This window comes from Narcine bancroftii, chromosome 8, assembly GCF_036971445.1.
Source record: "Narcine bancroftii isolate sNarBan1 chromosome 8, sNarBan1.hap1, whole genome shotgun sequence".
NCBI classification, from domain to species: domain Eukaryota; kingdom Metazoa; phylum Chordata; class Chondrichthyes; order Torpediniformes; family Narcinidae; genus Narcine; species Narcine bancroftii.
In genome coordinates, this window is record NC_091476.1 from 132,717,886 (window position 1) to 133,294,601 (window position 576,716).

The 576,716-nt window shown below is 41.0% G+C and overlaps 3 long non-coding RNA genes across 3 annotated transcripts; 2 read left to right on the forward strand and 1 right to left on the reverse strand.

Moving 5' to 3' along the window:
* Positions 1-62,985: 62,985 nt before the first annotated feature.
* Positions 62,986-135,580, reverse strand: LOC138741850 (uncharacterized). The gene is made up of 4 exons (XR_011343815.1): positions 135,446-135,580; positions 100,421-100,482; positions 97,867-97,914; positions 62,986-63,290 (listed from the first exon to the last, which is right to left on the reverse strand). It is a non-coding gene; the product is annotated as an uncharacterized lncRNA (long non-coding RNA).
* On the forward strand, positions 91,364-460,334 carry LOC138741849 (uncharacterized). The gene is made up of 2 exons (XR_011343814.1): positions 91,364-91,500; positions 459,958-460,334. It is a non-coding gene; the product is annotated as an uncharacterized lncRNA (long non-coding RNA).
* Positions 327,963-331,109, forward strand: LOC138741191 (uncharacterized). The gene is made up of 2 exons (XR_011343376.1): positions 327,963-328,465; positions 330,665-331,109. It is a non-coding gene; the product is annotated as an uncharacterized lncRNA (long non-coding RNA).
* Positions 460,335-576,716: the final 116,382 nt, after the last annotated feature.

The window sequence follows — 576,716 nt, forward strand, 5'->3', positions numbered from 1 at the left end:
GGAACTTTTGACCAGAAGCCTGACATTGTGGTGGTTTCAGAAGGAACCAAATACATTTTAAGTCAAAGCCTGCAGACTTTTTGGCTTCACTTATTTTATTTGAGTCATGTTATCATTTAAAAATGTATTTTAGATGAGGCTGTTTTTTGCAAACACTGCAGCAGAAATCTTTATCCCCTTTCATTTCTCAGCTACAAATGGTTGGCAAAGCAGTTGTCTTTTTAAAGATTTTCTCTCATGGCAATTATTCAGCGAGAATAACGGCCATTGGGAATGCAAAGTTGAGCCATGAAGCTTACTGAATACATTGACAATGAATGATATGCAATTTGTACTAAACTCCAACCCAAGCTTCGTCGGTGATCAAATTTACTATCACAAAAATTCCCAAACAGCCTATTGGACCTGAAATCATCAGCTTTCCTCTTTGGATGTGTTCCATCTTCTCCTTCTCAGTTGTATTGATTGAAATGTTGAAAACCTACTTTTAAAATAACCATTACCATCCATCACACTTTCCAATGGCTAATCTCAAATCAAAAATACTAAATATCGGTATATAAATTGCAGAGCATTAGGTGGGCACCAAAGGGACTTGCTGACAAGTTTAACTTTGAAATGGGAAAAATGTTTTACTATCAAAACCATTTTAGAGTTTTTTTCTAGACTATACATGTGTGCAATAAAATTCCAATGACAGCCAATAGGTTAGCGCTTTGTGGCAGGATCATTTCATTTGAAAGTCTTGTGTTAGATGCTACCTGGTAAAAATAATGAGAAGTAAGGTGAACGTAGTTAAATCAACAATATTTTCCTTATTCCGTTCATAACTCATCCAAATAATCAACCAGATCCAACCTAAGACGGGTTAGAGCAATAATACCATGGGATCACCATCGTTTTGATAAATTCCTCCCAAGCTTAATAGCATGAACCACACCAGCAATTTGTACTGTGCCCCTCTGAAACCCATTCCATTCAATGCCTGGCACACACAGAATGTACTGATGTGACTATACTCGGGCTCAGGGCTGGGGAGCACAATGGAATTCCACTTTTGTTCTTGCACTATCTACTTTTCTATTTATTTTCTGTTTTTAAATTAATGCATACTGTTATAGTTGTTTTGTTTTTCCCATAAGTATGTGTTGGCTGCAGCAAGGAAGAATTTTGGTGCACATCTACAATAGAGCTGGTGCAATGGCAATCCTGCCGCTAGTGCAGACCAGCAGCGAACAGGGAGAGGAGTCATGATGCTCCTCCACAAGGTTCTAATCCCCAGTCCAACTACTGATGGCTCTATACAGGCTTTAAATAGCCTGTTAAAGAAGTTGAAGGTGGTTTATTTAAAAATTCTGCAACAATGGGGTCTGGCCCAAGATGGCAGCGCCTACGTTCAGCAGTGGCCACAAGGGGTTGCAGCATCCGGGGGATGGCAGACAGGCACAGAACACCTGTAACAGGGAGAATACCCCATTTGAGAAGGAAAAGCAGAGGAGATGATTCTATGGCCACAGTAGCAGACTAGTGAGGGCTCTGCGGCTGAAGAACATGCAGTCCGTGTGGTATTGGCAGCTTGAGGGAGGAAACCAATGGAGGCTGCGGGCTGCCGGCGAATTGCATGCAAAGGATTCTCACTAACTGTGGACTGCTGAAGGTTGGCTTAGGACTGACTTTTTAAAAATACTTTATTTATAAATTTTTAACCACAATATAATCACATTACATTCAATTTTAAATTATTTCAAAATAAATTATACATGTTGCATATATCTTCCCATCCCCTTCATCCAATCCTACCACACTCCCAACACACCCCCCACCTCTAAGAAAGAAAAAAAAGAAAGAAATCCTGGTGAATGCCCAGAAAATAAAACATTTATACAGTAAAATCTATTGGAGGTTACCAAAAAGTGAGGTTTTCAGAGAAAACTTTGTAAATATGGGCTCCAGATCTTCCAAAAAAATGATATTTATCTTGCAGATTATAAGCAATATTTTTCTAATGGTGTACAACTATGAGGTTCTGCACACTATTTTTCCAAGTCTAAATCTATATCTGATTTCCATGATATTGCTATACATTTCTTAGAAACTGCTAACACAATTAACACAAATTTGATTTGATAAATATTTAAAATAAATTTTTGTCTTTAGCCTTAATATCACTCAATAAAAATAGCATCAGATCCTGTAGGAATTTGAGCCCCGTAATTCATACCAAAAAACTTCCTATCCCTATCCAAAACTGTCTAAATTTAGGGCATTTCCAAGTTGAATGAAAAAAAGTTCCAACATCAGTTCTACATCTCAAACATAAATCTGATATGGCAGGATTTAATTTATTTACTTTTTGTGGAATCAAATATAGATTGATGTAAAAAAATTATATTGAACTAACCTATATCTTATAATCTATAAATTTAGTCATATTCTTATTACACAACTCTGTCCAATCCTTTGCACTTATTTGAGTATTTAAATCTATTTCCCATCTTAATCTAGATTTATGCACCCCAGTTTTGAGGGTCTTAATTTGAAGTAAATTATACATTACTGAAATAAATTTATTTACAGTATTATTACGAATCAGTAATTCTAATTCTGATTGATTAGGTAACTTCAAAGTTGACTTATTTTGGCAGGTATAAAAGCATTAACTTGGTAATAACAAAATAAACTATTACCAGGTACATTAAATTTTCCCTCATTCTTTCAAATGTTATAAAATCTCCCATCCTCAAAACAATCTTCAATCCTCTTAATACCCTTCCATCTCCAAATCCTCAAAAATTGGTTATCCTTTGAAAAATGAATACGCCTATTTTGACATAGAGGCATTTTCATAGATATAAAATCTTTTATACCAATTTCATTATCAATATTATTCCACGACTCAATCAAATGTTTCAAACTAAATGATCCCCTTTTTCCAAATAACAATTTAGAATTCCATTTATAAATAAAATCTTGAGGATCCATACATATCCCCGATTACATTAAATTCAACAGAGGCCCAAGCTGGAATACTATTTAAGTTAAACAATACATTTATAAATCTCAATTGAGCTACTTTAAAAAAATTATTTAAATGAGAAAGACATAAACACCTTAACTCATACTTCCAAATCAAAGAGACCCTGGGCATTTTATCTTTCCACATAAATTTTCTAACCACCTTATTTAAATTCTTTAAAAATTTGAAGGAATTTGAATGGGAATTGATTGAAAATATATTGAATACAAGGAAAATCATTCATTTTGACACAATTCACTCTACCAATGGAAGTAATAGGTAAATTATTCCACTTTTTAAAATCGGCAACAGTTCTATTAAGCAAAGGTGCATAATTCAATTTATATACATTTTTAAATCATTGTCATTTTTAATATTTTATACCAATCCCTGGCCACTTAAATTTTGTGACTATTTTACAATCACATTTTTCCTAATTAGCTTTATAACCAGAGACTTTGCCATATTCTTTCAATCAAATCTGTAATTGTGATAAAGTTTTTTTTAGGATCATTTAAATAAACAAAAACATCATCAGCAAATAAATTAATTTTGTATTCTTCTTGAGTCACTCTAATTCCCTTAATTGTAAAATCTTGTCTAATACGTTCAGCTAAAGGTTCAATTGATAAAATAAATAAAGCCAGTGACAAAGGACAGCCTTGTTGATTTGACCTAGTTAATGGAAAGGAAGCAGAAATTTGTGCATTAGTGATAACTTTTACCAAAGGATTTTTATATAAGACTTTAACCCAATTTATAAATGTAGATCCAATATACAACTTCTCCAATACTTTAAATTAAAAGTTCCATTCCAATGTATCAAATGCTTTTTCCACATCCAAAGTTAGTGTAAAACTACAATCTCCTCCTTTCTGAATTAAATTAATTAGGCTAATTAATCTTGTAATATTCTCCACAGATTACCTTTTTTAAAAAAAATCTGCTTGATCCATATGGATTAAATCAGGCAAATATTTAGATAATCTACTTGCTAATATTTTTGCAATAATTTTATAATCTAGATTCAATAAAGCTATTGGACAATAAGATGCAGGATTTAATGAGTTTTTATCATTCTTTGGTATGACTGTAATTATCAACATTGAAAAAGTATCCAGTAAAGAATGGGATTCTTTCATAAACGGATGTATTTAAAGGTTCTTAAACTTCTTATAGAATTCAGATGGAAACCGTCTTCTCCTGGAGATTTTTCATTCAGTAATGAACTGAGCACTTCATTAATTTCTCTTTTGGCAAAAGGAACATCAACATTTTTCTGATCTTGATATGGCAAGCTAGATAAATTTATTTGAGAAAGAAATTTATCAATCTTACCTTCATCTCCAATAAATTCTGATCTATTTCTTTTCTTTGGCTTGGCTTCGCGGACGAAGATTTATGGAGGGGGTAAAATGTCCACGTCAGCTGCAGGCTCGTTGGTGGCTGACAAGTCCGATGGGGGACAGGCAGACACGGTTGCAGCGGTTGCAGGGGAAAATTGGTTGGTTGGGGTTGGGAGTTGGGTTTTTCCTCCTTTGCCTTTTGTCAGTGAGGTGGGCTCTGCGGTCTTCTTCAAAGGAGGTTGCTGCCCGCCAAACTGTGAGGCGCCAAGATGCACGGTGGTCAATGTGGCAGGCACCAAGAGATTTCTTTAGGCAGTCCTTGTACCTTTTCTTTGGTGCACCTCTGTCACGGTGGCCAGTGGAGAGCTCGCCATATAACATGATCTTGGGAAGGCGATGGTCCTCCATTCTGGAGACGTGACACACCCAGCGCAGCTGGATCTTCAGCAGCGTGGACTCGATGCTGTCGACCTCTGCCATCTCGAGTACTTCGACGTTAGGGATGAAAGCGCTCCAATGAATGTTGAGGATGGAGCGGAGACAATGCTGGTGGAAGCATTCTAGGAGCCGTAGGTGATGCCGGTAGAGGACCCATGATTCGGAGCCGAACAGGAGTGTGGGTATGACAACGGCTCTGTATACGCTTATCTTTGTGAGGTTTTTCAGTTGGTTGTTTTTCCAGACTCTTTTGTGTAGTCTTCCAAAGGCGCTATTTGCCTTGGCGAGTCTGTTGTCTACCTCGTTGTCGATCCTTGCATCTGATGAAATGGTGCAGCCGAGATAGGTAAACTGGTTGACCGTTTTGAGTTTTGTGTGCCCGATGGAGATGTGGGGGGGCTGGTATTCATGGTGGGGAGCTGGCTGATGGAGGACCTCAGTTTTCTTCAGGCTGACTTCCAGGCCAAACATTTTGGCAGTTTCCGCAAAACAGGACGTCAAGCGCTGAAGAGCTGGCTCTGAATGGGCAACTAAAGCGGCATCGTCTGCAAAGAGTAGTTCACGGACAAGTTTCTCTTGTGTCTTGGTGTGAGCTTGCAGGCGCCTCAGATTGAAGAGACTGCCATCCGTGCGGTACCGGATGTAAACAGCGTCTTCATTGTTGAGGTCTTTCATGGCTTGGTTCAGCATCATGCTGAAGAAGATTGAAAAGAGGGTTGGTGCGAGAACACAGCCTTGCTTCACGCCATTGTTAATGGAGAAGGGTTCAGAGAGCTCATTGCTGTATCTGACCCGACCTTGTTGGTTTTCGTGCAGTTGGATAATCTATATAAATAAGAATAAAAACACTTAAAAAAAAACATCATTAATTTTTTAGGGGTTATACATAATCGACTTTGATCTCTTCCTAGCAGCATTAATTATTCTGAAAGATTGTTCAGTTTTTCACTGCCAAACTAAAATTTATGAGGATTTTTTGTAATTCATATCTTTGCTTTGTTCTATCAATCAATTTCTCTGTCCTATAGTCTGAATCACATTAAAATGAAACTTTTTTCTTTATTAATTGCTTTGTTTTCTCATCCGATTTTTTGAAATACCTTTTCCAAATCATGTTTTTCCCTTTCTAATTGATTAACCTCTCATGTATAATCTTTCTTAATTTTCAATGTAAAACTTATTATATGTTCTCTTAAATATGCCTTTAATGCATCACAAACAACAAATTTATTAAGAACAGATTTTGAACTTAATTCTAAGAACTCCTGAATATGCCTTCTTATAAAACAACAAAAATCTGTCCTTTTTAACAATGTTGAATTTAATCATCATCTATAAATTGTTTGTTCCTTTTCCAAAAGTAAATACAACATTAAAAGAGGTGAATGATCACATAAAATTCTAAGCTTATAATCTAGATTCATAGCATTTCCTTATAATTGTGCCAAAATTAAAAATAAATCTATCCTAGAATAACAATAAAATCTATGTAAATAAAATAACCCATTTCTGTTGGGATTAATTTGCTCCAAATATCTATTAAATTCACATCTAACATAACATTCAAAATTGCTTTAGTTGCTTTAATTTGAATAACTGATTTGGTTGTTTTATCCAAAACTGGGTTAAAACAACAATTAAAATTCCCTCCTACCAACACTGTTTGATGAGTCTCAGCTAAATACATAAATGTATCTCTAATAAACCCTTCTATATCTATATTTGCTGCATAAATATTCATCAATGTCCAATCTTCAGAATAAATTTGACAATTTACTAATACAAATCTTCCCACAGAATCAATAATCACTTTATCAATTTTAATAGGTATTTTTTTAAAATAAAATTGCTACACCCTTGCTTTAGAGTTAAAAGTAGAAGCTTCCACAGGTCCAACCCAATCTCTTTTCAAATTTTGATGTTCTTTCTCAGATAAATGAATTTCTTGTATGAAAAAGCAATGTCAACTCTAACTTTCTTCACATAAGATAATACTCGCTTTCCTTTTATCTTATTAAGCCCATTAACATTATAACTTATAAAATTCAAAGCTTTACTATATGCCATTATATTAAATACAAGAAATTCATGACTCCCCCCTTGGACCTCCCACATCTTAAAAACCATGAAGTATTTCTGGCATCTCCTTCAAGAAAAAGAAAGGAAATATAGAAAAAAGAGAAAAATTAATACAAAAAAGATAAAAATCTTTTCACAAAGAAATGCCCTCAATTACTACTGCCCTCAATTATGTGGGAAGTGACTCTGGTCACTAGGTGGCACACAGCTAGGAAATGAGATGGTAAAAAAACCAACCTCCCCAGGGGAAAAAAAAAACAATTTTTGAATAGTCTTCATCATCTTCAGGTAAGGGCAGTGGCTTCAAGCTCCATATTAACTTGATCATCATCATCAAGGCGAACCATCTCCTGTTGTATCTCCTTATCTGACATTTGGATCTTCTCAATCTGTGGTATGTCTGCTGTTACTAAATCAACCTGGTTATCCATTTTATTATTTGGAAGAGAATTGGCAAATTTTAAAGCTTCCATCTCATTATTGAAGAATTGTCCCTGATTATTCCCCAGATAAACTTTGAGTATTGCAGGGTGGCAGAGCCCTTCTTCCAAAGTATAGACTTTGCAGGATTCAATTCCTTTCTTCTTTTCACCACATTCACACTAAGATCCACATAGAAAAATACTTTTTTGTCAACCACAATCAAAGTGAAGAGATTTCTGGACTGCTACTCTCAAAATAGTCTCCTTATCTTGATAATGAAGACATCTAATCAAAACTGAGCACAGCAATTGACCCAACATCAGTTTCTTTCTAAGCACTCTAAGTGCTCTATCTAATTTAAGACCATTTGAAAAATGTTCAGGTCCAAAGGTCTCCAGAATCCATTTTTGAAAATATTGCACTGCATTAAGTCCTTAAAAATCTTCTGGGAATCCAACAATCTTCACATTATTTCTTCGACTATGATTCTCTAAAGTGTCAATTTTTTGTAAAAGTTGTTTTTTTTTTGCAAAATTCCATGCCATAACTGAATCTTCCAACTTATTAACCACATCTTTACATTGATCCACTTCATCATGATATTTTTGTAAATTTTCTTCAACCTTTTGAACTTGTGTTTTAATTTTATTAACCACTTTAACATACCTCTTCATGTTTCCTTAATTATCTTCATTTCTCCTTCAACAAATTAAAATTGAGTATTCACATCCCATTTAATAGATCCATACTGTAAATCCATTTTCTGACTCATTGCTTGCAACTGATTCATCAATTGCCTTCCTAAACCTTGCCCTTTAACTTCAGGTAATGTTACCTGCACAGCCTCTTCTTCAATGTCAACACAGCCTGTTTTCACCTTGAAAACAGCAATTCATGCATATGGCTGTTCTTCATAGACTACAGCTTATTCTTCAACACCATTATTCCATCATTGCTGGTCAAAAGCTCCATATCCTGGGCCTCTGCACCTACCTCTGCAACTGGATCCTTGACTTCCTCATCGGGAGACCATAGTCAGTATGAAATGGAAACAAGATCTCCTCCTTACTATCAACACAAGCACGCATCAAGGATGCATGCTTAGCCCACTGCTCCACTCACTATACACCCATAACTGTATGGCCAAGCACAATTCCAATGCTATCTAGAAATTTGACCATGACACAACAGTTGTGGAAGGAATCACAAATGGCAATGAGGAAGCATACAGGAAGGAGATAGATCAGCTCATTGAGTGGTGTCACACCAACAATCTTGCACTCAATGTTAACAAAACCAAGGAAATAATTGTGGACTTCAGGAGGAAGTTAGAAGAACACAAACCAGTCTTCACCTAAAGCTCAGTAGTGGAGAGGGTGAAGATTTCAAATTCCTGGGTGTCAACAACTCCAGGGATCTCTCCTGGAGCCTCTATGTCGATGCATTCACAAAGAAGGCTTGTCAGCGGCTACACTTTGTGAGGTGTTTGAGGAGATTCAATATGTCACTGAAGAATCTTGAAAAATTCTAAAAGTACACCATGAAGAGCATTCTGTTAGGTTGCATCATTGTATCGTATGGAGGTGCCAATGTTCAAGACAAGAAAAAGCTTGTTAACTTGGCCTGCGACATCAAGATTTCACAAGATTTCACTCCATCGAGGACATCTACGAGGCAGTGCCTTCAGAAAGTAGACTCTATACTCAAGGACCTCCACCACCCAGGCTACCATCAGGAAAAAGGCCAGGAGCCTAAAGATGAGCATTCAGCAGTACAAGAACAGTTTTTTCCCAGTTGCCATCAGATTCCTGAATGAAATCACAGACACTGAGACACCTTTGATTTTTAATGCACTATTTTTATTTAATGTTGTAAGGTGGTTTATATGAATGTTTTCACTGTGATGCTACTGCAAAACAATGAATTTTGTGACTTGCTCATGACAATAAATTCTAATTCTGAAAGAAAGATCATTCAAAGTTCAAAGTTCAGATTTATTATCACTGTACATGTAAGTCATGACATACAACCCTGAGTTTCTTTTTCCTGTGGGCCAGGCAGAATTTCTACTTATCAGTTATGTAAAAGAAACTGTACTCAAGAAAAAAAATACATATACAAAAAAGATAAATGTTAACAAGAAGGATGTGCAAACAAACTGTTCGATTTAATTTAATTTTAGTTTAGTCATACAGCACAGTAACAGGCCCTTTCGGCTGACAAGCCTGTGCTACCCAAATACAGCCAATTAAACTATATGCCCAGTTTTTGAATGGTGAAAGGAAACCAGAGCACCCAGAAGAAACACACACAAATGTAGGGAGAATGTACAAAGCCCTTACAGACAGAGCTGGATTCAAATCCTGGTCACTGGCGCTGTAACATCATAGCTCCAACCGAGATCTTAAACTGCCCTGCAGAAAATATATATACAATAATAAATACAAGGGGTCCCTGATATGCGTCTAAGTTCCATTCTGACCGATCAGTCGGATCTCAAAATGGATGTAAGTCAGATGTATTTAACTCTGGGCCTGCGTTCACTTCCTCCACCTCAAACACCGGGTCCGTCACCACTTTGGTGTCCCGAAAATAGAACACATTTGGCGGCAGCAGTGTCACAGCTCCCTCCCACCCTATGGCCACTGGCATGTTGGTCCATTAAAATTAACAACCCCTGGATCCCTGGTACTTGACGTGTAATTTTTATATTTACATATATTTTTTTCTTTTTTATCATTTATACAGTTTTATTTTGGTTGCATGTATGGTCTTAACTGAGTCTTGAGTTTGTTGTTCAGGAGCCTGGTGGAGGTCGAGCAGCTGTTCCTGCTTTAATATGTTAGACAAAGCAGATCAGAGGAATTTTACATAAAGTAAAAACACAATGCTGGAGAAATTCAGCAGGTCAAACAGCATACTTTAAATAGCAAAATAAAAGATACATAATCAATGTTTTGGGCTTGAGCCCTTCATTAAAGAAGTTCAAATTCTCCAGCTTTTTGTTGGTGTGTTGTTCAGTTGTTGGCTCAGCACCATGTGAAGAAGGTCAGTGTCTGTAGGATGTGGATGGGAGGAGTGATATATCATTAGCTTTCTTAATTGGAATGGGGTTGTTAAATTATTTAACAAATAGATGTTCCAAATGTGTTTACTCTTCAGAATAATTAAGAAAATAAATTCAGAGTATGGTTAGAATTCATAGCTTATTATTGATCTGAAGGAATGATAATTACCTCTTGCCCTGAGCTCTCCTGGAGATCTACCTCTCTAATCAACCCTTTGATCAGCAGAAGTCTGAGCAAAGCAAAATTAGCCACTGACCTGGCGTGGATTGGCCAAACTTCCTGTCACTGAGCACAACACTGAGATCAGTAGTTGGATGGGCAATCATTTCACAGCTTGCAGGAAATCAGACAATCAAGATTCAATATTACTTTATTGTGATTCAATGAAACATGTGTTGGCTCTAAAGGTTGGCATATCCGAAGGGTGGTAAAGAGGACGAGCTCCCACTGCTACAAAAATGCTCTTCGTGGCGTGCATCTCAAACAGCCTCTGACAACCAGTCCAACTCCTGGGCTTCACATGTGGCCTAGTTCTTAGGCCCAGAGGAACTGTTTTCACTGACAGGAGAAAGGGCAAAGGCAGGCCACCTACTCCTTGAGCCAAGCCAAATTAGATTTGTTTACCAGAGGGAAAACTCCGATTTCAAACCTATGCAGTCTTATGACTATACCTGCTCATGGGAAATGCTTTGGGAGTAAACCCCAAGGAAAAATACAGAGTCCAAGTCCCGAAGGCAGCTAGTTGTTATACCTAGCACTGGCACGGCAACTCCTGTGATGCTGCTGGTGCCAAACTATATTGACTTTCGTCATTCCTTTGGACCTGTCTTTAGCACGGAGAGGGGGGTCTCATTACATAAGCAATGGATAGATCTCCATATTAATTCTGCCCTGGCTTGCACCCTGGAGTGCTTACTCCAGCTGGCGCAGTACCCTTGGTCGACCACGACCGACAGAGGCCGCAAATAAATAGGTGTATATCACCAAGAAATAAAGAAAACTAATCATTTTGAAGAGCAACTAGCCACAGATAGGAACAACCACCTGATGCACTTTCCTTGATGTTGCTCAAAGCGACAAAAGATAGGGACCTTGCTTTTCTTTCACTTAAGTGGTTTAGGAGACATCCAAATAACCTAATAATCTCGACAAACAGTATCAACTATATTGGCCAGGACACTGGGGATAATATTACTGATCTTTTTTGAAATCATATCCTGGATCATTTTTGCCCTGATTGGAGAGAATAGAATGGGTGTTGGATGAAATTTCACCCTCTGACAATGCCACACTCCTGTAGTATACCACGAGACAGTCAGCCTAGATTTTGGTGTTCAAATCACTGGAGTGAGGCAAGAACTGTAACTCTGGAGGTGAGCGTGCAAACCGTGCTCACACAAAAGCCACGGAAGCTGTAATTTTTCTATCACCTTTGTCACTGTGGCAACGGTGAATATAAAGTAATCCCCACCATGGCAGTTCCTGTGTATGGACATGGCCATGCAGCCAATCAGAATCAGTGTCACACTGCTGTATACATGCACATTCCCTAAATTATGTCCCAGAATATTTAAAATTATACAAAGCAAGTTATACATTCACTCTGTTTAACCAATAATATTTCAAAACAATCACAGTTTTAAATTCAATGTCATTACAAGTTCAGCTTGGTTTATATTTAAATTTGAACCTATAAAATACCAAAAATTCTTAATCTCTGGAATAATTGCTAATTTCCTGTCTTTTTATTGGTAAAATCTCTGTTTAAAATTGGTTCAACTAATTTTTGTAAATAATTAATCTGTGGCTTCATTGTTGGCGTAGCAGTTCGCACAACACCTTTACAGCGCCAATGATCGGGACCGGGGTTTGAATCCTACATTGTCCGTAGGAGTTTTTACATTCTCCCCGTGTCTGCGTGGGTTTTCCCCAGGGGCTCCAGTTTCTTCCTCCCATTTGAAACATACTGAGACTTTTGGTTAATTGGATGTAAATTGGGCATCATGGATTCCTGGGCCAAAATGGCCAGTTACCATGCTGTATGAGTAAATTTAAAATTTAATCTAATTAAATTTACTGATAAAATTATGTTATTCATATATGTCCTCATCCGATGAATGAACAGTAAATTTTTACATATTTAAATATTATTCTGATTGACTTATGTATCATCCATGTTCACTCCTCATATGCAATAGATTTGTTTCCGATCTACATAAAAAGATTTGATGATAAAGCAGCTATGATCTGATCTGATAATGAACACATACCTAAGCAAAGATCTGAACCCATTGCAATTCGACTGTCATCGCAATTGCTCCACCGCAGAAGCAATCTAATTGGATCTCCACTCTGTTTTGGATCACCAAAAAACAGCAATTCATGTATATGGCTGCTCTTCATCAACTACAGCTTAGCCTTCAGCACCATTATTCTCTCAGTGCTGGTCAAGAAGTTACAAACCCTTGGCTTCTGAGCCACCTCTACAACTGGATCCTTGACTTCCTCATCGGGAGACCACAGTCAGTACGAATTGGAAACAACGTTTCCCTTACTCTCAACAGAAGTGCACCCCAAGGATGGGTGCTTCACTCACTGCTCTACTCATTTTGTGGCCAAGCACAATTCCAATGCTCTCTACAAATATGCCGATGACACAACAGTTGTCAATGGAATTACAAAGAGCAAATAGGAAGCATACAGGAAGGAGAAAGATCAGCTCGTTGAGTGGTGTCATGCCAACAACCTTGCACTCAAAGTTAGCAAAACTAAGGAGATGACTGTGGATTCAGGAAGAATTCAGAAGAACACAAACCAGCCTTAATTGAGGGCTCAGTAATGGAGCAGGTCAAGATTTCAAATTCCTGGGTGTCGATCCAATCACAAAGAATGCTCACCAGCAACTATACTTTGTGAAGTGTCTGAGGAGATTTGATTTGTCACCGAAGATTCTCAAAAACTTCTATGTATACCATTGTGTCTGGTTGTATCACTGTCTGTTACGGAGGTGCCAATGTTCAGGACAAGAGAAAGTTCCAGATGGTAGTAAGCACAACCTGCGACATCACTGGTGCCAAACTTCACTTAATCAAGGACATCTTCAAGAGGCAGTGTCTTCAGAAAGCAGCCTCTATCCTCAAGGATCCCACCACCTTCTTCACTCTGCCACCATTGGAAGAAAGGTACAGAAGCCTAAAGATGAGCACTGATGATCCCAAGGACAGTCTCTTCTCCACTGCCATCAGATTCCTGAATGATTAATGAACCAAAGACATTGTCTTACTTTGACCTTTTGTGCACTCTTTGTATTTATAGTTGTAAGGTAGTTTATGCAAATGTTTGTACTGTGACGTTGCTGCAAAACAACACATTTTGTGACTTATTCCTGACAATAAATTCTGATTCTGATACTGAAAGAATGATCATTCAAAGTTAAAAGTTCAGATTTATTATCACTCTACATGTAAGTCATGACATACAACCCTGAGATTCTTTTTACTGTGGGCCAGGCAGAATTTCTACTTATCGGTTAGGTTAAAAAAAACTGTTCTCAAGAAAAAATACATACACAAAAGAGGTAAATATTAACAAGAAGGATGTGCAAACAAACTGTGCAATTTCATTTAATTTTAGTTTAGACATACAGCGCAGTAACAGGCCCTTTCGGCTGACGAGCCTGTGCCGCCCAATTACAACCAATTAAACTATATGCCCAGTAGATTTTTGAATGGTGAAAGGAAACCAGAGCATCCGGAGAAAATAGACGCAGTCACGGGGAGAATGTACAAACTGCTTACACACAGAGCCAGATTTGAACCCTGCATCACTGGCTCTGTAACGTAGTAGCACCAATCGAGATGCTAACCGTTCTATGCAGAAAATGAATATTCAATAATAAATACAAGTGGTCCCTGACATGCATCCAAGTTCTATTCTGACTGATCAGTCAGATGTCAAAACGGATGTAAGTCGGATGTATGTTACTCCGGGCCTGTGTTCACTTCCCCCACCTTGAACACTGGGTCCGCAACTGACTTCGTGTCCTAAAAATAGAACATATTCGGCGGCAGCAGTGTCTCAACGCCATCCCAGCCTGTGGCTACTGGCATGTTGGTCTGTCAAAATTAACAGCCCCTGGATCCCCGGGACCTGATGCATATTTTTTATAGTTACATGTATTTTTTCTTAATTTTTAAAAAATTATATACAGTATTATATGTCACCCATATTTATGGATAGTGATAGGTCATAAGTAAGGGCCCATCTGTCAAGTGCAAAGTAAGAGTCCTTAACTGAGTCTTGAGTTTGTTGTTCAGGAGCCTGGTGGAGGTCGAGCAGCTGTTCCTGCTTTAATATGTTAGACAAAGCTGATCAGAGGAATTTTACATAAGGTAAAAACACAATGCTGGAGAAATTCAGCAGGTCAAACAGCATACTTTATATAGCAAAGTAAAAGATACATAATCAATGTTTTGGGCTTGAGCCCTTCATTAAAGAAGTTCAAATTCTCCAGCTTTTTGTTGGTGTGTTGTTCAGTAGTTGGCTGGGCACTATGTGGAAGAAGGTCAGTGTCTGTAGGATGTGGATGGGAGGAGTGATATATCTTTAGCTTTCTTAATTGGAATGGGGTTGTTAAATTATTTAACAAATAGATGTTGCAAATATGTTAACCCTTCAGAATAATTAGAAAATAAATTCAGAGTATGGTTAGAATTTTTAGCTTATTATTGAGCTGAAGAATGGTAATTACCTCTTGCCCTGAGCTCTCCTGGAGACCTATTCTCTAATCAACCCTTTGATCAACAGAAGTCAAAGCATCATTAGCAACTGAGATTGTGGCAGCCGTAGAGTGGATCTGAATTGGGCATAACACCGAGATCAACAGTTGGATGGGCAATCATTTCCCAGCTTGAAGCTGCCTTCCTGGAAATTGGAGCAAGCAAAGGGACAATAAGATTCCTTTATTGTCATACAATAAAACATGTGTAGGCTATAAAGGTTGTCATAGGTGAAGGGTAGTAGTGGGGATGAGTTTCACAAATGCTCTTCATGGCGTGCCTCTCAAACAGACTCTGACAACCAGTCCAAATCCTGAGCTTCACATATGGCCTAGTTCTTTTTCCCAGTAGAGCTGTTCTCACTGACAGGAAAAGGGGAAAAGGCAGACCACTGGCACCTTGAAATCAGTTGTTCTGGGCAGATGGGACTCATTAACCACAGATGGTAACTCACCAAGGAGAGGGAAAAACTCCAATTTCAAACTTCCACTGTATTTCAGAAAAAATAACCAAAATAGGACAGATGCATTTAAGGGAAGGGCATTAAGGTATGCAGAGGAACAGAGGGACCTGGGGGTTATGGTACAGAGTTCATTGAAGATGGATTCCAATGTAGACAGGGTGGTTAAGAAGGCATATGGTATGCTGGCCTTCAAAATCATAGTAGAATATAGGAGCTGGGAGGTGATGCTGCGGCTGTTTAAGGCATTGGTGAGACCAAGTTTGGTGTATTGTGTTTAGTTTTGGTCTCCAAATTATAGAAAATATACAGATAAGGTGGAGAGGGTGCAGAGAAGGTTTACAAAGATGTTGCCTGACTTACAACATCTAGATTACGGAGGAAGATTAAGGAGACTGGGACTTTATCATTGAAACGTAGACGGCTGAGATGGGATTTGATAGAGGTATTTAAAATTATGAAGGGAATAGATAGACTAGACGTAAATAGACTCTTACCCCTGAGGGCAGGGGAGGTTGGAACAAGAGGGCATAAGTTAAGGGTAAGGGGGCAAAACTTTAGGAGAAATATTAGAGGATGCTTTATCGCTCAGAGAATGGTGGCAGAATAGAATGATCTTCCAAAAGAGATAGTTGCGGCAGGTCCCTTCTGTCATTTAAGAGAAGGTTGGATGTGTACATGGATGTGAGGGGTTGGAGGGTTATGGGCAGAGAACGGGAGTGGGGAACTAGTGGAGTTGTTCAAGTGAACCAGCGCGGACTTGAAGGGCCGACATGGCCTGTTTCCGTGCTGTAAACGGTTATATGGTTATATGGTTATGAATATACCTGCTCACGAGAAAGGGTTTGGGAATAAATACCAGAAAAATCTGGAGTCAAAGTCCCTTATGTGGCTGTTATATCCAGCATCAGCATGGCAAATCCTGCAATGCTGCTGGTGCCAAACTGTATTGACTCATCATTCCTTTGGATTTGTCACTAGCATTGTGGGGGCAGGGGGGTTCCCACTGCATGGGCAACAGACGAATCTCCATATCAACTCTGCCCTGGCTTGCACCTTGGAGAGACCACTCCAGCTGGCGCAGAACCCTTAGTCGACCACAACTGACAGGCCACAAAAAGCAGGTGTTATATCATCTACCATAAGTCAGACAGATTTGCCATGAGCAGAAATTGTCCAGCACCCCTCACAGTCAGAGTCAAAGAGCATCTGTGGATTTGCCTCCAGTGTTCCTGCAGTCTCTACAGCCAAACAGACTCCACTCCAAACCACTGGCAAAGAGAAATCACAGAGGGATTGAAAATTATTCTCAAAATTTCAATGAGGGGTTATCAATGCTGAGCAAATTGGATGCATTCCAGAGCTTCTGTCAATTAAAACTGCATGAAGATAGCACAAAATACTGTACATACCATACACCATTTTGCCAATTCTCCTGTTTAAGGATGCCTTTTGGAATTTCCTCAACTCCAGAAATGTTCCACAGGACAATGGAGCACATCATAGATGGCATAAATGTGGTACGCATGTACATAGATGACATGATCTGATGGGAATCCACAGAAGAGCAACACAATGAGAGCTGTGATGCATTCAGAAGTATTGATTTAAGCTAAACAGAGCAAAATGTCAATTTGATGTGAAGGAAATCATCGTTCTGGGAGATAAGCTGTCGGAGGCAGGTGAGGAGCCAGTGAAGAGCAAGGTGATAGCAATTTTAGAGATGCCCAGACCCAATGGCTCTAAAGGGCGTATTGAGAGTGCTGGCAATGATCAATTTCGTTGGTAAATTCAAGCCAAGACTGTCTTCCAAATCAATGTACCTGAGGAAGTTGCTACATGACAAATGTGAATTCAAGTGGACGACCAACCATGAGGAAGAGTGGGGACGAGTGAGGACCATTCTAACTACAGAATCAATGCTTTTGACCCATCCAGAAGGATGAAAGTATCTATGGATACTTCAAAAGATGGAATAGGTGCTCTACTACTTCAGACTGTTTGGAGGCCAGCTGCATATGCATCAAGGACAATGAACGCATCCAAATGTTGATCTACGCAGATAGAGGAAAAGAGTCTAGGTCTCCTCTATGCATTCGAGAAATTCCACAGTTATGCGTATAGTCTACCAACCTTTGTGGCAGAGACAACCACAAGCTATTAATAGCCATAATCAAGAAAAATCTCAGTGAAATATCATCATGAATCTGAAGACTGATGATGAAGCTACAATGTTATGAATTTGAATTGGTGTGCACAACAGGGAAACTTATTGTAATGGCTGATATGCTGTGCAGGGCCACAACACAGAGTAAAGCACACAATAAGAGTTCCACAGAGAAATAGGTGAATCTCCATGTGAACCTGATCACTGAATCCCTTTCCGTATCTAACATGAAATCGAAGCAGTTTGCAGGTGAAACAGAAAAGGACACAGTTCTCCAGAAGATCATCAAGAATCTGAATGAAGGTTGGCCTAGAGGTGAATGTCAGCCATACTACAACATCAGAGCAAAACTCAGACAGAGCAGAATTATAATTCCTCAATCACTGCAACAAGAGGTGCTGAAAAGGGTGCATGAGGGGCACTTTAGAATGGAAAAATGCAAGAGGAGCACCAGAACTGCTGTTTAATAGTGAGGGATAAATACTGAGATAGACAGAATGGTCTCAAGCTATGTAACCTGTCTGAATCATCACTCAAAGCAGCCAAAAAAACCCATGACCATAATTAACTTTCCAAAGGAGCCATGGCAAAAAATTGGGACTGATCTGTTCCACCTGGATGGAAAGAATTATCTGCTGGTTATTGACTATCTATCAAACTATCCTGATACTTCACTGATCGTCAATATTTTTGCTGCCTGCATGATTAAATATATTAAATCAATCTATGTTCTATGTTCTAAGACACGGAATTCCTCAAATTATCTACAGTGACGATGGACCATGCTACAGCTGTAGAGAATTCCAGAACTTTGCAAAAGAGTATGATTTTTGACATGTGACTTCAAGTCCTCTGCATCCCCTGTCAAACAGTAAAGCAGAGAAAGGAGTTCACATAGCTAAACTGCTGCTCAAGAAAGCTCATGAAAGAGGATCAAATCCTTATCTGCTGAGTTACCAAGCTTCAGCATTTGAACATGACCTGTCACCTGCTGAGCTCCTGATGGGATGTAGACTACACAACACACTTCCCTACTCTTCAGACCCAAACAAAAGCAGAGATGTTAAATGGAAACAAAGGTATCTGCAAAGAAGACAAAAAGCAAACTATGGCAAGTCAGCAAGAAGCTTAGGGTCACGAGAACAATATGACACAATTTAACGAAGATTCCGACACATGGGACAACAAGGCCGCTGTTTTGGACGATGTAAATCCAAGATCCTACACTGTCGGAACAGAGGATGGCCAAATACTGAGGAGGAATTGAAAGAGCCTGCTGAAAATGAAAGAGACACTGCTAGAACAGACAAATGCAGAAGATCCAGTCTGCATAAAAAAAATATATCAATCAGAATCTCTGAAGGATGAAAAAAAGATAAATATTTATTACAAGTTAAATTACCTGTGTTAAATATGGATTAAACATTAGGGTTATCTAATCCTTTTTCTGAGATAGAAGTGTATGAGATTCCAATCTCATTACAAAGCAATAAAGCCCTGGAAGGAAGATGGTGTTTCTCCAGCGTTTTATAAAGAACTTAAGGAATTGTTGACTCTTGTATTAATGAAATTGAGGGAGTCATATGATTTGCCAGAATCTTTTAAAACAGCAATAATAAGTTATTCCAAAAAAGGAAAAAATCCTTTACAACCTTCTACTTATAGACCTATACCATTATTAAATACAGATTATAAAATTGTATCTAAATTATTAGCTAATAGATTAACTAAATATTTACCAAAAATAATAAATGTGGATCAAACTTGTCTTATTAAAAAGAGATCTGTAGATAATATATTTAAATTTATGAGTTTATTAAATGTAGCACAAAAATTAAAAAAAAACAGCAGTATCAGTTGCATTAGATGCAGAAAAAGCATTTGATAGGTTAAAATGTTTTTTTTTAATTTAAAATAGTAAATACATTTGGAATTCCAAATGTTTTTATAAATTGGATAAAAGCATTATATAATCAACCAAAAGCAAAAGTGGTCACAAATATGCAAATATCAAAGCCTTTTCTATTGGAAAGATCATCTAGACAAGGGTAGTACATTGTCTAGATGATCACCATTTTTATTTGCTTTAGCTATAGAACCTTTGGCAGAAATAATAATAAGAAACAATTAGGTTAAGGATTTTGAAATAGATAATAAAGAACATAAAATTAATTTATTCACAGATGATGTTATTATTTATTTAACAAAACTAGAAATATCATTGTGTAAACTAAATAGCAAAATATAGCTATAAAGTAAATGTTAATAAGAGTAAAGTGATGCCTATGGTTGATATAGTTCATACGCAAAGTAAAAAAAAAGACAAAATTTAAGTGGCAAAAAGAAGCAATTAGATATTTAGGAAAAAAGAGAGAAATTTAAATAATTTATTTATATTGAATTATTTACCATTATTTAATGATTTTAAAAAATGGAAAGATCTGCCAATAACTTTAATAGGATGGGTAAATTGTATTAAAATGAATATTTTTCCAAGAATACTATATTTATTTCTAATCATTACCCATTCCTATACCAGAGATGTTTTTCCAAGAACTAAATAAAAAATATAAGGAAATTTATTTGGAGAGATAAAATGCCAAGAGTAAGCCTTGGAAAAACTGACTTGGAAATTTAAACAAGGAGGATGAAGTTTACCAAATTTTAAAAATAATTATAAAGCAGCTAAATTAATATTCTTCTCCGCCTGTTATCAATTTGGAGAAAAAACAGTGTGGGTCCAGATTTAAATGAATAAAATAGGAGAAATTAATTCAGAGCATTTTTTGTATAAATGGAACAATGAGTTATTGAAGAAGAAGACAAAATTACTGATTTTAAAGCATTTACTTAAGGTATGGAACAGAATCCATGTGGAAAGAGTAATTCAAAATGATCAAATACCTAAGATGATGTTAAAACAAAATCAACTTCTTCCTTTTTCTTTGAATACTTCTTTATTTGATTCTTGGTAGAGTAAAGGTTACAGAAGATAAAAGATTGTTTTTAGGCTCCTTCTTTATGACTTTTGAACAAATGAAAGAGAAATATGAAATACAAAATAATACAATTTTTTAATATTATCAACTTAAATCATATTTAAAAGGGAAATTAGGTGTAAATATAAAACTCCCAGAATAAAGTCAATTCAAATATTTAATTGCAGATGCATTTATTGAAGAATTTTTAACTAAAAATTACAAGATACTATGGGGAAAAAAAGAATTACATAATTCAAAAGAAAGATGGGAAAAATATTTTTTTTTCAAGAAGAACTTTGGTCAAGGTTGGGTCAAGAGATTGCAACAAATACACTTAATGTTAGATTTCAAATAGTACAGTATAATTTTTTTACATCAATTATACTATACACCATATAAATTAAGTGGACTTAACTCAAACTATTCCAATAAATGTTAGATGTAACAAGGAAATAGGGACCTTTCCACATTCAGTTTGGTCCTGCATTAAAGTGGAAAAATGTTGGAAAGATTTGAGTATATTATCAGGACAAATTATGAAGATAAAAATACAATAGGACCCAAGAATATTTTTACTTGGTTATATAAATGAAACAGATATAAAATTAAAGTTTGATAAATATCAAGTACACTTTTTAGCAAAAGCATGTGTGGCAGTCACGTGGAAAACAGAACATTATATAATGATGGACAGATGGAACACTGAAATACAGAACTGTATCCCATGAGAAAAAATCCACTTATAATTTAAGGAATTAGATTGGGAAATTTTATAAGATTTGGGAACCATATAATGGAATTTGTTAACAAAAGTCCACATCGCTGACTCCTCTCAATTAATAATTAGAAGATACAAAATTATGATAGGAAAATATGAATAGTAATTATTATATAGTTTAGATGTTTTCTTTCTTTCTTTTCTCTCTTTTACTTTCTTGGGGGGGAGGGGAGGCGGTGGGGAGAAATTTAAAAAATAGTGTAATCATGTATTGAATAGTATTACAATGTACTATTTATATATAATTGAATAACTGTTTGTCATTGATGCAAGTGATAAATAACATTTTCAAAAAAACCCCAAAGATTAGGTATTAAGGTCCTTCCAGTGTCTTGCCTGAACTACATACCCCTCTCTTCAGCCTGGTGCAGAAGGTATTACTGTATTTGTCAAGCCTTCTGATGATCCCCAAATGACATTTGACATATACAATAAGTCAAATAAATCACCAAATATTTACATCAATTGAGATTTCAATAAGTTAGCATGAAAGTTTTGGTACAGAAATAATGATCAAATTAATATTAGCCACTGCACTGGCCCTCCCCCCCCCCACCCCTTTTCTCTCTATCCTTACTGAGAAGTGTTGAATTACTAAGAATTAATTGGTTTTACATTCACCTCAACCAAAGTAGATACCAGAGATCAATTTAATTTATTCTCAACATTCTTTAGATTAAATAAGAGATTTTAATTCTAAGTACATTCATACAGTATTGCAAGAAGACCTGGATGTGTGACCATGGCAGTATGAATTGTTCATAAGGTATTAATGGGAATATTCAGGTCAGATCAAGTAATTATTTAACCCATTCATTGATTATGTGAAATTGAATGGATGAAAACGAACCTTTCTGCAAGCAACCATTGTTCTTGAGCCAGCATATTTCAGTGTTGGGAGCTGCCTATGGCTTATTGAAAACATTCTCATAGAGTTTCACAGTAAAAACATTGAATCTTACAAATTTTAGATTCATTCTGAAGTGGCTATTTAATGGAAATATGGAGTGGGGTAAAAATACACCCTGAATTGCTACCGTTAAACATGCGTATGAATGCTGTCGGTCAGAAGCAAACTCACAAAACCAAAAGACTGTACAACAGGAGAGCTGCTGTAAACTCTGAAAGTGTCTTCAAAGGGCCGGCTCAGGCTTATATCCTGGAGGGTGATTGACACCCGACCAGGTGGGGCTTGCTCTATTCAGGTCGGCTGATTGACAGCCGGCCAGGTGTTGTCTTGTCCCCAGGCTTTTCTGCAGGTACAGAGGTTGCAGTAGGCCAGTGGTGTACCACCACATTGTGAAAGAGTAAATTCTTCTCTGAAGTCTTCTCCATTCATTCCAGAGCAGCATCAAAAAGAGAAAGGATAGAGAACAGTTCTGCTGAGCAGTGTTTACACTGGGATGTTAGAGATGAGGTCAATGGTAAATGCAGAGAAAGTGAGGAGAAGATTATGTGATCAGGGAGACCTGAAGGAATGATAAAAATCAATTCAAAGGTTGAAAGTAATGGAGCAATTTATCGTGGGGTGATGCAGTTACTGTAGTGGTTAGTGCAATGCTGTTACAGTGCCAGAGACCTGGGTTCAAATCTGGCACCGTCTATATTCTCCTAGTGTCTGCATGGGTTTCCTCCAGGTGCTCTGTTTTCCTTCTACCCTTCAAAATGTAATTGTATGGCACAGGCGTGTGGGCTGGAATGGCCTGTCACCCTGCTGGATGTCTAAATTTTAAATATTTTAAATTTTAAAATTTAAATTTAAAGTAAAATTTAAAAATGAAACAAAGGAGGCCAAATACAATCCGTTGGAAGAACTCAATGGGTCGAGCAGCATCAGATGGAGAGAAAGTGTTGTCAGCATTTCAAACCAAAACTCTTCATCTAAGGAAAGTTCATAAAGAAGCCCTGCAGTGAGGACAGGGAAGAACAGAGGGGTCAGAGGAGGTAAGAATAGGAAAAGTGCATCAGGATGTGGTGAGGTTAGCACCGATGATTCCGGAATGAAAGAATGCTAAATCAGGTATTAAATAAAATCACAAAAAGCAACATACCAAAAAATCCAGAGATCTTTCTTCTAAGTAATATAAGTAAAGAATTAGGCCTCAAATTGGATGAAGCACAAGAAATATTTATTATGAAAGCCTTAGCTGCAGCAAAAAAATGTATAATCTCAAGTTGGAAATCAGAAGAGAGCATGAGAGTACAGCAATGGTACATAGAATTGAATAAATGTATTCCATTAGAAAAAAATAACATATAATTTAAAAAATAAAGTCATGGAACACAACAGAGAGGGTCTACCACAGACCTCCACCCTCTAAAATGATAGAACGAGAAGAAGACGAAATTAACTGACCCAGTGTGTAAAAGTAGATGATACAATTTTCTTATTTATTCTCATTGTGAGATGACATTGTTTAATGGGTTTATTGTAATATACATGTTGAACGTTTAGTGGGTAGGGAGGGGGGTGGGAAGGAGGGAGGGAAGGGAGGGGGGAAAGAGGAGAAAATGACACTGTGTATATTCAAGAGAGAAATGTTTGTGTGTATTTTGGTTAATATGGTTCTTAGTGTGAAAAATAAAAATTAAAAAAAATTTAAAAAGAATGATCCTATGAGGAGCATTTGACACCCTTGGGATGTACTCATTAGAATTTAGGAGAATGAGGAGTGATCTCATTGAAACATTTTGAACGTTGAAAGGCATTTTCAGGGTAGATGTAGAACAGTTGTTTTCCATGGTGGGAGAGTCTAAGTTAAGAAGGCACAACTTCACGTGATTGAAGGACCCCTCCTTGTTATGTAAGGAATAAGTTCAACTGGTCCAAAAAGCAATGAGTCTAGACGCAGATTGAAAGTCATTACAGTCTTTATTTGCCCGCAATGGAAACTCACCATAGGTAATCACACTCACTCACACACTCTCACAAAGTACAGAAAGCAATTGCATTGGACACAACTAAACAAGCTATCCTCTAAACCATACCAAATATAGCTATACTCTAGAGGAAAATGCAACAACAGTACCCACCACCCCTTGATCAAGTGCAAGTATGGCACCAATATTAAATAAGGTAAAAAGGAAGCATGGTACCATGATGATTAATCAGTGAGCACTGCAGAGCCCTCCATCCATCACTGCCACGCACCTTGATGTTCATTCTCCGACATCGGCTTTGGCTTGTGACCTGGAGTGGAGCTTGGGTTCATTCCTTGAGGAAGTGAGACCCATCTGCTGCTCTTGCTAAGCTTTATATCCCTTTCTGGTCAGTGGGGGCAGCCTAGGTGATTAACAGAGCCAGTGGTGACCTGTGTGATCTTTTGAAGAGGCTAATTACAATGTGAGTGTTCAGCATGGGTGGCCTTGACCTTGATTAAGAAATGGGTGGCTTCTGACCAGGTTCCCTTCGGAGAGGTCAAATGAACCTCCACACTGCCCCGCTTAGAATAGAGATGTGGAGGAATTTCTTTAGCCCAGATAATGGTAAATCTGTTGATTTTTTTTGCCACAGGCAATTGTGGAGGCCGGGTCATTGGGCGTATTTGAGGCAGAGATGGATAGGTTCTTGTTTAGCCAGGGCATCAAAGGTTATGGGGAAAAGGCTAGACAGTGGGGCTGAGTCAGCTCATTATTCAGTGGTGGGGCAGACAGACTTGATGGCCTATTTCTGTTTCTATGTCTTTGTTACAAGATCAAACCAGCAACCACAAAGAAGGCATATCACACAGGGGTAAAAATGAACAATTACTTTATTAACAAAAAATGCACCTTCAAACTTTAATTCAAAATCCCCCCCTTTATAACAATGCCCACTGATTACTATGCAAATCTCTATAACAGTGTAAAACTAATAAATTCCACAGCCTAAATATAACATATGAAATTAAAGTCTTAGTTTTATTTCCAACCAGCCCACATAAAAACTTAAACACAAAACAAACACACAAGACTCACAAAACTTCGATCTCAACTCAACCAAAGATCATAAACAAAAATCAGTTTGTTTAGTAAACTGAAGCCAAAAGATCTTTGAGAGACAGCTCAAAATTCAATGTTATCTTCTTGTGTTGCTTGCAGAGAGAGGAACCACAGGCTTGGTCCGGATCCTTCTGGCTGCCTTCAGAATGTTCATCCTTTTTGAAATCCCAACATTCTAAGCTGTACTCCAGACCATGACTCATGTTCTGGCCCTTCTTCCACTCCACAGCACCACCCAGTTGTGGTTTATCATCCAAGTCCAGAAATTGTTTTCATTTTCTGCACATGCTCAATCTGTCTCGCACTCTCTCAGTAGTCCCCCTTCACCTTGGCTCTTTAATGCAAACTGTCACTTTTTAATATAAAACCACACAACACATAGGCCAATACACAACACAGAATTCTGTAACTGTCTTATAAATTTATTTAATTTCTTTCCTTGGGCTCTACTCCGTTCCCTAACACCAACCTTCCTGTCATTTAACCTGCACTACCCTTCCCTAGTCACACATCTGTTTGTTCATTTTCTCACCCCCTTTCTGCCATTGGAGCTAATTAATTGTACACCTCTTTCCTGCTTCTGATGACAAAGTGATGTAGATTGGGCTGGATGTGGCTGATGGCCAAGGTTTACATCCTCATGCCTGCTCACTGCAACATGGAAATCAGGAATACACCTTCAATTCGTGCACATCTGTTTCCTCTCTCCACCACTGGATTTACCTTTGTAAGTTGCTGAGCTGGGCAGCTGGATATTCTGTGTCTGACCTCATGGTGGAAGCCATCCCTTGCCAATGGGCTCATTGTGGGCCTCATCAACACAAAGTGGCAACTGTTGTTCAAAAGGTAAGTCTATATAAGTATGTAGTTTTTTTTTCTTTATTTAATTGTATGTTTATTTTTTTTATTATTTAACTGACAGTCTTCAACTCTATTGTCATGGGACATGATGTGGCAAACACTCCCCCTCTCCCCCCACTTCTCTCTCTCTCCATCACAGAGGTAAAAGCAATCCTCACATTTCCTCTTGTTATATCCAATCTGTTGGTCTGTACTCCCTGCCTTCCCATTCTTCCCCTTTTCTTTCCACAGACTTTAATTCAGGTGTCTGTCTATTGAGGAATGGCTCAGGCCTTAAACAATGGTTATGCATGTTTACCTTCTTTGGATTTGGAAAGACCAGCTGAGTTCCTCCAGCATTTCTGTGTTTTGACGTTAAATTGACCCTCAAAATTGTGTTCTTACTTGGAAGTGGCAACCATCAAATTCAACTTTCACACATAGCCCACTTTCGAGTCATTGAGAGGCAAGGACACAGACCCTTATCCCTCTGTCCACACAGACCCTCATCCCTCAGTCCACACAGACCATCGATGATAAAAGACATCGAACCTGATCCCTCTTCCTCACAGACCATCAAGGGAAGGAAACAAGCCCTCGTCCCTTCGTCCACACTGACCATTGTGACAGATTATGTTGTGTTTGTATTGTATATAGATAAGTATTTGGGAGACAAATTGGGGAAATTCTTTTAGTGTAGGTCACATACAAACATTTTAAAACAGATCATATTTAAAATACTGGAGCTCTGCTCATGCTAGACATTCTGGCTCCAAGAGCCTTTGCAAAAGCTTTGAAGAGTGCCCAAGAGAGTTCACTAATGGATTGTTGTTTACAAAGAGGCAACAGATGAAAGAACTCATTAGAGCCATAGGCTGTCTGGAGTGGAACTTCCTGTTTCTAGAGGGTCATGTGGTTTTGCAAATAGAGAGAGTAAAACTAGTTTTCTTTCTGATAGAGAGGGAGATAATTGAGTTTTGCAGTTTTACAGTCAGCATCAGCAGCTGGGACTGGAACAGGACAAGCTGACAAGCTTGTGGAAAACCCCATTTGGAAGATGTGTTGTGACTACTTAGTTCAGCCTGGTTAAAGCCCTTGTGGTTTATACAAGAGGGGAGGACTGGCTAACTATAATTTCACTTGGAATAAGAGAAACAAAAAGGGACTCTGAGGTGATCTGAAAGAAAGAGGTCATCATCAGGCGAACCCTGATGGGGCAAGTTTCTTCGGCAAGACATTGAAGTGGCTGGTTACAAGGAATCAGTCGTGGGTGTCCTGGAACAACAAATCTCTCTCTGAAATCCAAAAAGAACCTTCCTGAGTGGTAACCATTTACCTTTCAAGCACCAAAGCCTGGTGAACTTCATAAATGTTAAATTATGTGCACAGTATAAAAATTGCCTGCAACCAGTAAACTTGTAGGAATGAGAAATGAGATCGGACTGTAACTCAAAGAACTTCTCTGAACTTACATACACATCACATACACATGCGCTTAGAATTAGAAGGGGGTTAAGTTAGGTTATTTAAGTTAATAATAATAAGTAATAATAATTAATTAATTAATTAGTTTTAGTGATAAGTTAGAGTTTCATTTTTTTAATGTTTAAGGATAATTAAAAGCAACTTTTGTTTTAGTAACCATTTGTCTTGGTGAATATCTACTGCTGCTGGGTTTTGGTGTCCTCTGGGCTTATAACACCATCAAGGGTTAAGGGAATAGACCCCACATTCATTTGTCCACACTGATCATCTAATGTTAAGGACACATGTCCTCATCCCTCCATCCACACAGACCATCAAACACCCTTTTACACACTTTTATCTTAATCCCATTTTTAAATTCTTCTCACAATTCCATCAACTTCCCCCCAACATCTCCCCCACACACTCCAGTCCAGATTTACCACTTGCATACACACTGGGGCTCATTCACACTGGGATGTGGCAAGAAACTGGAACACCAGGAGGTCACAGGGAAAAGGTGCAAACTTCAGGCACACTGCACCAGGGGTCAGGATCGATCCACCATCACTGTGCTCTGAGGCAGCGGTTCTGTGAACTGTTCCACCAACCCACGCGAACTGAAATGAAAGTCATGGCATGGCTGGAAGCACAACAGAAAATGGTACTTGGACAGTTGACTATGTAGGATCTCCCCTGCACAGCTTCGTTTCTCACAAATTCAGGGAGTAATGGAAACATATGTCTCCGCTACCTACTCGTATTTGAAATATTTCTGGAGTTTAAAGTCTGACTGACAGAAACATTCTCTTTCCGAGCCAGAAGAATGATGGCATCATTTATCTTACAAAACGCCTTCAGATATGTCATTCTTCATTGCTTTGGGGCTTGTCCAGGAAACCAGGACATGCTCCAGGATTTGGCTCATCTGAAATATTGATTTTATGTCAAATAAATAGGCTGAATGTAGACAAAACCTACTACCTGGAAGAAAGGAAAAGACGGGAGCAAATTAATTTACTTCAAGCCACGGGTATAAGATTAGTGAATGGAGACATTAAGCTTGTAATATTTATTGGCTAAGCATTTTATGAGCTATAAGATACCAGAAAGAGGCCATTCAGTCCTTCAATGAGTTGATCTCTCACCCAGCACCTTAGCATTATTAAACAAGCCTCTATTTTTATTTGATTTGAGCTGAACTTTTGATACACATCAAAGGCGTGGTTAGTGTAATGGTTAGCGCAATGCCTTTGCAACAACAGTGATCGAGACCGGGGTTCAAATCCCACTCTATCTAAAAGCCGTTTGTATGTTCTCCCCGTGTCTGTGCGGGTTTTCCCAGGAAGCTCTGGTTTCTTCCCACCATTCAAAACGTTAATTGAGTGTAAAATGGGTGGCATGGACTCAGGGCCAAAATGGCCTGTTACCGTAGTGTGTCTATATTTAATTTCTTTTAAATTAAATTTAAATTGAATCACTGGCTGTTTGCAGTGGAAATTTCCAATTTTATTCACAAAGAATACATTAATGGATAGTTTTGTCAGTGATAATTGCAAATGATCTGAAAGCCCATGCATTTGATTCAAAAAATAGCAATTTATGTAAAATAGTACACCGACATTACAGCAGAACAAGATGAACCTACAGGGAAGTTGATAATAGCAATGGACTAGCAGCTGAGGGGCCCACACAGGCTTGTGGCTGGGGGACCTGCACGGGCTGTGGGCTGCTGGAGATTGACTTGTGGGAACCAAGTATCAGAGCTGGATTTTGAGATGGCATTGAGGATAAAAAAGGGCTCTCGAAGAGCATCAGGCTCGGAAGGCTTCCTGATCACACCAAAGGTACGGATCTGGAGCTTGAGCTGCAGATGGCTCAAACAGGGATGTGTGCAGCTGCGGAGGCCGTGGGAACGCTGGAATTCACAGATACTCAGGGAGACTGAAGAGACCCTCCTTAGCTTTTTTCTTTCTTACTGTAAGAGACACCATGTTTCATAGCAGGATGGCCCTTCACCAAAATATCTCTAAAGAAAGATTACTGACTGTCCTGGGTAAACTTTTACCTCTCACTTTGTTCGTTTTAGATTGGTCACAGTCTTTGAGCTACCGAAAGATAACAGACACACACACACACACCAAGAGCACTTCAGTTTATACAAATCTTTATTACTAAATCTAAAGCTGAATTCAAACTACAATATGCAAGCCCTTCCCAATTATACTTATCAACGCCTAGACTGGTCCCAACTGCTGAAACGAGGCAACGATCGTAGTAGGTTGTCTGGGCGCCGGTAGCAGCTTCTCCATCTTCCCCGACTGGGACGTTGGTTGGAGTCTAGAAGTTCTTCTTCTTGCTGAGAGATGTTGCCACCTCTCGGAGAGTCTCAAACTTCTGCAGTGGGACCATGGCTTATATTACCCAAAAATTGTTTACTCATAGCTTATCTCTTAGAATAAATGATTTAATTATCTTCAAGGTCTCCTGATATCTCTGTATATCTGGGCCTCATGGTCGAAATTAGATATTGTCTACTGATTCATATGCATCCTGGGCCTCATGGTGTAAATTAGATTATGTCTTCTGATTCAACTGCATCCCTGGGCCCCATGGTGGAATTTAGATTATGTCTACTGATTCACATGTATACATTCTTGCATAAGCTGATCTAAATCCTCCATTACACTGACCTGAAATGTTAAATATTTCTTGCCCTGCTGAGATTTTCCAGAATTCTCTATATTTATTTCAGAGTTTTAGCCTCCAGAGTGGTTTGTTCTTGTAAGTCCAGATTGTCGGTCCATCCAGGGAATCACGTGCCTGCAGTAAACAGAGCTGCTGCCAGCAAGAAACAATGCTTCATGGAGATAGGTGTAACCCAATCCCATAACTACTGGTCAGCCTCCTCTGTCTACTTCAGGTTTGAACAAAACCTGACCCGATGCTCATAAATGCAGAGAAAGTAAAGCTGACATTTGAAAGGTTTTGCCAAGATGATATTCTGTCGATGATTCGTACCATCCCTTCTTCATGCACTACATAAACTCCAGTTTTATAGTGGTAAGTTTGGTGTAAACTTTTGGGAAGAAGGGATTTTTGAACTCCAGTATTTCTTTTGTCCAAAGCATATGATAAATAAATGGAAAAGGAGCGATGTATTCATTGAAGCAGTCGACATTTTTGTCCCACAGATCTACCGGGCTGAACGGAATAACTTTTATAATTGTTCTGAGTTATTGTAGCAGGAATGTGATTGACGCTAATAATACATCTTCCATCTGCTGGGTATATATGCCTGAAACCCTTGAGTATCCCTGCTCTCAGAGGTATCAAACTTTCTTTGAAGTAATGTTGTACTTCAAAATATACTTTGATAAATCTGCAATATTGGAGGTACCATCATTTGGATGTTATACTGTGACACATTTCACCCTCCCAGGTGGACAAGAAAAAGATGCCATAACAGTAATTCAAAGAGGTGAAACACAAAAGTCTGCAAATGCTGTGATTGTAGTATAAACACAAATACCGGAGGAACTCAGCAGCTCTTGCAGCATCCATAGGAGGTAAAGATATATAACCGATGTTTTGGGCCTGAGCTCTTCTTCAAGGTAGGAGTAGAAAGCAAGCAGGCCCTGAATTAAAAGGTTGGGGAGAAAAGAAAAATGGGCAGTGGGGGTGGGGGGTTGTGAGTAATATTTTTTGTCTGTTGGTCTGCACTCCTTCCCCCTGCCCTTCTCCCGAGTCTTTTAATTTAGAGCCTGTCTGCTTTGAAATTATACAACTTTACTTCCTATGGATGCCTGTGAGACCTGCTGAATTCCTCCAGAATTCCTGTATTTTCACACTAATTCAAAGAAACGCAGTTGTAGGAAAATGTATTTATTTATTTAGACATACAGCATAGTAACAGGCCCTTTCAGCCCATGCACGTCTGCCGCCCAATTACACCCAATTGACCTTCCACCCCAGGTACATTTTGAATGGTGAGAGGAAACTGGAGCCCCCGAAGAAATCCCCCACAAACACAGGGAGAACATACAAACTCCTTATAAACAGCAGATTCGAACCCCTGTCCCAATCGCTAGCACTGTAACAGCATTGCACTTACTGGTATATTAATCATGTTGCCCACCCATAATGTCCTGGTCAACATTTAGCCCTAACTTAACACCACTAAAAAGATTAACCTGTATTCACATTGGTTTGGGAGAGCCTCTTCTGTATTGATACCATGTTCGATGATAAATCCTGGGATTTAACTTTATTACCCCCTTGTTACAGCGAACGGCATCATTAGCCAGATAACGATGGCATCTCTGCAATCCTGGGAAACATTTTTGTTTGGTCTTTGATTGAAGTTTTGCAAAAGGCACCCACATCCAGGTGATAAAAGAGATAAAAGTTGACAGTGAATTTCATGCTTTAAAACAGATATATCCTCTGCAAAACTGATTAAAGTAAATTTGAGATAAAGAAGAAAAGAGAAAGCTCACTGAATCCTTTAAGGAAACATTCAAGAGGAACATCATAGAGAACCATAAAAGTATAAATAATAATAAACAAGAATCATGGTATCAGTACTGCGAGCGTGGATTGAAATTATTGCAAGGAAAGTTAGTATCAAAGATTGTTTAGTGAGAATATGAAAACTATTTGAAATACGCATCAAAAAGAGAAGCCAAAGTAACAGTAATTAGAATAATTTAACAGCAGTTGGATACAATAATAAGAAAATGAAGCCTTGGCTTTGTGTGCTCTGGTTGCCTGGTCAGAGATGAATACATCAACTTCACATTTGTTTATCTGTCATTTAACCTGCTGAGATAAAGAAAAGTTTTATCCTGAGACAATTTTCCAGAATTATAATGATGATTTTAGATAAAATTTGAACAAATAATCAAAACAAGAGGTGAGCTTTGGAACATTAGTGTTTGGTTAAAAACAATTAAAATATAACACCTTCCTGCAAACATCGAAAAATATGATAAATAATTTAGGTCTGCTTGACTAAGGTGTTAGATAATCAAAATAATTTAACTTAATGATCTATTTATCTTACAAATGGATTGTGTGTGTCTCTGGGGAATAAAGGTTCAACGACAATTTGAAAAAATTATATGATTTTGTGAGCAATTGTTTTATTGTAATGCAGCGATGTGGCAGCAGAGCATTGTTACAGGTAAGTGCTGAATATGAGTGGTACAATAAAGAGTAATTTCCAACCAAAAACTACAAAGTAGGAAGGTGATACGTCAAATGTGTCAAGGGCCTTCGAAAGTTATTAAGCACACTTCAACCATGCAATAGTCTCCAGGTCTATAATCTGGAAGGCTCATTTGGAACCAACAAGAAATCAACAGTTATTCAATATTCATCCCTGCATCACAGCAATAAAGAGGGCCGTTTTACATCACTTACCATGTCTTTTACATTGTCAACTCTGTCCCTGTCAGCAGTATCAGAGCCCCAGATTGTGGATTAAAGCAGAATCCAGAGACTCTATGGTTCCTAGTGCAGGTCAACGTGAAGGATGCAAGGCCTCCCTCCAGCCACCATCCTGTCAACTTTCTCTCGAAGCTATCGAGAGTGTCCTGGCCAACTGTATCACAGTGTGGTATAGTTGTTGTTGTGGTGCATCAGATTGGAAATCAATCCACAGGACCATAAGAGCAGCAGAGAGGATCAATGGGGTCTCCCTCCCCCCCATCCATGAGATTTTCTGGGATCATTGAATGAAGAAGGTTTGCAAAACTGCTGAGGTGCTCTATCACCTCACATGCAACATCTTCCCAAAGTTAGTGAGAGTGTTGAAATAGTGAATGAAGTACTCGTACAAACCCTCCATGATTCTACAATTTGTTTAACCATATGTATTTATTTTAATATTTGTATATATGTACTGTGTATAGGTATCATTTTTCTGTATGCATGCTTGCATTGTTTTACACGAGAAATGCTGTTTTGTCAGTCTGCACTTCTACAATCGGATGATAAATAAACAAACTTAAACTTGTTGACTATGGCCAGAGATTAAATCATCGTTGGCAGCTGTAAAAGATCCATCTGTGATATCATGAAGAAAAATTAGAGTTCATTCTATTGAATACATCCTCGTTTAACTCTTAAAAATGTAGTCATTAGTCCTTGGTTGACCTCAGGGAGCCCAAAGTTTATAGCAAAGTTTGTGAAGAGTGCAACATAAGTGTAGATCTTTATTCCTGATTTCATAGGTTCAATAATCATTGCAAGTTCTGAGGGAACAACCAAGAGAAAACTTGTTGATGTTCAGATACAGTTGATGGACTGGGGACATTCATTTGTTGCAGACCACTGTATCCAGACCATTATAATCTGGACTTGGAATCAAACTTTGTGAGCCCATTTTCTGGAAGAACAAACACCAAACCCCTGGCCTCATTCTCTTTTATCAATTGCATAATATTTTTAAAAGTACATAACAGATCTAAACTATAAATTCACAAGCTGCTGTGATGATTATTCTCTGCAAAATAAACATTTCAAATGTAATGAGAGCAACAGTCTTTGCCTAATATTTATATATTTGGATAGATAAGATAGGCTGTTCTAAAAATAATTTTGCAACAGAGCACATGTGCAGATCTGTCATGTATAGACTTTATTGGATCTGCAATAATTACATATTTGCATGTCAGCATTAATTCGCACACAGTCATCTTGGGACTGTTACTGAAAGAGGAGCCAGCTTGAGGTGAATGCCTTTAAAAGTGATTTGAGGGCAAGTTGGGGTTAAAGAATGATGGTTGGTGGGAGAAGTAATCAAGATAAGGGGAAATGATGAATAAAAGTGGGGTGGCTCAAGTGGAGCAGCTATTGAAGAATGGGACTTAGAGGCTTTGGCAAGTTAAGGATGAGCTTGATTCCAGCAAGGTAAGAACTTTCAATTTAAATGAGGAAGAATTAATGGAGTCACCAGTGAGGGCAGTAGAATTCTCTAATTGCAGGTTATGGGAAATTTGCAACCGCACAATTGTCCCTGATGACTACACCTGCATGAGGTGAATCCAACTGCAGCTCCTGGGAAACTGTGTTAAGGAACTGGAGCTGGATGAACTCAGGTTCATTTGGGAGGCAGTGATCGAGAGGAGATTCATGGAGACAGACACCCCTAAAAGTCAGGAGACAATTAACTAGGAGACTGTTAGGAGAGGGAAGGGGAAGAGACTGTCAGTAGAGAGCATCCCTATTGCTGTTCCCCTCAACAACAAGCATACTGCTTTGGATACTGGTGGAGCTGGGGGGGTGGTCTATCAGGGACAAGTCATGGTAGTCATGTCTCAGGTGTAGAAGCTAGCCCCTTGGTCCCAAAGTGAAGAGGGGGAGAAAAGGAGAGGTATTGTAATTGGATACTTGTTGGTTAGAAGAGCAGGTAGGAGGTTTTGTGAACAAGATCGAGGCTCCCAGGCGATATGTTGCCTGCCAGGTGGCAGGGTCAGGAACATCTCTGAATGAGTTCACAGCAATCTGGAGGGGGAGGTTTATGAGCCAGATATCATGGTCCATGGGTAGGGGGTGGGGCAATGACATAGATAGGAGTAGGGATGAGGTGCTGAAGAGGGAATAAAGGGAGTTAGGAAAGAAGTTAAAAACCAGGATCTCAAGTGTGTTAATCTCAGGATTGCTGCATGTGCCATGTGACAGAGCAGGTTGGAACAGGAAGATGTGGAAGATGAATGTGTGTCTGAAGAGTTGGGGCAGGTGTTTAGATTTGTGGATCATTGCGTCTATTCAGGGGAAGGTCTGACCTGTACCAAAAGGATGGGCTGCATTTGAACTGAAAAGGGACCAATATCCTGGTGAGCAGGTTTGCTAGAGTTGTTGTGAATGGTTTAAACTAGTTTGTCAGGGGGGGTTGAAATCAGAATGTGAGTGCAGAGAATAAGGCAGAAGGTCAAAAGCATGATACTATGTGTTCTGAGTTTGGAAAGAAGGACAGACAGGGGACAAAACATAAATTTAGCTAGTTAGAGGGGTTGAAATGTGTCTATTTCAATGCTAGGAGTATTAGGATAAAAGGGGGATGAACTAAGATCCAGGATCAGTATGTGGAACTACGAGGTTGTAGTCATTACTGAAACTTGGCTGGAGGAAGGCCAGGATTGGCTAATGCAGGTACTGGGGTTTAGATGTTGTAAAAGGAATAGGATGGGAGGTAGGAGAGAGGGAGAGTAGCATTACTCATCAGGAATAGTATCACTGCTATAGAAAGGGAGAACACTGCAGTGGGAGTGTCCACTGAGTCAGTGTGGATGCAAGTCAGAAATAGGAAGGGAGAAATCACTGTGCAGGGAGTAGTGTATAGGCCCCCAAATAGCCCTTGGGACACTGAGGAGGCAGATTTTGGATTAGTGAAGGAAATACAGGGTTGTAGTTATGGGTGATTTCAACTTCTCTAATATTGACTGGCACCTCCTGACTGCAAGAAGGATAGATGGGGCTGAATTTGTCAGGTGTGTTCAAGAAGGATTCCTGACACAGTATGTGGACTGGCTGACAAGAGGTCAGGCCATACTGGATCTAGTTCTGGAGAATGAACCTGATCAGGTGGTGGGCCTCAGTGGGGGAGCACTTTGGTGAGAGTGACCACAACTCTCCAAACTTCACCATTGCTATGGAAAAGGATTAAAAACAGACAAAATGGGAATACACTTAATTGAAGAAGGACTGATGAAGCAGGAGCTAGCAAGAGTAAATTTGAAAAAGATGTTCAAGGGTGAAACCACAGATATAATGTGAAAGAAGTTTAGGGATCACTTGTGCTGGGTTCAGGATACAGCACTGGGACAAGAAAAATATGGTAGGAAAATGGGACCATGGCTGACAAAACAGGTGAAGCAACCCATCAAAAGGAAGAAGGAAGAATATATTAGATGTATGAAGCAGGAAAGGGCACATGAGGAGTATATGGTAGTCAGGAAGGAGCTTAAGAAAGGATCGGAAAGCTCGAAGGGGGCATGAGAAGGCCTAGGCATGTAGGATTAAGGACAACTCCAAGGAGTTCTTTGCATATGTGAAGAATGACGAGAATGAAGGTGGAGCCGCTAAAGGATAAAGGAGGCTACATGTGCCTGGAGGGGGAGGAGGTTGGGGAGGTCCTAAATGAATACTTTGCTTCAGTATTCATAAGAGGAAAGGATATTGATCAGGGTGAGGTTGGAATAGAACAGACTTGTGTGCTGGTCATTGTGGAGATTAAGGAAGAGGCAATATTGGATCTTCTTAAAAACATCAAGATTGATGTGGTGATACACCACTAGCCTACAGCAGGGGGTGACCTGTGTACCTGCAGGAAGATCACCAGAGGACAGACCGCACCTGGCTGGCTGCCAATCAGCCAACCTGAATGGATCAACCCCACCCGGTCAGCTGCCAATCATCCACCAGGATATGCCACATCTGGCCCCTTGAGGTCAGTTACAGAGTTGCAGCTAACTACAGCAGAAGACTTTGAGTAGAATAAAGCCTGTTGTTCAGTCTTTTGATCTTGTGTCTGCTTACTGTCACCACAGTGCATCACAATTGATAAGTCCTCAGGTTTCTGTGGGAAGGGAGAGAAGAGATTGCTTTGATATTTGAGTCACCTTTGACTGCAGGGGAGATGCCGCAGGATTGGAAAATAACAAATGTAGTCCAATTGTTCAAAAAAAGGTAATAGGGAAAATCCTGGGAATTGTAGATTGGTGAGTCTTGCATCAGTGGTGTGCAAGCTGTTGAAGAGAATTCTTAAGGATAGGATCTGAGCATTTGGAGAAGTACAGTCTACTCAAGAATGGTCAGCAAGGCTTTGTGAAGGGAAGGTCATGCCTCATGAGCCTAATGTTTTTTTTTAATATTTTATCTTGAGAATTTTCAATCAATATGCAGTCAAAATGAAGTATAATCAAAAAGAAAAATTATCCATAATATTAACAAATAATTCAACTATCAATCTCCATGTCAATATTAAAGAAAGTGAGAAAACAGGAAATAGTCAACATGTGATTCAATTATTATAAAGAAAGAAAAATTACAATAATACTACAAAAATGCAAATTCAATGTCCATGTTGAACCAGAGGGAGAAAAAGATAATGGAAAGATAATAAAAAGAACAAAATAAGAGGAACCCCCCCCCCAAGAAATAAGAAAAATAAAAAAGAGAAGATTGACTTCATCTAGGATAAACCCCACTCCCATCAAGGGACAAATAACCTGACTTATCTAGGGTCCTCAAAGAAATGGGGGGTGGGGGGGATTGTTAAAGATTACCCAGATGTATTTTCGGTATGAATTCCATATTCTTAAAAATACATCATACCTATTTCTGATGTAAAAGGTGATATTCTCCAGGGGACTCACAAGTCTGAGTTTTTCTGAGGAGGTAACCAAAGAAATTGGTGAGGGTCGGGTGGTAGATGTGGTTTACGTGGATTTTAGCAAGGCATTTGACAAGGTCTCCCATAAGGGACTCATTCAGAGTCCTGGGCCTGCAGGAAGAAAGCAGAGAATAGTGGTATAAGGAAAGTATTCTGCCTGAATGTCAATGACCAGTGGAGAGCTGCAAGGATCTGTTCTGGGACCCCAACTCATAGTGATTTTTTTTTGTAAATGATCTGGATAAAGAGGCAAAAGTATGGCTCATTAAGTTTGTGGATGGAGCTGAAGGTTGTCAAAAGTTACAAGAAGATATAGATAGAATGCAGAGAAGGGTGAAAAAGTGGTAGATGGATTTTAACTGGGGTGGCCAAACTTGCTTAAGGTAAGAGCTACAAGCGATGAAGCTCAGATACTTGAGTCGCAGGACATGAACAAAATTCACACATACATTTTTATTGTTACATACATATTTTGTTACCAAAATTTTATATAAATTTTAAGAAATGCATATTAAATGCAATAATTATTCATGCCTGCAGTTTTTAAACTGTTAATTTGTATTAGTTTCAGTAATAACAAAGGCACAAATATGTTTTTTTTTAAATGTAAACCAAAATATTAGAGATATTTTAATCAGATTTCCACCTTACAAAATTAGTCTTATTAGTCGGGCGGGTGAGAGACCGGCAGTGTGAGTCGGGTGGGCGAGAGAATAGCAGCGTGAGTTGGGCAGCTGAGGGAGGTCGAAATTTATAGAATATTTAAAATTTTCCACGAGCCACATCTTAAAGATCAAAGAACCACATGTGGGTCATGAGCCGTGGTTTAGCCACCCCTGGATTTTAATCTGGATAAGAGTGAAGTGAAACATTTTGCAAGGACTAAACAGAAGACTGAGTACAGGGTTAATGGTCAGTTACTTAAGAGTGTGGATGAACAGAGGGACCTTGGGATTCAAATCAAGAAGGCCTATGGGATGCTGGGTTTCATTAATAGAGGGATTGAATTCAGGAGTAGAGAGGTCAGGTTGCAACTCTATAAATGTCTGGTAAGACCACATCTAGAGTTTTGTGTTCCATTCTGGTCACCTCCTTATCAGGAAGGATGTGGAGGTTATGGCGAGAGTGAAGAGTAAATTTACTAGGATGTTGGCTGGATGGGAAAACAACTCTGAGGCAACACTTTGGAGTGTAGAAGGATGAGAGGAAACTTAATAGAGGTCTACAAGATTATGTGAGCACCTGTTTCCCAGGGCTGGAATAGCAAACACCAGAGGACATGTGTACAAAATGAAGGAAGGGAAATTTAGGAGAGACATCAGGGGTAAGGTTTTTTCAGAGTGATGTGGGTACCTGATATGCCTTGCCAGGGATGGTGGTAGAGGCTAAAATATTTGGGTAATTTAAAAGACTTTTAGACAGACCCATGGATGGAGGAAAAGTGAAGGTTTGTGGGTTATGGAGGGTTTAGTACATTTAAAAAAAATATATATATGGTCAGGACAACATCAAGGGACTGTACTGTGCTGTAGTGGTCTATGTTCTATTCATACTTTGAGCAGCGTAGCTTCTCGAACTATTTGCTTCCGTTTCCCTCTTCTTAAAAATATATAGCACATTTACCACATACATATCTATTTTCAATAATATTCTACATTTCAGGAATGGAAAAATCTGGCTGAATAAATTGGATTTTCCATTGTGATGAGGAGATTTATACTAGATTACAAAAGTTCAAACATTTGCATTAACAAAGATGAGCTATGCAATGTCTTCAGATGGTCTGGGGGAAAAAGGAGTGAATGAGAGCATTTAGGGAAGTGAGAACAGAGGCAAGAGAATGTGGGACATAGAAAATGCAGAGCAAAGGATATACCAACCAGCAGATCAGGCCCACACTCCTGAGAAAGACAAAAGAGGAAAAACTAACAAGCTGAACCAATATCACAGATGTGTGACTGTTACAGTTGACTTTTCTACTTTAATTCAAATCGATGACTATGTATCATCACAGAAGCCTGCATGTAAATTCAAATTTAGGTTTTCTAAAATGACTTTTGAAACTGCTTATTCTTAGGAATTTTTGCTGATTGCACAAGAATTCTAGATGAAAGAATAAACTTACTCATTTTTCTAAAATTTCAGACTAAAACAGAAAGCAATGAAAATAATCAGTAGCTTGAGATTAAAATGCTAAATTTGTTTATCTCTCTGCAAATGCTCCCTTGTTTACAATGGATTCCCATCCGTGTTTAAGTTCTAATACAGTATATACTCATGTAAATGTTGAATTGAGGGGATCAACTATTGCAAACCATTTATTTCCATACTGAAAAGCCTTCTTCTCAATGGGGATGCTATAATCTCAGGCAATAAATGCATGTGGATACAAGATGCACTTCAAAACTTTGGCACAATGATCATCTCCATTCGATGCCCATGAACAATCTACCCTGCCAGCAATGTGAAGCAGAAATTATGTACGATGGCACTAAACAGAAAAGGCTTGATTCTCCCACAGTGGTCACTGCATCAGTAAGGTAACAAGTACATTGATGTTCCCCCAGCATGCTCTTTCATTTCCCACACTAAGTTTATCAAAGAATTCTGATACCCACTTGGAAAATTCAAATTACCAGTATCTGTAGACTGAGCTTGCCTTAAGTTTGTGTCCAAGAGTTGTTTTTGTGCTAACATTTTCTCTTCTATCATTAATCAGATTTTTTTAAAATATTGATCCCGAGGCCAATTAATGACATTACACTCTCTAGAGCATAGTAGGCTGAGGGGGAACCTCACCGAGGTTTATAAAATCACAAGGAAAATAGATAAGGTACAGTATATAGTCCCAAGTCTTTTTTTCTCAATCAATCCTCAAAGACAGTCTCTCTCTGCAGGTAAAGGTTCCTTCCTCATGCATCTGTTGAGGCAATGCCCTGGGAATTAAAGCATCCATGTTTCGGGAACAGTTTCCTACCACTCTACCCAAGAGAGGAAAGATGCTGTCTATTCCAGCAGTTCCCTTCTCAACATTGTTTTTTCAAAGAAGCATACCCCCAGCATCTCTGCTCTAACCCCCCACCCCCCCCGCCTGTTTTTATTCTGCCTTCAAGCATTCTTTGCACCTCTGCATCTCACCCTTTCCACATACCTTGCATGTTCTTTATTCCCTCATATACTTAACCCAACAGGAATCTAATGAATTTGAGGTAACATTGCAACTAATTTTATGAGGCAAGGATCAGACACTGAGAATTGCTGTAAATGTTGTATAAAACAAGATTCTCAGCATGTTCCAAATGTTTCCTATCTGCTTTTACAGATACACCATAGAAAGTATCCTTTCAGGATGTACCACAGCTTGGTATGAGAACTGCTCTGCCCAAGACTGTAAGAAACTGCAGACCCTGAAGACAACTCAGGTTATCACACTAACCAGCCTGCCCTCCATCTATACCACACCCTGCACTTTATCATTGCACTACCTTAAGTGTAGGCTGACTTACCTGGCAACATACAAAACAAAACTTTTTATATCTTGGTGCAAGTGACAGCAACAATTTAAGCAATTCAATTAAATTCATACAATTTTCTTTCAAAACAAATTCTGACCCTTGACATTTTTGCGACTGTCTGGTCTTTCAGGAAGACATACAAGACACTCCGCCCATACCTTGAAGAGTAGCAGAGTTTTGTCTGATACTTTTGATGATCTCTATCTCTCAATTGATGTTACCCGAACAAAATAGCAGATTGTACTGTCATAAACACATCATTGCTCACAGTATCTCATTGTGTACTACTGTAGTTGGTTACCATGGTCCCTACTTTACAATTGTAATTCCTTCATTTTCTGTAAAGTTGTGAGTGGTCACCCTCTGAAGGTGCTAAAACCAGAGGGTCCAGGATACAAGCCCACCTTGCACATAGATCTCCAGTAAGCATATAAACTCTAGCTCACATGTTCCCTTGTTTCCTGCTGGTGTCACTCAACAATGCCACCAGGATGATCCTGCTTCATGAAAAAAAAGTTACTGGGGTTGTCAAGGATACCACAGAGAGCTTTCACAGAGCCTAATGATCCTTGCACATACCGTTCAAAAAGAACGATATGGTTGATAATTGGCAATTTGAATATTATTTAACAAAATGTGCACAATTTCCACACAATTAATTTTACAGCATTACCTTGTGTAAACAGAATGAACTGCCCAAAGTCATTTTTATTACCACATTGCTCTGGAAATGAATCATTGGTGCATGGTCAACATGTCTTTCTTCAAGCAGCAGCCAAGTTGCCCATGATCTAGAACAGCCATTCTCAATTTTTTGGTATCCCCCCCCCCCCCCACCTTCGGACTTTGCTGAAAGTTTGAGCCCCTTCCCTGTGAAGCAGTCGACTTTTAGTTTTGTCCCTACTTCTCTTTTTAAAAATTGTATTACGAGAGGTGAAAATAAAACAAGGCTTTTACACTAGTGAAAACACAATGTTAGGGAAACTCAGCAAGGTCAACAAATAATAAAGATGAAGATGTATAACCAAAGTTTCAGGCCTGAGCCCTTCATCAAGGTACAAACAAAAGGTAGGCAGGCACCTGAATAAAATGGTGAAAGGGAGGAGCAGGGAGAGGCACTGGCCCACAGGCAAGAGGTAATGGGTGGATCACGGAAGGAGAGTGAAAGTTTAAACAGGTGGGGGGAATATCTCTGTGAATGGAGAGGGAAGGGGTGGAGAGATGGAGGAAAGGAGACAGAGGACTAGGGATGAGAAAGAGAATGGAAAGTGGTCTAACAGAAATGAGAGAAATCAATGTTAATGCCATCCATTTTGAGAGTCCCCAGACAGAATATTAGGTGTTGCCTCTCCAATTTACAGGTGGCTTTGGTTGGTCAGTGCATGAGGCCATGGACAGACATGTTAGCAAGGGACTGGAGTGCAGAAATGAAATTCTTTGCCACTGGGCGTGAAGGTGATTTTACTTAAATGTGCTGTGGCCAGCAGGGGCGGGCCTCCATTGAGAATGGCTGGTCTAGTTGATGACCAGGGACATCTTTCACCTCCCTAACGGTTTGAGCTGAGATTTCAAATCCTCATCAGAATTAAATGAGTTCCAAAAAATTATTGGTTTTGCAAAAATATGCGTTAACCAGAAAGAACTGAATATAAATGATGATCCAGACTGGGGGGATTGTGTGAGCATCAAAGTGAGGTTAATGAGGATGGAGATGAACTTCCTGAGTTTGGAAGCCATGTTCTTCTATCCAAGCAAAGAGAATTCCATCACAATGTGATCTGTAGTTGAATGCAAGTCAAATACCACAGAATTCTTGACCTCTGGGCTGATCTGTAAAGCTTCTCTCTGATAATAGTCCCCAGGATGTTGATGATGGGGAAAGATTTTATGATATTAATGGCATTCATTACCAGAAGCAAATCTTGCTCGTGCTGAAAAGTCCCAGACCTCAAAGTCATCCAGGTCTTGCCATACACAGAAATACAACACCAAGGAGGAATCTTTACCAAATAACGAGCTGCAGGAGGAACTCAGCAGGTAAGGCAGCATCAGCGGAGAGAATGTTTTAATCAGGATGCTTTATTGAGACCCAATAAGGAAAGCCTTTCCAGTTTCTGTTCCCTGCTGCATTCTTCTTATCAACTCTCAAATTAACTGAGACATGAAATGTAGAGATGGAGGGATTTAAGAGGAGTGAGTAACTGTCTTACAAATTCAGTGGCACTGTAAATGTTGAGCTTGCCTCATTTTGATCAACAATTGCAGTCAACAATATAATCCATCATGCCTTCTGCGGTCAGAAAGATGATGCAGGCACTGTGTGCTCAGCATGTAAACTTGCAAATGGTGATTATAATAATGAGTTTATTGTCGTACGCAGTGAAACATGTATATATGCTCTGAACTTCATACCTGTGGCAGCCAAACAGGTTCTTATAAAGAATAATAATAAACCAATCAATTAAGAAAGAGACACCAGTCTTCACTCCATCGATGACATCTACAAGAGGCAGTGTCTCAAGTACCCTTACCATCTAATCGACATCCTCTTCACACTGCTACCATGGGAAGGAGGTACAAGAACCTGAAGACAAACACCCAGCAGCAAAAGAATAGCTTCTTACACTCTGCCATCAGATTTCTGAATGGATACTGACCCACAGACATGACCTTAATTTATTTATTTTTAAATGTAATGTAATTTATGGCTTTAATATTTGCACCAGTAATGAATATTTACACCTGTAATGCTGGCAAAAAAAAAAGAATTTTGTGACAGGTTTATGACAATAAATCTGATCCCTAAACAATAAATATACAAGATAGATATATTGTGTACAATGGATGAATGATTGAGGGGAGATTCAATGTGGGGTTAAATCAGAATTTTAAAAACTCAACCTGAGTTTCAGTGGATGCACAAGAACATTTGATATTCACAAAGCATAAATACAGTAAAACCCCTGGCATCTGGAATTTAAGAAACTAGCAGCCTCAAGCAACCAACAGAAAAAAGAAATGAGGAAAATAATTAACAATAAAATAATGGATTAAAAAATGCTTGTTTAAAATTGTAAAAGTTCTCTGAAGTAACACATGAACTTTTGGCAAAGATGGGAGCAAATATTCAGCTCACAGAAAGCCTTGATTGTGCTTTGCTCTCAGCAGCTGTTTGAATAAAGTTGCGTGAAAGGGCACTGACATTGCCCAGGATGAAAAGGTGGGTGATGCCACTTGACATTGGGATGACTCTCTTAAATTGTCTCTTTGCCCCTGCTTAGTAAGAGTCGCCCCCGTCAGGGGCTTTATCTAAACTTGGGAGAGGTGCGGTTAATTATCTATTATTTGTTCAGTACAAGTACAGAATAGTATTCTAGTCTTTTGTCTTTTAAACTGTTTCTTCTTAATGCAGGTGTATTAATTCTTTCTTTGGCTTGGCTTCGCGGATGAAGATTTATGGAGGGGTATGTTCACATCTGCTGTAGGCTCGTTGGTGACTGACAAATCCAATGCGGGACAGGCAGGCACGGTTGCAGCAGTTGCAAGGGAAAATTGGTTGGTTGGGGTTGGGTATTGGATTTTTCCTCCTTTGTCTTTTGTCAGTGAGGTGGGCTCTGCGGTCTTCTTCAAAGGAGGTTGCTGCCCGCCGAACTGTGAGGCGCCAAAATGCACGGTTGGAGGCGATATCAGCCCACTGGCAGTGGACAATGTGGCAGGCACCAAGAGATTTCTTTAAGTAGTCCTTGTACCTCACAACAAGATAGACAACAGACTCGCCAAGGCAAATAGCGCCTTTGGAACATTACACAAAAGAGTCTGGAAAAACAACCACCTGAAGAAAAACACAAAGATCAGTGTGTACAGAGCCGTTGTCATACGCACGCTCCTGTTCGGCTCCAAATCATGAGTCCTCTACTGGCATCACCTACGGATCCACCCTCAACATTCATTGGAATGACTTCATCACCAACATCGAAGAACTCGAGCTGGCAGAGTCCGCAAGCATCGAATCCACGCTGCTGAAGACCCAACTGCGCTGGGTGGGTCACGTCTCCAGAATGGAAGACCATCGCCTTCCCAAGATCGTGTTATATGGCGAGCTCTCCACTGGCCACCGAGACAGAGGTGCACCAAAGAAGAGGTACAAGGACTGCTTAAAGAAATCTCTTGGTGTATTAATTAAGCATTGTAAGAATAGGTCTCAAGCAATCAGAAATAAACATTTATCTGGCATCTACCAATCCCCATGGGTGCCGTATTTCAGAGGTTTTTCTGTAGATGAAAATGTTTTAGTTGAGCCTTGTAATATTGAAGTCTCACTGCCAGACCAAGCATCCAAAGGTTTATGAGAAGGTTCCCATTTACTCCAATCTTTTGCCTTGCTTCCTACCATCAAACTTCACATTGATAAGCAACTTGCTGGGTGGAGTCACATGATGGAGTAGTGGCCGGTAGGGGAACTCCAGCCCTCTCCAGAAAATTTTTTTTAAAAAAGGTAGAGAAAAAACAAAGTCACTAACATAGAAACCATAACAAATTGAAAGTGAATGTGGAGAAAATGGCACCAAAGAAAGAAAAACCAAAAACAATGGGAAGAAAAGAAGGAAGGACGTCGGAGGAGGAAGGTGAAGGCCTTACCAGTATGGGGAGGCCCGCTGTGGAGAGAAAAGCCCGCTCCTTGAGGTCAGTGGAAACCCCGAACTCAGGACTACAAAGATGGCTCACGGAGCCAAACAAAAGTGCGCAACTGCGCAAGACAAAAACAACACCGACGGGAGGGGGGACCAGCTGAGGAGTAAATCTCCACAGCTGAAACAGACAAGTATAACATGACAGCAAGACTCTCAACAGGAAAACAGAAAATAACGGGAACAAGAAGGAAGGGAATAAAAATAGGAAATCAAAGAAACAACAGATGACCAACTCAGAGGAAGAAGACCAACACCAAGACACTTTTAATAAAAAAAAGAACAAAAATACCCAACAAAATAAAATAAACAACCCAACAAGAAAATCAGAAGAGACGGAGGTAAAAGACACAGATCCTGGAGTGGACCCAGAAGAAGTGGAGGGAGAACATAGAGAAATGGAAGATGAAGGGAAGGGCAAGTACATGGATATATTTTTTTAAAAATAATATATGGAAACAGTAAAAGAATGGCAAATGCAAGAATTCAGTGAAATAAAAAGAAGAAGAAAAAGTACAGAAGAAAAAATGAATAGATTAGAGATCATCATGACAGAAATAGGAAAAAGAGTAGACAAGGTGGAAGAACGAGAAACAGCCATAGAAATGGAGGTAGATGACTTAAAAAGGAAATTAGAAGAATCTGATAAAAAAGTTAAAGAAACACAGGAGCTATTAGCTCAGAAGATAGATATAATGGAACATTATAATAGAGGAAACAATATAAAGATAGTGGGCCTTAAGGAAGATGAAGAAGGCAAATATATGAAAGAATTTATAAAACAATGGATCCCCAGGGTCCTGGGAAGACCAGAATTACAGGGAGAAATGGAAATAGAAAGGGCACACAGAACATTAGCCCCTAAACCACAACCACAACAAAAACCAAGATCCATTCTAGTAAAATTCCTAAGATATACAACAAGAGAAAATATATTGGAGAAGGCAATGAAAAAAAATAAAAGAAGACAAAAAACCACTGAAATACAAGGGTCAAATTTTTTTTTTCTAACCAGATATAAGTTTTGAACTCCTGAAGAAGAGGAAGGAGTTTAATGCAGCAAAAACGACCCTATGGAAAAAAGGTTATAAATTTATTTTAAAATACCCAAAGGTACTTAAAATAGTCACCCCGGGGCAGCAAAGCAAACTATTCTCGGATCTGGAAAAAGCACAAAAATTTGCAGAACAACTACAAAACAGACAGAGAGATGAAGAGATGTAACAAGAACAAAAATGACAACAAACTATGTATATATAAAAAATAGAGTATGAGTAAAAACTAAGAAGGGAAAGAAAGGGAAGAAAGGAAGTAAGGAGGGAATTAAGAGAGTGACCTTTGTTATATATGAAGATTAAAATCTTTTCTGGGGGGGCTGGGTGGGGAAGAATAAAAGTCACTGTGAAAGCAGTTGACGCTTGCGAGCGAATTCGCAAATCCAAATGGAGAGGGGAGATGTGGTTGCCCGACAAGGGACAAAGGACAACTCAGAAAGGGGAGGGACTATTGGGGTTAAAGGAATTTTAGATATGAGAATAGTGGAAATATTTTATGTTATATAAATGTTGTCTTACAATGTGTTCAATAAAAGAAAGCAGAAATGGATAAGAAGGGAAGGTGGTGATGAGGAAACGGAAAGGAAAGATAAACAAAGTATGAAATGGCCATGTTGAACTATATGACTTTAAATATTAATGGAATACATAACCAAATCAAAAGGAAGAAACTGTTAAATTTACTGAAAAAATAAAAAATTGATATAGCATTCGTACAAGAAACACATCTAACTGAAGTGCAACACAAGAAATTAAAGAGAGATTGGATAGGACAAGTAACAGCAGCATCATATAATTCAAAAGCCAGAGGAATAGCTATATTAATCAATAAAAATGTACCAATCAAAATAGAAGAGGAAATAATAGATCCAGCAGGGAGATATGTAATGATAAAATGTCAGATATATTCAGAATTTTGGAATTTACTCAATGTATACTCACCTAATGAAGAAGATCAAAAATTTATGCAAGATATCTTTTTGAAGATAACAGATACACAAGGGAACATACTAATAGGAGGGGATTTTAACCTTAATTTGGACTCAAACATGGATAAAACTGGAAAAAAAAACTAACAGAAAGAACAAAGTAACCAAATTTATAATTAAATCGATGCAAGAAATGCAACTTTTGGATATATGAAGGAAACAACACCCAAAGGAAAATGAATATTCATATTATTCAGGTAGACACAAAACATACTCAAGGATAGACCTATTTCTGTTATCAGCCCACATTCAAGGGAGAGTTAGGAAAACGGAATATAAAGCTAGACTATTATCAGATCACTCACCCCTGTTATTGACAATAGAGCTAGAGGACATCCCATCAAGAATGTATAGATGGAGATTAAACTCCATGCTACTTAAAAGACAGGATTTTAGAGAATTCATTGTACGACAAACTAAAATGTACTTTGAAATAAATACGGAATCAGTGAAAGATAAGTTTATACTATGGGACGCAATGAAAGCATTCATCAGAGGGCAAATAATAAGTTATGTAACTAAGATGAAGAAGGACTACAATCGGGAAACAGAACAGTTGGAAAGGGAAATAACAAATACAGAAAAAGAATTAGCAATAAAGGAAGATACAACTAAAAGAAGAGAATTGGCAGACAAAAAATTAAAATATGAAATACTACAAACATATAAGGTGGAGAAGAACATAATGAAGACAAAACAGAAATATTATGAGCTAGGAGAAAAAACGCACAAAATTCTAGCGTGGCAGCTTAAGACAGAACAAACTAAAAGAATGGTATTAGCATTAAGGAAAAAGGACAAACAAATTACATATAATCCAATGGAGATCGATGAAAACTTCAGGGAATTCTACGAACAACTATATCAAACTGAAAACGAAGGGAAAGAAGACAAAATAGTTGACTTTCTAACTAAAATTGAACTACCGAAATTACAAACAGAGGAGCAAAATAAATTAATAAAACCATTTGAAATAGAAGAATTACAGGAGATATTAAAAAAAACTACCGAACAATAAAACACCAGGAGAGGATGGATTTCCAATAGAATTCTATAAAACATTTAAAGACTTATTAATTCCTCCCCTCCTGGAAGTAATCAACCAGATTGATAAAACACAAAACATACCAGATTCATGCAAAACAGCAATAATTACAGTAATACCAAAGACAGGGAAAGATCCACTAGCACCAGCGTCATATAGACCAATATCTCTACAGATTATAAGATAATAGCTAAACTATTAGCAAACAGATTGGCCGACTATGTACCAAAAATAGTAAATCTAGTCCAAACTTGATTTATTAGACAAAGACGAACAACGGACAATATCTGTAAATTTATTAACTTAATTCATGCACTAGAAGGAAATAAAACACCAACAGTAGCGGTTGGTTTAGACGCAGAGAAGGCCTTTGACAGAGTAGAATGGAATTATTTATTCAAAGTACTACAAAAATTCAGCCTACCAGAGAAATATATTAATTGGATTAAAGGATTATATAAGGGGCCATTGGCGAAAGTGACAGTAAATGGATATATATCAAAACAATTTAACTTAAGTAGATCAACAAGGCAGGGATGTCCACTATCTCCCTCACTGTTCACGTTAGCTATAGAACCACTAGCAGAACTGATAAGAACAGAAAATAAAATAAGAGGGATAAAAATAAAAGAGAAGGAATATGAAATCAGTCTATTTGCAGATGACGTTATAATATACTTAACAGAACCAGAAATATCAATAAAAGAATTACATAGGAAATTGAAGGAATATGGAGAAGTATCAGGATACAAGATCAACGCAAATAAAAGTGAAGCAATGCCAATGAATAATGCGGATTTCACAAAGTTTAAGAAAGAATCACCATTTAGATAGCAAACACAAGCAATGCGATACCTAGGTATACAACTAAATAAAAATCCATCTATATAAACTAAATTATCATCCATTAATGAAAAAATTACAAGACGACTTAGAGCATTGGAAAGACTTACCACTAACACTGATAGGAAGGATAAACTGTATTAAAATAAACATTTTCCCAAGGATACAATACCTATTTCATTCATTACCAATTCACCTAACGGAGAAATTCTTCAAGGAGCTAAAGAAAATAATAAGGAAATTCTTATGGAAAGGGGGGAAACCGAGGATAGCACTAGTTAAATTAACAGAATGGTACAAACAAGGAGGCTTACAACTACCAAACTTTAAGAATTATTATAGAGCCGCACAATTAAGATACCTATCAGATTTTTATCAAACAAGGGAAAAACCAGATTGGACCAGATTAGAACTAGATAAAATAGGGGAGAAGATACCTGAACATATACTATATAAATGAGATGAAAAATTGGTGCAACGTAGGAATTCACCGGTATTGCATCATCTGCTCAACATTTGAAAGAAGATTCACGTAGAAAGGAATAAAACAAATTACCAACTACCAAAACTAATATTGATGCATAATCAACTAATCCCTTTCACAATAGATAACCTTTCCTTCAGAGAATGGGAGAGAAAAGGGATCAAAAGAATAGAAAATTGTTTTTCGGGAAATAAATTATTATCCTTTGAACAAGTGAAGGATAAATATAATATAACTCACGATACAATGTTTGCATACCACCAACTGAAAACCTACTTGAAGGACAAATTGGGAAACAGTCTGAGGTTACCAGAAGGAAGCAATTTTGAATATGTGATTACAGACACAATGATAATTAAAAACATTGTAACAAACATGTACATCAAACTGCAAGAAAAGGAGAACGAGGAAACAAATGGTAAACCTAAACAAAAATGGGAACAAGATCTAAACATAAAGATAAAGAATGAAACATGGGAAAAACTATGCTCCGGAACTATGAGAAATACAATAAACATGAGGTTACGTATGATACAATATAACTTGATACACAGGCTATACATCACACCTCAAAAGTTAAATAAATGGGACCCAACAGTATCAGACAGATGTTTTCCCTGTAAAAAGGAAACGGGAACAACAATTCATGCAATTTGGACATGTGAGAAAGTAGAAAAATTTTGGGAAAATCTAAACCAGATATTAAATAAAATCACAAAAAGCAATATACCAAAAAACCCAGAGATCTTCCTTCTAAGTAATATAAGAAATAAAGAATTTGGACTCGATTTGGATGGAGCATAAAAAAAGATTTGTTATGATAGCCCTAGCTGTAGCAAAAATATGTATTATGTCAACCTGGAAATTAGAAGGCAACTTGAGTATACAACAATGGTACATAGAAATGAATAAATGTATTCCATTAGAAAAAATAACATATAATTTAAGAAATAACATCACAATATTCGAACAAATATTGGAGCCATACATGAAATACAATAGAGAAATCCTACCACGGACCTCCACCACCTAAAATGACAGAAGGAGAAGACAACGAAAAGAACTGACTCAGTAAAATTTCTTGTTTATTTTTATTAAGTGACAACATTGTTTAACGGGTTTAATGTATCATATAGATTGAACTTCAAATAAATGGGAAAGGGGGTGAGGGAGGGAGGGAAGGGAGGAGGAAAAGGGGGAGAAAATGACACTGTATATATTCAAGAGAAAAAAACGTCTGTATGTATCTTGGTCAATATGGTTTATAGTGTGAAAAATGTTGAAAAATTAAAAAAAGATAAGCAACTTGCTGCAAAAATTTCATTAACTTCTGTGGCCACTTCCCAATTTTCCTTTAAACGCTGAAAAATCTGCACTGCATCCTGTTTGAAAATGTTGAACACTTTAATCAGTTGCTCACAATCAAACATGCAGGTATTCAAGCAAATCAACTTGGATAATTTCATTTCTCCCAGCTGGTGATGTTCCTTTGTTACTGCCTGAAGCCACGAGTGCTGTGCACACAGCAACTGCCTTGTATAGCTGAATTCTGAGGCCAATTCTAGACTAGAATTATCAACACAAATGTTCTCAAATTGGAACAGTTCTCAGGGTAGCACTGCTGCTTTCTGCAAAACTAATGTCCATTAAACTGACTCCTGGCAGCAAATAAATATCCTGGATGAATCAATCCTCTGATACCTGGAAGATTCCTGCAATGTTTAAACCTTGTAATTTTAAGTTATTGGGTCATGTTAATCACAGAATCATTAAAGAACCATAGAGAACCTATTGAGTCCATCATCTCTATGCTGTCTGAAATAGAACCAATTTAAATCCATCCCAGTTCCCAGGTTTCAGTCAAAGGGTTATGATTCTTCAAGCTCTCCTCCAGGACTTTGGGCCTCTTCCTGTAATTACTTCATCAATCCCATAATTCCTTTGAGGAAACAACAAGTCATTGGACATTTTCTAGTCCTCTGATACATGCCTGTCATCAAAATGTATTGGAAATTGATAATTCCAGTCTGGTTATTTCCTCCCCTGGGTAATTTAAACAAACCTGGCAATGCAGCCATGATTAAAGATGACAAGCTCCATTGCTGCAGTTGGCATAGCAGTTAGTGCAACATATTTATAGCATTTATATTTATAGACCGGACCTGGGTTCGAATCCCATGTTGTCTTTAAGGAGTTTGTACGTTTTTCCCATGTCTGTGTGGGTTTTCTCTGAGTGCTCCGCTTTCCTCTCACCCTTCAAAAACATACCAGGTTGTAGGATAATGGAGTGTAAATTGGGTGGCACAGACTCGTAGGGCCAAATTGGCCTGTTGTAGGATAATGGAGTGTAAATTGGGTGGCACAGACTCGTAGGGCCAAATTGGCCTGTTGCAGTGCTGAATGTCTAAAAAAAATCCAGTACTTAACATTCTTTTGCCTTAACCTCAATGCCTATGTAAATGTTCTCTTCTGTGAAAAGTCGACATGTAGAAGGATATTTTATCATGAATTTCAGATTCTATCACCAATGTGTATATGTACGGATGGTCGTGTAGGATGACTGTGATTGGCTGAGAGTGTAGCCACACCTACTGGCAGGTCTTAAAGAATTGCTCCTAGCAATGTTTATTGCTCCTTAGGTTACTGGTCGACCTACTTGTGATATGCTTCAGTCTTTTAGTTAATAAAAGCTTTGATTTGGATCAACAAGTCTTTGGTTCTTTCGACACACTCTACAGTTACTTCATTGAAGGAGTAGATGTTTGTTGCACAGATTACATTCTGTGGAGCAATGGAAGACATCTCTGAGCCACAAAGATTTGTCACCAGAATAGATCAGTGGTTCTCAACCTTTTTCTTTCCACTCACATACCACTTTAAGTAATCCTTATGCTATTGGTGCTCTGTGATTAGTGAAGGATTGCTTAAGGTGATGTGAGTGGGAAGGGAAGGTTGAGAATCACTGCTCTAGACCCAATGGTTACTGAATTATTTTAATTGAGAATAATTGTCATCGTCCCATTTCCTTTGGAGTTAAGAAACCATACACTAAACGAGTCAATTAGGTACGATTAAACCAGTGGTTTTCAAACATTTTCTTTCCACCCATATACCATCTTAAGCAATCTTTTAGGCATAGGGAATACTTAAAGTGGTACATGAGTAGAAAGACAAAGGTTGAGAATCACTGGTATAAACATAACAGAGATAGAGGAACTGAAGCAATTAAATGCAACCCTTCGAAAGATATTGGGAATTCGGTTGAAAGGGCCATTCTAGGACCCATCAATAACATGTTATTTACATAGAATTCATGTTTATTTATGTTCAAAAATTTTTTTCCCTACCTTTCGGAGTGGGCATTTACACATGAATGACCAAAACTTGAAATCTACGGTCCTTTACACAATTCTATGCTGAATACTGGAAGTGCAGCAAGTAAAAAGATGGACTTGCAAATACTTGCGCTATTCATCAACCCATTGTTGCAGACAGACCTGCAGTTCAGTTTAGACTGCAAGCAGTCCGCAAAACTGTCTCGGGCTGCTGCAGGAAAAATTGCAGAATGGGAATGAGTCACTCATTTCTGTTCCAAACTTTTTATACAGCCTGTGTTGCAGTAATTTTGTGATTATTTCCTATTACGCAGGAGCTGTGTAAAAATCATAACTGACTTCAGTAAAGCTTGAAACACAACCTCAATGGATACACCAAACAGACTGAAGAGAAAAGGCCCACCAAAAATCTAACCACTTTTATTATAACAGACTGAGAAAATGAAAGGCCCACCTACCACATGAGAATTTTTTGTTATTCCTATTTGTCACCTTGACATTTGAACTTAATGTTGGAGCCGAGAATGAGGAGAGGAATTTTGGGTGGCAGGATAATATCTTTTAAAATGTGCCTTACTTGTTTGTTGATAAGATAGCTGTTGAATCTATTCCCATAGTCTGAACAACTCAATGGGAGTTACCCCTCAAGACTCAGCTCCTACCCCATGTAGGAAGTGATAGAATGGATTTTTGAGACTGAACAGATCACAGTCAAGTGAAAGTAAGGATGCAAATATGTGGAGGACAGCAGGGTACAACATGACATCTTTTATTAAAGGTACCTACCGTTATATAACCATACCAATGCTGGGAGAATGTTGATGTAAATTTTTATCGTATACAATGAGATTTTTTTTTGACGTAAGACATTTCCATGCCTGACTGCTAATTGGATGGGGTCCTGTTAATTGGCATATGTGGTTGCCTCTATACATAATGTACAGAAGCTACACCAATACCCTAATTGGCCAAACGTAACAGGGTACGTAAAGAGTGGTATCTCTAAGATGGAGCAGGAGTTATTTGTTTGAGGTTTTGGGAAGATTTAACTTGGGTCCTGGATTTACCTCTTGGTCTATGTTATGTTTGGTTACTGAATTTGATTTTTTTTTCAGGATATAAATTGAATTTAGATAGAAGTGAACTTTTTCCTATTAGTAATCATTTACATTTATATGATCAATTACCTTTTAAATAGTTAAAAATCAATTTACATATCTTGGTATAAAAATTACAAAAAACTTTTTAGACAAAAATAATTATCTCTCTTTGATTGATTATGCTAAACAAATGTTATCAAAATGGTCACTAGTATGGACCTAATTGTCATTAGTAGGTTGAATTAATGCAATTAAAATAATAATCTTACCTCAGTTCTTATATACATTTCAAGCTACCCCAACTTTTGTCCCTAAAAGTATTTTTGATGTTAGATTCTAAAATGTCATCTTATATATATGGAATATTCAAAGTCCTAGACTGGCTAAACCATTACTACAGAAAATGAAAAAAAGATGGTGGTTGGGCATTACCAAATATCAGATTTCGAAAAAAATAGAATTCGACCTTTAACTTTGAAAAAACCTGGCGACCATTTATTCACTATTTTCATATGACTCAAACTAATAAACAAAATTGAACCACTTCCAGTTTTTTTTTCCCCTTTGAAATTACTACTTTGAAATTTCTACTTTGAAATTACTCTCAGAATGGACTGATCAGTTGTTTTTGTTTTTTGGGTTTTTGTTTTCATTAGGAGTTGTATGTTGTTTGTTTTATGCCTTAACTTTTTATTTCCTTACTCAATTAAACTGTCAAGATATGGAAATGTTGAATTTATTTGAAAGTACTTGATTGTTATATTCAAGGACAGTGCATATAACTTTTTAGCATTTTCTATATATGATTGTTTTTTTTCTTTTTTTTGTTCAAAATTGATAAAAAAATATTTTTTTTTAAAGATGGAGTTGCCTGTGCCCTCAAACAAAGACAGAGAAATTGAGAAATGGATATGGAGTGTTAGAGGAATGGAAGATGAGAAGAGGCTGGATAGTGTCAGCAAAAGTATTGATATTCCATGTATATTTGTCAATAAATTGCCAATAGAATGAGAAGGGTTCTTCTGTGCAAGGGTCCATAGTTCCCAAATAGATTTTTTTCACCTCAGAATCCAGAATCCACAGTACAGTGAGAGAACGTTATCCTCTAACCTGAAGAGCTGCTTGAGAAGGGACCTAAAGATCATTTTTGGCAAGTATCAGTGATATAATTTAACAACTTTTATTTCCATATGCAGTCATCTCATGTGAGCATAAAACAAAATACAAATTTAAGAGACTGTATACATTGCTTCAATTACATGTAGAGTGCACTGGTTGAACTCTTCACTACCAATGAGGTTACAGAGATTATATCCTCAGTCAATCTCGGTAACTATAGTATTACTGGTGACCACTTGACGTTGAAATCATCATTCTTTAGTTGCAGTTTAGCTGTTATACTTCCCATCAAATATACACTATTTAATCTTTCCCTCCATTGTTGGACAGTTGGTGGTTTTACATTTCTCCATAATACTGTTATCATCTTCTTTGCAATCAACAACAATACCCTAAGTAAACATGCCTGGTTTTTGGTATCTATACCCTCTGGAGTCACTCCCAATATAAAATATGCTGGCACCAAATGTAGGTCTACCCCTATGATTTGCTTAATTTCCACCTGAAATTCCACCTCCAATATTGATATAGATTTGGACATACCCAAAAAATATAGGTATGATTGCCAATCTTTCTGCATTCTCTGCAGCATAATTCTGAGGTGTTACTGTATCTTGTCAACACCTGAAGAGACTTAAATAGCCTCATTTTAATTGTCCATTTAAACTCCCTCCAGGTTGGGCCACTTGTTAACTTGTGACCCTCAAGGCATGTCCTTTCCCACATTTCATCTATGATACAAATATTCATTTCTAATTCCCATTTCTGTTTTACTTCCATAGTGTTTCCTGTTACATTATCTGAAGGCATCTGTATAAGTGAGCTCTCACGTTCTTTTTTATCACTCCCTCCATAGTCAGCATGAAGATTTTTTTTGAGTGTAGATGGTATTTTACATATCTGCTCCCAATCTTGAAGAAATCTAAAAAAAATCCATCCCTGACAAACCAAATTTATTCTGAAGATATTCATATGATTTCAAAGTTTTCCCACAGAAAAACTGATCCATAAAAGTGAGCCCTTTATCTTCCCATTTTCTAAAGCTGTTATCTACTTTTCCTGGTAGGAATTCTGGGATAGCTACTATTTTTAATGCTCTGGATATAGAGTTAAAAATGTTTAATTGTTTTCTAATAGCTAACCAAGTTTTCATTGTGAATTTAATCCATTCATTTTCTAATGTTAATTTCTTCCAGTTTGCCTGGCTGAGGAATGATACTTCTTTTCCTGAGGCATATTGGGGTATGAATTTTGATCTATACTCACCCAATCCATTTCCATATCATTTGTTATCCATATCTGCCCAGTAGTAATATTTAATGTTTGGCAAATTAAGGCCCCCTTTTTGTTATGACAATAACAAAATCTTAAGTCTAAATCTAGGGTTTTTTTTTTAAATTTTGCCTTTCTAATCTTGATATCAATTTGTCAAGAGCTTTAAATGCTACCATAGGAACTCCTACTGGCAAAGATTGGAATTTTTTAAAAAAAGCAGTCTGGGCAAAACATTCATTCAGACAGTTTCAATTCTACCAATTAAGGGGAAAATCTCCCATCTGAGCATATCTGTCTTTACCTCCTTCAATAACTTTCCATAATTGGCTTCATACAGTTTTAAGATGGAGGGAGAGATAATAATAACACTTGGGTATCTGAAGCCCTCTCCAGACCAATGAAACCTGACCTGGTTATCTAATTGAGATGGGATCATTGCTTCTGATTTTGAGTCATTAATTTTATAACCAGATATTACTTCATGTTCTTTTAAAACTTGCATCATGTGAGACACTGAAGAAATAGGGTCAATCATATACAACATGACATCAACTACAAATAAGGATATCTTATGTTCCACCCCTCTATCATCTTTTATACCTTAATATTACCCACTTACCTAAAAATTTCAGCAAATGGCTCTAAGAACATCGAAGAGCAGTGGACTCAAACTGTCTCTCTGCCCAACTCCCTGTTTTAACCTAAAAAACTGAGAGCAACATACATTTATCTTCACTCTTGACTTTGAGCTTGAATATAATACTTACACTCAATGTATAAATTTCAGGTGAAAGCCCATCTTATTTAATGGATGGTTGAGATAGACCCAGTCTATTCTATCAAAAGCCTTCTTCACATTCTAAGCTAAGTATCATAGATATCTGATGTTTCTTTTTGCACATGACATAATGTTAAGAACATGCCTGATGTTATGGGCTCCTTGTCTATCAGATATAAATCCTGTTTGATCAGGGTGTATCAACTGTGTTATAAGCTTTTGAATTCTCTTTGTTAGCATAGCACTAAGTATCTTTTGATCATTTCATTAAAGATTTATTGGCCTATAACCTTGACAGTTAGTGGGGTCTTTCCCATCCTTATGAATAACGGAGATTATAGCCTTCTGCCCATGATTTAGGGGAATTTCCTTCTGATAGGACATAATTATAGAGCTCAGCCAGAATTGGGAGAACTCGTCCCCATAACACTTGTGGAATTCTCCCAGAATCCCATCGGTCTCCAGGGACTTATTATTCTTTAGTTTATTAATAACTCCCTTCATTTCCTTCTCTTCATTTTTACATTTCTTGAGAAAGGGAGGGTAGATTTAATCTAGAAAAGAATGTTCTTATCTTCCCCTTCTTGTCTATCATTTCAGGAGAGCGACCTAGTTCTTCATAAAAGGAATCAAAGGCTTGAGTCCGGGTGAAAGATTTTGGGGACCATTTGATTAGTTCGCTCTTTACGCAGATGAAATGCTAAGAAGCAACTAGCTCTGTTTCCCTTCTCATAATATTCTTGATTTTGAAATCTCAGGGCTCCTCTAATTCATGTCTTTTTCATCTTCATTTATTTAGGAGTTCTTCATTTTTAGTGCGATTTTTATGTACCGACTCTGGTACCTTTATTTTACTTTCCAGGTCTCGTTGTTTCTTCCACCTGTTCTTTCTTATTCTACTTGATATTTCAATCATTTTGCCTCTTATTATTGCTTTAGTGGCATCCCACAAGATGGATGGTGTAACTTCACCATTATCATGAATATCAAAATAGTTCTCCATACACTTTAATTTCCTGAGTCATTAAAGGGTCAATCAATAGAGAAATGTTTGCTCTCCAGTATGGAAAACACTTTTCTATTTCTAAATCCAAGGTGAGGATTATAGGTGCACGGTCACTGACTGCTATTGTGTCTGTTTTACAATTTACTACTTTATACATCTATTATTTAGGAACACAAAACATATCTATGCATGAATAACTCCCATGTACATTTGAGAAGAAACTAAAATCATTCCCCTTTGGGTTTTTGTGTCTCTATGGGTCTACTAACCCCAGCTCTCCTAACATGTTATTCAATATTTTTGATTGCTTGTGCCTTCCTTCCAGAACAGCATTAAAGTCCCCACCAACAATTATCATATCTTTAGGGTTTTTGGAATGATATTTGCAATGTCTCCAAAGAAAGCATAAATATTCTTTATTGTTATCTTTCCCACTTATTCCCCAGTGTGTCTTGGATCACAGAGAAGACTATACTCCTATTGAATAAGATGGCCTCCCATAGGAGGCACTAAATATCTGGTCCACCCACTCTCTCCTGATCTTTTTTATGCCGAATGTCCACTAAATGGGTTTCTTGTATCATTGCCACTCCACATCCAAGGTATTTAAGTTGGCTAAGAATTGTTCTCCTCTTTATTGGGTGATTTAGTCCATGAACATTACAGCTTACTATCTTTAAAGTAGCCATGTTCCAACATTTTGCAATCTAAAATTAACTCTATTTGCCAATTATGTTTCTTGTTTTGGTTGGCCTGTATATAACTGCAATACCTCAGACAAAATGTAGAGGTTCTGTTGCTGTAATACTGCACCATGTATAAGAGAAAAGAAGAGAAAAAAACAAAAAAGGGTACTTCCTACCTAACCAACCCAACTGGACACCCAGAACAAATTGGTGTGCCAGCTCCTTGTACAGACGAAGAGACATGATTAGTTCTCTCCTGAGTGAGCCCACATTTTGTGTGGTTGCAACTAAATGAGGTTGCTCAAAATCCCTCTTTGGGAATCCTAACAGTTATAAGGTAAATATCAGGTATAATCCCCTGCACTGAGAAAATCCTCTTCAGCCCCTCTCTTAGATATTACTTACACTGGTAAGTAAAATACAGAAACAAAATACAAAACCAGCCTCAGTTTGTATTGTTAAACATGGCAGAGCCAACTTTCTTTAAAACAACAAACCAAGATCTATATACATTTTTTTTTGTCTATTCAATAATGATGGTAGCCTTTTGTTTTCATTTTCTATTCGACCCTCATTTCAGTATTTGTTTCAAACCTGTCTATAGTTCTTCTCCTGAGGTGCCAAGGAAAATACAAAGATCTTCCTTTGATGGAGTTGATGATCCTCTCTGCCCCCAGTTCCTCTGCTGACAGCTGACCAGTGATCCTGTAACAGTTCTCTATTCAGCTTCTCTCTGGGATCCCTTCTGATGAGGATCCCTATCTTCTCCTGTGTGGGCGCTGCCTCATTCAGTGTCTTGAAAGCCTTAACTCCAGAATCTAGAAAAATCCTGATCTGCACTGAGAATGGAGACTTGGCTTTGATGTTTTTCTCCTGCATTTGTTTAATCATCTGTCGTACCTCCTTGTGCTTTCTCTAAATTTCTGCTTAGTGGTCTTGGTCAAAATACATTCTGTCCCGCTCATACATTATCTGCCTCTGTTTCCAAGCTTGCTGCAACACGACACATTTTTGTGTAATAGTCTAAAAATCTGACTATGATAGATCATGGTGGGACGTGCTCCACTTTCAGTTTGTCTGCAAGGGACCTATGTGCTCTCTCAAAACAGATATTTACATCTTGTGGCAGTTCTAGTGATTTCTTTAAATGTTCAGTCACATACCATCTCATATCATTTTTTTTTCTTTTCCCTCTGCAACCCTGTAAAATCCTAAGGTTCTTGCGTCTCGACCTATTTTCCAAGTCTGAACATTTCTTCGCCAGCTTAGCCTCTCTGTGTATCAGGTACTCGATAACCCTCTCCTGTCACATTCCTCTGTCTTCTGTTGAAGTTACTCTGCCCTCCATTTCCTTCATTTTCCCTCCAGCTTTCCAGTTTGAGCAGTTAAATCTTTTACATTATATTCTGCTCTCGCTAGCCTCTGTTTAGTATCTTCTGAGGCCACTTTGTGTTCTTTTCTCAGTTCATGAATCTCGGAGAAAATTAATGATTCTTTATAAGATTCTCCGCTGTCATGTGGGGGATGGTGGGGTGCCTTTTCCATCTGTCCTCGTTCGTCACTCCCTCCCTTTCCTCCACGCTCATTAACCCTACGTCAACTCATCACAGTCAATTAATCATTAATACTGGAATGATAGCATATGCCTCAGTATTTAATTTATTTATGGCTGTTTTAACATGGGTTTCTCAATGAGAAAGTTGACTACACAGCTGCCACTTTCATGACATCACTGGAAGTCTCCAGTGATACGATTTTAGAGTGGCAACTGGTCCTCATAAACCAACCTTTGCTTTGATGAGTAAGTTGAGCTGATCCTAGAAAGCTGATGAAAATGAAAGTTTCTCCAGACTCTCATCAAACAATATTAAAACTGAAGCGGTTGCTGTTGTGTGTGGAGAAAGTGTGGCCTCCCTGCCTGTCTGAAATGTATGTACTGTGGGTAGTTACATGTCCTTCCCATCTGAAACTTATTTGGAAGTCACATCACTTGTCAGTCAACGTTGGACTCCAGCCACTAATTAGTGCACACTTGCTGTTGGCTAAATTAAATCAGCTATGGTTATCATTGGTTAGCAGCATGGATGGGCTTCCTTGTTGATATCTGATGCATTTTCTGCCTTATGGTCCAAGCCCTGGACACCGCTCCATGCCAGGTCGCTACTGTGGTTGTGGATAAGGTGTGCACTTCACTGAAGCTGAGCCGTAGTATTGCGATAGTTCAATACTTGCAGTAGAGGAGCACCCCCATTGATCGGGGAACCAGGAGCATGTGTAAGAGTCCCTGCTTATAGTATATGAGCAGGGTCATATAATGTCTGAGGTGAATGTCTGTATTGTGGCTTGCATGAATTAGTTTAACAGATTCTCCCCTGTTTGTTTCTCATGCGTTAATAAATGTTACGTCTGATTGTAACACTTGTGTCCAGACTCCTCTCTCTGTGAACCCATCAAACCTGATACTCTTCTCAACATAACAATTGGCATTCAACACAACAGTTACCATGGTGAGGAAACACAGCTAATTATTTAGTTTCAAGTTTCAATCACATTCCAGGATGCAGATGAGGAAGGATGGTCCTCTGCCCATGGCATATGTGGCGTCAGATATCAACAAGGAAGTGAAGACAATAATTTAACTGTCTCATTATTTGATGGCTTCCTGAGATGAATCGCCACTCCACTATGCTCCACATCACATTTTCAAAAATAAAATTAAACTGGTTCAGCTTTGGAACATAGAGAAACAGCACAATTAGTAATGGATCTTTAATATGTGAAAGCTGTGGGAGTATCTAGTCACTGGTTCATTAGCTAAGTTTAAAGACAAAATTACACTGAAGCCTATCTGTGACAGCATTTGGGACTCACTTCAGGTGATCTGCAATGCAAGGTTGTCTCCCAATATACTTTCATACAAGGATCATTAATCATGATCTGTTAACATGCTGCGTTAAATCCTCTGAGACACATTTAAGGAGAAATAATTAGAATGCAGACAGAGAAGTTAATTTACAATCACGGCTTCAAATTTAGAACATTTGAGTTCCAAGCCCAAAGAAAGATCTCTGATGGTCAGCAGTGCATCCATTCTTCAACCCTCCGTAATCCAAAAGGAGCAATTAGCACTCTTCCAAGGAGAGGAGTTTATTTTCTGTGAAAACAAGAGGTCTCAGTTGTGAAATCAACTTTCATCAGCATGTATAGTGTTTGAAAATACTATAACCCTAAATATCTTGGTGTATAAAAATATGCTCACTGTTGTTTCAAATAAGTGCCAATCATTAAGAAGGCCTGTTTATAAAAATTATTTTTATCATGCTTTTCAGAAATGACATGTGGATTCGTGTCCAACTAATTATTTATAATTATATTCACTGAATTTACACAGCAAGATCCCACAAAGGATAGAAATAAATATCATTGAGTACAGGAGTTGAGATATTATGGTAAAGTTGTACAACACATTGGTGAGGCCAACTTTGGATCAGCGAGGAGCTCTGCATACAGGCGGTGAACTGTTAGTGACACAGGTGAGGAATCCACACAGTCTATGGTCTGTTGCTGATGAGGTCAAAGGACCAACACCAGGCTGCGGGCAACTTGAAGCCAAAGGACCAACACCAGGCTGCGGGCAACTTGAAGCCAAAGGACCAACACCAGGCTGCGGGCAACTTGAAGCCAAAGGACCAACACCAGGCTGCGGGCAACCTGAAGCCAAAGGACCAACACCAGGCTGCGGGCAACTTGAAGCCAAAGGACCAACACCAGGCTGCGGGCAACTTGAAGCCAAAGGACCAACACCAGGCTGCAGGCTGCTGGAGACTGACTCATACGAACCAGGTATCAGAACCAGGATTCAAGAGGATGATGAGACCAAGCAGGGCTCCCAAAGCACCCAGGATGCCGAAGGCTTCCTCATTGTGTGGGAGGCTTGGATTTGGGTTTGGGTTGCTGGTTGTTTGAACTGAACTGGAGAGGCTGCAGGAGTGCTTGGGGTGAATCAACGGACACTTGGTGACTCGGGGGGGATTCTCTTTTGCTTCTCTTTCTCTAGCTGTAAGGGGTGCTGGGCAAAGCTAATGACAAATCTTTGTCTTCTTTATGGCCATTTTGAGTAATATTACATTTCTGTTTCATTACATGATAATAAATAGCTTAATATCTTTTATTTGCAGTTTTGGTTACCAAACTACAGGTTTGGTAAAATTGAAAGAGTGCAGAGATCAGAATCAGGTTTGTTGTCATGAACACGTCATGAAATTTGTCACTTTGCAGCAGCAGTATTGTGCAGAACAAGGCGCAAAAATTACTATAAATTCCAATTTTGTAAATACAAGATGTAAAAAAGATAATCAGTGCAAAAAAAAGAGGAAAGTGAGGTAATGTCCCTTGGTTCAATGTCTGTTCAGAAATCTGATGGCAGAGGGGAAGAAGCTGCTTTTGTAACAGTGACCGTGTGCCGTCAAGCTCCTGTACCTCCTTCCTGATAGTAGCAGTGAGAAAAGGGCATAACCTGGATGGTGAGGGTCCTTGATGATAGAACTTCTTGATTGCTACCAGGACTTGAGGAACTGAGTTACAGGGAAAGGCGAAACAGGTTGGAACTTTATTCCGTGGAGCATAGTAGAAAGAGGAGAGATTTGATAGAGATATGTAAAATTATGATGGGTATAGATAATAAATACAAGTCGATTTTTTCCACTGAGATTATATGAGATACAAACCAAAGGATATGGGTTAAGGTAAAAGGGGAAAATTTAGGGGGAACATTAGGGGGATCTTCTTCACACAGAGCAGAAGGAGTGTGGAATGAGCTGTCAAATGAAGTGGTGAATGCAAGCTTAATTTTAGCATTTAAGAAAAATGTGTGCAGATACTTGGATGGAAGGGATATGGACTCAGTGCAGATCAGTGGGGCTAGGAAAAATAATAGTTTCAAGATTATTTTATTGTTATGTAATAAAACAGAAAATATATTCCATGAAATTTCCTGAGTTTACCGTAAGGAAGATAAAGATTCACTATCAGCGGATTTGCCCAGCGCCCTTTACAGTCAGAAGGAGAAGCAAAAGAATGTCTTCCCAGAGTCGCTGAGAGTCTTTGGATTCACCTCCGGCACTCTCACAGCCTTTGCAGACAAACAGCCTGCAATCTAAACCATCGGCAACCTGAGCTCCAGAGGCCAACCTCTGGCACAATCAGGAAGCCCTCAGCTCCCTCTGCCCCCTGTAGCATCCCAATTCTGATAGCTGGTACCGCTTCAGCCAGTCTCGAGCCTGTCATCAGCAGTTTGCATCCTGGTGCGAGTCCCTTGACTGCAGTGACCAGTACCCCACAGTCTGCTTGGGTTCCTCACCTCAAGTCACCAACAGCCCATTGCCTGTGTGTTCTTCTGTCCCCGACCCCCTTACTGGCCCACTGTGGTCACCATTCTATGCTTCATCCCCTCTGCTTCTCCTTCTCAAACTGGGGGTCATCTTCCCTTTTTCTGGTGTCCTGCGTTTCTCCTTCTCAAACTGGGAGTCATCTTCCCTTTTTCTGGTGTCCTGCGTTTCTCCTTCTCAAACTGGGAGTCATCTTCCTATTTTCTGGTGTCCTGCGTTTCTCCTTCTCAAACTGGGAGTCATCTTCCCTTTTTCTGGTGTCCTGCGTTTCTTCTTCTCAAACTGGGAGTCATCTTCCTATTTTCTGGTGTCCTGCACCAGTCTTCCATTTCCTCAGAGTCTGTAACCCCTTGTGGCCACTGCCAATCATAGGTACCACCATCTTGGGCCCAGACCCCACAATTGCAGGCTTTTAAAATAAACCACTGTCGACTCCTCTAAAGCTGGTGCAGATTGAAGTAGTCCGACTCGGTGGTTGGAGCCCAAGGGGGACCATGATGTGTCTGCTCCCCGTTTTCCACAGATCTGCTTCAGTGGTACCGCTGCTATTACAGAAGCTCTGGCAGTGCTACTTTTTTTTGGCACAGACTAGAGGCCAAAGGCCTCGTTTTCTGTTCTGTAATGTTCTATGGTTCAAGGTGATCAGTGCACTCTGCTCCTCTCCGAATGGTGCCAAGAGATCTATAATGAGTCTGATGGACCTGGGTGGAGGGGTGGGGGGAGGGGGGGGGGGAGTGGTTTGGGAAGTGAATCACTCCTCCAAGGTTTCCAAAGACAATAGCAAAAAATACATAGGTATTGTTCATGGATAAGAATTAAACTGCACCCTTACTACATTCAACAACAATACAAAATGCTTTGGACTTTAAGGGCCTTCAAGCTTGATGTTTATGGCCTTCAATATATCATGGCTTAAGTTTAATAAAAATGATCAAAATGCATTTTAAATATTGATACGTTAGATCAGTATTAATTATTGAAGAGGTTTTTTATTTAACCAGGATTTAATTAAAAATTGGGGATCCAAGGGAGATGTAGGGGCTCAGTGGGTGCATGTATAGAATATATAATGCCTCCAGAAACTAATCACCACTTTGAAAATTATTAATCAAGAAATAACGTTGTGTGGTCTCATGGTTTGTTTTAAAGCAATAGTTATAAATCCATTTAATAAGTATATCTTAAAATGAAGACATTAATTAAAATATTTTCTGCCTTTGCCTAGGTTTGTCTGGATCACATTTAGTATTTTTGCTAATGCGTGGAGCGAAGCTAAAGGACAAATGGGAAACTGTTCAATCTACATCACATTCACTCCAGAACCAAAGCCGCCCCAGCCTGGTATGCAGATGACACTTGCATTTGTTCACCTTCAGACACGGGGCTTCTAATCACATGTTTTTCACATAGAATTTTTTTTGTGCAAAAATTATTTCCTAACTTCCAGAGTGGGCGTTCACACGCGAATGACCAAAACTCAAATTCTCCATTTTCTTGCGTAAGTTTACACTGAATACCTGAAGTGTGGTAAGTAAAGAGGTGGGACCTGCAAATACGTGTGCTATTCATTAACCCATTGCTGTGGACCACCTGCAGTTCAGTTTAGACTGCAGGCAGTCCGCAATAATGTCTAGGGGTTCTGCAGGTAAAATTTCGGAATGGGAATGAGTCACTCAATACTGTTCTGATCTTTTTACACAGACTGCATTCTGGGAATTTAGGAATAATTTAGGAAATACATAATCTCACACTCAATATCCGCAAGGTGAAAATGCAACATGTCACCTTTGCTCAACACCAACCCTGGCAATTCAGGTTCGTGGTGAGACTTTTGAAAGCACAGATCACTCCGCATATCTTAGGAGGTACCTCTCAACACAGGCTGATTTTGATGATGAGATTAACTGCTGCCTTCTGTATCCCAGCACAGCCCATGGTTACCAGATGAAAAAGTTGTTTGCATATCAAGATATCAAGCGTAGCATGTAAACCAAAATCTCCCCTCTTCTCTGCTTCCAAGACTTGAACCAGCTACATTCAATGCACAGGAGGAGTATCACTATGTTGCCTTTACAAGATCTTTCAAATCCACTAGTAGGATAAGCAAGAGGCAATGTAAGAAGAAAGGAACTTCTTGTGAAATGGACCTCTGGAACCAGCTCTTGCCGATTTGAAGTGCATCCATTGTTTTTGCAAAGTTTCTTCAATCTGGTTGTTAAAACAGCTATTTAACAAACATTTAAGAAGCAGTTCAATTACCAAGGAGGTTTGATTATATTCCAGATGTTTGTTAATGGGACTCCGTACAGAGGCCAGCATGGATGTGGTTTGCCATAAGATCTGTTTCTGTAGATCTATGATATCAGTCAGGATCTGACCTGTATATGTTAATAGTCTTGCAATGCAAAGATTGGTGAGATCATTGAGGCATTTACATTAAATTAAACTTTTATTTACAATTCAGCAGAAGTCGCTACGGCCATTTAAACCCAGGCCACCCAATTTCAGCCAAATTAACTTACCATCCTGTATGTCTTGAAAAGTGGGATAAAAACAAAAGCACATGGAGGAAACACACACAAACACAGGAAGAAAATACAAACTCCTCACAGACAATGCCGGATTCAAACTGTGGTCACTGGCTCTGTAGTAGTGTTGCTGGGAATCCCTTTTTAAATGTATGGACTACTTTTGCTCCATTGGAACAATGTTCCAATGTGTATTAATAGGGAATAAATCCACTAATCACATTGAAAATAGCATTACTTCAATATCTCTGGGTATAGGGCTGGAAAAGATTTTTTTTGTCATTAAGCAATCAAATATGAAGCTGTTTTGATCACACCACTGATTTAAATCAAAGCATTACATAAGGGTCATTTTCTGTATGAAAGACATTGATAGTAAACCATTCACGTATTTCAATTGGCAAAACAAATTTGCTTTCTTCTTTCCACGGCAAGACTCTAAAGGTTTTCTGCTCCTTCAAAGAAAAAGTTCTCCCTCACTATTCAAAGACCCTTCACTACTGATGCTGACTCAATGAAGATTTTGTATTTGTTTTTGCCATTCACCAGATTTAGTCTCAGTGGACTAGAAAGCTGCAGATGATGGAATCTTGGGTGAAATATGAGATGTTTTGACAAGCCATTTCTCTCCATGGATGCTGCCTGACCAGTTGAAACCCTCCAACTCCTCTTTGTTCACTCGCACCTCACCAGGCTTCTGAGTGTGAAGGGAAAGGAAGGTGAAAGATACCCTCATAATGGTTGACCTTAAACCAGGTATAAAGGGAATATCTTGTCATGAAAATAACCCATTGATGATCCTAAAGCACATTCCAGATTCCAGCTTTTTCCGTACAATTATCGTTAGATTAACGGATCAGAAATTCTTGTTTTCTTTCTCTCTCCTTCCTTAAACAGTGGAATCACATCTGCTACTGTCAGAAAAACAGGAACAAAACTCCAGAATATCTGGATGTTGGAATAGAATATTCTTATCAAACTATTTCCACCAGCTAACCCTTCCAAAGCACTGGGACATCATCTATCAGCCTTCAAGTTCACTAACTTCTCAAATATTACTTTTTAACTATACCCTTCTGTTCATCATTTTCTTTTGGCCATTGGATCATTAGATCTGCAGGAATTGTTTTGACTTCTTCCATGAAGACAGAAATTGAGTTGCTACTCAATCTGATTATTCTGTCCATGTTCTAAAAGTTGGTCGGGTCTCCATTCCAAATGGGCTTCAACTTTAGCAGGTTTAGTTTACTCTGCTTTGGGAATCTGAGATTAGATTTATTTTTCCCCTATATTTTAGTAGATAATTTGTGAAATCACAGATCAACAAAACACAGCTAGTTAATTTCTCACCAATTTGTGTTTATTGGGAAATTCAAAGAGAAGTGAAGAGATTATATATCCTGGGGGAAGTTGTTTAACCATCATGAGAATGTGTTCGGTGATTAAGCTGTGTCATATTAAGTCGTGTACTAACTGGGGAAAGGCTGCAACATAAGAACATTAAAACATAAGTAAGAGAACAGGAGTAAGCCCATTCGATGTGATCATGGCTGATCTGATGATAGGCTCATCTTCATCTACTTGCCTTTTCCCCATATAATTTAATTCCCCAACTAAGTAAAACCTTGTCTTAAATATATTTATTGAGGTTGCCTCCGTTGTTTCAAGGGGCAATGAATTCCATAGATTTATTACCCTCTGGGAAAGGCAGTTCCTCCTCATCTCTGTCCTAAACCTACTACCCTGAATCTTGAGGCTATGTCTCCTTGTTCTGGTCTCTCCTACCAGTGTAAACAACTTACCTACATCTTATCCATGCTTTTCATAATTTTATATGTTTATATATGATCCCCTTTTCATTCTTCTGAATTCCAACGAGTACAGAAGACTCCATCTTTCCTCATAGACTAAACTCTTCATCCCTGAAATCAATAAGATGAACCTCCTCTGGATTGCCTTCAAAGCCAGTAGGTTTTTCCCTCCTTCATTACACTTGACAAAGAAAATTTTGCTCCCTGAACACTTATGGGTTTATTTTTTATTTTTTTTTTATTTTTTGTTGCTGTCACGAAAATCACTTTAACATTTTCCTAACTGAATTTGGAGTATGGTAAATGAGGAAATAGGTACACAGGGGAAAATTTCAGGTAAGACACCTTTGTATCAGAATAAGCTTTTTCCTTTTACTCTTAATAATCAACTTTTGAAAATATGGGATCAGAAAGGAATTAAGATTGTACAAAATATCTGTGAAGCTGCTCATTTTATTTCTTTTCAAAGAATGAATGAAAAATATGAAATACCACAAAGTACCCTTTTTTGTTATAACCAAGTAAGATCTTCATTATTGGATCATTTTGGACATCCTTTAAAGTTACCAAGACAGTCAAAATTTGAGATTCTACTTATGGAAGGTGGGAAGAAAAAATTTGAATCTGAAATGTATTTATTATTACAGAATAAAATGCCTAAATTAGATTTGCATAAATCGAGATTAAAGTTGGAAAAAGATTTGGGAATAGCAATTGATCAGAAACTTTGAATAAATTTATGTAAAGATAGTATGACTAAGATTGTCAATGTGAGATATAGATTATTTCATAATAATTTTATATATCAGTTAAATTTAACTCCAGAAAAATTAAAGAGATATAATTTAACTTCAGATGTATGTTTTAGGTGTCATAAAGAACTAGGTTCTTTTTTAACATTCTACTTGGTCATGTGACACTATTAAACCTTTTTGGCTATGACTTAAGGAGGTTTCAGAGATTAGCCTTGGCTGTAGCGAGAAAATGTATAGCGATTACATGGGAAAAATTAGATTGATTTAAGTTTGAAATGATTGCATATGGAATTGAGATCATGCATTTCATTGGAAATGATAACATATAATTTACGTGATAATTATCTTTTTTATTGGAAAATTTGGAGCCCTTACTTGGATTATATGGGTTTAACTTTCTTTGCCACATTGTGGTGGTGTTACTCTATTCCGTGACATTTAATTATGTTATTGATGGGTCTATATCCTTTTGTTCTTTCTTCCTTCTTTAGAGTTGGGGGTAGTAGGGAGAGGGAGGGAGTGAAGGAGGGGGATTTGTTATAGACCACATTGATTTTTGTATATGAATTATCATATTTGAATATATTTGAAAGTAATGTGGATTAAACTTTTAAATAAAGTAATCAAGAAAAAAGTTCCTATCATGTACCTTTTTTTAGATATAAACTATTTTTGTGATTTCCTGTCATCTCCATTCTTTAGTGTTCACTACAACATTGCACCACCCTCTGCGAGAAGCTCTGACATTTTTCAGTTTAATCTAGAAATCGTAAAAAGGTAGTTAAATGGGCAAAAGAATAAGTGATAGATTTGTCAGACTGGAAACAAAGGTATACTCGTTTGGATATCGATAGCACATTCCCTTTCCCTGAAGGACACTACAGAATTACATTTCTTTCTTTGGCTTGGCTTCGCGGACGAAGATTTATGGAGGGGGAAAAAGTCCACGTCAGCTGCAGGCTCGTTTGTGGCTGACAAGTCCGATGCGGGACAGGCAGACACGGTTGCAGCGGCTGCAGAGGAAAATTGGTTGGTTGGGGTTGGGTGTTGGGTTTTTCCTCCTTTGCCTTTTGTCAGTGAGGTGGGCTCTGCGGTCTTCTTCAAAGGAGGTTGCTGCCCGCCAAACTGTGAGGCGCCAAGATGCACGGTTTGAGGCGATATCAGCCCACTGGCGGTGGTCAATGTGGCAGGCACCAAGAGATTTCTTTAGGCAGTCCTTGCACCTTTTCTTTGGTGCACCTCTGTCACGGTGGCCAGTGGAGAGCTCGCCATATAACACGATCTTGGGAAGGCGATGGTCCTCCATTCTGGAGACGTGACCCATCCAGCGCAGCTGGATCTTCAGCAGTGTGGACTCGATGCTGTCGACCTCTGCCATCTCGAGTACTTCGACGTTAGAGATGAAAGCGCTCCAGTGGATGTTGAGGATGGAGCGGAGACAACGCTGGTGGAAGCGTTCTAGGAGCCGTAGGTTTACTGCATTAGTAAATCACACAAATTCCAAATAAGTGCTAAATATCCCATTTCCCATAGTTAGCTATCATATTTGATGATACTTCTTCACAAATTAATGACCTGAAATATTTAATGAGCTCATGCAAAGCAATCCCAATTTTAATAATATTGCTTTACTATTAAAATAAATGGTCACTCCTCCAGAATAAAATGAAAGGAATTTGATACAAATAATTCACAGTTAATGTACTAATATTTAAAAAGCTCAATTTCAGGCTAATGGATGTATAGTTCAGAGGAAAACTATTGCCAGAGGGAAACCTGATCATTTCCAACTATTGCACATTTTATGGGTGATTTATTTTCATTAATATATGAATAAATATATTTATTTTTATTTTTAAATTATCTGGTACTAATATTCTGATATGTTCACACTGAATAAATTTGATGGGACAGTCTTGCTCCGGTCTGCTAAGATTTCCCCTCTCAAAGCTTGCATGAATCACCTTCTAAGGTGAAAGGTTTAAGTGAATGCAATGGTATGTGAATATTTTGGTAAATAAAAATTGAAACTTGTCTCCTATGTCCATATGAACCAATTTTATTTTCTCAGGAGAACTGGCTCCATTCTTTTATTCTGACCTCAAAAATCGCAAAAACATTTACAAAGCAGAGTTAAGAATGAAGAGGTTAAGATGGAGTTGGTGCTGTGTAACTTTATAGTTTAATGATTTCATATTACATGGCAGAATATGTGAGCTGTAATAAACCAAGGCCATATAAATACGATCAGTGACAATGAAAAATTAGTTGGAAAAATGTGTACCATAATATCCAAGCATGAGTTGATGCTGAGGCAGCAATGGACCCCCTCCCTCTCTCTCAATCTACGCAGAGCACAGTCTCCTGTGAAGTTGCTGGGTTCATGGCAGGAGTAGGGACAAAGCCAATGAATATGTCCAAGGCAGTCAAGCACAACTGAGCAAATCGGAGCATTGAAATCGAATTGAAAAAGCATAAAATGAAAGTTAAATTGACAATATTTATAAGATGAATTGAAAATCAGCGAGACATGTAATGCCAGACGGAGTTTTGTCAACAAACATTTGAATGTGAGCCACAGCACAGTTATAGGCATGAGATGTTGTGAATAATTCATGAATTGGTTCTGCTTGTCTCTAAAAGTCTACTTGGGTTTGCTGGAGCGATTGGTGTTAGTTCATCCAACACTATGGCTCTCAACTTCAAACTCCCTAAGAAGAAGAACAAAACATGGTCGTGGGCTGCGCATGAGAATATTGAACAAGATTAGTTAATTTACTCTGGGCATCATGCAATACTTTGTCTCAAAACCAGAGAGGAGGATGGATCAAGCAATCACACTCTTGCTGCATGCTGGTTTGTTGTTTTTATTCAGAAATATTATTTTTGTCAGGCTAGACAGTAAAACTACAAGATGTAGGTTTACATCGTACTCAATGGCACAGTTCCACAGGACTCATCCCCCAAGATTGGTGTTTATTTTGAAATGTTGACTCTGAACCTCACTTCACAGATTCTGCCTGACTGGGCACTTTCAGTATGTTGTTTTAATTTCCATCATATAACCAACCCACTAAACTAAACTTTTTCTTCTGCCCTCCTGGTGCCCACTACATGCAAGCAGCACTGCAAATACTCTGACAAGACATGTCAAGTAGGAAAATGTACCTCCAGGAAGGCAGGGACAACAGGCATGTGGAGACAACACCCCTGTAGGTTACCCTCTAATTCATGTTCAAATTTAAGGTTCCTTTTCCTTGTCATGTGATAAGACATAAAAATGCAACATCCATTATACATTTCAACTTTTGTCTGCTGTAAGGTAAACAAAGAGTTACAATGAATATTCCCAGGTGTCCCTAGCAATAGGAGAAAGAGAAGCAAAAGGGAGCCCCTTAAGAGGCACTGAGCATCCATGGATTTGCCTCGAGCGCTCCCGCAGCCTCTGTAGCCGCATAGACTCCTGTTCGATCCATTGGCAACCTGAGCTCCAGATCCAAACCTCCACTACATAGGAAGCCTTTAATGCCCAAGGTCTGTTGGAAGCCCCTTTTACCCTCAGCACCTTCTTGAATCTCCACAGCCTGATACCTCTCATGGTCTGCTGCCCAGTACAGGTGATGCCATCTTGAGTACAGACCTCCAAGGTTTCAGGACGTCACAAAAGGAATACTGTCAACTCCTTTAACAGCCATTTAAAGCCTGTACAAAGCCATTGACATCAGAAAGGGACAGCAGGACTCCGTGGAGCAGCACTCTGTCTCTGCTCCCTGCTCTCCTGGGTCCACACCAGTATCAGCGCTGCTTTTTTTTTAATATCACCATTCTTGCACATTGTTGGCTCTATCTATATGCTGGAACCTTGTCCAAATGCATTGTGACTGTACTTATAACAGAGGCACTACAGCAAAACAATGTGGCTCACCACGACCTTCTCAGTACAGTTGGAGATGGCCAATAAAAGTCCATTCATTATGCACACAGATGGAGGAACTCCATGGGTCAGGAAGCATCTATGGATGAAATACTCAGTCAACATTTTGGGTTGGGAGCCTTTTTTTAGACTCTTTCCCTCATCTCAAAATTTTTCTTTCCCTCAGTCTCAAGAAAGGTTCTCAATCCAAAATGTTGACTGGCCATTTCTCTCCATGAATGCTGTCTGACCTGCTGAGTCTTGTTCTATTGTGACCTTCCCGGTGAAGGTGCAGTCACCTTGCTTTTTGATGAGTTGTTTCAGTGAATGGGCCTAGAAACCAGAGATCTGGCCTTAAAAGTTGACATTTTTTTTCCTCCCACTAATAGGCTCAACCAGCTTAGTTCCTCTAGCAGATTGAGTTTTGCTCTTGATTCCAAGCATTAGCTGGGATTTCTCTCCACTGATGCAGCCTGACCTGGTGAATGTGGCCAGCTCCCTCATAGATCGAGATTCCAGCCTCTTGTGTTCCACTGACTCGTTCCTCATCTGACCATATGTTACAAAGCTTCTTCCTCCTCCACTGGCAACAGAAGCTGGGTGTTGTATGCACAGGGGAAAAAATTACAAAGCTGTAATTTTCTTCTTTGGCTTGGCTTCGCGGACGAAGATTTATGGAGGGGGTAAAAAGTCCACGTCAGCTGCAGGCTCGTTTGTGGCTGACAAGTCCGATGCGGGACAGGCAGACACGATTGCAGCGGTTGCAGGGGAAAATTGGTGGGTTGGGGTTGGGTGTTGGGTTTTTCCTCCTTTGCCTTTTGTCAGTGAGGTGGGCTCTGCGGTCTTCTTCAAAGGAGGCTGCTGCCCGCCAAACTGTGAGGCGCCAAGATGCACGGTTTGAGGCGTTATCAGCCCACTGGCGGTGGTCAATGTGGCAGGCACCAAGAGATTTCTTTAGGCAGTCCTTGTACCTTTTCTTTGGTGCACCTCTGTCACGGTGGCCAGTGGAGAGCTCGCCATATAACACGAGCTGTAATTATTGCCTGGTAATTAACATAGGTTCTTGGAACATGGTACTTGACATCTGGATGTGGCACTGCTGTGGACTGGCTCGTCCTCTGATTCTGAGTGATGGTGATTGGGAACCAAATTCAGCAAATTGTTATTTCATCAAATTCAGAACATGAGTAAAATGCCGCTCAGTGAGACAGTCAAGGGAGTTGCCCAAGGCATCACACTGACACTGCATCTCCTGGCCTCATTAAAGGTAATGCATATGGACCACAGCCTTTGGCAGTTATCTTTCACTCCACTCTATTGTCTTGCTAATACAGGAGTCCCTTTATCTTTCTTTGCTGTGGAGATATTTGTTCATTTATTTGTCCACATCTACTGGCAACACCAGCACGATTGTCCATGCCGATACTGAAGGATAGGTCGAGGCAACAACATTTGTATGCCAGATACAAACCATACTAGATCATCCATTTAAAGAGAGATTCAGCACAGAAACAGTCCCTTTGGTGCACCATTCATACTGACCACCAACCATCCACACTCTTAACCCCACCTATACCCATCACTTCCCCCCATGATTCTACCCCTCATCTGTGAGCTGATGAAGCTGCAAGTGGAGCTGCTCATCACACACCTGAGTGGGGGTCTGTCGATGGTGGACTGATACTGCTTTAAAAATACAGGCCCTTGCTAAGTCTTTCTGCGCCAGTATAAAATCTCCCACCGACTCCCCTGCTTGCTGTGACCTGGTCATAAGCCGGTGCCTAGAGTGTAGCTCACTGTGCCCTCTGTTATAGTACCCCTGTAGGGTGTTCATTGCCACTTGGTATGATATAGCGTCTTGTATAAGAGAGCGATCCACCAGCTCAGCCTATAGTAGCATTAGCATCTCCTCTTCTGACGCTCCTTCAAACCCCACGTAATTTAAAAAACTTCTGCCATTGGCCAAAGTGCGTGCTTTTCCCAGGAGTTCTGGGGTCCAGCTCCAGCCTGTTGGGCCTCAGCACTTGGCTAAACCTGAGCCTCTGATTCGGTGTCTGGGGGGGGTGCGTACCGAGCCTAATCCTGCGGAAGGATCGGGGATAGTTGGGGGTGTCTCAGGGGTAGTAATCCATCCCCACAGTCCTGACGATAAATCGTGATCAGGAGGATGACTTGCTGTTTGCTCTCCACTCACGCTTGACACGATCCTTGGTTATAAACCAGGAACCCATTGGGTTGCATGGCTGGTCCTGGTTCCCGGTGAATTCGCTAACAGGCAGGGCCCTTGGCCTTTCTTTACCTGTTCTGGAATATTTCTCTCTCTCTCATAGCCCACTACGACCAGTGGGCGAGTCCCTCTCTCTCCCGCGATTTCGATCCCGCATCACTCCGACCTTTCTGTCCGGTCCGTACTTGGTGGCACGTGTGCGGGATCCATCCACATTTCTAGGTCCCTGAGCCGGGCCTCAGCAGAGTTGGGAGCCTGGGTGAGGGCAAAAGCAACATCCACTCTGGATATATATTAGCCTATTAAATTGATGGCGACTAGCATCAACCACACGAGACAGAGTGCAAGTAAAATGCTAGTTTATACAGCTAGGCTGAAGGAGAATGAGCTGCAACCAGTTTATATAGACAAGGTCACCAGGTGGTGGCCCCTGGTGATCTAGTGGTGTAATTACATACCACCACACTTTCATACCAAGCAGAGCTTTAATTTCTTATTAAACCACTATAAGCATGAAGGTTATCTCACCAAGACAAATACTGGACAATATGCTTGTATCAAATTCTCGTGTGATACAATTATCAGCTTTAATGGGGATTGTAAACACCAATAAACTGAAAACATCCAGCATACTGACAAATTCAGGGACTGCTTACTTTTGAGTTACATGCCTAATGCCTCCATGAAAAGCTGAACAATCTGGAAAAGGAAAAGCATCTCTAATGACTCAGGACACCCTAATGTGCTGCATTGGAATTCATTGCATGTGCATTCTTAAAGAACAAAAAGCACCAACCAATATGAATATCGCTGGATCCTGTAATCAATTCCAAATATCTGTTTCAGCAACCTGCTTTTTAATTATACCTTGAAGAAGGGCTCATGCCTGAAACGTTGGTTATCTGTCTTTACCTCCTGTGGATGCTGCAAGAGGTGCTGAGTTCCTCCAGCATTTCTGTGATCTTACTCACTGTTTCTAGAGAGTCAGTTGAAGGATAAACAATTGCACCCGACGCTGGAAAGAATTTGCCTGCTTTTTCTCCCCAGACCCCAAAATGTGGCATCTTAAAGTCTGATCTGAAATCTACACCTCTAATGTGGAATACTTCACCCAGGTTGGCATCTCAGCATATCCAGCTTGTTTTGGGAAACAGGGAAAATGCTTCAGGGTCTCAATACCTTTCATTGGGGTCCATATTTGAAGCATCTGAAAAATGTGGTGTATGGATTCTTCCAGATATTTTTCTGGGTCAGACTTAAACCCACAACCTCAAGATCAGATATCAATGAATTGCTCACTGGATGATGGCAGATGTTGTAACAAACCTTATAGCGTACCAACCTCATCGATCTGTAAAATACATCCCATCACAAAAGATATGGAAAGAGGTTCATCACTGTTAACAAGGCATAGAACCATAGAACACTACAGCTTAGAAATGGCCTTTTGGCCCTTCTACTCCATGCCGAACTATTATTCTGCTCAGTCCCACTGACCTGGACCCAAACTATACCCTCCATACACCTCCCATCAATGTACCTGTCCATATTTTTTGTGTCAAAATTGAGCCCGCATTTACCACATCTCTCCCACCATTCTCTGCATGAAGATGTTCCCCCGAATGTTCCATTTAAACTTTTCCTCTTTCACTCTTAATTCACGTCCTCTGCATTTTATCTCTCCTAACCTCAGAGAAAAAGCCTCCTTGTATTTATTCAATCTATACACATATTTTGCATACCTCAATAATAAAGTCCTAACCTGTTTAACCTTTCCCTGTAACTTAATTCTTCAAGTCCCAACAACAAGTCTCTGGACCTGGTGTTACTGTAACTTTTTAAGTATGGCACCGTGCGTAATTTTAATTGGAAAAACTGGATGGAATACCATTGTGGGACATTGTTGCAATGTGGAAATTGCCAAGCAATAACAAAACCTTTGGGAAGAAGCTATGAAGCTATGCAACCTCGACTACTGTGGGGACTGAACCTCTGCTGGGGGGATGAGGCCTCCAGTCTTCGGTGTCCCTTGTTGCCAGTGGCCGAGGTGGGGACGTCGTGGTGTGTTCTGCGGAGGGTATGTCATCGTGTCCAGAGCGCCTGTATCGTGTGCCTGCTTCAGGGGTTCTGGAGGTTCTGGAGGTTCCTGTGACCTCAAGGCATTCCTCTGCTTCAGTTTTCTTCTACATCTCAAAGATGTACAGGTTGGTTGATTAATTTCCCACTGTAGTTACACCAAATAATGGTGAAAGGTGGAATCTGGGAGCAGTTGAGAATGTGGAGAGAATATTTAATGCTGCTGCTCGGTAGTCCATGAGAATTGGGGGCTACCAGTGAGCTGGGGGCCTGTTTCCATGCTGTATGATCTCAAAGACAATATAAAACTCATGACACATTTCTCTGAGCACCATTCTTGTCCACCACATACCCCCCTACCCATGCCCACTCTATCACAACATGCTCTCTCCAGCTCCTCACTTTCTATGTCAGAAACACTCCTGCATATTTTTGTGAATACTCCATTGAATAATCTGGGGAATACTCTGGTGAATACTCCATTGAATCCTCTGGGGAATACCATAATAACTACCCTTGTGAGTTCCTTGATGAACTGAATATCATGTTTAATTTTGTCATTCACAGCATGAGGGTAATGATGGAAAGGTCAGAGCTTGGAAGGTTGGTGAAAACTGCTGTGGAGTAGGGGTGTTCCCACAGTGCTTCAGCACGATGAAGGAACCATGATAGCGTTCCCAGTTAAGATGGTAGATAGTTTTGGAAACAGAGAGGGAGACACACACAAGGTCATAAGATATAGGAGCATAAGTAGGGCATTCACCCCTTTGAGTCTATTCCTTCATTCCATCATGAATAGATTCATTCCCATACTCAGCCCCTCTCCCTGCCTTCTCCCCATAACACTATTTAGATACCTATCAAACTCTCCAAATACAGTCAAGGACCTACCATCCACAGCCACCTGTGGTAGAAAATTCCAGAGGTTCCCCAATCTCTCTCTAAAAAAAATTCCTCCATATCTCTGCTTTAACTGGGTTTCCTTCAATCCCAAATTTGTGCCCTTTTATCCTAGATGCCTCTACCATGGGAAACCACTTTTCCACATCTATCCTGTTTAAGCCATTCAACATTCAAATTACTTCTATGAGGTCCTCGTCATTCTTCTGAGCTCCAAAGTTTACAGACCAAGAGCCGTCAAACGTTCTTCATATCCTAATCCCTTAATTCCAGGAATGTTCCAATGTGCCTAATATCTTTGTTCCAAGAGGTTGTGTGTTTAGGATGTGCTAGTGGAGTGGCCTTGGTGAGTAGCTGCAATGCATTGTATGGATGGTAGGTATCATACCCCTTCTTTAAGTGGTAGAGAGAATGAATGCTCAGGTTATGGATGGGATACAAGTCAAATGAGCTGCTTTCTGCTGTTCCTGTTAACATTCTCAGCTGTTCTTGGATATGCACTCATCAAATAAACATGCTTAATCTTGTGCTCCAGGATATAGACACCAGCAGATTCAACAGTTGTAATTCTACTCCACATGAAGCCATGCGTGTGAGACTTTCCTGTTGGAGATTACCAATTTCTGCTGTGTGTGGCTGGTCCCTTGGCCATTTTCTCCCACATGTGGTATATCCCATGCTTATTTTCTGCCATATATAGTATGCTCAATGGCCATTTTCTGCCCTGTGTGGTACCCTGTGGCCATTTTCTGCCCTGTGTGACACATGCCTCATCAAGCAGCAACATATGATATGATGTTCCTTGGAGGGAAGTGCTTCACCATGTTCCTCTTGCCCTGTTGACTTTCTTAAACTATGTTGGAAATCCCAAACCCTTAATAAACATCATTTAATAATAGGGATTAACCAGTGAAACTTTGCAGAAATTTCTGGACCTTTCTTACAGGATGCAGTACCAGCGAGCGACTGGGAGTGAGCTACTCACACTGATCATTGAACAATAAAAATGTGTGTGTGGTTCCCTGCAGGAAATCCTGCTCCCAAACTTGATTGATTTCTCATGGCTAATGAGATTAATAGTGGAAGGAGTGGGGCAGTGGCAAAAAGAGCCCAGAATAAGCCTTCCCAATAAAAGCAGTGGCAACTACCCTGAGGTGTACACGTAGACTAAAGGCAAGTAGGACTTTCCCTCTGAGGTGAAGGGGGAGCTTCATGCAGAGTGGTGAGAGTGTGGAATGAGCTTCTAGCTTCTAGCTGAAATGGTGAATGCAGGTTCAATTTTGACATTTAAGAAAAAAAATGGACAGGTACATGGATGGGAAGGGTGCAAAGAGATATGGCTCAAGTGCAAGTTATTGGGACTGGGCAGAATAATAGTTTGTCACAGACTATAAGATCAGAGACCAGAAGATATAGGAGCAGAACTCAGCTATTCAACCCATCGAGTCTGCCCTGCCATTTAATCTTGAACTGATCCATTTTCCCACTCAGCCCCACTGCCCAGCCTTCTCCCCATAACGTTGGATGTCCTGGCTAATCAAGTATTAGATGGGCTGAAAGTTCTTTTTTTGTTCTTTTCTAGTGTTTTATGGTCTATCTAGAACTTTCTAACCAGACAAATACTCAAAACCATTCAAATCATGATAAATCTACACTAAAATAAGGCAATAAAATATTAAAATATTTTGATGACCTTTGTTAAAAATATAATAAATTGAAAATACAGTATACATTTTTTAGAACTAAAATTGTAATCTGCTGCAGCAAATCCATTGAAAACATGGAGAAGTCATTCCTCCATTTAGATTATGTGCCGATACCTCACAATAAGCCTAAACTCCAGTGATGAAACCTGTTCACAGACACATAACCAAGGGCAGGTGGTGTGATCACTGGGCTCCTGATTTACATGGTTTGTAGAGGTAATGGCTGACAAAATTTGGATCATTCTGCGACAGATTATGTTGTGTTTGTATTGTATATAGATATGTTTTTGGGAGATAAATTGGGGCAGGTTTTTTTAAATGTAGATCACATACAAACACTTAAAATTAGATCTCATTTAAAATACTGGAGCTCTGCTCAAGCCAGACAGGGCAGCTCATGGGGTCCTTTGCAAAATATTTGGGGAGTGCCCAAGAGACCACTAATGGATTGTTGTTTTGAAAAGCAACAGATTAAAGAGATCGGAGGAGTAGTTTGGAGTCTCAGGCTGTCTGGAGTGAAGCTTGCTGTTCTAAGAGGGCCATGTTGTTTTGCAAGCAGAGAGAGTCAAACAGGCTTTTTCTCTAAATGTGAGAGAGAGAGGGAGAGAATTCCATTTGGCAGTGCTACAGTCAGTAGCAATAGCTGGGTCTGGAACAGGACAAGCTGTAAAGCCTGTGGAAACCCCCATTTTGAAGATGGGTTGTTAGTGTTTAGTTCACCCTTGTGGACCATACAAGAGGAGATGACTGGCTGCCTAATGTTTCACTTGAAGTAAGAGAAAAAAAAATGAACTCTGTGGTGACCTGAAAGAAAGAGGTTATCATGTGGAAAACCCTGATGGGGCAAGTTTCTTCAGCAAAACACTGATGTGGCATATTTAAAAAAAAATAAGTTGTGGGTGTCCAGCGAACAACATATCTCTCTCCAAAAACCAACAAGAACCTTGCTGAGTGATAACCATTTACCTTTCAAGCACCAAAGCCTGGTGAAATTCATAAATGTTAAATTCTGTGCACAGTATAAGAATTACCACCAACCAGTAAACTTGGAGGAATGAGAAGTGAGATTGGACTGTGAATCAAAGAACTTTTCTGAACTTATATACACATTACATACACGTGCGCTTAGAATTAGATGGGGGTTAAGTTAAGATTGATCCTGTTTTCATGTTTAAAAGCAACTTTTGTTTAAGTAACCATTTATCGGTGAATATCTATTGCTGCTGGATTTTGGGCTCCTTTAAGATCATAACGGTTCTCTTTGATCAACATCCTTTCAGAAATGTTAACTCTGTTTCATTTTCTGCAGATGCTCTCTGGCTACTGAATGTATCCAGAAGTTTCTGTTTTATTTCATATTTGCAGAACCTACAGTGTTTTATTTTTACCTTGAATGAATATATTCAATCAGAGAATATCAGCTCAGTAAGTGATGTTCTCTGTGCATGAGATTCACTCTATTTAATTATTATCTAAATGTTGCATCCATTTCCCTTTGGCATCCCATATCAAAATAAAGATTGAGTAATCTGTTGTAGCATCATCTCAAACAAGAAAATAATAATCACTAGAACATGTCTGGTTTATATTCTCGGCAGGGATTTCAGGTTGAATGACTATGGCCAGTTTTGCTCTTGAGGGATAGGCTTGTCCATGGTGAACGTGAATGCATTGCTGATCTCCTAGCCAATCGCCCCAGGACAATGAACTGTTTAGGCAGATGGAATAAAAGCTCAAAGAAGAAAAAAATACATTATGCTGTTTGTCTTAAAAGCATCCAGCTCAAGACAAGCTAAAGCAACCTTCATATTTCCCATGACAATAGAGCTGTCAGATGCCCAGTAAATGTTATGGTTGGAAACCTGTTTTATTCTGTTAAATTTCAAATCTGCAATGATGTTGGGAGCTGGTGGACTGCTTGCTATCACACACTCATATATTTCCCTTACGCATTTCATTTCTCCAACATTATGACTTCAGATAATTTTCCGTGGGTTTTTAAAAGTTTAAGGGGTTTTTTTTTGTAAATTTATGCTTGGAGTAGAATGCATGGCCATTTTGGGAGTCAAACATCAACTCCGAGTACCTGAAGGGATGATGCAAATAAAAATCACAAAAGTTCAGCAACTAAACCTTTGCTTTATAAGAAAGTCCTGTGGCCCGACATCTCCCTGATCAAACACATGCAAATGATCACCAGCCACCCAATGCACAGGACAGGAAAAGACTCTAGAGAGTTGTTAACTCGGGCACAAAGTCTTCACTCCATCAAGGACATCTACAAGGAGTCTTAAGAAAATGGCCTCTATTCTAAAGGATTCCCACCACTCAGGCAATGCTTTGTTCACACTGCTCCCATCAGGACAGAGGTGCAAGAGCCCGAGGATGAACATCCAGTGGCACAAGGACAGCTTCTTTCCTTCTGCCATCATATTTCTGAATGGAAGTGAACCACAGGCACTACCTCACTTTCTCCTTTTTCCTTGCACTATTTATTTTTGAAATGCAATTTATAGCAAGATTTGCACGGTAATGATGCTGCAAAACAACAAATTTGTGACATGTTCATAACAATAAATTCTGATTCTGATATTCTTTCTTCCCCCAAATGAGCAAAGTGGCTGCTGTAGATACTCTACAGCTACTTTTCCAAGCTACCAATCCAGCATTTCCCAAACACAAAACCTCTCCCATCAAGAATGTCAAGGGAAACTGGTGCTGGGGAACTACCATCCTCGAAGTTGCTTTTCATCAAGACTTGAAATATTTCACCGTTCTTTCCTCATTTTGTTTCGAAATGCTGGTACAGCCTCTCCAATAGCATTGTGGGAGAACCTTAACCAAAAGAATGGCTGCAGTTCAACCTTCAGAAAGTAAGGATAAGCAATAAATGCTGGTCTTTCCAGATCATGAAATAAAGGCATTTCCACTGCCACACGTATTTTACAATGATGTCCAAAATTTGCACATTGGATTTGAGATTTGTTGTGGAAAACACATAGATGACTGTGCATCTCATCCCGGTCATTTGGAAATGATATTCTTCACTCTCATACTCCCTCTGATCTACCCCAAATATTGTTCTCATTCATAGGAATTATTAAATAATAACCTGAAACTATTATTCATTGCACCAGAATCATGTTCCATGTTAACTGGCTTCATCTCTTCAACCAATTCTTTCTACGAATGTCCCATCTCACTTTTCTCCCACTCTTTGCTCTGATTTTATTGGATTAATCCTGCTGTAGGGGAACCACATTTTTCTCTGAAAGAGAAACTCAGGGTTGTATGTGATGTCATGCATGTACTCTGATAAAAAATATTGAACTTTGAATGTTGAACTTTGATATTCTTTCTTCTTTCTTTGGCTTGGCTTTGCGGATGAAGATTTATGGAGGCTGCAGGCTCGTTTGTGGCTGACAAGTCCGATGCAGGACAGGCAGACATAGACGCAGTGGTTGGAAGGGAAAATTGGTTGGTTGGGGTTGGGTGTTGGGTTTTTCCTCCTTTGTCTTTTGTCAGTGAGGTGGGCTCTGCGGTCTTCTTCAAAGGAGGTTGCTGCCCGCCGAACTGTGAGGCACCAAGATGCACGGTTTGAGGCAAGATCAGCCCACTGGCGATGATCACTGTGGCAGGCACCAAGAGCTTTCTTTAGGCAGTCCTTGTACCTTTTCTTTGGTGCACCTCTGTCTCGGTGGCCAGAGGAGAGCTCACCATATAACACGATCTTGGGAAGGCGATGGTCCTCCATTCTGGAGACGTGACCTACCCAGCGCAGTTTGATCTTCAGCAGCGTGGATTCAATGCTGTCGGCCTCTGCCATCTCGAGTACTTCGATGTTGGAGATGAAGTCGCTCCAATGAATGTTGAGGATGGAGCGGAGACAACGCTGGTGGAAGCGTTCTAGGAGCCGTAGGTGATGCCGGTAAAGGACCCATGATTCAGAGCCGAACAGGAGTGTGGGTATGACAACGGCTCTGTATACGTTAATTTTTGTGAGGTTTATCAGTTGGTTGTTTTTCCAGACTCTTTTGTGTAGTCTTCCAAAGGCGCTATTTGCCTTGGCGAGTCTGTTGTCTATCTCGTTGTCGATCCTTGCATCCGATGAAATTGTGCAGCCGAGATAGGTAAACTGGTTGACCGTTTTGAGTTTTGTGTGCCCGATGGAGATGTGGGGGGGCTGGTAGTCATGGTGGGGAGCTGGCTGATGGAGGACCTCAGTTTTCTTCAGGCTGACTTCCAGGCCAAACATTTTGGCAGTTTCCGCAAAACAGGACGTCAAGCGCTGAAGAGCTGGCTCTGAATGGGCAACTAAAGCGGCATCGTCTGCAAAGAGTAGTTCACGGACAAGTTGCTCTTGTGTCTTGGTGTGAGCTTGCAGGCGCCTCAGATTAAAGAGACTGCCATCCGTGCGGTACCGGATGTAAACAGCGTCTTCATTGTTGAGGTCTTTCATGGCTTGTTTCAGCATCATGCTGAAGAAGATTGAAAAGAGGGTTGGTGCGAGAATGCAGCCTTGCTTCACGCCATTGTTAATGGAGAAGGGTTCAGAGAGCTCATTGCTGTATCTGACCCGACTTTGTTGGTTTTCGTGCAGTTGGATAACCATGTTGAGGAACTTTGGGGGGCATCCGAGGCGCTCTAGTATTTGCCAAAGCCCTTTCCTACTCACAGTGTCGAAGGCTTTGGTGAGGTCAATAAAGATGATGTAGAGTCCTTTGTTTTGTTCTCTGCAGTTTTCTTGGAGCTGTCTGAGGGCAAAGACCATGTCAGTAGTTCCTCTGTTTGCACGAAAGCCGCACTGTGATTCTGGGAGAACATTTTAGGCGACATTAGGTATTATTCTATTTAGTCGAATCCTAGCAAAGATTTTGCTTGCAATGGAGGGCAGGGTGATTCCCCTGTAGTTTGAGCAGTCTGATTTCTCGCCTTTGTTTTTGTACAGGGTGATGATGATGGCATTACGAAGGTCCTAAGGCAGCTTTCCTTGGTCCCAGCAGAGCTTGAAAAACTCATGCAGTTTGGCATGCAGAGTTTTGCTGCCAGCCTTCCAGACCTCTGGGGGGATTCCATCCATACCTGCTGCTTTGCCATTTTTCAGTTGTTCAATTGCTTTATATGTCTCTTCCCGGGTGAGGACCTCATCCAGCTCTAGCCTTAAGGGCTGTTGAGGGAGCTGGAGCAGGGCGGATTCTTGGACTGAGCGGTTGGCACTGAAAAGAGATTGGAAGTGTTCTGACCATTGGTTGAGGATGGAGATCTTGTCGCTGAGGAGGACTTTGCCGTCTGAGCTGCGCAGCGGGCTTTGGACTTGGGGAGAGGGACCGCACACAGCCTTTAGAGCCTCGTAAAAACCCCTGAAGTCGCTAATGTCCGCGCTGTAAGGTAAAAACATCATGAGTTGGGACTGGAGAAGGAGTCACCCAGTACTAAGGAGTAACAGGAATGCAGGTGTGACCTTGTAAGCTCAAGATAAGTTTGGCAATAACAAGCTGATGAGCAGCAGACTAACAGAGAAGGGTAGCAACAGCTTATTCATTCGACAATGTAATGGTATGATAATTTACTAAGTGCATGTCCTGAGGTATAAAAAAAGCACCACTTGCTGATATCGGGAGAATGCGCCTTCTCCAACTAACACTGTTAGTTGCAAGTGTTACAATCCGGTAATAAAGAACCTTGATTTCGACTCAGTCTGGTGTCTGACTCACTCATTCTCGAACAAAGCAGACCTAACAATTTGGTGACCCCCGACGTGATGGGTGAGTGGACACTAGACGACGGTTTCTGTTTTTTTTGACAATCATCTCAGCCGGCTGACAAAAAGGTCCAGAGAAGCCTGTTTTAACAAAATTCTCTCTCTTAAAATCTTTATGATTGTCAGTAAGAACTGGAGATCGGACAAATTAGACAATAATAATTGAAGGTCGTCACCTGCCAGGATTGTAACACGTAAGTGTTTACAGACAAAACTATAAAAGTCCTTAAGGTGTTTTAGTGACATTTGATAAGTGCTTCGCCGACAAACTACTAGAGTTTAAAAAGTCTTTATTGTGACGTTGCAAAGTCAAATAGAGTGAGAAGGTGATCTAAGAACAATTGGGGACCTGAGTTTTCTGCCCTAAACCGGTTATTAAGTGGAGAAATCTCCCACGTGAAGGTTGGGCTTTGAAAGAAAACAAAGGTTCAGGCTTATTGGTCTCAATTGTATAAGACTCGCTTATAAATGTCTGGTAGGTATGATAATGTCTGTACACTTGAAAACTTAAGAACTTATTTCCCAAATTCGCCGTGGAGGAATACCACAGCGGACATTAGAGAAAAAAGAGTACTCAGAGATGCCTGCCTGGTGAACAAGGGCGACGACCAAAGACTGCAAAAGCTGTCTCCGGATCAGGTAGGAGATATCAATGAAAAAGTTGACAGAATCTTAAGAGACACACGGTTTATTCGAAATATTTTTGACAAGTTAAATGAAGGTATTCCCAGCATGACCAAGGAGATAAAGTTACGTAAATTCATAGATTGGTACAGGGAAACTGGACAAAAATATAGCCCAAAAACTTGGTTTCCTAGTTGTAACCTAACTTTCAGACCTCTTTGGGAAAACAGAGTGGAAGACGAGCAATCAGAGTATACAGGACAGTCTGAGGTCCACCGGAGGACCAATCTTGGAGACTGTTTCACTAAAAAACTTTTGTCATCCGGCCTGCAAGGAGACATTTTTAAAGGCGATTTTTATTAACATAGATCCTCTAAACAGACAAGAACCTAAATTAAGAGAGGCATTAGGAAGCAACCCCACAGCAATGGCTGCACAGTTGCCTGCTAAGACCTTTGACCAAGTTATTAGGGAAATTAATCAGGAATTAGAGAAGCGAAATACCAGTAAAGAGGCATTGGAGAAACAAAGAATTCTCCGAAAATGTGTAGATCGCTGGAGGAAGATGGGGTGGTTACCCGGGAGCGCCAAGATGTTCCTGACAGGTGAGGGAAACAAAATTCTAAAGCGTAGGGTCTTAGATAAGCTGGAAGAAACAAAACACAGAAGGGAGAGGAAAAGTGCCTGTTTCCGGTTTCCAGCCACGAAGTGTCCGGGTTTGCTCTCTCCCTCCCTCCTTTCCCCCTCCCCCCTCTCTCTTCTCTCCCCCTCTCTCTCTTCTTCCCCCCCCCTCCTCTCTCACCCACTCCCCCTCCCAATCCCAATCTGTGGCGGTGCTGCCCTGAAATCCCCAGGTGGGGCAGGGCAGAGAAATACAATTTGGTTTTAATTTTGTGCCCACAATTCCAGCTCCGCATCAAATGGGATCCTGTTTTATCCTCTCTTCCTCCCTCTTTCCTGCACCCCCACCATTGTGGGATCAGGGCAGACGTTGTGGGCTGACGTGTAGCTCACTCGAGGTGGGAGGGAAGGAAGGAGTGGTGGTTCCCAGCGGTTGGAGACCCAATCTGATCCAGACCAGTGATCACAGGATGAGAACCTTTTAAAGGTGTAACCATGAAACGGAAGTGTTAATCTGAAGACTTTTCTCCCAGTGGGGCCAGTGCAAGGCATTTTCTCTCTCTATCTCTCGTGCTCTGTGTATCTGCCTCTCTCTCTCTCTCTCTCTCTCTCTCTCTCTCTCTCTCCCTCTCTCTCTCTCGCTCTCTCTCACAGTCTCTGGATGTATGTGATGTCATGTATGTACTCTGACAATAAATCTCTCCGACATGATCTGGTTTTACGGAGACTTGTCAGGGCAGTCATGCTTCCCCGGGCTCTAAGCCTAATTAAGGTGGCAGGCCATTCCCTACAAAACACAAAGGAAGGGAAAGGAAACACGACGGCTGACAGAGCAGCCAAACAGTTTACTGGATATCAAGAACCTATACAGGGGATGATTCTGAGGTCCCATGGCAAAAAAGAGGAATTAGAGAGAAGAGAAAATAGTAGTAAGTTGAGTGACCAAAAGGAGAAGGAGGGAGAGGGAACCGCACCAAATATTGAACACCTGATAGAAATACAGGAAAAAGCTAGCCCAAGTGAGAAAGAGGAATGGATGAAACGTGGTGCTACACGACAGGAGATCATCTATGACAATCGGACAGTACATGTCTGGCGCTCCCCGATAGGTACGATAGTTGCCCCCCGCCAATTACTTCCACTATTATTTGAAGAAGCACATGGGCCGACTCACATTAGCGCCACCAAAACTTATAATACGCCTAAACAACATTGGTGGAATCCCCACTTACGCGAGCACATTGACAATTTTAGAGCTGAATGTATTATCTTCAATGGGCATAACCAAAGGATCACCTTACCCCACCCGCTTTTACGATTTCCTGTACCCACAGCCCCATGGAAAGAGATCTATATTGACTATACAGATATGGGTACTGACCTTAGGACAAAGGAAGGTACCGATATCTCTTAGTGGCGGTAGATAGGTTCTCACGGTGGGTGGAGGCTGTCCCAACGAAGAGGGAGGATGCGGATAGTGTAATAGGCTGGCTGACGCGAGAGTTGATACCCCGCTACGGGGTCCCCAGCAGAATATGCTCTGATAATGGGTCCCACTTTAAGAATGAGCTGATCCGACAGGTTGAAGAATACTTAGGAATCAAACACCGTTTCGGTAGTGTCTATAGGCCTGAGAGCCAGGGCTAGTAGAAAGGGCAAACAGGACGATAAAAAATCCAAATTAGGAAAGGTTTTGGGTGGGACCAGGTTGAATTGGGTCGAGGCATTGCCATTAGTACTGATGTCTATGTGACAAGAGAAGGCCAAAGATACCTTCCTGTCACCACACGAGATTCTAACGGGTCGACCCATGCCCGGTCCAAAGACTGATCCAGCCTGGGTAAAGAATTGGGAAGAAAGGGAAGTGGAACTGGACCATTATATGCAGATGCTGGGTAATATGGTTGCTTTAGTTTCACAACAGGTGGCGAATGCAAATGAGGAGAACCCGGACACTGAAGGAGTTCCAGTGAAAGAAGGAGACCTGGTGTATATCCGTAAACCAGGGAAGGTACATTGGACTGAAATTAGATGGACTGGACCATACACTGTTACCACCGTGACAGATAGGTCGGTAAGAATTGACAAACCAGGGGATAATAATTGGCATCATTTTGCCTTTTGCTCCAAGGCAAAACAACAAGTAGCGAGTAATGGAAAATATGATGAGACTCATGTGGGACAATGCCGAGGGCCCTATGGGCATTCCTGCTGATGGGTTGCCAAACAAGCCAACAGAGTAATTCGGATCCATGCGGGGCCAAAGTTATTCTGAAGATAGATAAAGACAAGGATAGCACCTTCCAGTTCAATCTATGCTGCACTTCTATCTCTAATAACACAGTGCCAGATGGGTCACTCACTAAGGGGCTGACAAAACTTAAGGCATGGGCGAAGGAATTAAAAGCCCAATCTGGAGTCTCTAACCCTGTTTTGTCCTGGTTACATGGAGTGTTTGGGAAATGGGGCACAATGTTGGGACAACTTTTCCTAGGATTGTTCATTTCTGTATCCATTTTTATCACTTGTGGCTGTTGTTGTATTCCATGCATTCGAACGCTGGTCACGAGGACCATTGAGAGAGCCTTTGCCAACCGCGATGAGCTGCCTCCAAAATATCAAGCTCTACAAGCTACGGAGCGGGACTATCTCACGCCACAGGAGCCGTCAAAAAATGCTGAGATCGATCTGGAGTCTGATGGAGAATGTGACGGGGAGGAGGGATTATAAAATAGATTGTAGAACAAATATTATAAAATAGATTGTAGCACAAATGTTAACTTTTATCTTAACTAATTACAAATGCTTAGAAGGGATAGCCAGTTATTTGCTTGGGGGAAAACGGGGAGGAAACTTGTAAACGGGCAATGGGATCGGGGAAGCGGATGGGGGGTATACGCTAAAGAGGGTTGGGGGAGCCCTCGCCCACCAGCCGAAAAACCCCGTGAACAGAACCCGTATAGAGCTTGGCAATAATAGGCGAACTAATGTAACGCTGTGGTAGCATAGTCAGGGCAAGATTGTCCTCTAAAGAGGACAAAGGAGGGATTGTAAGGTAAAAACATCATGAGTTGGGACTGGAGAAGGAGTCACCCAGTACTAAGGATTAACAGGAATGCAGGTGTGACCTTGTACGCTCAAGATAAGTTTGGCAATAACAAGCTGATGAGCAGCAGACTAACAGAGAAGGATAGCAACAGTTTATTCATTGGACAATGTAATGGTATGATAATTTACTAAGTGCGTGTCCTAAGGTATAAAAAAAACACCACTTGCTGATATCGGGAGAATGCGCCTTCTCCAACTAACACTGTTAGTTGCAAGTGTTACAATCCGGTAATAAAGAACCTTGATTTCGACTCAGTCTGGTGTCTGACTCACTCATTCTCGAACAAAGCAGACCTAACAGCGCTGAGCTGGGTTTGTTTAGCGAGGCTAGTCCACCACTCATTTTGGATCTCCCGGAGTTTGCGCTGAAGATGTTTGTGTGATGGAAGGCTCGTTTCTTCTCTGGCCAGGACAGCTTTGCAAGGTGAGCCTGGTGGGCAGCTCGCTTCTTTGCCAGCAGCTCCTGGATTTCCTGGCTGTTTTCGTCGAACCAGTCCTTGTTTTTCCTGGAGGAGAAGCCCAGTACCTCTTCAGTGGATTGCAGTATGGCAGTCTTCAGCTGATCCCAGAGGGTTTCAGGGGACGAGTCCGTGAGGTGGATTGCATCCTCGAGCTTTGCTTTGAGGTTTGCCTGGAAGTTTCCTCTCACTTCGTCTGATTGCAAGTTTCCAACATTGAACCTCTTTCTGGAGGCTTTACTGTTCTTGGACTTTGACTTGAAGTGAAGGTTGAGCTTGCAGCGAACCAGCCGGTGGTCAGTGTGGCATTCCGCGCTGGGCATGACCCTGGTGTGGAGCACATCTCGTTTGTCTCTTTCTCGCACCAGGACGTAGTCCAGGAGGTGCCAGTGTTTGGATCGGGGATGCATCCAGGTAGTCTTCAGGCTGTCCCTCTGCTGAAAAAGGGTGTTTGTAATGACAAGCTGCTGTTCTGCGCAGAGCTCCAACAGGAGGCACCCGTTGTCGTTGTACTTGCCGACACCATGCTTGCCCAGGATTCCTGGCCAGGTTTCTGAGTCTTTGCCGACGCGAGCGTTGAAGTCGCCAAGGATGACAACCTTGTCAGCTGTAGGGGTGCGTTGAATGAGGTTGCGCAGATCAGTGTAGAACTTGTCCTTTTCTGCTGGTTCTGTCTGGAGGGTTGGAGCATAGACACTGATGAGGATGATGCGACGCTTATTTTGAAGGGGGAGTCGCATGGACATGATCCTGTCCGAGTGGCCTGTCGGATGGTTTTCGAGTTTGGAGGCAATGGAGTTCTTGACCATGAAGCCTACACCAGATAGGCGTCGTTCATCCATAGGCTTGCCAGACCAGTAGTGTATGTAGCCCGCGCCGCGTTCTTGGAGGCTGCCTATATCTGCAAGGCAGACTTCACTGAGAGCGGCTACATCGATGTCAAGTCTGAGGAGTTCATGTGTGATGAGGGCAGACCGACGTTCAGATCGGTGGCTGTCAGCCTTGTCTAGCATGGTTCTGATGTTCCAGCATGCTAGCTTGAGCTTGTGAGGATCTTTTGAGGGGGAGGACGTGGAGGGGGAGGATGTGGATCTGTCCTCGGGCCTGCGCAATAGAGCTTTTAGGTGGAGTGCAGTGTGCGCAGTACTGGCCCCACCCTTTACACCCATGGTTTGTGTGCCGTGGCCAAGCAAGCTGGGACGTGGCAGCGAGGTCCTTGGGATATTCTTTTTATATATTACAAAATACCATATTTTCCTCCAAATCTAGGATTTCCAGCAGGTAGGGCCCCTGACGAGGGAGACCTTAGTTTTGTTAATCCTTAATTTGGCTGGACAACACATTTAATTCTTAAGAGAATATTGCAGATGGTTTGTCAAGTACAAAATCATCTAAAAAGCAAAGTACAATAATGGAAAATAAAGAGACAAAAGACAAACTTGTTACTAGTAATGAGATGCAAGAGTCAAATTTGTGGTTGAAATGTAGGCAGATCAGTTGGGAAACATCAAAAAGATAAAGCCATTTCTATATGAAAGCCATACTGCCAGTGAAGCCTGAGATACAAAGAGCAGATCTTGGAGGGGCTCCATGCCTTAGAACTTTTTTCATAATCCATTTCCATATCTTACAGTTACTGATGTGAAACCTAAATGACAAGTAATGGGGGAACTCAGTCCCAGCCATCCAGTTTAGGAACTGCTTTAATACTTCAGGTCCTTGTTGAGATAGCAACAAAAGGATAAGATTATTTCAAAGCCTCTTCACTCAAGTTAACTCTTTGCTGATAGATGCAAATTTCTCAGCATTTGCATGTTTATTTTTTTGAGAACGCTGCCACTTTTTTTTTTAATGTGGAGCGTGAAGATTGCCTGCAAGGTCTACCTTGAGAAGTTTGTGATGGGCTCCAATCCAGTGATCATTGGGGGATCAGAGGTGGAAGAGAGAGCAAATTTAAGTCACTATCTTGGAGGATCTTTTCTGGATCCAACACACCAATAGCATCATGAAGAAAGCAAGTCAGCGCTTCTACTTACTCAGGAGTTTGTGGAGGTTTGATATGACATCATATACCCTGGCAAATTTCTACAGAGGTGTGGTGGAAAGTGTGCTGACCGGCTGCATCATGGTCTGGTATGGAAACACCAATACCCCTGAGCCTAAAGCCCGTCAAAAGCTAGTTGACACAGCCCAGAACATCACAGGCAAAATCCTCGCCAGTATTGAGTACATCTACAGAGGACACTGCTGTCAGGGAGCAGCAGCAGTCATCAAAGACCTTCACCACCCAGTACACTCTCTGTTCTCGCTGTTGCCATCAGGAAAGAGGTATAGTTGCCACAAGACTCACACCACCAGGTTCAGGAACAGCTGCTATCCCACTACCATCTGATTCCTCAATGACAAACTCAATCAGAGATTAATTTAAGGATTCTTATTCGTGCACTTTATTGATTTTCTTTTTGTTTTCTCTATATTGCACAGTCAGTTCGTTTACATTCATTTTCTGTTTACAGTTCTTTGTTCATTTATCTGTTTTACTGTGTCCAGATTATTTTTAGCACTATTAATTAGTGGTAATTCTGCCATGCCCGCAGTAAAAAGGAATCTCAGGGTGTCATGTATGTACTCTGACAATAAATCTGAAATCTGAAATCTTTAGCTACTTCTCTTTATGTGATGAAGGCAATTTTCTACAAGGTGATGCATTTGGAGTTGACAAAGGAAACACGTTATTTCTCCTAATTTGCATTGATCTATGACTTGAGGGATGAAGGGAGTACCTGATGATGGTCATATTCCTGAATACCTGAAGACCACATTCTTCCAGAGATCACCAGGTTGGGAAGTGACATTAAAGAAATCAAGGTGAATTGCTGAGTGTCTGCAACAGTGCCTCCAATGGATTAATATTTAACATGTTAAATGAGCTGCCAATCAAGATTCAATAATCAAGATTCAATTCCTTTATTGTCATTCAATGGAACAGAACATGAAATATCACACTTTTTCTTCTGCCTGCCATAAGGCAAAGAGTCACCATTAGTGTCACCAGGCACCCCTTACAGTAAGAGAAAGCAAAGCAAAAGAGAATCCCTTCAGAGTCACTGAGTGGATTCACCTCCAGTGCTCTCTGCAGCCACACAGACCAATCCAAACCATCGTCAACCTGAGCTCCAGATCCAAACCTCTAAGATGTTCAGGAAGCCTTCTTGCCCTCAAGCATCCCTCTGGAATCCTGGCCCTGACTAGAGTACTGTTGGAGCTGAACCTATTCAGGCAAGTGAAGAGTATTCAATTCTGGTGGAAGGTGGAGAGACTTTGAGAGTCTGACGACCAAGTACCAGAATGTTGATGGTGGGATCTTTGGTAGTGGTAAAAAGATTGAAGAAGAGGTAGTTAAACTGCCTTGTTTTTGGAAGGTTATTGCCTGGTAGTGAAGTGATGTGAATGCAATTTGTCACAAACCAGAATATTGTAATCCTCAGTGCATATCCCAGGGAGGGAAGGCCATCAATGGATTCTAGGGTCAGGAGCAGTGACCAAGAGAGCTTTTAAGAGATGTTGAGGGTTCAGATACCTGAGCCATCTTCTGCACCTTCCGTTGCATAAGCTGCAACTCCAGGTAGTGGAGAGTTTCTTCCTGACTTGCACTGACTGTGATTTTCTGAGACAATTGGCTGCCTTGATATCAAAGACTGTAATTCTCACTTCAATGAACACTGATATTTCCAATTTCAATCACGCACTCCACCTGCGTTGCTTTCTCATTCCCATTGGTCCACCAAAGTGCTCCCTCCCTTTGTTCACCATTCACATTCCTCCTGCCCATCAATGGTCATGACTTTCCACCCCTTCACACATGGGTCCAAAGCCCATCATCCACGTACCCATCTCACTGGCTTTATTTTTCTTCTGTGTGCCATAAGGCAGACAAAGAGTTGCCATTAGTGTTGCCCAGCACCCCTTACTGTAAGAGAAAACAAAGCAAAAGAGAATCCCTTCAGTGTCACTGAGAGGATTTGCCTCCATCTACCTGCCCTTTTCCCATATTCTTTAATTGCCCTATTTTGTAAAATCTATCCAACCTTGGCTTAAATATATTTATTGTAGTAGCCTCCACTGCTTCAATGGGTAGCAAATTTCATAGATTCACACTCTCTGAGAAAAGCATTCCTTTGCATCTTCTTCTTAAGATCCTCACTCATTCTTCTAAATTTCAACAAGTGTAGTTCCAGACAACTCATTCTCTCCTCATGTACTAAACCCCTCATCTCTGGAATCAACCTGGTGATCCTCCTCTGCACCACCTCCAAAGTCTTCCTCAAGTAAGGAAACCAGAACTGTACATAATACTCCAGATGCTGCCTTACTATTACCTTGTCATGGCGAGAATAAACAACAAAATCTTTTTGAACTAATTGAGTGTTTAACTTAGAAATGGACAATGTTCCATTTAGAATTAGTGTTTTATGTTAAATCTCACTGTGGGATGATTAACTTTATTTTTGCACAGTGTTTTGGTCAAAAGAACATGGGAAATGTTTTTTTTTAATAGATGTCTGGAAAAGAGGAATAGATAATAATTATCTCCTGTATTGCCCATCCAACTTTGAGATCAGTTGATGGTTTTATTTCTTTCATTGCTTAAGGGCAGTTCTCTGGCTAATAAATGAATAAGAATCACAACCTGAAGGCCATAGCATTTGGTCTGGGATTGAATTAAGTAAATATAATCAAAAGTGAACTGTGAATTAAGCTTTGGGCTTCAAATAATTAAATACACACAGCGGTATTTATATCTGTGAAAGCAGAAGCATTAGGAGAAATGTGATTGTCTATTGCCATAGGAGATAAAAGATTTAACCTTCAATCAGTATTGTTTCAAGGTCATGTTAACATGGGTGGTAATTTTTTTTACAAATAAAATGAATACAAATAATGTGCATTGACAATGTTTTCTCAAGAGTGAAGTGGGGATTGAACAGTAACTGGTCAACTGGACCCCTTCAAGTTATATCCACAAGTTTGTTAAATTATGTTAAATGTCAACTGAATCTCTCGTTTGGTGCATTTTGAAGGATGTCCAAGTCATTTAAGGCAGAGATTGATAGGTTCTTGATTAGCCAGAGTATCAAAGGTTATGAAGATAAGGCCGGGCAGTGAGGCTGAGTGGAAAAATGATCAGCTCATGATTAAGTGGCGGGGCAGACTCATGGGGCGGAATAGCCTATTTCTGCTCCTATGTCTTATGGTTTTAACATAGCTTATTTCTTCAAATGTTCACAGAGCTTTTGATGGATTGGCTGGGGCCATCAAAATACTCATTAATAATGATCCTGAGTTTCAGAGGAGTGTGGCTAGTGGGAACTCTTCCTCCAGCTTTGGGCCAGCTTCAGACTACGTTCTGGATGTTGCTCCACAGAGGAAAACGGACTTTCCTCAGTAGTAAAAGTCATACAATCTGTCTTATCGGGATACAACTCAAACCACATTGATCAAAGGCAAACCAACTGAATTGGTGCAGTGATTCAACTCGCAATTAAATGAATTGGTTGCATATTCCATTTGCAGAAATGAATGCATTTTAAATTTACATTTAATGTTGAAGATCTGAAATAAAAACAGGAAGTGCAGGAACTGTTCAGCAGGTTACGAAGCATGTGTGGATTCGGATGAAAGGCATTGACCAGTAATTGTGCTTCTCTTTCCGTAGAATGCTGTATGACTTGCTCAGTGCTTCCAGCATTTTCTGTTTTTGCTCTCCATCTTAGTAATAGATTCATGTTAACAATAATCAAAGATTAAACTGCCATGGATTTTCACCTCAAAATTTTGATTTGCATTTCTCCTACCTGCTGTCACCTGTCTTCTCGAAGATGTCAACAAACTATCATCCTGCCCTGTGCGGAGACAGAATTTAATTTCAGATTTGTACACAACAGTTTGTTTCTAGCATGTTTCTCCCTTGCCAGTTTTAGTTCAATGGCAAGAATGTTCTGTTTCTTCTTATGGATCTCAATGGAACAAACAATGTTGAAATATTCCAAAAAGTTGGTGCTTTAGAATCATATTCACAAACTCACAAAATCAAATAACATTGTAACTGGTTCTTTAGTTGAACTCATCCATGTTAATGAATCCCATTTACCAGCCCTTTCTCAAGAGCCCTCCCTGCCATGGCTATTTAAGTGCTTGTCCAGATATTTCTGGGTCCATCATTCTCTCAGGAAGTGTGTTCTGGATCCCAAACAGCTCTAGAAGAAAAATTCTTCTCAGATATCTTCTCAACCTCTGCACCTAAACCTAAGCTCTCAGTTTTTAGAAACCTCAGCAATGTTGACTGATTTCCTACAAACTATCCTATCCATGACCCTCATAATTTTGTATCCCTCCATTAAGCCTCCCTCAGCCTCTCTTTTGGAAGAAACACAGCCCAAGCCTGACCAGTCGGTCCTTAAAACTGAAATGCTCTGCCCCAGACACATATGGTGAATCTCCTTTGCATCCTCTCCCATTCAATCACATGAAAGTGTGGTGACCATAACTGCAAACAATATTCCATGTGTGGCATGACCTGTTAACAGGGTTGTAACCATAACCTCCCTGCTCTTATATTTATGCCCTGAATAATGAAGGAAAGTTTCCCATATGGCTTCTTCATCACTTTATCTCCTTGTGGTGCCATTGTCAGATCCTTGGCCTTGGACACCATGATTTCTCTATTTCTCAGTGTTTCCTAAGGCCATAGTATTCCTTATATAAGTCTTGTTAGTCTTCCCAAAGTGTGTCACCTCACATTTTTCAGGATTAACTTATATCTACCATTGTCTGCTTATTTGACCAACTGATCAATATCATTTTGAAGTTGGCATTGACCCTCCTCATACACCATCACAGGCTTATTCATTATGTTATATTTTATATTATGTATAGATATGTTTTAAAGGAGATAAATTGTGGGTTTTTTTTAATGTAGGTCACAAACAAACACAAACACTTCACAATACAGATCTGATTTAAAATGCCAGAGCTCTGCTCAAGCCAGAGAGTCCAGGCTCCCGATGCCTTTGTAAAGACAATGGAAACTGCTTTGCTGAAGGACTTTACAAGTAGGTGTTAATTGGACATGCTATGGAGTATGGATTATTTTTTGGAAAGCAACAGATGAACGGATTCAGAAGTTTGGGTCCAGTGCCACAATCTGTCTGAATGCAGTTTGCTGTTCTAAGAAGGTCATGTGGTTTTCCAAGCAGAGAGAGAGAGAGAGAGAGAGAGAGAGAGAGAGAGAGAGAGAGAGAGAGAGAGAGAGAGAGAGACTCCTGGTTTTCTGCAGTGGCTTTTTGAAGCTTGTTTGAAACCCCATTTTGAAAAGGGTTGTGAATTCTTAGTTCAGCCTGTTCAAAGCCCTTATGGTCCATACAAGAGGAGATGGCTGGTTGTATAAAAGAAACAGAAAAGGAATGCTGTCCCACAAGCATTCTGGATAAAGGATTGTGTACCTATATTCAATTATTCAACCCAGTTGGTCAAGCAATCCCTGCTCCTAGATGTAAACAGATCACCCAGCTGGTTACAGAGAGTAGAGGCTAACCAAAGAGGGTTTCCACAAACAGGAACAGAATTAGGCCATTCAGTCCATCGAGTCTTCCATTCAAATCATGGCTGATGTATTTTTCCACTCAACTGTATTCTTCCTATTCTCCCTATAACCTTTAATAGCCTTACAGTTTCCATCTGCTATTGCTGGGTGAGTTACCTAGAGATTATGAAATGACACACTTCCCTCAAAACAGAGAAATGAATCTTCAGACATGCCTACTAATGTAAACCTGCGGGCTTTCTGGTCCATATAGAACCAAGGATCAAAAGACGAGAAGAGCTTGTAACCAAGATCCCAGCACTCTCTGAGCAAGAAGAACCAAAAGCAAATTCCTCTTCCGAAATCCTTGCAAATTAGGTTGGGTGATAAACTAGGCCCTAAAGCAGAACAGACAATTCAATCTAAAAATTGTTCTGTTTGAATAATAATAGTGATTTTCATTCAGTGTTCAATGTGACATTTCATTCTTTAATTTCCCCTCTTGCAAATTCTCACCATCGATTGTTCATTAAATCAGTTCATTTTAACATACCATTTCAGCCCTAAAAAACATTGAATTCTCTTAAATATATCATGCCCATTGTAGGAAACATAAAATCAATGATTGCCTTTAGAATAAACTGCAGGAGAGGTTCATTTTTGTACCATGAGCAATCATTGCACTCACCAAAAGGAATAATTCCCTTTAAAAAAAATAAATATTATGAAAAAAACCTTGCACAGCTTGATGAGAATTAGAAGGTAACTATCACTTTATTTGTTAGTTTAAAAGTTGTAACACATCAAGGACATCATTTATTGCCTACCAGGGCAGCCTTGAGGAGAAGTGTGGGCCGCTGCTTTGATCTACTGTCCTGACGGGTGTTCCCTGTTAGGAGGCAATTTCAGAAATTAGACCAAGTAACAATTAAATCAAGTTGATGCAAGATTCAAGATTCCTTTATTGTCATGTAATAGTACAGAACATGTAATATTACTTGAAATTCCCTTCTGCTTGCCATAAGGCAGAAAAAATGTTCCCATTGGTATTGCCTGGTGCCACTTATAGTACAAGAGAAAGAGAAACAAAAGAGACTAATTTTAGAGTCACAAGTGCTTTCAAGTTTCAGTACCCAGGTAGCCCTCCTGGGACCCAGGTGAGATTTCTGGGTCATGTGGGCAGGATGCACCTTTTAAATAGCAGTCTAACCTAACCTAAATCGCCAACCTGGGAATTTAAGCAGGATCCTGCCCCTGCGATGACATGGTGAGTGATCTCTTTCTGTTTAAAGAAAAGTTTTCCTAAACAACAACCCATAACCCCCCCAATCATCCCCCACTCCCAACCGTCAGTGGCCCCCATCCTTGCTCCTGGCTGTCAGTCAGCCCCCCCCCCCACCCAGTCACAGCCAGCAGTCATTCGCCACCACCCCCCAGTGATGTGCTGCGACCGCAAATGAAGGATGGGGTGCTACAATCGAGGGATACCGCAATGCGCTGTTCCGGTTCATGGTGACGGTTCATTGCAGGAGCAATGGCTGTCTTCCTTACCCATAATTCCCCACACTGCTGGAACCACAGTGCTTCCAACAGTGTGGGTGATTATGGGTAAGGAAGACGGGCATTGCTACCATATTCCCACATTGAGCAGTTGCCACAATCTGGAGCGGCATGTCACAGTACATCCCCAACCCAGTTTGTGGCAGCACCACATCGACACATCGCCACCACCCCTCCAGATCACGGCAGTACCCCCGATTGCAGCAGCAGAACATCGTGGCACCCCCCACCCCCAGGTGTGGCAGTACCCCTCATTCACAGCAGTGGCACATCGAGCCTCCACCCCAAGCATGGTTAACCCCATTTTACATGGCAATTTGAAAGCCCAGACTCAAGTTTGATTCATTGACAACCTGAGCTCCAGATCCAAACCTCCGATGTGATCAGGAAACCTTCAGCGCCCAAGGTCCTTCAGGAGTTCTTCTTTCCCTCAGCATCTTCTCAAAACTTGGTTCTGAAACCTGGCTCAGGCCATTCCCCAGCAACCTGCAGCCTGCAGCCCATGCGAGTCACCCAACCTCAAGACTCCTACAGCCTGTATGGTTTCCTCAGCCAGAGCCCCTTGCTGGTCTGCCACCATGGTCACCTTTCTGAAGGTTTGTCTCCTTATGTTCCCAAGTAGGGATGGTGGGGAAATTGCAGCTGGTTGTGTTCCTATGCACTTCTTATCCAAAAGAAAATTTGACACCAGCAGCAATTTGTAATTCTCTCTCTTCTCTCGCTCGGTTCAATTAATCATGACCCCACACAAAATGACAATTTTACCTACCAACCTCATATGTCTTTGGAACATGGGAGGAAAGAGAAGGATCCAGAGGAAACCCACAGGGTCACGGGAAGAATATACAAACTCCTTTTTGGAGAGGATTCACTGGAATGGGACCAGGGAATAAAAAGGTTATGGTCAGCAAAAGTTATACAGTAAGGGCTAAGAGGAGGTTATATTTCATCTTATTTTTATCAGTCTCCTAGAATATCTCCATCCTCAGTAATGGTGGGACTCAGCGTGTGAGTACAGAGGGAAAGGGTGAATCATTTGCAAGCCTGTCCAGCCAGAAGGATCTGAATTTTGTCTTCCTCCTGAGAACACCACTCTCCACAATCTCATCTCCAGCTGGTCTGATTTGATCACAAGAAAAGAAAATGCCTGGTGGCACTGGAAACAGTAAAGGTAGTGGAACAAGACAACATCCCAGATGTTGTTGTGAAGACCTCTAGTCCAGAAATAGTTGTGTCTCTAGCTCCGTTGTTCACTATATTTAAAAGTCTCTTTCACACAAAAAAAAAATCAGGATAAAGCCAATCAAACTAATCTGTGTCAACCTCTTCAATCATCAGCCTTTGGTGTTATTATAGGCCCTCATCACACCCAATTGAGTTGTTCCAGGATCAGTTTGTCTTAAATCTTGTTTAAAATGTGGATCACCTTGCTGAATGCTAGTGGTTGGACAAGAGTGAATACAGGTACCTCTGATACGGAGGCAGTATTTAACTGGGTGTGACTCTGACTAGAGTTTCAAGCAGACCAACCATGGAATTACATGAGTACATGAGCAGGTTAAAATCAAATCAGAAGATTTCAAAGTAAAAATTATTCCAGTGATTACAATCATATCTCAAAGAAAGTTTGCAGGGAAGTGTCTTCTCTCAGCCCAACCATTTTCCATCATCAGGTTAGAAGTGGGGATTCCCCTCACGAATGAAAAATGTTCAATTCCAGTCACATCTCTTGATTGAATGAAGCAGCCCGCACTTACAAGGCGCAGAAATCTTTCAAATCACTGATAGTGACAAATGATATGAATTCCACAAAACTTCGAGGCAATGGCACTCTCCAACCATCTACTCTTGACATTCAATGGCACGACAATCACTAAGTCCACATTCACAGAATCAGAATCAGAATTCATTGCCATGAGCATGTCACGAAATTCGTTGTTTTGTAACAACATTTCAATCCAATTATTACTATGAATTACATTTCAAAAATAAATAAATAGTGAAATAAAATAGGAAAAAGTGAGGTGGTGTCTGTGGTTCATTGTGCATTCAGAAATCTGATGGCAGAGGGGAAGAAGCTGTCCTTGTATTGCTGGGTACTCGTCTTTAGGCTCCTTTACCTCGTTCTGATGTTAGCAGTGTGAAGAGGGCATGGCATGGGTGGTGGTGGACCTTGATAATAGGGGCTTCTTTCTTAAGACACTGCCTCTTGTAGATGTCCTCAATGGAGTGAAGAATGGGACCCATGAGATTCCTGGCCAAGTTCAGAAATCTCTGTAGTCTTTTCCTGATCTGTGATTTGGCACCACTATACCAAACAGAAATGCAACCAGTCAGAATATTCTCCATGGTAGAACTATCGAAATTTGCATGAGTCTTTGATGATATACCAAATCACCTCAAAATCCTCATGAAGTATAGCCACGGGTGAGCCTTCTTCATGACTGCATCAACATGGAAGCCCTAAGGGAGGAGTCACGTGATGGAGTAGTGGCCGGACGGTGAACTCCAGCCCTCTCCAGAAAAGTCGGGAAAAACAAAGGAAAACACAAAGGCACAGAAATAAAAGTTACAGAAAAGTGAGTATAAAGGTGGAAAGAAGATGGCGACAAAAAAAGAAAAATCGAAAGCAACGGTAAGAAGAGAGGAAGAGAAGACAAAGGAGGAAAAAGGTGAAGGCCTTACCTGTCCGAAGAGGCCCGCTGCGGAGAGAGAAACCCGGTCCCTCAGGTAGGTAAATAATGGACTACAAAAATGGCTCGCAGAGCCGAGTAAAAGTGCGCAATAGCGCATGCGCGATGCGAATGAAAAAAAACACACCGACGGGAGGGGGGACCAGCTGGGGAGTCGATCTCCACAGCCGGCAACGACAGCTGCAGAACACCTGCAGCAAGAAGAGACCACAGAAGACAATAGAAACAAGAAAGAAGAGGAGGAAAGGGCACCAAAGAAACAACAGATGGTCAACCCAGAGGAAGAAGAAGAGGAAGAGGAAGAGTACAGTGAAATAGAAGAAGAAAAGAAAGGCAAGGTAAAGGATATACTTGCTCTTATTAAAGGATACACGGAGTCATTTAAAGAATGGCAAACACAGGAATTTAAGGATTTAAGAAAAAGAATAAACAACACAGAAGAGAAAATAAATAAAATGGAGATGACCTTAACAGAAATGGGAAAGAAAATGGACAAGATGGAAGAGCGGGCAGTAGCAGCAGAAATGGAGGTAGAAGACTTAAAAAAGAAATTGGAGAAATCTAATAAAAAAACTAAAGAGACACAAGAACTACTAGCTCAAAAAATAGATACAATGGAAAACCATAACAGAAGAAATAACATAAAGATAGTGGGCCTTAAGGAAGATGAAGAAGGCAAGAATATGAGGGAGTTTATAAAAGAGTGGATCCCTAAGACCCTAGGATGTCCAGAACTACAGCAAGAAATGGAAATAGAAAGGGCACATAGAGTATTGGCCTCTAAACCACAACCACAACAAAAACCAAGATCTATTGTAGTAAAATTCCTAAGATATACTACAAGAGAAAAGGTACTGGAGAAGACAATGGAAAAAGTAAGAGAGGGCAACAAACCACTGGAGTATAAAGGGCAAAAAATCTTCATTTATCCAGATATAAGTTTTGAACTCCTAAAGAAGAGAAAAGAGTTCAATACAGCAAAGGCGATTTTATGGAAGAAAGGGTATAAATTTATACTAAAGCATCCAGCAGTATTGAAAATATTTATTCCAGGACAACAAAACAGACTATTCTCGGATCCAGAAGAAGCACGAAAATTTGCAGAACAATTACAAAAATAGACTGAGTGAGGAAGACGGGTAATGAGAGTTAAAATGATCACGATTGATATGTATGTGGGTAAAGACAAAAATAGACTGAGGGATGAAGACGGGTAATGAGAGTAAAAATGATCACGATTGATATGTATGCGGGTAAAGAGGTATAAGAGTGAATAGAGACAATGAGCATACATGAATGTATCTGTACTTAGAGGAAAATATAGATAGTATAGACAAGAATTAATAAGGGAAGGTAATGGAATAGAGAGAATAAGGAGGGAATTAAAAGAGTGACCTTTGTGACATATGAAAAGTGAAATCTTTTCTGGGGGAGGCGGGGTGGGGGGAAATAGCGGTCACTGCAAAATCAGTTGACGCTTGCGAGTGGATTCGCAAATCCAAATGGAGAGGGGAGATGTGGTTGTCCGACAAGGGATAAAGGACAACTCAGGAGGTGAAGGGGAGATTGGGGATAAATAAGATAGAAATAGGAGAATAAGGAAAATGTTGGATGTTGTAGGAATGTTGTCTTATAAAGAGTTGAAAATAAGAAAACAGAAATGGAAAAGGAGGAAAGGTAATGATGGAAAAACGGAAAGAGAAGATAAACAAAATATAAAAGGGCTACGTTGAACTATATGTCTTTAAATATTAATGGAATACATAACCAAATTAAAAGGAAGAAACTACTAAATTTAAATGAATAAATGTATTCCATTAGAAAAAATAACATATAGGTTAAGAAATATTATTGAAATATTCGAACAAGTATAGGAGCCTTACATTAAATACAATAGCGAAAACCTACCGTGGACAAACATTACCTAAGTTGATGGAAGGAGAAAGAAAGAAAAGAATGGACTCAGTAGAATTTCTGGTGTAATTTTGTTGAATGACAACATTGACTGACTGGCTTAATGCAACCTAGATTGTATACCTAAAATGGATGAGAGGGGGGGGGGGGGGTGGGGGGGTGGTTTGGGAGGAAAGGGGGGGGAGAAAAAGTCACTGTATATGTGTGAAAAAGAAATAGTGTATATCATGGCTAATGTGATTTATGGTGTGAAAAATAAAAAATAAAAAAAAATAAAAAAAAATATGGAAGCCCTAGGATAAATCCTCAGAGATGTTGACACCCAGGAATTTTAAGTTCTTGATCCTATACACTACTGACACCTCGGCGAGGTTTAGTTCATATTGGCTTGTATCCTCCTGAAGTCCGCAATCATCTCCTTGTTTTTGCTAAAATGACTTTTGTGACACCACTCATCAAGCTGATCTATTTCCCTTTGTATGCTTCCTCATTGCAATCTGTGATTCTCTCGATGTCCTGAAGGACATCATTGGCTAGAGTCTCAAGTGAACCAACCACGGAATTATGTGAGTTCATGAGCAGCTTAGTGACTGGAAATTCTCTTGGCATGATTGCATTTTAACATTCCAAGACCTTTTCTTCATCTATAAGGCATAAGTCTGCAATGGGATGGAAATATTGTCCAATTGTCTTGATGATAATTCTCAAGAGGATCAACCACACATTTAACAATGTGCCCACATCCACATCCCAGGCAACACTTGTAACATCCATTACTGGTGTAGAGACAATAATGTGTACCATCAATAAAATGCACTGCAATTTCCCTCCCAGGATCCTACCAACATGACCTCCTTCACCAAGATGCACAGGTGCAGCACCTCGTGCAGAATCCTATTCTGGTTGGCTACCACTGGGATTCCACAGGAGTTGGTGTTGGGGGCCCTTCTTTTCACGTTGTACATAAATGATTTGGAATGTGGAATAGATAAAAACTATCTATCTAAATTTGCAGATGATACCACAATAGATGGTAGGACAGGTGGTGCTGTGGTTACAGAAAAGTTGCAGAGAGAGTCGGATAGATTAGACGAATGGGAAAAGAGGTGGTAGATGGAATACAATGTTGGAAAGTGTACAGTCATGCATGTTGGTAGAAGAAATAGACAGGCAGACTATTATTTCAATGGGGAGAAAATACAAAATTCAGAGGTGTAAAGGGACTTGGGAGTCCTCATGCAGGATACCTAAAAGTTGTCTTCCAAGTTAGGAATCAGTGGTGAAGAAAGTGAATGCAATGTTGGCATTCAGCTTTAGAGGAATAGCATAAAAGAGCAGGGATGTAATGTTGAGACTCTATAAAGCACCAGTGAGACCCCACTTGGAGTACTATTTACAGTTTGGGGCACCTTATTTGAGAAAGGACAAGCTAGTATTGGAAAGGGTTCAGAGAAGGTTTTCAGGAATGAAAGGGTTAGCATGGATGCAGGTAACTATGTAACGATTGGACTGTATTCATTGGAGTACAGAAGGATGAGAGGGAACCTCATAGAGGCACTACGGAATGCCAAAAGGCCTGGACAGAGTAGATGCGGTAAGGTTGTTTCCCAATTTCCCATGGTAGGAGAGTCTAGGACAAGAGGGCACAACATCACGATAAAAGGGCATCAATTTAAAACAGAGATGTGGAATTTTTTTAGTCAGAAGGTCACAAGTCTATGGAACTTGTCACAGGCAGCTGTGGAAGTGAAGTTGTTGGATGTATTTAAGGTAGAGACTTACAGGTATTTGATTAGTCAGGGCATCAAGGGTTAAGTGGTGAGTGGGTGAGTGGGTCTGAGTGGGAGGATGGATCAGCTCATGATTAGAATGGCAGAGTAGACTCAATTGGCTAATGGGCCTGCCTCTTGTAACCTTGTGAATGCTTTCCAATATGCACACCATCCTGACTTAGAAATATATCTCCTCTCCTTCATCATTACTGTATCTGAATGCTGTAACTTCCCAGCTAACGGAACTCTATGTGCTCATCTTACTGCCCTTGAGAACGTGGCCATATCACCTCTTAATCATGATCTCCTCTTGATCTGTGTATTGATAATATCATAGGGATGTAGGACTTAGACCCAGGAATGATGGAAAACAGACAGGATGGGAATTTAAAGGAAACTAATTTTGGTGACATGTTGATGAACAACATTACTGGGAGACATTTGCTTTAACTGTAACTTTCCACTGAATGGATGATCAAAATTAATTCAACTGAAATATTCAAAAGGAATCATGGTGAAAGAGAATTTAAAAAAAAATCTACAGGGCTCTGAGGAGAATGAGACAGGCATGTTCAATTAGATGGGGGTTTACTGTCCTATGTCCAGACCCACGGAGCAGTTTCTCCTTTCCCCAGCCTGGTATGTCCTAATGTTATACATGAATCTAAGTGAAATCAGTAATGTTGCAGTAAATAACCTCTGTGAGAGAGACTCTGATGAAATAGAATTAAAGATAGAAGCATTAATACAAATCTTTACCAAACAATTTTGCCCAGATCCTTCCCAAATAAACATCACTCCCAATGTACAGGTAAACGCAAAAAAGAAGCAGCCAACCCTTCCCACATCAGGAGGCATGGCAGAAAGCTGGCTGTTCTTGCAAATGAGAATGCATGGTGTCCTAAAACACCTTGAAATATTTCAACATCAAATGGTTGATAAAGATAGAAAAGTCTCTGTCAGCGTCAACTCAGCTTGAGTGATATTAATCAACAGGAAATCATGCTTTTTGTGCACTGTGGCATGGAATATAAAACTGATGGGTTCTGATAATGTTATAGATATGAGGTTGACCTGACATGGTTACCTGCATCCAGAGACATTGATGAAGACAGTGTCATATGCTTTCATTCCTATGTCTGTCTCAGGAGCCAATTTCCATACACAGGCTTCCATCCCTGAACTCAGTCAGACCCGGAGAAAGAACTCTGCTGCCCTTATCTGGACTGGCCAAACATGTTTCCAAGTCTATCACTGTAATGCCATTGGTCATTAACCTCCCCCAGAAGACAGCTCATCACCACCTATGCAAGCTACATTTACGGGTGGGAAATTCATGGTGGGTCTTGGACAAAGCGGACACCTCTCAGGAATAATCTTCCATGTCAATCTGAATGTGAATTAACCTTTTCTTTTATATTGATTACCTTTTTTTCTGTCTCATTGCACACTATAGTAATTTAGTGTATTTTACAGACATATGTGGCTGCAGGAAATGAGTATTTCAGTGCATCTATGCATTCATGGCAATAAATTCTCAACTCGTAATTTTCAATGGAAGCAGAGTATGAGTGACTGTATAATTCTATGCCTGTAATTCAGGTATCATTCAGACCAATGTACATAATACCTCAAGGACTAATGATTCATTTGTCACTATTCCCTGCTAAATTGGGAGAACTATGGTGGCATGATCAGTATAGCCATTAACATTATGCTATGACAGCACCAGTAACCTGTGTTCAAATCCGGCACTGGCTGTAAGGCACGTTCTCTCATGAATGCATGGGTTTCCTCCCACCTTTCAAACTGTATAGAGGCTGTAAGTTATGTGGGGTATTTAGTGCTGTGAGTGGGTGGTATGTCTAAAATAAATTGTGGTTTATTCTGCGCTGCAGCTCTGTCACCCTCTCCCCCCTCCCACCCTGTCCCTCACAGTTCAGAGAGCTTCACTGCTCAGTTTCCTGATGTAATTCCTGCAGTGTTGTGAGTGGGTGGTGAGATGTCTCACCTTGCAATTCAGCTGCCAGCCTGCATCCCACACCACCCAGGCTGAGGCTGAGATTCTGCTTTCACTGGGCATTGTCTTCCTCTGCCAACTCAGTAAGAGGAGATGATTGGGTTCAGGCACCCGGTGTGTAGCATATACTCATTTGGCCACAGAGGGAAGCATTGTCTCAGCACACCACCTCCTCCCGACTTCCTTCTCTCCTGTACTCTGATCCAGCAAGCTCTGGTGCAATCTGCTGGTTTCTCACAACTTTTCTTCTGTACTTGCCCTCTGTGGAGACTGCATATATTTGTCTGCTGCAGAATTGCAACCAAGTTTAATCATTCCATTCTTCGATCCTCTCTGAATTCCCTCTGCAATTTTACCCCTTTGTCTCATCATTTTTCCTTATTTTCCTTCATTCCACCAATGTTGACCATGCCTTCAGCTCTCAAAGTCCAATCTGTCCTCTCTCAACCTCTCCTCCTGCAAGATGCTTCTTCATCCCTCCTCTGGCAGTATTTCAGTCGCCTGCCCCACTATCTCCTCAAGCAGCACAACTTTATTTGTTTTTAAATTTAGGCATACAAGCCCTTCTATTCTCACGTCCATGCTGCCCATCTACACCAATTAACCTACAACCCCTGTACATTTTTTGAAGGGTGAGAGGAAACCTGAGCACCCAGAGGAAACCCACGCAGACACAGGGAGAGCATACAAATTCTATATAGACAATACCAGGTTTAAACGTGGGGAGCACTTTATTGGTATTGTAACAGCATTGCACCCTAATTTTACATGCTCCTGTGACTTTTGGAGCATATTGTTGAGATGAGCATTGCGACACCATAAGTTAGTGAAAGAAATTGCCAAGAAAATATCAAGAAAAAGTGGAGTCATTGATTGCAGGATCTATAATGTGATAAACTTGAGGCAGAGATAAATAGCAAGAGAAATGAAATTGCCATAGTTATTTCATGAGGGTGGATCTCATTGAAACATTTGTAGCTGGAGGACTGGGACATCGTTGGCAGCTATGCGCTCTGGTAATGCGCCTGCTAAACTGCTGTGGCTACACGTGATTCTGTTGATTTTGTCTGGAAATGCATGTTGGCCTCAGTAGGTTTTCCCTTATTGGGCGCAAATTTTTTGAGAGAGCATGGTCTCCTGGATGATGTACATAAATGCCGTCTGATAAACACGGCTAACTTCCAAAGTTTGCCCCTTAAAAGAATGTGTCGTTCTTTCCAACCAGTAAGAGTTCAGGTGATTCAGCAGAATGCATACGCCTCGATACTTAAAGAGTTCCCGGGACCGTTGACGACTAATTTTCAGGATAATAAGCCGCGGCTTGGAGTATATCATTATATTGATACAACTGGTCCACCTGTTTATGCTCGGGCTGGATAGTTACATGGAGAGGAGAGGACTGGAGGGGTATGGATCGGGTGCTGGTCAATGGGACTAGGAGGGTGGAGATTTGTTAAGGCATGGACTAGTAGGGCCGAACTGGCCTGTTCTGTGCTGTAAGTGCGTATATGGTTATATGGTTATATGGCTTGTAGGCTTCCAAAAGACAAGCTTACAGTTGCAAGAGCAGAATTAGAGGTGGTATGCAGGTCCAAAAATCCATGAGCTTCACCCCTTCACATGGTGCCTAAAAGCTGCGGTGGTTGGCAGCCATGTGGGGACTACAGGCGGTTAAACAATATAACCATCCCGACCATTATCCAATCCCTCATATTTAGGATTTTTCAGTGTGGTAGATTTAGTAAAGGAATACTATCAGATTCCAGTTCACCCTGAGGATGTTCCAAAGATGGCTATTATTATCCCTTTTGGTCTCTTTGAATTTATCAGAATGCCATTTGGTCTGAAGAACGCAGCCCAGATGTTTCAAAGATTGATGGACGTTGTCACTAGAGACTTAGAATGAGCCTTTGTATATTTGGATGACATCCTCATAGCAAATCCCGATGAGGAATCACATAAACGACACCTCTGTCTCCTATTCACTAGGTTACAGGATTCAGGCCTTTCAGTCAACCCTGCAAAATGTCAATTCGGTACAGCTACAATTGATTTTCTCGGCCACAGGATTTCTCGTACTGGAACAATACCATTGCCGAACAAAGTGATTGCCATATGCAAGTTTCCCCAGCCTCTTACTCGGAAGGGTTTTCAACGATTCATAAGAATAGTTACCTTTTACCATCCTTTTATTAGAGGAGCGGCAGCTGTGATGCACCCACTGTTTGACCTATTAAATAGAAAAAGATCAAATACATTGCATTGGGATGAGGAAGCAGACATGGCTCTCGAAAAAACCAAGGATTCTTTGGCATCTGCGGCAAGTCTTGCCCAGCCAGATCATGAAGCGCCCCTCTTGCTAACTACAGATGCATCTGACCATGCAATTGGTGCAGTGTTGCAACAACATGTAAAAGGACAATGGGTGCCACTTTCGTTTTATAGCAGACATCTTCGGCCTACAGAGATCAGATACAGCACATTCGACCGAGAATTACTGTCATTGTATTTGGCGGTGCGCCATTTCAGATACATGCTGGAGGGTCGAGTGTTTACGGCCTTTACTGATCATAAACCCCTCATGCAGGCCATGAATATGATATTTGTCCATGAGGCAGCAACGCCAATTGTCATTCATCTCTGAGTTCACGACTGACATTCGGTATGTTGCTGGTTTTTCCAATCCAGTGGCAGATGCCCTATTGAGACCAACTATCTCTGCAGTCCAAGATGGAATTGACACGGCACAGTTGGCAGAAGATCAGCAGCGGGATGAGGAGGTACAAGCCTGCAAAATCACCATTACAAGTCTCCAGGTTGAGGAAATCACAACTGAGGCAAGCGGTTCCACACTCCTTTGCGACATGCGCACAGGACACCCTAGACCCATTCTACTGGTTAGCTGGCGCAAGAAGATCTTCGATGATACACATTATCTTTTGCATCCTTCCATTAGATCTTCCATTAAACTAGTGTCAAATCGTTACATGTGGCACGGTCTAAAGAGAGATGTCACCCTATGGGCCAAAACTTGCCTTCAGTGCCAAAAAGCTAAAATTCACAGACACACGCGTGCACTGTCTGAAAGATTCTCCACGGTGGATGCAAAATTTCAGCATGTCCACGAGGATGTAGTTAGACCTTTGCTGGTCTGTCATGGGATGAGATATTTATTTACTGTTTTTGACCATTTTAGTTGTTGGCCGAAAGCAATCCCTTTGCAGGCAGCAGACACGGAGACCTTATTTTTCATTGGGTTGCACGATTTGGTGTACCTAGTCACATCACTTCAGATAGAGGTACGCAGTTTACTTCCCACCTGTGGACACAGATTTCAAGCTTCTGTGGAAGTAAATTACACCACACAACTGCCTATCATCCTCAGTCAAATGGACTTGTGGAACGGTTCCATAGGCATTTAAAGTTGGCACTTAAGGTGAGACTGCAGGGGCCGAACTGGATGGATGAATTACCGTGGGTGCTATTGGGAATACATATAGCACCAAAGGAAGGATTGCCAGTTTCAACTGCTGAGATGATCTATGGAATTCCTCTATCCATTCCAGGTGACATACATTTCGGTAGTGACATAAATCAAGCAGCTGACTTGGATATTTTACGTCTTGTGAGAGAAAGCAACAGGGCAAAACAACCCTACCCCACGGTTTTTCATGGGAGCTCCAAACATCAGGTGCCACACGACTCCGGAATTTGTGATGGTTAGGAAAGGTCAGAAAAACTCAGCATTTCAATGCCCATATGAGGGCCCCTTTAGGATAATCAGGTGAGAAGGTGTGGTATTTACATTGGACATAGGGGCCAAGAAGATCCAGCTGCGCTGGATGGGTCACGTCTCCAGAATGGAGGACCATCGCCTTCCCAAGATCGTGTTATATGGCGAGCTCTCCACTGGCCACCGTGACAGAGGTGCACCAAAGAAAAGGTACAAGGACTGCCTAAAGAAATCTCTTGGTGCCTGCCACATTGACCACCGCCAGTGGGCTGATAACGCCTCAAACCGTGCATCTTGGCGCCTCACAGTTTGGCGGGCAGCAACCTCCTTTGAAGAAGACCGCAGAGCCCACCTCACTGACAAAAGGCAAAGGAGGAAAAACCCAACACCCAACCCCAACCAACCAATTTTCCCCTGCAACCGCTGCAACCGTGTCTGCCTGTCCCGCATCGGACTTGTCAGCCACAAACGAGCCTGCAGCTGACGTGGACTTTTTACCCCCTCCATAAATCTTCGTCCGCGAAGCCAAGCCAAAGAAGAAAGAAAAGAAAAGGGGCCAAGAGTGTATGTTCACAATTGAACGACTGAAACCGGCACACACTGACCTCTCAAGACCAATCTCGTCACCTCTGAAACATCCCAGAGGAAGCCAGCAGGGACCTGCATCTGGCAACCGCGTTTCTGGGGGGGTGGGTGGTGTAGTGGGAGCCCCGTGCATACAACAGAATCACACACAGCCATAGCAGTTCAGCAAGCGCATTCTCAGAGCACATAGCTGCCAATGATGTCCCAGTCCTCTGGCTACAAGCCAGGCACCAGCAAATAGGAAAAGCGCACGAATAAGAGCCCGCGCTTTTTATGGCACCTGACACCCGAGGGTCAAAAGTGACATCACTACCGCATCCCAGAAGGCTCAGTGTGAAACGTGCAGAGGGAACTATAACAGCTGTGGTTAAGCACAATAAAGCCACTGATTCCTGACTCTACTGTCTCCAGTGTCATTTATTGCCACTTGCGTAAAGTAGTGTCGTCAGATAGGCCACATTTTATATGTTGAAAGGCATGGACAGAGTAGATGTATAAAGGTTGATTCCCATGATGGGAGAGTCGAGGATGTCAGGTTATTGGTAGGTTCTTGTTTAGCCAGGCATCAAAGGTTATTAGGGAAGGCAGGCCAGTGAGGCTGAGTTGGAAAATGGTTTAATGGCAGGGCAGACTCGCCAGAATAGCCATTTTCTGCTCCTATGTCTTATGGAGTTATCAGCATTTTAGGTCTTGTGTGGTAGAAATTGGCCCTCAGTTGTACCCCTGAAATGCATCTTATCATCACATCTTTGCTTCTGATACTCAAATCCATTGACTTGAACAAAGCCACATTTTGGAAACAGAGCAGAGAGCTGCCACTGTGTTGAGGTGGAATCTCTCCCTTGATGATTCAAATGCCTGTGATCAACTTGAAGACTGCGCCAAGCCTTGAGATAAAATCAGGAGAATATAATGCTAACTATTGCAATAAGGTGTTTGCAGAACTGAACTGCCATCAAAATTGCTAAGAGATAGAAAGTTAAAAATGTAACACTTGGATGCCATCATTAATTAGCACAGGGATCTCTATTAATATTAATGTCTTTGGGCAAGTGTCCATCACCTTTGGGAAACTGAAATATTTCTAATACTTAATTATTCAGGAAAGTGGAGCAAACAAATGAAGTGAATGACCCAAAACTAGCACATCATTAGTGGTTGAAGAACACATTAAATCTTTCATCCTGCCTCTGAAACAACAGCAGGCGAATCAAAGGAAAACATCAACCCACTTTTACTGTCCTGCCCTTCATTTTGAAAGAGTGTACTCAAAATTAATGAGGTTACTAAAAATAGAGGACATCTAATTCTAACTAAATGTGCTATCCAGGGCATCATGACCAGGAGTTTCCTATGGCATTTTACTAAATGCTGACATCCATGGGGGCAGCTGAAGTACTTGTCATCCATGGTTTCTGTTATGCTTGTTCCTCGAAGAAGAACAACTTTATTTTTCAAGCTGCTTTAACCAACTCAACTTAATTTTTGTTCCGGCGCACACCGTGCGCATTGCCTACTGAGATATGTACTTATTTATTATACACACATCTTTCCCATTTAAAAAAAATAATGAAAAAATACGCAAATACATTACGATGTCGACTTAACAAGGGTATCTACATTCCGTGGCCAGACTCTTGCCACTCAGCAGCTTTCAATCAGTATCTGAGGTGCTTTAACAGTCCTTTTTGGTCTGGTATGTGTTCCCACCAGTGCATTGCTTGTATTTGTTCTTTCTATACATGTGGTGGCCCCTTTTATGTACTAACAGGTGATGGGTCACAACCATGGGTGGGAGCTTGTGATCATAGAGGTGTCTCCCTCTATCTGGATCTGGTAGGAATGTAGATCCATTACACTGACCTTATGCCTGAAATGTGATCTCGGATTCGGTCTTGAACCCCAGGCTTCAGAACTGGTTGGCTTTTCGCAGTCTTAACATGATACTGTTTCTGTTTTACTTTCTCTTCCACTTTGGTCTGTTTGACCTTGTGTGATCTTTTAGGTGTCAACAGATTTTCATGCATTGGAAGATTGGTACGTATGCGTCGACCCATCAGCATTTGGGCAGGAGAAAAGCTATTCTGTGGTGGTACACTTCTGTGAATCATTAGACTTCTGTGGAAATCCTCTTGCCCATCATGTGCTTCATGAGGTTCCTTAGCATCTTGACAGAACTCTCTGCTAGGCCATTAGACTTTTAGTGATACAAGCTTGAAGTTATATGTGGAAACCCCAAGTATTGGCAAAGGACTCAAATTTACTGCTCGAAAATTGTGGACCATTGTCTGATACAACTGTACTTCACAAGGAACTCCATGCCTCGCAAACACCTTTTCCATGTAAATGATAACTGCTTTGCTGGATATTGACTGCTGTGTTGCAACCTCTGGGTAATTGTCTGTTACTACTATATGCCTCTTTCCATTCCAGTCAAACAAATCTGCTCCAAGTTTGAAGTACAGCCTATCTAGTACAGGGTGTGGTGTAAGCAATTTTGCTTGCTGCTTTGGTCTATAGGTAAGGCATATTTTGCCCAAAGCAGTAGTCTAGTTTATGTCTTGGTTCTTTCAGTGTTGAGGATGCTAGGAGGGTTCAGAATGATTTGGACAAGTTAGGCGAGTGGGCCAAAACGTGACAGATGCAATAAAATGTGGATAAATGTGAGGTTACCACTTTGGAGGCAAGAACAGGAAAGAGGACTATTATCTAAATGGTATCTGTTTGGGAAAAGGGGAGATGCAGAGAGACTTGGGTGTTGCTGTGCATTTTTCATTGAAAGTGGGCATGCAGGAGCAGCAGGCAGTGAGGAAGGCGAATGCTATGTTGGCGTTCATAGCAAGAGGATTTGAGTACAGGAGTACAGGGATCCTGCTACAGCTGTACAAGGCCTTGGTGAGACTACATCTGGAGTACTGCATGCAGTTTTGGTCTCCTTATCTGAGGAAGGAGATCCTCGCCATGGAGGGGTTGCAGAGAAGATTCAATAGACTGATACCAGGGATGGAAGGAGTTGCATATGAAGAAAGGTTAGATAGACTAGGCTTGTATCTCTGGAATTTAGAAAACTGAGGGGGCATCTTATAGAAACATATAAAATTCTTAAGGGTTTAGACAGACTAGATGCAGGTAGATTGTTTCAAATGCTGGGAAAAACCAGAACCAGGGGTCTCAGTTTAAGGATAAGGGGGAAGTTTTTTAGAACTGAGATGAGGGAAAAAATTCTTCTCCCAAAGGGTGGTGGATCTGTGGAATTCTTTGCCACAGGAAGTAGTTGAGGCCGGATCCTTGTCAATATTTAAGAGAAGGTTAGATTTGGCCCTTATGGCTAAGGGTATCAAGGGGTATGGGGAGAAGCCAGGAACCGGGTACTGATCAGCCATGATCATATTGAATGGCAGTGTAGGCTTGAAGGGACAAATGGCCTACTATTGCACCTAGTTTTCTACGTTTCTACAGCCAGTACATCACCACTCAAGATCTACACTTGCATTTTTCCAAACCATTTGTGTCCTTCATGTATGTTCTGGAGTATTTCCTAGTGTAGCAACAGTGGAATCGCAAACCTGTTCCCTTTGAAGACCATATCTTTAACAACTGACAATAATCCCAAATGCCCATTGGACAGTCATTCTTAGCTGCTGGCCATCCTTTCTGTATTGTTTCTTTGAGTTCTTTCATTGTTTCATCTGTCTCTGTTGCTTTCCTGATCCACTCTGTTGAATCCTGGGATAATGGAAATGAGGTGATAATCATGTCAACATTGGCTTGCATCTCCACATTAACTTTCTGGTCACTCTTTTCTTTCCTCTCAACTTCTCGAGACATTGCACCAGCTGCAAACATGTATTTTCCTGGCATGTCGATCATATTCTCATCATATTTCTGCAGCCTTATCAACATGCGCTGTACTCTCATGGGACAATCATTCATTGGTTTGGACCTAATGAGACCAAAGATTTATGGTATGTCTCCACTTCAAGAGCATGTCCATAAATGTATTGATGGGACCTCTCACATGCAATAGTGCTGGCAAGAAGCTCTCTCACTTTCTGTGCAGAGCTGGCTTTTGCACTTGTTAAAGCCCTCGATGCATAGGTCACAGGTTACCATGTGTCCTCATGCTGCTGCAGTAGTACTGCTCCAAAGTCATGTCGGGATGCATCAACCAAGATCTTGGTGTGCCTATCTGGATCATAAAATTTTAGTATAGGCTCTTCTGTTAGGACTTTTTTGAATGCCTGAAAGCACTCCTCTTGCTCGTGCGACCAGATCCACTCATTTTTCTGCTGAAGGCGGATCCTAAGTGGTGCTGACACAGTCAACAGACAAGGGATGAACTCAGCCACCATCCCCAGGAAACGTCTCACCTCTTTGTTTTGAGGCTTCGCAAAATCCTCAATGGCTGATGTCTTTCTTGGATCAGGCTTCACTCTCTGTTCAGATATGACATCTCTTATGTAGGTCAGAGACTTTTACACCAAATTCACATTTCTCTTTATTTAATTTTAAATTGATATTCTGTGTCATGTCATGTTCATTCTTGGTGGACCCCCATACAATGATGTTATCCATCATAGTCTCAACTCCATGTATACTTTCAAAGATCATGTGGATGGTTTTATGGTAGACTTCTGATCCAGATAAGATCCTATATGGTAGCCGAAGAAAGTGGTATCTTCCTTGTGGAGTATTGAAAGTGCATAGTCTTGAACTTACTTCATCGAGCTTCATCTGCAAAAACCATGATGACCCACCAAGCCTGCTAAACCACTTGGCATCTGGAAATCAGGACATGATTTCTTCCCATGTCGACTATTTAAAATGTTCCCTTTTAATAGCTCTATTGGGATTCTTGGGTTCAGACATATACACAATGCTCCATTTTTCTTTCACACAATGACCAGTGAGTTCAATTTTCTGTATGACTTTCATCTGTTTCATGCATTCTTGTTTAAGTTTGTCTCTAAGTGGAAATGGAACTTTCCTGCATGCATGGACAACAGGAGCCACTGTCTTATTTACGTGGATCTTATGTATACCAAGTAAACATCCAAGCCCCTCAAAGACATCTGCAGCAAGTAAGAATCTTGGTGTCTCTGTTCTTTGTACAATGTTTCTGACAATAAACTCATCATCATTTCAGAATCAGAATCAGGGTTTATTGACACGAACAAGTCATGAAATTCAATGTTTTGCGACAGTATCATAGTGCAAACATCTTACTATAAAAAAGTAAAATTTAAAGTTGTGTGCTTATCTTTGGTCTGCGAAGCCACTATGAAAACTCTTTTCACCAGGTTGAACTCTTCACATGCACTCAGACCTAATATTGGCTGTACTCTCTTTTCTACATCAGTAGCTGTGACTTTAGATGCTGCCGTTTGTTTTGAAGATCACCATACAGCCCCCTTTGACTGGAATGCTCTCTCCAGTGTAGCCTGTCATTTTTAATTTCACTGGATAAATCTTGCTCTTTATGGTGAAGGTCTTTTAATTTTAGATAACAGATTCACCTGGGCTCCGACGTCGAGCTTAAATGAAATTACTATCTCATTCATAGTCACTGGAACGATCCATTCCATTTTACCAGCAGCAGTCTGTAGTGAATCGTCAAAGAATTCCTCAATTTCTTCATCCTCTGTGTGCACCTTTTTCTTGGTACCCCAGCTTTGCAGCACTTTGCAAAATGATTCTTCTTCCCACATTTAATTCAGGTCTTTCTATAGGCAGGACACATCTTTAAAATATCTCCACCTCCACACCTGGCCATTTGCTGTTTGAGCCTACCCCTTTGCTTTTCTGTAGCTGTGGGAAACTCTTGGTCCTCTGCTTTTCTGTTTTCATGCACTATTGTGTTTATCCTATGCAGCTTCTTAGCTTGTGTTTGTGTGGTCTCTGCTGCCCTACACATATTCACAGCCTTTTCCAGTGTCAACTCTTTTTCACACAACAAAGTCCATTACCTGGGATTCTGCAAACTATTCTGTCTCTATTGAGTGAGTTTTTCAAATCTCCAAATTCACAGGACTTACTCAGTGTGTGAAGCTCAGCTAAGTATTAGTCGAAGCTCATACCTTGTTTCTGGTCACAGGAGAAAAACCTGAATCTCTCAAATGTGATGTTTTTACTTGGAACAAAATACCAGCACTCCTCAAATTTTGTCATCAGTGTCCAACATGAAAGCTGTCTCATCAATTTGAAAAATGTTATAGATTCCAGGGTGTCAACATCTCTGAAGATCTGTCCTAGAGCCTTCATGTTGATGCAATCACAAAGAAAGCTCACCAGTGGTTATACTTTGTGAGGCATCTGAGTGGATTTGATGTGCCACCGAAGACTCTTATAAACTTATAGGTGTATCGTGGAGAGCATTCTGGCTGGTTTCATCACTGCCTAGTATGGAAGCACCAAATCTCAGGACATGAATAAACTCCAGAGGGTTGTTAACTCTGCCTGCGACATCACAGGCACAAGACTTTACTCCATCGAGGTCATCTTCATGAGGCAATGTCTTAAAAAAGCAGTCTCCATCCTCAAAGACCCCCACCACCCAGGCCACACCCTCTTCACTCTGCTACCATCGAGAGAAAGGTACAGGAGCGTAAAGACAGCTTCTTCCCTGCTGCCATCAGATTCTTGAATAATCTTTACTTTTAGTGCACTTTTATTTTTACTTTTTTATAGTAATGTCATAAGATGGTTATAGTATGAATGTTTGCACTATGATACTGCAAGAAAACATTGAATTTCATGACTTGTTCACATCAATAAGTCCTGATTTTGATTCTGAAATGATGATGAGTTTATTGACAGAAACATTGTATAAAGAAGAGGCATGAAAATTCTTACTTGCTGCAGTCAAATAGGTATTTGTAAAAAAATTATGATAAACTTAGTTGAATTTAAAAAGTAAATGAATACATGAGATTGATGGTAAGTATTCATAGTTACCCAAGTGCAAAAAAATGATTTGCAACATTGCAGACAGTCTATGATGGGCATAAAGAACTGTTCTTGAACCTCTAGGAGCTGGTTTTCCAGTTTTGTACCTTCTGCCTGAAGGTAGCAGTGAGAAGAAGTTGTGAGGTAAATGATGGGTGTCCTTTTATGATGTTGGCTGCCTTCTTGAGGCAGTGCCTCGCATACATGACTTGTGAATGTTGGAGCCTATGATAGACTTGGCTATATTTGGTACCTTCAGCAGCTTTCTGCATTCCGAGCACTTGGATTGCCCAACTAGGCTGTGATGCAACAGTCAGTATACTTTTCCCAGTGTATCAGCAGAAGTCTGTTAGACTATCCAAAGACGTGACAAATTTCCTCAGACTCCTTAAAAAGTAGTTGGACAACCTTGAAATCTGATAGGAACAGGAATTTGGGAGCAATTAGACTTGCAGAAACGCTCATTAAATTTCTCCATGTGCATTTAATTTTCAGAATAGCCTTCTTCAGAAGTTGGTGATGAGGGAGTCAATCAGCCCACAGTGCTAACCAATTGTCTGTCATTTAAAAAGCCTTCCTCTAATGCCATTAAACTATCATCTGAGACTCCTCAATATGAATTATGTAGGTTGCTGAATGTTTAATCAGAGCCAGGATAGAGTGTGTGGGACACTCACACTTCTCAAAACCACCTTCAGTCTCATAATGCAGATCAACACAGTCCATCTGGTTTCGTTACTGGAAATAATTGTTGGAAAATCTAGACCTTTGAAATTATGATGATTAATTCAAAATCACATCCATTCCAGTTCATGAATGAGTTTGACAATGAAATAGCTTTATTCTGACTTTTATGTTTTAATACATCCTCAGTTATCCCACAAGAATCAGTAAAATATATGAAAATAATTAGCTGATAAAATGAAACATTCCTTCAAAGCTGCAAATAAGGTGTTTCATTCCGAGTTGGTTGCTGCAGCAGAGAGGCAGGGACGGTTTGATGGAGCTTTATACCTGCATCCCGTGCTCACGTGCATTCTGTAACTGAAGCCAACAAGACTCGAGCAATTACAATGAGAAATAAAATCTACATTTCAACCAGAAGGTCAAAATAGAAAATATCTCCACTAATTTCAGCACCAACCCAGAGCTGTGACCACTTCCATCTAGAAGTACAAAGGTACAGTTGCAACAAAGAAACACCACTCCCATCATCCCTTCCAAGTTGTACGACATTTAACTTCATTCCTTCTTATTCCAAGTCTAAATCATGGAACTCTTGATCTATTAGTGCCTGACTCTAAACCAGTGGTTCCCAACCCTTTACTTTCCACTCACATACCACTTTAAGTATTCCCTACGCCATAAGTGTTCTGTGATTAGTAAGTGATTGCTTAAGGTGGTATGTGAGTAGGAAGGGAAGGTTGAGATTCACTGCTCTAGACCCAATTATTACTGAAATATTTTGCTTGAGAAAAATTGTCATTGGCCTATTTCCTTTGGAGTTATGAAACTGTGCACATAACGAATCAATTTGGAATGATTAAAACGTGGTTTTCAAACTTTTTCTTTCCACCCACATACTACCTTAAGCAATCCCTTATTAATCACAGAACACTTATGGCATAGGGAATACTTAAAGTAGTATATGAGTGGAAAGTAAAAGGTTGGGAACCACTGCTCTAAACCAATGGTTTTCAAACTGCACCCCCCTCCCCAAACTCACATTCCACTTTAAGTAATCCCTATACCATAAGTGTTCTGTGATTAGTAAGGGATTACTTAAGGTAGTATGTGAGTGGAAAGAAAATGTTTGAAAAGCACTATTTTAATAATACCTAATTGACATGTTTTGTGCACGGTTTCATAACTCCAAAGGAAATGGACCAACAACAATTTTTCTCAGGCAAATTATTTCAGTTACAATTGGGTTTAGAGCAGTGCTTCTCAACCTTCCCTTCCCACTCACATCCCTTACTAATCACAGAGCATATATGGCATCGGGATTGCTTAAGGTGGAATATGAGTTTAGAGGGGAAGTTTGAAAACTATTGCTTTAAACATACTGCAGCTTTTAAGATGGAGGCTCGTTTAACCTTTTCAGGAGATGATTTAGGATGAAGAACCTGAAACAGGTGCTGCACAATCTGCTGAATGCAATGCCAAAATGTATCAAAAACTCTGCTGCTTTACTCTGCGCTTCAAATCCTGCATGTTCATGCGTTTATCAAGAGATCTCTCAAACACTATTATCCTATTTGCTCCCATCACCACCCCAGGCAGCCTTTTCCAGGCATCCATCACCCTCTGTGTAAAAAACTGGCCCTATATATATCCCCTTCGTACCTTCCCCATCTCTTACTTTAAACTTGTCTTATATGACAGTTTTGCCCTGGGGAAAAAGATTCTGGCTATCTACCATGTATATGTTAATGACTTTATAAAAATTATTTGAAGTCTCCCCTCAGCCTGTGACACTCGAGAGCAGGGCTTCCCAAAATTTAGCCCATGGAACCCTTTTGGGGAGCACTTGGAAATCACAGAACCCCAATCGTCAATTACAGTTTAAAAGACCTGGTAAATACAGAAGCCCTACTCAGAAAGTAAATAAACTTACCATTCTACATGTTTAAATCATTTGAATGCCTCCAATTTACATTTAATGGGAAAAATGCAACTGTTTCTTGTCCTCACAGATCTTCTTAATGTTTGTGCATCCTGTGCCTCTCTATTCCCAGCTGAGGTGAATCCACGTGACAAATAATTTTGTCATACCTTCATTTCTTTATAACACGATTTTTCCAATATAGGCGTAATCGAATAATCTTGGTGGGACCTCAGTACTTTCTTCAGATGAATTTTCCTGTCTCCTAGTTTCTTTCTTAATCCTTAATATTGCACACTTGGAATATCTTTAAAATATGGCCAACTTCGCACCAAAAGAAATCGGATTCTCATTGGATGAAAATGATGCGCAGGCCTGACATCTGCAATGCTGACATCAGGCCTCATGACATCATTTTGTTTTCTTAGGGTGGAGTGCGCTGTTTGCTGCCGTCCCAGAAACAAATTGAATTAGAGACAGAAGTAATAAGTGGTTTCAAGAAAAACAGGTAGATTGTTATTACTCCCTGTCGTTTCTTGTGCAGAACCCTTATGCCTTTCCATGGAACCCATTTTGTGAAACCATCCTCTAGTGAAAACAACCCAAGTTGTCCAACCTCTCCCCCCATAGCCAACATCCACTTAATCAGAGAACATCCTAGAAAATCTCCTCTGTACAATTTTAAAGCCTCCACATCGTTCTGTGATGGGGCAACCAGAATTGCACACAATGATTTACAAAGTCAGTGTGGGTGGAGGGAAACATTGCACTGAATCTCCACCATTTATCAAAGTAGAGAATAGCCATGGAAACATTGTCTACACTTCCCTTCCAATTCTACCCAATCTCTGCTTTCAAAATGAATTATTCAGTTTCCTATTTTTTGTAATTAATCAGAACTACAATTAAAAGCGCGCCATGTTTTTGGTAATTAAATACCATGAATCTGTAGCCCCATTTCCACTGGCACCTTGTCTGGAATTGACGGCCAATTTACTGGTTAAGGGTCCAGTGGAAAAGGGAAACAATTAGCATGCTGGTGTCAAATGACATAAAATCATGCCAAGGGTTGATGGCCTCAACCCCTACTCACATCCCTGATGACAGCTAAAGCTGGTGTGCCAATTAAACCAGTGGGAAAAGGACAAGTTGTATCCCTGGACTATTGTTGAAGGTAGACTCTCCTATTCCCAGGGGTGACTTGTGGTCAGTGGGAAAGCAGTTTGTGTCCTGGTTAAAAGTGGCCCAGTGGAAACAGCAAAAAAATGGCTTCTTTAACCAGGACACTGCCCGGCCAATTAACTGGGATGCCAGTGGGAAAATGGCGAATGATTTAAAGCCTCCCTTTGCCTTTTCACAATAAATACTATTCATTGCAATGACTGTGAAAATTAACAAGAATTAATTAGCATTTTCATACAATGATAAACTTAATGCTGAGAGAACAATTTGAATGAAATATCTCACTTTTCAGCAGAACACTGGTGAGAAAATGTCATAAGGATTTATTTATTTCAAAGCAAATACTGTATATTGGAAATAAAACATGATTCCTGTTATATTTAATCCTGGGTAGGGTCTGCTGATTTATGTTTAGCTACCCATTGTGAATTAAATGTCTTTATTTATCACATGTGAGGATCTACTCAACATACTATCTCGGAAATATAATACAATACTCATATGATCAAGATAATCTACGTAGACTGATTTTACCACATGGTCCATTGAATCGATTATCACTCTGACAAAACTGAAAGCTTGAATCCCTAATGTGGTCACCACATGAATCAACATAGATGGCAATCTGAGCTATCAGTTACCTTTTTGGACAGATACAGCAGAGTTCCCTTGTTTCATAATTCAACTCCTGTTGCTAACAAGAGCATTGATATGGAGATCAAGTTGTTTCCATTGACCAGGTAGCATTTGAGTGCTGGGCAAACTGATGGACATCTCTTTAATAATGTGTGTGTGTGTGTGTGTGTGTGTGTGTGTGTGTGTGTGTGTGTGTGTGTGTGTGTGTGTGTGTGTGTGTGTGTGTGTGTGTGTGTGTGTGTGTGTGTGTGTGTGTGTGTGTGTGTGTTGATATATATTCACATTGGCATGTTATCGATGCATAAACATCTTTCTATCCAACTGAGGATGAAATTTCAGGTCTATGCATTTTCCTGAAGCCTGCGTCTCATCAATAGTAAAAGCTGATGAAGCATTGACTTCCCATATGAGCAAAATTATTAATTTGTTAAAAAGAAAGAAATGCTATTTAAATATTTTTCATCTATATGTTTAAAATGAGTAATTTGGTTTTATTAATGCGTCTAAAAATATATGTAACACCAAACTATTCACATTCAATGAAAAACTATCGCATCTGAATAAGCAGACGTTAAATTTTTGAAATCTACCCTCCAACAAATGTACAAAATTATTTCCCAATCAGAAGCCAAGTCTGGAATCAAGAATGTATTGAACTTATGGCAAAGTAACATTAATTCACTATTGATTAAAATGTGTCCCAAATTACTATCCCTGCATGCACCAGAGAGCTGCAAACCATATTGGAAAAATGTATGTGGGTTCCCTGCATCAGTTTGTTTCAAGCTATACTGAAGAGACTTATAATCAAGTAGAAATTGAAGGCCCCAGAATTCAGTACCCTACAATTTCATCAATAGGAAGGCCAGAGGCTATCTACATCAGACCCTGGAAATTTATTCCATCCCCTTTCACTCACCATTGTCTCCAAGGTACATACTAGAACTCCTGGTTGCCAACCATTTTAATGCCCCTCACCATTCTCACACAGCTTGCCTGCCCTCAGCCTCATCCATTATCAGGGTAAAAATAAATGTCAACTTGAGGAACAACACATCTATTCCTCCTGGACACCCTTAAACATAATGGCATGGAAGTCAATTTTTTTCCCCCAGTTTAGGTAACTTGGGCTTCACTATTTCCATATTGTCTTTACCTCCTCTCATTCCAACATTTCGCTTTAATCCTTCACCCCCAACTCCCAGTGGCCTCTCCCTCACCCTGTCCCATGAAAGGATGGTTATCACCTGACCTGCTGAGTCCATCCAATTTCTCATTGGTATGACCTTGGTATCTTCTTTCAACACGTGTTGATCTTATTTGCTCTTATTTACAAAGACTCCTTTCTTTCATTCACTCATTTATGCCTTTCTCATTCCCAAGTGTCACCACCACATTCCATGTCCTCCTTCCATAAAGTTCTGAATAGCTGATGATCAAGTTGATAATATAGTGCAAGTGTCAGTCTTGGCAAGACTCCCTCCTGAACCACTTGTTTTCCTTTCCAGTTCATCTATTCCTTCTCCATCTCTGACATACAGTGTCTGTTCAGTGTCTCTAAGTATTTTTCTGCTTTCCAAGGGCCACATTTTGTTGACTAAGATCCATTGACATAAGATAAATCTATTAAAAAGACTCATTTGAAATCCATAATAGTAGTGTTTGACTTTCCTAGATTGGATTTCTCATTTAATTGTTAGTCTGACAAAGCACTTGATTGTATAGTAAAATGGAATAAGAAGATAAGAAATAGGAGCAGGAGTCAGTCGGTCTGTGCCATCCCGCCTGCTCCTCCATTCCATAAGATTGAGGCTGCCTTGGCTGGGCAGTCAGCCCCACCTATCTGCTTTTACCCGATCATCCTTAATTTCCTCTATACTCCAAAAATCTATTTCTCTGTCTATAATACATGTAATTAGGCAGCCTCTACCATCTCATCAGCCAGAGCGTTCAACAAACTTCACAGATCACCCCACTATCCGAGTGAAACGGCTCTTCCTCATCTCTTTCCTATTTCCCCAAATCTTGAGCTTGTGTCCTTTAGTTCTAGTCTCACCTACTAGTGAAAACAACTTTCCTCTCTCTATCTTACCTAGCCCTTTCATAATTTTACGTTTCTATAAAATTCCCATTCATTCTTCTGAATTCCAGTGATTATAGTCTGCTCAAGGAAGCAGCAGAGAATTCTTCATTGAGTGTGCTTAGATTTTCGCATAGTTGGGGAGTTAAGGGTTATAGACAAAGGCTCGATGAGCCATATGGCCTACACCAGCATCTCTTTCTCATGTTCTTATGAATACGGAGGCTGGTGGGGTAGAAGGTGAGGACAAGGGAGACTTGGCTCTTGCTCGAGGTGGGAAGAGGTGGTACCAGGACATAAATTTGAACAAAGACGAGGGAGAGCTCTGTCAGCTATGGTGGTGAGGAGGTAAGATTAAGGAGAAAGGAAGATGTGTGTGGGAAGATTTTCTTTTAGAATAAACTGGAAGAATGGAGTGCTTACAGGAAAAGGGAGGGGTGGAATCTGTCTATTCCAACAGACTCTTGTCTGATCTGTTACATAGAACATTGAGCACTGCAGCACAGCACAGGCCCTTCAGGCCTCAATGTTGTGCCAGCCTACATATACCTCCCAGAAAAAAAAGCTAAACCCTCCCTACATCATCACCCTCTATTTTGCTTTCAGCCATGTGCCTGTCTCAGAGTTTCTTAAATGCCTCTAATGTTCCAACTTTCACCACCCATAGCAAGGCATTCCATGCACCTACAACTCTGTGTAAAAAACGTACCCTGATGTCTCCCCTAAACATTTCTCCCTTCACTTTGTACAGATGTCCCTGGTGTTTGCTACTCCCATTCTTGGAAAAAGGTGCTGAATATCCATTGTAGACCTCTATTAAGTTGCCTCCTGTTCTCACGTGTTTTTAATTCAGATTCCCAGTATTTGCAGCTTTTTTTTATCTTCTGCCTTTCACCTATGTAACCCACTATCAATTCTCAACACATTTGGTTTTTTGATGGACTCATTATAGACTCCACACCAGCTTCCGTGGATTGTGATTTAATGTGAGTGAGTCAATATATTATTGATGGTTCAAGAGCAGGACCTTCGGAGGGATGTGTGTAAAAGCAGCGACAAATGTAATACAGGTTAATCAGAGATGAAGGAGAATTGACATTGGATGGACACCAGCGTTGCAAAGGGAAGCCAGGGGTCGAGTGAAGCACGTTACCAGAGTCTTACAGTCTTTGGATTTAAATGTATTGGCTTCGGCTGTCACAGATTGCCTTATCACAGATATGTGGCTTACAATAATTGCTCATTCTCGCACATTTGTAAAGCAATCTCACTATTTTATTTTAGAGGTACAGCACAGTAATGGGCCATAAGATCATAAGTCATGGGATGCGAAATAGGCTATTTAATCCATTGAGCCCTGCTATTTTCTCCCCTCAACCTTTGATGCCCTGGCTAATCACGAACTTATCAATCTCTGCCTTAAATTAACTTGGAAATAGCCATTTCACACCACTGCATTGGAGTATCAGCCTGAATCATTGTTTAAATGAAATGGAGCATGAAGTCACAACTATCTGACATGTAGCTCCTACCATAAATGACAGTATGGAGCAGGTGAAAAGAGGATTTACCAGGATGTTACCTGGATTGGAAAATAAGGCTTATGAGCTAAGGTTAGCAGAGCTAGGGCTTTTCTATTTGGAGCATAGAAGGATGAGAGGTGACTTAATAAAGTTCTACAAGATTCTGGGAGGCAACTATAAGGTAGACTGCAGCACCTTTTTCCCCAGACAGGAGTAGCAAACACCAGGTGACATCTCTACAAGGTGAAGAGAGGAAATTTAGGGGAGAAATTAGGTGTAAGTTTTTTTTACACAGAAAGTTGTGGGTGTCTGGAATGCCACGCCAGGGGTGGTGGTGGAGGCTGGAATGATTGGAGCATTTAAGAGACTTCTAGACAGGCACGTGGATAAAAGAAAAATAGGAAGGAAGGGTTTAGCTTTTTTTGGTAGGAATATATAAGTTGGTACAACATTGAGGGTTGAAGAGCCTGAACTGTGCTGTCATGTTCTATGTTCTATAAGGAACCAGTGCTGACAAGGATAGACTGAGCACAGTTGAACTGACGAATGATAATGACCAAATAATTCATTCTGTTGATGTTGCCTGAGGGATAATATTGGCCACTACAAGTTACTCCTCTGTCATTTTTTCAAAACTTTATATGTCCACCCACAAGATCAGATGATACATTGAGTTATTAATAATAGTCTCATCTTGGTATCATGCTTTCCAAAATAGAATGGCAATAATTGCCATTAAAGATGCAACTTGTAAAATAACTGACAATGAATAGGCAGTACAACTCATGGCACAGTCCGACAGTCAATGCAACTGTGAGACACCCCAGATCAAGCAGCTGGTAAAGGTATTCAAACATCACAGAAACAGTTGTACCAGATGTCACAACCACAGAGAGCCATTTCAAAGATTAAATTCTCTAACAGATTTCGATTGCAGCAGATTTCAATAAATGGAGCTCATATCACTGCAGAATTATTTGATTGTAATAGGTTCAATCTGTCGTTATTCTTTCCTCCTGCAATGTTTCCCATCCAACTCTGCATGGTGGATGGTGACTGCGTTATGTACTGCTGATCTATGAGGCTAGACAAGCAATAATTTAGCAATCACACTTCAATCCTCTGACATTATTACCTCTTTATTTATGTATTATTAAACATGATGTGACAAAGTTTAGTTTCTGTTCTTTTATTGATAGTTTCACTAATTACAATAAATCCTATGGGTTAAACATGATTCTGAAGAGAATCATCAGGGAAGTTTTAGAAGGATTCACCATTCCTGTTACTCTTCCCAGCACATCCCAAGGAACCTGCTGCAACAAAGTGGCCTCAGGACCTTAGTCAAAGCCTCCGTGTGAGAGAACAGCTCCTTGCATTCAACATAACACACACATGCTTGCACAGATACTTGCAGGAACATGCCTACATTCACACAAACTCAGGAGTACACTCTGTACCACTATTGACCAACCACATTAGACAGAGAGTTGTGATTAATAGGTTCTAATCACCATTAGACATCAAAACATCTCACATGTTGCTGGCCTGGTTCCAAGGCAGGTACTGAGGGAGGAGTTTGGGAGTAACAGCCTTTATAAGGATTTCTGGGTGGGAGGACTCACAGATTCAGAGGTTGGGCCAGCTCATACAATATATTCAATATAAGCAATACAGTGGTTGGACCACATTCACCCCTTCTTTTGAAACAAAGTCTAACGGGGTGAAGTGAGTCAATGTTCGTTACAGGTTCGGCCTGTCCAGTGGACTCGTCTGTTGCTGTGACCATTGTAAGGTATGGCGTGGCACAGCTGTTGGTTCCCAGGTGATATTTTGCATGACAGGCTCTGCCTCCAGAGGCTGAGGGGGCTTAATAGGACCGTAGGGTTGCTCGGACTGTGGTTGGAGCATTGTGTTGGGTGAAATTAGTAGGGCCGATTGGCCAGGGTCACCATGAGGGGATGTTGATTAGTTGGTCAAGAGCTCCCCTGCATGCGCAAAGTCTCAGATGAAAACCGTGTCCTGCCGCCCATCCTGGTACTCCACATAAGCGAATTGGGGGTTAGTATGGAGGAGGTGGACCTTCTCAATCAGAGGGTCAGTCTTCTGGCATCTGATATGCCTCCATAGCAGTACGGGCCCAGAGGTCATCAGCCAGGATGGCAGTGTGGTTCCTGACACCAACTTCCTGGGAAAGGAAAAGAGCCTTTCATGTGGTGTCGCATTAGTAGAGGTACAGAGGAGGGACCTCTGGATTGCCTCAGAGAGGATATCTGCTACCAGGAGATGGGTAGGCCTTTTGACCTGAGGGCTAGGAGGACTGCCTTCTGGACAGTGGAGTCCTCCTTTTCCATCTGGCCATTCCCCCAAGGTTTATAACCCATGGTTCTGCTCGTGGCTATGCTCTTGGCCAGCAGGTACTGGTGCAGCTCCTCTCTCATAAGCAAGGATCCCCGGTAACTATAGATATAGCCAGGGTATCTAAAGAGAGCGAATATACTATGCAGTGCTTTTATGATTGTGGCCGTGGTCATGTCCGGGCAGGGGATGGTGAAAGGGAAGCAGGAGTATTCGTCAATGATATTCAGGAAGTATACATTCCTTTTGCTGCATAGAAGGGGGCTCTTGAAATCCATGCTCAGCTGCTGAAAGGAGCGGGTGGTTTTGATGAAGTGGGTTTTGACTAGCAGATAGAATTGGGTTTATTCTCAGCACTCTGTGTCAACTCCCTGATATCCTCAACTGAGTAGGGGAGGTTACAGGCTCTAAAAAAGTGGTAGAGCCTGATGACCCCAGGGTGACAGAGGTTGTTTTGGAGGGCTTGGAGCCAATCCAACTTCAAGTTGCCATATGTCCCCCAGGACAGGGCATCGGGAGGCTCATTGAGCTTCCGAGGTTGATACAATTCTCCACCTCATGATCTTGTCGATCTTAATGTTTCCCCACTGTTTGTTATTGAACATAAAAGTGACTGCATGTTGGTCAGTCAGCAGGTGAATGGTTCTCCGGCCAGGTAGAGCGTCCAGTGGTGCACAGCTTCCATTATGGCCTGGGACTCCTTTTTGATGGCTGAATGCCAAAGATTGGGGCCCTGGAGAGTTCGAGAAAAGAAAGCTACTGGACTGCCCGCTTGGCTAAGCGAGGCAGCCAGGGAAAAGTTGGACACATCATTCTCCACCTGGAAGGGGATGGATTAATCCACAGCATGAATCGCCGCCTTGGCAATGTCGCTTTTGAAGCGTGTGAATGCCGCTTGGGCTTCTGCCGACAGGAAAAAGGTGGTAGATTTCACTGAGGGTGGGCTTTGTCCACGTAATTCAGAATATGAAAAGAAATCCAAGCACCTTTCCAGGGCCTTGATGCTATGGGGCAATGAGAGTTCCAACAGGGGTGCATGAGGTCAGGGTTGGCCCAAATTATGCCATTCTGCCCCATGCAACCCAAGATGGCTAGTCGTGAAGAATTGAATATGCACTTCTTTTGGAGATGCTTCATGTGTCCGCAGAAGTTGCACTTCGGGTGTTCAATGGCAGCGACGGTGACTTGGGACCCTGCATCCCAAGATGGTAGCACATGAGCTCCCCATGTAGTGGCTGCATTCCCAAGAAGATATTTGCATTAAGCTGGGCTGTCTCAAGCACTTTAGCCAGGTCAACTACATCTTGCAGCCTTCAATCACCTTTTACCAGGAGCCTCCGTCTGATGTGATTAGACTTGAATCCAGCCACACATGCATCGCGTATCAGGCCTTCTACATGGGCAACAGCAGAGACTTCCCTGCAGTTGCAGGCTCGCCCCAGCTCCCATACAGCTCCCGTACAAGTCAGTACTTGTCGACTGACTCATCAGGCACTTGTCTACCACCACCCAGGAGGAATCTGGCATAGATGACATCCATTGGGGTCTGATACTGTTTCTGCAGGAGCTCCATTGAAGCTGAGTAAGTAGTGTAGTCTCTTATCATCTGGAGGATTCGGTGGTTGACCTGAGTGAAGAGTAGATCTCATTTGTCTTCCTCATTCTGTTCATCGTTGTGTCTCATGAAAGTGTTGAGGCAGTGCAACCATTGATTAAATTTGACTGAGGCCTCAGGATCTTTAGGATCAGTGTCCAATATATCCATTCAGAAATTTAAGGTAATTAAATTGTAGTGCGATTTCAATCACATTAGGAGAGAGTTGTGATTAATAGGCTTTAATCACCTTATGATAGCTCATATGTTGCTGGCCCAGTTCCAAGGAGTTTGGGCATCACAGCCCTTATAAGGATTTACGGGAGGAAGGAAGGAGTCACAGGTTCAGGAGGTGGTCCAGCTCATACCAAACTAACAATACAAACAATACAATGGTTGCACCACACATACACACACACACACACACACATATGCAGACACTCCAATACACACAGAATGTGCATACACCTGAGCTAGGCTTAAGGAAATTATGAGCTGTGAAGCTCTTTCAAACCACTTCAGTTTTACCACATAATCTTCACTGTGTTTTCTCCAGGGGCTCCGGTTTACTCCCACCCTTCAAACAAAAATACTGGATGTAGGTTAATGGAGCATAAATTGGGAGGCATGGACTTGTATGGCCGAATTGGCCTGTCATATGTCTAAATGTTTTTAAATTAAAAAGCCTACTTCGCAGCAGTGATTCACATGGAATATTCCTGGGAAAGCATTCAAATCATCCCAACCATGAAAATCAGAGAGTGTGTGTGTGTGTGTGTGTGTGTGTGTGTGTGTGTGTGTGTGTGTGTGTGTGTGTGTGTGTGTGTGTGTGTGTGTGTGTGTGTGTGTGTGTGTGTGTGTGTGTGTGTGTGTGTGTGTAAGAGAGAGAGAGAGAGATTATTCCTGTAGGATCATTGAGCAATGAGTCACTGTTCAATGCCTAAGCAGAAGCCTAATAGCCTGAATGCATTTGAGATTGTCTGATCTCAGAAGCTAAGCAGGCACAGGACTGGTCAATACTTGGAGGTGACACCGCCTAGGAACACTGGGTGCTGTATGTTTCTGTGAAGGGTGTTGGACAAAGTGGCAGCTCTCTGTCCACCTTATGGTAGACAAAAGTTAAAGAATTTCATGTATGTTCCATTATAATGTAGTATTACATGATAGTAACGGAACCTTTACTGCTATCCTCCTTAAGTAGTAATTGTTTTTTAGCCCACCTCTATGCATCAAAAGATGTGAGCTGAGAACATGTACAGCAAAAAACATGTCACCAAATATTCCAGTCTGATCATTTGGATGATGGCGAAAATATGATTTGATTAGACGCAGAGGAAGAAAATTGGATCAGTAATCTGTATCTGGAAAGGATAATTAGAGTTTTACTGTTCACTTCCTCAGTAATACTCTGAACACCTTGCCTGATGTTATCTGACGTATACCCTCAGGAACAGCACATCGTTATATGATATTGTATAAAAATAAATGTGTTTAATAAAATGTTGCTCAATATTTGTAACAAGAAAAATTTGAGCTTAATTTAATTGATCATTTGAGCTGTGTGTAGATATGGAATAAGAAGCTTTAAAATGATTGTTCCGATGTCTGATATAATGTTTTCAATAGTGAGATTAAGATAATTAATCTACTTCAGGAGTGCTTATGGATTGCAAACCTTTGCAAACTATAAAACAAACTTGTCAGTGTTAAGTTAAAGTTAGAATCAGACTCAGGTTTATTGTCATAAATGTGTGTCATGTAATTTGCAACATGATTGATTGATCTGAAACATGAATAGTTCTCACTCTATAGAGGCTGCCTGATCTGGTGAGTGTTTCCAGCATTCTTTAATTTTATTTCAAATTTCTAGTATCTACGTCTTTAGGCTAGAGAATTTAACTCACTAGCAATAAAGTTATTAAAAAGAGGAAAATTAATAAAAATTGGGTAAAGGGAAGTCAGATTTAACACTTACTGTCAGCTGCAAGTGTAGACTGAGAATTGAGCCCAATGTCTTTTGTGGGCATTAGAGATGGATTTTAATGGGAATTTCCTTTCCCAAAATGCTGTTTGTTTTGCTACAACTTCTTCATCAGTGTCTCTCTCTCTCTCTCTCGGCTCTCCTTGACCATCATCAGGATCTGCTGCCTTGCTCTTTTCCTCATTCTCTCTTCAACACCTAATTGCTCAGGCCTCATAAGATTCAGAACAACACCTGTAAGCACTGTTATTTATTTGACCGACACCACTTGCATTGTCATTTACAATGGCCAATTAAACACCTTTTGGGATATGGGAGAAAAGTAGGGGATGGAAAAGATGAGCACAGAGTCCACTCTGATAGTACCAGAGGTCAGGATAGAACCCAGGTCACTGGACTGGCAAGATCAGAGCTTCACTAATTGAGCACTGGGCTTGTTCCATTCTGCAAGCAGTTTCAGGTTACCCTTATAGAAAGCACTGGCATATTCCCAGACTCCAAGGAATTACTGAACTCCAAAGATCTACAGGATTGGTAGGTTAATTGGGTGCATTTGTGCAGCACAGGCTCCTGGGCTGGAAAGACCCTGTTACTCTGATGCATCTCTAATTTAACTTTAACAATGGAATGGGCAGAAAGCACAAGGTGAGAGATGTAGACAAACCTCTTACCTTGAAGAATCAGCTTGACTTTGTGTTGGGGTTTTTGTTGCCTCTCGCGCCTTGTTTGTTTTATTATTTGTGATTTCCTTCTTAGCTTTCTTGTGCTATTACTTTGGAGCTCAGTGGTGGGATGCTGAATTCCATTTGCATCAGACGCCCTAAAATGAGTTTGAATGGAAACAGCAGAGAGAAATTAGTTGCTGTAATAAATAAATAATCTGAATAATGCTGTAATCAGATTTTATTATCGTGACGTGTCATGAAGTTTGCAGCAGTACAGGTGTAAAAATTGCTATAGATTCATTTAAAAAAAAATAAATTAGTCGAAATGGAAAAAAAGAGATGTCATATCTGTGGTTCATTGTCCATTCAGAAATCTGATGGCAGGGGGGAAAGAGGCAGTCTTTGTGATGTTGGGTATTCGTCTTCTGGCTCCTGTACATCTTTCCTGATGGTAGCAGTGAGAAGAGGGCTTGGCCTGGGTGGTGAGGTTCCCTGAGGATAGAGGCTGCTTTCTTAAGACACCGTCTCTTGAAGATGTCCTCGAGGAGTGAAGACATGCCCACGATGGCATGGGCCAAGTTCTGTAGCCTTTTCCTATCCTGTTCATTGGCACCTCCAGACCAGACAGTCATGCAACCAGTCAGAATGCTTTCCATTAAGCAGAAGAGATTAATATTTAATTCACAATATTACAGTAAACCTCGTTCAAACTCCAATGTTTGTGCTCTGAGGGAGGACATGTTCATCCCCATCAGGGCCTATTGCTTGTCCACTAGCTTTGGTGCTCCATCATCTACAGTTTCACTATGGTCTACAATTACTGCCCAGAATCTACATTGAAAAGAAATGTTCTGATCTGGGTTCATTCACTGTGTGTGTGAATGGCAATGTCTCATCAAGTTCTAGTTTACTGCTAAAACTTTGTGATGTGCCAGAAGCAATTTAGTCAAATCTACAGCTCTGCCTTGGTTTGAAAATGAACACACCAAGGTATTTTATTCATTACTTTTGACAACTGAAATGCAAATAAATGCAAGTACAAAAAGAGCACTTTCAACATGATAAGGCATTTCCAAGCAAGCTTTCATATTCAGAGCAAGGTTTGAAGTCATCATTGTACAATGCAAAGTGTAGAAGTGAAGTATTGCTTGATGCTGGGCTCTTCTTTTGTTCATCGACAGCACATGGTATAAACAAATAAATAGCTCTCAACATATTTAAAGATTTTTAAGCCAAAACACAAAGGTAGTTTAGTTCAATTGAAAAGCCAGTTAGTGGGCCAGATCAGTGATTATCAAAACTGATTAATCCATTTCCTGGAAACTGTGATATTTAATTTCAAATGAAGGAAAATACATCTGAAAGTAAACACTTCGCTCTTTATGTGGCAATTATTGGAATTCTTTAGGGACTCATTATGAACATCAAGTCTGTTCAGTGGCTGCACTTTGTGATAAAGACTGGTTTCAAGCATAACTCCAGGACTTGAACAGATTATCTAACTGCATGGTGCTTCAGTTTCTGAACAGTATCCAGAGGCCTGAATCATTGATCTAGATGTGAGTTCAAATCCATTCTCACAAGCTGAGAAATTTAAATCCAAGCAATTAATTGACCTATGGTGACCATAAAACTGCTGGGTTCCTGTAAAAACCTAACTGCTTCTTTAAAGGAAACCATACTTTACCCCATCTGACTGGCATAATTCCAGACCGGTGTAACTCCAGACCGGTGTAACTCCAGACCCGTGTAACTCCAGACCTGTGTATTTGATTCCCGATAGACTTCCCAGTTTAGAAATATGAATAGATGAGAGGGGATTGGCGGGGTGTGGGCCTCATGCAGGCAGAGTGGACTAAAGTTTTTCATAGATTCTGTGCTGTAGGACTCTATGATTCTAAAATGATAATGTATCCAGAAATTTCCATAAATACTTTTTAAAAATCAAGAGTGCTGAATATGAATTAAAGTTTTATGGAATTGGGTATATCAAGCACCGAGTCATTTTTCACCCTCCCTGAAAATAAGGGTTCCTTATTTTCTAGAATTCCTCATGTCCATTAATCATGAAACAGGCAGACTGAAGACACCCAAGCGATGGGTAAGATCTGACTGTCATTATGCATGCATTGCTGGAGGCCACGGGTATTCACTGGCTGAGCCCGCACATGTAACACCTCCACTTGTACCATTTCAGCAAACTCTCAGAACTCTCAAAATCAATCTGCTGGAGCAGCATCCATAGAAAGCAAAAGGCAGTTGTTGCTTTAGGCCTCTGTTCTTCTTCAGGGATGCCGAAAATCAGGCCTGAATAAAGGTGAGGGGTGGGAGAGGGGTGGTGGTGATGATGGGGTGAAAAAGGGGAGGAGCACAGGAGTAAAGGCTAATAAGTAAGAGATAACAGATAGATACAGGTGGGAGGAAAGAAAAGGAAGAAACTGAGAAGTGATGGGAAAAGGGGAGAGGGCCAAGGAAGAGACAAATTTAAATATTTTTTACAGAAAAATACAAAGGTAGTTTAGTTCAATTGAAAAGCTACTTTGTGGACCAGAACAGTCATTATTAGGAGAAGGAATGGAAGGGGAGGGTTGGTGGGGTGGGGTGGGGTGGGGGGGAGCTGGACGGGGACTGGTTAGGTTAGTTATCTAGCAAGTAGTGGAGAGTCTTGAGCCTTCTAAATCCAAGAGTTGCTTTAACATGGACAATGAGCCTATTCCCCGGAGCCAGAAGCTGCTCAGTTTACAAGATACATGTACAACGCACATTAAACTGCCATTGGTTTATTTTGCCACTTTAACTTTGCAAGCCAGAAAGAAGACTTGGATGTGAGAATGCCAACTCCAACATCACAGCTATTCTCCCACATTCTGTATTTATATGGGTTAACTTTACGTGAAAGTTGGCAGCATCAGGACCAAGAGAGCAGTATGCTTTTGGAAGCAATGTCAGCAAATCTCTGCAGCACGTTAAGTTGTTGATTAGCACTCCCCTTGCTATGAGCCAACTGTAAATGACTTTCACTTGTTTCACTAGCATAATATTCCCATCAAAATTGAAAACAGAATGTGCTAGAAAAATCTGGCAGCAACTGTAATGAGAAAAGCAGACAATGTTTCAAGTCCATGACTTTCCAGCCCAGCCCTATTTCTCTCTCTGCAGGAGATATTTGACCTGATGAATACTTCCACTGTTGATTTTTAATGTTAGATTGACAGCATCTGCAGTCCTTTTGCTTTTTAATGTTCTCAACTCTCTGCCAAACATTTTCAATCAATGGCCAATTTAGTTTCTTTACTCCATGGGCCTGGAATTTTAATCTCTGACAAACGATTACTTTGGAAATATAAGTGGTGACACAATTATGTTCTGCTCAAGAGCTCCAAGATGGTATCCTGTCTGACTTCTGACCTTCAAAATAATTTCGCCCATGGGGGAAAAAAATTTAAAAGAGAAAATTTATACAAATCTACTGGGTCTCACAGAAACCACATTTACCAAGATCAGTGAGGTAACAATAAATTGGAGTCAGGAATGCTGATGGATAACCTTACAGAGGCATAAATAAGATGAATGGTCACATTCTTTTCCCCTGGGTAGACCATTCTAAAATTAGCAGATATACATCTAAGGTGAGGGGAAAGATTTAAAAGGGATCAATAGCTACCGGCTATTCCCTGAGTGCTCCATTTTCCAACCACATCCCAAAACAAAAAGAACGATAGCTTAAATAGGTTCTGTAAATGACCTCTCGAGTTTAGGGCAAGGGTTGAAAGACTCAGTCAAGCATGTGAGGGTGATTGATGGGACTGTGGCTGTTGGGGAGAACAAAATGGAATTTGTGCAAATGGGTCTCTCTCTGTGTTCTAGCACTCTATGGGTAGTCTGTGATAATTATCTTGTTATGCATTGTTTCTTTTCACTGCCTGAGGGTAATTTAACTGTTCTGTTGAGTCCACAGTCAATATATGGCAAGTCCTTGAATTAGATAAATTCATCCACAGGCACTCAATGTCTTTCAATGGACTCTCTTCCTTCTTGATAGAGGTCTTAGACTGGTGATGACTTTTTGTGCATCTTTATCGGGCAAACAAAGGAAAACACTCTTTGTGCATTGTGTACATGAAGCTCGAACCTTAATTTAATCTTGGAAGTAAAATGAACTACAAGTTGGTGGATCTTACTAAAACATTTGGGCGTGGAGACTCCTCATCGTCCTTATTCAATCATTGTCATCTTTTGTTTCACTGTTGCTTATCCTACAAATCAATGACCAGAGACCAAAGAAACAATGTCTTGATGATTTAATGTATCTCATTCGATGGTTATGTGGATTGTGTTGGGTTTCTGACTCATGTACCCAGCTGGAAACACAGCTTTCAAAAGTAAAACCTTGTAAATGTGTCTTGTTTAATAAACTGTGGCAAAAAATTATATGTATCAGTTCATAATAACCTTTATTGCCTCATAAAGTCAGTGATGGGAGACATCATGTTTGGGAGTAGGCCATTGAACAAATGCAAAAACACAGAACTGCTCGAGGAACTCAGTTGATCTCACAGAGGATGTAAAGATATATTATTGACATTTCAGGCCTGAGCCTTTCTTCAAGGTATGAGTAAAAAAAAAACCAAGCATCTGAATTAAGGCTGGGGAGAGAAAAGAGGAAGAATGGGAGGGGGAATAGTCCAGACAAACAGATGAAAGATAATAAGAGAAAAGGTGAGAATTAATTTTGGCTCTGCAAAAGGAGAAAGAGGGAAAAGAGAAAAAAGAGAAGAGAGAGCTGGAGGAAAGGAGGCATCAAAGCAGTCAGCAAAGGAATGGGAGATGGCTACTGAGAGATCCAGTAGTCACTCTGTCCACCACAGTACTGGGCTATTGTGGTGAACAGAGTTGAGGTGCTCAATGTCCCAGTCTGCGTCCAGTTTCTCCAATGTAAAGGAGGCCACAATGGGAGTATCGGATGGAATAGGTGACTCCTGCAGATTCACAAATGAAGTGTTATTTCTCTTGGAAGGACTGTTTGGGACCACAAATGGTGGTGAGAGAGGAGGTGTGGGCAAAAGTACAGAATCTCCTGCAGTCGCAGGGTTAGGTGCCAAGGGAGCGATTGGTGAGGAGGGAGATGTGGGCAAGTGAGTCTAGAGGGAGCCATCTCTGAGGAAGGCAGAGCGGGGAGGAGGGTAATATGTGGCTGGTGGTGGGATCATGAGGCACATGGCAGAAATGGCAGAGGAAGATATGTTGGATGTGGAGGCTGGTGGGGTGAGGACAAGAGAATCCTGTTCCTGTTGCATGGGGGTGGAGGTGGGCAGAACAGAAGTGAGGGTAATGGAGGATGTGCAGGTGAGGGCCAAATTGATAGTGGTTGAGGAAAAGCTACGTATTTGAAGAAGGAGGACATCTTTAATTATCTGGCAGGAAGCCCTCGTCCATTGTTCAATGCCTACATACTGAAGACATGAATAACATTTCAGTCTGCAGGGGTTGAAAGGGTCAGTGTGAGAAAGGACATTAAGCAATTTAAATTAGTACAGAAAAAGTATTGGGGAAAGATAATACAACCAAAAGTTAACAATCGTAAGGACCTGAAAACCTGTACATGAGGTTTAAAAGAGATGACAGTGGAGAACCTGGACTTGTGACTTTGAAGTTCAAGAAGTTCTAGAACAGCCCATGCTCTGGAAGATAACTATGCAAGATGAAGGGGAAGAGCAGAGAACTAAGGACTGGGTTGATTTTGAGGAACCTGTTGAATGATTGTATGAATGAATGAAGAAAACAGCATGGTCAAGGTAGTTTTACACTGTTGACACAAACTAGTTGGGCTGTTGCATTATGGTAACCACTATTCCTAAATAAATACTCTATCAAAGAACTGCAGATCCCCAACGTCCAAAATAAAAACAGAAAGTGCTGGAAATACCCAATGGGTCTGTCAGCTTCTGTGGAAAGTGAAACAGTTAACAGTTCTGGTCTGAGTCACACCATCAGAACTTTATCCTGAAACATTCATCCTATTCCTCTTTCCACAGATGTTGCCTGTCCTGCAATATTTTTCCAGTGGTTTTGTTTCTCCTCAAGTCCTTAGCACAGCTTCTAAATTAATTCCTATATTGATATCTTTGGAATAATGTTTCTCTTCATAAAATAAGGCTCATATCTTGATGGAAGTTAAACATCTTTTACTTTAACCCCCCAGTGTGAGCATTAGGCAGACTTTATTCCAACCAAGCCTGTGACAGATGCAAAGTAAAGCTCCTCCAATCCATTGTCAAAATCCCTCTTAATTGCAATATCAGATAGATACAGATTCCTAGATGGTGCTTTCATCAAAAGTAACAGTCTTTCCTCTGAGAGAGGCTGAAAAATCTAATGCCAATTAGTGTTAGGTTATTGTCAAATTTATGCAGTACATTCGTAGTTTGAGCTAGCCTGATATCATACAAATTTATCTCAAAACTTTTCAACATGGCAAAAAGAGAAACTATTCAGAAGTGGTAGGATGGCTTGGGAGAAAGAGAATGGAACAGTGAAGTGGCAAATGAAATATAATGTCAGAAAGTGTATGGACATGCATTTCAATGGAACAAAATAAATGGGCAGCCTATTTTTTCAATAGGGATGAATTTGAAAATACCCAGATGCTGAGAGACTTGGGAGTCCTCGTGCAGGATAGTCTGAAGGTAAATTTGTATGTTGATATGGTGGTGAAAAAGACAAATGCAATGCTGGCATTCATTTCAAGCGAAATAGAATTGAAGAGTAGGATTGTGATGGTGAGAACTCAACTGGTGTATTGGGAGCAGTTTTTGGTTCCTCATTTAAGAAAAGAAGCACTGACATTGGAGAGGGTTCAAAGGTACACTAGGGTGATTCCAGGAATGAAAGGGTTATCATATGAGAAATGTTTGACAGCTCTTGGACTGTATTTGTTGGAATTTAGGAGAATGAGAGGGGATCTCATTGAAACATTTTGAGTATAGAAGGGCAAGGACAGGGTGGATGTGGACAGGTTATTTCCCATGGTGGAAGTGTCTAGACTCTAGGACAAGAGGGCACAACTTCAGGATTGAAGGGCATCCGCTTAGAACAGAAATGTGTTTTATTTCTCTCGCGATCCAGATAAACCAATATTGCCAGCTCATGAAAAAGTTTTAACTTTTAATATATTTGATAGCCAAACGAGCAATCTTATTGAAATGGAAAGATGATTCATCACCAACTCATATACAGTGGCTATATGATGTAGTGTCCTATTCAAGTTTAGAGAAAATCAGATATAATATCAAAGTTTCAATTTATGAAATTATAGGGTCCATTCTTAGAATTTTTTTTTACAATTGGAAGAATTCACTGTATGCTTTGGTGGTTCATTGCCAGGGGGTTGTCAGCACTTCCATATTATCGTGTTTTTTTTAAATTATACAAGGTAACTGTCTTTTGAGATTAAATGTAATTTTTTTTTGTTTTAGTTTTTAGGGTTTTTTATTTTTTTATGTTTTATATGATTTATTTCAATAAACAGGTTTAACATTTCTTATTAATTGTTTTTGAGATTAACAAGTATTCCTCAATGTAGTTTAATTTACTTGTGTTTTTCTTCATGCATTCTTACTTGTATACAAATTAATGGTTATGTGGTTTTCAAATTTATGTATGTACACTTGTATGTTAAATTCAATAAAAAATATTTTAGAAAGAAAGAACAAAAATGTTTAGGAATTTCTTTAGCTAGAAGGTGGTAAGTCTGTGGAATTTTTTGCCACAAGTGGTTGTGGAGGCCAGGTCATTGGGTGTATTCAAGGCAGAGATTAATAGCTAAGGTATTAAAGGTTATGGGGCTGAGTGGGAAAATGGATTAAATGGGAGGGCTGACTTGATGTACTGAATAGACTATTTCTGCTGCTATGTCATATAGTCTTATGGGTCATGCAAAGGACCACATGAAATTCCGCTCCATCACCCTTCCAACCTTTCCACTGGTTGGGTCGTCGGGAGCTATCCTACAATTTGCATTGATTGATTGTAAAACTCTTCATCCAAATTCTCCCTGGATCCAAAGAATTGCTTTGAAATTTGTTGTTAAAGTTTTGATTTATATGGTGGTATAGGACTGGATATACAGGAATTATATACTATTCTTTCAAGACATTTCAAGGGATAAAAGCAATAGTTGCTCATTCACTATTCACACATCAACTGTTTTTGGCCTCTTTTCCCTGAAACCCTCAACACTCTCAAAGATCAGCATTTTCCCTTGAACCTATTAAGCTTCAGCTTCACTATTCTCTGGGATAAATAATGCAAAGATTCACTATCCTTTCATAAAAGAAAATCATCACTCTCGCCCTCATCTTTACTTTTCAGAAACTAATTCTGCATCCACCCATGAGAGCAAATGTTTTCTTGTCCAGCCACCTGAGATCACTATGTCAAATGATAGACAAATACAGTATAATGTTTCCTAGGCAGAGCATCACTAAGAGAGACCTGAGATTGGCCAATGCCACAAGGAAAAAAGAACAGAAGGCCTGCACTGTTGATTCTGTACAGTGAAGCCACTTTCTGTGTGTAAGGCAACTGCAGAACAATTGAAGAAACACTGCAATAACCAGTTCTCTCTTACTATCTCAATAGCTCTTCTTATGATAGTCAGAATTTTAATTACCTTATTAAATACAGTCAGTTTTGTCTTCATAATTGGTTTTGCTCTGTATTAATACAAGAAATAATAGTCCTTCCCTGACATCCAAACATGCTCAGACATCCTAAACATCTGTTCCTTGTGCTGTCCTTTGCAGTTAATATTGCCATTTTCAAGGTTTTTGACAGAACTGCTCATGTAATAGAGGTCTTTAATTCAGAGAAGTCTTTCTTGTGTTAATCCATTTGACTTTTAATAGCTCTCCAGGCATTTTTTTTAATCATCTTACAGATCAATTTGACTGTTTCCTTCTAATAGTAGCATTTACACTATTGTTTTCAATGTTTTCTTCACTGGTTTTGACACCCATTATCCCACACATTTTCCCATGGACCTTACAACTTTGATCCAAATTGTTGGTTTGATGTTCAACCTGAATCTAATTTTTCTATGCTTCCCAGACCAGCAATTCAATTGATGAGTCGAGAGATGTGAGTGGAATAACAGGTGAACCATGTCAATAGTTGAAGCATTCCAAGTCTATTATCTAAAAACGCAGAATCAGAACTTACTGTCATGAACATTTCACAAAATTGGTTGTTTTATGCGAGTATTACAGATGCAAATATTGCCATAAATTAATTTTTATTTAAAAAATAGTTTAAAAAAAGAGAAAAGTGGGATAGCATCTATGATTCATAGTCTATTCAGAAATCTGATGGCAGAGGGCAAGAAGATGTGTTTGTACTATTGGGTGTTTGTCTTCAGGCTCCTGTACTTCCTCCTGATGACAGCAGTGAATGGCCTGGGAGGTTAGGATCTTTGAGGATAGAGGCTGCTTTCTTAAGATACCACCTCTTGTAGATGTCCTTAATGGAGTGAATGATTTTCACTATTTGAGAGGGGGATAGGAAGGGAGAGAGAGAGAGAGAGGGAAAAAGAGAATTCAATCCCTCATATATGTACATAATAATGATTTGTGGCCATGTGTCAATGTGTTCATGACAGTAAGTTCTGATTCTGCAATTATGATCTTGTGCAAGAAAAAATAATTTAATTTTGATATTATTAGACCTTTCTACAGAAATTCCAATAATTGTAACTGTTCAGTGTCTGGGCTAACAAGGTTTTATCAAGGATGTATTTTTAGATAATAGACTTGGAATGCTTCAACTATTGACCTGGTTCACCTGTTATTCCACTCACATCTCTCGACTCATCAATTGAATTGCTGGTCTGGGAAGCATAGAAAAATTAGATTCAGGTTGAACATCAAACCAACAATTTGGATCAAAGTTGTAAGATCAATGGGAAAATGTGTGGGATAATGGGTGGGCAGAAGAGGGGATCTCAAAACCAGTGAAGAAAACATTGAAAACAATAGTGTAAATGCTACTATTAGGAAACAATAATGTGTGAAATCTTTGAAGACTGACAATCACTTCTTGAGTTTGGCACCAGAATATGTTAATTGCATCTTCTGTTAATAAGTACAACACCAGGGAACCACCACAGTATCAGCAGAATCTACATATCAAGTCACCAAACAAAGCAATGAAGGAGTTCTTCTCCCCATGGATACACATAACAAGAGTGCACATTTGGTAATGTCAAGGCTTTGAAGAGTTGTACACCATCAGTGTATGCACATCCCATCTCCTGTATGAGCGGAATGCTGAATGCTAATAAGAATGCAAATGAAATGTATAAAGCAATGTGGAAAACACAAAGATTGATCGTGAGTCAAAATCACACTTTTCTAATTTGGCAGAATGCCTCTTGATGACAACTAGACCAGTGAAAATCTGCCAAAATACTTGCTACTACCTCCAGATAAATCTTGATAAAATATGTTCACTTTTCTCATAAATAAATCATGTTCTAGTGCAGAACTTGTAATATTGGAAAAAAAAACCTTCTTCCTGTCCTAGGGCACACAAAGACTTGCCATTAGTGTCACCTGGCACCCCTTATAGTAAGAGAGAAGAGAAAGAGAATCACAACACAGTCCCTTCAGAGTCACAGTGTCCATGGATTAATGCTGGAAATAAAAGATAACAAAGTATAAAATTCCCAGTTTCCTGAAACACATTTTAATTCACCCAGTCAGGAAAATTAGAGTCTTTTAAATAACCTTTTCAATGACGGCCCTCAAATCCATGTGCAGCTTGAGTTTCCAAACTGACAGTGTTTTCTTGATTTCTACAGTTTGTGTCAGCTCTGGGAACCTGATGAAGACTTTGTACTGTCTATTAATACAAGCATTATCACTGCGGCTTCAACACAATCACTATAAATCACTCAACATTCCACAAAAAATGATTTCAATGGAAACTCCAAAGTTACTTGCCACCGAGAACATAAAAGTCATCTGATCCTGGAATTCACAGTATAAATGAACCTTCTGCTGAAGGACATGAGAGGGTTGAGTAGCATGTGGGGGAGAAGGAATTGACAATGGTTCAGGTGATGATGGCCAGTCTCAATAAACGTCAGCAATTCTTTTCTCCCAGCAGATGTTTTATATTTGGTGAACAATGCAGAAACTGAACAGGAAACTAATCCTTTGAATTTTCTTTCTTTTATGTTATTTAAATATTTTTAAAATTTAGACATAGAGCATGGTAACAGGCCCTTCCACCCTATAACCCCATGCTGCCCAAATACCTCATTTAACCTCCAACCCCTGTACATTTTGAATAGAGGGATAAAACTGGAGAAGCCAGAGAAAAGTTATGCAGTACAGGGAGAAAATATACAAACTCCTTAGAGACAGTGCTGGATTTGAATGCAGGTCGCAAACACTGTAATAGCGTTGCGCTAACCACTTCATTAACCATGCTGCCCAAAATTATAATTGAGAATTTTAGGTGAATCTTTGACATAATGGAATCCAGTCAATATCACCTCCTGGAATAGTAGTAGTTAGCTCAAAATAAATAGGCACAATTAAATAAACAAAAGCTGTAAAATATTCTGGGTTTTGATCAGATCTCGGAGGGGGAACAAAAGTTTCCTTTTTCCAATAACAGATACAATGTGAAGTCAAGTGAGTTTGCAAGCCACAATGGAAATAGAAAGCTATCTTGTCCAAATTGCCGATATTTTAGCACTGTTTAAGGTATAACCATGAAAATTCAAAAGAATAGTTAATATAGGAAATAGAAAAGGTTTATTGAGCAAATTTATTAAGCAGAACGGGTAAAGAATATTACTTGAGCTCCTCATTACTAAGAGTATCAGTATATAGTATCATCCACATAGTCTCTCAAACCTGCTCTGTTGTTCAGTCAGATCATGCAAAAAGATCAATGGATCATGGGAGAGAGGAAATGACTAGTGAAGCCATAACCACTCACCACATTTAAAATACTTGAAGACCTGAACTTGGTTCCATAACCAGGATGGAGGTTCAGAGCTGTGTCAGGAGCCAAATATCTATTTTGTTTCAACCTGGCATGCACTAAGGGCCTCAATGGCCTCATTCTATGCATTAATCTCGATGATTTACTTCTCTTTTAGTCTTCTTAGCTTTGGTGCTGTTTTACAATGTGAACTGCCTACTCTCCAGAATGAAATGCATGAGATCAGGTGCAGAAAGAATGAAATGCGTTTATTTTAAACAGGACCAATTTACTCTACAGGAATATTCCCTGGTGACTAAGTGCTGGAAAGAGAACATTCTCCTTCTGCCACCTGAGACAGAGCTTTAAATTCAAACTTGACCAATGCCATAAGAGACTGCCTAGTCTGTTGTCTTAAAACTCTACAGGTGAAATTAGTTTTGACGTTCTGAATCAGTTTCCAATGGACATAGATCCTCAGTGTAAATTTCCCCAACTCAGCAAAATTTGCTATGAATTGCCAGTTTTATTTAGCCTCGAAGGTGTTTCAGGACAGAAAGAAAAATATTGCTACTGATTAAAGAGGAACTGGTTTCTTCAGCTGGATTTAGGTTTGGTGTCAAATGTTATCTCACGTTAATAAGGACACTGACTTCTTAATGAGGGTCAATTTTTCCAGGGATGTTAGGTCAGGATGGGGAATCTGTTCTCTTTGCTACAAAGAATGGTGATATGGGTGAACAAATCTATGATGGACCCTGTTACATGAGGAAATGGGAGCAGGGGCAGGGGGTGCAGATTCAAATTTGGGATAAAGATACAAGGACGATTTGAGAAAGTATTTTTATTCAGGATCTAGAAGCTCACCCATGCAACAGGTGAACCAGCTCACGGAGTCACGGGCAACTCCACAGCAGATCTGACTGTGAGAGCTTCGGGTGTGGGACAAGCCAACAGCCCGACAGCAGATGTCATAAAGGTTCTGGGAGTCACAACCATCATCGGGTTCTGAGGGATTTAAGTGCGTGCAAGAGTTCTATTAGAATCAATTGGTTCAACTCTCTTTTAACTCAGCGAGGTTCTTTTGTTCGCTGCATGCCTAGTGTGACTACATTGGTGACCCACAACGGTCCAAATGGCATTTGGGCCCATCGAAGACCGACTCAAGTACGCAGAATGCAGTTTCACTGAAACTGTCAACTTTCTGGACCTCGCAGGTGCAGGTCAGGTTTGCACAGGCTGAAGCTCAATTCCAGGTCAGGTAAATCATCTCAGATGCCACAAAGTACTATGTGGTTGGTTCACTCGACCAGGAAACAGCAGGCTGACTTCCTACACCAGCCACCGGTTGTGGACAGGTATGAAACAATCAAGGTGCTCCTGATCTTTACTTCTGGCCTGTCCTGCCATGAGTGCACAGTGCAGTTGCTCCACTGGGACAGTCTAGACGACTGTGAATTGGCCTTAATAAACGAGATGCTGGCACTAGCAGACAACCATAAGCTATGTTTACTGTTTCAGGAAACCTTTCTTGAGCAGATACCAGAAGATATCCGTCTCATCACTGAGGACAATTTCAGTGACCCACACAAAGTAGTGGCCCGTGAAGATATCCTGTGGCACAACAAGCAGCACAGCGAGGCCTCGATCATCCAAGTTGATCTGTCATGCCCTCAGGCCTGGGCCTTCCTTTTTTAAAATTTTTTAAAAATTTATCACACTATGAACCATATTAATCAAAATACACACAAACATTTCCCTCTTGAATATACACAGTGTCATTTTCTCCCCTTTTCCCCCCTCCCTTCTCTCCCTCCTTCCAACCTACCTCCAAATCCATTAAACGTTCAACATATACAATACAATAAACCCATTCAACAATGTCATCACACAATGAAAATAAACAATGAAATTGTGTCATCTACTTTTACACACTGGGTCAGTTCATTTCGTCTTCTTCCCATTCTATCATTTTAGGGGGTGGAGGTCCACGGTAGGCCCTCTCTGTTGTGTTCCATGTACAGTTCCCAAATTTGTTCAAATAATGTGACTTTATTTTTTTAATTATATGTTATTTTTTCCAATGGAATACATTTATTACATTTCCATGTACCATCGCTGTACTCTCAGGCTCTCTTCTGATTCCAAGTTGACATTATATTTTTTTTGCTCCAGCTAAGACTATCATAATAAATCTTTTTTGCGCTTCATCCAGTTTGAGACCTAATTATTTACTTCTTATATTACTTAGAAGATCTCTGGATTTTTTTGGTATGTTGCTTTTTGTGATTTTATTTAATATCTGATTTAGATCTTCCCAAAACTTTTCCACTTTCTCACATGCCCAAATTGCATGTACTGTTGTTCCCATTTCCTTCTTACAGTGAAAACATCTATCTGATACTGTTGGATCCCATTTATTTAACTTTTGGGGCGTAATATACAGCCTGTGTAACCAGTTATATTGTATCATGCGTAACCTCGTATTTATTGTATTTCTCATAGTTCCGGAGCATAGTTTTTCCCATATTTCATTTTTTATCTTTATGTTTAGATATTTTTCCCACTTTTGTTTGGGTTTATAGTTTATTTCATAATTTTCTTTCTCTTGCACCTTGATGTACATGTTTGTTATACATCTTTTAATTATCATTGTGTCTATAATCACTTATTCAAAGCTGCTTCCTTCTGGTAATCTCAGTTTGCTTCCCAATTTGTTCTTTAAGTAGGTTTTCAGTTGGTGGTATGCAAACATTGTACCATGAGTTATTCCATATTTGTACTTCATTTGTTCAAATGATAATAAATTATATCCCAAAAAATATTTTCTATTCTTTTAATTTCTTTTCTTTCCCATTCTCTAAAGGAAAGATTATCCATTGTGAAAGGGATTAGTTGATTTTGTGTCAATAATAATTTTGGTGGTTGGTTATTTGTTTTTTTCATTTCTACGTGAATCTTCTTCCAAATGTTGAGCAGATGGTGCAGTACTGGTGAACTTCTATATTGCACCAGTTTTTCATCCCACTTATAAAGTATATGTTCAGGTACCTTCTCCCCTATTTTATCTAGCTCTAGCTTGGTCCAATCTGGTTTTTCCCTTGTTTGATAAAAGTCTGATAAATATTTTAATTGTGCTGCTCTATAATAATTTTTTAATTTGGTAGCTGCAAACCACCTTGTTTGTACCATTCTGTTAATTTATCTAGTGGTAACCTTGGTTTTCCCCCCTTACCATAAGAACTTCCTTATTATTCTCTTTAGTTCATTGAAGAATTTCTCTGTTAAGGGAATTGGTAATGATTGAAATAGGTATTGTATCCTTGGGAAGATATTCATTTTAATGCAATTTACCCTTCCTATCAGTGTTAGTGGTAAATCTTTCCAATGTTCTAAGTCATCTTGTAATTTCTTCATTAATGGCTGATAATTTAATTTGCATAGATGGCCTAGATTATTACCTAGTCTAATACCTAGGTATTGGATTGCTTGTATTTGCCATTTAAATGGTGATTCTTTTCTAAACTTTGTGAAATCCACATTATTAATTGGTATCACTTCACTTTTATTTGCGTTGATCTTGTACCGCAATATTTCTCCATATTCCTTCAATTTCTTATGTAATTCTTTTATTGATAATTCTGGTTCTGTTAAGTATACTATGATGTCATCTGCAAATAGACTGATTTTATATTCTTTCTCTTTTATTTTTGGATATATGGAGGAGACAATCTGTTTTCTAATAGTTTTGCTATTATCTGATAATCTGAGTTAAGTAGAGATATTGGTCTATACGATGCTGGTGTTAGTGGATCTTTCCCCATCTTTGTTATTACTGTAATTATTGTTGTTTTACATGAATCTGGCAAGTTTTGTGTTTCTTCTATCTGGTTCATTACTTCCAGGTGAGGAGGAATTAGTAACTCTTTAAATGTTTTATAGAATTCTATTGGGAGTCCGTCCTCTCCAAGCGTTTTATTGTTTGGTAGATTTTTTTATATATCTTGTATTTCCTCTATTTCAAATGGTTTTATCAATTTGTTTTGCTCCTCTTCTTGCAATTTCGGTAGTTCAATTTTAGCTAGAAACTCATCTATTTTGTCTTCTTTCCCTTTGTTGTCAGTTCAGTATAATTGCTCGTAGAATTCCTTGAAGTTTTCATTGATCTCTGTTGGGTTATATGTAATTTGTCTGTCCTTTTTCCTTGATGCCAATACCATTCTTTTAGCTTGTTCTGTTTTAAGCTGCCAAGCTAGTACTTTGTTCATTTTGTCTCCTAGCTCATAATACTACTGCTTTATTTTCACTATGTTCTTCTCCACCTTATACGTTTGTAGTATTTCGTATATTATTTTTTGGTCCGCCAATTCTCTTCTTTTTGTTGTATCTTCCCTTGTTGCTAGTTCTTTTTCTGTACTTACTATATCCCTTTCCAGCTGTTCTATTTTCAAATTGTAGTCCTTTTTCATCATAATTACATGACATTGTCTGTCCTCTGATGAAGGCTTTCATTGCATCCCATAATATAATTTTGTCTTTCACTGATTCCGTATTTATTTCAAAGTACATTTTAATTTGGCGCTCAATTAATTCTCTAAAATCCTGTCTTTTAAGTAGCATGGAGTTTAATCACCATCTATATGTTCTTGGTGGGATGTCCTCCAGCTCTATTGCTAATAACAAGGGGTGAGCGATCTCTGTTGGGTTATATGTAATTTGTTAACTTTGTAATATGTAATTGATAATAGTCTAGGTTTATATTCCATTTTCCTAACTCTCCCTTGGATATGGGCTGACAACAGGAACAGGTCATTCCTTGAGTATGTTTTATGTCTACTCGAATAATATGAGTATTCCTTCTCCTTTGGGTGTTGTCTCCTCCATATATCCAAAAGTTGCATTTCCTGCATTGATTTAGCCATAACTTTGGCTACTTTGTTCTTTCTGCTAGTCTTTTGTCCAGTTTTATCCATCTTTGAATCCAAATTAAGGTTAAAGTCCCCTCCTATCAATATATTCCCCTGCGTATCTATAATCTTCAATAAAATATCTTGCATAAACTTTTGATCCTCTTCATTAGGTGCATATATATTGACCAAATTCCAGAGTTCTGAATATATCTGACACTTCATCATTACATATCTCCCTGCTGGATCTATTACTTCCTCCTCTATTTTGATTGGTACATTTTTATTGATTAATATAGCTACACCTCTGGCTTTTGAGTTATATGATGCTGCCATTATGTGCCCTACACAGTCTCTCCTTAATTTATTATGTTCCACTTCAGTTAGATGCATTTCCTGCACGAATGCTCTATCTATTTTTTTCTTTTTTCAGTAAATTTAATAGCCTCTTCCTTTTGATTTGGTTATGTATTCCATTAATATTTATAGTCATATAGTTCAACATGCCATCTCATACTCTGTTTACATCTCATTTCCACTTCCTCACCACCACCTTTCCCCTTTTCATTTCTCAGTTTTCTTTTTTTGAACCCACTGTATGACAACACTTCTAAAACTTAAAATACTTCAACCACTCCTACATCTAAAATTGCGAACCCATTCGCAAGTGTCAACTGATTTCGCAGTGACTGTTATTCTCTCCCACCCAACCCCCTCCAGAAAAGACTTTTATCTTCACATTACAACAAAGCTCCCCCTTTTCTTCTCTTTTTCTTTTTTTATTTTTTTTTAACCCCTCCTCTATTTATCCCCCCTTCTCCCTTACTTCCTTTTCTTCCCTCCTTTAGTTCTTACTTATACATTACTTTTACATCTTTATATATAGTTTGTCATCATTCTTTGTTCTTGTTACATCTCTTCATCTCTCTTTTTGCGTTCTGCAAATTCTCGTACTTTCTCCGTATCAGAGAACAGTCTGTTTTGCTCCCCCGGGATAACTATTTTAAGCACCGCTGGATATCTTAACATAAATTTATAACCTTTTTTCCATAGGATCGATTTTGCTGTGTTAAACTCCTTCCTCTTCTTCAGGAGCTCAAAACTTATGTCTGGGTAGAAAAAAAATTTTTGACCTTTGTACTCCAGTGGTTTTTTGTCTTCTCTCATTTTATTCATTACCTTCTCCAATATATTTTCTCTTGTCGAGTATCTCAGAAATTTTACTAAAACGGATCTTGGGTTTTGTTGTGACTGTGGTTTCGGGGCTAATGTTCTGTGTGCCCTTTCTATTTCCATTTCTTCCTGCATTTCTGGCATTCCCTGGACTTTTGGGATCCATTCTTTTATTAATTCTTTCATATCTTTGGCTTCTTCATCTTCCTTAAGGCCCAATATCTTTTTATTGTTTCACCTACTATAGTTTTCCATTATATCCATCTTCTGAGCTAACAACTCCTGTGTTTCTTTAACTTTTTTGTCACTTTCTTCCAATTTTCTTTTTAAGTCGTTCACTTCCATTTCTAGAGCCATTACACGTTCTTCCACATTTTCTAATCCTTTCCCTACATCTGTTATGACCAGCTCTATTCTACTCACTTTTTCTTCTGTACTTTTCATTTTTCTTTTCATTTCACTAAATTCCAGTGTCAACCATTCTTTTAATGCTTACATTTGTTCTTGAAAAAAGATTTTATCTATGTACTGTCCATTAATTTTACCTCCTATTCCTCTGTGCAGAGCTTGGAGTTCTTCTTCTACTTCTTCTTCTGTGTCTGCTCTAGGGTTTGTGTCTTTTATTTCTCTTCCTTGTATTTGTGTCTCTTCTGGCTTTCTTGTTGAGCTGCTTGCATCAGTTTGTTGGTTTTTTTTATCATGGTTTCTTCTGGGCTGGTTATCTGTTGGGTCTCCTGCTTCCATTTTTCTTCCTCACCCTTCCCTTTCCCGTTGCTTTCTTTATCTTCCAGCTGGGAGCCCTGCTATCAGGCATCTCTCAGCTGTTCGTGCTGTGGATTTTCACACCATAGCTGGTCACCCCTCTCGTCGGTATTCTCCTTTTCGAGCGCATGCGCAATTGCGCACCTCTGTTTGGCTCATTGAGCCATTTTTGCAGTCCTGCAGTTGGAGGTCACAACCCTGCATGGTCTCCACTAACCTCAGGGAGCGGGCTCCTCTTTCCACAGCTGGTCCCTGCTTTTTTGTGCAGGTAAGGCCTTCACCTTTCTCTTCTGGTATCTTTCCTTTTTCTTTTTTTCCCTGTTGTTTTTGGTTTTTCTTTCTTAGGTGCCATTTTCTCCACACCTTTATCTTTTATTTGTTGTGTTTTGTGTATCTGGGGCTTTGCTTTTTCTTCACTTTTTTTCTTCTTTTCTGGAGAGGGCTGGTTTTCTCCTACCGGCCACTACTCCATCACATGACTCCTCCCAGGCCTGGGCCTTCCTCATGCCACCAACGAAGACAGTGATGCCCGCAACAGGGAGTTTTCCCAGTTCAAACCATTGATATTTTACCACCAGGTAACATCAGGGCTGGTCGTCGCTAATGGCTACGGCAGCTGGTGCCGTGGTAGCCTCTGTTACTTATGGGACTGATACTCCAGAGAATGTTCCTCATAGACACAGGGGCAGAGGTTAGCATCTTGCCCCTGCTTCACACCACCTCCCTTCAAGCCTCGACACCCATACCGGGAAATCAGGACTGGTGCTCACCACTGCCAACAACAACAGTATTTGCACATATGGCACACAAACAATCCCACTACAGTTTGGTTCCAGCCATTTCACCTAGTTGTTTATGCTGGCATCAGTGTTGCAGCCTTTATTAGGTGCAGATTTCCTCCAGGAGCACTGCCTTCTAGTGGACCTCAAGGGATGGTGCCTAGTGAATGCCAAGACCTTTCAGACCTTCTCACTCAGCAAAACCAAGTTCCTGCCCCCACACCTGGAGTGTGTGACTTGGTCAGCGAACGAGTTTGTACGAATACTAGCAGAATTCCCAACAGTTCTCCACAGACGGCCCTAAGCACGGTGTACAGCACCACATTCCCACTCAAGGACCACCACTACACATCTGGGCACCCAGGCTCCCACCCGACAAACTCCACCTTACCAGGGAGGATTTCAATAAAATGGCGGAGATAGGGATCATCCAGTGCTCAGATAGTCTGCGGGCCTCTCTGCTTTACATGGTGCACAAGTTGGCTGGACGATGGAGGACATGCGGTAACTACAGAAGGCTCAACCGCAGTCGACTGCTACCCAGTGCCCAACATTCAGAACTTTGTGGCCAATTTGCATGGGGATCCCATATTTTCCAAGGTCAACCTTGACCGCAGGTATCACTAGATTCCAATCCATCCCATTTATGTCACCAAGACAGCCCTCATCACCCCGTTCGACCTATTCGAGTTCCTGTGGTTACCTTTTATACTCAAGGATGTGGCACAGACATTCCAGAGGCTCATGGACTCAGTGGGGCATGGCTTGGATTTCATCTTCATCTACTTAGATGATATCCTGATCGCCAATTGCTCACACCAAGAGCATTTGACACACCTGCTCCAACTCTGTTGCCACCTGGGTGAATATGCCCTGGCCATCAAATTCGCAAAGTCCCACTTTGGGCTGTCTACCATTGATTTCCTTGGGCACTGTATCGACCAGCATGGAGTGGTTCTCTTGCCGGCGAAAGCCAAGGTCGTAAGGCAGTTTGCCAGGCCCAGTACAGTCAACAGCCTACAGGAGTTTGTAGGCACGATCAACTCTTGCCATCAATTCCTACCATCAGCACCCTGAATCAAGTGACCCCTGTTGGACCTAATGTCCGGCAAGGCCAAGGAAATCATCTGGGACATGGAGTCAACAGCGACTTTTAAGCAGGCCAAGGACACCCTTGCAAATGCCACATGTAAAACCCACGAGTGGATGTGCCCACAGCCTTAGTGAGACTACAAGAGAGTATTTCTGATTTGTAATTAACTAAACGAAAGAGTGTTAAAGCAGAATCAATCTGTGTCCCCATGGTCATTTCAGAGTGGATAAATATACATACAAAGCTGTAGACAGATTTAGATCGCTGATAAGATCCTGGCTGATCTATTGGATCTTCAACTCCAATTTCTTGTCTTCTCAAGATAAACCTTCACCACCTTGCTGCTCAACTAATTCTGCCTTATAGACACTTAGAGCTGCTGTTCAGGTTGATAGTATTGTTAAGAAGGTGTGTGGTGTTTTCGCCTTCATTAACCATGGGATCAAGTTCCAGAGCTATATGAGACCTCAGTTACACCTCACTGGACTATTGGGTTCTGTTCTGGTCACCTCATTACATGAAGGATGTGGATGGCATAGAAAAGGTGCAGAGGAGATTTATAAGGATGTTGCTTCGATTGGAGAGCATGCCTCATGAGGATAGGCTGGATAAAAGGTCTTTTCTCTTGGAGTGACAGAGGATGAGGGGTAAACTGATTAGATGTACAAGAAAATGTTTTGATTGTGTAGATGGCTTTCATTCAGGGCTGAAGTGGCTACCATAAGGGGCATTGATTTAAAGTGCTTGGGAGTCAGTATAGGGGGAATGCAAGAGATAAGTTTATCACATATGAGATGATGGATGCATTGAATGTGCTGATGGCAACAGTGGTGAAGGCAGGTTGAATAGGATCTTTTAAGAGACTATTAGGTACATGGGACAGAGAGATATGGAGGGTTATGCAGTAGGGAAAATTCTAGGCAGTTGTTAAGAGTGTATAACAACACTGGTGACTGATTGGACTGTACTATGCAGTGGATTCTTCTACCATAGCTCTTTGACTTCCAGAGACTCGTGACTCTCTGAGAGAATATATTTCAATGTATCCCTATTTAAGATAGGAAACCCTTATTTTTAAATGTGATACCCCCAGTTTAAGATTCTCCAACCAGAAGAAACATCCTCACATCTACCCTGACAAGACCTGTCACCCTTCAAAACTCTAGTAGATACATGGCAAGCCTACACAACCTTTCCTCACATTCCAAGTGTTAACCTTCTCTGAATTGCTTCTAATGCATTAACATCTTTGAGAGAGAATGAAAGTCAAGTTTACTGCCATCTGATTGCACAAGTACAACCCAACGGAACACTGTTCTTTGGTCCTCAGTGCAAAACATGCAGATACACAACCAGACATAACACACGTAGAGACAAACAATACAAATGCAGTATTCATATATATACACAAATAAATAAATTTTGCTTTGTATATATGAGAGTCTCGGATGGTTAGTGTGAGCAGCTCCTTTTGTGGTTCAGCATTCTCACTGCCCATGGCAAGAAGCTGTTTCTCAGCCTGGTGGTGTTGGCCCTGATACTCCTGTATCTCTTTCCCGATGGGAGCAGCTGAAAGATGCTGTGTGCAGGGTGGAAGAAGTCCTTAAAGCTTTTGTGTGGCCTCTTTAAACATGATCCCAGTAGATTGCAATGATCCTCTCTGCCACTTATGGTCCTGTGCATTCATCTCCGATCCATTTCTCTGCAGCATTTGTGGGGTTATGGGGAAGAGTGAGGGGAGATCATTGATTCAATTAGAGACTAGCACAGAATCAATGGGCTCAACCACCAGTTGTGTAACAGTTCTATCACTCTACATGTGATGTTCTCAGCTTGCTCATCTTCCTGAGTTTGGGCTTGCAGTGCCACACATAGTGGAAGGTCTTGGGAGTAATGTCTACACCAACCTAAGGGCATGATCACCTCTGGAGAAAACATTATTCTTTTAGCTCAAGGCCTCTGCTATGGGACTTAGAGGAAGATTAGTACCACTATTCAAAATTATAGGAAATATAGCATGTCACAGGAGACAAAACTCTGGAAGGCCAGCATCTTGTGAGAATGGTTCATTTGAAATTCAGAAATAATGTGAAGCCAGAGAAAGAAAGTAATGATCTCACACACTGATAACAATTTCACATTCCAAACCTTATGTTATGAGCACAGAGAAACCTAAAACTCAGCAGCAATAGAAATTCACCAAGACAAATGGTTACTAAAACATAAGTTAATTTTAATTATCTTTAAACATGAAAACAGAATCAAATGTTAACTTAGTATTTATTATTAACTTAACCTAACTTAACCCCCTTCTAATTCTAAGATCACATGTATGTAATGTGTATACAAGTTCAGAAAAGTGCTTCAATTCACAGTCCAATCTCACTTCTCACTCCTCCAAGTTGCAGGCAATTCTTATACTGTGCTCAGAATTTAACATTTATCAAGTTCATCCGGCTTTGGTGCTTTAAAGTAAAATGGTTACCGCTCAGGAAGGTTCTCGTCAGTTTTCAGAGAGAGATTTGTTGTTTGTGGACACAAACTGATTCCTTCCGATCAGCCACTTGCCGAAGAAACTTTCCCCATCAGGGTATTCCAGATGATAACCTCTTTCTTTCAGGTCACCACAGAGTTCCTTTTTGTTTCTCTTATTCCAAGTAAAACATTATACAGCCAGCCATCTCCTCTTGTATGAACCACAAGGGCTTTGACCAGGCTGAACTAAGCTCTCACACCCATCTTCAAAATGGGGTTTTTCCACAAGCTTTCTAGCTTGTCCTGTTCCAGTCCCAGCTGCTGCTGCTGAACTGTAGAACCGAATTCTCTCTCTCTCTCTCTCTCTCTCACTCACTTAGAGAAAACAACATGACCCTCTTAGAACAGCCAACTGCATTCAAACTGCGGCACCAGATCCAATCTTCTGAGTTTCTTCATCTGCTGTTTTCCAAAACAATAATCCATTACTCCACAGCATGTCCAATTAATACCAAATTGTGAAGCCCTTATTCGCACTCTTCAAAGTTTTTGCAAAGGTACCCAGAGCCTGGACTGTCTGGCTTGAGCAGAGCTCTGGCATTTTAAATGAGATCTGTTTTGAAATGTTTGTATGTGACCTCCACTAAAAAACCTGCCACAATTTATCTCCTTTAAAACACATCTATATACAATATAAAATATAACGTAATCCATCACACTCCTAATTTTTTGTGAACAGTTGTAGCTTCTCAGAGAATATTTATTTCCGCATTTTCACACGTTAAAAATATTCTTCAAGTGACACTTTTAGTACTCTTCAGATTGAATTTACTGGAAATGGAGAAAAGCCCATTAAGTTTATTACTTTATCATATTCTTGTCACCAAATTTATTTGGCTCAACTTGTCATATTAATGATATCTACAGTATATACTTCAGCTGGTAGGGTCACTTCAAAATACTAATCAAATGAAGTGTTAGAACCTTCAAGTTTACTCTCCAACATTAACAAATGTTCAACATCACCTCTTCATCATTTGTGCATTACAATTTAATCTTGAACTGATCAGATATATTCCAGAGAAGTATTAAGTCTGTACAACAAGGATGGAGTAAGACTGAGAGTTCGGCATATAACTCCAAAACAATGACCATCCTGAACAAGAGAAAACCCATCCTCTCCTGCTTGTCTTCACTGAGAAGACTTCCATCATCATTTGGTGATCACCACTGACCAGAAGCCGAGATGGAAGCAGGTTTTAGTGTAGCAACTAACAAATTTTGGCAGGTGCTAATGGCAAGTTATTCTCGTTTGGTTTTTTTGAAAAAAATACTGCAAATTAATGCAAACTTACAAAGATGTAAGTTGATTAATTTTTGTTGGATAAATTAAATAAAAAAATAAACTGGATGTGCAAAGGAATCCACAACTACTTGAAATAAAAACAGAAAATGCTGGAACTACTCAGCAGCTGAGGCAGCACCTGTGGGAAGTGTGGCAGTCAATGTAGTAAAAACACAGAAATGCTGGAGGAACTTAGTGTCCATAGGAGGTAAAAATACATTACTGACATTTTAGGCCTGAGCCCTTCTTCAAATGAGTTTTTTTAAAAAAGGCCTTCGAGACTGTCACTGTTTCAGGGTAGAGTCCTTTGTCCGAACTTTGACAGATTTCCATACAATTAAACTTTTGAGTCAGTGCAATGAAAATTCACAAGATTGACTCATGGAACAATAGACCATGATTCCTGATGAAGGTTTGAGAAATATTGACCTATATCCACCTGTGTTTAGGATCATAAGAAATGATCTCAGAGACCCAAGACTATAAGAGCTGAGAAACTAAGTACAGATGTGAGGATATAATCACATTCACTATTACCCCTCCTTCTGTCTTCCTCCTGTAAGATGGCTTTGTTGTTGACTTACCCTCATGTTTGTGATGTTGGTTCATGCACCATTATAAACAGGGTGCTGCTCAACCACCACGATCCAGCCATTCAATCTCTTCCTTGCTGGACTTCCTAAATGTCTAAAACTGTCAAAGCAAACATCAACATTGCACTTAAAAGCCCATGTCTATTGGCCATAGCTATGCATACTGTATCCTTTGTTGCAGCTGGTGCAAAGTGACCAGTTTGGAGCAGAGAGCAGAGAACAAAGGTACCACACAATTCCATTTCAAATGGCCCAAGTAAAATGATTTAATATATGACATGGACAATGGTCAAATGTTGCTTGTTTGATTTCATGCGATTATAATCTTACATTCATAACTGCTATCTGCTCACTATTACACAAATTGTATCTGCTTTTGTAACCATTTTACACACACACACACACACACACACACAATTTCAGAACAATTCTAGAATTGATTGATCCAGGGAAGGGGGATGACGGAGTAATTAATTTTCAGGAATTACTTTTATTTGAAATTTATTTGCAACATTAGTTCAGCCCCAAGTTCTTTATAATGAACCACCTTTTATAAATTGGATGCAAATATCTAAAGGAACAAATGCAAGGGGAAGCTGACATAACTGCAGTAAGTACACTGCACGTGCATTTTACTGGACTTTTTTTTCCAAAAGATTTGCTTCCTGAAAAAAATGGAGATTATAATAGGCAACTTCAAGCTGAACACAAAGATAATTTCAGATTTGCTGCATCATATACGAATTTGGAGAAACATTAAATTAACTTTTATTGAACTTAACATAATGGTGCTGACACATTGCGTTAGTTGAAATGACCAAAAAATATTTTGCTACTGATTTTAATTTGTACTCAGCATCTAATGCCTCTCAAGTCAGTGTCCAACAATAGTCATCCAGCATTGATGGATTCCATTTCCCCGGTACCATTTTTCCATTGTCACAAAATGTTGCACCATGTTTATCATGAACTACTCCAAGCTCAGCAGGGAAGAATTCAAAGTGTAAATGCAGAAAAAGAATTTTCAATGATGTGTTGCAATTCATGGTTTTGTAGACTTAATATATTACAGGAAATCATAAAAAAGGAAAATTTTAAGGCAGTTTTCATGATCAGCAGCCCAAGATCCATAAAATACACCCAAAAGCATTCAGAAAGAAAAATCTTCATTGTCCAGTATTATTATCTAAGCCAAATGAGTTTTCAGTACAAGTTAAATGTCAGGAGAAATAACGAGGAGGACCTTGTGGTGAACACGGTGATGGATTCCAGCAGGTCAGGCACACAATCCAAGCTACCATTTGTTACAAAGATTTAGCAGGACACAAATCCAGGGGTGCGCACTTATTTTCTTTTAAGTATTTTTCAAAAGTTTAATATGCTTTTAATTAGCTTTGTCTTTTAAAACATATAATAATTTTCACAGTTTTTTTTACTTTGGTTTTATCATTTTTAATGTTTCTGAATATCAGAGACAATTAAATTGTTCAACTGACTTGTGGGTTTTATGGGGTGTCATTGCCTCCATCTTAGTCGGCTCACATTTCTTTCTAAATAAGAACCACACATGGAGACTCCAGGGTGCAGAGAACTAATGAGGCTCGGCCTTTTGATCTGAACCAGCAAAGAGTGGATGTGTGACCTTGGCTGGTGACCCCATGCAATATGAGACCAAATCAGCACAATCTGATTTGGTGGAAATTTTCAGTAGTTTTGGCTTCATTGGTGGCCCAAAAAGTCATTTTCCTTCAATTCCTTTCTTGCTCTGATTTTTTTCTTAATCTCATCTTTCATCTATCAAACCCAATCTTTCATATCCTTTCCTTAAATGTCACCTTTAAAACCATAGAACATTACAGCACAAAAGTTAGGCCCTATGGTCCTTCTAGTCTGTACTGAACTAGTTCCATTGACCTACTTGGAAGTCTGCCTCAGAATCATTTTACTTATTACTTTAACTAGTAACAAATCTGGGCACCAGACAAGGAGATTGTTCTCATTGTTCTACCATTCTTCATTAACCACATAAAAGCTACATAAAGATCTTCCCACAAGGCTGAATTGACAGAAGCTAAAGTCTAAAATTTGTATATGAATTCTAAAGCTGGATTGGAAAGCTAAACTGCTCACACTAACCAATCAAGACTTTCATATTTACAAAACAATATTTATTTATTTATTTGTATCTGAATACTTGTCCGTCATGTTGCCTGAAGAGGGCGCACAAAATCAGTGAACCGGTGCAGACTCGAAAGGCCAACATGGCCTGTTCCCGCTCCGTAAATGGTTATATAGTTATATGGTTATATGTATTGTTTGTTTGTTTGTGTGTTACGTCTGATTGTGTGTTTGCATGTTTTGCACCAAGGACCAAAGAATGCCGTTTAGTCAGGTTGTTCACGTGCAATCAGATGGAAATAAACGGCGAATGAGAAAGCAATAATTAAAGCCTATCTTTTACCAGTGTTTAAATCTACAAAATGTAGTCTTTAACTTTCCGCAAGGTACTTTGATGTTTAAAGTGATTGGCATTTTTGCCCTCACATAATGTATTGTGATATTGCAGTCAGAAGAGACAGATTGATGCTTCCTGTCAGTAATCAGTGCACGGTTGAACTGCAAAGTTGCTCCGGGTTGTCAGGCTAACCAACATCCACTGTGTTCATGCAGACACAATTTGAAATCCCTGGACTTCCACTGCTTATTCCATTTCAAAGTGCTAGGCTTTTTCTTCTTTCTGCAACCTTGCCATTCTCTCTTTCAGTTGAAACGAATAGGACCAGATTATGGAGAGAACCATGACTGAATTCAGAGATAAATTTCAAAACCTCCTCGTCATTTGAATGAAGGGAGTATTGAATGGAACTGAACTTTGGGAGTGGAGCACATTGGGACACCTGTTTCATGCTTCATGGATTTTTGTATTCTCCAACAAAACTAAACAAGTAATCTAAAAATTAAAAATAATTGCACATTCAGTCACCTCCACCTTTATTTATCAAACTCGCTTAATTTATTTCACTGAAAATTTGCTGTAAAGTGAGCTCTTCCCCTTTCGGAGTCAGTTTGATAGGTTTTGGAATCTGCTAATTTCATGCGTGACAGAGTTAACCTTTCTTTTGAAATAGTTGAGGATGATCAATATTAGTGGACCTGGGTCTCTACTCCAAGTTCAGTATGAGGCACACATGACAGTTAATGCAGATCAAAGAGATCAGTCAAACCTCCTGGAAAAGGATCAAATTAATTATTACACTCTGTAAGTTCGAACTACACCATCTGTAAATGCAGGAAAGGTTAGAGCAGCCATGAAAGAGGAGCATGCATTTCCTAGAGGATTTTCATGATAGAATAAGGGCAAGTTTTACCATAAGTGTTCTGCACCAAGTAAACTTCAAAACAATTGCAATCAATGGTGAAAAACTCATAGGTTGTGAGAAAATCAGTTTAGGTGAAGGCTAAAGTGCCAGCTGAACACTTGAAAAGACTTTGAAAACCAATGCTTATAAACTGTGAGCAGATTTGGGAATACCTTTGGCCATTTGCATGAAGTTGGGACATCGTTAGAGAATGATACTGGGATCACATCACAGCTTTCTGCAATGTTCTGTAACTCAGGATCTATCTGCATGAAAGAGGCACCTCAAACTGGATATGTTAGAGAGGACCAGAATTTGATCTACTGTTCCCAAAAGTGAAAATAAACAATAAAGCTTCAATTTCATCATCTAAGCTGCACCATAGAAACATTGTTGTGTTTATAAAATATTAGCAATTGGCTCCTTTCAAGCCGTCACCAATTAAATCACACAGTTTGATAGGCACCAAGGCTTATTATCTGTGGCACCAGTATTGTAGTGTTTATGGGACTTGCTGTGCACAAATGGGCTGCTATTTTTCCTAAATTACAAATTCCACATTTGAAAAAGTGCTCCCCTGTTAGTACAGCACTTAGAGATTTCCTGAAAGGTTCAATAGAAATGTATATCTATCTAGCTATCGCTTTGGTCTTTTATTCAGTATCCATCACTTTCATACTTCAAGAACTTTACAACTAAGGCACCAATTACAATTGACTCCAAAGGCTCATAATTCCCTTTTATAAGGGCTCTAGCTCATATAACAATCCTCTCTCTACAGCCAAGCTGCAGAAAATTTTGTTCTGTCGGGGTTTTGTTGTGTTAACCCTGTTCATATACTTACTTAAATTAAACAAAAAATATTATATCCATAACCTTCCAATGGAAATTGGAAGGTTGTTCATTTTTTGCTCTGCTGCACCCAGCTGGGTTCCAATACCCTTTTCTAACTCACCACAGCAAATCTTCTACAATCATCCTGTGCCATTTGGCTACCTCAGCTTTTATATTTTTCTTCTTTTACTTGGTTGCAAATCTTTTTCTTTCACTGTTCTCATGCTCATTTACCTCATCAAATTGATTCAATCTGTTGCTGGTATCTCCCTCTGCCTTTAACACATTAGGAAACAATCCATTCCTGGTTAATAATTTTTATCTCTTTGCTCAATTTATTTTTTCGCTGTTTCAATTATTGAACTTATAATTTAAAGGGCATCAAGCTTGTTGCTCTTCTACTCACACTCCTGTCCCTCCCACTGTTCGAGATCTGTAGTGTAATCTCACTTTTGTAACAAGTTCTACAATTAGATGTTCCTGAGTTACCTTCTTCTTCACTTCTCCTCAGAATATCATGGTTAGATATCTTTATTTTCCCTCTCAGTCATTTGCAGTCAAGTTCCTCATGTATCTTATCCCTGTTTATTTGCATATGCTGGCATTTAATTTCATACAGCATACAGGACGATAACAGCCCCTTCCAGTCCATGAGCCGGTGCCATCCAAATACACTCAATTAACCGTCACCCCCCCCTCATATGTTTTGAAGGGTGGGAGGAAACCCAGAGGAAATCCATGGAGACAAGGAGGAGAACATCCAATCTCCTTACAGACGGCGCCAGATTCGAACTCAGGTCACTGGCGCTGTAATAGCGATGTGCTAACTGCAACATTAAGCATGCTATTATAGAATGGAATTCCACAACAGTGCTTTTTGAAATTTAGTAGAGCTGAACATCACAAGCTGAATTTAGTATGGCCATCTTGTTACATTGTGCATTGAGCACAAAGATATTTTAAAATCTTTTCTCCATTCCAACATGATGCAACACCTTTTTCCATAATCATGATTTCCAAAGTAACAGTTGGTTCCTGTCCCCATAAGAAATGACCTTCTTTTCACAATTCTTCATTCTTCAGTCCATACTTTATGTTAATATTTTGAAATGGATATTCATTATTTCCATTCACTATTTATTTCCCTTGGCTCTTTCTGATTTCCCAAATAGTTTTATATATATATATATATATATATATATAGCTATAGATATATATTATAACAGAGAAGAAGGCTGTACAGCTCATTGAATCTGGGTGACTCAGAACATTCGAATCTGTTGCACTGCCCCACATTTTCCTACCACATTTTCTTTCTCATATATCATCTCTCTTATCCTCCAGCATGACATCTTGGACAATTTATTCTGACCAATTATCTTCTTAAGTAACAAAGCTTTGGGATCTGTGAAGAAACAGAGCCTCTGGAGGAAACCCAAGTGGTCTCAGGAAGACTGTGCAAAGTCCAGGCAGGTGGTCCCAAGTCTGAATCAAACTTAGATGGCTGGCTTTTCGTTTTGTTTTTTTTTTTGTGTATTTTTTTTCTTTGGTATCTCCCTCCCACTTTTAGAGAAGGAGAGGGACAGTCTTTTATCCAAATCCTGAGCCTGAACCAAGGTCTGTGGCGCTCATGTCCATCAGTCCTCATCTGCCCACCTCATTTGCTCTCTTGCAGGCCAGATGCTGCCCTGTCTCTACAGATGCTACACCAGCAATGAAAGAAAAGGAGAAAATGCTGCTGACACCAGTGGAGAGTCCAATACAAAGCTAGAGTTAGCCAGCCAACCTTCCAGTCTGCTGTGTATTCACTGTAAGACTTCAATTCATCTTCATCAGTGATCTGGATACAAAACAGAGTCTGGAAAGAACAAAGAACTGATCAAATTGTTTAGCTATTTAGCAGCAGGGTATGAGTAGCTTTCATTTTTACATCAAAAGCCTTTGTTGTGTTCATCTCTCTTTCATCTTAAATATTCTCCACAAACAAATTCACAGGTGACCTTAAACTCACACCCAGAGCCATGACAAAGAAATGTAAGGAATTTGTTATTAGAGGCGAAATAGCAAAACCATGCTATTTTTCAACTGAAAGACTGTGATATTTGTGTAATAAACGTGATGTATTAAGCTCAGAACATAATAAAAATGTACCTCCCTTCCACAAATCCACCAACATCTCTCACTGCCTAGGAAAGGCAGTCGACATACAGAAGGACCCATCACCCTGTGGACACATTTTCTTGTCTTTCTTCCTTTCAGTGCGAAGGCTCAAGAGTATGAAAGCATTCACCAACAGGCTTAAAGACAGTTTCTTCCCTACAGCCATCAGGCTTCTAAATGAACCCAGTAACAGTGTTATCATACTGCCCATACTAATTTGTGCAGGAGATTCAGACACCTAACACCTCAAAGTCCAAGACAATTGTTTTCCTAGGCTATCAGACTCTTGAACCTCCCCATTCTGCCATAACCATGAATTATTCCAAGGCCACTAAAAGATCTCAAAGTTCAAAATTCAGATTTATTGTAATACATGACATCACATACAACCCTGAGATTCCTTTCCCTGCAGGCCAGGCAGAATTTCTACTTAGCGGTCATGCAAAAATAAAGAAAGATAAATTCTGCCTGGCCTGCAAGGAAAGGAATCTCAGGGTTGCATGTGATGTCATGTATTACAATAAATCTGAATTTTGAACTTTGAGATCTTTTAGTGGCCTCGGAATAATTCATGGTTATGGCAGAATGGGAGGTTCAAGAGTCTGATAGCCTAGGAAAACAATTGTCTTGGACTTTGAGGTGTTAGGTGTCTGAATCTCCTGCACAAATTAGTATGGGCAGTATGATAACACTGTTACTGGGTTCATTTAGAAGCCTGATGGCTGTAGGGAAGAAACTGTCTTTAAGCCTGTTGGTGAATGCTTTCATACTCTTGAGCCTTCGCACTGAAAGGAAGAAAGACAAGAAAATGTGTCCACAGGGTGATGGGTCCTTCTGTATGTTGACTGCCTTTCCTAGGCAGTGGAAGATGTTGGTGGATTTGTGGAAGGGAGGTAGATTTTTATTATGTTATGACCTTAATAGATCACGTTAATTACACAAATATCACAGTCGTTAAATGAGTCTCTGATTGAATCTGTGGCATCTGATGGTGGAGGGGTAACAACTTTTCCAAATGTTTGTGATACAAGTCCTGTGGCATCTGTGCCTCTTTCCTAATGACTGCAGTGAGAACAGAGCATGTCCTGGGTGGTGTGGATCCTTGATGATTACTGCTGCAATCCAACAGCAGCGTTCCATGTAGATGTCCCCAATGGTGGGGAGAGTTCTGCCTTTGATGTACTGAGCATTTGCAGGGTTTTCTGCCCAGAGGTATAGGTGTCCTCATATTAGGTCGTAATGCAGCCGGTCAGCACACTTTCCACTGCAAATCTATAGAAGTTTGCCAAGGTTCCTAATGACATAACAAACCTTTGCAAACTCCTGAGAACCAAGAGGCGCTGATTATTACATTAGTATGTTGAGTCTGTCAGCACTTTTGAAATAACCATTATTTTTCATGCACTAAAATGGTGAATATTTATTTAACTATCCTTTCAATTTTATTCTCTTTTTTTTCTGGCTTGGCATATAGTGATAATTTAGTTGACACAATTACAGTTGGTGTACCGTATGTGCCTGTGTGGCAGCACCAAGTAAGAAGTATGGTGCATCTGTATATTGTACTTGTGAATATGACAATAAACTCTTATCATACGCAGAATCTGGAACATTATGTGCTGCTGCAGACTGTTCCAGCGTAATGTGCAGAAAACAATGAACTTTAACTCTTGCTTGGTATGTTGGTCTGGAAGGTCAGATTAGGGGGGTCCTGTTTGACATTTAGTTTGACAGTAGAAGATAGAAAGGGGTAGACAAGAGATATTTTTCAAGCTGAGGCCCTATGATAGGTGTACCACAGGTATTATTGCTGGGAGAAATTCTTAAGAATGCATGCATAAAAATGAAGAAATCTTGTCACTTTATTTGGGAAAGTATGCAGGAGCTGAATAAAATTGAATAGGAAATTTTATTTGTGGCTTACTGAATATCTGACACTTACTGATCAAAAATCACTCCAAGAACTTTGCTGCAGATGTCCTGTTTAACAATATATACTAATGTAAACACGTCTTATATCTTGAACCATCTCCATTTCCATTATTCATGCATTGTTTTCCAATTCACATGGGGTATCAAATGCTATGGAATAATAGTCGCTCTCAATCTGTCAGCCCAGATCTCATAAGCTAAATTTGATAAAAAAATACATTAAACTTATTCCAACAGTGTATGTATGTTCAGAATAGTTTAAACTCTTCCTAGAAATTCTTTTATGTGATAATTTTATTCACTGGGCAAAATATAATCAAAAGTAGAACAAAGTAAAAACTGTAAATTGAAAATTGTAGTTTTATTTCTCAAGGCAGAAATTCATACTTGGGTAATTGTTCCTAGGAACAGCAGCAGGTTATTCTTGTTATTAAAAGTTTGGTCTGGTGAAGTTAGTCAGCTGAAAGTCAGGTTCAGGCTGGACTATACAGCTGCCAAGGAGAAAGTGAGAAAGGTATTACAGGATAGAGACACCCCCACCCCCCCAACCCCCCCCCCCCCCCGCCCACCAAGAAAGTAAGGGCAGCATCCAGAACAAATGTAACAGAATGTCAATTTTATTGCAATTCAACAGCTTTTTAAGTGACATCGGGGAGATATTTGAAGTCTTGGCAATTTTAGCAAATAGATTATGCAAAACCAGATGTTCTGCATACTTCATTGAAATTAATGCCACTTTAATACTGATGAATTAAACAGAATAATTTATCCTACCACCGGGCTCAAATCCAATGAACACAATCTTCCAAGTATGTCCTAAACAATGAACTAAACTAACAATGACTTTCTGGCTTATAGCACAATATTCTCAAGGCACTTCTCAACACATCATCTGATGTGGGTAATAGCTCCATGTTGGCAGGAATGTACAATAAATTGTCAACAATAAATTTAAATACTTACTCTGTGCCATCTTAAGTTGGTGACACCTGTTTGCCATGCATTGCGTAGAGTGAGGAGGCTGATTATTCTGCATGTTTGAAAATTGATTCCTTCTTCAAGTGACAAGTGTTCCACACCATTCAATCAGGTACCTGAGGAAGTAAAGAGTACTTAGTCATTTTCACTGTCAAATATGCTTCTTTGCTTCCTGTCCTCCTCCGGCCTGCCCCACCTGGTCGACTTACTCCCTATCCTCCTCTGGCCTTCCCCATTGGGTCAACTTGCTCCCTATCCTCCTCTGGCCTGCCCCACCTGGTCGACTTGCTCCCTATCCTCCTCTGGCCTGCCCTGCCATGCACTTGCTTGCTGTAATGTCTGTATTCAGCTCAACTTTCTCACCTACTACTTTGGGTCCCACTGCTCACCAAACTAGATTAAAATTTGGTTATGCCAGGTGCAATTAGAGTCATAGAGCCATACAGTATCGAAGCTGGCCCTGCAGTCCACACTGATCTACATACATTCTTGCTACCTTCCCATCTGTTACCCTTACCTTTTCAGAGGAGAGCAGTAGTGGCGGCAAGGTCATGACAATGGAGGGCGGAGACCTGGAGAGCTGTAATGATAGGGCAGTTAATCATTAAAACAACTGCCAGGAGATTCTGTGGCCATGAGTGAGACGCCAGGATGGTTTGTTGTCCCCTGGCCACAAGGATCAAGAATGTCTCAAAGTGTTTACAGAGCATTCTCAAAGAGGAGGGGGAGCAGCCATGGGTTGTTGTAAACATTGGCACCAACAACAATAATAATACATATAATAGCTATTTGAATCCGGGTCCTCTGTAAGGAATTTGTACATTCTCCCCATCTCTACATGAGTTTCCTCTAGGTACTCTGGTTTCCTCCATGCAGGGTTTGTTGGATAATTTGGGTGTAATTGGGCAGCATGGCTGTAGGAAGTAAAGGAGATGACGTCCTGCAGCAAGAATATGGGGTGTTAGGCAAATGGTTAAATGCAGGATCTCAAGGGTTGTAATCTTTGGTTTAGTCCTGGTGCTATGGAGAACAGGGTGGATGAAGGCATGGCCATAAAGCTGCCACAAGGGTTGAGGATTCAAGTTCTTGGACCACTGCCATCTCTGGGGCAGAGGTGCCAGATACAATGAGGATGGGATGCACCTAAGATGGAGGAGAACCAATATCCTGGCAAGGAGATTTGCTACATGATTTACCTGAAGATCTACATAACCAAATTTTAATCTAATTTGGTGAGCAGTGGGACCCAAAGTAGTAGGTGAGAAAGTTGAGGTGAATACAGACATTACAGCAAGCAAGTGCATGGCAGGGCAGGCCAGAGGAGGATAGGAAGCAAGTTGACCGGGTGGGGTAGGCTAGAGTAGGATAGGGAGCAAGTCGACCAGGTGGGGCAGGCCAGAGGAGGATAGGGAGCAAATCGACCAGGTGGGGCAGGCCGGAGGAGGATAGGGAGCAAGTTGACCAAATGGGGCAGGCCAGAGGAGGATAGGGAGCAAGCCAACCAGGTGGGGCAGGCCGGAGGAGGACAGAAAGCAAAGAAGGATTGATTAAACAAAATGACTTCACTTTAATGCAGAAACCCTGATTCATGCAAGTGCTAGTTACCTGGAAGTGATGACACAGTTTGTCAGGGTGGTGTAAAAGGTATTTGGCACTCTCCTATACATTGGCCAGGGTATTGAGTACAAAAGTTTGGACTCATGATTCAGCTTTACAAGACAATGGTGAGACCACATTTGAGATACTGAGTGCAGTTTTGTACACCCAGCCAAAGGAAAAGGATATTCACCAGGAAGATGCTGGGATTGGAGACCTTGAGTTATAAGGAGAGGTTAGTTAAAAAAAAATGGCGGCACTGGTCGAACTGCTGTAATGGCAGCGCTGTCACTGGTGCATGGGGAATGGAGACACAGCACTCCTCCAAAGGATTCAACTGCCCGATCCTAATGCCGGCAGCTCTCTACAGGTTTTGAACAGCCCGATATAGAAGCTGATGGTGTTTTTAATTAAAGTCCTGCAACTTCGGGGTCTGTGACCAAGATGGTGGCGCCTGTACTGGGAAGTGTTCCATGAGGGGTTTCAGATCCAGGGAGCAGTGGACTAGAAACAGGAAGAACCCACACACCCCCCCCCCACTTGAGAAGGAAAAGCAGAAGAAATGATCTGACAGGATGGTGACTACGACAGAGGACTAGTGAGGAGGGGTTCAGCAGCTGAAGGACCTACACAGGCTACCAGTGAGTTGTGGTTGGGGGATCTGCATGGGCTTCAGGCTGCTGTAGACTGGTTCGTGGGAACTAAGTAGCTTAACCGGGATTTGAGAGGTTGCTGAGAGAAAGAAAAGCTCCCGAAGGGCATCAGGTGGTGAAGGCTTCTTGACCATGTCAGAGACTTAGATCTGGAGCTAGAGGTGAATCCACAGACACCCAGTGCCTCTGAAGGGACTGTCCTTGTGAGGGGCACTGGACAAAGTAGTGACTCTCTGTCTGCCTTACAGTAAACAAATGTTAAAGAATTTCATGTCTGATACATTCTAAATATAATATTAAGTGACAATAACGGAACCTTTATCTTTTACGATTCTTTCTCTTATTGTTCGGGGTATTGGGCAATGCTCATGGTGACTCTATGTTTCCATTATGACAGACAAAAGTTAAAGCATATCATCTATGTTACATTCTTCATGTATTATTACATGACAAAAAAAAAGGACCATTAGCACTTTTGAACCTTTATTCCCTGGAGCATAATAGGCTGGGGGCTCGCCGTGTACATAGTCTTTGTCCCAGCGTGGTCAATTTTAAAATAGAAGGCAAATAGGACTAGCCCAAAATCCCAATCTGATCAGAGTGATGATTTGCGCTGAAGGACCTGTTCCAAGTCAGGGCAATTACTCATTTGATGCCAGTTTCCTATACATGACATACACTTCACTGATGAAAGGTCATTGACTGGAAATGTTACCTCTGATTTTCTTCTCCAGAGATTTAGATTGATCTCCTGAATATTTCCAACTTTTTTTCAGTTTCATTTCTGATGGCTAGCAGGTTTTTTTTTTGCTTTTAAACATCTGGAATTTTCCTCATAACTGTCATATGTTCATGCACCAAGCAGGGACACTTGTGACAATACTTTTCGGGCCCTGTTATGATATTATAGTGTTTGGAAAACAAAACAAATCTGTCAAGTTCTGATTTAAAGTGGAAACAAAAGTACTCTGATAAAAGCAGAAAAAATGCCCCTGCAACTGGTATTTTACAGAACTGTTTATTCCTCCTCAGTATTCAGTTGCTATCGCCATGTCTCATAAAATCCCTTCCAAAGTTTCTCTGATTGACTCTGGAAGGAAATGATCTTTGAAGACAGTGAGAATTGCTTCACCAAAAGCCTTTGAAATTTGAAAAAGTTATCTCAACAAATTAAATTGAATCTCTCAAGTGAGAAATAAAGCACAGAAGATGGGAATAACATAAAGGTCCACCATCAGATATGATCATAGTAAAGGGTGTCAGCTAGGTCTCAGTAGGTAACACTGTGCCTGAGGGTTGTGGGTCTGATTCCCTTTCCAGAGGTGAGTATAAGGATTTCAAGGCTGATGTGCCGATGCATTTCTGAAGGAGAGACACACTCTGAAATGTCATCCTTCAGATGATCTATTAAGTGTGACCACTGCCTGTCCTTGGAGACCTTTAATAAGCCCATGCTTTGCATTAAAGCATGAGTGTACATCCCATTGCCCTTGTCAATCAATATTCATCTTCCATCAGTTTGCAATCACTCTGTGAAAGTTTGCTCTGTGCTAATTGGGTTCTGCATTGCCTGAGGCCCTTTTACAGAGTGAAAAAATGCAACTGTAAGTTCTGCCCTTACGTTGCAGAATTTACCATCATAAATGCTCAATGAGCAGCTCCAATCCCTCTTCAACCTAGTGTCAGCTGCAAGTGGCTGGCTAGGGGCAGGCCGATCATGCCGTCAGCCCGCGTCCCAGGAGCCACTACCAGGGCATTCACTGTGATTGGTGCTGGGGTTAAGGCTCCCTCTGCCACCCAGAAATGCCCTCTTCTCGTTCACCCTCTGCCCCTTGTTCCTTCACCAAGACCGTCGAGACCAAGGAGCAGTAGGGCAGTAAGGTGCTGGAGAGAGCCAGAGGCTCAGTGGGGTCAAGGAGAGTCGGGGCCCATCGAGCCAGAGGGTGAAGGGACCTGGGTGCTGAACTCCATGGCCCAGGTTCATGGTGACAGGCAGCACTATGACACCACTTGCCCCATGCTCTTCATAAAAGCTGCGCAGGAGGAGCCTTTTACGGCTGCTCCATAGAAAGGTAAGTTCAAAAATTTCTCCGCGGGTGGAGCCTGCTTCAAGGCATAAAATCACCTAGGGATTACAATAGTGACTTCAGTAAGTATTTAATTGGCTGTAAAAGGCTTTTGGCTGTCAGAAATTGTGAAAGATTCTAAATTTCCAAATCTTTCTTTTTTTTCAAGTTAAGAATAAAATCTGTGAATAAAATTCATTTTCCACAGTAGCAAGTTATGTCCTGCCTCAGAATTGATTACCAGCTAAATAAATAATGAGGGTGAATACTGTTGGGGTCAAAATTACAAACTTGAACTCAATTTAAACTTTCAAGATAACCTAAATTTGAAGATTCCGTTTGTGGTATATTTTTCTGCTTGTGTTTTTAGATAAACTAATTATCACAATACCCTCCACCATCCCACGAATAATTAATTTTAACTCTGTAGCTGCCCCTGTCATTGTTAAATTACTTTCCCACATGGTTTGATGTTTACTTCCAAAAATAATGAGGTTTCCACTGCTTTTGATAACTCTGCCTTCGTGCAAAAAATAATGATGATTTGATGGTTGTCAGTAAATGCTAAAAGTAATTTTAATTTACTTCAGAGACCATCCTCTCAACTACAGTAATATTCAGTCAATACCTTGAAGGGCAGCAAAAGGTGAGCCTAAACTATCTTGTGTAAATCAGAGATTAAGAGCAAATACCTTTCTGATTTGAGAAGTGGTCAAACATGTACAAATGGTTATTTTTCCCCTGAAATGGTTTGAAGTCAGAGAGAAAAAGGGGTTATGAAATTCATTAGCAGGTCGACCCAGCATACTTAAGATGCAGATCGTAAGTGGATAATGTATTATTTATGAGTGGTACATGAATAGATATCAGCTTGGCTGTTCAGAGATAACAGAGCCAAATTTTTTCCCCTTTTCTTTATTTTTGAGTGTATTCTCAGGCCAGCAATGATTGGACAGAAGTACTTTAATAACCAGGCTATTTCACTTATTCTTAGGGTCTTTACAATCTAATTACATTTTCTTTAAAACCAGGTTGAGCCATGTGTCAGAGAGTCAAACTGGCTCGAGACTGGCTGAAGGGGTACCAGGTAGTGAAATCGGGTTACAAGAGGGTGCCAAGGGCAGGAGGGGCTCCCAAGGAGCCTCGGGCACTGAGGCTTCCTGATCGTGTTGGCAGTTTGGATCTGGAACTGGGATTGCTGATAGTTTGGACTAAAGTCTGTCTGGCTGCAGAGGCTGAGGGAAAGCTAGAGTTGAATCCACAGATACTCAGTGACTCTGACCTTATGGCAGACTCAATACAATTTTGCATAATATTACATCATTTATATAACACAACATTAAAAGAATCTTGAATAGAAATTAAAGTATTTATTGCCACTACACATCAGCCCATCATCTGTGGAGATGGATTCAAGGCTAGCCACAAACTCCATTGTGCAACAGACAAATTAATTCAGAAACAGGGTCTAAAAATAAGAGGAAATAGAAGCTCCGGCAATCTCCACCAGTCAAGTGGAAGATGGTTCCATATAGGAGAGATAAAAAGACAGGTGAATGGAGCAACCACTAGGAAGGAGGGTGTGGGGGAAAGGTGGGACAGAAAGTTAAGAGTAGGAATAGGTAATAAAGAGATGGAAAGAGAAGAACCAGATGGAAGTTGGGAGAAGGGGTTCAGCAAACATTAGAACAAGCAACACTCATGCTGTTGGGTTTAAGGTTGTCCAGAAGGAATATAATGTGTTGCTTCTCAGATTCATGTTAGCCTCACCCTGACAATAGATGAGGCTGAAAACAGACATATCTGTGTAAGAATGGTTGAAGGAGTTGAAAAGATTGGCAACAGGAAGTTCAAGCTTAGACCCACAGACTGAATACAAGTGTTAGGCAAAGTGGTCCATCTGTGTTTGATCTCACAAATGTAGAGGAGGTCACACTGAATGCAGTAGACCAGGCTGGATGTGAAGCTCTGACTCACCTGGAAGGTCTGTTGCAGCCCTGGATGGAGGCGAGAGGGCGATGTAGGAACAAGGATTGCTTTTTTTTGTGCGATCACAGTGGGAAGTCCCTAAAGGCATGGAAGAGTGTGTGGTTGGGGAGGGAAGAGCAGACTTGGGAATCTTGGAAAGAATGATCCCTGTGAATAAAATAGGGGTGGGCAGCAGAAGATAAGGCTATTGTGAGATCCTGCTGGCTTTTTTAAAAAAATCACTAAATCTGATTGGCAGAGAGATTACCCAATCATCTCCAATCTGGCTATGCACAGCAATATCACTATATCTTCTTTCTTTGGCTTGGCTTTGCAGACGAAGATTTATGGAGGGGTAATGTCCACGTCAGCTGCAGGCTCGTTTGTGGCTGACAAGTCCGATGCGGGACAGGCAAACATGGTTGCAGCAGTTGCAAGGGAAAATTAGTTGGTTGGGGTTGGGTGTTGCATTTTTCCTCCTTTGTCTTTTGTCAGTGAGGTGGGCTCTGCGGTCTTCTTCAAAGGAGGTTGCTGCCCGCCGAACTGTGAGGCGCCAAGATGCACGGTTTGAGGCAAGATCAGCCCACTGGCAGTGGTCAATGTGGCAGGCACCAAGAGATTTCTTTAGGCAGTCCTTGTACCTCTTCTTTGGTGCACCTCTGTCTCGGTGGCCAGTGGAGAGCTCGCCATATAACACGATCTTGGAAGGCGATGGTCCTCCATTCTGGAGACGTGACCTACCCAGCGCAGTTGGATCTTCAGCAGCGTGGATTCGATGCTGTCGGCCTTTGCCACCTCGAGTACTTCGATGTTAGGGATGAAGTCGCTCCAATGAATGTTGAGGATGGAGCGTAGACAACGCTGGTGGAAGAATTCTAGGAGCCGTAGGTGATGCCGGTAGAGGACCCATGATTCGGAGCTGAACAGGAGTGTGGGAATGACAACGGGTCTGTATACGCTAATCGTTGTGAGGTTTTTCAGTTGGTTGTTTTTCCAGACTCTTTTGTGTAGTCTTCCAAAGGTGCTATTTGCCTTGGCGAGTCTGTTGTCTATCTCATTGTCGATCCTTGCATCCGATGAAATGGTGCAGCCAAGATAGGTAAACTGGTTGACCGTTTTGACCGATGGAGATGTGTGGGGGGGCTGGTAGTCATGGTGGGGAGCTGACAGATGGAGGATCTCAGTTTTCTTCAGGCTGACTTCCAGGCCAAAAATTTTGGCTCTTCAGCGCTTGATGTCCTGTTTTGCGGAAACTGCCAAATCACTATATGTAGCCAGTAAATAAAAAACGTGAAGAAGGTTGGTAATGCCAAGAAAAAATGCAATGGACAATCAAGGGCTTACAATCCACAACAGTGATTGTCAAATGCACATGTGTTTGGTTTAGATTGCAACAATCATAAACTCATCCAGATGAGGTAGAAGCAACTTGAGGCAAATGAGTCATAGATGCAAATATTGAATATCTTAAGTAAAATAATCAAAATAGTTGACTAGAATTTGAAAAGTGTAATGAAAATCCAAAATGCCAAAGTGCAGACCCCGGAAATCTAAATGTAAATGCTGGAAAAACTCAGCAGGTCAATCAGCATCAATGGATCGGGAAACAGTTAATACATATAACAAAATATTTAACATATTTTCTGATTTTATTATAAATTTCCAGCATCTGCAGTTTTTTATTTATTTTCACTGACATGTTACATGGTCTCACCCAACAGGAATTTCAAATCCTCTGTAAACCAAATCAACATAAAATATTAGATGGGATAATTTTTTTTTAACGAGTCATGCAGTTAATTACTTTAATGACAGATAATAAATCACCAGACTCAGATAAAATATACTCCTGGCCAGGATAGAAGAAGCCAGGAAATCAATTGCAGAGGCTCAGATGACCAGATGATATAGAGAATGAAGAAGGTTGTATAATAATATAACAGGAAAGTTGGGAAGATGGAATTTAAAGCACTCAAGAGTGAGGTGATGTACTTCACAGTCAAATTCTGGTTGGACGTACAGAGATAATACTAGGGATCTTGGGGGCATTGATGTACAGAGAGACCTTGGAGGGTAAATCCTTTGCACCTTGGTGACATGGGTAGGGTGACATTTGGTGTGCTTGTCCTCACAGGTTAAATTGCTGCATGTAAGAATCAGGTTTATTATCTTGAACATGTGCCACAAAATTTGATTTTTGGCTGCATCAATAATTGTGCATTAAAGGTGCAAAATTCCAATCAATTTTGTTCTGCAAATAAGATATGTAAAAATAAATAATTAGTGCAAAAAGAGAAAAAGGTGAGGAAGTGACCATAAGTAAATTGCCCATTCAGAAATCTGATGACAGAGGGGAAGAAGGTGTTTATGTGCCATTGTGTGTTCGTCTTCAGGCTCCTGTACCACCTCCTTGATGGTAGCAGAGTGAAGAGGGCAAAGCCTGGGTGGTGGGGATCCTTGAGGATAGAGGCTACTTTCTTTCCTCTTGTAGGTGAAGACTGATCCCTGTGATAGCGCTGGCCAAGTTCACAACTCTCTGTTGCTTTTCCTGACATGTGCATTGGCACCTCCATACCAGACAGTGATGCAACCAGTCAGAATGTTCTCCAGGGTACACCTGAAGAGGTTTACAAGAGTCTTTGGAGGCATACCAAATTTCATCAAACTCCTAATGAAATATAGCTACCAGCAAGTTGTACTTACACTGCAAGAAGGATATAGATGCTATAAAAGGAGTGCAGAGTAAATTCACTGTGATGTTGCCTTGAATGAGGGTCTGTTGCTGTATTGTATGTTTCGATGATTCTATGACAACTACTTTTAATTCTTCCTGGCTGCAGAAGTGTTTCCAGCGGCTTAGAGATCTGCTTACAGTGTATGGCTATTTAAAAAGCAAGAAAGAAATCATTTGAATAATTACAGGGAGGACAGAGGGACCTCAGATTGCATGTCCACAGTTCCTTAGATTTAGCAGAACAAATCAATTTTGTGGTTTAAATACATGAAGATTACTTCTTTTTTGTGTTGAGACTTGGAATACAAGGTAGAATACAAGCTTTAGTTGGGGCTATGGGCAATGATCATTGGGCCACGGCACAGTGTGCCGTTCTTGTCAGCAAGTTACAGGGAAGATGTGATGACTGAAGGTCTAGAAGAAATGAAGAGGAGTAGAAAATGCTGACAGTGAGGAAATATTAGATATGCTTTCTTTGCAACAGAGGGGACTGATGGAAGACTTAAATGAGGTAACATATAAAAATACAGGTGTTTGCATAGGAAAGTGTCACAGGAAGGAGGTTTGGATCAGAATGGAAGAACAGAAGGAGTCATGAGGAAAATGGCCTCTTCAAAATGCTTGTTAATCTTCTTCCTGATTTGGTGAGGGTGGTGGGGAGGGTTGTGATGAAGATATTATGTCTGGGATGAGGTTTTTTAATGTCTTGTCTGCTTTATCAAGGGAGTTGATGGAGCCAAAAGGGTTGTGTGATGGAATGAGCTGCATTTACAACCCTCTGCAGCCTTGGGAAGAGTAGTCCTCATTCCATGTAGTGCCACATACTTTTTAAATTTTTATTTTTAACCGATCATGGAGATAAAAAGTTAGAAAAAGATAAGAAAATAGCAAAAAAAGAAAAAGAAAACAAATTGGACTGCTGAAACGTAGCACACACTCCACAGATCACAAATTTGTATTCTATTTCATTTTCTTTGGAGATGATCGATGCTGGGCTCAAGGGTTGGGAAGAACTCATCTAAATATTTATTCCTGAATTTTGTAAATATGTTTGCCAAATTTGTAAAAATAAGTCACATTTATTTCTTAAGCTCTAGGTAATCTTCCCCAGGGGAATACAACTATGTATCTCTGTGTTCCAATGTGCCACACCTAGATGTGAATCAGACTTCCATGCAACAGCTATACATTATCTGGCCAATGCCAGCTCAATTCTAACACATTTCATTTGCTATTTGGATAGTTTCACTTTGGGTCTTATCCCTGAAATCTTCACTAATAAAAATAACTCTGGGTTTTGTGGAAATTGAGTTCCTATAATCTGGATTTTAAAAAATTCATAAAGCAACCAAAAAGGCTACTTTAGAACATAACCAGGCTGATTGTAAAAATAGTTCCTACCTCCTCACCACATCTAAAGCATCGGTCTGATAGGTCTGAATTTCATTTGTTTAATTTATGTGGCGTGAGATATAATTGATGCAAAAAATTATATTGTACTAGTCAATAGCTTACATTGATCATATTAGTCATACTACACCGACATAATTCAGACCAGATTTGTTCATCGATTATTACATTTAAATCTGATTCACATTTCTGCTTGGTCTTGTGAAATACTTATCCGGTCAGGCAACGTCTAAAGAAAAGGGGTCAGAGGTGGTCAACCTTTCAAAAGAAGTAGGTATATTGGAAAATATTTTCAACTGCGATTAAGCTACATTCATGGAACAAAAATGGGAGTTTAAAACATTAATTCAGGAAGTTGATGTAGAAATCACCCTACAGTACCCCCCCCCCCCACATGACCCTCTATCTTGTGTTCTCTCACAGCTGTCACCCACTCCTTGACACATTCTCCAGCTAGCATGTGGCACTGAATGGATATCAAAACTGCATGTGAGAGAGGTCTCTCCATGAGATATTGTGACTCTATTGTTACCAACACCATCCAACAGTTGGATGACACCTTACACACCTGGAAGCGGCTGAACTGCGAACCTTTGTTTGTATGCATTATAGGATTGCATCATGAGAGGGTGTTGGTCCACACACCATGGCTTGTCCTCAGGATGACCACTTCACAAGTGCACACTTGATATTTGCGATGGAGTTTTGAGAATATTGCAGATATCATATCACATCTCATCAGAAAAACCTCCCTGAATTACAAAGGGGACAAAAGAATCAGGGCTAATCCCCAGTGTAAATGGATGAACCATGAAAGATGAAAAAGATCACACTTTAAAGTGCTGAAAGAATGCAGATTAACTGGAGGGGGGAGGAGGAGTTTCATCAAACTGTATAAAATATTAAATGGCAGAGATAAGGTAAACCTAGATCTTTGCTTCAAAGTAATCCAAGAAATCAAAAGCAGAGACTATGAATAGAAATAAGTAAATGTACATGGGGAATAGACATTGAATTATTCAACAGGTTGTAAGCATTTGAGTCAATCCCCTAAGCCAGGTATACAACATTAAAACTCCAGAATTATAGAAGGCAGAATTCTTATTTTGCTTAAATACATGCATTGGAATGTTTAGGAGTTTCTAAGGCTAACAAAGATAATGTGAACCCCTCTAAATTAAAAAGTCCCAACACTCTTTATGAAAGGCTAGGTTGAATATCGTTAAAGCAGAATGACTTCTCTTGATTTGTAGCTCAGGTTACAAATCCCCTGTACCCATTGTGCAGCACAGCTGGAATCTGAACAAATACCATTCAAATATTCACCACTACTTCAGCAACATATTTTTGCATTTAGTAGTGAGTCTCAAAGGCACTCCATTCACACAATCTAAAGAAACTTTGTTCAAGTGGTAGTACAGAAAGATTAAAACCAAGTCCTTTTATAATTGACAATTTCTCCAACAAAACACAATCTGCTGGAGGAGCTTGGCGGGCCAAGGAACATCCATGGGAGAAAAAGAATGGACAGGAGCTCAAAAATGGCTTCGCCAGGACCAACACATTGACCATTTTATATCTAGCACCAATGCTGCTCGTCCCACTAAGTTCCTCCAGTAGATTGTTTGCTGCTCCTGGTTTCTATAAATCACTTGGTCAGCGATTTACAGCTCTGGCATTCCATTCTAATCTTTGCCTCTCTCTCTCTCTTCTTGCTTTATCACATCATTTGAAAATATTCTCCTCTTTCTTTCAAACAGACCGTGTTGGACTCATGGTCGAGGGAGTCATAACCAGAGTTAGGCTGCAGAAATTATAGTTGTTGCAGCTGAAGCAACAGAGATCGAGTGCTTGCAACACCCTCCACCTCTGCAACACCCTCCACCCCTGCAACACCCTCCACCCCTGCAACACCTTCCACCCCTGCAACACCCTCCACCCCTGCAACACCCTCCACCCCTGCAACACCTTCCACCTCTGCAACGCCCTCCATCCCTGCAACGCCTTCCACCTCTGCAACACCCTCCACCCCTGCAACACCTTCCACCCCTGCAACACCTTCCACCTCTGCAACACCCTCCACCCCTGCAACACCTTCCACCTCTGCAACACCCTCCACCCCTGCAACACCTTCCACCCCTGCAACACACTCCACCCCTGCAACACCTTCCACCCCTGCAACACCCTCCACCTCTGCAACACCCTCCACCCCTGCAACACCCTCCACCCCTGCAACACCCTCCACCCCTGCAACACCTTCCACCCCTGCAACACCCTCCACCTCTGCAACGCCCTCCATCCCTGCAACTGCAACACCCTCCACCCCTGCAACACCTTCCACCCCTGCAACACACTCCACCTCTGCAACACCCTCCACCCCTGCAACACCTTCCACCCCTGCAACACCCTCCACCCCTGCAACACCCTCCACCCCTGCAACACCCTCCACCCCTGCAACACCTTCCACCCCTGCAACACCTTCCACCTCTGCAACACCCTCCACCCCTGCAACACCTTCCACCTCTGCAACACCCTCCACCCCTGCAACACCTTCCACCCCTGCAACACACTCCACCTCTGCAACACCCTCCACCCCTGCAACACACTCCACCTCTGCAACACCCTCCACCCCTGCAACACCTTCCACCCCTGCAACACCCTCCACCCCTGCAACACCCTCCACCCCTGCAACACCCTCCACCCCTGCAACACCTTCCACCCCTGCAACACCTTCCACCTCTGCAACACCCTCCACCCCTGCAACACCTTCCACCTCTGCAACACCCTCCACCCCTGCAACACCTTCCACCCCTGCAACACACTCCACCTCTGCAACACCCTCCACCCCTGCAACACCTTCCACCCCTGCAACACCCTCCACCTCTGCAACACCCTCCACCCCTGCAACACCTTCCACCCCTGCAACACCCTCCACCTCTGCAACACCCTCCACCCCTGCAACACCCTCCACCCCTGCAACACTCTCCACCCCTGCAACACCCTTCAACCCTGCAACACCTTCCATCCCTGCCACAACAAAACCCATTGATCATTGGTGCTTGTAGCAGCTTGCTGTGTTCCCATTCTCTGCCTTGTTCCTGATATTGCCACTCTCCATTTTAAAAATCACTTTGAAGTGATTTGTATCTTCTAGGTCATAAAAGAATGCAACAGAAATGTCAGTCTATTCTTCCTGCTCCTCAAACACTTCACGGGCTGTTGCCAATCACCCTGATATCCCACACTGCTATTTGATTATTAAACAACCTGCTTCACTTGATGTGGCCTCGAAGGTATCCAATTAAGTTTTCTGCCTTTCTCTATTCAATGAGACAAAGAAGTTACAATGAACTCCTGACTATTCATTTTGAATAATAGACTGAATCCTCACTAGATTAACAGTGTGTTTCTTACACTTCTTGTTATATGATCAGAATTGAATTCTTGAGACCTGAAGCTTGTTAATGCTGATATCGATATGAGTCTTACCTTCCTACTAATCTAATTGAAGTACTGATTTCAAGTAAAGAGAGTGGATTTAAATAATCAAAGGACTTGTGTAGGGAAAATATTGATCCAAGTGGGAACCAGAATTCCAGTTGCCTCTCCTTATCTGAAGACACAATTATGCAAGGACACGCAGCAGATACTAATGCACGATCAAATTCAGCAAACATTCTCAAGGTGGAGAGATAAATTCAGGAATGGGCTCGTCAGCTGGAATTTCTAAAACTAAACCAAGTAGCAACTGGAAGCCAATAAATTATTTTATTATCTGCTTTTTTGCAAACCTGTGCTAATTTGTCGAGGTTGGCTCATTTGAAGCATTTAATGTAGGGGTAGACATTGTTTTGAAAAACTGGGGGACTGAGAGTTTGGATCCAGTTGAGGGGAAGAGATGGGGTCTGAGGCAGAACTACCATGATCATATGAATGGTGGGGCAGGTTTGAGGGTCTGAGTGGAGTAGATCATCTTCTGATGAACATGAATCGAAATCCTCTTCCTCATCAACAAGTCCAAAACAATGAGTCGACTAGAAGAGTAAACCATAAGCAGGTGCAGACAAAGTATCCAGAACTCAGGGCTGACTGTGAATAGCGTAGACAACAAGGAGACAGGATCAACATTTGGACATGAATTGATGGTGGTTCTAGAGGATGTGGAGGAATAAATCATGTTCATCCCAGACTATCCCTGAATTCTACCATTTTGCATTGCCATTGCTGACATTGGAGTGTGTGGATGAATTATTGGAGTTGTTATTCAATGAAGTGAAAAACAAAGTGAATGCTTTTATTTGTATCGACTTCCTGCAGTGAGGTTGATTAAAATGTTGGCCTGTTAACCTGTCCATTGATATCTGGTGTGTGTGGTGTGGTTTTTAATTTGCAGTAACAATGAATCCTTATTTCTGCAAGATCTCCTTAGAATGTCTCTGTTACTAAGGGAAAAGAAAAAGAACTATAAAGAAAAGACAGAATATTGAAGTGATAAAAGCCATTGGACCAAAAACATCACCAATTAAGAAAAATACAGTGATTACCCCATCACTAGATAGTATGAACTATCTGGTGATAGGATAATTTGTTCACATCTTTCACCCTGGACCTAACTTGACCACTTAGAATTCTTCTCATGAAGATTGTAAGATTTATTTTGAAATTGTAGTACCTTCGCTTTGTTTAAGCTGCAATTTTCAAGAAAAAATTATTTGCACCATATTTAAATGTCAGGTGTGTAATGTTAATGTATGCTTAGATGAGGTAAACACAAAGGACCTGTTTTCCTTTGCAATTCATAAGTAGCAGGAAAAAACAGGGAAGATGAAGAAACTATTTATTTACTATAAAAGTTGAATTTTCTAGACCATTTTTAATGTTAAATTGATGGTGTTGACTAATGCATGTATATTACTTTTGAGGGGCTGAAATTCACAATAGAATCCAAAATATCATATCTCTAAACAAATAAAGAACAAAAACACAATGAACTGAAGTAATAATACAGAATCTTTTGTGACAGATGATATCATTTTTTATAATGTGTCTCGATATGGTTTTAGAAGAGTTAGATTGGGTTTCTTTTTAGTGTAGGTCACAGACAAACACTTCACAAAACAGATCTTATGTAAAATGCAAGAGCTCAGCTCAAACCAGACACACTCTGGGACCAGTACCTTTGTAAAGACAATGGAAACTGCTTTGCTGAAGGACTTCACAAGTAGGTGTTAATTGGACATGCTGTGGAGTAATGGATTATGTATTGAAAGCAATATATATATATATATATATATATATGTGAACGGAGATGCAATCTGTCTGGATGCAGTTTGCTGTTCTAAGAAGGTCACATGGTTTTGCAAGAGGAGAGAGAGAGAAAGAGAGAGAGAGAGAGAGAGAGAGAGCCAAACAGGCTTTCTCTAATAGAGAGAGTGAGAACTGGTTTCTGCAGCATGGCAATCTGGCAGCTTGTTTAAAAACCCCATTGTGAAGATGGGTTGTAAGTTCTGAGTTCAGCCTGTTCAAAACCCTTGTGGTCCATGCAAGAGGAAATGGCTGGCTAGTGTTTCACCTGAAATAAGGGAAACAAAAAGGAACTCTGTGATGACCTGCAGAAGAAGAGGGCAAGTTTCTTCAGCAAGACACTGAAGTGGCTGATTGGAGGGAATCAGTTTGTGTGTGTTCAACGAGCAACAAATCTCTCTCTGAAACCAACGAGAACCTTCCTGAATGGTAACCAATTACTTTGAAAAACACCAGAGCTTGGTGAAAATTCATAAATGTTGAATTCTGTGCACAGAATAAGGATTGCCCGATACCAGTGAACTTGAAGGAGTGAGAAGTGAGATTGGACTATGAACCAAAGAACTTTTCTTTGATTCATTAGGGTGGGCATGGCTGGGCACGGCCATCTTGATTCCTGTGAGAATGCACGAGTCTTTGGTTGGCGCATGCACAATGGATTCACGTGTTCATTTGGTTGGCACATGCACTAGAGTTAAGGGCACAAATCCAATATTAGTGCGCTTAACTCTAGTGCATACACTAACCAAACTCCAAAACATGAACTGTGCATGTGCGAACTGAAGATCGGCATGCTCATTGGAATCAAGATGGCCGCGTCCAGTCTATGGTCCCTGGGATGCCAACTAACAAGGTAAGTGCACACATTTTGGCTCTTACATGCACTGTATCCCTGTTATAGTTTGTCAATTTGAACATGCACTGCGTAAATTTTGTATTTTTTCTTTGTTTATTTTTAACAAATTCTCAGTCATATGTGCAGATGGACATAAGTCGCATAGGTTGCAAATCGGGGAGTAACTGAACTTTGTGTAGAATTGCTGTAATTTAAGGCAGTCAGCAGCCATTTTGTGTACAACCCATGAAATGGCCAGTTAATCTGTATCCATGATGTTAATTGAGCAACAAATCATGGCCAAGATTTCTCTGCCCTTCAAAGTAATGCCTTGGAATCTTAGTATTCAATTTAGTGATAGGTTAAGCTATGTTTTCATGCCTCACCAATAAAAGAGAGAGCAGGATTGAGGGAAGGCACAGAAACAAAAGAGACAGACAGTGAGGAATCTCGAGTCCTCAGATTCACAGCGGACATACACAGTTAACGTGATTATCGAGGCAACAGCACATACTCAGCAGAAGACTGGAAAACTTGTGATTTTTATTTCCTGGGAACAGAAGCATAAAAGTCTTTTGCTGTAGGTTCTACAGTCAAGGCCATGTGCCTTGGAAAGGCAACATTGCCATTGGGTCTAAATCCTGGAACTGCCTTTCCAACACCACCATGCAAGCACTATCACCAATAATATTGCAGAAGATCAAGGATTGGTTCCCCACCACAAGGTAATTAGGGACTAGCAATAAATGCTGGCATAAAAAGCAGTTTCCTATAAGAGAGGATATCTTTCAAATTGAGGGTGATACCTAGTTTCACAACAGTTTGAATGGCTCCAATTCTCTAGTTTAACCAATATAGCTGAAAATGTGAGGGAGCTGCTCCCAGGTGGTGAGGCTACAGATATACTGCATGAAACAACAGCTGTTAACAGTTTTGTAGCTCAGTAATCAATATGAATTCACACAATCTGCACAGCACATCAACACAGATGGCATTTCTTATATGCGAGACCCACTCTCTTACTTTTGATGGATTATGTCTATGGTTTCCTGTTGAACAAGCCAAGAAAGGCAATGTCCTGGGTTTTACAACTGGCACCAGTACCATATTCCAGGATGTACACCAGAACATGAGGTCTAGAAGCTGGAGTAGGGCTCTTGGCTCATCAAGCCTGCACTTCGATGAGATCATGACTGATCTGGCAGTGGATTCAGCTCCATTGCCCATTCCTTTCATACAAAATCTATCCATTTAAGTCTTAAATACATTTAATGAGGCAGCCTCCGCTGCTTCCATGGGCAGAGAATTCCACAGATCGCAACTCTGGGAGAAGCAGTTTCTCATCATCTCTTGACTTAAACTTATTTCCCCTGAATCTTAAGGCTATGTTACCCATTTCCAGTATCACCTCCCAGTGGAAGGAACCCCCTGCACAGGAACAGGCCATTCGATATACATATCTGCACCAGACAATGGTAAATTTAAATTAAATCTCTGCTACTTGCACCTGAGATAGATACATCCCTCTACTCCCTGCGTCCATTGGGCAGAATCCCAAATGCTGCTCGTGTGCCTGATGCCACCACTATTCCAAACACAATTGTGGAAGTTGCAAAACTCCTGAGTATGGAGAGGGAAAACTAACTCGTGATTTTTTTTCCTCTCTGTAGGTTTCAAAGGCAGAGGTTTCACAAACTAACAGGGAAAGTGGGCCAAATTCAAAATTAAGCAGAAGTTAGTGTTTGCAAAATTAATAATTACTTTACAAGACACAACAAATCCCAAGACATAATAAAAGGAAACGAGATTTACATTCGACTTTATCCATATGGGCTTTGAAGGCAATGGAGAACTTCAGAAGAGCGTAGTTGCTGTTGCAATGTAGGATGTAGAGTTGCTGCTCTGCACACAGCAAGCTCCCACAAACAACCACCAGATTATGTGATGCTGGTTGGATAGTTTTCCTGTCCTCCTTTGAATGAGAAGGTTTCATGTTTTGTCTGAAATACTTTCAATGGGACAGAGTTCCCTGAGTATTGGACGAGAATATCAACAGATCTTTGTGCTCAGATCCCTAGAATCAAACATTCAAGGAAGGGGTTTGTGTGGAACCCAGTGAGGTGTTATTAAAATCGCCAAACATTAAAAAAAATGTAAAATCAGATATATTGTGCAAAAACAAAACCACTAAAAACATGATGGCTTTCTGATCCATAATCAGGGAATAAGTCGGCCCTGGAAAAGATAAACGAGACTGTTTGTTTGGAAACGGAAGAATGCCAATTATACTAATCGGTATTATCCTCCTGTTTTCCAGAGCTGGGAAGTTTGGAATTATGGCCTCTAAAACAGTTAGTGGAACTCATTATTCAAAATCATAAAATATCAAGCATTTTTTTCAAACCAAGTAGAAAAAAATGAGAATTCCAAAGGAAATTAAGGAAGAAATCATCAAACCTATTACTATTTATAAGGACTGCTCCCCTCCACCATCATACTTCTCAACAATAAACTCAATCAGGGACTCAGATAACAACTTTATTTTTGAATATAGACTCATATAGAACATTATTACATACATCTTATAATCTTATACATCCTAAAGAAATCTCTTGGTGCCTGCCACATTGACCACCGCCAGTGGGCTGATAACGCCTCAAACCGTGCATCTTGGCGCCTCACAGTTTGGCGGGCAGCAGCCTCCTTTGAAGAAGACCGCAGAGCCCACCTCACTGACAAAAGGCAAAGGAGGAAAAACCCAACACCCAACCCCAACCAACCAATTTTCCCTTGCAACCGCTGCAATCGTGTCTGCCTGTCCCGCATCGGACTGGTCAGCCACAAACGAGCCTGCAGCTGACGTGGACTTTTTACCCCCTCCATAAATCTTCGTCCGCGAAGCCAAGCCAAAGAAAAGAACATCTTATAAATAGTATTTTAAAATTACAGTCTCATATGATTGTCCAAACCTCATCCACTGCCCCCAACTGTTAACATTAAAGAAATAAAAATTTGTTTGAGCTGCCTTCATTAATCAGTCCATATCTTGATCTTCAAGAATTTAATGCTATTAACTTAACTATATTTTTAAACTTTTTTAGGGAAGTAAATGATATCCTTAAGCCAGTATGATTCAAATAAAGTTGCTATATTTTAACAAAAATGCCATATTTCTTTCTAAGATTATAAATTATCCTTTTCAGGGGGGAACATCTTTGCATTTCTATATTCCAGCGAGTCATAAGTAGGGGGGAGTCAGACTTCCAAGTCATCGTGGTACGTCTCCTGGCTGCCACTAGTGCAATCCTCACAAACTGTATTTGATATTTTAATAGTTTTTTGCCAATAACCATAAGATTGCTCAATAAATACAGTTCTGGTTCCAATGGAAAATCTACTTCTATAATTTTTTGTCAAAATTTCTGCCAGTCATACCAAAAGGATCTTATTTTCACACATAGCCAGGTTGAATTGTTCCAACCACTATTCCACATCTAAAACACGAGTCCGGAATTTCAGATTTTAAACTGTGTAATTTTTGCGGTGTAAGGTATAATGAGAGCATAAAATTGTGTGGCATCAATCTATATCTGACATTAATAAATTATGTCATATTATCAGAGCACAATTTTGACCACTATTGTTCTTGAATCCTTTTCCCCAAATCCATCTCCTACCTTACCTACCAATGAGTGCAAGCCCAGTTTGTGATCCCCTATCGAAGAAGAGCATCCACGTCACTACACGTTGGCAGAGTCATGGCTGGTCCTAAACTATCTCTAGAAAAAAATTCTATTTGACAAATCATTTGCATTTTTTGGCAGCAATGCAATAAAGGATCCAATCATAAATGAAAGCAGTGGTCGTTCCCGTAACACAGATATTGTTAAGTCAGAATTCCTGGAGATAGCTTTCGAGATCAATACTTCAACCAAAGTAAATAAAGTTTAGTGCCGAGAAATGCCAAACAATCCATTTGTTAGGTAAGTAGGGAAAAGAAGGACAACTTAAAATGTGAAAAATTAAGTGAAGCAGGAGCAGAGGATATGACGGCACTCATGGTGATTTAACAACCATTCTCAATGGGGACTGAACAGCCCCCTGTGGCCACAGCACATTTAAAGAGGCCACGGACTGAAATCATCATTTTTTTTGGTTTTTTATGCAGTCAGTAGAAGAGAAGTGCACCAGAAACCAACTAAACTTGACTGCTTTACAGGGAAGGGGGCCCATAAATTTTGAGCAGAGTCCTAAGGGGGCCCTTGTCAAGAGAATGGGTGTTTAAACAAACCAATAGCATTGATTTAAATGCTGAATAATAGAATTATAGACAAACTGAAGGGATTTTGATTTGAGAGGATTTGGTATGTCACCAAGGATGCTTGCAAATTTCTATAGGTTGCATCACTGTTTAGTTTGGAGGTGCCATTACTTAGGACAGGAAAAGTCTACGGCAAGTTGTGAACTCGCCAGTGCCATCACGGCCATCAGTCTTCACTCCACTGATGACATCTACAAGAGGTGGTGTGTTAAGAAAGCAGCATCTATCATCAAGGATCCTCACCACCCAGGCCAAATGCCATCTGGAAGGAGGTACAGGAGCCAGAAGAAAAACAAGTTCTTCCCCGCCTTCAGTTTTCTGAATGGACAATGAACCACAGACATTACCTCACCTTCTCCTTTTTATTTATTTTTAAATGTAATTTATAGCAATATTTGCATCTGTAATGCTGTGGCAAGACAACAAAATTTGTGTTGTGCTTATGACAATAAATTCTGATTCTGAAGAAGGCTACAAATAGCAAACCCAAGTGAGAGAAATGAATCATTGCTGGCAACTTTGGGATTTCTGCAGTTTACCATAATTCCAGGAAAATGCAAATGTAATGAAAGATATAAATACTTTTAAAACAGATTTAGAGTTGTAAAATTAGAAATATTGGGGCAGAATCTGAAATTAGCATTGAAGCAATGGCAACCATCAATCCTTCAGAAGAAAGCAACCTCCGTGTATGTCAACCAAGGATCCTACAATCTCTGAGGCAAGAGTTTCCTCTCTAACAACACTGCCTGCAGTGTAGTTTAGAGGGATCCTTGGCACCCAGCAGCTGCGATGTCTTCAAACTAGTGGAATAAATCAGTAAAAGAAAATGCACAACTTATTTTAAATTGAGTGAAGTATTAAGCAAAGATTGGAATACACATGTATGACTAAACACAGAATCTGAAATATAAATAAACATTTTAATTTTAATTCTGAAAGCACTTCTATATTGAAATATTTAACTGAGTGGATTACAATCAACCGATTAAAAATCAGCTTTCTGAAATTGGCTTTCAAGCAGTAATTAATGCTGGGTACATTATTGAAAAGTCATTTAGATCCTTGTGGAATCGAATGTTTGATAACCAATGCATCATCAACAGCAACTTTGGGATTTCTACGTTCAACCAACAGAAATATTCTGACAGTTTGTAACTTGCTCAAGAAGCCCAGGTAAACAACAAGGCCCTTTCAGGAGAACCTTCCACCTTGAGGCAGGTGACAGGAGCAGATTTAAAACTGCTAACTCACCCTTCAGGTGGCAGCCCTAAAATTTACCTTTGTCCATCTGAAAGGGCCTATTCATATCCAGAGGCGCTACGTAGCACCCTCCGGGTCTGATGGAGGCGGGGCAATTAGTGTCGCCACGCCACCCATCATAAATATGTGGCATAGCAATGGCAGTCTTCCGTACCCATAATCACCCACACAGGTAGAACCACTCTGTGTTTCCCACAAGAGTTCCAACTACGTGGTGGATTATGGATAGGGAAGACCACCTTTGTATTGCTATGCTGTGTTTTGAGCCACAGAGAGTGGCCCTGAAGACTTAAGTGCCCAGTTATGTGCCAGAGCAGCCAGCCGGGCTGTCACAGCCCGCATTGGCCACCCCCTGACATCTCTGCCTGCCGCCCCTGCCCCAATGTTCCCCATAGACCTCCCCTGCCCCCAAGTCCCCCACTAACCATCCCTGCCCCAACATCCCCTACCAGCTACCCCTGCCCGAACATCCCCTGCTGGCCATCCCTGCCCTGATGGCCCCCGCCGACATACCCTCCCAGTGGGGAGGGGGCTGTCAGGTAGTGCGGCAGGGGGCTGTCAGGTAGTGGGGGTGCCGTCAGGTAGCGAGGCAGGGTGCTGTCAGGTAGCGAGGCAGGGGGCTTTCAGGCAGCGGGAAGGGGGGCTGTCAAGCATTGGGGAGCTGGATCATGGGGTGCTCATTTAGGTGCATCGCCAGAGCACTGTACTCCACTGATTGTCCCTCCACGAGGAAGGTTGGCATTGGCGCCTCGCAGGCACTCTGGGCACATTCCGGTGAGTGGGTATTAAGTCGCAAGGGGAGATATTCTGGAGCAGTACACAGGGGCGTTCGGGCCACCTGAAAAGGCCTTAAAGACCATCAGTTTATGATTGAGTTGGATCCTTGCTTATGCATTCTGTCATTTGGCTACAGAACTGATGGTCCCATCTTTTGACCTCATCCTGGTAATTGCAAATCAAATTGTGTTCATGCAATAATTGAGATGTGATATTCATCCTCAGCCACTTGGACTAAATGTGGGAGAAAGTTGTGGCTGTGAGTTTTATCTAGCTTCTAAAATATGATTTCAATTCTCCATATTGTGCTTTGGTTCAGGCAGCCGGAGATAAATTTTGACCCCATTCGGAGTTCAAATGATCATGCACTTGAGAAACAACTGTGTGGTAATGGTGTGTGGAATTGAAGTATCTGGCCACTGTGAGAACCTTGCTGTTGCAGCAGAGTGAAGGTTCTCAGCAAAGCAATCTCCTAGCCAGCATCCTGAGGTTGCATTGAGAGCACCGGATGTAAAAACTGAGGCTGCTGCGGTGTTCAGATGAGGATGAAGGGAATTCTGCCCTTGTTCCATATATGGGGAAGAGCGTAAATGTGTGGGAAATTAGATGTCCTCCTGCTTCAGAAAACATGACTTCCCCTCAAGTGTCATTAACAGCCCTCACCCACATCTCCTTTACTTCCCTCATCCCTCCCTTCAGCTTCCCAGTTCCTTATCTTCCTTCTATCAGAGAGTTATTTTTCTTAGTCCTCTCTCTATCAACTCTCAGCTCCTTCTCCCTTCTTTGTATCCACTGATCACCTACTAGGCAATGCTCCACCCCCTTCTCCTCCCCCAACCTTGTTATTCAGTCATCTGTTTGATGAAGGTCTTTTGCTTTCTATGGGTGCTGTATGACCTGCTGAGTTTCTCCAGCACTTTTCTGTATTGCAGTGTAGAATTTTTTTTTATGAGAAGCCCAGAAGACATCTCATATATGGTGCAACAAATGCTGAGTTACACAGAGAGAGAGAGAGAGAGAGAGAGAGAGAGAGAGAGAGAGAGAGAGAGCATGAACAGTTGGTATGGAACAAGTTGTTCAAGTGAACCGGTATGGACTTGAAGGGCCGACATGGCCTGTTTCTGTGCTGTAAACGGTTATATGGTTATAAAGCCAACAGGATTTTTACTATTTTGGGGATAATTCAGGAGTTTGATAGTGGCAGAAAAGAGGTGAAAATTGCAAATACTTGAGGGCATAAGTTTAAAGTGAGGAGGTGAAAGTTGAAGGAGTTGTGAAAGGCAAGATTTTTTTTAGGCACAGAGAGGTGGTGGAAGCAGATACAATAACTATGTTTAAGAGGCATTTAGATAGACAGCTAAACAGGCAAGGGAGGGACAGAGATCATATGTTGATGAAAGGATTTGTTTAAATTGGCATTCTGGTCAGTACAGACACCATGGGTTGAAGGGCCTGTTCCTCTGCTCCACTGTTCTCTTTTCCATAAGATACTGATGGATATAATCCAACATATTTAATTGATTGGGAAATTCTCTGGTAGTATCTAATTGCAAACTGAACTCACTCACGAATAGGTATTTTATCCTTTACAAACTGCACCATCTACTGGTTGATGCAAAGAGCCAGTGATACTTGAATTCCTATTAACTAAACAACTATGCTGGATTATATTATTCCAAGACGTTTAGGTACATTTTGTTGTTTGAGATATTTTAATATTGTTGGTGTGTTATAATCTTCTGCAACATAATTGGATGATTTTGAATTAAGAGTTGCTTTGCTTTGGATAGAACTGTCACATCGGTGGCCGGCACCAGCAGCTCCTCTGTTTTTGATTGGTGCTGTTGACAGCTCAGCAGCTGAAGTATCAAAGAGCAACATAGGAATGTCAGCACATAGCTACCAGCAAACATGTTAGCAAACAAGATCACATCGACTTGTTTTACAGAAAAATATGATAGCTTATACCTTTTTAGACTGGGAGAATTGGCAGGTGAAAGTCTAATCCTTTTTGAAATGTGATGTGATTTTTATCAGAGTTCTAATTGCAGCCTGCCTCGGAAAGCTTCCGATCAGAGCTTCTAAATTCTAGATATTTCATCACAGATGTACAGACTGCGATTTGTACTTTTTGCCCCATGAGATTTCCAACCATAATAATGTAATATTTCAGCTATTGAAATGTGCACATTTTAAATGTGCATACCCTCGCTTTGCTGCACAGAGCATGTTGAAGGTTGGATTGGAATCCATATCAGGATCATTGTGGGATGACATCAGTTCAGAGTGAAGCAGCAAAGAAAATATTTCAGTGCTGCATTCAATGCTCATGATGTAGTCTCTTCTTCCACAGAGAGACCAGATTGGGTGATAGCAATGCAAAGCATTTCTAGTCAATCTACGGGCGTGACTCTAAACCTCCAGCTGCCTGCAATTTAAAGTCTAAGCCCCTCCCTACTTTCCATTGATCATTAGACACAGGAGCAGGAATAAGCTGTTTAGCCCATCAAGTCTGCTCCACCATTTAATCATGAGGAGATCCATATTCCCACTCAGCCCCTCTACCCAGCCTTCTCCCCAGAACCTTTGGTGCCATGGCTAATCAGGGACTTATCATCTTTGTTTTAAATATATCCTATGGCCCGGCCTCCACAACTGCCTGTGTCAGCAAATTCCACAGATTTACCACCATCTGGCTAAAGAAATTCCTCCCCATCTCTGTTCTAAGTGGACACCCTTCCATCTGAAGATGTAATTTCTTGTCCTAGACTCTCCCACTATGGGGAACAACCTTATTCTATCTACTCTGTCCATGGCTTTCAACATTTTAAATGTTTCAATGAGACCCCCCCACCAACTCCCCTAAATTCCAATGAGTACAGGCCAAGGACTGTCAAACATTCCTTATATAACCCTTTCATTCCCAGAAACATCCTTGTTAATTCCTACATTGTTCCAATAAAGACTAATGCAACCTCAAAGAACAAAATCCTCTGCCAGAAACTGGGAACCTTGCAGCTTTCCAGACCAAACATTTGGTTCAGCAATTCCAGGGTATTTCCAACATTCACAATTTGTTTCCATTTTTTATTTGTAATTCCACATCCTCATTCATTTTGCCTCATTGCCTATTTTCAGCCAGCATCATCACCCTTTAATGTTGCAATGAAAGGTTATGACCTGTAAACTTTATTCCCTTTCTCTCTCCTCAGATGCTGCCTGACCAGTTGAGTATCTGCAGCATTTTCTGCATGGGAACAGAAGGAATGAGATTCCAAATGGAGGCACGCGAAGGACTGAAGATGTGAAATTCTGGAACAAATTACCTTTGTTCTGTTGTAACATCTTTAACATCACAACAGGGTTTTTTTTTTAACTTTTATTTACAACACAGTAGAAGCCAATTTTAGCCATTTAAATGCGTGCGGCTCAATCACACCCAAATTAACCTCCAACCCAATACAAATTGGATGGTGGGAGCAAACTGGAGCACCCGAGGGAAATCATAGAAACATAGAAGATAGGAGCAGGAGTAGGTCATTCGACCATTCGAGCCTGCTCCGCCATTCAATGAGATCATGGCTGATCTTAAAGTTCAGTACTCCGTCCTCGCCTTTTCTCCGTCACCCCTAATTCCCTTATATTGAAGAAATATATCTAATTCCCTCTTAAATATATTAAATGAACCTGCCTCTACTGCTCTCTGTGGCAATGAATTCCACAGATTCACCACACTCTGGGTAAAGAAATTCCTCCTCACCTCGGTTCTAAATGGTTTGCCTATTATCCTCGAACCATGGCCCCGGGTTCTGGACTCCCCCACCATTGGAAACATCCCTTCCGCATCCATTCTGTCCAGTCCTGCCAGAATTTTATATGTCTCTATGAGATCCCCTCTCAATCTTCTAAACTCCAGCGAGTACATCCCAAATTGCGCAATCTTTCCTCATAAGTTATTCCTGCCATTCCAGGTATCAGCCTGATGAATCGTCTTTGCACTCCCTCCATTGCAGACATGGGAAAAACATACAAACTCCCTACAGAGAGAGCCAGATTCTAACTCAGGTCACAAAAACTGTAACAGGATCACACTAACCACGGCACTAACAGTGCTCGTTCACATGATCATCGAATAACTAATGCTTAGCAACATAAAGCTTTTGCATACTCAGACAGCAGCAATATAAATTAGCCAAGACAGTGTTATATTTAAAATAACATTTTAATTTATTAATCACCAAATATATAAAACCTTATCTAACTTATCTAAACTTAACCCTTAACCCCCAACCATGTGCCACTGTGTGTGTGTGTGTGTGTGTGTGTGTGTGTGTGTGTGTGTGTGTGTTGCCGGTGGTGGGGGCGGGGGGGGGGGGGGGCATATAACCCATACCATTACAGTTCTGGCCCAATTCTGGGATCTCAGTTCAAAGTTTGGTTTCAGAAATCCAGTGTTGACATGAAGACTCTCAAATTGATCAAAGAAGTAATCACAGAGTAGATGGGAGAAAGCAGGGAGAGAGACCATTATACACTCATGAAATCCTTGTCGAGATGCTTCCAGAGACATGTACTTTTCAAACAAGTGGCAAACAAAACTCCCCTTTTCTTTGTGTAGGGGACATGAAGCAAGTGATTTTCACAAAGCTTCCAGAAGTCACCCATTCAAAGTGACCTTCCCTTTTGATCACAGTGTGGTATATTAATCCCCCTTCAAAAGTGACTGTTCCTTTTGCCACGGTAGGGTATACTCATTCTCCTTTCAGAGAGAAATCAGAAATTGTCCATTACCACACAAAGCCACTTCAGCCCAGTATCCCTTCACAGAGATGCTTCTCTTTAAAATAGTCCCAAATCAAACAGAGTACTGTTTATTTAACATGTTGGTCACATGGTCTATGCACCTGTGTTATCTAGGACCATTTCATCTCTTTTCAGAAATAGAAAATTTGAGAACACGCTGCTATGATAGTGATTGTGGTTGCAAGGCAACTAGCAATACCTTACTGTTTGATTGGACTTGGCTGCCACCAGGGGCTGACACAGTGCAGGAGACACACAGTATGCTGGAGCTGTAATGGAGACTTGCAGCCTAATTGTGCTGTTCATATCAACTTTAAAGTAAAGAACCTTTTCCTTCATCCATGTGTTGTCTTAAGAACTCACACATACAAATACAAGATGAAACATGGTATAAGAAGTGAGATGAAGGAAATTAGAAGGAAATACTTTAAGAGGTAAAATCTAAAGTCAGCAACTGATCAGTGAAGAGAGGCTAACACAGTGAAAATAGAAGGATTACATCCACCAGCGAATCTTCAGGTGACAGGTAATGTGGCTAAAAATTGAAACAGATTTAAACAGCATTTTGGATTGTATTTAGTGGCAGTTAGAGCTGATGAGAAAAGTAATAAAGTGAAAGCATCAATTTTCTTACATGTCATGGGGGATGAAGCCCTGGTGGTGTATAATAACTTCATATATGCTGCTGAAGGAGACAAAGTGAAACTGGAAAAAATAATGGAACAGGTTGAGGCATACTGCATTCTTGAACATAACGTGATGTTTGAGAGGCACAGGTTTTTCATATATATAACGTCGAAGTACTCGAGATGGCAGAGGTCGACAGCATCGAGTCCACGCTGCTGAAGATCCAGCTGCGCTGGATGGGTCACGTCTCCAGAATGGAGGACCATCGCCTTCCCAAGATTGTGTTATATGGCGAGCTCTCCACTGGCCACCATGACAGAGGTGCACCAAAGAAAAGGTACAAGGACTGCCTAAAGAAATCTCTTGGTGCCTGCCACATTGACCACCGCCAGTGGGCTGATAACGCCTCAAACCGTGCATCTTGGCGCCTCACAGTTTGGCGGGCAGCAACCTCCTTTGAAGAAGACCGCAGAGCCCACCTCACTGACAAAAGGCAAAGGAGGAAAAACCCAACACCCAACTCCAACCAACCAATTTTCCCCTGCAACCACTGCAACCGTGTCTGCCTGTCCCGCATCGGACTTGTCAGCCACAAACGAGCCTGCAGCTGACGTGGACTTTTTACCCCCTCCATAAATCTTCGTCCGTGAAGCCAAGCCAAAGAAAGATATATATACATACAGAAAACTGAAGAAAGTATTGATAAGTATGTCACTGAATTGAGAAACAGAAGCAAAATGTGTGAACTTGGTGTACTGACCAACGCTGATAAAAAAAACAGATTTGTGTGTGGTATTCCAGTTAATAGTCTAAGGGAAAGACTGCTAAGAGAGCAAAATGTAGACCTGGAAAAAGCCATAGCACTCAGCAGACCTGCAGAAACTGTAAAAACGCAGACAAAAGAGCTGTTCATTGAAATTGGCTGCAACGTGGATCCAGTGAGCAAGAACGGACATAAATCGTTTAACAAAAATCACGCTAAAGTGGAAAGAGAGATGTGGCCAGCGAACAAAAATGAAAGGGACGATCAAAAGCCACGTTGTCAATGCGGTACACAACACCTACCAAAGAAGTGTCCAACATCTGGTAAAACATGCAATATGTGCAACAAAAGCAACCATTAGGCCTGTTTTTGAAGGAACCAAGTGCAAAAAAGCAAGGTTCATGCAGTAGATGAAAGGGAGATAGAGGAATTCTATGTATATGTGGTGAATGAAAACAAGAAAGAAATTAGATACTGGATGTTGAGATTAAAAATGAATGACATACATTTCAGTTAAATTGGATACTTGAGCACAAATCAATGTAATGTCAGAGACTGATTTTAGAAGATTAGACCGAGACAAAAGACGTATGGAACAAATGAGAAGGTGACAGGATATTTAGGCACCGATATACCAGTGCAATGAATGCATGGTCAAAATGAAATACAAGGACAAAGAGCACATGCTAGCATTCATCATGGTACCAAAGGATGTACAGGCCAAACTAGGTTTAACAGCCTGTGAGAAACTGAACCTGGTAAAAAGAGTCCTCATTGTGGAAAGCAAAGGAGAGACAGTCTATGATGAACTCATGAAAGAATACAATGACCTATTTCAGGGTCTAGGCTGCCTTCCAGGAGAACACACGATCAGAGTGGATAAACGTGTGCCACCAATAACACATCCATGCAGAAAGTTCCATTTGCATTTCAAAAGCAACTAAAAGCAGAGTTGGACAGGATGGAAAGCCTGAACATGATTCAGAATATGGATGAGCCAACGGAGTGGGTGAGTTCACTCGTCGTTGTAGACAAAAAGAATGGAAAGCTTAGAATTTGCCTGGATCCAAGAGATCTAAACAGAGCAATAAAGAGAGAACATTTTAAGCTTCCGACACATGAAGAAATCATGTCACAGCTTGCAAATGCAAAGTTTTTCAGCAAGTTAGATGCATCAACATGATTTTGACAGTTAAAATTGGATGAAGCACGTTCAAGACTGTGCACGTTCAATAGTCCATTTGGCAGATATAGATTCTTAAGGTGACCATTCGGAATTGTCTCAGCTCCTGAAGGGTATCACAAAACTATCCATATGGTCTATGAGCACCTGGACGGAGTTGATAACTCAGTAGATGACATCATAGTATGGGGAACCACGAGAATGGAGCATGATGAAAGATTAAGGAAAGTTTTGATAGCAACAAGGAAAGCAAACCTGAACCTGAATAGAGAGAAATGCCAGCTTGGGGTGACAGATCTAACATTTATAGGAGATATTATTGGCAGAAAGGGCATCAGACCAGATCTTCCCAATGTCCACCATTGGGAAGATTCCAAGGCCACAATGCAAAAAGGACATACAGAAGTTTAATGGAATGGTCAACTAGATGGGTAAATTCATATCCAACTTCTCAAATTGAGAAGACTAACTGAAAATAACATTGAATGGGAGTGGAATCATGAGCACGAAAAGTCATGGAGCGAACTAAAGAAACTGCTCACAAAGGAACCAGTTCTGAGGTTTAATGAGCCAGCGAGAGCCATCAAGATATCATCAGACGCAACACATAATGGGCTCAATGCAGTTCTTCTGCAAAAATATGATGACTGGCAACCCATTGTGTATGTATCACGCTCAATGATAAACGCAGAGACGCGATACGCTCACAGTGAAAAGGAGCTGCTCAGCATCACATACACCTGTGAAAATTTTCATCAGTTTGTATCAGGACAAGATACAGACCATAAGTCCATGATGGGATTGTTCCAAAAGCCATTAAACGAGTGTCCACTTAGAATACAACACTATACACTGAATGTAGCGCACACTCCGGGTAAGCTGATGTACACAGCAAACAAGTTGTCTAGAACTGTTGACACAAGAGAGCCAGCAAACACCAAAATGGATGAAGATAAGAATCCTTTCGTGGACATGATCACAAGTGCATTGCCTATATCAGATGCAAAAATGGAGCTCATAAAGACAGAGACAAACAAAGATGCAACACTGAGACAACTGAGAAAAATCATCTTGAATGGATGGCCCAACCTGAAGCAGGACTGCTCACCTGACATTTCAGAGTACTGGCATTGCAGGGCAGAACTAGCAGTGGTTGAATACATCATCTACAAAGGAAGCAAAATCCTAATCCCAAAGAATCTGAGAAAAGTGATGTTAAAAGGATCCATGGAGGCCATCTTGGAATCAAAAAGTGTAAAAAAAGAGCACGAGAGGTGATGTACTGGCCAAGCATCAACAATGATATAACAAATGAAGTATCAAGCGGTACGATATGTCAGAAATATCAAGCAAGCAATCTTGCAGAACCGTTAAAGTCACACCCAGCACCATATAGACTTTACCAGAAGGTAGGTGCTGACCTATTCGAATGTCAAGGGAAGGACTATCTTGTAGTCACAGACTATTACTCCTTATATCCAGAGGTGTGTAAACTGAACATCACCACTTCAGATGCTGTAATAACAGGTATAAAAGCCAGACACGGTGTGGCAAGCGAGGTCTTCACAGACAATGGATCCCAGTTTTGCAATTTAAATTTCCAACAGTTTTGCCAAAGAGTGGGACTTTGTGAACACCACGTCAGGTCCTCATTTTTCAAAATCCAATGGTCTAGTGGAAAAATCAGTACAGACAGTGAAAAGACTGATGAACAATGCAAAAGACAGCGGAATGCTAGTATATTGCACAATGCCACTCGAGTGTGGTATATTTCGCGTACAACTCCTTATGAGATATAGGCTAAGATCAAACTTACCCATTCAGGAGAACCTCGTAAAAACAAAAGAGGGGGAGAAAGTGAGGAAGTTCAAAGAACAACAGAAAGAAAGCAAAAGTATTACTTTGACAAAGGAACAAAAATTGACTGGAATTCTACTCTGGTGACCAAGTAAGGATAAAAGAAAAAACAAACTTGTGGACTCAGAAAGGAACTGTCCTTAGTGAAGTCCAGTCAAGATCATACACCATTCAGACAGATGAACGTGCTGTTCTGCGAATAACTCATCAAGACCTTCAAAAGGAACAAGACACAGTAGATGGAAAGAAGGATACAGTAGGATACTGTTTGACAACCTGAATACACGTCTGAGAAGACATCGTTTGAGGCATCAACTCAGATTCAAGGACAATCAATTAGGAGATTATCAAGACACGTAAATCCTCCTAAGAAACTCATTGAGCAAAGTTAAAGACTCCTGTTATAGAATGAAGTAGTGCTATCTTATTCGCTCTTCAAGTTTTAGTGTTCGTAGATGTGAACACACAAAACAAGTTTAAAAAATGTTAATGTTGATAATAATGAAAATGTAAGTTCTTCATGTTAAAGTTAAAATTGAAGTGTTATACAAAGAAAACATGTCAGATAAAAGTAAGCTACTTTTGTTTTAAGAAAGGCAGATGTAATGATCGTGGGTGCAAGGCAACGAGCAATGCCATACTATTTTATTAGACTTGGCTGCCACCAGGGGCTGTTGCAGAGCAGGAGACACACAGTATGCTGGAGCTGTAGTGGAGACTTGCAGCCTCATGGTGTTGTTCATATCAACTTTAAAGTAAAGAACCTTTTCCTTCATCCATGTATTGGCTTAAGAATTCACACATATGAACAGGAGATGAAACACATGCTGTTTCCAGTCTGTCAGCCCACAGCCAATCTTGAAAATCTGCAGGACTTGCAGCTTGATTTATTCTCATAATGTGATAGTCCCACTCAAATGAAAATGAACTGGGAGCACGTAATAAAGCCCACTGTCATAAACAGTGGGAATAGCAGCTAATGCAGGGGAATGTTCTTCTGGCAGAATGTGGGTCATCAGGGAAGCCCACAGTATCCCTGACAAATTCATCCATGAGAAGTGCATCCAGCTTCAGCTTCTGACAAGCTGAGTTAAGGAATTTGAGCTGGAGTTGGATGAATTCCAGATCATTCGGAAGGATTGATAGACAGGAGTTACTATCACACTTAGGAGGCAGGAGGAGGGTAGATGGTGGCAGTCAGGAGAAAGAAAGGGAACAGGCAGCCAATGCAGGGCATCTCTGTGGCTCTTGCCCTCAAGAGCAAGTTTACCATTTTGAATATTACTGGGGGAGGGGGGGAATGACTTACCAGGCACAAGCAAGGGTGATCAGGTCTCTGGCACGGAGACTGGTCCTGTGGTTAAGAAGGGAAGGGAGGAGAAGAGGTGACCTGTTGTGATAGGGGATTCTATAGTTAAGAGGACAGATAAGAAGTTCTGTGGAAAAGATTGAGTCTCCCAGATCGTATGTTGCCTCCCTGGTGCCAGGGTCTGAGATATCTCAGATTGAGTTCACGGCATTCACAGGATTGAGGGCGAGTAGCCAGATGTCATGGTCCATATTGGGACCAATGGCATGGGTAGGAGAGGTGAGGAGGTCCTGCAAGGAGAGTTCAAGGAGTTAGGCACTAAATTGAAGGACAGGACTTCAAGGGTTGTGATCTCAGGATTGCTACCCATGACACATACTAGTGAGATTAGAAAGAGGAGAATAATGCAACTTACAAGTGGTTAAAGACATGGTGTAGGAGGGAGGACTTCAGGTTTCTGGATCATTGGGCTCTTTTCCAGGGAAGGTGGGACCTGTTCCGATGGCACTATTTGCATCTGAACTAGATGAGGGCTAATATACTTGCGTCAATGTTTGCTAGTGCTGCTCATGAGGGGTTAAACTAGATTTGCAGGGAGAGGGGAACCAGAGTGCCAGAGCACATAAAGGAATGGAGGAGGGAAAATATGATGTGAAAATTGCATGCACTGTTACGAGTCAACAGGTTGTATGTAGTGGAAATTTTCTAAAATGCATCTTTTTCAATGCAAGGCAAATTATCAGAAAGAAGACGAGCTTAGAGCATGGACTGGTATATGGAATTAATGCATAGTGGCCGTTAGTGAGACGGATGCAGGAGAGGCAGGACTGGCAGCTCAATGTCCATGGCTTTCGTTGCTTTAGGCATGATAGAACAGAGAGGATGAAAGTAGTGGGGGGGGGGTGTGGGGAGTGTCGAAGTGACATTGCTCGTCAGGAAAAATATCACAGCTGTGCTCAGGCAGGACAGACCTCGTCCACTAAGGCTATTTGGGTAGAGCTGAGGAACAGGAAATGTATAACCACACTCATGGGGTTGTAATATAGACTGCACAATAGTCAATGGAAATGGAAGGAACAACAGTGGTCATAATGTAATTAGTTTCAATTATGGATAACCTGGACCTTGGGTTGAGATTCTAAATTGGATAAAGACCAATTTTGTGGAAATGAGAAAGGATCTAGAATTTGATAGAGGATTGATTTCTGGCTAGGATGTGCAAGGTAAGTGGAGGACCTTCAAAGCTGAAATTTTGAGACTACAGAGTTTACATTTCTGCCAGGATTAAAGCCAAGGCTATCAGGCATTGGTAACCTTGATTTTTAAGAGATATTGAGGATATGGTTCAGAAGATCTGGTGTTTAACAGGTATAGGCAACATGGAGCAAATGACGTTCTTGAGGAGTTTAAAAAATGCAAGTAAGAAATCAGGAAGGCTAAAATAAGACATGAGGTTGCTTTGGCAGACAATGTGAAAGATTTCTACAGGTATATTGAGCAAAAGGATAGAACAGGACAAAATTACTCCTCTAGAAGATCGAAGTGGCTGGTTTTGTATGGAGCCAAAAGAAATGGGGGAGATCTTAAATTTTTTTCCATCAACATTAACTCAGGAAATGGGCACAGAATTGTGGGAAGTAAGGAAAACAAACTGAGGTTATGGAACCTATAGAAATTAAAGAGGAAGAGGTGCTTGCTTCCTTAAAGCAAATAAGAGTGGATAAATCCACAGAGCCTGACAAGATATTCCCTCTAGTCCTTGTCAGAGGCTAGTGTAGAAATTGAAGGGGCTCTGGTTGAAATAATTGAAAATGTCCTTAGCCATGGATGTGGTGTTGGAGGATTGAGAGTATATCATGTTGTTCCATTGTTTTAAATAGCCTCAAAATGTAACCCTGGAAATTATAGGCTCATGAGACTGATGTCAGTAGTAGGTAAATACATGGAAGAAGTTCTGAAAGATCAGATAAACAATTATTTGGACAGTCAGAAACTGATTAGGGATAGTCAAATGCTTTGTGTGTGGTAGGTCGTATTTAACCAATTTTATAAAGTTTTTTGAGGAGGTTACCGGGAAAGTTGACAAAGAAAGACTGTAGATGTTGTCTACATGGACTTTAGTAAGGACTTTGTAAAGGTTCAACATGGGAGGTTAGTCAGGAAGGTTCACATGCTAGATATTCATGGTAAAGTAATGAACTGGCTTTGACAATGGCTGGATGGGAGAAACCAGAGAGCAGTGGTGGATAATTACTTCTCAAACTGTAGGCCTGTGACTGGTGGTGTGCCTCAAGGATGGGGCAGAACCATTGTTGTTTGTCATCTATTTCATTTATCTGGATGTTAATGTGGTAAATTGGGTCACAAGTTTGCAGATGACATTAGGCTTCTTCAGATGCATTCTCCGCTACGAATGCACCTGAAGTAGAGGAAGCGGCCCTTTGAATTGTCATTCAGGTGGCAGCGCTAAAAGTGCAGCATTGGACATCTGAAGGGACAACTGCACATGATGTATCTTTGAGTGCACTCCGGCTCCTATCTCTTCAGCTGTCAGGTTTGGGATGGTTGGCTGTCAGAGTTGGGACAGCTGGCGTGGGCTATCAGTGCAGGGATGTCCCCACACTGATCCTGGCACTCCCAACAGCCTGATATCAGTCCCCACACTGTGGGGCATCCAGCACGGGCTGCAGCAGTAGGGGTGAGCAGCGTGGTCTGTAGGGGTTGGGGTGGCCAGTGCAGTCTGTAGGGGTTGGGGTGGCCAGTGCGGGTTGTGCTGCAGCCCGTGCCGGCCGCCCGAACCAATACAGCCTGCACTGGCCACCCGAACTGCTGCAGACCGTGCCAGCTGCCCGAACCACTGCAGACCCTGCCAGCCATTAAAACCACTAATGCCCGCGCCAGTCGCCGCACAATATGGGGTCCGATATCAGGCTGTTGGAAGAGAACGGTGCAGTGGGATCAGTGTGGGGATGTCCTCGTGTTAACAGCCCACGCCGGCTGCCCCTGCCCTGATTCCCCACGCCGGGGGCAGGGGCAGCTGGGAGGGGAGCTGTCAGGCACTACCAGATGACTGTCATCCCCTTGGCAGCCGCTTTCAGGTGGCTGCATTCAGATGGCTGGGGAGGACCAATGTGCCGTGATGATTATCCCTCTCGGAGGAGGGTTACAAAGTTCGCCTCACAGGTGCCTTCTGCGCATTCAAGTGGCCTCCCGACAGCAGCATATTGCCATAATATGCGGCTTTACTAGCGGGGAATTTGGCCACCTTAAAGTGCCTACTAAGATTAGAGGCATTGTGGACAGCAAAGAAGAGGGATCTGGACCAACTGGAAAAAATGGGCTGAAAAAAATTGCAGATGAATTTAATGCAGACAATTGTGAGGTGTTGAGTTTTGGAAGGACAAACCAAGAAAGAGCATACAAGGTAAATGGAAGCACACCGACGAGTGTCATAGAACAGAGGGATCTTGGAATACGGGCACGTATTTCCCTGAAAGTGGCAACACAGGTGGTTAGGGTTGTAAAGAGAGCTTTTGTTATATTGGCCTTAAAAAATCAAAGTATCGAGTGTAGGAGTGGAATGTTATTGTAAAGTTGTATAAAACTTTGGTGAAGCCAAATTTGGAGTATTTGTATGCAGTTTTGGTCACCTAACTACAGGAAAAATATCAATAAGGTAGAAAGAGTGCACAGAAGATATATTAAGATGTTGTCTGGACTTTAGGAAATGAGTTACAGGGAATGGTTAAACAGGTTACGACTTTATTCCCTGGAGCATAGAAATACGAGGGAAGATTTGATAGGGGTATTTAAAATTATGAGGGGGATAGACAGAGTAAATGTAGGTTGGCTTTTCCCATTGAGAGTAGGTGAGATACAAACCAAAGGATATGATTTAACAGTGAAGAAGGAAAAGTTCAGGGGGAACATGAGAGGGAACATCTTTACACAGAGAATGGTCAGAGAATGAAATGAGCTGCCAGCTGAGGTGGTGAATGTGGGCTCGATATTAACATTGAGGAAGTATTTGGACAGGTACATAGATTGTGGAATCATGTAGGGTGCAGGTTCATGGGACTAGGCAAAAAATAAATGTTTCGGAACAGACTGGAAGAGCAGAAGGGGCCTGTCTCTGTGCTGTAGTGTTTTATGGTTCTATGGTTCTAACATGGGAGATATTAGAACTGATTGATTCAAAATGAAGGAAGAGAGATTTAGGGAGAAAATCCCTGAGACTAGGCATGGCCTCTAATTGGGAACATTGGAGAGAGCAGATTTGGAATGGCAGCAGAAGAAGAAAAAAAGATGTTCTGCACAGATTCATGGCCTGAAGGGCCTATTCTTGTGCTGCACTAACTTTCCAATTATCCAAAACCCACTTTACCAAAATTGCCAATCATCTGCAAAAATTTTTGGCGGCGACATGAGTATCTGGAAAATGCTGTTAACCAATGCACATCTGGTCTCGAGTGTCTCAGAAATGTACTGAATTCTTATGTCTCTCGTGTCTGTTCATTCCATACCTGACAGAAGGTAAGGAGTGAAGAAATGATCCACTAGAGTAGTTTTGGACGTTCTTTCCATGAGGAAATGAAGACTCAGTGGAATTTGTGACCAAAAATCGGGGACAGATGGATCAGTGATTGGAGAAGCATGTTTCCTCCAGATGGTGGAATGTACGAGCAGTTCTAGAATCACTGTGATAGATGTGTAACATATGTAATGTTGGTCGGCATCATTTAAATAACTGCAGCATGTAAACAGCTCTGCACTCTGTACGGTTGGTGCTTTGTTTTAATGAGAATCCTCCAGAAGCTGCTTACATCTGCAGAGAAAAGTGCCTTGGAAATGCTGCCTGTCACAATGTTATTTTTAAGGCAGAGACAAAAGAGACTGCGGATGCTATAATCAGGACTGGTGCAGAGGCCAGGCTCAAAATAACAACTCTTCCTTTGACTCCACAGATGTTACTTGATCTGCTGTTTGTCTTTCCTTATTAATAAAGTACCATTCTTGCTAGTTTGTCTCTGTGCACCCTCCTGTGTATGAGAGAAAGGCACCAAGACAACCTGAACCAAGCAAACCAGCCAGCAACAGATTCATGAGTGAGATCGAGAGTTGCATTAAAACGAAACACTCAAAGCTCCGGGCATCAAAATGGAGTTTTCAGTATGTTGAAAACAACACAGCATCTGGTTTTATTTAGCCCAGATGTGGGGGTCACTCTTGTCTGAATTAGAGACGCATGCATCAAAATCCATCCTGACACCAATCTTGTACTGCAGATTTGCTAGCCTTTCAAAGGAATGATATGTTTAACCAAACTCTCTCTCAGATCTGCATAATCCCATGTAACTATTTCAGAAGGAGCTTGGAAGTTATTGATGGTGTTTTGGTCAATATTTATCCTGTTATCTGTGATTAAATTTGGCTGCTGTTTCTCCAAAATTCAGCAGAGATCACACCTCAGATGTTTTTCATTGTCTATGGAGTGTTGTCTTTAGGCTTCCTGAGGTTGAGAAAGGTGGTAAAGAAATTCATGCTCTTGACCCAAAACAAGACATTTCTCTCTCTCCCACTGATGCTACTCAAGCTGTTGAATTCCTCCATCAGCTAGTTTTTTTTTCTCTCCAGATCCCAGCATTTGTAGACTTTTGAGTGTCTTTAATTCCTTCCTTTCTTTTTTTGAGTAAAAACCCTGTTTTCTGTAATTCAAGCAACTCACAAAAAAAATCACAGAAAATAAATAAGTAAAAAATACAGAGTTTAAACTTGGCATGCCTCACCGTCAACCTACGCAGCAACTTTCCAAAATGCATCACCTCACACTTACCCAGATTACACTTCATCTGCCACTTTTCTGCCCAACTCTGTATTCTTCCGATATCCTGTTGTAACCTGTGACAACCCTCAACCCTATCCCCACCTTCAACCATCGTATCATCCGCAAATTTACTGACACATCCTTCTACTTGTTCGACCAGGTCATTTACAAAAATCACCAAGAACAGGGGTCCCAGAACAGATGTCTGCAGAACTCCACTGCTCACTGACCTCCAAGTAGAATACTCTCCATCCACAACTACTCTCTGCAATCTATAGGCAAGCCAATTCTGAATCCACACAGCCAAGGTTCACTGGAAACATGGTGTCACAGTTCTGAAGGGGTTAGCTAAACATTGTTAAACTGGAGAAAACTCAATAGTATTGTGTGAAGCATGCCACAGATGGCAGTGACTTGGATGCACAGGCAGTGTCTGTAGATAGTGATTCAACTGGAACAGCAAGCAACTAATTAAGAAATGCCTTGCATTGTGTCAAGGCATATCATCCAAAGCATTCATTACCAAATGTAAATTTGCTTAATGTACAGTAAGCTATTTACAAAGTCTATAAATTAAAAATATTTTTCAAATTTAAAGCATTTGCTAGGAACGTCAATATTTTAAGCACGTATATATTTTTAAATTGTATCAATAAAATAGCTTTGTCGAGTGAACAGACTGCAATTGTGAAGTGAGTAATTTGTACCGAGGTACAATGTTTATCTAAAATGTCTGTGTGTTAATGGAAAAGGAGAATCAAATTCTTATTAAATCATTGCCATAATGTTCAGAAGCTACAAATCAGTGATTTCAGTGATGCCTGTCCACAGCTGTACAAGCAAGACGAATCATGTTGCATCAAACATACCATTTTATGCATCACTGCTGCCTTTGTTCAACATTAGACCCAATGTGGCTGCAGATTTGTATTTGTTATTATCTCCTGAGGCAGGTAGGGACAGATGGGTGACATTGAGGGCAGCTATGCCAATTCCTGGGGATCTGAAGAACCTCAGAGTTCCAAAATAGAGTTAGAGGTTTGTCTGCAAGCTGGACACAAAGTTTTTTTGGATATATCTGAGTGAGAGAGCTCCATACTTGTCCGAAGCAGATCAAGAGAGCAACAAGGTTTTTATTGTCTGCGCTACTATTTTGGAGCATTAAATTCAATAGTTGAGTATCTGCTCAACACATGAAGAGCCCTTAAAGAAAATAAACTGAAGCTGACATTATCAGATAGATGTTTTTGTTGTAAGAAGGAAATGGGAACAACAGTATGTGAAATTTGGGCATGTGAGAAAGTGGAAAGTTTTGGGAAGATCTAAATCAGGTATTAAACAAAAATCACAAAAAGCAACATACCAAAAAATCTAGAGATCTTTCTTCTAAGTAATATAAGAATTAAAGAATTACGCCTCAAACTGGATGAAGCGCAAAAAAGATTTATTATGATAGCCTTAGCTGTAGCAAAAAAATGTATAATGTCAACTTGGAAATCAGAAGAGAGCCTGAGAGTACAGCAATGGTACATGGAAATGAATAAATGTATTCCATTGGAAAAAAATAACATATAATTTAAAAAATAAAGTCACATTATTTGAACAAATTTGGGAACCGTACATGGAAAATAACGGAGAGGGCTTGCCTCGGACCTCCACCCCCTAAAATGATAAAATGAGAAGAAAACTAAATGACCTGATCCAGTGTGTAAAAGTAGATGACACAATTTTCTTGTTTATTTTCATTGTGTGACGACATTGTTTAATGGTTTTATTGTATTGTATATGTTGAACGTTTAATGGGTTTGGAGGGGGGTGAGAAGGGGGGGAGCGAAGGTAGGGGGGATAAAAGGGGAGAAAATGCCACTCTGTATATTTAAGAGGGAAATGTTTGTATGTATTTTGATTGATATGGTTCATACTGTGAAAAATTAAAAAATGCTTAAAAAAGAAAATAAACTGAAGCTGAAGGTACTGGGAATATGAAATAAAAACAGAAAATGCTGGTCACACAGCTTCTATGGAGAGAGAAACTGAGTGAACTTTCCAGATTGAAGATCCTTTAACAGGAAGGGAAACCTCCTCTTCGGTGCAAACTACTTGCAAGTTTGATCCTGGTTAACTTTTCCTGCCTGTCAGAAAGTTCCCATATCTCTCCGAGGGACCTGACTGATGCTGAGGTCCTCACCTGGACAAACCAGATCAGGAAGTCCACAATTTGTTCTTGGCTCTGAGAAAATGAGAAAATTGAAGGAGTAAGGGAGTTTAGGTGTGAGAATATGGCAATGAGTGGTAAAGGGAGCAGCTCTCAGCAGAAGGCCACAGGGATCTCAAGTGCCTGCATTAACTGTTGTTTGCTTCTCTTGCCAAATTTTATGGACTATCCTCACCTCAATGCTGCAGCCTGTCACAGTCCTCTCATGCACTTCATTCTCCGTCATATCGATGGCTTCACTGACCGGTTCTTCACTTACCTAGCATCCATCAAGGTTTGGAAGCTCACCTCTCTTGAGATTATAGCCTCTGTGACCTCTGATGGGGGAACTCAGCAGGTCCATTCTGGCTGTCTCAACATATCACCCCATTACAAGCTGCTGTCTCATTGGGAATAGTCATGAACCATGGTAGGTCACATATCCCTATTGTATCCAAACAATGGACAGTATTGGCCTCAAGACAAGAATTCTTACAATGAAGAGATGGCATGTGATTGACACACTGGTTACGTTTCAAGTTCATTGCATAGAACCATAGAACATTACAGCACAGAAAGCAGGCTATTTGGTCCTTTTGGAAAACATTATTCCACTAGTCCTACTAACCTGTACCCAATCCATAACCTTCTGGACCTCTCCCTCCATCTGCTATCCAATTTATTCTTAAAACTTGAGCCTGCATTTACCATGTCAGATGGCAGCTCATTCCGCACTCCCACCACTCTGTATGAAGAAGTTTCTTCTAATGTTCCCCCTAAACCTTTCCCCTTTGACCCTAAAACCATGTCCTCTTGTATTTATCTCTCTTAATTGAAGTGGAAAGAGCATACTCACATTTACTCTGTCTATACCCCTCTGTAATGGAGGATTTAGACCAGCTTATGCAAGAAGGGATGCAGTTGCATCAGTAGACATAATCTAAATTCCACCATGGGGCCCAGGATGCAGTTGAATAGGAAGACATAATCTAATTTACTCATAATTTTGCAAACCTCTATCAAATCTCCCCTCATTCTTGTTTGCTCCAAGGAATAAAATCCTAACCTGTTTAACCTTTCCCTGTAACTCAATTCCTGAAGTCCAGGCAACATCCTAGTAAATCTAATCTGCACTCTTTCTATTTTATTGATTTTTTTCTTGTAGTTAGGTGACCAAAACTGCACACAATACTCCAAATATGACCTCACCAATGTCTTGTTCATCCTCATCATCACATCCCAACTTCTCTGTTAAATACTTTGATTTATGAAGGCCAAGATGCCAAAAGCTTTAATTTAAACCTTGTCTTCCTGTGACATCACTTTCAGGGAATTATGTATCTGTATTCCCAGATCCATCTGTTCCTCCACAGTCTTCAGTGCCCTACCAGTTACTGTGTATGTCCTATCTTGGTTTCTTCTTCCAAAATGCAAAACCTCACACTTGTCTACACTAAGTTCCATCTGCCTTTTTTTAGCCGATTTTTCCAGATGGTCCAGATCCCTCTGCAAGTTTTGAAAGCCTTCCTCGCTGTCCACAACACCTCCAATCTTGTGTTATCAGCAAACTCACTGATACAATTTACCACATTATCATCCAGATCATTGGTATAGATGACAAACACAATGAATCAGCACCGATCCCTGAGGCACACAAACTAATCACAAGCCTCCAGTTTGAGAAGCGATTATCTACTACCACTCTGTCTTCTCCATTCAGCCAATTTCTAATCCAGTTTACAACTTCTCCATGGATGCCTAGACAACATCCACAGCTTTCCTTCATCTATTTTCTTGGCAACCTCCTTGAAAAACCCTATAAATATGTTAAACATGACCTACCATGCACAAAGCCATGCTGACTGCCCTTGATCATCCCATGACTATCTAAATACTTGTATATCCGGTCTCTCAGAATAGCCTCCAATAATTTACCTACTACTGATGTCAGGTTCACTGGCCTTAATTTCCTGGCTTACTTTTGGAGCATTTTATAAACAACCAAAAAACTTGAGCGACCCTCCAATCATCTGGCACCTAACCATGGCTAAGGACATTTTAAATATTTCTGCCAGGGCCCCTGCAATTTCTATACTTGTCTCCCTCAAGGTCTGAGGGAATATCATGTGGGCCTAGGGGATTTATCTACCTTTATTGCTGTAAGGCAGCAAGCACTTCCTCCAAGACACTACTTCCTTCCTTGTACATTATGCCAACTTCGTGAGTAAATATTGATGCAAAATAACTATTTAAGATCCCATCCTCTCATGAGAATTCACACATAGATGACCACTCTGACTTCTAGGGGACTAATTTTATCCCATACAATCCTTTTACTCTTAACATAATTGTATAAACCCTTCAGGTTTGCCTTCACATTATCTGCCATAGCAACTTCATGTCTTCTTTTTGCCTTCCTGATTTCTTCCTTAAGTATTTTCTTACATTATCTAAACTCTTCTAGTATCTCACTTGCTCCTTGTTGTCTATACATGCTATACACCTCTCTTCTTCTTAACCAGTTTGCCAATATCCCTTAAAAACCAGTGTTCCCTATGCCTGGTAACTTTGCCTTTAATCCTGACAGGAACATGCAAACTCTGCACTCAAAATGTTGCCTTTGAAGGCCTTTCACTCACTGAACACATTCTTGCCATAAAACAACTTATCTCAATGCACTCTTCCCAGATCCTTTCCCATTTCCACAAATTGGCCTTTCTCTAATTTTGAATCTCAACTTGAGGTCCAGATCTACCCTTATTCATAATTAACTTTAATGACATTATGGTCACTGGACCAAAGTATGTTACACATACTTCTGTCACCTGACTTGTCTTGTTCCCTAATAGGAGATCAAGTATTGCATCCTCTCTCATTGGTTCCTCTATATATTGATTTAGACAACTTTCCTGAACACATCTGACAAATTACAAGCCATCCAGCCCTTTTACCGTATGGGAGTCCCAGTCAATATGTAGAAGTTAAAATCTACTATCAAAACTTTCTGTTTCTTACATTGGTCTGCTATCTCTCTACAGATTTCCTCCTCCAATTCTCTTTAACTATTGGGTTGTCTATAATACAACCTTATCTGTGTGGTCACACCTTTCCCATTCCTCAACTCCACCCATATGGCCTCTGTAGATGACCCCTCTGGGCCATCTTGTCTAAGAACAGCTGTGATTTTTCTTTATCTAGCAATGCCTCTCCTCCCCCTTTCATCCTTCCCCCCTCTATCCCATCTGAAACAACGGCACCCCAAAACATTGAGCTGCCAGTCCTGTCCTTCCTACAGCCGTATCACTAATAACAATAATGTCATAACCCCACATGCCAATCCACGCTCTAAGATCATCTGCCTTTCCAACAATATTCATTGCATTTAAATAAATATACCGGAGAACATTTCTATCATGTACAAACCTTTGATTTCTGTCTTTACATGCAGTCCCCTCATGTCCTTTATCCTCCTCCACCTCACTATCTGCTCCAACACTGTGGTTCCCATCTCCCTTCAAATCTAGTTTAAGCAAACCTACCACAAGCATGTTAGACTCCTCCAGTTCAGGTACAAACTGTCCCATCAGAACAGGTCCAACCTTCCCCGGAACAGAGCCCAATTATCCAGAAACATGAAGCCCTCCCTCCTGCACCATCTCTTTAGTCGCGTATTTAGCTGCATTAACTTCTTATTTCTAGCATCACTAGCACAAGGCACAGGTAGCATTTCTGAGATCCCAACCCTGGAGGTCCTGTCCTCCAACATTGCAACTAACTCCCTAAACTCTTTTTGCAGGACCTCCTCACCCCTCCTACCCACGCTATTGGTCTCTAAATGGACCACGACATCTGGCTGCTCATCTGAGAATACTGAGAACTCAATCCATGATATCGTGAGCCCTGGCATCAGGGAGGCAACAGACCATCCAGGATTCTTGATCTCTCCCACAGAACCTCCTAACTATCCCTTTAACTATCAAAGCCCCTATCACTCACTATAGCTCTCTTCTTTTTCCTCCTTCCTTTCTGAGCTGAGGGTTCAGTCTCGGTCAGTGCCAGAGACATGACCACTACAACTTTTCCTTGTAGGTCATCCCCAACAACAGTTTCCAAAATGGTATATTTATTGTTGATATGAATGGTCACAGGGGTTATTTGCTCTCTCTGCCTCTTCCCCTTCCCTCTCCTGACTGTCACCCAGCTACCTGCCTCCTGACTTGTGGTGATCTCTGTCTCCCTGAAGCTACTCTCTATCACCCCCTCTGCCTCTCAAATGACCCAGAGTTCATCCAGCTCCAGCTCTAGTTCCAGTTCCCTAACTCAGTTGGTCGGGAGCTGGAGCTGGATGTACTTTTTGCAGCTGGTCATCAGGGACAATTGTGCAGTCCAAGATTTCCCACATCCCACAATCAGAGCAATCTACTCCCTAGCTGACTCCATTACCTACTCCTAATTTAATTAAAGGATTAAATTACCCCACCTGGCCTTACCTCACTGGAAGCAAGCTCATCCTCAGCCTTTGCTCGCTGAAGCCTCTCGATACAAAGCCTCAAAGCTCCACTCTTACACTGGGCCACTCACTCACTGGCCACTCTTCTTCTACTTTTATTTGTTCCTGCTAATTATCTCAAGTAGTTACTCCCACAAATCAGCACTCTGTTTAACACTTCAGTTGCCCTACGCAGTCTTCTTTAAAAATGCATTCATCTAGGCTGGTTCCCTCCCCTTGCCTCACTCCTGAATCCTTCTCTGCTCCTCTGTCTGCATTTTGAAAATCCCCATCCATTTTCTGTGGCAAAGTAGTTAAACCTGCAGAAAGCTTTCTTTACCCAACCATAAGCACATTGCAAGAAGAAGCTCATGTACGAAACATTGGACTCCAGCCTTCTCCAGGGAAGAGTGTAATCTGCAACATCCCAATGTACCTCACAGGAAGATCCTTAGAGGAAATGTGAGGCTAAGTGACAAAGACATGAGGTGGCCCTTGTGACTCAGGAGATGAAGAATGTGGAAAAATTTCTTCTCTTTCTACTCACAGAATTTTTTTTTAAAGCCTTCAAAATTATTGTAAAGAATCCACCCCACCACAGTTAAATTCCAGAACTAAGTGTTACAAACCCTGAAGCTTCCTGTTTCAACATACCATGTTGGCTGTAGCCAACAGAGAGTGACATCCATTGGGGAGAAGTTAGAAGCTCCAGGCAATTGTGCTAAGAACCCAATGGTCATTTCCTTCTCTTCAATTTTACAAAGTGAGATCAGCTGTCAGTTCAGGTGAACTGCCAGCAGCGAGGAAGTCAACAAGAAGGATTTTTTTAATATATAAAATCAGAGAGTGGTTTGATTCTTGAACATGTTATAACTGCCACAAGGATTCTGAATGCACCGGCAAACTGAATCTTGGCCTGGAGATAACAAGGCCGTTTCATTTATACCCGATTAGTAAAGACTCAGTCAACAAAATGAGCAAAATCTTACATTTTGTTTGTATCCAGTCACTCTCCTCAAGACTCCTGGTGGAATGAAATTTTCTCTAAGTTATTCATTTTGTACAAACCAGATCAATACTTCTTGTTCCAAAATTTCTTCTCAATATAACTGCCCACAATAATTGAGAATATAGTTCAATTGGTATGACAAATGATTTTTAAAGGTAACAGAGAATTTTCTTTGAAAATAATGGAACCAATTCCACGATCAGGAGATCAGTGTTTGCAGAGTATTATGCGTATGTAGAACTTTAGTCACCACTCACAGTGTTGAATCAGTCCCCTGCTTATTTTAAAGTGCTATCCAAATGAGTTTTAATTTACAATAGTCATCCTACTATCTTCAGGCTCCCAAGTGACCTATTCAAGTGCTCACTACTTCAGCATGAAATTCAAGGTCACAGATCCAATATCAATGCATAGGCAAAGAATGCATCCAGCTGCATGCAAGAAGAAGCCAGTGAATTGAGTAGATTGTGTCTGCTGAAACATTATTCAGTTATTACAAACATATTAGACCAGAAATAATTAATAATGAATAAAATACAGGTGATTTAACTGGGTGTCTGTGGGTGGTTGCAGCTTGAGTTGACAGTTCAGCATGCTTCCTTGAATGGCGAGTGTAATGGTTAGTGCAATGCTATTACACTCCCAGTGACCTGGGTTTGTGTCTGCTGCCATCTGTAAGGAATTTTTACGTTCACCCCATGACTGCGTGTGTTTTCTTTGAATGCTCCAGTTTCCTCCCACATAGCAAAGATGTAGGGGATCAGCAGGTTAATTGGTCACGTGGTGTATTTGGGTGGCAGGTATTCGTGGGCCAGAAGGACAAATTACCATGGTGTGTCTGTAAAAATTTAAAAAAGCAAAGCTGTTGTGGTCCTTCTGGTGCTGTTGGCCTGAAGCCACCCTTCTGCCTACCTGTTATCCAAACATCCCTGCTGCTCGCATTATTGTTGACAAAGGGAAAAGCTAGGAACAGTCTGGGAAAAACACAGCTTTGAGAACGGAAATGCATGCATATTATCATGGTGTTCTTTCATAGACAATATTTATGACACCTGTTTCTTTTTCCACTACATGTTCCCCTCATCAGGCTAATGTCCTCCTTCATTCCATGTAGTCTTTTCCACCATTATTGGTTTCTTTTCTGTTCAGCCAAGAGTTCAATCGACTGCACTTTTAAACTTTTGGTAAGTTGGAGAAAACTTAGATCCCAATCTGTAGCCAGTGATTGTTACTCTTTAATAACTCCAATGTGAACTCTGTGGACAGATGCCCTCTTGCAGCTTGCTGATTACTTGGGCACAAGAAGATTGAAAATAATATAATTAGGCAAAGAATTATATATGGTAGAGCCCCTGTTATCCAGAATTCAAGCAACCAGCTGTCTCAAGCAACTGGCAAAAAAAAATTGCAGAAAATTTAGCAAATAGGTAAAAAAAAATACAGAATTTTAAAATTGATGTGGCTCACCGTTAATTCACCAATAACGCAATTTCAAGCAACCAGGAAATTCACTTATCCGGAATCTAGTAATCACCATAGGTGCTGGATACCAGGGATTTTTACTGTAATCAGCATTTTGGAAATTGTGACTAAGGCCACTGGAATGGACATCCATTACTGTCATCTCACAAACCCCTCATTGGTAGATGAAGAAAGGTCATTACACAGATGAGTGTCCAGAAACATGGGTCATTATCTCAAAATAGGACATTTGACATTTAAGTCAGAAATGGGAGATTTTGTTTCCTATATTATGAATTTTTGGTATTCTTTTCCCAACAGGATCCATTCCTCAATATATTCAAAATGGGACTCAGTAGATTCTTGGATGCTAAGAGAATCAAGGAAAGAGAAGAAAATGCAGATAAATGTTGCAGCCATGAACTGAATCTCAAAGCAGTCACAGGAGCCAAAATATCCCAATCCCATTTCTATTTCTTACATTCTATTGCCTTTCAACCTTTCCAGCGCATGTCACCAATGTGATAAATAATATTCTTGAAGTCCCAGATCATGTCTGCTTTACCATATCTTCAATCTAGAATATTTATCTTTCCTGGGTTTCTTCAGACTGAAGAACATTCTTTTTATTGGTGACCAAGTAGTATATTTAATAACCATTAGCAGAAAAGATATTTTCCCTAGTTTATGGCACCTTCGAGAAAGAAGCACCATTGAAAAGCCCTTTGGTGCATGAAGTCCATGCCAACTTTCTTGAAACACACAAAGTGCTGCAGGAATTCAACTAGTCAGGTAGCATATATGGAAGCAATGAATAGTTGACATTTAGGCTGAAAACCCGAAACCTGAGAAAACCACACTCTGATAGAAGTTAGGTGCAGGTGACAGGAAGGTAGGGAAGATGGAAGAGGGGAAAGAAGGAAAAGTGAAGGAAGAATGGGCTAGAGAGATCATAGAGTATATTTTTTCTGCCCTCTTCCCCTACTCCCATTACCTTTCAGCTTTAATTTCTTCCCCTCCCATCATGCTCCTCCCACTCCTTACCACCATTTTATTTGGGACTTTGCCTGGTTCTTGATTAAGGGTTTTCAACATGAATCATCAATTTTCTATCGCCTTCCATGGATGCTGCCTGACCCCTTGAGTTCCTCCAGCATGTTGTGAATTTCTCCAGTTTTCCAGCATCTGCAGATTTCTAGTCTATCAACCATCAAGCAAGCAGTTTTACACTCATTCTATTTCAACCCATGTTGTTCTCCCTATGTTTCCATCACATGCACTTTAATAACCAGACACAAGAAGGAATCTACAGTGACCAACCAATCAGAGGTAACTGGAGCAGCCACATGGTCAATGGGCGATCAGAAAATACCAGATATCCAATTGAACCTGGATTATGGGGCAGTGATACGCATTATAACTTCAGATTCATTGCAAAGGTGAATCTCTTGGAAATAGAAGACATGGTTCACTCTTCAGTGGGCTTGTGTGAATTAATGATTTATTCAATATATTCTTGCTGAGTATATGTAAAAATAATAACATTATATGATTATAATCAGACACTCTTGAGATCATACAATTGACTTGATCCTTTTCCTTACAGAATGATCTCAATTTCTTTTGTATTGCCTTTCAATCAGTTCATAAAAAAACTGCTCTCCTTTATCAGTGAACTGCTGCGCTTTTTATAAAATGCAAGGTCATAATTGACTGAGCTTTGGTTCTGAAGAATAGCAAGTTGCAAATGACGAATGTTTAATAATCAGCCTGCAAAAGGATAAAATAATTCTGACTATCGACGAATTCCAGGCAATGTTGTTCTGCTAAAACAAATGAGAGATTATGGCTCAGAGAAGAGATCAATTAATTACTAATGGACATTCAACTGATGGCATCCCTGTATTTAAATGCTACCACTTTGTTAATTAGCATGGGTGAGTTAATCCTTTGGAAAACAGCCTCCAAGCAATTAATCAAATTTCTTAACAAAGAAATAAACATCTCTTTCCTTGCAGATTATGTAAAACATTGAATGGACTTTGATGTTTCCAAAAAAGATGAGGCCTTTCTGTTTTCTCACTTAGAACAATTTGCAATTGTATTTCCCACCTGACTGACTTGGCAGATTGTCTGATAATAATTTGAAAAAGGCTGAAGTTGTCTTATGGCATACACTATAGAATGTGAGCTTAACCTTTTAACGAATGCAATGACCTTTGCATTCCTAATGATAACAATTGAAATGTGGAAAAGGTGTCAATCAGACCCTTTGAAGGGGATATGGACAATGTTTGAAAGGAATCATTTCTAAGGCCATGGGGTAAAAATGAAAGTGAAGTGCCAAAAACCAGAGTATAAGGTGTGTTGTGACTGTGAGAGCCTTGCTGTTCCTTTGCTAGTAGGACTTCTACCTTGTAGTCCCAGAGATTTCCACATGCTCCCTATGACTGCCTGCACATCCTCAGGAGCTCGGGTTTCCTCCCACCTCCCAAAGATGTGCAATCCGATAGGTTAGTTGGCCATTATATATTGTCCTTTGTGCAGATGCATGGTGGAATGTGGGTGAGTGTTGATGAGAATGTGGTACCATATAAAAAGTAAGGCGAGAATAGGTGAGTAGTTGATGGTTCTACTGGCTAGGTAGGGCTGTTTCCATGTGTATCTCTCTGTGACTATGACTTTAATTCTGTAATTCTACAAATAACTCTAAGGGATTAGTACAGGAAAGCATTGTTAATTCATTTTCCTGATATGGCTCATACTGAGGTAGAGCGACCTCAAATGCACCAAAGGCAGAATTTACAAAAAAAGAACCGTCTACCGAAGCCTTATATTGAACAGCCTTGTTATCATATCATATCATATCATCATTTACGGAGCGGAAACAGGCCATGTTGGCCTTTCAAGTCCACACCGGTTCACTGATTTTGTGCGCCCTCTTCAGGCATGTTCCATTTAGAATTAGCCAATGAAATATAGTGGAAGTTATTTCACTGTTGTAACATAAAAAAACACTGTTGTACATCTCTGGTGTGCTGGAAGTTTAGCTAGTTATTTTTATGAAAGTCAATAAATTAAATTGAAGACAGAGAGAATTGGTAGATTTGAAATCACTGTATTTTTAAATCTAGAATTAACAATGCAAATAGAAATCTGAGAGAAGTTAAAAGAACCTGGGATAGCAAGAATTCAATCCTCAACTGAGGAGTCACCTATGTAAATAATGTGACTTGTTTTTATTTGTTTCAGGAATATTCTTACCTAGCTATAATGATGTTTTTCTGCAAATTAAAGTTCTATTGCAGTATTATTACCAAAAATAGCAGAATTTTACTGGCTCACAGGCAATTAAAGAGGATAATTTGCAATAAGTGTTATATAATAAAGGTAAATAAAACTATTGCAAAGTGAATGTGATTATAATGTGGTACAAGCCATTGATGAAACAATATTAGGAGTATTGTGCACAGTTCAGGTCACCTAGCAAGAGAAAGAATATAATTAAACTGGAAATGGTGCAACAAAGATTCACAAGGATGATGCGTTTCAGTTTTTGCTTTTTTTCACATTATGCATAGTACAGGGAGAAGGGTTCTTCTGTGAGCAGACCAGGAGGTTATCACTAACATGTTTACAGCAGTGTTTAGAACACAATTTACAGAGTGTGAAATGACAAAGAAAAGAAAGATCAATTTGCAAGAGCACAATGAGAACACTGTTGTGGGTTTCATTCATGAATCTGATGCCCGCAGGCAAGAAGCCGTCCTTAAGTCTCTTTGTGCATGCCTTTACAATCTGAGCCTTCTCCCTGATGGAAGGAGGGAGAAAAGTGTGAGTCTTGGGTATGATGGGTCCTTCAGTATATTACCTGCCTCTCCTAGGCAGCAGGAGATAAAGATGGTCCAGAGTACTGGGATTTGAAGTTCTGAGTTATAAGGAGAGGCTGGATAAACTTGGCCTTGGCGTGTGTGGAAAACTGAAGGACAATGCTTAGATCATGAGAGGCAGAGATAGACAAATGGAGACAGTCTTTTCCACAGAGTAGCAGAGCCTAAGATTAGAGGGCAGAAGTTTAAAGTAAGGGTGAACAAATCTAAAAGGGAACTGAGATACCCCTTGATGCGTTATGTGGAACAAACTGCCAGGAAAAGCAGTAGCAAAGACAATTGAACAGGTGCATGGATAGGAAAGGGTGAGACAGATATGGGATTAGCTCAGATGGACAACTTGGTCTGTGTGGACAATTTGGGGTGCAGGCCCCGATTTCCATGCTATTTCGGACTCTGATATTTATATTGAAAAAAATTAAATAGAAAACATTGCAAGTAATGGTAAATAAAATACAATTTATAATACCAAACATATATCAGTTTATATAGTGCCATTCCTTTGTAATTTACTGGTAAAGTTGAAATGTTGCACAAGTGTTATAAAAGTTGATCTAAAGATTTTGTTAAATCTGTACATATTATACCCCAAGTATAAACCTTTTGCAAATTACTACACCCAATCTTCATATTATCTGAAATCCAGCAGATTAAGTACGACACAGTATAAAGATATATTTTTGGGAGATAAATTGGGGAAAGGTTTGTTAGAGTAGATTACATACAAATACTTTAAAATAGATCTTCCTTAAAATACTGGAGCTCTGCTAATGCTAAACATATCAGCCCCACAGCCTTTTCAAGAGCTTTGGAGAGTGCTCAAGAGACTTCACTAATGGATTGTTGTTCACAAAAAGGCAACAGATGAAAGATCTCGTTGGAGCCGCAGATTGTCTGGAGCTGTTCTAAGAGGGTCATGTGGTTTGGCAAGCAGAGAGTGTCAAACTGGCTTTTCTCTCTGAGAGAGAGAGAGATAGACAGACAGAGACAGAGATAGCTTCTACAGTGTTACAACCAGCAACAGCAGCTGGGACTGGAACAGGACAAGCTGGCAAGCTTATGGAAAACCATTTGAAAGATGGGTTGTGAGTTATTGGTTCAGCCTAGTCAAACCCCTTGTGGTTCATGCAAGAGGAGAGGACTGACTGTCTAATGTTTCACATGGAATAAGAGAAACAAGAAGGAACTCTGTGGTGACCTGAAAGAAAGAGGTTATCATCTGGAGAACCCTGAAGGGGGAAAGTATCTTCAGCAAGACACTGGAGTGACTGATTAAAAAGGAATAAGTTGTGGATGTCCTGGAACAACAAACCTCTCTCTGAAAACCATCACGAACGTTCCTGAGCAGTAACCATTTACCTTTCAAGCATCAAAGCCTAGTGAACTATATAAATGTTAAATTCTGTGCACAGTATAAGAATTGCCTGCAACCAGTGAACTTGGAGGAATTAGGTGAAATTGGACTGTGAACCAAAGAACTTTTCTGAACTTACACACACATTACATACATTTGGGCTTAGAATTAGAAGGGGGGTTAAGTTAGGTTTGTTAAGTCAATAGTGATAAGTTAAAGTGTGATTCTGTTTTCATTTTTAAAGATAATTAAAAGCAAATTTTGTTTAAGTAACCAATTGTCTTGGTGAATATCTATTGCTGCTGGGTTTATGGGTCCTCTGGGCTCATAACATAAGAAACGTCTAGCAAGCCATAATTTTCTTCTGCCAGAATTAAAAACAGTCCAATTAATTTGCATTTACTCCTCGACTGTGTTTGTATGTATTAAAAATTACTTGCTGGTATTAAAATCCAGAGCATAATAACTATTTTTAAAAGTTGATACAATTTTTCAAAATTAGCGAAATTGCATGAAAGAATTGAAAACCTTCTTGCCCTATCTTCCCAACATTGCTAATTTAGCTATGGCTAATCTAATTGTTGTTCAATATTAACAGCAAAGTGGTTTATAATGAACTTGCAATTATTCAGAAACTTCCAGTTGGCATCATCTCCACATCTCTCAAGGAAATAAAGACTTCCCTTTGCACTACTTTCAATCACATTCAAAACACAGAGGACATTTGGCTGGATGGCAGTAAACAACAGGTACATTTTTTCATTTCCTATACCCCTGAAGATTATTTTCCCTCATGCCAACCCAATTCTCTCTTTAATTCCTATCGATTCCATCCCCACTGGAAGGTCCTGGCCTCCAGACCTTGAACACAAGAAAATAGTAGGAGTTGAGCACTTGGCCCCTCCAGGCTCCACCCGCCCATGGCTAATCAATGATGGCTTCAACTCCAGTTCTGTACCAATTCTCCATCATCCTTAATTCCCACTTTTCAAAACTCCATCCACTTCATCTTTAAATTCCCCAGTGACTCCTCCAGGGCAGAGGATTTTAGAGGTTCACCACCTCTGCATGAAGGTGCTAACCATCTCGTTTAGTGAGGATGGTCTCCTAATCTTGTGACTATGTCCCCTCATTCGAGATTGTTGCTCTGGAAGAAACCTTCTAACATCTACCATCCCCTGGAATCTTATATATTTCAATAAGATTACCCCGAAGTCTGATAAATGCCAAAAAATAAACAGTAAAACTGAAAACCTGGCTCTCTTGGTGGTGCAGGACTGGAAGATTTTCTGGACTATCAAATATTATTCTATAACTACCCAAATACACTTTGAATTCACTTTTTTGGATGCATACAATAACAGAATAAATGTTCTGGTAAACCTGATAAATTTGTGAGAGATTTAGAAATGGGGTTCCTAGGAAACTGAAGGGAGAATGGAAACGGGGCTCTAATCAGATGGAGTTGTGTTTTGACTTATTCGATGACAGTGCAAATTGCGGGCTCTTTTTGATTTTATTGAACTGAATATCTGAATAAAATCAGCAAGGCTCAAAACATTTATTCAGCAGAGAAATCCCAAAAGTTTATTATGAACATTAGCTACAATAACTTGGATTTATGCCTTCTCAGTCCTCGACACGCCAGAGAAACAACCCAAGTTTGTCCAACCTCTGCTTATAAGGCAACATCCTGGTAAACTGATTCTGTACCCTGTCCAAAGTCTCCACATCCTTCCTGTAACGGGACAACCAAAACTGCATACAACATTCCAAGTGCGACCTACATAGCTGTAGTGCAACTTCTTTACTCCTACCCGCCCTCCCCACTTTCTTTACCACCCATCTACTGATGAATCACCTCAGTTAACCATGAATGACCAACACCTGTGAAACCAACGAGATGAATCTTGGCCTCTTGCAGCAAATTATGGCACATCAACCTGTCATTTTATCATTTTTTTTATTTATCAGGCAAGACGTGGCACTCGATGTAGGCTAACGATAACAATTTTACAAGATTGTTGAGATCTATGGCAATGGCTTTGGAATAGAAGAAAAATGCCATGGGAAAACAAAGGATACAAGCACTTCATTAAGTTTTCAAACAGTTCATAAGTGTTAGCTTCCTGTAACTATACAGTAACAATCCTTACAATCGTTCAAGGATATTAGTTAGCAAAGTACTTGATTGATTCACTTTGTACAGAACCAAATTTTAGGAAGTTAGATCGCTCCTCAACAACAAACTCAATCAGAGACTCATTTAAGGATTCTTACTTTGTACATTATTTATGGTTGAATATTTATTTTCTGTATTGTATAGTTTGTTTGCATATCCTTCTTGTTTACATTTCTCTCTTTTGTACAAGTATATTTTCTTGAGTACATTTTTTTTGCACTATCAAGAAGCAGATATTCTGCCTGGTTCGCAGAAGAAAAAAATCTTAAGATTGAATATGAAATCATGTATGTACTCTGACAATAAATCTACACTTTGAACTTTGAGCCCCTTATTAACCAGCAGATAATGCATCGGTTTGCATTGTTAATGATTTTACCCACCCACTATCCTGATTGTTGGTGTCCTCTCCCTCCCTTTTCCACTTATCATCTCCTGCCTTTACTACCCTCCCCCACTCTTTTGTTTGGACGCCTGCCGGCATCATCTCATAACTTGATGAAGGGCTCAAGCCTGAAATGTCAGATATGCACTTTTACCTTTGCTACATAAAGGACACTGTTTGACCTGCTGAGCTTCCCCAGCATTTTGTGTTTTTATTTCAGCCACGGTGTCTACAGATTTTCATGATTTACTGCTGATAAATGTGGATTTCCTGCCCATTTGGATTCAACTTTGGGGTTGAGATGCGAGGGGCTGCCAGGAGAGGGGTATCCCCCCATGGAATCTCGTGTCAGAGTCTGGCCTTTTTGGATTCACAGCTTTCAGACAGAGCACTCTGTGCACAGGACACACAGAAAGTCAATCTGCCCTTTCATGTGAATGGAAATCTTAAGGTCACAAGGAATACAAGTAGGAATTAGGTAAATTATATCTTGGAAAGTAACTAACTTTGCTTAAATATTTTAAATTATTTAAATGTTGTTCAAATGTTTGGAGTGATTTGCTTGTCACCTCTAAATTTTTAATTTTTAAAAATTAGTACTTGTTCATTCAATTGTTACTAGATTGTCAATCCTTCTGACTCTCAAGTGATTTCACAAATATGTGGAAAGACAACAGGATGAAAGATGGGCTGTTTTTGTTACTGGGTCTGTCTGAATTAATGAGCATGATGTCCGACAGTGACCGCAAAACTGCACCATACAGATCCTGGATGCTTTTGTCCAATGGGATAAGTTCTGAACAGGATTCTGAATACCCCTGACCCCTAAGTGAAGACCAGAAAATGTAGTTAGTGCAAGGAGGTGGACATTTCTCACCCGACCCAGGCCCTGGTGTAGGTTCCTCTGTTTCTGCCCCCACACAAGTGAATGATGTGAACCTATGCAAGAAGGGTTTAGAACAATAAGGCATGAACCCCAAGCCTTAAGTTTTACAACACAACACAACCAGCCCAAATAAGGCAAAAAGAAATCATATCTGCCGAGAAGGTTGTGTCTGTCCTTCCACTGCCCTGACACCCTTAATTCTCAGTAACCTTGTGTGAGGATTATAAAAGGATGGAACTACTGACCCTTTGAGTAATGAACAGAAAGTGGAAGCACAAGAGCTTGGTGAATAGCAGCAAAGGTTCATGATTAATAAATGGAAGTATCTCTTGACATAAAAGGCCCCTGGCACCCAATGAATCAAACATGCACTCTACATTTCAGAGATGAGATTGGAGCAGAGGATAGAGAACATTAACTAGGGATAAGCTTTGAACCTCAGTGTTTGCAAAATCTGATGTAGTAAAATTTGAAAAGATTTAATGAGCCCTGATTCTATCTCAAATTAGAGCATAGATGTAAATCAATAATTGAATGGTCCAACAGAAATATTTAATAGAGTACATGACAACGATGGGGTAAATTTATAGCTGATCTGATAAATAAACCTGACTTTGACTCGAGATGTTTGTTTATTAATTCCCTGTTTACATGCATGTAAATTGCTTGTCCTAGGCTGGCATTGAAAATGGGAACCACCCCTCAGAATTGTTTGTATTCCACAAACCGTGATGCTGAGACTGAACAGTGAATCTTCTGATTGCAGGCATGAAAGGAAAGAGAAATTCTGACCTGCCATTGCAGGTCATTTCCTGAATATAACTTTGGCTAAAATTGCCCAAGTATTTATTCAAATTGGTGCCCATTATGTGAGATTTAGTAACAATTCTTTGTGTGACTTGAAATCCAAGTTAACTCAACCAGACAGACAGAATAGCAAATCATTGAATCTTCCCATCATTACGTCTACAATACCTGACCCCCTCACCCTGACAGATATTCAGTCCTCAGATAAATGAACTCTGCGCTTTTAGCTCAGTGGAAATTGAAATATCTGATGTGGCAGCAGGTTACCGTGACTATTCCACGGACCCATCTCTCGCAACAGAAGCCATGGCTTCTGTTCTTCCTCAGAGTGATTGGCACTGAGAGGACAGACTCCACCTTTCAAACATTTCATCTGGTTCTCCTTCACTCCAGCTCATCCCCTGTGAAACAATATTAAGTCTCTGCAAGTTTCAAAGCAAAGTTCTATTAATTTCCATAGAGTATTGAATCTTCCCATGGCCATAGCCCTCCACTATTTTCAAAATTTGCACCGTGGACAAGCATCACTTATCCTGCGGATGTTTTATTTATTAAATAACAGTAGGGAACTTTCTCTGGAATCATCTAATTTCTAGAATATCATTACTGCATTGATCGTGTTGATTCTTCTGGACAATGGGCCAGGTTTCATGGAGCTTCCAAATAGAGTTTATAGGACGTGCATCATTTTCAGAAGCGCACTATGTGAAAACAGGCTCTTCAGCCCATCCAGTCCATGCCAACCATTGAGCTCCCACTTACATTCCTCACATTCCTATAACTTTCCTCAGATTCCTCTCACCTATAGGTTAGAGGCAATTTTCAATTGGCAACTAATCTACCAATACACACAGAGGAAAGTAGACTCAAAGGAGTGGAGGTTTTCCCTGAGGATCTATGTCATACACCCAATACATTTTTACCAACCATTGTATAAATTTACACTAATTCTGTGCTAACGAATCACACGGATGATAGAATCAGGTTAATCTACCAGGTCACATCTCTGGGGAGTGGGTTAAAGCAGGAGCAGCCAGAGGGTGAGGGGGCAGGGTGTGGCTAAAAGTCTATGTGTTCACAGGGAGGATGTAGAAACTCCACACAAATCTATATGCCACATGTTCTCCATACAGCAGTGAGGCTGAAACCTCTTGTAATCCCTTGCTCAATGCAGGGAATTGCCCATAGGAATCTGCAGTGATTTGAGGTTTGCCCAAGAACACAGAGGAGAATAGGAGCAGAGGTCAGATACTTGGTCCCTCAATCCTAGCCTGCTATTGAATATGGCCATGCCTGTTCTCTGCTGACCTCTTCTCTTCTGTGTTGTCACCCCTAATTTCAAGGTTATAATTTTAGATCCTGGGTTTGCAGTTTAGGAGACAAAGGGAAGGGTTGTTGTTTTGCAGCATTGAAATAGGCCCTTGCCCACTTCATCCTGCAAACCATGTCTATCTATTGGCAGCACAGTTAGCATGGTGGCTAGTGCAATGCTGTTACAGCACCAGCCACCGCTGTTCGAATCCAGCACTATCTGTAAGGAATTTGTACGTTCTCCCCATGTCTTTGTGGGTTTCTTCCACGTAGGTCAACTGGGTGACTTGTGGGATGGAAGGGCCTGTTACCGTGCTGTATGTATGCATGCATGCAAGTCTACACCAATCCCACTTGCCTACATTAATTCCTTCCTCTTCTATTCCTGGCATTCTGGCATTTTCAAGCATTCGCTCAGAAAACTTTCAAATGTTTGTATTGTTCCGCTTCCACCACCTCCTCTGGCAACTCTTTTCCAATACCTCCTTGTCTTTGTGTGAAATGTTTTCCCTTTGAAACTCTTCCTTTCACCTTCAACCAATACTCTCTAGTTTTAAACACCCCTACCATGGAAACAGAACCCAATACTCTCTAGTTTTAAACACCCCTACCATGGAAACAGAACCCAATACTCTCTAGTTTTAAACACCCCTACCATGGAAACAGAACCCAATACTCTCTAGTTTTAAACACCCCTACCATGAAAACAGAACCACAGGAGAGGGTGAAGAGGATTTTCACAAAGACTTTGACTGAATGAGCAGAAGAGGTTAGACAAACTTGCATTGTTTTCTCTGGAGCATCAGAGGCTAAGGGGAGACCTGACAAGAGAAATTTATAATGTTATGAGAAGCATCAATAAGGCACGCAGAGTCTTTTTCCCATGGTGGGAATGACAAATACTAGACAGCATAGGTTCAGGGTGAGGAGGTCAAGTTTAAAAGAAATTTGCAAGGCATTTTTTTTTGTTACACAGACTGGTCGGTACCTGAAACCCAATGCCAGGGGTTAGTGGTGGAAGCAGATAATGGAGACACATTTAAAAAGGAACAAACGGGATATTGAGCGACACAGACCGTGCAGGCAGATGGAATTATCATCAGGGTTGGAACAAGCATTTTGGGCTGAAGGGCCCATTCCATGCTGTACTGTTGCATGTGCTTTAGAGCAGCCATTCTCAAACTTTCTTTGACAATGGCTCCCTGCTCAAATTTTATGGTCCCCCTTTCCTGTGAAGCAGTCTAGTTGGTTTCTTCCATATTTCTCTCCTACTGACTTCATGAAAAAAATACAAAATATTTATGATGCTATAAATGATGAGAGGAATCCTGTAATTGAAGATTCTCACCTATTTTTAACCTGTTTTTTCTTAATTTCCAGCTCTTGATTCTGCAGAGCTGAGAACTTTTTTTTTAAACTTGCAGCTTTGGGTTCTGCAAGGCTGAGAACCTAATTGTTTTTAGACTCAGCAGACATAAGCAAAATTCCGCCGAGGGGCCAGAGATGCTGTTATCTGAAGAAAGGACATCTGTGTACCGAGAACATTTAATCTTCCTGCTTGTTTTGGTCACAGACTGTCAGAGGACTAGCCTTGATGTAGAATAAACCATTGTATTCAAAATGATAAGTTGAAAATTATGTTATTCGTTAATTAACCTAGCATGCTAGCTTGCTTGCTTATCTTTCTTGCTGTGCTGGGAATAAGTGCTTGGGTAAACAGTTTTTTGGTAATATAAGCCATGGTCCCGCTGCTGTAGTTTGAGACTCTCCGAGAGGTGGCAACATCTCTCAGCAAGAAGAAGAACTTCTGGAGTCCAGCCAATGTCCCGGTCAGGGGAGGTGGAGAAGCTGCTACCAGCGCTTTGACAACCTACTATAAGTGTGCAGTCGTTGCCTCGCTTCAGCAGTGGGACCAGTCCAAGCGTTGATAAGTATAGTTGGGAAGGGCTTGGATATTGTAGTGTGAAATCAGCTTTTGAATTTGTAATAAACATTTGTATAATCTGAACTGCTCTCGGTGTGTGTGTGTCTATTTTCTTTCGGTAGTTCAAACACCGTGACGAATCTAAAACGAACAAAGTGAGAGGTACAAGTTTACCCAAGACAAATCCACAGTTAGGGTCACACTTTCCAAATAAATGGTTGTCCATTTAATTCTGGGAGGATTTTCTTCTCTTGGATGTCAATGAATCTTTAGGTCATTTCATGTCAGACCTCCACCTGGAGGCTGGTTACAAGAGCGGATCTAAAACTTAAAAATTACTTTTCAGACATCAGCCCTAAAAGGCTACTCTAGCATCCCATTCATATCCAGAGGCTCCTTGTAGCGCCCTCCGGAGCTGATGGAGGTGAAGTGACTGGTGCCGTAGCGCCACCCATCATAAAAACGCGGCAGAGCAATGGCCATCTTCCCCACCCATAATACCCCACATAGCTGGAACCACTCTGTGGTTCCCAGAACAATTCCAGCTGCATGGGGGAATTATGGGTAGGGAAGAAGGCCATTGCTCTGTCACATTTTGAGCTTCAGAGAGTGGCCCAAAGGCCAAAGTGGCCTGGTGTGGCTGTCCCAGCCCGCACCAGCCATCCTCTGATGGCTCCCACTGCCTATAATGGTTCCCACTGTCATGCTAGTTCCCAATGCTCCAATGACTCTGGCTGCCCTGCCGACCCCCACTGCCTCGAGGGCTCCCGCTGCCCCCTGCTGCCCTACCAGTCCCCACTGACCTGAGGGCTCCTACTACCTCGACAGCTCCCACCCACCACCCCTGCCTTGGAAGGAGAGATGGGGAGATGGGTCACAGGCTGAAAAGATCATCAGCCTCTCCTAACCAGCCACTTGCAATGGCTATACATTCAGGTCAGGCAGCACTTTGCCAATTATCCTTCCCCGAGAAGGCTTGAAATTGATGCCTTGGAGCCAGCCATGGCACATTCAGGAAGGTACATCTTTAGCCATAAGGGCGAAGAACCTCTGCCTTTACAGACTGGTCTTTTCCCTGCTTGAAAGTGCCTTTTGTCTTACCCAGGGGCTGTGATGTCTGAGTCATTGATTGATTGGGGATTAAGGATTCTTGGACAGGCAGATGGATGGAGCTAAGAACCAGATCAGATCAAGTAAACACCTATTGAATGTTTGTACTGGTCTGAATTGTCCTACAGTTTATTCCTGCTACTTTCTCATAGATCACATCAACATTCCCACAAATCAATGCTCAAACTTCTGATTTTTCCACAAGCTTGGGGCAAGCAAGCTATATGACATTGGTTATAGAAGGGGCAGGTTCACAATAACTGGAGGTGAAGTTAATGGCTACAAACACTCCAATGGACATCAAGAAATTGAAACTATAAAGTTTAATCTAAAATGTTATCAAGTAGATTAATTGCTGTCCTAATTGTTGAATCATCTGGATTTCCCATCACAACCAATGTCATTAATTAATAAAAGAAGCTGATTTATTCAAGTGGCTCATGATCTTAATAAACAATATTCCAAGAACCAAATAGATTCCAAGAGCCTTGCTTAAAGAAGAGCGTCTGTTTTATTAAATCACTTCATCATTTGCATTATAAATTATATATAATTATGTTGAAATGGTTCAGTGAGATTATATTTTATCAGTGACCTTTAAGCCAAAGACATGGCAAGATTGGTTTGTGTGTTAAATAGTAAAGTCGTGATCATCATTTTGCTTATATCCCTTTGAAACTTACATTAGTTTGAAAATTGTCTTATTTGTAGATCAAGGGAAGAGGGACACCACAATCAAATAGCATGATGTTGAGTAAGACACAGTGGATTAATCAGGAGTAATTTCAAGCATTGCGTTGTTCAGGTTATGCAGTGTTGGTAGGACAAATTTTGTGCTGAGCTTTGATGAGAGTTTGACGAAACAAGAATTGCTAGTAATCCCTTACTTTATTGTCCAGGCAGTTTCTCAACAAGATTAAGTAAATTGGAAAGAAATAGTGGTTTGAATAAAGTGTCCATGGAAGTGACGATGATAAATGAGACAGAGCTGAGAACATGGAGACTGCTGCTGTTTTGCAGGTTTCAACCAGTTTTATATTTCTGCCTTTGCAATAGAATGACCCAACAATTTACATGCACTTTGTGAAGGGGTAAAACATAAGCAAAGATTATTCTGAAAATTGCAGATACATCACTTTATTTTGTAAACATTCCACGGTATTCTTGCAACAAAAAATGTCCAATATTGCAATAAAATAACCTGAAAGTCATAGACCAGAATGGAACATTCAGGTTTTCAAATAAAACATCAGGATTTTCCGTTTTGATGAATGAAGTCTTTGATTCTGAATGTAAAGGCCAGATTTTCTGCTACCCTGAGACTGCATATCACCTACCCTATAAAGAACGCAAGAGAGGACAGGCCCCAGTTTCCTGCTTGGATCCCAGGTCCTCATGTGCAGCAGGACCAGGGAAAGGCTTGGACAAGAGCAGCAGAGGGCCACACCCACCTTTCATTTGAAGAGCTCAACTGTGTTAACATAAAATCCTTGATCACAAATGATGCACCACCCTGGTTTCAACAACCAACAATGCAAAGGTTCACTTGAATGTCGGCAAATGTCTTTGAAATAGCAAAGGTTCCAATGCATTCCCATTTAAATAATACATCTAAAAAAATTAATAGTTAAAAGACAAAAACCCCAAATGTGTAAACACCAAGGAGCTTCGATAGTGCCTCAATTTGAAAGTGATGTTGATCGATCCCCTGGCGGGTAATTTCTTGGGTGATTTTAGTGGGATTGTTGTTCTGGTGTTGGATGAATTTGGCCTGAGAGCTGGTAAATCTGCAGATGATGGGCCTGTCAGATTGGAGCAAGTGACTTTTGCTAGGACATGAAAGATCAGAGATTGCCAACTCAGGACAAGTGTCCCACAACAGCTCTCCAGCTGAATGAAAGCTGTACTCTAACTTTGGAGAGGGTATCTTCCAATTATCTGCCTGATTGCCAGTCTTCTTCACCTAGAATTCCCATAGTCAGAAAATTATGGTTTTTGATTCAAAAACTGCAGGTTGACGACAGGTTTCCTGTTTTCAAGGTTTACTCAGTTGTCTGAATTTCATTTCCCCAATGGTGCTGGTGAGATTCAAGGTTAAATTTCTGCATTAATGGATAAGAATTCCAGCTGCTCACTCAGAAACAAATAGGCTGCACTCTGAAGAATTTTCCCAGTTGGAAAACCACGAAACAAGGAGTAAGATTTACTTATTTATACACTTTTTATAATTTTGCAGAAAAGGAAATGAAGGCCGAGATAGAAAGCAGTTGAGTTGCAGTACTACTGCCTCACAATCCTGACCATGTACTATATTACCTGTGTGGAGTTTCCATGGCCTCCCTGTGACTGTATAGGTTTCCTCTCACAGCTCAAAGATGTACAGGCTGGTAGGTTGATTTCCACTGTAGACCGTGCTCTGTGTGTAGTTGGGAAATAAAAGGGGGAACAAAAGTAGAATTCTTGTGAAATTAGTATTAATGAGTGGTTGATGATGGGAACGGATTCAATTTGACTAACTCCACAGGCAGAAATTGAAACCCCCAAATTTAAATAAGGATGTTTGGGATGGTTATCTTTTGGTTCTGGCTGATAGATTTGAGGAGGACAGGGTGGAAGGCAAGTTGATGAATAAGTTAATTATCGAGAATTGATGTTTGTCAGGTTCCTAACACTTGGATGAAATCCTTTTTGGGAGGAGCTCGCTAAATTGTGCTTCTCTCATCATCTGGTAGTTCCAAAGCCTTCTAGTGATGGAAGATGAATTACTTCTTTACACCTCTGATGTGAGATTGCACCAATGGTGCAATGTGTGATCACAATGGAGAAATTTGCCCAAGAACACAAATGTATGAATTGAAGCAGGTACAGGAAAAGCGTTCTGATTGTAACCTCGTCTCCACATTCCCCACCACCTCTGGTAACCTATCACGCCTTTCCTTATCAAGCATCTAGCTCTCTGCCTTAAAATATTCAAACATTCACAATGGCAATCTAATATTAATTTGCAGAGCGATGAAATCAACAACCATACATGCCTGAATTTCTAGACCAATATACTTTAAGAAACACTGAATTTCAATGCAGAAAATTCATTAACTGGCTCCTTTCAATTTTTCCTTGCAAGGAAATAACACTTTTTATTGTGTGAAGATATTGAAATTAAAACATTCAGTGGAAAAATCTATTTATCTTAATTTTCTGAAAATAATGCAAAACTGTGTGAGCTGTATGGAGAAATCAATCACTTTGAAAAATGGCATCAGAAAGCAAGCATCTGCCAGTTCGATTCTGATGAAAAACAAAGGGCATTTTGCTTCCGTAGAATTGTGGAGTCAGCAGCTTTAAATATGAATCAACGTACAATTCTGTTTCAGCAAAAAAGCAGCTGCAAATACTTTTGTAACCCAATAGGCTAATCATATTTTTTTTTAATAAACATCCAATACAAGGGCAGATACATTGATACAAGTATATTCAGTGGTGAATATCCATTAGATGTGTTAAAAGAAACTCATTATCTCAGGGAAGCTTTGATAATAAAAAGACAGTAAATGATACGGAACTAAAGAAGTCTCGAGGCACTAACTGATGTGTGCCCATCCCTCTGGTCTGGAAGGGAGAGTATCAGGAAAACAAATGGCTCCCTTCCAGGAAACTGCATGTGCATTCTTAGTTTCCCAATCAGAGAATTGTTACTGCTCTGGGGAAGGCCATTTGAGCCCTTATTTTAACATCTCCCCGCATACCGAACCTAGCAGTAACCCTATCAGGCCATAATCTGGCCATCCAATTCCTTTCTGAAGGACTTTGTTTGATTCTGTGCCCACCACGCAAATTTGTAACGAGTTGAAAATAATTACTCTTCATAAAAATATCTCACTCACTTTGCTTATTTTGCCCAAACTTTTAAATTTTGTCCCAGCTTCTTGAACTATAATAGAAACCAATTTTCCCTGTTCACCCCCATCCTAATCTGCACCTCCACCAAATCTCCTCTTGATATTCTGGGCCTCCAGCATTCGTCTTCTTGGTCTTGACATGCATTAAACTAGAATACCCTGAGCAGGAGTCTGTGCAGTTGCAAGGCTGCGGGAGTACTAGAGACAAATCCATAAACACTCAATAACTCTGAAGGGACTCCCTTTTGCTTCACTTTTTCTCATAATGTACGATTACATGACAATAAAAGGAGTCCTGAATCTTCTTAAATGTATTAAATCTGCTTGCCGCTGCAGTGAGATTAACTTGTGGTGTTTTCCAATCGGTGTTTAGCAAACTAATCTTTGGTGAAAGGCCAGCAAAGGAGTCAATGCCAATCTTTGTTGTGCTCTGCAAAGGATGGGTTGAGGAAATCCATCAGCTCTCTGGCTTGGCATGAGTTTCATGCAGGTCAGACAGAATCAAAATCAGGTTTCTTGTCGTGAACATGTGTCATGACATTTGATTTTTTTCCGACAGCATTATTGTGCAGGAAAAGGTGCAAAATTACTATAAATTACAATTAGGTAAATACAAGATTTAAAAAAGAAATAACTAATGCAAAATAAAAGAAAAAAAGTGAGGTCGCGTCCACTGATTCATTGTCATTCAGAAATCTGAAGTTTGATGGGAAGAAGCTGTTTTGTGACATTGGGAGTTCATCTTCAGGCTCCTGTGCCTCCTTCCTGATGGTAGCAGTGAGAAAAGGGTATGGCCTGGGTGCTGAGGGTGTTTGATGATAGACGCTGCTTTCTTGAGACATGTGCCTTGAGAAAGTACAAACAGTTGGATGCATTTGGGATCAATTGCAAGTGGTCAGCAATATTAATAGACAATGCTAAAGGCTACCCTAGATCAATTTTCTTTCCCAACAGGAAAGGTTTAATAAAAGGGGCAAAGCTGTTCTTATTAATACCAAAATGTTAGCTAAAAAATAGTTACTAGAGCACATTGTGCAAAGTAATATATGTTTATGCATTTTGGAGCCACTAATTTCAACATAAGCATAACAGCATGGTTTTACTATTAATTAATCTTCATAAATATGCAAATACCAACAGCCAAGTTCTGATAAATGCATAAACAGATCGGCAAGTAATTTTACATTTTGATCTTTGATAGGCTGGTTCCTGAAAAATAGTTATTTTGCATAATTTCTCTACAATCTATTTATGGCAATCCTCCATTATGTAATTCAATCTAAACAAAAATATATTTCATACATAAATAAGTATCGCAGTTTCTATCTGAAATTTGTCATTGAGAGGAGGCTTTGATTAAATTTAATGTTGAATCTATAAATATTTTGAACTGGTCTCCTTTTCGAATGGAGGTTTTGAGTATATTCTGTCTGGCCGCTGGATTATCCTTGATCACCAGCTAATCCTTGATTTACCCAACCCACCCCACCCCACCAATAGGTGGACCTTCTCCTGAGTATTCAAGAGGAGGGAGGGATGGGTCAGAGTAGATCTCTCAGCCTCCTTTGTCTTACCAGTTAAGAATCATAAAACAGGCTTGTGTACCTGGGGTATGTTAGAAGGAGGGACTGGATTAGCTGGCACTTTATTCCCCCTCAAGATAGGAGGCTGGTGAGTGATATTATAGAGTTATACGGAATCATGAAGGTGAGTGGTCATAGTCCTTTTCCCAGGGTAGGGATGTCTCAAGCTAGATGGCACAGGTTTAAAGTGAAAGAGGATAGATTTGGAGGTGACTTGAGGGACAACTGTTTCCACACAGAGGGTGCTGGGTAACAATCTGCCAGAGGAAATGGTGGTGGAGGAGGCTACAATGTTGACTTTTAAAAGTCTTTTGGACAAGGAAATGGAGAGGAAATGCTTTGAGGGACATGGTTTAAATACAGGGCATGGGATATAGGCAAATGAGTCTAGCTCAAGTGGTTATTTAGTCAGCAAGGACAAGTTGAGCCAAAGGGCCCATTTCCATGCTATAAACTATATAGCTCTATGGCATCCTCAAATCATAATTTATGATCATATTGCCTCTATTGGTTACATTGCAATAACCTCCAAACTAGGGTGAGACATTTTCATTTGAACTCATGTCCCTCCCAATGTACATCAGTTGAGGAACTCCAAGAGACCATCTGATGTTTACACATAGAATTGTAGAAAATCTACAACACAGCTTGAGGCCACTCAGCCCATCATGTCTGTGCCCGTTGTAAAAGTCCTACCCAGTTTTATTTCATCTTGCAACCCCAGGTACATAGCCCTGCAGGTCACAGCTCATCAGGTCACATGTGATATTGTGCTCCATTTTCTTTGATCAGGTGATGGATTTCCCAATTTATTACTATTATACCTTTTGTAATTGATCAGATTATTTTTCCAAGGAATGACATTCGATTAGTGGACCAGTTGTTAGCTATTTTTTGCTCACTACTCCTAAACAGTTATCATACTGGCAGTGAACATAAAGAGACGGGAAGGACACAGCTTGTCAGGCAGCATCTACGGAGGGAAATTATCAGTCAATCTTTTGGGTCAGGACCCTTTATCAAGATGTTAACTAACCATTTCTCTTCATGGATGCCGCTTGACCCGAGTCCCTCCAGCTTCTCCAAGTTCACTTGAGGTTCCAGTTTTTCTATTTCACTATCATTCTGGCAGGTTTCCAATCCTGCAGCACACTTCCAGAACCAGCAGACTTCCAGAAGATTACAACCAACTTTCTCTTTTTTTAGGAACATTTTTAGGTTCCTGAGATGCAAATTACCAGGTTGTCAGCTTTTAGCCCCTCTCAGCTGATCAAGGTTTTATCATCAAAGCTAAACACTTTAATTCTCAGTCTCCATCCACCAATTCTGAGTAATGCAATTTTTGAAATGATGAAAAATAATTCACAAATATTCTGAATAAAACTTTTATGATCGGGTTTGGGCAGAGCAGTCAGTTCCAAGGTGAGTTTGCATTTAAAACCTTTTTAATTTCCATGCCTTTGCACCCAACCATCTGAATCCTCTGAAGACTGGAAGTTGATCAAAATTAGCAGAAGTTCAACATGGCGATGTGCTGACTAGAGGCGCGGAGTCATACAACACAGAAACAGGCCCTTAAGCCCACTAAGTCTGTACCAACCAGAAAACAACCACGTACTAATCCTACACTGATCCCACTTTATTTGCCTCACATCATCATCCTCCTGCTCACCTACACACTGTTGGCAATTTGTAATGGCCAGTCAACCTTCTAGCCCACAAGCTTTATGACCATGTATTCACCCAGAAATCATTGCTTCCTGGTGTGCCCTCCCTTCCTTATCCACTTATTACTTCCTGTCTGTGGACTGTGCTCCTCCCCCTTATCCCTCCCCACCCCCATTTTTTTCATACCTTGATGATACTTGATGATACTTAATGTATCTTTGCTACATTAAGTAATGTTTGACCTCCTGAGTTTCTCCAGCATTGTAATTTGATTTCAATCATGATGTCTGCAGACTTTCGTGTTTTACGACTAATCTACACATCTTTGGAATGCTCGAGTTTATTATCACGTGCAGTGAAAAAGTTTGTTTTTCAAGCAGTCCAGTTTGTCAATGCATATAAAGCAGTAAACCCACAGTAAAAAGTGCAGTTCCATAGAGAGATCCGTTAGAACGAAGAAAAGGAAACATTATTTTATTAGTGTGAGGTTTTTTTGCAAGATTCTAATTATGGTAGGAAAGAAACTGTTCTTTAATCTGGTGGTCTGTGTTTTCACATTCGTAAGTCTTTTTTCCCCTCAATGGGAGGAGGAAGGAGAAGAGAATGTGGCCAGGGTGGGATGAGTCTTTTAATACTACTTTTATGAATAGAACATGTAAATGGAGTCAATAGAATGAAAGGGAGGTTTGTGTGAGTCTGAATTGTGTTCACAACTCTTTGCAGTTTCTTGAGGTCGTGCGGAAATGATGTGGAAGGAAACTGGAGTGCCTGGGGTAAAATAGAAGAACAGTGCTGATGTTGAAACTGGGAGCAATTCTAACACAATCTCATACAAAACACATCAAGAATTTGCATTACTTTGAATGCAATTCACAATTAAAGTCTATGTTCTTTTTTGCTAGTGTTATACATTGCAAGCAAACTGCTTGTAATGAACTCCAAGCTCTCAAAACAGCAGCATTAAATATTCTTGCTCATATCTCTGAGAGGATAAAGCAATGGAAAATAATAATTAATCGATACAATTCAAGGGGATTGCATAACCCATATGGAATCAATAGTTAATCCAGTGGATGCATGATGGAAAGCAATTGTCTCTGGTTGTCCCTGCTATAGAGAACTTCTGTTCAGCAGTTGCTCTTCAAACTTGACAATATTGTCAGTTGCGCCTTTTGAAAATCATACTTCTCTCTTTTAAAGTGCACTACAAAGTCTCTTGCAAGACACTTTGCAATTTTCGGTGACATGACTTCAAAGATACTTAGGTCCAGCACGGATCTTCTTGGGTGTGCTCCAGTGAAAAGACAGGCTCTCCAGAAAAATCGAACATCAATGTCATCTTTTTTTTTAAACTCAGGCTTGGGATTAGGAAAGGATCATTTGGATGAAACGAAAACTTTGAAGACCATCTGCACCACATTATCCTCACTTTCTTTCACTTAGTATGTTTTCTTGAAATTTGACATCACATTAATATGCCATTTGAAACATAAAAGGGTAAAGTCATTATGTGAAGTCTAACCTTGTCAAAAGTATCTTATCTCATGTGATTATCACATTCTTGAAAAGTTAAGATACCAGAAATCAGCATAAACCAAAGCTTCTATTCCAGTTTCTTAATGTTCCGACATTGTATAAGAAAGTAAAAATTAGAAGTAGGAATACTCCATCATTCAATCAGATCTGATCATTCCCTGGGACTTCTAAATATGTGCAATCCATGAAGACTTCAGTACTTCTGAAGCTCCCTATCTTTAAAATAGATGTGGACAAGTAACTATTTAAAAGGCAATTAACCTCAGGTCATATTGTGTTACAATACACTGAAATAAGATGGGAAGATGCAGAAGAGACACTTAGGAATGTACCTACGACCCTAGTTCTAGAATTCTCCAAGATTTTCCTCCATCTGTTGCCCTCTCACTCAACCTTCAGCATATTCTACCCTCCTCACAGCTTAACATTGTATCAGCAGTAAAATTGTGGAGAATATGTTCATTGCTATAGATGATGAAAAGCTGAAAGCCAACACTTGTCTGAGCTTGCCAATATAAAAATGATTTACTTCGACTCTCAATTTTCTGTTAGCTAACTAATCAATTCCTCTGAACTCTGCAAGTTCTAAACTTGTGCAGTGACACTTTCTTTTGGAAATCCAAATGTGCCACACTGCCTGCTTCCAGTTTATCTGCTCTGCTCAAAGAATGTTGATAAATTTTCCAAGCCACATTTCCTTTTCATGTTGACCCTGTTGAATTACGATTTTCAAATTCACTGATACCACAGTGTAAAAAAATAATTTCAAGAATTTTCACTCTCCTAATGTTTAATGCTTTCTGAATCCCTCCTTACCTGAATAGATGTGTTATAATTGCAATTTTTCAATCTGCTGGGTCCTTTATTTAAATTATGTGACTACATTCAATCTTGAGTTTCTCACCTTCAGACTGAAAAAGAAATTCTATCATATTATGATCACCTTTCCCCCAGAGGTTCCTTCATCACAAAACTATTAATCCTGCAGTATCACTTGTGACCAGAACAAAGCAACTTTTCCCTGGTTGGATTAACAAAGCATTGTTCCAAGAAATTGTCCTTAAGTGTGGTGATGGGTTTGGCTTTCTCCCACTTGTAGCATGAAACCAACAGGAAAAATAAGAAAGGAAATGAAAAAGATGAGCTGCCTCTAACATATTTAAAAAATTCTCAGGGAGTGCACAGATGAAGGAAACGTAACAGCCATTATACTGCCACACATGGCATTGTAAGTCTTTAGGACTTATCCAAGGGTAAATATTTGCTATGGACCAAGAGAATCACCACCTCCCCTTCTAATTATATCATACATTTGATAAAGCAAAAGGAGATTGGGCACAATATCACATCCAAAAGATGACATCTCCAACAGTGTAGCATTTATACAGTGCGGTCTAGAGATAGCCAATTGCAAATTCACAACTTCTGTGCTGGAAATTGATAGATTCTTCATTATTACAATCTTAATGCAAGAAAGTGATGCAAGTAAAATATAACTCATGATCCAACTGAACAGTGGAGGCATCCATTGATTTTATTTCTTGTGCCATTAAACACAGAGAACATGTGGAGCTTCAAACAACATGTGGAAAATGATGAGAGAGTAAACTGGTGTGCAAGGAACTGCAGATAAAAATGAAGATTGGGTATGTAAAACTGTGCCAGATTAACCATAAACACAAGGTTGCAAAATCAATGATTGAAGCTGGAGCTCATAAACTGCATTGGAAGAAGCAATTCTTGGCCTCTCAGCTGATTCCAGGCCAAAGATAATCACTGGTGTAGAGGGGGGAATTTCATTTCTAGCAGGATTGCTTCATTCCTGGAAGGTGGGGGTGAGATACAGGGGCTTAACAGAGGGTGGGGGAAGAGAGTGAGGTATGTGGGAGTGTAGGTGGGCAAGGAAGAGAAAGTGTGGGTGGGGGAAGCGAGTGGATGAGAGGCATGAACGCGAGCGCTCACTTTTCTTTCAAAAACTGCATATTGGGAAGGCTTCGCTGAAGAACATGGGATAATTAAAAAGCAAAAATCTGAAACTGTTAGAAATCTAAATAATAAAAACAGATAATGCTGGCAGACTGTAAACAGGGTAAAAGAGACAGAATTAATCATCTAGGCTGACAGGCTTTCATAGGCTTCCACAGGGAATTAAGAGTCGTATACCCTTTCTGGATTCTCAATTGCAGGATGGTGCTGCAGTTAGAACTATAGAACCATAGAGCATGACAGCACAGAAACAGGCTCTTCATCCCTTCTAGACTGTGCCAAACTATTATTCTGCCTCATCCCAGGCCATATCCTTCCATATCCCTCCTACCCAGGTACCTATCCAAATTTTTTATAACTGTCAAAATTGAGCTTGCGTTTATCAATTCTGCTGGCAGCTCATTCCACACACCCATCATTCTCTTTGTGGAGGTTCCCTCTAATGTTCCCTTTAAGCATTTCCCCTTTCACCCTTAATCCATCTCCTTTAATCTTTAATTTGCCTCCCTTCTTGCATAAGCTGGTCTAAATCCTCCATTACAACCCATAATCCATCTCCTTTAATCTTTAGTTTGCCTCCCTTCTTGCATAAGCTGGTCTAAATCCTCCATTACAACCCATAATCCATCTCCTTTAATCTTTAGTTTGCCTCCCTTCTTGCATAAGCTGGTCTAAATCCTCCATTACAACCCATAATCCATCTCCTTTAATCTTTAGTTTGCCTCCCTTCTTGCATAAACAGGTCTAAATCCTCCATTACAACCCATAATCCATCTCCTTTAATCTTTAGTTTGCCTCCCTTCTTGCATAAGCTGGTCTAAATCCTCCATTACAACCCATAATCCATCTCCTTTAATCTTTAGTTTGCCTCCCTTCTTGCATAAGCTGGTCTAAATCCTCCATTACAACCCATAATCCATCTCCTTTAATCTTTAGTTTGCCTCCCTTCTTGCATAAACTGGTCTAAATCCTCCATTACAACCCATAATCCATCTCCTTTAATCTTTAGTTTGCCTCCCTTCTTGCATAAGCTGGTCTAAATCCTCCATTACAACCCATAATCCATCTCCTTTAATCTTTAGTTTGCCTCCCTTCTTGCATAAGATGGTCTAAATCCTCCATTACAACCCATAATCCATCTCCTTTAATTTTTAGTTTACCTAACCTCAGTGGAAAAACCCTGCTTCCACTTACTCACACCCAGCATAAATTTGAATACCTCTATCAAATCTCCCCTCCTTCTTCAACGCTCGAGGGAATAAAGTCTTAACCTTTTTAATATTTCCCTGAAACTCAGTTTTTCAAGTCCAGGCAAATCCTTGAAAATCTATAGAGCTGCTATCTCCGAGATCTCACAGGTTTGATCACAACCTCTATGTGAGGTTTGAATGCTCTCCCTGCAACCGTAGGTTTTCCCACATTCTCCAGCTTTCTCTCACATCCCAAAGGATTGTGGACCAGTGGGTGAATGGTGGAGTGTGGAGAAAGGTGATGGGATTGGCTACAGTGAAAAATCCTAGAGAATGGGATCAACTAACAGGCACCGCCAATGCACTAGGCAGATATGTGTCATAAGGAAATCCAATTGCAGAATTTTATCAGATACTTAAAAATTAATTCACTTGTACCTGAGCTAAGGATGTCAGTGGCAATATAGACTCTCATTGCCCATCGCTGACTGGCCCTGAACTGAAGAGACAGTGAAGAGTGAACCATAATGGTGGAACTGGAGTCACAATAGACCAGACGAGATACAGATCGCAACTTCCTTTCTTGGACTTGATTGAACCACATAGGTTGATGTCAGGTTTCCTATTTCCCAGATTTACTCACTTGCCTGAATTTCATTTCCCCAGTAGCGCTGGATCATTTGAGTAGGACTCCCATCTGCTCATTCAGAAACCAACAGGTTACAATTTGAAAAATTCTCACAGTCAACAAATCATGAAACGTCGAGTGGGATTTACTTATTTAGGACACTTTTTTACAATTTTACAGAAAGGGAAATGAGGGCTGAGACAGAAGTAGGTAAGTAGTAGTACGGTTTCCTCATAATCCTGACCATTTGTTGCCTGTATGGAGTTTGCACGTTCTCCTTGTGACTGTATAAGTTTCATCCCTCACACCCCAAAGATGTGCAGGTTGGTAGGTTAATTGTCTGCTTTAGATGATGCCACGTGTGTAGATGGAAATAAAAGGGGGGAGAAAAGTGAGATTCTTGTGTAATGTTAATGAGTGGTTGATGATCAGAATGGTCTCAGGTTGAATAATTCAACGACATCCACAGACAGAAACTGAAAACTCCGAAATTAAAAAAAATTCTTCTGAGAGCAAAGATGAAGAAAATGCAACAGCTAATTTACTGCCATGGACAACATGGCAAGTCTTTACAACTTATCTAAGCGCAAGTATTGGCTATGGGCCAGGAGAATCACCCCTCCCCTTCAAATTGTGTCATGAGGTCTCACATGCATGAGATTGGATAAAATAGCTCATTCAAAAGATGGCATCTCCAACAAGGTAGCATTGTACAGTGGGGATTAGAGTTAGCCAAATGCAAATTCATAGCTCCTGTGCAGCACACAGAGCTAATTCCTGCTTTGGACTTGACTTCTTGTACCATTAAGAGCAGAGAACATGTGAAGTTTAAAGCAGTGTAGGAAGTGGCAAGAGAGCAATTTGGTGCACAAAGGACAGCATATAAAAATGAAGCTAGTGTATTTAGAACAGTGCCAGATGCAGGATACACAGCAGTTAGAAGGTTACAAAATCAATGGTTGAAGCTGGAGCTCATGAACTGTGCTGAAAGAAGCAATCCTTGGCCTCACTCAGCTGCATTCAGGCCAAGGCAGCACTCGTACTGCAGGGGCAGTCAATGGCGATGGGGATTTCATTTCTGTCAGTGTGACTTCACTTCTGGAAGTGAGGGGATGGAGGCTACTTACTGGGGGAAGTGAGTGAGGTATGTGCGAGGTAAGAGTAGGCGAGTAAGGAAGGGAGAGTGTGGATGGGTGATACGCACTATCGATGACTCGAAAGACTGAGTGAGGAACGGTAGGCTTTAATACACATTAGATTTCAGCTGGTCCAACTCCATGTGCTCAAATTAATGGAAGGGGGTAGGGAGGTCAACCTTTATGGCCAGGTTACAGAGAGAGGTGTTACATGGGTTTGAGCCATCAGTGGGCAGGCCAGCCACTTATGTACAGAACAGCAGCAGTACATACATATATACACATCTTCTTTCTCTTTGGCTTGGCTTCGCAGATGAAGATTTATGGAGAGGTATGTCCACGTCTGCTGCAGCCTCGTTGGTGACTGACAAGTCCGATGCGGGACAGGCAGGCATGGTTGCAGCGGTTGCAAGGGAAAATTGGTTGGTTGGGGTTGGGTTTTTCCTCCTTTGACTTTTGTCAGTGAGGTGGGCTCTGCGGTCTTCTTCAAAGGAGGTTGCTGCCCGCCAAACTGTGAGGCGCCAAGATGCTAAGTTTGAGGCGATATCAGCCCACTGGCGGTGGTCAATGGGGCAGGCACCAAGAGATTTCTTTAACCAGTCCTTGTACCTCTTCTTTGGTGCACCTCTGTCTCGGTGGCCAGTGGAAAGCTCGTCATATAACACGATCTTGTATATCACCTACATTATCCCCCCTCTTTAAAAAAAGCAAGACACAGTCCTAGAGGTTCAGCCAGTCAGGTGGCTTCCTCTGTCTCTGCGACCTTACAGCTCTGCCGGGGATGTACTGGTCAGCTCCATTGCTGGTCGGATGTCTTGAGGCCGGGGAAGGTGGGATCTGTTTGTTTGTGGGGGTGGTCATAGCTGTCGAGGATCCGGGACATGTGGTGTGGGTTCCCGGGGGGGGGGGGGGGGGGACGAAAGGGGATTGTCAATAGACTGTACAAAGTCCCTGTAGGGGCCTATGTGTGTCTTTGTGGTGATCGGGGCTGAGAGTAGGTGGGTGTGTCCGGCACATGTCAGGTCCCGGACAGAGACTGTGTCCTCATTGCCATCAGAGTACTAGATGTAAGAGTATTGTGGATTTGCATGCAGGAGCTGCACCTCTTCCACCAACGGGTCAGTCTTATAGTCCCTCATGTGCTTCCTCAGCAGGACGGGTCCCGGAGATGAGAGCCAAGGCGGCAGAGTAGCTCTGGTCGCCAACCTCCTGGGGAAGGAAATCATGAGAGGTCATATTTGTAGCAGTGCATAGGAGGAATCGGATGACGTGAGTGCCTCTGGCAGGACTTCTTGCAAGTGAGACACCACCAGGCCTTTTGACTTAAAGGCCAGGAGGATTGCCTTCCAAATGATGGCATTTTCTTGCTCCACCTGGCCGTTTCCCCTGGGGTTATAACTCGTAGTCCTACTAGTGGCTATGCCTCTTGCCAACAGGTACTGCCGTAACTCATCGCTCATGTACGAGGACCCACGATCACTATGGATATAGTCCGGGTACCTGAAGAGGGTGAATATGCTGCGGAGTGCCCTGATAAATGTGGCAGAGGTCATGTCGGGACAGGAGATGGCAAAAAGAAATCTGGATAACTCATCTATGATGTTGAGGAAATAGACGTTCCCATTTGTTGAGAGTAGGGGTCCCGTGAAATAGGCGCTCAGCCGTTCGAAAAGCCATGTGGCCTTGATGAGATGTGTCTTGTTGGGCCTGAAGAACTGCGGTTTACATTCCGCACAGACCCGACAGTGTCTGGTCAGGGACTTGATGTCCTCAATGGAGTATGGGAGGTTCCAGGCTTTTATGAAGTGGAACAACCTTGTGACTCCAGGGTGGCAGAGGTCATCGTGGAGGGACTGGAGGAGTCGAGATGCGTATCTGAGGGATCATTGAGTTTGTCTGGCTGGTGCAGGATATCATAGTTATAGGTGGACAGGGTTTTATCATTTATGATTTTACCCCACAGTTATGTGTTAAACATAAAGGCGACTGCCCATTGGTCTGTCAGCAGGGTAAATCTTTTCCCCGCCATGTAGTGACGCCAGTGGCACACGGCCTCATTGATTGCCTGTGCCTCCTTCTCGACTGTGGAGTGCAGGGTTTCGGGGCCATGGAGGGTGCGGTAAAAAAATGCCCACCTGGTTGAGAGTGGTGGCCAGCGTGGTCAGAGGCATTGCTCTCCACTTGGAATGGGATAGATTAGTCCACAGCATGCATCGTGGCTTTAGCGATGTCTCCTTTGATTTGGCTGAATGCTTCCTGGGCTTCTGCTGATAAGGGGAAGCTCGTGGACCTTACTAAGGGGTAGAATTTATCAGCATAATTAGGCACCCACTGGCCATAGTTAAAAAAAGAACCCCAGGCACCATTTCAGTGCCTTGAGATTGTGTGATATTGGGAGCTCCATAAGAGGATGCACGAGTTCGGGGCGAGAGGTAATGACACCATGACACATCCAAGGAGGGCCAGGCGAGTGGTACTAAAACACATACTTCTCCTTGTTATAAGTCAGATTCATGGACTTGGCCGTGCTGAGAAATTTCCCCAGGTTCGCATCATGGTCCTGCTGGTCATGACTGCAGATGGTGACATTGTCAAGGTAGGGGAACATCGCTGTCAGTTTATGCCTGTCTACCATTCGATCCATCTCTCTTTGGAACACTGAGACTCCTTTGGTGACTCTGTAGGGGACCCTGAGGTAGTGATAAAGCCTGCCATCCGCTTTGAAGGCAGTGTATTTGCAGTTCCCCGGGCAAAGAGGGAGTTGGTGGAACGCTAATTTCAGGTCATTTGTGGAGTAAACTTTGTACTGGGGGTAAGCATCTAGCTAGGTGAAGTGGTTGACCATCTGGCTGTAATCTATCACCACGTGGGGTTTGCTTCCACCCCTGACCACCACGATTGGGGCCTGCCACAGGCTCGAACTGGGAGCTATGATTCCCTCCACCAGGGGTCGTTGCACCTCGGACTTTATAAATGCCTGATCCTCAGTGCTAAAACGCCTGCTTTTCATTGCAATTGGCCGGCAGAACGGGGTCAGGTTCTCGAATAGTGCAGAGGGGATATGCGGAGGGTGGAGAGGCCACAGGCAGGATCCGGCTGTCAGGGGGAGGTGGTTGCGAGTTGAAGGTTGTGTACCATTATGAGTGGTTGTGGTCTTCCAACCTCCATCGTTATGCTCCTAAACTGGCTCTGGAAGTCAAAGCCCAGGAGTATCGGCATCACAAGTAAATGAAAGTTATCATAGCATTCACCCCCCCCTCCCAACAACCATTAACAATGCTACACAGTACCCCTGGATCTCTGTGGATTGGTCCTTTTCAGCTGTAGAGATGGTGCCACTTGTGGGTCTGACAGAGAGAAAGAGTTTCTGGGCAGTGTCCAGATGGATAAAGCTCTCTGTGCTCCCACTGTCGAACAGGCAGCTTGTCCTTTTTCCATTTTTCTCAATCTCCATCATCGAGTGGGCGATTGGATGAGGTGGTTCAGGGTCAAGGAAGAGAGGAGGGGAGGCCCAACAGGTAAGATGGCGGCCTCCACGTTGACTACATTGTCACATCGGAGGAAGTAACGTCAACCTGGCAGCAGAAGGTTAAGATGACGTCACCCAGGAAGGTGGAAGAGACACTGGGTAAGATGGCGACTCTCGGGTTGTGAATGCGGTCAAGCCATTCAGGGGCGGGTGGACTGCTCACTTGGGAGGGTTTGGATGACTTACAGGCACACTGGTAATGTCCTTTCTTTCGGCACCCCAAGCAGGTCACCTCCTTAACCAGACAGAGTCATCTGGGGTGCTTCAGCTGGCCACAGTAATGGCATCTCAGGTGTCCAATCGTTGCCGCGGCAGCAGTGGGGTCATGCTCGCTATTGCGGAGGCCGTCTGTGACACTGGTTCCCAATATGCCGGCACCTGCGGTCCACACTTGGAGGCCCTGTTCTTACTGGCAATCTCGTTGGCGTTGCGTTGGGCCAAGTTGAGGGTCCTGGCAAGCTGGAAGGGTCTCTTCAGGAGCAACTTGTCCTCCTCGAGCAGTTGCTGATGAATGTAGTCAAACCTCACTCCAGCCACGTAGGCATCTCAGACCAGCTCCTCCGCACACTGGGCTACGGGCAAGGGAGCTGTAGCAGTGTCCCAGCAGTCTCTCCCCAGGTCATGCAGTGCCCAGATGAACTTGTACATGGGCTCACCTGGTTGCTGTCTCCTTGAGGCCAATCGATACCGTGAGTACACTTTGTTCACCCAGGGTCAGTAGAGGTTGCAGAGCTCAGCCATGGACTCTGGGTAGGTCATGCAGCTCCAGTTCACCAGGTATGCTCGGTGGCCAACTCTAGCTTGCAGGACCTGGAGTTTCTTTTCATCTGAGTCCACCGTCCATTGCGACATTGAAGAAGTTTGTGAAGCAAGTGATCCATTGCTCGTACAGCAGCTCCAGGAGTCTGTGGATCAATTTTGAGGCAGTTGGGTCTCAGTAGCTTGTCCATTCCATGTGGAAAATTAATGTGTATTAAACTGATACATACTATCAATCGCTCTGAAGACTAAGTGAGGCTTTAATAAACATTAGATTTCAGCTGGCCCAACTCCATGCACATGAATGAATGGAAGGGAGCAGGGAGGTCGACCTTTATGACCGGGCACAGGAGGAGGGTTACTTGGGGTCGAGTCATCAGTGGGCAGGCCAGCCACTTATGTACAGAGCAGCATATACATATAACTACACTGGGGGAAGCGTGTGGATGGGAGGGGGTGTGGAGGTGCAAGGACACACATGCACACACACTCTACTGATAGGGCAAGGCCCATTGACCATCTGGTGGTTCAGCAAATCAGAATTTATTTTCATGAACATACCACAAAATTGTTTAGTGGCAGCATTAGATGTGCAAATATTCATTGCAGGTACAAATTTTAAAGCTATAAATTACATTAAAAAAATAAATAAATTAGTGCAAAAAGAAGTGCAAAAATCTGATGGCAGAGGGGAAGAAGCTGTTCCTGCGCTGTTGTGTGTTCTTCTTCAAGCTCCCATACCACCTTCCTGATAGTGAGGAAGGCATGAGGTTGGTTTCTTAGTACACTGCTTCTTTAAGATAGCGTTGATAGGGTGAAGACACTGATGTGATGCCACTGGCCAAGTTCACAACTCTCTGTAGTCTTTTCCTGACTTGTGCATTGGGACCTCCATACCAGAGAGTGATGCAACCAGTCATATTGGTCACCATAGTCTTCTTCTTTGGCTTGGCTTCGCGGACGAAGATTTATGGAGGGGGTAAAAAAGTCCACGTCAGCTGCAGGCTCGTTTGTGGCTGACCAGTCCGATGCGGGACAGGCAGACACCATAGTACACCTGTAGAAATTTGCAAGAGTCTGGTGACATACCAAATCTCATCAAATTCCTCAAGTATCAATGATGCTGGTGAGCCTTTTTCATGGTTTCATTGACATGGGGGGTGGGGGGGGGAAGGGGCCCAGGTCAGGTCCTCAGTGTGGTGCGCTATGGAACAGAAGCAAACTCACAAAACATAAAGTCTGTTCTACAGGCTTTATTCCACTTAAACCTTCACCACACTTGGTGTGAGAATACTGGTACAAGCTCTGAGACCGACTCCAAAAGGGCCGGATGCAGTTTATATCCTGGAGGGTGATTGACAACAATCCGGGTGGAGCTTGTCCATTCAGGTCAGAGGTCGCTCCCTGCAGTAGGTTGGTAGTGTACCATCACATTCACCCCTTCTTTAAAATTGTCCATGCGGGGGGTGGGGAGGTTTGCAGTCTGTAATGTACCAGAGCCCCAACATAAATACATAATTACAATTTTAGATGGTCCGGCAGCCATCAGAGTCTCTGCGACCATTGCAGGGTTGACTCCTGGTCACATGTCGGCAAGGGTAAGCAGGGGCTGGGGCCGGAGTGTCTGACATGGTGCAAGGACTGAGGCGCGCGTGATGTGTTGGATGGGTGGGGGTAGATTCGTCCCCCACAGTTGGAGTGAATCCTTTGTGCCCAGGGGGGTCCTGAGTGTCCCATAACTGTCTGGGGTTAGGAGAGTGTGTCAAGCCGGCGTGGTCCTGGGCTGTAGGATGCTGTGCTGCAGTGGGTGCTCCTGCTGGTGCCAGGTCCCTGGTCGAGATGGTATCCTCCCTGCCGCTGCTAAACTTAACATAGATATAATTGTGGTTCACATGTAGGAAGAACACCTGCTCGACCAGGGGTTTGGCCTTGTTTGCCCTCACACGTCTATGCAGGAGCACCAGTCCTGGGGACGCGAGCCATGCTGGGAGAGATGTTCCCGTCGCCGATTTCCTAGGGAAAGAAAACAGGCCTGCATGAGGGGTCTCATTGGTAGCCGTGCACAGGAGTGACCTAATGGCATGGAGGGTCTCGGGGAGGGAATCCTGCCAGTACTCTACAGACCACTCCTTTGACTTAAGGGCCAGGAGGACTGCCTTCCAAACTACCCCATTCTCGCATTCCACTTGCCCATTACCTCTCGGGTTGTAACTAGTCATGCGACTAGTTGTGATGCCCCTTGCTGTCAGGTGCTGGTGCAGTTCCTCACTCATGAAGCTAGACCCCCAGTCGCTGTGGATAAATGCGGGGTAGTTAAACAAGGTGAAGATCTGTGTCAGTGCCCTGATGACAGTGGCCATGGAGGTGTCTGGGCAAGGGATGGCGAAAGGGAAGTGGGAATACTCATCTACAACTGTGAGGAAATAGACATTCCAATTTGTGGAAGGCAGGGGCCCCTTGAAGTCCAGCCTGAGGTGCTCAAAGGGCCGAGTGGCCTTTACGACATGAGGCTGGGACGGGCAGAAGAAACGAGGTTTGCATTCCACACAGACCTGGCCCGCCTCAGTCATGGTCCTGACATCCCTGACAGTGCACAGGAGGTTCTGGGACTTGATAAAGTGGTATAAGGAAGTGATGCCCGGGTGGCAGAAGGGCTCAGGCAGTTGGTTATCATGGAGTGACGCGCAGGTCTGGAAGAGGACATTGGGGGAGTTGTTAAATTTCCACGGGCGATACGGGATGTCATAGCTGTATGTTGCCAGCTCGACTCTCCAATGCAAGATCTTGTCGTTCTTGATCTTGCCCCTGTGAGTGGTGTTGAACATGAATGCCACGGCCCGCTGGTCGGTGAACAGGGTGAACCTCCTGCCAGCCAGGTAGTGGCTTCCATAATTGCCTGGGCTTCCTTTTCAATGGTGGAGTACCCTAGCTTGGAACTGTGGAGGGTCCTGGAGAAGAAGGCGACCAGTTACCCCCCCCCCCCACCCCATTGGTTGAGGGTAGCAGCGAGGACTACATCGGAGGCATCGCTCTCCACCTGAAAGGGGGAGGCCTCATCAACAGCATGCATCATGGCATCTGCAATATCCTGCCTGATGCATGTGAAGTCTGCCTGCACCTTGAGTGGGAGAAGAAAGGTTGTGGCTTGGGCCAGTGGGCAGATCTAGTCTGAGAAGTGGGGAAACCACTGGTGAATAATTGGAGAATAAGCCAAGACACATGCGGAGGGCCTTGAGTATGGATGGGGGACAGGGGCAGCTCCATTAATGGGTGCATCGTTCTGGATCTGGGCCGATGACACCATGTCCCACGAAGTACCCCCATATGGCAAGGCGGGTGGTGCTGAACACACACTTCTCTTTGTGGTAAGTGGAATAAATTGTGGTATGCTATCGAATAGAAGCAAACTCACAAAACAAAGTCTGTTCTACAGGCTTTATTCCATTTAAACCTTCACCACACTTGGTGTGAGAATACCACAGTACAAGCTCTGAGACAGACTCCGAAAGGGCCGGACCCAACTTGTATCCCAGGGGCCAACTGGGTGGAGCTTGTCCATTCAAGTCAGCTGATTGACAGCCGGCCAAGTGCTGCCCTGTCCTCCAATGTTCTTATGCAGGTAGAGGTCACCCCCTGCAGTAGGCTGGTGGTGTACCACCACACTCAGCTGAGCAAGAATGGTAGGTTTTCTTTCCGGAGAATACTGGTGAACCTGGTTGGGTTCTTTTCCCGTGACAATGTGGGAGTTTTGTGATCACTGAACTCACTATTTAATTTCAGAATTATTTTAACATCAATTCTCAGATACTATGGTTGGATTTGGGTGCGCATCTCCAGGACCACAACCAGAGGTCTGATAGCTATTCTAATGTCATGCATTACTGCCATGGAATTGGAAGGTTATTCCTCAAGTGCATCTGTAAACTGTGCAAGGAATGTTTTTTTTGACAAATCTAACACTTGCTTCTCACCCTCCAAAGGGAATTTGTTCGTGGACAGAAAGCGCATCACTAAATGCATATTTAATCAAAGAGATGGAGCATTTCCACTCTAATGCATTCACCTTCATCATTCAGAGATCAATGATTCCAGTACAAATGAACTCCTGCTCTGCAGAAGAGCTCAGGAGTACTTCAAGAAAACTCAAAGCAAATAATTTTACCTGTGATGTTCAAAGGAAACATCTCTTCAAAATGTTGAATTATAATTAAGTTTAAAAGTAACCATAGAAAAGCATGTCATTAAGGGTGACAATTGAATTGTTTCTGTCTGTGTTAAAGGCTCTTATTGTTCACCTCAGGGGAGATTGCATTGTTTCTGCTACAATATAGTGAAATAAGATGGGACGATACTGAAAGGAGTCTTTAGGGATATATTGGTCTTTGTCTGAAGTCTTTACATTTTGAAGAAGCCTTGACATTTACTGATGGCTCAGGTTGCATTTCATCTCCACACCCAGGATAGAAATAGCAGCAGCTCTCAAAGACATTGTTTGGTTTCCTCTGTGACAGATTTGTTTTTGTTATTTCATTCTGTTGAGTGTGGACGTTAATGGTGAAACCAGCATTTATTGCTCAGCTCTAATTGCCCTCAGAAAGAAATGAGCTGCTTCCTTGAGGCACTGCAGTCCTTCTAGTGAAGGTGTCTCCACAGTGTGGTTGAGCAAGGAGTTCCAGACCAAGCCACAATGAAGGAACAGTGACATACTTCAAAGCCAAGATGACAGGTGTTCCTGTATGCCATCTGCATGTCCTTGTTGGCGGAGATTGCAGACCCGAAGCTGGCTGTTGTAGCCCGGGCCCTGCCTTTTGTAATATGGATACCGTGTGAAGGGAGTGAACATTTTGGGTGTGAGATGCTCTGGGCTACCTTGCATTGGAAACAGCTGGGTTCATTGAGAGTTAATGGAACTGCAAATGAAGAATATTCCATCACATACTTGAATTTTAATATGCAAGGCTTCCAGTTCTGAGGATAGTCACTTTCTGCAGGATACCCAGCCTCTACCTTCAAGCCAAAACATCAAGTATGTTTCTCTTTCTCCAGATGCTCCCCACCCCACTAAGATTGCTGATATTTTCTGCTTTGACGTCCATCTTATTGTAACTAGAGTACTGGTTTCCAGTCACTGGAAGATACCATGATGAGTACCATAATCTGGAGAGTAGACTTTCTCTTGTGGAATACAGTTATTGCCTGCCACTTTTATGGTCCAAATGTCATTTGGCAAATATCAGCACATGCCTGAATATTGTCTTGTTATGCATATGGCCATGGACGGTTATTTGCTGAGCAGATACGAATGGAATAGGTCATTATGCAATCATTAATTAACATCCCACTTCTGATCTCATGATGGAAGGAAAATAATTAATATTACAGAGGCAGTCTTCAAATCTTGATCTCTGTTCTGATACAAGAATTGATGCTGCTGTTTCATTGAGTGAAATATTGTTTTCTAATATATTCGGCAATTCAAGATGTGGTACATTTTTTTAAAATGGACATTTTTATGTAAACTCTTAATTTGTGTTGAGTTTACCATGAAAACATTTTCTACTGCAAAGATAGTGCTTGTATTAAAACATCTCTTCCCATGACATCCAACAGCAGTTTATTTCTGAATTATTCTTAGAGCAACAATTAGTCCTTCACACCTCCAGTCAGTTGGGTTTGATCCCAACTTCTTACACTGGGATTGTACAGCTTGTACATCCTTGTTGTGGCCACATGAAGTTACCATTAGTTTCTTTGTTAACCTCATCAAAGGTAAAGATCTACTGAATGGTTATATTAAATTACCCCAAGTACAGGTAAGGGTTAGGCAAATCGGGCAGAACTAGTAGACTTGAGAGAAAAAAATATTGGTTACATGGAAATAAGTGGAATATGGGAGGGATTATATTTGAGAGCCTGCATAGATTTGATGGGCTGAATATTCTTAAATGTTTGAATTGAAGGGTAGCCACCATTGTAACACCATAGCTGCCAATTGTGCACAGTAAGATCCCATAAACATAATTAATGATAATCTAGCCCTCACAATTGGCTAGAACATCAGAAAGACCTCCCATGTGTTTTATTCCCCCAAGCTTCTACAACCTGCTATAATCCTTCATCCCAAATTTCCACACTGGATCTTCAGCCTCGATTTTTATGATGTCTCTTTCAGAAGCTCCAGCATGCAACATGTGACACAGAAGGGAGAGTGCATTACTAGTGTGGTGAGTGATTGGTTTAAAGAGATTTTAATCTGGACTGCAGTGTGCTCCTGTCTATGGAGAGAAGACTCAAATGATGGCCATTTAACTGGATGGCAAAATCTCAGAGTGATATAAATCAGCTTGATATGATCATTGGGTTGCAAACCAAGCAACTCATAGAAAATTTTGAAGCCCACAGGGCACCTCACATTAGATTTGCCTCTCCGCCGATTGGTCCTCCTCATAGTTCTTGCTCAGGCATACAACCTCCATCTGAGCCATTAGAGGAATCAGGAATCCCAACCTTAACAGGATGTCTTCAGGTTCTATTAACAACACTTCCATTAAATATTAAATTTCTTATGATCAATAATTCCAATACAATTTTAGGGCCCAACTTGACCATGATGCCAGAAAATTCACAATGACACATTATACATTTTCTTTACAATAAATGTTTTCACCAGATTCTGATGCTTACAGTTACAGCAGTGTTTTTTTTTAAACTTTTAATCATTGCTGAAGTTCTAGTTTCTGCCTCTACTTCCAACCATTTCATTCTGTTTCCATTGCAAAGGTCAAGGGAATTATTTCAATTTACTGAAGTGACAATTTTGTGGACATTCAATTTATCAGAGTTGGCAAGCACACAGCTGATAGTAAATGAATAATTGGTCTGATTGTAAATGGGAAGGTCTTCTCTCCTCATAGTTCCTTTCAAGACCCATGGGACATAGAATGCAGGAGAGGCGCCATTCAGTCCTGCCATTCAATGTGATGCAGTACCTGTTTCTCCTTTCTCCCTGACCCATTAGCCTTTAGAAGTACATCCATCTCCCTCTTTAACGCACGTAATAATTTGGTGATGGCTTCAGAGGTCACAAAATTCATGTAAAATTCACGTCCACATAGCCTGGCATGATAAGGCAGCCAAAGGGTCTACTGAAAAAGCCTCCAGTTTAAAAGCAGCCAGCAAATAACTATCTCAAGGCTGATTCTTTTTTAAAAGAAAACTGACTAACTGTGGTTTATGGATAGTTTGTGGGGAGGTTCCAACTACAATAGTCTCTCTGCAGACTACCGACCATTTTTTGCAGCCCCATCTTACAAGACCACAAATTTATCAGAACATTAAAGTGGCAATATGCAAATGTTTGTTAAAGACAAAGATTACCTCAAAAAAATTCTGCACACCCAACAAGATGTTTAAGTTACCTTACTGATAAGAAGTGTCAACAACAAAAAAACATTTAGAACCGTAGAGCACTACACCACATCCCTCCATACCCCTCCCATCCATGTATCAGTCCAAATTTTTCTTAAATATCAAAATTGAGCATGCATTTTCCCATTCAGCTGGCAGCTCTTTCCACACTCCCACCATTCTCTGCGTGAAGTTCAGATTTCAGATTGATTGTCAGAGTACATACATTTCTTTCACCCCCTAATCATTTCCCGTTTCACCCTTAATTCTTGTCCTCAGATTGTATCTCACCTCAGGAAAAAGCTTTATTGAATTTATTCTATCCAGACCCATCAAAATTTTGAATACCTACATCAAATCTCCCCTCATTCTTCTACACTCCAGGAAATAAAGCCCTAACCTGTTTATCCTCTCCCTGTAACTCAGTTCTTTAAGTCTTGGCAACATCCTTGTAAATCTCCTCTGCACTCTTTCAGTCTTATTGATATCCTTCCTGTAGTTTGGTGGTCAAAACTGCACACAATACTCCAAATTTGACCTCATCACTGTCTTATACAACTTTGCCATAACATCCCAATTCATATACTCAATACTTTGATTTATGAAAGCTAAATGTGCCAAAAAGCTCTCTTTACAATCCTATCTGCCTGTGATAACACTTTTAGGGAAATATGCATTGTAGTTCCAGATCCCTCTATTCTACTGCACTCCTCAATACCCAGACATTTACTGTGTATGTCCTACCTTGGTTTGTCTTTCCCAAATTGCAACAACTCACATGTGTCTGCATCAAATTCCATATGCCATTTTCAGTCCATTTTTGCAGCTGGTCCAGATCCCTCTGCAAGCTTTGAAAGCCTTCCTCATTCTCCATTACACCTCTAATCTTTGTGTTATCTGCAAACTCATTGATCCAATTGACACATAATAACCCAGATCATTGATGGACCAAGAACCAATCCTTTAGGCACACCACTAGTTACAGGCCTCTAATCAGAAAATCAATCATCCATTACCAGTCTCTGGCTTTTCCCACAAAGCAAATTTTGAATCTAATTTACTACCTCACCATGAATACCAAGCTACTGAACATTCCTGACAAATTTCCCATGTGGTACCTTGTCAAAGGCCTTACGAAAGTCCAAGTAGACAACATTCATAGTCTTTCTTTCATTAACTTTCCTGGTAACCTCCTTGAAAAACTCCAAAATTGGTTAAGCAGGATCTACTGCACACAAAGCCAAGCTGACTATCCCAAAACAGTCCTTGGTTGTCCAATACTTGTATACACAATCACTTAGAACCCCTCCAATTACTTTCCCATTACTGATGTCGGGTTCACTGCCCTATAATTTCCTAGATAATTTTTAGAGCCTTTTTTTGGAACAATATGTGTTATCCTCCAAACCTCTGACACCTCACCCATGGCTAAGAACTAAATATAAATATAAATACTAAATATAATTCCCCAAATGCTCCGCAGAACCTCATCGCTCTTCCTACCTTTATCATTTGGCTCCTACAAGGACTACAACATCTTTCTGCTCACCTTACCTCTGGATAATGCTATGAACTCGGAGATATCCCAGACCTTGGCACCTGGGAGGAAATACACCATGCAGGATTCTCAAACTCCCTTTGTATATTCCCCTAATTGTTCAATCCCCTATCACTACAGGTCACCTCTTCTCTTTTCTTTTCTTAGCCGCAAGGACAGACTCCATGCCAGAGATCTGACCACCATGGTTTGTCCCTGGTAGATCATTCCCCTCAACAGCACTGACTGCTTGTACCCTTTCTCTCTCCTGACTGTCGCCCAGCCACCTTCCTCCTAACTCCTTAGTGTGATTGTTTCCCTGTAACCCCTGTCTATCACCCATCCAGCTCCAGTTCCTAACTAGGCTTTTGTGCAGCTGTAATTGAATAAACCTCTGAGAGATGAAGTCAGGAGGAACACTGTCCCTGACTATCTACACACTGCAAGAGGATCAAATCCCTGCCCTGACTGCAATTCCCACTTTCTATGAAAAAACAAGAAAAAATTTGCCACTACCTGTGCCTTTATGCAGTGTCCTTTTGATCCTCAACATCCCTGTGTTACCTTATCTCCTCCATCACTGTCAAAGCTCCCCTAATCAAAGCCCCATTCCCACTATAGTCCTCTCCATTAAGCTCCCCTTCCCTTTCATCAAGTCCACGCTGCTGAAGATCCAGCTGCGCTGGGTGGGTCACGTCTCCAGAATGGAGGACCATCGCCTTCCCAAGATCGTGTTATATGGCGAGCTCTTCACTGGCCACCGTGACAGAGGTGCACCAAAGAAGAGGTACAAGGACTGCCTAAAGAAATCTCTTGGTGCTTGCCACATTGACCACCGCCAGTGGGCTGATATCGCCTCAAACCGTGCATCTTGGCGCCTCACAGTTTGGCGGGCAGCAACCTCCTTTGAAGAAGACCGCAGAGCCCACCTCACTGACAAAAGGCAAAGGAGGAAAAACCCAACACCCAACCCCAACCAACCAATTTTCCCATGCAACCACTGCAACCGTGTCTGCCTGTCCCGCATCGGACTTGTCAGCCACAAACGAGCCTGCAGCTGACGTGGACATTTACCCCCTCCATAAATCTTTGTCCGCAAAGCCAAGCCAAAGAAAAGACCTTTTCCAGTGCTTTTTCACTGTTCCTGCTCTTGTCCATAGTCCCACTCTTGCTGAACCCGTAGTGAAATTAATTTTCATTAACATAACATCTTTAACACAGCTAATCATTTTTTGGAATATTTATTATATGTTTTATTGGAACTTTTTCAAATGCAACCAAGGTTCATGAGAATATTAAAGAGGGCAAAGAAAAAGTTTGAAGAGGTTCTTAAAGGAGAAAAGAAAGCCAGGGAAGTTTAAAGAGGTAAATAAAGAGCCCAGGCTCCTGCAACTGAAGGCATAGCTGCTAACACTACAGAGATTAAAATAAAAGTTAAACATGGCAAATGCATTGATTAAAATTATGAGGGGTTTTAAAAGTCATGGAACAAAATTGTAAGATATTGCAGGTATTCAAAGTATTGGAGTGTATATGAGGTTCTTCCTCACTGGGAGAATGGGGAGTGTCTGGAGCCACCAGTCTGGATGGGTGGTGGAGACAGAAACCTTCAACATATTTAAGAGGTACCTGAGTATATAATTGAAGGGTCATGGCCTGCACTGTTATGTTTCATATGCTGGAAGAAGGGATTAGGCTGGAAGTGCTTTCAGAGAGACAGGGGGTACTTCAATGTTGTAAATTTTCTGCTATTCCATGAAAATAATCAGCAGGTCAGACAGCCAGTTTGGAGAGACACCTCACTCAAAACAATCGGAAATAGAAAACAGCCATATCAAAATTGATTCAAGAAATTCCATATGTCTTCAAATACTCTATCAAACTCCTAAGGTGTACTGTGGGAAGTATACTGTTTAGTTGCATCACAGCCTGATTTTGTCATGTGAGTGCCGATGAACACAGAAGACTGCAGAAGAGAGCAAACGTGGTGAAGTTCATCACAGGCTCTGACCTCTCAAGCACTGGAGACATCCATGTACCTCATTGAGCAGATGACCCTGCCACTACTCCCCAAACTGTAGTCCCTGTCCCCACATAATGCTTCTGGTTGTTGACCTTTCTTAAGAACAAATGTGTTATCAAGGAACTTGTGACTTGGGGTCGAGGTCTGCAGAAGACCTGGCTGGTCTGGATTGGGAGGGGATTATAGAGAAAAGAAGTAGTAGGGATTGCAGTAATCTTAAAACATGGATGAGTATCTTAAAAGTGAATTGTTGCTTAATTGAGAGCTCGGTTTCGTCAGCGTACATTCTTTCTCGATTCTATTTGGCAATATATTTAAACAGTGAAATTGGTTTTAATTCCTTGCCCAATCAGCTTTTGATTACACACAGAGTTTTGTCACTGGCTTCAATAGAGGGAGTTCTATCAAGCAACTTAAATATAGATGTTGCCACCAATTACAGCCTAAAATGTAGATGTTATTGTCGTCTTAATTTACATGGGGTAGAATGCATAGATAGCCACAATGTCCTTAATGATGACAGCACAATATGAGCCTGAATATGCTATATATTGTATGTACAAATATTAGAGTAAGCCCTTTCCAGTTAGCATCACAAAGCAAATTTTGCAAGATATTATTTTTCCATTGCTGGTCTTATTTAGAAGGTGCTCAGAGGAAGATTTGCACCACAATGATTGAAAGGAATAAATTAAGAATCTGGCTGAATGAGGAGACCTGCTTAAAATCAAAGTGACTTCAGCTATAGGAAGTGCAATAACCTGCCCACGCTCGGAGTGTGGTGAATTACACCTGCTGGGAATATTACAGCCTCAAACAGATTGCTGTGTACTTCAAACGATGTAAATTTAAACACCAACAAATGTTAACATTCTGAAAGTAAAAGACAAACAAGAATAAATTGGGTTTCAGCTCATAAAACCAGTTGGGTGATATTTCTGCAGATGACATTTTGCCTCTGGTCAGGTTAAAGATGTTTAGTGTTGAAATTTATCTTTAGTTGTTCGTGCGAGATGACTTGCGATTATTGCTGTCTGTTGTGCCTCCTGCGTGGAACCAACTTCTGGTGGGAGATGCCACAGAGGCCTCACTCTCATACCTCTGTTCATCAACCTGGATCTGAAATCATTACCCTCACTTAGTTTGGGGCTCTCATCGCTGTTACTTCCACCAGCCTGTGCTACATTTATCGAATACAAGCACATGCATTTTGCAAAAGACTCCTGAGGTAAGAACGACAACCCTCCAACTAAACAAACTCTACTTACTTAGAAGTCTCAGGATGTTCGACATGTATCCCTTGCACCACAACAGCATCTGCAGTTGCGCTATTGAGGGCTGAGTTGCTGTACAATAACTGCTTTGCTCAAGATCAGAATATCAGATCAAAAACCTTTGCAAACTTTTTTGTGCAGTGGAAAGTGTGCTGTGCTGACTGACAGCATCAGTTGGGTATGGAGGCACCAATCCCTCTGAGCAGAAAGCCCTGCAAAAGGTAGTGGACACAGCTCGTTATATCATAGTCAAAACTCTCCCCATCATTGAGAACATTTGCATGGAAGGCTGCTTTGGGAGAGCAGCAGCAATTATCACTGCTGCCTTCAGGAAAGAGGTACAGGTTCCACAAGAATTGTACCACCAGGTTCCCTAACAGTTGCTACCCCTCCACCATCAGATTCAACAACAAACTCAATCAGAGACTCATTTAAGTATTCTTACTTTGAACATTTTTGAATTACAGAATATTTATTTTTGTATTGCAGTCTTTTTTTTGTTTATACTTCTTTGTTGCTTCCATTTGTGGTGGTACACCACCAGCCTACTGCAGGGGGCAACCTCTGTACCTGCAGGAGTGTAAGGGGACAGGACCACACCTGGCCGGCTGCCACTCAGTCAGCCTGAATGGATCAAGCCCCACCCGGTCGGGTGTCAATCACCGTCCAGGATATAAGCCTATGCCGGCCTCCCGAGGCCTCACACTGAGTTGCTGCAGCCACAGCCAGCCTGGCTCTGTGGAGGTTTTTGTGGATTAAACTCAGTCTTTACCTTGTGTGTGTCTGATTGTGTCTAACAGCGCACCACAACATTTCTCTCTTTTGTATATGTATCTTTTCCCCAGTACAGTTTTTTGCACTACCCATAAGTGTAATTCTGTCTGGCCAGCAGGGAAAAGAAACTCAGGGTTGTATGTGGATGTCATGTATGTACTCTGACAATAAATCTGAACTATGAACTTTTGAACTTTGAAGAATCCATCGCACCCAGACAACACTCTCTTCACCCTCTTCACAGCAAGGAAAATTCTTAAGAGTGCGAAAGCATGGACCAAAGGCTTAAACACAGTTTGTCCCCTGCTGTCATCAGTCTTCCACAAGAGAGCTAGCTGAATGTTAATTTACTTCTTAGTCTGCTTGAAAAGGAACCCTTCCCACTACACCAGGTATTTTGTGACAAGTAAACTTTAAGGAGAGGCACGAGGCCATCTTACTCATCCTCGGCCCAGCAACAACAGCATGTTAATCAACAACGAAGCACAAACACAAGCCCAGCACCTCTCAGTCTCTCTCACCTTCTGCCCAATACCCCTTTCATCTCATATCCCCACCCCAACTACCCCCTCTTCCATTTGCCTTTCTCCCCTTGATAAACCTAAGTTGGTCTAGAGAGAACATTCTGGTCCGTTACATTGGCTGACCCTTTCTCTCCATGGATGCTGCCAGACTGCTGAGTCTCTGCAGCTTCCCCTTGTGAAGAAGAGCAGTGTGGAATGATTAGGGAGTGATCATTGTGAACTGGGACATTTTACTGATATTAACTGAAAACAGGCCGGGTCCTGGACACCAACCACCACAGACAACAACTCCACTCTGGCCCTGAATTGAGCCTTGTGTCCTGGAAGCATTTCCTCCTTCACTCTTCAGTCTAAGTTCATGTAAAACTGTTTAGCAAAATCTTAATGCTGCCTGCTGTATTTGCTAATCTTCCAGCACCATATGCTGCTTGACTCTAATTTAATTACTATAGCAGGTCGCAACCATTTTAATTCATTAATTTCAAGCCAATTTACAAATTGATGGTAATTTGGAGTATGTAAACAACTCTGCATTTTAAAAACATGGCTTGTAAAACCAGTTCACGCCAAGAAAAGGCAAAGAACTTGGTTGCCTCGGGCAGCAGAGGCACAATTTATATGCATTTTTTTTTCTTATTTTAACAACAAATTAATCATTCAGTACAATTTCACGTTAGATTTGATTCATAAAAAAAGAAAAGAAAATGATCTCATTTTTATCTCATTCAATGATGACATGAAGGTATCTCAGACAAGAGACAAATGTATCACAGTCTGAGGTGAGGCAAGAGGACATGTGTGTGAAAGGAGTTCATTGTTTCTGTGAGAGAGAATGTCTCAGACAGTGCAGAATCATTCAAGCTTCTGTTTTCTCTCTGTTTAATCCCCAGGTTGAACAGGGATCCATTTCAAGTGAAATGGTTTCACAAGCCTGCAGTTTCTGCCCTTTCTCAAGTCACATCAAATCAAGTTTATTGTCATCTGATTGTTTAAGTACAACCCAATGAAACAGCATTTTCTGGTCCTTGGTGTAAAAACATGCAGACATATAACCAGACATAACACACATACAGACAAATAATACATATGCAGGACAAGTATTATATCTATAAAAATAAATAAATATTGTTTTGTACAAGTGAGAGTCTTGGATGGTAAGTGTGAGCAGTTCCTTTGATCATTCATCCTTCTCACTGCCCGTGGAAAGAAGCTGTTGCTCAGCCTGGTGGTGCTGGCTCTGATACTCCTGTATCTCTTCTCCGATGGGAGCAGCTGAGAGATACTGTTTGCAGGGTGAAATGTGTCCTCAATAATTTTGCACGTCCTCTTCAGACTATGATTCAGGTAGATCTCATTGATGGGGGGGAGGGAGACTTCAGTGATCCTCTCTGCCACTTTTATGGCCCTGAAGGATTGACCTCCGATCTATTTCTCTGCAGCAATAGTACCACAGCCGCAAGGACACTCTTGATAGAGCTCCTATGGAAGATTGACAATGGTGGCCAGTACCCTTGCCTGCTTCAGACTTCTCAGGAAGTGCAGTCACTGTTACTCCTTTTTATGAGGAGAAGTGGAGTGTTCATGATAAGTCGCTAGTTAAGTGAACTTGAAGGAACTTGATGCTCTAGTGTAGTGGAGAGTGGTCATTCCTTTTTTTTTCTGGTTCTGGTCTTCTCCCAAGTTGTTCTAGAAATTTTCTTTGATGCCACAAGGAAGTGAGCTGATCTCACCCCAAATTGTGCTTCTACCTAGAGTGTATCCTGTGGAAGTTGTGGGGGGGTGGGGAAAGGGGGAATGGGGGAGGGAGTTGGAGAGTAACAAGACTCTCCCTGCGAATGGCAGAGATAAAGTCAATGCTCAGGATCTTTTTTTGCCATGGTTGACGATTCTAGAACTCAAAAGTATTGGTTTAAAATAAGAAGTGGAGAAATTTAAAAGGGATTTCAGGGGCAACTCTTTCAGTCAGAGGGTGCTCCATATCTGGAATGATATGAGGAAACTGAAGAAGGTAAAATTATGATGTTTAATAGACATTACAGGAGATACATGGACAGGAAGGGTTTAGGATTTGGGCAAATACAGACATGAATGAATGTGGATGGTTCTCTGGATGGTCCTACCAAAGAATCCTGAACTGCCACCACAAAGCATGTGTGTTAAAGACACCAGTCTTTGTGGGTGAGGGCATTTTCAAAAGGTTTAGACAAAATTTTTGGCAGCCTCATGTACCTAATTCCTGCAACACTGATCTACTGTTGCAGGAATGGCTGATACCAAGAATGATATTCCCAGAAATTGTCAAAACAAAGTTGTCACCTTGGCTGCATTTTGCCTTCCATGTCCTGATTGAAGCACAATGTGCTTCCTCTCAGACCTTCCTGAACGTAGCACCCAGCAAAGGTTTATTGTGCATTGGGCCTTTGTTAGTCACTATGTGATTTCTGAGTTGTGGGGCCATATTATATAACAATATAATATTGTTGAGGAGTCTGATGGTGGAGGGGTAACATCTGTTCCTGAACCTGGCTGTGTGAGTCTTGTGGCACCTCTACCTCTTTCCTGATGGCAGCAGCGAGAACAGAGTGTGTGTTGGATGGTGTGGATCTTTGATGATTGCTGGGGAGGGTTTTGCCTGTGATGTCCTGGGTTGTGTCCAATACCTTTTGAAGAACTTCAACCTCAGGGGTATTGGTATTCCCATACTAAACTGTGATGCAGCTGGTCAGCTCACTTTCATCTCCTTGTGTCCTTTCCTCAAATTCTCTCTCTTTCCTTTTCCCTCTGGCTCCTTTCAAAGAGCCAAAATCAATTCTCACCTTTCCACTTATCATATTCAATTAACACCCTTTGCTGTTGGTCTGGACTCCTCTTTCCACACTTTTCCATTCTTCCCCCAGCCTTTAATTCAGCCAACTGCCTGCTTTTTGCTTATACCTTGAGGAAGAGCTCAGGCCAGAAGGGTCAGTAATATATCTTTTTCTCCTATGGATGCTGTGAGATTGGCTAAATTCTTCCAGCATTTTTGTGTTTTTACTGAAAATGCAAGGTCAGGCAGCTTCTGTGGCCAGACAAATTGATTTATTGTTACTGTCCTCCACAAAATTTCCAATCGTTTTACATAAAGCTAAAGAAAAATTGGAACATTCACATCCGAAAGGAATAGAAATTGAAATATGATCAAGAAGTTTACAAATTCAAAATAAGAACACTCCCAATTTTACTGTGGAGTCTGTAAATGCTACATTAAAAGAATTATAAATTAGTCTTTCAAGGCACAATGATCTTCCAGTAATAATTATGCCTTGATATATTGTTAAAACACAACAACACCACTGAAGAAGGCAGAACATTTCCTACTAGACACATCCTGCTTCACTGCATGGTCAGTGGGTAAATTCTTGAACCACAGTGGATCACTAATTGTGTGCTGACTACCCTGGCGGAGACTGTAGCAGATTAGGGCAGGGCTCTCTGTGAAGGAGCAGAACATTGCTAACAGCAGTCTCCATGCTCCTCATTTCACTATGTATGCGTAGACTCCAGAAATTACCGTCAGCTGCAAACACTGGCAGATTGACCATCCCACCAACTGGAAGATCAGCCAAAATCTTTATCGAAACAAACTTTTAGATTATAGTTTTGCAAATGACCAACACTTTTCCTTTCACTGGCTCAGCAAAGGAGCATTAAATTAACGGAATTCATTGAATTTTTTTTTACCATGCTGCATGCTGCATCTTTCTTCTTTGGCTTGGCTTCGCGGACGAAGATTTATGGAGGGGGTAAATGTCCACGTCAGCTGCAGGCTCGTTTGTGGCTGACAAGTCCGATGCGGGACAGGCAGACACGGTTGCAGTGGTTGCAGGGGATAATTGGTTGGTTGGGGTTGGGTGTTGGGTTTTTCCTCCTTTGCCTTTTGTCAGTGAGGTGGGCCCTGCGGTCTTCTTCAAAGGAGGTTGCTGCCCGCCAAACTGTGAGGCGCCAAGATGCACGGTTTGAGGCGATATCAGCCCACTGGCGGTGGTCAATGTGGCAGGCACCAAGAGATTTCTTGAGGCAGTCCTTGTATCTTTTCTTTGGTGCACCTCTGTCACGGTGGCCAGTGCTGCATCTGAAATAACCCGTAAAATACACAATAATAAAATGGCATTTCCTGAAACACCAGTTCCCTCAGGTGAATAGATTATTTAAATCGCAAAGAGCATCAATTGCAACCTGAGCATTTTCCAGCTGAAATGTGTAAAGATATTTGCAGGGGGGTCCATGCCTGCATGTCTGCAGATTCTTATCATTCACAAATAAGTATTTGTGGCCAAGTGTACATGGGATCCAATGCAAATATCCAACTGTGAGCTAAACAATTTCCATGGTTTCACAAAATGTCACCTGCAGCTTTGTGTGAGAAGACCCCACATACTAATTGTATGCATGCAAAAATGTAATTGAATGCTCAAAAATAGATAAAATTGGCTTTGCCATAACAATATCTAAGAATAACAACACCATCCTAAGCAAAGGAGCAGACACTTGAATCAATCCAGCACTGAGCACTTGCCATGTCTTGCATTGAGGCAGGGTGGCTACAAAGCATCTAAGCTACAGAACAATCTCAGTTACATCATCAAGCCTGCGTAAATGGTGGTCTAGCTTCGCTCCCTCAGTGGCAGATCAGGATTCGGGACACTATGGCAACACACAGGTGTGCCGGGATGAACCAGTCCTGCTTGTTACGCATGGTCAGTGGGACAGCTGCAGCAAAGATGGCGACGCGCATCCATCTCTTCCAGTCCAGGCTGGAAATTGGCGTGTGTGCTTGCATCAGCAGGACGCAAGCGGCAGGGCATACGCGCGGTCTGACTCTCTGTTTGAAAAGCAAGCACAGAAATTTTAAATAAACATTCCATTGTGATACCCGAGCTGGCAGCCTGCGTCTCCAATCTGTACAGCCGCTCTCTCACAACTCACTACAACACCACCATTTCAGTCTCACATGACATCCTGACTTTCACCTTCACCATCTCTGTGACAGACCACATAGGGTGAGAATGGCCACAACATGCAGCTTAAGATCAGCCAGGCCATCCCCTTTCTGAAAGCAATTACTGATGGTCCATAAAAATGGCCTTTCTTACATCCCAAGAATAAACAAAGAGAAGCAAGAAAGTGCAGATGCTCAAATCTAGAGCAAAACAAACTGCTGGAGGAACTCATTGGATTGAAAAGAAGGGAGCGTATGGGAGAACCAAGGAGAGAGAATGGGGACAAATAGGAGCGGATTCATGTCATTGGGGTGATTGATACCCAGGTTGAATACGAGGTAAAAAAAAAACACAATGCTGGAGAAACTCAGCAGTCAAACAGTGTACTGCATTCCTCCCCCTGCCTCCACACCCCACCATTTTGTTTGGGCACTTGCCTACATTTTGTTCATACTTGATGAAGAGTTCAAGCCTGAAATGTTGGTTATGTATCTTTATCTTTGCTATATAAAGTACACTGTTTGACTTGCTGAGTTTCTCAAGAATTGTTTTTTTACTTCAACCACAGATTCTGCAGGCGTTAGTGTTTCACTTCTGGAATATGAGGCACTATTCTTCAGTTTTGTCTTTCATCTCATCCTGGCAGTGAAGGAGGGCGAGGAGAGAGGTCAATGTGGGAACAGGGCCGGGTGGCATTAAAATAGCTAGCAACGGAGCACTCCAGTTGGCACAAGGTTTCATTGGAACTCCACCATGCTGTCACTGAGTCTGTGCTTGGCCATATCTGCAAAGAAAAGGCCACATCTGGAACACCAAAGGCAAGGGATGACTTTGGAAAGAGTTCTCACACAGACTCATGACTATAGCCAGCGGTTCCTCACTATCTCAACTACTCATAATTTCACCCCCCCCCTCCCCCATCCGTCCAAGCCTTCCAATCTCTTAGGTAACATAATCCCCACCTATGTAATTATTCCTCAGGTTTTATTTTAGCAATGTTCATTTTGGTTCTCAGTTGTTCAATTGTACATTGACACATCTGCCACAGAAAGAACCAAATAATCCATGAAATCAGGGCACCATGTCAAAGTCGACACTATAAGACTGACAGCATGACAGTCAGATTGTAGGCCAGCATGAGAGAAATATTCGTAGGTCTCAATTCATCACAGGGCAGACAATTATAGTAATTGATTAACTAATTAAAAAGCAATGTTGCCAGCACAGACTTCTCAAGAAGTGATAATACCCAGACAGAATGCCCATGATTGACAAGCTCACTTTCCACACTGAAACAAGGTGCAAATGTGTTTAGTTCAAATGCAGAGGGAGAGTTGTCAGAACAGGTTGAACCTCACAAAGTCCCTCAGCCACATTAACACAGCCATTTTCTCACTGTCACTGGCATACTCAGATCTTTCCTGACAGAGGTGCTGATGCCAGCATGGAAGATCTCCATCGCTGAACCCAATTTCATTCTCTAAATATTACAGGGGAACACTGGTTATATCTCAAGCACAGATCTGTTTCTATGAATTCCAGTTACATCTCAGACATAAACAGAAACTTACTTCTCTTGTATGTATTAAATGTGAGATGGAGAGACATATGCAGTTTGAATTCTGCTTGTAAAGTTCAGTCTTGTAGACTCCCCGGAATAGAAGTGGTGTTCATCACGGATGTTAAGTCAAGACGGATTTAGTAGATACTAGAAAGGAGGGATATTGGCTACTAAGTAGGAGGAATGTTAACTACAAGCAAATTAATTTTGCCTGCAGCATTATGAATCAGAACAAATCTAAAGAAGATTCACAGACAAGCTGTGGGGGCCCTGAAGATTTGGTTAATTGGTGTATCAAGTTAAAGGCATGGAATATTTAATACCAACTGTAACTGAAATAAGATTTGTCAACTGTAATCCTTAACAGCTGCAATCAATGAGTGTTCAAGATTAGCAACACATACGTTCTTGGGTTTCAGAAACAGGAATAAACCACAGGAAAAGAATTGCAATGTACTGGGTTACTGACACAAACATCACCAGAACAGATCATTGTTGTCAGAATGTACATCAGCGAGACTCCAATAAAAGCTGGGACTTTAAAATGGTGCTTGATTATCTCAGGATAATAGGCAACAAATATTCAACCCCATTGTTCATGGTAGGTTGGGCATAATTTTAGTGAGTTATTTCTTGTGTCAGTTGTAACAATGCCGTCAAAATGAAATATTGATTTGTGCCTGCGTATCTAAGCAGCAGAAAGCAGACTATTATCACAGAATAAGTAACAATTCAGTAGTGCTCAAACAAGTCTTTGCTGAACATTGTGAAGATGGAAAGCATTACACCTGATGTAATACTGGTCTCAGATGGATATATATTGGAGAATGCAGAGGCCTCTCTGAAATGGGCACAATTAGCAAACGAGGTTAGCAGTTAGTGCGATGACTATTACAGCGTCAGCGAGCAGATTCTAATCTGGAACTGTCTGGAAGAGTTTGTATGTTCTCCCTGTGTCTGCATGGCTTTTCCCCATGTGCTCTGGTTTCTGCCCACCTTCCAAAATGTACAGAGATGTATATTCATTTGGGTGTAATTGGGTGGCATAGGCTTAAGTTGCCAGAATCAACATCTACCATGCTGTAAATTAAATTTAATATTTAAAAAATTATATGTATAAAAAACAATGTATATAATTCTCCTCCAGACTTTTTTGGAACTGGGTAGATTAGTATGTTTCTTTATCAATGTGACAGGATTCCCCCTCCTAGCCCTCAACAAACAACTTCACCCCAACAGATATCTGCACATTCGTGTTCATTCATTCATGGATGTGATGTTATCCTAATCACCCTGAGCTGTAGTGTGCTCTAAGAATCAACTACACTGGTTATATCTCATGCAATGACCATTTCCTCACTGAGGGCCCAGAGCAAAAGTGAACCAGATGAGCTTGCAAGAAGACCTGTGATCAATGATCCATGATCAGTGTTGCTAGATTTATTCATTGAACTGCAAACTGATTTATTTAATTAAACAGTGTAACCGGTTCATCCCAAATTCATTCATCCATCCACATTCGCTTTTGCTCAGTCATCCATTTGAACTTGGGTTTGAACTTGTACGTCAAGGTCAGACCTTTGGAAACTATCCACCTGTAGCCTCACAACACCAGTTCTTATATTAAACCTGTAATATACAGTTGTTGAGGAACTTTGGGGACATCCGATGCGCTCTAGTATTTGCCAAAGCCCTTTCCTGCTCACGGTGTCGAAGGCTTTGGTGAGGTCAACAAAGGTGATGTAGAGTCCTTTGTTTTGTTCTCTGCACTTTTCTTGGAGCTGTCTGAGGGCAAAGACCATGTCAGTGGTTCCTCTGTTTGCGTGAAAGCCGCACTGTGATTCTGGGAGAATATTCTCGGCGACACTAGGTATTATTCTATTTAGTAGAATCCTAGCGAAGATTTTGCCTGCAATGGAGAGCAACGTGATTCCCCTGTAGTTTGAGCAGTCTGATTTCTCGCCTTTGTTTTTGTACAGGGTGATGATGGTGGCATCACGAAGATCCTGAGGCAGTTTACCTTGGTCCCAACAAAGCTTGAAAAACTCATGCAGTTTGGCATGCAGAGTTTTGCCGCCAGCCTTCCAGACTTCTGGGGGGATTCCATCCATACCTGCTGCTTTGCCACTTTTCAGTTGTTCGATTGCCTTATATGTCTCATCCAGGGTGGGAACCTCATCCAGCTCTAGCCTTAGGGGCTGTTGAGGGAGCTGGAGCAGGGCGGAATCTTGGACTGAGCGGTTGGCACTGAAAAGAGATTGGAAGTGTTCTGACCATCGGTTGAGGATGGAGATCTTGTCGCTGAGGAGGATTTTGCCGTCTGAGCTGCTCAGCGGGCTTTGGACTTGGGGTAAGGGGCCGATGGACTTGGGGTGACTGCACGAAAACCAACAAGGTCGGGTCAGATACAGCAATGAGCTCTCTGAACCCTTCTCCATTAACAATGGCGTGAAGCAAGGCTGTGTTCTCGCACCAACCCTCTTTTCAATCTTCTTCAGCATGATGCTGAACCAAGCCATGAAAGACCCCAACAATGAAGACGCTGTTTACATCCGGTACCGCACGGATGGCAGTCTCTTCAATCTGAGGCGCCTGCAAGCTCGCACCAAGACACAAGAGAAACTTGTCCGTGAACTATTCTTTGCAGATGATGCCGCTTTAGTTGCCCATTCAGAGCCAGCTCTTCAGCGCTTGACGTCCTGCTTTGCGGAAACTGCCAAAATTTTTGGCCTGGAAGTCAGCCTGAAGAAAACTGAGGTCCTCCATCAGCCAGCTCCCCACCATGACTACCAGCCCCCCCACATCTCCATCAGGCACACAAAACTCAAAACGGTCAACCAGTTTACCTATCTCGGCTGCACCATTTCATCAGATGCAAGGATCGACAATGAGATAGACAACAGACTCGCCAAGGCAAATAGCGCCTTTGGAAGACTACACAAAAGAGTCTGGAAAAACAACCAACTGAAAAACCTCACAAAGATAAGCGTATACAGAGCCGTTGTCATACCCACACTCCTGTTCGGCTCCGAATCTTGGGTCCTCTACCGGCACCACCTACGGCTCCTAGAACGCTTCCACCAGCGTTGTCTCCGCTCCATCCTCAACATCCATTGGAGCGCTTACACCCCTAACGTCGAAGTACTCGAGATGGCAGAGGTCGACAGCATCGAGTCCACGCTGCTGAAGATCCAGCTGCGCTGGATGGGTCACGTCTCCAGAATGGAGGACCATCGCCTTCCCAAGATCGTGTTATATGGCAAGCTCTCCACTGGCCACCGTGACAGAGGTGCACCAAAGAAAAGGTACAAGGACTGCCTAAAGAAATCTCTTGGTGCCTGCCACATTGACCACTGCCAGTGGGCTGATAATGCCTCAAACCGTGCATCTTGGCGCCTCACAGTTTGGCGGGCAGCAACCTCCTTTGAAGAAGACCGCAGAGCCCACCTCACTGACAAAAGGCAAAGGAGGAAAAACCCAACACCCAACCCCAACCAACCAATTTTCCCTTGCAACCGCTGCAATCGTGTCTGCCTGTCCCGCATCGGACTTGTCAGCCACAAACGAGCCTGCAGCTGACGTGGACTTTTTACCCCCTCCATAAATCTTCGTCCGCGAAGCCAAGCCAAAGAAGAATATACAGTACAACTAATTCTCTTGGCCACAGATTTTAAAAAGAAAACCCTGTTGTATTCATTCAACATCTGACAAGGTAACACAGCAGATATCATGAATATGGCCATCAAATAAGTTTTGAATTAAAAGTTCAGATTTATTGTCAGACGACATACATGGCTTCACATACATATCTGTGGGCCAGGCCACATTCCTACCAATCGCTAGTGCAAAAACTTTGCTCGGGAAAATATATGTGTACAAAGGAGAGAAATGTAAACAAAGAAAGAAATCTAAACAAACATATAGTGTAATACAGAAAATAAAATTCAATAAGAAATCACGTGCAAAGTAAGAATCCTTAAATGAATCACTAATTGAATCGGTTGTTGAATCTGATGGTGAACTTGGTGGGATAAGTTTCGAGGCACCTATACCTCTTTTCCAACACCCATCCCCAACCAACCAATTTTCCCCTGCAACCGCTGCAACCGTCTCTGCCTGTCCCGCATCGGACTTGTCAGCCACAAACGAGCCTGCAGCTGACGTGGACATTTACCCCCTCCATAAATCTTCGTCCGCGAAGCCAAGCCAAAGAAAAGAGCAAGGAAAGAGAGTGTGCTGGGTGGTGTGGATCCTTGATAATCGCTGCTGATCTCTGATGGCTGTGTTCCCGGTTGATGTTCTCATTTATATATATTTTTGTCATATTGTAGAGATACTGAAAATTCATGCTGCTTGTGGTAGCACCCAACATAGATGTCATCAATGGTGAGGATGTTGGTGACTGTAATGGACGTGGCCAGATTTGTCACCTTCTTCAGCCTTCTATGTTCCTGGGTATTCCTGACCAGGCTGTGATACAACTGTGATACAGTCAGTGTACTTTCCACAGTGTACCTGTGGAAGGTTGATAGAGTATTCAACTGCATGCCAAATCTCATCAGACTTCTTAGAAAGTAGAGGCATTGATTAGAATTAGATTAAATTCAGCTAAACATGATTAAATCAGAATACTTTGATCTAAATTCTTGCTGTTAATGAGAAAAAAATTATTCTGCCCTCTGAATATTTCCCATATTCCATGTTGTTATTTCAAACTATCGCTACCAGATAGTCTGCTCTCTGATGTAAGAAAGTCTGACTAATCCTTGACAGTTTGACAATAATTATGAACCACTCAAAGGAAACTTTATGAATGACAACACAAAAGATTGATCTTGTCACTGTCTGAACATAGTTCATCTTAATGTTGTGATATAAAAGGGACTCAGTGAAGGACTCAGCCCTGAACGTGGTACTGCATCCAGCAAGGAACAGCCTCACATGGGAATCCCAGGTGAACACTATTCATTCTAATGGACAGAAAGAACAAAGATAATTCTTCATGCACTCACAATAATGATCATATATCTTCACATGATCTCATGACTCAGGAATTATCAATTGTGGCTGCAGGTAAAATATAACCATGAGTCGGGATTCCTCACAGACTTTGACTATTTGTTTATGGCCCTGTCAACAAATAAGACCCAGGGTGATCTGATGTTAAGACTTGATATCTTCTGGCCAGCATCCACAGAGTCTGTGTTATACATCAATTATTACAGTTAAAGTCTCTTAAACGTGGTTTTAGAACTTGGAATTCATCTAGATTTAGGTCAGGTGCAACAAAGAAACTGAGAACTAAAAGCATGATGCAGTTCTAGCACAGCCTCAGTGCACAGAGCATTGATTTGACGAGTAAAGGACTGGTGGGATTAGGATACATGGCAAAATTAAATAAGTTGATTTAATTAAATAAATATTCCATAGAAGGTATGGTGGGAGACGTGAAGTGTTGCAACTGTACAATGTGAGAGTTGATGCAAACTAGTAGCATAGTGTGAGCCACTTCTACCATAAATGCTGTAGAAAATGCTGGAGGAACTCAACAGGTCTCACAGCATCCATAGGAGGTAAAGATACATTTCCAAAGCTTCAGGCCTGAGCCCTTCTTTAAGGTTTGAACAAAAAGCAGACAGGCACCTAAACAAAAAGGTTAGGGGTGAAAGGAAAAACAGGCAAGGGGAGGAGCACAAGCCAACAGACAAAACGTAACAATTGGATATAAGTAGGACAACAGAAGAGGATAGATGAGAATTGATCAGGGGAGGGGATGACTCATGCTGAGATCACCAGGAAATAGGAGGAATAACACCTCATTTCTATCTGGGCAACCTCCAACCAGATGGCATTAACATTGACTTCTCTGGTTTCCATTAGCCCCCCCCCCCCCCACCCCCACCTCCATCTCAACCCTTCTCCTATCCCCATTTCCCTTTTCTTCTAGCTTCACCTAGGAGGCAGTGAATTCTCAACCAAAGAGAACCTTGCTAGTTGAGTAGATGAAAATTTTCAAGACCAAGCTATTGATATTTGGATATTCATGGAAGCAGGAGATATGGGTTGTGAAGGGAATTGGCACTGAAGAGAAAGATCAGCCATGACTTCACTGAATGACTGGACGACAAGGTACAAATCAGGGGCAGAGATAAACCATGCAGATTGTCTCATTCCTCAGACCTAAGGGTAGAACATGCTTCGTTGTGTGGTTAAATGTGCATGTCTGTTTGTATTCTTCTTGCAAACCTGTTCCACTGAAGTTAATAGAAAAATATTTCAGATGCACAATGCATCAAGCAGCCATGATTACTTTGGGATTTATTAAGCTTCTCAAATGAAATTGAAATGTACCTTCGACCTCAAGCTAAGTAGCCAGCGCCCCATCATGAACTTGATCCACAAATCACAGCATATATTTCCACGGAAATAAAGTCCATGAGTCCTTCTGTGTGAGAGGTGACCATCCATCTGGAAACTCAATCTGAGGTTTCACAACAAGTTTCTTTAAATTGTAGCAGATGAAATATTACTAAAATCCTTACATTAATTATGCTTCAATAAGGCAAGGCTTTTATCCTTAATCAAATAGCAATCAAGTTCCCTCATCTCCACCAACATTGTTTCAGTTGCATTATGCTGTGCAATAACTTTTTAAATGATAAACAAGATTCTAATTAAAATTATTTGCAGTTATCACTGCCCTTTATGTTGACACCAGGAGGTGGTTGATGATGTATTGGAGGAAGGCAGTTAATGAATGTTTCAGTATCGACTGATTGGCTGCTCAACTGAAGATCTTTTCACACCACCATCAACTTGGACTGTTGTGGCCAAGATGGAAGAAGACCATAAGATAGAGGAAAAGAGGGCCATTTAGTCCATCGAGTCTGCTCCACCATTCATTCATGAGCTAATCCTTTCTCACATTCAGCCTCACATCACCGGCCTTCTCCCCATAACCTTTGATTATTCAAATACCTATCAATCTCTGTCTTAAATGCACCCAATGAACTGGCCTCCATAGCACTCTCAGCATTACGAATGATTGATTTTGACCTGGCTTCTGTACACCTCGGGCTTTGACAGAAAGCAGACACAGGTATTTGTCCATGGGAAAAAGGCCCTGACCAGCGACCAACCTGATACCTTCCTGACAGCCTGCACCTTTCATGAATACTGTAAAATCCCAGGCACATTTTCCAGTTGCCTGAGACTCACTCTGACAATGCCAACTAGTGCACCTGAATTAAGAATAAACAATTTAAAAGACAAAAGACAGTGCAAAATGTAAAGTAATTTGAAAAAAAAACAAAGCAGTATTATTGAACTTGATTATGTAAAGTTTACTTTAATCAGGTGATTCCCGTAACTTACAAAATTTAAATTTAAATTTGAACCCCAGTTGCTGACATTGTAACAGCATTGCACAAACTGCTACACTAACCTTGCTGCCATCATAATTACCCCCACCCCACCCCACCTCAACTAATATACTTAATACTATATTAATAAAAGTAAATATTCTTACTAGGAGGGGATAGGGAGACAATTTGGGAGAATAGCTGGCTGGCTCTTCATCTTGGGCACCACCATTTTATTCAATTACAACTTTATTCAAACAGCTGCTGCAGACGGAACATGACCGGGTGCTCTACTGATGAATGTTTGCTCCCATCTTCACCAATGGGTTGTGCGTTGCTTTGGAGAACATTTTAAACTTATATTTACATTTTTATTTATTCTTATCTATTTTAATTATTTATTTAGTTATTATTTCATCGATTTTTTTTTGCCAGTTGTTTGAGGTTGCCGGTTGCTTGAATTTCAGATATTGTGGATTTTACCATATTTAGTCTTCTAAACTACAATCAGTGCAAAGATCACTTTGGTGTTTATTAAGCCTCTCAAATTAATTTACCTTCAGCTTGAAATTCAGTATCCATCACTCAACAGGCCCACATCATGGGAGATGGTTCACAATATAGTATTTGGACTGTGGAGATATAAAACACCACAGAGGTAGATGTGACCATGGTTCTTATCACTGTCAGATACCTAGGGACAGTCTCACACTGAGAGATGAGAGAGCTAGACTGAAAATGGGTGCTCAGTATTGTAGTCTCTTTGTAACACAGGCTAATTGCTATGTTACTGACATTACACAAGGCAGCAAAATGAATCTATCGACCTGTAAAATTATGAAGAATTACTATTACCTCATGGATCAGAGCAAATATAATACTCTGTGTGCTTTTTATTCCATTTTTTACTCTTTAAACTTTTGATGAAATAGTTTATTATGTTATTTTTTAAATGTCAGTCAGAATAGAGAATCTGTATTTAAGACTGTGCTAACTTTGTTCACAGCACAAGTGTCTGGCTTTGTTTAAAGCTGTGCGCTTTTACTTTAATATTAAAGCACAATATTTGGAATTGGAATTGATTTGCAAGTTTTAATAATTAACAAAGTAAAAAATTGCATTAGCCTTGAGCAGGAAAACTACACCAAGTTTGGAAATGGTAGGCTTTCAACAGTAACAGGGCACAGATGCATCATGTAAGAAACCAAATCTGAGGCTTGAGCAAACAAGAGCTGCTGGAGAGACTAACAGGTCAGGCAGCATCCATGGTGTGGGGGGGTGGGTGGGGGGGAAGGATGGTGAGTCACTGATTGAGATTGGAGCCATTTATCGGGATCCTTGATTCATTTTTACCCAAGGATCCTGCTTGGCTCACAAAGTTCCTCCAGCAGCTCAGTGTTTTCATTAATAAATGCAATTTTGCAATAAATGACCAATAGTATTAGTAACTGGCTGTTTATGAATCAAATATAATAAATGAACTCTTTCCTTAATCATCCAGAGAGGGTATAAATGGTGTTAAAATGTGTTATTTGATTTAAACCTAACCCTAAGCCTAACCAACAAGGTCGGGTCAGATACAGCAATGAGCTCACCGAACCCTTCTCCATTGACAATGGCGTGAAGCAAGGCTGCGTCCTCGCACCAACCCTCTTTGATGCTGAAACAAGCCATGAAAGACCTCAACAATGAAGATGCTGTTTACATCTGGTACCGCACGGATGGCAGTCTCTTCAATCTGAGGCACCTGCAAGCTCACACCAAGACACAAGAGGACCTTGTCCGTGACTACTCTTTGCAGACGATGCCGCTTTAGTTGCCCATTCAGAGCCAGCTCTTCAGCGCTTGACGTCCTGCTTTGCGGAAACTGCCAAAATGTTTGGCCTGGAAGTCAGCCTGAAGAAAACTGAGGTCCTCCATCAGCCAGCTCCCCACCATGACTACCAGCCCACCCCCCACATCTCCATCGGGCCTCACAGTTCGGCGGGCAGCAACCTCCTTTGAAGAAGACCGCAGAGCCCACCTCACTTACAAAAGTCAAAGGAGGAAAAACCCAACACCCAACCCGAACCAACCAATTTTCCCTTGCAACCATTGCAACCGTGTCTGCCTGTCCCGTATCGGACTTGTCAGTCACCAACAAGCCTGCAGCAGATGTGGACATACCCTTCCATAAATCTTCATCTGCAAAGCCAAGCCAAAGAAAGAAAAGAAGAAGAAAAGAAAATCTTTTAGACATTCAGAATTCCTACGCTATACTTATGGATATGATCATAATTGTTAAGACTCAAATTTATGTCCCCCAGGGCACTTCAGTGGTTTAAACATCACCCTATGGGAGGTAACACGTTACTTCAGGTGCTACTTATTTAACCAGAGAAAGTTCTGACAATGACATTACTCACTTTGTTCACCACTGCCTTTCAACAGTTACCATTTCCCGAGAAGACTCCCCAATATTTTGGGAGGGAGGTTGCAGGGATGGGGCAGGGTGTGAACTGAACATTTTGACATTGCTGGAGCAATACTGAAAAACATTTTTAAATTTTCCTCAGCCCCAGTTAAGTTCAAGTCTGTCGACTAGTTAGAGGCCTTCTTTGTGGATGCTTTCTTCCATTCATTCTGATGCATCATCCTGATGTCAGGCTGCTTTCGTGCCCTTTGATATTTCATGTTGGTTGGCTCAACTAAATCTAATTTTTCAACCTCTTCCTCATGACCCAAATGAAGGATTGGCTGATACTTTTCTTGAAAAATACCCTCTTGATAAAATTTACAAGGATACAATCTAGAACGTAGATCCAGCACTCGTCACCATTCACCGTACAAAATATTTACTTGCTAGATTTACATCACATCAGCAGGTTCTTCTTGAGATGAACCAAAAACCAATCTGTTGAGGAATTCAGTTGGCCAAACAGCATCAATGGAAGAATAGGAGTGGCCAATGTTTCTGGTTAGAGTCCTTCATCTTTTTCTCTGATGCTACTCGACCCATTGAGTTCTGAGAGCAAATTGTTTGTTTGTCCAGATTTCAGCATTTCTCATGTGTTTCCCCTTGACACTGCAAGAGTATGATTTGTGTTTCCCCTTGAGACTGCAAGAGTATGATTTGTTTCTCTGCAGTTCTGGGTTTATGCTCTTTCACTCTCACCAGAAGACCTTTGTTTAATTCAGTGAGACTCAAGCTTCAAATTCCCAGGCAGGCATTCCCACTGCTCAGCCCACAATGCACTCGACATGAAGTAAATTGAAAAATCCAACATATTTATGGGACTCTGAGCCCTTATCTACAAGATTATGGCACAAACGTAACCATAGCAGACAACAGCACAGTTTTACCTTCAGCAAGATAAAACTTTAAATTGATTTTCATTGACAAACTAACCAAAGATCTGGATTTTAAAAATTCTTTTTAAATCATGAACAAGTTAAATTGAATCATACTTCATATTAAAAGCTAGCATTCTTCTAATAGTCAATTATAATTAATAAGAATTTTTTAAAAAAGAATATCTCAGTGAAAGCTTTGGAATGGTAGGAGAAATTTTAGCCCACATCAATCATTTGCAATAATCATGTGAAATTAATGTGGTGCCACATTACAACTCCTAAGATCAAGGCATAGTACAAGTCAAAACATCTTGCATTGCTGTTTCATCTTGTGCAGTGGTCTTTGATCATCCATCTGAGTTTCTTTGGTCTGATGTGTGTGTGGTGAAGTTCCCATGGTAGGGTTCCTGTGAAACAACTCATCAGCACACCCTTGTCTCTTGCCTCTGTGTTTGCCCCCAATTTTACCTTTGCATTTATTTGCCCTCTGTCAGGCTGCTGACAAGCACATCCCACATCCAATCATTGGTCCCTATGTCCTGCAACCATCTGGAAGTACAAAATATGCTCTTACCTGAACCTCCTCCAACCTTATCAGAGTTCCTGGTGAGGTTTCCTCTACACTGGTGAGACCAAACGTAGACTTGGGGACTTTATCACACATTCCATATCTACATTCTTTCCACATTGACCATCCCAAACTGGCTGCTACTAGGAGTTTCAATTCTGATTTCAATTCCCCTTTCCATTCCCTCATTAATTGGTCAATCCTTCACTTTCTCCACTGCCAACTTGAGGTCCAGCACCAACTAGAAGAACCATACCTCATATTCCACCTGCCTAGATAATCTACAGCTCAATGGTATGAATACTTAATTTTCTGTTCGGGTCATGATTCTCCCCTTTCTTGTCCAATCTATGTCTATACTTCCCCTTCCCATTTTTTCTACCTTCCTGTGCACCTCCACCCAGCCCCTCCCCCCCAACCCATTCTCATTCTCTATCACTTCTATTTCCATCCTCTTCCACCTACATTTCATCAAAAAGATTCCCTCCTCCCTCCTTCAGTTCTGTCTGGTCTAATTTATCCTTTACCTCTCCCCTCTTAGCTTCCATTATTTTCCCAATGACACCTGATCAGATTCCAACACTGGCAGCCTTTATCTCCACTTATCACCCCTCCAGCTATTCTCCAACATCACCCTGTATAACACATGAACCATGCATCTTTTTTTTAAATCTTGCCATGGTCTGGTACCAATCAATCAACTGCCTCCAGCTCCCCCACTGTCCATTCACCCCCTCTATACAATCTATCTCACCCTGTCTACTGGATACCTCTTATTCTTGGCAGAGTTACAACCCAACACATGGACCATTCTTTGTCTCCCACTGAATGCTACTCAGCCCACTGAGTTCCTCCAGCACAATGATTCAGTATCCATTAATCATTTGTGTGCACCATCACAAAAGCAAGATGCAAACTACACTAATTTATTGCTGGTTTGATTAAAAATAATTAAAAGGTGATTTTTACAAATAGCGCTTTGGAGATATTTTTTAATTTATTAATTGGAACCAAAAAGTTCAAGCATAAATATATGTTATGACAAATCTGAAAATTCAAAATGCAGCATATAATTCTGGTGAAATATTTCATGATCCTATAATGGATTTAAAGGGAGATGCAAATTTGCAGGTCATTCTCCTTCTCCCTCTGTCAGCTCCGTGGCCCTATCAACCCTGCACAAATATATCTAGAGAAGATGATTTCGGTAGCTAATTTATCAGAGTGACAGCAGTATGATCAATTTGAACGGTGAAATAACTTTGGAGCCATTTTCAACATCTAGGAAAATATAATTTACAGGATTATTGGTAAAACAAATCATTTTGTGGCATCTCTATAAGCTTGATGATTGTGTTTTATCTGCACCATTCCTTTCCACCTGAAACTATAAGGGGATATAAACTGAAATCTGCACTTTCTGATTGGGACTATATATGAATACCGAGACTGAATGTTCATTACACTGAGAGGCTCCACTTTGCAGTTCCATGTAAAGAGCTGAGAAACTCTGCTGTTCAGGAAAGGAATATTTTTATAACAGGAGAATAATTCTCAAATGCAACTGTCGGACATTTTAAAGGGGCAGGGGGAATGTGGGGTGATATGCTTTTCAACTGTTACTTTAAATGAAAATAGTTAGGGATAAGACCAAGGGACACACAAGAATAGAAAGGTGGAAGCAGGAGAAGGCCTGTTGGATCTGTCAGAGATCCAAATTATCAATGGACGTTTATTGCACACCCACGGACTCTCATAGCTTCCTGCACTACACCCAGTATCCCTTTAGCATAGTTCTTCTCCCTCTGCTGCACCACTTCCAGGGATGCTTCACTCCAGGACATCTGAAATATCATTTGGTCCTCACTTTCTTCCCTATTAGCCTCTGCATCTGGCACATCATTCAACACCTTCCATCTACTTCATCATGAGCCAACCATCAGCCGCATCTTCCTCTCCTTACCACCTTCTGCTTTTCATAGGGATCATTCATTTTTGGCTCGCTGGTATTTTGTTCCCTCCCCAGCCACCCTTCCAGCCTCTTTGGGAATTCCAACTGCAACCACAGAAGGTGCAAAACCTGCCCCTACATCTCCCCCTCACCTCCACCCAGGGCAACAAACAGACCTCCCAGGTGAGGCAGAGCAATTTTCAGCTAGGAATTTGGTAATAAATCCAGTGTCTCCCCTCTACCCATCACCCACAGCTCTCTACCCAGAAATTTCCCCACCCCAGACCACCTTTGTTCTCAATTCTTCAACACAAATATCCTCAAAATCAATTAGCCAAAGCCTTTGACATGCTCTCTTCTCTGGTAAAATTCATTGGGGAATGCTACACAGTGTTAATGTAACTATTCACAATGAATGTCTGAAGCTCACAATCCCACAGCTCCTTAGCTCAGTGTCAAGTGTGTGACAACCAACAAAAAGTTATATAATGGATTTAATATAAAATTGATGAACAGGGATAGAAAAAGTTAATGGGTCTCTTTTGAAGAATATTTAAAAATAAGTCAGAGATTGGATGACCAATGAGTTAGAAAATTGACCTATTTGTCTCTGGGATTGTGAATAAAGACTGTGCCTGATAGAAAGAAATTGGAGCATTTCTCCAGGCTTTATTCAAATTCATCCAAAAGACAAAAGTACAATTTTCTATCTCACTGGTTACCAAATCCCCAACTTATTATTTTTTTTACTTTTGTTAAGAGGTGATTTTATTTCACCCCAATGTTGAGCCTGTCATGTGTATTTATCTTTGCTATATAAAGTACACTGACCTGCTGAGTTTCTTCAGCATTGTGCTTTTACTTCAATCAATGCGCTGGATGGGTCACGTGTCCAGAATGGAGGACCATCGCCTTCCCAAGATCGTGTTATATGGCGAGCTCTCCACTGGCCACCGTGACAGAGGTGCACCAAAGAAAAGGTACAAGGACTGCCTAAAGAAATCTCTTGGTGCCTGCCACATTGACCACCGCCAGTGGGCTGATAACGCCTCAAACCGTGCATCTTGGCGCCTCACAGTTTGGCGGGCAGCAACCTCCTTTGAAGAAGACCGCAGAGCCCACCTCACTGACAAAAGGCAAAGGAGGAAAAACCCAACACCCAACCCCAACCAACCAATTTTCCCCTGCAACCGCTGCAATCGTGTCTGCCTGTCCCGCATCGGACTTGTCAGCCACAAACGAGCCTGCAGCTGACGTGGACTTTTTTTACCCCCTCCATAAATCTTCGTCCGCGAAGCCAAGCCAAAGAAAAGAATGTTTGCAGATTTTCATGTTTTACTTCTTAGATTTACAAACTCGCTGACATAAAATCTAGGCTGCATTCTGCACTCAGTCCTGTGCCAAGGTAGATGGGTTTTTCATAGCAACAGCAGGCAGGTTTTGAGCAGATACCTGAGAGCATTGGCCTGGGTGGTGTAAACCATTTCCAGATAATGCTCTATCCCTGTTGATGGACAAAAATTTCAGTGTGAAGTGGAGTTTAATCCCCCTTCATGGCTTATCCCTCTCTACCCCTGCAATCTCCTCCAACTCTGCACCTTCCCTACATCTCTGCACTCCCAATTCCATCCTCTTGATGGTTTCCTCCATTGGTGGCCACACTTCCAGCTACCTGGAAGGCAATGCCTGAGAGAATGATTGAGGCTGTGCTCCTGGTTTCTAGAAATGGTCATCATGTTTCCTTCCCATGGTGTTTAAAAGTCAGTTGGAGCAAGCAGACAGGTGATTGGTGACCTGTTATAAAAAACAGTAAAACTGAGGAACCATGTAGCAGAGAGATTATTGAGAGAGTGGTCTGAGGCAAAAGGGTAGGGCTTTTGCTCAACAGGCTTCAGAGAGAACAGGCAAGAGTGGGTGAATATATTGTTTAACAGTTATTATTGTTAATAGATTAGGTATTGTATCTGCAGGGTTAGTGCTCTGTGCTGAGTGACTCTGAGAGACTCTGAACCTCCCTGATGCCCATATCTGCACCAGGTGGACCGAGGTGCATCTCCCAAGAGACTGTGTTAAGGAACTGGAACTGCCACTTGATCACCTAGAGATCATTAGGGAAAGTGAGGAAGTGATAGATTGGAGCCACAGGGAGTATCTAGAGAACGTCTTTGTGGCCATCCCCTCAGCAACTGGTTTATCATTTTAGATAGTATTGGGGAGAATGGCCTGACAGAGGGTGACCATAGTGACTGGGTCTCTTGCACTGAGCATGGCTCTGTAGTGGAGAGGGTGAAGAGACATGCAATAGTGATAGGAGAATCCATTCTGAGGTCAGACAAGCGATTCTATCCTAGATTGGTGTGTTTTCTCCCTGGTGCCGAGATATGGGATCCCTCAAAATGGGTTCAAAACATTCTAAGGGGAGAGGGAGAACAGCCAGAAGTCTTGGTACATGTTGGTACCAATGATTTAGGTAAATAAGTCAGGATGTTTTGAAGAGGGAATACAGGGAATTTGGGAGAAAGCTGAGAAGATGGACCTCAGGATTATTACCTGTGCCAAGTGCTAGTAAGGGCAAAAATAGTGAGATCAGGTAGATAAATGCATGGCTGAGAAACTAGTGCATGGGAAAGGGCTTCAGATTCTTGGATCATGAGATCTCTTTTGGGGAAGTATAACCTATAATAGAAGGAAGAGTTACACCTGAACCCAAAGGGGATCAATATCCTGGTGGGCATGTTTAATAAGGGTGCTTGGGAGGGTTTAAACTAATTTGGCAGGGGAATGACATCCAGAGTTCAAGGGCTGAAGAAGGGGGAAACAGCAGTAAAGTGAAGATAGGGTGCAGAAAGGATAATGAGCAGGTGATGATACAAAATAATAGTTGAAGGGATGACAGAGACACAGTACATTCAAAACTGGCCTGAAGGTTTTATATTTAATTTCACACACCATTAGAAACCAGGTGGATGATCTAGCTGTACAGCTAGAGGTTGGAGGGTACGATGCTGTGTCCCATTATTGAGTCTTTGGTAAAGGATGGATGTCTTTGGGAGTTGAACATCCAAGGATTCATAATGTATCATAAGGATGGGCAGGGAGGTAAAGGGGGCGTATGGCTCTGCTGGTAAGCAACAATATTAAATCAGTAGAAAGAAGGGACATAGGATCAGAGGAGGTTGAGTTAATGAATGGTAAGGACACTAATAGCAGTTATATATAGGCCCCTAAACAGCAAGAGTGACAAAAGTAGACACAAGACCAATAGAAAATTACACTAGAGATGGCAGAGGAACTGAATGAATATTTTGGATCAGTCTTTACTGTGGAAGACATTAGTATCATACCAGACTCTCATGGCTCTTGGAAGAGAAGTGAGTGTGGGCGAGATCACGAGAGAGAAGGTAGTTGGGAAGCTAAATAGTCTAAGGGTAGATAAGTCTCCAAACCAGATGGAATTCACCTTCAGGTTCTGAAGGAGATAGATGTAGAAATTGTGGAAGCATTGCTAATAATCTTCCAGGAATCAATGGAATCTGGCATGGTTCCAGTGTACTAGAAGATCAGGAATGACATTAAGGGAGCGAATTAGAAGAAAGGAAATTATAGACCTATTAGCCCTGACGTCGATGGTTGGGAAGCTATTAGAGTTGATTGTCAAGGATGAGATTACGGAATACCTGGACATTCAGGAAAAGATAGGCCCAAAGTCAGTATGGTTTCCTTAAAGGAAAATCTTGCCTGACAAATCTATTGCAATTTATTTTAAGCGATCGCAAGTAGGATAGACAGAGGAGATGCAGTGGATGTTGAGTATTTGGACTTTCAAAAGGCCTTCGGCAAGGTGCCACACATGAGGCTGGTAAACAAGATGAGAGCCCTTGGAATTACAGGAAGGATACTAGCATGGCTAGAGCATTGGATGATCAGCAGAAAACGAAGTAGGAATAAAGGGATCCTATTCTAGTTGGCTACCAGTTACCAGTGGTGCTCCATAACGGTCAATTTTGGGGCCAAATATAATTTATTTGGATTATGGAATAGATGGCTTTGTCTCCCAAGAGAACTGGTGCGCCAATGTGTGTTGTGAAGATCTTCTGCTCAGATAGATTACATCTTGGTGAAATGCAGACCCTTCTACCTGCCCAGGGAATTCTCGGCCACACTGATTGCCGTAGTCTACTTTCCACCTTCGGCTAATGAGGGTAAAGCCATGAAGGAGATTTATGGTGCCATCAGCGAAGCCCAGACTTCCCACCCTAATGGTGCCATGATTGTTGGTGGTGACTTCAATCACATCAACCTGAAAATGGCCTTACCATAATTTCAACTTGTGAACTTTGCCACCAGAGGGTGTATACCATTATTCCTGATGCATGCAAGGCTGCACCTCACCCCCACCTTGCCTACTCGGATCACATAGCTATCCTGCTAACTTTAGTGTACACTCTCAGTTCACTGGGAGATCAGGATGTGGATGGGAGGTGGGGAGCACAGCAGCCTTGCAAGACAGCTTTGAGACCATGGACTGGAGCTGTTTCAGGGAGGTTTCCACCTAAAATGGTCATGTAAACATGGAGGAGTACATGAGCTCAGTGACTGATTACATCAGCAAGTGCATTGAGGATGTCACCGAGATCAAATGCTTCACGACAAGAAACCATGGTTAGATGTAGACATCCGAGCCCTTCCCAGATTTTGTGATGTTGCATTCAGGACAGGGTGTAAGATGACACTAAGATCAGCCAGGGTTGAACTCTTCTGTGCAATCTGAAAGGCAAAGTACTGAAATTCCACATACAGTTTTGGGATACCAGTGACACAAAGCACTTGTGGCAAGGGATCAAGACTATTAAGGATCACAAGTCAACCCTGTGAGTTAAGGACAATGACGTCTCCCTTCCAGACAGACTGAACATCCTCTATGCACAATTTGAAGGGAAGAACAGGATGACACCAAAGAAAACTCCATGTTCTCCTAATGGATGGGCCCTCTGCATAGCCGCAGCTGAGGTGAGGTGAACCCACACAAGGCGGTGGGACCAGACAACATACCTAGTCAGGTACTGAAGGACTGCTCAGACCAATTGACTGAGGTCTTCGCGGATTTCTTCAAAAACTCACTGCAGCAGTCCATTATTTTTGCAGGGTTCAAGATAGAATTCCTATAGAAGGTTGACATAGCCTTGCCTACTTCATGTGCACCTTCCTGACAAGTAAGATGTTGAGTATCCTTGATAGGTTACTAGTTAAGTGAACTCCAAGGAACTTGGTGCTCTCCACTATTTCTACTATAGAGTTGTTGATGTGCCGTGAAGGGCAGTCATTCCTCATCCTCCTGAAGTCCACAGTCATCTTATCCATGTTAAGACTCAGGCTGTTACTCTTGCTCTATTTCACGAAATTTTCCACCTTTTTTCTGTAGTGCAACTCAGTCCTGGCTGGCTGCATCACAGTTGAAGTAGAGAAATGGATCGGAGGTCAATCCACGGGGCCATAAGGGTAGCAGAGAGGATCACTGGAGTCTCCTTCACCTCCCCCCATCCCTCCTCCCCCCATCCCTCCTCCCCCCATCCCTCCTCCCCCATCCCTCCTCCCCCATCCCTCCTCCCCCATCCCTCCTCCCCCATCCCTCCTCCCCATCCCTCCTCCCCATCCCTCCTCCCCATCCCTCCTCCCCATCCCTCCTCCCCCATCCCTCCTCCCCCCATCCCTCCTCCCCCCATCCCTCCTCCCCCCATCCCTCCTCCCCATCCCTCCTCCCCATCCCTCCTCCCCCCATCCCTCCTCCCCCCATCCCTCCTCCCCCCATCCCTCCTCCCCCATCCCTCCTCCCCCCATCCCTCCTCCCCATCCCTCCTCCCCCATCCCACCTCCCCCCATCCCTCCTCCCCATCCCTCCTCCCCCCATCCCACCTCCCCCCATCCCTCCTCCCCCCATCCCTCCTCCCCCATCCCTCCTCCCCCCCCATCCCTCCTCCCCCCATCCCTCCTCCCCCCATCCCTCCTCCCCCCATCCCTCCTCCCCATCCCTCCTCCCCATATCCCTCCTCCCCCATCCCTCCTCCCCCCTATCCCTCCTCCCCCCTATCCCTCCTCCCCCCTATCCCTCCTCCCCCCTATCCCTCCTCCCCCACCCCCCCCCGCCAATTGATGTGATCTACTGAGATTGTTGTCTGAAGTGGGTACGCAAAATCATTGAGGACCGATTCCACCCTGTGTCTCTCAGCTGCTCCCGTCAGGGAAGAGATACAGGAGTATCAGAGCCAGCACCACCAGGCTGAGGAACGCTTTCTTGCCACAGGCAGTGAGAAAGCTGAACGGCCAAAGGAACTGCTCACACTAACCATCCCTGATGGTAATTTGTATAAAACAATATTTAATTATTTATGTGAATAGATGAAGTATTTGTCCTGCATATGTATTGTTTGTCTGTTTGTTGCAGTGAGGACCAGAGAACACTGTTTCGTCGGGCTATACTTGACAATAAATTTTCTGATTTGTTGTGATACCAGATTAGGTGGTGGGGAGGTGGTGCAGAGGACACTGAAAGGCTGCAGAGGGACTTGGATAGATTAGGAAATGGTCAAAGAGGTGGCAGATAAAATAAAATGTTCGAAAGTGTGCGGTCATGCACTTAGTAGAAGAAATAGACCGGCTGACTATTATTTAGATGGGGAGATCATTTTAAATTCCAACGTGCAAAGGGATTTGGGAGTTCTCTTGCAGGATACTCTAAAGGTTGATCTCCAGTTTGAGTCGATGGCGAAGAAAGTGAATGCAATGTGGTATTCATTTCATAGCATACAAGAGCAGGGGTGTAAAGTTGAGACTCTATAGAACACTGGTGAGACCTCATTTGGAGTAGTGTACAGTTCTGGATGGTGTTTTGGAGAAAAGATATGCTGTCATTGGAAGTGGTTCAGAGGAGATTTACTGGAATGATACCAGGAATGAAAGGGTTAATATACGAGGAACAATTGTCAGCTTTTGGACAGTACTCAATGGGGAAATCTCATTGAGCCATTCCAAATGCTGAAATGCCTGAACAGAGTAGATGGTAGGGGATACTAGGATAAGAAGGCATAATTTCAGGATAAATGGGTGTCAATTTTAAATAGATGCAGAAAAATTTCTTTAGTCAGAGGATCATGAGTCTGTGGAAATTCTTGCCACAGATGGCTGTGGAAGCAAGGTCGTTGGGTTTATTTAAGGCAAAGATTGATATGTATTTGGTTATGGGAGAAAGACAGGGAGTGGCACTGAGTGGGGTGGATGGATCAGCTTATGATTAGGATGGTAGAGCATACTCGGTGGGCCTTTGGGCCTACTTCTGCTCTTATATCATCTGATCTTGTGAAAGAGGCCATGTTATAGGAGCAGAAATAGGCATTCAACCCATCAAGTCCACTCTGTCATTCCATCACGAACTGATCCATTCTACCAGTCAGTCCCACTCCCCTGCCTCCCCCTCCCATAATCTTTGATACCCTGACATTCAGATTCCTAGCAATTTCCACCTCAAATACACTGAAAAAAAGTCTTCCACAGTCGCCCATGGAAGCAAATACCAGAGGTTCACCACTCACTAGCTAAAGAAATTCATCCACTTCTGTTTTAAATGGATGCCCTTCAATCCTGAAGTTGTGCCCTTTTGTCCTAGACTCCCCTAACCATGGGAAACAACTTTGTCACATTCACTCTGTCCAGGCCTTTTAACATTTAAAAGGCTTCTGTGTGGTCGCCTCCAAGGAGTACAGTCCAAGAGCCATCAAACATTCCTCATTTGCTATTCCTTCATTTCAGGAATCTTTCTTGTGAATCTTCTCAGACCTCTCAGCAATGCCAGCCTAAAACTGTATCATGTATTCCATGAGGCCTCACCAGTGCCTTATAAAGCCTAAACATCTCTTCCCTGCTCTGATATCATATTCTTCTAGATTTGAATGCCTAGATTACATTCACTTTCTTCACCACCAACTCAATCTGGTGGTTAACCTTTATAGTATCCTGCATAAGGATTCCCATGTCCCTTTGCACCTCTGAATTTTCTCTCCATTCCAAATAATACTCTGCCCTTTTATTCCTTCTACCAAAGTGCACGACCGTACAATTTTCAAATGCAAGACATCAACTGTCCTTTAGAGCATCTTTCCTTAATTCTCTGAAATTTTATGCACATTAATGTTATAGGTTGATAAATAATTATCTTATAAACCAACTGTAAAAGGGAACCACTCAGAATGCAGCAATGAATACTTGCCTCATTGATCAGGAAGGGAACCTCATCACTCTGCTGAGTGTCTCCCACTTAGTCAGGATGGAAGAACTGCCAGCTTCATTGATCAGACTGATATGAATTCACCACATGAACCAAAGTTCTGCATCTGGAGGTTCACATCACTGAGGTATTATTGGCAGTCAACTTTAGTTCTCAAAGCATTATTGCAAAACAATGGTATTTTTCTGAAAGCCAGTTCTAATTTAATTTTCAATTTATAAAATGTTCATCCCTAATCCCAAGATACAATCTGCTGTCGCATTCACTCCAGCATTTCCCTTTAGAGCCTCCAAGTGTACGTGAGGATCTTCATTCAATGACCTCCTGAGATGTACATTTTCAGCACTCATCAAACATTTATTACCACGTATCACCAGTGCTACCCCATTACAATGCAGCCGCCAAATAAGATGAAGATTACAATGCTTATGGACTACTGAGCAATTCTGCCCTTGTTCTCACATCCCCCTGCGAATCCACAGCAGGAGGCATTGACTGAAATATAAAAGGATTAATGATCATAAGTCATTTGTGAAGATTTAGTTATTTTATGCCTCACTAGCCTTCAGTGAATTGTTATGTTAGTATTTTGATAAAGCATTCCATTTAAATCTTAAATTAAAATATTAAACACTTCAGATAGACTTAAATACAAACAAAATGGGGTGGAAATTGATGTGCAGTGCACCTCTTTTTGGAAGTTTACATATTGGTTGCTGTTTGTACATCCCCTTCAGAATGTTCCAGTTCATGAAATGTTGGTTGTGGTGGGAAATGTTGCACTCAAAAATCTCCAGAATATCTGTTTCGGTTACATTGAGCATGGGTAAATAATAGGCAGAACACCAGGGAGCATTCTTCTTCTTGAAAAGAGCGCCACGGGATCTTGTACTGCAATCTGAGAAAGCAGATAGGTTTTGACAAGTTTAAAGTTTTTACAAAAAGACAGCTCAGCAAAACAAAGGAGCCAGTCGTGAACTTCCAGAATTGGGTGGAGGGAGGGGGAAAGAGAATTCACTTCCCTGTCTGCAACAAAGATGGATTTAAGTTCCTTGCAGTAAACATCTCCAGTGACTTTCCTGGTTCAACTGCATCAAAGCAGTGGTCAAGAAAATGCACCAGTATCTCAACTTCGTCAGAAGACTGAAAGTTCGGCCTGTCACCTGCATCCCTCAACATCTACAGATGCGCAATGGAAAGGATCCTGTCAAGTTTGCAGCACTGTGTGGTACAGGAACTGCTCTGCCCAAGACCACAGCAGAGAGTTTATGCTGTAAACTTTCCAGTAGAATTTGAACACAACCTAATTTACAGACTAAAGTGCTACAGAGCCACAAATCCAATTGCAAATGAGGTGAGATATACCCATTTATTTGTGGAATAGGCAGTGTTCATTGCAGTGTAAACTTTCAGGAAACCCAGGTGCATACAAGAACAGACAATGGACTCTCAAATAAGGCTCAATGGGATTCAATGAGGATCCCTGCTGGCAAAAGTTGGGGCAAGCATTTGGACGGACACCAGCAACCAAAAGACATGCATTCTTACAGTTCCTGCACTTGAAGATCGGAGGCCACTCCCCTTTCCTGTCTCGCTGTCCATCAGAATAAACCACTATTTTACACCCTTCTTCCCATCACAGTATTTATACAGTAATGACCAGCTACTAGAGTTCATTCGATTGTGCAGAAGAGTGCAGCCTACTGTGATCTCCCTATGCCTATTTCATATGGGTATAAATTGTGAAATTGGCCAAATAAGCTGTGGGTTCAACGCCCAGAATCATTTCTGAAACATAGCCCTCAAAGGGTCTAGTGAACACAGTTCTCATTATTTTACAGCATCCCTGTCCCTATTTCATTGGGAAGCATGTAGAAAGATGGTATGAGACAGGCATCATCTATGTTCCTCCTGGCAGCCCATCTCCAGGGAAAGATTCACCAGCATGTCATCTGGAATGTCGCATTTGATCCAGGAGGGTAGGGTTAGTGTATTTTCATAGGAAAGGTGACTGACAGAGATGGGTAGCATTATCAGAGATGAAGACTAGCTAGATCATAGGCAAGATGGACTGACTGGTCCATTTCCATGTTTTATTACTGTGCACGGAATCATACAGGGGCTGAAAGCTTTCCTTCCATGCTGTTATAACTGCAATGTGACAATAATTTATTGAAGTACAAGTTAAAGATGTTCTGACACAATCATCAATACACCTTAATGAATGTTGTTATTTTCCAATTGTCAGTAACATCTGATAGAAAAAATATTTAGTTTAAGTGCCCACTAATTCAACTTCTCCCAAAGGAATACTTTGAATCATTCAGAGAACCGCTTTTTATGCGTAAAAGGTAGAAATATCTTGAAACATCTTGTGAGGAGAGCTTTTCAACAGCAGAACCTTTCTTACTCAATCTTTCATCAGCTTAACTCCAGGACTGAAATAGTTTATTGATTAGATGGAGATGTTTCTCCCTTGAATTCAATGCCAATAACAAGTCCTCAAGGCAGGCTGACTAACGTAAAGATGTAAACATTAACTGAGAGGCAAAAATCTCAGCGATAGGCCATGACAGGAGAGGTGTGGCCCAGCCATCTTGATCTCAAGATGGTGGCGGTGCTGGAGCCGCTGTAACAGCAGCACTGCCGCTAATGCAGACCTGCGGAGATGGGGCCCACCTGCCATCAGCTCCATACAGATGGCCTGTAAATATTAAAAATATTGCACCCTATATACCAGTGCCAATGATCAGCCACAAGGGGTTGCAGACTCCAGGGAAACAGCAGACTGGTGCAGGCTCCAGTAGAAGGGGAGACCACCCTCCCGTTTGAGGAGAAGCAGAGGAGACAATCACAGTGGTGAACCAGTGAGAATTTAGGTATTGAAGAAACACACAGGCTGTTGGAGAGTCAAGCCGAGGAACCCATGCAGTCTGTGGGTTGCTGGCGACTGTGGTTAAGGGATTCACACCAGGCAGCAAACTGCGGGAGACTGGCTCAAGACTGCCAGAAGGGACATCAAGTTTCAGTAGGTGCCGAGGGCACCGAAGGTTTTCTGACTGAGTCCGAGGTTCAGATCTGGAGCTAATGATCTGGACTGGACTCTGTGTGGCTGCGGGGACTGCGGGAGTACTGGACTCTGTGTGGCTGCGGGGACTGCGGGAGTACTGGACTCTGTGTGGCTGCGGGGACTGCGGGAGTACTGGACTCTGTGTGGCTGCGGGAGTACTGGACTCTGTGTGGCTGTGGGGACTGCGGGAGTACTGGACTCTGTGTGGCTGCGGGGACTGCGGGAGTACTGGACTCTGTGTGGCTGCGGGGACTGCGGGAGTACTGGACTCTGTGTGGCTGCGGGGACTGCGGGAGAACTGGACTCTGTGTGGCTGCGGGAGTACTGGAAGCGAATCCATGGACACACAATAATTCTAAGTGGGCTCCCTTATGCTTTTCTTTCTCTGATTGTAAGAGGCACCAGGTAATTTCTGCCGATGGCAAATCTGTCTGCCTTATAGCAGACCAAAGCGAATTTTGTGCGATGTTGCACTGTTTTTTATTATATGACAAAATCTTGAATCTTGAGCCTTGCTCCACCTGCTACTGTCTGTGCTAAGTTGCTAAATTATGCCAGGAGTAGCAGAGTCCAAAAAGATGCAGCCTCATAGAAGATAAATGAAATTTGGTCTGAATTTCAAAAGATGCAAAACTTTTGATATGAAGAAACAAAACCTAACAGAGAAATGTCATCATGAAAAAACATGACATTGGGCTAGCCATTTTCACATGCAAATCTCCTTCCTCACCGCAAGACACAAGGGACTCCAGATGCTAGAATCTGGAGCGAAAAAAAACAATCCACTGGAGGAACTCAGTGGGTCGAGTCATATCAGTGGATGAAAAGAATTATTGGTGCATCAGGTCTTAATGAAGGATTCTTTTACCTTCATCCTTGCTTCTACTTGTTCACTGCTAAAACTTTCAACCCTTGTTCCGTAAATCCGAGGTCATCTAAAACTCAGCTGCAGCTCTTAATTCTCAACGGTCTACAAGATGCTGGAAAGCTGGAGAAACAGACAAAATGCTGGAGAAACCTAGCAGGTAAGGCAGTACCCATGGAAATAAATATTTGGGGTCGGGACCTTTTACTGCGACTTTCTCTCCACGGATACTGCCTAACCCGTTGAATCCTTCCAGCTTCTCATTTAATTTTCTCTAGTTTCTAGCGTCTACGTTGCTTGTATTTCGCGCACGCAATCCAACCATGCCAGGCTATTTTCAACAGAGTACATATTTTTATCAAGCAACATAGTTCTGATAAATTTGGACTGTCCACAACAATTGAGTCAACTGCTGGACATTGAGTTCTTCTCATCAATTCTGAGATGGTAATCCCTAAATTTTAATTGTGCTACGTCAGCTGCCAGAAATTGAAGCTCTGGATTCTGTCCCTAAACATCTCTGTCTCTTTCTGCTGCTGAAGGACATTGCTTAAATTAACCCCCTTAACCAAGTTCAATACTGCCACATGAAGCACAATGCCAAACTTTCTTTGATAATGCTCCTCTGGAGAGTTTTGTTTTTTTATATATATATATATTAAGTCTGCTACGTAAACATAAATTGTTAATGATACATTAACTGTCAGTTGAAGAAACTCTATGGATGTGAATTTTAGGATAAGGCAGGAGCTGAGATCAGGAGATGTTACAAAGTCTCAAATTTTCAACATAGAATTGAGTAATGTCATCCCTGTGTTAGTAACATGAAGAACCTCACAGAAATTTAATGCCCCTCTTGCATGTTGCCAAGAGTCTGGAAGCAGTTCATATTTTAACTTAATCCTGTCCAAAACAGAATTGAAACAACACTGAATTAATTTAATTGTAACTTAGCCAAAAGAAAAATGGCACTGATTGTGAAGATCTGAAATAAAAACAGAAAGAGCACAAAATAAGCAGCCAGTCAGGCAGTGTAACAACATAAGAAATAGGAGCCGGAGTCTGTCATCTGGCCCATCGAGCCTGCTCTGCTATTTAATGAGATCATGGCTGATCTGGCCATGGATTCAGATCCACCTACCCCAGCTCTATCCAAGTGTATATTCAATACAGATAGTCCTCATCTTTCGACCTACATGAGTTACACATATACAACCAATTTTTAAAAAAATATATACTGTACATATGCTGAGATTCTTCATTAAAGGTTCATTTGTTAGTTTTTTTTTGAAAATTTGCTTTAATACCTCATTAAGTTATGTGAATCTGACTTATGACCAATATGAGTTATGGCCAATCCTTTGGTCCCAATTACAGTCATAAGTTGAGGACTACTAGTATATTTAATGAGTCAGCTTCTATTGCTTCCTTGGGTTGAAAAGTCCACAGATTAACTATTCTCTGGGATAAACAGTTCCTCCACCCTAAATCTACTCGCCAAAATTTTGAGGCTGTGACCTTCACTTATTGTTAGGATTGGTGAGAGAAGAAACAAAGCTGAAGTTTCAACCTGATGACCTTTTATCAGAACTGGTAACTTTTCCCACTTCTGATCAATGGTCATTACTTTGAAATGTTGACGGTTGTTCTATGTCATATGCTGCCTGACCTGCTGAGTGTTTCCAACATTCTTGATCTTTATTTCATTTGCAGCTTATGAATTGGCACTTAATCTTGTTGAATATTACACAAGCATTTCCTCTTTGAGATATTTCTTTTGAGAAATGTCTTCTGCAAAATTAAACACGATATCACATCTTGGCACACAGCAGGACTACTTTGAGATGCTCACAATTTTCTGGCAGCCACAGCTGCAGTAAAGTATGAAAATGATCTGCTGTGCAACTTTTCAGCCTGGCCAGGTTCGCTGACTCAGAGAATGTTGTGAGTTTCACTCAAAGATACTATCACAGTCTCGGGTCCATTACTGTTTGTAATAAGGCAGGTCCCAAACAGGTTGTTGATGGGTGATGACATCTTTTTCCTTTTATAAGGCTGCCTGGATGCAGAAGATGCCTCATTATAACATTTGTATGTCTTTCAGAGATGGTCTGCTTTAAACATGAAAGGTTTGGTGAAATGAAACAGTGAATTCAGCTCCAATGAAAACAGCATTCTCTCCATTAAAAGATGTTATACAAAGACATCGATATATGCTCCATTCATGTCACATCATAACATTCTTGTACACCCTTGTATAATTTGACCAGACTTCTGAGAAGGAGGGCCAACAGAGAGGACTGTCTCACTTTGGGGAAATGCTCAGAGACCTTTTCAACTTCGAGACTGGAAATATGCAAATCAGCCTCATCAGACCTTCTGGGATCGGGTGCACAGACAGGCAGCTCATAGCTCTTCCACTTCACCACCAGGCACCCTGTTTACAAAGGGTTCCACCTCTACTATCCTTTTAAGCAATGAGCTGTAGAGGCCAGCAAACTGGGTGATTTCCTTTCAACTCCGTCACCTGGTTTTGACTTTTCTGCAATGGAAATGTTCCTTCCTGTTTACCCAGACTTCAGTTATATTTTCCTTCAGCCTCTTCGGTATCAAGGAAATGACCTCACCTCACAGCAGCTTTCCAGTTCCAACAAGATCCTCATAAAACCTCCTCTCCACCCTTTCAATGTGATCACACCTTCTCTGTAATATACACATAATACTCAGGCTGTGACTTAAATAGTGTTGTATTCATTTTCATTAATTAATTGCCCTAGCCTTTGCTTTGACTACAAGGGGAAAGGATCCTGTTACCCCTTAAAATGTCTTATTAAACTGTTCTTTAGGGATCAATACATATGCACTTGATTCCTCTGCCTTTCCACACCATGCAGTGTACTCCCACGTACTGAGTATTGCCTTTCTTTATCACACCTGCTCTGTTATATCACCATACCTTTCTCTGAAAATAGCAAGGGAGTGCTAAAATTGTTTTTTTTTAAATTTTATTATTGTAAGGATGGTTTATATGAATTTTGTGCTATTTTTTTTTCTTTGGCTTGGCTTTGCGGAGGAAGATTTATGGAGGGGTAATGCCCACATCAGCTGCAGGCTCGTTTGTGGCTGACAAGTCCAATGCGGGACAGGCAGACACGGTTGCAGCGGTTGCAAGGGAAAATTGGTTGGTTGGGGTTGGGTGTTGGGTTTTTCCTCCTTTGTCATTTGTCAGTGAGGTGGGCTCTGCGGTCTTCTTCAAAGGAGGTTGCTGCCTACCGAACTGTGAGGCGCCAAGATGCACGGTTTGAGGCGATGTCAGCCCACTGGCGGTGGTCAATGTGGCAGGCACCAAGAGATTTCTTTAAACAGTCCTTGCACCTCTTCTTTGGTGCACCTCAGTCTCGGTGGCCAGTGGAGAGCTCGCCATACAACACGATCTTAGGAAGGCGATGGCCCTCCATTCTGGAGACGTGACCCACCCAGCACAGTTGGGTCTTCAGCAGCATGGATTCGACGCTGGCAGACTCTTGCCAGCTCGAGTACTTCGATGTTGGTGATGAAGTCATTCCAATGAATGTTGAGGATGGAGTGGAGACAGCGCTGATGGAAGCTTTCTAGGAGCCATAGGTGATGCCGGTAGAGGACCCATGATTCAGAGCCGAACAGGAGCATGGGTATAACAACAGCTCTGTACACACTGATCTTTGTGTATTTCTTCAGGTGGTTGTTTTTCCAGACTCTTTTGTGTAGTCTTCCAAAGGCGCTATTTGCCTTGGCGAGTCTGTTGTCTATCTCATTGTCGATCCTTGCATCAGATGAAATGGTGCAGCCGAGGTAGGTAAACTGGTTGACCGTTTTGAGTTCTGTGTGCCCGATGGAGATGTGGGGGGGCTGGTAGTCATGGTGGGGAGCTGGCTGATGGAGGACTTCAGTTTTCTTCAGGCTGACTTCCAGGCAGATAATGAAGAGCTAATAACCAATTTAAGAATTATGTCCCAATCCGCATCTGATATAGTCAAATTAAAATCCTGTTCCCATGCAATTTTATTTTTAACTAGTGAAGTCTGTTTTAAATATAATAATTTCTCATAAATAATAGATATTAAACCTTTATGAGAAGACATTAAAGTAAAAAAACTTATCACAAAATTGGAATCAGACTCTCTTGGAAAGTCAGAAAGTTGGAATTCAAGAAAATGCCAGATTTGAAAAAACCTAAAAAATTGCGGTTTGGGCAAGTTAAAATAACTGAAACATTGTGACCTACTGTATATCAGAAGACAGAAATAAACCAAGATCTTGGTAGGTATTCTGAGGTTCTCACAACCATCACTTAACCCTGGCTGAGGATTTAATTAATTACTTCCAACCTGTCTTCAAGAATGAAGACATATAAAACCTGTCAGAAAAATTAGAGCATTGAGGGTCTGACAAGAATGAGGACTCAACATATTAAATATTAGTCCAAACTTGCTTCCAGATAAGTTGGTGAACAGGAAGCCAATAAATCACTAGGTTTGGATAATGGAAATTAACAGTTACAGAATTTACAGATCACTACCAAAAATCTTATGAAAATTGTGTGAAAAAAGTCAATAAATAAACACAAAACGTACTTTTTTTAAAATGTATTTCTTTTAAAATTTTTCACATGATGAACCATATTAATCAAAAGACACACAAACATGAATATGTTTGTCATTTTCTCCCCTTTTCCCCCCTCCCACCCCCCTCCAAACCCCTTAAACGTTCAACATATACAATACAATAAACCCATCAAACAATGTCATCACACAATGAAAATAAACAAGAAAATTGTGTCATCTACTTTTATACACTGGGTCAGTTCATTTCGTCTTCTTTTCATTCTATCATTTTAGGGGGTGAAGGTCCGCAGTAGGCCCTCTCTGTTGTGTTCCATGTACGGTTCCCAAATTTGTTCAAATAATGTGACTTTATTTTTTAAATTATATGTTATTTTTTCCAATGGAATACATTTATTCATTTCTATGTACCATTGCTGTACTCTCAGGCTCTCTTCTGATTTCCAAGTTGACATTATACATTTTTTTTGCTACAGCTCGGACTATCATAATGAATCTTTTTTGCGCTTCATCTAGTTTTGAGCCTAATTCTTTTCTTCTTATATTACTTAGAAGAAAGATCTCTGGATTTTTTGGTATGTTGCTTTTTGTGGATTTTATTTAATATCTGATTTAGATCTTCCCAAAATTTTTTCACTTTCTCATATGCCCAAATTGCATGTACTGTTGTTCCCGTTTCCTTCTTACAGCGAAAACATCTATCTGATACTGTTGGATCCCATTTATTTAACTTTTTGGGTATGATATATAGCCTATGTAACCAATTATATTGTATCATGCGTAACCTCGTATTTATTATATTTCTCATAGTTCCAGAGCATAACTTTTCCCATATTTCATTTTGTATCTTTTTCCCACTTTTGTTTGGGTTTATAGCTTATTTCATCATTTTCTTTCTCTTGCACCTTGATGTACATGTTTGTTATAAATCTTTTAATTATCATTGTGTCTGTAATCACATATTCAAAGCTGCGTCCTGCTGGTAATCTCAGTCTGCTTCCCAATTTGTCCTTTAAGTAGGTTTTCAGTTGGTGATATGCAAACATTGTACCATGAGTTATTCCATATTTGTACTTCATTTGTTCAAATGATAATAAATTATTTCCCAAAAAACAATTTTCTATTCTTTTAATTCATTTTCTCTCCCATTCTCTAAAGGAAAGGTTATCTATTGTGAAAAGAATTAGTTGATTTTGCGACAATAATAATTTTGGTACAGGATATATTAAAAAAGCTACTGAATAATAAAATGCCTGGAGAGGACGGACTCCCAATAGAATTCTATAAAGCATTTAAAGAGTTATTCATTCCTCCTCTCCTGGAAGTAATGAACCGGATTGAAGAAACGCAAAACTTGCCAGATTCATGTAAAACAGCAATAATTACAATAATACCAAAGATGGGGAAAGATCCACTAACACCAGCATCGTATAGACCAATATCTCTACTTAACTCAGATTAGAAGATAATAGCTAAACTATTAGCAAACAGATTGGCCGACTGTGTACCAAATAGTAAAACTAGATCAAACTGGATTTATTAAGAAAAGACGAACAATGGACAATATCTGTAAGTTCATTAACTTAATCCATGCAGTACAAGGAAATAAGATGCCAACAGTGGCTGTTACTTTAGATGCAGAGAATGCCTTTGACAGGGTAGAATGGAATTATTTATTCAAAATATTAGAGGTTCAACCTACCAGAGAAATATATTAATTGGATTAAAGCATTATATAAGGGACGAATGGCGAAGGTGACAGTAAATGAATATATATCAAACCAATTTAAATTAAGCAGGTCAACTAGACAGGGATGTCCACTATCTCCCTCACTGTTTGCTTTAGCTATAGATCCCTTGGCAGAACTGATAAGAACAGAAAATAAAATAAAAGGGATAAAAATAAAAGAGAAGGAATATAAAATCAGTCTATTTGCAGATGACATCATAGTATACTTAAAAGAACCAGAATTATTCATAAAAGAATTACATAAGAAATTGAAGGAATATGGAGAAATATCGGGGTACAAAATCAACGCAAATAAAAGTGAAGTGATTCGGATTTCACAAAGTTTAGAAAAGAATCACCATTTAAATGGCAAACACAAGCAACCCGATACCTAGGTATTAGACTAGATAATAATCTAGGCCATCTATACAAATTAAATTATCAGCCATTAATGAAGAAATTACAAGATGACTTAGAACATTGGAAAGATTTACCACTAACACTGATAGGAAGGGTACATTGCATTAAAATGAATATCTTCCCAAGGATACAATACCTATTTCAATCGTTACCAATTCCCTTAACAGAGAAATTCTTGAATGAACTAAAGAGAATAATAAGGAAATTCTTACAGAAAGGGTGGAAACAGAGGATAGTGCTAAATAAATGAACAGAATGGTACAATCAAGGTGGTTTGCAGCTACCAAACTTAAAACATTTTTTATAGATCAACACAATTAAGATATCTATCAGATTTTTATCAAACAAGGGAAAAACCAGATTGGACCAGGTTAGAGCTAGATAAAATAGGGGAGAAGGCAGAACATATACTTTATACGTGGGATGAAAAACTGGTGCAACATAGAAGTTCACCAGTACTCCACCATCTGCTCAACGTTTGGAAGAAGATTCACGTAGAAAGGAAAGAAACAAATTACAAACTTGTATTTCTAGATGCATATACAGATGATGCAGCTTTGCATAACAGAAAAATCACATCACTATTCATGTTCAAGGAATGCCACCCTTTCCATAATGCAGAGTATTTGCACATTTTACACTGTTTGTGAAATTTCTTCCATTGCATCCAAAGGAGCAACAACAGAGGCAATGCCCAGCGGGAGACCAAATCTGCTGCATAGGGTTTATGGGTAGCTTTTCCTCAACATGGTCAAACATTGTCTCAATTGGGAATCGTGTTGAGAATGTGCCCACTGTAAGTAGTTGTCATCTGTGGATAGATGGATACTCCTGGACTTTACTGCTGTTACCACATTCTGGTTCTGATATCCAGTTCCATTGACTTCAAACTAAGGAATCTGAAGACAACAGTGCAGATGTGTTCCCTGTGAGCTTTGTAGATATCTTCCACTACTAGAGAGGCACGTAGAACATAATTAGGTTGTCAAGAAGAATAAAAGGTAACTGCCACTCCAAAAGAAAATACACATTGGTAAAGAGGTGACAGCAAAATCCTGTTCTGATAGACATGTGGAAAGGTGGCTAACAGAACAAGTGGCTGGCTCCACTGTTCATGACAGCTTTTCTATAATAACTACTCCTTGAGAAAGTAAAAGCCCCACATTGTGGCCACCTCGTAGATTGACCCTAACTGCCTCTGTTAGCTGACAACAACAAAAAATCTCTCTGATTTTGAGCACAGAATCACTTTGGCTCAAAGCAAGCAGCCTTTTAAGCTGACAATCATTCCTAAACATTCTTGACAGGTAAACACCATTTGACTTAATTGAGACTGTCAGACAGGTTAGTTGATCTTTAGATGGAGGCTCAGCTCAGCAATAATTTTGGCCTCTTTGAAATGACCTTCATTCGACACTCATAATCAATAGAAAAAAATCTCTCAAAGGAGAAGAGGGCAAAACTAAATCATCGCTGCTTTATATTGAATCTGATTAAATTCAGCACTGAATTTCCTCCAAAGTTTCTTTCTAGATGGACAATTTAAATTCACTGTTTACATTGAATGTTCTTTTGAGTTCAGGATAAAGTGAGTTTTAAAAAAAAATCACACATTAAAAGGCTGGTCATTGCATGCTAAGAACACATGAGGAGTTACTTTTAGGTGATTTTATCTTGACCAGGTTGCTTTACAATCAGGCCTAAATTTAGTTTCTAAAGCACTAGGATTAATGTTTTAAAAATGTTTGAAACTATCTTCAAGAAAAACAACAGAGAAATGAGCAGGAATGAATTCAGGAGGTCAATCAAGACAAGCAATTATTGAATACTAATAAAATGATGACAAACGTAAAGGAGCAAAAGGATCTTAGAGGCCATGTTTGAAACTTCCTGAAGGTAACGTGATTGGTAGATAACGTGGTTTCCAATAAATGCTGTCAACCATTCAGTGTAAAAATTTGCAATTAACACAAAAGCAAGGTGGTTTGCTTTTGAGATGCTGATGCTCAGTGTTTAAAAAAATAATTCATAAATGTGAAGCTGAAGAGGTTGGTAAGCATGTGAGGGACAGGAAAAGAAGCACCAACTAAGGAGGTAAAGATTTAATTTTTCTAGTAGCTTTCAGAACCTCAGCACATCCCAAATCAATTTCTGACCAAAGAGGTGAGATGGAGGAAGCAGGGTGGAGCATTCACCAAGGTTCTCTTAATGTTGCTGAAATGGAGATGGTGGAGTGCTTTGTTTTTCAAAGTAATTATCACCCATCACCTGCACTGGCCCAACCACATTGATCCAATCGTCAGAAGCCTGAGGAAATGAGGCTAGTCCCCAGTTTCCCTTACGAATTGTTATGGATACATCACAGGAAATGTTCCTATCCAGATGAATCACAGCTTGGGATGAAAACTGCTCTGCCCAAGGCCTTAAGAAAATACAGAGAGTTGTGGACACAGCTCAGGTCATCACACAAACTGATCTTGCCTCCATCAACTCCATTTTCCCACCTCACTGCCTTGGGAAAGCTGCCAACATGCTAATGGACAGACCCCACCGGTCACAATCACTTCTCCCCCTTCCTCATGGGCAAAAGATACATATAACCATATAACTATTTACGGAGTGGAAACAGGCCATGTTGGCCTTTCGAGTCCGTACCGGTTCACTGATTTTGTGTGACCTCTTCATGAGCAGACACAATTCCAGATTCAAGGACTGCTTCTTTTCATCTGTTAAGTGGACCTCCTATGGAGCATAAGATGATGCTTTGCAATGGTTAACTGTACTGCACTCTTTCAACACTATACACCACACTATTATTTTAACACTTCTATCTTTCTTCTTGCACTACCTGCTGTACTACGTAAAGGTTGACCTGTCTAGACAGCGCCAAAAACAAATCTTCACTGTATATTGGTGCACATGATTTTCAAATTCAACATGCACAGACAAGCTGCAATGTTACAGTGTGATATCAGAGAGAATCCAAGCTACTCTTTGAGTTAATATAGTGGGATAGCTTGATCACATAGAAACCTCAGCTCAATGTGTGGCGATCCAGTTGCACGGTGTCTATCATTATCACATTTCGTAAGAACACCATTGTGTTTTTTTTTTACATTTTATGCAAATATAAAGACAAGCACTGCAGGTGGGCAGCTTGACTGATTTGGGTAGAGATTTGTCCGATTAAGTTATCTATTCTAAATTAAAACCAAGCGAGCAGGCTACTGCCTCCCTTCATCTGAGCAGTTGATAGCATGGGTGAAAGGATAATCCTTTGCCACCTTGGAAATTGACATTTGAGATAAGTGGAAACTTTTATGAGGTTCAAATTCATCCACACAGAACAACATAATGGAAGAGATGGGAAACACACCAGACACAACTAAAGAGCAGCATATTGCACCATAAGAACAAAAGAGTTGGTCATTCGGCTCATCAAGCCTGCTCCACCATTCAATAAGACAGCCGCTGATCCGAATCATGGACTCCACTTACCCCACTGTTCCCCATAATCTTTAATTCCTCTGTTCTTCAAAACTCTCTCTGTTTCTTAATTACATTCAATGAGGCAGCCTCGACTGCCTCCTTGGGCAGAGTTCCACAGATTCACTACTCTCCAACAGAAGCAGTTCCTCCTCATCTCAGTTTTAATCTACTCCTCTGAATCTTGAGCCAATATCCTCAAGATTGTGAAGCTGGGAAATTGAAGACGTTGCCACCCACTGCATGCACCTAATCCTAGCAACATGGCTCTGCACCAACAAGCCTTACCTCTAATGTCACAGCAAACATCTCTCCCGGTGTGAAGTGTCCCATTTCCACATATCCTCAAAGATCTCATGAATAGTTGGTCTGCCACTGGAGACAAGCTTCAGTGGTGGTAATCATATATCTGCATGTCATCGTCTCAGATGATATGTCCTGGGGCCTCCATGTCATTGCAATCAGAATCAGAATTTATTGTCATGAAATTCAGTGTTTTGCAGCTCATGAAGAAGGCTTGCCAGTGGTTAGATTTCATGAGGAATTTGAGGAGATCTAGCATGTCACCAAAGACTACCAAATATTTAGACAAGTATACTGTAAAGACCATTCTGTCTGTTTGCATCTCTGTCTGGAATGAAGATGCCAATGAACAGGTCACAACAAAACACCAAAGAGGTATTAACTTGGCCAGCAACATCATGGGCACTCGTTTTCATTCCATCAAGGGCATCTACAAGAGGCAGTGTCTTAAGAGGTAGCCTCTATCCTCTAGAACCCTTACCACCCAAGTCAGGCCCTCTTCACTCTGCTACCACTGGGGAAAAGGTACAGTAGCCAGTGGACCAAAGGCAGCTTCTTCCTCCCTTGCAACAGATTCCTGAATGGACAACGAACCATCACTTTATCCTATTTTCTTGCACTATTTATTTCTCTTTGAAATGTGATTTATAGCAATGTTTGTACTGTGATGCCGCAAAACAATGAACTTTGTGACATGTTCATGACAAATTCTGATTCTGACCTGTACATCATGTCAACCCTGTTCAACATACAGGGACTTGAATCCATTTGAGGAGTGGGCAGTTCTATCTGCAGTCAATTAAAAACAAATTCTGATTTCATTCCCCACCATGACCTTAAGCAATGAATTCAGGTGGATTGTACATTGCTCAACTATTAGAAAAGAGGTACCTTAAGGTGTAAATAGATGTTGATTCCCTGAGAAATATTAGACAAATGATTGCCAATGCCAATTAGCCACTTAGTTTTTTTTATTCTTTTTCGGGGTTGAGGCATCACTGACAAGACCAGTATTACTCATCCCTAATTCCTCTTGGGCACGTGAACTACTGCAGTGCTTTGAACATAAAGATGATGAGAGGAGTCACGTGATGGAGTAGTGGCTGGTAGGAGAATACCAGCCCTCTCCAGAAAAGGAAAAAAGTGAAGAAAAAACAAAGCCCCAGACACACAAATCATAACAAATAAAAAATAAAGGTGTGGATAAAATGGCACCAAAGAAAGAAAAGCCAAAAACCACAGGAAGACGCCAGAAGAGAAGGGTGAAGGTCTTACCTGCACGAAAAAGCAGGGACCGGCTGTGGAAAGAGGAGCCCACCCCCCGAGGTTAGTGGAGACCCCACAGGGTCGCAACCTACTAACCGCAGGACTGCAAAAATGGCTCACAGAGCCAAACAGGGATGCGCAACTGCGCACAAAAAGGACAACACTGACAGTAGGGCTCCCAGCTGGAAGATAAAGAAAACAACAGGAATGGGAGGGGTGAGAATGAAAAAAGGAAACAAAAGACACAACAGATAACCAACCCAGAAGAAGAGGACCAACATCAAGACACCATGGAAAAAAAAACCCAACGAACTGAGACAAGCAGCTCAACAAGAAAGTCTAAAGAGACACAGATATAAGGAAGAGAAATAGAAGGCACAAACCCAAGAGCAGACACAGAAGAAGAAGAAGACCAAGCTCTGCACAGAGGAATAGGAGGTAAAATTAATGGACAATACATAGATAAAAAAATTTCAAGAACAAATGAAAGCATTAAAAGAATGGCTGACACTAGAATTTAGTGAAATGAAAAGAAAAAGTGAGTAGAGTAGAGCTGGTCATAATAGATGTAGGAAAAGATTAGAAAATGTGGAAGAACGTGTAATGGCAGTAGATATGGAAGTGAACGACTTAAAAAAAATTGGAAGAAAGTGATAAAAAAGTTAAAGAAACAGGAGTTGTTAGCTCAGAAGATGGATATAATGGAAAACTACAGTAGGCAAAGCAATATAAAGATAGTGGGCCTTAAGGAAGATGAAGAAGGCAAAGATATGAAAGGATTTATAAAAGAATGGATCCCAAAGGTCCTGGGAATGCCAGAAATGCAGGAAGGAATGGAAATAGAAAGGGCACACAGAACATTAGCCCTGAAACCACAGTCACAACAAAAAACAAGATCCGTTTTAGTAAAATTCCTGAGACACATGACAAGAGAAAATATATTGGGGAAGGCGGTGAATAAAATGAGAGAAGACAAAAAAACCACCGGAGTACAAAGGTCAAAAAAAATTTTCTACCCAAACATAAGTTTTGAGCTCCTGAAGAAGAGGAAAAAGTTTAACGCAGCAAAATTGATCCTATGGAAAAAAGGCTATAAATTTATGTTAAGATTTCCAGCGGTGCTTAAAATAGTTATCCCGGGGCAGCAAAACAGACTGTTCTCGGATCTGGAGAAAGCACGAGAATTTGCAGAACACTTACAAGACTGAAAGAGAGATGAAGAGATGTAACAAGAACAAAGAACGACAACAAACTACATATAAAGAAGTAAAAATAATGTATAAGTAAGAACTAAAGGAGGGAAGAAAAGGGAAGTAAGGGAGAAGGGGGGAAAAAGAGGAGGGGGTTAAAAAAAATAAATAAATAAAACATAAAAAGAAAAAGAGAAGAAATGAGGGGGGGATTTGTTGTAATGTGAAGATAAAATGGCACCAAAGAAAGGTGGGAGTTGGGTGGGAGGGAGTTGGGTGGGAGAGAATAACAGTCACTGCGAAATCAGTTGACAACTGCGAACGGGTTCACGGTCTAAATGGAGAGGGGAGTTGTGGTTGCCCGGCAAGGGACAAAGTGGGACTCAGAGGGGGGGGAACATTTGGGGTTAAGGGAATTTTAGATGTGGGAATGGTTGAAATATTTTATGTTTTAGAAGTGTTGTCATACAGAGTGTTCAAAAAATGAAAATTGAGAAATGGAAATGGGAAAAAGGGGAAAGGTGGTGGTGAGGAAACTGAAATGAGATGTAAACAAAGTATGAAATGGCCATGTTGAACTATATGACTATAAATATTAATGGAATACATAAACAAATCAAAAGGAAGAGGCTATTAAATTTACTGAAAAAATAAAAAAAATTGATATAGCATTCATGCAGGAAATGCATCTAACTGAAGTGGAACACAAGAAATTAAGGAGAGACTGTGTAGGGGACGTAACGGCAGCATCATATAACTGAAAAGCCAGAGGTGTAGCTATATTAATCAATAAAAATGTACCAATCAAAATAGAGGAGGAAATAATAGATCCAGCAGGGAGATATGTAATGATAAAGTGTCAGATATATTCAGAATTTTGGAATTTGCTCAATATATATGCACCTAATGAAGAGGATCAAAAGTTTATGCAAGATATCTTTTTGAAGATTGTAGATACACAGGGGAATATATTAATAGGAGCAGACTTTAACCTTAATTTGGATTCAAAGATGGATAAAACTGGACAAAAGACTAGCAGAAAGAACAAAGTAGCCAAATTTATGGTTAAATCAATGGAGGAAATGCAACTTTTGGATATATGGAGGAGACAACACCCAAAATAGAAGGAATACTCATATTATTCAAGTAGACATAAAACATACTCAAGGATTGACCTGTTCCTGTTGTCAGCCCATATACAAGGGAGAGTTAGGAAAAAGGAATATAAAGCTAGATTGTTATTGGGTCACTCACCCATTTTATTAGCAATAGAACTGGAGGACATCGCACCGAGAACGTATAGATGGAGATTAAACTCCATGCTATTTAAAAGACAGGATTTTAGAGAATTCATTGAGCACCAAATTAAAATGTACTTTGAAATAAATACAGAATCAGTGAAAGATAAATTTATATTATGGGATGCTATGAAAGCCTTCATCAGAGGGCAGATAATAAGTTATGTAATTAAGATGAAGAAGGACTATAATCTGGAAATAGAACAGCTGGAAAGGAAAATAGTAAATACAGAAAAATAACTAGCAACAAGGGAAGATACAACAAAAAGAAGAGAATTGGCAGACAAAAAAATAAAATATGAAATACCACAAACTTATAAGGTGGAGACGAACATAATGAAGACAAAGCAGAAGTATTATGAGCTAGGAGAAAAAACACACAAAATACTAGCTTGGCAGCTTAAAACAGAACAAGCTAAAAGAACGGTATTGGGATCAAGGAAAAAGGACAGACAAATTACATATAACCCAACAGAGATCAATGAAAAATTCAAGGAATTCTACGAGCAATTATACTGAACTGACAACAAAGGGAAAGCAGACAAAATAGATGAGTTTCTATCGAAAATTGAACTACCGAAATTGCAAGAGGAGCAAAACAAACTGATAAAACCATTTGAAATAGAGGAAATGCAGGATATTTTATAAAAGCTACCGAACAATGAAATGCCTGGAGAGTACAGACTCCCAAAAGAATTCTATAAAAAATTTAAAGAGTTATTAATTCTTCGTCTCCTGGAAGTAATGAAAAAGATAGAAGAAACACAATACTTGCCAGAGTCATATAAAACAGCAATAATTACAATAATACCAAAGACGGGGAAAGATCCACTAACACCTGCATCGTATAGACCAATATCTCTACTTAACTCAGATTAGAAGATAATAGCAAAACTATTAGCAAACAGATTGGCCGACTGTGTACCAAAAATAGTAAAATTAGATCAAACTGGATTTATTAAGAAAAGATGAACAACGGACAATATCTGTAAATTCATTAAATTGATCCATGCAATAGAAGGAAATAAGACGCCAACAGTGATGGTTGCTTTAGATGCAGAGAAACCCTTTGACAGGGTAGAATGGAATTATTTATTCAAAGTACTTCAGTGGATCAACCTACCAGAGAAATATATTAATTGGATTAAAGCATTATATAAGGGACTATTGGCAAAGGTGACAGTAAATGGATATATATCAAACCAATTTAAATTAAGCAGGTCAACTGGACAGGGATATCCACTATCTCCCTCATTGTTTGCTTTAGCTATAGAACCCTTGACAGAACTGATAAGAACAGATAATAAAATAAAAGGGATAAAAATAAAAGAGAAGGAATATAAAATCAGTCTATTTGCAGAAGACGTTATAGTATACTTAACAGAACCAGAATTATCAATAAAAGAATTACATAAGAAATTGAAGGAATATGGAGAAATATCGGGGTACAAGATCAATACAAATAAAAGTGGAGTGATGCCAATTAATAATGCGGATTTCACAAAGTTTAAGAAAGAATCACCATTTAAATGGCAAACACAAGCAATCCGATACCTAGGTATTAGACTAGATAATAATCTAGGCCATCTGTACAAGTTAAAATATCAGCCATTAATGAAGAAATTACAAGATGACTTAGAACATTGGAAAGATTTACCACTAACACTGATAGGAAGGGTAAATTGCTTTAAATTGCATTAAAATGAACATCTTCCCAAGGATACAATACCTATTTCAATCATTACCAATTCCCTTAACAGAGAAATTCTTCAATGAGCTAAAGAAAATAATAAGGAAATTCTTATGGAAAGGGGGGGAAACCAAGGATAGCGCTAGATAAATTAACAGTATGGTACAAACAAGGGGGCTACAGCTACTAAACTTTAAGAATTATTATAGAGCAGCACAATTAACATATCTATCAGATTTTTATCAAACAAGGGAAAAACCAGATTGGACCAGGTTAGAGCTAGATAAAATAGGGGAGAAGGTACCAGAACATATACTTTATAAGTGGGATGAAAAACTGGTGCAACATAGGAATTCACCAGTTCTGCACCATCTGCTCAACATTTGGAAGAAGATTCACGTAGAAAGGAAAAAAACAAATTACCAACTACCAAAATTATTATTGACACTAAATCAACTAATCCCTTTCACAATAGATAACCTTTCTTTAGAGAATGGGAGAGAAAAGGGATCAAAAGAATAGAAAATTGTTTTCTGGGAAATAATTTATTATCTTTTGAACAAATGAAGTACAAATATGGTATAACTCACGGTACAATGTTTGCATATCACCAACTGAAAACCTACTTAAAGGACAAATTGTGAAGCAGGCTGAGGTTACCAGAAGGAAGAAGTTTTGAATATGTGATTACAGACACAATGATAATTAAAAGATTTAAAACAAACATGTACATCAAGCTGCAACAGAAAGAGAACGATGAAATAAGCTGTAAACCCAAACAAAAGTGGGATCAAAACATAAAGATAAAAAATGAAAAATGGGAAAAGCTATGCTCCAGAACTATGAGAAATACAATAAACACAAGGTTACGCATGATACAATATAATTGGTTACACAGGCTATATATCACACCCAAAAGTTAAATAAATGGGACCCAACAGTATCAGATAGATGTTTTCACTGTAAGAAGGAAATGGGAACAACAGTACATGCAATTTGGGCATGTGAGAAAGTGGAAAAGTTTTGGGAAGATCTAAATCAGGTATTAAATAAAATCACAAAAAAGCAACATACCAAAAAAATCCAGAGATCTTTCTTCTAAGTAATATAAGAAGTAAAGAACTAGGCCTCAAATTGGATGAAGCACAAAAAAGATTTATTATGATCACCTTAGCTGTAGCAAAAAAATGTATAATGTCTACCTGGAAATCAGAAGAGAGCCTGAGAGTACAGCAATGGTACATGGAAATGAATAAATGTATTCCATTGGAAAAAAATAACATATAATTTAAAAAATAAAATCACAGTATTCGAACAAATTTGGGAACCGTACATGGAACAAAACAGAGAGGGCCTACCGCGGACCTCCACCCCCTAAAATGATAGAATGAGAAGAAGACAAAATGAACTAACCCAGTATGTAAAAGTAGATGACATTGTGTGATGACATTGTTTGATGGGTTTATTGTATTGTATATGTTGAACGTTTAAGGGGTTTGGAGGGGGTTGGGAGGGGGGAGGGAAGGGAGGGGGGGAGAAAATGACACTGTATATTCAACAGGGAAATGTTTGTGTGTATTTTGGTTAATATGGTTCATAGTGTGAAAAATAAACATTTTTTTTTTAAACATAAAGTTGATGGCACAGCTCATTGTTTGATTACTCTCTCCTCCATTGGTGCAACAAATAGATTTTTAAAACAACTCAGAGATCATAATTAATAAGAATAGTTGGATGTTTCCCAAAATTCCATACCTATGAAATAAACTTAATTCCACATTTGTCTTGGTGAGATTTGAACTTGAATCTCTGTTGTTTTTTACCTTATGACCAACGGTATTTGGTCATTTCTCTTTCAAGTTCAATTTCAAGTTTATTTGTCATCCCATTGTACCAGTATAACCTGACGAAACATCATGTTCTGGTCCACGGTGAAGAACACACAAACAGATATAACACACATACAGACAAACAGAACATAGACACAGTACGTATATTAAAATAAATATTCTTAATAAACAGTAGATTCATAGAGTGTTGTTTTTAGCAATCTAACTGCCTATGGGAAGAAACTATCTCAGCCTGGTGGTTTTGGCTCTAATATTCCTGTATCTCTTTCTCGAAGGGAGTCGCTGGAAGATACTGTGTGTGACTTGGTAGGGGTCCTTACAGATTTTGTGAGCATCCTTTAAACAATGAACTTGAAAAATCCCACAAATTGGTGGGGGGGGGGGACCCCAATGATTTTCTCTGCTGCTTTTATGGATCTGTGGATTGACCTTCCATCCAGAGCTCTACAGCAACCATACAACATTGTGATGCAGATGGCCAGGACAACCTTAACAGAGCTCTTGTGGAAAGTTGTCAGAATGGTGGCCAGTAGCCTTGCCTGCCTCAGCCTCCTAAGGAAGAGCAATTGTTGTTGTGCCTTCCTGACAAGTGAGGGAATAGTGTATGTCCAGGATAGGTCACTTCTTAAGTGGACTCCAAGGAATTTGGTGCTCTCCAATTTCTTCACTACCAAGGTATTAATGTGTAGTGGAGGGTCCACAATCATCTCCTTTAACTTATTCGCATTGAGTCTCAGGTTATTATCTCAGGTGAGATTTTTCATAGATGCTGCCTGACCCACAGAGTGTTTGTAATGTTTCTTGTCTTTATTAATTAAGGTGTCTGCATTACTTTCCTGGTAACAAAACAATCAGGCCCACCACACCACAGTTCTCTTAGCACTGCCCCCAATCAGGAGGGTAAAGGTACAAAGTTAAAGTTACTGATTTGCTGGATAAGGTGCAAAATTAAACTTTTCACTGTACTATAGGGAACTTGAACTGAAATGAAATGACTTGAACAAATCATCCTCTCAGACTTGGACAAGTTATAAAGAACCACAGCACAATTGAAAGCAAACTGAGCCCCTTCACAAGAGGTCCCAACTAACCAAGATTCTGTGGCAATATCAAAAGAATTGAGGAAAATATTCTCTGTCTTGCTAAAAATTCCTCCTTCAAAAAACATTAAATTCTCTGGTGTCTTGATTTTCCATCAAGTTATGTTTAAGTTAAATTCCCTGCATGATTTGGAATATATTGTAATATTTTGAAAAGATGTGATTAATGTAAGTGATCACTCCCTACTATACAGGCATAGAATAATTTGTTTAAGAAAATATTAAAATCTTAAATTTTATACACAATTCTGACAGAATATTTTTCAAATTTCAATGAGCAATGAAAACCTGCTTAAATGCAGAAAATGATGGAAAACATTCTGCAGTCCAAAGCACCTGCCCCAGAGAAAGCAATGGGGACAATCTCAATAGATCAGGTTAACATGAGTAAAACATGAACATCTGCAGACACCATGATCATAGTAAAAAATACAATGCTGGAGAAAGTCAGCAGGTCAACCGTTATATAGCAAAGAGAAAGATACATAACCAATGTTTCGGGCTTGAGCCCTTCATCATGAGGAAAATCTTGATTTTTTTTTAGGTAGGGGCAGCATGGTTAGCACAATGCTGTGACAACGTCAGCATTCCTCTGTGAGGAATTTGTATCTGAGTGGGCTTTCCCTGGAGACTCCGCTTTCCTCCCACCATTCAAAAACATTTTGGGGGTAGTCGGTCATTCGGGTGTAATTGGGTGGCATGGGCTAGTGGCTCATAATGGGCTATTACCATACAGTATGTCTAAATTTTTTTTTAATGTAGGCAGGCGCCATGCATCTTTACCTTTGCTGTTCCCCAGTTGTGGGCACATTATCTAAACATCTCACATGCCTGAATGCTTGCCTACATTTTGTTCATACCTTGAAGAAGGGCTCAAGCCTGAAACATTGGTTATGTATCTTCATTATCTAAAGTACACTGTTTGACCTTTTGAGTTTCATCCAGCATTATGTTTTTAGATCAAGTTAACAATTCATTTCTGGCATCCCATGCAAGACCTCAAATGGCAACACAACCATTGGTCTTTCCTCAAGGAACTAAAAGCACAAGGAAATATTGGAGCAGTCTGAATTACTGTAACATCAACAATTACCGTAAATACAATGCAAAAAAAAATTTATACCGAAATTCAAACTCAAAGTAGGGGATCGCATTATACACGAGGTTATTAGTTTAACAATTTTTTTCTGCCAGGTTTAACGACCAGTAAGGTTATCAGCAGCTGCCTACATTGATGGCAGCACAACTAGGTTGGGCGGGGGAGAGAGATGGCAGTGCAAATTGAGCGGGCGAGGGGGAGAGAGACGTCAGCGTGACTCAGTCAGGCAAGGGGAGGGGGTCGTATTATACATGGGGATAAAATTTTTCTCCCTTTTTCCCCTCAAAAATGGGGGGGGGGGGTCACATTATACACGAAATGCATTATACACAAATATTTACAGTACATTGCTGCAACAAGGGTCCAAGCTTGATGTTAAAAGTGTTTACTTTTGCCTTCACACACGCAGTGCAGAATTTATTGCCTGTTCTTGAATGCCTTGTTGATGAGTGAGCCATTTCACCGAAGGACAACCACATTGGTCTGGTTCCAAAACTGCACATGAATCAGATTGGGTGTTACCCATAATCTGTGATGGGTTTTTAGAAAAGTCAGGTTTGTACTTTAGTAGGGAAACTTTTTTTAGGTGGAGGTTGAGTTAATTAACTCAATTTAAATGTGTAATTTGACATGGTGAGATTTGAACTTCCATCGCTGAATCATTAGTCCAGTCTCTGGATCGCTGGTTATGTAGACTGCACTGAGGAAAGCCAATCAGACATTTACATTGTGCATTTCAAGGCTGCTTTGGTTCTTCGACTGAACCATCTTTCATGGAATAGTCCTTACCGTGTCATTTTTACATTTGCTGGCCCTTTCACAACTCAAAAGTGCCAAGTACCATTTGCTATATTTAAAAAGGGAGGATTTGATTGACCGAAGCATTACAATCCTTCCACTTCCACTCACAATAGAGTGCAGGACGTAGATATAGGACAAGGCAGCAGTCCATTAACATCGACTTTTCTGGTTTCTGTTAAACCCCTCACACCCACCCACCCCCCCCCCCCCGCCATCTTCTTCCCCTGTCTGATTTCCTTTAGTTCTCTCCCTCTTTTCCTTTTTCTCTCTCTGTCTCCATTCAAATAGCCAAAATCAATTCTCACCTTCCCCCCTTATCATATCCAATTAATACCTTTTGTTTGATAGTCTGGATTCATTGATCTTCCATTCTTTCCTTTTTGTCACTCAGACTTTATTGAGATGCCTGTTTGCTTCTTCCTTATACCTCAGGCCTGAAACATCTTTGCCTCCTATAGATGCTGCAAGACCGGTGAGTTCCTCTTGCATTTACTGTGTGTTTTTCGGTGTCTGCAGCAACCATGATGCTAGACTTTGGTACGTTAAATCTTTGAATCCATTGTGATGTTAAAACTCTGAAAATACAATGGGAGAAGTAGAAGTTTGTGAGTAATACTGAACTTTAGCTGGACCTGAAGTGTCCAGCACACAAGCTGCAGAAACATAGAAAAAGGAGTATGGACACTTCAATACAATAGCTCTTAATGCCTTCTAAATCGTGAAATTTACCTCTCTCCTTCTGAGACTCATTTAGGGATTTGCAGTCAAGATTACTTTGCGAATTTTCACATGATGAAGCTCAACTAACAACGAAACACAAATAATACAGTCTCTGCCTGTTATTTAAATAGTGGTAGATTGGAAATACTGCCTGTTTCCTTATATTATTCCCTCAGTAAGATGGGGAGTGTTAGCTGCTCATTTAAATGAGCTTTGTTAAACAAAAGCGCTAGCAGCACCATCTCTACTGTGTACTTACTCCCACAATGGTAAACCAACTCTGCATTTGGGAGCTAAATACAGAGAGCAATTAGTCACATGCTACCATTCTTCAAAGGTCCACACAGCAAGGAGTTGATAAGCTACACATGTGCTTAATTGGATTGTGATTCACTGGAAACAGAACTGAAGACAAAAGATGGAGACCCCACTGTTTGGCAACAATAGTTGATCTGTTTAAAAAAGGGAGATCCTCTTAATTCAAATGGGACTTTGGAAATTGTCAATATATCTCCGAGTTGTGAATAAACCAGCCCCCTTTAAATATATGCCCCTCGCATAGCTTTCATTAACAAGCTCGAAATGTTAGTTATGTATCTTTATTTTTACCCTTGTAAATTGTGAAAGCTTTAATTCTAAGGAACTTCAGAACTGAGATGCCACGCAAATCCTTGGTATTAAGGATGATCCTCAAATTTCAGGCTTATTGTCAAGAGTTCTTATATGGTATCACATACAACCCTAAGATTTTCCTGTTGGCGAGGCAAAATTACCACTTATTGGTAGTGCAAAAAACTGTACTCAGTGTACACATCAACAAAATGTCTGCAATACAGAGAAAAAAAATCAATCAAATGCAAAATTAAGAGTCCTTAAAAGAGACCCTGATTGAGTTTGTGTTTGAGGAGTTTGAAGGTGGAGGAGTAGCAGCTATTCTTGATCATGGTGGTGTGAATCTTGTGAAACCTATACCTCGTTCCTGATGGTGGCTGTGAGATCAGAGCATGTGTTGCGTGATGTGGATCCTTGATGATCACTACTGTTCTCCGACAGCAGCGTTCCTGTATGTTCTCGATGGTGGGGAAAGTTTTGCCTGTGATGTCCTGGGCTGTGTCCACTATCTTTTGAGGGCTTTACATTCAGGGGTATTGGTGTCCCCATACTAGATCATGATGCAGCTGGTCAGTGGACCATAGAAATTTGCTTTGATTACATCCCTTTTATTCATCATATAAAGGATGCATTCTAAAACCTGCTCACTGTTACACATAGAATTTGTGTTAAGAATTCTCCAAGTCACAACAATTATTTTTTTCTTCTTCATTAATGTTTGATGGATTGAGTTACTTTATTGAACTACAAATAACTGAGCAGGCTGGTTGTGCTGAAGCATAATTGAAGAGCTTCTGCTGCAAAGAGTGACATCTCATTCCCAATTCCATACACTGTCTCCACAGCTGTCTCAGCAATGAAGCTGGCAGCAGTGGATTAACCTCTCTCGAAAGCCATGGTATTGCAGTTTATTTTGAGGACTTAAGCCTCTTCAAGGTGTAATTCATTCATCTGAGCATCATTGATCTTCCACCACACTTTTTTCATTTGCGATCATATTTTTTAAGCTTCTCTCTGGTTGCAGACGTCTGCTGTGACGAGTACAAATAAAAGCTGGGTGCTTTAACAACTCTGAAGGAACCAAAGTGCTTTCTTCTCAACTATTAACAACATTTCTGGTAAATTAATTAAGCTAAAGAGGCCCCCGGATTTTCTTTAGAGAAAGCAGGGTGACAGAGAATCTATCATTGTGAAGTGAATTGGAAGTGGATGTGAATCCAATCTTGGATGAAAACCTGTGAGACCACCACTGGCTTCAGGATCTAACCAGTGAATCTGAGTGTTTGTTATGGTGCTTGGAAATGATGCCCCTGTACCGTTTAAATCTATATTCTTCACTTTGTCCTAGGTACACAATATGCACTGTTGTTTCAATATTGCATTTATCTGCTGTAATTAATTAGGATTAACATGCCTGGATAGTGTGCAAAGCAAAGATCTGTGACAATAAATGAATTGATTTAATTTGGAATCAATTTTGGGTCAGTGAATGAAAAGTGAGTGAACACTACAGTGGTGAAGTTAGCTGGTGCACCTCATCTGCTGTTCCCAGCATCTCACCGAAGCAAAAGGTAGATAGATTAAATTTGAAAGCCCTGAAACAGGGCAGTGTGCAATTACCTCACACTCCTGATTACAGGGCAGACAGATATCCCCTTTCTGTTGCCTAATTATTACATGTTCCTAGCAGAGACTAGCCAGGTTCTAAAGTTGGGGGGGGGGGGGGGGGGGGGCGAGAGGAGGTGAAATCGAGCTCTTAAAAAAGGTGTCACAACACATATAAACGGTGAGTCTGTGATTGAATTGTGGGCTGCACTGTTTTCTCAGCAGCATCCGACCAGAATGGAGCCCATGGTGGTGGTGGGGGGGCATATCAGAGCGGGCGCATCAGAGCAGGGGGCTGCATCAGAGTGGAAGGGGCCACGTCAGAGCAGAGGGCCGTGTCGGAGTGATGGGGCCGTGTTGGAGCGGGGGTGGGAGTGCATCGGAGCAGGAGGGGCACATCTGAGTTGGGGGTGCCACATGGGAGCGGGGAGATGGTGGTCACTTCGGAGCAGGATGGGATGGCAGCTGAGTCTGACCAGGGTGGGGTGGAAGAAAAGGTGCCACCAGTGAAAAATTTGCTTTGCTCCCCCTGCACCACCAACCCCCCCCCCCCAACCCCTAATTTTGCAACTGGTTCCCAGAGCTGAGTGGTCTGATAATTAGCTGCTTTTATCATTACTTTCCTGCGTTCTTTAAATGTGAGGTACATTTTGATAGCAGCAAATTAAACAGCTTTCAGGGTCATTAACCTTTTCTTTCAACACCAGCAATGCCAGCATTTATTGTCCATCCCTGAACTAAGGAGGGAGTTAGCAGTCAACTTCATAGCATAACAGTCAACACAAGGATGGCAGGTTTTCCTTCCCTAAACTGTACCAATAAACCAGATGAGAATTTTCTTGAATTTAAGTTCCATCGTTGACTTGGTGAAGTTTGAACTTATGTTTGCGTTGATGGTTCTGGTGTCTGGAGAGCTAACTGGCCCACTTCACTACCAGACCCCATAGTGTAGTACCAACATCTGACAAGTTGGAGAATTTATAGCCTTATTCCCAGGGTAGAATGTCATATACTGGGTAACATGCGCTTAAGGTGAGGAGAAGAAGTTTAAAGTCTGCACCCTCAGCTCTGCAAGCTCTGGCACAGCTTAGAACAGAAGAGTGACGAGTGGATCAGTCATCAAATGCCACATTTCTTCCAGAAGCGAGAACTCTTTTCCACACTTTCCAACTTTGCATGGTTAAGGAAGTTAAATATAGAACATAGAAGACTCCAACACAAGAACAGACCCTTTGGCTCACCTTTCTATGCCAGACATGATGTCCAAACAAGCAAACACCACTTCTTGCACTTGCTAGATATACCTCCATCCCATCCATTTTCACATCTATCGATAAACTTCTTCAATGGTACTATTGATTGTGTTTCCACCATGATAACTGGCAGCCCATTCAAGCCCACTCTTGAAGTAAAATAATTGCCCCACTGTAGTGTACGTCGAAAGAATCAAAGGCTTGTTGATCCAAAACAAGGCTTTTATTAACCAAAAGACTGGAGCGTACCATATGTAGGTCCACCAGTCCAGAATGATCTGGGTCTGGCTAGGAGCAACCCTTTAAGACCTGCCAGTAGGCGTGGCTATGCTCTCAGCCAATCACAGCCATCCTATACTACAATATACACATATATACATCGGTAATAGAATCCGTACTATCATATTCACCCCTACTTTGAGAACTGACCCCAGGGTGAAAGGAGGGTTGTAAAAATAAAAATGGGGGGGGGTAGAGAGAGAGACTGGTAGGAGGTTAGGGGCTGTAACGGTCGGGGGCCTGATCGTCTGGTGTGACCGCCATGGTGCTGGGATTGGGGCCACTAGGGTCATGTCACTGGCAGACTCATTGGGTGTGTACCCCGTCTCATTCAATTCCCCAACGGCGTTGTCGACAGGCTGGCCTGAGTTGTTGCCACTGATGGGGTGATGCTGATCCCTCTGTTCAAGCACATGTCCTAGGGGAGAAGGAGTTGGAGGCGGTTGGGTTGGGAGCAATGCCGGGTCCGATCCAGCTTGTGCTAGGTCCCTTACTGAGACCATGTTCTCCCGCCCGTCCGGGTACTCAATGTATGCATAATGCGATTTCACATGGAGCAGCATCACTCGGTCAACCAAAGGGTCGTTCTTTGAGTATCAGACGTGGCAACGCAGCAGGACAGGTCCAGGAACTGTGAGCCATGCCGGCGTGGCTGTTCCCGATTCAGATTTCCTCAGGAAAGAGAACATCCTTTCATGAGGGGTGGCATTCGTTGTGGTGCATAGGAGGGAGTGGATGGAGTGTAGGGCGTTAGTGAGTACATCCTGCCAGCAAGCGGTGTGGAGGCCTTTGGACCTGAGGGCAAGCGTGACCGATTTCCAGACAGTGGCATTCTCTCTTTCAACCTGCCCATTACCACGTGGGATATAGCTGGTGGTCCTGCTTGAAGCAATACCGCACTCCAGGAGGTACTACCACAGCTCAGCGCTCATAAATGAGGATCCCCGGTCACTGTGGATATAACTGGGGTACCCAAAGATGGCGAAGATACTGTACAAGGCCTCTATGACTGAGGAGGCGGTCATGTCCAAGCAGGGCACAGTGAACAGGAAGCAGGAGTACTCGTCGATCACCGTAAGAATGTAGGTGTTACGGTTGGTCGACGGTAGGGGCCCCTTAAAGTCCACGCTTAGACGTTCAAATAGCCCGGTGGCTTTGATGACGTGGGTGTATTCTGGGTGGAAGAAGTGGGGCTTGCACTCAGCACACAGTGGGCAGGCTTGGGTCATGCAGAGAATCTCCTTGACCATGTAGGGCAGGTTGCGGCTTTAATGAAGTGCGCGAACCAAGTGACTCCCGGATGACAGAGCTCCTCGTGGAGTCTCTGCAGCCTGTCCAGTTGCACGTTGGCACAAGTCCCCCTGGAGAGCACATCTGGCGGGTCATTGAGCTTAGCAAGCTGGTACAGAATGTTGTAATTGAAGGTGGAGAGTTCGATTTTCCACCTAGCAATCTTGTCTTTCTTGATCTTACCTCACTGGGTATTGCTAAACATGAAGGATACCGTGCGTTGGTCAGTCAGCAGTGTAAAGTGCCTGCCAGTGAGGTAGTGCCTCCAACGACGTACTGCTTCAACTATGGCCTGGGCCTCCTTCTCGACAGAGGAGTGTCAGCACTCAGGGCCCTGGAGGGTCCTGAAGAAGAAGGCTACCAGCCGGCCTGGTTCAAAGTGGCCACCAGTGCAAAATCGGATGCATCGCTCTCTACTTGGAACGGAATGGACTCGTTGATGGTGTGCAGTGTGACAGCGGCGATGTCCGATTTCATGCGGTTGAAGGCCGCTCTGGCTTCAGTTGACAGGGGGAAGGAGGTGGTCTTGATAAGGGGCCGTGCTTTGTTGGCATAGTGTGGAACCCATTGGGCGTATACGAAAAGAAGCCAGCATCTGAGTGCCTTTTGGGTGTGTGTGTGGGGGGGGGGGGGGGTGGTTGGCAGGTCCATGAAGGGACACATGCGGTCAGGGTCCAGCACTACCACCCCATTCTCCACCACATAACCTAGAATTGAAAGCCGAGTGGTCCGGAAGACGCACTTGTCGAAATTATAGGTCAAGTGCAGTCGAGCTGCAGTCTGAAAAAATTTCTCAAGGTTGGCATCATGATCCTCCATGTCATGGCCGCAGATGGTGACAATGTCCAGATACGGGAAAGTAGCAGTCAGCCCGTTCTAGTCCACCATCCAGTTCATTTCCTGCTGGAAGACCGCAATGCCATTTGTGACCCCAAAGGGTACCCTGAGGAATTGGTACAGCCGCCCGTTCACTTCGAAGGCCTTGAAAGGTCGGTCTTCTGGGCGGATCGGGAGATGGTGATAGGCCGACTGTAGGTCAATGGTGGAGAACACATTATCGGGCAATCTGATTCACCACATCCATGATCCATGGGAGGGGGTACGCATCCAGAAGTGTGAAGCGATTGACTGTCTGGCTGTAGTCAAACACCATCCGCAGCTTCTCCCTGTTTTTAACAACCACCACCTGGGCCCTCCAGGGACTTGAGCTGGGTTCAATAATGCCCTCCTCCAGCAGTCTGCGCACTTTGCTTGTGATAAATTTCCTGTCTTCATAACTATACTGCCGGCATTTGGTGGCAACTGGTTTCCAGCCAGGGGTGAGGTTTGCGAAGAGTCCCGGAGGAGCAACCCAGGGGATCAAGACGCTACACGTGGGGCGCCGGTGAGCCGGGTTGGGTGGTGTGGGCTGTCGCTGGCAGGAGGCCTCCAGGATGAAGTGGTTACAGACAGAGAGTGGCGCATGTGGCCCCCCCCATAGTGCAGGGAAACAGTTCAGAACTGGCACTGAAAATCCAGTCCCAGCAATATGGGTGCGCACAGTTGAGGGAGGAATAACAGTTTAAAATCGGTAAATGTGATGCCCTGGACTTTCAGGGTCGCCACACAATACCCCTTTACCCCAGTCAAGTGTGATCTGGACACCAATTAAACCTTTTGGACAGTGGGGAAGATGACCAGTCCGCAACGGTGGCCAGGTCAGGACGGGATAAAACTCTCGGTTGACCCGGAGTCAAATAAGCAGTTCATACGGTGTCCGTGAACTTTAATCAGTTCCATAGTTTTTGTGAGGGGGTTGGGGTAGTCCTGGTCCAGGGTCACTGATGCAGTGACCCGTGCTGGGGACAGTGGAGTCTTGGGTGATGACGTCACGCGGCATCGGGCCTGAAGAGCACTACGTGTGCGTGGTGATATCATAGGAGCAGTCAGGCTGGAGTTGTCGGTGTCGAGTGGCTGGGGCTGCTGCTTGCAGCCGGCTGGGGCCATCAGGCTGCCGATGGTAAATGTTGGGGGTGGCTGCTTGCAGTCAGCGGTGGGACGGTCAGTCAGGCAGTCGTCAATGGTAGCGTCGGTGGCGGCAGTGGGTGCCTGGTCGGCGGCAGCGGTAGCAGCGGCAGCAGTTACCAGGTCGGTGGCAGCGGTCGCTGAAGTCTGGGCCGGAGTGGGGGTCGGGGCCTGGGTGGCCGTTGCTCCAAGTGGGTGTTCCAAGAGGGCCAACGTCTTCCCGGCGAGGGTGGGGTGTACCTTCCGTGCTCGGAGCCTGCTCCGTGACATCAGGCACTGCCGCGCGATCGAGCCCTAGCTCTCATTGGATGAGAGCTCCGATGAAGAGAGGTTTGAGTGAAGGGATAGCGGTTGGGCCTCACACGAGGCACAGTGTTTGGTGGTGGCCATTTTGGAGCGACAGACTACAACAAAGTGACCATTTTTTTTTTAAATTTTTTTTATTTTTCACACCATAAAACACGTTAGCCATGATATTCACTTTTTCATTTTCACACATATACAGTGACTTTTTCTCCCCCCCCCTCCCTCCTCCCAAGCCACCCCCCCACCCCCCCCCTCATCCATTTTAGGTATACAATCTAGGTTGCATTAAGTCAGTCAGACAATGTTGTCATTCAACAAAAATACACCAGAAATTCTACTGAGTCCATTCTTTTCTTTTCTTCTCCTTCCATCAACTTAGGTAATGTTTGTTCCCGGTAGGTTTTCGCTATTGTATTTAATGTAAGGCTCCCATACTTGTTCGAATATTTCAATATTATTTCTTAAACTATATGTTATTTTTTCTAATGGAATATATTTATTCATTTCTATATACCATTGTTGTATTTTCAAATTATCTTCCAATTTCCAGGTTGACATAATACATTTTTTTGCTACGGCTAGGGCTATCTTAACAAAAAAGTGACCATTTTTAAGGCTCTTCTGGCACCTGGATTTCCTTGCAGGACACTGGGGCCTGCTGTGCTTGTCCCTCCCGCAGAAGTAGCACTTTGGGGTCACTTCAGGTAGGGTAGCAGCGGCAGACAGGCCATCGGTGGGTTCGTGGGGTAGTAGGGTTAAGGGGGGGCATCCTATTCACTTTATAGCGTGGGGTCCAGCCCTGAGAGTAAGCGTCCATACTTGAGACCACATCCTCCATCTTCTCTGCGATCCGGACCACATCCTCTAGGTTTTCTCCCCCGTGCTCTAGCATGCATTGCCTCACCTCATTCGATCGGACCCCAGCCACATAAGCAACCCGAATGAGATCATCGGTGATCTCAGCAGCAGTTCTGTCTGTGCAGGCACAGGCTCTGCCCAGTACCCTTAGTGTTGGAGATAAGTTCTACAGGACTCACTGGGCAGTTGCCTCCTGGTCGCTAGCTTGTACTGGGCGTAGACCCTGTTCACAGGTTGTTTGTAGAGTCCTTTCAGCACCTTCATGCCTGCGGTGTAGGTGGCTGCATCCTGGATGCTCTCGTAGACCTTTAAGGACACCATAGACATCAATACTAGCAGTCGATGGCCGTCCTCCTCCACGGCAGGGTCAGAGAGTTGCAGGTAAGTCTCAAAACACCTCACCCAGTTCTTGAAGTCATTCAGGGCAGTAGCTGACTGCGGGTCGATGTTGAGGCATTTCAGTCGCAGCATACGCTCCATCCCTAGAAACCTTTTTGGTTAATAAAATTGTAGTGCACGTCAAAAGAATCAAAGGCTTGTTGATCCAAACCATGGCTTTTATTAACCAAAAGACTGGAGCGTACCACATGTAGGTCCACCAGTCCAGAATGATCTGGATCTGACTAGGAGCAACCCTTTAAGACCTGCCGGTAGGCATGGCTATGCTCTCAGCCAATCACAGCCATCCTATACTACAATATACACATATGTACATCGGTGATAGAATCCATACTATCACACCCACACATTTCCCTTAAACTTTCTCCCCCTCGTCTGTTAATATATCTGCCACAATTTAGTCTTTTAATCTTTCAACAGTCAATATTTCATTCCAAAATGCTAACAGAAATCTAGAATTTGTAGATCATACTTAACAAAGATGATGGTGTTTCTGGTAAAAAACGATTGTAGATTATTCTTTTAAAGGCAATGGCATATCATGTAAAATTTAACTACTGCTGAAGTGAAACAAGTGTAAATTTAGAGCAAATGCTTTCAAAGTATTAAAGTGCACAGTTACACAATCCTGCTGTGCGTAAAATGGTCTCTTTATGAAATTAATATCATCAGCTCAGAACTGGAATCTGTTATCATGAACAAGTCATGAAATTTGGAGTTTTTGCAGCATAGAGTAAACATTCCTATTACAATATAAAAAAAAATAAAAATAATAGAGCACAAAAAGTAAGGCCGTGTCTTTGGTTCATTGATTATTCAGGAATCTGATGACAGCAGGACAAAAGCTGTCCTTGTGCCGTTGAGTGCTAGTCTTTAGACTCCTGCACCTTTTTCCCAATGGTAGCAGAATGATGAGGGCACAGCCTGGGTGGTGGGGTCTTTGAGGATAGAGGCTGCATCTTTTTTAAAGACACCGCCTCACATAGATGTCCTCAATGGAGTGAAGTCTGGTGCCTGTGATGTCGCAGGCTGAGTTAACAACCCTCTGGAGTTTATTCTTGTCCTGAGAGTTGGCACCTCCATACCAGGCAGCGATGCAACCAGCCAGAATGCTCTCCATGTTGACGTTTACGAGAGTCTTTTGTGTCATACCATATCTCCTCAGACACCTCACAAAGTATAGCCACTGGCGAGCCTTCTTTGTGATTACATCAACGCGGAGACTCCAGGACAGATCCTTGGAGATGTGGTCACCCAGGAATTTGAAATTCTTGGCCCTCTCCACTACTGTCGTGTTCCCCTGATTTCCTCCTGAAGTCCACAATCATCTCCTTGGTTTTGCCAACATTGAGCACAAGGTTGTTGTCATTACTCCATTCAACGAGCTGATCTACCTCCCTCCTGCATGTTTCCTCATTGTTGTTTGTGATTCTGTAGACAACTGTGATGTCATCAGCAAACTTATAGATAGCATTGAAATTGTGCCTGACCACACAGTCATGAGTGTATACTGAGTAGAGCAGTGAGCTAGCACATATCTTTGGGGTGATAATCAGTGAGGAGGATACATTGTTTCCAATTTGTACTGGCTGTGGTCTTCCGATGAAAAAGTCAGTGATCCAGTTGCAGAGAAGGATACAGAAGCCTAGAGTATGTAGGTTCTTGATGAGCACTGAGGGAATAATGGTATTGAAGGTCAAGCTGTAGTCTATGAAGAGAAGCTGTATGAATGAATTGCTGTTTTTGAGGTGATCCAGAGCCGAGTTGAGAACCAGCGATATTGCATCTGACGTGGAGCAATTGAGATGAAAGGCGAACTGCCGTAGGTCCAGATTTTTGCCTAGATACATGTTAATTCTGACTATGACCAGCCTCTCAAAGCATTTCATCACAGTAGAAGTTAGTGCTACTGGGCAGTAGTCATTGAAGCAACTCACACTACTTTTCATGGGTACTGGGATGATTAATGCCCTTTTAGAGCAGTCGGGAACCTCTGACTGCAGCAATGAGAGGTTGTAAAAGTCCGTGCACACACTGGCTAGTTGGTTGTCACAGATTTTCTGTACCCTGCCAGGTATGCCTTCAGGGCCTGATACCTTGTGAGGGTTCACTCTTTTGAATGATGTTCTGACATCGCTCTCAGAGACAGATATCACAGGGTCCTCAGCCTTTTCAGGAATGCTAGTAGGTACTGTTTGGTTCTTCTTCACAAAGCAGGCAAAGAAAGTGTTCAGCTCATGGTTAATGAAAGAGAACCAAACAGTACCTACTAGCATTCCTGAAAAGTCTGAGGACCCTGTGATGTGGCGAGGGAATGTGGCACATATTTCTCTGGTATTCTTTCCCCTCTGACAAGTTCATTGCAAGCTTCCTTTACCAAATGGTTGTATCCTTTGGGGGGCTTTGTAACTGGACGGTCTCGCCCTCACTGAGTGGGGGAAGGGATTTACTCGTCTTGTCATAATGCTTCCTTTGTAGGGCGCGTTTATGCAATAACTGGCAATGGATTACATTGGAGTTGGTGGGACCAGGCTTTAACATTTCCTTATGAACTGGCAGCGATATTTTGGTTTGCCAAGACATGAGCCACTGCGCCGGCAAGCCCAGGGTATGGTCTCTGGTCATGATTCTAAGATTCAATAGGTCCACGAATACATCTGACTTTTCCCTAAGTGATCTTTCCATAACATTTTTGGCACTGCGGACTGCTCTCTCTGCTAGCCCGTTTGATTGGGGAATTCTGCGCTGCTCGTGATGTGTTCGAAGTCCCAGGTACTTGTGAAGTCTCTGAATTTCTGGCTGGTAAACTGCGCCCTGTTGTTGGACAGCGCTGTTCGTGGCGATCCACGATGGGCTTTGTGATCGCTGCTGATCTCCCTGACCAGGTCTATCTCAAACCAGCCGGAGTAAGAGTCTACTAGCACCAAGTATTGTTGTTTGTTCCACTCGAAGACATCTGTTGCCACAGTGCACCACAGCAAGTCCGGCACCGTGTGCGGCTGAAGGGGTTCTTTGACCGGGTGGGTTTTGATACTGTTGGAGACTGCACAGCCCTGAACATGTTTTGTGATGTCCATGTCCATACCAGGCCAGAATACCAGATCCCGGACACATTGCTTAGTTGCCTCGATGCTGGGATGTCCCCTGTGGAGGAATGCTGTGTACATGGCATGGAGCATGGATGATTGGTCTTAGGCCTTTCATTATTATGCCTTCGTCATAGATCAGTTCATCTTTGAACATGAAGTAAGGTTGTACTTCACATGGCAGGTTCCTTTGCTTTGCAGGCCATCTGGCCCGAATTAAAGTGAGTAATGTTGTCGACACCCAGTCATCTGCAGCTCTTATTAGCTCTTCTTGGCATAATGGGACATATTTCCATGACATCATATGTGCCCGGAGGACGAGCTGTGCTGATGATGGGTGCCCTGGATAATGCGTCGGCCAGATGCATTTCATTCCCCGCCTTGTGGATCATTGTAAAGTTGCATTTTTGCAGTCGCATTATCATTCGCTGGAGCCTCGCCAGGGAGGAGTGAATGGATTTATTGATAATAGATACTAATGGCAAGGGGTCTGTCTTGATAGTTATCAGTCTCCCATAAAGGTAGTCATTGAATTTCTCTGTAGTGGCCGCCACTGGGCATAGCTTGGACCATGTTTGCTGCCTTCTTTGAGGGTGTCACCAGGCATCTGCTGCTGACCTCAGCAGCTTCATGGGTTAAGCACTTGTCTATGGCTTTACGTAGCGTTAATTCACTGTCTTGTAACTGCGTTTTTCTCATTCCATTGTCGAGCAGGTCACACACTATGTGGTCCTTTATCAGGACATCGGTCAGTGAGCCAAATCTGCAGGTCTTCGCTTTCAGCCTTAATGCACACATGAAGGATTGTACAGGTTCTCCTACCTCCTGGTCCCTTCTATAAAACATCAGATGTTCCATGGTGACGTTAACCTGTGGGCCGCACATTTCCTGGAACTTTTGTTTCAGACACCCCGGATCCTCCCTGGACTCCGCCGCCTAAACTATTTGATTCCTGTCTCTAACCTTGGGTGCATACACGAATGCTCACTGCCTCTCAATGGACTCAGGGCCAGCAAAGTTGAGCAGAATATAGGCTTTCATGAGCGGCAGTTTATCCGAGTGCACGGCCATGATAAAGATGTCATATTCCTGTTCAAAAGTCCTCCAATTCACAGCCGTATTGCCCTCAGCCAACACTGGGTCAGGGCATAGTAATCGGGAAAATGTGGTTGTGTACTCATTGTGTCACAAAAGAAACATGGTCTCTGCCTTCAAGCTCTGCACATCCCACTCCTGACACCATCTATGTGTTTGCTGCTCAGTGAGGACACAGGAGGCCAGAGCTGCTAAATAACCAAACACATTATTGAATAAAAGTAAATGCAGTAAAAACCGTGAGTCCCAGGGAGGGGAAACAGCCGCTCCTCCTGAGCTCAACTCTTGACTGGGGTTTTATCAGTTGCCCCCTCGCGCATGCTCACAGCGGTCCATCTTGTACGGTGTCCCACACTTGCTGTGCACATGGTGCGAGGCGATCTGAAGGCAGCTGCCTACAGTAACCTGCTAATCTCTGAAAATAGAACAACATTAACTGGGAGAACTCCTACAGGGAGCCATTCCAGAACAGGAATGATTGACATGCACCACAAATGAGAGTTATTTTCCTTGAAGAATTTTGTAACTCTGCATGCTGCAAAGACAAACTTTGGAGTGTACAAGATTGGCTCTTGACTTTGAAGATAATCCACTGCCCAACGTACCCCACAGAGAAAGGCCATTATTTGCCATATTCGATCAGTAGACATTATGACAGGACTCAGCTTTCACTAAACTTCACAACATTAGCAAGAACGGTCTGCAGCAAACACACTGTGACAGGTTGTCAGCTTAATGCAAATGACAAAGGAACTTTGAAGGACTTTTGATCTGTTTTCTCTTTAATCAGATTTACTATCAGCTATAAAGTTCGAGTGGAGACATTCTCCTTGAAGCAAAGAAGGTTGAGAGAAGATTTGAAAGAAGTGGACAAGATCACAACTGGTTTGAAGAGCAACTAGGTGCAAACTATTCATGGATGATGCAAAAATTAGGGAACATAGATTTAAAATTATGCTCAAGTGATACAAGGAGAAAGTGAGAATTTTTTTATGCGGAAATAGGATTTGAAATTCACCAGCTAAAAGTGTGACAGAAAGAGAATCAATCAAGTGAGATATGGATAGGGCATTGAAAGGGACTAATTTGCTGTGAAGAATGGGACTAAATGGATTATCTGCCAGTACCCAGTCTTGATACCCACATGTCTCTTTCTGCACTGGTAACAATTCAATGACTAACTCCTTTTGTTTGCCTTCAACTAAATGGGCCTCTCATAAAAGAATTTCATGCAATCCATTGACAAATCATTTATTAACATGAGACAGACATCTTTGAGCAGTTATCTTGTGACAATTCCCTTTTAACACAAAGATTTGGACTCAATATATTACTTAGTAATTTGATGAAACATCACAGGAGGAAGATTTCAAAGTATTTTTAACTTTTCTTATTCATTGCTGTAATTTATGGATCACTAGGATAATTTTTCTGCTGAATAATATGGATTATAATTTGTTATTTAAAATTGAAATAATCAGGCATCTGCTAATTAACCTTTAATCCTCAGGATAAAAGTCTCTATTAAAAATAATTAGCAATTTGTTTGAAAGAAAATCAAGGGAAATATCTCCTGTGGAGAAACGTGATTAAAAGCACTTTGGAGCTTTTAAATGTGTAAATGTTCAGGAGGGTGGGCTCTATTAAAATGCCCCAGGAAATTAGCATTGCAAGGAATGGAGTTTGAGCGGAGCCAACTGCTTGAAAAGTTGATATTTCATTCACTTTTCCAATAAGGAGCTGGATAAATATTGCCAGAGTTCGGTTCAATTCAAAGGTGTCGACCAAGTGAACATGTTGCTGATACTCATTTCAAGATGAAAGGAATATAAGATCAGGGATGTGATGTTGAGGCTCTGTCAGGCACTGGTGAGAACTCACTTGGAGTATCGTGATCAGTTTTGGGCTCCTCATTTAAGAAAGAATGTGCTAGTATCAGAGAGGATTCAGAGGAGGTTGACAAGGATGATTCTGAGAATGAAAGAGTCATCATATGAGGAACGTTTGATGGCCCTTGGGCCTGTACTCAAATTTGGAATTAAGGAGGATGAGGGGGAATCTCATTGAAATGTTTTGAATGTTGAAAGGCATGGACAGAGTAGATGTAGAAAGTTGATTCCCATGATGTGGGAGTCTAGGACAAGAAGGCACAATTTCAGGATTGAAGGGGGTTCACTTAGAATAGAATAACCAGAGGGTGGTGAATCAGTGGAATCTGTTGCCACAGATGGTTGTGGAGGCCATGTCAATGGATGTATTTAAGGCAGAGATTTATAGGTTCTTGATTAGCCAGGCCATCAAAGACTCGTCACGTGGAAAAATGGATCACCTCATGATTAAATGGCAGGTCAGACTCGATAGACTGAATTGCCTATTTCTGCACCTATGTCATGGTCTTATGGTCTTGTAACAAAAACTTGTTACCATGGAGTGGTGGGGGTGGGAACCAGAGCAGCAGGGCAACAAGAGGAGGAGCTGATGAGATGAAAGATGTTATGGCAAATAGAACTATCAGAAAGGATAGGAAGGGACAGACTAACACAGCGAGGCTGACGTGAGTTTATTTCAACGTAAGATACACTCCAGTTAAGGGACATGAATCTCAAGCCTGGATCAATGCTTGGAGTTAAGATCTGGTCATTGTAGAGATTTGGATGGAAGAGTGACAATACCGGCACTTAAATGCTCTTGGGTTTCAATGTTCTAGATGAGAAAGGCAGGAAAATAAAAGAGGTGGAGGGATTGCATAATTAATCAGGGGAGAGTGTCATAGCTGCACTCAGAGTTGATGTAAGCAGGGTGCATTGAGATCAAAATTAAAATAGGTCCAATCACTCTGATTGGGTTATAACCAAGGGCTTTCCAAAGGTCACTGAAAGATAGAAAAATGTGTATATAGACAAATTATGGAAAGGTCTGAAAGCAACTGCAGTGTCATAGTGAAAAACATTAGTTTTACAGCTGCATCTCCCTGATACCTTTCACCATTTAGAAGGGACCATCGCCCCTGATTCCCTGGTCTCCACTCTTTGTTCCCACCAACCATTCGATTTTCACTGCACTTTTCCGTACTACTGTAGGAAGTGCTACGCTTATCCTTTCACCTCTTCCCTTCCCACCACTCAAGGACCCAAACACTCTTTCCAGGTGCAGCAGTGATTGAAGTTCAAATTCAAGTGTATTATTATCATTCAATTGTACAAGTGCAACTCAACAAAACATTGTTTCTTCATGCAAACACATAAATAACATAGCACACATATTTACAAGGGATTTACTGTGCTCGCCATAATATTTGGGACAAAGACAATGTTTTCCTTTAATTGTTCCAGAATTTTAAATGTTTAATCAAACAATTCACATGTGACTAAAGTGTGCATTCCAAAGTTTCAAGTCAAATCAAATCAAGTTTATTGTCATCTGAATCTATAAGTACAACCCGGAAACAGCGTTCTCCAGTCCTTGGTGCAAAAAAAAACCAGACATAACACATCTACAGACAAATAATATATATATGAGACAATATTTCATCTACCTGTATATAAATAAGTAAATAAATAAATATTGTTTCATGTATATGGGAATCAAGGATGGTTAGTCCGAGCAGTTCCTTTGGTCATTCAGCATTCTCATTGCTCGTGGGAGGAAGCTGTTCCTCAGACTGGTGACTCTAATGCTCCTGTATCTCTCCCCCAATGAAATATGTTGTTTCAGGGTGGAAGGGGTCCTCAATGATTCTGCGTGCCTTCTACAGACGACAATCTCAGTAGATCATGTCGATGCCTCTCCAGTGATCCCCTCTGCCACTCTTACGGTCCCGAGGATTGACCTCTGATCTATTTATCTGCAGCTAGCCAAAACACTCTCGAAAGAGTTCCTGTAGAAGAATGACATCATAGTGGCCAGTAGCCTTGCCCACTTCAGTCTTCTCAGGAAGTGCAGTCGCTGAAGCTCCTTTTTATAAATGAGATGTTGAATGTCCACGATAGGTCACTAGTTAAATGAACTCCAAGGAACTTGGCGCCCTCCACTCTCTCTCTCTACTACAGAGTTGTTGATGTGACGTGCAGGTGGTTAAGATAATCATGTCCTTCGCCCTATTCACATTGAAACTCAGGTTGTTACTCTTGCATCATTTCATGAGATTTTCCAACCTCTTCTCTGAAGTGCTACACTCATCAATGTGCTGAATGAGGTTGTATCTTCTGCAAACTTGATGACACTGTTGGAACTGAATCAGGTGATGCAGTCATGGGTCAGTAACGTGAATAGGAGCGGGCTGAACACACAGCCCTGAGGTGCGCCAGTGCTCAGCGTGACAGTGCTTGATGTTCTGCCACTGACCCAGACAGACTGTGGTTTTTCCATTAGGAAATCCAGAATTCAGCGAGGACAGCTTCTTGACCAGCCTCTGGGGAATGATAGTATTAAACGCTCAACTGAATTCAATGAACAGCAGCCTGGCGTATGAAACATCATTCTCCAGGTGAGCCAAGACGGAGTGGTGACGAGGCTATAGATCATCTGTGGAACATTTTTTTCTATAGGTTAATTGAAATGGGTCCTTCGTCTCTAGTACCATCACCAGACACTCAAAGCACTGCTAATGGTGGAGGTCAATGCCACAGGACGCTAGTCATCAAGGCCTGTTATTAGCACCCTCTTGGACCAGGATGATGGCAGCTGTCTTGAACCCTTTGGGAATGATGGAGTGCTGCAGTGAGGTGTTGAAGATGTCCATGAAGACCTCTGTCAATTGGTCTGCACAGTCGTTCAGTACCCAATCAGGTATGTTGTCTGATCCTGCCACCTTGTGTGGGTTCATCTTCAATAGGGTTCTCTTCACCTCAGTCACAGCTATGCAGGGGCCCCATTCATCAGGAGAACATGGAGCTTTCTTTGGTGATATCCTGTTCTTCTTATCAAAATGTGCATAGAGGATGTTCAGTCTGTCTGGAAGGGAGACTTCATTGTCCTTAACTCACAATGTTGACTTGTGATCCTTTATAGTCCTGATCCCTTGCTATATGCACCTCATGTCACCAGAGTCACACAACTGTCTGTGGATCTTCTGTGCATAATCCACTTTGCCTTCCAGATTGCACGGGAGAGGTCACCCCTGGCTGATCTTAGTGCCATCCAATCCCTCGTGAGCTTTGAGAAGGGCTCTGACCTCTGCATCCAACCATGGTTTCTGGTTGTGAAGCATTCGATCTCAGTGCACTTGCTGATGTAGCCAGTCACTGAGCTCATGTACTCCTCCATCTTTACATGACCTTTGTAGGTGGTCATCTCCCTGAAACAGCTCCAATTCATGGTCTCAAAACAGTCTTGCAGTGCTGCTGTACCCCCACTCGCATCCTGATCTCCCTGCAAACTAACTTAGTTTGCTTTGCCAGTGGTCTGTATGCCCAGGTTAGCAGGACCGATACATAATCCGAGAAACCAAAGTATGGGTGAGGTGCAGCCTTGTATGCAGCAGGGACTTTGGTGTACACCTGATCCAGAGTGTTCCCTCCTCTGGTGGTAAAGTTGACATGTTGTTGAAACCATGGTAATTCAAGGATAATGATATATATTTTAGTTTGACAGGTTGGGCAGTCGCTGAGAGGAGCATCTGTGTCAGGGTCCCCCAGGGTAACCCAGAACTTCCTGTTATCTGCTGTTTTAATTCTTCGCCCAGTCGATCTTCGATGGCACAGAGACTTAACTGATGCTTTATCCAAATTGCTGTGCTCCCTTCAATCCTTTGAGTCATTTACCTTCTACATTTATTTGCAATGCTCATAACCAAGAATTTATCAACATGTTCAAGTGAACTTTTGATTGGCAAGTTCTGCCATATACCTAAACAAAATACCGCAGATGTAGTCTGAAATAAAAACAGAGAATAACAGAAATCCTCATGATGCCAGGCAGCATCTGTGAAGTGAGAAGCATTCAATGTTAAATATGAGCAGCATTGCTGATTTAATTCTTGTTTATTATTTGAAATATTCCACCCAAACTGCACCCTTTACAAATACATATATGCCGAACAACCATTCCAGCACCTTTCCCAATTGTAACTGATACTAACAATTGAATTGCATTTTTTTGAAATCTTGTACAAATCACCCACTGAAAAGCCAATCATCAATAGTGCCAAATGTAATGTGAAACAATGGAAAATTTAAGTAATTTGCAATGTAAAGCACTTGTGGTAACAATGGAGCATACATCTGAAATGCTGAATAATAGAAGTTTTTAATCAGGATTAGTACATTTCATAAATTGATCAAGGTGTGAAAAGAAAATGTTCTCTTTTTCCTGCATTGTCCAAACCGGTGGTTCTCAAACTTTTTCTTTTCACTCACACACCAGCTTAAGTATGCCACAGGTACTCTGTGATTAGTAAGGGATCGCTCAAGGTGGTATGTAAGTGGAAAGAAAAAGTTTGAAAACTACTGTTTTAATCGTAACTAACACGGTTTTCATAACTCCAAAGGAAATGGGCCAATGACAATTTTTGTCAACCCAAATATTTCAGTAATAATTGGGTCTAGAGCAGTGATTCTCAGCCTTTTTTTCCCCCACTCACATACCACCTTAAATAATCCCTTATTAATCACAGAGCACCCACGGCAGAGGGATTACTTAAAGTGGTATATGAGTGGAATGAAAAAGTTTGCAAACCACTGGTCTAAAAGTTAATTTTCCTTTCGCTCTCATTGTGAAACTTGGGAATATGGCAATTGCCTGTAAGATGAGGACCTTGACTTTTCCAACTGCTAATTAGCTCCTTTCATGAGTGGCCATCAATGCCATTGGCCTGCAACTGATGAATGAAAAAAAGCATGTGGCCATGTTCACCATGTGTGTAGTACAGCAAAGAAACAGCAGTGCAGTGAGGTCTGGCAAGGGCCTTGCAAGTTGTCAATTTTCACTGAGTCATGTTCAAGAGCTAGAGACACACATTGACAGAAACCGCTGTTCTCTTTTATCATTTATTTTATTGCTCTAGAAAAGTGGAAGTGCCTTACCAGAATGCTTTAATATATAAACATGAGACCATTGGGAGTCCAGCTATAGCCAAAACCTTTGAAAACCCATTTGCAGCTAAACATTTCACTTCATGTAAACATCACTAAAATCAGATGATCAAACCAGAACAGAAAAGCATGTTTCTTGAAATTGAAAACTGGAGACTCAATAAATCGGAAGGACTCAATGACCCTGCATCCACAACCCCCACTCTCCATCACCTCGCCTTCACCCACTTCTCCCCACCAAGCCTGTCCTTGCACCCACCTCCCCCCACTCTCCAGCACACAGAACCTGCACCCATCTCCCCCATCCATTCCCACTCATCCACCAAGCCCCCTGCGCCCACCTTCCCCCACCCAACTCGACCCTGCACCCATATCCTCCCACTAGCATCCAGACCCTGAGCCCACCTCCCCCCACACCCAGCCCCCCTGCATCCACCTCTACCCCACCCTCCATTCACCTCTCCTGCACCCACTTACCCCACCCTCCACCACCCTGCTGCAACCCACCTCTACCCCACCCTCCACCACCTCACTGTACCAACTTCTCCCCCACCCTCCACCAATGTCCCCTGCACCCACTTACCCCACCCTCCACCATCTTACTGCAAACTACTTCTATCCCATCCTCCACCACCTAACCGTGAATCCACCTCTCCCCAACCCAAACCGATCCTGAACCCACTGCTACTCACCGTCCACCACCCTGCACCCATCAATACCGAACCCACCCCTCCCCTATGCCATCCCTTCCTTCACCTTTCTCAGCATTTGCTGTGATTGTGGACAATGAGAGAGTGATGTGAGCTGGGTGTGCTGTCAGTTCCCTTGATTACCAACGTCATAACAATGAGTGACCTTTAGGAACTGTATAAATTCCATTTCTAGATGACTGCTTCAGTCTGGAGAGAAATGTAGAGAAAACAAAGAACAATTAATGAAAGTAGCTGACATGAGATTAATGATGCAGCTTGAAATGATTTGATGAATTGATTACAATTATGATAATTATGATCCTACATTGCACACAAAGACTTTGATTCTAAGAATAGATCCATTTGGAACAGACTTCCCAATTTTTGACATTTGAACAACTCTTAAGAATGTAGAACAAAGTATACCATAGTCACAGAGTTTTATCAAAGGAAGGTTCTTGTTACAAGGAGTCAACATTTTTCAAACAGCTCTGGCAATGAGCTTTCTGCCTGGGGTAGCACATTGATATTTGATTTCGGGGATTTTGTGTTGATGGTGCTTGTGTATCCTCCTGTGCCCTGAAGTGTTTGTGGAAGCTGAAGAATAGATTCAAGGATGTACTCAGATTCTTTGAAAAGAATGCAACATTCCGACTGACTTCTGGGATCTCCAGCTCACCAATGAGAAAAGAACTTTCAGAATGGGTTGAGAATTTCAGTTCATGGATTGGGAATTTCAATTCATGCATTGAGAAACCCTACATAAGAGTCAGAAGGAGGACAAGGAAAGGGAGTGCAGGGCTAAAAGTCCTGGTCTGAGAGGGACTGGGACCCCAGTGCGTGTGTGGAGGGAACAGAGCCTCAATGAATGAGAGGGGGACCAGGGCCCCAGTGTGTGTGGAGGGGGACCCGGGCCCCAGTGCGTGTGGAGGGGGACCAGGGCCCCATGTGTGTGGAGGGGGACCAGGGCCCCGGGCCCCATGTGTGTGGAGGGGGACCAGGGCCCCATTGTGTGGAGAGGGACCAGGGCCCCAGTGTGTGTGTGGAGGGGGACCAGGGCCCCAATGTATGAGGAGGGGACCAGGGCCCCAGTGTGTGTGGAGGGGGACCTGGGCCCCAGTGTGTGGAGGGGGACCAGGGCCCCAGTGTGTGGAGGGGGACCAGGGCCCCAGTGTGTGGAGGGGGACCAGGGCCCCAATATGTGGAGGGGGACCAGGGCCCCAATGTATGAGGAGGGGACCAGGGCCTCAGTTGTGTTAGAGGGTTGTAACATAAGCAAGAACAAAATGAAAAGCCTTTGGTCTGATGATAAAGATCTTCAGGATGTGCAGGACTTGGCCTGATTTAGAGCCTTGTCCACTATAGAGTGTCAACCTATTCACCCTTCTGCACCCTTTTGGTGGGCTCCTGAGCTGAAGGGCAGTGTCTGCCCTTTGTCCCAACTGTACAAACCCGGCGACTTCCCAAAGACATGAATACATCATCCACAATCTGGAATTTTCATCTAACCCTGGTTTATTTCACAGGTTAATGCAGACCTTTTCAAGTCATTACAGCTGATTGTGCTTTAATCTCCTTTTTAATATAATGGGATCTATGAAGAATTTACTTTGCCATTTATTAACAGAACAAAAAAATTAGTTAACAAGAACAATCAGCTTAAAAATCAAGGCTGGCCAAATTACATTATTCCAGAGCAATTCACGTTTGCATTTCCCTCTCTTCCAAGTCTGACAGGTTGAAAGAAATTATATTATATCTTAGCAGGACATTACTGTCACAAAGCAATTGCATCTGTCCTTAACTGAAGGCCTGATTGCTTGCTTCCAGCACTTTCTTTCAAAGTTTTTTTAAAATCTGCATGTTGTATTAAATCCTGGCAAAATGGAACTGATTCAAATGCATAATTTCACTCTCCAAATCGAAGAAAGCCCAAACAGTGAAATCCTACTAGTATCAATTAAAGCAACATTGGTCTGATGAGTGGCAGATGCTCAGCCAAAAATGACTCCACACCTGGTTTTCATTTTCCCTATTATAGAACAACTGTACCTTGATTACAATTGCTAATGAGCTTAAAACTTGCTTAGTATGACAGGCTCATTTCTTTCCCACTCTTCTATTCAGTAGAGAAAACCTACCAGTTTCACCACGGGAGAGAAATTGGATCAGGATTTCAGAGGGCACTAAGTAATACTGTGCTTTGGCCGACAGTGAAGCAGAAAGATCCAGCAGCAAAAAAAGGATTGTGTTTATTTCTGGTATCTTCCATTAGCTCAATGTCCCAAAGTGCTCTGCCATCAATTAAATTTTTGTTTCAGACTAGTTTCTGTTGGAATATAGAAAGCTTGCCAACCAATTCACACACAGCATCTCCCACAGATTGCAGGGACAACCAATAAAGGATGACAACCTCAGCAATTAAGGGTTCCATAATGGCCAGGTTACTCCTCAGGATATCAATCTTGGATTTTTGTATTCACCTGGAACTCCAATTTGGAACTCTGACACAATATGCAATTTTAAATCTGGGTTTGAAACAGGGATATTAAGGATGTGAGATTGTACACAATAGGTAGATTGATCACAGCTGAGTCATTGTCTTACCAAATGATACATTGATTGTGGAGTTGAATGACCTCCACCTGACTCAATGGTCCTCTTAATAAGTTTCAAAATCATATTTTATTGGGGAAATACTCCAAAATTAAAATATTGGCAAAGCTGGAAATTTAAAATGAAAGAAAACACTGGACATATTCAGCAGAACAGCCAGGTGTTGGGGACAGTTGCTTCCTGAACTTTTATAACCAGTCTTAAACCCATCCAATCCCCCAATACCGAGGGCTTTTTTTTTAATGTACTCCAATCTTTTCTGGCACATTGTTAAATTGCTGCTACAAATTCAAATATGCTGTGTCTCCAGGATCCCCTCATCGACTCTGCCTGTAAAAAGCTTGAAGAGCCCATGCAAATTTGTCCATAAAACCATGTTGACTTGGTTTCATTACACTAAGCTTTTATAAATGACTTGCTATTTCTTCTTTAATTATAGAAATTATCATCTTGCCTATAATAGCCAACAGCTCTAATAATATTAACTTATCGTCTTCTCCTCACCTCCCCCCCACCTTGAACAATAGAGGTACACATGTGGCTTTCCTATCCTCTGATAACTTTCTGGAACTCCATGAATTTTGTAAAGTTTAAACCAATGATCCAGCCACTTTATTTAAACTCCTTAGTTCCAGTTCCTGATTACCTATCTTCCTTCAATCCCTTTTGTTATTCCAACACCTTGTATCTTGTAAATTCTTTCCATACTATTGTAAACTAGTCTCTTTGAAATTAACCTTTGGGCTAATTTGCAGTATTTCCACTTATGACTGATGCTGAGTATTGGTACAAAGATCTACCAGTTTATTCTTTTCTGTTGTTATTTCAGAATCAGAACTTATTATCATGAACTTGTCATAAAATTAATTGTTTTGTGGCAGCATTACAAGTGGAAAAAATTGCTATAAATTACGGTTCAGTAAATACAATATTTAAAAATAAATAAATTAGTGCAAAGGAAGAGATAAAGTGAGCTAGTGTCTGTGGTTCATTGTCCTTTCAGAAATCTGATGGTGCAGAGGAAGAAACTGTCTTTGTACCAGTGGCATAGCTAGGGCTGGTGCGGGAGAACAACAAATACCCCAAGCACCATTTCCACCCCCCCCCCCCCCAGTTCAATGCCACCACCACACCCCTCCCCACTCTGCTGCCACTCCCTTCTGGTTTAACAACACCACCGCCCCCACCCTCTCCACCGCTACTGCCACTACCTCCCCCTCTCAGCTCTGCCGTCAACAACCCCCCCCCCCCACTTCCATTCCAAACGTTGCCAAAAAAACAAAATCAGTGTAGCCCACCATTCAACCACTGACTCACCATCTGGCATGTGTCATGGCACTAATTTAATGTGGTCAACCCCCCCCAACCACACACACAATTTTAGAACCTGGCTATGCCCCTGTTTTGTACCATTGGGTGTTCATCTTCAGGCTTTTCTTAATCTCTAGTCATTGAGACAGCTCCTCTTGGACACCAAAATGATTGATGCCTTTTGAAGCAAGTGGGAAACTCTGACTGCAGCAAGTGAACATTCCAGCTAGTTATTTGGCACAGATTTTCAGTACCCTTCCAGGTACGCCAGCAGAGCTTGATGGCTTGCTAGGGCTCATCCTCTTGAAGGATCTTCTGATGTCAGCCTTAGAGATAGAGATCACATGGTCATCAGTTTCTGCTTTCTCCCTAGTCTTATTCCCTAGAGGTCACACACTTAATCTAGATTTCCCCTTCATTTTCAGATATTCATGGTAGTCCTTGCTCCATTTGTTATTATTTGTCCATTTTCCCCAAACATTTTTATCCCTCCTTATTATGTCTTTAGTCTCTTGTTGCTGATTCCTTGTAAAATTTCCAGACCTTTCATTTGTCACTGGCCTTTGCCATTTTGTATGCTCGAGCTCTTAATTAAACATTTTTCTTGACCTCCTTCATTATCACAGAACCTTCTCTTTGGTGAGGATACATTTCTGCTAGGGGTTATGTATTATCTTATCCCTTATTTCATGCCTTTGATATTTCCCTATTTTGCTTTCTCTGATTGAGAAGCTACACCATGGGGGCCTGCAGACTTTTACTGTCTTCTCTCTCCTGATCTTTTATTCCTTCCTACCAACCGATTCTACCATCCAGCGCATCTTTATCATCACACAGTAGCCTGTTAAGAATTCTATTCTGACGTGGGCCAATAGACATACTGGGAGGACAGCATATTTTACTTTTCTAAAGGAACTCTTGAATGAAAAATTATGGCAGAGTTGCTTTTTCTGAGCTGAAGTTGGGATCAAAATGCTGAGACCCTGAAATGTAATGCATAAAATTCTGAAATGATGTGTACATAAATAACTGCCGACAATTCTTCGGTTCAAAAGAAACTGACAGACTGTATTTTAATTCTTCTGCACTTGAGTTTTGTCAAAATGTTTTACAACAGCGGAATAAAGCAAAACAGAGTATATGAAAGCTGTTCCTAACTTGTAAATTCCTAAGTTTTAAGCAATAAAAAGAAACACAAAGGCCAGATAGAGAAATACAAAAGCATGAGGGAGTCTGGATCTGGGAGGCTTCAAGATGAGAAAAGCTTTTTCAGGAGTGAAGTTTAGAAATGCATCCACAAACAGGGATGGAAAAATTTGGAACTTACTTCCAAAAATTACAGTAGATGCCAGGTCATTTGTTAAGTTGAAAGCTGAATTTACTGGATTCTTATTAACTAAATGCAGGAAGGGACATGGGGCAAAAATGGCAATCAGGAATTGGTTCACCCATCAGCCGTAATCTTACTGAATGCTGGAGCTGGTTCCTTTTAAATAAGAGCAAAAACATGGAGTTCTAATGGTACAGAAGGAAGCTCTTCAGTCCATCAACTCCATGCTATCTCATTGCGGAGTCTCAGTCTCTTTCCTGTAGACCTATTAAGTGGTGATCCAATTCCCTTTTAAGCTCTGGTTGACTCTTTCTCATCAATTTCATGCACAACTAGTCTGATCCCAAATTTATTATCCATGATTTCCTTTGATATATTCTCAATATTATCCTTTTGGGAGCTCTGAACTGTGGAGAAGGAAGAGAAAAGAGCAGGCATGGGACATCCTATCTCTCACGTCTGTCCTCATTTAGTCCTGCTGTTGATCTTTCTTTTTGCATTTATGCACCAATTATTTCAGTCTTCGATATGTTTATAAACTGACTACACACTATCTTCTGAGGATAGGAATAATAAAGATTCACAACTCAGTAAGATCCTCAACTGGATCTTAAATGGCTTACCCTCTGCCTGGACTATGCTTTTGAATTCAAGATACTCAAATCAAGGGCAAAATTCTCTCACGATCTCCTGTTTCAAGGCCAGAATGAATTTTACTGGTTTTAATATTTCTCCTGTACACCTAACAAATGGTATTAAATGAATAATGCTGTTAGCACATCAGCTTTAAGAGAACCAATTAATTCGTTTCTCTCATTAATATCGACAGACCAATTTTGGGGCCTCATTTAAAAAAGGAGGTGCTTCAGAGGTGGTTCACAAGGATGATTCTGGGAATGAAAGGGTTATCATTTGAGGAGCATTTGACAGTTCTCGGTCTGTACTTGTTATAATTTAGGAGAATGAGGGGAGATCTCATTGAATCATTTCAAATGTTGAAAAGCATAGACAGAGTAGATATTGGAAGATTGTTTCCCATGGTGGGAGAGTCTGACGACAAGACAGCAAAACTTTAGGATTAAAGGGCATCTGCTTAGAACTGAGCTGTGGAGGAATTTATTCAGAGGGTGATGTTACATACCCAAACAGCAGCAATAGAAATGAGCCCAGACAGTATTATATTTAAAATAATATTTTTAATTATTAATTAACAATAATATAACACATTATCTAATTTAGCTAAATTTATCTAAACTTAACTATGGAGGAGTATGTGTGTAGAATACCCCAAGTCACTATAGCTCAGGCACTATTCTCGAAAGGCAGTTCAGTGTTTATCCGCAGGCTTGAAAGTGAAACAAAGAAGTTCACGAAGTAGGTGGGAGAGCTCAGGGTGACAGACTGTTTATAAACTTACAAAATCCTTGTTGAGGTCTTTCCAGAGAAATTTTCTTTTCAGACGAGTGGCGATCCAAACTCCCCTTCTCTTTAAGTAGGAGACATGAAGCGAATGATTCTCACAAAGCTTTCAGAAACCCTTTCATGGGTCAGCTGAATTGTAGTATTTCTTCTGCTTCTTCATGGAGCAATCAGACAGATTGTCCTTTATCACATGAGACCCTTCAACACACTATCTCTTCAAAGGATACTTTTTCAAGTGCTGTCTCCTTAAAATGGCCTTTGAGCAAACAGTGCTCTATGTCTTCAACACTCTGCTTACATGGTCTCTGCATCTGTGCTTCCAGGCTCTCCCTTTCGCTTCAGAAGTATTCAATCTGAGTAAATGCTGTTCTAGTCTGTCAGCTCACAGTCAGTCTCCCAAACTTTCAGCTTGATTTGTTCTCTTAAAGTAATAGTCCCACTCAAATTAAAATGAATCTGTGAAATTTACTGCTACAGGCAGTTGTGGAGGTCAGATTAGTGGGTATATTTATGGCAGAGATGATTAGCCAGGGGATCAGTGATTATAGGGAGAAGGTCAGGCAGAGGGGCTGAGTGGAAAAATGAATCACCTCTGTAGTGCGCGTTGAAAGAACAAAAGACGTTGATCCAAACCAAGGCTTTTATTAACTAAAAGACTGGAGCATATCACAAGTAGGTCGACCAGTCCAGAATGACCTGGTCTGGCTAGGAGCAATCCTTTAAGACCTGCCAGTAGGTGTGGCTACGCTCTCAGCCAATCACAGTCATCCTACACTACCATCTGTACATATGTACATATACACATTGGTGATAGAATCTGTACTATCACAACCTCGTGATTAATTGGGGGGGGGGGGCAGACTCAATGGGCTGAATAGCTTATTTATGCTCTCATTTGCTATGGTTTTGTAGAACATAAAATGTACAGCACAGGAACAGGCCATATTGGCCATCATATCAGTGCTGAACATGATGCCAAATTAATCCTCTCCAACTAGTTTCTTCATGTGCTTGTCTAAATATTTCTTTAAAATTTTCATTGTATCCGTTTGCACCACTTTCTTTGGCGATGAGTTCCACGAACCTACTATGTAATATAAACAGACTCACCTTGAAGATCTCCTTCAATTTTTTCCCCTCTCACCTTAAACGTATGCTCTGTAATATTTGACATTTCCACCTTGGAGTAAAAGATTCGGTCTACTTACCCTATTTGTGGGCCTCATACTTTCAGCCCAGAGAAACCAACCCAAGTTTGTCCAACCTTTTCTTGTAGGTAATAGGCTCCAATCGCAGCACCATTATGATGAACTGCTTCTGCACCCTCTCAAAAGCCTCCACCTTCTTCCTGTAATGCAGGATCAGAACTGCACGCAACACTCCAAAGCTTGATACAGGTGCAACTTGACTGCCCACATTTCATTTTCAATCCCCTGACTGACAGATGTGACCTTTACAACCCTATCCACATGTGTCGCCATTGTCAGCATACAATGGATGTGCCTCAAGATCCCTCTGTACATCAAAAACTCCAAGTGATTTAGTGTTTACTTTCCTCTTGCATTTGAGCTTCAAAATGCACCACTTCACATTACTCTTGATTAAAATCCATCTGTCATTCCTCCAGCCAAATCTCCACTGACCAAAATTCTGCTGTATCTTTTGACAATCTTCCTTCTGTTTCACAACTCCCACCAATTTTTTGTGTTATCTGGAAACTAATTTGTCAGACCACCAGCATTTTCATCCAAATCACTGATATATATCTCAAACAGCAGAGGTCCCAGCACGGATCCTTGTGGAACACCATTGGTTTCAGACCTCCAGTCAGAGAGGCATCACTACTCTCTTTCTTGACCAAGCCACTTCTGGATCCGATACGCAATCACTTCGAAACAGAGTTTTACTTTTAACAATAGAATATAATTTTACTATTAGTGACTGACTCATGATGAGTTTGAATTGTTGGTGCTTTTTTTTTTAAACAATTCATTATACATCCCATTAATCCCTCTGATGAGCCAGGCACCCAAATCATTTTGCTGATACGAACCAAATAATGAGGTGATGACTGCCTGCCATCTTTCTGACATATGGAAATAGAAACCAAGCTGACTGCATTTTGTTGACAAATGCAGAAGTAAGCAATAGTGAAGTACCTGTAGATTTATTTGTGAAGCCTCTGGTGAATTATAGAAAGCAAGAGACTCCATAAGGCCCCAATTCCCTCTCAAAAAAAACGCAACATGTCTTCAAAGTTGTCTCAAATATCATTGCTGAAGGTTGGTGAGTTTAAAGATTCTGTTGTTCTTAATAATCATTCAAATTTGTCCGCCTTTTGAATTAATCTTTAATTCCAAATGCTTAGAGAATGAATCTTTAATTCCAAATGCTTAGAGAATGAGTACTGACCAAAGGCAATGCAGGGTTTTTAATTTTTGAGACTGGTTTTGAATTATTTGGAACAGAGGAAACTGCCCTTAGATGACAGTTCATGGATGAAGGTTAAGTAGAGAATAAGATTCATTATGGGTAGTTGGCACTAATTGACATTAATTCATCAGTTTCATTGAGAGAAAGCAATACAAAGAGAAAAAAAACAATGTGGTTTTAGTGCAACAGTGGAGATTGAGTTGGAACAATTGAATGATTTTCATGTTTGTATTACCTACATCAGAATGTGCTTCCACCTTTGGTAGAAAATTATCCCATCAATATTTTGTAGATATGAAATTAAGCTCTGTTTAAAACAAGCAAATAAAGCTATATGACAACTCTTTAGATGGCAAATCACAACTCCAGCATACATTATTTTCAAAGACAGAAAAAAAAACCCAGAAAATTCTGGAAAACTCAGCAGGTCAGGCACCATCTATGGAAAGAAAACATTTACTGATCAATATTGGTTTTCATTTCAGATTTCCAGCACCTTCAGTTTGCTTGATTTTCAAGAACTCTGATGTTGGTTTACAGCTGACCTCAAAGATTGTTCTCCAAGTTTCAAAGTTCAAAATTATTGTCAGAGTACCTTCATGGTATCACATACAACCTTGAGATTCTTTTCCCTGTGGGCCAGGCAGAATTTCTAATTACTAGTAACTTTAAACCATACTCAAGAAGAAAGCAGAGAAAGGTAAACAATCTGACTGTGCAAATACGGCAAAATAAATATTCAGTAATAAATAATGAGCAAAGAAGAATCCTTAAATGAGTGTGTTCAGGAGTCTGATAGTTGAGAGGTAGCAACTATTCCTGAACCTAAATGTATGATCCCTGTGGCACCTGTACCCCTTTCCTGATGGTAGCATTGAGAATAGAGCATGTCCTGGGTGGTGTAGATCCTGGATGATTGCTGTTGCTCTCTGATGCTAGTGTTCCATGTAGATTTTGAATTTTGCCTGTGATGTACTGGACTGCATCCATTACCTTCTGTAAGACTTTCAGCTCAAAAGTAGGCTGTGATGGTCTTCCGTGATGATGACCCCCCCAGGAATTTTAATTTGCTCACCCTCTCATCCCATGATTTCTCAATGATAATTGGATCGTATACTTCTGGTTTTCCCTTCCTAAAGTCCAGCGTCAGCTCCTTGGTTTTAATGACAATGCGTGAGAGGTTGTTAGTGCACAAATGTAGCCATTTGCAATCTCCCTCCTGCCTGCTGACTCATCACCTCCTTTCTCTCCCTCTGCAATAACTCAATCGTCTTTCCCAATGGCTGACATCTGGTGAATCTCTACCAAGACAATGTGTGCCTCATTGAACAGCATTCATCTCAAAGAATTCTCATAATAAAACATCTGGTAACAAACTGCATTAAAAAAATTCCAAATATTTTCCATAAATCTCAATACTAATTGAAACATAATTAATTATATTTTAGATTCTATTTTAAAATAGTCTTATCTTTTAAGATACTTTCATTTTGGATAATTCATCTGAGGAAAACATAATGCAGATAAAGGTCACTGTCCCCTGTTGTCAGGCAGTAATTAGACCTAGATCACAGATTTCATATATTTTACAGTGGGACTAGATCAAAAATGCCTGAAATTCAAATTGGCTAAAGTGACTTCTCAGAACTCTCAACTAATTAAATGGGGGAGGGCTGGAGAATCTTAATCCCTAGAAACAAATTAGAATTTCTGCATTGAATTACACATAGATGAAATCCTCAAGGTTGAATTAGGCACAATTGAAATTCCCAAGTTTGCTCCTGGTTTCACACTGTAAAAGAAAGATGACTGCTTGTGGGTTTATAACTTTCACCATTATGTGTCACATAACTGCAGAATCATCTATTCATGCAGTCATCATAATTTCAGAAATTCAGTCTGAGAATACAGACACCTTGTCCCATAACTCAGTTTGGGTTGCATTCTGAAACAGATCAGAGTTGTGTCTGGTAATTCAACATTTCTGCAGAGGCACAAATATATCAGCTCTTCACCTCACAGTAAGTGAAAATACAACAAGGAACACTTGAAAAAAGATGCAGGATAAGATACTATTAAAACCATCAGTGTTGATTTTTTTTCTTTCCTCCCCAATAAACTGGACACACCTTTGGCATGAATTCACTTAGTAAAGCAAGAATTTCACTGTTAACAAAATAACTCACCGTCAAATATATCCAATAGAAACTATTTCAGGTACACTCATGATCTGTTATTAAAGTTTCCAATATTCCTGCAATGTGCATTAAAGATTTGTGTCATTTGCTTCCAGGTTTGCTGTCTGAGAGAATCCTTTGTGTGATTGGCTGCTCAATCTGTGTGATGAAATAGCAGAAGAAACAAAATAGATGCTGGAATCTGGAGTTACCTTGACCTGAAATGCCAATAATTCCTTTCCCCTCATCCCACTGAGCTTCCTCCAGCAGATTGTTTATGTTGATGAGGTTATAGCTTGGAGTTGATATAAGTTCCACTTGAATGTGTGCCTGACTGTAACAGGCATCAAAAGAGGTTATTAGAGTTTGGTGGTGGACTGCAATCGCTGAGGTCAGTTCCAAGCCAATAATCGAGACCTCGACTGAAAATGATATCTGCTGGAGTTGTGACTCCTCCTTGTATCAGATATATCAATGTTTGAATTTGCACCTCAGACATGTATGCAATGCAGTTCACCTGTGGCAAAAGAACAAAATCACATCAGGTACCATGCCAATACTATTTTGATTAAATTATTAATTGTTTCAGCCAATTGCCTAAACTGCTTTTAATTGGGGTAGATTATGCAACCCAGAATCAAATGGCAGATATTATTTCAATAAGATGCTGTGAACAAGGTTACTGATTTTATTTAACTGTTCTCTTCCAGGATGAAATATTCATTATTTTGTCTCATATATTATTCTTGTTGCTTTTATATACAGCATTGTATTTGAGGTTTGAAGTAAAACAGGTTCTCTTAATCAAAGATGAGCTCCAGGCAGTAGTGAGGGATGATATAAGATCTAAAGAGCATAATGTTGAGTCCATTTGGGTAGAGATAAAGAATATCAAAGGGAAAAAAATTATTGGTGGGTGTTATCTATCGCCCACCAAATAACAATAGTTTAGTGGCACAGGAAATAAATAGAGAGATAAGTGAGGCATGTAATAATGATACGTCAGTAATCATGGGTGACTTTAACTTCCACATAGATTGGGAAAATCAAGTTGGTCGTGGGAGTCTGGAAGAGGACTTCATAGAATGCATCCGCAATAGCTTTCTTGAGCAGCATGTTAAGGAACCAACAAGAGAAAATGCTCTCCTGGATCTAGTGTTGTGCAATGAGATAGGTAGAGTAAATGATGTAATAGTCAGAGACCATCTGGGAAATAGCGATCATAGTATGATTAAATTTCTCATTCAGATGGAAGGGGAAATCGTTAGATCTAAAACTAATATATTATGCTTAAACAGGGGTGACTACCATAGGATGAGGGAGGAATTGGGCAGAGTGGACTGGGAGCACAGGCTAATTGATGAAACAGTTGAGGAACAGTGGAAGATTTTGAAAGAAATATTTTGCAATGCTTAACAAAAATATATTCCGGTCAGGAAAAAAGGGCAGCAAGGGAGGGAAAAATCAACCATGGTTAACAAAGGAAATAAAGGAGAGTATAAAATTGAAGGCGCAGGTGTACAAAGCTGCAAAGAGCAGTAGGAAACTGGAAGATTGGGATAACTTTAAGAGAAAACCAGGGGTTACAAAGCGGGTAATAAGAAATGGGAAAAAGGATTGTGAAAGTAAATTGGCACAAAATATAAAAACAGAAAGCAAAAAAATTTATAAATATATAAAACGGAAGAGGGTGGCCAGTGTTAACATAGGATCCTTAGAGGATGAGAAAGGAAAAATGAAGAAATGGCCAAGGCATTGAACAAATGTTTTATGTCAGTCTTCACGGTGGAAGACACGTCCAGCATGCCCAAATGCGGAGTTAAGGATGCGAATGTTGGAGAGGGTCTTGATAAAATAGTTGTTACAAAGGAAGTAGTGATGGAGAAACTAATGGGACTAAAGCCAGACAAATCACCTGGTCCTGATGATATGCATCCAAAGGAAATGGCAGAAGTTATAGTTGATACATTGGTGGTCATATACCAAAATTCCTTGGATTCTGGGCAGGTCCCAGCAGACTGGAAGACAGCAAATGTCACGCCACTTTTTAAAAAGGGATGTAGGCAGAAGACTGGAAATTATTGGCCGATTAGCTTGTCGTCTGTAGTTGGAAAAATGCTTGAAGCCGTCATTAAAGATGAAATAGTGAAACTTTTGGAACATAAGGGTTCAATCAGGGAGACGCAGCATGGTTTTAGAAAGGGAAGATCTTGTTTGACAAACTTGTTAGGATTCTTTGAGGATATAATGGGTGTGGTGGATAGAGGGGAACAGGTTGATGTTAGGTATTTGGATTTCCAGAAAGCGTTTGATAAGGTGCCACATAAGAGATTTATCAGTAAGTTACAGGAAAGTGGAGTCTGGAGAAGTCTATTGGCCTGGATTGAAAATTTGTTGTCTGACAGGAGGCAGAGAGTCAGGATAAGTGGGAGTTTTTCAGGTTGGCAGAGAGGGGTGCCGCAGAGGTCAGTGTTAGGCCCACAACTGTTCATCATTTACATTGATGACTTGGAGGAGGGGACAAAATGTGGTGTAGCCAAGTTTGCAGATGACACCAATTGAGTGGAAGAGCAAATTGTAATGAAGATGTGGAGAGTCTGCAGAGGGATATAGTTAAGCTGGATGAGTGGGCAAAGGTCTGGCAGATAGAGTACAATGTTAGTAAGTCTGAGGTTATCCACTTTGGCAAGAAAAATAAAAGAGGTAAATATTATGTAAAGGGTGAAAAACTGCAGCATGCTGCTGTGCAGAGGGACTTGGGAGTGCTTGTGCATGAATCGCAAAAAGTTAGGTTGCAGGTGCAGCAGGTTATTAAGAAGGCAAATGGAATGTTGGCCTTCATCGCTAGAGGAATTGAATTCAGGAGTAGGGAGGTAATGTTGCCACTGTATAAGGTACTGGTGAGACCGCACCTGGAGTACTGTGTCCAGTTCTGGTCTCCATATTTGAGGAAGGATATACTGGCTTTGGAGACGGTCTAGAGGAGGTTTACTAGGTTGATCCCTGGGATGAAGGGGTTGACTTATGATGAAAGATTAAATCGTCCAGGATTGTATTTGCTCAAGTTCAGAAGAATGAGAGGAGATCTTATAGAAACATATAGGATGATGAAGGGTATGGATAGGATAGATGTAGGAAGGTTTCTTGAGCTGGCCAGGGATACTAAAACGAGAGGACCGAGTCTCAAGATTCGGGGGAGTAGATTTAGGACAGAGATGAGGAAAAATAGTTTTTCCCAGAGAGTAGTGAATGTTTGGAATTCTCTATCCAGGGAAGTGGTTGAGGCTGCTTCATTAAACATATTTAAAATTCAGTTAGATAAATTTTTACATGATAGAGGAATTAGGGGATATGGGGAGAAGGCAGGTAGGTGGAGTTAGGTCATAAATTAGATCAGCCATGATCTTATTGAATGGCGGAGCAGGCTCGATGGGCCATTTTTGGCCTACTCCTGTTCCTACTTCCTCTGTTCCTATGTAAAATAGAGAACTAATTGGGAAATGCAATTTCACAAAGTACATTGCTAATAAAAGGATGGTGTACTGAATAATATGACAATATAAATATATATCAGAGAAGATAATGGAATTTGAAATAAATTCTCTATTAAACATACAATTAATATGAAAGAATCTAGGAGTAATTGGGGAAAAATGCACATTTTCATTGAACTGAAAGTTAGATCTGATAAAGACAATTTATGTATCAGTGTAAAAATATTGTTCAATGCATAGTGAAATGAATAGATTAGAAGGGTTTCTAAATTTGCATATGATGCAAAAAAATGTTAAAAAATAAAAGTGGTGGTAAAAAAATATAAAAAAGATTGAATATCTAAAAAAATTGGCAAATGAACTTCATTACAAAGTCTTGCAAATAGGGTTAATCTGATGTGCAAAATATGAGGATACATTTACAATAAACATACAAATGAGAAAAATGTAAGTAACTATTTATAGTTTGTTGAAATTCGACTTTTTATAGAAAAATGGAGGATCAAGACAGATGTCTAACAGTGAGGGCTGTGGCAAAGAACTCACACAAGATACATGAATGGAGGAAGTGGATTGAATTTGGAATACACAATGCTGTTCAGATTTTATTCAATAGAAAAAGGTCATCACTGTTGTTTGTCGATCTTCAACTTTGTATAACATTGACACTACGCTAAAGTGCTCATTATAGAAATTACATGACTTTCATTTCATAGCTATCAATTCCAATAATGGGTTCTTACCCACAACACCAATTATATGGGCAGAAGACAAACTGAACATCTATCCCGATGCTTCACAGGAAATAAGATCTGATTTTATTTAACATAGTGACATCTACATATGAAAATCAAATCAATGTCAATTCAATTGGAATATTAATTTTTCTGATTGCATATATAAAGGAGGACATCTTGCTCTTCTACAGTCGATGCATCAAGAATGTATTTCTTGCTGGTCTCAGGGGATTTGTTGACTTTTCTATTTCATCAAAGACTTGTTAGGATACAGTGAAAAATATACTGTGATATTGTTCCATTTGGCTCCAAAAAGCTACATAATGTTCATATATTCCACCCTGTGCTGATTGCCAATTCCTGCAAACAACATCTCTCTGGGTAGTTCTAGAAAACCAAGTACACACATAAAAATAGATGTTAAATTTCACTACAGTTTGGACTGCAAAATGGGTGCTGGGATTTGCAATGACAATCAAGGGTACCCCTGAGAAAATGGAAATATTGAAAAAATTGTTACATTCAAGCACAACCTGTGTTACCAACAGCAGCTGTCTATCCTTGTTATGGAATTAGGGGTCATCAGAAGCAACTTGAAGGCTAAAATAACTAATCTCAGTGGCGCTCACAGTGCAGCAGCCAATCAAGTTTAACAGAGTAAAATGTCAGTTTGGCGTAAAGGAAATCACCTTTCAAGGAGATAAGATGTCGGTGTGGAGCCAGACAAGAGCAAGGTGAAAGCAATTCGAGAGATGCCCAGACCCACTGACAAAAAGGGCAAATTGAGAATGTCTGGAAATGATCAACTTTATTGGTAAATTCATACCAAAACAATGTACCTGAGGAAATTGTTACATAAACCAAGAATAAGACTTAGGAAACAACAAAATATGGTGAGACATTCAATTGTAAATGATGTGGCACTCAACATGCACCAAAACAATGTCCAGATTACAGAAAAGTCTATAGCAAGTGCAAAGGGCAGAATCATTTTGCAGAGCAATGTTTTTCCAAAGGGAATCAAAACAGAAGTGAAAGTGTACACACTATAAAAGAAACTGTCATCAGTGATGCATTCTTCATGGGCATGGTGGTGCAGGAAGGTTTCAAACCAGCAAACAGTGAACAGCCAAATGGGAATAGAGTTGAGCAGGACAAGTGGACAATGCCATTGCATGCAAATGGAGCAGATATTCCTTTCAAGCCGGACACAGGGGCAAAGGCCAATTTGATGTGTGAGTGCAACATCAGGATAATGAAGACAAAGCCATCCATCCAAATTCTGTTCAGCTCAAGGCATACAATGGACAGTGAATTGACACAAAAGCTACATGTCGATTAAAGATGAAAGTTAAAGATAAAAAAGCACCATCTCATGGTTGCAGTAGACTCAGATGGACATGACTCACTGATTGATGACAAAGCATGTCAAAACATAAGCCTACTCAAGAGGGTGTATCGCATTAGCAGTGCCAATGGATGGAATGGTGTTGAGGAAATAATAAATCAATTTTCACACATCTTCAAGGGGGTTGATGTTCTACTATTCACCTATAAGATACAATGGAGCACATCCTAGGGGCATAAATGGGGTGTGTGTGTGTAGATGGATGACATGATCATATGGGGATCCACATAGGAACAACACAGCGAGTGGCTCCTCAAAGTGCTTTAACACATCCAGAATATGGATTAAAGCTAAACAGAGCAAAATGTCAGTTTGGTGTGAATGAAATCATCTCTAGAGGCAGGTGTGGATGCAGACAAGAGCAAGGTGAAAGCATTTCTAGAGATGCCCAGACCTACTGACAAAAGGGCATATTGAGAGTGTTGGGAATAATCAATTTCATTGGTAAATTCATACCAAACCTGTCTACCAAAACAATGTATCTGAGGAAGTTGTTACATGACAGATGTGAATTCAAGTGTATGACCAACCATGAGGAATAATGGGGATAACTGAAGACCATTCTAACTACAGAACCGATGCTTTTGACATTCTTTGACACATCCAGAGGAAGAAAATATCTATGGGTGCCTTAAACGATTGAATAGGTGCAGTACTACCCTAGACTGGAGTAGAAAATTGGAATTCAGTCACATACGCATCAAGATTACGATATCTGAATGTTGATATGCACAGATAGAGAAAGAGTGTCTAAGTGTGGTCTATGCTCTCAGGAAATTCTACAGTTATGTGTATGAACTACCAACATTCATGGCAGAGATAGACCACAAGCATTAATAGCCATAATCAAGAAAAATCTCAATGAGATGATGCCACGGAGACAAAGACTGATGATGAAGCTACAATGTTGACTTTGAATTGATGTACACAACAGAGAAACTTATTATGCTGGCTGATGCATTGTCCAGGGGAATGATACACAGTGAAGCACACAATAAGAGTTCCACAAAAACAGATGTGTATCCACATGAACCTGATCACTGAATCTCTTCCTGTATCGACAAGAAATCCAACTGAAATAGAAAAGGACACAGTTTTACAGAAGGTAATCAAGAATCTGAATGAAGGATGGCCTAGAGGTGAATGTCAGCCATAACATAACATCAGAGATGAGGTCAATGCTATCAATGGCTTCTACTTGATAGAGCAGAATAATCATTCCTTAATCACTGTGATCAGAGATGCTGAGAAGATTGTATGATGGGCATCTTGGAATTGAAAAATTAAAGAAGAGGGCAAGAACTGCCATTTATTGGCTATGGATAAATGCTGACATTGCCAGAATGGTTTCAAGCAGTGAGACCTGTTTAAAGCATCATGCAAAGCAGCCAAAAGAACCCATGATCATAACTGTCTTTCCAGCGGAACCATGGCAGAAGGTTGCGACTGATTTGTTCCACCTGGTTGGGAAGAATCTCTTGCTGGTTATTGATTACCTATCGAACTATCTGGAGATTGAGATGCTTTCTAGCATGTCTGCTGCTTGTGTGATCAAATCAGTCCTTGGAAGATGTGGAATTCATCAAATTATCTACTATTACAATGGACCATGCTACAGCTGTAGCGAATTCCCGAACTTTGCAGAAGTATGATTTTTGACATGTGACGAAGTCCTCTGTATCCCAAGTGAAACAGTAAAGCAGAGAAAGGAAATTCACATAGTTAAATAGTTGCTCAAGAAAGCACAAGACAGTGGGTCAGACTGTTAAATAGTTGCTCAAGAAAGCACAAGACAGTGGGTCAGACTGTTATTTAGCTCTGTTAAGAAACCGAGCTTCACCACTTGAACATGGCACGTCACCTACTCAGCTCCTGATGAAACATGAACTATACACAACACTTCCCTACTCTGCAGACCCAAGCAAGAACAGAGATGTCAAATGGAAATAAAAGCATCTGCAAAGGAGACAAAAAGCAAACTATGACAAAAGCCACTGGCACAACATGACACAGTGAGACTCAGAGATTCCAATACCTATGATAAGAAGGCCACTATTCTGGAGGGTAAGCCCAAGATCCTACACTGTCAGAACAGAGGATGGGTGAATACTGAGGAGGAATCAAAAGAGCCTGCTGAAAATGCAATTAACACTTCAAGAACAGACAAATGCAGAAGATCCAGCCTTCACATCAACAGGGTAAACTCCATCAGTGTTAGACAGTAGTGGACCAGCAGAGCCAACACATGTGTTGAGAAGATCAATACATGTCATCAAGGCACCCAACAGGCTGACTCTCCAAAATAAAGAAAAACTGTACAGTTAAAAATTATGCTGCTGTTATTTGTGTTTATGTCAATGTTCAACTTTAAATTGAAATGTGTAATTAATGTGTGATGTTGATAGATTGAACATCTTAATGAAAGGGGATGTGGTGATAGAGTCCTATTGATATTCCTGACCACTTTATTACTTAAAGCAAACATAACATTTCTATTACCATAAACCTATGCCTTTCAGTTATAGACATCTCTAGTAATTTTCTACAATTCAAAAAATACACCCAGTCTCTCCAACCAGTCATTACTCAATGATGAAAGACCCTGTCCCACAAGACTGAAAGACCATAAGATGTAGGAGCAAAATTAGGCCATTTGGCCCATTGAGTCTGCTTGCCACACAAATCATGGCTGATGTATTTTTCCTCAACCCCTTTCTCCTGCCTTCTCCCCTTAACCTAATCAAGAACCAATTCTGCTTTATAAATTCCTAATGACTTTTTTGCAACAATTGTCTGTGACAATAATCCCAAGCAACTATCTGGTGAATCTCCTCTGTATCCACTTCAGTACAATGAAATCTTTCCTATAGTGTGGTAACCAGAACTACACATAATACTCCATCTTTGGCCTACCAGTGTTTTGCATAGTTATTGCATTAACTTCCTGCTCTTATATTCCATGTCCCTGCAAATATCCCATTCACTATCTTATGTACCTGTGCTGCTACCCTCAAGGATAGTTCATCATTATCCTCTTCAAGACCAACTTTCATATTAATTACAAACTTCCCTTGGATGTGTAAAGCACAGAACAGGCATAGTAATTGTCACATCATTGCTGACCCACCATGATTAGCTGCATACAGAAGCCCGCCATGATAGGTGGCTCCACACCATTATTCAACCTGTGTATGTTTGTTTGGAGCATCACAGTTAACATAGCTATTACAGCACCAGTGACTGGGGTTTGAATCTGTAAGGAGTTTGTGCGTTCTCCCCTTGTCTGTATAGGTTTCCTCTGGGTGCTCCGGCTTCCTCCCACCATTCAAAACATACAAGGGTTGTAAGTTAATTGGTGTATTGAGGGGCATGGGTTCATGGAGAGGAAGGGCCTATTACCATGATGTACCATGATCACCACATCCCCTTTCATTAAGATGTTCAATCTAGCAACATCACACATTAATTATACATTTCAATTTAAAGTTGAACAATGTAGTATTTCTGCACTTTACAAGATTTTGAAAACCTGCAATAAACACTATAAAACTAGTAATAATGTATTAAACATGCTCAGCATTTAAATTCCACATGGAAACTGCCTTACATTAATGTTCCAGTTAAGATCCTTGCATTGATGTTTCCTGGCAGCTTTGATTTGAGGGATGTTCTATTTTTTACTGGTAGTTTTAAACAAAGGTGATAGATTAGACAAGATAACTTGCACCTCAAAGGGCACAGTTCAATTGACTTCTGAGCAAATTTTACAGCAGAAAATGTCATTATTTGTTAAAACATAGTTAAAATGGATTTTAAACAAAATTTGCATGAAGAAAATGGACATTTAATGTCTTAAATTTTTCATCAACAAGGGTGAATACTATATTGCTTTCACAAATAACTTTAATCAGCGATAGAGCTGCATATTTTCCTTGAGCTATTTCTTGCTAATGTTTTGGTTTTACCATGTTACCGACTGAAGGGCTGGACAATATTATTATTGTTGGCACCACTAAGGATTTTTGGAATGGCACTTGTAGCAATGAACTAATGATATTCATATTTCCAAATTACACATGCATTTTAAAGTTATTGGATTAAAACAGCTTTAGGAACATTTGCAAATGCACATTAAATCTGTTGGGGTTAATGTTTTGAATTGCTCTTTGCCTTCAGTTAATCAATTAGAATAAAGAATGGGATGGGAGAGCTGTTTATCCATGACCCTCTGTTCTTCTGCTCAAGAATGAATCCACGTCCATGTATTCAAAATATATTCCAATTACATGGCCATTGATTAATTAATGAAAACATTCAAAAGATTGTTCTTCAAATTGTCTGGAGGACAATACATTTTCTTTTCCTTGACTCCTGCTTGATTTGTTAATCATACAATCAGATTATACATTGCACTGATGATTATATCCTTCAAATGCTAATATATCTTAATTCTGTATTGTCTTCGCCACTTTTCTGCACTAGGCATGAAGATGCATGACCCTCTGTGTAAGAAGCTTCTTCATAACTCATTCTTAACTGGACAACATCAATGAGTGGAATGCCATGACGACATTCACTCTTCAGAGCCTGTAGAAATACAACATGCTTCAATAGGGTCACCTGTCATCTAGCAAGAACAGGTTTCTTCAGCTTGTTCATGGTACAACCACCTCTATCCCTCAGATCAGTCTGGTGGACATTTACCACTCACCCTCCATTCTGGGTGTACCCTTACTCAGATCAGGCATCCAGACCTCTTCACTATATTCCAGGTGCAGACCAACCATGTCCTTAAATAATTGATGCCTTTACTCTGTTACTTAAACCATCCTTCAGTAAAGGTTAACATACTGCTTGCCATTCTCATTTCCTTACTACACCTGTAGCTTTTGGCACTGATGACTCAATAGAGCCATTGGCAAGCCATCTAAACAGTGCAAAATCCATCTGAGATACATCAATATAGAACATTTGCTCATGATGCCCCAATCCCTCCAATGAAGAAAGTTGATCCTTCACAGGACAAAAAAATGATAAATATACAGGCAGTGAAAACATAAATTTGCCAGTGCAACGCAAACATAGAATAAATCAGGAGTGGCCAAACTTGCTTAATGCAAGAGCCACATATGATAAACTTCAGATGTTTGAGAGCCACATGACAAAAATATACATATATTTTTACTCTTATATCCATGTTATAAAAATGTTTTATAAATATTAAAAAATACATATTTATTCATTATGTAGTTTTAAAACTGCTAATTTGTATTAATTTCAACAATCAAAAAATAGACTGCAGTGAACTGGGATTCAATGGTAGTGTGTGGTGCTGATGGCTGGCCCTGTCTCCCAGCTCCTCCACCATCTGTTCACATATGACCCTGGTTTCCTGTCTAAACCCAGAACCTTTCTGAAGACTACTGTGAGGCCCTACCCATAGGATTCTCCCTCCAGTCGTGAGAGCTTTTATTCATGCTACAGTTTTATTAGCTTATTCCCTAATGATGGAAGCACTATTCAAGCCAGGTATGCTATTGATACACCCTCTGTTTCCCAAAGCAGCTGAGGAGTTCTCATACTGCCTAGTCTACTTCCAGGCCTTCTTGAATACAACCAGAGATGTCTTCCACACCAATGAACTCAGGAGGTCTGCACTCGTTTTGAGGATAGGAACGAAAGGGTATGCAGTCATCAGGGATATAAGTCTGCCATCAAGATGTTGAAGGCTAGGTGCCTGAAGTCGAAAAATGAGGTCCTAGTGAGGTACTGACTCACTCTACATCACCCGTGGCCAGGAGAGACCATCAATAGCTACCTGCTGGATCTGTGGATGCTTGTCAAGAAGTGCAGGTATGAAGCATCTATGGGCTACATTTGTGAGGAAAAACAGATCCAGGAGACTCTAGTCGCATGGGGTCTGCTCAAAGTACATGAAGCAGTGACTGCTTGAGTTGGGAAAGAAGGAGTTGGCTAGCCATGTTGAACTGGCCAAATCGTTGGAACGGGCCAAGCTCAAGAATGACAACCTCAGAGCCAGCGAACTCACTCACCCACGTGACCCCTTCCAAGGACTGGCTACTCCCACTACGCCTGTCCTAACAGCTGTTGTTTCCCATGCTAGGAAGTGCTCCCATGTGAGGAAGTGCTTTTTCTGCGGCAAGAGCCAGCATCCCCAATCTCATTGCCCAGCAAAAGACTCAGTGTGTTCCAGCTGTGGCAAGAAAGGGCATTGGGTGAGGGTTTGTCATGTTTGGGGAAGTCCGTGACCTGCACCGCTCCCGGATCCGGTTCCAGTCCCAAGCCATCTGCCCAAAATTCACCCAAACCCACTTGCTGCCACACATGCCGACAGCGGGTGGCAGTGAGGAAACGGCGCGAAAAGGCTCAGTGGCCATCTTGCTGTGACCCAAATTCAAGCTTGGCACCATCATCACCAGAGAAGGAAGGAGGGCAGCCATCTTGCTGTGCCATGAAGTTGACACCATTTTACCCACTCAGGGCAACCCAGGATGGTGGGGACCTCTTGAGTAAGAAACATTGAGTCTCTGGGGTCTAAGCCTGATGGTTTTAGATCAGGACAGACCTCACCATCCCAGCAACCCTACAAGTGACTGTGAAGGTAAACGGACATTCCACTAAATGCCTAATCGACATGGGCTCGACTGAAAGCTTCATAGACACACGGACTATGGAAAAATACAATCTAAAGATGTATCCTTCCAATTACCACATATTTCTCGCATCTCATTTGCATTCTATGTGTGTTCAACAACATTATGTAGTACATCTGTCATTTGAAGGGGGGGGATTCCTATTGTTACAAAATCAAACCAGCAACTACAAAGAAAGCATATCACACAGGGGTAAAGATGAACAATTACTTTATTAACAAAAAATTCACCTTCAAACTTTAATTCAAAATCCCCCCCCCCCCTTTTATAACAATGCCCACTGGTTATTATGCAAATCTCTATAACAGTGTAAAACTAATAAATTCCCCAGCCTAAATATAATATATGTAATTAAAGTCTAAGTTATATTTCCAACCAGCCCACAGAAAAAAACTTCGACACAAAACACACAAGACTCAAAAATTTCGATCTCAACTGAAGCAAAGATCACAAACTAAATTCAGTTTGTTTGGTAAACTGAAGCCAAAAGATCTTTGAGAGAGAGAGAGAGCACAAAATTCGAAGTTGTCTTGTGCTGCTTGCAGAGAGAGGAACCACTGGCTTGGGGCGAATCCTTCTGGCTGCCTTCGAAATGTTCATCCCTTTTTGAAATCCCAACATTCTAAACTGTCCTCCCGACCATGACTCATGCTCTGGCCCTTCTTCCTCTTCACAGCACCACCCAGTGGTGGTTTATCATCCAAGTCCAGAAATTGTTTTCATTTTATGCACATGCTCAGTCCATCTCCCACTCTCTGAGCAGTCCACCTTCACCTTGGCTCTCTAAGGTAAACTGTCATTTTTTAACATAAAACGACACATCACATAGGTCAATACACAACACAGAACTCTGTAACACAATAAATTTTGCTTGTATATACTTGATGAATTGTGTGCCCCAGTGTTGATAGGTCTGGTCTTCCTGGGTCACCTTAAAAGAGTGACTTTGGAGTATTCTGGTCCCCTCCCCCATAAGAGTTCAGAATGGAGGGCCCCTAAAATCTGAACCCACATGCAGCCTCTCCACACTGAATATCAACACCCCCCTCCTCTCTTCCCAAATCTGTCCTCAGACTGCAAACCCATTGCTACCAAGTGCAGGGGGTACAGTACAGTAGACCAAGGTTTTATAAAGTCTGAGACATAACATCTGCTCGACGAAGGTATCATCAAACCTACCACACAAGTGATAGTGGTAAAGGGGGAAAACAAGTCCAGGCTAGTAATTGCTATAGCCAAACTATTAATCAGTACACATTCCTGGATGCATACTCCCTCCTTCAAATTTCAGACATGGTTAATGATATTGTGCAGTATCGGGTCTATTCAACCATCAATCTGAAAGCTGCTTATCACCAGCTGCTAATCCATTCCGAGGACTGTGCATATATGACATTTGAAGCTAACAGTCGTCTTTATCAATTCCAGAGAGTCCCTTTCAGTATCACTAATTGGTTTTCTATCTTCCAGAGGTAGATGGACAGAATATGAGTATGGGTTGAAGGCTACCTTCCCCTGCCTCAATAATATCACAATCTGTGGCCACAACTTGGAAAACCATGACATCAACCTACTGTTTTCTCCATGCAGCGAAAGCCCTGAACCTCATTTATGACTCTGACAAGTAAATGTTCAGGACTAAATGACTGACTATCCTTGGTTACGTGGTGGAGAATGGCATAATTGGCCCTGATTCAGATAGGATGTGTCCCTTGTTAGAGCTCCCTATCCCCAGAACCACAAAGGCTTTGAGGAGATGCCTACGGTTTTTCTCATATACACCCAGTGCATCCCTCAATATGCTGATAATATTTGTCCTCTCTTAAAAACCACTAATTTACCCCTCTCGGCTGAAGCCCAAATGATGGACGAGAATGTACCTTTCCAATTGGAAAGCGATGCTTCGGATATAGCCCTGGCCGCTATCCTCAACCAGGTGGGCAGGCCAGTTGCATTTTTTTCCCCTCAGACATTACAAGATCACGAGCTCTGGAACCCATCGGTGGAAAAGGAGGCTTAAGCTTTGGTAGAAGCCAAAAGGCACTGGAGTCACTACCTGGCTGGTAGAAGATTTACATTCCTCACTAACCAGCACTCGGTCGTATTCATGTTCAGTAATGTCAATAGGGGCAAAATCTAGAATGACAAAATAGCTAGGTGGAGGATCGAGCTCTCCACCAACAATTACAATGTTGTCTATCAGCCAGGAGCCCCTAATGCCCCTCCAGATGCCTTGTCCAGAGGAAGCTGTGTCTCGGCACACACCAGCCAACTGTGGTCACTGCATGATGAGCTCTGCCATCCAGGGGTCACTCGAATGGTTCATTCCGTCAAGGTGAGCAATCTGCCCTACTCCATGAAAGACGTCAGGGAAATGACCAAGTCTTGCAAGGAGTGCAAGCCGCACTTCTACCACCCCGCAAAGGCGCACCTGATCAAAACATCCAGGCCCTTCGAACCACTCAGTGTCAATTTTAAGGGACCTCTCCCCTCCATGAATGGGATCAACCTTCTTCCTCTCTATCATTGATGAGTACTCCCAGTTCCTATTCGCCATTCCATGTCCAAACACATTCACTTCATCAGTCTTAAAGGCCCTAGACTCCAGTTTTATCCTGTTCAGGTATCCCAGCTATATTCATAGCAACCGGGGCTCAGCCTTTATGAGCAACAAAGCCTCGTCAGTAGCTGCTGGTCAGGGGCATCGCATCCAGCAGGACTACTAGGCTATAACCCCCCATGGGAACGGGCAGGTTGAAAATGAGAACTCCACAGTCTGGAAGGCTGTCGAATTGGCCCTGAATGTCAAAAGGCCTTCCAGACTCACACTGGCAGGAAGTCCTCCCCATGGCGCTCCATTCCATCCGGTCACTACTATGTACCATGACCAATGCTACTCCTCATGAGCTCTTATTCAGTTTTAAAAGGTCAGCATCAGGAAATACACGCCCTGTCTGGTCCAGTCCTTCGCAGGAAGCATGTGAGGAGAAGCAAGACTGACCCCCCTGGTGGAGAAGGTGAAACTGCTCCATACCAATCCCACGTATGCCTATGTGGTACCTGCATAGCAGGGAGGACACTGTCTCCGTCGGGACTCGGCACCCACCGGAACAGAGGGTCCATTGCCTCAGGTGCCCTGCAGGCCACGAAGCTCATTCTTGCCAGCCCCCAGTCAGAGCCTCGGGTTCAAGAGAAAAGTGCATCCCCCTGCACCTCTGAGCTGGAGACCCAGCCTGCCTCTCCTCCCTCGCAAGTGGACCTGGAGACCCAAGGAGTCCAAGGCCCCCTGGTGCCACCCTTACGTTGATGTTCTTTTTCTCCAATGTATGCAGTTTTTACAAATGTAGCTGGTCATCCCATTATGCAGGAGAGAATGAGGTCATTCAATCCATTGGGTGCATGTCTGCTCTTAAAACTACAATCCCATCAGTCCCAATCCCCATCTCCTTTTTTTTAAACCCCTGACACCCTTGCAGTTTGCTCTCACTCACTTTCCAAACACACTCTCCACCTTTGTCCATCAATGTAGACAGCTGTGTGATCCATCAGGCTCTTCTTTCTAAAAATCAACGATTGGTGTGAAACATGAAAGGCTGCAGATGCTGTGATTGTAGTAAAAACACACAAGTGCTGGAGGATCTCAGCAAATCTCGCAGCATCCATAGGAGATGAAAATATATTACCGCTGTTTCGGGCCAGAGCCCTTTTTCAAGGTGAGAGTTAAAAAAGAGACAGGAATCTATAGATGGCTGGGGACCAACAGACAAAAGCTGTTAATTGGATATGATAAAGAGGACAGGAGAGAAGAAAGGTAAGAATTGATTTTGGCTCTGTGAAAGGAAACAGAGGGAAAAGGGAAGAGAGAGACAGAACTAGAGGATGGGGGACAGGGGGAAGGATTGGGGGGGAGGGAAGTTCAAACTGAAGCCAAAGAATCAATGTTGGAGGGTGTCCAGTTAGAATATGAGGTATTGTTCCTCCATTTTGCGGGTTGCCTCAGTCTGGCAATGCATGAGACCATGATCAGATATGTCATCAGGGTAATGGGGGTGGGGGGGGGTGGAATATGTAATGGGTGGCCACTGGGAGATCCACATTATTGTGATGGACAGAGCAAGATTGTTGTTCTGTCACCACCCAATCAGATTCTCCACCCTGCATTATTACTCATTATCTCCACTTTTCCGTCCAACAAAGGTGATGTTGTCAGTAAATTTGTATACACAAGTGGTGGGATGGTTAGCATCGTGCCAGTGGTCCAGGTTCAAATCCAGCACTGTCTGTAAGGAGTTTGTACCTCTTCCCTATAACCTGCACGAGTTTCCTCCCACCATCCAAAACAAACGGGGCTTGTAGGTTAATTGGGTGTAATTGGGTGGCATGGGTTTCAATGGCTGCAATCTGCTTCTACCATGTTGCAAATAAAAAAACAATTTTGAAATAATATCTGGTCGATTGTTTGTTTGAAAGTTGAGACTGATAGATTTATGGTAACTGTTACACTTTATAAATAAAATAGATGCTCTTCAAGTTTTAGACACATGCAACATTTCACATATTTCACTTCAAGGGGATCTTCTTTAAAATTTTATTTATAATATGGTAGAAGTCAATTCCGGCCATTGAAATCCATGCTGCCCAATTACACCCAAATTAACCTACAACCCCGTATGTTTTAAGGGGTGGCAGGAAACTGGAACCCCTGTGAAAATCCACGCAGACACAGGGAGAATGTAGAAACCCCTTACAAACTGCACCAGATTCAAACCTGGGTCACTGGCACTGCAATAGCATCAAATAACCATAAGGCTCACTGTGTTGCCTGCTAGTATCTACACTCGAACCATTTTGTTTCTGTAATACTCTTTGAAATTGGTCACTGTGATTCTTGCCTCTGTGAGTACATGCCACTCAGGAAAATCTCCACAAACTGACCTTGGCACTTACCCATGGGGTGGTGAAGCATTGAATGAGCATTTCAAGTAAAGATATACGAGTGGGAGGAGTCTGCACAGCACAATCTCAGATTCTTGTTTGGAAACAATCATAAAAGGAGCCAGCTGCAGTGAGTTATCCTTGCTTAGAGTGGATAATTCTTCAACAATCTGCAGCTGTGACCATATTATCTTCCTTATCCCAGCTAACAGGATAGGCTGCAATTAAATTAGGAAAGTTGATGTGCAGGTATTCTTTATTAAGGAAAGCAGTCTTATGGAAATGAGGTTGTACAGCATGGAAACAGACACTTTGGTCCTCCTCCTCCTCCATGCAAAGCAAGAAACATTGACCATGAGGTGTATGATCCAGTGATCATTAGGGGAAATCAGAGATGTAGAGGATGAGCAAATTTTAAGTTATTGGGAGTCACTATCTCAGAGGATCCTTCCTGGACCAAATGCACTAATGGCATTGTGAAAAAAAAACACATCAGTGCTTCTACTTCCTCAGAACTTTGCTGAGATTTGGTCTGGGATCGGAAACCCTGGAAAGGATGCTAACCGGCTACACCGCGGTCTTGTGTGGGGACACCAATATCCCTGAGCAGAAAGCAATATAAAAGGTACTGGAAACATCCCAGGACATCACAGATAAAACCCTCCTCACCATTGACAGCATCTACAGGCAACACTACTGTCAGAGAGCAGCAGCAATCATCAAGGATCCTCATCACTCAGCTCACACTCTGTTTTCGCAGCCACCATCAGGAAAGAGGTAGAGGTGCCGCAAAACTCACCACCAGGTTCAGGAACAATGGTTACCCTCTCCACCATCAGACACCTCAATAAAAACTCAATTCATGCAAGGACTCCTACTTTTGCACTTTGATTTTTTTTTTCCTCTCTATGTTGCACATTGTTTACATTTTATTTGTTTGCATGTGTACATATCTTCTTGAGTATAATTTCTTGCACTACCATAAGTGGTAATTTTACCTCACCCACAGGATTGTATGTGATGTCATGTATGTCCTCTGACAATAAATCTGAACTTTTGATGACCAGATTGGCATTTGATCACACTTCATGTCCTGGTGGAAGAACACAAGAATTTTTGAGCTTGGCTTAAATCACACATGTCAAACTCTGGCCTGCGGGCCAAATTTGGCCCGCGATATAATTATATTTGGCCCGCAAGATCATTTCAAAAATGTATTAGAGGTGGCCCGCCCTGCAGCGAGAGCCGATACTATTTTTTGGTAATGTCACCCCCACTATCCTCCCCCTTCATTGCACATCCTTCCCCATTGTAACACGAGAAGTCTGTCGCTGTCATCAGCCGGCAAGCCAGTTGGAAGGCTCCCCGCACAACCACCTGTCGAGCGGTGCGGCGGATGGGCGAGCGCCTGTGATTGCCTGTCGGCGCGACGGACATGGGAGGCTGCGCACGGCCCCCGGACAGCACGAGCCCCATGCGACTGGCACCGGATGGCCCTTCCACAATGCGAGCGCACTTCTCCCGGTCACCACGGCCTTCAGCGCTTGCACCCGCGCGGACCTCAGGGACGGCTGGTTCGGCCCTGCACGTGAAGAGAGAGATGGTGGCTGTCCGCAAAGGCTGATCGGCAGCGCACTGGGCCTGAGTGGGTGGGTAAGCAGGGGTGGGCAGAGGGTGTAGGTGAGGAGTAATGGGCAGGGGAAGTTATGGTGGTGCGAGGGGCAGTTTGAGGGAGGGATGAGTAGAAGGAGGGGTGGATAGGGAAGAGGTAAAAGGGGAGGGGCAGGGTGAGTAGGGGAGGGGTGATTAGAGGGTGAGAGACGGGTAGAGGGAGGAACAGGTTGAGGGGAGAGGCAGTAGAGTGGCGTGTATAGGATGGGGTGGGTAGAGGCAGAGCGAGTGGAGTGAGGGGTGAGTAGAGGTTGGGTAAAGGACTGGTCAGGTAGAGGGATGGTGGGTCGAGGGTGAATAGAGGCCTAGAGCCTGAGGAGTGAGCAGGAAATGCCGAGTCCTGGTGCAGGCCAAAATGGACACAGCCTGTGAATGCTGACTACATCTCCACAGGGACCAAATAGGTTTCCCTCAGGTCAAGCAAAGGGTGAACTTGATCTACCTACTCCTGACCTGTAACATTATCCTCCTAAAGTTATATCCTAAAGTTTAACATTACATATGCTGAAAGAAGAGAAAATATGCAGATGTTGTTGAAAATTTTCAATAAATATTTAGTTCGGCCCTCGACAGTCCAAGTTTTTAAATTTTGGCCCTCCGTGAATTTGAGTTTGACACCCCTGGCTTAAATGCTTAGATGACTGTGTCTGAGCTAGAATGAGAGGTTGGATAAACATGGGTTCTTTTCTCTGCAGAGTCAGGGACTGAGAGGAGACGCAAGCAGTTTACAGAATGTTGAGAGACATTGATAGAGTAGACAGTCAGTTTCTTTCTCCCAGCATAAAAATACTAAAGGGCATTGTTAAAAGTGAGGAGGAGGAGATGTGTGGAGTCAGTTTCTTTTACACAGAGTGCAAGTCTGGAACAGACTGCAGGAGTGATGGAAGAAAAGTTAAAGTTATTGTCAATACAAACATGGCATCACATACAACCCTGAGATTCTTTTTTCCTGCAGGCCAGGCAGAATTTCAGTGGTGCAACAAACTGTACTTCAGAAAAGATGTGTGTACACAAAAAAAGCAAAGAAAGAAATGTAAACAAAATCTGTAATAGAGTATAGAAAAAAAATAAATACTCATTATTAAATAATGTGCACAGTAAGTGTCCTTAAATGAGTCTCTGATTGAGTTTGTTGTTTTGGAGAGTGATGGTGAAGGAGTAGCAACAGTTCCTGAACCTGGTGATGTGAGTCCTCTGGCACCTATACTTCTTTCCGGATGGCAGTAGTGAGAACAGAGCATGTCCTGGGTGGTGTGGATCACTGATGATTGCTGCTGCAATCCAAAGGCAGTGTTCCATGAAGAATTTCTCAATTGTGGGGAGATTTTTGCTTGTGATGCACTGGACTGTGTCCACTACCATTTACAGAGTTTTCCCCTCAAACCAGGCCTCGATGCAGCCGATCAGCTCACTTTCCACTACACATCTGTAGACATTGTCAAGGTGCCCAATGTCATAACCAAATCTCTGCAAACTCCTGAGGAAGTTGAGGTGCTGATGCATTTTCTTTCCACAATGACATTCATGTGTTGGTTCCAGGAATGATCTTCCAAGATACTGACTTCCAGGTATTTGAATTTGCTCACCCTCCCACCTCTGATCCCTGATGATCACTGGCAGAAGAGATTTTGTTTGATTTCACATCATGTTCAGTGTGGGCCAAAGGGCCTGTCTTATACTTTTCATGATCTAGGTTACAAAGACAATTTTTGCTATTGTTTTCATCGTACCCCAGTAAGTCATCTCAAATTTCTGAATGAATCAAATGATTTCCCACTTACAGGAAAGATTCTCAAAATTAAGCTGTTTTTTTCAACAAATTCTTTATCAATGTGTTCCACAGCAAGAAAATCCCTTTGAACTTCTGAATCATTTCTGCTACTGTTGAATCAAAGGTATAACCAGAAAGCCTTTTATATTTGTGGTGCTATTTTACGAGTTTAAAAAAAAAAGACAGTGCTTGGACCTATTTAGAACTGTACCTTGGTTCTTGATAACTTCCCTGGATTAATTCCTAGGGTGAGGATAGATGGTCTTCGAAGAATCATTGAGCAGGGTTGGTAACTGTTCAGGAGAAGAATGAGAAGTGATCTCATCGAGACACAGGATTCCAAGAGACAGTAACAGGGAAATCCTGGAAAGTTGTGTGCTCAGGATGAGGAGTCCAGAACAAGAAGACAGTTGTTGGCTATTTAGACAACAGGATGAGAAGAAAATTCCTTTATCAAAAAGATGGTATACGCTACAGAGAACTAGGGATATTTCATCATTGAGCATATTCAAAATGGAATTGGTTGTGTCTGAAGCAGAAAGGGATTGGGAGTGAAAATGTAAGAGTTATTGAAATCATCAAAATCTTATCGGAGGATGCAACAGCCTTGAGAGGCTGATCAACCTCTTCTTACTATTTTTCTAGCTCCAGAAAACTGATAGGTCCCAATTCTGGCAGATCACTTCACTGAGGTCGTCCACTCTCTCTGCCACAACGAAGACCTCCCAGTAGCCAATCATTTCAATTCTGAGTCACACTCCCATGCTCACATCTATCCATGGCTTGATGTACTGTCCCACCCTGACCACCTGCAGATTGGAGGAACACCTTATTTTCTATCTGGGCACTCTCCAGCCACATGGCATTAACATCGACTTCTCTGCTTTCTGCTAACCAGCTCGTCTTTACTTTCCCCTCCCCCTTTCCAGTCTCTCCTCCCTTGATTGCTACTGTCCCCTCCCTCTCCTCCACTTATCATCTCCTGCTTTTACCACCACCCCCCCCAAACCTTTTGTTCGACACACTTGCCGACTCTTCAAGCCTGGATCGTCAGTTATGTATTTTTACCTTTGCTACATAAAGGACACTGACCAGCTGAGTTTCTCCAGCATTTTCTGTTTTTACTTCAACCATGGTATCTACAGACTTTCATGATTACTCTAGTTGTGTTGTGTATGGGGCTCTGTAATGTTTTACATCTACCCCATCCCACAATACTACCAGAGAACCAAATGTTAGACATTCCTGTAATTTCACAGTCAGTATTACTGCTACTTGCCTGAAGCTTTGTCTGTAAAGGCAGTCTAAATCAATATTATCATCTCACTTCATCACCCAAGGTCAAAATTATTCCCAACCATTTGAAATATCTCAGAATCCTCTTGGTCTCCAAGTTACGCGTGACCAGAGATAAATTTTCATACAATTGCTTCATTGGCTTTGAGAGAAAATCTGCACAGGTTGTTGAGTTTACCAACAAGTCCTCCACAAAATGAAATATGAATCAATAAACAAAATGAGATTGCTCTTTATCTCAGGCACATATAGTGTTATATATCTATTGATAATACAGATTACCAAGTAAAACTTTATTACGCACATTAATCATGTTTCATGATATAAATTATATTCACTGAGTGACAATAAGAACATATGAAGTCTTCAAACAGACAGCCCATTGAACAACAAGGTGGCTGAAGAATATAAATTCAGGGTTAAGACTGACAAATAGGATTTATTTTGGTGATGGGTATCATTGGAAAGGTCAGTATTTATTGCCTATTGTGGTTGGTGCGCTGTGCAGAGAATTAAAGAAAAACCACACAGAAGCTGTGAGGGAGCTGAACCAACCAACTGATTTTACTGGAGCTTATCAGCACAACCCCCATGATCCTTTGCAGCCCTTCCCCCCCCCCCCCCCCCCCCCCACCCCCGGGACCATTGACATCAGAAAGTTCGAGCCTGCACCTCCATGACCCGGTTCGCTTGTGGATCAGTGCAGTCCTCCACATGACCCTGCCCCCAGAACTAGTGTTCGGAGGTGCTGACTCCACAGGTTGGGTCTCAGCTGCGGAGATGGAACAGTTACTGGTTGGTTGAGGTCCAGGTGTGCCAGTTTGAGGCGGTTGACATTGAATGTTTCCTGCCTATCCCCAATGTCCACAAGGCAAATAATCCAGTGGTGTCGTAACACCCTGCATGGACCCTCATACGGGTGCTGAGGATGTCTCTCGTTATGAAGACATATTCACAGTCTTCAAGATCCTTTGGGACATAGGATGGAGCTGGACTGTGGCGTGTGGTTGGGACAAGAGCCAGGTGTCCACCTTCTCTCAAATTCGCATTAGCGGCCCTCTAGGTATTTTCTCCTGGCCACACACCACTGGCACAAACTCTCTCAGAACTGTTAGTGGAGCCCCATAGGCAAACTCAGCAGAGGACGTGGCCAAGTGCTCCTTCAGCTCTGTGCGGATGCCAAGGAGAAACTAAGGCAGCTCCTCCACCAATCTGGGTGTTACGTTGGCAAGGTAACCATACCTCTGATATCGGAAGCCACACAGAATTGTCCATCATCCCTTAGGCACCACCTAGCCTCTCCAGCCTGCCAATCAGGTGTGTGCCCACCCACCAGTCAGAGCACACATCGTCATTGGCTGGCCCCGTACATCACAGACCCTGCTCAGCGGAGTGGAATATTTAAACCTGAGCACACCATTGTTCATTCTTTTCGCCATGTGGTCAAGTCCTGCACTCATTCTGGGTCATTGTTGCCACAGTGAATAGCATTGAGAGGGGAACATAGGTAATGAGCTAGCAACCCTTAGCCCAACCAGGGTATCACCGGCAACCCAGTAGATACTAACATTGTAGCCACAGTCCTCCATTTACTTGGGGTTAGAGGCTGTGTTTCTTCCTCTTAGGAGCCAGTTAGGGCACCTCATCAGAAGTCAGAACCCCCTGCCCACAGGTCGTTGCCCCCAAGTTGGGTGAGGGTTCGTGCACACTCCTTTGTTGCTTAGCCCCTTCCTTCAGACAGGATTCCAAGGTTGGGTGCAAGGCAGTAATCTTAAAGAGAGAGAGAGAGATGATTACAGTGACTTGATAAATCAGACAAGACCTCCATCATAAAATTATCTTCCTCAACAAAGCAGTGTTAATATTCCCCCATGATTTTTAAAAAATCCTTCACTTAAATGGTCAACAGACAATAGGTGCTAGAGTAGGCCAATTGGCTCATCAAGCCAGCACCGCCATTTATCGGATCATGGCTGATCTTTCTCTTTCAATAACTAATCCCAGCATTATCCCCATAACCCTCAACTCCCCTGCCCACAAGAGCCTTATCCAACTCGATCTTAAATCTATCTAGCAAATCCGCCCCCACCATCCTCTGTGACAATACATTCCACAGATCCACAACTTTTTGGGTAAAAAAAAAATTCTCCTCATTTCTGTCTTAAATGGCCTTTCCTGTATTCTTAAACTATGCCCTTTAGTCTTAGACTCACCCATCATTGGGAACATGTGCTCTGATTTCACCCTGTCAAGCCCTTTGATAATCCTAAATACCTCAATCATGTCTCTCCTCATCCTTCTAAACTCCATCGCATATAATCCCAGTCTTTCTAACCTATCCGCGTATGCAAATCCTGCCATCCTGGGAACTAACCTTGTAAATCTGCGCTGCACTCCCTTTATGGAAGTAGGTCATTTCTTAAATATGGGGACCAGAACTGGATGCAATACTCCAGGTGAGGTCTCACCAAGTCCCTGTAGAACTGCAGGAGGGCTTATCTACTCCTAAACTCCAATCCCCTCTTTATGAAAGCCAACTTCACCACTTGCTGAACCTGCATGCTAGCTTTAAATGACTGGTGAACAAGTACGCCCAGATCCCTTTGCATTAGCCTGCAGCTGACGTGGACATTACCCCTCCATAAATCTTCGTCCGTGAAGCTAAGCCAGAGAAAGAAGAACCCCACTCCCTAGCTTAACTCCATTTAAATAATACTCTGCTCTCTTGTTTCTGCCTCCAAAACCTCAGATTTACTCACATTAAACTTAATCTGCCATCTTTCCACCCACTCCCCTAACCTGTACAAGTCCCCCTGAAATTTCTTGACATCCTCCTCACACTTCACATTACCACCCAATTTAGTGTCAACTGCGAATTTGCATATGTAGTTATTAATCCCCTCATCCAAATTATTTACATAAATGACAAACAACTGAGGACCCAACACTGATCCCTGAGGGACCCCATTCATCACATTCTGCCATCCAGAAAATGACCTGTTTATCCCAACCCTTTGTTTCCTATTTCTCAACCAACTATCTATCCATGACAGCACCTTACCCCCAATACCATGCTCTTTGATTTTGCTAGCTAGCCTCTTGTGTGGGACATTATCAAAGGCTTTCTGGAAGTCCAAGTACACCACATCTACTGGCTCTCCCGAGTCCACCCTCCTTGTTACATCCTTGAAAAATTCCAGGAGATTAGTCAAGCAAGATTTTCCTTTAAGGAACCCATGCTGATTAGCACCGATACTATTATTCCTTCCCAAGTGTTCTGCTATTTCTCCTTAAATTATGGATTCCAATATCTTCCCCACCACCGACGTCAGGCTGACCAGTCTACAATTTCCTGTACTCTCTCGCCCTCCCTTCTTAAAAAGTCGTACTACATCAGTCACTCTCTAGTCTGCAGGCACTTCCCCTAAATCTAAAGAACTTTGGAAAATGTTGACCAATGCTTCCAGAATTTCCAGAGCAACCTCTCTAAGCACACTGGGATTCAGCCCATCAGGCCCAGGGAACTTATCAGGCCTCACTTCTAACAATTTGCTCACAACCATCTGCTTCTGGATCTCTATATCCATCAGATTCTCTATATCCTTAGGTAATTTCACCAAGCCCCGAGATACTGCTTGACCGCTACCCCTTATCTGATCATAACCTATATCCTCCTTGGTGAAAACAGATGCAAAGTATTTGTTAAATTCCTCAGCCATCTCCATGTTCCCATTGATAATTTCACCTTTCTCCATTTTTAAGGGCCCAATTTTGGCCCTAACCAATTTCTTCCTTTTTAAGTAACTGAAGAAACTTTTGCTATCCCATTTTATATTACTTGCCAATTTACTCTCGTACTTCATTTTCCCCTCCTGAATGATTTTCTTAGTTTTTGTCTGTTGTTTTTTCAAGGCTTCTCAATCCTCTAACCTCCCACTCTGCTTTGCCATCTTATACTTATTTCTTTTGGACCTGATTCTGCACTTGATCTCCTTTGTCAACAATGGCTGCCATTTGCTCTTCTTAGAGCCTTTCCTCCTCTTTGGAATGAATATATTCTGAATCCTGTGAAAAATATCAAGAAACACCTACCATTTTGCCCAGTTGACCTCCAAGCTAGAATGTCCTTCCATTTTATTTTGGTTAGCTCCTCCCTCCTAGCTGTACAATCACCCTTATTCAACTGTAGCACTAATGTTTCTGACTTCCTTTTCTCCATTTGTAGATTAAAAGTAATCATATTATGGTCACTATTATCTAATGGCTCCCCTACCTCAAGGTCCCTTATTAACTCCATGTCATTGCACGGTATCAAGTCCAGGATCGACTTCCCTCAATAGGTTCCATCACAAGCTGCTCCTAAAATGTATCTTGAAGACATTCTCGAAACTCACTCTCTAGTTTTCCCACACCTACTTGATATTTCCAGTCCACTTGCAAGTTGAAGTCACCGATAACTACTGTATCACTTATCACTCTGACATGCCATTCTTAATTCTTTATTTATACTGATTCCCACATCTGAGCCATTGTTCGGAGGTCTGTATATGACCCCCATAATGGTTCTTTTGCCTTTGCAATTTCTCAACTCCATCCAAACAGACTCTACTCCACCTGATTCAATGTCTTTCCTTTCCATTTCATTCTTCACCAACAGAGCCACTCCACCTCCTCTACCTAACTTTCTGTCTTTTCGATAGGACATATATCCTGGACCATTAATTTCCCAATCCTGTCCCTTCTGCAGCCATGTCTTTGTTACTCCGATAACATAAAATCCTCCAATGTCCATTTGCACCTCAAGCTCATCCATTTTATTCCTTATACTCCATGTATTCATATACAATTCCTTGAAACTGCACCACCCTGCTCTCTCCTATTTGCTGCCTGACACCCTCTCTGAAGCTCTCCCATCCTCTTTGCTCCCTCCGGCTTTGAGATTTCAGTCTATTGGAGCTACCCCTATGTTCTCCTTCCTATCCATTTCACTATCAGTCTGGTTCCCCTCCCCCTACCAATTCAGTTTAAAACATATCCAACAGCATTATTAAACCTTACTGCAAGTATATTGGCCCCCTTTGGATTCAGGTGCAACTCATCCTTTCTGTAGAGGTCATGTCTCCCCCAGAAGAGATTCCAATGCTCCATGAACCTGAAACTTTGCATCCTGCACCATTCCTCCAGCCATACATTTAACTTCCTAATTTTTTCATTTTTGCCCTGTCCTGCACACAGCAACCCTGAGATTATGACCTTGGAGGTCTTGCTTTTTAATCTCTGTCCTAGCTCAAGGTACTCCCTCTTCAGGATCTCCTCCCTCAATTTGTCTATGTCATTGTTCCAGGACGTCCAGCTGCTCACACATTCCTCTCAGAATACCATGAACCCTGCCCGAGATATCCCGCACTCTGGCTCCTGGAAGACAACATACCATGCAGGAATACTTGTCTGGTGCACAGAACCTTCTGTCTGTTCCCCTGATGATGGAGTCCCCAATGACCACCTTGTCCTTCCTCCTTCCATTCTGCACCACTGGCTCAATTGATCCAACCTGAGACTGGTCATCTTCCCCAACATCATCCAATACAATATATTTGTTGCTAAGAGGAGTAGCCACTGGAGTGCTCTCCACTGAATGAGCAACTTTCCTCCCACCTTTGACAGTAGTCCACTTACCTGACCTCCTCAATCTGGGGGTAACCACGTGCTTGAAAGTCATGTCAATAACTTCCTCACTTTCCCTAATAATCCTCAGATAATCAAGTTGCAACTCCAGTTCCTTAATTTTATCTTTAAAAGTTGTGTCCCGGTACACCCCTTGCATGCATGCATTCTAGAGAGAGTAAAAAGGCCCTCTCTCTTGCCTCCTCGCTTTCCCTGATGAGCTGTTGGTTCTCAAGCTGGAGCTCCAGATCACTAACCCGGTTTCTAAGGAACTTCACCTCTTCGCACTTGGCACAGACATGACCATTTGGGAGGGAGGAACTCTCCCATGGTTCCCACATCTGGCAACTTGAGCAAAGTACTAACTCCATAGGCATGTCTCAGCCCTTTAATGTAAACTCACCTATGAAGAGTAAATAAGAAAGCCCACCTTTCTCCTCACCTGCTTTTGCTGAAGCCTGATGAGCCAAAGCCTGGAAGCCCCATTCCTTCACTACGCCACTCACTCACCTGGGCCACTCCTCGCTGGCCACTCCCTGTACCTCCCCTCTTATTTATTGGCCCTCTATACAATGACTTAATTACTCAATCAATTAACCCCATCGTCCTCTTCTCTTCGGCCCGAACAATGGCCCCCTCTGCCTCAGACTCCTCCCTGGACCCTTCCTGTAAGCCCCAGTAAGAAAAAGTCTCCTCACCTTCTCCTGTCACTGCCTCCTCTTCTCTCCACTGCCCACTCTTCTCTCAACTACAGGAACTTGACTCTAATAAGTCGCCTTTTAAACTTGCTTACCTTCCCGTCATCCTCTCCTCTTCGACCCAAACAATGGCCCCCTCCACCTCCCCGGACCCTTCCTGTTAGCCCTAGTAAGAAAAAGTCTCCTCACCTTCTCCTGTCGCCACCTTCTCTTCTCTCCACTGCCCACTCCTCTCTCAACTACAAGAACTCGACTCTAGTAAGTCACCTTTTAAACTTGCTTACCTTCCCGTCATCCTCTCCTCTTCGACCCAAACAATGGCCCCCTCCACCTCCCCGGACCCTTCCTGTTAGCCCTAGTAAGAAAAAGTCTCCTCACCTTCTCCTGTTGCCGCCTTCTCTTCTCTCTACTGCCAACTCCTCTCCCGACTAGTATAAAGATGAGCAAAACAAAGGCACAAAATTAAAGCTCAGATATTGAAAACAAAATGTAACCCATGTGAAGTTTGGCATACACCTCTTCCCCAGCTGTAAGTCATTCCACAACAGCTGCTACAACAGCACAGAGAGCACAGGGACTGGGTACAAATGTAAAAACCATCTTCAATGAAAGTCTCCAATATTTGTCACAACCAAAATATTTTAATATTTATTATAAAACTGCCATTCTGTAAATAATTTATCTTAAGATATGACCGAAATAGAATAGCGCTGATAATGTCAGATTGATTTTAAAGCTGACAAATCCATCTAACATGAGACACCAGACACTTTTCATTTCATTTACTTGTCTGTGTACTGGGACCTATTATCATTTCTTCATGGGGGTCTGTAATGGAAATTCAACCAGAATCTCAAAATGTCATTTCCTTTATAAGTGAAGAAATACATTCGTTATTAAAATTCTTGCCCACACGTTGTTTTTAATTTTTACTTGTCACTAAAGGATAAGCAGAAAGTGGGAATCAATGGGGTGATACGTTTGTTATAAACAAGGTGAGCATAAATTAATTTTAACTTTCAAAATTACATGATTAACTGGCATAGAGTGAAAGTATTATGAGCAATGCTGAATCCTTGAACACAATGGCAGCCAGTTAAAGTTATATCCCACGCAACGGTTCTACATTTTGTGCTGTATCAGGAAAACAAGGAGAACAGGAGCAGGAGGGACCACTCAACTCATTCACCCCACTCCACCATTCAATAAGATAATGGCTTGCTTTTCTGCAATAACACTTGAGGTAGCACCTGATCAAATTTCTTTATGAAAATGTAAGCACATTCCCTGGTTGCCCTGATCCACAGTGCATGTTACTTCATCAAAAAAATTCCAATAACTTGTTCAAGTATGATTTCTTTTTCACAAAATCATGTTGACTTTACAAGATGACTAAATTTTTCTGTGTGTCCTGTCATTATATATTTAACTTCCCTTTTTTTTCTCTCTATGACAGATGTTAAGCAAATTGCAATTTCCTGTATTCTATTTCTATCATTTTTTTGTGTGAAAGAGTTACATTTGCTCATTTCCAATCCAACAGAAACTTCTTTGAATCTTGGAAACTTTGGATATTTAAAATGAATGCATCATCTTTCTTGTGAGCCACTTCTTTGAGGATTTAGGACCTTACAGCGCAGCCATTTTGGCGCGAGCGATTTGGCACGGCCTGTTTGGCGCAGCCCAATTTTCCACAGACCCATTTAGGCTCAGACCTATTTCAGAGCAACTCATATTCAGTCTTAGTTAAAAGAGTTAATGAAACCAAGATGGGAATTGATAATAGTTTATTGTGTTTACAAGGAACTAAAAAATGTTTATTCTGTTAGATAGTGATAAGTTAATTACAAAAAAAATCTAAAATATGACCTTTATTCAAAAGTATGGGCAATCCCTCTTAAATCACAATTTTTCCCATTAAATATTCTTAAAAGTGTTTGTATTCAAGCATCTGCTTCCCTGAATTTCTTTAATTTCAATGGAATATTGTGCCCTGCTACGAGACGCTCATAGTAAATGTTCCTTCCTCTCTGAACTTTTCATAAACTGTCAGTAAATTTCCAAATAACTAGATGTTCAACTCCAAGTTCGTATTGTGATCTCCTGTGAGCAGCTTCTGCATGATTGTTTGTTCTGTCCTCATTGTTTAAAGTTCTTTCATACAAATTCCATATCCCAACTGGAAAAAGCGGTGGATGCCTCCCATTTCCTCTGCGTAATCTTCTACCTTCAGAGTTATCCTCAAATCAGTCCAGCAGCGGTTGCAGTTCATCTGGAAGCGCATCAGCCAAATGTTCAATAGCTTTGTCAACGTTTTCAATCAGAATAAATGCAAGATCAATGATCATATTAGCTCTCAAAGAAAACTCCGAGTCAATGTTATACCTATTCAGGTGTCCCAAACTGCCAAGATGTTTTTTCATATCGAGCCAGGTGAAAAAAAAATCTCCTGATTTGCGCAGAAGGAAAATGCTGCTGTAAACTTTTGAAATTTGCAAGTTCAAAGTCATAATTGATAATGTCAGGACGACATTCAGGCTGTATTTCCAGAACCATTTCAAATAATTTATCATATGTTGTTCATAACTTATTTGGGAGTAAAGCAATCAACAGTGGGAACACGCCGTTATGTATTTAACATAAAATAACATAAACTTGTGAAAAGAGAGGGTGGGAAATTTTGAATGTTCCATCAACATATAACTTTTTTAATTGTTTCAGAAACTCGGCATTCCCTTTTCTTCCAAATATAAGAATTCTGCAGGTGGTGCTACCGCTGTCGGCTAGTAAAAATTGTTCTTCATTATATTCATCAACAGATTATGTTTTAAAGCTCTCTGGAATTACAAGTTCTTCTAAATTTCTTGGATTTACTGGGTAAGAAGCAATATCTTTCCTTGTCCTACAGACCATTTTCTTCATTGCTTTGTCATTAGGCATCATTCCTTGGCAAGCTTCAGACAAATTTTCTAGGCCCTCGTTAATCATGTGCAGTTCCCTCAACAGTTTCAGCTGCTCGTACTTCTATCTTTGAAATGACGGTATCTCCTTCCACCTTCGATGCTGAAGCTGCATGCGAATGTTCATTAATTTGTTTCACTTGTTCACCATTTCTAACGTGAATTCGAGCTTTGCAAATCTCCTTCCTCTCACATCTCCAAAACTTTGTTATCTTATCAGCAGCAAAATCTATCAAAAATGTATATAGAGCCGTCGAATAAGCACTTTTCCTTTCCACGTTTGGTCAAAACTGATGACATTTTAATGCATGTAATAACTACTTGAAGCTACTTATTTATTAGTTCTGCGCCGAAGTGGGTCTGCGCCAAAATGGATCTGCACCAAAATGGCCGCGCTGAATAGTCCCATTGCCAGTCCTGTTTCTCACTGATATTCTATCATGAGCCAGAAATCAAAATAAACACTTCAAAGCTGCCAATCAAAACAGACCATGACAGGGGATCACATTCATTTTGACGTGCACAGTCCGGTCAACTGGTGATCAGTGGATATTGATATCACAAGATGGTAAAAACACAAAGCCTGCATTTTACAAATTACAAAGTTATTGGAAGACACTGCTAAAATGTAAAGCTAACACGTATGCCAGAAATTCCACACTGAATTATACAAATGGAGAAGAGATGACATTGACAACACAATAAGAGTGGTAGTTCGCATAATACTATTACACAGTGGCAACAATCTGGGTTCAAATCTGCTGGTGTCTATAAGGAATTTATATGTTGTTCCAGTTCCTTGGCTTCCTCCCACTATCCAAAGACGTATGGGGTTTGTGGGAATATTCATCACAAGGGTGTACTGTATTTGGGTGGAAGAGCCTGTTGTGCTGTGTCTGTGTTTCCCACATTGTCATCCTGAAATGGTTGGAATTGTTTTTGTGTGAGAATTAATCCCACTGTAAAATTCTCCAAAATCATACGTTTTGTTGCACGAGTCCCAAAAAAAGATTTAAAAGCCGACTAAGCCATAGGAACTGTTCGAGGCATGTCGAAACTCTAAGAGCAACAAATTTTATTTCTCAGCCAAATTGTTTAAAAAATAATAATTTTACAATGGTTATTTATGACATTTCAACTTCTCCCCTAATTATCTTTTTATATTCCAATCATTATTTTGTTTAAAAGGATAATTAAAATTATAACGGTTCCTTCCTGGTTTACATCCTTTATAGTTTATTTTTTTATGTGATTTGCTGTGTCAGCAGTTGGACATCCACACTGCAGCTGCATTCCTGGGCTCCACTTAGATCAATGCCAGAGAATGATTAAAACTGGGGAAGGGGAAACAACAAGGCACCGTGCACTGCTGGGGTTCCCTGCACATCAGCACTGGAGAATCTTTTTCACTCACTGGAACATATCAAAGAGACAACTCATAGGGCCAGAGAGGTTCATTTACTACCTCATTGATCAGGAGACACGAGGCTGAATCACAACAAAATTGCTTGCAAATTTAAATTCAAGTATTTAATCTTAAATTAGAGGGAGAAAGGACCTTAATAATGGTAACAATGGAAGGCCTTAAACAGGAGATCCCCGTGACTGGAATCTGGATCAACAAACATTCTGATGGATTTGAAGGGTTCCAACCTGAAACATTGACCATTCTTTTTCTCGCTCTGATGCTGCAGCACACATTGGTTTTCCATTGTGCAGTGAACTGGGATTCGCTGGTAGTATCTTGTGCTAATGGCTGGCTCTGCCCCCATCTGCTCACATATAACCCTGGTTTCTCACCTAAAACCAGAACCATTCTGAAGACTATGTGAGACCCTACCCTCAGTTTACAAGCTAAAAACATTTGTTCTCCCTCCAGTCGTGAGAGCTTTTATTCATGATATAATTTTATTAGCTTATTCCCTAAACAATGGAAGTGCTACTCGAGCCAGGGATGCTGCCGATATACCCTCTGTTCCCCCAACATGGCTGAGGAGTTCACGTACTGGCTAGACTGCTTCCAGGCCTACCTGAACATGACCAGACACGTCTTCCACACTGATGAACTCAGGAGGTCTGCACTCGTTTTGAGGGTAGGAACAAAAGGGTATGCAGTCATCAGGGACTCCACTATATACGATGCTGCCATCGAGGTGTTGAAGACAAGGTACCTGAATGCACAAAGCGAGGTCCTAATGAGGTACCAACTCGCTCTACATTGCCAATGGCCAGAAGAGACCATCGATGACTACCTGCTGGATCTGTGGACACTAGCCAAGAAAGTGCAGGTACGAAGCAGCTACAGGTCACATTTGTGAGGAAGAACAGATCCAGGACACTCTAGTCACGGGGGACCGCTTGAGGTACATGAGGCAGTGACTCTCGAGTTGGGTAAGAAAGACCTGGCTAGCCATGTTGAACTGGCCAAATCATTAGAACAGGCCAAGCTTGAGAATGACAACCTCGAAGCCAGCGAGCTCGCTCACCCAATTGACCCCTTCCAAGGACTGGTTGCTCCCACTACCCCTGTCCTAACAGCTGCCGCTTCCCATGCTAGGGAGCACTCCTGTGTGAGGGAGGGCTTTTTCTGAGGCAAGAGCCAGCATCCCTGATCTCGTTGCCCAGAAAAAGATTCAGTGTGTTCCAGCTGTGGCAAGAAAGGACATTGGGCTAGGATTTGTCTCAAGGGGGGAAGTCCACAGCCTGCACTGCTCCAGGATCGGATTCCAGTCCCAAGCCATCTGCCCCAAACTCACCCAAACCCACTTGCTGCACTACACACCGACGGAGGGTGATAGTGAGGAAATGGTACAAAAAGGCTCTGTGGCCATCTTGCCACAATCCAAATTCAAACTCGGCACCATCATCGTCAGAGGAGGAAGGAAGGTGGCCATCTGGCCATGCCACGAGGTCGATGCCATCTTACCCACACAGGGCAATGCAGGACAGTGGGGGCCACTCATGTGCGGAGTATGGAGTCTCCGGGGTCCTGGCCTCTATGGTTCTGGACCAGGACAGACCTCACCAGTTCAGCAACTCCATAGTGACTGTGAAGGTAAACGGACATTTCACTGAATGCCTAATCCACACAGGCTCTACTGAAAGCTTCATACAGACTGTGCAGGAATACAACCTAAAGATGTATCCTTGCGCCTCATTTGCATTCTAAGTGTATTCAACAATATTGGATAGTGCATTTGTCGTTCGGTGGGTGGGGGGTGGGGGGGGGATTTTGTAAAATTCACCTGTATGTACTTGATGAATTGTGTGCTTCAGTGTTGTTGGGTCTGGACTTCCTGTGTCACCTTAAAAACGTGTCCTTGGATTATTCTGCTTCCCTCCCCCACAACAGTTCAGAATGGGGAGCCCCTAAAATTAGAACCCACATGCAGCCTCTCCAATGTCCTCGGACTGCAAACCTATTGATACCAAGAGCAGGAGATACAGCACAACAGACCAATATTTCATAAAGTCTGAGACACAATATGAGAAAAACCCCAGAACGCTGATAACGTTCGCCATCTCTTAAAAGCCACCAATTTCCCCCTCTCGGCTGAAGCCCAAATGGCTTTTAACTGCCTCCAGAATCACACTGCAAAAGCCGCCATGCATCCAGTGGATGAGAATGTGCCTTTCCAAGTGGACAGCGACACTTCTGATGTAGCCCTGGCCCCTATCCTCAACCAGGTGGGACGGCCGGTTGTATTTTATCCCCCTCAAACATTACAAGGCCACGAGCTTCAAAACTCACCTGTGGAAAAGGAGGCTCAAGCCTTTGTAGAAACCATGAGGCACTGGAGACACTACCTTGCTGATAGGAAATTTAAGCTCATCACTGACCAGCGATCACAGTCGCATTCACGTTTAATAATGTTAAGAGGGGAAAAATCAAGAATAATAAGATTGCTAGGTGGAGGATCGAGCTCTCAATCTACAATTACAACATTGTCCATTGGCCAGGAGACCTTAAAGACCCTCCAGATGCTTTCTAGAGGAAGCTGTGCCTCTGCACACAATGGCCAACTGCGATCTATGCATAATGAGCTCTCCCATCCAGGGGACACTCAAATGGCTCATTTTGTCAAGGCACACAATCTTCCCTACTCCATGGAAGACATTAGGGAAATAACCAGGTCTTGCCAAGTCGCACTTCAACCACCCCACAAGACATGATCAAGACATCCAAGCCCTTCAAACAGCTCAGTGTCAATTTTAAGGGACCTCTCCCCTCCAAGAACAGGAACACTTTCTTCCTCTCCATCACTGATGAGTTCACTCTGTTCCTGTTTGCCATCCCATGTCCAGACACCTCCACCTCATCGGTCATAAAGGCCCTAGACTCCATTTTCGCCCTGTTTGAGTATCCCAGCTATATTCATAGCAACCAGGGATCATCCTTTATGAGTGACGAGCTACGTCAGTACCTGCTAGTGAGGGGCATCACATCCAGCAGGATTACTAGTTGCAACCCCGGGGGAAAATGCGCAAATTGAAAATGAAACACCACAGTCTGGAAGGCTATCAAAATGGCACTGAAGTCAAAAGGCCTTCCAGACTCACACTGGAAGAAAGTCCTACCTATGACCCTCCATTCCATCTGGTCCCTACTATGTAGTGCAACCAATGCTACACCTTTTGAGCTCCTATTCAATTTCAAAAGAAGGTCAGCATCGGGAACTACACTCCCTATCTGGTCTAGTCCTTCTCAGGAAGCACGTGAGGAGAAGCAAGATCAACCCCCGGTAGAAAGGGTGAAACTGCTCCACGCCAATCCCACGTACGCCTATGTGGGGTACCCGGATGGCAGAGAGGACACCATTTCTATCAGGGACTTGGCACCCACTGGAACAGAGGGTCCATTGTCTCAAGTGCCCTGTGAGCCCTGGAGCCCATTCTTGCTACCCCCAATCAGGGACTCAGGGGACTTCAGGAGGAAAGTGCATCACCCTCCACCGTCGAGCCGGAGACCCAGCCTGTTTCTCCTCCCTCACAAGGCCCCCAGGTGCCAAGATGCTCCATCAGGATCTACAGACCCCCAAACTGCCTGAATCTGTACATTTATAAATAACTGTATATTTTTAAACTTTTTTTCTTCTCTAAACCCATGTTCTCTGTCTTCGTTCACAGACCCTAAATTCTGTAGGAAGGGGTACATGCAGTGAACTGGCATTCATTGGTAGTGTGTTGTGCTGATGGCTGGCTCAGTCTCCCAGCTCCAGCCCCAGATGGTTATATGCTCACATATAACCCCAATTTCCTGCCTAAACCCAAAACCCTTCTGAAGATTACTGTGAGACTCTACCCTCAGCTGTAAGCTAATGAGCATTTGTTCTCCTCCAGTTGTGAGAGCTTTTATTCACACTACACATTGAAACAGTATCATTAAGAGAAATATGCTATCCAAACAATTAATGTGGTTGGTCTTTAACTGCCTCCTTTGTTCAAGTCAAGTTTATTTTCATTTGATTTTATAAGTGCAACCTGGTCCTCTACAAGATGCAGACACACCACCAGATATGAGGTCTGACAACTGAAAAGCTTGCTGACATTCCCTACTTGCCAGAGCAAGAATGCAATAAAGATATTTCATTACACACATACACGAAAAAAAAATATTTTCATGAAAGTGAGACTCTCAGATAGTTAGTGTGACCAGTTCCTTTGGTCATTCAGTATTCTCACTGCCTGTGGAAAGTTCAGGGGTAATTGCAGGCAGTTATGCTGGTTTGCTGAGGATGAATTTTAAATCCAAAACAAACTGTTGGAGTAATGCACCAGGTCAAATGGCATCCATAGAGACAAAGGAACAGCCAACATACCTAGTTGACACCCTGCATCAGCAATAAGAAGGTAGTGGAGAGAAAGAAGAAAGAGGAAGAGGTGAATCTAATAGCTCATCAGGTTCACCATTCCCTCTCAACTCATTTTATTGGTTCTCTCCCCTCGATGCTCTCAGTCAGGGTCTCAACAACCTTTTTCCATCTCACTGATCCCCATCAAACCACTGCAGCAGATTGTGTTTTTTTTTCAATTTTCATGATCTGTCATCTTGTGTGAATCCAATAAATTTAAAAGACTGATTAGCCATCAATGTGCCCTGTGGACAAGTCATCCAAGCTGCTTCATGGCTGTTGACAAATAGGAACTGTGTGGCGGCGCACTCACTCAGGGCGAACCGGCCCCACTTGTAATGCCACATGGTGGGGCAGCCCTGGGAAGATGGCGCCATCAGGGGTGTTTCTTCCTCAGTCAGATCTCCCGCACGGCATGCACACCCCAGGCAGCGTGGTGACATCATCACGCATGTGGTGACCGAACCAACACTGCCCCTAAAGGGGCACCTGCCAGATTCAAATAAAACAGTTGTTAACGACCCTCAACGTGGTGCCTGTGCTTCTCACACTGCTCAACCGCCACAACACTTCAAACTCATATACAGTATATTCTGCAAAGCATCATTTATAAAAGCAATGGTTTCAAATAGATTTTGAATTAAAAATACAAACTGCTGGAAATACTCAGATATCCATGGTGAAAAAAAACCAGATAAATGTTGCAGTTCAGTGACCTCTTATCAGAACACAAAACAGAGAGAAATGAAGATGATCACATGAATGTGGGTGAGGGGCATACAAAAGAGGAGATGGCAAACATTAAAAAGGGGATTGAGGCTAGAAAGAAGGGACTGGAGGAGGTTTAAATGGGGAAAAAAAATTGGGTTCATGTGCTGAGCATGTGGGCTCAGTGAATCCAAAAGGCTGCATTGATCCTAATTAGATAGGGAGTTGTTTCTGGAATACATGTTGATCTTCATAGGAACAGATCGAGTGCAGAGAGGACCAAAGGGTGAGTAAGATGGTGGGTCAAAGACACTGAACTACTTTATATCTATACAAGACTCCACAAATGTATCCCCAGGTGCAGCTTACCCAAGACTGAAGAAGATTGTGATCACAGCAAATGGTGCACAACACAGAATTATGATGATACTTAGTACACAAAACATAGAACATTACAGGACTGTACAGACCCTTTGACACTTGATGTTTTGCCAGCCAATATATTCCTACTAAAAAATTACTAAACCTTTCTTATCACATAATCCTTTATTTTTCTTTCATTCATGTGCCTGTCAATAAGTCTTTTAAATGCCTCTAATGTTTCAGCCTCCACACCACTTCTGGCAAGGCATTCCAGGCACCACAACTCTCTGCATAAAAAACTTACCTCTGATATCTCCCCTAAACTTTCCTCCCTCACTTTGCACATACGTCCTCTGGTTTGCTACTCCTGCCCTGGGGAAAAGGTCATGTCTGTTTCCCTTATCTATGCCTCTCATAATCTTGTAGACCTCTATTAAGTCACCTTTCATCCTTCTTCATTCCAAAGAGAGAAGGCCTAGCTCTGCTAACCTTGCCTTGCATGACATTTTCCAATCCAGGCAACACCCATGTAAATTTCCTTTCCACTTTCTCCATAGCTTCCACATCATTCCTATAATGAGGTGACCAGAGATCACCAGAGATTTGTAGAGGTGCAACATGACTTCTTGAGTCTTGAACTCAATCCCCCACAATCCTATAGGCCTTCTTAATTATCCTATCAACCTGTGTAGCATCCTTGAGAGATGTATGGATTTGGACCACAACCTCTTTGTTCCTCCATACTTTCAAGTATCAGACCATCAACACAGTACTCAGCCTTCAGGTTTGATCTTCTAAAATGCATCACCTCACACTTATCTAGATTGAACTCTATCTGCCACTTTGCCATCCAACTTGTCTATAACTTTTTGCAAACCAAAACAACTTTCAGCACTTTCCACAACTCCTCCAACCTTCGAATCATCCGCAAACTTACTGACCCATCCTTCCGCTTCTTCATCGAGGTCATTTATAAAAAATCACAGATCCTGCGGAACTCCACTAGGTACTGACTTGCAGGTAGAATACTTTCTGTCCACTACTACTCTCTGCCTTCTACAAGCAATGTTTGAAAGTCCAGTAGAAGCATTAACTCTTCTCATGTATATACAATACTTGAATTGCTGGCTAGAGACAAAATGAGATTAACTTCAATAACTCAGTTTTAACAATGGTGCAATGTTTTATGATTGTTCATGTTTGGTTTGTTAAAGATGAAAGAATGAAGCAACAATTTAAGATAACTATGATGTTCACCCTAACATTTACACCCTCTCAATCAAGATCATTATCCAGTATTTATTATCCATTGCTATTTGGGAGAGTTTACTGTGTGCAGATTGGCTGATTTATGTGGTTCTCATATAACACTCCACTGGTATTTGAATAGATTTCAGTTGCTGTGGATTATCCTGTGCAAATGCAAATGTTTTAAATCCAATAGAATTATCACTGTAGGCCCTTTCAGGTGGACGCTCCGCCTTGAGGACAGCGACAGGAGTGGATCTTAACTTGCAGACTCACCTTTCAGGTGGAAGCCCTAGAAGGCTGCTTGCAACTTGCCTGATCCACCTGAAAGGGCCCATTCATATCCAGAGGCACCACATAATGCCCCCCAGATCTGATGGAGGCAGGGCAACTGGTGCCGCAGCGCCACCTGTCATAAATATGCAGCATAACAATGGCTATCTTCCTTACCCATAATCCCCCACACAGGTGGAACCTGTGTTCCAGCTGCATGGGGGATTATGGGTAGGGAAGACTGCCATTGCTATGCCACATTTTCAGCCACAGAGAGCAGCCCTGGTGCAGGAGTGGCCAGCCAGGAAATGACAGACTGTACCAGCCGCCCCCCCACCCCCCCCCACCCCGACGTCCCCCGCTGGCTGTTCCTGCCTGACAGTGGGGATTGTCAGCTGTCAGGCAGCGGGGTGAGGGGCTGTCAGGCAGTGGAGAGTCAGGTCACCAGCTGATAGAGTCATTAGCCCGCCCCCAGGCAGCTGTTTCCTGCGACTGCACATTCAGGTACCTCAGCAGAGCCCGGCACTCCTCCAATTATCCTCACCGAGGAGGGTTGGCATCAGCGCCTCGGAGGGGCTTCTGCTCCATTCAGGTGAATATGTCTTTAGCCGCGGAGTGGGGGGGTGGAGATTATGCAGCTTTATACTGGGGTGTTCAGGCCACCTGAAAGTGCCTATTGATGAGTTTTTCCATCCCATCCTTGAACAAAACCATCACAGGAAAAGATCAAGCCATATTTATCAAGATTGACAATGAAACCTTGATAGAGGTTTGAATAAATACAGGAAATCCCCAGTGTTCATTGCTGTGAAGGTACATCAAGAGACAGATGTCATAAAATTCTATTTAGACAGTGATGAGCCAAATATATTAATTCCAGCACTCACAGTATCCCTATTCTGTTTCAGCGATTTGATATTCCTTTGATCACAGAATGCTGCACTTATGACTTTAATCATCTCGGTTGCCATGGCATTTTCTGCAGATTCTCGTAGAATAGTGGACCCAGAGCTCTTAAGCACCACAGAACACGAGAGAGAAAATCAAGAGTTAACCATTCATCCTCTGTAATTCAGTCAGATCATGTCCAAACATCTACCTTAGCACCATTTTCCTGCACTTATTCTATATCTCAATTTCCTGAATATCTCAAATTCTTTAATTATCTCCTTTATCCTGAACAGCCAACATCTAATTTTAAGACTGAGGCCCTTGTTCCTCCCTGTCAAAGCATGCTCAAAACTGTGCATGGCTCAATGAGATTAACTCTTGTTCTTCTCAATCCTACAGAGCAAAGTTCCAGCCCTCTTAGCTCCACCTCAAAGAGAAAATCCCAGGAAGCAATCTGGTAAACTTTTGTTGTGCCCACCTCCCCATCAGAATTATGCTATGGAAAGGGTCTGACAGAAAGAAGCTCATGGCATGCACATCCCAACATACCACAAACCCAACTGAACTACAGATATTTCATTTCAATTGTTGGGGCCTGGGGAAAGGGAAAGGGAATAATTGGAAACACCCTCAGAGACAGGCAAACAAATGATGTACATTTCCATAATTTTTCTTTTCTTTGGCTTGGCTTCGCGGACGAAGATTAATGGAAGGGTAAAGTCCACGTCAGCTGCAGGCTCGTTTGTGGCTGACAAGTCCGATGCAGGACAGGCAGACACGGTTGCAGCGGTTGCAAGGGAAAATTGGTTGGTTGGGGTTGGGTGTTGGGTTTTTCCTCCTTTGTCTTTTGTCAGTGAGGTGGGCTCTGTGGTCTTCTTCAAAGGAGGTTGCTGCCCGCCGAACTGTGAGGCGCCAAGATGCGCGGTTTGAGGCGATATCAGCTTAAATTTCAGTTTAAAGAATGAAGAACAGAGAGATAGTTTGGGATTTCTTACCACTTAACCACATCAGAATCGTATTAATTTGATTAACTTTTCAGTCACACACATACTCAAGCACATATGGGAATGTTTATATACTATATAAAGGATAACTTATCTGTTTACTTCCAGAATGATGAAAATGGATTCATTCTATATTGTGTGAAAAGAAAAGAGATCATCATAATTAAAAGGAACTAAAATGTGGTTGCATTTAAAAGCAAAGACCAATGAAAAGATTTCAAAACCCTTAAAGAAGATTTTTTGAAACTCCACAAATTATTTCCAAAATCTAAGTCTTATTGCTTGTAAATGTATGCTCACATTATTTAAAAGACATCAAAATATTTCCGGAGTGTGAAGCGATTGGTGAGTTTTAAGTTCTATTTATTCAGCATTGTCCTGCAAGTACATTCTCCATCCTTTTAAACTCCCTTCATTACACAACACAAATGCTGGCATATTTTGATAAGCAATTTACTGCTTATTACCAGCTTTGATTTGGTCATGAAGCATCAATGTATTGAAATAAAGAAATTGAGGAGTTCCTTCATCAGAGCGATGACCAAACTGAATGAAAAAATGGAGTCTGCACTGTAGGGGGAGCCTCATTGTAAGCAGGTGGTGAGCATGATCAGAACCTTGATAGTTGATGGACTTTTGAATGTGAAACTGAATACTGGCTAAGGCATGTTTATTAGAGAGGTAGCAGTTAGGAGCTGGTTGAGGTGTGTTTATTTGAGAGGTGGTGGTTAGAAGCTGGTGGTCATGTGTTTATTGGAGAGGTGGCTGTCAGCTGTTTGGAGTTGCACTACAGGCTGAATAGGCAGCACTCATTTTCTTGACTGGGGATCTCTGGATTGGCTAAGACTTGCCTCGCTGTAGCAGTGGAGACTCAGGAACAACATTATGCAAGGATGGCCAAAATACAACCCCAGGCCAGCTGTGGTCCATTGCTCAATTTTAGGTGGCCTATTAGAACATAGTCTCTAAGAATAAATTGCACTGTATACACATTGCACTTCTTAGTTTCAATACTAGATGTCACTGCCATTTTGACAACTACTAGATCAACCATTGAAATGTTACTCATCGATAAAAATGTTTACCTCAGTTGATGAAACATGGGGGAACAGAAAAGACTGAAAATAGCAAGGGAGTGCTAAAATTATTTTTTTAAATTTTATTATTGTAAGAATGGTTTATATGAATTTTGTGCTATTTTTCTTTTTTTCTTTGGCTTGGCTTCATGGATGAAGATTAATGGAGGGGTAATGCCCACGTCAGCTGCAGGCTTGTTTGTGGCTGACAAGTCCGATGCAGGACAGGCAGACACGGTTGCAAGGGAAAATTGGTTGGTTGGGGTTGGGTGTTGGGTTTTTCCTCCTTTGACTTTTGTCAGTGAGGTGGGCTCTGCGGTCTTTTTCAAAGGAGGTTGCTGCCCGCCGAACTGTGAGGCGCCAAGATGCACGGTTTGAGGCGATATCAGCCCATTGGCGGTGGTCAATGTGGCAGGCACCAAGAGATTTCTTTAGGCAGTCCTTGTACCTCTTCTTTGGTGCACCTCTGTCACGGTGGCCAGTGGAGAACTCGCCATATAACATGATCTTGGGAAGGCGATGGTCCTCCATTCTGGCGTGACCTACCCAGTGCAGTTGGATCTTCAGCAGCGTGGATTCGATGCTGTCGGCCTCTGCTATCTCGAGTACTTCGATGTTGGTGATGAAGTCGCTCCAATGAATGTCGAGGATGGAGCGGAGACAACGCTAGTGGAAGCGTTCTAGAAGCCGTAGGTGATGCCGGTAGAGGACCCATGATTCGGAGCCAAACAGGAGTGTGGGTATGACAACGACTCTGTATACACTAATCTTTGTGAGGTTTTTCAGTTGGTTGTTTTTCCAGACTCTTTTGTGTAGTCTTCCAAAGGCGCTATTTGCCTTGGCGAGTCTGTTGTCTATCTTGTTGTCAATCCTTGCATCCGATGAAATTGTGCTTCCGAGATAGGCAAACTGGTTGACCGTTTTGAGTTTTGTGTGCCTGATGGAGATGTGGGGGGGCTGGTAGTTATGGTGGGGAGATGGCTGATGGAGGACCTCAGTTTTCTTCAGGCTGACTTCCAGGCCAAACATTTTGGCAGTTTCCGCAAAACAGGACGTCAAGCGCTGAAGAGCTGGCTCTGAATGGGCAACTAAAGCGGCATCATCTGCAAAGAGTAGTTCACGGACAAGTTGCTCTTGTGTCTTGGTGTGAGCTTTCAGGCACCTCAGATTGAAGAGATTGCCATCCATGTGGTACCGGATGTAAACAGCGTCTTCATTGTTGAGGTCTTTCATGGCTTGTTTCAGCATCATGCTGAAGAAGATTGAAAAGAGGGTTGGTGTGAGAACGCAGCCTTGCCTCACGCCATTGTTAATGGAGAAGGGTTCAGAGAGCTCATTGCTGTATCTGACCCGACCTTGTTGGTTTTCCTGCAGTTGGATAACAATGTTGAGGAACTTTGGGGGGCATCTGAGGCACTCTAGTATTTGCCAAAGCCCTTTCCTACTCACGGTGTCAAAGGCTTTGGTGAGGTCAACAAAGGTGATGCTGAGTCCTTTGTTTTGTTCTCTGCACTTTTCTTGGAGCTGTCTGAGGGCAAAGACCATGTCAGCAGTTCCTCTGTTTGCGCAAAAGTCTCACTGTGATTCCGGGAGAACATTTTCGGTGACACTAGTTATTATTCTATTTAGGAAAATCCTAGCGAAGATTTTGCCTGCAATGGAGAGCAGCGTGATTCCCCTGTAGTTTGAGCAGTCTGATTTCTCGTCTTTGTTTTTGTACAGGGTGATGATGATCTCCATCCTCAACCGATGGTTAGAACACTTCCAATCTCTTTTCAGTGCCAACCGCTCAGTCCAAGAATCCGCCCTGCTCCAGCTCCCTCAACAGCCCTTAAGGCTAGAGCTGGATGAGGTCCTCACCCGGGAAGAGACATATAAGGCAACTGAACAACTGAAAAGTGGCAAAGCAGCAGGTATGGATGGAATTCCCCCCCCCCCAGAGATCTGTAAGGCTGGCAGCAAAACTCTGTGTGCCAAACTGCATGATTTTTTCAAGCTCTGCTGGGACCAAGGAAAGCTGCCTCAGTACCTTCATGATCATCACCCTGTACAAAAACATTTTGTGCTATGATACTGCCCCAAAACACCAAATTTTGTGACTTGTTCATGACAGTAAATTCTGAATTTTTCAGACAGTGCGAAAATGAATACATTTTCATAGAAGTCAAGAGGAAGTGTGCTTGTTTGATTTGCAAGGAATCTGCTAACTTTAATAGCCTAGCTTTACCATAGAACAATACAGCACAGAAACAGGGCCTTCATAGGAAGTAGGAACAGGAGTAGGCCAAAAATGGCCATGCTGAAATATTATTCTCCCTAGTCTCACTTACCTGCACCTCTATTATAGCCCTCCATATCGCTCCAATCCATGTACCTGCCCAGATTCTTCTTAAAAATGAAAAATTCTAACCCTTTTAACCTTTCCCTGTTATCTGTTCCTGAAGTCCGGGCAACATCCTAATAAATTTTCTCTGCACTTTTTTAATCATTTTGATATTTTTCATGTAATTAAAAGACCAATTCTGCAAATGTGGTCTCATCAATGTTTTGTACAATTTTACCATAACATTCCAACTTCTATACTCAATACTTTGATTTATGAAGGGCAATATGCCAAAAGCTCTCTTTATAACCCTATCCACCTGTTAGGAATTAAAGTACCTTTAAAGAAATTGCTCGAGACAAAAATTGAGAACAAAGAACATTTATTACTACAACAATGCAAAGTTGGGTGCTTCCCCTTACCCTGGGAATACACACACATACTGGGGCTCACCCAACTTTTATACAGTCAATTTCAGTATCAGAATGCCCTCCCCCTTACATTCTTCTGCCCCCTGGATGGGTTTGGCATAGGTAATTCTTCCTGCCTACGTGCAGTTTCAGTACACTTGGAGGACCAGGGGGTATCCTGTGGGTGCCCCATCATGTCATTGTCCTTATTCACACCTTCCTGATTCTCTGGGCTACAGTCTCTTAATATGCAGAGTTGACTCATTCTATCTAGGGTTGGCTAATTTCATATGTATAAATCTGTGTATGGTTAGCTAATTAGAAATGTATGACTTGGTACTTCTGTCCAGGGCTAGGAGACCCTTATCTGATCCAGACTACCTCAACTTCCTACATTCTATTGTACCTTACCATTCCTTATCTTAGTCCTATGGTCTTGTCACAAAGGATAGAAGATTCTTATGTTAATCGTGCTGACTCTGCTTTCCTGCATCCTAAGCCCCAAACTTATCCTGTTTGAACTGGTTTCAGCCATTTTACTGATGAACTTTAGTTTCTTCCATGTTCATAATTTTAGATCAATTTTCCCATCTCTCACAATCCTCACTTTTCTTTTAGATCAGTAATACTGATCTTTCACCATGATCAGTGTTACTGATCTTTGGTTACTAGTGTCAGTGTGACTGATTCCCCCCCCCCCCCCTCCTCACTTTTCTTTTAGATCAGTAACACTGATCTTTCAAGTGTAAGGTGTAGTTTTACCCAGCTGGTCAATAACTGAATTGTAACACCTGTGTAAAGTCTTTAGGTAGGGGAGCACCATGAAGGTCAGAGTAGCGAGTCCAGCTGCTTATTAGGGTTGTGAGTATCAGGCTCCAGTTCTCAGTAAAGAGTCTAGTCCATCCCATACGTTGAAATATTGAAGCAGTGTCTTTGAAGCACACGACTTTTGTAAGTGTTGTCCCGACGAAGTCTGTGAGAGACGCTGCCTTCAGCAGCGAACGAGTAGCAGTCTGTGAGAAGCGCTGCCTTCAGCAGCGAACGAGTAGCAGTCTGTGAGAAGCGCTGCCTTCAGCAGCGAACGAGTAGCAGTCTGTGAGAAGCGCTGCCTTCAGCAGCGAACGAGTAGCAGTCTATGAGAAGCGCTGTCTTCAGCAGCGAACGAGTAGCAGTAGTCAGGCGGTTCCGTTTGATTGTGGCTCGTATCTGATGTCCTCTTCAGCCCCGAACCCTAGGGCCACCGATCTCCGAAGGCTGTTTGGAGCCTGATATTAAAGTGTCAAGCAGCTCACGTTGTTGGAAACTGGTGCTCCCTTTCATGGGGTGATGAAAAGTGACCAAGCAGGGGGGGGATTGTTTCTTGTGATTTAACTGTGTGTTGCAGCTTGTCTGCTAACATTAGCATATATATCATTGAACTTGTGAGTTGCAGCCTGTCTGTGTACATTAGCATATGTATTAACTCTCTCTCTCTCTGTTACATGTACAATGCTGACTACCATTCTGTCTGTCTTTGTCCCACCATGTCCTTTGTGCTATCGCTTCAAAACTCCTGTCTTTAATACCTGTGTAGGCTATGATACAAATTAGATGTACTCTACTAAAGCTGTTTAATTCCCCTGGTCCGTATTGGGATCCCTTATATCCCATTATGATTATACATTAAATCTATGCCCTGTCTACATTCTAAAGGAGCTGAATTGTAACCTCTGCTGCCCCTATTCCAGGGGGGCTTAAAACATTAACGAACAATATTCCAAAGAAATTAGTAAACAACAATGAACAATACATGTAAAGCTCATTAAAAACAGCATTAAAATACAATAAGAACTGAATAAAGCACAATAAATGTAAAGCTCATTGAAAACTGCAATAAAATACAATAAGAACTGAATAAAACACAATAAATGTAAAGCTCATTGAAAACTGCAATAAAATACAACAATAACTGAATAATCAAAAGACAAGTAAAATACAACAATAACTGAATAAACCATTAAAGAAACGAAAAAAAATGTTAAATTACGGCACTTTGTAACAATCTGACTTTCCTTTGTGTTAGTGTAAAAATTGTAAAATGAAACACAAACCATATTTGCATGGGTTTTGAATATGTTAGACCTTATTAAAATGCAGTTGGAGCTGCTTGTCTGTATGGGGCACAACCCTCCAATTTGTTAGAGTGAGTACATAACAGACATTGCAGCACAAGAGCCCCTGCAAGAGAACTTGAAACATATTCAACCTTTAGTTCTGCCTTAAGTAAAATGCCTTGTGCCACAGCTCACAGGAGCTGGCCTTATTTAAAACAGTCTGTAAAACAGGCACCAAAAAAAGTTAAAAGATGTTCTTATGAAGATTGCACACACAATCATTTAAGTACAGGCTAGTTTCTATTATATTCCACTTAAAAGTTCTGCTGCATGAATCCTGGAGCTTGTGGAGTCATTATTGAATCAAGAAATATTGGTACCATGCCAATCTCATTCTAACATGCCAATTTCTCCAGTCCTTAAGTCAAGATGTACTGAATAGCATCCGGTACAAGATCTGTGAGTTCTTAATGATATTATTATTCTTATGCACCCAATTGTTCTGAACTATGCCACCAATTTAAATCATATTCCACCTATTGCAGTACTCACACAGCACCATAGACCAGTTCGCAGGTTTATTTCTCCATTAAGCTGAATCCAGTTGCGCAGGGTTTACCTCCGTGATTATTTACAATGTAACTTCCGCACTACCGGATTTAAATATAAACCTGATGAATGGGGGAAAGTTATCATGAATTAAATAACAGCGGCAATACAGAGAAATTGTGCTGAGGCATTAATTTCACTCCAGAGGAAAATGCACCAGAGAAATGAATGATTAAACTTATAGGAATCCCCATAGGAATCCCCAGAGGTATCTTTATTCTCCAGAGGTGGGTGATCTTTAAACTCACGGACCTTGACTGCTGAATGTGTAGAAGAAATGTATTAAATGTGTTGATAGGGCTCCATACCTCTAACTGCAAGACAAGAGCCTGAAGCCTCAATTTCAAGTGCCACAGTGCACTTAAAGGGACATGCACACTCCCCCTTCAACTGGCTGATCCAGCCACTTTACACATCAGATCCTTTCTTTATCTCACATACACTTAAAGTTAAGATGTATAGAACTCACCCTATTTGCGCAAACATTTCTCCCTGCAAATGTTATAACATCACTCAACTCTCAGGTACTCCCTGTGCAAAATCACATTTAAATACAATTTATTTCATAAATTGGAATTAACTGGTAGTTAAATTCGCTAATTCTACAGTATTGAAAAACGATCATTTATGACATTTAATTTTTAGCATGAATTTTAATCAATATTGGTCAGTGACTGAAGTGGGAAGTCGTGATTTATGAAATTATCTCTGGTCTCTACTCTCCCACTCCCTGCACTTCTCCCAACATTCAGGAGCTGGCACACAGTCCCTGCCTTTTTTCATGTTACTCATCTACTATTACTTTAACTGCTTGCATCAAAATGTTAGCCTTTGCTTTCTGCTTATCCTCAGATGTCTGGACAAATGCTTTTTGTGTGATCTGTAGAAGCTGGGTTATTCCCTGCTCATGCCAATTTTCTGTCTTTTGTAATTTTCTCTTAATGTCTGGGGCTGAGTTGGTAACAAAACCTGTTAGTACCAATTGTTCCCCTGCTGGGGATTCTATGTCGAGACCCCCATATTGTATATATATTTGGTCCCAAAAATTGGTCTAACTGTTCGGCACATCCCTGGGGATCTTCTATCAGGGAGGTCAGTTCTTTCTTAAAATTTACACACTTCAGTACTGGTCAGGGGCACATTTACGAAACCGAGACCCTCTCCCATGGGAACTTCCCACAGTGGTCTCATCCAATTGGTTTCTAGCTTATTAGGTCTGGGTTCCTGCTCCCTGGGAAATGAATCAAAGGGTTCTGCCCTTTCTTCCTGAAGAGTCTCACGCTGTTCTGAATTAAAGTTACCTCTCTCTCCTGCCAACAGAGGTGGTAATCGAGTGCTTTGTGAGCAAGTTATCATACCACTCCTGCTCTCTTCTCTCTTCTCTAGTGGTGGGGGAGGTGGGGAAGGTGCAGAAGGGTAGGTCATAGGAGGGGAAGGAAAGATAGGAGCCGGCATAGGAGGAACATAGGGTGCAGGGAGGGAATGTAACACATCCCAACCCTGTGATTCAGGGACAAGAGGTTCCTCCTCTCTCTTATCCCTGGATTCTTTCTCATTCAAAACCAGCTGTTCAATGGATCCCTTGAGCCAGCAGGCTGCATATTCCCTGCTCTCAACATTGTCTGGCTGGTTTTGATAGAGCCATAAGTTCAAAGCTTCACACATCCATTCATCCTCGGATCCGAATTTTGGCCAGTACACGGAGCTCCCTTTAACCGGGTATCCCACCCATTCATTACAACAATACCTGACCGTCGTCAGTTTGTCTTTACCGCGGGTCTTTCCTGTGCCCCACTCAGATAACATCATCCCAAGCGGGCTGTACGTAGCTATCTGGTGGTCACGTCCTGTGTCAGGACTCTCATCTCTACTGCCCGCTATTCCCATACTTAGGAACAAGTAAAATACTCTTACCGAGTTCTGGCAGTACTGCTCTAGCGCGCGTCCTTCCGCCGTTTGTTCTCAATGCCTCTTCTCGGATATCACTCGCTTCTTCCACTGACCAGCCACCCGTCGCCCGTGAGTCCAGCTGAATCAGCCGGGGTGCACCTACTCTCGTCGTCGGGGTACTCTGTCAGTGGAGGGAGTGTGATCCCGGACGAGCCCCCATTTGTTAGGAATTAAAGTACCTTTAAAGAAATTGCTCGAGACAAAAATTGAGAACAAAGAACATTTATTACTACAACAATGCAAAGTTGGGTGCTTCCCCTTACCCTGGGAATACACACACATACTGGGGCTCACCCAACTTTTATACAGTCAATTTCAGTATCAGAATGCCCTCCCCCTTACATTCTTCTGCCCCCTGGATGGGTTTGGCATAGGTAATTCTTCCTGCCTACGTGCAGTTTCAGTACACTTGGAGGACCAGGGGGTATCCTGTGGGTGCCCCATCATGTCATTGTCCTTATTCACACCTTCCTGATTCTCTGGGCTACAGTCTCTTAATATGCAGAGTTGACTCATTCTATCTAGGGTTGGCTAATTTCATATGTATAAATCTGTGTATGGTTAGCTAATTAGAAATGTATGACTTGGTACTTCTGTCCAGGGCTAGGAGACCCTTATCTGATCCAGACTACCTCAACTTCCTACATTCTATTGTACCTTACCATTCCTTATCTTAGTCCTATGGTCTTGTCACAAAGGATAGAAGATTCTTATGTTAATCGTGCTGACTCTGCTTTCCTGCATCCTAAGCCCCAAACTTATCCTGTTTGAACTGGTTTCAGCCATTTTACTGATGAACTTTAGTTTCTTCCATGTTCATAATTTTAGATCAATTTTCCCATCTCTCACACACCTGTGATGCCACTTTCAGGGAATTAAGTATCTGTTTTCATAGATTCCTCTGTTTTACCGCACACCACAGTACCCTACCATTTATTGGTATGTCCTTTCTTGCTTTGTCCTTCCAAAATTTAAGATGTCACATTTTTCTGCATTAAATTCCATCTGCCATTTTTCAGCTCATTTTTCCAGCTGGTCTAGATCCCTCTGCAAGTTGCGAAAGCCTTCCTCACTGTCAACACCTCCAATCTTTGTGTCATCTGCAAACTTGGTGATCCAATTTACCACATCATCATCCAGATCAATGAATATAAATGGAAAAACAACCATGGTCCCAGCACTGGTCTCTGAGGCACAACATTAGTCACAGGTCTCTAGTCTGAGAAACAATCATCCACTACCACTCTCTGGCTTCTCCCATGTAGACAATGTTCAATCCAATTGATTACTCCCCATGGATACTTAGCATCCGAACCTTTCTGACTAGCTTCCCACATGGGACCTTGTCAAAAGCCTTACTGATGTCCACAAAGACAACATCCACCAGCCTTTCCTTCAACTTTCTTGGTTCCCTCCTTGAAAAACTCAACATGACCTACCACACTCAAAGCCATGTTTACAATACCTAATCAGACCTGGCTAGCCAAATTCTTGAATATCTGATCCATGGAACACCTTCCAATAACTTAATGACATCAGGGTCACTGGTCAACAATTTCTAGGATTATCTTTGGAGCTGCTTTTTTTAAAAAAAAACAACATGAGCTACCCTCCAATCCTCCAGCTCCTCATCTGTGGCTAAGGACATTTTAAATATTTCTGCCAGAGCTCCTGCAATTTCTATACTAGTCTCCATCAAGGTCCAAGGGAATATCTTTTCAGTCTGTGGGGATTTATCCACCCTTATTTGTTTTAAGATAGAAGAACCTCCTCCTCGGAACAAGCTCCATGATCTCACTGCTTGTTTTTCTTACTTCCTTAGACTCTGTGCCAGTTTCCTAAGTAATGATCCAATTAAAACATTTAAGATCTCCATCTAGTCTAGCTTCATACATCGCTGACCACTCTGATCTTTAAGGGAACCAATTTTGTCCCTTACTGTCCTTTTGCTCTTAATATACATACATGTACCTGTAGAAACTCTTAGGATTTTCCTTCACATTGTCTACCAATGCCTCTTCCCCTTATATGTAACGCGTCTAAAACAACGGAAGCCCAGAACATTGAGCTGTCAGTTGTGCCCATCCTGCAACCAAGTTTCACGGAAGGCCACAATATCATAATTCCACATGCCACACTCTAAGCTAGTCTGCCTTTCCTACAATACTTTTTGCATTGAAATAGATGCACCAGAAAAAAAATTGCCACCATGAAGAATCCTTAGACTTTTGATGTTACATGCAATCTTCAGTTCATCTTTTACCCCCTCCACTTTCATATCTATTCTGGTACTGTGGTTCCCATCTGTTGTGTTGGGATTGTATCAGGTTTGGTGGGTTCAGGGAGGGGCAAGTCCAAACACAAGTTTTACAGCCAAGGGTAACTTTATTGTACACAGAAAGGAATTAAACATGGAAAGATGCTAAACAATACTCAATACTCAAACTACTAATATAACTGGATTTGCATTCACATCGAACCCGGTGGATTCTGATAGCAGAGGCTGCCTATTCTCTGCACAATACAGAGCTTAATCACTGTAATGGTGTAATCAAGCACATTAGGTCCCCAATACCAATTACACTACCACTCTCTCGCGCACACACACACACACACACACACACACACACACACACACACACACACACACACACACACACACACACACACACACACACACACACACGCAAGATAGGGACTTCTACTCACACTCCCAATTCCCTGTACTAATGGGGTGTAGCTCACTGCAAGTATTATTATAACACATTATTGCCTAACTAAATGTAGTGCACTACTTACCCATGATTCCTCCAGTTATGTCCAGAGCTGCAACCTGGTGTGGAGCAGGGTTCATGGCTAGGAACAAAAGGCAAAAGAGGGTGAACTGTTCCACTTGTTGGACTTTATAGAGTTGTGATCTGGGCAATGATGACACTGAGTTATGCAAATGAGCCAAGATCAAAGTGTGCACTAATGGGTGGACAAAGTCCAACCTTGATTGGCAGGTGATGCGACTTCTGACTAGCTTCCAGACAGGGAGGTCAAGTAATCCTCCACAAGCCACATCATTCCCCTGAAAATCTTGTTTAAATGCCCTGAAGCAGCACTAGCAAACCTTCCCACAAGGATATTCACCCCCCCCCCCCAACCACCCCCACCTGCCCTCCAGTTCAGTTGCAAACCAACACTTCCACCTTCCCTGGAAGGGAACCAAGTGATCCAGAAACCTGAAGCCCTCCCTCTTGCACTCTCTCTTTAGCTAAGTGTTAAGCTGCATAATCCTCTTTTTTCTGACTTCACTGGCATATGGCACAAGTAGCAATCCTGACATCACAACCCTGGAGATCTTGTTCTTCAGCCTAGTGCCTAACTCCCTGAACTATCCTTGCAGTACTTCTTTACCCTTCTCACTCACATTATTAGTCTTACATGGACAACAACAACTGGCTGCTCACCCTCCCTCCTGTGAATAGCATGAACTCGATCGGAGATATCTAAGATCTTGGCACCAGTGAGGTAACATGCCATCAAAATAGACAATCTCCCTGACTATGGAATCACTTATCACTACAGCCCACCTCTTCTTCTTCCTTCCCTTCTTAGCCACAAGGCTAGACTCTGTGCCAGAGAACTGACTGGTGTGGCTTGTGCCTGGCAGGTCATCTACTTGTCATTGAGGGGAAACAGCCACAGGAGTACCAGGCACTGACTACCCATTCCCTTTTTCTCTCCTGACTGTCACCATCCTGCCTCCTGTCTACCAAATGATCTGGAGTTCATCCAACTCCAGCTCCTGTTCCTTAATTTGGTTTGTAAAGAGCTGCAGTTGGATGCACTTCTCGCAGATTAAATCATCAGGGATGATGTTGGCTTTCTTAACAATCCACCTCTTGCAAGTGGAGCATGTCCCTGCCCTGGCTGCCATTCCCACTATCTTTGAAACATGAAAAAAAAGTTAAAAAAAGCCTACCCTTACTTTGCCTCAACTCTTGCACCTTCTCAGCCTCTTCTCACCGAAGCCCAATAGCCTCTCTTCAGATTTGCATATGGCAATCATAATCATTAATGTGGAGATTTGGGCCATGAATTATATTCACAGAATTGTGGAGGAATATTAGAGACTGCCTTGTCCCTTCCTTAATCTTTTCTCCTGTTCTTATTTTGCACCCAGCTTTTTATTTTGCACTGAATTTTGAATAGGAGTTTTAAAGAGTTTTATTGTATTCATTTAAATTAAATTTTAGATCAGCAGATACAGAAATGTCTACTGTAATATGTGAACACATAAATATACTGTAATGTCAAAAGTTAAACTGTTCAGTAGTTATTTTGTTCAAAAATTATTTTTCAATGGCAGAGAGGTTTTCTTGTCTACAAATCACTGCTTTATTTTGCAATGCAACTGGTTGAAAATTGTCAGGCTTAATATTGTTTGGCCCATGACTCCTTAGGTTTTTCTGTATGTGGTCCAAAACCAAAAAGGTTTGGCTACCCCTGTTATAGGTTTCTATAATCTTGAGAGGCATAGATAAAGTTAATAGTCTTTTTTTTTTGCAGGGCAAGAAAATCTAAAACTAGAGAGCATAGGATCAAGGTGAGAAGGGAAAGATTTAAAAGTAACTCAAGAGGCACCTTTTTCCACACAGAGATTGGTGGGTTTATGGAAATAATTGCCAGAGAAAGTGGAAGTGTAACATTTGGAAGACATTTAGACAGGATGGGAAAGTTTGGAAGGATATGGACTGAACAGGCAAATGAGACGAGCTTACCTGACATGAATAATGTGGGCAGAAGGGGCTGTTTCTAATTTTAATTCAATTGAGACAGAGCTCAGTAACAGGCCCTTTCAGCCCATGAGCCTGTGCCACCCAATGACATCCAATTGACCCAAAACCCTGGTACATTTTGAAAGATGGAAGGAAACCAGAGCAATCCCTCACAGATAAGGGGAGAACATACAGACTCCTTTCAGACAGCATCGGATTCAAACCCAAGTTTCTGGTTCTGTGACTGTTTTTCGCTAACAGCTACGTTAACCGTGCCACTGTGTTTCGCTAACAGCTACGTTAACCGTGCCACTGTGTTTCGCTAACAGCTATGTTAACCATGCCACTGTGCTGTAAAATTCTATGACTGAACGTTGGAGTTGAATTATAACACAGAAACAAAGGTGATTTGGACCATTGAATCTGTAGCAGCTCTCTGTAAGAACACCCTGCAAATTCTCTCCTTTCAACTACTCAGTGAATGTGCCTCCCTTATTACCCTAGTGCCACAATTCAGATTTGAACCACAATGTCAAAAGAACTTTTGCTTTCATCTCCATCCTGAACTCTTTGCAGTGAAATTAAAGCAAGATAATTGCAAACAATGTCATTGCCTTCCCAAAGGGGGAAGAATAAAGAGACAATTTCTGCTCCTGTTCATCTCACTCCTGTTTCACATAAAATCCTTTAGTCAGCTGCTCCTTTTCAGATTGGCCAGAATAAATGGGTTATCCTCAGGTTGACATGCTGTGTCTAGTGGCAGACTGCAGCAATCGATGCCTGGGTCCAACTCTTCACCATCAATATCAGCAAATTGGCTGAAGGATGAAATGTAATATTTCCAGATTTGCTGATAATACAAAAGTAGCAGGGATTGCAAGTAGGGAGCAGAAATTTTAAAAATGGTTCAACATGAAATCGACAAGCTGAGTGAGTGCCCAGATGGGAGATGGTCTGTAATATGGAAAAAAAAGGTGAGATCATTCTCTTTGTTATTTGTCAAATGGTGGGAAGTCAGGTGGTGCCGACATTCATTGGGACCTGGTCGTCTTTGTAATCAAGGTGCTGAAGATAAACATACAGAGGGAAAATGGTAACATTCTTTAATTATGAGAGGGTTTGAACAAAGATGCAAGGAAGTTTTACTGCAATTGTACATGGCCTTTTGAGGTGTTACCAGGAATATTCCACATCAATTTTGGTCTTATCAAAGAAAAGGTGTATTTGGCATAAGATCACCAGTGTTTCGCAAGATTGAAGCAGAATGGGACTGCATTCTCTCATTTACAAGAACAAGAGGACATCTCATCATAAAACAATAGAACATTAAAGCATGGAAACAAGCACCTTCGCCCCTTCTAGTCTGTGCCGAACCACTTGTCTGCCTAGTCCCACTGACCTGCACCTAATCTACAGCCCTCCATACCTCTCCCACCCATGTACCTGTCCAAATTCTTCTTAAATGTTAAAATTGAGCCCACATTCACCACTTCAGCTGACAGCTCGTTCCACAATCCCATCATTCTCTGTGTGATGCAGTTTCCTCTCATGTTCCCCCTAAACCTTTCCCCCTTCACCCTCAACTCATGTCCTCTGGTTTGTATCCTATCTACATTTACTCTCTCTATTCCCCTCATAATTTTAAATATGTCTATCAAATCTCCTTCATTCTTCTACATTCCAGGGAATAAACCCTAACCTGTTTAATCTTTCCCTGTAACTCAGTTCCTGAAGTCCAGACAACATCTTAGTAAATCTAATCTGCACTCTTTCTATCTTATTGATATCTTTCCTGTAGTTAGGTGACCAAAACTGCACACAATATTCCAAATTTGACCTCACCAATGTCTTATACAACTTTACCATAACATCCCAATTCCTATACAAAATACTTTGATCTATGAAAACCAATATACCAAAAGCTCTCTTTACAGCCCTATCTTCTTGTGACACCACTTGCAGAGAATTGTGTATCCATATTTCCAGATCTTTCTGTTCTACTGCACTCCTCAGTGCCCTACCATTTACTGTGTAGGTCCTTTCTTGGTTTGTCCTTCTAAAATGCAACTTCTCCCACCTGTCTGCATTAAATTCCACCTGCCATTTTTCAGTCCATTTTTCCAACTGCTCCACATCCCTCTGCAACCTAATAAAAGCCATCCTCACTTTCCACAATGCCTCCAATCTTTGTGAAATCTACAAACTTGCTGATCAAATTTACTACATTAACATCCAGATCAGTGAGATAGAGGACAAACAACAATGGTCCTAGCACCAATCCCTGAGGCACATCACTAATCAAAAGCTTCCAGTCTGAGAAGCAATCATCCACCACTACTCTCTGACTTCTCCCATTCAGCCATTGTCAAATCCACTTTATTATTTCAACTTGAATACCAAGCATCTGAACCTTCCTGACGAACTGAAGTCCACGTAGACAATTTCCACAGCCTTTCCTTCATCAACATTCCTGGTAATCTAATTGAAAAACGATCTACCATGCACAAAGTCATGTTGACAGTCCGTGACTATCTAAATACTTGTATATCTGATCTCTTGAAACATCTTCCAATAATTTACCTACTACTGACGACAGGCTCACTGGCCTATAAATTCCAGGGTTACTTTTGGAGTCTTTATTAAACAATAGAACAACATGAGCTACCCTCCAATCCTCTGGTGCCAAACCCTTATTTGCTTTAAGGTAACAAACATTTCCTCCTCTTTAATCTCTATAGGTTCCACGACTTCCCTGCTGGCTTTTCTTACTTCCCACAACTCTTTGCCAATTTTCTGTGCAAATACTGATGAAAAAAAATGTTTTTTTCAAATATGACTGAATTCATGAAGGGCTTGGAAAAATTTGATTCCTAATAGAGGAATCTTTGACAAGGAGCACAGTTTGAGAATAAAGAGTAGGCCATCTCAGGACTGAGAGGAGGAAAAATTTCTTCATTAGGAGAGTGATGAAGTTTTGAAATTGACTACCTCAAAAAACACAGAATGTTCATTGGTTATGTTCATTCAAAAAAAATTGAATAAATTTCTGAGCAAGGAACAAAAAGGCTTCAAGGGGATATGGACAAGCTGAGTGAGTGGACAATCACGATCTTCAATGGGGGGGCAGGCTCAAAGGAGCAAGCAGCTTCTCATTAAAACAGCAAGTCCTTTAGCATTCTGGGCTAGTCCCATTTGCCTGCATTCAGCCCCTCTCCTTCCAAACCCTAACCATCCATAGATAAGGACAAGACTTCCGCTGAGTGTCTGTGAAAAGGAAACCGGGCATTTCAAACTGTTTCTCCGAGACAACGAATACAGTGCACATCCAGGGAGTACTGCTGCATGGAGAATCCCACAGTCAGGTGGCCAGGATTCACAAAGGCATGGGGAACTTTTAATTAACACTAGGGGACTTGCATCATCTGAGTAGCTAAATTGGTCAAGAAAGAGAATTGTGAAATGCTTTTAAATCTCATACATAAAGAAATTGAACATATGGATAACAATATGTGAAAGTGAGGTTTAATAATTTTGTATCTTGTGCACTGCCATTGAAGTGCAATGAGAACTGACAACAAGTGTTATAAAGTAGCATTCTACCAGACATCATTCAGCTCAAGGCAATTACCCTGCATAATCTCAGTGTTGCATTTACCACTTCCCTCTATTGTTTACTGGAAAATATACAAAAATGGAAGTTTCAGAACCATGCTAGATTTTCCATTCAATTACTCCACAGCAATACAAGCATCTCCTCTTATTAACTGTCCCCCAAACCCAGGGGAGTGTCAATGAGTATGAGAATGATATTGGCACATCTTCTAATCTTTACTGTCATCACATATCAACAAATGGATGCAAAAGAATAAAAAATTCACCACTCACCCTCAAAATGACAGGAACAGTGTAAATTATATTACAATAACATTGCAGAAGTGGCTTTACTACAAATTGATGCAATTCTAAAAACAGATGTCAATGCTGAAGATCCATGCAACTCAAGGCTTCCTTTACCCATCAGTAACATTATCCCAATTACAAATCCATCAGCTCATTCTTGTTGGCAGCTGGAAAATATATAAAGTAGATTAATTGTTTAAATTTGCACCCAAATGCTTATACCAGAATAAATGTGCGATTGGTGGATCTTAATTCAAAATCTCCAAGGAGAAAAGCATCATAAATGGATGGTGCAATTGTGATTAACCCCAAGCCCCTTCATATGGCATTTTTGGAGCTTTCTCTATGCAAATTGGGGTGCATTTCTGATAGGCAGTGGCCATGCCTCAAAACCTCTCCATTGGTAACAAATAACCTTGGAAGATCTTGAAGTCATGAAAGATAACATATAAATTCCAATGTGTAGTTGCTCATGGTACTTAAAGATTTGAGCAGGATGAGATGAGGGAGAGAGAGAAAAGGAAGAAACATCCTTAGAATTGGGAAGCAAGGAATGATATGGGGCTGGGACGAGAGCTGAGAGAGTAAGATGCAAAGTTAAAATCTGGGATTGGTAATAAATGAAAAGAGATGGTGGATCAAGAGCTTGATGGGTAAAAGGGGTGGAGTAAAATCATAGGAAGAGAGGCTACACAGGCTGACAAAGGCTTTAGGCTGCTGGAAACTGGCTTATGAGAACTAGGTATTGGGACCAAAAATTTGGGAGGGTGCTGAGGGCAAGAAGAGCTCCAGAAGAGGGCACAGGCCAATATTACCAATGTTGGTTACCCTTTACTTCCAACAGATGCTACGTCACTTGCTAAGTTTCTCCAGCATGTTTGTGCATTGCACTCAACCCCAGTATCTGCCAACTGTTTTGTTTAACAGATGCATGTCAAAGCAGTATAATTGGCTGCATAACGTTATTGAGGTCCTGAGATTGCATAGGGCTTTAATGGAATTGTTTTTTCTCCTTTCCGACTTGGAGAAGCATATAAAAAAACAATGATAGTTTGTGTATCTTTTTCATTCCTTCCTCTACAAGTTTTTACATATGTTGAGAGCAACATCAGAAAAAAATCCTTTAAAATGCTTTCCAATTATTTTTAGAAAGTTTAAGATCTATAATTCTAAGACTTGCATAGAATTGGCAGCACAGCCTCAGAGCATTGGCCCCACCTTCACATCTTCCTGGGTCTTTCCTCCTTCTCTATTTATCTGATAATTGCATCCTCAATATTTGCCTTAACCTGTCTTTGTCAGAACAAATTCCACATTTCCTCTGTTCTCAGAGCAAATAAATACTTTTATTTATTATTTCCTGAGTTTGTTAGAGAAATTGTTGATGCTTATCTTTTATTTATGTCCAAAGTTTAACACATCCCCTATCTGATATTTCCTCTGCCAAATTCTTATCATTTTAGCATCCCCTATCTGATTGCTAGAGAAAGGGGCCACAACTGGAGCACTTACTGATTGTTTTGCAGCACTTTAGCTCCAAATGACTTTAAGAAAGATTTTCTTAGCTTATTGAGATCTTCCACTTATTACAACCATCAAGATCTCTGGAGTTCATCCTATTTTTCACCACGACCCTTCGGTGATCCTTCATGGACAGACACAGAGAGATTCAGGAATGTCATAACACAGTTTGCAAATAAAAATACTGCTGTTAGAAATTAAAGTACCTTTAAAGAAATTGCTCGAGACAAAAATTGAGAACAAAGAACATTTATTACTACAACAATGCAAAGTTGGGTGCTTCCCCTTACCCTGGGAATACACACACATACTGGGGCTCACCCAACTTTTATACAGTCAATTTCAGTATCAGAATGCCCTCCCCCTTACATTCTTCTGCCCCCCTGGATGGGTTTGGCATAGGTAATCCTTCCTGCCTAAGTGCAGTTTCAGTACACTTGGAGGACCAGGGGGTATCCTGTGGGTGCCCCATCATGTCATTGTCCTTATTCACACCTTCCTGATTCTCTGGGCTACAGTCTCTTGATATGCAGAGTTGACTCATTCTATCTAGGGTTGGCTAATTTCATATGTATAAATCTGTGTATGGTTAGCTAATTAGAAATGTATGACTTGGTACTTCTGTCCAGGGCTAGGAGACCCTTATCTGATCCAGACTACCTCAACTTCCTACATTCTATTGTACCTTACCATTCCTTATCTTAGTCCTATGGTCTTGTCACAAAGACTAGAAGATTCTTATGTTAATCGTGCTGACTCTGCTTTCCTGCATCCTAAGCCCCAAGCTTATCCTGTTTGAACTGGTTACAGCCATTTTACTGATGAACTTTAGTTTCTTCCATGTTCATAATTTTAGATCAATTTTCCCATCTCTCACACTGCAGAAGCAGTAACTGACACAAAAAAACAGAAAAATGATTTTTTCAGCAGATTAAAGCAGCATCTGTGAAGAGATAAACAGCTAAAGATTCAGATAAATTATCCTTCAGCAGAATGGGATAATCTAGAACAGGAGTGGCCAACCTTTTAATTTAGACATACCACCCAGTAACAGCCAATTAACCTACACCCCTCAGTATGGACTCATGGGCCGAAATGGCCTGTTACCTCACTGTATGTCTAAATTAAAAATTAAAAGGTTGGCCTCCCATGATCTATAGGGAAGGCAGAAAAGAAGTTTCAAGTCTGTCAAGCTTTGCCTTTTTGTCACACTTGTTACAGGTTATTTCTCACTTATACTGGGAAAGATAAACATTTGATCTCACTTTCCTGCAGGTAACTAAGATGCCATTGAATTAAAATCATGAAGCAAAGTATAAGTTTGAGAGTCTTGTTACTGTGGCAATTAAAACAAGGAAGCAAATTTTACATTTATTGTTCCCAAGATACAGCCACTGTCTGAGATATCAATGTCAGGATGTCTGTTAGGTACCTGGCAAATTGATGCAGAATGAGCAATACTCCCATGGAACTAATTCTGCAATGTGTGTCCGTACTCATATTTGCTGCTAACCATTAGATCTCAGCATCCAGCCAGCCATGGCAAATCTGACATTTCAATAAACAAATGGAAAACTCTAATTCAAATAGTTCCAACTTTCTGACCTTTAATTTCATCCAAAATACAAATAAACTGCCTGATCTGCAACTTCAGAAATACAATTTGAATTATGAGATGCACTGTCTATTTTGGCATTTACTCCCTTTCCCCTCCTAAGCCAACAAAACCCAGCCTTCAAATGAGTCATCAAGCTGAGATCCTATCTACTTTCTTTATGATAGATCCCATGGTACAATTTCAAAAAAACAGCAGGGAGGTATCCTTGGGCCAATATTTATTTCTTCGTTGGCATTTGCAATACACATTGTCTGGCCACCATCTCACTGGTGATTGAGGGGCCTTGAACAGCCTGGATGCCACGTTTCCTTCAACACCATATACTTGATAAGTATTCCCCACACAGTGAAGGGTTTTTGAAGGTTGTAAGGGGGATATCAGGGGTGATTTTAAAAAATCCAAGCCTTTCCTCTTTTAGTTAAAATCTTTTTTTAAAAACAATACTTCACAAAATCCATTTTCTTTATATTGGTTTAATGATGGTCTTAGAATGACTTTTGTTTATCACATATCCACTTGATATTGAAAGGAAAAGATCCCACTGAATAATTCAGGATTGACACATATTCTGGTAGATTCTTTGCTGAAGATCTGTAGCATAAATATCAGAGCTACCCAGGTTCACGGTTTTCTGAGTTTGCTTTGATACTGCCGACTGAATACATAGGCTGGCAGATATCATTTAAAAATATCCTCCTGCCTGAAGCTTGTCAAAAGCACTAATTATCTGGTCATGCATTGTATAATCAAAAAGGTGTTTTATCCAACAGGCAGGATGGGATATTGCAAACAAGTCATCTCACAAATCTACACTAAATTAACAAAACAGCAATGTTTGAAAATTTGTACTGAGACTTTATCAAACTCACAAACTGTCATATGCATTTGTACATGTAGATTTAGGAGTGCACACTTTTGTGTGCTTGTATGTCCATACACTTGTGTGGAGGACAGCATTTGCTTGCATTTATGTGGTTGTGCATTCATCTGTAACTGCACGTTCGTGTACATGTAACATTTAGGTGTGCACATTATGCACTTTTTTATATGGCATTATGTGTATATCTATTCAAAGTTTACATACTGCATGTACATTCAGTTCATTCATGCATATGCATTAGTGAATGTGTGGGCCTGTGTGAAATTGTGCATGTGTAAGTGCGCATGCATGTGAGTGTGTGTCTGTGTGCGCGCACGCAAGCACATGCGTTTTTGTGTGTGTCTGTAATACTACATTCACAAACTAAATGAAGTTTGATTTACTTACTTATTTGACATGTCAATGCAAATTCACCAGGGAGAAATCTGATCTGACTCTGTCACATCATCTCATGCAGCACTAAGCTTCAATATCCCTAGTACAGATTCTCAGAAAAATAAATTAAATCCCAAATAACGGACCTGCTTTGCAAAACTGTTGAATTTAAAATCGAAACTACATGGAAACTATCAATATTTAAATACTGAGAGAATATGGTGCACCTGATTATTAAGCAGTTTGAGTGACATCTAACTCATAAACCATTATTACTTGTTGTGACACGTCTGGAGGGTCCTAATTAACCCTTTAAGCTGCATGTGTACCAGATAGCATACAAATCAAGATTATTGAAGCAGCAACCTTTGATCATACAGGCTTCCACAAGTTCACCAGAGCGTCAACACATGGAATTCTCATGCTATTTCACAAATCCAAATAAACCCGAGATCTTCATGTTTGTGATCTCAGCCCAAATATTCTTCAGGAACCTCAGCCGACATCAATTAACAGAGTAATTTCCTGTAGATCACAGAAAACATGCATCATCCTACAGAATTGACCACCAACTGTGAACCTTTGTCAGAGCTGCCAAATAAAATAGTGAAAGAACTTCTTCAAATACACATCACTATAGTAACCTTCTATTTTTGGAACCATTTTGGGGAGAACCAGAATAAACTAATGCCAGTGTCCATTAAGATTCACTTCAACACTTGATTAGTTATTGCTCACACAGAAGCATTTCCTTTAAAAACAATTATCTACCCATGAGCATGACCACCACCACTCAGAGGTGATGTGGGAATAGAGGCAAGGCAACGATCAGCTCCAACTCATATTGGGGACTGGGAAATATCCTGAAATGTCCATTGTAAAGCCTCACTGTACGTGGATGATGGCTCAGATACTCAGATCCATGCACAGAGATTAGCATCTGCATCCACTTTGAACTGGCCTTTGGGACCAGAGTCAACTGCAAAAGGAGTGACACCTTACTCTTTGGCAACTGGCCAGACTAGTTGTCATCACTTTATTTATCATTCATACCATGCTCGCACAGTAAAGATGTGATGGTGTTTCTCCAGAACCATGGAGCATATTTACATAAATACAAGTTTGAGTAGATGTTAAACTCATTAAAATATTAAGACATATACAGTAAAAAGCCACAGTACACTTATCTATATATGTTCTGGGAATTCAGGAGGCTAATGGCTTGGGGTAAAATATTGAGGAACAAGTTTGGAAGCAGGGACCTGAGTGCTATGGTACCTCCTACCAGATGGCAGAAGGGAGAATAGTTTATATGAGGGATGTATGGAGTCAATCATAATGTTTAATACCTTTCACCTACATCAAGTGTTGTAGATGTCCTTCATGGTAAGAAGAGAGCCCCCAATGATCTTTTCAGCTGACTTCACTATCCTCTGCAGGGTCTTTCAGTCCAAGGTGGTATAGCTTTCAAACTAGACAATTATGCAGTTGCTCAGGGTGATCTCAATACATCCTCTGTAGAATGTAGTGAAGATGGAAGGTGGGAGATGAACTTTCCTCAGCCTTCACAGAAAGTCAAGGCGCTGCTGGGGTTTCTTGGCTATGGTGTTAAGGGACCAGGTGGGATTCTCCGCCAAGTGCACTCCAAGGAACTTGATACTCTTGACGACCTCAGGTCTGATTATTTGAAGGTGCTGGGAATCTGGTTTGGAGGAACAGAGGCATGGAACAAAAGTTGGCCAGAGCAAGGTGAAACAAAAAAAATATTGGACTGTGGGAGTGGAGAACCCTCTCAAAGGTGGGCAAGAATCTGGTTGTCAGGTGTGAGGTGCTCTTTGTGTTGCTGTACCTGGTGCAGCCCATACTGTGCTCATCTTTTGTGGCAGTCCAATTTCATCTGGAGATTTTGGAAATGCATGTCCTCAGATAACAGGGGGTGAAGTTTACCAACAACACCCTCATACTGACCGTTACCTTGGTGTGTGGCTGCATCAAGCTGTGTGTAAGACCGAAGCAGGCGACATCACGGGGAAGGGCGAGATGGGATACTGGATAAATGCTTTGCTGCACAGCTTCATCTGAAAAATCACAGGACCTTCATTAATAGAATCCACAGAAATAGGAATGAATGATAAATATCCTTCAATGATTTCTTCAAAATTAGTTTCAAATAAAATGCTCAAGTTTCTTTGACAAATATCTGTAGATTGAGTGGCTGACATGATTATAGTCTCAGACATGCTGTTCTATGACTTGGAGTCATTCTGGAAGCAACAGGAACAGATCCCTTCACTGCAAGGCCTGTCCAGTGTTGGACTCTGGCTTTAATTTATTTACTCTTAATTTAGTCTATGTGTGAACTGAGTCCAGCGCGTTCGTTGAATGAAGTGATAGGAGAAGGTATTCGGTTCAACAGTCAGTTTATTACACCACACAGCACAGCACAAGAATAAAACTTAACAGAGCTCTGGGTCAGTCTGTTAGTTCATAGGTCACCTGCCAGTGAGCTACTCCCCGAGACTGACCCCTATTGTCCAGTTGGCACAGTTTATATAGGTCAATCTTATCACACAGAACAAAAGTTGTTTTCCCTGCTAGATCTTTTTGCATAAGGGTTATCACAAGTCATCTCCTGTTTTGCAGATTTCTGGGGTGTAGCATTCCCATGTTAATCCTCCAGGCCAGACTATCCTGTTGTTTAGATCTGAAATTAATTCATCCCCAGATATTTCTAATCACCATTCGGTCCCTGTCTGGCTAATTTCTGCTGTTCTCTTTAACACCTCCTCATGCCTTAATCTTCCTCCTAGACTGGTTTTCCATTCCCTTTGATTCTTGCGGGCCATTCTTTGTTCTGATCTGGCCTGTGTCTCCTGTGCTACTTCCCACCTCCTTCAGTTGAGCATTCCTCCTAAATCGTTTTATGCATATCCTCTCCCTGTATCTTGGGAGCAGCCAATTTTGTTCAGCCAACTTTGCTCCATGCTGTGACAGCCACTTAGCCACATTCCTCTTTCCCTGACTCATGCAGTACAAATAAACTTATTGATTAATCATTTATTTCATAATGTTTTAACCCCTAGATTCCAACAGTCCCCCTTTTGGTCTCATGAAAATGAGACCAACCACCAGTTAACTTATTAGATAGAGAAATCCGGGTTACATGCCAGGGTTGGCATTTCTGATCCCTTGTAATCATTACACTCTTGAGAGGGCAGTAGGGACAAATACATGCCTTGGGGTCTGGGGATGTCTCTATGTGACAGCGCTCGTTGAATGAGGCACTGGAGGCAGGGAAGGATGCATGGGATCAGAATCAACGCCAAAACCACAAATCCAGCAACTAGCACTATAGTATGTATCCATCCCCAGTCTCCAGAGAACAAATTTCCCAGCCATGCGCTGCCCAAGGGTCGCCAGGTCTGAACCGGGACGTGAGCTAATTTGCGAATACCTGAAGATAATTTCCAAAATAGCTTGTAAGCGAATCAGACGGTTTAACATGTAAATTGGGGTTCGATATCCCCAGGACCCATCCTGGGCCCAAGTGGCAGGTCCATAATAAGAAATAATACGCTCTGGGGGCCAGTCCTCTCCCCACTCACCGATCTTTAACTCCCTTTTCTGGTGTAGCCCCTGATATACCTGTGTGGCTAACTGATGTGAGTCGTTCTGTGGTAACAGCACAAATTGTGGTTGAATGATACCTATACAGCACGTTCCCCTCCAGTCTGGCTCCAAAAAAGTGTATGCCATATTCCCACAAATCCAATATAATCCCTCTGGGGCAAATCCATGTGGATAGGGATGCGCCCAAAATTGTCTGAGTGAGGGAACCCCTTCATATGGATTCATGCCCGTGCAATTCCATACCACTTTCCCACGGGAGGGAGCGGTGATAGATTTGCAATTCGCTACCTTCTGTGGGGACAGGAACCACCGGGGACGCTGAGGATGCCATCGAGGGAACTTTCCCAAGATTTTAACCCTTGTGCACCTCGAATCTCCTTTATAATGATGGCCTTGCTCCTTCCTGATACATTCCTCTCCTAATGGGTGATTAGCTAAATGCCATATCTGGCGGGGGCGCGTTTCCTCCGCCAATCCGTGAAAACTCATCAACTCCCACACTTCCAGTGGCTCCCCGCTCCATGGCCATGACCCATCTCTTGTGGGTCCCCCACATACCCAACAGTTTTTTACCCCCAAGAGTTCTGCCGTAGTTTGGCAAAGGTCTACCCATCTATTGTCCCCTGCTCTGTGGGTGGCTGCCTGGCGTTTAGCGTTGGCATAGATATCCCCCTTATCTCTGTCCCATACGTATGGTTGTTTCCCCGTTTGCCACATGGGTTCCCACTGTATCCTCTGAATGGGAATTGAGCCCCCTTTCTCCTTATCTTGGTCTCCCTCAGGGGCACAAAACCATGTTACTCCTTGGGGACAGCGGTCTTGATTTGGCGTAACCTGTAACGATCCCCTATTAAATTTAACATCATACACTTGTCCATTATGCACACACTTACGTCCCGTCTGAGTTCCCACACAGTGTTCAGGAAAGTTAGTCCAATCAGCAAAGTACTGTTCTCTTTCGTTATGTGAACCCCAAGCCGAGTGCACACACTTCATACAGTGGTTTTCTTCCCCAGCCCCTTCAAGGGCTTGGACTACCAGTGCCCATAGTCCCCACATAGTACTCATCCCGGCTCCCTTCATTGTCTTGATGGCAACCAGTAGATTCTACCGTCAACAGTCCCCGGAGTCCAATATGTTCTTTAAAGGGACCCGTTCAGAAAGTTCTTAGTCCGTAGTTGCTCACAGGTTCTCAGTCGCCGCCGTACGAATCTGTTCCAGTGTCCGTGCTGGTGGGTCCGTGGCTGCACACTGACTCCAATGATACCACGTCGCGCCTTTTCCCTGTAGTCGAACCGCGTGGGACGTCCTCTCCACCACTCGGTAGGGTCCTGTCCACCTGGGCTCCGACCACTTTCTCTTGATGACCTTTAGCAGAATCCACTCCGCGACTGAAGGTATCGGTGTTTCCCCTCCTCTGTTGGGACTTGTGACCTGTTGTGAAAAATCTGACACCAGAGCCGTTAGTTTATCATAATACAGCTTGCATCCCATTGAACTTACCTCATTCTTCGTAGTCTGAATTCCGGCTCCCGGTCCCGGGAACTGGTGCCCCGTTCGTAGTTCATATGGAGTGAATCCTGTCACAGAACTTACCGAACTCCTAATTGACATTAATGCCAGAGGCAACGCATCCACCCAATTTAGTTTGGTCCGTGCCTGTACTTTCCCGATCTTACCTTTTATTGTTTGGTTCATCCTCTCCCCTTTTCCTTGCGATTGTGGATGGTACACCGTTCCAAAGGCATGCTTCAATCCCAACATTGCTTCTACCTCCTGTAGATCGCTATTCTTAAAGTGACTTCCATTATCGGACCTAATTTTTCTAGGAAATCCGTGTCTCGGAATATACTGGTTGATCAGGAATTTACAAACCGTTCTTGCATCTTCTCTTTTGGCAGGGATTGCCTCTGGCCACCCTGTGAACACATCTACTGCTACTAAGAGGTATCGATAGCCACTTACCCTCTCAATCATGTCCGTATAATCCAGTACGATTTCCTGCCCTGGTAACTTTGGTAACGGGAACTGTCCTTCATGTGGCTTTACAGTTGCCTTGACATTAAAAGTTATACATACCTCACACTCTCTAATATGGTTCTCCACCATCGCCGGCAGGAAGGGGTGCCACCAATGTATCAAATATCTCATCATCTGCTTCTTCCCACAGTGTGTTAGCCCATGCGCCTCCTCGAGGAGGGGTTTAATGAGTCCAGATGGTAAAACTGGCCTTCCGTCTATTGATCTCCATAGTCCTTGATCCTTGTGTGCCCCCCTTTCTTCCCATACCATCCTTTCCTGAGGTGATGCCTTTGCTTGTTCCTGTATTATTACTTCTACCCTACACGGTGGTAATAAGTCATGTGCTGTTTTTTCTGCCAGTATCATAATAAACTGAGGGCCGTATCCTGCTGCCCTTTTAGCAGCCAGGTCTGCTTCCTGATTTCCCCGAGCCACCATTGAATCTGTTCTATCATGTCCTTTACACTTAAGAACGGCTAATGCCCTTGGTTTCAGGAGGGCCTCAGCTAGTTTCCTAACGTCCTTCTCGTGTTTAATTGGGGTCCTTGCTGCTGTTAAAAACCCACTTCTGATCCATTGACTAAGTTCAACCTGTATGGTCCCTACCACATATGCCGAGTCTGTATATATATTGACCTCCTTCCCTTCTGCCCATTCTAATGCTGCTATCATTCCCTGTAGTTCTGCGAGTTGTGCTGACTCCTTTCCTCTCACTGTCCCTGTAATGATTTCTTCAAATCCTCCTGTAGTTTTTCGTACCACCGCATATGCAGCTTTCAATCCATCCGTGGGGTGTCTGTAACAACACCCATCGGTAAACAAGGTATCATCTGGTTCTCTTAAGGGTGTAGCCTGTAAGTCAGGTCTTATTTTAATATCCTTTACTACCCTCTTCTCACAACAGTGTGGTTCTCCCTCTCCCATATTTTCTGCCATGTTAATGCCTTCATGGGTAAACGTAACATTTGGAGCATTCAGGATCTTTTCTAGTCTCGTCTGCCTTAACGAAGTCATTGTAAATGCTGTGGAGCTCACAAATGCTACAATACTATGTGTTGTTAATACTGTCAGGCCATGTCCCATTACTATGTGTGCCACCTTTTGTAGAATCTTTGCTACTCCTGCTGCATGTCTTGTACATGGTGGGTGTCTGTCTTCCGTTGGGTCTAGTGTGATACTCACATACATGAGCACACATCTTCCACCCCCTTTTTTCTGAAAAAGAACACCATCAATTGTGTGTGCTTTTTCAGAAACATCCAAAAAGAAAGGTAGTTTATAATTTGGAATAGCCAAATCTATAGCTGTTGTAAGAGCTTGCTTTAATAGAATAAAATTCCTCTCAGCCTGTGCAGTCCACTCAAGAGTAGCTCCCAGATTTCTCATCCCCTGCTCATTCACCAAGGTTCGCAGTGGATGTGTTAACTCACCATACGATGGGATAAACTGCCTACTATACCCTGACAAACCCAAAAAGGAAAGCATTTCCTTAACTGTCTTTGGTCGTGGATGATGTAGTATTAGTGTTTGATGTGCCGGGGAAATCCCTGTGCCTTTCGCTGAGACCATTCTGCCTAAAAAAGTGACCACCTGTCTGCAGCATTGCAGCTTTGAGCGAGAGACTTTAAAGCCTGCCTTGAACAGCTGCGCCAGCAGGAGGCAGGTGGCCTCCAAAGAGGAAGTGGGATCAGGTGCAGCTAATAGGATGTCATCTACATACTGGATCAGAACAACCCCACCTGGCAGTGCTAGCCCCCCCAGCTGTTCTTTCAATACCTGATTAAAAATTCCTGGAGATAAGATAAAGCCCTGCGGAAGCCTAGTATACCGCAACTTTCTTCCTCTATACGTGAATGAAAACACATCTCTTAATGGTTCTGCCAGCGGCAAGCAAAAGCAAGCATTCGCTAAATCAATGCAAGAGAACCACTTGTGGTTAGGGGTTAAAGCAGTCATGGCAGTATATGGGTTAGGTACTGAAACTGTGGGTGTTCGCACAATACCATTGATGCGCCTTAAGTCATGGGCCATCCGATATTTGCCCGTGTCTTGTTTAGGAACAGGTAAGATGGGTGTATTCCAACTGGAACCCGAATGTTCCAACACCCCTGCATGTATAAGGCCATCAATGGTACTTGCCAAACCTTCCTCAGCGTCAGGTTTGTGGGGATACTGCCTCTGCCAAATTGGGGTGTAATCTGACAGTTCGAAGGTTATGGGATCAACCTGCTGACAAAAGCCCACATCTGCTGAACCCACTGACCACAGGTCCTCAGGGAGAGAGTCTAGCATAGGGGCTGAGTCGGGGTGATCCATCTTCTCCCTACCATGAAATCGTTCAATCTGTCTATGCTCAAGGAGGACTTGATCATATGTAATGGACCAAATTCTGTATGCCTGAGCAGATGAGGAGAACTGCACTGTCGGTATTTGAGTGTCAGACCAGTCACCCAGGGACCTCAAGTTCCGACACATCGGTCCCAAATCTTTTGCCTGGTGCGTAGTGCCAATTGCAAGGGTGACATGAGGAATGGCCTCCCCTGCCATCTCATACCATTCCAGCTGTTCAGATGTCAGTGCCACCGTAGCGGCCACCCCCTCCTTTCCTATCACTATGTAGTCCGAATTAATTTCCCATTGCCTGCCCTCTACCTCTTCATAAAAGGCATGCTGATACATTTCATCCCCATCCCTATCGTAAAAGAGGGTCATATGGGGAGGGTCCGAGGGAGGGGTATACGGGTGTAACGTCTGAATCCACGGCTTCCATTGATTATACAACTTTAGCAGCCCTACCTTCTGTGGGTCCTCTGTTTCCAGCAGCCCCCAGTAAATGTCAGCCCATTGTCCCTCAGACACGGATCCTCCAGCTGCTGCCAACAACATTTGAGAACCGGAATGAAGTGTAGTTACTGAACAGTTCATATAAAATCCATTTGGAAAGGTGACCTCTATTCCGTCGGGTCCACAAAGGATGGATGCTCCGCACTTGAACAACAAGTCTCTGCCCAAAAGATTGGTAGGGCACCTGGCTGACAAAATGTACTGATGTGTAAAAGTCTGTCCTGCCACAGAAGTGACTAGTGGTGTAGAAAACGGCAGATTTTCTGGTGTACCCGAGAACCCTATCAGCTGGACGCTAGAGGATGATGTTTTATCTTGAAACTCAGCGCCAGTGAGTGTTGAAAACCTGGCCCCTGTATCCACTAAAAAGGATACTTTCATGTCCATGACTTTCATCTGCAGGAAAGGGTCTGCCAACCTAGCCTGCTCGTGGGTACTCGGGCTCCGTCACTGTGGGCAATATTGCTCCTCCTCTGTCCGCAAAGGGAATTGTCTCCTCGGAGCTAGAGCCGCATAGGGTGCCTGATGTACCGGGGGTGGCACTGACGATCTCTGGGGCTGGACCCAAGGCTGCTGTTGTGGTGGTCCATAGCCCCTTGCCCCCGGGTCCCGAGGCTCCCAAACTAGGGGACAGTCTCTCTTCAAGTGTCCTGGCTGACCGCATCCAAAACATATGGCTGGCTGCCTTCGTGGAGCACTCCGAACTCTCCCTCTTACTCGGAATCCCCCCATTGGACCTCCCATTCTGCCCCCATCGGTGGGACCCGGTGCCCAATATGGGGCCGGGTGCCAATTTGTATCATTCCCTTGTGGTGGCTGCGGTGGCTGCTGAATCATCTGGTTCGCACCCTTTGAGGAAATCTTTTTTTCCTCATTCGCCTTTTGCCTAGCCTCTGCTAATTGAAGCTTAAGGAGTTGCACTTGTGCCAACTCCGTAGTTTGTTTGTCCTCCTTTTGCTTAGCCCTGTAACGTTTCAGGTGATGGGTCAAATGTTTTTCCCATTGCTCATTCGAGCAGCCAGGAATATCAGGGTTATTATCTAACGTCTCCCTCACAACAGCTGGCAGTCCGCTTGTTACTGCAGCCCTAAAGAGAGAAGTCTGCAAGGGATCTGCGGCCGGGTGTACTCCTGCTTTATTGGTCCAATACTCCTTACACTGACTCAAAAAAGTAGAGATCTCCTCATCCTCCTTTATGGAAAAGGTCAGGGACTGCATGACACCGGGGGGAACGGGAAACTTATCCCGCATTGCCCCTCCTATTGCCGTAGCATGGTTGGCAAATGGCTCAGCATCGAGGCACCTAGTGATTCCTGCGATCATTTCTACCTGCTGAATCTCCCACAGCCCAAGCTGTTTCCCCAATAATGCTCTCCAATCCCCTATGGCTATCTTATGTCCCATCGTAAATTGGCAGAACTTTCCCATCCACGCTCCACCTCCCTCAGTCGGAGGTGGCATTTTGTCCAAAATACAATTCATGTCAGTGAATGAGAAGGGTTGATACCTTTCCCCAATTTGCGGACCCTCATAAATTAGCGGCATCTGTCTATATCTTTCTGGAAGCCGTACTTCCCCCCTTTCCCGCAACGCATATCCCAAAGGGGAGCGAGGGTTCTCCTGACCCTGTCTTCTGTGTGTGATCATGCTTCCCTTGATCGTGACTGGCTGTTCCTCCTCTTCACTCCCAGCACTCACACTAGCAATATCAGCCTCCTCACTGTGCTCTCTCTCCCGCTCCCATCTGACACTCGCTGGGTCATATCCCTTCCTATTCTCCTCTTCTTGTCCCAGCTCTCTCCCCGCTGTGTTTCCTAAGCACCTACTATGTTCCCTTACTGCAGCTATCTCATTCTGTCCTTCGTGTACTTGCTCTCTCTCATTTGTTTTTTCCCATCGCATACTAGTCTCCCTTACTTTACATACATCATTCTGTATTTCCTTTGTTAACTCCTTCATGTCCTCCACCCTTTCCTGCATAACTCTTTTAAGTCTCTCCTTCGCCTCCTGGAGTTCGTGACCTGCTAATTCAGTGACCTCCACTATTCCCTCATTTATCTGCATCACGGGCATTTGGGAAATAGGATAAGGTGGTGGCCATATCTCTGGTAACTTTGGATATAGCGGGGCTGACGGCTTAACCTCCCCCGTATTCTCCTTAGTGATATGGGATCCTTTTTTAATATCATGTAGAAGGTTCAGTTCCACAGCCATGCAAGCCAATGTCATATTGTGTAAATCTGCCCTTCTCTGTTCCTTCACTCCTTTCTATTGTTTGAGCCTTCTTTTATTCCATAAAGACCCTTGTGTCTTTGCCTCATGTTCCTGTACCTCCTTGGCTGCTTCCCTCTCTGCTTCTCCTAAGTACAGTAACAGCCGGATTTTTTCAAACCCTCGTGGTACCTTCCCCTGACTCTGCAGCTCTTTCCAAATCTGTTCGTACCGTTCCATAGCCTGTACCTCCTCTCCCTTCGGTAATCCTCCCAGTAATTGATTCCTTGTATTTTCCCACTGTCTGTCTACAGATGGGGGAACTCCTCTGTCTTCCCCGAACTCTTGCCCTACATCCCTTATTACTCCTTCCATCTCTGTTCCGATTTTTTATCCCTTTAGACCTCGTACTCCCTGGCTCTCTCTCCTGGTAGGATTTTGACACCCTGCACTCTACTTCGCCCCTTTCCACGTTATATAACCACCAGATGACCAGCAGCTCCCTGAAAACAGGTGTTCCCCTTCAGGGATGATCAGAGAGAGAGAGCCAGGTGGGGGATTATGTGTCTCGTGGTTGTGTGAAGTGTCTATTGTTTGTTTTGCGGTTAGCTTGTTAGTTTCCCCCTTTGTGTGAAATGTACATTGTTTGTTTTGCGGTTAGTCTGTGTACACTGATGCCTCACTGTGTGACTGCCTATCCCCACTGTGTTTCCCTGATCCGTATTCTAAATACCTTGCCTCTATGCCCTCTCTACCCTGTAAAACAGTACAATCTGTAACCTCTGCTACCCCTTTTTCAGAAGTACTTAAAACATCGAGAGTAATACAGTGATATACACAGCAACAATACCAGCGTGCATGAAAAAACAGTTAAATGCCGAACACCTTATACAGATACTTATTACTATTATGGTACACGATTCTTAAACAAATACTTATTACACACTATAGAAACAAATAACTATAACACAATACACCTTATACGGATACTTATTATACACTACTATGGTACACGATTCTTAAACAAATACTTATTACACACTATAGAAACAAATAACTATCACCCCATACACCTTATACTACTTGGCCAAGTGTCTAAATCTACCTCTCGAGATTGCTACAAGGGGCTCCAACCCCGTTCTACTAGAGGGACCTCAACCTCCTTAGAGGGATTCCAACCGGACCTCAACCTCCTTAGAGGGATTCCAACCTTTTCCTAGAGGGACCTCAACCTCCGTAGAGGGATTCCAACCTCCTTTTCCTAGAGGGACCTCAACCTCCGTAGAGGGATTCCAACCTCCTTTTCCTCGAGGGACCTCAACCTCCGTAGAGGGATTCCAACCTCCTTTTCCTCGAGGGACCTCAACCTCCGTATAGGGATTCCAACCTCCTTTTCCTCGAGGGACCTCAACCTCCGTAGAGGGATTCCAACCTCCTTTTGTTTTATTCTTGTCTTTAACTAGGTCTTTTGCAGAGTAGTGACAACACACAATTTTATCTTTGCCAATAGCAGAACTTCGTTTGAACAGGCGTCTGCTTACCTCACTCTGTTGAATGGTCACTTGTTGTTATCATCACACCACAATCGACCGGTGTTTCGTATCTTTTCTTCCGTCACTTCTCCATCTTCATCACGTCGGGGTCACCAAATTGTTGGACACTGGCTTTAATTTATTTACTCTTAATTTAGTCTATGTGTGAACTGAGTCCAGCGCGTTCGTTGAATGAAGTGATAGGAGAAGGTATTCGGTTCAACAGTCAGTTTATTACACCACACAGCACAGCACAAGAATAAAACTTAACAGAGCTCTGGGTCAGTCTGTTAGTTCATAGGTCACCTGCCAGTGAGCTACTCCCCGAGACTGACCCCTATTGTCCAGTTGGCACAGTTTATATAGGTCAATCTTATCACACAGAACAAAAGTTGTTTTCCCTGCTAGATCTTTTTGCATAAGGGTTATCACAAGTCATCTCCTGTTTTGCAGATTTCTGGGGTGTAGCATTCCCATGTTAATCCTCCAGGCCAGACTATCCTGTTGTTTAGATCTGAAATTAATTCATCCCCAGATATTTCTAATCACCATTCGGTCCCTGTCTGGCCAATTTCTGCTGTTCTCTTTAACACCTCCTCGTGCCTTAATCTTCCTCCTAGACTGGTTTTCCATTCCCTTTGATTCTTGCGGGCCATTCTTTGTTCTGATCTGGCCTGTGTCTCCTGTGCTACTTCCCACCTCCTTCAGTTGAGCATTCCTCCTAAATCGTTTTATGCATATCCTCTCCCTGTATCTTGGGAGCAGCCAATTTTGTTCAGCCAACTTTGCTCCATGCTGTGACAGCCACTTAGCCACATTCCTCTTTCCCTGACTCATGCAGTACAAATAAACTTATTGATTAATCATTTATTTCATAATGTTTTAACCCCTAGATTCCAACACCAGGTGCATTGGATCCTTCAATATTGTTAAAATGCTCATGTTCAAATCTGTGAAATGACCTTTCTGACAAAATCCTTTCTTTCTTACATATCAGCAACAATAGTACCTTTCTTTATTAGGAAAATATATGATACAACTGGTTTTGGGTAAGATTTGATCTAGAGTTGTAAACAAGCCATCTAGTAATCTGCTCTCCACAGACAGTCCACACAAAAATACAATCCCACACCACTCTGCCCTACCAAAAAGATTCATGAGTGTGCTGAGGGAAGGAAATCAGTATTCCACAGCTGTAAACCAGGCAGGGACATTTTCAGTCACTGGCCCGGAATTCCATTCCAAGCACAACACAATTACAGCATCTACAGACTTCAGTGTTTCACTCAGTGGAACCATAAGCCAATCATTGTGGTCTCAGTTTGCTGCAATTGACTCTCCCTTCCAAGCCATTTCAAATTGGTCATTGACCTGTGGACTGATGGTGAGTTCAAGGAGAGGATAATCACATCGTCCATTGAGATGACTTTCACTCGAGTTCCCCTGTGCCTGAGGTGGTGACTCGTTAAATGCCTGCCCCCTTCTTGATAGATCAAGTCAAGTCACCTTTATTTGTTGTTCAAACAATAACTACTAATGGAATGCAGAGTAAAGACAAGAAAATCCTGAAGAAATGCTATGGAGCAGATTTACAAAAATAGTTAAATATTAAGTCATAATACAATAATAATCTATGATATACTAGTACACATGTTCTAGAAGTTGAAGAGCCTGATGGCTTGAAGAAAAAAATAATCGTTTCACAACCTAGACATGTGGGTCCGAATGCTACAGTACCTTCTTCCAGATGGCAAAAGGGAAAAGGTTTACAAGATGGGTGTGAGAAGTCCCTCACAATGTTATTTACCTTCTGCATGCATCATGTGCTGTAGAAAGAGAGGACCCCCCCCCCCCATAATCTTCTCTGCTGACTCCACTATCCTTTGCAAGTCTTACAGTCCGAGATGGTACAGTTCCCAAACCAGGCGGTGATGCAGTTGCTCAGGATGCTCTTAATACATCCTCTATAGAATGTAGTGAGGATGGAGGGTGGGAAATTAATTTCCTCAGCCTTTGCAAGAAGAGACACTGCTGGGCTCTCTTTGCTATGGAGCTGGTGTTGAGGAGCCAGGTGAGATTCTCCACCAACTGCGCAGCAAGAAACTTGGTACTCTTGATTACCTCAATAATAGTGCCGTCAATGGTTAACAGGGAGTGATCCCCCAGGCCCTCCTGAAGTTAACAACCATCTCTTTTGTTTTATTAACATTCATTTGCAGGTTGTTGGCTCTGCACCACTCCATTAGTGACTGCACCTCAACTCTCTGCCAACTCATCATTCTTGCTGATAAGGTCCGCCACGGTCATATCGTCTGTGAACTTGATGATGTGGTTTGAGCTGTGTTTTGCTGTCCAGCCACGAGTCAGCAAAGTGAACAGCAATGAATAAACACACAGCTCTGGTTGGGGGGGTGGGGCGTGCTCAGGGTAATGATCTTAGAAAGGGCAACATGCTCAATGCAGCACATAAACAAGACATATTCAAAATGAAAGTTTGACCCATCTCCACATTACTTCTCTTTCTTATCAGTTAGTGAAGCTTTACTACTGAAAAACCTCACATCAGGCACACAAAACTCAAAACGGTCAACCAGTTTACCTATCTCGGCTGCACCATTTCATCAGATGCAAGGATCGACAACGAGATAGTCAACAGACTCGCCAAGGCAAATAGCGCCTTTGGAAGACTACACAAAAGAGTCTGGAAAAACAACCAACTGAAAAACCTCGCAAAGATTAGCGTATACAGAGCCGTTGTCATACCCACACTCCTGTTCGGCTCCGAATCATGGGTCCTTTACCGGCATCACCTACAGCTCCTAGAACGCTTCCACCAGCGTTGTCTCCGCTCCATCCTCAACATTCATTGGAGTGACTTCATCACCAACATCGAAGTACTCGAGATGGCAGAGGCCGACAGCATCGAATCCACGCTGCTGAAGATCAAACTGCGCTGGGTAGGTCACATCTCCAGAATGGAGGACCATCACCTTCCCAAGATCATGTTATATGATGAGCTCTCCACTGGCCACCGAGACAGAGGTGCACCAAAGAAGAGGACTGCCTAAAGAAATCTCTTGGTGCCTGCCCCATTGACCACCGCCAGTGGGCTGATCTCGCCTCAAACTGTGCATCTTGGCGCCTCACAGTTCGGTGGGCAGCAACCTCTTTGGAAGAAGACCACAGAACCCACCTCACTGACAAAAGACAAAGGAGAAAAAACCCAATACCCAACCCCAACCAACCAATTTTCCCTTGTAAACGCTGCAACCGTGTCTGCCTGACCCGCATCGGACTTGTCAGCCACAAACGAGCCTGCAGCTGACGTGGACATTACCCCTCCATAAATCTTCATCCGCGAAGCCAAGCCAAAGAGAGAAGACTACTGATGGCTGTCCAATTGCAGATTCCCTCCCCGCAAATTGATCATAAGCAAAATTCTGTCAAAGATCTCCCTGCTGCAACCTGACCATTCTCTGTCCCACACAGCCAATGTTGTCCCTGTGTAGCACAAGGTTATCAGAGATCTTCCTGCCAGAGCTACAGCAATTCTGCTGAATCAGCAGGCCCAGAGGAAATTTAGTTCAATAGGTCATGATCCCCTTCAGAATGTTATCATCTGCAAAAAAACTCATTTCTGATCTCCTTCTTCTTTCTTTCTGCTTGCAGAAGAGAGGGAATTCTGACCTGCTGCCAACTACATCTTAGCCTGGGCCTATTCAATCTCACAAAGTGCAGCGAAGCTCGCTGCAGATGTTCCATTTCTTAACATGATGAGCAAGCTCCGTTGATCTGCAGGGCAACAGCAATGTTAATAGCAGAGACATGGATAAAAGGTATTTCTACACATGAACGTAAATAAGATGAAACCCAGTCAAATGGAGAAAAGCAATTTGTTGGGACGATCAGCTTACAATGCTAGAATAGTGAAAATAATATTACTTTTAAGCATTGGAAGATTTGTAGCTGAATGATTTATACATTCTCTTTCAGTTATGATCATAACCTTCCATCTTTTTCCACCTACCCATTGGCAAACAAGTACCAAAGCTCATCATAGACACTGTTCTATTAACACTCTTTGGTCTGAAAAACTCCCCTTGGTAATACTTTATTGCTCAGTCATGCAGAGCTCCCAGTGAAAACATCTTTTACAGGAATAGCGAAGCATTGTGCTTTTTGCTTGCGATTTTTAAATTCTGTCAGGTGCATATTGCTGAACATTTGGTCTCCATCACTAATCTCATTTATTTGCATTAGAAATATCCTCCTATGCCTTGCCTATTTTAATGGCTGTCTGAAGGTTTCTTAGATCTGATTCTTTGACAGCAGATTCCGGATATCAACCACACTGCAAAACAAATCTTTCTTCAAATACCCTCTCATCTACTTCCTCGCACTTAATTTTTAAAAAAATTTAGACATTATAGCACAGTAACAGACACTTTTGTGCCTGTGCCACCCAATTGATCTACACTCCTGGTATGTTTTGAAGGGTGGGAGGAAACCCAACACCAGATTCAAACCCCAGTCGCTGGCCCAGTAACAGTGTTGCTCTAACCACTAATGCTAACCATGTCGTTCAAATTTTTGCCCCCTTATTGCTATGGGAAAATGATTTTGACTGTCTACCTTATGAATATCTCTCCAAATCTTATGTACTCCCATACTTTTATCACCTTCAGTCATCTTTCCTCAAAACAAAGACAGCCTTCAGAGAAATTAGTGTGCCTCCTATTTCTGAAGCCAACACAGAAGTCAGCGTTCTGTTTGCTGCTGTGACTCTTGCCCATGAACCACATCTCAGACCTTCATTTGAGGGGTGGGGATGGACATCCAAGAACGATGTAAAAACAGAAATGCTGGAGGAACTCAGCAGGTCTCGGACCATCCACAGGTGATAAAGACATGACTGACGTTTCAGACCCGAGCCCTTCCTCGAGTCAAAGTTCCTCCAACATTTGTTTGTTTTTATTGCATTCACAGTGTCTGCAGACTTTCGTGTTTCACTCCAAGAATGATGTCACCTGGTTGGATCAATCAAATCAGCAATAATCATCACACACATTCAGAGACAAAGTACATCTGCACAAATCATGTTCTTGGAATCTTTTGAACAAATAGAAGAACGTAAAAACATGAAAAATAGAGGAAGGAGTAGATCATTCGATTACAGCATGGGAGACTTTTTACATCAGTGCCACATTCTAGCTTGAACCCCACCCCTCAACCCTATGAATAGTCAAACTTCTATCAAAAACTTTGCACTGGGAGTTAGCCCAGACCAAGATCAAATTGATCGATGCCAGGTTTATGCTAATTGCACATATTGGTGGACTGTTAACCATATAACCATTTACGGAGCGGAAACAGGCCATGTTGGCCTTTCGAGTCCCTGTTAAGGCGGCTCTTAAAATTTAAGCTTCACTTTTAGTCACAAAAACACGCTTGGACACTTTTTAAATCCTTTTAAATGTCAAATATTAAGAATATTTGAATCAAAAGCAAATTGCTGGAGGTCAAGCAACATCTATGAAGGAAAGAAATTGTGACTATTTTGGGTCAAGAACCTGTATCAGGATTATGTACCTTTTTAAAGTTATTTCCCGTTTTTCAAATCAAGTTATTTGCAGCTATTGACCTGTTTTTTTTTATAAATCATTATTGCAAAATCACATTTTCTGCTGTATTAATTAAATTTTATCACAAGAGAAAAACAATCTGTCCCAGCAGGTAAAGTATTAAGAGTATGAAATGGGAAATATGGCTCAGGTGACGTGTGTTTTTGCCCCTATCGGTCTTTATTTAACATCCGAGATCCTCTCACTTTGAGGAGGATTGTTGTCCTTGTTAGTATTTAGGTGGTTTTTGTATGTTTGTACTTTTATATTTTGGTATTTGCATAATTTAAGGTCTAGGGAGGGGAGGGTACAAGTAGGGGAAATAAGGACTCTAAATTATTACATGGAAATAGAATTTAAAATATTGTTTATTGGATTTGCTCAAGTCTTTGGAAAATGATTAAAATATTCAAAAAAAGTTACCACTTGAATATAAGGAATGTATTCAAAGCAATAAGAATAAGGTTCCAAAACATTCCAAGATTGCTTTGATAGATGGAAGACATCACTCTCAGCAAATTACCAAATAAATCTGAGCAGAAAGTGAAGGAATTAAGAATTACTTCTGCAACTTTGAGCACATTTTGCATCTGGATTGCTGATTCCAATTTAGTTTCATCTGTTGGCACTTGTGTGGGGTGTTGGGGATGTGACTGCAGTTGGACGCTGTACATCGTCACTTACTTGGAGCAAAGACAGGTATTTGGAAACAGATGGGCCCAATATCCTGCCTTAAGGAATGGGTCAACAATGAATTGTTCTCCAATGATCAGTCACATTGCTGAATTCCAAATTAACACTACGTACAGACCACATTGAAAAATTAGGTAATGAACAACGTGGCGTCTCTTCAATGGAAATGAAAGATGTCAGACCTAGAAGGAAGTCAATGCTGAGCCTACATTAGATTTCAGATTTATTGTCAGATTCCAAACATGACATCACATCCAACCCTAATATTCTTTTTCCTGTGGGAGGAGCACTAATTACCACTTATTGGTCATGCAAAACAATGTGCTTAACGTACACATGCAAACAAATAAAGAAATGTAAACAAACTGACCGTGCATTACAGAGAAAAAATATAAATGAAGTGCACAAATGATAGTCCTTAAATGAGTCCCTGATTGAGTTTGTTGTTGAGGGGTCTACTGGTAGAGCAGTAGCAGCTGTTCCTCAACCTAGTGATGAGAGTCTTGTGGCACCTATACCTCTTTCCTCTTGGTAGCAGCAAGAACGGAGCATGTGCTGGGTGGTGTTGATCCTTGATGTTTGCTGCTGATCTCCAATAGTAACATTCCCTGAAGATGTTCTCAGGGTTTTACCTGTGATGTCCTGGGCTGTGTCCATTACCTTTATCATACCAAATTTCCGTAAACTCCTGAGGAAGCAGAGGTACTGACATGCTTTCTTCATAATGCCATTTACTTGATGGGCCCAGGAAAGATCCTCTGAGATAGTGACTCTCAAGAACTTGAATTTGCTCACCGTCTCCACCTTTGATTTCCCCCAATGATCACTGGATCGTACACCTCTGCTTTTCACTTCCTGAAGTCAACAATTAGCTCCTTAGTTTTGGTGACATTGAGTGCAAGGTTGTTGGTGCACCATTCAGCCACATTTTCAATCTCCCTCCGGTATGGTAACTCTGCCCTTCTTTTAAATACAACCCACTACCATGGTATCGTCAGTGAATTTGTAGATGTTGTTGTTAGAACAAGGTAGGCATTGTGCCTACCCAAGGCATAATAGGCATCAGGCCCAAAAGGAGAAAAGCAGTAATCAGGCCTTCTGAAATTTAGAAAGGCATTGAGCCCATCTAGAGCCAAGCCAGCATCAGGCTTACAGGGAATGAGGCAGACATTGGGCCTAACAGGAGCAAAGCAAGTATCGGGCCTAACTTAAACAAGTCAGATGTCAAGCCCGCCTGAGAGGCAAGTATCGAGCTACCAGAGAGGAGACAGGCACTGGTCTTGTCCATATGAAGCAACTTCAGAGCAATTCCCTCATACTTCAACAGCTCTTCAAGTAGCAGCAAAACAAAATTATTTAAATAAACATTCCCCAGGAGATAGGGAGTAATAATCTACCCAAACTGTAGTTCCGACATTACCTCCCCTCCCCCACCATTCTCTCTTCCCCCAGAGACAATTCTGCAGGGTAATAGCTGTGTCTGGAAGATTAGCCAGAGACCTGCACCTCTGGTTTAATGTTCACCCATCTTCCATAAAGTAGTCAAAAACTCCCAGCCAAACAATGTGAATGTTGCTAATGAGCCACAGAATAAATAAAACCAACATTATGAAGTTATCAACCAGTTGTAAAATAATAGAACCAAAAGCGAATATCTGACAGCAGTAGTCCATTTGGCTCAAGGTGTTTGTGCTGGTTGAAAAAGACCTCCACCTTCCAGCACTGGTCCATAGCCCTGGAGATTATGGCTCTACAGCACACACACAGGGATGGTCCAAAGTCTGCTGAGGATTTCTACCACTCTCTTTCAGGCAGCAGTCTCTAGATCACATTACCCTCTGAGGACACACAGGGGAATGAGCCAACACACCAGCAATAGGTCAATGAGGATCTGAAAGGAAGACAGCAGGATGGTGGTGTTCAAATGAAGGACAGGAAATAGGAAGGAGAGATTCATCATCGGCCACCCAATAATTATTATAAATGGGATGAGGCACAAAGCAGGACAGGTAGGATAACAAAGAATTTAGTGATCAAAGCAAACTTTAAAATCTAACTGAGATGTAGGGGGTTATTCATAAAAAGCTAGAAGAAGAATTTGTGGAATATATACAAGAATCTTTTCTGTATCAGTCTAGTGCAGTTTAAGAGACATTTAGGCAGGAATGTGGATTTGAAGGGCAAAAGGGACTGGCTCATCTAGGCAATTTTTTCAAGGCATAGACAAGTTGGACTGAAGGGCCTGTCTCCCTGCTGTATGACTCTCTGGAACTATGACACCATGGTTAAAAATAATTTTCTTTAACTCCATACAAGTATTTTCAATTTCTGTCCATTGCATTTGATCCCTCAGCTAAGAGAAATAGCTCCTTCATATTTTATCTAGGTCCATCATTATTGTATGCATCTTATCTTCTTCTGTTCCAGTGAAAATAACCCCACGCGATCCAACTTTTCTTCACAGGCTAAAACTTTCCAGTTCTGGAATATACTTGTAAATCCCCTCTGTACTCTTTCCGAACCTTTGCATCTGTCCCCGAAAGCGGTGGCCAGAACAGTTAGCAGGCTCAGGTTGTCAACACCACTCCATGGACCTCAGATCTCCAGTAGGCTGATGTGCAAAGAGTAAAGTTCCCAATACGTTCGCACTGACAGCTTGGGATTTGGTAACTGAGCTCGATTCAAGATAATTCCTCACTAATTGGCACCAATCAAATACCAGATTCAAGTTCTTTTTATTAGTTTTAATATTATGCAAAATACATAGGTACATATAGTAATAATAATAATAAAGCAAGTTAATATCAAGTTACAAGTATCACATAACAATAAACAAGGTACATATTAAATGAAAATAAAAGGAAAAAAAGCATATATTCTAAACTAATTATCAAACCTCACCCTACTAGGGTTGCTGGCCAAGTTAAGGATTCGAATAATCTACAAATTTTGAAATAATTGAGAAAAGGACCCCAGAGAAAGAAAGTTAAGATCCAATGCAGTAGTAGAACACCCAATTTTATTGAAAGAAAGACATGCCTTCTCATCCAACAATCATCGAGTATGTGGGAGAGGCAGCATCTTTCCCCCTCAGCAAAATGGCCCTTCTAACAATGAGGGAGGCAAAAGCCACAACATGGGATTGTGAAAAAGTCTGTATTAAATCCATTGGTCAACTCTCTCCAAAAATAGCAATGAAATGGCTAGCAGTCAAATTAATATTAAGAATGAACAATAAAGTGTGAAATATCCCTTACCAAAAATTAAAGAGAGAAGGATATGATATGATACAATGTGCCTTCCTCAGTTCTGCATTTTTCACATTTAGAGGTAATATGTTCCTCATCTTTCATCTGGCTCAGAGAGCATCTTCACCCAAATCAGAGCTGCTGTTGTGATCATGATATTCCACTACGCTCTCAGTGTACTCTAAAACCGACTGTATTTGGCCTTCCTTGTGACAATTAACGAACAGAACATATTCTACCAATCGCAAAGCATTGACCTCAACAAATATCACATTTTTTAACTCTCCAACCCCCAGAATAAGGAAGAACTATTACTTGAATTAAAGTAAATTAACTTTGTTTGATTCAAAAGGAAATAAAACATTAAAAGCATGAAAGAAAATCCTAAATGGGAAATGGTGTTAATATAGACTGCTTAATCCAACACTGCCCCCTCCTGACTAGACTCCCATTAAAAAATGCAATTCTGACTTACCAGTCACGATGACAGAATAACCTCTTCATTGTGAGTTAAAAGGATCCTACTGAAGGCTTTGAGTGATAAAATACATTAATTTAGCACACTATTATCTTCACAGAATCTGTGTGCCATTGATCGCAAAAATGGTGGCTGCAAATTTCTTACAAGGGAATGGGTTTGTTAAAATTATGAAAGTTTTGATTCATTGGCTCATCAAACCTTGCAGACCACATGTATATTTTGAGTATTTGTCTTAGTGCAGGTAACAAGTTACTGACAGGAATGCAATGGGAATCGATGGTGGGTTATGGATGATTCAGTTAGGATTTGTATTCAACAAAACTCATGAAGTTCAAGCTTAATTGATTTGCACATCTGATGTGGCACAGCTACAACTTTTAATATTTTGGAATTACTCCCACATTACTTATTTTATTATACTAAATATCTGCCTGCGCAGGATTATTATGAGTTTCTGTACAGCTGCTCGGCAAAGCCAATAACAAGGATAAAGCTTCGAATAGAACATCCTTCACTGAGGATGAATAACATTCACTAACAGCTAATACAAGGATGGAAAATATAGTTCATAAAGGTACACAGACAATTCACAATGCTTTCCCTTTAAAAGTATCAGAAATCTTTATCAGCAATAACTATTCACATGCTATAAAATTATTCAAGTACTAACTATTTACAAAAACTCCTGTCAGCCACTATAGATTTAACTGAAAGTAAATCGACACATTTCCAGATCCTCTCAACAACAACTTTATCATATAAACTAAGCCAGCCATTCTCAACATTTTTATGGCCATTATTAGGACTCCTGCTCAGGAGTTTATGGGCCCCCTTCCATGTGAAGCAGTCGTTCAGCTGTTTTTTTCCGTACTTCTCTCCCATCTAATATATATTTTAAAAATGTATGATTTTAGTCCATGGCCTTGTTAAATGTGCTATGCACCCCCCCTCTCCCCCCTGTTATATGTGCTGTGGCAGAGGGGTGGGTTGCATGAACCCATTGAGAATGGCTGACCAAAACTTCACAATTCTATTGCACTGATAAATCTAATAAATTAGACACATCACAGAGATAGGCATTTCAGTCTGAACTGACACACATTCAGACTAATCCCACACTAATCCTCCTCAGGTTCCCCTCACAGTGGCTAGATCCAATAATTCACCTGCACTTGAGAGCCAGCAACTTCCACCACAGCAATATTTCACCACATGGTGATAATGGCACCTAACTTCAGCTCCCAGCTAGTCACTTGCTTCCAGCAATGAAACAGTATTTGTTCCAATATTCCATCGATTCAGCTGCCTTGGATCACAAATCCTCTTGTGAACAGTGTTACTGAAGATGCTGAATACATGTCAATTGAAAAATGATAAATCACTGTCCAGTAGCTAAAAGCTGCGGATGCTGGAAATCTGAAATAAAAACAGGAACTGAAAGTTGTAAGGCAGCACCCATGGAGAGAGGAAAAAGCCATTATTTTAAGTCTCATCTACATTGGCAAGAATAAGCACAGGTCTGGAAACTAGTTGCAGAGCACCTGCGCTCTATCCAAAATGGCCACCCCAAGATCCTTGTGCATGCCATTTCAACTCCTTCCCATTCCCTCTGACTGGTCTGTCCTCAGTGAGGCACAATGCAAACCAGAAGCCAAACTTGCCTTCTATCCATAGGTGCTACCTGACCTGCAGAGTCACTCAGCAGTTCTCATAACAGTTCTTGTCTTCGTCTTATTCCAACCTTCAACCCAACAGGGTATTTTCCAGTTTCAGGTAACCCACTCCTCTGGTGTTCCTCTCTCTCCTTCTGATCCACCTTCCATCCTCTCATTTATCTTTCCTATCCCATCCCTCCTCTTCATTCCCCCCCCCCACCTGCCATCTCCCCCTTTCATCCCCCTCCTCTTTTGGTTCTGTCCCCCCTATACTCTTGCATTTGGCCCACCAGATCCCTCCCCCATCTGGGTCCCTCTGCCTGTCACCTCTCCCCTCATTATTCCCATCAAGACCTTCCTGACTTTTTCTTCCAGTGACTGACTCCATTGTCACCCTTTCCTTCCTGCACCCCAATCTTTTCAGTTCTGTCTACCTGCTTCTTTCTATCATCAGTCTGCCTCTGTTCCCAACTCCACTCCTTCCTCCCTTCATCTGGCTCCATCTGTCCACAAGCTTCACCCCTCTGTAATCCACCAATCACCTGCTCACCTCTATCAATCCTTCCCCCTCCTCTTTTATATTGGTTATTTTTTTCTTGCACTAACTGCAACTATGAACATTTATTTTCTGTGTTTTATTTGTATGATCTCTGCATGCACTGAGGTAATTTAATGCATGTATATTATTGTAGTTTTTTAACAAAAGTACCTCCAGCTGCATTGTACTTAAGTGCACGACAATAAACTCATTCTCATTATTTTCCCCACACCACTCTCAGTCCTGATACAGTCTCGCCTCAAAATATTGACAATTTCTCCCCTTCAGTTGCTGAAATATTTTGAAGCATGGTTTTTTTTTGTTTTAGTTTGTCGATAACAATTTGATGAAAGGGCTTGCTGATCAGAGTCACATCCTGAACATCGAACTTCCTGCAAGCCGTTGCAAATATGAACTAATTACTGTAGGTTTACAGAGAGGCAAATATTCTCATAGCCTTTCCATGATCACTGTGTTACAGCCTTCTCACCATCATTGTAACTAACTAAACCACAAGGGAATGAGAAGAATTAAGGTAAAGGATCTGACAACAACATCGGAGTTTAATTTAATCAAACAAATTCTACAAATACACTAACATGAGGCTACAATATACTCAAGAAAAGAGCAGCTCCAATTTCTTTACTTCATATTATTATCGTATTCAAAAAGGAAAATAGCAATCTTCAGACAAAAATATAAATGCTGAATATTTTGTTTGTAAATAGCAGAATCAGCCATGACATCATTTAAGTTCTTAATTAAAGTAGAACAGTATATTCACTCTAGGCTGCTCATTGATTCTCATAGAAATGAAATTTCAAGTACAATGGTACATGAGCCTATGCATTTTTAATATTTAATAGAATTTTTTTAATGCTTTCTCTCTTATTCATGTTCCATTCACATTCCAATCAACAGTCAACGATAGATTAGAAATAAAAATCCCAAAGTTAAACTACTTTTATACTAAATTGGAATCTTTATTATGCAATTCCTTCTACTAATGTGAAGGTTTAACCTTCAATGTTCATTACTTCGAACACGTTTAATAAAGAAATTCACAGTATTGTCAATGACATTGACCTACTATCTCTAGAAGTCTAATTAAGACCACAACTACATTGGTCCTGAGAAAAATCTATTCATCCCTAAGTCAAATTAAGGGAATACAATAAGTGCTTAAACTGGTGAGCATGTTACAATAATCATCATTTAAAGTTTGCAAAAATCAACCTGTGACTGTCTAAAAGACTTCATGGACTATTATTCTTTGAATGTGCAGAGAGCCCTTCAGTTATTTTTTCTCTACGTGACATTGAATAAAGTCAAACTTATTAAAATTAATAATTATTAATCAATACTTTTATCATTCTCATTCAGACCATTTTTTCAAATTCTATCACAAACCTTCCTATTTGTTTCAGTTTTCCCACCAGATTGGTGGCAAACTTGGTGATATCAAAAATGTTAACACCAATATACACGTAAATTGTATATTTCTTCGAGAGGCAGTGGTGCTTGGTGTTGAAGGTTCGCAAACTTGAATCAGGTTTGCCAAGTAAACAAATTTATACTGTTTGGAGCTGCAGGTGAGGGATAGAAATTAATTATTGTTAGTGGTTTAAATTTCAAGGTGCTTCCTACGTTGAGAAATGCTAAGGCTCAGAGTAAGCCAAGCAATATTTTCAAGGTACAAATCTCACAGGGCAGTAAAATCAGTAAGTTTCAATAGGAACTTTTGAGGATTGCAACTGTAGATTTCACCAGAAATTTAGTAGGTGACAATAATCACAAATAGTGAAGTTTTGATTCTTTCTTTCTTTGTTTTTATTGTGGGAAATACACAGTAAAGAAAGTTGAAATTCTACTGGTGAATAAAGCAACTTGGAATTAGAGAAGTGAAAAGCTATAGCAGTCGATTAATTTTGGTCAATGCACATTGATAAGCCTTCAGTTTCATTTATTATTTCCACATTTAAACTTGTTTTCTAAATCATTGAACATTAGGAACAAAATTAGCCTGTTCAATCCCCCGAGCCTTTCAATTCACTTAGGTCAAGGCTGATCTGCACCTCAAATACATCTGACAGTCTTTTCTCCCTATCCCCTGACAGACATACCGAACAAAAATCTGTCATTCTTCCTCTTCAACGCTCCAAAGTCCACCAGCTCCATAGCCATTTGGAGATAAGTTAGTTCTAAATTTCTTCAACTGATTTTGGAGGAAGTAACCCTTGGAAATCTTCTCTCATTGCAAGGTCAATGGCAGAGTCTGATATTATGGAAGGAATGTTCTCTACAAGATAGGTTGATAGAGAGAAGCTGTTCTAATTGAATTTAATTTTTTTATTTATTTTAATTTAGACATTCAGCACAGTAACTAGACCCTTCTGTCCCACAAGTCCATGCTGCCCAATCACACCAAATTAACCTTCAACTCCGATACGTTTTGAAGGGTGGGAGGAAATCAGAGCACCCAGAGAAAACTCACGCAGATATAGGGAGAATGTACAAACTCATTACAGGCAGAGCTTGATTTGAACCCGGATCACTGGTGCTGTAATACAATTGTGCTAACTGCTACAATAACCATGCTGGCAAATTTCAGATAGTTCAAGGACCAGTAAAGAAAGTTCAAAATTTGGAGCAAAAGATATAAAGGGGATGCAAGGGGAAACAAAATAAATTGCAAGGCTTTGGAAAAGTGTATAGGGAATGGCTGTAATGGTGTTGCTCTACTCTACCCCCTTAACTGGAGATTTTTTTTTAAATCAAAACTGTCTGGGGGAGAAAAGCAGGATGCTCACTGAGGATTCTGGCCATTATTAATGCCTCAACCAACAGATTATCTGGCCATTATCAAATTAGCTTGTGGAATCTTGCTTTGTACATTTTGGTCCCTCAGCGTTCTACAGCTGATCACACAAAACATGATGCACTTCAAAACCATACTTCATTGGTTGTAAGCTATCTTGGAAGTGATGTACTCTAGAAATGCAAGCCTTTCTTTTCATTCCTGAAGGCCAAATAATTTGATAAACTGCACTCTGGCACAGGAATTAACTTCACTATAGAATATCTCGAGTGAGAAAGAAGAATTAAACTTCTCTGACCACAATTGGATTTCTGTAACTTATGACAACATTAATCAGTTGCATATTCAATTTATCCAGAGCTATTTTTATAATTTACTTCATCTATAGGTCCTCCAGAGAACATTGATCTTCAGTGAGCAAAAGACAATTCCCTGAATTCAATCATTTTGTGTTTCTGTGAACATTTGAGACTCAGAATGTCCTGATAATAAATGATGGAATTAATCAAAAAGCTTCTAAAAATCTCTTGCATACTTGAACAGGTAATTTCCAGCTCCTTACAAAAACAGTAGCTGGTAAACATCCAACCACTCCCAGAATAAACTACCGAAGAGCATTCCTAGGGTGCACTTTCGCAAAAAGGGTGTTGGGACAAGTGATATCTGGTGTATAAATCTGCATCTGATCTTGTTAAACCATTCACAGAATGGGAATGAATCCACCCCATGAGACCATCTTAAGAAAATACCCTGTTTTTCCTCACGGTGAGGCATGCTTCCACTGGAATTAGCTGGTATGCCAAGTCTAGGTATCAGTCAAAGTCAGTTGAATTCTGCTTACAACACACTTGCATCGCTACATGTATTTTCCTTATTTATGAAGGATCTTCATTTTCAAATAATTCAGGGAATATTTCATAACGTTAGCTGTCTTGGTGAAAATAGAAACCAAACCTCTTTCAGTCATATAATTGAGGCATCTCTCATTTAAGCACGGTAACCAAAATTGATTAGTCAAAGGGTCAAACAGCACTGAAGTTGACCCTTCAACCCAACTCTTCTGTGCTGACCAAATTGCCAATACAGAGTATAAGCTAGTCCCATCTGACTGTGCTTGGCCCATATTTTGAAAATGTCTCTGGTTTTGGTCCTGTCCATTCAAGCTGCAGGTGTTTGTTTAAACAAATTGTAATCAGCAGATCTCTTAGCAATATGCATCAGCAAACTTTCACACCTTTGAAGTTAATATTGTTCTTATCTCAATCTAATATTAATTTTATTATATTTCCCAACAATGCAGCCATATATATGCATTTAATTGACCGCAAAATGTTAAGGATGGCCTTATGGCACTATTTAAATCAACATTCCCTCATCAGATCAAATTTATGCTGGTAAAATGAAGGATTCTTGTTTTTTTTTAAAAATCTATTTACTTTTTTCAACTTAGTTTTTCAAAAATGAGTTATACAGTTACTTGAGAATAAATAATTTTCAGAGTTAATTTGGAAAGGTAACGAAAGAAGACTAGAGGAATTGCTGTGCTGGGAGAAGTAAACTCAAAGGGCAGAACAGCTACCATTTGTGCCTATAATAACTCTATGATTCCTGGACAAGATTTGGATAGAGTGAGGCTTCCCTTGTTGCTGAGCAGCGACCACACTAACTGGACCCAGTCGGGGATCACAGAAAAGGAGGGGAAAAAAAACATCAAAAATTAAAGAGAAATAAAATTCAATTCCAAGCTGTATTTTAAAATAAAGTAATTTAAAATCAACAAATAATGAATTCCAGACAACTCAATTCCACAATGAACTGTCAGCAATCTAAAGTGTTTGCTCTGTTTTTCTCTCTCCAAACAGTCTGGGTTACTGGGAAATGGGAATGAACTCCGAGAGAAAGCAGAAAGGAGCAAATGTTCACAAGGTATCTGTGGCAATTCATGGGGTCACAATGGATATTGATACCTGCCTAAGCCAGAAATGTATAGTACTTAAGGCAGGGAAAGGAAGTCCAAGGTAGACATGCAAAGTTGAGAAAAGGGCAGAAACTGATAATAAAGGTGGTGACATTTTCCAGTGCAGGATAAGTCCTGGAAGCAACACTGAAGGTAGCACGGATAGAGTAGCAGTTAACACAATGTTACAACTCTGGTTCAAATCCAGTGCCATCTATAGGTGTTTGCTCGTTCTCCCCATGTCTACATGGGCTTCGTCCAGGCACATCAATTTCTTCCCATGGGGTTTGTAGGTTAATTGAGGTATTTGTGTGGCATGGGCTCATGGGCTGGAAGGACCTGTCAGCGTGCTGCATGTCTACATTTAAAATTTGTTTCAGTCATCAATGTGGCCAGGATCATGTAAGCCTCCTCTCATCCCATTGGAGACAGACAAATCTTAGGCCTATTAGCTTCGCAAAGCAACACATTTTATTGGTTTTTCCTTCACACAATGTTGCAATAATTAGTTTATCCAGAGGAACAATCATTTTCAATTTTAAATGGGGACTGGAATCAATTCATGCAATGGTGGCTCACGCTAATGAATTAACGTTATCGCTGAATTAAACTAGAAATTTTAATTTCACTCCTAACTGTCTTGATAGCCAAAGCTCCCATGTTGTAAAAAGTAAAGTAATGATCTTGTTACCCTTTCATTTCAATAAAAAAGCAACCACAAAGGAAGAAGGTACTTGAGAGTTCGGAATGTAATGGCTTTTTGAATTATGCCTTTGAGAACAAAATTGACCAGTTTAAAATTAGAACATCCAGTACTTACATCTGAAAGATTAATATTGCTCTGGGTGCCCAGGCTTAATTAAATGAAATCCATGCCTTGATGGAATGTAATTTATTATGCTATATGTTTCTTTTTGTATGGAAAAAGGTCAGTGTTGAAACAAATGTCCATAAAGCATAGGTCTTCAGTCTTGTCCGTGTTGTTATCACAGATCTTCCTCATAGATACAAATTACAATCCCTTCAGTGTCTGCCTCACCAACGTCAGTCATGCAGGATGTAAACTGCTATCTGGACAAACCTAGAGCAATAGTTGCCAACCAATCATAACCAGAACAGCAGATTGTACTCCTGGTTTATGAGAAGAAAAACTCACTGCTGTTGTTCCTCAAAATAGGGAAAAGACAAGAAAACTACAATGGATACCTCAGGGACCCACCAAGGAACAAGACAAGCCCTTTCAGAATACAGAAACTGTTCTGCCATTCACTTTGCTTATGACTGATGAGGACCTTAACTTTTGTCGCCTTTTTTCAAAGGCTGATAATGTCACCCAACAAAATGATATTGACCAGCATGAAAATTCCAATTGACCTCACATCCATGGTATTACAGGAAATCTTCTTTGAAGTAATAACAGAAAGTGATGGAAATTCTCAATAGGTTAGGCACCATCTAAGGAAGGGAAAGCAGTGTTCATATAATTAACCCTTCATGAAAACTGCATGAAAGATTGGAAATGGGTTTGATAGTTTAAGTACAGGAGGACTGAAAGAAAATCAGTAAAAGAATAGAGAACATGTCCTCGGGGTGGGAACAGAATTACTGTAGTAATTGGGTTTTAGTTAACATCCTGTTGAAGACGAGAGGGAAATGGAAACTTTTTGCTTCTGCGCGTTCTAATTTGTCTTTCTCAAATCCAAACTTGATGTCTTAACATGTTACATTATGAAAATGGCCAAGATTGCCCTGGTAGAGCGTGCAAAATCCTGCGAGTCCCCTCGCTCATCTTCTCTTGTCACTTACTGCAATCATACTTTGCTCCCCCTGCAATTTTCCTATCACTCAAATTTATCTTTTAAATCTTCTTACAGGTCTGAGGATTTCCTAGATGTCAGGATTGACCCTCTTAAAGACAGTTTCTTTTCTGCAGCTTTCAGGCTCCTAAAAGAACCCTACAACAGTGCTCCCATCTGCCCTTGATTGTGCTAATTAATCTTCCTTTACAATGCAATTCTATACTCTAGAAATCATGCTCTTTATGCAGCTGTATGAATATTATAGACAATCTGTCTGTCTATTCATAGAAGAACTCTCCTCACTGTATGTCACCCCAATCCTATAAATCCTTAAACTGACAATTCAACTTGTAAACATTCAGACTGTAACACACCTGTACAGTAGGTTAATCGGGCTATTTGAATGACAGGCTCATGGGCTGGAAGGGACTTTTATCATGCTTTATGTCTAAATTATAACCGCCCAATGAGCATAGATTGTACTCATCAACGGAAACAAGATGCAACTTTCAACTGCTGCCTTTGTAACAGACTGCTTGCTCCTAATGCAGTATACAGCCTACAACTTGATAAAGAAACTCAGTCATATATCGAAGCCCTGACCTTGATGGAGACCATCCTTTGTCATATCCCATCAATCTGACATTTCTCTCATCCTTACTCTGTTTCTTGACTCCCAACCAATTACCCATTTTATGAACTGATGCCACTTGAAAATTTAAGTCATTAAAGAAGTTTTTACTTTGATAAAAAAACTTCAAACAGGTTGAACCCAAAATGTGAAGGATTAACCATCATCTTGAACTGAGCTTCAGTCCTCTGAGGTATAGTCTGCTTTGGTTGACAGCTTGCTTTGATGGTTAAAATGTGTTTGATGTTTCTCTGAGAAGAACAACATTGAGTAGAAAGAAAATAAGGTGATAGTTAAATGCTAGAGCAATAAAATAAAGCTGAGCAGAATCAGACAGCCAATGGCAGCTGGTGAGCAAAAATTAGGATCCAAGTCCAAGGATCTTCATTCTGAAGCGTTGAGGCAGTCCTGAATGAAGACAGCTGAGATATTTTGCTTGATATCGATGCACTGCATTAGACTTCAAAAAAGGATGATGTGGCAGACTTGGACCAACTCCAAAATTATTATTTCCAGAATAAATGTCAAAGGAATAAGCTATTAGTACATTCGCTGCATGTCACCCAATGCAAGATAAACATTTTACCCCTTTCACTGTCTTTCATCACATGGCTGCTTCAACATGTACAAGCACATCCAAAATTTGTTGCCTGGCTCACAACCTTAGCCCAATGGTCTCACACATCAACACAAGGTAAATGAACAATCCATAGTTATTCTCCTGACACATAATTAAATCCATCTGAGGATTTGATGTGGTTGGAGGATCTGTTTTTAGTATTAGTAACAGAGAGATAATAAAGACTGGTCATAACACTGGCAACAAATCCTGAATCCTTTTCAGTTTAGTTCCACTGGACCTTTCATATCCATTTTAAAAAAACAGATAGGTTCTAATGTCTCTGTAGCACCACCCAACAGTATTAACCTGGATTCTTGTGGATATGTCCCTGGGATGAAGTTGAAGCAGGAACCTTGGGTAGAGTGTGTCAAAAGAATGAAAGGCTTGTTGATCCAAACCAAGGCTTTTATTAACTAGAAGACTGGAGCGTATCACATGTAGGTCGACCAGTCCAGAATGATCTGGTCTGACTAGGAGCAACCCTTTAAAACCTTCCAGTAGGCGTGGCTACACTCTCAGCCAATCACAACCATCCTACATTACAATTATACATATACACATTGGTGATAGAATCTGTACTGTCACATTCACTCTTTCTTTGAGGACTGACCCTGGGGTGGATGGAGGGCTGTAAAAAAAAAAAAGAAAAAAGAAAAAAGGGCCCAGTGGAGGTTAGGGGCTGTACCGGTCGGAGGGCCTGACCATCCAGCATGACCGCCGTGGTGCCAGGATCAGGGTCGCCAGAATAGTGTTACCGGCAGGCTCGTTGGGTGCGGCCACTGCATCGCTTCATTCCTCAATGGCCTTGTCAACAGTCTGGCCTCAGGTGGGGTGGTGCTGGTCCCTCTGTTCGAGCACATGACCTAGGGGAGAAGGATTTGGGGTAGGTTGGGTTGGAAGCACTGCTAGGCCTGATCCGGCTTGGGCTAGGTCCCTTACCAAGACTGTGTCCTCCCGCCCGTCCAGGTACTCATTGTAGACATAATGCGGGTTCGCATGGAGCAGAGTCATTCAGTTAACTAAGGGGTCGTTCTTTGAGTACCGGTCGTGGTGTCGCAGGAGGACCGGCCTGGGAACCATGAGCCAACCGGTATGGTTGTTCCCGATTCAGATTTCCTCAGGAAAGAGAACATCTTTTCATGCAGGGTGGCATTGGTCGCGGTGCATAGAAGGGAGCGGATGGAGTGTAGGGCACTAGTGAGCACGTCCTGCCAGCAAAAGGTGGGGAGACCTTTGGACCGGAGGGCAAGTGTAACCACTTTCCAGACGGTGGCATTCTCTCTTTCGACCTGCCCATTACCACGTGGGTTATAGCTGGTGGTCCTGCTTGAAGAAATACCACACTCCAGAAGGTACTGCCACAGCTCCGCACTCATAAATGAGTACACCCTGACACTGTGGATGTAACTGGGGTACCCGAAGATGGCGAAGATATTGTGCAGGGCCTCTATAACTGAGGAGGCAGTCATGTCAGAGCAGGGTACAGCAAATGGGAAGTGGGAGTACTCGTCGATGACCGTAAGGATGTAGGTATTACGGTTGGTCAACGGTAGGGACCCATTGAAGTCCACGCTGAGATGCTCAAAGGGACAGGTGGCTTTGATAACGTGGGTGTTCTCAGGACGTAAGTGGGGCTTGCACTCAGCGCACACCGGGCAGGCTCGGGTCATGGAGTGAATCTCATCAACCGTGTAGGGCAGGTTGCGAAATTTGACAAAGTGCACAAACCTAGTGACCCCTGGATGACAGAGCTCCTCATGGAGTCTCTGCAGCCTGTCCAGTTGTATGCTGGCGCAAGTTCCCCTGGAGAGCACATCTGGTGGGTCGTTGAGTTTACCAGGTCGATTCAGTATGTCATAATTAAAGGTGAAGAGTTCGATTCTCCACCTGGAAAATTTGTCATTCTTGATCTTACCTCACTGGGTATTGCTAAACATGAAGGAGACCGCACGTTGGTCAGTCAGCAGTGTAAAACGCCTGCCTTTGAGGTAATGTCTCCAACGATGTATTGCTTTGATTATGGCCTGGGCCTCCTTCTCGACAGAGGAACATCAGCTGTTAGGACCCTGAAGGGTTCTGGAGAAAAAGGCTACTGGCGGGCCTGGCTCAAAGTTGGGCGCATTGCTCTCGACTTGGAATGGGGTGGACTCATCGATGGCATGCAGCGTTGCAGTAGCGATGTCCAATTTGATGCTGTCGAAGGCTGCTCTGGCTTCAGTTGACAGGGGGAAGGAGGTGATCTTGATGAATGGCCAAGCCTCGTTGGCATAGTGTGGAACCCATTGGGCATAGTAGGAGAAGAAGCCCAGGCAGCGTCTGAGTGCCTTCTGAGTGTGGGGAGGGGGGGGAGGGCGGGGGGAGTCCATGAGGGTACACATGTGGTCAGGGTCTGGCATTACCTCCCCATTCACCACCACACAACCTAGAATTGCGAGCAGAGTGGTCCGCAAAACACACTTGTCAAAAATATAGGTCAAGTTCAGCCGAACTGCAGTGTGAAAAATTTTGAGGTTGGCATCGTGATCCTCTGTGTCATGGCCGCAGATTGTGACATTGTCCAGATACGGGAAAGTAGCTGTTAGCCCGTTATTGTCCACCATCCGGTCCATTTCCCGCTGGAAGACCGCGATGCCATTTGTGACCCCAAAGGGTACCCTGAGGAATTGATAGCACTGCCCATTCGCTTCGAAGGCCGTGAAAGGTCGGTCTTCTCGGCGGATCGGGAGCTGGTGATAGATCAAAAGCAAGTCAATGGTGGAGAACACGCGGTATTGGACGATCTGATTTGCCACATCCATGATCCGTGGGAGGGGGTACTCATCCAGAAGCGTGAAGCATTGATTGTCTAGCTGTAGTCAACCACCATCCACAGCTTCTCCCCGTTTTTAACAACTACCACCTGGGCCCTCCAGGGGCTCGAGCTAGGTTCGATAATGCCCTTGTCCAGCAGTCTGCACACCTCGCTTGTGATGAATTTCCTGTCTTCATAACTATTCTGGCTTTTGGTGGCCACAGGCTTCCAGCCAGGAGTGAGGTTTGCGAAGAGTGCTGGTGGAGCAACTCGGAGGGTGGAGAGGCCCCAGAACATGGGGGCGGGTGGCTCGGGCTGCCGCTGGCAGGAGGCTTCCGGGGTGGAGTGGTTACAGACAGAGAGTGGAGCGTGAGGCCCCCCAAAGTGCAGGGAAACGGTTCGGAACTGGCGCTGCCTCACATCATTCGATCAGACCCTGGCCACATAGGCATCCCGAATGAGATCGTCTATGGTCTCCGCAGCAGTTCTGTCTGTGCAGGCACAGTCCCTGCCCATTGCTCTTAGTGCTTGAATATAAGCTCTTCAGGACTCACCGGGCTGTTGCCTCCTTGTCACTAGTTTGTATCGAGCACAGACCCTGTTCACTGGTCGCTCGTAGAACCCTTTCAGCACCTTCATGGCTGCGGCATAAGTGGTCGTGTCCTGGATGCTCTGGTAGACTCTTGGGGACACCACAGACATCAATATTAGTAGTCCATTGCTGTCCTCTATCATGGCAGGGTCAGAGAGTTGTAAGTATATTTCGGAGCACCTCACCCAGTTCTTAAAGTCATTTGAGGCTGTAGCCAACTTTGGGTCGATGTCGAGGCATTCCAGCAGTAGCATATGCTCTATCCCTTTAAAACTTTCTAGTTAATAAAATTGTAGAGTGCGTTGAAAGAATGAAAGGCTTGTTGATCCAAACCAAGGCTTTTATTAACTAGAAGACTGGAGCGTATTACATGTAGGTCGACCAGTCCAGAATGATCTGGTCTGGCTAGGGGCAACCCTTTAAGACTTGCCAGTAGGCATGGCTACACTCTCAGCCAATCACAATCATCCTACATTACAATCTATACATATACACATTGGTGATAGAATCTGTACTATCACACCTTGGTCACAAAAGAAAGCCACAGTTGGCACACTTGAAATCACAGAGAAGAGAGAATATTACCACAGAAAGTGGCTGCTTGTAACCGCCTCTTTGGTTCAGGGGAAAGTAGGGATGGACAATAAATGTTGGTATTGCCCATGAATCGATAAACCAATCAAAGGAATGTTAATTTTGCTGCAAAAAAGGTTTGTTTTCTTTGGCTGAACCAGTATATTTGATCTTCCATTAATCAAACTATATGAAGAGATGAGAAACACATAGTAAAGGGTACACCTTCTCTCTCCACAGCATGTTATGCATCAGGAGAGAATGCTTTACTAACACAACAGCCCCTCAGAGAATGAGCAGTGTATCTACCTATATCTAAGAAAAGGCTGGACAGGGCCACACAGACAGATTGAAATACAATCTACAGATGTTGACTTTCTCTCATTCTTTATTGAGACACCGGCCTGCTTTTCACTCATACCTTTTGCTCGGGCCCAAAGCATCCGGATAGTATATCTTTATCTCCTATGGATAATGTGAGACCGGCTGAGTTCTACCAGCATTTACTGTGTGTTTTTGACCACACATCCAATCAACATGCCAACCAACATAACATGGTGTGGGTGCAGAGTTTTCTGCAAAATCACTTAGCTTAATATCCACAAGAACCAGTTGACAACCTAATCAAATTTCTAGATTCCTTTGTTGTCAAATGTGCAAAAGACACAAAGTATTTTTTCTGTGATCTGACCTGCTTTGGCACTCAGATTTTTCTTGTACAGCATCCCATCAAGAAGGAGAAGTAAAGAGAGTCCCCTCAGAGATGTCAAGTGCCCGAGGGTACTGTCGCTTCCTCCAATGCTACCTCCTCCTGCACCCCAATAACATCTGTAGCAGCATGACTCCTGTCCGGTCCAGTAATGAACCAGAGATCAAGGCATGCAATTAAAATACTGTCAGCCCCCAAGGCTCTTGGGGAGACCTGCTCGCCATTGGCACCCTCGTGTATCCCAATCCTGATACCTGGATCCCACGACTTGGTTGCCTGCAGCCCACAGCTCAGTGTGAATCAGGGAAGGGAGTTGCCTCAGGTTTTTATTTAATAAGTCACAATAATTCAAAACTATAGACTTTACATACACACTTGACATTTTCCATTTTCTTCCTCTCCTCCCCAAAATTAAACCCAAAGGAAAAAAGAAGCAAGAAAGAAAGTGTCATTTAGTTATTATTATCCAATTTTTATTGACTCAGTAACATATATATTATCCCTTTAAGAATTGGAGGTTTCAATCTGGCGATCACCAATAAACTTTATAGGAGTTGCCTCAGGTTGAGGGAGAATTAAACCTACTCTGCTGCCACCCTCACTGAAATGCCACATCACTTTCAACCTTCCCAGAGCTGAGTTTCAGGAAGTCAAGGAAGTGCACAGCAGTGGGCATACAACCATTGCTCAGCAGAACCTCCCCAGCTTCTGAGTCAAATCATTCTTCAGATTTTAAATCCTTTGGGACTTAGTCTATCAATTAAATGTCACCCTTTGGTTTCCTCATTCTGCATTGACCTATTGTCAATATTCACTCATCGGATGCGGATTGATGGCAATGCCAAAATTTATTGCCCATCCCTCATTACCCCTGCACAGAAGAGGCAGGTAATAGCCAACCATCTTGGGTTCTAGAGACAATGGGCCTGACCAGGTAAAAATGGTAAGTCAACTTCAACATTGGTGGTCAGAGGGTTCGACACAATCCAGTGGATTACTCATTAATGTTAGTGAGACAAGATTTATTTAATTTCTCAATTCCCTAGGTGATTTTTACTCATATTATGCAATAATAGTTCACTCTGAGGATGAGTACAGTAAATTAACCATTAAGACTCTGCACCCAATCCCTAACATTCCACAATTTATTTCTCATAGCTTACATCCCATTGTTTAAGGAGATGTAGCACTGGCTATATGTTCATCAAGATCGCAAAGATTGCGTGTTAACTTGCACTTCCAGGGATTTGGAAAAATATTCTCACCATTTCAGGGGCAAGAGTCTGTCCAATCAGCTGCACTGTGAGGCACTGCAATTCACCAGCTTCACTGTGCCAATGTATCCTCCTCTCTCTCTCTCTCTCTCTCTCTCTCTCTCTCTCTCTCTCTCTTTCCCCCCCCCCCCCCCCCAAAACCTGCACTGTGTCAAGGAAACAAAACTCTTGCCTTGAGGCTAGATACTTGCTGGTGTCACTTCATTGGCAATGAAATACAAAATACTGCAGATACTAAAAATGTGAAATAAAAAAACAAATTGTGAGGAAATCATCAGTCGGGTAACATTTGTGGAGAGAGACACTGTTATCCTTTCACCTGGTTTTGCAATACATGAAGAAACATGGGAGAATAATATTTGCTAAACGTCTGAGTCTTCTGGCAAATCTGTACCTTCAAATCGTCGATGTTCCATTTGTTTTATGCCTCACTTTCATTTTGCAACTAGCACACCCATCTCTCTCTCTCACCCATCCTAGGGATTCTCCATCACATGATCCTTTATTTTTCTCCATTCTATCCAAGAGTTCTAGGCCTGATCAATCTGGCCTTTGGATTATTTAATCATCCCAAACCCAATTCCCAAGTACATGGACACCACACCAAATATTTCCAAATATAATAGAACGTAAGAAATAGGAGCAGGAATCAGCCATCTGGCCCATCAAGCCTGCTCCGCCATTCAATAAGATCATAGTTGATCTGACCCTGGACTCAGCTCCACCTACCTGCCATTCCCCATGACCCTTAATTCCCCTACTACACAAAAACCAGTGTATGCTTATTCATTACCCCCAACTCCATGCATCTTATGAATGAGTCTTTTGTGCAGAACCTTGCTGAACGCTTTCTGAAAATCCAAGTATACAACATCCACCTGTTCCCCTCTATCCACTGGGCTCCTCAAAGAACTCCAGTAAATTTGACAAACATGACCTGCCTTTCCTGAACCCCTGTTGCATCTGCCTGGTGGAATAATTTCTATCCAAATATCTTGCTATTTCTTCCTCAATCAAGTTCAAATTTATTATCTTCTGCCTGTACATACTGTACATAACATGATGAAACAGCGTTTCTCCAGACCACAATACAAAAAGATACACACACAATACGCAACACATAATAATCACATCTGTACACAAAGGTAATAATATCAAATAAATTTATAAATATTTTGGAAGACTTTAATTGGTTACAGGATACCATTTATTAATTAATGATAGATTCAAGCATTTTCTGAATTAAGCCCAACTGGCCAATAGTTACCTGCCTTTTACTCCCATTTTTCAAAAAAATACTGCCATGCTATTTGCAATATTCCAATCTGCCAAGACCTACAGAGTCCAGAGAATTTTGATCTGCTTTAACATGACATTTCTTTCAGTACCCCAAGATGCATTCCATCAGACCAGGGAACATATCTGGTTTTAGTCCCACGAGTTTGCTCAGCATTAACGATTTTGTTGGGATCCTCACCGTCCATCACAACCTTCCATCACATCACTAACATCCCTCTGTAGCATGTTAAGACGTGTCTTATGACATGAAGACTGACAAGATAGTCATTTGAGGCCTCAACCTCAAATATTGGCTTCATTACCCAATATTAATTCCCTTTTCTCATCTTCCACCCTTTTTGGCTTCATATAATTAAAAGTACTTCCTCTTATAGTTTGTGCTCATTTACATTCATAATCTATCCTCTCTTTATTACTTTATTAATTGGGAAACAGAACCTCTGTGCAACTTTTGAAGGAAGCTAATGATTCAATGAATATCAGCAGGAAAAAACAAGGACTGTTCTTGAAGAACATGGATCCAAGTGTGTAGTAGTCATTATCCAAAATTCCTGCACTTTACAGCAGAACGAGAGATCAGAAAATAATGTTCTGCAAAAACCTTTTATTTTTCATTAATGAGCTTAGAAATCAGACGAGTTCAGGGGAAAGGAAATGTGTGAACAAGTTAACACCCTGTATTTCACCCTGACTAATTTAATTAATGCTTCTTTTATATAAACTGAAACATACAGCCCGGTCAATGCACTGCTAGCTTGTTAGTTCTTCGAAGGTCATTGGCTCTTTTGGTGTTTTCCTTCAAGCTGTCTTGATATATGTCAACACAACCAAATGGGAATGAAGTTTAAAGATCTTGTTCTGCTGGTATTTGATAAACAAAGACCTCTTCAAAGCACTTTGTCCATTACAATGGCAGGAGATTTAGGAAAAGCAACTCTGCATGACTCCAATCTATTATTCAAAACAAAGGCTGGGTGTCCCTCTCACCATGTTGAAAAGCTCTGGGCCACCTGGACAACGGCAACCTGTACATTGAGCTGCTTCTCATCAATTACAACATTATCATCCCCTCAGTCCTGTATCATCCCTTCAGTCCTGGTCAGTGAGCTTCAAAACCTGAGCCTCTGCTCCTTACTCTGCAATTGGATCCTTTACTTCCTCATACCAATAAGTATGAATTGGTAACAATGTCTCCTCCTCACTGACAATCAACACAGGCACACCTCAAAAATGCATGCTTAAACTCACTGTTCTACTCTCTCTGCACTCATGACTGCGTGGTTAGGCACAATTCAAATATCATCTACAAATGTGCCTAACACCATAACCATCGGCATAAGTGGACAGGAGTGCACTAATTATATATTTTTAAATATTTTATTTACTGAATTGTAATTCATTTACCACCTGTAATGCACAATATTGGTGCTGCAAAACAACAAATTTTGGGACATGTTCATGGCAATAAACCTGATTCTGTAAACAACTTCTTTACAAAGTCACAGACAACTTCACCTGAAGTGGAAATGAAAACAAGTTAGCTTCATCACTCCTGCAATGACAGTGGTGAGGCAAGGTAAATTTTTAGATTCTAGAGAGCTTGTTCTGACCAGGGTCCCTGATCCAAACCATTAACTGGTTTTACTTTCCACGTGGTAAATGAAAATGAGAAAGAATTAAAGTTGCATATATATGGAGAAAGAAGCAAAGTGAACATTTTCTGTTGATGGCCTTCTATTGTAAATGAGAAATTTAGAGATTATCAGAATGAAATAAAGGAGGGGAAAGAAAAGGACAAGAAATAATGTGGTAAGGTGGTATGCATAAAATACTAGAGATTACAGATGGAATGACTATTTAAAGCAATGGTGGGCAGTACATGGACATCAGCTGTACAATAAAATCCAGCCTCGACAAAAAGATCCCAACCTAAAACGTTGGGTGTTCATTTCTCTCCATGCATGCTGCCTGACCTCAAAACATAGAACACTACATTACAGATACAAGCCCTTCTAGTCTGTGCCAAACTATCCATTTCACCTAATCCCATTTACTTGCACCCGGACCATAGCCCTCCATATCCCTCCCATCTGTATACCTGCCCAATCTCTAAAATGTCAAAATCGAATCTGCATCTACCTCTCCATTCCACAGATCTTATTGCTCCCATTCTCAATGGAAAAAACATCTTTGCATTTACCTAATCTATACCTTTTATAATTTTGTATACCTCGATTAAATTTCCTCTCATTCTCCAGTGCTTCAGGGGATAAAGTCCAAACCAATTCAACCTTATCCTATAACTCGGGTTTTCAAGACCAGGCAACATCCCAGTAAATTTTATCTGCAGTCTTTTTGATGTCTTTCCTACTGCTGAGTTCTTCCAGCTTCTCATTCTTTACTCAATAAAAGTCATTTTCAATTTCACTCTTACAATCTTTGAAAGGTGTTTCATCTAAAAAAAACCATTCAATTTTTAAAAATTATTTCTTGGAATTGTTATTTTGTGAAAACTAAGTGATCCTTTTGATGAAATTATCAGAAGCAGTTGTGTTAATAGAGATCTGTTCCCCTCCCAATTCCCTGCATTATGGAAACTCTGTGGGAAGTGGTTTTATAATAATTTTTGCTACTCAGGTGCTGTTTTATCTTTCACTCACATTTCTATTGCTGCAAGTATTTCCTTTAAGTTTAATTATCTGTCAAATTAATTTAAAATGATGCATCGTGACAGATGATTTACAGGGTTTTACAACTGATAATTAACAACAGGAACTTTAGTCCAGCAACTAAATAAATGAAGTTATGCATCTTTAATACCAACTGTGGAGGCGGACAGATTTGAGTCCACTGAGATATTTCATTAATTGTAGTATTTCTGCCAGCATAATTTTAGTAGGAAAATCCATTTCTCTGCAGAGCTTTTGGTTGAAGCTACATCCAATTAGTTCCAATGGGGGAGAATTGGATGCTCTCATCTGAGTGAAGGGTCGAGGACTGTGGGCACTGGTTGAAAAGTAGGAAGGAAGTTGAGGTACCAATTATAAGCACCGCCATGCTTCGATTTTTGAGAGTGCGCTTTGGGAGAGGAAGGCAAGGGTTGATGAAGCAAGAGGATGTGACGAATTAGATAGTGCAGGGAGTATTTTTCAAATTGATTTCTATCCAAAATTTAACATAACTTTTCAATGTTTGTAACATTCCTATATAGAAATTTCAATAAATATTTTAACTAGGCTTCAGTTCATGCCCAAACAAGATTTTATGCACTGGCTTCAATGAAAACGGTACGAAGAAAATAAGCAATTAAAGCCCTCATTGCATCTCATTGTTTGGCATGGCTACTATTAGTAATTATCACTGACGCTGAACAGAAGCAACTCAAAGGCAGAATCCACTCATTAAGATAGAATATTAAAACATTGGTGTATATCATATTCAATAATGATGACCTTTTGTACATTATTGATGAAATTAACAAAAAACATAGGTCAGCACTGCATTTGATTTTGATCCAGGAGAGAAGGGAGCAGAGACCGCACTCCACCATGGGGTCCCACTGTCTGGTTATTACGTCATCAGCCCCGGAGAGAAGAAACACAGTACTCCTCTGCTGGGTTTTGCTGCCCAGTTGTTATGCCAACAGCTCTGTACAGAAGTGTCTGGTTGTTTTTTTTTAAAAAACAGCAAACTCAGATGTCTGTGCCCAAGATGTCAGCACTCATGCTTGGCAACAGACTACAAGGAACATGGCCTCTGAGGGAGCAGCTTGCTGGTGCAAAGCAGCAGAGGGTGAGAACACACCCCCACCTCCTGAGGAGCACTTTGGAGAGGACCCTATAGGAAAGGAGACCACAGCAGCGGACAACCAATGGGCTTAGAGCCCAAAGGACTCAACACCAGCCTGCGGGCTGCTGGAGACTGGGTCATGAGAACCAAGTGTCATGACCAGGAATCATGGCTTACAGCATCCAACTAGAGTCTGAAGTTTGGAACTAGGAGCTCAGGTTCACTGCTGGCATGAACAGGAGGCAGTGCAGCGGTTGTTGTTATGGGAGCACAGGAGGCAGACTCACAGACATTTGGGTGCTTCTATTTCTCTTAGTGGTGGAGGGCTGAGCTAGTGGAACATTTCCAAGAACTTTCACACCCAAAAGATAGTGGGGATCCAGAACTCACTACCTAAAAAGGAAGTGGAGACAGAAATTCTCAACACACTTGTAGTTGAAGAGCTATGGTCTGCACGGTTATGGACAAAATCCTTGAAGGTGGGAACAGCTGGGGAGTTCAGCACAGAAACAATTATCTGAAAGACCTACTTCTGGTTTATTAATGTTCTATAGTTCTATAAATTCAGAAAATTGCATCCATAAAATAGTTCTCAACATCAATTCTTGAATAGTTGGTCAATGTCCTCTGCATGTGCATGTATGGATTTAACCTAAAACAGAATGGTAGAAATACAAAAGCACTGAAGTAGACAAGAAATTGAATATCAAAGGAATATTCAGTGCATCCTCAATGGAGGAAAATAATCTGTTACTGATCAACAGTTATGACTAATTCAACAGCCAAAAATGTTTCCATGATTTAAATATAAAATTGGCAAGTATTAATATCTGGATTCATACTCAAGGGAGGGTCAATGATTAAGTTTCAGAAGAATAATTATTGAGAATGATTAAAATATATGAAGGATTATTGAAAGTGTGGGTTGTAACCAACAAGCCATTACTGTTATTACTGGTTGATAGATGGGAATGTAATGAAAGTGGTAAATATTAATAGTTGCTGAATATTAAATGTATTTCAAATCACTCAGAATAACAATGTGAGTTGTGAACTCAGTGAGAAAGGACAAGTATATTCGTGAAAGATGGTCTCCGACAGAATTGAGGCTCGTCTGCCTAGAGACATTCCCCATTCTAGAATCGGTAGAGAGGCAGAAACCTGGCCCAAGCCTGGCCAATATGACAGATCAAAGCAATCCCAGTCTATGGCCTTCAGATAGCCAAATACTGCTGGAGGTGGCAGTCTGCCAGGTTTCAACTTTGAACTTCTCATGGACGCCTGGCAAATTTGTTGCTGGAAGATCCTGACAAGGATTTAGATAATCAAAGAGAAAGCAAATATTGAAGCATTCAACAGATCAGGTAGCATCTGATGAGAGAGAAAAAAGAGCTGTCATTCCAGGTCAAAGAATTTTCATTTGCTGGGTCCCAGGGTAGAATGACATTTTGTTTAATAAAGACACAGTCTGAACAGCAACACCACTAACTTTCCTATGGCACCCGAGTTCCAGGGAGGGATGTTGATGCATGATTCTCTGAAAGGCTCTACCCTGTGACATTCTGGTCATTTGGAGGATTGAGGCAGAGAATACCTTTCATTTATGCTCATCTCTGGAAGTATGGGACAATCAGTCCAAAATAAACTATGCAACCTTCTCAGGGGCTCGGTAGAGAGGCAGAAAGATTGTTGGAAGGAATTCTAGATCTTCCTGGTGACTGGTCAACAATTTTTTTTTTAATGTAGGCATACGACACAAACGGACCCTTTCGGCCCACAAGCCTGTACTGCCCATTTGCACCCAATTGACCTACAACCCAGTACATTTTTGTACGGTGGTTGGAAACTGGAGCTCCCAAAGAAAACCTATGCAGACACGGGGAGAACTTACAAACTCCTTACAGACAGTGCCAGATTCAAATATGGTGCTGTAACAGCATTATGCTATTTGCCCGAAAGGAAGGAATAAAATTGTAGATGAGAACAGGACAAGAATCAGAGGAAGGCAGGCTCTCTGTGGCTGAGTTGAATTGCATAAACATGCTTTTTTTTTTTTGCAGACACTGACCATCACAGAACTTTACAAATCATTAGGCAAACAGCCTTGAGAAACTGAAGTATTAACCCACACTTTAGACCAGAGAATGTTTGTTTCAAAAGATGAAATTGTTCCCCAATACCCCATTATGAAGCTGTTCCTTCAGCTGCAGAGATCCACATCACGCAAGAAGGTAACAGTTTCTGCAGCAAAATACATAGCAATATCAAAACTTCTCTATTCCTTGGATGAAATCAGTGTTACATACTGTGGAAACATGGGACTATTTTATGCTAGAGCATGAACACTAACACTAAGAGCCACATTACCCTTGAGTGGTGCATGCGCAGTGAGACACATTGTATCAATGTGACCCAATAGCTGAAAGTGAGTAAGGAAATGTGCTGTTAACATTACAAGTCATTCTAGAGTTTATTAAGACCTCTGATGGTACAACCTTGACACAACATGGTGGCAGCAGTGGGATAGGTCAAAATCCACACCACATAGAAAAATTTTGAAATAAGCACGGAGAAAAGGAAACAAAGAAAAAGCACCATTATCTGATCACCAGCGCTGGAGAAGAAGATGGCCGCAGCAGCAGCGTTGCACCCAGTGATGAACAGGGAAGTGGACCACATCATAGAGGCTTTTTAAAAAGTTCAAGCAGAAGTCCAACCTGGCATTCAAAAGTTTCCTCAATGGAGCTACACTAGAGGAAAAGGTTAGTTACATCCTTCTTTGGACAGGGGAGCGAGGACTAGACCTGGTTAATAGCTGGGAGCTGGCTGAAGAGGAAGAAAATAACCCAGAAAGGATATTTGAAAAATTTTCCTCTCATCTGGAACCGCGATCCAACCATAAAACAGAGTGAACACAAGTTCCAGGGATTAAAACAAGAGCCGGATGAGTCGGTAGATAACTTCCTCGCAAGGCTAAAGAACATTGCTGCAAAATGCAAATTCTAAGAAATAGAGGAGAGAATAGTCGACCAACTAATTTGGGGAAGCGCTCATCCTGAAGTGCAGAAAGCTCTCATAGGAAAAGAGAATTTGAAATTTGCAGATGCCATAGACACAGCTAGGGCCTTCGAGGCCACTAGGAGGCAAATGCAATCCCTCTCCGTGCAGGTCAACATGCAGCACAGAGATAGAAGGGTTGATGCCATAAAGCACATGCAGAGAAAGTCACAGACATCTGAGAACTGTAGGAGGTGTGGCAGACGACACTCCTTCGATGACCACAAGAAATGCCCTGTATATGGTTCAAAGTGCAGGACCTGTGGGAAAGTCAATCATTGGAAAAAGATTTGTAGGTCTGGCACAAAAAGAGAGAGAAGACAAGAATACAGAAGGAAAGTACACGACGAAGCAACAGCAGTGACTCCGACACACTGGCGCTCGACATCGAAACAATACTCCTCCATGGGCATCCAAGAAAGGAAAGGGAGGAAAAATTAATTGCACACCACGATGCAAATGAAAAGAAACATTGGAAACAAACCAACAATATTCAACTTGAAAATAAATTTGGACACTGGATCACAAAGCAACATCCTGTGACAGATTATGTTGTATTTTGCATGTTGTAAGTTGCATTGTAGCAGGTTTTTTTTTAAAATGTAGGTCATATACAAACAAAAACAGATCTCTTAAAATACTGGAGCTCCACTCAAGCTAGACAGGCTGGCTCCAAGAGCTTTTGCAATAGCTTTGGGGAGTGCCAATATAGACTTCACTAATGGATTGTTGTTTTGAAAAGCAACAAATGAAAGAACTCGAAGGAGTAGGTTCGGAGCCGCAGGCTGTCTGAGTACAGTTTGCTGCTCTAAGAGGGTCATGTGGTTTTCAAGCAAAGAGAGTCAAACAAGCTAGTTTCTCAGAGAGAGAGAGTGAGAGGCAGCAGCTGGGACTGGTTCAGGTCAAGCTGGCAAACTTGGGGAAAAACCCCACTTTGAAGAGAGGTTGTGAGTGCTTAGTTCAGCCTGGTCAAAACCCTTGTGGTCCATACAAGACTGGCTGCCTAACGTTTCACTTGAAATAAGAGAAACCAAAAGGAACTCTGTAGTGACCAAGAAAGGGGTTGTCATCTGGAAAATCCTAATGGGGAAAGTTTCTTCGGCAAGACACTGATATGACTGATTAGAAGAAATCAGTTACTGTCCAGCAAACAACAAATCTCCCTCTGAAAACTGACAAGAACCTTCCTGAGCAGTAACTATTTATCTTTCAAGCACCTAAGCCTGGTGAAATTCATAAATGTTAAATTCTGTGCACGGTATATGAATTATCTGCAGCCAGTGAACTTGGAGAAGTGAGATTGGGCTGTGAATCAAATAACTTTTCTAAACTTGCACACACATTATATACACATGTGCTTAGAATTAGAAGGGTAATAAGTTAGAGTTTGATCCCATTTTCATGTTTAAAGATAATTAAAAGGAACTTTTGTTTAAGTAACCATTTGTCTTGGTGAATTTCAGTTGCTGCTGGGTTTTGGGGTTCTCTGGGCTCGTAACAGTCCTCCCCGCTGTAAGGTAAAACATCATGAGATGGGAATGTGTAGGGAGTTACCCTGTACAGGGCAGTAACAAGAAGGGGAGGTGTCCTTGTACTCCTGTTAGGTAAAACATCATGAGATGGGACCGGAGAAGGAGTCACCCAGTACTAAGGAGTAACAGAATGCATCCTTGTACTTACAAGATAAGAGAGACATTGATGGATTGAGAGGCAGGAAGCTAGCAGGGAAAGGATAGCAACAGTTTTAGTCATTGGACAAGTAATGATATGATGATGTTCTAAGCATGTATCCAAGGGTATAAAAAATCACCATTTTGCTGATAACGGCAGAATGCATTCTCCGACTAACTTTGTTAGTCGCAAGTGTTACAATCCGGTAATAAAGAACAAAGAACCCTGATTTCGACTCAGCCTGGTGTTTGTCTCACTCATTCATGAACAAAGCAGACCTAACACCGCTCAGACTGTACCATCAGAAATTCCCTGAGGACATGATGAACAGGTACCTGGAGGAAGGCACACTAGAAGCCATAAATGTCACACTCACAGACTATGGTGGCCCTGTGATTAAACAACAAGGAAAAGTCCAAATAAAAGGCAGACAAAGGAAGGAGCATCATATGCACATTCTTTGTGGTTGATGTTGACAGACCAGCGATTCTAGGCCTGAATAGTTGTCAGGAATTACAGCTAATCTCTGTAAATAATGAGATCAGGGAAAAGAAAATGTCCAAGAGGATCAATAGTGACATCCTGGTTGAGCAATGCCCTCCACTCACAAACAAGGCCGAGCTCATGGACATGTACCCGGAATGCTTTGATGACACAATCGGATGCTTTAGAAATTTTGAATACCCCATAACCATAGACCCAGAATGCAAATCCAATAATCCATGTTCCACAGAAAGGGACAATAGAGCTGAAACAAAGGCTATAGCAGGAGCTTGAAGAAATGGAAGAAAAACGAGTGATAGCGAAAATGGTTGAGCCAGCTGACTGAGTGAATTCCATTGTAATAAAGGAAAAACAGAATGGCCGCCTGAAGAATTGTCAAAGACTTAAACCAAGCAATCAAAAGAGGTCACTATCCAACATCAACTCTAGAAAACATCCCTTCTGAACTAGCGGGATCCAAAATCTTTAGCAAATTAGATGCAAAGGATGGATATTTGAACATGTAGCTGGATGAAGAATTGACACTGCTCACAATGTTCAATACTCCATTCAGCCAGTACAAGTTCCTGCAACTACCTTTTGGTCTAAAGGTGAGCCAAGACATCTTCAAGCAAAAGATAGATGAGACCTACTGGGGATGCAAGGGCACTGTCAGCATCACAGACGACATCCAGGTGGAGATGGGAAAACTCACGATCATCACCACACAAAGCCATGAAGAGAACAAGAGGGGGTGGCATCAAACTCAATGCAGATAACTGCATCATTATGGAAAAGGAGGTAACAGCCATTGCTGAAATGGAACACCCTAAGGACATAATAGAACTAAGAAGCTTCCTTGGCCTGGTCCAGTACACTTATTCCTTCACACCACACATGTCAGACCACACAGCTAACCTCAGAGAGTTGCTGATAGAGGATGTGGATTTCAGTGGTCACCATTACATCAACAAAATTTTGACAAGCTTAACGAAGTGATCTGCAGAACTGAGTTACTATGACAGAAGAAAAGCTATTGCATTACAAGTTGACGCTTCAATCAGAGGCCTTGGGGCAGCAGTGGTGCAGGAAGGAAAACCGATATCCTTTGCCTCAAAGGCCCTGACAACAGCAGAGAGCCGACATACCAATATCGAAAGGGAGATGTTGGCGGTTGTATATGGATGAGAAAAATTCCACAATTCAACTATGGGAGACAGTTTGTGGTAGAGAGTGAACATCGCCCACTGGAACACATCCAGAAAATGAACCTTAGCAAGGCACCAGCCAGATTACAGAGGCTACTCCTCTGGCTCCAATGTTATGACTTCACCTTGAAGTACAGGCCAGGGAATAGTGCTCTGTGATGCCTTGTCACGACTTTCCCCAAACGAGAAATATGAAATGAAAGACGTGGAGATTAAGGCATATCACCCTGTCAGTGTGACCAGTAACAAACTAAATCTGATCAAAGAATAAACCACAAAGGACGAGGTGCTGCAGCTGCTCTTGCAACAGATGATACAGGGATGGCCAGAAAGGATAAAACAGGGGCAGCCTACAATATGTCAGTATTGGTCTGTCAGGGACAACATATGCCTGGAGAACAGTGTTCTGCTGGCAGGGTCTCGGCTGATAATACCAGAGACACTTCCGTCACTGCAAACAACACCCTTGAGGGCCAACATGAAGTCTCCAGCAGAGCTTCTGAATGGCAGAAAGTACAAGAAAACTCTGCAACGCAAAATCTGTCCATGAGATGACCAAGGAGAAATAGGAAGAAAGTTGACTTACATACAAGAGGAAAGTTGTCAACATAACCAGCATGCACAAACATTACCAGAACTCTTCACAGGGCAGCACGTGTATGTTCAAGAAGCAGTGATAAAAACCTGGAGTCCAGCAAAGATGGTTAGAAAAGGTGAGACGCCAAGATCATACATCATTAAGACAGAATCTGTCAGGCAACTGAGATGAAACAGGACCCACATTCACCCAACACCAGATCTGACACAAAAAGGACCAGAAGCATCACCAGCTTCTGTAATTCCAATAACTTGAGGGAATGCGAGGTGAAACCCCGACCAACAATGCCACAATGACTACACACCAAACAGCAGGAGAACCTCAGGACCAAACAGTTACAAGGTGGAGAAGCAACATCCTACCACCAGCTGAAAAGAATATAGAACTGTAAATGCATAAATAGAAGTTATTCTCATTTGCAAATAAAGCAGTAACAATTTATAGGAAATTTTAAATTTGAATACATTTTTTTTTAAAAAGGAAGGATGTTATATACTGAGGAAACCTGGGACTATTTTAAGCTAGTGCATGAACACTAGCTCTATAAGAGTCACATCACAATTGAAAGTGGTACATGTGCGGTGAGACACATTGTATCAATACGTGACCCAGTAGCTGAATGTGAGTAAAGAAATGTGCTGTTAAACTTGCATGCCTTTCTAGTGTTTATTAATACCTCCGATTGTACAACCCAGACACCATAGCCAGTGTTATCTAAAAGAGGACTTTTTAAAAAAATATTTTATTTATGGTTTTTCAGGTTTAGACAGTAATTTACAGTTTGTCAGCAATAGTCATTTCAAGTTGACATCAGTTATACCACTCATCTATACAAATTTACAATCAAGACCAAGCCTAAAACCCCTTATCATCTCTCTTCCCCCCTACCCCATTCCCTAAACCTTAAATGCTCAACACAGACAAGTGGGTAACTAAAAAGGACATTTGAACATCAAAACATCCGAAACATAGGGATAAATTATATCAGGGAATTATGGGTCAGGTCCAGTGCAGCAGGGATGAACCAGGCAAATTTCCCTTTCTTCCCTGACTTTTCCTGGCTGAGATAAGGCAGGCCTCTTGTTTAGGGCAAGTTGAGCCCCAAGGCAAGATTGTACTTTTCACAGCCATGCTCCTATGTGGTTCAGGTATGGCTGCCAGATTTTTTGAAAGGTGCCATACCTACCCCTCAGGTTATAGGTAATCTTCTCCAGGGAAACAGAGGCTTGCATCTCCTTGTCCATTGCGTAATGCTCAGGTAAGATTCGGATTTCCAGGCCACCACCAATGCGATCATTACAAATTGAATTTGGAATTTGGACAATCATTTCAAGTCTTATGTCCATCATGTTACCCAGCAGGAACAACTCAGGATCCTGTGGGAATTCTTTATCTATGATTTTCCTTAGGACTTCACCTAGCTCTGCCCAGAAGGGCCTCACCTTAGTACATGTCCAGTCACAAGCACAAAGATTCCTGTCTCAATGCTGCATTTGAAACACTGATCCGACAGTTCCAGTATAGACCTGTTAATCCTTTGCAGCGTTAGATACAACTGGTGTAAAAAATTGTATTGCACCAGCCTGTATCTTGCATTGATTACTGCGGTCATGTTGATCCAACACAGGTCAGACCAACACTGCTCATCAATCATTGTTCCCAGATCAGATTCCCACCTCGGTCTCCTTTTATGGAGACTTCATTTAGGCCCTTCTGCTTAGAGCAAAAAGTACATTGCTGAAATGAATTTTCATGTGTCCCCCCCCCCCTTCGAATCCTGGGCCATGGTTGGACCTAGTTTGTCCTGGAGAAAAGATCTTATCTGAAAGTAGCAGTGGAATGGTCTTATTTAGCAAATTATATTTCTACCTAAGGTGCTCAAATAACATTAATTGTTCCAGCTCATAACAGTCCTCTATGCACCATCCTGCGTCAGGTCTAGTATCTTGTTACTTACCATCAAGGGTATTAAATGGTTCAGTTAGGGGTGATTTTGGAGACAGTCCCTAAATATTGATTAATATCACTCCAGATCCAAATAATTTGTATTAAAATGGGGCTGTCTGTTTTTACAGATAGTAATTTGGCATCCCATTTATAAATAAAAACCTCTGCTATCCTTTCACCCACTAAGTGCAGTCCAATTTGTACCTAGGATGGTACCTCTCCTCCCTTGAGACGTAGCTCGACCGGGCTGCACAAAAGTTTTGTTTTTTAAAAAAAATATAAAGTCTGGCAACTGCAGTCCCAAGTTAATTTTTCCCATAGAGACCATGGCTACCTTTCCATTCCATAGGAATGTTCTTAATCAGAATATATAGAAATATTTTTGGGAGATAAATTGGGAAAGGTTAGAGTGGGTTACATACACACACTTTAAAACTGATCTTATTTGAAATACTGGAGAATTCATATCCAAAGTGACTTTGCATAAATTGTGAAGAGTGACTATGGAGACTTCACAAGTAGAATTGAATTAATGTTGGGGAATAATGGACTATTGTCTTTTAAAGCAACAGAAAAGAGACATACTATCTATTGATAACCTTTGCGGATTTTTTTTAAAAAGGAGTGCTCAGAGAAAGATCACTGATGGGTTCTTGTTTACCTAAAAAAAAATGGATGAAGCAGAAGTCTGACTCCTATTGTTTGATGGAGAAGGTCAGGTTTTTTTTTCCCCAAGCACAGGCCAAGTCAAGCTGAGAGCGCAAGGTTATCTCAACCAGGGTAGGTGAGACAGAGAAGCTTGCTGAAACTGAAGCAGGAAGCTTGTTGGAACTGAAACAGAAGCTCCGGAGTGAAAGACAGCTGAAAGTACTGGCTGTCTGGTGTTTCACTTGGAATAAGAGAAACAGAAAGGAACTCTGTTGTAACCTGAAAGAAAGAGGATATCATCTGGAGAACGCTATGGGGAAAGTTTCATCAGAAAGACACTCATGAGGTGACTAATGGTAGTGCCTCAGTTGTTGAAATCCTGGAACAACACAGCTCTCTATACAAAACCTGCAAGAACCTTCCTGAGCAGTAACCATTTAGCTTTCGAGCACCAAAGCCTAGTGAACTTCATAAATATTAAATTCTGTGCACAGTATAAGAATTGCCTGCAACCAATGAACTTGGAAGAATGAGAAGTAAGATTGGACTGTGAACCAAAGAACTTTTCTAAATTTACACACACATTACATACACTTAGAATTAGAAGGGGGTTAAGTTAGGTTAGTTAAGTCAATCTTTCTTTCTTTTTTTCTTTGGCTTGGCTTCGCGGACGAAGATTTATGGAGGGGGTAAAAAGTCCACGTTAGCTGCAGGCTCGTTTGTGGCTGACCAGTCCGATGCGGGACAGGCAGACACGATTGCAGCGGTTGCAAGGGAAAATTGGTTGGTTGGGGTTGGGTGTTGGGTTTTTCCTCCTTTGCCTTTTGTCAGTGAGGTGGGCTCTGCGGTCTTCTTCAAAGGAGGCTGCTGCCCGCCAAACTGTGAGGCGCCAAGATGCACGGTTTGAGGCGTTATCAGCCCACTGGCGGTGGTCAATGTGGCAGGCACCAAGAGATTTCTTTAGGCAGTCCTTGTACCTTTTCTTTGGTGCACCTCTGTCACGGTGGCCAGTGGAGAGCTCGCCATATAATACGATCTTGGGAAGGCGATGGTCCTCCATTCTGGAGACGTGACCCATCCAGCGCAGCTGGATCTTCAGCAGCGTGGACTCGATGCTGTCGACCTCTGCCATCTCGAGTACCTCGACGTTAGGGGTGTGAGCGCTCCAATGGATGTTGAGGATGGAGCGGAGACAACGCTGGTGGAAGCGTTCTAGGAGCCGTAGGTGGTGCCGGTAGAGGACCCATGATTCGGAGCCGAACAGGAGTGTGGGTATGACAACGGCTCTGTATACGCTTATCTTTGTGAGGTTTTTCAGTTGGTTGTTTTTCCAGACTCTTTTGTGTAGTCTTCCAAAGGCGCTATTTGCCTTGGCGAGTCTGTTGTCTATCTCATTGTCGATCCGTGCATCTGATGAAATGGTGCAGCCGAGATAGGTAAACTGGTTGACCGTTTTGAGTTTTGTGTGCCCGATGGAGATGTGGGGGGGCTGGTAGTCATGGTGGGGAGCTGGCTGATGGAGGACCTCAGTTTTCTTCAGGCTGACTTCCAGTGATAAGTTAAAATATGATTCTATTTTCATGTTTAAAGATAATTAAAAGAAACTTTTGTTTAAGTAACTATTTATCATAGTGAATGTCTATTACTGCTGGGTTTTGGGGTCCTTTGGGCTCATATCAAAGGATTGAAAAAAAATCCTGGGCAATGCCACAGGCAAGGTCTGAAAGAGAAGGTCTGAAAGAGATACTGAAGTCATGGCAACACATTCATTTTTACACAGTTCACCCTGCCCACTAGTGTTATGGGCAGGGACATCCATCTACTTAAGTCCTCCCCCATCTTTCCCAGCAAGGGAGTATAGCTTAACTTGTATAGGTTATTTAATTCATTATCAATTTTGTCTCCTAGGTACTTAATCCAGTTTTGGGGCCACTTCAGATTTTGTTTATTTTTGCATTATCTGTAATCCCCTCCCATAATTGGCATAATCTTACTTTTATCCCAATTTATTTTGTACCTGGAGACCTCCCATAGTCTTCTAGAGTAGACCACAGCTTTGGCAATGAATTTACTGGGTCTGTCAAATATACCAACATGTCATCAGCAAATAAATTGATCATGTTCCTCTTGGCCAACTTGAAATCCTTTAATGTCTGGATCCTGACAAATTCAGCCAACAGCACCACTGCCAGTATGAACAGAGCTGAAGATAGTGGGCATCCCTGTCTGCTTGATCTTGTGAATGGGAAAGCTGAAGAAATCTGTCCATTGGTCACAACTTTTGCCTTGGATGCATGTTATAGCACCCTTATCCAATTAATAAAGTTAGCCCTAGCCCAATTTTCTCCAGGACTTGAAATAAAAAGTCCTATTCTAACTATCAAATGCCTTTTCTGCATTGAGAGCCATGGTGAAACCCTTCTCATTTCTAGTTTGCACCAGGTGCATTACACTTAGTAGTCTGCCCACATTAACCACTTGATCTTTGTTAATTAGTTCTGCCAGATTCTTTGCCAATCTATTTACCAGGGCTTTGGCGATTATCTTGTAGTCAGTGTTTAATAGTGAAATAGGTCTATAAGTGGATGGCTTTAATGGGTACTTACCTTTTTCAAAATTGTTGTAATGATTGTTGTCGAGAAAGATTTTGGGAGTCTGAGTTTCCATTGCCTGGTCTATCACCTCAAAATAAAGAGGTATTAATAAATCTTTAGAGTCTCCAGGTGGCGCTCATGGAGTGAACACGTTTTGGTTTTTGCTCCATAAAATATACTATTTTTAACCTGTATCCACCTTTGAACTAACTTCACAGAAGTCAGAAAGATCTTTATTATTTCTCTATTTATACTTGAGTCTGAAAATTTTGAAGAAATGACTGAAGGAAAAGCTACACGCGCTAAAACCCGGGCAGAAGAAGGTGACGGCCGAGAGAAGAAACAACCAGACATTAAACTAAGTGAGATGACCTTCAATGACTTTTTGAAATTTTTTCGCGATGAATTCAAAGATGTTTGTCGCAAAAAAGACCTAGCTGAACTTCGTACAGCTTTAATTGCCTCAGAAGCTGAAACCAAAAAACAACATATCTTAATTGCAGCTCTTCAGACTGAAGTACAACAAAAAGAGATTAGACTGGCTGAGGTTGAACAGTAACTTTACAAAGCAATTAAACAGCTAGAAGCGCACCAGCTGAAAAGCATTGATTCAGAGAACCATTCCAGAAGACAAAATATTCGTTTGGTTGGAATTCCTGAAGGCATTGAGAAAGGAGATCTCCTGACGTTTTTTGCTGAGCTATTAAAAGAAGCATACCCATCCGAATTCCCTGCTGATCCACCACTACTCGATAGAGTACATCGTATCTGGAACCGAAATGCTGAAGCTTCTAAACCCAGAGTGGTGATGGTCCGTATGCACTACGTGAGTACAAAGGATAGATTGATTCGTACAGCCAGAAGACTTGGAAATGTGACTGTTCGTGGCTTTAGTCTAAGAGCCTATGAAGATTTTAGTCCGGAGGTAGTACGGGCTCGAAGACTGTTTAAAGGTCTGATGTCCGAATGTTTTGAGAAGAAACTGAAACCTGCGCTCCTGTATCCTGCGAGGCTCAGAATTTCTCCGGAGAACCAAGCTCGTCAAATATTCGACTCCGTGTCTGCAGCACGGAACTACCTGTCGGCTAATTTCCCGTCTAGCGCGACCTCTCAGCCCGAGTGACTGATAAAAAATGCGGTAGATATCGGTCTTTTTCAGGTTAATAGTCAGACTCTGATTTCTGACCATTCGAAAAGTAATAGATCATTGTAGCTCTAATTATCCTGTTCATCTCTAACACATTTTTATATATATTTTTTTTCTCCTCTGTGAGAAATTTTTTTTAATATAAGTGTATGTTTAATTTTATATTAATCTATACTAATAATATGATTATATTCTTTACTATTTTTTTTGAGTTACTGAAAATGGCGATTTTTTATTTTTTGTTTATTAAAACTTTTCGCGGTTTTTTTTTTTACATTCGCCATTTTCTCTTTGTCTTTCTCCATAAAATCCTTCTTATAAGTTTAGGTGGTGGATCTTACCTTAATATTAGGAGCTGCCGTCTGAAGACATGGGGGTAGGTTTAGTGTTATTTCTTCTTTTTTCTCTGATCGCTCTTTGGTCAGATGGGGGGCTTTTTGGGTGGGGGTGGGTTTTGTTTTTCTTTCAGGGGTTTTTATGTTTCATTTTTTTTTGTTTTTTCTTGATTTTTTTAGAACTACAGATATGGCTGACACGTCGTCATTTCCGGTCCTTCCTTATATCTTAATTCTTCTTCCGAGCACATGGGTCCCTGCTTTGGTTAACCCTTTATATACTGGAGGGTTGACCTAAGTAATGGATCAAAACATTAATTTTGTTTCTTGGAATGCTAATGGTTTAAACCACCTGTTTAAAAGGAGGAAGGTCTTTAAAGTATTCCAGAGACTGAAAGCACAGATTATTTTTTTACAGGAGACTCATGTGAGGAAGGAGGATAATCTGCGTTTTTTTAAATCTTGGAAAGGCCCACAATTTCATGCCAACTCATGCTCTAAGACTCGAGGTGTATCTATTTTTATTGATCCCTCTATTACATTTGTTCAACATGACATCACTATAGACCCTAACGGCAGATTTTTATTGGTTACTGGGTTATTATTCAATATTAAGGTTGTCATGGTTAATGTTTATGCCCCGAATGTAGATCACCCTGAGTTTTTTAGATCTTTGTTTACTATTTTACCCAATCTAAATGAATATCATTTAATAATGGGTGGGGATTTTAACTGTTGTTTGAATCCCCTGCTAGATAGGTCGAAACCTTCACAGTTCCTACCGAATAAATCGGCTACATATATTAACTCTTTCCTTACTAACTCCGGAGCTGTTGATATTTGGAGATTTCTTCACCCGACAGATAAAGAGTTTTCCTTTTTTTCTCATGTATACCACTCATAATCGAGAATTGATCACTTTTTTATTGATTCACGTTTTATTTCACTTGTAACTGCTTGTAAGTATGACATTATAGCCATTTTGGATCAATCTCCATTACAACTCTCTCTTAAATTCAAAGACTCTGTTTCTACTATTAAGGACTGGCGTTTTGATGTTACATTATTGCAAGATTTAGACTTTGTTAAATTTATGAAAGAACAAATTAACTTTTTTTTCAACAAATTACACTACGGAAATTTCTTATGGAATATTGTGGGATACATTCAAGGCTTATATTCGTGGTCAAATTATTTCTTACTCAGTAGCTTTGAAGAAATGCATCAAAAACAAGACTCATCTATTGGTTGAGAAGATTAAAGACATCGACAAGAAATATGTGACTGATCCTACTGAAGAACTTTACAAACAAAGAATTGAACTACAGATGGAATATAATTTGTTACTTACATCTTCGATTGAAAACCAGTTAATTAGATCTAAATCTGATTTTTATGTGCATAGTGAGAAATCAGGTAAACTGTTGGCTAATCAACTGAAGAATATTTCAGTTAGACGCCAAATTGTGGAGATTCGCAAACAGAATGGAGAACTGACTGTTAACCAGGAAGAGATAAATCAATCTTTCCAAAATTTTAATACATCCTTATATAGTTCAGAATCCCCTCAAGACCTTAGTAATATGTTTAATTTTTTTAGAACATTTGAAACTCCCAAAAGTATTACCTCAAGATAACTTAGAATTAAGTAAACCCATTACAGATTCTGAGATCAATAATACTATTTCCTCACTGAACTCGGGGAAAGCACCAGGTCCTGATGGATATTCTGTGGAATTTTATAAAGCTTTTTCCCTGGCTCTCTCCCTGGCTTATTAAGATGTTTGATGAATCTATCACATTGGGTAAACTACCACAATCATTTTACAGAGCTACGATTTCTCTAATTTTGAAAAAAAAATAAAGACCCGACCGAATGTTCTTCTTATAGACCAATTTCTTTGTTGAATGTTGATTCTAAGATCTTCTCTAAAATTCTAGTGACAAGGCTAGAGAAGATATTACCATATATTATCTCTGAAGACCAGACTGGATTCATTAAAAATCATTATTCCTCCTTTAATATTAGAAGATTGATGAATATTATTTACACCCCTTCACATAAGTCCTCAGAATGTGTTATTTCATTAGATGATGAGAAGGCCTTCGATAGAGTAGAATGGCCTTATTTATTTACAGTTCTTGAAAAATTTAATTTTAGTCCAATATTTATATCTTGAATTAAACTTCTTTATAATTCCCCAGTTGCCTCGGTTTTTACTAATACCCAAAGATCGCCATATTTTTGATTATTTCGGGGCACCAGGCAAGGGTGCCCCCTTAGCCCTTTATTATTTAACTTAGCTTTAGAATCTTTGGCAATTGCTATCAGAGAAGCACCCAATATTACTGGTATTATTCGTTGCAGGGATATTCATAAAGTATCACTATATGCAGATGATTTATTGCTATATATTTCCAATCCTGAAAATTCTATTCCTGCAGTTTTATCTTTATTAGCCCAATTTAGTAATTTTTCGGGATATAAACTGAACTTAAATAAAAGTGAATTATTCCCTTTTAATGGATGGGTTCCTATTTATGATAGTTTGCCTTTTAAAATAGCTAGAGACTATTTTATATATTTAGGGATTAAGATTACTAAAAAACAAAGATTTGTTTAGGACTAATTTTTTCCCTCTATTGGACCTGATCGGTAGTTTACTTACCAATTGGTCACCATTATCCCTATCTATGATAGGCCGAATTAATGCTATTAAGATGATGATCTTAGCTAAATTTTTATATATATTCCAAGCTATACCTATTTTTGTTCCTAAATCTTTTTTTGATAAGGTTGATTCTAAATTGTCTTCATATATCTGGCAAAACAAGAATCCTAGATTGGGAAAAAAATATTTACAGAAATCTAAACTGGAGGGAGGATTGGCATTACCCAACTTTAGAATTTATTATTGGGCAATTAATATTAGTTACTTAAGGTATTGGTTGAATTATTCAGAATTATCTCTAAATCCCCATTGGGTAAATTTAGAAATTAAACTGGTACAAAATTTCTCAATTAGTTCTATTTTGGGAGCTGCTCTCCCTTTTACTCTTACTAAACTATATAAACTAATTGATAATCCAATGGCTAAACATACACTATGTATATGGTTTCAATTCCGGAGATTTTTTGGCCTAAGTCATTTTATCTTGGAAACCCCTATTGTACTAAATTTCTTTTTTCATCCCTCTCTAATTGATCAAGCTTATTTACTCTGGAAAGTTAAAGGTATAACATGCTTTTCGGATTTATTCTTGGATAACTCTTTCATGTCATTTGAACAATTATCCATGAAATATGATTTACCTAGATCTCATTTCTTTCGATATTTGCAGATTAGGAGTTTCTTAGTTTTGACTTTACCCTCTTTTCCCAATCAGGAGACTACGACTGTCAAAATTCCCTCCAAAAGGTGTGATATCTAAATTATATAATATAATTACAAAAATAAATTCTGGGACTTTTGGAAAGTTTAAAAATGATTGGGAAAGAGAACTCAACTTTCATATTTCCAAAGAAAATTGGAATAAAATTCTGCGACTGGTAAACTCCTCTTCTCTATGTGCAAAACATTCACTAATACAGTTTAAAGTTGTTCATAGAGCTCATATGTCTAAAGATAAACTCCATCGCTTTTATTCTCATATCGATCCTATATGTGATAAATGTCAATTGGAAATAGCTTCCCTTACACATATGTTTTGGTCCTGTCCCTCTTTACAGTATTATTGGAAGGAAATTTTTTTCATTATATCTACCGTTTTGAATATTGATTTACAACCACATCCCATTACTGCAATTTTTGGATTACCTATGATAGATTTGACTTATTTATCTCTTCCTGCGGATCGTATGATTGCTTTTCTTACACTAATGGCTAGAAGATCTATACTATTGAATTGGAAAGAGGTTAATACTCCCACTGTTTTCCAATGGTTTACCCAAACTATACTATGTTTAAATTTAGAGAAAATTAGAAACTCTGTCTATGAATTCCCTTCTAAGTTTGAGTTAACCTGGTGACCATTTATTCAATATTTTCATTTGTGGTGAGTTGATCTGGCTCTGTTTTCTTTTTATGATTATGTATGATAATTGGGCTGTTAGATGAGATCGGAGTGATCGGCATGATTTAGCTATATCGGTAGGTTTTTTTTTTGTTTTTAATTCAGATTTGTTTTTTCTTCCTATTTGGGGTTTTTTTTCTCTCTTTTTTTATATATTTTTATTAATTATATCATTTTTTTTAGAGATAGTTCATACTCTAAACTGATCTAAATTTTTTTATGATATATTTTTATTCTGCAATATTATTGTTTAATATCTCTGTATTAATTTGTTATTTACTATGTATTTTTCATATCTCTTTGAACTGTATGTGTTTATAAATTATAATAATAATAAAAAGATTGGAAAAGAAAAGAATAAATCTTTAAATTCCCTATAGAACTCAGCCAGAAACCCATCCTCCCCCAGAGACTTGATGGCTTGCAATGAGTTCAATGTACTCACTATTTCTTCTTCTGTGAAGAGACAATCTAAGCCTTCCTGTCCTTCCAGATCCAAATTTGGCAACTCCATCTTTGACAAGAACTCAGCCATTTTATTTGGCCTCTCTTCCAATTCTGATTTATATAAACATTCATAAAATTCCCAGAAGGAGTCATTGATTTTCTTTTGTTTGGAAGAGATCCTGCCATTCCCTTTTTGGATTGCATTGATCATTCTTGAGGCATATTCAGTTCTTATTTGTTAGCACCCTAAATTTGTCTTGAGCCCAATTTTTGAAAGTCCATTTCTAAATGAGCAATTTCTTGTTCCAATTCACCCACCTCCCTCTCATATTCTTTCTCTATTGTTTTAGTATATCCAATTATTCAACCACTCAAATACACTTTGAGTATGTCCCATAAAAGGAATTTATCTGGAGTGGAGGTGCAGTTGGCCTCACAGAACAGATCTATCTGTGCTCTTATAAAATTACAAAACTCCGGCTTCTTTAACAGCAATGCATTATGACAGCATCTATATACAGTTTCTTGCTTATCTGGCATTTCAATCTTGACTATTAAAGGCAAATGATCTGAGAGTAGTCTTGCCACATACTCAATTTCCATGATCCAACCCTGAAGCCAGAAAAAAAATTCTATTCTTGAGTAGGAATCACATGGCCTTGAGTAGAAGGAGTAGTTCCTCTCTCTCAGATGCTTCCATCTCCATACATCTATCAAATTAAGCTCTCATCAATAGTGGCTCACGCTGCCTTTGTTCTCATTATTATTTTTGTTGACTTGCCTAAAACAGGAAATCAGACAAAAATTGAAATTTCCCCCAATTAAAATATTCTCTTTCGCTTCTGCCAATCTCAGGAAAATATCTTGTTTGAATTTTTCATCATCAATATTTGGGGCATACAAATTAATTAGGGTCTAGGATTCTGAATATATTTGACAGTGCACCATTATGAGTCTACCGGATCTATCCTCCATTCAGCCACCCTACCCATCAGCCCAAATAGGGTACCCTGGACCTTGTCCAAATTCCCTCCCATGTCTTGGGCTCTCCTCTCAACAGCCTGGAAGAGCCTGTCCTCCATTTGGCCCAGTGCATCCATTACTTTGTTTTGACAGGACCTTTTTTAAAAAAACAAAAGTCCCACAATCCAACAGAGCCTTCCTCCTCCTCTTCAGAGCTCCTGGACCCATCACTGCTGCTACTGGTGCTCACCATCTCTTCTTGACAATCACTGGACCCACTGCTAGTGTGGGTTGCCACTCCTGACCTGATGCCTCTTGCTGCTGTGTCGCCAGCTGCACCGCACAGCTTGGACTTGGACCCGCCACTAGAGTAGAGGCAAGTCTCAACCTTCTCCCTCGATACCGGATTCGACATCGGTTCTTTGCAGCTCCTTCTCTGTTCGGACAAGCCCGCTCCCCATGCTCTCCAGGGTCACAGCCCCACCACCGCCCTCATACTGCGAGGGCATCCAACCCGGCATTCTCGTAATGGGAGGGTCCCCCAAACTTCTCACCATTCCTTCTGGGTGGGTTGTTCAATTGAAGATGTAGCATCCTCCTCAGGACTTGGGGAGCCCCACCATCTTCCTTGCCAAGAGCCATCTCTGGTCAGGTCTCTCACTTCAATAAAGATTCTTTCATGCTCTTGTTTGCAAATTTACTCTTTTTAGTCATCATTTGCTGTCGACTTCTTCCCACATCCTTTATTTAGTATTTTGGCAATTCAGTTGAGGTTTTATCCTATTTATTCTTTACAATCCTGGGAGCTGTAGGATTCCACCTCCTACTCTCCCCACATCACGTTAATAAAAAGAGAAATGTTTGGTTGATTCAGAACCAAATGATAAGGCAAAAGCAGTCACAGAGAGAAAAAAAAAATCAAATAATTTACTGTAAGTACTTAAGAACTCTAAAGATCACATTAGAAATTCTAAATAGTTGTTATACTTTTGAAAGGGCCTGTTACCGTACTGTTATAGACAATAGACAATAGGAGCTGGAGTAGGCCATTTGGCCCGTCGGGCCAGCACCACCATTTTAGATCATGGCTGATCATTACCATCAGTACCCCTTTCCAGCCTTATCCCCATAACCCTTAACTCCGTTACCCACAAGAGTCTTATCTAACTCTCTTTTGAACATAGTCAGCGAATCCGCCTCTACCACCCTCTGTGGCAGAGCATTCCACAGATTCACTCTTCTCTGGGTAAAATTGCTGTCTAAATTTTTTTTTAAAGTCTGCCAGTGACATCCACACAATTGGTCATGGAGTTGTAGAGCAGCCAAACAGACCTGTTTCCCACCATGTTCATGCTGATCAAGTCCTATCTACTATCTTTCTTTGGCTTGGCTTCGCGGACGAAGATTTATGGAGGGGTTAAATGTCCACGTCAGCTGCAGGCTCGTTTGTGGCTGACAAGTCCGATGTGGGACAGGCAGACACGGTTGCAGCGGTTGCAGGGGAAAATTGGTTGGTTGGGGTTGGGTGTTGGGTTTTTCCTCCTTTGACTTTTGTCAGTGAGGTGGGCTCTGCGGTCTTCTTCAAAGGAGGTTGCTGCCCGCCGAACTGTGAGGCGCCAAGATGTACGGTTGAGGCGATATCAGCCCACTGGCGGTGGTCAATGTGGCAGGCACCAAGAGATTTCTTTAGGCAGTCCTTGTATATCTTCTTTGGTGCACCTCTGTCACGGTGGCCAGTGGAGAGCTCGCCATATAACACGATCTTGGGAAGGCGATGGTCCTCCATTCTGGAGACGTGACCCACCCAGCACAGCTGGATCTTCAGCAGCGTGGACTCGATGCTGTCGGCCTCTGCCATCTCGAGTACTTCGATGTTAGGGATGAAGGCGCTCCAATGAATGTTGAGGATGGAGCGGAGACAACGCTGGTGGAAGCGTTCTAGGAGCCGTAGGTGATGCCGGTAGAGTACCCATGATTCGGAGCCGAACAGGAGTGTGGGTATGACAACGGCTCTGTATATGCTTATCTTTGTGAGGTTTTTCACTTGGTTGTTTTTCCAGACTCTTTTGTGTAGTCTTCCAAAGGCACTATTTGCCTTGGCGAGTCTGTTGTCTATCTCGTTGTCGATCCTGGCATCTGATAAAATGGTGCAGCCGATTAGGTAAACTGGTTGACCATTTTGAGTTTTGTGTGCCCGATGGAGATGTGGGGGGGCTGGTAGTCATGGTGGGGAGCTGGCTGATGGAGGACCTCAGTTTTCTTCAGGCCGACTTCCAGGCCAAACATTTTGGCAGTTTCCGCAAAACAGGACGTCAAGCGCTGAAGAGCTGGCTCTGAATGGGCAACTAAAGCGGCATCGTCTGCAAATAGTAGTTCACGGACAAGTTTCTCTTGTGTCTTGGTGAGCTTGCAGGCGCCTCAGATTGAAGAGACTGCCATCCGTGCGGTACCGGATGTAAACAGCGTCTTCATTGTTGAGGTCTTTCATGGCTTAATTCAGCATCATGCTGAAGAAGATTGAAAAGAGGGTTGGTGCGAGAACACAGCCTTGCTTCACGCCATTGTTAATGGAGAAGGGTTCAGAGCGCTCATTGCTGTATCTGACCCGACCTTGTTGGTTTTTGTGCAGTTGGATAACCATGTTGAGGAACTTTGGGGGGCATCCGATGCGCTCTAGTATTTGCCAAAGCCCATTCCTGCTCACGGTGTCAAAGGCTTTGGTGAGGTCAACAAAGGTGATGTAGAGTCCTTTGTTTTGTTCTCTGCACTTTTCTTGGAGCTGTCTGAGGGCAAAGACCATGTCAGTAGTTCCTCTGTTTGCGCGAAAGCCGCACTGTGATTCTGGGAGAATATTCTCGGCAATACAAGGTATTATTCTATTTAGGAGAATCCTAGCGAAGATTTTGCCTGCAATGGAGAGCAGCGTGATTCCCCTGCAGTTTGAGCAGTCTGATTTCTCGCCTTTGTTTTTGTACAGGGTGATGATGATGGCATCACGATGGTCCTGAGGCAGTTTTCCTTGGTCCCAACAAAGCTTGAAAAACTCATGCAGTTTGACATGCAGAGTTTTGCCGCCAGCCTTCCATACTTGCTGCTTTGCCACTTTTCAGTTGTTCAATTGCCTTATATGTCTCATCCTGGGTGAGGACCTCATCCAGCTCTAGCCTTAGGGGCTGTTGAGGGAGCTGGAGCAGGGCGGAATCTTGGACTGAGCGGTTGGCACTGAAAAGAGATTGGAAGTGTTCTGACCATCGGTTGAGTGAAGTCCGCCTGGCAGATGTAGGCAGCCTCCAAGAGCGCGGCACGGGCTACACACTCTACTGGTCTGGCAAGCCCTTGGATGAATGACGCCTATCTGGTGTAGGCTTCATGGTCAAGAACTCCATTGCCTCCAAACTCGAAAACATCCCGACAGGCCACTCGGACCGGATCATGTCCATGCGACTCCCCCTTCAAAACAAGCGTCGCATCACCCTCATCAGTGTCTATGCTCCAACCCTCCAGGCGGAACCAGCAGAAAAGGACAAGTTCTACACTGACCTGCGCAAACTCATTCAATGCACCCCTACAGCCGACAAGGTTGTCATCCTTGGCGACTTCAACGCTCGCGTCGGCAAAGACTCAGAAACCTGGCCAGGAATCCTGGGCAAGCATGGTGTCAGCAAGTGCAACGACAATGGGCGCCTCCTGTTGGAGCTCTGCGCAGAACAGCGGCTTGTCATTACAAACACCCTTTTTCAGAAGAGGGACAGCCTGAAGACTACATGGATGCATCCCCGATTCAAAATACTGGCACCTCCTGGACTACGTCCTGGTGCGAGAAGGAGACAAACGAGATGTGATCCACACCAGGGTCATGCCCAGCGCAGAATGCCACACTGACCACCGGCTGGTTCGCTGCAAGCTCAACCTTCACTTCAAGCCAAAGCCCAGAACAGTAAAGCCCCCAGAAAGAGGTTCAATGTTGGAAACCTGCAGTCAGACGAAGTGAGAGGAAACTTCCAGGCAAACCTCAAAGTCCTATCTACTATTAGTCCACAGGAAAATGAAATGTATGAACCAGGACAGAAAAATCAGTAAAAATTAAAAGTTTGGGCTGAAATGTAATGGGCAGCAAGGCCCAAATTGAACAGTTGAATTTACAACAGTTGCAAACTCTTGAGAGTGGGCCCTCTTCCCCTCTGGCATCAGATTTGTGAATGTCCAATGAACCACAGACACAAGGTCACTTTTTCTTAATTTTTAACTAATTTATTTTTAAATGCAATTTTATCACAATATGTGATGCTGAATTACAACTCATTTCACAATGCTCATAACAAATTCTGATTCTAATTGTATTTCAGCACTCAACAACAAAGAATGTTTACATGTCCCATCCTGTTGCAGTTTGGGAAATCCAGTGTCTGATGGAATTCTGAACAAAACTGACAGGGAAGATCCTTTCTTGTCAGTTTGCAGAGGATAAATGCAGAGCTTGTCTAATTGAGAGCACCATCATTACTTCCAACTCTCCCATATCAGCAAGCAGACATCCTTCTCTAGGTCATTGTTACAGTGTATCCTGGAATAGCAGCAGTCATTGATCTCATGATGTGAATAGTCCGAAGCTTTCTGTCCTACTTCATACATTTCATTTTCCTGTGGAATGATAGTAGATAGGACTTGATCAGCATGAACATGGTGGGAAACAGGTCTGTTTGGCTGCTCTACAACTCCATGACCAATTGTGTGGATGTCACTGGCAGACTTTTTTTTAAAATTTAGACATACAGTACTGTAACAGGCTCTTTCAGCTCATGAGCCTACATCCAATTGGCCAGCCACTCCAGTACATTTTTGAAGGGTGGAAAGAAACTGGAGCATTTGGAGGACACCTACACAGAGAAAACGTACAATCTCCTTACAGACTGCACCAGATTCAAACCCCAATCACTGGCTTCTCTAACTGCTACACTAACCGTGCTGACCAGGTTTGTTTCAAAATCCCCAATTTCCTTCAAGGTTATGTCAGTGAGTCCCCTTCTAGGACCATGGCAACACTCTTCAAGTGAACACATTCTCCTTATGCTGTTGAAAAGAGAACTAACTCTCCCTGTGCCAGTTGCTGAGTTAACAGCAGAGCTCTGGTTCCTGAGTCATGAAAAGGCCAGTCCAGATGATGTCAGTAAAGGACATTTAGTGAATCAGGTGAATATTCATGAATGATTCTGTAGCTTCATAGACACCCTCACCGAGTCCGGGATTTTAATTTCAATTATTTAATTAAGCATCAAAAACAAAAGGGCATGGGTTCAAGGTAAAAGGAAGGAATATTGAAGGGGATTTGAGGAGCAAGTTGATTTTCATACAGAGAGTGATTGATATCTGGAACTCAATGCCAAAAGAGGTAGTGGATTCAGATACAATTACAATGTGTAAGAGACATAGACCAGCCTTAACAAGGAAAGCCACAGAAGGGTACAGGCCTAACGCGAGCAATGGACGTGGTGTTTCTGTGCTATACAACTCTATGATTTCATTACTTAAAGCATCTGCTGTCAACGTGGGATTTGAATTCACATAATTAGTCAAAAGGATCAAGATTACTACTCTAGAAATTTGAGGCCTCCCAATCAGTGCCCTAGATGGGCAAAAATTGAGAGTTGAGTCACACCAGTGAATGTAATTGAAAATTTCCAGAGTATTTCATTATTGCATTTCGCTCGTGCTAAAGTTAACTCTCAATCACTAATCGTGTGAAAGCATCACATATCTGTGATTCAAATTCTGAATCAATGTTTTGTTATAATAGATTCATTTTTCAGGATGTATGCACCTCTGGATTTACTGCCAGCTTTAAGCATTTTGCTGATTGATCTGCCCATTAATGTGCCATTGGAAAGTGCAGTTTAGAGTCAACCACACTGGTGAGTCTGGAGTCACATATTGCAGACCAGGTATAAATGGCAGACTCGCACCACTCCCTATCTCTGAAGCAAATCAGCAAAATAGAAGACCTTTGAGGACAATCTGGTAGATTTTGTGGTCATCATTATTAATAGCCTAATTTGAGATTATTCCAGAAATTCTACTCCAATTATGATGGTACTTGGACACAAGTTTCTGGATTGTTGGCTCAAGCCTCTGAATGACTAGCCCACTAATTTAGTGGCTGCCTCATCATCATACCCAAGAGCGAGCCTGACATTTTTTAATACAATGTGGGAACACGGTTCAGACACACAGGACACAATGGTCATCTCCATACAGGACAGAGACTGCAGAATGCCTTGCCAAGGGGCAAGAAACATCAGGTGGAAGGCTGATGGTTCATTGCAGAGTTCTGACAGCTCACTAATTTGAACCATCATTCTATTTTAGTACAGGATCATTTGCTACTACATTCTCATTTCAGTTACAACAGTAATCCTCTACATGCTTTTAGAAAGATAATGCCAAGATTTCGTCCACCATTAGCCACAAACAAGTGATGAACACCTGCATGAGTCAGAGGCTCAGAAATAAAAGTTAAAAGCCAATACAACTTATTCCTTACAGGACCTTTCACTCTGAGAACGAATGAAACAGTTCAGGTTTTGGTCAAAGGTTTACATCTGGAAATATAACCAACAATTACTTTGTTAAAACACTTTCAAATGGGATAGTTCTTAATGAAAACAGCAAAATGTTAAAAAAAAATTCCAAGTGCCCATGTTTCATAGGAAGTAAGATTATTCTGGATCCTCCTCTCTTTGCAGATACTTCCTGACCCACAAAGCATTTCTGGCAGGTTCTTGGATTTTTTTTTTTTTTTCGGATTTCTAGGATCTGCATTATTTTAGTTTTCCAATCACCATAACCAATTAACAAAGGCAGAAGCTGAATCCTAAGGTTACCTATCAAATTCCGATGTCCAAGATGAGGCAAATCATTCTATGTTAGCCACATGATAGCAGCTGGTGATGAGCCACCATGGGAATTTAACAACAAAATCCCTTTCTGTTTCCTGCAGATGTTGCCTGGCCTGCTGAGTGCTCCCAGCAATCTCTGCCTTGGTTCAGATTTCCCGCATGTGTTTTTTTTTCCCATATTTATAGATTAGAATCTAACATCACCCTATAGGAAAGGGTTTGTGAAATTTGGGATAGCATAAAGTAGAGCAGAAGAATGTCAATGAATTCATAACGGATTGCAGTTTCATCTGCACAATTTCACACGTATAAATAGTTCAATTGATTGTCTGGGTCTAGTGCCCGCTCTTCTATCCAATCCCATTAGGATTTTGTGAAAGATGTTGAGTTTGTCATTCTCGGTTTATGAAGCAGAAGCACGAAGAAAATAAGCCCTAATGTAACTAGACGAAAGCTTCATTGTGGCACACAGTCTGTGTCTCCTTTGCAGACACGTTGACAGAGGCATGGGACCACATTTGCAGTCTGTCTCTGCAGTAGAACAGCAAGTGGCCCATCGGGAAGTGAAACGATTAATAACATTGCATTGGAATGTACTTTCACTGCCACTTGTAATTGAGGAATCCTGACAATTCTGAATGCTAATTTGAGACATCTGGCTGCTGTGAAAAATAGAACAGCTGCTAATTATCATCAGAGCTGCCTGCTTTAGTGGTTCTTCGTTAACCATTTGAATGAGCAGAAACTAAACCATCTTTTACATACATCATCAGATGAAGATTTTGAAAGATATGTGGAGAAGGAGGCAAGACAGACAAAAATTGAAAGCTTTCAAATTGGCTTTGTTAGCTCATACCTTAAATAGAATTTTGGTTCAGCCATTTCTTTTTTGGTCTGTTTTGTACAATAATGTTGATTTTTTTTTAAATAAATTCTTGTTTATGATTCAATCACAGCTCCTCTAGCATACGCACAGCCAAACCTGGATCTTCCATGAAGGACATCCTCAAAAGACTGTTGAGACACCAAGCAGCCTTTATCATCAAGGACCCTCAATCTTCTCACTGCTACATCAGGAAGGAGGTATAGGAGCCTGAAGTTGCCATCAGACTTCTGAATGGACAATGAACCTATACCTCACTTTCTCTCCATTTTGTGCTAACTTATACATTTTTAAAAGTGTAATTTATAGCAACTTTTGCATCTGTAACACTGCTGCTAAACAACAAATTTTGTGACTCATGTACATAACAATAAATTCTGGTTTCTGATTCAGATGCCATTCAATAGCACCTTGCATATCACCAGTTAAAAGGCCCCAAACTGTTTTACAACGAATTATTTACGTTAAGTGGTTTCTGATTTAAGGTTAAAAAAATTTAGCAGCAATTTTATGCACAGCAAATTCCCACACAGAGCAGTAAGGTAATGGCTGATCATCTGTTTTAGTGATACTGACTGCAATACCAGTGTTAATTTCACTGTTCTGCAAGTGGCATCACAGGATAATTGTTACATCCACCTTAAAACAGATGCAGAAGAATTTCTTTAGCTAGAGCGGTGAACCTCTAGAATTTTCTGCCAGAGGTGGCTGTGGAGGCCAAGTTGTTGGGTGTATTTAACGTGGATAAGTATCTGAATCAACAGGGTATCAAAGATTATGGGAATAAGGCAGGCAAGTGGATCTGAGTGGAAGAATGAACTTAATGGGCTGAATGGCCCCCCTTCTGCTCCGACATCTATAAAATCATTTGTCATCCGATTGAGCCAGTACAACCCAACAAAACACCATTCTCCAGAACAGTGCAAAACGTACACAGACATTACATACATACAAATGATAGATGTACCCAGTACATATGTACATAGATTAATTATTATTAATAAATAGTAGTCACAAAGTTGTTTTTAGCAGTTATTCAACAGTCTTACTGCCTGTGGGAAGAAGCTGTTTATCAGCCTGGCAGGTCTGATACTTCTGAGACTGATGGTATCTTAGGACTGAAGTAGAGCATTAGTTTCACATTGCACGCTCAGAAGAGACTAGTCACTGTCTTTCAGTACCGCTCAGAAGAGTTAGCAGAGATTTTCATGTCACATCTGTGGAGTACGAGTTGAACACAGATCCCAACTCAGAGTTAAGAATATTGACCACTGAGACAGAGGGCATCATAAGCCAGCAAGGATACAAAAGAGAAAGGTTATAAGGGGATTACAACAATTGGAGACTTTAACCCAAGAGACTTGCAGGTACGATGTGGTCTTTTTTTAAGTTACCTTGAAGCTGCTGAGAATGGTCTGGATGTAGAATGAATTTAAAAATTACATTGCATCAACTTCACACTTGTGCACAGAATCAGATTTCCACTTGATCACTTCTGACAGAAAAATGCAATTGGCTGACATTTTTCATCAATTACCTGTATTTGGAACACCAGATAAACAGTACCTTCTCATTATTCATTCTCCCTTTCATCTCCAAGATCAGTAGTTAAGATGTCAATTTGCCATGTCTCTTCAGAGAATGTATTATTATGAGCTCCTATTTAATTTAGTGTGAGTATCACTTTAAGGGCTAGTACAGGCTGGAACCATTCACAGCTTTGGAGAGACTGGATGGCATCAACTAGTACAAGCTGTACCCAAATTCACTACTTTGGAGAGGAGAAGGGACACTGGGTGCTTTTTTCCACAGGGACACTGGGTGCTTATTACCCAGGGACACTGGTCGGAGAGAGTTCTGTGTGTGGAACACTGAAGGAACGGCACTTTAATGACCAGTGGCCATCTCATCGAACACTGAGCAGGATTGACCTTGTGATAATGGATAATTTGGCTGATTCTCCCTGTCAGGAGAATTATTGAATCCCACCGTAACCAAAGGAAAGGTCACTTCGATTGACCTGTATCCTGGCTTTTGAAAGCATCGTGGAAGTCACATATTTTGTTTCCTCTATGCAAGGAAAAGGGGAGTTGTGACAACTATTTGCACAAAAGGATATTTCTCTGGAAGAAACATGATGAGAATTTGGGAGTTTGCAGTAGTCCGCTCATTAAGTCTCTCCCTCTCTTTCATGATTACTTCTGTACCTCAGTTTAAAAGTCTGCATTTCAAGAATAGATTTGCAAGACTGAACTTTGGTATGATTTTCCAGAATTGTGGCCGATCTCTCACACACACACACTTCTTTGGTGAATTTCCATTGCAGCAGGTTCGCAACGTAACAGTATCTTCTTGGTGATACAGCTGAAGGTCTCACTGAACTGTTTCCCTAGGGCCATTTGGGGGGAAAAGCAGAGAGAATTCCATCATCCTGTCCTCTCCATACTCTATTCTTTACTCATTTTAAAATGTTTTAATTTAGACATACAGCATGGTCACAGGCCCCATTGCCCCACAACCAAAATTACACCCAATTGATTTACCATATATCATGTAATAGTCAATACCATATAAATGTTGACCCCTGTATTTTTGACTCCAGCCACCAACCCACCAGAACTCCCAATGCCTCAACCATAAACTTTTACCTTGGCTCAGGCCACCTGTTCACTAGAGCTCGCAACACCCTGACCACAGACTCTTGCCTTGGCCCCAGCCATCGACCCACCAGAGTTCCCAATACCCTGAACGCCATTTCTCACCCAGGTCCTGGCTGTCTGCATAACCCCTGACCACAGACGCTCACTTAATCCCCGACACCCCAGCCCTCCCCGACACCCCAGCCCTCCCCGACACCCCAGCCCTCCCCGACACCCCAGCCCTCCCCGACACCCCAGCCCTCCCCGACACCCCAGCCCTCCCCGACACCCCAGCCCTCCCCGACACCCCAGCCCTCCCCGACACCCCAGCCCTCCCCGACACCCCAGCCCTCCCCGACACCCCAGCCCTCCCCGACACCCCAGCCCTCCCCGACACCCCAGCCCTCCCCGACACCCCAGCCCTCCCCGACACCCCAGCCCTCCCCGACACCCCAGCCCTCCCCGACACCCCAGCCCTCCCCGACACCCCAGCCCTCCCCGACACCCCAGCCCTCCCCGACACCCCAGCCCTCCCCGACACCCCAGCCCTCCCCGACACCCCAGCCCTCCCCGACACCCCAGCCCTCCCCGACACCCCAGCCCTCCCCGACACCCCAGCCCTCCCCGACACCCCAGCCCTCCCCGACACCCCAGCCCTCCCCGACACCCCAGCCCTCCCCGACACCCCAGCCCTCCCCGACACCCCAGCCCTCCCCGACACCCCAGCCCTCCCCGACACCCCAGCCCTCCCCGACACCCCAGCCCTCCCCGACACCCCAGCCCTCCCCGACACCCCAGCCCTCCCCGACACCCCAGCCCTCCCCGACACCCCAGCCCTCCCCGACACCCCAGCCCTCCCCGACACCCCAGCCCTCCCCGACACCCCAGCCCTCCCCGACACCCCAGCCCTCCCCGACACCCCAGCCCTCCCCGACACCCCAGCCCTCCCCGACACCCCAGCCCTCCCCGACACCCCAGCCCTCCCCGACACCCCAGCCCTCCCCGACACCCCAGCCCTCCCCGACACCCCAGCCCTCCCCGACACCCCAGCCCTCCCCGACACCCCAGCCCTCCCCGACACCCAACCTGGTCCATCCCACCCACCCATTCAATTCCCAAAGCCCAAAACACTCGACTTGCCAGTCCCAACCACACACCCGTCCATCCAGGCTCTTGATACCACAAATCCAGACTTGCACTTGATCTTCCTCACCCATCCATCTTTGATTCAGATGCCCCAATTGCAGACTTACCACCCTGCCCCAGCCACAAGCCAACCCATCTAAGCTCCCTACACTCTGAAAGTGGACTTACTACACAGTCCCAGCTACCCACCTGCCCATCCAAGCACCTGATACCTTGAACGACACATGTACTTACTGCAGTCAAAAGAAGTATGCATGTAATAATTGACCCTCAAAATTTTACCCCAAAAATTGGTCCACGAAATTCAACTAATACACATGTATATACAGTACCCCCACAGTAGGTTTTTGATTGGTAGGAGGAAAGCAGAGCACCTGAAGGAAGTCCAGACCGATATGGAAGAATGTATAAGCTCCTTAGTGGCAGATTCCAATCCTGGTTGCAGGCACTGTAACAGCATTCTGCTAACCACTACTCTAACTGTGCTGCTCCAGTTCCTAGTTATAACCATTTACAGCACAGAAACAGGCCATTTTGGCTCCACTAGTCCGTACCAAACATCTTCTCCCACCTAGTCCCACAGACTCACATTTAGCCCATAACCCTCCACACCTCTCCCGTTCATATATCTATCCAACCTTTCCTTTAATATTAACATTGATCTTACTTCTACCACCACTGCTGGAAGTTCATTCCATACTCCCACCACCCTCTGCATGAAGAAATTCCCCTTATGTTTCCCTTAAACTTTTCCCCTTTTACTCTCAATCCATGTCCTCTTGTTTGAATCTCCCCCACTCTCATTTGAAAAAGTTTATCCACATTGACTATCTGCCCCACTTATAATTTTGAATACCTCTGTCAAATCACCCCTCAACCTTCTATGCTCCAGTGAATTAAGTCCCAGCCTGCTCAACCTTTCACTAGGCTGCTCTATTAGCAAGCCCTCCTTTTTATTGGTTCCTACTAATTTTCCTAATTACCCAATTAATTCCTCCCACAATAATCAATTACCAGCAATCACAAGACTCGCGCGTGGCTGAAGGCTCCTCACCAAGTGAACAGCAAGGGAAGCTGTCCTTCCCTTTTTAAATTCTACCACCCCACCAATGACACACGCCTGCGCTCTTGGCCCCCCCACCTGACTTTCAAAATCAACCTGTAAAATTAAATTAATAAATCTCAAGACTCTTGGACTCATTTTCAAATTCCCTCATAGACTTTCAGCATGCGACCAAGGTGAGCATCACCTCCCTCGAGTCTTCCAGCTCTGTGGTCTGCTCTATCCGTTTGGTACCCACTTGAATCCCACTAGCATCCATTCATTTATGCTTTGCATTTCTATCCTCTGGAATTCCACCCCTAGAGAATAGATTATTTCTCCAAGTCCAAGAAGCTTCCCTAAATCCTTCCATTTCAAGTTCAAATTCAATTTTATTATCATCCAATTGTACAAGTACAACCCAATCAAACAGCGTTCTCGAGTCGTTGGGGCAAAAACATGCAAATGCACATCCAGATGTAACATACATAAAGACAAATGATAGATTTGCATGACATACTGTACATACATATATATTAAAAAATAAATATTGGTTATTAAAAGCAGAGTCTTGAAAAGTTTGTGTGAGCAGTTCAGCAGTCTCACTGCCTGTGGCTTCTGCTGCTTCAAACCAATTTGAGATTTCTTTTTATTTTCCCTGTAAGTCCATCTGACTGAAGTATTGTAAGACATTTGTGGAATTCTGTAGAAATCCATGTTGACCTTGTACTAGTATAACATGAAACAATGCCATAAAATGTGTCAAATGTATCCAAGTGTAAAATACATTGATATCGATGGAGCTGATGTTCCAGAACTCATGAGTATGACAGAAAAAGGCATTGGAATAACATAATAATAGATTTAAGATATTTCACAAGAAAAACTGCGGTGGCGCTGCAAAAGCGGCTGTAATGACGGCATTGCGGAGCGGGGAGCAGAGATACAGAGCTGCACGGCAAAGTCCTACCAATCAGTCCTAATCCAGGGGCACCGTATAGGCTTCAAATGGCTTGCTAAAGGAGCTAATGGTGTTTGTAAGTATAATCCTGCTTCCGCAGGGTCTGTGCTAAGATCCCACCGCCTTTCCTAGGCAGCTGCCACTAGTGGTTGCATACTCTGAGCTAGCAGCGGACCAGCCCAGGGCACCAGAAATGGGGAGAACACCCCTTGTTGATAAGACAGGATGATGACCATGGCACCAGATCAGCGAAACCCTCAGTGTCTGAAGGACCCATACAGTTGCGGGTGATATGCTGTTGGGAGACCTGCACAGGCGACAGGCTGCTGGAAACTGGCTTATGGGAACCAGGTATCGGAACTGGGATTTGAGAGGGTTCTGAGGGAAAGAACTCATGAAGGGCCTTGGGTGCTGAAAGCTTCCTGATCTCGTCGGAGATTTGTATCTGGAGCTCAGGTTGCCGATTTATCGAACAGGGTGCTATGCCACTGCTGAGGTTATGGGACTGCTGGAGGCGAATCCATGGACATTCAGTGACTTTGAAGGGATTTGCTTCTTTTTCTCTCTTATTGTCAAGAGCACCGGGCGACACAAGTGGTGACTCTTTGTCTCCCTTATGGCAGACAGAAGGCAATTTGTTTAACATTAGATACATGTTCAAGAATTTGGAATTGACTTGGAGGATGCACAAAAAAGATTTGTTAAGATAGCCCTAGCCGTAGCAAAAAAATGTATTATGTCAACCTGGAAATTGGAAGATAATTTGAAAATACAACAATGGTATATAGAAATGAATAAATGTATTCCATTAGAAAAAATAACATATAGTTTAAGAAATAATATTGAAATATTCGAACAAGTATGGGAGCCTTACATTAAATACAATAGCGAAAACCTACCGGGAACAAACATTACCTAAGTTGATGGAAGGAGAAGAAAAGAAAAGAATGGACTCAGTAGAATTTCTGGTGTATTTTTGTTGAATGACAACATTGTCTAACTGAATTAATGCAACCTAGATTGTATAACTAAAATGGATGAGAGGGGGGGGGATGGGGGGGTGGCTTGGGAGGAGGGAGGGGGGAGGGAGAAAAAGTCACTGTAAATGTGTGGAAAAGAAAAAGTGTATATCATGGCTATTGTGATTTATGGTGTGAAAAATAAAAAATTTAAAAAAAAAAAAGATACATGTTCTGTCCTATTACATGATAATCTTAAAAAAAGGATATCTTAAAGAAATCCTGGAACCATACAGCATAGAAACCACACTTTGGTGTCCACCCATCCATGCTTTGTTCATCTCGACCAACCAACTAAATGTAAAGCATTGCACTGTATCTGTAATACTGCCTCCTCAGTGGTTTGCTCCACAGTTTAACCATTCTCTCTGTGAAAAACTTAGCCCTCAGATTGCCATTAAATTTATCCCCTCACACAAACCTGTGCCCTCAAGTTTTGGACTTACTTATCCTAGGAAAATGACTCTGACCATCTATACTTCTCATGATTTTATAAACTTCTGCAAAATCATCTCTCATCCTCATTTATTCCAATTAAAATTAACCCAACCTATCCAAGGTCTTCTAATAACTATCACCCTCCATCCAGGTAATATTCTGGGGAATCTTTCCTGCACTCTTCCAGAATGTTATTATATCCTAGCTATGTTGACCAAAATCATACACAACACTTCAAATGTGGTCTAACCATGAATTTTGTATAGCTGCAACATAACTTCCCAACTCCTCCACTCAACACTCAGCCTATGAATGCAAACATACTAATTCTCTTCACTGTTTGATTCACCTGTGTGACCAGTCTAATGGAGGTATAGATTTGTACCCCAAGGTGTCTCTCATGTAGAAAAGAGAAGAGAGAGAAGTGGAAAAGAAGGCAGGGAGAAAGAAGAAAGGGGAGAGAAAAGACAGACAGAAAAAACCTATAGTGGGGAATAAGGATACAGCAAACACTGAAGAATTTGAAGCATTTAAACAACAAAAAAAAACACCCAGAAAATGGAGAATTAATCCTCTGATAAATTTGAGAAACTTAAAGTAATTCATGTTTGCAAATAAAAATTAATCAGATTAATAGGCAACAAATCTATTGACCTTATGCATTAATCTTAGAATTGTGTAGCAGAAAACTGTAGCGATAATGGGTACATTGATTCCAAAATGGTGCCTGCTGCTTAAGAAAGGAAGAGATCAAGAGCAGTTGTAGGCTAATTAGCCTGGCATCAGTAGTCAGAGATGTGCAGAATCTTATTACAAAGGGCATGGTAATGGGCCACATAGAGGACCTTAATGAGACTGAGCAGAGTCAACACAGTTTCATAAGAAAAAGTAATGGACTGTTCTATGAGAAACAAATGGGGTGTTTGTTCCTGCATGGTGAGCTTACTCTCCCATTTCCACTCCCCTCCTCATTGTCCATTTCCCTCATCCCTTCTCACAATCTGGGAACCAAACAGTCCTTAAAATGAAGCATTGAGAATGAAACATGGGAAAAGCTATGCTCCGGAACCATGAGAAATACAATAAACACGAGGTTACGCATGATACAATATAATTGGTTACACAGGCTATACATCGCACCCCAAAAGTTAAATAAATGGGACCCAACAGTATCAGACAGATGTTTTCGCTGTAAAAAGGAAACGGGAACAACAATACATGCAATTTGGACATGTGAGAAAGTGGAAAAATTTTGGGAAGATCTAAACCAGATATTAAATAAAATCACAAAAAGCAATATACCAAAAAACCCAGAGATCTTCCTTCTAAGTAATATAAGAAATAAAGAATTTGAACTCGATTTGGATCGAGCACAGAAAAGATTTAGCCCTAGCTGTAGCAAAAAAATGTATTATGTCAACCTGGAAATTAGAAGACAACTTGAGAATACAACAATGGTACATAGAAATAAATAAATGTATTCCATTAGAAAAAATTACATATAATTTAAGAAATAACATCACAATATTCGAACAAATATGGGAACCATACATGAAATACAATCGAGAAATCCTACCATGAACCTCCACCACCTAAAATGACAGAAGGAGAAGAGAACAAAATGAACTGACTCAGTATATAAAAGTAAAAGATAAAAATTTCTTGTTTATTTTATTAAGTGACAACATTGTTTAACGGATTTAATGTATCTTATAGATTGAACTTTGAATAAATGGGAAGGGGGGAGAGGGAGGGAGGGAAGGGAGGGGGGAAAAAGGGGAGAAAATTACACTATATATTCAAGAGAAAAATGTCTGTATGTATTTTGGTCAATATGGTTTATTGTGTAAAAAATAAAAAATATTTTTTTTTTTAAATGAAGCATTGATTCAAATGTTTTCTTGTAATTTGGTGTCATGTATTCACTGCTCATAAATATTGGGGCAACCAAGCCAGGTTGCATGAAATCTGAATACAACAATTTCAGAAAACCCACCTTTCCATTTGAACACCTGTAATGCAATCTCTATTTATCACTCTTGACAGTTGCTACCTGCCCTGTGCGTCATTTCCAGCATTTGCTTTTATTTCAGATTTCAGCTGCTCACAGGCCTGGTACACTTTTCTATCTCTCTCTCTCTCTCTCTCTCTCTCTCTCTCTCTCTCTATCTCTCTCTCCTTTCTCCTCATTCAGCTGCTTCATTTTACAGCTCCTCGACTGATAAACTTTCACCATTCTCTGAAATACGCAAACATGCAGGAGAAATTCAGCAGGTCATGCAGAATTCTTTGCAAGTAAAGGGTTACCAATATGTTGGGCCTGGGCCCTTCATTCCCTTTACTTCCGATGGATGCTGCATGACTTGTTGAGATTCTCCAGCAGTGTATTGGACTAGACTCCAGCAACTGCAGACTTTCTTGTTAACTTCTCCACTCTCTCTGCTGATATGACCACCTTTTGTATTCAAACTCTCTTTTACCACAGTTGCACAGCATAGAAACAGGTCCTTTGGTCTGCCAAGCCCTGCTGGTCATCAGGTTCTCACACTAATCTCACATGATTCTTCTCATGTCATCAACACCTCCAAGACTTACCTACCCACCTCATAATCAGGGCAAGTTACAGGGCAGTCCCTGAAGCCACAGCTATATATACTTTGCTACTGTACTCCTTCTAACATCAACCAGCTCTGACGAATCTCTCCCATTTTCTTAAAACTTGTTAAAACTAAAGATGAGGTGCTGAAAAATACTATAAACAGATATTTATCAAAATGTATCAAAATACAGAAGGTTCAACCCCACTTCTATCTCATCATGGTATCTCTTAGTCTCCTTTCATTGGTATGTTCCAAGTTCTACAACTTAAAACATTTCTAATATTTCTTGAATGATTTGTCGAGTTAAGGTATTGTATTCAGTGGATGTGTAGGGAGAGAATGTTGTCTGATTTAAATAAATTCACCTGTTCTTTTCTGGTTCTATTTTAGATTCAATGAAAAGATGTGCATCTAACTGAACAAGGTGGAAATCAGTCATTCAGTTTAGACTCTTGAAAACATTAAGGATTCATCATTTCTTTCTGAAAACTCTTTCCCTGGCTGTTTGAACTAGTAAATGTATACAGAAGTTTTATAGCTGATCTAACCTACAACAAGAACAGAACAAATCTGTTCAGAAATTCATCTACAGTCAGCAACAATGAACATAATATGTTGCAGCAACTCTGCAACACACTCTGCCTTGGACATGAGTACTATTGGCGTTAAATGAAAGAATTTTGGAGGCATATTACAGCGGGTGGAAGTGACTGTGGGAAGCAGGTAGTGCTGCTGATCACAGCTCCAGCAAGTTGGGTTCAATCCCGACCTCTGATCTTGCTGATTCACCTTGCATTCACATATTTCCCCTTGGTGCTCTGGAAGGAGTTGAGAAGCATGAGGGGGGCCAATAGATTACAGTGATATAAGTGGGGGAATGTGATTGATGAGATTCCCTGAAAGCCAGCATGGAAATGAAGGGCTAAATGGTCTCTTTATCATAAACAAATATGAAAAATGGGATGTATTTCAATGAACAAAGATAATTTTGGATAATTGAGTCAGTTGTGGTGTTCCACAGAAAAAGGAACATACTCCAGATTTAGTGACAGGTCATGTTGGGTTGTATTTACACCCAAACTCCTCTTGATATCTGAAGATGCAGTGATAACCTGGGGTGCAGTGCTGCTGGAGCCCAATGGAGCACTGAGGCACCTCGAGAAGCCACTCCGGCAATTAAAGGGGCCGCTTCACTTCCCCCCCCCCACCCCACCCTCTATGCTGAGCATAATCTGGACATTCAAGGAACCTGTTTCTTCCATGACCAGTACACTCATCCTCGACCTACCGTTCGCTGTCAATTATACAACATCAAATACAACATGGCAGCCACCGTGGCCAGGTCTTGTGAGGCCTTGTTGCCATTTTTGGTGAGCTCCAACTCCTGAAAAAATAGCACTGCACCCCTGGTGATAATAGAGCTGCATGTGGTCCATATTGAGACACCATACTTTTGAGTCCAGAATGAGTGCAATGTTGATTACTGCTTTCCTTGGGAAGACACAATGAACTTGAAAGAAAGAGAAGAACATGGCTTTGACATGGACTCAGTAACATACATTTACCTGTTATAACCACTTCATATCAGATTCAAGATCAGGAGCAAGATTGTTTTATTGACATGTACACAAAATTTGCTTTCCTTTGTTTGCCATGTAAGGCACACAAAGAGATACCAATAGCTTGTTACCATGGTTATGTTTTTCCCTGGAATTCAATTTTCCTTTTGATTACCAAGTGGAGCATCACAGACAACTTTCACATATTCCATCACCCTCTGTATCTTCACAATACACTTCAAGATATATATATTGGTTAGTATCCCTATCTCAAGGTTAGGTTCTTTTGACTCTTAGGAACTGATCCCAGGGTGCAAAGGCACTCTGGAACTGTAGGGAAATACAGGTTGTTATAGAAACTAAAAACATTCAAGCATATTTCTACCACCATAACATTTCCCAGCTCTACCACTTCTCCAGTCCATCACTGCTATAAACTGATCCAATCCTTCATTCCCTCCCACTTTGACCACTGATGTCAATTCCTGGCCAGACTCCTTCACCCTGCTCTCAGGGGAAAAAAAAATGAGGCCTTCCAAAACTCTACTGGCCCTGTCGCAACTTCCACTGAATTCCATCCACCCATCACCTCTGACACCTCTGGTACTTCCTCAGTTTTAAAGCTTGCATCCTGATCACAAATTTCTCCATGATCTCACTCCATTCTTTCTCACTAAATCTCTCTAATCTTGAAACATGCTCAGATCACTGTGCTCCCCTGTGTCCTGCCTCTGTTTCACTCTACTATTAGCAAGCGTGCCTTCAGCTACCCAACACCATGGTTTTGGAATCCACTTCCTAAACTTCATTACTGGCATTAAGCAGCTCCTCAAAACTTACCTCTCACACAATTGTTTTTGTGAAACAATTGGGTACATCTTTTCCTCAATTAGGATGCTATAACCATGCAAAACATGGTTACTGCTGTCAGTTCAATGAAAGTGAATGTCAGTCGCAAAGCAAATGGTCAATTGTTGCCATTATTTCACAATATGTATCCTTGCCACATCCTGCTTTAAATGGATTCAAGATGAAGATCATAATGAACCATTTTGTAAACTGAAGGAAGACATAGAAAATTTCCGGTTGACATTTTTCTTTGATTTATACTGATTCTATGCTAAACTGCTGTAACAATTACTTCGATTTATGGCTTACAGTTGTAAAAATATTAAGGCAATCTAACATACTGCATTCTGCTCTAAGTTCCAAATGTTATGGAACATGTCCTTATAATAAATGGTCCTGCTCCTGGATTGATATCAGTTTAAGGTTCAAACCAAATGAGAGGAATAAACATGGGAGGGACACCTTCAAACTGTCATGGAACCTGGGCCTTCTGTGAGAAGCATCACACTCCCTGATCAAGTTGACCCTTAAATCCCTCTCCAAATTACAAACTGAAGAGCCAGCACCTATCTGTGAGAATGTTAGATTTTGTAACTGGATGGATTGAGATGCTTGGCCTGTATTCATTGGAATTTAGGAGAATGTGGTCAGATCTAATTGAAATATTTTGAATGTTGAAAGGTGTGGACAGAGTAGATATTGAAAAGTTGCTTCCCATGATGGGAGGGTCTAGGACTTCAGGATTGAAGGCCATCCACTTAGAACAGAGATGCAGAGAAATTTCTTTAGCCAGCGGGTGGTGATTTTTTAATTTGTTGCCACAGGTGGTTATGAAGGCCAGGCCATTGGGTGTATTTAAGGCAGAGATTGATAGATGCTTGATTTCAAAAGTATCAAAAGTTTATAGGGAGAAAGCCAGGCAGTAGAGCTGAGTGGGAAAATGGATTAGTTCATGATTGAATGGCAGGGTAGACTTGATGGGCTGAATGACTTACTTCTGCTCCTATGTCTTATGGTTTAAAAGCAAAGGCTCTTTATCACTCAAACTTAGAAAACCAAATGAGAGGTTAAACTGCAGAGATCCATCTGCATGTTACCAGGGCTCCCAGCACGAGGTGAGGAGGAAAGATTCCACTGGACATGTATTCTGCAGAATGTCAATGCCTAAAATCATGGTCATGAGGTAGTGAATTCAATATATCAGTAACCATTAGAAACTTGAGTGGTTTGGAAAATTAGACATAGACACAGAATTTTAAAATGAGAATCTAAAATTTTCAAACTCAGAGTTTGGAAAGGTGGGAAACTGCCAAAAGGGCCGTGAGATTTTGATTAATTAATTCTACATTGGAGATCAATGATGTTGCATTTGCTAAGAGTGTAAAGGGTGTGGAGTTGGTTGGCAGATCAGCCACATGCCCCATGTAGCAGTAAACCTGCAGTTCCAGCTAGGGAATGATAGGTTACCCATACAAATGAGACCCCAGGACATAAACCTTTCAGGCAATGCTTGAATTGTGTCTCACTTACTTAATTACCCATCTATTGAGCCAGGCTGAAAGTAATTACATTAAATGTAGTATTGTTAATGCAATGGGATGGATTGTCCACGATCCAACTAAAGATGAGAGACAAAGAATAGCTGAAATGCAGGTATCAAGAAAATAGTCTTCTGGTGGAACATGGTGAGCAACATCCATGGAGGCAAAGTCGGTCGGTGTTTCAGGTGGAGACCTTCATTTGGGACTGAGAGTCTAGATGGAAAAAAACAAAATTAAAATAGATGAGAGGGAAAGATGAGACAGGATCTGGCAGATGATAGGTGGAGCCTGATGAGATGATTTGCAGATGGAGACAGATGGAGAAAGGGGAGGGAATTGTGGATGGTGGATGATAGGTAGGCAGGCAGATAAGAAAAGAGAAAGAGGGCAAATTATGCCAGATGGGGAAAGGGAGAGGGGAAGCAGTGATAAAGGCTGGAAAATGATGAGGAAACACAACATTGCAGATGCAGAAAATGAAAAGGGAAGGATGATGGGCAGATGGAAGCATTTTTGGGCAAGGAGACACAAGAGGCATTCAAACCTCTAGATCTGATGAAAGACCATTAACTAGAAACAATAGCTGTCTTTCTCTGTTCACAGATCCTACTGAGTATTTTCAAGATCTTCTGCTTTTAATTCAAAACTCGATTGAAATTATACAGTGAGAAATTACAACATTATTGCTTTATTTCATTAGGTTCCAGAAAAGTAATCTGTAACTCTAGTCACCCAAAGCTTGACACAACATGACCCAATTGAGGCATATATTAAATAACAAGCTTAATTAATAATAAAAAATTAAAGTTACTTTTTCCCAAATGAAAACTAAATACAAACCCAGAGTCATCTGGCAGTTTCACATAATAACTTAATATTTTCTAGTTATAATCACGCGCTCCATTGCAAGCAATTACCTGAGAGTTTGTGTATTAATGGAAGCTAATGTTCATTTAAAAATCATTCTGAACCCACAGTAATGGTATGTGGGCTATATGCAGTGGTAATTATACCATTGGAAATACTTCACTAAATTTGCACAGCAATTCAGTTTAGTCTCAACCATTTTAGCCTTTATTTCTTTATTTTTTTTTCCATATTGAGCACAAACAATATTTTTTTAGATGAGGAGGGGTTTTGGACAATTGGTCTGGACTTCTTTGGTGTTTTGTCAGTCTCTAGAGCCATCTAGGGGAATGTTCTACAGCACCATCAGTTGGAACTGTGACAGACTTTCAAGGATTAATTTGAAAAGCTTACTTTAAATCCTAGATTTGACTCCCTTTCTCATGCCATGAATGTTACTGTCTTAACCTTCTCACCCACATCACCAAATCTCTATGTCTTCTCTGCTCCCACCCTTTCTCTACAACTTTATATGTATTCTTTATTACCTTTTATATTTATTATCTGTTTTTGTTCTTCGTGCTGTTATGTGTTCATGAAACTTAAAGTGCCGATAGTTAAAATTTAAATTTTATTTACAACATAGAAGAAGCGGATTCTGGCCATTTAAACCAGTGCCACCGTATTACACCCAAGTTAACCTACAGCCCTGTACGTTTTGGAGAGTGGGAGGAAACTGGAGAACCTGGAAAAAAACCATGCAGACATGGGAGAATGTACAAACTCGATTCAGATTTGACCACAGGTCACTGGCGCTGCAATAGCATCACGTTAACTGCTAAGCCAGTGGTTCTCAACCTTTTTCTTTCCACTCACAGACCACTTTAAGTAATCCCTATGCCATTGGTGCTCTGTGATTGGAAAGGGATTACTTAAGATGGTCTGTGAGTAGGAAGGGAAGGGTGAAAATCACTGCTCTAGACCCAATTGTTACTGAAATATTTTGCTTGAGAAAATTTGTCATTGGCCCATTTCCTTTGGAGTTAGGAAACTGTGCACATAACAAGTCAATTAAGTTCAATTAAAATGGAGGTTTTCAAACTTTTTTTAACCCACATACCACCTTACTAATCACAGAGCACCTATGGCATAGGGAATACTTAAAGTGGTATGTGAGTGGAAAGAAAAAAGTTGAGAATAACTATGCTAAGCTAACCAAGCTTTACTAAACTGAGAAGCTGCAGTTAGAGTTACAGTTACAGTTAGGCTTCCATTGCATTTGTACACTGTGAATATGTGAAATATTCATTCATTTCTAACTTTACACATTTCTGGTGAAAATCAGTGTCCAGAAAGTTAATTCTCCTCCAGATGCTTCCTGACCTGCTGACAATTTTGATGGATTTAAGTTTTTAATTTCAGATTTCCAGTGCCTGCAGTGTTTTGACTTTGTTGCTCCTCTGGGAGGACGGGACAATCCCTGTCATTCTTCTGACCAGCATTTGATTGCTGCTGTTTGTGGGAGCTTGCTGCATACAAATGGGCTCTGCTACTGTTCTTGATGACTCGACTTCACATGCAATTCACTCATACTGTGCGTTGAAAGTGTTATAGAAATGAAATGATTTCTTTGCTTCTGAATCTTCCGCTGAAGGTGATTTATTACTGCTGCATCGTGCACCATTCTTCTGAACAATGCACAGACAGTGTTGCTTTTTGATATTCAGAACATTTTTGTCAAAGGACAGCAACTTTCCATTTGTTTTCAGGCCAAAATCTTGTTTCTCTCAGGCAGCAGAGGAAGACAGTAATTGACAACAGTTCCAAACTCATGGGAAAGTTGATCTTTTGCACTGATCTATCCAGCCTTTATACACAATATATTCAACGATTTTCATTACAAATTTGTATGTCAAGATTTACAAAGAAAATTCCAGATTTAAATGTCTAAATGTGATCGCACTTTCCATTCAGCAGTGGTGCTGTAAACAGTCATATCTTTAGGAGATCAGAGGTGGAGAAGAGCAAATTTAAATTCCTGGGAGACACTATCTCTCAGAGGAGCTTTCCTGAATCCAACACATTGATGTCATCGTGAAGAGTGCATGTCAGTGCCTCTACTTTCTCAGGAATTTGTGGAGGTTTGGTATGACATCGAAAAGCTTACCAAAACTCTACCAAGGGCTGAGCTTCTGCGTCGTGGCCTGGTGTGCGGGGACCTGTAAGTTCTGCAAAAATAGTGGACGCAGCCCAGGACATCACAGGCAACACCCTCCCCACCATCGAGAGCATCTACATGAAATGCTGCCGTCAGAGGGCAGAAGCAATCATCAAGATTCCACACCACCCAGCACACGCTCTGTTCTCGCTGCAGCCTTCAGGAAAGAAGTGTAAGTACCACAAGACTTGTATCACCAGATTCAGGAACAGTTGCTAACCCTCCACCATCAGACTCCTAAACAACATATTCAACCAAAGATTCATTTAAGGACTCTTACTTTGTACAGTATTTTTTATTGAATATTTATTTTCTGTATTGCAGTCAGTTTCTTTCCATTTCTTGGTTTACATTACTCTCTTTTTTATACATATCTTTTCTTGAGAACAATAAATTGGAACTTTTAACTTTGATTTACATTGCATATATTTTTTCCAGTGTATATATAGATAAATAAATATCGTGGCTTGGCTTTGCAAAAAAAGATTTAGGACGGATCCAAGCCATGGGCATGTCCTTTGAGCCAGCACAATAGATTTTTTTAGGTGGAGTGCAGTATGTGCAGTATTGGCCCCACCCTTTACACCCGTGGTTTATTTGCCATGGCCAAGCACGCTAGGACATGAGAGCCAGGTTGACAGGTCGTAGGTGTTACGTCAGAATGTCCTTCTCCTCTGTTTCAAATCAGAATTTTCCTAATCTTAGGCTGACTGCCAACCAAGGCTAACAAGCCCAGCCTGTCCATCCAGTTATATCACCAGATACTCGGTTATGCCATGATGTAGCAAACTCAGTGAAAATGGGGGACACCAATGAGAAAGTGTTGCTTCGGATGCAGTAAAGTAGGAGAGGCCATTTGAAGTAACCTCCTGCCTGGCAAGCCAGACAGTTGTCACTCAATGATCGTTACGGCAAGGTGATATATTACACGTGCACTTTCCCTAGGTGAGTGGGACATCAACCCCAGACCTCATCCACCACCCCCCAAAATGAATGTACTGAGAATATAAAAAGATAGCATGCAATGCTTAAAAATAGCATTTGTTCTCACTGGTCCAATTAATCTCACTTTCTCTACCTCCCATGAAGATTACATTTGGTCTTGACTCTTCACATATAATCTATAGGAAATCTAAGATTCAAAGGTCTCAAGGTTCCTTTATTGACATGTTATAATACATCAAAAAAATGTAATACACATGACATACTTCAATTTCTGCCTGCCTTAAGGCAGGCAAAGAGTCGCCATTAGTCTCACCCAGCACCCCTTACAGTAAGAGAGAAAAGCAAAAGAGTCCCTTCAGAGACACTGAGTGTCCGTGGATTTGCCTCCAGTGCTCCGACAGTCTGTGCAGCCACACAGAACCATGTTTGATCCATCAGCTACTCGAGCTTCAGATCCAAACCTCAGTGAAAATAAGATAATCAGGAATCCCTCAGAGTCCAAGGCCCTTCGGAAGTCCTTCTTGTCCCGACTGCAAGTCTCCAGCAGACTCTGTGGGTCCCTCAGCCACTGAGACCCTCCCTTGCTGGTCCGCCACCATGGTCACCATTCTGTAGGGTCATCTTCTCTGCTTCTCTTTCTCAACGGAGAATGTTCTCCCTGTTTCAGGTGCCCTGCACCATTCCACTGCTCACCGAAATCTACAATCTCTCATGGCCACTGACGAGCATAGGCCCTGTCATCTTGGGCACAGACCCATTGTTGCAGGATTTTTTTTTAAATCACCGTTAGCTCCTTTAATAGGCTGTTTAAAGCCTGTACTGAGCTGACAGCATCAAGATCAAGTGCAGTGCACCAAAGTGCTGGAGAAACTCAGCATATCAAACAGCATCTATAGAAAGCAACGGGTAATCAACATTTTGGGCCTGGGCTCTTCATCAGTAAATTAAGGGAAAATGTTATATTTGCACCAAACAAATAACTTGCTGGAGGAACTCAATAGGTCTGGCAGCATCTGTGGAGGAAAATGAAGAGTCAATGTTTCGGGTCGAGACCTTTGCACTGTCCGTAGTGGTCATCATCATTCTGATGTACATCTGAGCCTGCAGACTGACATTAATTTCACCAAGGGAGTTTGCCAAGCTCTGTTCCCTGTCCATCGTTGCACCAACTACAATGTTCTCTGGGAGAGTACCAGGACCACAGCTCATGGCTACCAAATAAAAAAACTTCTGAGCTAATTATTCACTCTTTTTCCAGTCTTCTTCAAAAAACAAACATACCTACACATCACCTTTTACTTTTGAATTCGCTGTCCAAATATTACCTAATCAATATTCACACTCGATTTTCTTTCTCTTAATGGGTATTTGAAGATTGGGAGGAACCTACCTGTCTCTACAGTTTCATTTCAGTTTGGCCTCAATCCTTGACAAGACAGTAATCTCCAGTCCAGGCCTTTATCACCCTAAAAATCTTCAAAATCAAAATGCCTGGATCAAAATCAGATTTTTTTGAAATATGTTGGTTTAATTTTGTTTTTAAAAAATACCTTAGACTTCCAAATATGACAAACAAAATGCAATACACAGATGGCTCAGGCCCAAAACACTGGTTACCTTTCACTTCCTATCCATGCTGCTTGATCTGTTCAGTTTCATTTTTTGTGTATTGCATTCAACTTGAGCGTCTGTAGACTTTCCTGTTTAACTCCAAACAAAATGCAAGTCAAAAAGTAGTTCTGGAGAATTATTTGGGAGCTGTGGTTAGAAATCATAATCAAAAGATAATTTATTCTCAGTGACATGTGGCACAAAGATTGAAAACTTCCACTACGTGTCAGTCAGTGCTATTTTTAGGTATTTGCTCAGTTTTCAGTGTCTGATGTAACACGTTTAATAATGCATATGAAAGAAATATCACTGAACTCTGTGAGTCTGAAATCAGAATCTAAGAAGGAAAATGATAGCAAACAAACTAGAATTTAGTTCCCACTGTCCTTTGTCATTCACTTCTTGTATCTCTCCTCTCAACATTCTTCCCTCTCCCAAAACCTTTCCCTTCTCAGTCATTCTCATCCTCATAAGCATTTTGCTGAAATATTAATCATCCAAACTTGGCTTCTTGCTTATTCAAGAATTTAATTGTTCCACATTCTAAAATTGCTTCCCTCAACTTTTTCAACTCTCTTTCCTTCTAAAAATGCTCCATAAAGTTGACATCAATTAGATTTTTCTCATCTGATAGCACTTCATTATGAACTGTCTTTGATAATTTCATGTGAAAGATCCACAATATTTTACTCCATTAATTATATAAAAGCACATTCTTTTTGCTTATATTGTTTCATTAAACCTTCAAATGGGAAATTGTTACGATTGTTGAAGATCTGGTTCTTTTCATCCTTCTCTCAACTGAATGGAGAATTGAAAGGGAAGACCTCATGCTGCAAAGGTCATGACTGGGCTAGAAAACTAGGAATTTAACTAAAATAAATTATAATGTGCATCAATGTGGAGTACAAGAGTAAACTTGCAAGTGCGACGATCAGATAATAAGAGCTTCTATGAAATGAAAAGGAATATCAAAAGAAAAATGTGAAGAACATGACTGAGCAATTAATAATGGTGAAAAGAGAAAAGGCAGAAATCCCCAAATAATTATTTTGGAATAGTCATTACATAGAAGACCTAAAATCATCCCAATTATAAAAGATAAAATCCAGGACCACAGGAACTTAAACAAGTTATCTAACAAGTGAAAAACTATGCAGCAAACAAATGGGGCTAAATTCCGTCAAGTCCCCAGGGATGGTAGCTACATCCTGGGTTGCTAAAGTATGTGGTTGGAGAGAAAGTACATGTGTTGGCTGTAATCTACCAAAATAGATTAGCTTGAACAGGTTAGGACTTTATTCCCTAGAGCGTAGAAGAATTAGGGGAAATTTAATAGGCGTATACAAAATTATAATGGGTACAGATTGAGTAAATGCAAGTAGATTTTTCCACTAAGGTTAGGTGAGATACCACCAGAGGACATGGGTTAAGGGTGAAAGGGGAGAAGTTTAGGGGGAACATTTGGGAGGGGGGAATTTCTTCACTCCAAAAGTGGTGGAAGTATGGAATGAGCTGCCAAATGAAGTGGTGAATGTGTGCTCAATTTTAAGATTTAAGAAAAATTTGGACAGGTCCATGGATGGGATATGGATTGGGTGCAGGTCAGTGCAACTAGATAGAATAATAGTTTCCCACAGACTAGAAAGGCTGAATGGCCTGTGTTCTATGCTGTATTGTTCTATGGTTCTCTAACTGGGTTCTGGAGAAGTGCAAGAGGATTGGAAAAACAATAAATTCATCCAAGCACCTACCAAGAAAAGGCAGTTAACCTAACACAAGTCAATAGGGGAAAGTTTGAATCCATTGTAAAGAAAATAACAAGACAATCAGGCAGAGTTAATAAGGATTTATAAAGTAAATTTGTGATTGTTATAGTATTTTAACCATTTAGAAACAGGGTGGATAAAGAGCAACCAGTATCTGCAGTGTATTTGAAGAAGGCATCCAATACTTGACTGATCAAGAGATGAAGGGATATCGAATTAATTCAGACAAGTAGGATTAATATAGGTCAACATGATGGACAACATAGACTCAGTGGCTATGCTGTACAATCCTTTGACTCTAAAGAGATACAGAAAAATTACAACTCAAGAACACACAGTAATATTGACATGGATATTAGAGTGTCTAACCAACAGAAAACAGAATACTATATCAGGATAAATGGACCAAGCTGGAATAGAAATAAGCTACTGGGGAAATGCCACGGGGATCATTGTTGTGAACTCAACTGTTTATGGTCAATATTAATAACTTGGATTAAGGGACCAGACAGACCCTCTCACAGCACTGAGGAAGCCATTGTTCAGATAAAATGTTGAACAGAGGTCTGACTTAATTTCTCAAATAGAGACTCTATGGCATGCTATCTCAAGAGTTTCTCCCTACTCCTTCAGCACTTCTCAGGAATTCTGGTCAATAATAAACCCTCAATAGGTGGGAATCAGATTTGGATATAGAAATTGATCCAATTTGCTGGTCCAAATTATTTTGGAATGGCACGTTTAACATGATTAATGTAACATATCAGCTGTACCGTACTCCACAAAAATTACATAAATTGAAATCAGAAATATCAGACCAATGTTTTCGATGTGGTCAAGAAATAGGTACTTTCTTGCATGCAACCTGGTCATGCTCTAAATGAGCCCTTTCTGGAAGATTCGTGTAATCTACCGGAAAAAAAAGACCCTCGGGCATCTGAAACTTTATTTTTTTGGGGGGGGGGGAATTTAGAAGGCATAATACCTAAAATGAGGGGGTCAAAATATGAGTTAAAATACATAAAGCTCACTTTAGCAATGACCAGGAAATGCATAGCAATTACTTGGAAATCTAATTCCCAACTAAGTTTAGACCACTGGAAGATAAAAATGCATAGCTGTGTTCCCATGGAAAAAACAGGCATGATGTATTTTTCAGAATATGGAATTCATACCTAAGGTGCATCAGGGTAAATCTTTAACAATTCTCCCCTCCTGTTTCTTCCCCCCCCCCCCCCCCCAGTGCTCGCAGCCCCGAGAGAGTGGGGTTTATCCTAGGTGAAGCCAATCTTTTCTTTTTCTTATTCTTTCTCTTTCCTTTTTTTTCTTCTTGTTTCTTTGGGTGGGGAGAGGATTCCTCTTATTTTGTTCTTTTTTCTCTCTATTATCTTTTTCTCCCTTTGGTTCAACATGGACATTGAATTTGCATTTTTGTAGTATTATTGTAATTTTATTTTCTTTATAATAATTCAATCAGATGTTGATTATTTTCTTCTTTTCTCACTTTAATATCAACATGGAGATCGATATTTGTATTTTTTTAATATTATGGATATTAATGTTTTTCTTTTTGATTATTCTTTGTTTTGACTCCATGTTGATTGAAAATTCACAAAATTTTTTTTTAAATCCCTCAATCATAAAAACTGATCAGTGAGTCATTATTGCATAGTTAATTGTAGAACAGTGCACTGGTTCTAGCATCTCCTTTACTTTTAGTGAAAAGTTTCTAACTGGCTAAAAATTAGGCTTGGATTGTGAATAAGGCAAGAGACATAGAGTTCTTTTTCATTTCATTGCATTAAACCCTTTTTCATTCTGCAAATTTTCTTTCCATAGATGTATAAATTGCACATTAAAAATATAAACACACATTTACTGGAAAGTTGATCCAAACCTGTTGATTTCAGACATTCTGCCAATATTTGTTCTTATGTGCATGAATTGGAATGCCCATGCCAGAATTCATAATTGACAATTTGGTAATATAGTACCAACATCAAATGGGCTGAATAAATTAATGATAAATGTATATTGCAGTGAAATTATTATTCCAATGTTTGACTACAAATCCTCCTTACAGCTGTATAATTTTCCTGTTGATTACCATTTACAGACTTCACAGGTAGCACGCTTCAGTAGACAAGGCATTCTGTCTAACAGCCGGTATTTTAATCAATGGTGATGTATAACCATGACATGATGTCACGGTATTTAGCCAACCATGAAATGATGGCAGAATTGGCCATCAAAGCTGCCGGAAGATAAAGTGAAAATCATTTTTTCTAATGACTGATTGTCAAACATCTCTGCAATCAGTTTCAGGGAATGGGAATTGCTGCAGGGAGAGAAAAAATCAAACCATGGCAAACACAAAATTACATAATACTGGACCAGGAAGGAGACTGTGGGAGTAAAATGAAGGAGTTTGTACTCCCTGTGAAGTTCTCCTCTTCAGCAGGAAGAATAGAAAAGCAGAATATACATGCTTACATACATGCATAAGCAAGAAATGAGGAAGAAAACTGGAATGTTGGACATGATTGCAAGGAATATAGCATACAAAGCAGGAATTCCTTCTCTCATTCCAAAGAGTGATGGCCAAAGTACACCTGGAGTGCAGCAGGTTTTGGTATCCTGGTAGAATGAGGAACTTCCTAGCTTTTCAGACAGTGTAGTTCACTGAGTGGATTCCTTCAATTAAGGAGTTTATTTTGAGGAAAGGTATTCCAGGTATCCACAACTCTCTATGAGAATATTTTTAAAAACTTACCTCTGATGTCTCCCCTAAACTTCCCTCCCTTCACTTTGTACTCATGTCCTCTGATGTTTGCTATTTCCTGCCCTGGAAAACAGGCACTGACTATTACACAAGTACAATGTACAGATGCAGCAAAATTCCTAGTTCCTGCAGCCACGCAGGTATGTAATGTACACCAACTATAATCATATACATTAAGTTACCACAGTAAGTAAGTTAGCCCTTAACTCATTGGAATTTAGAAGGATGCAAAGTAATTTATTGACACAGAGGAGGATTGACAGGTTAAAGCTGAAATGGATATTTCCTCTCATAAGAGAATCTGAAACTAGGGGCTTACTTTCAGAATGAGGATTTGCCTGTTTAATATGGAGACAGAATTCACTGCCCAAGACCTATGAGGCAAAATCATTAAGTATGTTCAAGGTCAAGATCAATAAATGTTTGGACTGCAGAGAAATTGAGAGTTGGTGGGATCATACATGAAATGGGGTGAAGATTGAATCAGCCATGATCTTTCCAGATGACAGAGCAGGTTCGAAGACCCGTATGGCTATTCTGATTTGCCATGTTCTTCTGTACAATACTCTTCACCACTGTTTGCTAATTCAGGAACACCATTTATCCCTTCACATCATTTTTCAGGGTTTATATTCAAGTGTCATCCACATTTATTCCATCTTTGCATTTATGTGGGCAAAACAAATTATTTCACACATCATTATTTCTGTGGAAGACCTGCTATTGATCAAATTAAATGAAGGAAAAGACACCACATTGATAATGATTTCAGTGCTTCAAATAGATTATTTATCCTCGTATCTGATATTCAGGGGCCTGCTATTGATCAGTTTCAATAAGTGGCATTCATATTATTTAGTTGCATTAGGATACTTTCTGTAGCTTAACCTGACATTGCTATAAAATATCCTACTATTTCTGACCACAACTCGCTCTACCAGTTATAATGACCGTAAGCGCTGCTGAAGATCCAGCTGCGCTGGATGGGTCACGTCTCCAGAATGGAGGACCATCGCCTTCCCAAGATCGTACTATATGGCGAGCTCTCCACTGGCCACCGTGACAGAGGTGCACCAAAGAAAAGGTACAAGGACTGCCTAAAGAAATCTCTTGGTGCCTGCCACATTGACCACCGCCAGTGGGCTGATAACGCCTCAAACCGTGCATCTTGGCGCCTCACAGTTTGGCGGGCAGCAGCCTCCTTTGAAGAAGACCGCAGAGCCCACCTCACTGACAAAAGGCAAAGGAGGAAAAACCCAACACCCAACCCCAACCAACCAATTTTCCCTTGCAACCGCTGCAATCGTGTCTGCCTGTCCCGCATCGGACTGGTCAGCCACAAACGAGCCTGCAGCTGACGTGGACTTTTTACCCCCTCCATAAATCTTCGTCCGCGAAGCCAAGCCAAAGAAAGAAAGAAGCGCTTTTACAAAAAGAATATCTGTTTGTGTTTACTTTTATTATTTGCCTTGTCAATCAAGAATAATATTATGCAGAAGGATAATCAATTAGCCTGAAAAAAATAATATTTAGCTCAGGATTGGGCACATTGTCTATATGATTTTCTAAATGAAATCCTTCCCAACAAGGAACAATGTCAAAAAAGCACCAACATTTCTAGTCAGCTCTGGTGTGCCAAAATCTCAGGTGCAGAACCAAGATGTTGAGCCAAGAAATTATAGATGATAGAGAATTCGAGGATGGTGGTACCCCTAAGTATAACACATGGTTGGGCAGAGCATTTATCTGAAAATAATTGGAGCTTGGAAGAAAGTTTAATTATGAGCAACTTTATCCTTCATGTTGATTGGACAAATAAAGTAGTCTTGCAGATGAGTTGGTAGAGTGGATTTGGACAGTCTCTTTAAAGGAACAAGTTACTTTAAATCCCCAATGTACCTTGATTTGCACAACAGATAATCACCTCCATTGGCCTGTGGGCATGGTTGCAGATAAATTTAAAAGTGAGAGAAATTGTATCCGACAATCCTTTAAACATACATTCTGTAATCAGCTTCCCTGTCCATTTTTGTTCATCCTGAATTAACTCTGACCTGCTCTCTCAATACAGTCTGTGTGACTGCAGTGACTGTGGCAATGCTGAAGGTAAATCCATGGACATTCAGTGACTCTGAGGGGACTCTCTTTTGATTGTAAAGGGCCCCAGGCAATTCTGCTGATGGTGAATCTTTGTCTGCCTTACCGTGGAGTATTACCGTGTGTAATATCGCATTTTCCATTTTATTACATGCCAATAGAAGAATCTTGAATGTTGAATCATTTATACCTTTGGCTTCTTACACTGCTTACAGATCTCTCTATGTATTTTCACCCAAACTTGTTGTTCAAAGCCTTTGCCACTGCTATCTGGTATCTGCTTGGGAGTGGAACCAGACCCATTAGTTCAAGTTCTTCCTGTGCAGGGAAAAGAAATCTGTCTTCCTCCCATCATCCTTTTATCATGCGTTGGTTGTTTCATCTCCAGAGATCACTCCTTTTAAAGTCCTGGCTTCTAATTTAATTGCTAATTCCTGACAGAACCTCATCAGGGCAGGAGTCATGTCTTTGATTAGGGTGCATAACTCAACATGAACCAAAGTTGACCAAAAGAGAAGAGTAAAATTCCTTTTCCAAGGTGCAGTAGGCTGTAAGCTGGAAAGAAAATCCTGAAATATTTTTTGATGCTAAAATAAGCTTTTCTTTTGGACCTCTACCATGTGACGATGATGCAAGAGTAACAAGTAATTGAATAAATAACAAGATGCTTTGATGCAGCTAAGACTGTCCACAGGAAGTTTTTGCATGTGTACATATCAGAGGGAAATTCATTAACAAGTTTTAGAGACTCAATCATACGCCATCAAAGTATCTTTGTTGTGGCAATGATTGGATATCTAGCATTCCAATATTGAGCAAACAGGTCAAAGATGGTACTATCAGAAGAGAAGTCTGTGTCAATCAAATTGTCACTGGTGTGGTTTTTGAATAATAAGTGGAGAGACTTGCATGAACCTATAGATAGAGCATCCCAAGTGGTTGCCTTGTAAGTCCCAAAACATCAAGAATTAAAGAATAAGTAACACTTAGAGTTAAAAAAAAAGCTTGTGGGGGAACTACACATCAGATCAAACATGTGAGATAGAAATATATCAAGAGCACTGTTAAAGCTGTGGAAGGTACAGCATATAGGGTTCCCATTGGAATACATCCTTTTGCATTTCATTTTGTTATTCAATGCTGGGTTGTAATATTTGCTGCATTTTTATTACTTTGTGATATTTGTTAAGTTTTTAATCCCCACCCAGACAGGAAATACCTACCGGCACAAAGGAAAAATACTGCAGATGCCAGAAATCTGGAATAAAAACAGAAAATAGTGGAAATTTTCAAAGATGAGGCAGTATCTGTGGAGAGAAAGATGTAACTTTTCAGGATGTCAACTCTGTTAAATCTTATGGCAATCATTATTTTGAATGAATGATGTGTTGGTGCTATCTCCTCAATGTGAAACATTATATTTATATTTCCACAGATGCTGTCTTGTTTGCTGAATATTTCCAGCATTTCTTATTTTAGAACTATGAAATCCACTGCCACCAACACATTCCTGTTCTGACCTACTTGAAATACCAGTTCCTACACTAAGCTGCTGCCTAATACAGGGTGTTGTTTCTTAATGTTTTCACCTTATCTGTATGGGGAGAAAGGACATTGTACCTGGGGTACAATCTTCACTTTCGTACCCTCCCCATTCTGATCCAGGGTTGCCCTATGTTTTTGCAACTCCGAATCTAAATATATTTTATTTAAAGTTTTATCAACATGTAATCATAACAAAATACAAAATATGATAATCAAATATTTACATCAGATCCATTAAACATTATGGTATAAACCCCCAATCCCCCAACACCTTCCCCAACAATAAATCCCCAAGTAAAGAAAAGAAAGAAGTATGTGAAAAGAAGAAAGAAGCATGAAAATAAAGGAAATAAAGAAACAAAAGGAAGTGAGAAGACAGACCTGATTGCCAAGACGCCATCCAAAACATGTTTCTAATCATTTATATTTTAATTCTTCCAAGGAGGTATACGAGATTCTTGAAGTTTAGGGAAAATATCTATTTATACCTGCAATTTGTAAATATGGGCACCAACTTTTCAAAAATACATCATATTTATTTCCTAAATTATAAGTAATATCTCAAGGGGAATGCAACTATGCATTTCTGCATTCCATCGCTCCATAGCCAGATGAGAGTCCAATTTCCAAGTTACTGCTACACATTTTCTTGCTACTGCTAATGCAATCTTTACAAATTCTTTTTGATATATAGTTAATTTCAATTTCAGTCTTATCCCTACAATATTACCGAATAAAAACACATTAGATTTTGTGAAATTTTAATTCCTATAACCTGCTCTAAAAAAAGTTTCCAAATTTATCCAAAAAGGTCTCACTTTAGGGCAGGACCAAGTAGAATGTAAAAAAAAAGTACCTTTCTCCTGGCCATATCTAAAACATTGATCAGATAAATCTGACTTCAATCTATTTAATTTCTGCGGCATAAGATATAACTGATGTAGAAAATTATATTGAACTAGTCTATTCCTAACATTTATTGTATTTGTTATACAATCTCAATATAGCTCCAACCAGTTTTGTTCACCAATATTAATATTTAAATATGTTTCCCATTTCTGTGTGGATCCTGCTTAGAAGTTTCCTTTTGCAATAAAGTGTACATGACTGAAGTAAATTTCTTTATGTGTCTATTATGAATCAACATCTCCACATCACTTCATTTCAGTAATAACATTATTGGACCCAATGTATCTCTCAAATGGTTGACCGTTTTGAGTTCTCGGCTGCACCATTTCATCAGATTTCATCAGATGCAAGGATCGACAATGAGATAGACAACAGACTCGCCAAGGCAAATAGCGCCTTTGGAAGACTACACAAAAGAGTCTGGAAAAACAACCAACTGAAAAACCTCACAAAGATAAGCTTATACAGAGCCGTTGTCATACCCACACTCCTGTTCGGCTCCGAATCATGGGTCCTCTACCGGCATCACCTACGGTTCCTAGAACGCTTCCACCAGCGTTGTCTCCGCTCCATCCTCAACATTCATTGGAGTGACTTCATCTCCAACATCGAAGTACTTGAGATGGCAGAGGCGGACAGCATCGAATCCACGCTGCTGAAGATCAAACTGAATGGAGGACCATCGCCTTCCCAAGATCGTGTTATATGGCAAGCTCTCCACTGGCCACCGTGACAGAGGTGCACCAAAGAAGAGGTACAAGGACTGCCTAAAGAAATCTCTTGGTGCCTGCCACATTGACCACCGCCAGTGGGCTGATATCGCCTCAAACCGTGCATCTTGGCGCCTCACAGTTCGGCGGGCAGCAACCTCCTTTGAAGAAGACCGCAGAGCCCACCTCACTGACAAAAGGCAAAGGAGGAAAAACCCAACACCCAACCCCAACCAACCAATTTTCCCCTGCAGCCGCTGCAAACGTGTCTGCCTGTCCCGCATCGGACTTGTCAGCCACAAACGAGCCTGCAGCTGACATGGACTTTTACCCTCTCCATAAATCTTCGTCCGCGAAGCCAAGCCAAAGAAAAAGAAGAAGAAGAAGAATCTCTCAAATCTGCTCTTAGTTGATAATAACAGGAGAAAGTGTACTTATCTTTTAATTGCTCGAATGACAATTATAGCAATCTTCTATATATTTAATTCCTTTATCAGATAGGGATCATTTAAAATCATTGCCATATAGGCCTGCCTCATTGTTAATTGCAGATTATAAGATAATTGCAAAAATTTTAGCGAATAGGCATTTTTACCGAAGCTGATAATTTTTGATCAGATAGGTTTGTAAAAAAAAAAGAGACCATCTGTAGATAATGTAACTAGACTACTTAGTATAATAACTTGGCACAAAAGAGAGGAGATTTAAGTGTGGCAGTGGCTTTAGGTGCAGAAAAGACATTTGACTGATTAGAATAGGACTTTTTGTTTAAGGTATTGGAAAAATTTGGGTTGGGGCAGGTATTTGCAAATTGGATCAGAGTTCTATATAATGGACCTATATAACTATATAACCGGGCACAGGGAGAGCAGCAGCGGCCCCGGCCCCGGTCCGGGCGAAGGGTAGGCGGCGGTGGCCCTGATCCGGGCAGGAGCAAGGGGGAGACGGCGGCCCCGGCCTCGGTCGAGTGAGGCAGGCGGAGGCCCCGATCCGGGCAGAGAGTTGGAGGCGGCAGCCCCAGTCCGGGCACAGGGAGAGCAGCAGCGGCCCCGGCCCCGGTCCGGGCGAAGGGTAGACGGCGGCGGCCCCGATCCGGGCAGGAGCAAGGGGGAGACGGCGGCCCCGGCCTCGGTCGAGTGAGGCAGGCGGAGGCCCCGGTCCGGGCAGGGAGTGGGAGGCGGCGGCCCCAGTCCGGGCACAGGGAGAGCAGCAGCGGCCCCGGCCCCGGTCCGGGCTGAGGGTAGGCAGCGGCGGCCCCAATCCGGGCAGGAGCAAGGGGGAGACGGCGGCCCCGGCCTCGGTCGAGTGAGGCAGGCGGAGGCCCCGGTCCGGGCAGGGAGTGGGAGGCGGCTGCCCCAGTCCGGGCACAGGGTGAGCAGCAGCGGCCTCGGCCCCGGTCCGGGCAGTATGGACCGACCTAGGAGGGGAGGCAGGCCCCTCCAGCCCGGGTAAGAAACCTGCATAGGAGAAGGCCACTCCGATATAAAACCTATGACCCAAGGACCTCGCTGCCACGTCCCAGCTTGCTTGGCCACGGCACACGAACCATGGGTGTAAAGGGTGGGGCCAGTATTGCTTGCACTGCACTCCACCTAAAAGCTCCTTTGCACAGGCCCGAGGACAGGTCCTCGTCCTCCCCCTCCACGTCCTCCCCCTCAAAAGATGCCCCAACCCCAACCAACCAATTTTCCCCTGCAACCGCTGCAACCGTGTCTGCCTGTCCCGCATCGGACTTGTCAGCCACAAACGAGCCTGCAGCTGACGTGGACTTTTTACCCCCTCCATAAATCTTCGTCCGCGAAGCCAAGCCAAAGAAAAAAGAAAGCTAAAGGTGTAACAAATGGGCAAATTTCTGCATCATTTCAATTAATTAGATCTAGTAAACAAGGATGTCCATTATTACCAGCTTTATTTATTATTGATTTGATCTGATCCTGATATTGAGAGAGGAACATAATATTAATTTATTTGTTGATGATATTTTGATCTATTTGACAGAGCCAGTAGGTTTGTTATGTAAATTATATTTAAGATTAGAAGAATATGGGAAAGTGTCAGGCTATAAAATAAATAGAGACAAAAGTGAAATTATGTCCCTCATTAGAGGGGACTATGTTTAGTGCCAAAGAGATACCCATTTAAAGGCCGGCAAATGGAATAAAATTCTTAAGGATATGGGTAGATAATAACTCAAGTAATCTATATAAATTGAATTACTCACCTTTACTTAAGAAAACTGGGCAGAGGTAACTGTATTAAAATTAACATATTTCTAACATTGCCTATACTGGTAACACATAAGTTTTTTCAAGAATTAAATAAACATGTAAGAATGTTTCCTTGGAAGGGTAAAATGTTGAAGGTTTCTTCAGATAAATTAACATGGAAATTTGAGTTAGGAGGCCTACAGCTTCCAAATTTTAAAAATTATTACAAGGCAGCTCCAATGAGGTTTCTTGCTTCATTTTTTGAAGAGGGAGAGAAGTCTCCATGGATCAAGATAGAAATTGATAAAATAGGAGAGAAAATACCTGAAGATTTTATATACAAATAAGAACAAAAATTAATATCTGATGAGAGGGAAACTCCTTTCTTGAAACATTTGATTAATACCTGGAATAAGATAAACAGTGAAATTGGAACGAGTGAAGCTGTGATATCTAAAATGCCTCTGACTCAAAATACACATTCCATTTGCAGTGGATAATCATTTTATATGGCTTCTTCTTTTGATACAAAAGCTGCCATGGGGTTATTCTAATTAACTCATACACCACCATGGGTTGGGCGTACCAGGCTCATGGCAACTCTTTGTTTGCCATATGCCAGACAAAAGTTAAAGTATATCATGTATGTTACATTTTTAATGTATTATTATGTGACAAAAAAAGAACCTTGACCCTTGAACATGGGGAAAATTACCATAATTCCCATTCGAGGGAAACTGAAACCTTAATAAAGTAAAGTCCCCATTATCTAGCATTTGATCAACCAGAAGCTCAAACAACTGGCAAAAAAAATTGAAGAAATAAATAAATATATTTTTTAAATAAATAAAGTTCTAAATAAAAGTTTAAAATGTAAAAGTAAATATTCTCCAAAGCAATGCACAACCAGTTGGTGAAGCATTCAACCAGTGGAGCACCCTGCCCACAGCAGCTGTTGAAATAAAGTATCAATGTGTTTGAATAAAATGATGGTGCCCCAGGATGAAGAGCCAGTGGATGCCACTTTCCGCTGGGGTGACTCACCCAAAATGTCTCCCTATCCTTGCTTAGTAAGAATCTATATCTTTATTAGTATTAGGTATATTAGTAAGGGTTTATCTATAAACTTGAGGGGGGTTAATTATGATAGTTAGTGTAGCAAATAGCACAACACTGTTAAAGCATCAGCGACTGAGATTCGAAATTAAATATAATTTTTATAAGTTACGAGAATTACTTGATTGAAATGAACTTTGCATAATTAAACACTAAAATACTGATATCTTTTTCAAATTACTTTACATTTTAAACTGTCTTGTCTTTAAAATGCTGTCTTCTTAATACGGATGTATTAGTTAGGCATTGTAAGAGTGAGTCTCAATCAACCAATACACATATTCAGCATCCGTGATCCCTATAGGTGCTGGATAATGAGGATTTTACCGTACACTCGTCTTGTAATGTAATGAGCAGAGATGATCGCCTTAAACACAATAACATCATTAAAACTGAAAACCAGGTGAAAATTAATAAAAAATCTACTTTATCATTATTGTACAGAGAAAAGTGAAGACTCTCAATGTAGAATTGGTCTTTATTCAAGATTCAAGGTGATCCTTAAAACCATACAATAGTCTGAAGTTGAAGATTGGTTGAGTTTTAAAGGGAATTTTTTTAAATGTATTGCAAATACACAGATACCTTTCCTGGGCCACTAGTCAGGGGAAGTGTAATATGGAATGACGAGGAAGAGGAAATAGAACAAGGGAGGAAAGTGGTTCGTTCCTTTTTGGAGCAGGGTTAATCAGATAGAGAAGGCCAGACAAATTAAGGTTGACATCAGTGATAATAGACCATGAAGATGTGTGTTGAGCACATCAAATGGTGTTTTCTACTCCCAGGGGAGGTGTAGCAAATATCAGATGATATCTGTACAAAGTGAAGGAAGGAAGGTTTAGGGTAGATGTCAGGGTTAAGTTTTTTTTAACCTAGAAAGTTATGGGTACCTGGAGTGCATTGCCAGGGGTGGTGGTGGAGGCTGAAACATTAGGTGCATTTAGGACTCTTAGAACACATGGACGAAATAAAAATAGAGGGTTACAAGGTAGGAAGGGTTTAGTTTTCCTTTGGTAGGGATGTATAGGTTGACACAACATCAAGGGCAAAAGGACCTGTACTGTGCTGTAGTGTTCTGTGTTCTATGTTCTAAAAGGAAAGTATAAAATTGGTGAAGAGGCTGGGTGTAAAGATGAAGAAGGAGAATATTGCGGGAAAATAGGTAAAGAGTTCAGAGACAGTGAGATTCAGAAAGTGAGGGAATTTTCAGGTGTTCGAGGCAAATTACAGGAAAGAAGAAGTAAGGAGCCTCAGTCATAATATATCATCCCAAGCACCAGGCAGTGAGACAGAGAGGCAGAGGAGGGAGAAGCAAAGACAATCAAGGTGAAAACAAATGTCCTGCACAAAGAGAAGAGGAACAGTCAAAGATGTCAAAGATATGGGAGTGTTTAATGTGCTAAATGCCTTGGGACATCAGTGCACCAAGGATGAATTCTTTTTCTGCACAATTCATTTTGACATTGAATTACCCATTAAAAAAATTAAATTTGGATATAATATGAATGATTTATTTTACATTCAATTCTATCTCCATTGGGAATCTTTATATCTCTCATGGCAGCAAGATGCTGAAAACTGGCTTACAGATTGTCTTGCAGATCTAATGCTTGACTGTAAAGCAGGAGATTCTAATCATAATGTGGCCATTCATTCTAATCAATCTGCTATCTTATTTTCTATAAACCATCTCTACGTTTATCAAATTATACAAATTCAACATTTCCTTGAGACACCATAAATAAAATCTTATTTCCAAAAATGACTGAGTAGTCTTTCAATTAAAACTAATATGGACTTTTGATTTGCATCCTCATTGTTTAATATTTATTAACATCTTACTTTTTACATCTATAGCCTTGGGACAATTTTGTAAAAAGCCAAAGCATAATAAGTCTAAGCAGAATATAGAATGATTTCAATGAGAACCAGTCCTTTTCTTTATTTATTGATAGACTTAGTACAGAACAAACTGCTCCAATTATCCAACTCTCACATTCTCAATTTTGTTCAATGACTGGTATCTGAAATTATCCCTCCAGCTAAACATTTAAAAATTAGACATTAGACATTTAGACAGAGGTTACAGGCCATTTCAGCCCACAAGTCCATGCCGCCCAATTTACACCCAATTAACCTATACCCTTGTACATTTTGAAGGGTGGGAGGAAACCAGAGCCCCTGGAGAAAACCCATGGGGAGAACGTACAAACACCTTTCAGACAATATGAGATTCGAACCCCGGACCCAATTGCTGGCACTGTAAAGGTGTTGTGCTAATGGCTATGCCAACCTTGCCACTCAAATGTAAACATGCAATGTAAAAATAAAAACGTATCTCCATGAGGGACTTTTACAATCACATCTGTTCCTTGCAGCCTCTCCCTGAGCAGGCCAGAAGTAGAGCTCCCTTGATGCTAACTAGCCTCTGCATCCAGCACATCATTCTTCAACATTCTGCCAGTAACAATGTGGTTCCACCAGACACATCCTTCCTCCCCATTACCTGCTGCACAGACCATACTCGCTGTCTCTCTGGTTTGCTCTTCCCTCCCCACCCACCCCTCCCTGACCATTGACAGAAGGTAGAACCTCCCCCCCCCCCCCACCCCTCACTTTTATCTAGGGATCTAAACAGCCCTTCCAGGTAAGGCAGAGATACATGTGCATCTCCTCCAACCTCAATTTTTGCATTTGAGACTCTTGATGTGATTTTCTCCATATCAGCAACACCAGGGGATCACTAAAACATTTAAATTTCTGACAGGATTGGACAGGTAATATGCAGGAAAAATGTTCTCAATGCTAGAGAAGTCCTGAACAAGGGCCACACCTTTTAAGGATAGGAGTAAGCCCTATGTAATTACACCACTAGGTCACCAGGGGTCATCCCGGTGACCTTGTCTATAAAGCAGTCCAGAGCTACAGTCTAGCCTTCCAGGTTCATGTTGCAGAGACAAGACCTCTTAGTGTACATATTAGTTTATTAAAGCTGTCTTATACTCGCACTGCTTTTGTGGTCATTGTCAGTACACTCTTCAATCAGAGAGTTGTGAACTTAAGTGGAACTCCCTTTCACAGAAAATTGTTAAGGTCAGTTCATCATGCCCCCACCAATCAAGTCTTAAAACTCTCATCTTCTTTCTGACATCTACACATGATCTATGCATTACAGGGTTGGGTTAGAAAAGAATTGCTGTTGAAGAATTCATAAATTACTACTCAAAAACTTGAGATATGAATAAAATTCACTCTCACTGAATTTGTGTAAAAGTAAAATAAATCAATACAAATTTTTATTATGTTTCTTGACAGGTCTGGAAGCCATGGAATATCACAATTTGGGCCATTTTCTAGGAACCCATCTCCCAGCCCCACAACACCCCAGAGCATAGGGTTGACTGTAGTGCAAAAAACACAGCAGCCAATTTAAGCACAGCAGTCTTCTACAAACAGTAATGCAATCAATGTCAGTGAGGGATTGGAACATTCAGAAGAACTCATTCGTTCTTCTTTGAAACAGTGCTGTTGGATTTTTACACTATGGTGTGAGAGAACACAGAGATTTAATATTTCATCTGAAGGGTTGCATCCCCATGTAATGCAGTGGATAGGAGGGCCTCAGATTCAGTGCACTAGTCTTCAGATAAGACTTGTGACTCAACCCAAGGTGAGAATGTCTAACTCATGCACACTGCACCCTTTTCTCTCTCACTGACACACATTTAATTGAGATAAGACAAGAAAAGATTATGCATCACATAATGGTGCAAGTTGTCACTCAAAATCAACCCATAAAATATTTTATAGTCCAGAACAAGCCCTCAAAAATATCTCTCAGCAAAATAAATGGGATATTGCAATGTTACAGGCTTATGTTAATTTTTATCTGTATTTTTATATTCTATATTCAAGTGGGTTACTTTGTGGGTTGGACAGGGAAAGATACACACATTTTGAAACCCAGATGCAAATGTACCTACATTCAGTCATAAAACCAGTGTTATTGCTTTCCATTGAAAGTCTGAAAGGATGAATATTTGCTCAGCAGGATACCTGTTTAAACAGAAAGATATCTGGTCAAACAGGAGGCCATTTTCCATAATGGCTTGTACTTTTGGAAATAAATTAAACTAAAACAGTATTGCTCAAGTCAGCCATGTGATTAAAGAAACTTCAAAATGCAGTTTGAGCATCATCATCCATATTGATCTGAAGACAGAAATGCAGTGACATTCTGTGAGATGGACACTGCTGTTGTGTTCTCCTTGCCAGTGGGAAACAATGATTTGCAGTGGGTATTGTAATGGTCACTTGTGACTGACCCATATTCTTGGTAAAGAAATCAAGACCATTCTTATATTTGGATCACAAACATTTTAATGGTTATTTCATGTAAGACCCTTCCCTGGGTCTGTGAATGCATCGTGAAGGTCACAAGCTTTGTAACCCCCTACGCAAGAAAGAGGAAGTTGTTGAAAAATTATTCTATGAAGAAACATTTCTCTGAAAGCAACCCAACAAGAATTTGTGAGTTTTGAGAAGTCTGATGACTCAGTGTCTCAACTATATAAAATCACTTCTGAACAACAGTTTTAAAAGTTCTAAGTTTCAACACGAGATTTCTAAGAATTAACTTTGAATTGGACTTTTCAGAATTGTGCCTACGTTGAATTGGTTTGAGTAATCCATACACTCATACATATACATTTGCACATAGTGGGGTTAAGTTTAGAGTTAAGTAAGATATAATATTAATAGTTATTAATAATTTTTAAAATGTTTTGAAGGTACCATTGTCTTGGTGAATTTCTGTTGCTGCTGGTCTATGATGTAACAGCAACTTTTCCACTTTCAGCTAACTCACATTTTTATTAATTGAAGAACCAGTTAAAAATATAGAATTTAATGTGAAAAAGACTAAATTAGAGAGGTCAGTGAAAACCCATTATTTCACTGAATGATGGGCCCAAGTGGTGTCAACTTGTTCAGACCCTATAACCTTCAATAACTTCCAGAAATACCAATAGTTCCTCACATAAATCTGCTTGGCAGAGTCAGAGAAATATTTTTCAATTCATAATCCTGAAGAAATAGGCAACCATAACAGTGTACCTGACATGTCTCATGATGCCCATGTTAAATGTCCTAAAAATACGCACTCTATTATTAATGCAGCCACTGGAACAAATTCAGGGAAGTGTTAGCTTTGAGGAAATCCCATCTCCCAAACCACTAAATAGAAAAAGACACATTTCTATAGTGCCTCTTTATAGCCTCTAGACATTCCAAAGTATGTTACAGTCAATGAAGTAATCACTGAAGTAAAGTCACTGTGGTAATGTAGGTCACACAGCATTGTTATGACATTGGTTCTTCTGTCATTCTTTTACAGATGACAGGTCATGTACCATTATACATTAATAGTGAATAAGTGAAGATCACAAAATCACAGGATAAAGGAGCAGAAGTAGGCCATTTGGCCCATTAAATCCACCCTGAGCTAAATTGTTCTCACATCTGGTTCCAGTTTCCTGCCTTTTCCCCATATCCCTTGATACCTTGACTAACTAGATACCTGTCAATCTCCCTTTTAAACTCCCCCCCACCGACTGGGCCTCCACAGCTGTATGCAGCAACAAATTCCATAAATTTCTCCTTATCTCAGTTTTCAATGGGTACCTTCTAATTCTAAGACCATGCCCTCTTTCCCTGGATTCACCTACCAAGGGAAATATCTTATTCACTTCTATTCTGTCCAATCTTTCAGCATTCAATATGTTTCCATGAGGTCTCCTCTCATTTTTCTATAATTCCAATGAATACAGTCCAAGAACCTCTAAACGTTCCTCATATGTTAGATAATAGAAGAGGTGGGTGAAGCAGCACAATGTCACAGGAGAAAATATTCAGAAATCTGAGCCTCCAATTGTAAATCTAATATTGGAAAGAGCTGTCACACAATTTTCTTTAGCAACAGGTATTTCCCAGAAAATAAATTTGCTGTAATAAATTTCATTTTCCCCATCACCTATCCATGCCACAGTTGCACTGTTTATATCACTGATGCATATGTAAGCTCTCTCTGCTTCCATAAACTCCAAGATTGACAATCCCAGACATTATTATGGAAAACTTTCTTCCAAAGCAATGGAAGCGGAACGTAATTTCCCCCTCTATAGTTTGAGGAGTGCAATCCACAGACGCAGATTTGGTCAATTCTTACACTTTGAGCAGTTGTCAAAAGCCTTCAAAGAGATTGATTCCCTCGGCACCTACTAACAGGTTCAAGCACAAATTTGTGCTCATTAATTCATACAAAGGTCTCAAATGGCAGCTGTGCACTTCAAAGTTTAAAGTTCAGATTTATTGTCAGAGTACATACTGTACATGACATCACATACAACCCTGAGATTTTATTCCCTGTGGGCACAGCAGAACCTTTACTTATCGCTTGTTTAACAAAAAAAAGGTACCAAAAGATATGCATACAAAAGAGATAAATGTAAACAGTGACTGTGCAATACAGAAAATAAATATTTTTTGATTATTTTATTTATATTTTCAAATCAACAAAAACATGAAATTCATCAATTGCATAAAAAAAAACTTATCATTCAATGTTGATTTTGAGTAAGAAAAGAAAAAAACAAGAAAAAAAAGAATGAGACCTAACACTCCCCCCTCCCATCCACCCAGGGAAAAAAGGAGAGTAATAGTCAATAGAATTGAAGAGCGAAAAGAAAAAAATACCAAAAAAAGAAAATAAATAGAAAAAGGTTTCAATGGATTCATCAATCACATGCCAAGGGACAAATATCCTGACTTACCCAGAATCCCAGGTGGTTCCTAGATGCAGGAGGCTGAAGGCAGGGGTGGGGGGAGGGCATCATTAAGAATCTATTCCTATGTGTTGAAGATATGGACTCCAATTGTTTTAGAAAAATATCCTATTTTTTTCCTTGGATTATAAGTAATTTTCTCCAGGGGAATACAAACATATATTTCCATTTTCCAATGAGCCATATCTAGATGGGAAACAGATTTCATGGCTACCACCAATGAGATATTTTTGAATTCTAATTGCTATTTTGACAGCCTCATTTTGGGTCTTACATCTGGTATATATTTCCCAATATAAACAACTCCAGTATCTATATAAATTGAATCTTAGTGATTTATTCAAGCTTTCCCAAATCTTCCCAGAAGGGCCTCACCTGGAACGTGACCAGGTTGAATGCAAAAAAGTTCCTGTTTCTTCACCGCATCAAAACATTGATCTGATATTTCTGATTTTAATTTGTATCATTTTTGCAGTGTAAGATATAGTTGGTGCAAAAGTGAGTAGGAAGGGAAGGTTGAGAATCACTGCTCTAGACCAAATTATTACTGAAATATTTTGCTTGAGAAAAATTGTCATTGGCCCATTTCCTTTGGAGTTATGAAACTGTGTACAGAACGAATAAATTTGGAATGATTAAAACAGTGGTTTTCTAACTTTTTCTTTCCACCCACATACCACCTTAAGCAATCCCTTATTAATCACAGAACACTTAGGGCATAGGGAATACTTAAAGTGGTATGTGAGTGGAAAGTAAAAGGTTGGGAACCACTGCCATAATGCAGCCAGTCAGCAGTCTTTCACTGTCCATCTGTAGATATTTGCCAAAGTTTTCAATGTCATACCAAACCTCTGCAAGCTCCTGAGGAAGTAGAGGTGTTGTCGTGCTTTCCTCACAATGACATTCATGTGTTGGGTCTGTGATGTTTCTTTTAAGTTATAAAGAAACTTGGGTTCTTTTTGTATTGACAATATTTGATTAACAGCTCACAACCTCATGGTGATGCCATTTTCTTCCTCTAACCCAAACTGCAACATTCATCCCTGACTCCCTCTAGAGGTCAGGAGGATCACTAGCACAATATCACGACATGCCATTTCCTTAAGATGTGCAACATGACACACTAATACAATATTCATTTCAATTTAAAGTTAAACATCTACATCAACACAAATATCAACAGAACAAAGTTTTTAAGTGTACGGTTCTTTTTCTTTTAGATATTCAGTCTGTCAGATGCTTTGATAACGCATGTGGATCTTATTAACATAGGTGTGTTAGCTCTGCTGGTCCATTACTGTCTAACACTGGTGATGTTTCTTCTATTGCTGTGCAGGGTGGATCTTTTGCATTTGTCTGTCCTTGCAATGCATTTTCAGCAGGCTCTTTCAATTCCTCCTCAGTATTTGACCATCCTCTGTTCTGACAGTGTAGGATCTTGGATTTACTTCCTTCAGAACAATGACTTTCTTTCCTAGGTGTTGGAATCTCTGAGTCTCACTGTGTCATATTATGCCATTAGTTCTAAGTTTCTTGCTGACTTGTCATAGTTTGCTTCGTGACTTCTTTGCAGATGCTTTTGTTTCCATTTGACATCTCTGTTCTTGTTTGGGTCTGCAGAGTAGGGAAGTGTCGTGCATAGTCTATGTCTCATCAGGATCTGATTGGGTGACGTGTCATGTTCAAGTGGTGAAGCTCGGTAACTCAACAGAGCTAAATAAAGATCTGAGCCACTGTCTTGCGCTTTCTTGAGCACCTGCTTAATTATGTGAACTCCTTTCTCTGCTTTACCATTTGACTAGGGATGCATTTTCACATGTTGAAAATCATACTCTTCTGTAAAGTTCTGGAATTCTTTACAACTGTAGCATGGTCCATTGTTCACTGTAGATGATTTGAGGAATCCCATGTCTTGCAAAGATCATTTTCATATACTTGATCACACAAGCAGCAGACTTGTTAGAAAGCAACACCATCTCAGGATAGTTCGATAGATGGTCAATAACCATCAAGTAATTCTTTCCATCCAGGTGGAACAGATCAGTCCCAATTTTCTGCCATGGTTCCACTGGAAAATCAGTTATGATCATGGGTTCCTTTGCCTGCTTAAGTGATGTTTCAAAAAGGTTTCACAACTTGAAATTGTTCTGCCAATGTTAGCATTTATCCCTGGCCAAAAAAAAAAGCAGTTTTGGCCCTCCTCCTGCACTCTTCCATTCCAAGATGTCCCTCATGCAACCTTTTCAGCATCTCTTGTCGCAGTCATTGAGGAATGATAATTCTGTTCTATCTGAGGAGAAGGTCATTGACATCACTCAGCTCAGTTCTGATGTTGTAGCATGATTAACATTCACTTCTAGGCTATCATTCATTCAGATTCTTGATGACCTTCTGAAGAATTGTGTCCTTTCCTGTTTCAGCTGCATGCACGCATGAAATATGTACCTTGTGAATGTTTCATTTTTCTTTGGTGAGCAGTGTTATCAAATATCTCAATAACCTTTTCAAATTTGCCCTGGTCCTCTGCCTCAGCAAAAACAGTTTTGAAATCCTCTAGTACTTGAGGTCGCGCCATGGTAAGTAGAAGTGCAATCTTCTGTGCATCCAGTTTGCTATTGAGTCCAATGGTTTGCAGATACAGCGTGAATCGTTGTTTGAACAACCGCAGAGCCTACCTCACTGACAAAAGGCAAAGGAGGAAAAACCCAACACCCATCCCCAACCAACCAATTTTCCCCTGCAACCGCTGCAATCGTGTCTGCCTGTCCCGCATCGGACTTGTCAGCCACAAACGAGTCTGCAGCTGACGTGGACTTTTTACCCCCTCCATAAATCTTCGTCCGCGAAGCCAAGCCAAAGAAGAAGAAAAGAAAACCTATGGTCAACTTATATGTCTCATAGAGACATATAAAATTCTGGTAGGACTGGACAGAATGGATGCAGATGGAATGTTTCCAATGATGGGAAAATCCAGAACCCGGGGCCATTGTTTGAGGATAATAGGCAAACCATTTAGGACCGAGATGAGGAGGAATTTCTTTACCCAGAGGGTGGTGAATCTGTGGAATTCATTGCCACAGAGGGCAGTAGAGGCAGGTTCATTAAATATATTTAAGAGGGAATTAGATATATTTCTTCAGTATAAGGGTATTAAAGGTTACGGTGAGTAGGCGGGGACAGGGTACTGAACTTTAAGATCAGCCATGATCTCGTTGAATGGCGGAGCAGGCTCGAAGGGTTGAATGACCTACTCCTGCTCCTATCTTCTATGTTTCTATGTTTCTATTCCCAGTCCCTTTCACAACATCAGGAATTTTTACACTTTCCATGTTTTCTGTTGTTACCAATTAATACTCCACTCCTGGTACCATGTGATGTTTCTTTTAAGTAGCAAAGAAACTTGGGTTCTTTTGGTATTAACGATATTTTATTAACAACTCATAACCTCATGGTGCAACCATTTTCTTCATCAATCCTGAGCTGCAACATTCATTTCAGAGATGAATGTTGCAGTTCAAATTAGATGAAGAAGTGGCTGCACCATGAGGTTGTGAGTGGTTAATAAAATATTATCACTACACTCTATCTCTACAGGGTCCAGAAAAGGTCCTCTGAGAGAGTGACTCTCAGGAATTTAAATTTGCACAGCCTCTTCTGGTTCACTTCTGGCTTTCTCTTTCTATATTCCACAATCACAATCAGATCTGTTTTGGTGACATTGAGTTTGAGGTTGTTGTTAGTACATTATTCAACCAAATTTTCAATCTCCCTCCTTCAGTATATGCTGACTCATCACCCTTTTTTATACAACCCACTGCCAAAGTACCATCAGCAAATTTGTAAATAGTGTTGCCATACTGAGCCCTACAGCCATAGGTGTAAAGTGAGTAGAACAAGGGGCTAAGAATGCACCCGTGTGGTGCTCCAGTACTGATGGAGATTGTGGAGGGGATGTTGGCACCAATCCTCACTGATTGTGCTCTGGGGTGGTGGGGGGGGGGGGTGAGGAAATTCAGGATCTAATTATACAGTTGAGTATTAATGTCCAAGTCTTGGAGTTTGCTGATCGGTTTTGAGGGGATAGTGGTTCTTGAAATAAGTAAAAAAATAAACTGAAAAATGCTCATCAGTTCACTCAGTACCTTCAGGGAGAAAACTGTTAGGCCTTAGTTTATTGGCCTTTCATCACAATTAGAAACGGTTCGAAAAAAAAATAAGTGCAGAGAACTGGGAAAGGGAAGAGACAGCAATGAGAAGATGTGTGATTGGGTGGAGACAAATCAAAGTGATGGCAGCTGAAAGGGGTTGGTGAAAACTGGAGAATCAGAAAAGTTGTGTCTTTGGACATGTAAGCAGGATGAAACAAATTAAATCAGAAATTACAAGAGCAAGACCATAAACAAATTGTGGGATTATAAATGTGCACTTTGGCAAAGCCTTTGACAAGGTCCTACATGGCAGGTTAGTCTGGAAGTCTAGATCATTGAGAATACAAGGGGGAACTGGACCGTTGGATTCAAAGTTGGCTTGGTGGAAGGAGGCAGAGGATAGTAGTGGAGGGACAATTCTGTTGGAAGGCCTGCAACCAGTGGAATGCCACAGATGTCACGCTTTGTTATTTAGATTAATGATTTTGATGGCCATGTCGTTCACATGATCAGTAAATGTGCAGATAACATCAAAATGAGTTTCTTCTGAACTTCCCTCCTTCCAACTACATAAAAGGCATAAAAATACTTACATTGTGTGAGGTGAAAAGAAAAAAATACTTTTACTTAAATGTGAATTAGTCCCCATTGAGAATGGTTGGTGTAGTGGACAGTGAGAAAGGATATGCAAGTTTCCAATGGATCAAGAACATTTGGGAAGATGGGTAAAGAAATGGCAAATGTAATTTAACTCTGACAAGTATGAATTATTGCACTTTGGTAAGTCAAAGCAGAGTAGGACTTATGCAGTGAAGCCCTTGGCCCTGGAATTGTTGTCAGACAGAGAGGCCTAGAAGTACAAGTGAATTGTTCCTTCAAGGTGGTAGCTCAGGTGTATAAGGTGATGAAGAAAGCATTTACCATGCTTGTATTCATTGGCTAGGGTATTGAGTACAACTTTTGGGACCAAATGGTTTAGTGACGCATTTAGAGTACAGATAATTACCTGGTCTTTATCATACATTCCCAGCACTTCTTGGTCGGCTCTTTTATCCCATTTTGGTTATGTCGTACTTCATCAATCTCCTCATTCATAACTCCCAGAAACACTGCTTGTTGCTCATGATCCTTTAGCACCTTTTTTCCAGTTTTCCATCAACAGAGATTGCCTTTCTACCTCACCTGACCTTCACCCTCTCAGAGATATTTCCTATTGCTTTGTTTCCAACATTCCTCCTTTCTCTACCATTTTAATGAAATTTGATTTCTAATTTTTCCCATTCAGATGGAAGATTATCAACCTAATCCATTGACACTGCTTCTCTCTCCACAGCTGAGAAATTTCAGCATTTTCTATTTTTATTTTATGTCTATTAGCATCTACACTCTTCTGCTTTAGATGATAAGAGACCCCCATCTTTTCAAGAACAGCTCCCATGTTTTACTATAATCAAGATAATGAGGTATGTTTGTGTACTGGTAAATCCTCAGTCTTCATCCCATGCTTTTATTTAAATAAAAGACATCCTGAATTTGCCGTCACAATACATTTGTCAGGTGTTTAACTCAAATGAATTGTAAAATTGACATTTTATGGCAATGAAAAGGGTTATAAAATATTTTAAATTGAAAGCAGTGTGATTAATTACAGATAAATCTGCCAGATGGGCTCCTACACCCACACAAACTGTAAAAGTTGAATGAACCTTAACTGATATGATTAACAATAAGGATAAGATTCCTGAAGTTTAAGAGAGGCTCCTGTATAATATAATTTGTTGGTTCATTAACAATATTGCCTTGTTCTGTTAATCATAGCAGATGAAAACTTTACAGAGCAGTGGCTCAAAGTGTGTTTTCTACTATTAAGAGTGTCTAAATATATTGGGCACTGACTTATTGGAAGTATTTAATAATGTGGCAGTTCTACTACCTCATCATATGAGCTTCAACAATTAAGAGTACCAAGTTGATTAGCAAGTATATAAACTCTATCAGGTTGATTGTTCAAGTTCAAGGTTCCTTTTATTGTCATGTAAAAATACATTAAATATATAACATACTTGAAACACTTTAACTTTGCCTGTCGTAAAACAAACAAGGAATTGCCATGCATGTTGCCCGGTGCCCCTAGCAATAGGAGAAAGAGAAGCAAAGGAGAGCCCTTTCAGAGTCAGAATGTCCATGGATTCATGGATTGTACTGGGTCTAATTTGATAGATCAAGCCCATCCTAACAGTTGGGTCTCAGAAACAATTACTTCTGAGTGTCAAAATGAAACACTGAAAAACATAAACTGGTCTAGGATTTGTCCTCCACATCTTACCCATCCTATCTTCTTCAAAACAATCGCATCCAGTTTGGACTTGACATTTGGGTGCCAATGTGTTCTGATTTGAGATTACTCTTTTATGCCAATGGCTCCTTTGACATATATATCTATATCTATATAGATCTATATATAGATCTATAGATATATATATATCTATAGATATATATATTAATCAGTGGAGTTCCCAGGGCTTCCTTGGCTGAGCTTGTGAGCTCCCATGCCTTATAAATCAGAAGACCTATCAGTGGATAGAATGAGTAGATAAAATGGGCTCATGTTTTGGATTAGTTCTGCATTGTCAGTCGTACTCACTGAGATGAGACATTAAAAATCCAACTTTGATATAATGTGGCAAATGTACAATTTTGTCCTGGTTGTATATTAATGGCTTTCCCCTGAGATTCACCTTCACTTATTTCCACACAATACTTTCTTAAGTGTCACAAACATATACATTTAGCACACAAGGTCAAAGACAAATTACTATCAAAGACATTAGACCTCGGTACCATCATCTTCTCCAAGGATTTAAGTCAATACAAAACATCCCATAACTGCATAACCTACAGCATTACTTTAGAACAATTCTTCCTTAACTAACATGACTGAGAACGATTTTCAAGTCAACTATTTCATTTCTTGTTTCTGGGTCCCAATTGTGTATAAATGACTGTTGCAAATGCCTGCTCACGAAGGACTGTCCTGCAGAAATAATTTATTGGGAGTTAAGTGTTTCTGAATGTCCTGGCAATGCAATAAAAGAGCTGAATAGTTTATTGTTCCTATCCATATTGTGGAGGGTCCAAAATAAAGTCAACTGTTTTGTAGTTTCTGTAATTAAGGTTCAGCAGACATGAAAACATTGAATTGAATGATGGATACCGTTCAGGTGAGCCACTTGGCCCTTTGCCTCTCTACTAACTCAGTGACAGAGCTACTCAATTCCAATCCACCACCCTTCTCCACTGCCCTGTAAATGTTCCTCCTTGAATGATTTATCCTATTCTATTTTGAAAGTCATATCAAATCTACTTCCACTGCTTTTCCACGAAGCACATTCCAGATCAAAGTTTTAATTCCCGGGGGAATGTCGTGATGGCGTAGGGGGGAGACATTGGAAAATGCTTCTCCTGGCAGAATTAATTAAATCTCGACTTTTTAAATCTTTTTTAAAAAGTGAATAACTTTAAAGTTCTTCTAAAGATCTCTAGCAATAGCTACAAGAAAATCTAAAACCCAACCTGGAAAGAAAACAACTACAACAGAAGCCACAGTAATTGAAGAAACTGGGCCTACCTTGAGACTGGTCAGCCCCTGTTCTTGATTCCTCTCCAGCCTTGTTCAGTGCGACCTCCTCGGGTGAGAATTCAATCTCCAGTGCCGCTTCCTCAGAGAACTGAAGTAGATGGCGCTGGACCATGGAGGAAGACTGCAGGTGTGGCTCAGGATCAACTGCGCATGCACGACAATTGAAGGACTTGTACAGAGCCTGTGGGCCTTGTGTTGACCAACATTGCTGAGACAAGGTTCAGACCAAGAGTTCGTGCACAGGCTCAGCTGCTGACAACATCAACAGAAGAGAAAGAAGAGGAGATCAGAGTAGAAGAAGAAGGATATGTCCCACATTAACAAGGAGAGGAATCAGAAAATGAAAAAATAAGTCAGTTCATTCAAGGTAAAATGGGGACATACTATGTTACTCCAGAACCACTGGACCCCCAAATTTTTCATAAAATTTCTGAGCAAATAAATTTAATGAGTGAGAAAATAGCTAAAAAATTTGCTGAAGAACAGAATTTACTGCACAATTGGGAGGTATTCAGGAAAAAATGACTGTAATGACAACTGATATGGCAAAATGTATAAAAACTGTTGACAAAATTAAAATTAAAGTTCAAAAATTTGAAGATTTCCAATAGTGTCACATGTAGGTAAAAGAATGTAAAGATACAGTTAATAAGATAGAAGGCTTTTTCACGGCATAGGAGATACAGAAAAAAAGACTTGCGGCAAAAAGTTGATATGTTGGAAAGTCAGAGCCTAAGAAATAATGTCAAAATTGTTGGACTTACACTATCTAGTGTAAATAGATTGATAAATGCACTTTATGCAATGATTAATTACAATTTTTTACATCAATTATATTTGACACCTGAAAAATTTTTTAAAATATGGTTTTCATGAATCAGATTTGTGTTTTAGATGTGGTGATACGGTTGGAACTTTTTTTCATGCTGTTTGGTTATGTATACATATACAATCTTTTTGGAAGAAAATTCAATCTTTTTTAGAATACCTGTATAAGATTAAAATAGTTTTAGATCCAACAGTATTTTTATTGGGTAGTTTGCAACCTCTGAAAGGTTTGGGATTAGATAAGTTTCAGCTTGCTTTTGTATATTTAGCTTTATCTGTAGCAAAAAAATGTATTGCTAGTACGTGGAAAGATACAAATATGATTGATATTAATAGATGGCATAATGAGATGAAATAATGTTTAAAAATGGAAAATAGTATGTATGTTTCACATGATAATTATAATTTTTTTATTAATAAGTGGTTGTTATACTCAGAATATTTACATTTCAATTTATATTGATTAGATTCTAATATGTATATTTAACTTTTTTAATATTCTTTCTTTTTTCTTTCTTTATGGTTCTCCTTAGGAGAGTTGGCTGAAGGGGGGTGTTCTTTTCTTTTCTTTTCTTTTCTTTCTATATATAAAATAAACATTCATGTTTATGTTTAATTGCTGCATATGTCATATTATTTGTTTTTTGAACGAATAAATAAAGTTTAAAAAAAATTATTGGACGTCCTTAAGATTTTAAGGGCCATGGTTTGAGGATAATAGGCAAACCATTTAGGACCGAGATGAGGAGGAATTTCTATACCCATAGGATGGTGAATCTGTGGAATTCATTGCCACAGAGGGCAGTGGAGGCAGGTTCATTAAATATATTTAAGAGGGAATTAGATATATTTCTTCAGTATAAGGGTATTAAAGGTTACGGAGAGAAGGCGGGGACGGGGTACTGAACTTTAAGATCAGCCATGATCTCGTTGAATGGCGGAGCAGGCTCGAAGGGTCGAATGACCTACTCCTGCTCCTATCTTCTATGTTTCTATGTTTCTATGTTTTAATCCAGTACAGTTTTTTTCAAAACTGGTTATCTGAAATTCTGGGATATGAAAATTTTCCAAGGACTAGAACTTGATAGAGCACATAGACAAAGAAAAAAATTAATAATTCAGAATAATAGAGTAATCATTTGTGCAGACCTGAGTAATGCTATTGTTAAGAGAAGAAAAGAATTTAATATTTAAAAAATCAGTTTTATACAACAAAGGATATAAATTTGCCTTTCAATATCCAGCAGTCCTTAAAGTCTTTTATGGAGAATACCAAGCACAATTTTTTGCTAATGAATCTGAAGCTTTGGAATTTGCTAATTCATTACCTAATAATAAGCAAAATGGAAGCCAGCGCTATTCATCTCAGCAAATGAAAAAGGACCAGGATAAATTGAGAGAAGAATCTTCAACAGAAAGCCAGAAGCCAAATGAAATTGAAGTTGAAATTGATGATGATCAAGTTAATCGAGATCTTGAAAGAGTTTATCATACTTGATTGGCTGATTGATATTGTTTTTAATATTCTGTCTGGGGAAAGCAGACTATTTTTTCTTTTTTCTCCTTCTGCAGCCACGTGCCACTAGTGGCGAAAGCCATTTCCCATAATAAAGGGGCTTAGTGCTGATTCTATCAGTACTTCTGTTGCTTTTTATAATATTCTCTTATTTTATTATTTGGGGATTTCCGACTTTTCTATATCTGGAGATGTTGAGTGTTTTTAAGATTGGCTGTGGAGCTGAGAAGTGCTGGGATGGAAATGGGAGTCAAATATTTTCAAAATTATATTATGGGGACACATAGTTTGAATTATGTAACATTTAATGTGAATGGGCTCAATAATCAATTTAAAAGGAAGAAAGCTTTAGGTTATATTAAAAAAATAAAAGTTGATATTGCCTTTTTCCAGGAGATTCATTTAACAGAAAACAAACATCAAACATTAAAGAGAGAATGGATTGGTCAAGTTATGGCTTCGGCGTTTAAATCTAAAGCAAGAGGAGTAGCTATTTTAATTAACAAAATGTTGCCATTTAAATTAGAATCAGTGGTTATTGACCCTGTGGGAAGAATTGTTTTGGTAAATTAATGAATTTATTCAGTTTTTGACATTTATCAATATTTTTGCACCTAATATAGATGATGAGAAATGTATTCAAGGTACTTTCCATAATCTTGCAGAAGCAAATGAAAATGTCATAATTGATAGAGATAAATATCAAATATCTTTAACAAAAACTGCTAAAAGAATTCTGACCTTAATGAAAGATTTTAATTTAGTGGATATTTGGAGACAATTGAATCTAAGGGAAAGAGATTATTCATTTTAATCATATTGATTTGATTATTATTTTAGAATAGATTTCTTTTTAATTTAAGGTCAATTGCAAAGACAGGTTGTATAAGTCCAATATAAACTTAGAATCATATCAGATCATTCACCGTTATTGATATCATGCTCAAGTTTTGATAAAATTGGCTCATAGATGGAGATTTAATTTTTCATTATTAAAAATGTTGACTTTTGCAATTTTATTTAGGTATAAACACTAATTCAGTGAAAGTATGCCCTTAGTTGAGGGGGTTTATGATCAATGTAAGCAAATTGCTCAATTTAAATGGACACAAAATCTATTAAGTATTTAGGTACTAAAATTGATTTAAAAAATATTTAGATAGTTTATATAAGTTGAACTATTTATCATTATTTAGTAAAATTAAGGAAGATTTAAATAGGTGGAATGATTTACCTATATTTTTCCAAGGATCCAATATCTTTTTCAATCTAATCCTTGCCAAATACCTCAAAAAAATTTAAAGATCTTAATTTAATTGTTAGAAAATTTTTATGGAAAGAAAAAATGGCTAGAGTATCCTTGGAAAAATTAACTTGGAAATTTTAATTAGATGGTTCACAACTTCCACATTTTCAGAATTATTATAAAGCTGCGCAATTGAAATTTATTAGTGGAATGTTTCATTTAAATAAATCTTCAGAATGGGCAAATATAGAGTTAGCTAAAATTGATGAGGAATGTATGCAAGAATTTAAATATAAATGGAATTCAAAATTGTTAGTTGGTAGATGTTACGAGCCCAAAGGACCCCAAAACCCAGCAGCAATAGATATTCACCATGACAAATGGTTACTTAAACAAAAGTTGTTTTTAGTTACCTTTAAACATGAAAACTGAATCAAACTTTAACTTAACTCTATTTTTAACTTATTTAACTTAACCCAACTTAACCCCCTTCTAATTCTAAGCGCATGTGTATGCAATGTGTGTATAAATTAAAGAAAGTTCTTTTGTTCACAGTCCAATATCACTTCTCATTCTTCCAAGTTCTCTGGTTCCAAGCAATTCTTATACTGTGCACAAAATTTAACATGTATAAAGTTCACTAGGCTTTAGTGCTTGAAAGGTAAATGATTACCACTCAGAAAGGTTCTTGTTTGTTTCCAGGATTTCCACAACTGAGGTACCACCATTAGTCACCTCAATGTCTTGCTGATGAAACTTTCTCCATCAGAGTTCTCCAGATAATAACCTCTTTCTTTCAGGCTATCACAGAGTTCCTTTCTGTTTTCTTATTCTGAGAAACACTAGACAGCTCATTTTCTCCTCTTGCATGGCACACAAGAGTAGACCATCCTCCACTCTGGAGCTTCTGTTTCAGTTCCAACACGCTTCTCCTGGCTGACACTGTTCAGTCTCCCTCTCCGAGACACTGAGACTCTCAAACTGCCCAAAAGCCCATGTGACTCTCTCTCTCTCTCTCTCTCTCTCTCTCTCTCTCTCTCTCTCTCTCTCTCTCTCTCTCTCTCTCTCTCTATCCCTTGCAAAAAACATGTGACCTTCTCCAGCAAACAATATAAGTCAGTCTTCTGGTTCATCTGTTGCTTTTAAGTAAACAAGAACCCATTAGTGACCTTTCTGTCATCATTCCAAAACTCTACAAAGAGCTACCAATAGGCATCATGTCTCCTGCTTGTCGCTTTAAAGACAATAGTCCATTTATTTCCACAGTTTCTGAAAAGTCACTCATAATACGAGTGTGTGTATGTAACCTACTCTATCTTTTCCAATTTTTCTCCCAAAAATATTCCTAAATATTCTGTCACAGTAGAGACCTACCAATATTGAAACATCTAATTGAATTATGGAATAAAATTGATCATGAGATAGTTGGAAAAGGTAAGATTTCATCTAAAATGCCTTTATATCAAAATAAACTATTTTCCTTTCACTGTTAATAATCAATTTTTGACGATATGGAATGAATTGGAGATTAAAAAGGTGGAGGATTGTTTCGAAGCGGGAAAATGTATATCCTTTAATCGAATGAAGGAAAAATGAGATTCCTAATTATGCCTTTATTGTTATTACCAAGTAAAGCATTTTTTTTAACTGAAAAGTTAGGTAATAGTTTAAAATTACCCAGACAATCTGCTTTAGAGTTATTACTTACTAAAAAAGATATAAATAAATTTATTTCTGAAATTAATTTCAGGGTTTTTATGAGACACTAAACGCTGTGTACGGCCCCTCACCCCAAGTCCAAAGCCCTCTGCGCAGCTCAGACGGCGAAGTCCTCCTCAGCGTCAAGATCTCCATCCTCAATTGATGGTCAGAACACTTCCAATCTCTTTTCAGTGCCAACCGCTCAGTCCAAGAATCCGCCCTGCTCCAGCTCCCTCAACAGCCCTTGAGTCGAGAGCTGGATGAGGTCCTTACCCGGGAAGAGACATATAAGGCAATTGAACAACTGAAAAGTGGCAAAGCAGGAGGTATGGATGGAATTCCCTCCCCTCCCCCCCAGAGATCTGGAAGGCTGGCATCAAAACTCTGCATAACAAACTATACGAGTTTTTCATGCTCTGCTGGGACCAAGGAAAGCTGCCTCAGGACCTTCGTGATGCCATCATCATCACCCTGTACAAAAACAAAGGTGAGAAATCAGACTACTCAAACTACAGGGGAATCACACTGCTCTCCATTGCAGGCAAAATCTTCGCTAGGATTCTCCTTAATAGACTAATACCTAGTGTCGCCGAAAATATACTCCCAGAATCACAGTGCGGCTTTCGCGCAAACAGAGGAACTACTGACATGGTCTTTGCCCTCAAACAGCTCCAAGAAAAGTGCAGAGAACAAAACAAAGGACTCTACATCACCTTTGTTGACCTCACCAAAACCTTCGACAACGTGAGCAGGAAAGGGCTTTGGCAAATACTAGAGTGCCTCGGATGCCCCCACCCCAAGTTCCTCAACATGGTTATCCAACTGCACAAAAACCACAAGATTGGGTCAGATATAGCAATGAGCTCTCTGAACCCTTCTCCATTGACAATGGCTTGAAGCAAGGCTGCGTCCTCGCACCAACCCTCTTTACTATCTTCTTCAGCATGATCCTGAAACAAGCCATGAAAGACCTCAACAATGAAGACGCTGTTTACATCCGGTACCGCACAGATGGCAGTCTCTTCAATCTGAGGCGCCTGAAAGCTCACACCAAGACACAAGAGCAACTTGTCTGTGAACTACTCTTTGGAGATGATGCCGATTTAGTTGCCCATTCTGAGCCAGCTCTCCAGCGCATGACGTCCTGTTTTGCGGAAACTGCCAAAATGTTTGGCCTGGAAGTCAGCCTGAAGAAAACTGAGGTCCTCCATCAGCTAGATCCCCACCATGACTACCATCCCCCCCCCTCCACACATCTCCATCAGGCACACAGAACTCAAAACGGTCAACCAGTTTACCTATCTCGGCTGCACCATTTCATCGGATGCAAAGATCGTCAATGAGATAGACAACAGACTCGCCAAGGCAAAGAGCACCTTTGGAAGACTACACAAAAGAGTCTGGAAAAACAGCCACCTGAAGAAACACGCAAAGATCAGCGTGTACAAAGCCGTTGTCATACCCACTCTCCTGTTCGGCTCCAAATAATGGGTCCTCTACCGGCATCACCTATGGCTCCGAGAACACTTCCATCAGCGGTGTCTCCGCTCCATCCTCAACATTCATTGGAGTGACTTCATCACCAACATCGAAGTACTCAAGCTGGCAGAGTCCGCAAGCATCGAATCCACGCTGCTGAAGACCCAGCTGCGCTGGATGGGTCACGTCTCCAGAATGGAGGATGATCGCCTTCCCAAGATCGTGTTATATGGCAAGCTCTCCACTAGCCACCGAGACAGAGATGCACCAAAGGAGAGGTACAAGGACTGCTTAAAGAAATCTCTTGGTGCCTGCCACATTGACCACCGCCAGTGGGCTGATATCGCCTCAAACTGTGCATCTTGGTGCCTCACAGTTCAGCGGGCAGCATCCTCCTTTGAAAAAGACCGCAGAGCCCACCTCACTGACAAAAGACAAAGGAGGAAAAACCCAATAACCAACCCCAACCCACCAATTTTCCCTTGCAACCGCTGCAACTGTGCCTGCCTGTCCCGCATCGGACTTGTCAGTCACCAACGAGCTTGCAGCAGACATGGACATACCCCTCCATAAATCTTTGTCCACGAAGCCAAGCCAAAGAAAGAAGAAACTGCCTAATCCAAATATTCGTAAGTCAAGATTGAAATGGGAAATGATTTGAATAGAAAAATAGATGAAAATGATTGGAGGAACTTATGTAAAGATAAGATGACTAAGGCTATAAATTAGAGGTATAGATTAGTACAGTATAATTTTCTGCATCAATTATATCTAAACCCTCAAAAATTAAAGAGATTTAACTTAATGTCTTCAGATTTGTTTTAGGTGTGGTTAAGAGATAGGCACTTTTCTTCATTCAACCTGGATCTGTCCTAAAGTCAAGACTTTTTGGATACAAGTTCAATTATTTTTGGAAAAAGTATTAAAAGTTAAACTCCTGTTTGATCCAATGTTGTTTTTATTAAGAGATATTAAAATGATTGGTTTAAAATTAAGATTGACTATGTATCAAATTTAATTTTTACGTTTAGCTTTAGCTGTATCTAAGAAATGTTTAGCTATTACATGGAAATCTGATTAGGTTTTGGGAATACAAAGATGGCATACTGAAATGAAATTTTGTATCCCTCTTGAAAAGATAACATAGTTTATGAGACAAATATCATTTTTTTATTAAAGTATGGAGTCCATATTTGAAAATTGTTGGTTTGAAGATATGAGCTCTCAATCCATTCCAGTAATGATTCTTGGTTCCATGGCCGAGGCATTGTATTATACCTATATATAATTGATGATCTCCTTTTTCTTTATTTCTTAAGGGGTAGTTTAAGGGAAGGAGGATGGGGATTAGTGGGGAGAGAAAGAAGGTGGGGGGAGGGGTGTTATATTATCTACATATATTTTTCTATGTATGAACTTTATCAGACTTTGTTGTAATTGTAGTTTTAAAATTTTAAAATAATGTATTTAAAAAAAACTTTTAATTCCCCAGTAAAGATCACCTTATAGCCACAACATTTCTCCTCACTTCTAGTCTCCACTCTTCACCAGAAAATGACTGCGATTAACAATAAAGAAATCAGCATGGATAAGAGGGGCATGGGTCTTCAGAGGTTGTAAAGAGGACATAAGGAAGATACAAAGGGGCATGGATAGGTTAATTAAGTGGGTCAATATCTGACAAATGAAGTATGATATGGGAAAACGTGAAATTGTTCATTTTGGCACAAAAAAATAAAATAAAGTTGTGGCTGAGTTAGTATAATGGCTAGAACAATGCTATTGTAGGGCTGGCAACCCGGATTTGAATCCAACGCTGTCTGTAAGGTGTTTCTACATTCTCCCTGGGTTAGTGGGAATAAATGGTCACATGGGTGTGTCAGAACAGCATGGGCCAGAAAGGCCTGTTACTGTTCTGCATCTCTAAATTTAAAAAAATTTAAAAATTAACATCAAAAGTGTATTATCCAAAGAGTGAGTTCTGAGAGACATGTATTGTAAATACGCAGGTGTTGAAAATACTGTAATTAGGAATGTTAAGCAAATGTTATTATTCATTTTTACAGTATTATATACAAACATAGGGATGTTATACTTCGATAATATATGGCATTGCGGAGACTACAATACACTCTTCAGAAATCATTGGAACTGTTCAGGGAAGATTTACTGGAATAATACCTGGAATGGGTTGCTTGTGGGGTGGAAAGGCTGGAGGGATTCTATCTGATGGTGCCTTGACACCGTAAATATGGAGGCAGCTCCCCGTTTGGGGGAATTTAGAACTAAGAATCAATCTTTAAAAATAAGACATTGGAGACAGTGATGAGGATCATTCATAGTATCTTAGAGTTTCTAGAATACTGTTCCTCAGAAGGCAGTGGAAGTGGAGATATTGAATACCTTTAAAGCAGACAGATTTGTCCCACCCAAGGGTTGTGGGTGGTGGTTCTCACTCTCTATCTCCAGGCAGGACTACAGGACATAAACAAGGAGTTAAAATCCTTTGATGGAGTCCACTGCATTTCCCACCCATTATTTCAAAGCACAATAACTTTGGGAGGCACATGAACATAGGCCCTAACTCCTCAGTTTCCCTCTAATCACTGTCCTTGTATTCACAAATAAACCAGTGTGGAAATTGTCAAATGCATCTCAGGACCCTTGAAATTAACCGGAATGCTGTGATGAAATCACCTATCCCAGAGAATGGACAAAGAGCATTAACCAGAGCACAGAAGGGGATTAATGCCAGCTGAGGACACCACTCTTGTCGTTCAGACCAGTCTCCCTCCTGATATTCCAGAACAGAATTGAAGGAGTTCTGCCTCAGCTAGAGGTGCTGCCTTTGTTGACATGTTTATTTATTCTTTCAGATGTGCAAAACCCCACACTTCAAAGCAGAGGTTTCTCCCTGGTGTTCTGGCCAATGTTAATCAGCATCTTTGGAATATAGTCACTTAGAAATCAATTTCAGAGTACCACCTCCATCCCCAAATATTAAACCCTTGAAAATTGATTTTATTCTTCATACTGAATTACTGGGATATTTTGATGCCCTCTGGATGGACAATGAACCAATGAGGTGCTGGAGCAACTCAGGATCTGTGGGGAAAAATGGTCAGGCATCGCCAGAGCTCTGAAACTGTTACTGAGACTAAGATAAAATTACGTCTATAAAAGCTAGGGCCCAGAAATGATGGAGTTTAGGACAGGTGTTAGAGTGGAGAGACAGGTAGAGGGAGAAATCATCAGGAAGGGTTGTGGGGGAGAACCTCCATAAAGGCTTTAAAATGGCCTGTTAAAGGTGCCAATGGTGTTTTATTTTAAAATCCTGCGATTGTGGGGTCTGAACCCAAAATGGTGGTGCCTGTGCTGGGAACAGCTTTGAGGATTGCAAACTCCAGGGAAGCAGAGGGCAGCAGAAAATGAGGGGAACATTCCACAATTGAGAAAGAGAAGCAGAGGAGATGATTCAATGGAACTGTGACCACAGTGGCAGACCAGTGAAGGATTCTGTGACCAAGGAACACACAGGCAGTGGGCTGTTGGAAACTTGCAGTCAAAGGACTCACACCAAGCTGTGAACTGCTTGAGACTGGCTCAGATCTGAGATACAAAAGGGTCCTGAGAGCGCTGAAGGCTTCCTGATCATGTCAGAGATTTGGATCTAGAGCTCGGGGAGTCGATGAATCAGGCAGGGGTCTGATTGGCAGCCGAGACTGCGAGAGTGCTGGAGGTGAATTCACGGACACTCAGTGATTCTGGGGAGACTCTCTTTTGCTTCTCTTTCTCTGACTGTAAGGGGCATTGGGCAATTTCTGACTGCCTTACAGCAGACTAAATGTAATTTCCTGTAATATTGCATCTGAGTTTTATTACATGACAATAAAAAAATCTTGAATCTTGAAAAAGTGAGAGAGTGAAATAAAATAATTAAGTACAGGAGTATGTAAAGAAGAGATGTAAACAGTGGAATCGAATGAGGGTGGTGGTTACCTTAAAATGAGAAAAGTCAGTGGTCATACCATTAGGTTTGAGGCTGTCCATGAGGAATATGGTATGTTACTCCTCATGTTTATAAATGACCTAGCCCTGACAATGGATGAGGCCAAGGACAGGCACGTCACTGTAGAAATAGTCAGAAGAGTTAAATGGTCAACTACAGGAAGCTTAAGTTAGGATCAGTGTTATTATGTGGGTAAATAAGAACCACATTTCCCAGCATGCAATGTACACGGTTGGGCAGAAACTGGAAGTGACATATGACGGGGTGGTCGTGAGAAGTCAATCAAAGCAGCTCAAGGAAAATAAAGTCGGTTAAAAATTAAACCCACGTAAAGTTGTTCACCTTGAAAGAACAAGTGTAACATAATGTCAAAAATGTCTGAGTGAGTAAGAGAAGACAATATTTTGTAAACAAACTATGTTAAGTCCTCACACACCAATGCAGTTTACCAGAAATCTAGCTGATAATTGGAAACACTTAAAACAGCAATTCAACATTTATTTAGAAACTGGTGGAATGGAAGAGGCTGATTAAAAACAGAAAGTGTCTATGTTTCTGCAATCAATGGGTGAAGATGCCTTGGATATCTAGAACAGTTTTCAAATTGATGAGACAATTTTCACGTTGGACACTGATGACAAAATTTGAGCAGTATTTTGTTCAAAGCAAAAACGTCATATTTGAGAGATTCAAGTTTTTCTGCTGTGACCCGAAACAAGGTTTGAACTTTGGCCAATACTTAGCGGAGCTTCACGCACTGAATAAATCCTATGAATGTGGAGATTTGAAAATTGTACTCATTAAAGTCTGAATAGTTTGCGGAATTCCATATAATGGACTTAGAGAAAGACTGCAGAGTGAAAAAGGTTTGAATCTGAAAAAGGCTGTGAATGGGACACAGAGAACTCACGAGCACAAGCTAGGGAGCTGCACAGGATAAACACAACAGTGCATGCGATAAAAACAGATAAGCAGAACATCAGGAATTTCCCAAAGCAACAACAAAGCAAAGAGGTAAGCTCAAACAGCAATTGCAGCAGGTGTGGAGGTAGACATATTCCAAAGATGTGTCCTGTCTATGGAAAGTTCTACTATAAATGTGGGAAGTAGAATCATTTGGCAAAGTGCTGCAAAGAGAAAGGTATACAAAGTGGACGAAAAAATGGAAGAATTCTTCATAGATTCACGACAGATTGATGCTGGCAAAACAAAATGGATCATTCCAGTGACTGTAAATGAGACAGCAATTCCATTTAAGCTGAACACCAGAGCCCAGGCGAATCTGTTATCTATGGACGATTACAAAGGAAAGAGCAAGATTTATCCAGTGAGATTAAAAGTGACAGGCCACACTGGAGAGAACGTTCCAGTAAAAGAGGCTGTATGGTCACCTTCAAACACAAAAGGTGGCCTCTAAAGTCACAGCTACTGATTGTAGAAAGGAGAGTACAGCCAATATTAGGTCTGAGCAAGTGAAGAGTTCAACCTGGTGAAAAGAGTTTTCATAGTGGCTTCACAGACCGAAGATAAGCACACAGCACTCATTGAAGAAAGGATAACTACATTAGGGAAGTGTTACCTTAATGTACAGAGAGAATCAACCTTATTACTTGACATGAATGACAAACTGGAAAATGAGTTGGCAAATAAGGATTGCCTTCTATGCCAGCTAGAAGACAAAAATAGACAGTTACAGGAAAATAAGAGCGTGAATAAATATTTAGATGAAATTGTGAAAGAAGTGGAGATGAAAGCTCCGCTTCTAAAGTGCCTGCATGAAGAATATGAATAAAACTTTGTGGCAAATCTCTCAGCTCAAGTCAAAGATGCCATGAAGGAAATTCACTGTTGAATAAGCATGCTTCATTACTCAACAGCAAAAATCAGAACTACAAACTGCAAGTGTCAGATCTTTTACAGCAGAATAGGGTGCTTTTGATGGAACTAGGAGATGCACGAGGAAATCATATTTTAAGTGAAGATGAAGTTAGTTCTGCTGACATAGGCAGTTCCTCTGAAGTGATTTCCCAGCATTTAGTGACCTATCACAATGTTGAGGAACTACAACACCAAAATCAACAGCTCCTGGTGACTGTGAACTTGCTGATAAGCAGGAACTTCTTCACAGATTTCTGAACTTCAGCTGAATCTTGCAGATGCCCTGAATGAACATGAATGACTTTGTGAAACGAGATATTTTTGGTATGTGGTCATAGTATTGTGTTTGTGTTTTTATTTTTTTAAGGGGAAAGGTGTGTTATTACGGGGGTAAATAAGAACTACATTTCCCAGCCTGCGATGTGTGCGCTTGGTGGAAACAGAAAGTGCCATATGACGGAGTGTTCGTTGGAAGTCGGTTCAAGCAGCTCAAGGAAAATAAAGTCGTTAAGTGTGAAACACACGTAAAGTTGTTCTTCCTGAAAGAACAAGTGTTGCAGGACCCATGCACAGAGCATAGGTATTTGGCAAAGCAGTCACCATATCTGCATTTGGCCTCACCGGTAACAAGAAGGCCTGACAATGGATGCTGCCTGACCCACTGAGTTCATCCAAGCACCTCATGGCTTCCTCAAAATTCCAGAATCTGTAGTGTTTGTGAATCTCACTTGTGAAACAGTGATTTGCCACTATTCCAACAGCCACCTAGTGCAGCCACAGAATAGGTAGCTGGGTGAAGACGGAAAACTGAGAGGGTGACTGGATCCAAATTTTGATGCTTTCATAGGTTTTCTGCAAAAGACAAGCATTTCACATTCAGAGATTCATTCTGGAAAGTATTATGTTGATATTTGATCATTTCTTCTCACTATTTGTCAGAGCACAGAAACACTAATTTTTTTCCCAGTTTAACGTCATGACTCTTAGTGAATAACTTGTTCTCTGCCAGGCTTTCAGCATCTAATCTTTTTTTTTCCTGCTCAATGATCAATATTCTCCCCCTCATTAACTTTCAATCACCTTTTTGAAAATGACAAATGGAAAATATTGTTGAACAAGCTATTATTTTTCAACTGCATACCCACTGAACTTTAAAAGAGGGTGTATATGAAACACTTTACCCACAACAGCACAGATTTATCAACAGACACTTAAATGATAGAATAAAAGTCTGTTTAGACCTTCAGGCCAATGCTAGCTTTAGGAGATTAAGCCCTTTCAGTCCTTTTCAATAGCAATTTCTTTCCATTCCTGAAAGCTTTTAATCCTTCTAGTCTTATCTAATGCTTTTTTTGAAACCCATGATTGAATTTACTTCAGTCTCTGTTTGAGGCAGTGAATTCCATTTCATTTATACCCACAGTGGGCCACCTTGGTTCTTTCCCTCATCATTTTAAACAATGTTAAAGTTCTCAACTTCTCTGCCAATACAAACAATTCCTCTCTGTTCCCTTTATCTACACTCACTTGAAGACTACTCTACAGAACAATGGAAATTACTTTCCATGTCACTAATCATCCTCACCTCTGAAGCCATTCTGAAGAACATCCCTTTCACCTACCTAATGTTTTATAAAACTTTGCCACAATTCCCTTGCTCTTACTTCCCCCCACCTCCATTTATAAAGCCCATGACACCATATTCCATACTCAACCCCTCCTAACACTAGTGAAGTTCATGTGCACACCAGATTTCTCTGCTGCTGCGCCCACCTTTTGGCAAGAAAGAGGTATTTGCAAGCGATGGTTTTGATCTGGACAGATGTTAAAAATTGAAAAAAGGTTAAATATCTGTTGATGTACTGGGAGATCTTAGAGTGTAATTCCAATGCTCGTTAAACGAGGCAACACCAAGTAAATCAGGTGGAAGGAAGTTATGCAAAATGCTTATCATCACTAATTGGAGTGTTGAACATAAAAGTCATAAAGGTGCAGCTGTATCAGACTTTGGTTCGGCCACATTTGGAGTATTGCGTGCTGTTTTGGTCACCATGTAACAGGAAGGATGTGGAGACATTGAAGAGGGTACAGAAGATGTTCAACAGGACAGGGTCTGGAATGGGGAGTGTCAGGAGAGGTTATACAAACATAGATTGGATTCTCTGGAGACTGAAGAGAGATCCACAGAACAGACCTGACATAAAATATTACCATAAAATTACTTTAAAAATAAATATGCAAAAATAAGAGAAAGTGAGGGAGTGTCTGTGGTTCATTGTCCATTCAGAAATCTGATGGCAGAAGGGAAGGAGCTGTCCTTATGCTGCTGGCTGTTTATCTTCAGGCTTCTGAACCTCCTTCCTGATGGTAGCACTAAGAAGAGGCCGTGGCCTGGATGGTGATGGTCCTTGATGAGGAGAGTTGCTTTCTTAAGGCACTACCTTAAGATATCCTCAATGGAGTGTAGATGGCCTGTGATGGTATTGGCTGAGTTCACACTCTTTTTTTCATGTCCTGTGCATTGGCACCTTCATTCTAGATAGTGATGCAACCAGTCAGACTGTTCCATGGTGATATTCATATTCAGAGACTTTTTCTAAGTCTGGAAATATCAAACTCTAGAAGGTGGGAGGTGGGGGGGTGGGGGGATGGTGGTGAAGAGATTTATTTTACACAGAATGGGTGGTGCCTGGAACACACCACTAAGTAAGGTCATGGATAACAACATTTAAGAGACATTTGGACAGACATACAAACAGGTAATAATGAAGAATAGAAACCATGTGAGTCAGATGTGCAGTTTAAGTTGGCATTGTGGTCCCACCGACATTGTGGGCTAAGGGGCCTTTCCCTGTGCTGTACTGTTCTGTTCTACAATCCACGCATTTTTTCCCACCAGATTTTTTTATGGCTACAGCTGAATATTGACTGAATTTTCCCCACATTAAATCAATGTCACTCAGGAGAATAACAACCAGCCAACCAGCTAACCACACAATGGCATTTATTTGTACTACAACCACACATGCACAGATCTACCAATGCTTTACAAAATAGTAATGGGATTTGGACCATGTTCTCTTAACACACATGAGGATTGTTTATTTTAATGGAGGAAAATGGAGCATTGGTTACATACTTCCTGATTCTGTAGGATTGTAACAGTAAAATCCACTACAAGAATGGAAAGGGCAGTGAAGTGACTATCGGAACCATTTTACCCTTTGTATTAAATAAATCTTTATGGTATAATGATATAAGGGTGATAACAAGACTTGTGTCCAGGGGTGTGAAACATGAAAATCTACAGATGTTGTGATTGTAGTAAAAACAGAGAAATGCTGGAGGAAGTCAGCAGGTCTTGCAGCTTCCATAGGAGGTAAAGATATATTACTGATGTTTCAGGCCTGACCCTTCTTCAGGCAAACACCTGAATTAAAGGCTGGGGAGAAGGGAAAAGGCAGGGAGAGAAGTACAGACAAACATAAACAAGGTGCTAATTGGATATGAAGGAGAGACAGGAGAGAGAAAAGTAGAGAATTGACTGACGGAGGTGGGGGTGTTTTTGTGCTGGAGGAGAGGAGTCAGAGGGAAAAGGGAGTGTGTGTGTGTGTGTGTGGAGAGAGAGAGAGAGACTAGAGGAAAAAAACATTGGTAAACATGGAGTGGGGGGGAGGGTTAACGGAAACCAGAGAAGTTGTCGTTAATGTCATCCAGTTGGAGGGTCCCCAAATAGAATATGAGGTATTGTTCCTCCAATTTGTGGGTGGTATCAGTGGAACAGTGCATAAGACCATGGACAGACATGTCGGCAAGAGAAAGGTGAGGGGAATTGAAATGGGAGGCCACTGGGAGATCCACGCTATTGCACCAGATGGAGTTGAGGTGCTCAACAAAGCAATCACCCAATCTACGTCTAGACCCTCTGATGTTGAGGAGACCATGTAGCAAATGACCCTTGCAGATTCATGTGAAGAGTTGCTTCACTTGGAGAACTGGTTGGGGCCCTGAATGGTGCTAAGGGAGGAGGTGTGGGTGCAAGTGGACCATCTCCTGTACCCAGAGGAGTAGGAGCCAAAGTGGTGATTGGGGGGAAGGGAGGAGTAGACAAGGGAGTCATGGAGGGCACAGTCCCTGAGGTTGGTAGAGAGGGGAGGAGGAGGGAACATGTGTCTCGTGGTGGGATCACATAGTAGGTGGCGAAAATGGCAGAGAATTTTATATTGGATATGGTAGCTGGGGTGGGAGATGGATGAAGAGAATCCTGTCCAGTGGTGTCTCTGCACAATATGGGCTTTCTTTCGGAGTGTTTCCATCAAATGTTCAGAAGTAAAAAGAGAAGCAGTGCATCCCTACCTCTTCTGCCATCCTCTCCTCTCTACCTGCCCTTCCCTCTCAACCCCCTCTTTCCCCACTTTTGTATTCAAACATTTATCTGTGGCATCTGGCTGGCAGCAACATGGTGTAGGGGGCAGTAGTTGAGAGCTCCTGCCAACTTTCAAACTTTTCCCACTCATTCAATTTAATTTATTTAACCAAAGTGGCTTAAACTTTGTTCCTTCAATATTTAATATCATTGTTTCTGAAAATGACAACGACTAGAGGTGACAAGTCAGCGAAAAATGGTAAAAAAGAAACAGCCCCTCTGACTTCAGATGTCATCTCACACATGATGAAAAAACAACCACGGGAGATAACAAAAGAAATAACTGTGGCTATGAAAGAAGAACATCAAGAGATTGATGCAAGCTTGAGAAAGTTCTACAATCAATTTCAGCAAATGAGGATCATTTGGATGTTGTGGAGCTTGATTTGGTATCTGTCAATAACCAAATTGAGAAGTTAGCAACTTATTGTGAAGAAATGACTGTGAGCAATTTCAAGTTAACCTTGAGGGTGGTCGACTCAGAAGCAGATGACAAAACATTCGAATTTTGGGCTTAAAGGAAGATTCTGAGAAAGGCCAGTTAACAGACCTTTTCACTAAATTACGTGGAAAAAAGTTTTTTGTTATTGAGCCTATACTTGATTGAGCACGCTGGAGATTGATTCCGAAGCCATCCTAGAAAAATCGTCCACGTTCGGTAATTCTTCATTTTCATTACTTCCAAGAAAAGGAGTATGCTATCCATGAAGCCCATTGCAACAGAAATCTGAACCATCTTGGTCAATAAATTAGATTTTTTGAAGATTTCATGCCCTGAAGTCATGGAGATGAGGAAAAAGTACAGAGATGTTATGGCTGTGCTATACAACAAAGGACTCAGACCTGCTCTGGTGTACCCGGCTTGTCTGAGGATCACTATGGACAATGGCTGCAATAAATTCTTCAACTCGGTGGAAGATGCTCCCAAAGTTCTGGCTGACTCTGTTTTAACTTCAAGTCCAACATGAGTTAATACTCTGTGTCTGAAACTTTCTTTATTCTGAAGGGTATTTCTTTCTCTCTAGTGGGGGAAGTCTGAATGGGTTTTATTTTCCATTTTGTTAATTGAAAGGTGCAGTGAACTGAGATTCACTGGTAGTGTGTTATACTGATAGCTGGCTCCACCCCCATATACCCATATATAACCATATATAACCCTGATTTCCTTCCTAAACCCTGAGTCCCTCTGAAGACCACTGTAAGACCCTAGCCTCAGTTATAAGCTAATAAAAGTGTATATTCTCTTTCCATTCATGAGAGCTTTTATTCACACTACAAAAGATTAATTGACTTAATAATTAGGTGGGAGGTTTATTTTTAACTTTGTTTATTTTGTTTATTCTTGATATTAAGATTTTTAAAAATTGTACTAATTTTATTTTAGTAACTTTGATAGTTTTCATCTCTTGATTATTAATTTATTAATACCACAAGTGATATAATATAGGTAGTTTATTGTTCAATCATGGGAAAGTTAGCTTGCGCGGTTAGTTTATTATAGGACCGTGGGAAAATGCAGTTGGCAAAGAAATAACGTAAGCGTGTTTAACCTATTTTAAGTCTGGAAAAATGTTTAGAATAATCAAATATAAGGGTTACTGTTTAAGTTACTGAGTTTGAAAAATTAAAAGTGCATTTTTATAGTTTAATGAGCCTTCTTTTTAATTTTTACTGAGTATATATTATTATGAAAGTTTAAAGTTTAATGTTTTGCTGATGTTAATGCAGTTGTGTATGGTTTTTTTTCATTTTGGCTGATAGTGGAAATGAGATATGACTCTACGGTACTTGAGTTTATATTGTTTATCCTTACAGCAAGCTTGGTATTCTCACTTTGGTTAAATTTCTTCCTAATAGAATTTGTCTTTGGATGAAAAATTATTAATTATTCTGGGGTTTTTTTAATATAAGGAGCTATAATAAGATCTTCAGCAGAAGTGAGTGAGATACAATGTATTTTCATGAGCTGGTTGCAAATTTGTTTAACAACTTTCAGAGCTGGGAGGTTAGGAAGGGAAGGCTTTTGTTTGGGTTTTTATGGGATTTTCAAGGTTATTTGTATTTTATAGGCTACATATTTTGTGTTTCAGCATGGTTTGAAGGTGACAACTCTTGGAATGGTGACAACACAGCTGAAGCATTTTCATAACGTTAATTAATATTAATTAAGACTCATGATTATTAGGTTTATATCATGGAATATTAAAGGTATGAATGGGACAATTAAACATCAAAGGGTATTTGCCATGTTAGGCATTTAAAGGCTGATAATGTTTTTCTTCAAGAAACTCATATTAGGAATTCTGATAAAGATAGGCTTATGACCAAATGGACAAGGTTTTTATTCTTCTTCTGATGTTAAAATCAGGGAAGTTTCCATTTTAATTAATCAAAATATTCCATTTGTACTTCATAACACTATAGCAGACAAACAAGATCATTATATTGTTCTTACAGGTAAATTATATAATAAAATGGTGGTGTTTGCAAATGTATACGCCTTGAACATTGATGAACTGGAATTTTCAGCCCTACCTGATTTAATTCAATACTCACTGATTTTGGGAGGGGATTTTAAACGTTGGCTAAATGCAGTCCTAGATCAGCCTTCCTCTGCAGCTGCAATTATTCTTTTTTTCAAAATTGGTATTTCAGATACTTGGCATTTTTTATATCCTAATAACAGAGAATATTCTTTTTTTTTAAATGTGCATCGTTCATATTCTAGGATTGATTATTTTCTAATAGATAATTAATTGATTTAATTGACCAAATCATGTGAATATCAAGGAATATTGGTTAACTTGTCTTCGAATTTTCCCAACATTCCTTTTCCAAAAAGGCATTGGACTTTTAATTTTACCTTACACTCAGATAATGATATTTTGAATTTTATGGAAAAACAAATACTGTTTTTCTTCACTATAAATTTATCTCCAACCATTTCTCATCTGATTGCATTGGACACTCTGAAAGCATCTCTTTTTTTCAATTTATTTTCTTTTATTTCCCCAACTAAGAAACAAAACAAAAAAAAATAAAAACAGAAGCAGGGCTACCATGTTTCAGCAGTTAAACAATTATTTTGTGATTAATTTCACCCCTCTACACTCACAAAAAAAAATAGCTGAAAAGGATTCAGAAAGGATCAACTTACATCATATGAAAATGTTGAATTACTGGCCGCCACATTTCTTCAAATTTAACAAAAGGGTCAACAGTACCACTTTTAATTATTTCTAAATTTAAGCATGCTATCATTTGGGAAAACCATTCAAACGTAGTAGGTGGTTTAGTGTCTTTCCATTTGAATAGAACGGATCTCCTGGCTATTAAAAAAATAAATGCATCACACGACAAGCTGAAGCAGATAGTGGCCAGTGTCCAAAACTGATTGTCTAAAAAGTGCAGTAATAGAATGAGGTTGTAACCCAATGAGAAAAAACTGCTGAAATAATATCAAAAATATCTTTCCAAATTTTTTTCAGAGAAGGGCAGGACCAAAACATAGGTGTCAGGGAAGCCACCTCAGAATTACATCGGTGACAGACAGGGTTTATATAAGAATAAAAATGAGCTGGCTTGTCCTTGGACATATGGGCCCTATGAACCACCTTAAACTGTATCAAAGAGCATCGAACACATTTGAAGAAGTGTTAACTAATTTGAGAATTTTCTCCCATGTCTCTATAGATAAAGGTATCTGAAGTTCTCTTTCCCATTCATTCTTAATTTTGTCAGAAATCACTGCACGTATTTTCAGGATCTAATCATAAATTGTTGCTATTAAAATTTTCTAAAAAGGGTTTAAACATAAAATGTTATCGGTAACTTCAGTCTGATATGGTATTGGAAAAGTAGATAAAGTAACATTTAAAAGTTCCTACTCTAGATATCTGAAAAAATATGATCCAGGCAAACTATATTTATTAGGCAACTGCTCAAAAGACATGAGACAGTTATCTATTAATAAATCTATTATTCCCTTCACGTACCATAAAAGTAAATCTTGATCAATTCTAGATGGTTGGAAGAAAAAATTAGATACAATAGGACTTGACAAGATAAATGTATTTCAATCCTAAAAATTTACAAAATTGAAACATATTCATATTGAATGTTTAATTACTGGATGTCATTTGTTTGTTCAGTTTAGAGAGTGCAAAGGGGAAACAAAGCCCCTAAAATAGAAGCCAATGAGAATCCCTGCACAAACCCATGCTCAAGACTCACCCATCATGATCGTTGAATTTCATCCAAATCTTGTGTCCAGAAGATCGTATACTGAATATTAATCACCCAAAATAGTAGAATCTAAAATTAGGCAATGTCATATCACCATCCTTTATGGTAAAACAATAACTGTTTTTCTTAATTACAAATTCTTCTCCAACTATTTCTAATCTGATTGTATGGGACACTATGAAAGCATATCTGAGAGGTAAAATTATTTCTTAAACAGATAAAATAAAGAAAAAGACTAATAAGGAAAGAATGGAATTAATTAATCAGATTAAACAAATTGATTTACAATACGCTCAAGATAATAATCCAGATTTATATAAAAGAAGAATCAAACTTAAAACCAAATTTGATCTTCTTTCTATTTACCCAATTGAACAGCAATTATTAAGGAGGAAGGGCCATTTTTATATTCATGGTGAAAAACTGAGTAAGATGAAAGGACAAATTAATAAGATTAGGATGGGAGATGGTATAATGACTACTGATTACACCAAAATCAATTATATTTTTAGGAAATTTTATTCCAACCTTTATACTTCTGAATTTAATAAAGAGTATTCATCAACGTCAGATTTTCTGGATCATCTAAATTTACCTATGATTTCTCAAAATAATCGTACGTCTGGAAGCTCCTATTTCTCAGGAAGAAATATTGCTCATAATTTCCTCCTTGCAATCTGGTAAATCTCCATGATCAGACGGATAATCCTGCTGAATTTTATAAATCATTTTCTAAATAGCTTGTATCTCATCTAAGTTCAGTGATTGATGATTCATTTAAATACACAAAACTTCCATTATCTTTTAACAAGTCTTTTTTATCTTTTATTTTGAAAAAAGGGAAGGACCCAGATAAATGTGCTTCATATAAGCCCATTTCTTTATTCAATGTGGATATGAAAATCTTATTTAAATTTTTGGCTCATAGATGGGAGTGTATTTTACCATCCATTATTTCTGAGGATAAAACTAGTTTTAATAAGAATCATTATTCATATAATGATATACATTGATTACCCTCCACTCTTACCATTGAATGTGTTTTTTCACTAGATTCCGAAAAAGCTTTTGATTGGGTGGAGTGGGAATATCTATTTGCTATTTTAGAAAAGTTTAATTTTGGTCTAGATTTTAATAAATGGATTAAATTATTATATTTATCTTCTACTGCTTCAATTTATACTAATTTCCAGCAATCAAAACTTTCTATGCTTTATCGGGGTACTCATCGAGGTTCTCCTTTAAGCCCTTTGCTTTTTGATTTGGTTCTAGGATCTCTTTCAAATGTCCTTTGGGCAAGTAGAGAATTTACAGGAATAAAAAGGAAAGGAGTTGAACATAAAGCTTCATTATATGCAGATGATCTTTTGCTTTTAATAGCAAATCCTAGGTTTCTATACCAAAAAAATTAGCTTTATTTACTCATATCAGTAAATTTTCCAGCTTTAAATTAAATCTGCAAAAAAGTGAATCTTCATTAATATATTCTAATTTCCCTTTTAAGATAGTAAAAGATAAATGTAGTTAGCTTGGAATTACTATTACTAGGACTTATAAACATTTATTTAACAAAAAGTTTTCTGTGTTATTTAATCAGGTCAAAGTATTATTATCAGGTTGGTTACCTTTATTACAATGATCGGACATATTAATTCGATTAAAATGAATGTTTTACCTAATTTTTTGTATCTTTTCCAATTCTACCATTTTTTATTCCTAAATCTATTTTTTTTTATTTACTAGATTAATTTATTTCTTCTTACATATGGCAAGGAAAACACTCTCATTTAAATAAAGCTCATCGCCAAAAGACTGAAAGGAATGATGGTCTATCAACTTCCAAATTTTAAATGTTATTATTGGGCAGTCAATATATGTAAGTTGCTCCATCTGTTACATTTTGATAAAGTAATTAACTACCCTTCTTGAGTAGAAATTATTAAAAATTCAAAAAATTTATCTATGTTGGAAATTTTAGGGTCCTTCCTACCTTTTTTTATAAATTCACCGACAATGCAATATGAGATTCAGGTTGAGAATATGGGCACAATTTAGAAAGTTTTTTTTGGAATTCAGAGTTTTTCCCTTGCCAGCTGTATCATATCTAAGCACCTTTTTCTTTTTTTATATTTTATTTATGATTTTTCCAAACTCAGACAGTTCCAATAATTCACAGTACAACAATCATATTCATCAAGTATATTTAAATCTCTTCTACTGAGTCTGGTTTTATTCTCCCATTCCCCTCCCACAACACAAAATAACAAAAATAAAACATATTAACTATTTAAATAAAGAAACTTACATTAAAAGGCAAAAATGCTTATTAAACATTAAAAAAAACAAGATGCCACTAACCAAAGACAAATAAATTAAAAAAGGAAAGGAAAACACATTAACCACAGGGTCTGTCTGAGCTCAACACCCATCTTCCAGGTCTCTTACATTCATCTCAACTTTGACTAATTAGAATCGACCCCCTGCCCACCCCCCAGGAGAGGAAGGAAAAGGGGTGGGGGGCAGCAGGCAGCAAAGCACAGGAGACCACACTATATTCTTGCACCCATGTAATGCAGATATGGTTGCCAAATTTTAAGAAAAGTTTCATATATTTTCCTTTGATTATAAGTAACTTTCTCCAAGGTGTTACAAGTCCAGAGGACCCCAAAACCCAGCAGCAATAGATATTCACCAAGACAAATGATTACTTAAACAAAAGTTGATTTTAATTATCTTTAAACATGAAAACAGGATCAAATTTTAACTTGTTACTATTAACTTAATTAACCTAATTTAGCCCCCTTCTAATTCTAAGCGCAAGTGTTTGTAATGTGTTTAAGTTCAGAAAAGTTCTTTCATTCACAGTCTAATCTCACTTCTCATTCCTCCAAGTTCACTGGTTGCAGGCAATTCTCATACTGTGCAGAGAATTTAACATTTATGAAATTCACCAGGCTTTGATGTTTGAAAGGTAAATGGTTACCACTCAGGAAGGTTCCTGTCTGTTTTCAGAGACAGATTTGTTGTTCCTGGACATAAACTGATCCCTTTTTATCAGCCACATCAGTGTCTTCCCAAAGAAACTTTCCCCATCAGTGTTTTCCAGATAACCTCTTTCTTTCAGGTCACTACAGAGTTCCTTTTTGTTTCTTTTATTTCAAGTGAAACATTTGGCAGCCAGTCCTCTCCTCTTGTATGGACCATAAGGGGTTTGACAAGGCTGAACTAAGTACTCACAACCTGTCTTCAAAATGTTTTTTTTCCACAAGCTTGCCAGCTTGTCCTGTCCAGTCCCGGCTGCTGCTGCTGCTGAGCTGAATTCTCTCTCTCTCTCTCTCTCTCAGAGAAAAGTCTGTTTTTTTCTCTCTCTCTCTGCTTACAAATCCACATGACCCACCTAGAACTGCAACCTCCACTCAGACAGACTGTGGCTCCGAACTTAATCCTCTAAGTACTTTCATCTGTTGCTTTTCAAAACAACAAACCATTAGTGAAGTCCGTTGGGCACTCCCCAAAGTTTTTGCAAAGGTATTCGGAACTGGCCTGTCTAGCTTGACCAAAGCTCCATTATTTTAAATGAGAACTGTTTTGAAGTGTTTGTATGTGACCTACACTAAAAAAAACCTGCCACACTTTATCTCCCAAAATCATATACAATATAAAAACACAACATATTCTATCACAAAAGGAACACAGCTCTGCATTTCCATATTCCAACATGCAATGCTCAAATGAGAGTCTGACTTCCAGGTAACTGTCATGCACTTCCTGGCCACCGCCAGAGTGATCAACGCAAATTGGATTTGAAATTTGGACAGCTTCATTGTAAGCCTTATGTCCATGATATTTCCCAATAACTCTGGGTCTTGTGGAAAGTGATTTTCTCTAGGGCTTGGCCTAACTGTACCCAAAAGGGTCTCTCCTTGGAGCATGACCAGGAGGCGTGCACAAAGTTTCCTGTCTCTATGCCACACCTGAAATATTGATCCAAAATTTCTGGTTTACCTTTATTCAATTTCTGCAGTGTGAGGTATAACTGGTGAAGAAAGTTATACTGCACCAGTCAATATTGTGAGTTAATTATTGTGGTCATGCAATCATGACACAGGATAAACCAGCATTGTTCATCTATCGTAACACCTAGGTCGGACTCCCATCTCTGCTGAAACCTATGAAGCCCCAGATTTGGGCCTTCTGCTTTGAATAGGGAATACATTGCCAAAATAAACTTTTTTGTGTTCCCTCTTCGAATCAGAGTTTCCATGTCATTGCACTCTGGTAAGGCCACGGTTGAACCCAATTTGTCCCTCAAAGATCTTAACTGAAAGTAGCAAAAGAGTGTCCTATTTGACAAATCATATTTTATTCTTAACTGCTCAAATGACATGAGCTTCCCTCATTCTTAACAGTCCTCGATACACCTGATCCCTTTTTGGCACCAGGTGTCCAGGATTTTGTTATCTATCAATAATCAATGATATTAAATTTTTCTGAGTCAGGGGGGTTTTTGGAGACAACTCAACTTTTGGCCAATACATTGGTTAATTTTGTCTCACATACATTGTGTATGTTACCACCTTTTTCAACCTTCTTTATTTATAATAATTTGTTGGATTTAAGAATATCTTCGATTGTTAAGATCAGGAATGATTGAGAGTTTGATTTGAATTTGTCAATCTCTGATGAGAAATGGGAGATCACTCTTAATTTGATTAATGAGGCCTCATTCTGTGCATGGTAGCGTTTGTTGCAATTCAAGGTGGTGCACAGAGTACATATATTTTAATTATCGCATATTTATTCTGACATTGATCCATTGTGAGCTAAATGTAAAACTTTTGAGGCATCATTGATTCACATTTCTTGGGCTTAGAAGAATTTTGGGGAAAGAAATCATACTTTATAAGGGGTTTTTAAGTTCAAAGTAGAACCCTGCCCATTAATTGGATATTTGTTTTTTTCTCAAGTCAAGAATATTTTATTGATATCAGCTCAAAAACAATTATTATCTTTTATCTCTTTGATAGCTGGATGGACAATTTTGTTGAAATGGAAAGACAATACACCACCAACTCATACTCAATAGCTACAGGATATTATGTGCTACCAAAATCTGGGGAAAAAAATCAGATACTTATTAAAAACATGGTCCAATTTCTATAAAACATGGGGCCCATTCATGGAATATTTTCATAATCTAAAAAATTATGCTCTAGTGATGCACTGTCTGGTGAATAGTTGCTATCACTTGATTTCCATGTATATTTTTCTTACTTCAGTTAACCTTGTGTCAAGGTAGAGGTTTAATTAAGTGGGGGTTGTTTGTTTGCCTGTTTTTTAGTTTTGTTGTTTTTTTCTTATTCATTTTGCTTTTTATTTAAAAAATATAATAGAGAATTGTAAACATAGATTGTAATTTAAAACATGAATATTATTCTTTTATTAAGAAATTAAAAATGGTTATGATTTTTAATTATGGATGTTACATTAAATAGAATGGATCATTTATGAAATGATTGATACAATTTATTGATTTAGGGTTTTTTTAATTTTTCTTTTCCATAGATGTAATCATAGCCATATCCAAAATACAGTATACAAATATTAGTATCAAATCCATTACACATGATGGTAGTAGAAACCCCAACCCCCTTCCCCTAAACAAAACCCCAAGAGAAAAAAATAAATGAAAATAAGAAAAAGAATTTTTTGCACATAAAATTTCTCAATATAACCAATAAAATATTTTAAAAGAAGAAGTTCAAAGCATGTTTTCATTTTGAGGTGTTTGTTCAATGACGTTCATGACGTATTTCCAAAGCCTTTGAGAGTGGGATTATTTGAAGCTTTATTTGTTACCCTCTCAAATATCATACTCCGTCTGAAGAGTTAAAAACCACAAGAAGTCAGAGAGGAAGAAAAATGGTGAATGACAGTGGGTACAAGTCCCCTTCCTCCTTCCCACCCACCTTCCTTCCTTCCTTCCCTCCCTCCCTCCCACCCGCCCTTGTACATTTTCTCAACCCTTGTTTCTCTTCAGTCTGTGACACTATACCTCTACTAAGATGGCTCTGGAAGCTCAGTCGAAATTAACTGAATTTTTTTGTCATACGTGCCAGGATAAACTTTATTTTGTGAGCTATCCAGACACAACAGATAATGCAAAATAAAATAGAAGTGCACTGTGCTTCTGAGAAAAAGTTCAGTTAAAACTGCAAAGGCAGAATCATTTTATGAATGAGAAGTGCATGCACTTCAGAAGGCAGAAGAGATGTTAGTTGAAGATCTCTCAAAACTGTACTGGAGAGTTAGCTGAAGTGGGACAAAGAATCAAAACTGAAACTCAGAAGCGCCCAATAGTAAAATGCATTTCAATGAAGTAGCTCACGTTTCTAAGGGATATATGTTCTTGACTGTTGATGGCTTGCTCAAATGAATTCAGCAACTTTATGTGGTCTCACTGATTACGTTCCCTGTGCTAATTTTTGTACATGGTAACTGGTCATTGAGAAAAAGGAAAACTACTGCCTATGCCTGGGATCACACAATAGAGAGTCAGTCCTAATAGAAAATTCATTATCACATCTGAAAGCTATTGGAATGCAAAATGTGTTTGCTTTCCTTAAAATAATTTATTTAAACTGACTTTATTCATAATGTGATTGAATTTTTAAATGGTATTTAGTCATAGACAAGAAATTAAGAGATCAGATCTTTAATAATTATGCAAATCAAGTTTCTCTTGAGAACAATAGCAACAGTAAAAGAAATCAAATGTCATTCAATAGGGACCAGTCTTCAAAAAAATTTAATCTTTTAACTTTATAATTTTTTTTTAAATTTAGACATACAGCATGATACCATTTCGGCCCACGAGTCCATGTTGTCCAATTTACAGCCAATTAACCTACACTCCTTGAATGGTGCTTCTTGAATGATGGGAGGAAACTGGAGCCCCCGAGGAAAACCCACGCAGAAACGGGGAGTCTGTACAAGATCTTTACAGACAGTGGGGAATTCGAACCCACATCCCGATTGCTGGCACTGTAAATGCATTGTGCTAACTGCTGTGCCAACAATACTGGTCTACCTTGACTAGCTTATGACTGGGAATAGCTACTCTAATGGTATCCAATGAAAACCATGCGATTTTCAAATTATGGATTTGCATTTATTTGAATATTTAAATTCTGGTTAGCACTGGGCACCCTGCTATTGGCTCCTTCTGTAGCATAGAAAGCAGCACATTATTCATGGAATCTCCTTGAGATGCTCAGAGGCAATTTCCAGGACCCACTGGGGCTGAGAGGCTGTTGGTAGTTACACCCAGACCAAGAGAGTGACAAAAACCACAGAGCAACAAACAAGAGGGAAAGGTTCCCATTGCTGGAGTTACGAGGAGTAGCATTCCTGCTGGAAGACAGATAAGGAATGTCAAAGGGAGTTAAACTCCATTTAGGATATAGAACATCACAAAACAGTACATGCCCTTCACCTCATGATGTTGTGCTGACTTACATAAACCTACAGAAGAATCTAAACCTTCCCCACCTCACACCCATGACCCTCTATTTTTCTTTTCTCCATTTGGCTGTCTGAGTATTTTAAATGTACCTATGTACTAGCCTCCACCACCGCCCCTGGCAATGCATTCCAGGCACCCACTACTCTCTGTACCAAACTTACCCCTGATGTCTCCACTGAACCTTTCTCCTGTCACCTTTTACAAATGCCTTCTGATGTTTACTGGTTTTGTACAAGGAAAAAGGTGTTGGCTGTCCACCCTATGTCTCTTATAATCTGGTTGACATCTATTTAGTCATCTCTCATCTTTGTTCACTCTGAAGAGAAAAGCCCAAGCTCTGTTAACCTTATCTCATAACCACATTCTCCAATACAGGCAGCATCCTGGCAAATCTCCTCTTTCACATCCTTCCTGCACTGAGGCAACCGGAACTGAACACAATATTTCATTTGTAAGAGATAACAAAAATCGAGTTGCGGTTTTTGCAAAGAGGAATGTTTATTCTTTTAATGGATGAGTTGAGGTACCTTGGTGGACTAGTCATTGTTGTAATTTGCAAGATTTATTTGGTTAGGAGCAGTGCAAATGACTGTTGACATACACAGTCTCATGGGCCAATGTTTCTCAGCTCATCTCAGCAGGATGCCTGGAAATTCTGGGCCATGAAAATTCACCATAAATATGGGCCAATATTATAAACAAAATCCAAAGCATGACATAATCATGACAGTTTTTTTTGGTCTTTATGTTGCAGAATCAATCATTGCCCCTCTCCCAAATCTATACCAATGGTTGCCCCACTATCCATCTTCAGTTTTTGGAGTGAAAACAGGACTAGGAGGTGACTTCCTTGTCTCCCCACTATTCCTCCCTCCCCTTATCTCCCCCCATTCCTTCTTAAAACCTTTCCTTGTCTCCACACTATTCCTCCTCCCCTATCTCCCCACTATTCCTCCCTCCCCTTGTTTCCACATTATTCCTCATATCTCTGAATGCATTTTATTTTTCTAACAGTTCTAGTCACTTCTCCAATTATACTCATTGAATTGTTTTCAACAAAGATATACAACTCGAGTCAAGGTAGTAATTGATATCTGGAACTCACTGCCACAGGAGATGGTGGCAATGTTTAATGATGACACAGTCAATTGAGTTTAATCTTCAAAACAATGAAATTGATCTTCTTGCAGAAGTAAGAATCCCAATGAGTTTCCATTCCTCCTTACTTGTGTCAATTTTATACTCTCTAGAGATAAATCAAAATTATTATTGAGGTCATTTGTTTTATTTTTGCTTGTGGTAAATGAACAGAGAAATGGAACCCCCCCCCCCCCCCATGATTACAAATCTGCTCTTTGAAGGTAGGCAGGGAGTTCTAACTGTTAAATAAGGTCCAGCACATCCTAGACAGGACCAGCAGTAACAGCACAATTCTTAGTCACAATCTTCATCAACCTCAATCCTGGAGTGCGCCATAACCTGAATCCTGGAGTAGGGCTTCTCAACCTCATTCCCGGAATAGGGTTTCTCAAGTATGCCAGCATTTCTGAGGATTCAATTCCTTCGCTTTTACCACCTCTCTTTAACAAAGTATTAGTGATCCCTGTGTTACCTCCTGCCTGTGGGACTACGCTCCTTCCTCCTTCTTCCACTCCTCACCATTTTGTTCGGGCAGCTGTCTACAGTTTTTCATACCTTGATGAAGGGCTCAATCCCAATATGTTGGTAATGTATCTTTATCTTTGCAATATAAAGTATGCTGTTTGATCTGCTGAGTTTCTCCAGTGTTGTGTTTTTACATCAACCACGGTGTCTGCAGACTTTCGTGTTTTACTTCTTATCCTTGTGTTACCCTGCCTGGCAAGGTTCATTGGTGAACAACTTAGACTTTAAAAAGCAGTGAATTATTCTGCCTGAATGTTTAAATTCTATCTGTTTGATGATGATGCAAAGACCTCAGCATTGGAATGGAGATTTTAGAACAAGCCATAATTATGATGTGGTCAGGGGCATTGGACATTGGAAAGGCAGCAATTTGTGCACAGCTGGTTCCAGAGCAACACTCTGATCAAGAGTGGATAGCTTTTGTAGGATTAGTTTGATAATAATTACAGCCCAGGCCACTGGAGATAAATAACTTGCTCTGATTCAAAATATATATCCTCCAAGAAAATAAATGGTACCACATCAAATTCTCATCCAAAGGGCATCATTTGTTGTATTCCCTTAATTTTGCACGCAGCTTAGTTTTTTTTTTAATATTCAAATTCCCGGTGTGAGAACGGATAGAGTTTGTTTCCAATGGTGAGAAAGTCTAGGACACTAGGGCAAAAATTCAGGATTGAAGGGCATCTGCTTAGAACAGAGATGCATAGGAATTTCTTCAAACAGAGGGTGGAAAATCTGTGGAATTTGTTGCCACACGTGGTTATGGAGGCCAGGTCATTAGGTGCATTTAAGACAGAGGTTGATAAGTTCTTGATTAGCCAGGGCATGAAAGGTTATGGGGGGAAAGCTGAGCAGTGGGACTGAGTGTGAAAAATGAATCAGCTCATGTTTGAATGGCAGGACAGACTCGATGGGCAGAATAGCCTATTTCTGTTCCTATGTTTTATGGTGATTTGAACTTTATTCCTTCTGACTTAATAATGAAGGTGTTACAGAGTAATCCACAACTCTATTTCCAAAACAGAAGGTTGGAAAAACTCAGCAGGTCAAACAGCATCTGAGGCTCTTTTGTCTTTGCTCTGATCAAGTTCCCCTCCTCTCTGTTGTACTTAATCTTGTATTTTCGGCATGCAATAGCATCAGATCCATAGTATCTCCCTGGCAGCTGAAAGGGGTGGGCCTCCCATTCTTTTGTGTTAGTAACTCTCTATCCTGAGAGGAAAAGATTTTATTCCTCAACTTAGTAAATAACATTAATATAAACTAATACTGAAAATGAGGAATTGCAGTTGCTGGAAAAATGAAACAAAAAAGATCATGGTTTAAAAAAAAGCTCAGTAGTTCCAGCAGCTTCTGTGGAGAGAAAATGCATTAAACTTTCAGGAAAAGTATTCCCATTTTTTATTTGTTTTTATTTTAGGAACCCATTATATTGCAGATCTAACTGCCTGGAATCTTGAGCCTATGTTGCTTTGTCATGAAGGAATTCTAAGACCCATTCAGTTACAAACAGCAGCCCCTGGCCCTTTCTGAGGTTTCCTGCACAATCTGCTTAGTGTGATACAGCACCCATGCTCCTCATTTTCCTGCATAATGCCATTCTTTGATTAACATAAGGATGCAATTTATTTAATAAGAAAAAGGCATAGTAATTTAACTGAGATTTACAACGTCTGACTAATTTTCTGCCTGACAAGTCAAATCCCATGTAAATGGATTAAAATCATTGTTATTTCTTTTCGTCGTGAGCCCATTTTTTGATCATGGGGACATAATCCTATTAGAAATAAAAAGTTCACATATACAGCGCAGTACATGAGGCTCGCGTTTTGGCTCACTCTGCATAAGTCTTAGGTTGTGAGCAACTGCAAGCGTTCCCTCGGGAATTTGAGCTTAGACCAAATCCTGATAGAATTTTCTAAAATTGTTAAAGGCATTGATCAGATGCTCTAGTTTCCCCACACATTCCAAAGATGTATGAGGTTGGTAGGTTGATTGGTCATGTGGGTGTAATTGGACAGTGAATGCTTTTGGGCCAGAAAGGCCTATTACTGTTTGGTGTCTCTAACTAAATCTAGAATACTTTTGCAAAATGTCTGTTAAAATATCCATATGTTATCTCCATCTCCCAGTCCTTGTTCCCCACTGTAACGCGACTGAATCACTCAGAGACAAGGGAGGAGTACAAACATGCTTTTAATAGCTTACAATCAATGGCCAGTAGATACAATAGTCCTCAGTGAATCTGAGGTAAGGTGGGAAAACCAGGATTTATATTGGGGTGGGTGAGGGTGGAGCAAGGGGAGGAGCCAGCCAACTGAACAACATATAGACAGTGAATTCCTGTTCACTGCATTCAATCCTTCCTTCAGAATTGAGCCTGTGGGTAAAAAGCAAAGACCATTCATTCAAAAAAACTAATACTTTACATATTTTTATGTTAAGTCTGTCAGGGGGTCTGGTAATTCTGGTCGTGCGACGCAGTACTGGAGGACTTTGGGCTTCCTGAACTTCCTGGGCCCCCTGTGATACAGGTTCAGAGGGTCTCGAGAGCTCTGGCTCAGGTCATGGGGTGGATTGGACCACTTCCCAAGCAGTGACTTGCGAGACCCTGAGTGGGGTACTCAGTAATTCCTGGCTCACTTGAGGCATCGGATCCTCAGTTCCAGTGGCTGCCAGGTCTCTGATCAAGATGGTGTCCTTTCTGCCATCGGGGTATGCCAAGTAGACATAGGTTGGGTTGGTGTGCAGCAGGTGCACCCTCTCGATCAGCGGATCTGTCTTGCTCCTCCTCACATGCTTTCTCAGCAGGACTGTCCCTGGTTCTATCAGCCAAGATGTGAGAGTAGTCCCAGATGTGAATTTCCTCTGGAATGTAAACATAAGCTCATGAGGAGGTGTGTTGGTCACTGTGCAAAGGAATTACCTTATAGAATGAGTGCTGTGGGTAAGACTTCTTGCCGGAAGGAGTCTGCTCTTTGTAGCTATTGGTTTACAATCGGGAGTCAGGTTTGGAAACAGTGGGGGGAAATCAACATTTAGGGTGGAGAGACCACATGTGGCATCCGGCTTTTGGGACCTTCCATTCTGCATCATGATTGGAGGAGATGGGCCAGAGTACTCCATGGTCACACTTTTAAGGTGGCACAGGAAGTCCAGACCCAGCAACACTGAAGCACACAAATCATTTAGTACATACAATCGGAACTTACAAAATTCCCCCCCCCCCCTCCATATTACTATACAATGCCCCTGGATCATCGCAGAGGCAAGTGCAAAGCTAGGAAAATACAATAGTCCATCGGGTACACTCTTAAGTTGTATTACAGAGCCATCTCAGAGTTTATAAAGCTCTCAGTGGAGCCAATGTTTACTAAGCAATCAGTCAAATGTCTGTTCACCCTCACCTCCATTGTCAAGTGTTATTTAATTGGTGAGGTATTGCCTGATCCAGGACGACCGATGCCAGTACTCTAGAAACTCCATTGCTCCCCATGCTGATGTCGACCTTCCCGCGGACAGACAAGATGGCATCAACCTCAAAGTGCAGCAAGATGGCCGCTGTGGCTTCCCACGATGCTTTACTTCCAGTGGCACATCAAGAAGACACTGGTGGCGAGCACATGGAGAAGCTGAGGCCGACACTTCAGGACTCGAGCACGGATTAAGTGATGATTCGGAGGTTGCACATGCAGTCACCCTCTTTGGGTTCCCTTTAGCCCAACAGACCTTCACCCAGTGCCCTTGCTTACCACATCTTGAGCACACTGAGTCCTTCAGGGGCCATTGGGTGCAAGGGTGCTGTGCCTATCCACAGAATAGCATCCCTGGTCACATGTGGCTGCAGCGGTTGGCGCCGAGGCTGCGGGGATCTCTGGTGCCCCAATGATCTTGTCCTCTGAAAAGGCACCGCTTTCACCTGTGAGATCGTCAGCTCCCAGTTGGACCTGTTCGAGAACTTTCGCCAGCTCCAGGGTGCTGACCAAATCTTTCTTTCCCAACTTAGCAGTCTCTGCCTCATGTACCTCGACCTCACTCCTGCCACAAGGGTGTCCTGGATTTGTTCCTCCTCTCTCCCCGGGCCGTGGCCGCTTCATAGTGGCATTTTCTAGTCAGAACCCACAGTTCAAGAACATAGTCGTCCAGCGACTCACCCCTGATGCTGCCTACATTGAGAGAGCCAGTACCTCACCAGCATGTCGTTCTGGAACTTCGTGTAGAGGGCCTTCAAGCCTTCTATGGCCAACTCATAGGTAGCACAGTCTCTGATGACAGCGAATCCCCTTAGGCTGACTCGAGAGAGAAGTGCAGATATCCAGAGACTATCCAAGTTGAATACATCTTGTGTGGCCTTCAGGTAGGACTGGAAGCACTCCAGCCAATAGGCAAATTCCTCCAGGCCCTCAGGGGAGAGAGGGTCGACTTGGAGCATGCCTGACTTCAACAGAGCTTCCATCCTGTTTCAACGTTAAGCTATTAAAATTATAACACAACTGATTGCACTCAGAGACAAGAGAGGAGTACAAACACACTTTTAATAGCTTACAATCAATGGCCAGTAGATACAATAGTCCTCAGGTAAATCTGAGGTAAGATGGGAAAACCAGGGTTTCTATTAGGGCAGGCGAGGGTGAAGCCAAGGGAGCGAATTCACAGACAGTGAATTCCAGTTCATTGCACCTACTCACTCAGTTAACTTGAGGAAATGATGGAAATCAGCCTCAAGATGCATCAGGAAAGGCTGCTCTCAACTGAAATGTCCAAAGCAGCCATTTTTAAGATTTTACATTTATAATTTATTGTGGTTCTTAATGTTCTAACAACCCCTTGTGTTTTAGCTATTTCTCAGGAACATGCTTTGTTCTTCAAGGTCCAGTATTGACTCTTGGATCCACTCACTGCCAATTTAATAGTAATGTACAGGTGGGCATCATTCCCTTGACCTACAAAACACATATAATAAAAAAGAAAGTATATCCTGGCAACCTGAAAAGCACCTATTTCGTCCATGGGTCACTGATCATTTCTGTACCCATACAGCCAATTTCCAGGAAGAATTACAAAACATCCCGACACTGCTATTGATTAATGTACATAAATCTGAGGATTCTGCAGAAGCTACTGACATCATAAAAAAATCTAAAGGAGTTCCCCCTTTCCAGACTTCATGAAAATACATCTGCCAATCTGAGCAAAAGCATGTACAGTTCACAACTTGGAAGGTGTCCAGCACAATGCCACTGAGAAAATGAAATTTAGCATCAAAAATAAGAGGAACCAGGATTAACTGGCACAACATTGAATGTTCACAATCTCTTTCAAATCCATCCCTCTATTGTTGACAGAGATCATGAAGAGGTCTGACAATTGAAATGCTTGCTGGCATTCCCTACTTGCCAGAGCAAGAATACAATAAAGATATTTCATCTCACTCACACACACACACACACACACACACACATTTGTTTCCTCTTCCTGTATCAGTCATCAACAGTTGACAAGAAAATATATATCACTATCTTCAGTCTTGGATCTGATTATCCTAAACTCCAAACTTCAATATATTTAACCAAATGACAGCTTTAAGAAGGAGGAATTTGTTATTTTTCCTCTCATTCCTTTCATAAGAACCACAAAATCTATAAAACTGCCTTACACTAAAAAGCAATGGATATCTACAGATAATAAATATGAATGACAACACCTGAAACATATTCAAGCTTTCTTCTTCCAATTGCCTACAGTAAGAAAATATATCTTTTGTTTTCTGTTCACGGGAATTTTCTGCCTGTCTTGCTTTAGCTTCTTTTGGACTGTCGTAGAGGTTGGTGTTGGAGCCACTACTGTTCGTGATTCACATGAATGATTTGGAAGAGGGACTAAGTGTATCATATCTAATTTGCTGATAACAGTAAATTGAATGAAAAATTAAATTATGTAGAGTTTGCAGAGAGATATAGATAGATTAAGTTAAGAGGCAAGAGTCTTGCAGATGGATTACAAAATTGGTAAATCGAAGGACATCTACCTTGGAATGAAAATAGATCAGATTATTATTTATATCGTGAATGATTACACCAGGCTGTCACAAAAGATTGGTTTGCACATGAAACAGGTAATCAAGAAAGCAAATGGGATGTTGGCCTTCATTGTCAGAGGGATTGGATTAAAGAGCAGGGAGGTTATGCTGCAACTGTACAGGGTAATGATGAGGCCACACCTGGAGTATTGGATCACAAGAAAAAGGAACAGAAGCAGGCCATTTGGCCCAATGAGTCTTCTCCGTGAAACTTCCTTGAGTTAAATTGTTCTTGTATCCAGTTCCAAGTTTTGTCCTTGTCCCCATATCCCATGATACTCTATCTAATTAGATATCTATCAATTTCCCCTTTAAATTCCCCCATTGGCAACATAGCATTCACCTTCGTTACCACTGATCCAAATTGGCAATCAACTTTCCGGTTATTCTGCATGAGGACACACAAGTCCCTTTGTACTTCTGAGGTTTGAATTTTCTCCCCATCCAAATAATAATCCGACCATTTATTTCCTTCACAAAAATGCACAACCGTACATTTCTCAGCATTATATCTCATTTGCCATTTCTTCATCAATTCCCCTAAGCTGTTCAAGCCTCTCTGCATGTTTTCGATTTCTTCTAAACTTCATTCTCTACCACTATCTTGGTGTCATCTGCAAACTTTGCCATGAAACCATTTAATCCATAATCTAAATCATCAATATGCATTGTAAAAAGAAGCGGCTGCAACACTGACCCTTGTGCAACACCACTAGTAACAGGCAACCAACCAGAATAGGATCCCTTTATTCCTACCCTTTGCTTCCTCCTGTCTTCTTACTTTACAAAGGATATACTGGCTTTGGAGGCAGTGCAGAGGAGGCTCACCAGGTGGATTCTAAAAATGATGGGTTAGGCTATGTGGAGAGATTGAGTCACCTGATATTGTACTCACTGGAATTCAGAATAATGAGAGGGGATTTTATGGAAACATATAAAATTATGAAAGGGATGGATAAGATAGAGGCAGAAAAATTGTCTTCTCTGGTAAGTGAGACAAGAACTAGAGACATAGCTTTAAGATTTGAGAAGTATAGGACAGCGATGAGGCAGAATTGCTTATCCCAGAGGGTGGTGAATCTGTGACATACTCTGTTAAAGGAAGCTGTAGAGGCTGCCTCATTAAATATAATTGAGACATAGTAAAATATTTTTTTGCATAATAGGGAAATTAAGGGTTTTGTGGAAAGGTCAGTTATGTGGAATTTCAATGGTCAGAGTGGCCTTGGTCTTGTTGAATAACAGAGGAGGCTCAAGAGGCCAGAGAGCCGATTACTGCTCCTATTTCTTATGTTCTTATTCACTGCAGTTTTTGTCAGAAATGCCAACATGTATTGCCCATCCCTTACTGTGGTGTAACAGGCGTTTTCTTTCAAAGAGGCAAAGATACTCCAAAAGTGCATCAGGGCAGGAAATTCTGAGACTTGGATCGAGCAAAAATGAAGGAATAGTGATACACCTGCAAGTCAATTTGGTGCACAATTTGGGCTGGAGATGGGAATTTCAAACAGGCAGGAAGGAAACAAAAAAACACAAAGATTGGAATAGACAGTGAGGAAGGCTTTCAAAGCTTGCAGAGGGATCTGGAGCAGCTGGAAAAATGGGCTGAAAATGGCAGATGGAATTTATTACAGACAAATATGAGGTGTTGCACTTTGGAAGGACAAACCAAGGTAGGACACTGATGAGTGCTAGAGAGATCTGGGAATACCTGAAAGTGGCATCACAGGTAGATAAGATCATAAAGAGAGCCTTTGGCACATTGGCCTTCATAAATCAAAGCATTAAAGTATAGGAGTTTGGATGTTACGGTAATGTTGTATAAGATATTGGTGAGGCCAAATATGGCGTATTGTGTTCAGCTTTAATCATCTAAATATAGGAAAGATTTCAATAAGATTGAAAGAATGCAGAGAATATTTACTAGGATATTGCCAAGAAGAAATGAGTTACAGAAAAAGGCTAAACTGGTTAGGACTTTATTCCCTGGAGCCCACAGAAGAATGAGGGGAGATATAATAGAGGTATACAAAATTATGACAGATAGAGATAGAGTAAATGTAAGCAGGCTTTTTCCACTGAGGTTTGTTCAGCACATGGGTTAAGGATGAAAGGAGAAAAGTTAAAAGGGGACATTATGGGGAAACGACCTCATGCAGAGAATGGTGAAAGCATGAAATGAGCTGCCAGCATAGGATGCCATTGATGCACTGTGGTTGGTAAGGAATTAATCAAGGTGGCATGTGAGTTGAAAAAAAAATAGCTTGCAAACCACTGGACTAGACAGAATAACTGTTTCTGTGCTGTGTTGTTCTATGGTCCAAAGTGAAAGTGGAAGTTAGAAAAATAAGAGGCAAAATAATTTTCAAGGAATTAGAAGTAGAGGGGAGGAGTCACGTGATGGAGTAGTGGCCGGACGGTGAACTCCAGCCCTCTCCAGAAAAGTTGGGAAAAACAAGAGAAAATACAAAGGCACAGAAATACAAGTTAAAGAAAAGTGAGTATAAAGGTGGAAAGAAGATGGCGACAAAAGGAGAAAAATCAAAATCAATGGAAAGAAGAGAGGAAGAGAAGACAACGGAGGAAAAAGGTGAAGGCCTTACCTGTCCGAAGAGGCCCGCTGTGGAGAGAAGACCCCACTACCTCAGGTCGGTAGAAAAAGAACTACAACAATGGCTCACAGAGCCGAGTAAAAGTGCGCAACCGCGCATGAAAAAAAACACACCGACGGGAGGGGGGACCAGCTGGGGAGTCGATCTCCACAGCCGGCAACGACAGCTGCAGAACACCTGCAGCAAGAAGAGACCACAGAAGACAATGGAAACAAGAAAGAAGAGGAGGAAAGGGCAGCAAAGAAACAACAGATGGCCAACCCAGAGGAAGAAGAAGAGGAAGAGGAAGAGTACAGTGAAATAGAAGAAGAAGGGAAAGGCAAGATAAAGGTTGTACTTTCTCTTATTAAAGGATACATGAAGTCATTTAAAGAATGGCAAACACAGGAATTCAATGATTTAAGAAGAAGAATAAACAACACAGAAAAGAAAATAAATAAAATGGAGATGACATTAACAGAAATGGGGAAAAAAATGGACAAGATGGAAGAACGGGCAGTAGCAGCAGAAATGGAGGTAGAAGACTTAAAAAAGAAATTGGAGGAATCTAATAAAAAAACTAAAGAGACACAAGAATTACTAGCCCAAAAAATAGATATAATGGAAAATTATAACAGAAGAAATAACATAAAGATAGTGGGCCTTAAGGAAGATGAAGAAGGCAAGAATATGAGGGAGTTTATAAAAGAATGGATCCCTAAGGCCCTAGGATGTCCAGAACTACAGCAAGAAATGGAAATAGAAAGGGCACATAGAGCATTGGCCCCTAAACCACAACCACAACTAAAACCAAGATCTATTGTAGTAAAATTCCTAAGATATACTACAAGAGAAAAGGTACTGGAGAAGACAATGGAAAAAGTAAGAGAGGGCAACAAACCACTGGAGTACAAAGGGCAAAACATCTTCATTTATCCAGATATAAGCTTTGAACTCCTAAAGAAGAGAAAAGAGTTCAATACAGCAAAAGCGATTTTATGGAAGAAAGGATATAAATTTACACTGAAGCATCCTGCGGTATTGAAAATATTTATTCCAGGACAACAAAACAGACTATTCTCGGATCCAGAAGAAGCACGAAAATTTGCAGAACAATTACAAAAATAGACTGAGGGATGAAGACGGGTAATGTGAGCAAAAATGATCACGATTGATATGTATGTGGGTAAAGACAAAAATAGACTGAGGGATGAAGACGGGTAATGAGGGTAAAAATGACCACGATTGATATGTATGCGGGTAAAGAGGTATAAGAGTGAATAGAGACAATGGGCATATGTGAAAGTATCTGTAATTAGAGGAAAACATAGATAGTATAGACAAGAATTAATAAGGGAAGGTAATGGAATAGAGAGAATAAGGAGGGAATTAAAAGAGTGACCTTTGTGACATATAAAAAGCGAAATCTTTTCTGGGGGGGGCTGGGTGGGGGAAAAGAGCAGTCACTGCAAAATCAGTTGACGCTTGCGAGTGGATTCGCAAATCCAAATGGAGAGGGGAGATGTGGTTGTCCGACAAGGGATAAAGGACAACTCAGGAGGGGAAGGGGAGATTGGGGATAAAGAAGATAGAAATAGGAGAATAAGGAAAATGTTGGATGTTGTAGGAATGTTGTCTGGTAAAGAGTTGAAAATAAGAAAACAGAAATGGAAAAGGAGGAAAGGTAATGATGGAAAAACGGAAAGAGAAGATAAACAAAATATAAAATGGCTACGCTGAACTATATGACTCTAAATATTAATGGAATACATAACCAAATTAAAAGGAAGAAACTACTAAATTTACTGAAAAAGGAAAAAATAGATATAGCATTTGTCCAAGAAACACACTTAACTGAATTGGAGCACAAGAAATTAAAGAGAGATTGGGTAGGACATGTAACAGCAGCATCGTATAATTCAAAAGCAAGAGGAGTGGCTATATTAATTAGCAAAAATGTGCCATTTAAAATAGAAGAGGAAATAATAGATCCAGCAGGGAGATATGTTATGATAAAATGTCAGATATATTCGGAGCTTTGGAATCTACTTAATATATATTCACCTAACGAAGAAGATCAAAAGTTTATGCAAGATATCTTTTTGAAGGTAGCTAATACGCAAGGGAACATACTAATAGGAGGGGATTTCAATCTGAATTTGGATCCAAATATGGATAAAACGGGGAAAAAAATTAACAGGAAGAACAAAGTAACCAAATTTATAATTAAATCAATGCAAGAAATGAAACTTGTGGACATATGGAGGAAACAAAACCCAAAAGAAAAGGAATACTCATACTACTCGACTAGACATAAAACATACTCAAGGATAGACCTATTCCTGTTATCAGCCCACATTCAAGGGAGAGTTAGGAAAACGGAATATAAAGCTAGACTATTATCGGACCACTCACCCCTGTTATTGGCAATAGAGCTAGAGGACATCCCTCCAAGAATGTATAGATGGAGATTAAACCCCATGCTACTTAAAAGACAGGATTTTAGAGAATTTATTGAAAAACAATTAAAAATGTACTTTGAAGTAAATACGGAATCAGTGGAAGATAAGTTTATACTATGGGACGCAATGAAAGCATTCATTAGAGGGCAAATAATAAGTTATGCAACCAAGATGAAGAAGGACTATAATCAGGAAACAGAGCAGTTGGAAAGGGAAATAATAAACATAGAAAAAAAATTAGCAATAAAGGAAGATACAACCAAAAGAAGAGAATTGGCGGATAAAAAAATAAAATATGAAACATTACAAACATATAAGGTGGAGAAGAATATAATGAAGACAAAACAGAAATATTATGAACTAGGTGAAAAAACACACAAAATCTTAGCATGGCAGCTTAAGACAGAGCAAACTAAGAAAATGGTATTGGCAACAAGGAAAAAAGACAAACAAATTACATATAATCCAAAAGAAGTTAAGGAAAACTTCAGAGAATTCTATGAACAATTATACCGAACTGAAAACGAAGGGAAAGAAGGGAAAATAGATGAATTTTTGACTAAAATTGAACTACCAAAACTACAAATAGAGGAACAAAATAAATTAACAGAACCATTTGGAACAGTAGAAATACAAGAGATAATAAAAAATTTACCAAATAATAAGACACCAGGAGAGGATGGACTCCCAATAGAATTCTACAAAACATTTAAAGACCTAATAATACCGCCCCTCCTGGATGTAATCAAACAGATTGATGAGACACAAAACTTACCAGATTCATGTAAAACAGCAATAATTACAGTGATACTAAAACAAGGGAAAGATCCACTCTCACCAGCGTCATATAGACCAATATCTCTGCTAAACACAGATTATAAGATAACAGCTAAACTACTAGCAAACAGATTAGCAGAACAGGTACCGAAAATGGTAAATTTAGACCAAACTGGATTTATCAAAAAAAGACGCACAACAGACAATATTTGTAAATTTATTAACTTAATTCATGCAGTAGAAGGAAATAAAGCACCGGCAGTAGCAGTTGCTTTAGACGCAGAGAAGGCCTTCGACAGAGTAGAATGGAATTACTTGTTCAAAGTATTGCAAAAATTCAGTTTACCGGAGAAGTTTATTAATTGGATTAAAGCATTATATGAGGGACCGTTAGCGAAAGTGACAGTAAATGGACATGTATCAAAGCAATTTAACTTAAGCAGGTCAACGCGGCAGGGATGCCCACTATCACCATTATTGTTTGCGCTAGCTATAGAACCACTAGCAGAATCGATAAGAATAGATAATAATATAAAAGGAATAAAAATAAAAGACAGGGAATATAAAATCAGTCTGTTTGCGGATGATGTGATAGTGTACTTAACAGAACCAGAACTATCAATAAAAGAACTATATAAGAAATTGAAGGAATATGGAGAAGTGTCGGGATACAAGATAAACGTAAATAAAAGTGAAGCAATGCCTATGAATAACGCGGATTTCTCAAAATTTAAGGAGGAATCCCCATTCAGATGGCAAATGCAGGCAATAAGATACCTAGGTGTGCAAATAAACAAAAATCTAGGCCAATTATATAAACTCAATTACAATCCACTAATGAAAAAATTACAGGACGATTTAGAGCATTGGAAAGAGCTACCACTAACACTGATAGGAAGGATAAACTGTATTAAAATGAACATTTTTCCAAGGATACTATACTTATTTCAGGCATTGCCAATACAACTGACAGAAAAATTCTTCAAAGAGTTAAAGAAAATAATAAGGAGATTTTTATGGAGAGGGGGGAAACCGAGGATAGCTCTAGATAAATTAACAGAATGGTATAAACAAGGAGGCTTACAATTGCCAAACTTCAAAAATTATTATAGAGCCGCACAATTAAGGTACCTATCAGATTTTTATCAAACAAGGGAAAAACCAGACTGGACGAGACTAGAATTAGATAAAATAGGGGAAAAGATACCTGAACACATATTATATAAATGGGACGAAAAATTGGTACAACATAGAACTTCTCCAGTATTACACCATCTCCTCAATATATGGAAGAAGATTCATGTAGAAAGAAATAAAATAAATTACCAAATACCAAAACTAATATTGACGCAAAATAAGCTACTCCCTTTTACAATAGACAACCTTGCCTTTAGAAAATGGGAAAAAAAAGGGATTAAAAGAATAGAAAATTGTTTTTCAGGAAGTAGATTCTTATCCTTTGAACAAATGAGAGATAAGTACAATATAACTGGAGATACAGCGCTGGCATATTACCAACTGAGATCCTACTTGAAAGATAAATTAGGAAGCAATTTGAGTTTACCAGAGGGAAGTAACCTTGAATATGTGATTACAGATACAATGTTAATCAAAAGATTTATAACAAATATGTATATTAAACTGCAAGAAAAGGAGAATGAGGAAACAAATGGTAAAACTAAACAAAAATGGGAACAAGATTTAAATATAAAGATAAAAAAGGAAACATGGGAGAAGTTATGCTCTGGAACGATGAGAAATACAATAAATACGAGGCTGCGTATGATACAATATAATTGGTTACACAGACTATACATTACACCGCAAAAGTTAAATAAATGGGACCCAACAGTATCTGATAGATGTTTTCGATGTAAAAAAGAAAGGGGAACAACAATTCATGCAATCTGGACATGTGAGAGAGTAGAAAAATTTTGGGATGATCTCAATCAGATATTAAATAAAATAACAGAAAACAATATACCAAAGAATCCAGAGATCTTTCTCCTAAGTAACATAAAAAATAAAGAATTTGGAATTGACTTGGAAGATGCACAAAAAAGATTTGTCAAGATAGCCCTAGCCGTAGCAAAAAAATGTATTATGTCAACCTGGAAAATGGAAGATAATTTGAAAATACAACAATGGTATATAGAAATGAATAAATGTATTCCATTAGAAAAAATAACATATAGTTTAAGAAATAATATTGAAATATTCGAACAAGTATGGGAGCCTTACATTAAATACAATAGCGAAAACCTACCGGGAACAAACATTACCTAAGTTGATGGAAGGAGAAGAAAAGAAAAGAATGGACTCAGTAGAATTTCTGGTGTATTTTTGTTGAATGACAACATTGTCTGACTGAATTAATGCAACCTAGATTGTATACCTAAAATGGATGAGAGGGGGGGGGTGGGGGGGTGGCTTGGGAGGAGGGGGGGGGAGAAAAAGTCACTGTAAATGTGTGGAAAAGAAAAAGTATATATTATGGCTATTGTGATTTATGGTGTGAAAAATAAAAAATTTAAAAAAAAAAAATAAAAATAAAAAAAAAAGAATTAGAAGTAGACAAAAATTTAAAATAGGAAAATTAAGGGCATTGGATCTGAATTCTTCAGTATTCACAACAGTTTAATAACTCAATAGCACAACGGAACTAAATGGAGATGATCTAATACTCCCTCGGAACTAAATATTCAAGAGAATTTGATATTTAGAAATGAGTGGAAATTTGATGGCTCCTTTAATAAAGGAGGAGATCAGTGCAGTAGAAGAATGATCCTGGTCTCAACAGATCATGATGCAGAAATAGAATCAATCTGAGACAAGCTTAGAAAAGCTAAGGGCAGAAACACAAGTCGAGCTTATTTGTATGCCTCCAAATGGCAATTGTTTTGTTGGATGTGCCATAATTCAGAAAATTAGATGTATGCATAGCAGGGGTCTTGTAATCTTGGGAAAATTTTTCTTTTCTTTTCTTTGGCTTGGCTTCGCGGACGAAGATTTATGGAGGGGGTAAAAGTCCACGTCAGCTGCAGGCTCGTTTATGGCTGACAAGTCTGATGCGGGACAGGCAGACACGGTTGCAGCGGCTGCAGGGGAAAAATGGTTGGTTGGGGTTGGGTGTTGGGTTTTTCCTCCTTTGCCTTTTGTCAGTGAGGTGGGCTCTGCGGTCTTCTTCAAAGGAGGTTGCTGCCCGCCAAACTGTGAGGCGCCAAGATGCACGGTTTGAGGCGATATCAGCCCACTGGCGGTGGTCAATGTGGCAGGCACCAAGAGATTTCTTTAGGCAGTCCTTGTACCTTTTCTTTGGTGCACCTCTGTCACGGTGGCCAGTGGAGAGCTCGCCATATAACACGATCTTGGGAAGGCGCTGGTCCTCCATTCTGGAGACGTGACCCACCCAGCGCAGCTGGATCTTCAGCAGCGTGGACTCGATGCTGTCGACCTCTGCCATCTCGAGTACTTCGACGTTAGGGATGAAAGCGCTCCAATGGATGTTGAGGATGGAGCGGAGACAACGCTGGTGGAAGCGTTCTAGGAGCCGTAGGTGATGCCAGTAGAGGACCCATGATTCGGAGCCGAACAGGAGTGTGGGTATGACAACGGCTCTGTATACGCTTATCTTTGTGAGGTTTTTCAGTTGGTTGTTTTTCCAGACTCTTTTGTGCAGTCTTCCAAAGGCACTATTTGCCTTGGCGAGTCTGTTGTCTATCTCATTGTCGATCCTTGCATCTGATGAAATGGTGCAGCCGAGATAGGTAAACTGGTTGACCCTTTTGAGTTTTGTGTGCCCGATGGAGATGTGGGGGAGCTGGCTGATGGAGGACCTCAGTTTTCTTCAGGCATACAAACTGGGCAAATCAAATTTGCTGTAATAAATTGGAAAATGTACTTGTAGAATGTATAGAAAATGCTTTTCCAGTTGAATACATTGAAGAGCCAACTAGGGAAAGGCTATTTTGGATCTAGTTTTATCCAATGAGAAAGAGATAATTGAAGTTCTGCTGTCAAGAGATCTTTGGATATGAGTAACCTTAGAATAAAAGTCTGAGAATGATGCAGTACAGTATGAAAAGAGGTTCTTAAATCTCAATAAAGGAATTTATGAAGACACAAGGGGAATGTTGCCTGACTTGAATAGGATATCATATTTAAAGGTGTGACAGTGCAGGAGCAATGGTTAGTATTAGAAGAAATAATCCAAAAGACATTGAAAACTCCTCTCAGACACAAAACCCAACAAAAATTGGATTTTTCCTTGGCTGGTGAATAATTAAATCCAAGGAAGAGGCTTACAAATTCTGCAGAAGTAGAAGTAGCCTCAGGATTGGAAGCATTATAGAACTCAGCAAAGAGGATGATGAAATTGATGACAGGCAAGATTGAATATTACAGTAAAAAATAAACTGCCAGAGGAACCATTGACCAAAGGCTGTGCCAAAAGGGGTGATGAATCTTACCATGAACATCTTCCTTGAAAGTGACAAGGCTCTGAGATATGGGGAGCTGGTCCATCAGCAGTCTCTTTCTTGTTCCAAGTTGCAGAAACTGCTGTCTCTTATTGTCTCCTTGAATAGGAAAGTGGGCAGAGAAATATATTTTAAAAAGTAAGAAATTTTTAAGGTGGTAGGCAGGGAAAGTCTGGCGTGGATATGCTTGGGCTCCTCACAGACAGAGAAATAATGAAATACTAGAAGAAGTCAACAATTACTTTGCATCTGACTTCAAAGAAAATTACATATAAACATGTCAGGTTTAGTAGAGAAT